Source organism: Drosophila miranda, chromosome XR (assembly GCF_003369915.1).
Source record: "Drosophila miranda strain MSH22 chromosome XR, D.miranda_PacBio2.1, whole genome shotgun sequence".
NCBI lineage: Eukaryota > Metazoa > Arthropoda > Insecta > Diptera > Drosophilidae > Drosophila > Drosophila miranda.
In genome coordinates, this window is record NC_046674.1 from 891,136 (window position 1) to 1,363,118 (window position 471,983).

General features: G+C 48.6%; 79 protein-coding genes, 3 long non-coding RNA genes, 4 other non-coding genes and 2 pseudogenes across 157 annotated transcripts; 44 read left to right on the top strand and 44 right to left on the bottom strand.

Moving 5' to 3' along the window:
* Positions 1-24,342: 24,342 nt before the first annotated feature.
* On the bottom strand, positions 24,343-30,864 carry LOC108151955 (splicing factor 3B subunit 3). Of its 3 annotated transcripts, XM_017280893.2 has the most exons (11): positions 30,692-30,860; positions 30,145-30,410; positions 29,483-29,848; positions 28,774-29,248; positions 28,374-28,708; positions 27,438-27,745; positions 25,283-27,260; positions 25,043-25,101; positions 24,800-24,849; positions 24,556-24,620; positions 24,343-24,490 (listed from the first exon to the last, which is right to left on the bottom strand). In XM_017280893.2, exons 2-7 carry the CDS (start codon positions 30,368-30,370, stop codon positions 25,284-25,286), a joined length of 3,687 nt encoding a protein of 1,228 aa, XP_017136382.1. In that variant the 5' UTR covers positions 30,371-30,410; positions 30,692-30,860; the 3' UTR covers positions 24,343-24,490; positions 24,556-24,620; positions 24,800-24,849; positions 25,043-25,101; position 25,283. The 3 variants fall into 3 exon arrangements, with proteins under 3 accessions (XP_017136382.1, XP_017136383.1, XP_017136384.1); XM_017280894.2 differs by lacking the exons at positions 28,374-28,708; positions 28,774-29,248; positions 29,483-29,848; positions 30,145-30,410; positions 30,692-30,860 and adding an exon at positions 28,057-28,143; XM_017280895.2 differs by lacking the exons at positions 24,343-24,490; positions 24,556-24,620; positions 24,800-24,849; positions 25,043-25,101; positions 25,283-27,260 and adding an exon at positions 28,057-28,194 and having other exon boundaries at positions 27,709-27,745; positions 30,692-30,864.
* On the bottom strand, positions 24,694-24,765 carry LOC117186862. The gene has a single exon (XR_004471735.1). It is a non-coding gene; the product is annotated as a small nucleolar RNA Me28S-Cm788 (small nucleolar RNA).
* LOC117186873 lies at positions 24,919-25,004 on the bottom strand. Its single transcript, XR_004471745.1, has one exon. It is a non-coding gene; the product is annotated as a small nucleolar RNA Me28S-Gm3113 (small nucleolar RNA).
* On the bottom strand, positions 25,167-25,248 carry LOC117186872. The gene has a single exon (XR_004471744.1). It is a non-coding gene; the product is annotated as a small nucleolar RNA Me28S-Gm3113 (small nucleolar RNA).
* Positions 30,865-32,901: 2,037 nt separating the features above from the next.
* Positions 32,902-35,845, bottom strand: LOC108151958. The gene is made up of 2 exons (XM_017280897.2): positions 35,580-35,845; positions 32,902-33,607 (listed from the first exon to the last, which is right to left on the bottom strand). Exons 1-2 carry the CDS (start codon positions 35,674-35,676, stop codon positions 33,351-33,353), a joined length of 354 nt encoding a protein of 117 aa, XP_017136386.1. The 5' UTR covers positions 35,677-35,845; the 3' UTR covers positions 32,902-33,350.
* Positions 35,846-41,883: 6,038 nt separating this feature from the next.
* Positions 41,884-44,274, top strand: LOC108151957 (mitochondrial uncoupling protein Bmcp). Its single transcript, XM_017280896.2, has 5 exons — positions 41,884-42,190; positions 42,344-42,491; positions 42,824-43,237; positions 43,295-43,355; positions 43,415-44,274. The coding sequence occupies exons 1-5, from the start codon at positions 42,124-42,126 to the stop codon at positions 43,634-43,636; spliced, it is 912 nt and encodes a 303-aa protein (XP_017136385.1). The 5' UTR covers positions 41,884-42,123; the 3' UTR covers positions 43,637-44,274.
* Positions 44,275-44,768: 494 nt separating this feature from the next.
* LOC108150755 (vacuole membrane protein 1) lies at positions 44,769-46,353 on the top strand. The gene has a single exon (XM_017279049.2). The coding sequence runs from the start codon at positions 44,871-44,873 to the stop codon at positions 46,155-46,157; it is 1,287 nt and encodes a 428-aa protein (XP_017134538.1). The 5' UTR covers positions 44,769-44,870; the 3' UTR covers positions 46,158-46,353.
* A 199-nt stretch (positions 46,354-46,552) lies between these two features.
* LOC108152853 lies at positions 46,553-79,839 on the bottom strand. Of its 3 annotated transcripts, none has more exons than XM_033386868.1 (8): positions 79,822-79,839; positions 71,419-71,874; positions 55,452-55,675; positions 51,070-51,214; positions 50,882-51,004; positions 50,656-50,814; positions 50,118-50,577; positions 46,553-50,050 (listed from the first exon to the last, which is right to left on the bottom strand). In XM_033386868.1, the coding sequence occupies exons 2-7, from the start codon at positions 71,627-71,629 to the stop codon at positions 50,357-50,359; spliced, it is 1,083 nt and encodes a 360-aa protein (XP_033242759.1). In that variant the 5' UTR covers positions 71,630-71,874; positions 79,822-79,839; the 3' UTR covers positions 46,553-50,050; positions 50,118-50,356. The 3 variants fall into 3 exon arrangements, with proteins under 3 accessions (XP_033242759.1, XP_017137961.1, XP_017137960.1); XM_017282472.2 differs by lacking the exon at positions 79,822-79,839 and adding an exon at positions 76,992-77,517; XM_017282471.2 differs by lacking the exon at positions 79,822-79,839 and adding an exon at positions 76,974-77,517.
* On the top strand, positions 57,927-58,831 carry LOC108152854 (ubiquitin-conjugating enzyme E2-22 kDa-like). The gene is made up of 2 exons (XM_017282473.2): positions 57,927-58,227; positions 58,294-58,831. Exons 1-2 carry the CDS (start codon positions 58,012-58,014, stop codon positions 58,672-58,674), a joined length of 597 nt encoding a protein of 198 aa, XP_017137962.1. The 5' UTR covers positions 57,927-58,011; the 3' UTR covers positions 58,675-58,831.
* On the top strand, positions 61,661-65,552 carry LOC108152852 (gustatory receptor 68a). The gene has a single exon (XM_033386867.1). It carries the CDS (start codon positions 64,126-64,128, stop codon positions 65,503-65,505), a length of 1,380 nt encoding a protein of 459 aa, XP_033242758.1. The 5' UTR covers positions 61,661-64,125; the 3' UTR covers positions 65,506-65,552.
* Positions 79,840-80,152: 313 nt separating the features above from the next.
* On the bottom strand, positions 80,153-85,870 carry LOC117186448 (flocculation protein FLO11). Of its 9 annotated transcripts, none has more exons than XM_033387274.1 (4): positions 85,785-85,870; positions 84,784-85,727; positions 83,449-84,735; positions 80,153-83,337 (listed from the first exon to the last, which is right to left on the bottom strand). In XM_033387274.1, exons 1-4 carry the CDS (start codon positions 85,792-85,794, stop codon positions 80,467-80,469), a joined length of 5,112 nt encoding a protein of 1,703 aa, XP_033243165.1. In that variant the 5' UTR covers positions 85,795-85,870; the 3' UTR covers positions 80,153-80,466. The 9 variants fall into 9 exon arrangements, with proteins under 9 accessions (XP_033243165.1, XP_033243169.1, XP_033243166.1 ...); XM_033387278.1 differs by having other exon boundaries at positions 83,449-84,012; positions 84,139-85,727; XM_033387275.1 differs by having other exon boundaries at positions 83,449-83,604; positions 83,653-85,727.
* A 2,209-nt stretch (positions 85,871-88,079) lies between these two features.
* LOC108150856 (mitochondrial import inner membrane translocase subunit Tim13) lies at positions 88,080-88,530 on the bottom strand. The gene has a single exon (XM_017279159.2). The coding sequence runs from the start codon at positions 88,410-88,412 to the stop codon at positions 88,134-88,136; it is 279 nt and encodes a 92-aa protein (XP_017134648.1). The 5' UTR covers positions 88,413-88,530; the 3' UTR covers positions 88,080-88,133.
* Positions 88,531-89,614: 1,084 nt separating this feature from the next.
* On the bottom strand, positions 89,615-106,787 carry LOC108152220 (phosphatidylinositol 4-phosphate 3-kinase C2 domain-containing subunit alpha). Of its 4 annotated transcripts, none has more exons than XM_017281398.2 (16): positions 106,290-106,787; positions 103,628-104,718; positions 103,494-103,546; positions 100,385-101,119; positions 100,235-100,323; positions 99,527-100,175; positions 98,888-99,458; positions 98,183-98,822; positions 97,875-98,120; positions 97,370-97,806; positions 96,911-97,303; positions 96,136-96,336; positions 90,382-90,578; positions 90,228-90,319; positions 90,009-90,158; positions 89,615-89,942 (listed from the first exon to the last, which is right to left on the bottom strand). In XM_017281398.2, the coding sequence occupies exons 2-16, from the start codon at positions 104,665-104,667 to the stop codon at positions 89,760-89,762; spliced, it is 5,676 nt and encodes a 1,891-aa protein (XP_017136887.1). In that variant the 5' UTR covers positions 104,668-104,718; positions 106,290-106,787; the 3' UTR covers positions 89,615-89,759. The 4 variants fall into 4 exon arrangements, with proteins under 4 accessions (XP_017136887.1, XP_017136886.1, XP_017136888.1 ...); XM_017281397.2 differs by having other exon boundaries at positions 103,628-104,730; XM_017281399.2 differs by lacking the exon at positions 106,290-106,787 and adding an exon at positions 104,778-104,796.
* Positions 91,016-94,342, top strand: LOC108152221. The gene is made up of 4 exons (XM_017281402.2): positions 91,016-91,321; positions 91,383-91,573; positions 92,209-92,299; positions 92,371-94,342. The coding sequence occupies exons 1-4, from the start codon at positions 91,294-91,296 to the stop codon at positions 94,125-94,127; spliced, it is 2,067 nt and encodes a 688-aa protein (XP_017136891.1). The 5' UTR covers positions 91,016-91,293; the 3' UTR covers positions 94,128-94,342.
* A 1,728-nt stretch (positions 106,788-108,515) lies between the features above and the next one.
* On the bottom strand, positions 108,516-111,685 carry LOC108151399 (trichohyalin). Its single transcript, XM_017279986.2, has 2 exons — positions 110,194-111,685; positions 108,516-110,139 (listed from the first exon to the last, which is right to left on the bottom strand). The coding sequence occupies exons 1-2, from the start codon at positions 111,600-111,602 to the stop codon at positions 108,645-108,647; spliced, it is 2,904 nt and encodes a 967-aa protein (XP_017135475.1). The 5' UTR covers positions 111,603-111,685; the 3' UTR covers positions 108,516-108,644.
* Positions 111,686-111,747: 62 nt separating this feature from the next.
* On the top strand, positions 111,748-113,555 carry LOC108151401 (spliceosome-associated protein CWC27 homolog). Its single transcript, XM_017279989.2, has 4 exons — positions 111,748-112,418; positions 112,485-112,871; positions 112,931-113,137; positions 113,200-113,555. Exons 1-4 carry the CDS (start codon positions 111,832-111,834, stop codon positions 113,528-113,530), a joined length of 1,512 nt encoding a protein of 503 aa, XP_017135478.1. The 5' UTR covers positions 111,748-111,831; the 3' UTR covers positions 113,531-113,555.
* A 43-nt stretch (positions 113,556-113,598) lies between these two features.
* LOC108151400 (kinesin-like protein Klp68D) lies at positions 113,599-116,993 on the top strand. Its single transcript, XM_017279987.2, has 3 exons — positions 113,599-113,707; positions 113,876-114,636; positions 114,700-116,993. The coding sequence occupies exons 2-3, from the start codon at positions 113,972-113,974 to the stop codon at positions 116,426-116,428; spliced, it is 2,394 nt and encodes a 797-aa protein (XP_017135476.1). The 5' UTR covers positions 113,599-113,707; positions 113,876-113,971; the 3' UTR covers positions 116,429-116,993.
* Positions 116,994-117,222: 229 nt separating this feature from the next.
* LOC108151403 (2-amino-3-ketobutyrate coenzyme A ligase, mitochondrial) lies at positions 117,223-119,157 on the bottom strand. The gene is made up of 4 exons (XM_017279991.2): positions 118,940-119,157; positions 118,455-118,651; positions 117,535-118,396; positions 117,223-117,474 (listed from the first exon to the last, which is right to left on the bottom strand). The coding sequence occupies exons 1-4, from the start codon at positions 118,974-118,976 to the stop codon at positions 117,317-117,319; spliced, it is 1,254 nt and encodes a 417-aa protein (XP_017135480.1). The 5' UTR covers positions 118,977-119,157; the 3' UTR covers positions 117,223-117,316.
* A 507-nt stretch (positions 119,158-119,664) lies between these two features.
* Positions 119,665-119,736, bottom strand: Trnaq-uug. Its single transcript has one exon. It is a non-coding gene; the product is annotated as a tRNA-Gln (tRNA).
* A 282-nt stretch (positions 119,737-120,018) lies between these two features.
* LOC108151398 (cubilin homolog) lies at positions 120,019-133,488 on the top strand. 2 transcript variants are annotated; one of them, XM_017279984.2, is made up of 17 exons: positions 120,019-120,811; positions 121,456-121,562; positions 121,623-123,547; positions 123,603-123,799; positions 123,861-124,189; positions 124,254-124,363; positions 124,659-124,848; positions 124,915-126,235; positions 126,295-127,195; positions 127,267-127,424; positions 127,489-129,308; positions 129,668-132,005; positions 132,070-132,249; positions 132,318-132,465; positions 132,542-132,696; positions 132,757-133,051; positions 133,114-133,488. In XM_017279984.2, exons 1-17 carry the CDS (start codon positions 120,254-120,256, stop codon positions 133,332-133,334), a joined length of 10,953 nt encoding a protein of 3,650 aa, XP_017135473.1. In that variant the 5' UTR covers positions 120,019-120,253; the 3' UTR covers positions 133,335-133,488. The 2 variants fall into 2 exon arrangements, with proteins under 2 accessions (XP_017135473.1, XP_017135474.1); XM_017279985.2 differs by having other exon boundaries at positions 132,324-132,465.
* On the bottom strand, positions 133,348-134,384 carry LOC108151404. Its single transcript, XM_017279992.2, has 2 exons — positions 133,878-134,384; positions 133,348-133,809 (listed from the first exon to the last, which is right to left on the bottom strand). The coding sequence occupies exons 1-2, from the start codon at positions 134,295-134,297 to the stop codon at positions 133,483-133,485; spliced, it is 747 nt and encodes a 248-aa protein (XP_017135481.1). The 5' UTR covers positions 134,298-134,384; the 3' UTR covers positions 133,348-133,482.
* A 22-nt stretch (positions 134,385-134,406) lies between these two features.
* Positions 134,407-136,121, top strand: LOC108151402. The gene has a single exon (XM_017279990.2). It carries the CDS (start codon positions 134,475-134,477, stop codon positions 135,858-135,860), a length of 1,386 nt encoding a protein of 461 aa, XP_017135479.1. The 5' UTR covers positions 134,407-134,474; the 3' UTR covers positions 135,861-136,121.
* LOC108151405 (60S ribosomal protein L10a-2) lies at positions 135,909-137,366 on the bottom strand. Its single transcript, XM_017279993.2, has 3 exons — positions 137,265-137,366; positions 136,773-136,928; positions 135,909-136,458 (listed from the first exon to the last, which is right to left on the bottom strand). The coding sequence occupies exons 1-3, from the start codon at positions 137,267-137,269 to the stop codon at positions 135,966-135,968; spliced, it is 654 nt and encodes a 217-aa protein (XP_017135482.1). The 5' UTR covers positions 137,270-137,366; the 3' UTR covers positions 135,909-135,965.
* On the top strand, positions 137,297-138,109 carry LOC117186712. Its single transcript, XR_004471649.1, has 3 exons — positions 137,297-137,388; positions 137,457-137,529; positions 137,597-138,109. It is a non-coding gene; the product is annotated as an uncharacterized LOC117186712 (long non-coding RNA).
* A 677-nt stretch (positions 138,110-138,786) lies between these two features.
* Positions 138,787-142,682, bottom strand: LOC108151779. Its single transcript, XM_017280622.2, has 10 exons — positions 142,590-142,682; positions 142,159-142,459; positions 141,640-142,102; positions 141,468-141,579; positions 141,277-141,400; positions 140,993-141,219; positions 140,380-140,923; positions 139,933-140,308; positions 139,112-139,883; positions 138,787-139,048 (listed from the first exon to the last, which is right to left on the bottom strand). Exons 2-10 carry the CDS (start codon positions 142,198-142,200, stop codon positions 138,817-138,819), a joined length of 2,892 nt encoding a protein of 963 aa, XP_017136111.1. The 5' UTR covers positions 142,201-142,459; positions 142,590-142,682; the 3' UTR covers positions 138,787-138,816.
* Positions 142,632-146,974, top strand: LOC108151782 (NADH-cytochrome b5 reductase 3). 3 transcript variants are annotated; one of them, XM_017280626.1, is made up of 5 exons: positions 142,632-142,724; positions 142,792-143,085; positions 144,770-145,423; positions 145,506-145,605; positions 146,519-146,974. In XM_017280626.1, exons 2-5 carry the CDS (start codon positions 143,062-143,064, stop codon positions 146,689-146,691), a joined length of 951 nt encoding a protein of 316 aa, XP_017136115.1. In that variant the 5' UTR covers positions 142,632-142,724; positions 142,792-143,061; the 3' UTR covers positions 146,692-146,974. The 3 variants fall into 3 exon arrangements, with proteins under 3 accessions (XP_017136115.1, XP_033242222.1, XP_017136116.1); XM_033386331.1 differs by lacking the exon at positions 146,519-146,974 and adding an exon at positions 146,183-146,489; XM_017280627.2 differs by lacking the exons at positions 142,632-142,724; positions 142,792-143,085 and adding an exon at positions 143,966-144,122.
* Positions 146,975-147,520: 546 nt separating this feature from the next.
* LOC108151780 (G2/mitotic-specific cyclin-A) lies at positions 147,521-153,819 on the bottom strand. The gene is made up of 7 exons (XM_017280623.2): positions 153,589-153,819; positions 152,720-152,931; positions 152,386-152,656; positions 149,274-149,497; positions 149,004-149,208; positions 148,683-148,930; positions 147,521-148,620 (listed from the first exon to the last, which is right to left on the bottom strand). Exons 1-7 carry the CDS (start codon positions 153,817-153,819, stop codon positions 148,485-148,487), a joined length of 1,527 nt encoding a protein of 508 aa, XP_017136112.1. The 3' UTR covers positions 147,521-148,484.
* On the top strand, positions 150,179-151,877 carry LOC108151781 (RIB43A-like with coiled-coils protein 2). Of its 2 annotated transcripts, XM_033386330.1 has the most exons (3): positions 150,179-150,279; positions 150,370-150,502; positions 150,594-151,877. In XM_033386330.1, exons 2-3 carry the CDS (start codon positions 150,377-150,379, stop codon positions 151,611-151,613), a joined length of 1,146 nt encoding a protein of 381 aa, XP_033242221.1. In that variant the 5' UTR covers positions 150,179-150,279; positions 150,370-150,376; the 3' UTR covers positions 151,614-151,877. The 2 variants fall into 2 exon arrangements, with proteins under 2 accessions (XP_033242221.1, XP_017136114.1); XM_017280625.2 differs by having other exon boundaries at positions 150,197-150,502.
* A 1,178-nt stretch (positions 153,820-154,997) lies between the features above and the next one.
* On the top strand, positions 154,998-157,065 carry LOC108150835. Of its 2 annotated transcripts, XR_001774691.2 has the most exons (5): positions 154,998-155,561; positions 155,619-155,634; positions 155,840-156,118; positions 156,239-156,720; positions 156,908-157,065. It is a non-coding gene; the product is annotated as an uncharacterized LOC108150835 (long non-coding RNA). The 2 variants fall into 2 exon arrangements; XR_004471406.1 differs by lacking the exon at positions 155,619-155,634 and having other exon boundaries at positions 154,998-155,444.
* Positions 157,066-157,163: 98 nt separating this feature from the next.
* Positions 157,164-158,435, bottom strand: LOC108153406 (alpha-ketoglutarate-dependent dioxygenase alkB homolog 7, mitochondrial). Its single transcript, XM_017283400.2, has 4 exons — positions 158,324-158,435; positions 158,067-158,260; positions 157,832-157,999; positions 157,164-157,765 (listed from the first exon to the last, which is right to left on the bottom strand). Exons 1-4 carry the CDS (start codon positions 158,382-158,384, stop codon positions 157,421-157,423), a joined length of 768 nt encoding a protein of 255 aa, XP_017138889.1. The 5' UTR covers positions 158,385-158,435; the 3' UTR covers positions 157,164-157,420.
* A 181-nt stretch (positions 158,436-158,616) lies between these two features.
* On the bottom strand, positions 158,617-159,099 carry LOC108153409 (BPTI/Kunitz domain-containing protein-like). Its single transcript, XM_017283404.2, has 2 exons — positions 158,995-159,099; positions 158,617-158,939 (listed from the first exon to the last, which is right to left on the bottom strand). The coding sequence occupies exons 1-2, from the start codon at positions 159,074-159,076 to the stop codon at positions 158,743-158,745; spliced, it is 279 nt and encodes a 92-aa protein (XP_017138893.1). The 5' UTR covers positions 159,077-159,099; the 3' UTR covers positions 158,617-158,742.
* Positions 159,100-159,527: 428 nt separating this feature from the next.
* Positions 159,528-159,966, bottom strand: LOC108153408 (BPTI/Kunitz domain-containing protein-like). The gene is made up of 2 exons (XM_017283403.2): positions 159,838-159,966; positions 159,528-159,781 (listed from the first exon to the last, which is right to left on the bottom strand). The coding sequence occupies exons 1-2, from the start codon at positions 159,917-159,919 to the stop codon at positions 159,591-159,593; spliced, it is 273 nt and encodes a 90-aa protein (XP_017138892.1). The 5' UTR covers positions 159,920-159,966; the 3' UTR covers positions 159,528-159,590.
* A 302-nt stretch (positions 159,967-160,268) lies between these two features.
* On the top strand, positions 160,269-160,776 carry LOC108153407 (kunitz-type serine protease inhibitor NACI). The gene is made up of 2 exons (XM_017283401.2): positions 160,269-160,425; positions 160,499-160,776. The coding sequence occupies exons 1-2, from the start codon at positions 160,332-160,334 to the stop codon at positions 160,690-160,692; spliced, it is 288 nt and encodes a 95-aa protein (XP_017138890.1). The 5' UTR covers positions 160,269-160,331; the 3' UTR covers positions 160,693-160,776.
* Positions 160,777-161,085: 309 nt separating this feature from the next.
* LOC117186308 lies at positions 161,086-161,637 on the bottom strand. The gene is made up of 2 exons (XM_033386903.1): positions 161,431-161,637; positions 161,086-161,372 (listed from the first exon to the last, which is right to left on the bottom strand). The coding sequence occupies exons 1-2, from the start codon at positions 161,510-161,512 to the stop codon at positions 161,086-161,088; spliced, it is 369 nt and encodes a 122-aa protein (XP_033242794.1). The 5' UTR covers positions 161,513-161,637.
* Positions 161,638-163,663: 2,026 nt separating this feature from the next.
* Positions 163,664-173,434, bottom strand: LOC108165438 (palmitoleoyl-protein carboxylesterase NOTUM). The gene is made up of 4 exons (XM_017301477.2): positions 172,975-173,434; positions 166,722-167,325; positions 166,141-166,653; positions 163,664-166,078 (listed from the first exon to the last, which is right to left on the bottom strand). The coding sequence occupies exons 1-4, from the start codon at positions 173,068-173,070 to the stop codon at positions 164,952-164,954; spliced, it is 2,340 nt and encodes a 779-aa protein (XP_017156966.2). The 5' UTR covers positions 173,071-173,434; the 3' UTR covers positions 163,664-164,951.
* A 19,408-nt stretch (positions 173,435-192,842) lies between these two features.
* Positions 192,843-216,112, bottom strand: LOC108152263 (translational regulator orb2-like). 6 transcript variants are annotated; one of them, XM_017281475.2, is made up of 13 exons: positions 215,116-215,435; positions 214,728-215,044; positions 211,829-211,936; positions 211,345-211,739; positions 210,455-210,516; positions 195,997-197,535; positions 195,722-195,932; positions 195,391-195,657; positions 195,102-195,326; positions 194,935-195,006; positions 194,657-194,845; positions 194,192-194,592; positions 192,843-194,125 (listed from the first exon to the last, which is right to left on the bottom strand). In XM_017281475.2, the coding sequence occupies exons 3-13, from the start codon at positions 211,851-211,853 to the stop codon at positions 193,699-193,701; spliced, it is 3,813 nt and encodes a 1,270-aa protein (XP_017136964.1). In that variant the 5' UTR covers positions 211,854-211,936; positions 214,728-215,044; positions 215,116-215,435; the 3' UTR covers positions 192,843-193,698. The 6 variants fall into 6 exon arrangements, with proteins under 6 accessions (XP_017136964.1, XP_017136962.1, XP_017136961.1 ...); XM_017281473.2 differs by lacking the exons at positions 214,728-215,044; positions 215,116-215,435 and adding an exon at positions 215,781-216,112; XM_017281472.2 differs by lacking the exon at positions 214,728-215,044 and having other exon boundaries at positions 215,116-215,433.
* Positions 216,113-216,698: 586 nt separating this feature from the next.
* Positions 216,699-218,427, top strand: LOC108152264 (gram-negative bacteria-binding protein 3). Its single transcript, XM_017281479.2, has one exon. The coding sequence runs from the start codon at positions 216,729-216,731 to the stop codon at positions 218,217-218,219; it is 1,491 nt and encodes a 496-aa protein (XP_017136968.1). The 5' UTR covers positions 216,699-216,728; the 3' UTR covers positions 218,220-218,427.
* A 1,022-nt stretch (positions 218,428-219,449) lies between these two features.
* On the top strand, positions 219,450-220,254 carry LOC108151803 (50S ribosomal protein L7/L12). The gene is made up of 2 exons (XM_017280653.2): positions 219,450-219,542; positions 219,606-220,254. The coding sequence occupies exon 2, from the start codon at positions 219,617-219,619 to the stop codon at positions 220,160-220,162; it is 546 nt and encodes a 181-aa protein (XP_017136142.1). The 5' UTR covers positions 219,450-219,542; positions 219,606-219,616; the 3' UTR covers positions 220,163-220,254.
* Positions 220,255-220,336: 82 nt separating this feature from the next.
* Positions 220,337-222,961, top strand: LOC108151800. Of its 2 annotated transcripts, XM_017280651.2 has the most exons (4): positions 220,337-220,920; positions 220,978-221,454; positions 221,836-221,994; positions 222,057-222,961. In XM_017280651.2, exons 2-4 carry the CDS (start codon positions 221,235-221,237, stop codon positions 222,929-222,931), a joined length of 1,254 nt encoding a protein of 417 aa, XP_017136140.1. In that variant the 5' UTR covers positions 220,337-220,920; positions 220,978-221,234; the 3' UTR covers positions 222,932-222,961. The 2 variants fall into 2 exon arrangements, with proteins under 2 accessions (XP_017136140.1, XP_033243767.1); XM_033387876.1 differs by having other exon boundaries at positions 220,337-221,454.
* A 74-nt stretch (positions 222,962-223,035) lies between these two features.
* Positions 223,036-226,442, bottom strand: LOC108151799 (valine--tRNA ligase, mitochondrial). Its single transcript, XM_017280650.2, has 5 exons — positions 226,261-226,442; positions 224,436-226,192; positions 223,929-224,378; positions 223,235-223,864; positions 223,036-223,161 (listed from the first exon to the last, which is right to left on the bottom strand). The coding sequence occupies exons 1-5, from the start codon at positions 226,352-226,354 to the stop codon at positions 223,111-223,113; spliced, it is 2,982 nt and encodes a 993-aa protein (XP_017136139.1). The 5' UTR covers positions 226,355-226,442; the 3' UTR covers positions 223,036-223,110.
* On the top strand, positions 226,436-230,680 carry LOC108151798 (coatomer subunit alpha). 2 transcript variants are annotated; one of them, XM_017280648.2, is made up of 3 exons: positions 226,436-226,517; positions 226,620-227,686; positions 227,747-230,680. In XM_017280648.2, the coding sequence occupies exons 2-3, from the start codon at positions 226,741-226,743 to the stop codon at positions 230,506-230,508; spliced, it is 3,708 nt and encodes a 1,235-aa protein (XP_017136137.1). In that variant the 5' UTR covers positions 226,436-226,517; positions 226,620-226,740; the 3' UTR covers positions 230,509-230,680. The 2 variants fall into 2 exon arrangements, with proteins under 2 accessions (XP_017136137.1, XP_017136138.1); XM_017280649.1 differs by lacking the exon at positions 226,436-226,517 and having other exon boundaries at positions 226,530-227,686.
* LOC108151802 (protein big brother) lies at positions 230,637-231,956 on the bottom strand. Its single transcript, XM_017280652.2, has one exon. The coding sequence runs from the start codon at positions 231,755-231,757 to the stop codon at positions 231,116-231,118; it is 642 nt and encodes a 213-aa protein (XP_017136141.1). The 5' UTR covers positions 231,758-231,956; the 3' UTR covers positions 230,637-231,115.
* A 464-nt stretch (positions 231,957-232,420) lies between these two features.
* On the top strand, positions 232,421-234,914 carry LOC108153018 (methyltransferase-like protein). Of its 2 annotated transcripts, none has more exons than XM_033387877.1 (3): positions 232,421-232,784; positions 232,839-233,883; positions 234,391-234,914. In XM_033387877.1, the coding sequence occupies exons 1-2, from the start codon at positions 232,576-232,578 to the stop codon at positions 233,656-233,658; spliced, it is 1,029 nt and encodes a 342-aa protein (XP_033243768.1). In that variant the 5' UTR covers positions 232,421-232,575; the 3' UTR covers positions 233,659-233,883; positions 234,391-234,914. The 2 variants fall into 2 exon arrangements, with proteins under 2 accessions (XP_033243768.1, XP_017138253.1); XM_017282764.2 differs by having other exon boundaries at positions 232,424-232,651.
* LOC108153019 (vesicle-associated membrane protein 2) lies at positions 234,842-240,314 on the top strand. 5 transcript variants are annotated; one of them, XM_017282768.2, is made up of 6 exons: positions 234,842-234,932; positions 235,488-235,561; positions 235,844-235,991; positions 236,087-236,245; positions 236,311-236,362; positions 239,435-240,314. In XM_017282768.2, the coding sequence occupies exons 2-6, from the start codon at positions 235,533-235,535 to the stop codon at positions 239,614-239,616; spliced, it is 570 nt and encodes a 189-aa protein (XP_017138257.1). In that variant the 5' UTR covers positions 234,842-234,932; positions 235,488-235,532; the 3' UTR covers positions 239,617-240,314. The 5 variants fall into 5 exon arrangements, with proteins under 5 accessions (XP_017138257.1, XP_017138255.1, XP_033243769.1 ...); XM_017282766.2 differs by lacking the exon at positions 239,435-240,314 and adding an exon at positions 238,277-238,574; XM_033387878.1 differs by lacking the exon at positions 239,435-240,314 and adding an exon at positions 237,899-238,004.
* A 2,922-nt stretch (positions 240,315-243,236) lies between these two features.
* LOC108151764 (vitamin K-dependent gamma-carboxylase) lies at positions 243,237-249,275 on the top strand. Of its 2 annotated transcripts, XM_017280607.2 has the most exons (4): positions 243,237-243,503; positions 247,029-247,584; positions 247,645-248,009; positions 248,066-249,275. In XM_017280607.2, the coding sequence occupies exons 2-4, from the start codon at positions 247,037-247,039 to the stop codon at positions 249,151-249,153; spliced, it is 2,001 nt and encodes a 666-aa protein (XP_017136096.1). In that variant the 5' UTR covers positions 243,237-243,503; positions 247,029-247,036; the 3' UTR covers positions 249,154-249,275. The 2 variants fall into 2 exon arrangements, with proteins under 2 accessions (XP_017136096.1, XP_017136095.1); XM_017280606.2 differs by lacking the exon at positions 243,237-243,503 and having other exon boundaries at positions 246,994-247,584.
* On the top strand, positions 244,378-246,948 carry LOC108151768 (the record flags this gene model as incomplete). Its single annotated transcript, XM_033387282.1, has 1 exon — positions 244,378-246,948. A coding segment is annotated over one exon (921 nt), but the record flags the coding sequence as incomplete, so codon positions are not given.
* Positions 249,276-249,299: 24 nt separating the features above from the next.
* On the bottom strand, positions 249,300-254,059 carry LOC108151763 (ATP-binding cassette sub-family B member 7, mitochondrial). Of its 2 annotated transcripts, none has more exons than XM_017280604.2 (6): positions 253,851-254,059; positions 251,919-252,033; positions 251,444-251,681; positions 251,228-251,382; positions 249,820-251,168; positions 249,300-249,751 (listed from the first exon to the last, which is right to left on the bottom strand). In XM_017280604.2, the coding sequence occupies exons 1-6, from the start codon at positions 253,962-253,964 to the stop codon at positions 249,494-249,496; spliced, it is 2,229 nt and encodes a 742-aa protein (XP_017136093.1). In that variant the 5' UTR covers positions 253,965-254,059; the 3' UTR covers positions 249,300-249,493. The 2 variants fall into 2 exon arrangements, with proteins under 2 accessions (XP_017136093.1, XP_017136094.1); XM_017280605.2 differs by having other exon boundaries at positions 251,444-251,567; positions 253,851-254,057.
* On the bottom strand, positions 251,944-253,941 carry LOC108151767 (SET domain-containing protein 4). The gene is made up of 3 exons (XM_017280611.2): positions 253,851-253,941; positions 252,096-253,577; positions 251,944-252,033 (listed from the first exon to the last, which is right to left on the bottom strand). The coding sequence occupies exon 2, from the start codon at positions 253,495-253,497 to the stop codon at positions 252,118-252,120; it is 1,380 nt and encodes a 459-aa protein (XP_017136100.1). The 5' UTR covers positions 253,498-253,577; positions 253,851-253,941; the 3' UTR covers positions 251,944-252,033; positions 252,096-252,117.
* Positions 254,060-254,097: 38 nt separating the features above from the next.
* Positions 254,098-255,070, top strand: LOC108151769 (protein OPI10 homolog). The gene is made up of 2 exons (XM_017280613.2): positions 254,098-254,730; positions 254,793-255,070. The coding sequence occupies exons 1-2, from the start codon at positions 254,341-254,343 to the stop codon at positions 254,985-254,987; spliced, it is 585 nt and encodes a 194-aa protein (XP_017136102.1). The 5' UTR covers positions 254,098-254,340; the 3' UTR covers positions 254,988-255,070.
* LOC108151762 (2-oxoglutarate dehydrogenase, mitochondrial) lies at positions 255,044-268,619 on the bottom strand. The gene is made up of 9 exons (XM_017280603.2): positions 268,147-268,619; positions 267,706-268,084; positions 267,572-267,644; positions 267,190-267,500; positions 266,305-267,119; positions 266,087-266,241; positions 265,128-266,022; positions 264,901-265,055; positions 255,044-255,515 (listed from the first exon to the last, which is right to left on the bottom strand). The coding sequence occupies exons 1-9, from the start codon at positions 268,411-268,413 to the stop codon at positions 255,155-255,157; spliced, it is 3,411 nt and encodes a 1,136-aa protein (XP_017136092.1). The 5' UTR covers positions 268,414-268,619; the 3' UTR covers positions 255,044-255,154.
* LOC108151760 lies at positions 256,340-262,167 on the top strand. The gene has a single exon (XM_017280602.2). The coding sequence runs from the start codon at positions 256,501-256,503 to the stop codon at positions 261,718-261,720; it is 5,220 nt and encodes a 1,739-aa protein (XP_017136091.1). The 5' UTR covers positions 256,340-256,500; the 3' UTR covers positions 261,721-262,167.
* A 4-nt stretch (positions 268,620-268,623) lies between the features above and the next one.
* Positions 268,624-270,334, bottom strand: LOC108151765. Of its 3 annotated transcripts, none has more exons than XM_017280609.2 (3): positions 270,049-270,334; positions 269,813-269,987; positions 268,624-269,701 (listed from the first exon to the last, which is right to left on the bottom strand). In XM_017280609.2, exons 1-3 carry the CDS (start codon positions 270,259-270,261, stop codon positions 268,641-268,643), a joined length of 1,449 nt encoding a protein of 482 aa, XP_017136098.1. In that variant the 5' UTR covers positions 270,262-270,334; the 3' UTR covers positions 268,624-268,640. The 3 variants fall into 3 exon arrangements, with proteins under 3 accessions (XP_017136098.1, XP_017136097.1, XP_017136099.1); XM_017280608.2 differs by having other exon boundaries at positions 268,624-269,713; XM_017280610.2 differs by having other exon boundaries at positions 268,624-269,713; positions 269,813-270,001; positions 270,049-270,176.
* A 4,543-nt stretch (positions 270,335-274,877) lies between these two features.
* LOC108151860 (TOX high mobility group box family member 4-like) lies at positions 274,878-276,155 on the top strand. Its single transcript, XM_017280748.2, has 2 exons — positions 274,878-275,052; positions 275,150-276,155. The coding sequence occupies exons 1-2, from the start codon at positions 274,972-274,974 to the stop codon at positions 275,912-275,914; spliced, it is 846 nt and encodes a 281-aa protein (XP_017136237.2). The 5' UTR covers positions 274,878-274,971; the 3' UTR covers positions 275,915-276,155.
* Positions 276,156-276,498: 343 nt separating this feature from the next.
* Positions 276,499-277,297, bottom strand: LOC117186614. Its single transcript, XR_004471590.1, has 2 exons — positions 277,123-277,297; positions 276,499-277,046 (listed from the first exon to the last, which is right to left on the bottom strand). It is a non-coding gene; the product is annotated as an uncharacterized LOC117186614 (long non-coding RNA).
* Positions 277,298-278,085: 788 nt separating this feature from the next.
* Positions 278,086-279,489, top strand: LOC108165439 (TOX high mobility group box family member 4-like). Its single transcript, XM_017301478.2, has 2 exons — positions 278,086-278,271; positions 278,402-279,489. The coding sequence occupies exons 1-2, from the start codon at positions 278,236-278,238 to the stop codon at positions 279,164-279,166; spliced, it is 801 nt and encodes a 266-aa protein (XP_017156967.2). The 5' UTR covers positions 278,086-278,235; the 3' UTR covers positions 279,167-279,489.
* Positions 279,490-281,320: 1,831 nt separating this feature from the next.
* On the top strand, positions 281,321-282,593 carry LOC117186612 (TOX high mobility group box family member 4-like). Its single transcript, XM_033387618.1, has 2 exons — positions 281,321-281,500; positions 281,631-282,593. Exons 1-2 carry the CDS (start codon positions 281,420-281,422, stop codon positions 282,408-282,410), a joined length of 861 nt encoding a protein of 286 aa, XP_033243509.1. The 5' UTR covers positions 281,321-281,419; the 3' UTR covers positions 282,411-282,593.
* A 1,990-nt stretch (positions 282,594-284,583) lies between these two features.
* On the top strand, positions 284,584-285,998 carry LOC117186611 (TOX high mobility group box family member 4-like). Its single transcript, XM_033387617.1, has 2 exons — positions 284,584-284,771; positions 284,905-285,998. The coding sequence occupies exons 1-2, from the start codon at positions 284,691-284,693 to the stop codon at positions 285,688-285,690; spliced, it is 867 nt and encodes a 288-aa protein (XP_033243508.1). The 5' UTR covers positions 284,584-284,690; the 3' UTR covers positions 285,691-285,998.
* A 2,806-nt stretch (positions 285,999-288,804) lies between these two features.
* On the top strand, positions 288,805-290,743 carry LOC117186613 (TOX high mobility group box family member 4-like). 2 transcript variants are annotated; one of them, XM_033387619.1, is made up of 2 exons: positions 288,805-288,992; positions 289,738-290,743. In XM_033387619.1, the coding sequence occupies exons 1-2, from the start codon at positions 288,912-288,914 to the stop codon at positions 290,500-290,502; spliced, it is 846 nt and encodes a 281-aa protein (XP_033243510.1). In that variant the 5' UTR covers positions 288,805-288,911; the 3' UTR covers positions 290,503-290,743. The 2 variants fall into 2 exon arrangements, with proteins under 2 accessions (XP_033243510.1, XP_033243511.1); XM_033387620.1 differs by lacking the exon at positions 288,805-288,992 and adding an exon at positions 289,033-289,662.
* A 344-nt stretch (positions 290,744-291,087) lies between these two features.
* LOC108151859 (pneumococcal serine-rich repeat protein) lies at positions 291,088-317,465 on the bottom strand. Of its 4 annotated transcripts, none has more exons than XM_017280743.2 (5): positions 317,007-317,465; positions 294,695-299,843; positions 293,852-294,632; positions 292,265-293,773; positions 291,088-292,197 (listed from the first exon to the last, which is right to left on the bottom strand). In XM_017280743.2, exons 2-4 carry the CDS (start codon positions 299,039-299,041, stop codon positions 292,302-292,304), a joined length of 6,600 nt encoding a protein of 2,199 aa, XP_017136232.1. In that variant the 5' UTR covers positions 299,042-299,843; positions 317,007-317,465; the 3' UTR covers positions 291,088-292,197; positions 292,265-292,301. The 4 variants fall into 4 exon arrangements, with proteins under 4 accessions (XP_017136232.1, XP_017136234.1, XP_017136233.1 ...); XM_017280745.2 differs by lacking the exon at positions 317,007-317,465 and adding an exon at positions 306,797-306,891; XM_017280744.2 differs by lacking the exon at positions 317,007-317,465 and adding an exon at positions 306,720-306,805.
* A 2,260-nt stretch (positions 317,466-319,725) lies between these two features.
* Positions 319,726-322,028, top strand: LOC108153721 (ninjurin-2). 2 transcript variants are annotated; one of them, XM_017283850.2, is made up of 4 exons: positions 319,726-320,066; positions 320,843-320,912; positions 321,193-321,548; positions 321,616-322,028. In XM_017283850.2, the coding sequence occupies exons 1-4, from the start codon at positions 319,989-319,991 to the stop codon at positions 321,790-321,792; spliced, it is 681 nt and encodes a 226-aa protein (XP_017139339.1). In that variant the 5' UTR covers positions 319,726-319,988; the 3' UTR covers positions 321,793-322,028. The 2 variants fall into 2 exon arrangements, with proteins under 2 accessions (XP_017139339.1, XP_017139338.1); XM_017283849.2 differs by having other exon boundaries at positions 319,728-320,066; positions 321,148-321,548.
* Positions 322,029-322,148: 120 nt separating this feature from the next.
* On the top strand, positions 322,149-322,965 carry LOC108153225 (NADH dehydrogenase [ubiquinone] 1 alpha subcomplex subunit 5). The gene is made up of 3 exons (XM_017283055.2): positions 322,149-322,261; positions 322,379-322,540; positions 322,603-322,965. Exons 1-3 carry the CDS (start codon positions 322,241-322,243, stop codon positions 322,792-322,794), a joined length of 375 nt encoding a protein of 124 aa, XP_017138544.1. The 5' UTR covers positions 322,149-322,240; the 3' UTR covers positions 322,795-322,965.
* A 22-nt stretch (positions 322,966-322,987) lies between these two features.
* On the top strand, positions 322,988-323,602 carry LOC108153226. The gene is made up of 2 exons (XM_017283056.2): positions 322,988-323,252; positions 323,356-323,602. Exons 1-2 carry the CDS (start codon positions 323,012-323,014, stop codon positions 323,400-323,402), a joined length of 288 nt encoding a protein of 95 aa, XP_017138545.1. The 5' UTR covers positions 322,988-323,011; the 3' UTR covers positions 323,403-323,602.
* LOC108153224 (guanylate kinase) lies at positions 323,568-324,602 on the bottom strand. Its single transcript, XM_017283054.2, has one exon. The coding sequence runs from the start codon at positions 324,475-324,477 to the stop codon at positions 323,812-323,814; it is 666 nt and encodes a 221-aa protein (XP_017138543.1). The 5' UTR covers positions 324,478-324,602; the 3' UTR covers positions 323,568-323,811.
* An 800-nt stretch (positions 324,603-325,402) lies between these two features.
* Positions 325,403-326,561, top strand: LOC108165440 (annotated as a pseudogene).
* LOC108153372 (WD repeat-containing protein 35) lies at positions 326,552-331,003 on the bottom strand. Of its 2 annotated transcripts, none has more exons than XM_017283343.2 (8): positions 330,812-331,003; positions 330,632-330,743; positions 330,133-330,545; positions 329,895-330,069; positions 329,249-329,833; positions 328,791-329,193; positions 327,035-328,735; positions 326,552-326,975 (listed from the first exon to the last, which is right to left on the bottom strand). In XM_017283343.2, exons 1-8 carry the CDS (start codon positions 330,833-330,835, stop codon positions 326,795-326,797), a joined length of 3,594 nt encoding a protein of 1,197 aa, XP_017138832.1. In that variant the 5' UTR covers positions 330,836-331,003; the 3' UTR covers positions 326,552-326,794. The 2 variants fall into 2 exon arrangements, with proteins under 2 accessions (XP_017138832.1, XP_017138831.1); XM_017283342.2 differs by having other exon boundaries at positions 330,133-330,566.
* Positions 331,004-331,368: 365 nt separating this feature from the next.
* Positions 331,369-333,288, bottom strand: LOC108153727 (uncharacterized protein At4g17910). 2 transcript variants are annotated; one of them, XM_017283854.2, is made up of 2 exons: positions 332,291-333,286; positions 331,369-332,232 (listed from the first exon to the last, which is right to left on the bottom strand). In XM_017283854.2, the coding sequence occupies exons 1-2, from the start codon at positions 333,120-333,122 to the stop codon at positions 331,532-331,534; spliced, it is 1,533 nt and encodes a 510-aa protein (XP_017139343.1). In that variant the 5' UTR covers positions 333,123-333,286; the 3' UTR covers positions 331,369-331,531. The 2 variants fall into 2 exon arrangements, with proteins under 2 accessions (XP_017139343.1, XP_017139344.1); XM_017283855.2 differs by having other exon boundaries at positions 332,172-332,243; positions 332,291-333,288.
* A 1,395-nt stretch (positions 333,289-334,683) lies between these two features.
* LOC108153139 (glycerol kinase) lies at positions 334,684-341,577 on the top strand. 2 transcript variants are annotated; one of them, XM_017282936.2, is made up of 3 exons: positions 334,684-334,864; positions 339,316-339,945; positions 340,015-341,577. In XM_017282936.2, the coding sequence occupies exons 2-3, from the start codon at positions 339,324-339,326 to the stop codon at positions 341,121-341,123; spliced, it is 1,731 nt and encodes a 576-aa protein (XP_017138425.1). In that variant the 5' UTR covers positions 334,684-334,864; positions 339,316-339,323; the 3' UTR covers positions 341,124-341,577. The 2 variants fall into 2 exon arrangements, with proteins under 2 accessions (XP_017138425.1, XP_017138427.1); XM_017282938.1 differs by lacking the exon at positions 334,684-334,864 and adding an exon at positions 337,992-338,081.
* A 1,637-nt stretch (positions 341,578-343,214) lies between these two features.
* Positions 343,215-349,127, top strand: LOC108152552. Of its 4 annotated transcripts, none has more exons than XM_017281966.2 (4): positions 343,215-344,497; positions 345,493-345,725; positions 345,809-345,992; positions 346,053-349,127. In XM_017281966.2, the coding sequence occupies exons 1-4, from the start codon at positions 343,588-343,590 to the stop codon at positions 348,251-348,253; spliced, it is 3,528 nt and encodes a 1,175-aa protein (XP_017137455.1). In that variant the 5' UTR covers positions 343,215-343,587; the 3' UTR covers positions 348,254-349,127. The 4 variants fall into 4 exon arrangements, with proteins under 4 accessions (XP_017137455.1, XP_017137456.1, XP_017137457.1 ...); XM_017281967.2 differs by having other exon boundaries at positions 346,056-349,127; XM_017281968.2 differs by lacking the exon at positions 343,215-344,497 and adding an exon at positions 344,532-345,395.
* Positions 349,128-349,196: 69 nt separating this feature from the next.
* LOC108152553 (probable chitinase 2) lies at positions 349,197-352,472 on the bottom strand. 3 transcript variants are annotated; one of them, XM_017281971.2, is made up of 5 exons: positions 352,333-352,472; positions 350,879-350,990; positions 350,653-350,817; positions 350,063-350,568; positions 349,197-349,988 (listed from the first exon to the last, which is right to left on the bottom strand). In XM_017281971.2, exons 2-5 carry the CDS (start codon positions 350,988-350,990, stop codon positions 349,311-349,313), a joined length of 1,461 nt encoding a protein of 486 aa, XP_017137460.1. In that variant the 5' UTR covers positions 352,333-352,472; the 3' UTR covers positions 349,197-349,310. The 3 variants fall into 3 exon arrangements, with proteins under 3 accessions (XP_017137460.1, XP_033242347.1, XP_017137462.1); XM_033386456.1 differs by lacking the exon at positions 352,333-352,472 and adding an exon at positions 351,430-351,507; XM_017281973.2 differs by lacking the exon at positions 352,333-352,472 and adding an exon at positions 351,077-351,187.
* Positions 352,473-354,325: 1,853 nt separating this feature from the next.
* On the top strand, positions 354,326-358,199 carry LOC108152407 (membrane-associated protein Hem). Its single transcript, XM_017281713.2, has 2 exons — positions 354,326-355,718; positions 355,787-358,199. The coding sequence occupies exons 1-2, from the start codon at positions 354,539-354,541 to the stop codon at positions 357,979-357,981; spliced, it is 3,375 nt and encodes a 1,124-aa protein (XP_017137202.1). The 5' UTR covers positions 354,326-354,538; the 3' UTR covers positions 357,982-358,199.
* Positions 358,200-358,897: 698 nt separating this feature from the next.
* On the bottom strand, positions 358,898-364,541 carry LOC108152408 (SRSF protein kinase 1). Of its 6 annotated transcripts, none has more exons than XM_017281714.2 (8): positions 363,271-364,421; positions 362,942-363,163; positions 362,428-362,879; positions 362,011-362,363; positions 361,640-361,747; positions 360,307-360,903; positions 359,966-360,236; positions 358,898-359,911 (listed from the first exon to the last, which is right to left on the bottom strand). In XM_017281714.2, the coding sequence occupies exons 1-8, from the start codon at positions 363,945-363,947 to the stop codon at positions 359,715-359,717; spliced, it is 2,877 nt and encodes a 958-aa protein (XP_017137203.1). In that variant the 5' UTR covers positions 363,948-364,421; the 3' UTR covers positions 358,898-359,714. The 6 variants fall into 6 exon arrangements, with proteins under 6 accessions (XP_017137203.1, XP_017137204.1, XP_017137206.1 ...); XM_017281715.2 differs by having other exon boundaries at positions 360,307-360,900; positions 363,271-364,414; XM_017281717.2 differs by having other exon boundaries at positions 360,307-360,411; positions 363,271-364,400.
* Positions 364,542-366,047: 1,506 nt separating this feature from the next.
* LOC117186451 lies at positions 366,048-366,936 on the top strand (annotated as a pseudogene).
* A 2,015-nt stretch (positions 366,937-368,951) lies between these two features.
* LOC108152732 (dnaJ homolog subfamily C member 5 homolog) lies at positions 368,952-381,189 on the bottom strand. 3 transcript variants are annotated; one of them, XM_033388118.1, is made up of 7 exons: positions 380,975-381,189; positions 373,908-374,046; positions 373,680-373,832; positions 373,455-373,586; positions 371,988-372,050; positions 371,036-371,234; positions 368,952-370,277 (listed from the first exon to the last, which is right to left on the bottom strand). In XM_033388118.1, exons 1-7 carry the CDS (start codon positions 381,007-381,009, stop codon positions 370,255-370,257), a joined length of 744 nt encoding a protein of 247 aa, XP_033244009.1. In that variant the 5' UTR covers positions 381,010-381,189; the 3' UTR covers positions 368,952-370,254. The 3 variants fall into 3 exon arrangements, with proteins under 3 accessions (XP_033244009.1, XP_017137763.2, XP_017137764.2); XM_017282274.2 differs by lacking the exon at positions 380,975-381,189 and adding an exon at positions 375,597-375,819; XM_017282275.2 differs by lacking the exons at positions 371,988-372,050; positions 380,975-381,189 and adding an exon at positions 375,597-375,818.
* Positions 381,190-381,820: 631 nt separating this feature from the next.
* On the top strand, positions 381,821-403,613 carry LOC108153248 (speract receptor). 5 transcript variants are annotated; one of them, XM_033386920.1, is made up of 16 exons: positions 381,821-381,859; positions 397,921-398,628; positions 398,692-399,001; positions 399,062-399,312; positions 399,514-399,585; positions 399,652-399,797; positions 399,877-400,042; positions 400,163-400,168; positions 400,291-400,381; positions 400,448-400,635; positions 400,881-401,099; positions 401,175-401,279; positions 401,346-401,417; positions 401,499-401,673; positions 401,740-403,060; positions 403,120-403,613. In XM_033386920.1, exons 2-16 carry the CDS (start codon positions 398,200-398,202, stop codon positions 403,325-403,327), a joined length of 3,759 nt encoding a protein of 1,252 aa, XP_033242811.1. In that variant the 5' UTR covers positions 381,821-381,859; positions 397,921-398,199; the 3' UTR covers positions 403,328-403,613. The 5 variants fall into 5 exon arrangements, with proteins under 5 accessions (XP_033242811.1, XP_017138582.1, XP_017138584.1 ...); XM_017283093.2 differs by lacking the exon at positions 381,821-381,859 and adding an exon at positions 389,828-390,109; XM_017283095.2 differs by lacking the exon at positions 381,821-381,859 and adding an exon at positions 389,828-390,109 and having other exon boundaries at positions 400,920-401,099.
* Positions 394,378-395,481, bottom strand: LOC108153250 (pancreatic lipase-related protein 3). The gene is made up of 3 exons (XM_017283099.2): positions 395,370-395,481; positions 395,194-395,311; positions 394,378-395,118 (listed from the first exon to the last, which is right to left on the bottom strand). The coding sequence occupies exons 1-3, from the start codon at positions 395,422-395,424 to the stop codon at positions 394,425-394,427; spliced, it is 867 nt and encodes a 288-aa protein (XP_017138588.1). The 5' UTR covers positions 395,425-395,481; the 3' UTR covers positions 394,378-394,424.
* A 20-nt stretch (positions 403,614-403,633) lies between the features above and the next one.
* On the bottom strand, positions 403,634-404,872 carry LOC108153249 (dual specificity protein phosphatase 22-like). The gene is made up of 3 exons (XM_017283098.2): positions 404,722-404,872; positions 404,544-404,660; positions 403,634-404,472 (listed from the first exon to the last, which is right to left on the bottom strand). Exons 1-3 carry the CDS (start codon positions 404,776-404,778, stop codon positions 403,726-403,728), a joined length of 921 nt encoding a protein of 306 aa, XP_017138587.1. The 5' UTR covers positions 404,779-404,872; the 3' UTR covers positions 403,634-403,725.
* Positions 404,873-405,126: 254 nt separating this feature from the next.
* Positions 405,127-417,151, bottom strand: LOC108153488. Of its 2 annotated transcripts, none has more exons than XM_017283529.2 (7): positions 417,062-417,151; positions 411,034-411,120; positions 408,526-408,642; positions 407,998-408,448; positions 406,891-407,496; positions 406,617-406,812; positions 405,127-406,547 (listed from the first exon to the last, which is right to left on the bottom strand). In XM_017283529.2, exons 2-7 carry the CDS (start codon positions 411,052-411,054, stop codon positions 406,517-406,519), a joined length of 1,422 nt encoding a protein of 473 aa, XP_017139018.1. In that variant the 5' UTR covers positions 411,055-411,120; positions 417,062-417,151; the 3' UTR covers positions 405,127-406,516. The 2 variants fall into 2 exon arrangements, with proteins under 2 accessions (XP_017139018.1, XP_017139017.1); XM_017283528.2 differs by having other exon boundaries at positions 406,873-407,496.
* Positions 417,152-420,175: 3,024 nt separating this feature from the next.
* On the top strand, positions 420,176-425,619 carry LOC108152590 (BAG domain-containing protein Samui). Of its 6 annotated transcripts, none has more exons than XM_017282043.2 (4): positions 420,177-421,256; positions 423,073-423,184; positions 423,260-424,466; positions 424,533-425,619. In XM_017282043.2, exons 1-4 carry the CDS (start codon positions 420,981-420,983, stop codon positions 424,822-424,824), a joined length of 1,887 nt encoding a protein of 628 aa, XP_017137532.1. In that variant the 5' UTR covers positions 420,177-420,980; the 3' UTR covers positions 424,825-425,619. The 6 variants fall into 6 exon arrangements, with proteins under 6 accessions (XP_017137530.1, XP_017137531.1, XP_017137532.1 ...); XM_017282044.2 differs by having other exon boundaries at positions 423,076-423,184; XM_017282041.2 differs by having other exon boundaries at positions 420,176-421,256; positions 423,073-424,466.
* LOC108152591 (drebrin-like protein) lies at positions 425,620-428,501 on the bottom strand. Its single transcript, XM_017282047.2, has 5 exons — positions 427,807-428,501; positions 427,261-427,712; positions 427,022-427,198; positions 426,485-426,963; positions 425,620-426,430 (listed from the first exon to the last, which is right to left on the bottom strand). Exons 1-5 carry the CDS (start codon positions 428,059-428,061, stop codon positions 426,198-426,200), a joined length of 1,596 nt encoding a protein of 531 aa, XP_017137536.1. The 5' UTR covers positions 428,062-428,501; the 3' UTR covers positions 425,620-426,197.
* A 746-nt stretch (positions 428,502-429,247) lies between these two features.
* LOC108151506 (protein suppressor of hairy wing) lies at positions 429,248-431,071 on the top strand. Its single transcript, XM_017280151.2, has 2 exons — positions 429,248-430,765; positions 430,839-431,071. The coding sequence occupies exon 1, from the start codon at positions 429,308-429,310 to the stop codon at positions 430,742-430,744; it is 1,437 nt and encodes a 478-aa protein (XP_017135640.1). The 5' UTR covers positions 429,248-429,307; the 3' UTR covers positions 430,745-430,765; positions 430,839-431,071.
* On the bottom strand, positions 430,757-432,369 carry LOC108151505 (protein-cysteine N-palmitoyltransferase Rasp). Its single transcript, XM_017280150.2, has one exon. It carries the CDS (start codon positions 432,341-432,343, stop codon positions 430,853-430,855), a length of 1,491 nt encoding a protein of 496 aa, XP_017135639.1. The 5' UTR covers positions 432,344-432,369; the 3' UTR covers positions 430,757-430,852.
* Positions 432,370-432,461: 92 nt separating this feature from the next.
* Positions 432,462-434,306, bottom strand: LOC108151504. Its single transcript, XM_017280149.2, has 2 exons — positions 434,190-434,306; positions 432,462-434,125 (listed from the first exon to the last, which is right to left on the bottom strand). The coding sequence occupies exons 1-2, from the start codon at positions 434,190-434,192 to the stop codon at positions 432,569-432,571; spliced, it is 1,560 nt and encodes a 519-aa protein (XP_017135638.1). The 5' UTR covers positions 434,193-434,306; the 3' UTR covers positions 432,462-432,568.
* An 87-nt stretch (positions 434,307-434,393) lies between these two features.
* LOC108151507 (NADH dehydrogenase [ubiquinone] iron-sulfur protein 3, mitochondrial) lies at positions 434,394-435,479 on the top strand. Its single transcript, XM_017280152.2, has 3 exons — positions 434,394-434,531; positions 434,588-434,662; positions 434,728-435,479. Exons 1-3 carry the CDS (start codon positions 434,468-434,470, stop codon positions 435,387-435,389), a joined length of 801 nt encoding a protein of 266 aa, XP_017135641.1. The 5' UTR covers positions 434,394-434,467; the 3' UTR covers positions 435,390-435,479.
* An 845-nt stretch (positions 435,480-436,324) lies between these two features.
* On the bottom strand, positions 436,325-447,099 carry LOC108151503 (longitudinals lacking protein, isoforms A/B/D/L). Of its 3 annotated transcripts, none has more exons than XM_017280145.2 (7): positions 447,000-447,099; positions 445,397-446,061; positions 444,660-445,323; positions 444,291-444,556; positions 444,079-444,187; positions 437,431-438,641; positions 436,325-437,365 (listed from the first exon to the last, which is right to left on the bottom strand). In XM_017280145.2, exons 2-7 carry the CDS (start codon positions 445,565-445,567, stop codon positions 436,919-436,921), a joined length of 2,868 nt encoding a protein of 955 aa, XP_017135634.1. In that variant the 5' UTR covers positions 445,568-446,061; positions 447,000-447,099; the 3' UTR covers positions 436,325-436,918. The 3 variants fall into 3 exon arrangements, with proteins under 3 accessions (XP_017135634.1, XP_033242763.1, XP_017135636.1); XM_033386872.1 differs by lacking the exon at positions 447,000-447,099 and adding an exon at positions 446,352-446,457; XM_017280147.2 differs by lacking the exons at positions 436,325-437,365; positions 437,431-438,641 and adding an exon at positions 438,787-442,603 and having other exon boundaries at positions 447,000-447,097.
* Positions 447,100-447,568: 469 nt separating this feature from the next.
* On the top strand, positions 447,569-450,976 carry LOC108151757 (ubiquitin carboxyl-terminal hydrolase 5). 2 transcript variants are annotated; one of them, XM_017280596.2, is made up of 3 exons: positions 447,569-447,671; positions 448,296-448,823; positions 448,887-450,976. In XM_017280596.2, exons 2-3 carry the CDS (start codon positions 448,304-448,306, stop codon positions 450,854-450,856), a joined length of 2,490 nt encoding a protein of 829 aa, XP_017136085.1. In that variant the 5' UTR covers positions 447,569-447,671; positions 448,296-448,303; the 3' UTR covers positions 450,857-450,976. The 2 variants fall into 2 exon arrangements, with proteins under 2 accessions (XP_017136085.1, XP_033242765.1); XM_033386874.1 differs by lacking the exon at positions 447,569-447,671 and having other exon boundaries at positions 448,214-448,823.
* A 72-nt stretch (positions 450,977-451,048) lies between these two features.
* LOC108151759 (alpha-1,3/1,6-mannosyltransferase ALG2) lies at positions 451,049-452,548 on the bottom strand. The gene is made up of 2 exons (XM_017280601.2): positions 452,437-452,548; positions 451,049-452,365 (listed from the first exon to the last, which is right to left on the bottom strand). The coding sequence occupies exon 2, from the start codon at positions 452,334-452,336 to the stop codon at positions 451,074-451,076; it is 1,263 nt and encodes a 420-aa protein (XP_017136090.1). The 5' UTR covers positions 452,337-452,365; positions 452,437-452,548; the 3' UTR covers positions 451,049-451,073.
* Positions 452,549-452,615: 67 nt separating this feature from the next.
* On the top strand, positions 452,616-466,579 carry LOC108151758 (hippocampus abundant transcript 1 protein). Of its 3 annotated transcripts, none has more exons than XM_033386875.1 (10): positions 460,976-461,117; positions 461,584-462,500; positions 462,579-462,824; positions 463,316-463,411; positions 463,483-464,007; positions 464,090-464,298; positions 464,369-464,455; positions 464,532-464,629; positions 464,699-464,971; positions 465,143-466,579. In XM_033386875.1, the coding sequence occupies exons 2-10, from the start codon at positions 461,955-461,957 to the stop codon at positions 465,238-465,240; spliced, it is 2,178 nt and encodes a 725-aa protein (XP_033242766.1). In that variant the 5' UTR covers positions 460,976-461,117; positions 461,584-461,954; the 3' UTR covers positions 465,241-466,579. The 3 variants fall into 3 exon arrangements, with proteins under 3 accessions (XP_017136089.1, XP_033242766.1, XP_017136088.1); XM_017280599.2 differs by having other exon boundaries at positions 460,976-461,113; XM_017280600.2 differs by lacking the exons at positions 460,976-461,117; positions 461,584-462,500; positions 462,579-462,824 and adding an exon at positions 452,616-453,243.
* A 92-nt stretch (positions 466,580-466,671) lies between these two features.
* Positions 466,672-470,956, top strand: LOC108153562 (prominin-like protein). Its single transcript, XM_017283637.2, has 11 exons — positions 466,672-467,274; positions 467,349-467,496; positions 467,554-467,682; positions 467,744-467,931; positions 467,989-468,153; positions 468,226-468,362; positions 468,433-468,768; positions 469,051-469,163; positions 469,228-470,167; positions 470,228-470,364; positions 470,433-470,956. The coding sequence occupies exons 1-11, from the start codon at positions 466,818-466,820 to the stop codon at positions 470,734-470,736; spliced, it is 3,054 nt and encodes a 1,017-aa protein (XP_017139126.1). The 5' UTR covers positions 466,672-466,817; the 3' UTR covers positions 470,737-470,956.
* Positions 470,957-471,983: the final 1,027 nt, after the last annotated feature.

The following is a 471,983-nucleotide window of genomic DNA, read 5'->3' on the forward strand; positions in this document are numbered from 1 at the left end:
TCCTACAAAAGAGTCTCATTTGCAGGTATCTTTAGTGCATATAGAAATAAATTAATTTTAACTCTATTCCTTTACTCCGTGTATCACCCTGTAGTGATACCCCAGAATAGCAGCCGCAAATGAAGGCCGCACCGCTGGCTGCCACACCATGGGATGCTTCGCGGATCGTTGGCGGCGATCCACTTCTCGAACTGGCATTCGGCATTGGCGTTTAATTGGAATCCTGAGCAAATATAGAAACAAATAAAAACATGACAAGAATCCAATAAATGTCCTGCCCTGCACGTGCACGCTGCGAGACGCCGTCGCCGTCGCCGTCGCCGTCGCCGTGGGACCGAAGGCCCTTTTTGGAGTGGGTCGAAACCAGAGTCTGAGAATGGGATTGGGCTTGGGCTTGGGATTGGCAGTGGGAGTGGGTCTGGCACTGGGCAGCCTTAATTGAACGCTCAGCGGAGAGCTGTGCATGAAATTGGATAAATTGCTGGGAGAGAATGGAACTTTGACTGGGAACGGGAATGGGAATATGTGCTCACCGAGCACAATGCCTGTCCAGTGTCACAACAATCGATTGTCCTTTTTGTGCCCGCATTTGCTGACATCATCAGAAAGGCGGAAGAGGCAGTAGGAGTAGGAGGAGGGGGAGGGGGAAGGCAGAGCCACCCTCGTGGCAGGCCGTTGCCGTGCGGCGGGCACTTCCGACTTCCGACGACGTGCTCTCGAATGGAAATCGCGTCTCTTTCTCTCTCTCGATAGATGGCAGGATGGATGGATGGATGGATGGATGGATGGGGCGACACGTGTTCCAGCAGCTACCCCTGGATTCCACCGTTATGCGGTGCACGTGTGGATTTGCCAGGGAAAAAAGGATTCCGCTGACGAGACCGGAAGCCCTTTGAGCCCCAGACAGCCGCAGTGAAACCTTATCACATCGGGGAAAATCGATTGCCGTCGCATCCTGTTCCGAGCCCCACCTTCGAGTGCAGCTCCCGAGTGGGTGGCGCCTGGCCAAGGAGTGTCCGCCATTGCTGCGCAGTGAAAAGCACTCCGAGAGACACACAGAGAGAGAGAGAGAGAGAGAGCCAGCCAATGTGGAGACATTCCGGCAGACACGTGCAAACAAAATCTGCGCCGTTGCAATGACTCAAACGCCCTGAAAAATGTCTACAAAATAGTCAAGCCGGTCTGTCCCCAAACGGTCTGTCCCTCTGGCTGTCCCGGTCTTGGGTCCATCTGTCCTGGCCCATGGACTCGGGCTGTCCAAACAATTGCCGGCGTCGATCTGTTTGAAAATTGTGTTCGAACAAACGTCGCATTAACGCAACATTTTCCAATTTTTTATGGCCCGACCACCTTCTTTGTGCCACCACCACCACCACCGCCACCACACCGTTCCCCCATCCGCAGTTGCCACATGCCCCTGTAGCCTTGTCCAACAAACCTCAGCTGCCTGTTATTCAACACGGCGGCGACAGGCACAGCAACAGCAAGAGCAACAGCAACAGCAACAGCAACAGCAAGCCCCATGCTCCAAGCTGCAGGCCACTCCAGCCAGGCAGGCGGCCACAAGCCACAAGCCCCAAGTCCACATCCACATCCACATCCACATCCACATCCAGGTCCAGGTCCAGGTCCCGGCTCAGGCTCAATCTCAGACTCCAGCGCTTGTCCAGAGCTCAGTTATGCGCCAAAAGCAGTGCAGTCTCCAGCTGCGACTTGAACTCTTTCCAAACACGCGCGCCTGCGCAGCAGTTGCCTGCCGCCTGCCGCCTGCTGCCTGCCTGCCCCATGGATGTGTCCCCCCCGTACTGCTGTGTGTGTGTGTGTTTTTTATGGGCATTTGAAAGCGTTTGGCGTCCAAGGAATGCCAAAAGCAAAGCGGCTATCGCGGGCAGTCGTTTAGTGTAATCAGTGGCCGGCACAGGAGGATATGGCCAGGTAAGAGAGAGAGACAGAGAGGGAGGGGGGCCTGGAGTTTGTGGAATAGATGCATCTGTGAATATGAATGCCACATCAACACTTGAGATCAATTCGTTGCAGGAACTTCTGTGTAAAGTCCACTTATCAATGATCCCAGTCCATAATTGTACTCCCAAATCATTCCAGAAACAGCAGTAGGAAACAGCCTTAAACAGATCCTTAAACGCTTTTTACTTTGTAGCCCTGGTGGATGCTGCCCCCAGGAGAAATGTTTGCATAAATTCCCCACAATCTCCGGCCACCAAATGAAGCTATCGCAAATGGAAATCTCTGTATCTGAAGGCAGGTCAAATATCTTCATTCGCAGCGATTGTCCATGGCTTCCCAGAGAACATCACGTCTATGGCCGCGTAATCAGAGCTCTCCCTCGAATGGAATCTTTATTGGTGCTCCATTTCGGAGCAGAGATAACATTCCTGCGGCTCGGCTCGGCTGCGGATGCCATTCCGATGGCCGTTCGAGTGCCATTCCGCGTTTAGCCTGATTGACCCTCATAAAGTCAACTGCCAACATTTAGCGATCTAAATCAGGCTGAAAGCGGCCCCAACATTGCAACTGCAGCAGGGAACAGTCCACAGGCAACAGGCAACAGGCAACAGGCAACAGTCAACAGGGAACTGCAACATAGATATTACCAATGCAGGAAACTCTTTCCAGGAAACACAGCAACGGACCGAGCGGGGCTCTTGGCTTTTTGGCTCTGATTGTGTTGTGTCCACCTTTTTCTTATGTTTTTTTTTTTTTTTTTTGGTTTGTATTTTGGTTTGGTTTCTGTTCGGGGGCCCAATTGAACCAACCAGCAGCCAAGAGATTTATTTGCAGGCAGCCAACATGACTTGGTAGTTTTGTTTCGTGTGCATGTTGCTGTTGCTGTTGCTGTTGCAGTCTGTGTTGCAGTTGCTGTGTTGCCTGTTTTGCTGTTGTTTTGGCAGTTGCTAGTAGTCCTCGAAGATGAGATACTTGCCGTCTGATTAGCTGACACAGCCGCAACAACAGCCGCCACAAACAGCAACAGTAACAGCAACAGCAACTCAACCGAGATCCAGCCAGCCAGCCAGCCAGCCAGCCAGCCAGCCAGCCCACAAGCTGCAGGAGTGGGCAGCAGGCACTGTCAGGCTGCCAAGTCAAATCGTGTACACAATTGGCGCGACATGCAACATTATTCTCCTTCTCCCAGAGGGATAGAGAGACCTGACCGAGGCCGTCGATCCCGATCCCCCAATCCCCAATCCCCATTTCCCATTGCCATTCCCGAATCTTAAGTTGCAGCTGCAGCGGCAGCAGCGGCAGCAGCAGCGGCAGCAGCCAAATCCAATTGAAAGTGGCGCGGGCGGGAGCTGCTGCTCCAAACCCTGGACAGACAGAGACTCCGACCATGTCCCGATCGCTCTCCGATTGGTAAACGTTTTGCAGCCTTAGTTTGACTTAATTTTCACCGTCCTGGCTCTGGCTCTGGCTCTGGCTCTGGTCGTGGGTCCTCTGGCTCTGGCTCTGGCTCTGCCTCTGTCTCTGGCTCTGGGTCTATTGTCTGCTCAGCTTTCGCTTCGTGATTTGCGATTTTATCGCATTGAAATGAAATAATTTGAGTTCAAAATGATGAAGTTAATTGTGTTTATTAGGCTGCCAGTCCAGATGGAGTCTCGGAGCTGCCTCGACAATGGGGATTCGGGTTTCTGGCTGACTCATTCCTGCCTGCCTGAAGGCGCTCTTCCCTCTGTCTCTGTCGCTGTCGCTTTGTGGCAGTCAAATGTTGCCCAAATACTCGGGTCACACAGGCATCGGTTTATGCAAATTCGTGAATTTATGAGCTGTGCCCCATTAAGTCATTTTAAAAGACTCTTGCCCAAGCTGCCTCCAGCGGCAGCAGCAGCAGCGGTGGTGGCTGCCACGACAACAATGCACCAAAGTATACGAAATCCGAGTCATGTCTGGACTCCTGACTCCCAACTTGCAACTGGCATCAGGGCATCGGGCGTCGGGCATCGGGCATCGAGCAACTTGCAACTGCAACTGCAACTGCAAGTCCAAGTCTACCAGTCCCAGTCGCAGTCGCAGTCCCAGTCCGAGTCCGAGTCCAAGTCGTGTGCGATATTAATCGCTTTTGCTGAAAATGTCATGTCAGTTTTGTGTCGTAACATGATTACGTGCTCCGGAGGATATGCGATGTGCCACGAACAGATGTTGCAGCCCCGGCCCCGGCCCCATGGCTGAGGAAAGGAAAGTCACCGAATGAACAAGGGACCAGCCGGGAAGGTATCCCAAGATGGAAATGCAACTTTCCCACAGAAGTTCTCCATGGGGCGAAGGAGTTCCTTATGAAAGTTGGGAGACACAAAAAAAAGGCCAAATTATGAGGCAATCCCCTAGCTGTACAACCATTCAGACCATTCTTAATGAAATCAAAAACATCAAATCTTTGTACACAACTTTAAACCAAATCCGGAACCAGTGCAATCAACTGGAAACATCTTAGGGGTTGCTGCCTGCCGCCTGCCGCCTGCCGCTTAACAGATCGCATACCAAACGAAATCCTCAACCCAGGGGGTGGGGGGGGGCACGGCCCAGAGATTTGGGATGTTGCAAAGATCGTATCGGCGAACACGAGAAACGCTTGTCAGACGCTCCTAATGAGCTGAACAGAACAGAACAGAATGCGGCCTCGTGGCGCTTTTGTAAAGGTCACGTGTCCCACTCCCTGTCAAGTGGAATTAGCCCGAATTGTAAGGTGGAACACTGGAGATACAAGGCCAATCCAGGGGTTATATTTGCTAGCCAACGGTAATCGTTGCATCTGGTGTCCTGTGGCATCGATAGTCATCGAAGGGAGCATGCTCCCACCCAGTGCGGTGGATCCAATAAAATCCCAGGGAAACCCCCGAATGGAGTGGAGTTTCCAGCACAGCCAACGGTGGCCGTTGCATCTGGTGTCCTGTGGCATCGATTCCCACACGACTCCGGAGGCAAAAGGTTTCGGGTGAAGTTTTTTGGGACCCAATCGAAACCAGGAGCCAACGAAATCCTTTGCATCTGGTGTCCAGACAAATCGATACCAAAGTTTTCCCAGGAACCACCCTTAGCGCAGGAAAAGCCCCCCCAGGGTTGCCCTGGCAACGTGGAGACTTTCCCGCTGGCTCTCTCTCTCTCTGGGACTGCATTTCTCTGCCGCTCTCACGGCGCATGAAGGCAGCCATTTTGAATTCATTTGCATAAAGCGAGGGAGACAGCCGTAGAGACGTATCGCCAGAGAAACAGAGACGGCGCCAGTGCATCCCCCAAAATGTGGCGCCCCCGCACCGCCCCGCCCCGCCCCGACGCGGCCCACCAAATGCCAAATGTGTAGACATTTTGCTATTGATTTTTCCCCTCTCAGACTTTTGGCCGGGCCATAAATCCATGCCCAGAGACATTGCATTTCTATACTTTGATTTTTATGCAAATGGAAAACCGAAAAGAGATGGAAATTGTCTTGGAATTGCATTTGGAGCTGGTGGAGCTGCAGGCGACGGACCCAGACCCAGACCCAGACCCAGACCCAAGCCCAGAGACGGGCGCAGACTGAACCACGTGCAGACGTCAAAAGGAGCGCCAGGCCAGGCCATGCCATGCCACACGGCTTCGCCTCCGCTGAACTCCGCTCACGATCACGAAATACACAAAAGCCAAAGCTCCTGAAATTATCATGACCCCGCGGAACCGCGGAACCGCGGACCCGCGGCAATTGGGTCAGCGCTTGGCGACATTTGTTCGCCCGACACACAGCACGATCATGGGGCATGGGGCATGGGGCATGGGGCATGCATTTCTGACACGTGGCTCTTGGAATTCGAGACAGCTGCAAGCCGAATTCCCTCCCTTTTTACCTGTACGTATTCCAGGCGTATTCCAGGGACTAATGAGGTCCGATCCCAGGGCTTGTTCCCTGTTGACTCAGTGCATAATGTTCCAGGCCACGTGGCTGCGTCGCTGCGTTGCCCCTTCCTCATGCCTCCTCTTATCTATTGGGGTTGTGGGCGTGTGCCGACGGAGCAACCACCACCACCACCACCACCACCACGACATCACCAAGGCTGCCCGCCAGCCTGCCTGCCTGCCACCTAATTGACGCACGTCCAGGTCGTGTGTCGCTTCAACTCGTTTATAAAAATTTAATTGACGCATTTGTTTGATTTGAACGGTCATGGGAGAGTCCTCCTTCGTCCTCCTTCGTCCTCCTTCGTCCTCCTCCTACATAGAACAGAGCAGCGCAATCAATTTGCTTGATTGGGTTACGTCCCTTGGAAATTGTGCCACAAATTGCCAAACAAAATGAAGTGAAGGGGCGATGGGCGATGGCATCAAGAAGATTGCTTCTAGAACTGAGGAAGCCCATGGCTCTGAAGGAGCATCTCTAATTTGCCAAAGAGCCACAGCCAGACCCAGAGCCTGGGGCTGTGGCAGTGCTACCAAGATTCAATTGCCGCCGGCTCTCGGGCATGAGGTCACGTAGCAAGCGGCTGGAAAATTATGCTGATGGAAATTCTTGTATACTCTTTAAAGCGAAGCGAAAAGAACGCTCGGTCGGTTCGGTCAGGTGCTCAATTATGGATGGAAAGTTTATTGCAAAAGAAAGCTGGTAATATATATAGATACATATTAATGGGAATCGAAGGAAAATGCCTTAAATTTCATTGAAATTCGTGGTGCTCTCAGGCTCTCTGTCATACTTAGCATATCTGCTTCTATAATGCTTGTGGCAATGATATCTAACGGGCCTGCATATGGAAACGATCAATTCAGATCGGGTTTCAAGCATAAACTCTGCTGTTGATGTAATTATTTAGTGTTCAAACAACTAATCAATTACTTAGCGTCACTGCAATCGAGAACAAGTACCGATAAACCGGCGACACATGGACACACGGCTTAGATATGGAAAACGGATTGATTAAGAGGGGAGCTGCCTGAGAGATGGTGCCACAGCAAGTCCCCATCCATGAGTCACCTCTCCATAGCCGGCGGCTGTAAGACGAGTGGAATCTCTGCGGATTCCATTTACATATCCCCCACAGATCCCATAATCCACTCGAGATGCATCTCATTTCATGTCACGCGTCAGGCCGATCCTTGTTTCCGCATTTTCTGTGGCTGTCGCTGTTCTTTTGGGGGCCCCGGGTGTTGCAATGTTGCAGGTGTCGTGTGGCCAACCAGATTTGTCACATCCATTGTGCTGCTGTCTGCTGCCGGCAGTGGCACGATGTTGCCCCTTGGGCCTGGGTGTTATCTTTATTTCAGCATCGAATAAATCATAATTTTTGCACCTTTGAGCACGACACACAGCTCTCCCACTCCCCCCAGCCAAAGCCCAGTCATACACACTCCCTCCCACACACAGTACGGAGTATTCCCCCGATTTATTCCAGCTCAAATTATGCGACACATCCATAAATGGGGCCAAACGGCTGGCCAATTTCCTGCTGCCTGCTGCCTGCCGCCTGCCGCTAATTATTTATTTCTATTTTCAAAGCTGTTGTCGATTCTTTTTTGGGCTCTTAATTGCAGTACGATTTGTTTATGGGCCAGCAGCGACAGCAGAAGTAGCCGGCAATCAAATGGACAACACAAGTACACAAGACTCTTACCAAAATGGTCGGCCATTCCACAAACCAAACGCGCATTCAAATCAGTCTCTGACACTGAAAAAAGATACACAGATCGGAGGCACGCACTACAACGACAATGACAACGACAACGACAACGACATCGACATCGAAAACGACATCCAACAACAATCGACAACGTTGTCGACATCCGGAGCTGCTCTGGCGCATGACAATTAGAAAAGGTTCAGGCCATCAGACCCGACCAGGCCCGGCCAGACCAGGCCAAACGCCCCCGCATACCTCCAGAGAGGGTCTGTGGGGACAATTTTTGGTTTCCAAATCGATGGCTAGACAAACAGCACAAGCTCGAGCGGGGAATGAACTCTACCTTTTGCCTCTAAAAGTCTATGCAAATCGAACGATATGCGAAAATACAGCCCGACGACAGACAAGCTCTGTGTCTACAGTGTCTACAGATAGTTTACATACATATGCGAGCACTTCACTTGCGAGCCCACATCTACATAGAAAGAAGGACAGACAGACAGAGAGAGAGAGAGAGAGAGAGAGAGAGAGAGATTTCTCTAGCGCCTTTTATGAATGGGAACAGTCTATATATCGTATCGTGTCGTATCGTATTGTAAGGTGCTGTGCTGTGAATATAATAAAAGGCATTTAGGATAGTTTGATCTTCGGGGATGAACAAAGATTCCCATTGATTGGTGGATGGCTCCTAAAATACTTATGGCGAGGCTAGGTTTGTTTGTGGTTAGGTCTTAGGAGATCCCTAGTATTCGATTTCGAGGCACTGCTGAAAGAGCTTCTGACGATGAAAGAAAGTCAAGATATCGATGGGGAAAGCCCCTTTCTTTTCCTGCTCGTCTGAAAAATGGTCTAAGGGAGCACCACATCCTTCAAAGATGGTCCATCATGGTCCTCCGAGAGCCAGCACTCGTATCTGAACGCTGCTCTGAATCGCAAAGCACAAAGCACTGCATTTCTTCGTAGTTTACCAGCTCTCGGAAATCGATTTCTTGGTTTCCTCCTCAATATTGGGCGCATGATTTAGTATTCCGATTCATGAGGACTCACTCCACTCCCTTCCCCATAAAACACTTTTGCTAATTTGAAAGTCTTCCCCCTTTTTCTGCCTGTCTGAGACCTTTGGCTGTGAAAATATTTGCCTGTTTTGGCGAGTCAGAAGAACAACACACTTAAAATGTCAAAAATGTTGACAGCTACGCCCACCTAGGGGGCCCGTGCCCCACCGCACTGCACCGCACTGCACCGCACTGCACCGCCGAGCACTGCACCCCCTGCTAGCCCCTGACACAAACGCATTTAGCGAGAGCGCCAAATTAAGCCATAAATTTAGACGCCTTGGACCACCAGCCAAGTGGCAGAGTCGGATGCATGGAAGGGGCATGCGGCAGCAGCGCAATGCAGGGAGCCAGGCAGTCCGAAGTTGTCTACAAACTGAAACGCCTCTGCAAGTGTCTCGTTGGGTATCCCGAACACATCTGCAGCTGCAGCAGCAGCAGCAGCAGCTTTTGGAGGCGGCTCGAGTGGTCCTCTCTGTGAGGGCAACCTCCCACTCGGCGGTGCCCCTGCCGCTGCCACTGCCGCTGCCCCTTCTGCAGCTCGTTTAATACAAAAATTCAAATTTAATTAGTCTTCGAGTGAAGAAGTAATATTTGTACAATCTGGTAAATATTCGCAGCTGCATGCAAAGGAAGTGGCAAGTGGGAAGTGAGATTGGGGGGCATCGCAATGGGAATGGGGTTCTGCGCTGCTATGACGACTCCTTGACTGAATGCCAAGCGTTGTTGATATGAGACTTTTCCAAACAGCAAGTGGGCTGAACACTGAGAACAAATCGGGGGGCTTTCCCTCCGGAGACTCTTAATGATTCATCTCAGACATATCTACCACATCGTTTTGTTGAAACCTGAAACCTGTGCTGTTCTCGCAGTGTACTCTGCCGAATGATTGTCCGACTCTGCAACTGCAGCTATGCACCAAACACATCTGCATTCCAGACGAGTCAACGAGTCAACGAGTCAGACACACACACAGAGAACAGCAGCAGACTGCGACTCATACTCGAGGCGAATCGAGAGAGAGCCAGTGCCAGTGCCAGTGGCAGTGCCCAGACCCAGACCCAGACCATGTGGGATTATGACGCGCCGGCACTTAAGGAGGGGCAATGGCAATGCTCAACTCAATTGCAGTTTGTCTGCATCGGAGGCTGCATCCGAGGCTCCAGATGGGACCACAGATGAGGCTGCAGATGAGACTCCGGATGAGGCCAAAGCCAAACTGCTGAGATCTGTGGAAGTTGCAAGTTCTTGATTGGCTGCGAAGACGCCTCCGTATTGTCGGTCGCGACCCCAAGCATCGCGTGTGACATTCGCTGCCCCTGCGCCCTGCTGCATGCCCCTGACTGCACCACATTCATTAGCAGCCACTAAATGTTCATTTAATCATCCCGTCCCCAGACGGCCTGTCACATGAACTCTCTCTGTCTCTCTCTCTCTCTCCCGCGTGATCTTCGGGCTCCCACTTGGAGCGGGCTTAGAACTCAAGTGGGGCCCCGGCCCCCACAAGGAGGAGTCACAGTCACAGTGGATGCCACTGTTGTCGCAGAGGCCTCTCCACAACGAAGCTGGTTGCAATCTTAAGTGAATTTATGTGGCAATCTGGTGCCGTCTGCAGCTTCCACTTGCCTGCCTGCCACATCCCATGATGACTTCAATTAATCAGCTTAATGCTCACTGAGATTGCACGATGCGGCAGCGGGCGGAGGGGAAGGATACAGCAGGATTAATCATACAAGACGCAGATACGGAAGAGTCTGGTTTAATCTATTCGATTTAGGAATTTCTAAGCTAAATCTGTTGGTATATGCAGATCTCCAGAGCTTCAGAGTTCCTCGCTGCAAGTGTTGGTAAATCTTACGGCTTACGGATCGAATTCTGCCCAGAATTCATTTGCAGAAATGAGTGGTGGCTCGGCAATGGTGGCAAGGGAATAAATCTGGACCACAAAATGTGGAAAAAACTATGTGGTCTTTGACACCGGCGATTGCAGCCCTTTCAGGATCACAGGAGAACGAAAATCCTATGGTATGTTCTGCTAATCCAAGAGGAATATACTGTAACATTAAAATCCTTAAAGTCCTTAAATTCAATGGTCTCTACTTACGTGTGTCTACTTAAGTTGAGGTGCCGGATTGTCGTCCCATATAATCTAGTATTCCAGTGTGTAGTATCTTCAAAGTTCGATACTCCAGTCAATGAGTTTTTGGTTCACTTTGTAGCACTATTTTGTACTTTCCAAAGATTCAAGATCGGAACTGCTCAAATTTGTGGGAGAATACTGTGAGAATACGTGGGCGAAAGTATGGGATGTTCTTGTGTGTCAATTAAATATATTATCATCAGCCACAGATAGTAACCTAGTATTCCGATAAAGGAGTACCGTCTTGGTATGCCTTGGACATAATAAGACATATATGTGCATAAAATACTTGTGTATATAGACACAAAGGTTATGTCAGATTGTGAAAGGTGTAAGGCCTCCAACACCAGCTGCAGGAATTATTGGTATACGAAAGCCCGCACTGCGGACAGGGGACAGGGGACAGGGGACAGTGCCAGCTGCGGGCTGAAATGGCTCGCCAAATACGCAACAACAACGGCAAAAAAAAAAAAAAAAAAAATACGGCGATTATATATAGCTGAAATATCGGTCGAATGGCCATATGGGGAGGCAGAGACAGCGCCCGCTGTATATGGCCGGGGCAGGTCGAACGGATCGGATCGGATCGGATCGGAGCGGATCGCAGTGGATCGGTGCCGAAAAGCCAACTGTTCGCCCAGTGTCTGACCATTTTGGTGTCCCCCCGATGTTGTCGTTGTCGCTGTCGCTGTCGCTGCTTGTGGCATCCATATCCATCGACGACGCACTTGTCTGGGGCGTGTTTTATGCACTTGTCGAACCTTGTTATAGTTGCTTTTGTTGCAGCGGCAGCGGCAGCGGCAGCGGCAGCAACCCATGCAACATGCCACCGCATGGCCGGCCGGCCGGCCGGTTTGTTAAATGTCAATTTTGTGTCAAAATGCATTTGACTGCTAGAAAATTGGAAAATTGGCCATAATCTCGAATCATTTAACAGCAGAGACAGTTTGAGCAGCTCTGAACGCCTATCGGGCGACAGGCAAAGACAATCAAAATATTTTCACATTTAAATTTAAATTTAAATTTAAATTTAAAAACCCATAACGCCGACGAAAGTGTCCCCGAGAGCGGGCCCATTCCGTAGTCCATGGTGTATCGTAAAATATGACACGTGGTTTATATCGGGGAGCACTCCCCATAAACAAAGCTAAAATATTGAGCAACACTTGGACAAAATATCACACACAAAAATATCGAGAGACAATAAAGAAAAGATGATCGCGGAGCTATAGAATTCTGAGTACCCTCACTCGGGTTTTTCGAAGAGGCATAAACGATCTTAGGTCTAAGGAGAGATCATGATGTATCTTGTAAGATCTGGTCAATGAGGAATAGATAGTTTCCTAGTTCTTTAGTTCCTTAGCTTTTTCACACTTATTCATCGTAGAGATTGCCAGGTACCCCGCCAAAACAGATCCACCCTCTTCGGGATAGGGCATACCAACACCGAGAAGAGAGTGGCACACACACTCGAAATAGATCACAACACAGATTTTTAACCCGTTGGCATCATTAGCAGCTCGTCGGAGCCGCCACCGCCACCGCCCCCGTCCCCGTCCAACCATCCGTGGAGGAACAGCTGAGGGCGAATGACATGTGGGAACCAGCCCCAGTCCCTGCCTCCCAGTCCCTGCCTCCCAGCCTCCGATGCCCCTGACGGAAATAGCGTGTTAATCGTGGCACGGATCGGATCTCTGTCTCTCTCTCCCGGTGCCACTTCCACTTCCGATTTAACTGGAAATGCATAAAAATCTTCCCTTTTTTCAGCTTCAGCTTCAGCTTCAGCTTCTGTTTTTGGGCGTGCGTGTGGAGGATGATCTTCGCCCAACTCCCCCCTTTTTTTGTTCGTGGGGCAGCATGTGTGTGGCTGCTATGATTTCCGAAAATTTCCCGCTTTTGACTTGGGGCATGCCGCTGTCATGTGTGCCAAATGTGCAGCTGCACAGAGAGCAGAAGGCGTTGGAGGAGCAGGAGGAGCAGGAGGAGGAGGAGGAGGCGGCTGTAGGTAAAAGGGGGAACGGAACCGATCGACTGGCGTACCTTATGTTTGATTTCATAAATACAAATGCCATCCCATACACACACACGTACACACGTATATTCTCGTAGAAAATATCTTTTCGAGATCTGCTGAGATCTGATGTTCGAGTCGAGTCGAGTCGATTCGGTTCTGTTCTGCTGGGATATTCCGCCTTGGCGGGCCTTAACATGTAACAGATGCGCACCATATTGCGGCTACGGGCAATCGGATCATGGACTCCGGACTATAGACTACGGATCATGGACAGCGGACGGACAGTTGTTTATGAACTGCATCCGCAGTCAATAAAACATATACATTTTGATACTTATTCCGTAGACAAACAACAGACCAGCAGACCACGGGCCTTTGATCAATTCTCCTTAAAAAGGAGGCCTAACCGTTTCTTCTTTTATATCGATTAAGGAGTACAATTATGGGATAAGATATAGGACTTCCTTTCCTTCTGTTCTTCATAATTCCAAGATTCTAATGCCCATCCAGTGGTCTGTACCTTTAAGAGTCTTCCTCCGTTCACTCCACCTATAAAGATCTTTCAAGTTTTCCCTTCCCATCAAGCTGCGAGTGAGGCCCTTCGTAACCGATGCAAATGCCAGAGCCATGCCAAATCAAATCACTGATGGCCCGAACGAACCGAACGGGCAATCACAGCCCAGACCCCGTGGACCCCGTGGACCCCGTGGACCCCGGCAGGTTAAAGTGAAAGATGCAGAGCAGAGCCCCAAATCCAATCCGAGGGCCAAATACATTTCGATTCGATTGCCAGAGCGAAACCTTTCGAACTTTAGATGCGGATTCGGATTCGGATTCGTGCCTTGGAAATTGCGTGAAGCGGGGCATTATGTTTATGGCCTTTGTTTGCTCATCGCTCAGTGGTGGGGCAGAGGGAGGAGCAAGGGACGTGGACGTGGAGGTGGAGATGGAGATGGGCCCCATTGGCTGACCTTGTTGAAACATCAAAAAGCATATTATTGGCATGCCGACTGCCTTGTCCTGCCCCATGCCCCCTTGCCCCCTTGCCCCCTTGCCCTGCTCCGATCTTTAATTTTCGTCTTCTTTTTTGGGTCGAAAAATGGCGAAAAGTTAAAAACCATTTCATTGCATTTACAGGGTTTCACTTGCATCCACAGCCATCCATCCGCGGTTGCGGTTCGCTGCAATTCGATTTGTTGTTGCCGCTTGTGGCAGGCGGTGGCACGGTGGTGTTGCGCGGCTGTTTGTTGCCTGCTTTGGCCGGCCGCCACATTGTGTAATTTATATGCGCCAGGGTCCAAAAACGAAGTCGTTGTGCCCAGTGCACAGTGCCGTGGAGTCAATGCTGTGGACGACTACGTGACCTCCAATTTGGGATCGGTTTCATGTGCGTTAAAGTGCACATGTTGCCTGTAGCCCCTCCCCTTGCCTGCTCGCTGCTTGCTGCTTGCCCCATTCGATTCGGTTCGGTGTGGTCCGCCTTTGATGACTGCCGCCACCGCCGCCGCCTCCGACTGGGGAGACACCCGATCCATAAGCCAAAAGCCAAAAGCGAGAGCCATAAGCCAAACCGCATACAAACACAGACACAGTGCCCACCAAAAGTATATTCATATGCTAATTTCGCTTAGCTTTCCGACAGACAGGCCAGACCAGACCAGGCCAGACCAGACGCACTTGTCGTCGCCCCGCTGTTGACTTGTGGCTTTTTCCAAAAGGGTACAACAAATATCCAATTAAAATTGTTCAACGCTGCGACAAATATTGACTTGCGGCTTGACTCTTTTCGGTTCTCTTTGTGGAGGCACTCCCTGTGGCACACAAAAGAGACAGCAGAAGCCTAGTGGATTCATATGGAAATCAGCTAAGAATCAGAGGGCCTGTTAATTGGGAAAAGACCAAAAAGGGAAAAGAATTAAGTATTCTTCCCACAATATTAGGGGAAACTTTCTTTCAAATATGAAACCATATTCTATAGATCTTAAAAGATTGATCTTCATAATTTATTATGAAAGAGAGAGACAAAGGAGAAATCCTATGCACGAGACACAAATAAGTTTGTAGGTAAATCACATCCTCATACTTAATTTTCCCTCGGCATCTGCCGCGCGTATATTAACAAAAACTAATGGATTTAAAGGACCCCTAGACGACCTTTCACAAGATTTTTCATACATATGTGTCGATAGAGTGGATACACCTGAAGATATAGCCACCCAAATTTGAAGTTTTATACCACATCAAGGCGCGGCATCATCTGCTCCACTACCTCTTCCAAGGTGGCAGGTTTGTTCCGCTTCCAGAAGAGCTTGAGCCCCCACCACAACTGAATAACTAAGCCATGAACAAGCCGCAATGGATGGTTTAGATATCAGAGGCTCCTGTGGTATTTATGGGAGGATTAAGTAATTTTTAGTATGACTACAGATTGGGGGTTCTTTCTGTGGGAAGTATTGACAATAATATATTTCATAAATTGTTTAAATAATTATATATACAAAAATGGCAAAGTTGTGGAATAACTTCAGCTGTGGCTCTATATATTTCCAGGTATGTCCATTCTACTGACACGCATCGATAATCATATGTAAGTTCATACAATTCTCTTTACAATCCAATCATTTATTTGCCTCTTGGCACTGCAAATGCCGAGTAAAAATTTTGAAAGCGGTTTTGGAACTGTTCAAAATTATTTTGAGTAGAATGTTGGAAATTGTAAGGTGAGCTTTCGACCCCCACATGCTTTAGAAGATCCCCTTTGTTCCCCTGATCTCCCAGTCTTCATCGTGATGATGGGACTCGAAGGGCATTCCCATATGTGTGTTGGACTTTTATATAGGAAATATGGCACCATTTCCTATGGGTACTTCACACACTGTACAAATAGACGCCATCTGGCATTGGTTTTTTCTTTACCTTTTTGTTTGTTGTTAAACTTTTTTCATTCAGAAGTGAACAGCGAAACGAACAACGAACAACGAAAAGATCGTGGAAAATACTCGTCGAGTATTTCGGTACAACTCTTTCAAGCGCCGCGGCTCGGTGGCCCCCTAATTAAGTGTGGAATGTTACAGCAATCAAGTCGGTCTATTCGGGGGAGCCGATGGGGAATGGGGGCCCGGAGATCACCCCCGAGCTGTGTGGAGACACGACCACAATTGGTCATTGAATGCGAGAGGGGCTCTAATGAGCCGCAGCCACAGCGATAGCCCCCACCAGCCGAAAGCTGGCATCAGAGACATCAACGCTCGTGTGCGTGGACCGGACTCTGCGGACGTTGCGGGTGCGTACGAGTGCGGTGCGAGTAGCTCCAAAAACAAAACCCCGAAAAAAAAAGCCGAAAAACACATCCAAAAAAGAGGTCTCTCTGTGATTATCGTGGCCATTGTTACCCTGGGGTTTAATGTGATCTCATGTTGATTGATTGCGCACACCTGTGTGAAAGACGAGCTGACGTTGATTTCGTTTGTTTCTGTTTTCTGTTTTTTTCTGTTTTTTTCTGTTTTTTCTGGTGGTCGAGGTCTCTCGCTCTCTGCGCTCCCCAAATGCCTGATGGATGGGATTGGATTGGATTGGATTGGATTGGACACAACACTAAGGCCGGGGTACGCAGAGAAAGCCCCAGGTCTCCCTCTGAAAGCACGAAGCTTTCATCTCGGCCTTTGTGTTATGCAATTTTTAAACAAAAAACACAACAAAAAAAAACAGTCAGGGAGAGAGCGAAAGATAATTATTAGGAGGCTAAACTAACAACAAAAACAACAAAACAACAAAAAAGCGTAGCGTTTTTGCTCTTTTGCGGTTCGGTGATTTTTTGACGGACAGTCGCTGGCTGCCGTTGCCGTTGCCGTTGCCGTTGCCGGACATGCTGGAGCTGCATGGGTGGCTCCCGAACCCATCTCCAGCCCCAGCCCCAGCCCCAGCCCCAGCCCCAGCCCCAACCCCATCGTACATCGTACATCGTACATCGTATGCCATTGAATCCATTGTTGCTGTGACGCCGTTTGCAATTTGTATGAATTTCAAATTTCTTCAGCATTGAATATGAAAAAAGACCAAGGGAAACGGCAGCAACAGAAACCCAGTGGCATTCACCGAAGATGGAGCTACTCTTGCTGAAAGAGAAGCTACATTTTTTGGGGATTCAGTAGATATTTGCACTACAAATGGGACAATTTCTGTACAATTCCTCAAGGTTTTCTTATCAAAAGTTGCTTTCAAAGTGGTCGTTTCAATGAAAGAAATTTTCTTTACTCTTTCCACAAAATGTTGTTCGATATTAAAGGGGGATTCTTTAACCCGAAAGGTGGCAGAAACTATCCTGTCCATCGTGCCAGTCCCTGCCTAAAATATTGTTCCACTCCATCCATTCCTGATATCTTTAATACCAGAAGAAACCTATTCCATTGATGCCGAATGAGGAATGAAATCCCTCTACGAGTATAGCCACCGGAAATGTTTGATTTCTTTTGCACTGCCAAGATAGATGCTCGTACCATTCTGCCATACAAAGGGTATACAACGGCAGTGGCAGTGGCACCAGTGGCACCAGTGGCAGCAACAGCAGCAGCAGCAGACGCAGTCAAGCAGTTTGAATGAATAATTTCCGCAGTCGTCGGTCGTCGGTCGTCGTTCCGTTCGTCTTCCGTTTGTAGTACGGCTGTCCTCTATAAAGATTCTGTCCATACAGCTGCTGTTGCTGTTGCTGTTGCTGCTACTGCTGCTGTTGTTGTTGTTGTTGTTGTTGTTGTTGTTGTTGCGGCTGTTTATCGGCTGTTGGGCTCGCGTTTGCGTTTGCGTTTGCGTTCTCTTGCGCCAAATGAAAATGAACACGTGCGTCCGGTTGCTGTGTGGCTGCCACTGCCACTGCCACAGTCTGCTGCTGCTATTGAGTGCGACTCTCCTCGGTACATACATATACATAAATATGTATAGAGTATATATAAACGATGTTTATATGATGATGTTTCTGTGTGGCATATTGCCCTGTGCAACAGCCAGAGCTGACAACAAATTTCACTTTATTGATGAGTACTGCACTTGAATTGGAACTGTCTGTATTCTGTATCTGTGAGGGGGCACACACCTAAGCAAACACCGTGTGTGTGTGTGTGTGTGCAACGCTTGGCCGCACAACGAGGCGTATGAGCGATTTGCCAGCCAAACAACAGCTGTTTGGTCCACACCTGGAGAAACCCCAGAGGCGACCCCCACAGACCCCAGACGCTGGTTTACCTTGTGCGTTCAGATACGAATACTATGTGTACACATGTGTGCATGTGTGTGTGTGTGTATCTGAATGCGAAAATGCAATTGGAGATGGCATTCAAAACGATACTATGCTAAAACGAAGCTCATCCATGTAGAACGCTTAGAACACATCTGGAAACGAAGCAAACCTTACATAAACTTGTAGCCCGTCATTGGGTAATCAATGGCGATTATATCCAACCCAAGCGACCTTTAGATATCCGAACCTGTCCCAACTTATCGATGAACCTAACCCAACACAATTCAAGTTAAGCGCACGACAAACTCAGACTGGAATTATATTATATGTACATAGGTAACACCTGAGATTAGAGGCAGAAAAAACAGAAGGGAACACACCTATAGGGAATAGAATATAAGAGATATCGAAACTGTTCCGCTTTAAAGATCGTTTTCGGTCTCTAAGTCATGACAACCCACTAAACCGAATCGAAACAGCAACTAACTAAGGAAACACTCTTCCATGATATTTATCTGGCAGTTCTGCAAATTAATTTATACCCAAAGCCAAAGCCATAGCCGCCTCATGCATATGCAGACATTGTACGAGTATTCCTATACACACACACACACACACACACACACATGGCAGCCAGCCAGCCAGTGGCAATCAACCAACTGTGCAACTCCCAACAACATTCAGCCATCCATCCATCCGTTCATTCATTCATTCAGTCATTCATTGTCTCGCAAAAACACCAACACCAACACCAACAACAACACCAACAACAACAACAACAACAGCACGATCAAGATCAGCACAGCACTTGGCCACACAAACAACATCTGATCTGTAGGAAGTGGCTTAATATCGCCAAAGCCGCACACACATGCATGTGTGTCCCCCCTGCCCACCATTTACGAGCAGATGATGATGATGATGATGACTGCTCCACTGCGCTGCCCAACGAAGCCTATCTGGAGCGAAATGACCCCAAAGTGCGATGGCGAAACACCCAGAGCCAAGAGCAGCCCAGGGAGTGGAGGGGACTGGATTGTCGTCACGGCCACAACCTTGCATTTGATGGTTCAAAGATTACCAGGCCAATACATTTATTGTGGCCAAATTGCCAGAGGAGTAGATATGTGCATATCTCTAATAATTAAATAAGGAGATTGCACACACGAATCTGTATAAAACAAGACATTTTGTGGTCTGAAACTTCAACATTCTCAGCGTGGTCGTAAGTACTTCTTCCGAGGCCTCGATCCAGAAACGATCTGCCTGTAGATCGTTTAATCTTCGCCCTAGAAATTGGCAAAGGAATGAATCAGAATTGGGCAGCCAGTAAATGAAGCATTTAAATCAAAAGGAAAAGCCGAAAAAACTAGAAACACACAACTTGTGGCACATGCTGATCAGCTGTTGGCAATTACTGTGTGGTGGGAAGACGTCGAAAAGATACAAATCAAAGCTACCATTGGCACAGTTGCGTAACCAGTGGCAGCCCCAATCCTCAGTTCTGGGATGGGGGCAATCTGTTTCAGGTGAAGATCGAGATGGATGGGCTGGGGAGGCTGCTATTTGCCGGAACTAAGCGACTTCCGCTCTCTGGCAGAAGAGGAGCCGTGCAACACGAACACCGAACCCCTTTAGCATCACCGCCATCTGCAGCGGTGGGATGGGATTGGATGGGAGTGGATGGCGATGGAGGATCCCCATGTGGAGCAGCGCATTGACAAACAACACGTGTGTGACTGATGGAGTAAGCGACTGACTGAATGAGTGACTGACTGACTGACTGCCTGACTGCCTGACTGACTGGCTGGGCAAGTGAATGAGTGAATGAGTGAATGGATGGGTGAGCGGGTACACGGGTGTGGGGCCAATGACAATCAAGGCAATGTTTATGCCGACACCGGTGCTGCTCCACAACCAGATTCAGATCCAGATCCAGATCCCAGCTACCAGCTACCAGCTACCAGCTCCCAGGACCAGTCGTCAGACAGTCACCCAGTCAGCCACAAATTGCTTTCAATTATGTTGCATGCGGCTGCTCCCGTTTTTATGCCTCATTGTTGACGTGTCTCCCCGTTGGCAGAGGCCTCTTCCCTCCACTCCACTCCACTCCACTCCTCGTTGTCGTTGTCGTTGTCGTTCCTGTCTGCTGTTTGTGGAGTCCCCCATCTGGGCCTTGTTCCGTGTTCTGTGCTGATGATCTGCTCGGTGTGCGACTGATCAACTTGGGTATTTATCTTGCAACTGTGGCAACTGCACTCTCGACAGCACTCTCGAAACATCATTGTCCCCCCCTTTCATGGGTGTACAATGGCATCGATGGGCAGGAAAAGTGATCAAAACCTAGAGTTTGCTTAAAGATTATGCGATCTTGGTACAGAATATTGCCATGCAGATAAAGATCAATGCAAAATGTAGGCCAAAGGTAGCACACGTTGATTCTGATCGTAGTTTTCAGGGTCCACTTACAACAACCGCTTCTCAAACCTTCCTTCCTTCCTTCTATTATCAAGAGATAATCTCCCAAATTCTCAAAAATTCATCTCTTTTCAATCTTATTACCCAATGTTCGAGTTGTTGCCAGAATTTACTTGAATTTCACTGAAATCTGCTCCACGATGCCGCAACGTTTTCCTCAGTTCTTTTCTTGGAGACTTCGATTTTAAGCATCGGTTTCAGCATTAAAATGTTACATTATAGGACCACCCCACCAGTCCCCCTGCCCCCTGCCCCCTGCCCCCAGCCAAGAATCGCAGCAAATTGCTTGCGGAAGTGTGCCACGCCCACAAAAGTGCATGTTTGACTGCGAAAAAAAGAGAAGGATGCACAGGGAGAAAGAGTTCGGAAAGGAGTCGTCGGCTGAGATTCTTCGATTGAGTTACTCAACGCATCGTCATCGCTGGATCGTCATTATCATTATCAACGTCATTGGGATCATTATCATTATCTCATGGTCATGACTGGCGTTGCCGTTGATATCGTTGTCTCCCATCCATCCATCCATCCATCCATCCATCCATCCATCCATCCGCTTGTGGACGCATCCTTCAGCTGCGTGCAAATTTGTGCTCTTAAAAACAAACTAAAGTGAAAATTATGTCAAACCTGTTGACCAGCCGGTCGTCTGTGTCCGACGGATCTTGATATTCTTGCCACATCTGGCTGGAATTGAGTAATTTGTTGCAGAGACAATTAGATGCAACAGATTGCTGACTAAGTGACTGAAACGTTTACAGTTGAGGTTTGTCCGAGATTCCCAGATCCGAGAGATTGCAGATCGGAGTGAAAGGAAGGCAGCGAGACCCAGGCCGGGCCAAACCCATTTTGAGAGCCATGAAGACATCGTTTTGCCCTCAGGGAACGGGGCAACCACTTGGACCCGAGTGCTGACAACTTGAGAGCGAGGAGGTAACAGGCACAGAGTTCAAATGAGTTCAGTAGACAACGAATGAAGATGCAACCACAGCCACCAGCTGGGAGGGAGTAGTCACCAGCGACAGTGCTGGGAGCCCTCGCAGCATTTCATAATTTTCAGCCAATTATGCGAAAATTGCCAGAGTCTTTGGGGCCAGCCAAAAACCAAAAAACACACAAACAGACCTTGGACCGAGTTAATGACATTGAATGGGGTCAGACCCCAGAGCCCAGAGCCCAGACCCAAACACCGGCCACGGCAATGGCAATGGCAACAACAGCAACCAGAACAGGCAACAACTGTGGCAGCAACGACTACGAATCGAGGGGAAAGACTGCTGACAGCAATCAACAGTTGTGGACTTGACTCTTCTGCCGCTTATGTGAGTGTCACTCTTCTCTCCTTGGGTCCCCAGTGGGGGATTAACTGAAAGACGCAGTGTTTCACCGCTCATATGCGACCTGTGGAAGGCTCTAACCAAAAGATTAAAGATCAAGGATCAACGATTGATGGCGGCTTAAGAGATGCTTTTCTTCAAGCAATTCTTCTTCTTCAAGCACTACATGCCTTTTTTTCTTCCAATCTTCTGTCATTTAGAAGGGATTTAAGAACTTTTACCCCGAAAAAGATCCTATTATCATTCAGAATTCAATTTCTATATTTCCGCATTGAGCTCTAAGATAATTTTCATGTCACATCCCCCTTTTGGAGCTCTGGAAGATCGTGGCCAATACAACGCCGCACTAATTGGCCGCTGATCAAATTGGATATACCCGCTTCGGGTTAGAGATCGCTTTCTCTATCTCCATCTCTATCTCTCTCGTTGCCATCTCCATCTCCCAACACGTGCACATCAAAATCTACGCTTTATAATTGGTTTGTCGGACTGCCAGCAACCGGCTCAAGCTCAAGCTCAAGCTCAAGCTCACATCTCTGTCTATGCGGATGGCAGTGGAGTGGAGTGGAGTGGAGTGGAGGGCAGGGAGGAGCAGCCCCAGCCAGGCCGAAGACATGGCCAAAACCAACGTCAGCGATGCTAAGTGAATTAAAATAATGCTGCTGCTGCTCCTGCTGCTGCCTCTGGTGGTGATGATGATGATGATGATGATGTGTATGTGGATGAGGCCCTCCCATCCGCTGCCCCCAGCGGCTAGCTGATGCCTGATGATTCTATTTATTACATGGTAAGCAATTTGCGATTCCGCTTGTGCCCCCTCTTTCTTTAGCTGCGTTTTAATTATTTACCATGCCCGTTAGTTTTAATAAAGTTGCTAACTGTGAAAAGACGTGACTGGAAAAGCACCTCGGCGTTCAGCGAAAATGAGCATTTAATTCACAGCGAAAGTGTCGGTCGGCCTGGCAATCCGCACACACTATCCACCAGCCACAGCGACAGCCACGGTCACAGATCCTATCCCATCCCCGACCATAGTTGCAGTCCCCTTTTTCCAGACATCTGATTAAAATCTCAGCGTGTTCAGCAAAATTTCGCAGAAAATTCTTACACGCAAACGCAGATCGTGGACAGCTGAAAAGTTGCAGCGTTAACACCCATGTGGCCCCATCCACATCCACATCCACATCCACATCCCATCGTAGTCGTGGAGCAGTTCATGCGAAATTTTATCACGCAAGGCATTTGAGCGACGCCATGTGATAAGCATCTACGAGGACGAGGACGAGGACGAGGACTAGGGCGAGGGCGAGGGCGAGGGGTCTGTCTGGCCACAGACTAAAGATTCTGATTCCACGATCTCTGGCCGGCAGATTGCGATCGCCCCAAACAATGATACGAGTACACGAGCACCGAATGCGCGCGGCCCAGAAAACACGCCCCACAACAAAAGGCCAGAGCTGGCTGCTGGCGGCTGGCTGCTGGCTGCTGGGTCTTGGCCATTGTCTTATCGCCAGCTGACCATCTACTCATCTGCCCCAGAATTGCCCCTTTGCTCTCCCCCTGGATGGCTCCGTGGCGCTGGGCGTGGCTGGAGTTGCTGTTGCTGTTGCTGTTGCAGGGCTGTGGCCGTTGCTGTGGCTGTGACTATGGCCTGGTGCCAAGTGTTTGCGCCATGCGTTGATTGTCCTTATCGCCGCTGCAGATCGTTGGCTGCAACATGTGGCGCGAATTGCATGCGTAGATGCTGACTAGAGATTGCGCTTGCGTGTCGTGCCGCACCAGCAGCAGCCTCACTGAGAAGAAAGAGCACAAAAAACCAGTGCCAAGTGATGAATGTCCGTGTTATGCGATCTAATGATCTAGAAATGAAGTTAATAAATCGTTTAACCAGATGGCATAGCACAGATGCAACTGCCACTGGCTGTCGCTGTGGCTGTGGCTGTGGCAGTGGCAGTGGCTGTTGCAGGATGGGAACGAGGCTGACTCTGATTCCCCTGGAATGGTATTCCATTGCATCGCATGGCCACTTGTTTGGCAAGCGATCGACCACCAAGGGGCTCTGACTCGCTGCTCTGCTCTGCTCTGCTCTGCTGCCGAGCGACAATTTGCATAACTACTGTGCTTATGCTGCAAAACATAACAAATTACAACAATTTTGCTTTGCGTACATACCACAAGCGTCACAGAAGCACTGCAGCCCCAGAACGAGGCGTTTAGCAGACATTTCTTGTTGCTGCTTGTTGCCATAACGGGATTCCACTCGCCGTCCGCTGAGCGGGGAACGACGATCTGCAGGCGCAGGCACACGTAGTGCGGAATGGAGAGCAAACAAGGCCAAGAAGATAATGCCCGGCACATGGTAATGGGCCCCACCAGCCATAATAAGGCCGAGCCGAGCCGCGAACAACATCAAACTTCACAGACGCAAAGACAGAGGCGGCACGAGAGGCGGCGAGACGAGACCCCAACAAATTGTTTGACATTCTTTTGTTCATTTTGCGTATTTTATTTAAAATATTTAATTTCTATGCTAAAGTGGGTAATTGGTGTTGTGCAAAATATTGAATTTGCACTAAATTAAATACTAGTATAAATAGGCAGTCGTTTAGTGGTTGTGGATTTTTTTGTGAATTACAAACTGCAAGAGAAGAGAGTCCCAGAATTAGTTTTGCTCCAGCTCAAGTCCATAATTAAACAACTTACCTAATGTATGAAATATTTAGATTTATATTTATGAATCGCCAATTAATCGAATATGTAAGAAGAATCTGTAAATGCAAACAACGTTCAAGCATTAATTAATTGTTTCAGGACTTGATATTCTTCATAAAATAATTGATTATTGCATCAGTTGTGAATTTACAATCAAATTATTTCATTAGTCTAACATATGTAAATAAATCATCATTGAACGACTGTTTTTTGTTCAATTAAAGCAAATTCTCACCTTAAAATCATTAAGGATTCGCGGCATTAGTGGTGTCTTCTGGCCAAAAACTGCAATGAAATAAAGACAAATGTTAAATAAAGATATTCTATGGTACAGTAATTCCAACTTTTGTTGGTTTTCATCAGCTAAATATAACTTTACACTAATCACAGGTCTTTCATAGGTGTCCCAAGGTAAAATCGTAAATCATCCTGGAAATAATAGAGTCCCCAAAAATCCTTAAAATTAATAGAAACGCACCTTTTCCACAAGGGATTCATTCCAGCCGACGACTTGCCCAACTTCTGCTGCATATTCATCTGGAAAACAAATAATATAAAATTAATATTTCATACGAAATCGAATCGAAAGCATGAGAAATATTTGGTTCAGTTGTTAAAATTTACACTAATCAAGGCATTTCATAGGTGTCCCAAGGTAATTGCTATCTCATCACAAAAACGCAACAAAAAATCAATCAAAATCATTTGGGAAACTCACCTTAGAAGGCATATCGCGTGCGTATGTCCTCGAGCTTCTTGCAGATCTGATTCGGGGTGCGGAACATGTCCCCGGCAATGCTCTTCTGCTTGGCCGCCTCAATGGACAGGTACTGCTCGCACAGGTCGCCATCGAGCACATTCTTCACGGGATAGTAGGAGCTGCGATAGCTGAGATGGTCGCGACCACATAGCGGGGGATTCTCGTTGCGCATGTGCATCTCCAGGTGCTGGAAGAAGTCGTAGTCCTCGCGACTGGTGAACGGCACAAAGGCACCAACAGTTCCGTTGAGCGTCGAATAGATGAGAGCCTCCGACCCACCAGGAATGAGGGTGGCCTTCTGCAGCGACATGATGATCTCGCCCACGTGGAAGGAGCAGATGTTCTCCGACTTTTGGGAGGCACCTGAGAGCAGTCCACGATCCCACAGCGACTTGGTGCCGGTGGGGTCCTCGTCCACGTCGTCAGTCACGGAATGGGGTAGGCGCTGAATACTCAAATTGCCAAACTTGTCAGCGATGGCAATGGTGTCGTAGTCCAGCAGTGTGGTGGCCGTCACCCATCGGGGATGCGTGTCATCGGCAAAGATGATGAGCTGGTTCTCCGCCCGACGGTAGCGCAGGAAGAAGACAGACTCCTGGACATCCGACACGTAGACGCGATGACCCATCGCCTGGATGTTGACGATCTGATAGGGAATGTGTTTGTTCTCGCACTTTCGGAGCATTTTCTTCTTTCCGAGATCATAGATGCGCAGCATTCGGCCACATCCGGCCAGCAGACGACCCTGGAAGCCGCACAGTGCGCCAGGGATCTCATCGATCTCTGTGCGATGCATGAACTCCAGGCTGGAGCACGTGGGATCGATCTTGTAGATGTCCAGGTAGCCGCCCTGGGATATTCTCGGATTCAACTGAAGATCCCTGGCAATGCCAACGGCCAGATAGTAGCGACCATCGGCTGCCACCGAGAACTTGACCATGGCCATCGACATGATGGCCTCGTTCTGGGCCAGCGACATACTGAACATCGTCTGGCCGTGCATGGCGTCCAGGCAGCGGATCTGTGAGGCCCACAGACCCAGCCCTGCCTTGGGGGCCGAGAAAACATCTTCGGGCAGCACTTCATTGATGAAGGCATTCGCCATCTCTCTGGCCAGTTCGCGTTCCTCGTCGCCAGCAGCACTGCGCATCTCCTCGGCCATCTGTTCCTTGCGAGCACTCTTCGTATCCTCCGTGTAGGCATTGTGGTCCGTCTCGGCGATCAGCATGCGCCCAGTGTCCGGATGAATGACGAATGTGCGCGGCGTGAACTGCAGGGGAAACGCCACTTGATTGAAGACAGCTCCCAGTTTCTCCAGGGCCAAGATGCGCAAGGTGTTCGTTGAGATCGCCACAATGCCCTCGCTGCACTGCTCGCTGGAGAAGCCCGAGGCATATTCCAGTGTCTCATAGGAGAGCGGCGTCAAATGGAATCGATTCTGATGGTAATACGACAGCCAGGAGCGACTCGACATGGCCAGTACTGCCTCGGCGCCCTGCATCTTGATGCGGAACAGTTTCACGGGACGAGAGCCCAGGTAACGCGTTCGCGTATCTGCCAAATCGCCAGAGACCGGATCGAGTACAGTCCGAAGCAGCACTCCGTTGCTCAGGCCAATATTCAGATAGATTGTGCCCTTGTTGCTGCCACTGCGCTGTGGTGGTGCATCGTCATCCATGGCTCCCGCACTGGTCGTGCTCTCCGTGTGTCCCATTTCCACCAAGCAAAGCGACTCGGCCGGCGAAGGCAGGGCCTGCATGGAGCAGGGAGTCAGGCAGTTGTTCGGATCCAACGAGAGGATGCGCACAGTGTTATCCGCCAGTCCGACGGCCAAGAACCATGAGCGTTGCTCGCCATCGGGCACTGTACCCAGGGCCATGCACATGATCTCTGCCGGCATTTCGGAGCGTTCTGTGTACTCATTTAGCTCGCCAGTCTGCAAATAGAGGAGACATATCATTAGTTTCGTGCATACATTATCCGAAAAGCCCAAGAATTTTGCAACTAAAGCTCAGCACTGCAGGACACAGAGTGTCTCAACATGATTGTTCTTTTCGTGTTCTTGTCATCAGGGCATGGTAAGAGTAGTATCCTCTCTCCATCGAATGCTTACCGGATCCATTTCAAAGTAGACCAGTTCCCGTCCAGACAACGTGATGACCACCTGCCGCTGATTGACGGCACATTTGGTGATGGACTTCTTGCCGGGGGCCTTCCACTCGTTGACACGCTTATCGGAGCGAATGTGACGGATGCCGTCTGGATAGACCTGCACCAGGGCGTCGTCCCCAAGGGCGGCGCAACAGAGAGTGGGCGTGGTGCCCAAGAACCCGCTGTCCGTGACTTCCTCGACGGTCTCACCAATGCTGAGCACCAGCGTGGCGTTCACGAAGGACACAATGATGTAGGCGTCGAATTCGTCTAAAAGTAGGGCAAAAACAAGACAAAACTTGGGACATCAGTATGGGGGGATCGATTGGAGCTCTAGACGAGGTATTCCTAGCTTAGGAGACGACAGACAGCATTGAATAATCAGTTTATCAAGCTATAATCAATGGATATTCAGCTGAAACACGGTTGATAAGTATCGCATCATGTTCAATGTGTGTGCGTGTCCGTCTGTTCAACGGTACGTTCTTAAAGGTATTTAACAATAGTGTTTTGTTGGAGTAGTTCGGGTAGTATAGGTAGTATCTGTTGACTTATGAGCTGCAGTGTAAATGTTGCCTTACCTATCGTTTCACAAAAGACAAGACATAATTTTACATAAGCTCGACAAGTGTTCGCTTTATAGAGCGGGTCTTTTTTGTCTTTTTTCGATAGTCACACACAACAAAACAGTTGACGGACTGACGTCTGTGTTTAAGCGCCTGAAATAAGAGAGAACTGGTGGTTGATAACTTGTGGGACTTGTTTGGAATCGTGTGTGTAAAGCTAGTCGTATTCTATATCATCATCAATGCACCAGTTGAGTTAGAGAAACGATCCTTCATTCTTACGTTCTAGAGTCTTAATCTTAGAGAGAGAAGCATCAGAATACGAAACTCACCATCAGCTCGTTTCTTCACTGTCCAAACGGCATTGGGATTACCGGGCAATTCGGAGACGGCCATCTCGGAGACCTCCAGGCCGTGGCGCAGCACTCGCAATGTCGAGCGCGGACCGCGGCCACACAAAACGTACAACTGGGGCGTGTCCTCATTCGCCAGATCAGCCACCTGGGAGGTAATGATCGGTGCAAACGAAGGCAACTCATCCACCAGTACAAGATTCTTCAAGGTGCGGGGCGCAAAGAAGAATGTCTCGCCCTCCTCCAGGGGCATGGCCGAGCTGAACTCTGGCTCATCATCATCATCGCCCAAATGAGCAATCTGGTAGAGATAGCTGCAGAAAAAAAGAATGCAACGATTAGCTGAAGCCCCAGAAAGGCCACAAGACTCCACACTTACTGGTTGCCGAATTCGCTGGCCACGAACAGGAAGCCCGTTTTCAGCACACACATGGCCGATGCTGGGGGCACCGTATCGAAATATTTGAGCTTGATCTCCGACACCACATCATCGTCGGTCTCGAGGGTGATTTTGAAGATGTCCCCCTGCTCGGTTTGCAGCAGAAAGAAGTACATGCTCTTGGTGCGATGCGTGGCCGAGCAAATGAAGATCATGCCACGCTCGGGATCGTCCAGGTCGTTGCGACGACGCGGGATCGGGCAACGTATATCGTGCTGATCGCCGAGATTCTTGTATGTTAAATAGTTCTCTGAGCAAATGAGCACGCCAGAGGGTCCATCATTGCCGCCAGGAACAGAGACCAAGAAATTGGCATGCTCCTCCAGAGGCTCCGAGTACTTGCGGACCACGTGGTTTAGGCCCAGGTCCAGCTCGTAAAATGTGAGCGTCTGCTGAGTGCGCTGTGCAGCGTCGCCTGCAAGGAAATCAAACATCTGTTAGTTCGATATTCTGTCGGGAGATGAGGGTCAAGTGTGGGTCACAAATCAGTGAAGTGTGGCTAGGCAATTACAGCAACACCAATGGTTCAGTGATCGACAATTTCTCTGGCGCCAAGTACAGACAGGTGTCGATGGTGGGTTAATCCACAAACCCTGAGAATTAAGGCGCTAATAGGGAAGGAGGGATAGAGAGAGTGGAAGATGCTTACCCGATGGATCCAAGTCAGACTCCTCGTAGTCGATCTCCAGGCAGGCAAACATGGGATTGTCAAAGCCAACATCCACACCGACCATGTGATAGGTCAAAGTGTTAGATTTGTGCGCCTCAAGCGGAGATGAGATCGTCAGGCGCGCCTGCGTGTCGCGATTCATGATGTAGGCCAGCTTCTGCTTCTCCACTGCGCCAATCATCACGGCTCGACCCTTGGGATCGATGGCAAAGTACTGGCCCGGCACGATGCGACGGCAGCCAGACTTGCCAAAGGTCTCCTGATGCACTTTCTCCAATGCATTCTTGGCGGGCATGTACTCCAGAATGACAATGCGGCCAGAATCAGAACCCACAACGATATAATCTAATGAGAGTGAAGGAGATGCAAGACCAGTTAGAAATGGACCGGAAGTGCTGTAATGGTGACCCCATTTTGAGGTTAGGTTTCGGGTGTAACTCGAAGTTTCAGTTCGCCATACCATGTGTTTGGGGTTATGGCAAATGCGACGCCAAGTTTTTTTGGTTACTCTCGCACGTAGACGGGTTTAACAAGGTCTTACTGGGGCAAACTACACGAGTTGTTGCCTCAATAGGGTTTTGTGCGTCTTTCAGTTACATCTAACGAGTTTAAGTCAACAATTGTTCCTTACTTTTACCAACCTTTTGTTCCGCCCGTCAGACGGAAGGCCATCAGAGCGCGTATGCAACCGAAGATCTCCGTCGAGAGCAGCGTATGCACCTTGCCGGTGTTCGAGTCGGGCCGCATCAGCTCCAGCGACTTGCCACGTGACAGGAGTATCTCCTGCTGCTTGCCGCCAGAGAAGTTGCCATGGACGGCGTGCGTGACGCCCGTTCCCTTCTGCAGCGTCAAACTGTACAGATACATGATGGGGCTTTTGAATTTTCACTCAACTCAATAACCAAAGCTGCAAGAAGGTCCAAAGTACATTTGAGGTTAGGTACAGTCACCGTGAAAAAATGCTCGAATATTGTAAGATATTTTTGGTAATTTTGTACTGCTTTGAAAACCATGGCCACAGTTGGTGTATTCGTGTCGCCTAACGATGCTAGTAAGCAGCATTTGTTTGTTAATTTAGCACGCCTTAATTTGCGACCAAAGCACAGACATTTCTGATTTCTGGAGATACTTTGTGCATAATTATCTTAATATAAGCGAATATCATTAGTTTAAGCTGCCAATAGCTACCTTTTCCCGTTTTAATTGATGATTTTACTCATTGCGACACCGATGCCAACAGATTAAATTGTTAACCAATCACTCTGCCGGCTTCATTTACAACACAACACAACTGCTTTGTTTCGGTGGCAAAGAGAAAAGAGAATCTACAAAATGGACGAACAGCGATGTTGTTTCGGTGGCCAGAAGAAGAAAACGGTGTGACCGCGGTTTTGTCGATACGATATACGGTATATTCCAAATATACGTCACAGTTTAAAAATATGACAAAAATATACTGACGAATTATTTGTATTCAAATAATATTCAGCTCTGAACTCATAACTTTATCCGATTGATAAATTACTTTCCTACAAGACTGGCCTATTTTAAGTACTAATCTTTATTTGATTATTTAAAAAATAAGGTTTAAACTGAAAAAAGGAGCAACAATTTCCACTAAATTAATTTTGGTACATGGTAACTTTTCCACATTGTAACTACAATTTTATGTAATTACCAAGAGCAACATCTGTAGCGGAAATGTGAACGCTTGGCCTTTTTTTTCATATAGGCCCCATGGAAGCGCCAGTGTGAAAAACCTCCGTTATACACTCTTGACAGGCCGTTTTTCAGACATTTTTGAAAAAAAATAAGATTTGTATACCAATCGATTAGGAATTCGATGCTGGTCATGAATTAGTGGACTGGACATGGCGCTAAATAGAATTTCTACACGATTTCTACATTGGTGCATTCAACAAGAGGATGCCGGTCCATAACGCGACTTAAATACTGGAAATACTATAAAAAGTATACATTTTGCCAGGGGTGAAGGCTAGACATGGTGATCAAATATACGGTCTGACACTCAGAAATATACTGTCTTATTTTCAAAATACACCGTCAATATACCAATATAAAACGAACTTATCCCACCTAACCCCTTTTCCTCAAACAGTTGAAATCCTTGAACTAAACCGCAAAATAAAATACTGCTTTTAATTGTTCCTTGTATATCCATCCTATCCTCCCTTATAATGAGGGCCTCATTACTTAGAAAAAAACTACGAAGTCTTTCACCTGAACTGCGCTTAAATTCTTAAAGTTTCATTATTTTCGTGGAGTTTATTTTCATACCCATTGTTTTACCATCTCTCTCTATGATCGGAAATCATCTAAGATGCCCTGTCATTCCTCGATTCCGCTTTTTGGACAGCCCCAAAAGTATGCAACACATTTTTCAAGAATTAACAAATAAAAAGTAGCTTACTGCTGATCTGCTGAAAAATCTCGGCTTTGATTGCCAAATTGAAAGTGGTTGCTGTTCCTGTGCTCGGAATAAAACTCTTGATCAGAAATTATTATGAGGTATAGCATGGTGCTGGAGAGAGGCCGGGGCGTTACCGAAATATACTGTCTCAGCAATACGATTTTAATTAAAATTGAATTGTTCTCGATTTCAACATATTTTTCGGTACATTAAAAAGAATTTGAAAGTGCGCCAACAAATATGTATACTAAATTTGACTTTCCTGGCAATCATGGAGAAGTAAAGTGTAAAGCATAAAGCTATCGACTTTGGGTTTGATCGAACGTGTTCGAAGAGAGAAACCCTGCAGCAAACAATAGATACTTTCGACTGTATAGTCGCTAGAGCTGCGCGGCAAACTTGATTTGTTTGAAAGTGAATTACATATGTTTATGTTAATAAAATGTCGCGCCAACTTAAAGCATTTCAAAAATCGATCAAGTAGTTTATTTAAATGGCTCTAAGATACTAGTATTTTGAAGAGATTTCCAGAACTATCTCATTTCTCAATGGGCGATAGCGGGCTGTACAATAGCATTAGGCATTTCCGCTTGGGACTATAAACATGAAAATAAAATTTAACAGTCGCATCAGGCGCAGAGTCAGCAACCGTTGGACTCCCCGAGCAATAAACCTTTGCTCGTATTTGGTGCTCGCCTCTGGAGCGTTTCAAGCGCGGACTGTGCCATGTTTACCAATGCCATGAATGCCCCGCAGATGAGTCAGTTGCTGTCGCTCTGGCGGCTCTTGTTGACAAAGTCCGAAAACAGATGTCCGCGTAATACGGGTGGAAGTAGTCGTGTGGACAGAGCAAACACTCGTAAGCGGCGGAGAAAAATGTTCATATTTGGACATGACGCTGCTCTGCCTCCCCATCCAGACAATGGCATGCCATCCGACGCGATCCCAAAGAGCAAGCATATGTGCATGTGTAGATATGTACATATATGTACGTGTTTTTATTTTAATTAAAACCCTAAGAACTAAACAATTTATGTTTAAAGTTAGTCATACTTGCAAATATCGCATACAGGGACTTTTGAATAAATCAAAACAAACTACAATTCTGTTCACACATGAAAACATGAAGACAATGCCGACAAAGGGGTTATGCGGACTGGATTGGGTGTTATGTACAAATTACAATAAATAAATTAAGAAGTTAGATGAATCATTCACTCGGGCTCGCTCTCACTCAAAATCAGGCACACAGAGACTACGAATCTACGAATACATTTCATGTAAAATCACGTTTCAGTTTCAACTGACTGATGGGGGATGGGAATGGGGCAGGTGGAAGGTGGCAGGTGGCAGGTGGCAGGTGGCATGCTGCATGCTGTATGCTGTATGCTGTATGCTGTATGCTACATGCTGCATCTACAGCGAGACGACAAACTCCTTGCCGGTCTTGAAGTCGACGCACTTGAACTGCGGACAGCACTTGGGGAAGCTCCAGTTGACGTCTGCGGGCAGCTCCTCGCAGCCGGGGGCCTCGACGTAGGGACAGGTCTCGATACTGATCTCCCGCGCCTCGAGGCTGCACGTCATGCTGGCGCAGATGCCCTTCGGCTTGTACTCCTTGTCGGGCAGCATCGCTCGCCTGGTGAACTTGTCGAAGCACTTGCCGGGATGCGCTGCAAGAAAGGAGCAGATGGAGAGCGGAAGGTTAGCAAAAGTTAAAGCGGAAGTGGTTAAAGTCTTCTTCTTCTTCTTCTTCTTCTTTGTTTCCCCCGTCGATGTATTTTACAATATTTATGCGCTGTCTGTCCCCCGTCGCAGTTACGGTTTATGAGGAAGTGGCTATAAATCGCTCTGTGCTCTGTGCTCTGTGCAGTGTGCCTGGAAAAATTTAAATACTGTTCGAGCGTGTGCAATCTCCCCCACCCCCTCCATCAGTGAATATGCAATATACATAGATGGGCCGCAGGGTCTGTCTGGCTGGCTGGTCCCACAGTGTGTAGGAGTCTGTGCCTGTCGCTCCGTGACTTGCCCAAGCGGATCGAACGAAAGACTCAAGACACAAACTTGACAGTCATTCGACAAGAAAATTGGCACAATGAAGTGCGACTCGAAGTAGACCCGAGTTTGGATCTGAAGGGGCCCAGGTCTGGTTATAAATACATCTGAAATACGAGCCGCAGGCAACTCGTGATTGGGGCATACTTATTTTTAAGTCTCTCTCAGACCCCTGCCTGATACAACCTGACAGACGTCGATGGAGCGTACTCGTACTCGTATTCGTACTTTTATTTATAACGAATGGCCTGCGGCTGAAATTGTTGAGTTGTTGGGTTCAAAAATACTCTCGCAAATTGCCGAATAGAAAGGTAAGTTTGATTAATGACACTCGCCATGCCATTAATTTACCATTCTCCTCCTCCTCCTCCTCCTCCTCCTTCTCCTTCTCCTTCTCCTTCTCACTCCCAATTGTGCAATTAACCGAGCGGCTCGCGTGAACTCATCGCCTATTTTTAAACTGGGAACTGGGCTGGCGCTAATTCCTCGTGAATCTTAAATCGTGAATCGTGGATGAACCAGATGCCAGAATTTCCCCCCGGCCCGGCCCGGCCCGGCCCGGCCCGGACCGTACGGGCCAAAGACGTCCGACGACCTTCAGGTATGAATAACTCAGCCAGACGGGGGGAGACTAAAGGAAAATACATATCCGACTGGCTGACTGACTGGCTTACTGGATGGCTGAATGCCCAGCGATGGATAGGCGATAATTTTTCTAACTCAAATCCGCATAGCGATGCAAATGAGCCGATCTCCTGAATAATACCCCACCATCAGCACATTTCTTATGCTAATTTTTGGCAAATGCGAAAAACCCAAATCCCAATCCGAAATCCATATCTGCGTGTCTATCTACATATATCTGTATCTGTAGCTGCTACACAGTCGAAAAGGGGGCCAAAAAGATGACAAATTTCGATTGATCTATACTTTTTGTTTTTGTTTTCATTTTTGTTTGTGTGTTTTGAACGCCTTTTGCGTTGTTTGAAACGATCGATCGTTTTCTTTTGTTTATACCCATACGTTGACGTCAGCGAAAGCACCCAAATATCAGATTGTATCAGTTCCCATAAATCACATGTCCGACAAAACGTAATAGCAGTCAAATTCCATCTGACAACTGACGTCAAAGTTTCGTCTAACGCTGCCGAAAGTAGTTCTTCAGAATGAGAATGGAAATGGGATTGCGACTGGGATTGGGTCTTCTATAGAACCCTCGAGGACACTGTAACCTCCAAATGAGGTAATGTTAGGCCTCGTCCGTGTCGTAAATCAATCAGAAAAGTCGCCTGACAACTGATATCAATGTTTTTTGTTTGGCTTTTTATTGTTTCTCAACGCTGGCAAAGGTCGTTTATGGGGAAGAATTGATTGAAAACTTAATTAGAAAAATCCATAAACAACGATCCGAACGGGTTGAGCATAAAACTAATGGAATTTTTCACATGTCTCAGAAAAACTTTGCATAATTTACGATCGAAACAGACTTGATTAGAAAACAAACTGATCTAAAATGGCCAAAGGCTTTTCCCACCGTCTCGAGAGACTGTTGAGGGACCCACCCCCAACCACTCCTTCACAAATACTAACCAGGATGAAAGATGGCGGGCTGGCTGTAGACGGCCGCTTCGACGAGGGCGAGGCAGGCGAGGAGCGCGAAGGCGGCACAAACTTTTTCCGAATGCATTTTGGAATTGGGCTGGTCTTTGAGTTTGTTGGTTTTCAACTGGGATTCGACTGGATTCCACTCTCGTATGGCGTTCACTGGCGATTCTTGACGCGATTGGCGAGCAAAAAAAAATCTCAGGCTTTTTCAGAGGCTGTGTGCACGGGCTGGTATTCAGACACGAACTGAGGCTACCTGACCAGAGCGACTCATATTTATGGGCCGACGCAGAGAGAGACAGAGAGAGGGAGAGAGATCGGTCTGGTGCTCTCCAGCGGTGGGGCTTCGTCTGCGGCTCTCGCGAAGCACATGTTTTCTTTTCGATCGTCTTTGGCCAGATCTCTTGGACTTTTTTTTGGGATATTCCAGAGTTGGACGAAAGCCATAAATCTCTCGGCCTCTGCCCGTCTGCGGTTAAGTATTTGGAGCGCTATCACCCGTCATCCGGCGAAATGCTTTTACCCCGCACCATCGCCCGGGCTTGGGATCGGGCCATTGTTCTGCATTATTTTTTGCAGCCTCGTGTAATTAATTATCCGGCCCCCCCCCGCCCTCCACGGCCCCTTCAAATGGTTTTCCCATTTCAGCCTGGGTGTGCCACTGGCCGTGCCACTGGCCGTGCCACGCCAGTACCTGTGCCTAGGCGGCGTGGGAATGCGAGTGGGGCAGGTAGACCGCCCACCCGCGCGGTGCCCAACGGATTCATAAATGGGCATCAAATCAAATCACATCCCATTCCATACCATACCAATCCCATCCAAGAGACGAGCCTCACTTGAGCGACTCATCGCTCCATTGGAATCCGCTGCTGGCCGAGCGAATCAGTGCTAAATGCCTCTGAAAGCTCATGCCAAATTTGGATGCACTGCCGCTTAAGTATTTCTACGGCTTCGGAAACAATCGTAACACCCTCACCGAGAAGATACAATCGTGGCGGCACGGCATGGTGTGGTGTTCATAAGTAATTGAAATCAGTCAAGCTTCTATTTCCATACCTATTTCCCTGAAACTTTCCACAGACCCTTTTTGTAAGAATCTGTGTAATATTACTCTGCTTTACAAGGTTATGTGGGGGAGTGGGAGGGTGTTACAGAAACCATTGACAAGCGACTTTTGAGCACATTCTTGTTCTCCATCTTTCCATATTATCTGTATTTTATTATAGATCTGATATTATCACAAGTTAACAGATCAACAGATCGAAGGTGTTGGGGAATGTGCCTGTGCATCCATCCCATCCCATCCCATCCCATCCCAGAAGGTCGTCGAACCTGAACTGCGGGGCCTGCAATGCTCATTATCCCCCCATTTGGCTGACGCCAAGATGTCGCCGGTCGCCAGGAGGCGTAACGCTTAATGAAAACTAGTCGCTGGCATACAATGTTGTTTGGGTCCAGTCCATCTTGATTTTATTGCTTGCCAGGAGTCGGGCACAGTGCCGGTAATAAGTACATGGACAGATGCTGGCTATTCGCCAGCAGAGAACGAACACCTTTGATTAAGGCCCTGAGCGAGAGCCAGAGCCAGAGACAGAGCCAGAGACAGAGCTGTTGTTGTTTGGATGTTTGGAGGGGGACGCTGCCGTACCCGTTTAACCCGTTTCCGTTCCTACCATGTCACACTTGCCCAGGGAAGGCCGAATGCCCGTCGACAGGCAACGGGCCAGGGCCCGACCCTGTGTGTGACGTCAATTTGTTGTTTTGTTTGCTGGATACTGGATGCTGGATGCTCGAAGCTCAATGCTGGACTGGACTGGAGACTCACTCTGCGGCGCACGCTGGAATTTATTAATTATGCCCGGGCTCTCCGACTCCAACTCCGACTCCGTTCTGTTCTGCTCTGTTCTGTGGAAGCGTGTTTGTTTGGCACAGGGCTCGCACCACACCACACCACACCACACCGCGTTAAGGTCGAAAGCAACGAACTATGCTAAAAATTCCACTCGAAGCAACCGATTTGTGGCTGATTTATTGTTTATTCGCTTTCAGTTTTACGAGTATTGACCGTTTTTTGGTCTACGTGCCATCGCCATCCCCATCCCCATACCCATCCCCATACCCATACCCATACCCATCCCCACTGGCCTGCCTGTCTGTATGTATGCCTCCCCAGAAGACATGCCTAGTACCTCTTGATATTCTGGTTGTGGTCTGTGATTAAAGCCGTAGACAAATTGATAATTTATTATGTATGTATGTGGCTTAGTTTTGTTGTTTTGACACGGCGCATAATTAGCAATTAATATTGTCTTTTTTCTCCATCTCCCGTCGCAGCGGAGCCAGAGCAGCGTGGCAGCAGCGGGGCAGCAGCGGGGCAGCAGCGTGGCAGCAGCGGGGCAGCAGCGGGGCAGCAGCGGGGCAGCAGCGGTCCAGCAGGCCATACGGTAGCGGGCATGTAATTCCTGCCTTCAGTCAATAAACGATCAATTTATGAAAAATTAATTGCTGATTAATTGCTGTTCCTGTGCGATGCATTATGCATGAGCGATCGATCTGATCAGCGCTGGACATTCACTTTCCTGGACCTTGCACATGGCACATATGGGGCTTATATGGGGCTCCAAGAGGATGTATGTCTAGGGTTCTGCCACCTGCCACTGGGGTGGGAGGGCACAAACATATTCGCATTAAATGTAAGAACAACATGCACTAGATTGCCAGCTAAGGGTTAGATGGTATTTGTACGAAACATACATTTTGTAGGCATCTCCTCAGCCCCAGCCTCATGCTCCTAGAAAAGGGGGACTTCTGCCAACTAGTGGCATTAGTGTTCATCTGACTCAGTTAAGGACTTGAGGAATAGTCACTGAGCTAGACCTCTCCTCGTATGCGTCAAAGTTCATGAAGGACTAGGACAGCATATCCAGCTCATTGGTTCAATGTTTCAGGGATGCAGACGCTCTAGAGATCAGAAATCCTCTAGCTGCTTCAGTATCCAGCAAAGTGGAGAACAAACCAGGGAGCTCCTGTCATATGGGAATATAGGAATTATAATAGCCTTGTGCAGGAAATCATTTTTGCTAAAAGAATTAGTTTTCCCGTTTTCTTAGCTTGGAAAAATGTATTTAAGATGTGAGAAATATTCGAAGCGAGATATCCGTCTCGGTCTCGGTCTCTGCCTGGCCTGGCCTGGGCTTCTTTGCATATGGTTTGGTTTTTTGGGGGTGCGTACCGGCTGTAAACGAATTTGAATGATACTAGTTTTGTCATACAATAAAATCTGTCAGATTCGCAGAATTTACTGTGGCGACTTGGAGACGCGACAGTCGTCGCATCAAAAATTCCTGCATAATTACCAGAGCCACTCCGACTCCGTTTTTGACTGCGATTGGACCGGGAAATACTCGTAGATTCGGGGCTATGGGGAGCGCAGACCGGTCTGGACAGTAGCGACAGCCAAGTGTAATAAAACCTTCACGCCACTCCACTCAACGCCACAACATTCCCCCCACCCATCGACGATTAGCACATGTAGCGGATGGACGCCAGTAAACAGATCTGGCCAAAACGCTTGATGGATAGTTGGTAATTTCTTTGGCGCCAGACCCGCGCTTAGCATCAGCTTCTACGCGTATGCGGATTTGGTCGGGCTTGGGGTTTTTACTCTCAAACGGTAAACAAAACAGGCATCGGTTTTAGATATGCAAATTCGATTTAATTTAATTAATTAGGTCTCAGCTTAGGACTGAAGAAATTTCTTTCCCTTTTCCGTCTCGCCCTCGGTTCTGGGGAATACCTGAACCGGCTACTTGTTGATTGATTTGGGAATCAATTTGCCAAATTTGGGAACCGATTGGCAGCGATTTTTACTGTTCTTTCCAGCAAACAGCAGCAGCAAAGGATCTTCTTTTGCATATCATCCGCCGTTCAATAGAGAATAAATAAGAGACTCTTTGCGAGACTATTTTTGGAAAACCTGACGAATAACGACTCTCAATATCATTTTAATGAGTATTTGCATTTCAAATTCCATTTATTCGTAAATATTAATAGGTTTTGCACGTGTTCTCTGGCTGAAAGACGAAAGCCCTCGGGGGAAAGCAAATGGGCGTAGGGCTTCCAAGATATTTCCTTGAACAAATATGTTCAAATATGGCAACGGCCTTTTTTCGGGGAATTTCCGCATGCCAATCATGTGACTAACAAACAAGGCACCCTGATCGATCCATAAGCAGACTTCGGCTATGACCACATACCACATTCACAGATACATACATATATATCTGTGTGCTTAACTCGAAATATCCAGATATTTATGCCAAGACTGTGACTGGCACGCGTTCGGCTGTTTAAGATTCAGCTTTGTTTTGCGGTAAATATCTGGCAGGTGGCAGGATCCTCAAAGTCAGGAAGGAATCGACCTGCATCCCGCAGCGAACTCTTTAGATCTTCATCGATTCATGTTGATGCCAAGAGTGGGAGATGTACCCCTTCAAAATGTGTAAAAATCAAGATATTTCAAAGAGCGGTTGAGTGAATTTGCTAATTTACTTCGAACACAGTAGCAAATAGCTGAAACCAAATAGCCAGTTTACCCAGAATGCCCACGCCGCGGCACAGAACGGGAGCGCTCCACTGCCAGAAATCACTTACCAAAGAAAAAAACCGGCGGCGCGGGAATGCCAAATTAAGTGAAATAAACTGTAAGGCGATTAAATTACATTTTAGCTCGGATCAGATCGGATCGACAATAGGATGCAGCGATTAAATTAATTTGCCAAATTCTTTGTTTCTCTGGGGTCTTAGCCATGCTCGGAGTCCGAGTCGGACTCGGAGCCACACCATGTTCGGGGTTAAACCCATTGAAGTCTTTTTCCCCAAAAAGGCAACGCTCGAACTGGTCCAAGACCGGCGACGCGACGCGACTGCCTGACGCCGATGTGACGCCGCCGACTTTCACGATCCGGTCTGCGCTTGAATTTGAAATGAGTGACGTGAATTAAGCACAGACAAATCGTAGTAAGCTAACTTCCACAAAACAATCTTTAATTATGCGAATTTGCCAACAAAACAAAACAAAACAGGACAGAGCAGAGCAGAGCAGAGAGACAGGCGAAAACAAAACAGCAAAATGCCAGCAAAGGTCGCCGCTGGAGAACCTGCACTGCCCCTGCCAGCACCACAGATGGACCACGGGGCCAGGGCTAAGCTTACGAGTAGGTGAATAGGAATTCCCAGATTGCTGTTTTTTTTTTTCGTTTTTTTGACTCAACTCGTTATCGGTTTGCGTTTAAATATTCATTTGAGGTTCGCTACCAATCTTTGGAGTGTTTTGATCTACTTTCTTGTTGACTTTTAAACAGTTTGTTTTGATGTTGCCTGAATTGTTGTTCAATAAACAAACAAATAAAGAGAAACGGTCCGTTTCGTGGGTCGAAGCTTGAAATACCCTTAGAGAATATACTCGTACATTTTCCCTCGAAGAAAACCGAACAGGGAGATTAGATTGCGTTGAAACGAGACGCCAATCCATGCCAGAATGAAATTACTCAAGTTTGTTCCCATTATCGTTACGATCCTTGTTACTTTGTCGTTTGGATCGGCTTTCAGGAAATGAATTGAAATTTAAATTACATTTATTTTCAACGGAAAAGCAATGCAGCCCTGGTCGAGCAGTACTGGCTATTTTCTACAACCGGCACTTTTCAACACCAGAGGGCACGGCTCGAGACACTTTGCTCTTTTTGAATCGGTTATGGCAATCTTTTTCGCTCGCTTTGAATCGGGTATTGAACCGGTATGAATCGGTACCAAAAATTAGACTCATACCATACACACTCAGGTTTCATTCCGCGAACGATATCGTGGTCTTTTTTTAATGCAAAGGTAAAGGATAGGATGTTATTATGAGTATAATTTTCCGCGGTTTAATTGAAGCTGTTATCCTTTTTAAATAGAGGGGTTATGTTTGCTAAGTTCGGTTTTTCATTGATATATTTACGGTATATTCTAAAAATGAGACGGTATATTTCTGAGGTCAGCCGCTCAAAATGCAACGAAAAAATGAGTCGTAATTTTGAATGGGCTATAAAAAGGGTATGGACAACAGGCAAAAATAGCTAGCAAATTGCAGGATTCGTACGAACCCCGTCTCGGGCGTGAGGACAATATACCTTGAAGACAAAATCGGCAAGGTACATTAGGCGCGAGGTTTTACCTTGCCTCCGATGCATTTTCTGGGCCGCTTTGCCTGTTGTTTATACCCTCTTTTTCCTCCCATTATGTAGCAAGTGTGTAGCTACCGTGTAGTTGCCATGTAATAAATTGACCGAATGTAAATTAAAGCATGACACTTTGGTTGCGTGATTTGTGTAATATTTAATGCGAATTTCATGCAAGTAAATCTGCAAACGACGCTAAGTAAACAACGAAGTTGCAACGGAGGAGTGCCATCGCATTTGGTCGCGTCGTTGAAGGGTCAACGCGAAATCTGATCGGTTTTTGAGCATCAACAGGTGCTGTGGCGGTCATGGCGGAAGTCAAGGACTGGCGGCCTTTTGTTTATGGCGGCGTTGCATCTATAACTGCTGAATTTGGTAATTATGCAAAAAGATGAGGGCCTCCCGTGGCGAAAACAAGTGTGACGAAAGGTGGTGTTTTTGGAATCAGCTTTGAAATCAGACCCTTATCGCCGTACTGAATCTTTGTAAACAAACGTCTTGCTTATTTATACTCGTATTGCATTGCAGGCACTTTTCCAATCGACACAACAAAGACGCGCCTCCAAGTCCAAGGTCAGAAAATTGATCAAACGTTCTCGCAGCTGCGGTACCGCGGCATGACCGATGCATTTGTCAAGATCTCCAAAGAAGAAGGGCTGCGAGCGTTGTATTCCGGGTAAGTGGCTATCACCGGCCCTGTCGTGGCGAGGAATCTACGAGCACGATGTCACAACATGAGACAAGCATTGCGTTCTTATCATGCGAAACGTGACAGTCACATGTTCAGTTGTCTCCTAGTGAATAGCATAATAATGTGTGTAGATCGCGAACATATGCAAGCGCATACATACGTACATCTGTGTAGGTTGATAACGCCAGTCACGACTCGGCACCGTCAATGGCTTGCCGAAAATACAACGTTTGGTCTGGTCTGCAAACTTTGCCCGGTCCGATAATATGCCAGCAACCCCTTAGACTTTGTTTCTGATATCATCGTATTCATTGCAGCATTTGGCCGGCAGTTCTGCGTCAGGCCACCTACGGCACCATCAAATTCGGCACCTACTACACCCTCAAGAAGCTGGCCAACGAGCGCGGCCTCCTCACGAACGAAGACGGCAGCGAGCGGGTCTGGAGCAACATACTGTGCGCGGCAGCGGCAGGCGCCATCTCATCGGCCATTGCCAACCCCACCGATGTGCTGAAAGTGCGTATGCAGGTGCATGGCAGAGCCCATCACCAGGGTCTAATTGGCTGCTTCAGCGAAATATACAAGTACGAGGGCGTGCGAGGGCTGTGGCGCGGTGTTGGGCCAACGGCTCAGCGTGCCGTAGTCATTGCGTCAGTCGAGCTACCGGTCTATGACTTTTGCAAGCTGCAGCTAATGAACGCCTTTGGCGATCATGTGGCGAATCATTTTATGTAAGTGCTCTCCCGGCTTTTTTTCACGTTCTGGAGCTAATTCTGTTTTTGTTACAGCTCAAGTTTCATTGCCAGCTTAGGAAGCGCCATTGCGTCGACTCCCATCGATGTCATCCGGGTGAGTAGAGTGAAATAAAATTCTATATTGTCAGAATGAGAGATAATCCTTTGCTATAGACTCGCCTGATGAACCAGAGACCCGTCAGCATGACGATAAACGGCCTGGCCACTGCGGCAGCCACACCAAAGCTGTACAGTGGGAGCCTCGACTGTGCAGTGCAGACGATTCGAAACGAGGGACCGCTGGCCCTCTATAAGGGCTTCATACCCACGTGGGTTAGGATGGGGCCCTGGAACATCATATTCTTTATAACGTACGAACAACTCAAGAAACACTGAGGCGAGGCGGCAAGTGGAACGTCGAACGGAATCCAAGTACAAGATGTATTCTAGCATTCAAACCAAAAAGATCTTTTGCCCCGTAGCAGAGTTAGGTTAAGAAAACTGCCTGGACCTGGCCTACCTTTAAGCTAAGCTCATAGTTCAATTTGAGTGGTCACTTAAGTGCCTGTCTGCATGCTGCTGGCTATTCAATAGCCAGCCATATCCTCCGGTCGCATTTCGCCTTCGACAAAAGTGACAACGAGAAGGAATTTCAGACGTTGGTTGGGCTCATTCAAGTATTTGCATTTTTGACGAATTTCCTACCATCCCACATACATATTTACTTGGCCTTGCCAGCGTCTGGCCGTGGCTAAAGCAGCAGCGACCTTCGGCGAACACACTATTTAACTAAACTAAGCCTAATTTTACCAAATATATAGCTAGCGAAAATATGAATAATGTGAACTTGTATTAGACGCGCATTTGTTCTGTGCAACAGTGTAGACTTTATCGATCGTATTACATACACACAGGTTCGTTGTAAATATGTGCATTTAGTAATGTGTGTTATTCTTTCTTGATCCTTTCAAGGTGTACATACATACATACATACATACATGCAAGTTTTATTGAATAAACTGTTGAAAATCTCATTTTTTGTGGGCTTCTGCCAAGGCTCTTTATTAGTAAGTCTTTCTTTGTACCAAAATTGTGCGTTGTTTACCGTCTTACTACCCCACTGTGTGCCAATTTCATCCAAAAAAGATTCTTAAACATGACTGCAAAAAAGGAAAATATCTTTAAGGCTAGTAAAAATGGTAAAAATGCGTAGCATAGAAAAGGTAGAAAAGTTCTTTCTCTTTCTTACTCATGCATGAATAGGAGCAAGAAAGAAGAGAAAAAATGAAAAGAAAGAGCTAGCACTATCCATGAAAGTGTCGAAATAGTATAAGGCGAGGCATTCAAAATTTCCAAAGCTGTATTCTCCTATTGTTTCGTTTCGGCGGTGCTATATGCCGCGGATATAAATAGCAGTCTCCTATGATAGCGGGAATTTTGCCGTATAGGAAATAGCTAATTTTCTGCTCAAAGAAGGCCTTGAATTTTGAAGAGGGAAGCGGAATACAGCCTCCTTAAGCTCCAGAAGTTTTTGAATCGATTGTTTAAAAAACATTAACCACATCAACCTCCCCTTGATATAGAAGTAATAACACAAAGTATATCCCCAACTGGCTTCACTAATAAGAGTATGAGAGTAGAAATGAATCCGACCGCCTCAAACGATTCCACTGATTCGGGCATGTTGCTCACCGAGCAGGAGCAGGAGCGGGACTTGTCGACCGAACGTGCGCAGGAGCGGCTGGAGCGAACATCTTTAGTTCTGTGGCGCCGCCCCTGGCGGACCTTGAAGTATGGAACCATAGAAGCCGGGGGATTGGTGCTTTTCCTCGCTAACTGGCTGCTGGACAAATGGCTACTGGGCAGTCTGCTGGCTCTGGGTATAGTCTGCATCCTGCCGGGACCACATGAGAGTTACGTGAGCCTCTGCCTGCAGAACTTGAGATTCGCCTTGTACTGGATGCTGCTGGGCGTCCTTTCGGCAGTGGGCTTTGGCACGGGACTGCACACATTCCTGCTATACCTGGGGCCACATATTGCCGGAGTCACATTGGCGGCCTACGAGTGCCAGACCCTGGAGTTCCCGGAGCCGCCGTACCCAGACCAAAAGGTCTGCCCCGAAGAGGGGTATGTGCGGCAGGTTCCAGATATCTGGAGCATTTTGGCAAAGGTCCGACCGGAGGCCTTGCTTTGGGGCATTGGCACGGCCATAGGCGAGCTGCCACCATACTTTATGGCCAGGAGTGCACGCCTGTCCAGCAATGAGTTGGAAGGTGTGGAAACGGAGGAGCCACTGGAGTTGCAGAAGTCTAAGCGGCACAGGCCTCGGGGTCATTCAAATGTTTTCGACGGTGCCAAACAGTGCATGGAGCTGATGGTGCGGCGTTTGGGATTCCTTGGCATCCTTCTCTGTGCCAGCGTGCCCAATCCCCTGTTCGACCTGGCTGGCATCACATGCGGCCACTTTCTGGTTCCCTTCTGGAAGTTTTTTGTGGCCACAATGATCGGCAAGGCCCTAATCAAGGCAACCATTCTGCAGGTATGCGTCATTGTGTCATTCAGCGACCATCTGGTCAATGGCCTGGCCAACTTCTTGGGGAGACTGCCTGGTCTTGGCCCCCGCCTGCAGACGCTCTTCAAAGGCTTCTTGATGTCCACAAAGCAGCACATGCACAAAACCAGCAACAGAAACGGGGAGGGCGACGAGTCCTTTACCAGCCTCAGCCTAAGCCTCGTGAGCCACGCCTTTGAGCTCTGTACCGTTCTCATGGTCGCCTACTTTGTCGTGGCCACACTCAACACACTCGCACAGAACCACCTCAGGCGGCTGCAGGAGAAGCAGCACCAAATGCGAAGCATTCAACTCATTTTGTACTCTGACCGAGACGAGGAAGCATCTAATAAAAGCCTCGTCTAGAAGAAGCACCGAATACGAGCACTTGGACTGAGTTAGCCGAATATGTTTATTTAATGAAATAGAAAATAAATCTGGATTGAGTCCAGTTTCGTGGAACAGCTCTCCTATCTCTACTGATAGCTCCGTGTGGTCCAGCCTTAAGTCTGTGATCTTTGGAGGTGGAAACAAATCTGTTAAATATAACCAAAGACTATTTTATTGAACCCAATTGCAACAGCTATTTGAGGTCTCAGGCAACAATTTGGTAATATAATATAATATTTGATAAAGCCTAGAGCTCTACCCATACCATTTGTGCCCAGCTTTAGTGGGCCGAAGACTTTTGGACTGGATTTGCGTTTAGATCTATAAATGCAAAGATATAGCTTATGTATGGAGAAGAGAAACTCGTTTCATTTTAACGTTTTATATTCTTTATTTCATTATAATTAGTTTCATTTGGATTTGGGTTCATTTGCTTTTGCTTCTGCTGTTATTGTATTGTTGCGGTTTGGTTTGGGGTGTGGTTGCTTGTTGCTTGTTGTTGTGTGTGTTTTCAGTATGTTTAATGCCATCATATCATAATTATTATCATTGTACAAGTACATTTATATTCAACAGCAATTTAACACAAAGCTAAGCATTACTTTACGCGACCTCTCAAGATATTCATTCGTTTCGGAATACTATTGCATGTTCTCTCAATGACCTTCTCTTGCACCTGTTGTTGCTGTACTAGTACTAGTCGTAGTACTCGTATCATATTTATTTCAACTAATAGCATACTCCCTCGTACACTCAAATAATTGCGGACCATCCATCATTCGTTCTGGTGATGCGTGCGATAACGAAACTAAAAACTCCCTAGTGGAGTGTCGCCTCGATCCATATCCATATGTCAGGCTAACATTTGCACTACGAGGCCTATTCTGTATGGCCAGTGATTTTGCATGTGAACCTAGTTATTACTCTATATAATACTCTTCGAGAATCCAAGCAAGTTAGTACAACTGATTATCCTTGTCAATCGAACTTAAAAGCGTGGGGGAAACTGGTAGAATCATAGATACACATGAATACTCGTGTGTATCGTCTTTGTGGATGGTTGTGTGTAATGCTTGGTAATTTTTTTGGTTCATTTGTTGAGGGAATACATATACTGTCGCTAATGCCTAATGTGCATAGACACACACGTGTACGTGTACATTCATATAGTATAGTAATTTAAGTTAAGACTATTTGCGGCAAAGTCTTTTCGAGAGTTAGAGAGTGTAGACAGTAAAAAAATTTAATTTTAACACATTTTAACATTTACATTGGGAAACGAAAGCTCTTCTCACCACCACCACCCTGGGCACCACTATCCTTCTATCCTCTATCCTCGTCTATCCTCTATTTGCCCATCATGTAAATATACACAAAATGTTTGGGTGGATCTGTGGATCTGTGGGTACTGTGGGTACTGCCATTCTGCCATTGAATCCGTCCGACCCGATTGAATTGTATTTAACATATTTGTATGCTTCATATAGTATTGTATGTATATTTTAACTACACTTCATATACGACACCGACACCGTACTGAACGATAACGATATGATCTAGGCCGATTTTCACCAGTGAGAAGTAGGCATGCGATTAAGATTACAATTACGATTACGATTACGATTACGATTACGATTACGATTACGGTTACGATTACTGTTACGGTTACGGTTACGGTTACGATATTACAATACAATTACAATCGTTTGCCTAAACATTTTACTTGACTTGACGCATAATTTTCAGTATTCAGTATTCGGTATTCGGTATTCAGTATTGTATTCAATATTTCCTGTATTGCATAAAATAGCTTTGTGGTTATTCAGTTATAATGTTGTATCGCTTATTATCGTCTCATTAGGTTATTATTAGATTTACTTGTTTCCGTATATGAAATGAAAGTAGTCCTAGCTCATACACATACATATTCAACATGTACCTTGTTCGTTTCGGTTTTATTCGTTTCTAAAATTTGACGCCTAATACAATTTGCTTATAATTTTGTTTAAAAATTCAATTTATCATAATACCATTTTGCTATAATTTACGATTATAGATTTATATAAGACGCACGGGCAAAACGAGAGTTAAGATACATAACTGATCAACTGGTACCTTCAGCGGAAATTATGCCTAGGTATTATTCCTAGTATTCCTAGGTGCCTAGGTATTCAATTTAGCTTTAGGGTCCTTCATTACTGCTAAGTACAAAACTAATTTAATTTGACAAAATCGCATTTATTCCCGTATCCCCTCCGATTAGTGGTACGGTACTCGCTGGAATAGCATTTACTTTCGGATATTTCTAGTTGAATTTTCTCTATTAGCAAACGAACAAATTTGATTGGTTGTTTTGTTGTTGTGGTTTTTTTTTTTCAGAAAATTAGATTGAAGAACCATAAAGGACTCGGGGGCTTGCTAACTGGCCGGCCTATGGAAGTACATATTTTGAAAGACAAATTCTAGCAGCGGAAAGGGGCTCTTACGTACGGCTCTTAGGATAAGTATTATTATTTAGATTTGTATTTGTATTTGTATTAGTTTTTGTTTGGTTTTTCGTTTGTATTTGTAGTATGTATGATATATTAAAAAAATATTAACGGCGGGAAGTACTACAATCATTTTGAAGCATTTTAGTTTTGGTTTTTCTCGAGTTTTATTCCATTCCATTCCATTGCATTCCATTGCATCGTCAATATGTATAAGTATATGATCGTTATCATTCGATTTTGTAGCAAAATGTTCAACTCTCTGTGTACTTTTTGTTTTGTTTTGTTTTATTTTGTTTAATTTAGTGTAGAATTCCTCTGGTTCTCTGGTTGATTGTAGAAAATTGTATTCGATTCGGACACTCTTCTGTAGGTTACAAATGCACTCCATGTCCCTTGCGTTCTCAATTGAGTTGTATCAAAAGCAAAAGTTTTCACTGTATTGTCCTTAATGTCTCAGAATATATCCGTTAGCATTGGGTTTGTTTTTTTCGGTTCTTGGATGATTCGTGAAAGTCTCCAGAGTCGTCTCTGGCTCTCATGTGGACAAATGGAAGTGGGATATGAAGTTGAACAGGTGGACAGGTGGACAGCAAGTAAGAAGTATCCTCCTCCTGTTTTTGCAATGTCTTTATGCATTTTCGTTAATTACGAGTATTGATGTATGTATGTATATTGTCGGCTACCTATGTACATCCCTTGTTTTTGTTGAGTCCTTCTTGTGTCCATTTTGCTGTTTAATTTTTGTTGTAAAAACACCTTAAATACCAGGTTTGCGGAAGTTGTATTCCAATGACAGTGTTTTCGTTGATCTTTAATACTTCTTACGGTTTGGTTTAAATGCTTACGATTGTTGACTCTACCTCTACCTCTGACTCTGACTCTGACTCTGATGATAAACTGAAGAACTCTTGTCCTTTTGTACATACATCAAACGCAGCAACCCGCAATGCCAACTAAGACGATAATCAAAGAGCAATAATTGAAGTCTAATGTAATGGTTGTCTATTCTTACGATACGAGCACATGGTACATTCGCATGGTACAATTATTCTAGTAAATAAATGCCAACAAATTAAGACGAGGACTCCCTAGTTATTAGACCTATACGTTTCAGGGATATGGGGGTTCTCTGTTCTGTGTTCTCTGTTCTGTGTCTCTGTTTTTAGCCAGCTTGTAATATTAGTCCTTTAAATGATATTTTCGTATTTATAAACTATGTACAGTTGCATTGGTTATCCGACAGAGTGGGCGGAGTGTACTCCGACCACCTGCCCAACGCTTTCGAGATTCTGCTTGGGTACGCATAGAGATCTCTTAATAATACACCCTGCGCGGTGATGTCCACATTGTTTTGTTGTTAAGTATAGTCGTACAGTCCTGCAATGGAAGGGAAATGCTCAGCTATCATTATCATTCTCGGATCCCTATCAGCTTTTGTACTCACTTCATTTAATGCTCTGCAAATATCCATAATTTTACTTATTCAAGTACAGATTATTGTGCTCAAGTCAAATTGGTTCCGTTCCTTCACAGTGCCCTCGTGCCACGATGTTGCCAGATCCTAGACGAACCATTCGTCCTTCTGGGCAGCACCGGCATTGGCGGCATTGGCGCTCTGGTGATTGCCGGAGCCGGCAATGTTCGTCTGGCTGAGGCCGGCAGAGTTTTGTGAAAGATCTTGACCTAATTGACGGAATTTGCCAAGCACCAAATGGGACGGACTTTGGTGGCCATCTTCAAGTAGTTGTGTGGAATGCGGTGGTACCCGGATGGTCCCGCAGGGTGATGCCAGTTTCCCGACTGTGCTGGCAGTTGTGTGTGCTCCCTCGTCAGCGTACCGCCGACACTAATGCCATGGTAGTGCAGATGTTTCGACGACCCATTTGTGTCGGCATTGTGGTGTACTGCAAAGATGGATAGATTGGATTCGACAGGATTAGTGCCCGCTGGCATTTCGATGCCCTTTGGCTGCTTCGTCTTACGCTGGAGAGCGGTGTTCTGGTTGGAGGCATTCTCGTCCTGGCGCCGACACACGCAGATGGCCACGGCCACGATGAGCGCACTCAGGACGAGCAGGACGCCGACAACGATTAGGACGAACCAGGTCATGTCCATTCCGAACACGGTGCTGCTCGCCTCGCCTGCAAAGAGTGAATGAAAAGTGCTGGAGGTCCGGAAGGGAATGGACTTATCGTGGACTCGACTTACTCTGGCAGAGGTTCTGCACCGATTCGTCCGAGTTGTCGCCGCAGTGATTGACGCCGTCGCAGAGCAGATCGGGATGTATGCAGAACTCGCGCGTGGCGCAGGTGAAGTCCTTGCAGGTGTGCTCTGAAAGTGGGATGGAATCGAAGCGGTACTGCCGACTGCCACAGGCGCGGACCATCTGTACTTACTGGGATCCTTGACCGACGTTATCACCAGCTTGAAGCCGTTCGCATCTGTGCCCCAGCCATCGGTCACGTACTTCAGGGTCACGAAATTCGTGCGCGTCAGCAGCGCGTTGACGGTGTTCTTTGTGTTCCGGCACGAGATGTCGATCTGCAAAGGGTAATCCCAATATTATCATGCTCCTGGTGCAGCCAATCAAGTGCTGAAGAAATACTTTCTTAATATTTAAGTTAAATATTGATGTTTTTTTTTGGAAATTGTGCAACTTTTCCCACTGTCGTCTGTTGGTTTGGTCACGTTATCGTCGTCGTCGTCGTCGTCGTCGTCGTCATCCTCATCGTCGACGCCGCAGAGTGCAAAATGATGATGACGGCTGCTCCCCCAGCCCCAGCCCCACCTCCTGTGGCACGTGTATGCGTCACGTAGTCTGCTTTTTTCACCCGAACCCGCACCGCACCCTTTTCCATTGCTGTGTAAATTTGTAATGTTGTTGGTTTTTGCCTCATGAAAGTTCCACCAAGGGTTCATCAACTGCCTCCCCGCCTGCCCGCCGCCCCCGACCCACCGCAGGAGACGTTTGTAGGCTTTGCTGTGGCTGCTTTTCTTGACACAACGTTCTGGTCCTGGTCCTGATTCTGGTCCTGATTCTGGTTCGTGTGTCGTTGTGTCCGGGGGTGTGGCAGCCTGCATCTTCGACGTGGCGCGCTTTGTGCCATATTTTAATTTTGTTGCAGCCCGAAAATGTAAACTTTTCTCCGCAGCTTTTTTTGCGGCCACCCCGCCCCACCCCGCCCCTCTCTGACCGCCTCGCTTTGTGTCACTCCCCCTCCGCCTCCCTCTGCCATGTGTGTGTGTGTGTGTGTGTGCTGGAACGTTTTAATTTTGGATTTTTGCGGCTTCCCCCCCCCCACTGATGCAGTGACAACTCCCTTTGTCGAAAACTATTTACATGTTCGCAAAATTGTATTCGGTTTCGGTCCTGGACCGGTCCTGCCTGCCTTTGCTGTGGCCGGCGAGCAGCAAATTTGCATACTTTCGCCACTTTGCCGGCTCCGGCGAGGAGTGACTCGAGTGGCAGTCCAATTCATAAATCCTGCCCATTCACCCAGGCAGTGCGGGGTGGGGGGAAACTTACGAAAGCTGCTTAGGTGGAAAATACCGCAGGTCGACTGCTTCTTAACTTTTGCATCCTTCAGATACCAGTGGGGGACGGGCACTGCAAAACAACTCACTTGACAAATATACGTACGTGTATACACACTCGTGGATCCCCGCTTGGATGCTTATTGAAATGATTTCGATGGCAGCCGGGAAAAGGCGAGGGCGAGATTTGGTGGTGTTCCCCACCCAGAGCCAGAGGCCGAGACGTTTCTCTGGCATCGATTCGTCAGAGATTCTACTATCAAGCATCCCCATATCTACATACATATGTGTATCTGCAATCATAGTTCCCTCTATGTGGTCAGGCTCCTCTCGTCCTGATAGCGCTCATCAATGAGTGCAATGCTTTCGGTCCTTCTGTACTTGGGTCCTTCGAATGGTTCAGGTTCTGTCAGTAAAGTGGAACGAGCATGCGGGCCTTGTCTGGATTTAAGACCGTGTGCTCCAGGCCCCCATGCCCATGCCCATGCCCATGCCCATGCCCAACCCATAAAAACCCATCAAGAGCGACAACGCCTGTTGAACTCGTCCCGTGTTGTCCCTGTTCTCTCGTTGGAAATCGGCTGGGCGGTTTTACGATACTTTCGCTTTTATGGCTCTTCGCCTCCTAACTTATTTACGATGAGCTTTCGTTATTTGGTTTGGCCAAAGGGAGCAACGCCTCAAATCACAGTTGACTTCCTGCTCCCAGGCCCCATCGCCCCATCGCTCCATCGCCCCAGTGGTCCTTGCCATCTCTTCCTGCCGTCATATGTACTCGGCTTTCATAATTAAAGTTAATTCAGTTGCCATCGATATTGACGTTCTCGTTAAGGACGCTGGCTGCTGGCTGCTGGCTCCCCGTCAGATACATACATAACTCTCTCCAAGGGCTAGCATTATGGGCCCGTTTCGACCGCAATTTCGACTCACTTCAGCGGTTCGAGTCTTTGAACCGGCACAAACAATGCCACAATTTATGGACTTTGTTTTCTTTGCTTAAAGACCTTGGAAGGTCCGTCATACTACGGATGTGGAGCTGCAGTAATGCAGATCTATCCGAAAGCCGAAAGCTGTCTACTCTGGCTGCTGCTTTTGATTCAGTTCAAAGTGTGACTCATGTGGTCCTCATGTGACTCCCCGGTAGCCCAAATCGGAATGCCTCGTACACCCGGCCCGGGAGTGGGAGTGGGACTGAGCCGGGGCATGTGGCATGTGGCAGGTGGCAGGTGGCAGGTGACATAGAGCTTTGGCAGTGGCCCAGTGCTGGCGCCGCTCTAAAATGAGGTCGTGCCAGAGAGGCGACAAAAAATGACAGCCAGAGCGTTCCGGCGTTCCGCAGCGGAATTTCTTCTGTTTCCATAAATTTCAAGGTTTCCTCTGGGAGGGGTGGGGAGGGGAGGGGAGGGGCTCCTGGCTGCATATTTCTAATTTTCTAGCTGAACATTTTTATGCATATTTTTTAGTGGCGCCATCGCTGCTCTGCTTCCTTTTGGCAAATAAAGGATTTGGCTTATGCGCGCTCTATTTGTGGCCACTTTCCTACTTGCCTCACGCTGCACACACACACACATAGACCCCCCCCCCCCCTACCCCCGCATTAAATAATGCAGTGTGGGCGGGGGAATGAAAAATGGAAATTGTTGCTGATAAAATCACAGAGAGCCATCAGCAGAAGGAGGAGAAGAAGGAGGGGCAGGAGGGGCAGGAGGAGGAGTTGGCAGCTTGCAGCCTTCGCCGCATTGCAGCCGCAGTGGAGCCGTGGAACCGCAACGGCAGCCCCCCCGCCCCTCCCTCCGCTCCCTCTTTACTGGCTGTCATCATTGCAAATGTTGCAGCGACAAAATTATGCCTTTGTGTGTGACTGTCTGTGTCTGTGTGTGTGTGTGTGTTGGCAGAGCGGAAGCCCCACAGGGATTGAACCTAAAATGTCAGAAGCATCAACGTGATCTGGATAATGCGGTAGCTGTGGCCGGGTGCATGTGGGTGCATGTGGGTGCATGTGGGTGGGTGGCTGCAGCAGTGCAACTCACAGTTGGCCAGCAAATTGTGGTGCTTTGCCACACCACCCTCCCCCGGCCCGGCCCCGGCCCGGCCCCGGCCCCGCCCCCGCTCTCGCCACGGCCTTCGGCTGTGGCAAACTAAGCAATGATTGGCCTTAACTATCGGCATGTGATGCAATTTCTGATATACTCGTACGTACGTACGTACGTACGTACAGTGTGTACTCGTATCTTGTATCTATGCAGGAATCGCTCGATTCCCCGAACGTTACTCCCCCCAGGGAGGTATCCCTTTAATTGATTTGGGGAATGCCTGCCCCGGCAACAAGAAATCGCATAAGAACTGCCATGAAACGGGAGCGCAGGGGATACAGATATGTTTCTATCTGTGCAACGAATGAAATTTGATTTGCTAATTCCCTGTGAATGTATATGGATCCATGGCTTCGACGTGTAAGCATTAGAATAAATATTTATACTCGAGTGCCTCCCATGGCGAGGGTTCGATGCACACTAAGTACTCCCCGAAGGGGCATACTGGGGCGTACTGGCACCTGCTTCAAAACATATGTACGTACGTTTGCTCGGTTCCAATTTGAGTTGTCTGCTTTACAGTTCAGCTCCTAATAATTCAATCTACTGTGCGCAAACAGAGACGCCCACTCCACCCTTGGATATACACAATTACTGTTCCCTGACATGGCAGCAGGCAGCAGGCGGCAGGCGGCAGACGGCAGACGGCAGGCAGCTCACATGTGTACCGATTTGCATACTCCCATCGATGGCATCCCCATCCACAGGATGCGCTGTGATTACCAGTGTACAGTCGGTCTTCGATATATGGGTACATTCGGGACGTTCTGATCATTTTTGGGGCTTCAAAGAAGTCTAATTTGGGATCGGGCAGCGCCTGCCCGGTGGCACCAGGCAAGTTTGTATCACAATCTAATTGTTCGCCTCGACCTCCCCCTCCCCCCTCCACGGGGGATAAGCTATTGCCGAGCAAATCAATAAAGGCAATAAAGGATCCCACCACCTATGCAAATATGGGCTTAGATGGTGGGATCCGCTTCCTTTTCGATTTGCATATGCAAATTAGCGTTTTTGCTAATAAAAATGTGTGACACGTAGCCGTTCCCATCCTCCCCCAAAGAACAGACACAGAGACGTGGTTGGCCGGGATTCAGGTAGCCCCCAAAGCAATTATGCTGAAAAGGATCAAGAGATGGCACGGTGGGACTTACCTTGGGCGTGGAGACGGCATGGGCTCCGTCGTAGACCAGCAGGTGGTCGTTGCAGTCCAGCTGGAGCATGTCGAAGCGGAGCATGAAGCGCTGCAGCACCGAGTGCGTCTGGAACGTGATGATGCAGTCCAGATTGCGCTCGTTCTGGGACCAGAGAACGGCTCCGTCGATCTTACGGTAGAGCTGCTGCAGAAAGTGATTCTTGCACAGCGACTGCATGTAATCTGCGGAACAGAACGGAGAGAGCCACCAGCAGTCGGTTATTGATTATTACACATACACATGCACATATATGCACGTATCTATCGGATATGGAAAAGCGTTGGGTTGGGCTTCTGTGGCCTACAAGCCTCAGACCCAGACTCCCTCACAATCTCCGGAGCCCGCCATCTTGGGGCTCTGCGGGCCACTTCCTTTGCCTTAATGGCGGGGCGTCTCGTGCGCTGCGCCGGAAAATGTGCACTTACGTTTTAATGGAGGGATGAAAAATTCATTTACGCTTCGTTTCGCGTGCTACTTGCTCCCGTGCTTGTTTCCCGTGCGCACCAGTTGCGTTTCTGCCCAGAAGCCGCCCGACTGCACTTCACTGACTGTGTACATACCCGTACTCGCTTATGTGTACTGTAAGGTGTACATATGTACGTGCATAATAGTTCATCAAATATGCATCACCATACATACATACACACGCTAATGCCTAATCTGGACTCTTAATGCCCATAGGAGGACAAGGACTCGACTAAATAGATCATTGAAATGGCAGAGAGATCGTTTAACTCCATTCTTTCCTTGGCTAATGGGCAATTCCAATTAAATAATATATAATGCACTTTAATTTTCCACTTTTAGCCTTCAGAAGCCATAGAGACAGCTCCGGCACTCTTGGTGATTCGCGCTGAGGGTCAATCAAAATCAGCTAATGACCAGCGCCAGCGCCAGCGCCAAGAACTGTGCGCGGAGAAGCCATCTGCTGGAAAGTAGTTCCGCGTTGTTTAAGCAACTTTTAATTAGTTTGATGGCGAAAACTATAGCGCTTAAGTGCGAAATGCATTAACAGGGAACGAGGGCCATTTCCAGGAGCTACTGATGGCTGGACGTCGGCGCGCATGCAAATGAAGCCGCCGGGCACGGCCAGACTCCGGCAGTTCCGGCAGCAATAAAGCCAACGCGTGCCAGGGCCAGGACGATGACTCCAGTTACGGTCCGTGGCCGGCCTTTAATGGAAGCCAGCTCCGGGGGTGGGCAGCGGGGGGTGTGTGGCAGCACAGCACTGTGGGGCTTACGTGCGCCTGATTTCAGGCAATTTCCTGCTTAGCAACCGCTTCCGTTCCCGCCGCTGCCGCCGTCGCCACCGCCGCCGCCGCCACTAATTCAATTTCTCTCCAATAAAACGCACAAGATGACGACGCATCAACGCCGGGGCGGTTGGAGGAGGGCGACGTGAGAGGGAGGCGAGAGCAGAGAAGGAACGGCGAAGGAATTTACTACAAATTCGTTTTACGCCTTGCACACACTCCTCGTACTCCGCAGGAGAATGGCAGAGAGAGCGGAGATGGAAGAGACGTAGTAATATGAGGTGAGGTCTTCCAAGGATAGCAGGGCTCCCACCATAAGTAGTAGTAGTAGTAGTAGAAATGTGCCTCACCTTATCTAAGGGACCTTGGAAACTTGGACTACCGAAAGAAGGCCCCCAATCATGTGTGGCTACATCTCTTTCTCTCTCCCTCTCTCTCTTTATTTCTTTCTCGTGGTAAATGCCTTATTTTCGGTCGCAAATGTTGTTGTCCCCGCGTTGCCAACTTCAAAATTGAATTCACAATTGGATTGTGAATGTCTGACGGGGACGGGGATGGGGATGGGGACGGGGATGGGGACAGGGACCGCCGCCAGCCCTTTGTTTCAGCTCCTGCCCTGTCAGGTGCAGACCCGCCCCGCCCTATGGGCTCATGGCGAGGGAGACAGTTTCTCCTGCTTTATATGTAATTGGCAATTTAGTTACACATTTCTCTTTGATCTCCGCCAAAGTAAATAGCAGAGAAAGGCAAGGAAATGGGCCTTTGGCGGTGGGGGGGTTCTTGCCTCCTGTGCTACCTGCGAAAATTGGACACAAGCCAGTTGCCGAGTAACTTTCAGTGGGCCTTCCAGAAGTGAAAAATGCTGAAAGCTCTTTGAGCTCTTGGTACCACATTGTAGGTGCTAGGAGCAGCCAAATATACCGTTTGACTCTCAGAAATATGTTTAACAAGACCCTAAAACCTCTTGTGATTAAGATTCACGAAATTGCGACGTGCTCACACGCACATTTTCTGTTCTGTAGGTTCCTTCTGCTCCACTTCGCATGTTGGTTGCATTATTTGCTCTAGGGTGCAACTGGGCATCCATGCGTCTTGTTATATATTAGAATTAAGAGAAAAAAGAATTTATAATCACATTTAGCTTTGTCGTTTGTGTGTTGAAATTCATATCAAAAAGGCAAGCCAGGAGTTGGGAGCCAGCTCGGAACGATTGCAGGTATTGAAACAACAAAATAAAAAAACAACAACAGATCCACAAAAAAATCATGGCGAGTACAGCTGTTTCACGGATAAAGAGTGAGCTGGAGGAACTCCTACACAGCGAGGAGATCGAGCGGTGTCCCATAAAAATCGAACGGGTCAACGGCAGTTGGACAGATCTGAGGGGCGAGATAAGCGGCCCCCCCAACACGCCATACGAGGGGGGGAAGTATACACTGGAAATAAAAGTGCCCGAGGAGTATCCGGACAGTCCACCGAAGGTGAGTTTCCGCAAAGCGGCACTGCAGCACAGGTAGATGGCTTAAATGAACTGCATCTTGTGGCAGGTTCGTTTTATGACGCTCATTTGGCACCCGAACGTCTCGTTCGTGACTGGCACCATTTGCCCGGACATACTCGAGGACAAGTGGGCAGCGGCGATGACGCTGCGCACGGCGATGCTGTCTCTGCAGGCCTTGTTGGCCGCTGCCCAGCCGGATCCACGGAGCTCCTTGGTGGCATACCAGTTCAGGAACCAGCACGATCTGTTTCTGCGTACCGCCAAGCACTGGACCCATGCCTACGCCGGCGGTCCGCACACCTTTCCCGAGTTCGACTCAAAAATCCAGCTTCTCGTCGAAAAGGGCTTCGCCGAGGATGATGCGCGCAGCGTCCTCTCGAGTGAGAACTGGAACTTGGACAAGGCAACGGAGTGCCTGGTCAGTTAGCTTGCTAAGGCCACAGTAGTACTCGCAAGAAACACAACAACGCTAACAGCTTCCGAAAATACCACTAAATTGAAGCAACATTTTCGATTATCCACCAGATGTAACGCGACCAGATACTGATAGTGGAGACTAGATAAATTCGTTGTACCCCCTCCCACTCGCACACAAAATTCTATATGCAGTAATTGCATTATTTGGTTTTAAATTAAATGCGTAAGCCTTTCGTTTCTCTTACGCAATACTACCCATGCAACCGTTTACAGAGGCATGTTAATTTAGAGGCGAGCCAACAGCGACAGAGCAAACTGTAACAGGGCTGTAAGTCTAGCAGCGAGCTAACAGCGAAAGAACACGAGAGTAACATCATTTGTCTGTGATCTACTCAGCCATGCTCTTGCTCGGCCACAAACATCCGATTTCGTTCTTTGCTGTGTGATAGGGAGGGATGGCCGATCTGCAAGCCGAGCTTTGACTCGCCTACGCTGCTCTGCCGCACCGCTCTGCTCTCACCGGCCACTAACTTTCGCTCGTTCTTTGCTGGGAGAGCAAGAAGCTTTTTGCCGCCCACGCTGCTGCACTCTCTTCACAGCTTTATCAGTTTCCCCCGGTCTCTTCTTTAATCACCAGTTTAATGAAATGCGCCCGTACCGAAATGCACTGATTTCACTGTGATCACCTGTGTACAAATACATACATACATACATATGGACTTCGAGCTAATTCGGCCGCTAACTTTTGCTCTCGCTTTTGCTGTGAGTCGGGGAGAGAGAAACAAAGACCGACTTCTAAGCAAAGCTCTGATCTGCATACACATTCACGCTTATCACAGCCTTCTCAGTTTCCCCCCCGCTCCCTCATTCAAAGCGGTTATTTAAGTCACGCGTTTCATGTTTTGCCGGCGGCAAAATGCAACTCAAGTGAAAAAACGCAGAATAATTGACTTTTTTTACGAAAATATCGATTTGTTGTGCACCCCGAGACCTTGTGCGTGTTTGTGGGTGGTAATTCATTTTAAATAATTTCTTTGTGTGTGTGAAAAAATGGTTTATTTTTTTTTTTAGCTTTTTTTGAAAAAAATTATCAGTGATCAGTGCAAAATGAAACGGGAAATAATTTTATTTAAAAAATTTTTTTTTTTTTTTTTCTTGGAAACAGATCAGTGATTGCACTAAAATCAATCGAATAAAGACTCCATGAGGTCTTAAGGTGTCAGTGTGTGTGTGTGTGATAACTCATATTTATTTTAAGTGTTTGTGTGTGTGTGTGTGAAAACAACAGCAAGACAATGAAAGGAACAGCAAATAATATTCAACGCTATGGCATTATGGGAACAGGTGAGTCCTTCTGTCTTGCATTTCTCCTTATACTGTTTTTCTCTATTTTCTCTTCAATTTTTCTTATTACACATATTTCTATTTTCCGCATATATACATATGTATTTTCTATAACTCTATTTTTGATAATTACATTTTCTCGTAATTCCGCAGAATCCTCAATTTTCGTATTTAGTTCTTTTTTTTTGTGATTTTTCTAGTGTTTTAGTTAATTGTTTTTCAGGTAAAAAGCAAACAGTTCCGGAATTGGAGTTATTGTAGAGTCCAATTGTCCCCATTATCCCCTCTCCATAAACAATTTTTTACTGTTAATTGTAACAGGCTGTCGATAGGCGATATCCAAAGTTGTGTTATCGCCACATACGGCGTGTGTTGGAGTGCAAACTGTACTTTCCGACAGCCACAGATGCATCTGCATCCCATGTGTGTAATGGGATGGGAATAGCAGTGGGAATGGGAATGGATTGGCGAAAAGCGAGATATAGAATGTCTGCCACAGACATATGGGAAGGGAGAGGAGAGGCGGAGGAGGAGGAGGAGGAGAGGTGGGCAGCAGAGTGGATGAGATGGATGGAGACACTTGCAAAATATCAATTACGTTGTGGAGTGGAAATACAGAGCAGAGTGCTCGGATGCTATTTCCGCTACAAGTACCGGGCATCATTGGCTCCCGGGCAAGCCAACGGGGTATGGAATGGCATAGAATGGAAAGGAATGGAATGGAATGGAATCCTTCAATCATTTCTGGCCAGGAGCGGCCTAGAGCTGCTCTGCCTCAGCTTACCCATGTGTAGCAGGAGTGTGTACTGGGATTATCGTGCAGCAGCGCTGCGCTGAACCGAACTCTTCCCTGATCCCCACAGGGACCAAGACGAGCAGAGAGATAGACAGCAGAAGGAGGACGCAGGACGCAGGACGCAGGACGGAGGTTGGAGGACAGGCACAGCAAATCGTAGCTGCCTCGGGCTGTCGGGACTGTCGGGTCTGTCGGGTCTGTCGGGTCTGTGCGGAGCGAAAGACAAACGAAAGCCGCGCGGAGCGTTGAAGCCCATGTGACATACCCGACACCCCCAGCAGGAGCCACGGCAGATACATTTTCTATAAATTAAGGCTTTTCTGTCACAAATGTCGGGGGAGCAAAGGGAAAACAATTCCATTTGCCGCCGGGGGGGAGTGTGTGGAGCGGAAGGTAGTCGCGGATCTGCCAGATGGAATTGCAACATGCCTCAAGTTCAGCTCCAGGTCCTCCTACTCCTACTCCTCCTCCTCATCCTACTCCTCATCTCCATCACACAGACACTGGGACTCACAAATGTGCAGAAGTGTCTTTATCTCCACTTTGTTTATGCACTCGAGGAAGAGATAGAGAGAGAGAGAGGGAGAGGGATGGGGCGAGCACTGGGTGTGGCAGATGGCAGATGGCAGATGGCAGATGGCAGTACACACAAAAAAAAACCACAGAGCAGGGAAAAATGGCATTTCCGAAATTAGGGATAATGCCTGGCTTAATGGGCGAATGTGTCCCACATCAAAACGGAAGACAGATACCTCGTCGGACAGTCGAATGCTGGAATATCTACGGGTATTGCTACTCAAAATGTGTCCCCTTTCTCCCCCCGGTGCCCCCGGCCGGCAGGAGCCTCATCTGTCGGCTCGGTTAAGGGTGGGGTGGGGCGGGGCGGGGGATTATTCGGTCGGAATATCATTTGTTCACATTAAAGCACTGGCGAAAGGATTAAAATTAGCATAATTAATTCGTGGGATTTCCCAGTCGCGCTCTCCGCCCGCCCGCGTTATTAATCGACTAATAATGCCCGCCCAGTCTTTTTTTGGCCCGAAGACACCAGAAGGAACCTTGGAGCCCTGGACAACCCTCCGATGGTGCGGCCAAACCACACGAAAACACCACTGGCCCACAGAGCAACCTCCTCATAGCTCGCGGGACCCGGAATCGCACTGGTAATGGCCCTCGCAGGAGCCAGTCCCGGCAGGAGCTCCGCAGCTTAATGCTTCCGGCCGGGGGAACGGCACTGGGCTCTGTCCGGATGTGCTTGGTGGTCTTTAATGCGTTCACCCCAGACCCCAAGCTGCAGTCCCATCCTGTCGCACATCCCACGTCCCACATCCCTGGACGGTTGATGTCTTTACTTCGGCCTCGGCTTTGGGTTGCTTTGAGGAAAATGATGTTTACTCTGCTGACACGCTCGTCTAATTCCGTCCGCATCCCTCGAACACACACACACTCTGGGGCTCTGGGGCTCTGGGACTCCCCGGACTCCCCGGAGCCCCGCCACACGCATGGAATGGAAGGTGGCGCCCAGAGCCACATTCGCAAATAAACGAATCTTTGGCGAATGTTTCCGCATTTCCCCGGCACCACCTTTGAGATGTTCGATGAGTCTCTCCTTCGGCTAGACAAATATTGAGTACAGCTCCTTGGAAGCTGGAACTACTCCCTGCCCAGGCAAGGAGGAGCCCCGCCCAGGGTACGTGGTACGTATAATCACGGAGCAGGACAAACATCCTCAATGTGTGTTTAAAATGCAGCGCAAGGATGCGTCTGAGGAATGTTTCCTGCTCGCGTTAGAGGACTTCTGCAGTCGGCCTCCCAAGGGACTTCCCAGCAAACACGAAGATAACTTAATGGCTTATTTCTGACGATTTCGGGGGCCTCAATCCAGGAGTCCAGGAGGACTACGTTGCACACAAGTCCTGTCTGAGTATCTGCGCTTTCGGCGCCTTCAAAACTCGAATGTGCCTCAGTTTTAACGAATCGGTAATCGCATTAATGTTCTCAGACGCACTACAGCCCGAGGACAGTCTCCAAGAACAGAGGGTTCCCCGGACATCCATTGACAGACCTTCGCAGACTTCCACCGAACCCAGACCCTGACCTGACCCGGCCCGACCCGAACCGACCCGACCATCGACATTGAAATGCAAATTTAATGTAAATGTTTTAAACTAATTTTCAGTGATTATGCAAAACCGCAAATAAATCTGCAGCAGTGGAGCCCCAGTTGCTCAGTCGAAGCCGGGCATATCCGAGGATGCTGCTACCGTAGATGCCACAAGGAGTGGCAGCAGCAACAACGGAACGCACCGAAACCACAGCAGGAGCCAGCTCGGTGCGTGCCCCAAAAGCCCCGGAGCCATGGGGCATGGGGGAATGTGGTGCTTTGTGGCAAAAACTTTGCCTGGAAATCTGCTCGGTTTTCGATCATCTGCTCCCGCTTCAGTCCTTCTGCAGCCCAGGTCCAGGTCCAGGTCCAGGTCCGGGTCCGGGTCCAGGCCCTGGCTCTGCCACGTCCGGATGTGCCGGGGCAAGTTGGTTGCAACAAAATAATTTCGCTGGCTCGTTTGTCAAACTAATGGCAGGAATTTGAGCAATTTAAGCAACAAAGGTTAAACAATGAATTTCCTGTGCTCCAATATTGAATTTTGCTGGCCCCCAATGACCCCGGGCGTCCGTGTGATGTCATCATCGTACCACCCACTGCTCCTCGGCTCCTCGGCTCCTCGGCTCCACTCGCCATGTCCCAGGCCCTCGCTCTCGGTTGACTAAGCTGGAGCCTGGCTCCGACAGCCGACAGCCGACAGCCGACGGCCGACGGCCGACAGCTGGTGCCGGACTCACACGCTCCATTAGCGCGACCAAAATTCGATGGCATCTTTTGTGGACTCGGCCCCGGATTGGGCCAGATGACGCCTCCGGGCTTTTGCTTTGCCGCTGCCTCCGTCGCAGCGAGCGGAGGGCTGCCCTAATGAAATAATTGAAGTAAATGCCTTTCGCACCAGCGATTTCCTCCGTTTCCATTGCCATTTCCATCCAGCGCCGCTCATCCGTGGCGTGGCCGCCGCACTTCCCGGCGGTTTGCATAATGAGCATAATCCCTGCACGGCCACGCCTGTCCCCGGGGGCTGTCCGTCAAACCGTCACCGTCCACCGTCGACGGTTTGTCAAAGTAATTGGCCAATTTGCGGGACGCATTGGGAGCCGCTTTCGAGCTCCACGATTATGAGCATTATGAGCAATTACCCAATGAATTTTCACTTTCCACCCGAAACTGCAGCTGATGGGACCCGCCGATGAGCCCCTGGACTCGGTGAGGAATCAATGGTGAAAGCAATAGTGCAGGCAGGTGATCGATTCCCAATGTACAGCATTTCCATTACCCAGAGGTCTATTAAATGCCTGTCAATTTCAGCTAATGAACTAGGAACCTGGCCTACAGGCCTACAGGCCTACGACCTCCGCTCGAGTCCGCCATACTGGGTCTGCTGCTCGAAGGACCAACAACAGACGACGGACGGAATGAAAATCCTGGACGACATCAGGGCCATGGCCCTGCCCACGCAGGTGTGCGGCCTGCTGCCCTTCTTCAGCGGCGAGAATGAGGAGAACTTTCGGCTGGGCAGATGGGGCCGGTGGTACGGCCGGGGGGTGGCCGCCCTGCTGCTGGTCAGCTCGGCGCTGCTGTGCCAGGACGTGCTGTTCGCCTCGCAGGAGTACAGGCTGGTGGCCAGCTCCCTGGGCGACACCGAGGAGATCAATCGCACCATCGAGACGCTCTTCTGCATCTGCAGCTACACGATGATGGTGCTCTCCAGCGTGCACAACGGGTCCAAGCACTGGGGCACCCTGCGGGACGTGGCCAGGATCGACGAGTACCTGGAGGCGAACGGCTTCAGGGAGAGCTACAGCTGCCGCCTGCCGGGGGCCCTGGTGGCCGCGACCTCGACGAGCGTGGTGCTGGTGGCCTTCTACTACGTCCACTTCCTGAGCGGCATCGGGGCCAGGCGGCAGTGCGTCCTGATGCTGGTCTACAGCCTGCAGATGCTCTACTCGGGCGTGTTCGCCGTCTATCTGCGCACCGTCCTCAAGAGCCTGGCCCTGCGCATCGAGTTCCTCAACCGGCGGCTGGACGAGTTCACGCGCCAGGAGGGCCCCGGCGGGCGGAGGAGCGACCGCGAGAACTGGCGCGAGCTGAGCAACCTGATCGAGGTGTTCTGCAAGCTGCGCTACATCACGGAGAACATGAACTCCGTGGCCGGCGTGGGGCTGCTGTTCTTCTTCGGCTTCGCCTTCTACACGGTCACGAACCAGAGCTACCTGGCCTTCTCCACGCTGACCGCCAGGTCGTCCAGCGAGCACCCGGACTTGGCCGACACCATGGGCCTGTCCTGCGCCTGGGTCCTGGCCGAGGCCGTAACCATGGCCGTCATCTGCAGCTCCTGCGACTGCCTGGCCTCGGCGGCCAACACCACGTCCCAGATCCTGGCCCGCGTCTACGGCAAGAGCAAGGAGTTCCAGAACATCATCGACAAGTTCCTCACCAAAAGCATCAAGCAGGAGGTGCAGTTCACGGCCTACGGCTTCTTCGCCATCGACAACTCAACGCTCTTCAAGATCTTCTCGGCCGTCACCACGTATCTGGTCATCTTGGTGCAGTTCAAGCAGCTGGAGGACTCCAAGGTGGAGGAGGTTGAGGTGTGAATCAATAAAGAAAATAAGCGAGAGCTGCTATTTCTGGTGCCAGCTCCTGGGGAAACAAACATTGCATTGCGTAGATCCCATGAAATCATGAGAAGCGGCAGCAGTTTGCCCAAGGAGGCAGGGAGGCAAGGCGGGGCAAGGGGCCCGAGTCACTCGAGCGTGCAACGAAGATGAAGTGCCAGCCAAACTAATGAAAGAACTTTGAAATAGGCGTCAGCCAGGGAGATATGGGGGCCGAAATGGCCCAGCCAGACGATAAGATTCATTGAAGTTTGCCGACGCGTCGTCCTTCCTTCCGTTCCATTCCATTCCATTCCGTTCCATTCCGTTCCTGGGCAATAATCAAGCGAATTGTCGCCTCGCCTGTCATAATGTTTGAATAGTCAAAAGTTTGGCAAGTCCTTTTGCCGGGAATGTATTCCCTGAGAAAAGGACGGACTTGGGACACTTGTCCGGCCGGCCCCTCTCTATGGGGCTGCCTTCGACCCGATTGAACTGGGTTCCTTCTCTTTTCCCATTTTATGATTGAACAAACTTTGGCAGTTGCGATTGGCAATCGGGGCCAAAGGGCGAGTGGGGGCGGGGGGCAGGGGGCAGAGGACCAGTTTAATTATGCCAGGCTCAACTTTTCACTAAGAACTTGTCAAATAGCTCTCAACTTGTCGGCCCGGCTAGCCGGACACTCAATCCGGGCAGCAGATCACTGCCGGAGTCGGCAGAAATCCGCCAGGATAACTGATGGTCGTGTGGAAGCCCTGCCGGCGCGCTTTTGTTTATTTGCCTTTCGCAAATTGTTAATTAAATTTCTGCCCCCTGCCCCCTGCCCCTACCACCAGGGGCCGCCCCATCTGGCCTGGGCTTCGGCTCCGGCCTATAAAAGGGGCTTAACTATTTTTCGAAAATTATTCTTCTTATTTTTTTTTTTTATTATTAATTCCATTTTTGCAGCCGCGGCGAATCTTTCGCTTCTTCTTCGTCGTCTTGCGAATTTTTTCTCTGGCTCTTCTTTGGCTCCTGCGACGCGAAAAACAAAGAGAAAACTTTTTGCATAGTTTCGGGATCCGAGCTGGGATCGACTTTGCCGTTAGTTTATTACGCCATTGTTGCTGTTGTTTTTCTTTTCTTTCTTTCATTATTGTTGCTTACTTACGAGCATTTCGCATTTCGCATTTCGCCGGGCTATTGTCTACGAGCTTCTTCTGGTAATATTTTTCTTTCAGCTCCGCCCGGAGCCGCCTCCAACGCCTTCAACGCCTCCAACGCCCCGTCCTGCACGGCCCTGCCCGTCCCGGGGACTCGGCCCGGCAGATAATTCTACGGCTTTGTTTAGCGGGCGCGCGAGTCCCCTCCGCACCGCCTAAGTGGATCACGCACCCACACCACCCACACACGGCACCCCACCCACCAGCACACAGCGCCACACAGCGCCACACAGGGCCGGCGATACAAAGCCCCATCCGGCGGACACGAAAGAGGTTTGGGACTCGGCATTTTCGTTGAATGGAATACAATTTTCTGTGCATTTGATTACAAAAGGGATTCGTGTGCTTAACCGGAGGCACAATGCGGGCGGGTGGAGGGAGGAGGGTGCATGTCCTTTTGTGGCCCGCTCCTTGCAGGACTACGCCTCGTCGTCTTGTCCGGGGCTTCTTGTGTCCACAGATTGCCCAAAAATAAATAAGGGAAAGTCGTGCCGGGATTATTTGGGGCAGCCCTGTGTCTTTCGAGGGCTTGCTGCGGCCAGAACAAGTGAGATTAGTGATTGGTGGAGCGCCTGGGCGCTGATGAGTTCCTTTGAGCTTGAATTATCCCTCTGGCCGGTCTGTAAGAAGTCCCTACCCGCAGAGGGGGTCATCTGTGATCCCAGGAACAGGGATTCCCCAATCTGCTGAGACTCGAAAGTGGCACGAGCTCTACAAAATCGACAATACTCGTGGTATTATGTGTGCATGAAGCGGTTTGGAATGGCAAGTGATTACTTGCCCCCTCGCCTCCCTCCAGCAGGCCCCGAAATGTTGATAAATGATCGCCCCACCCCCCCTCCTTCGGACCCAACAAACAAGCAATGTCGGTGGCAGCTCCCTGCCACCATGCCACCATGCCACGCGAGATGCCAACGCATCAATAGTCGATTTGGCTCCCTATTTGCTAACCCCCCCCCCGCATAGGAGCCCACTACAAATGGAATTTATTATGCTTCACCCGATTTGTGTCCTCTCGCTGCAATTTATCTTCCATAAACATTTATCTGCGCATTTGACTGTGACCCGACCCGCCAGCCAAGGATCGCTAAGCAGCTGAATCATGGTCGCCCGGGCAGGATTTATGGCGGCGCTGCGAGTAGAACAAAAGATCCCCAGAACTGAGCAGATTCACCGTTCCATAAATAGATCTGGAAAATCAATCATTGGACGTACTGTGGAATCAATAACGAGCATTGTCGGAGTCCATATATGCGCCTAGATATATCGAACATCAGCGTTCAAGTGCGGATCCGGACAGAGCCAAAGAAAGAGCCAAAGACAGAGCCAAAGACGGAGCCAAAGACAGAGCCAAAGACAGAGCCAAAGACAGAGCCAGAGACAGAGCCAAAGACTGAGCCAAAGACAGAGCCAAAGCCAAAGACAGAGCCAGAAATGGTGTGGATGCGGCTGCGGCTTGTTACGAATCTCATTTCGTATGCGGATGGATTTTAAGAAAATTAAAATTTATTGCCCCTGGAAAGCCTTTGGCTCCTTTTCATAATTTCAGCACCCAACCCCCAGGACCCTGGCTGGCTCTGGTCTCGTCTCTCGATGTACATGCCGCAGTGGACCAGTTGGTCCCACTGCCATTCCCACTGCCCCTTCCACTCCCCCTCCCATTTGCTCGTTCCTTCCACTGCAGGAGCAAATCCATTCATTCATATTTATGCCACACAAAGAGCAAAAGTTTTATGCCACTTCTTCGACGTCGACATTTGTTTTTCTCACAAATTTATTGGCAGTCGGCCATCGGGAAAGGGGAATCGGTGAACAGGTTGGGGGCGGGGCAGGCAACGTGACATATTTTATAAAAACGTATAATGCTCGCAATATTGCAAAAGAATCACACAATGGTGGGATGGTAGGGGGGAAGGGGAGGGGAGTGGCATGGGGCGAGGGGCGAGGGAGAGGGAGAGGGATGGGCGTGCGTGCTGTCAGGATTGGATCGGATCCCTTATCAAAACATACGCAATGCTGTCATTATAATAAAATTCCAGCTCAACGAAATAAATATCTGAGGCATTCGAATGCGGGGAGTCTCCGTGTACAGTGAGCACCAGCAGGAATGAACTATCGATGGCCATCCCTGGAGAAGTGCACTCGTATTCGTAGTCGGATTCGTATTCGTATGAAGTGCTCACACAAAGTAATTATGAAAACCACTTGCAAATGTGCCCCACACCCCACACCCCACACACACACACATCTCCCCCTATCTCGGTGTATTTACTTTTGTAAGTAACTGTTTGCAAGTGTTTGGGCAACACGGAGCTCGGAATGGGAGCCACAGAACAACAGCCAACAAGTTTGCCCCACACGAGAGTCGCTGCTCGTGCGAGTCATTATAAGTTACGCTAATCAACTTGAACGTGCGGCATGATGGGGGGGGGTGGGGGTGGTGGGGGCGTGGCAGTGGCTGTGGCTGTGCCTGGCAACCGGATGGCAGGCAGACGACACCGGTGCTTCTGTGGCGGGCAGAAGAGTGTTGAAGAAAGGACAGAGGAAATGACAATTCAAATTAAAGGCACCAGCCGTCGAGGGGTGGAGAAGCAGAGTAAATCGGGGGGGTGGGGGGACGTAGGAGAGCACTGTGGCAGGCAGGCAGGCCACGCCCCTCAACCGCCACCGCCACCGCCCTTCCTTTGCATTGCCACTTAACATGAAATTAATTATGAAACTTTTGTGCACAATTTTGTTGAACGAGTTGAAAAGTCTTCTTCAATGCTGCCGCCGGCAGAGGCAGAGGCGCAGGCACAGGCGACGCCAATGGGGGAGGGGCAGCAGCAGTGGAAGGGGAAGGGGAAACACGTACTAAGTATGTGGCCGGTAAAAAAGTAAACGCGCCCCGGCATGGAGCATGAAGCATGGAGCATGGGGCATGAGAAATTAAGTACACGCCACGTGGGCCACAAGTCTGCCGAGGACAGGCGATGCCTCCTTTGGCTACCGACTTTGTCTGTATCTATGTGTGTTTGTGTGTGTGTGTTGCCACAGCAAACACCGCAACGCAAAGAGCAGCATCAGCAGAGCAGCGACAGCGACAGCGACAGCGGGGAGTGCAACTAAGCGTGTCCGTTCTTGTCGCCGGAAATGAGCAAAAAGACACCAAAACCAGGCCCACGAACAGTCGATCGATGCTTCTGGAAGGCTGGAGAGCACTCTTGGAGGCATTTCTTGGATAAATGTTTGCGGAATCAGTAAGGAAGAACTCCAGGCATTACAGTTTCCAGTTTCCAGATGGTGTTCCACCAATCCCTCTGAAATTATCCATTTATTGGGGGGCGCAATCCCCGTCAGCAGCCACATTCGTCATCCGACTGTGCTTTTTGTGGAGGAGGCTGCAATTAGGCGGCGACGCGGCGGCAGACGCTTCGGCGGCAACCGGAAACAAGCCCAAATAAGTATGCAATGAACTTTTTCTGCGCCCTCGACAAGGAAACTTTTGCCAGCCCCACTCCCCGCCGACACCCCCCACCGACGGCCTGACATGTAAGTTGTTTTACTTGAAATTTTAATTATGATTTAATGCTGGAATACGGAAATAATTTGCGGCAACAACTTTCGCGCAGGGAGGATGCAACGCGCGCCGCCTGAGTAATTTCCATTTCATGGGCCGGCAATTGCGGCTGCTACTTGTACAGTGGTGCAGTTGGTGCACGCCCCTCGGAGAGGCAGAGGAAACCATACACTTGGGCACATACGATACTCTCTGCTCCCTCAGCCGGCTCATAATCGGACTATTTCCGACATTAGGCTCCAACCCGTACTCGTACTCGTCTGGATTACTTACCAGGCTAAAGGTGTGCCTGCGGCTGGGGGCCGGGGCCGTATTAGCCTTAAAGTGAATTATTGGCATGGCATGTCTTTGCTGTACGAAAACTAATTGGATTAATTTTCACAAATTTCCTGCCTGTTGTGGCCATCTGTGCTGGCTGTTTGTTGGTAGCTTAAACCCAAATAAAACTCCAGTCCCCGGCCCCAATTGATACCCTTTGGTGGCTGACCTTTGCTCCCGTTCAGGGCCCGTATATGCCCCAAATATATGCCTATGCACGTCCGACCCGTACGGACAGTGCATCGTAAAACTATATTTATTTGTTCTTTATTTACAACATAAACCATTTGCGGCAACTGAATGAATTACCCACAATGTGCCACAATGCCACACGCCACACACACACACACACAGACACATACGTGTCGGTTTTTTACGCGTATTGTAGTCCGTCCGTCCATTTACATTTCTTCTCATCTTTTCCGCTGGCAACATTTTGATGCACCTCCGCCTCCGCCCCCGCCCCCACCTCTGCCCCAAACAAATGTTTATTGCCGAGCGAAGAAAAATCGGAAAAACTCTCGAGAGAAGAAACCACACATAAAACTAAGCTGCTGACAGATTTTATTGTGCGAGATGACTCTTCGACATCGACCCAACGGGCGCACCCAAGTGGGTGGGGTGGGGTGGGGAGGGGACACACACACACACACATACATTCCCAGCTTGTCGATTTTTGATTTAAATTAAACGTAAAAATGCCAAATATTCGATGTGCAAACGGGGATGTGCATACATATGTGGGCTGGAGGGCTCCTCTGTGGTCTTGCTGGAGGACCAGCTGTCCAGTCAGTAGAGGGAATCGTATGGTATATATCTCTAGGTGATACTCACAGTGCTTGCTCTTCTCAGCCGCCACCTGGCTGTGCGGCATCCTGGCGAGAATGGCAAAGAGCATCAGCAGCATTAGCAGCCATTTGGGACTGCCCGATGCCGGTGCCGCCGTCCTTCGTCGGGCGACCTCCGCTGGGCCGCCGCCATCAGCTCCCGCGCCATTGGGGCCCGCGGGTGGCCCCGGCCCACACGATGTGGGCATTAACAGCATCCTCTGCGCTTCCTCTGCGGTGGCACAATTTTCGCGGTTCCACCGATTCCGCTGCCGCTGCCGCAGCCGCTGCCGCTGCTGATGTTTGTGGCCGAAAAGTTTGCTCTGCTTTTGTTCCCCTTAGTCCGTCATTCTTCGGCAATTAGGAGCTTTCATTTATGAATTTTCTCCTCCTCGCTGGAGCGGCTGTCTCCTCATTTCGCGCGATGGACATTAACGGATTTTATCCTCGTTCCAATTTCGTTCTGCAAACAAAAAGACGAATTAGACCAAATTGAGTTCCAAGAGAGGGGGAGAGCAGCTTGCCGCTGGCAAACAGTGGGCGATGACAGTTTGTGGTCTGCTAGAGTCATGTATTTTGTAAAGGATAGCAAAAGGATAGTGGGAGAAGAGAAAGGAGCCTCCAAGGGAGCCTCCTCTATCCTCAGAGTTCCATATTCTTGGGGGATCCCCCTCTGTTCTCTGGAGGGGAGGAATAAACAAAATGAATTATTACGCATACGACCCGTGGTGCGGTTTATCAGTGAAGCGCAGCCACGTGTGAGTCCGAGCGGCCAGCCAGCCCGCCGCAGGCTTGGCTCCACTCCAACTCCATCAGAAGGGGAGCTGCGTTCCCTCTAGTCGCTAGTCGCCCCATGTCCTGCGACATAATAATGCAACATACAACAGCACATGCATCAAGCACCCAAGTGCGAGCTGGGGACCGGACCCGGGCACCGTCTCCCACACATACGCTGTGCCTCCCAGCTAAGGAGCCAGAGGCAGAGGCAGAGGCAGAGGCAGAGGCAGAGGCAGTGCTCCAATTTCGTGTTTAATTAAATCTGATTATAGCTTTTCACTTTGTCCTCTTTGTAGTCCACTTATTCTCTGCGCCTGGCACTTCCCCACGAGCCCCACGAAGTATGTACATAGGGACGCAGAGACCTACATACATATGGATGTACATATAGTGGCGTGTATTCCATAAGAATTGATATCTCTGGGTACATTTTCCTTGATTTTCCAAATGCACCCACCACCAGATAAATTTGTAGGGACATCGAAGGATGACGGCTTTCCATAAGCTGGATTGATGGAGGAGCGGGCAGGCCCTGTTCTCGACTCATCTCAGAAGGATGTTCTTGATCTTCGAAGGGACTTTCCAACGACAACGACAACTCGCAAAGTGCTGGACATGAAAAGCAGTCCCTCCCTCGACAAACAGATTCTGGGGAAGCCTTTGGCAAACAGGCAAAAGATTTTACCGTTTTCCCAGAAGATGGTCATTGACATGCGATTTGCTCTTCAGGACACACACACATACAGATGTATGTATGTACATGTGTATTTACTCGTATGTACATATGTCTATCCCCAAAGCCTGTTGTGCATTTCCGCATTTCCATGGTTGTTATTCTTCTCTTCTCTGGTTTTCTGTTGTTGTTATTGTCGACGCCACCGCCGCCATGGCAACCCGATTTTTCCGGCTCGTGAAAGGACATTAGAAAATATATATTTTCTCGCCCCCATTCGGTGTGGCTCTTCCAGGAAATAACAAGTAAACTTTACGCCTTGATTGCTCTCTAATTTCACAATTTGCACAACTCGAATCTGGGAGGATAATTTTCGACGGGAATGGGGATGGGCAGGGGCTTGAAATACGGCTCTCGTTATGCGCCTTCTTCCGTAGCTCTAATGAGGAACGGAACGGAACGGAATGGAGTGGGCAGGGGAGGGGGCCGGGGAAGCCGCATAAATTACAAACACAACTAAAAGAACAGACCAGTCGCAGTTGCAGCCACAAAAGGAGGCAGGATGGCGGGGTGGCCAGCGATAGTGTGTCCGAAGTGGCGACAAAAAACTAGACGACTTACAATTAATGGCCCTGTGGGGTTTCATCACCGAACCGCTTGGGGGGGGGCGCACTCTCTCCACACTCGTGTGGATTTGTGTTCTGCTTGATTTGCCTTTTGTCGCGATCGCATTGTCCGAAAGGGGCACACAGCAGAGACAGTGGAGACACATTAGTGATGAAAGCAGGGACACGCATTGCCTGGGATGCGACTCCACTCAGATGGCGGTCTGATACAACAAATGGTTGAACAAAGAGCTCCCTCCCAGCACTAGAAAGGCTTTCAGTTGGTTTTCATAATGCTTTAGAGGCTACCAATGGCCACCGTCACGGGTACATTATCGATTCTACTCTACTCGTTTTGCTGATGAATCAAACTCAATATCTCTGTCAGCCATCTGGAAGCCAACCCATCGCCCCATCGCCTCCAACGGGCAGGACGATGAATTTGTGGCATAAACACATATGCACACGGGTGCACAATAAATATTTATGTACCCGTATGGAACGATAATGATTGTCCACAGGGTGGACAGGGTGCAGAGGGAGGAACTCTTTGGTTTGCCGCGTTAAAAGCTCGAGAAACGCTCGCTTTGGATTACCGGGGACTACTCCAAGGACTGCCAAGGTGTGCGGCACGGGAAGCTCTTTGTTCTGTCTGGGGGAGCATTCCGAAAGCACCCACATGTCTGGGTGTCTGGGTGTCTGGGTGTCTGGGTGTGTGGGGGAAGGGGGGCGGGTGTGTGCGTGCCTTTGCGTGCACAATGCAAATGTATTAACTGCAGGACGTTAAAAACAAAAGAAATTACTTTATGCCTGCAGACTACGAGCTCTGCAAAAGAGGGAAGGGATTTTTCCCTTTTTTTCGGATTTGCCTGCTCTGCTCTGCTCTGCTCCCCATATGCTTGCCGTGTCCGCACTCGCGTCTGACTCACGTCTGCACCGGGCACGTCCATTTGTCTGCCGAGTACTGAACGGAACTGAGCTGCCAACAGCCACAACAGCCCCAAGCCCCACGGCCAGGACAGGACAGACCAGGACAGGGACAGGGACAGGGACAGGAGTACGAATACGAGTATATGTGTGTGGTTTTGTGGGTGGATTGCTGGGTGTCTGGGTGTCTGGGTAGGTGAGTGCTCCCTCGTGTTCCCTGGGCGAATGAGTTATTTCTCGGTGATAGACAAGAGGGGAGGCGGTGGCGGAGGCGGAGGCGGAGGACTACGGGTGTTTGTATTTTTAAGCCATTTTCCGCTGCATTTACTCCGGTTCTCCTACTTCGATGAGGTGTCGGTTTATTGATTCAGATACATTTTCCATTCTTGTGTGCTGATGTGGCGGTAAAGAGGCGGGGGGGGAACGGCTGCCAAATTGGTAATAATGATTAATAAACTTTATTTCTCTAGATGGGGAGATTAATATTTTCCTATTTTCTCTATTCCTCTGGGAAATCTCTTAGGATGACGAATGAAAACAAGACCCAGTCTTTGGACTATTCCTCATATGAAATGTTCTTGTACTACGAGTATTCCCACATAGAATTGCTATCCTTATTGCCTTAGGCAGCCCCGGAAAGTGCCAAATCATGGGATTCCTATGGGATAGGATTGCGATGACGGAATGGGAAATCGAGAATGAAGGATGAGGGATGGAGGATGGAGGATGTGGGCGGGGGGGGCTTTAAGTGCAAGTGTTGACACGAAAACCCAACGACTGACAGCTGAGTCGGTCCCAAGACGGACGCAACGATGACTGGAGCAATCGGAGGGCGGCGAGCAAATACGAAAAATCAAAGCCCCGTCGTCGATTTGCCTTTTGGGCAAATCCCTGTGGCAGATTAATAGGCGGGGCGATACCCCAACTCCCCGCTCCAGGACCAACCGCAATCCCAATCAAATTTATTTATTTATTTTTATGTTTTTGCTGCTGTGGCAGCTTCCTCATTTGTGCGTCAGACCCGTCAAGTCGTGTTTTCTATCGAAAAGGGAGATCTGGGAGCTGGGGCTCTGGCGCTGGACGCACGAAAGGGTCGAGGTCATGCTAATGATTAATACGCATGGCAGTGCGGCCTCCCCCCACCCCCCTCCCCCCAGCACCACCGATTGGCGTGTCCAGCGGCAGTGGCAGAGATGTACTTCTCGTATTTGCACGGGTCTCCCATGTGACGATGATGGGGGAGGCGGGCAATAGAGGAGCGGGGAGCTAATGGAGTGCGGACAAAAATAAATCACCTGTCGAGATGCTCTGCTCTGTGCGTTGAAGCATCTGCGAGTACTCGTACGGTAGGGTCGAAAATATATATGTAAATTAGAAAATGCTAAACTGAAATGTGGTGCAGGGCAGGGGCAGGGCAGGGGCAGGGGCGGGAGGAGGGAGGATGGATGGAAGCAGAACGAAACGGAATACTCCATTGCCACACTTCCTGACCCTGGCTACGGCTACAACTACGACTACGGCTACGACTACGGAGAAGGCCACATATTCATTTTGGTGCTGGCACACACTCGTACACAAAAGTGTGTCTGTGTGTTTGTGTGTGTTGTGCGTGACACTACTTTTACACACTCGCACGATGGTATGTACTCCTGCAAATGCGCACACACCCACACACACACACACGCGAAGGACCTTCGGCATCGACAACTACGCCTAGCGGGGGCAAGTGCAAGCGAGACGACACGCTTAACAGCGCAACTAATGCTCTCGCTGGTGAGAGAGAAGCAGAGCGAGAGAGAGAGAGAGAGACAAAGAGAGAGCAGCTCACTGCGATACTCGCTGGTAGTACTCGCAGGCGTAAAAATGTGTAAAACGCAACTTGACGACCGACTAGGCTCCCGGCTACGGTTCTCAGTGCTCGCTCTGATGAATGAGATTAACCGTTACAGTGGCACACGACACATGACACACACAGACCCACACACACACACACACACGTACGAAGTGCCGGTGTGGACGAAATCAACCCCCTGGCACACGGCGGGCACAGTGCTCGTCGCGACAAATGACTGCAAATGACCTCAGCGAGGAACAGCAGCAACCCCCGAGCCCAGCCGAGTCGCCGACGCACTTGCTGCTCCTGCCACCACTCTGTGCTGTACGGTGCTGTGCCGTGCCTATGCGATGCCTCTCACTCGCTGCTTTTCCCCCTCACTTTACGACACACCGTGCCTGTATTTATTATGCGCACTGTTGTTGTTCCTGCCGCACTGATATTTTATGTGTGCCGTCCAAAGAGGGGCGGCTGTCGCGGCTTGTTAGCCACCCTTGCCGCTATCTCTGGACTCGATCGAATCCCTAATCACCCAGCCCCGAGCGGATGCAGCCCCGTGTACGTTTTGTACTCACACAAACGGCGCGCCAGGGTGGCGGAGCCGCCTATCAAAGTCGCCTATTATTACTCATTCACCAACAAAAAAAACTCCGTTTACTGCTCTTCCACCAGAAACAACTCTGTTTATTGCTCGTTCACAAAAACAAAAAAATGTGCACCGATCTCATGCACTTTTGAATACTCACAAAGTGTTCAAAACTCACAAGTTATTCACACTTTGCCTCACTTATTCACGGTTCGGATCGGGTCGGAACGGAACGAAACGGAGCGGAGCGGAACAAACGAAACGAACGGCGCGACGACTAAAAAGGGTCTGCAAACATCCGCTGCCAGCACTCGCCGGTCGTGCGAATGCGATTATTTCAGCGTCTCGACTCTCGTCGGAGCTAACATTTAGCCAATTCTACTCGCTGCGCTGCGGAGCCGTCGAGTGGGCAGCCCTCTGTTAAGGTTATCGATTGCAAGCTGTGTGCGAGCGGGACGGCTCTACTGGGCTCCAGGTGGGGATGCTGGGTGGAAGGTGGCAGGCAACATGTCTCCTTGAAGCCACTTTCCCACGAAAACCGAGTAAATTCTAGAGCTCGTACACTACAAGCGGCGCTCGACTTCGATTGACAACACCGTCAGCCACAGTTGGCGATATTTGGCCCTTTGGCTGATCCTTGGGCACACGATAATCAGAGATATTCTATGCGAAATCGGAACGGACTCGACCCGGAGCGGAGCTAAAAAGAACTGAAGCCCTTGCCGGTGCCTTCGGGGGTAGAAAGCGTGGCCATGCAACCAACCCACAATCAACCACCAATAGAGCGACATTCCGGGCAGGGAACCCCTATGTTCGCTCACGTTTCCGCTCTCTCTCTCTCTCTCTCTCTCTCTCCGCACACACTCCACTCGCTCTCTCAGTTCCCTCTGTTATCCTTAGGCGCAGTTTACTGTACTCAAATTTGGCGCCCCAAAGCGTAATCGTATCTCAATGAATTAGCAACAGAAACAACAGAAATGAGGCACGGCCCAGCGTCTTGATTATACTTAGCACCTTTTAGACAACCTCTTTAAACTGGGGGTCCCCGGTCCGGCGGATGGCAGTGGCAAAGGGACCACCAGTGGGAGCCAGTGGAGCCCTTATCGAATGACAAGCGTAACATGAGACTTGTGTGCGTTCGTTGTCTGGGTATTGCCTTGAAATCAAATCGATTTCACGCCGCCCGCTTACCCTACGGCCGTACAGGGCCATACAGGGCCATACACGGACGGGGACGGGGACGGAGACGGGGACGGGGACGGAGACGGGGACAGGCTATCGATGAGTTTGAGCTCAAGCGGAGCCATGTCCTGTAATTTGTCGCCGCCACACGACAGTGCTTGTCAGTGCTCGTCTGCCTTTGCTTCTGCTTCTGCCACAGCCACTGCCACCCACAAGGGACGCCCGGCCTTCGGTTGGACAATTTAATTATAGCCGAGCGCGAGGTGGCTTTAAGGTAACCACCAACCGAGGAAGGCACCCACCCAAGGACTACTTGCGGGCGCATTCGAGTCTAAGCGCCTACGTCAGAAACATCAGAAACATGCGTTTATCTCGTAATTAAATTTAAATGGGATAACTTTGTGCCCTCTCTGCGTTTCCGCCGCAGAAAGAAATTAGCGTCTGGCCCAAGCCATGCCATGCCATGCCATGCCATGCCATGCCATGCCATGCCATGCCATGCCATGCCATGAGAACGGACAAAGATAGAGCTGACGGCGGCTTGACTTGAATTATAATGGACAGAGCCTTGGCTTTTAATCGTCGCGCAGTCTTTTTTTTTTTTTCTTGGACGTTGACATGCAATGACTGCATCTTTCAAGAGGCGATGCAGTTACTGCACCGTCAAGTGGCCCGTGTGAAACCAGCATAAGGCTGTTACGCGCGGATCCCAGGCAAAACGCAGCCCTCCTCCCGCCCAACCGACCGAGGGGCGCTGCCGCATGACGCGTGATGCGTAGTCGAACCGAACGCGAACATGCAAGAAAGATAGCTATTAGACTATAATTCGAGAAAAATTAGCACTAAAAGATGTGAGGTCAGGGGCCAGCCGTGAGACGAAAACTTGTCGTTTTGGTGGGACTACCACCAGTGGGCACCACAGGCCTAGTACCTGTGGTGGCAATATCCGGAGGTCCGGAACGTCTATTTACTGGTGGGATCGGGATGGAGGGGACAACTAGCGAACTTGCGGACACCACGGACACGGACGCTGCAGACGTCTTTGGCTGCACATTCTCCGAGGCGATGAATTCGGCTACCGAATCTGCATCGCCAGCAGCTGTCGTTGCCCTTGGAGTGGCAAACGAGATCAACTGCTGCACACTTGGAGTGGTCGGAGTCAGTTTTTCGGCGGCGCACGGCTGAGTGACGGTTGGCACTTGCAGATCCCGCGGAGTGACCTTTTTACGCCTCGGAGACTCATTCAGCAGTTGCAGACTGCCAAATTGAGACTCCATGGCTAGGAGCCGATCGTATTGCTTTTTAAAGCCAACGGTCAGCTCCCTAAAGCCCTTCCGCGTCTGCCTCATGAAAGCCACCATGTCTTTCTCCACCGCACGGCATGCCTCGCAACTGTAGTGCAAACCATTACGTTTTGAAATGGCATCACTCACAAGGCCAGAAAATCTAGCGCATTTTGCGTGCACTACGCTGTCGCAGAGCCAGCAGGGGATAATCGGCTGATCGTGGGTGATCTGCTTATTGCATGATTTTTTGGCACATACAACAGAAAACTCCATAATAAGAAATTTGAACAAAATTAGAATCAAATAATATTTCCAAACAAATGGCTATCAAACCAGTGTGCCAGACAAACGCTAATAGGAGGAGAGGAGAACAGTTGCAGCAGCCGCTAATGAGAGAGAGAGAGAGAGCTACTGAACAGAAAGTTACGAGAGCGAGAGAGAAAGAACAGTCATTTAAGTTTAGGTGATAGGGAGAGAGTGATAACACAACAAAAGCTACCAGACGAGAGCGGACTGCAATGCAATGTAATGCGTACTCACTCACTGCAACAACACAAACACGATAAACCGACGCCGAAAAATAAAAAGTTAAATAATGTTTTAACACAAATCAAAAGGCATGCACTCGCGGAATGGAATAGGTTTCCAGATTGTTGGCTGGTTAGGAAGTTAATTAAAGTTTATTTAGGAAAACACCGGCTGTTTATTCAAAACAAAAGGAAAAAATGCGGAGCGCAAAACAAAAACGCGTCTGATCACTACGAAAGAGAACGAACGACGAAATCGTCGCGCAGTCTTTTCACGAAATAATACTTCGTTAAAGGCGGATCTGTCCAGCGACAGCTCAGAGAATAGTTTGAACACTCTCTTCTTAAGAATATAAATACTTTCAGAGGCAGACTGGCTCTGTCTCTCTCTGCGTTGTAGATTCTTTAATCGTTGAATATATCATAGTGCGGAATGGGTATTAAACTTAAATACTCTGTAACTGCCTAGATCGGAGTGTGACGTGTGTGTGTGCATGTAAACTATAAGTATGTAAGTCAGTAACCACTCAGAAAACGTATGAATAACTATATACCTACTAGCCCAATGTTGATACCCTATTACCATGTTCCTATAATACAATAATACTGTGAGCAAACCAAATAATACTAATCCTTTCTCTGCAAGATCAGCTCTCCTCTATTTGCGATGCAGTTTCACTGGTGATGCGCTTCCTTCCCGACCTTGGGCAGGCTTCCGTTTTACTTGCTTTCGACTCGACTCGACTATCGAGCAATCCACGAGACTGGGGAAGGTGCAGATCTTCCTTGTGATGTCGAAATACAGACCCTTCGGACATTGACGGGATATGGCGCGACCATTGGCGCAGAGATAGAATTTGCTGCATGAATTCAGAGCCCGGACAAGTTCACCGTTTGGAAGCGAACTGCAGTCAAGGATCGGTTCCTGTTCCACTTCCTGACTGGATGATGACCCAATGAGACCCGAGTGCTGCGAAAGTGTCTTGAGTACGGAGACCGGGGCACCTTTGGACACCAGAGAGCAATCCACGAGGCTGGGGAAATTGCACACCTTCTTCTTTATGTCAAAGTAGAGAATACTAGGACAGCGCCGGGGAACGGCCATTCCATTTACACACACATAGAATTTGTTGCACGACGTGGGATCCCTCAGGAAGGCTCCAGTGGGGAGGAAACTGCAGTCTGTTCGTTCTTGAAACTGAGAAGAAGACCCTGACAAAGTGCCTAGTACACGATTTTGATGCAATTGTTTACTTCCCGCCGAACTCTGTGTTTCGTCCTTCCCACCATACACAGCTGGACGTTTGGACATCAAAACTGGTTTGATCGGTCTACGGACGGGCAATGATGGAACCGCTTCGATTACGGCAGAGTTTTCCGCTGATTTCTCGGTTGATGATGTTGTTTCTGCAGAGCTGGAGTTATTTGGCTCTGTTGAGCTCTCCGGAGAAGGTTCCGTGGACGAGGGTTCCTCGGAGCTGGAGCTACTTGGCTCTGTTGAGCTCTCCGGAGAAGGTTCCGTGGACGATGGTTCTTCAGAGCTGGAGTTATTCGGCTCTGTTGAGCTCTCCGGAGAAGGTTCCGTGGACGATGGTTCTTCAGAGCTGGAGTTATTCGGCTCCGTTGAGCTCACCGGAGAAGGTTCCGTGGACGAGGGTTCCTCGGAGCTGGAGCTACTTGGCTCTGTTGAGCTCTCCGGAGAAGGTTCCGTGGACGATGGTTCTTCAGAGCTGGAGTTATTCGGCTCTGTTGAGCTCTCCGGAGAAGGTTCCGTGGACGATGGTTCTGTGGACGATGGTTCCTCTGTGCTGGAGCTATTCGGCTCTGTTGAGCTCACCGGAGAAGGTTCCGTGGACGAGGGTTCCTCGGAGCTGGAGCTATTCGGATCTGTTGAGCTCTCTGCAGAAGGTTCCGTGGAAGATGGTTCCTCGGAGCTGGAGCTACTTGGCTCTGTTGAGCTCTCAGGAGAAGGTTCCGTGGACGATGGTTCCTCTGAGCTGGAGCTATTTGGCTCGGTTGAGCTCTCCGGAGAAGGTTCCGTGGAAGATGGTTCCTCTGAGCTGGAGTTATTCGGCTCTGTTGAGCTCTCCTGAGAAGGTTCCGTGGACGAGGGTTCTGTGGACGATGGTTCCTCTGTGCTGGAGCTATTCGGCTCTGTTGAGCTCACCGGAGAAGGTTCCGTGGACGAGGGTTCCTCGGAGCTGGAGCTACTTGGCTCTGTTGAGCTCTCCGGAGAAGGTTCCGTGGAAGATGGTTCCTCTGAGCTGGAGCTATTTGGCTCTGTTGAGCTTTCCGGAGAAGGTTCCGTGGACGATGGTTCTTCAGAGCTGGAGTTATTCGGCTCCGTTGAGCTCACCGGAGAAGGTTCCGTGGACGAGGGTTCCTCGGAGCTGGAGCTACTTGGCTCTGTTGAGCTCTCCGGAGAAGGTTCCGTGGACGATGGTTCTTCAGAGCTGGAGTTATTCGGCTCTGTTGAGCTCTCCGGAGAAGGTTCCGTGGACGATGGTTCTGTGGACGATGGTTCCTCTGTGCTGGAGCTATTCGGCTCTGTTGTGCTCACCGGAGAAGGTTCCGTGGACGAGGGTTCCTCGGAGCTGGAGCTATTCGGATCTGTTGAGCTCTCTGCAGAAGGTTCCGTGGAAGATGGTTCCTCGGAGCTGGAGCTACTTGGCTCTGTTGAGCTCTCAGGAGAAGGTTCCGTGGACGATGGTTCCTCTGAGCTGGAGCTATTTGGCTCGGTTGAGCTCTCCGGAGAAGGTTCCGTGGAAGATGGTTCCTCTGAGCTGGAGTTATTCGGCTCTGTTGAGCTCTCCTGAGAAGGTTCCGTGGACGAGGGTTCTGTGGACGATGGTTCCTCTGTGCTGGAGCTATTCGGCTCTGTTGAGCTCACCGGAGAAGGTTCCGTGGACGATGGTTCCTCGGAGCTGGAGTTATTCGGCTCTGTTGAGCTCTCCGGAGAAGGTTCCGTGGACGATGGTTCTGTGGACGATGGTTCCTCTGTGCTGGAGCTATTCGGCTCTGTTGAGCTCACCGGAGAAGGTTCCGTGGACGAGGGTTCCTCGGAGCTGGAGCTACTCGGCTCTGTTGAGCTCTGCGGAGAAGGTTCCGTGGACGATGGTTCTTCAGAGCTGGAGTTATTCGGCTCTGTTGAGCTCTCCGGAGAAGGTTCCGTGGACGATGGTTCTGTGGACGATGGTTCCTCTGTGCTGGAGCTATTCGGCTCTGTTGAGCTCACCGGAGAAGGTTCCGTGGACGAGGGTTCCTCGGAGCTGGAGCTATTCGGCTCTGTTGAGCTCTCCGGAGAAGGTTCCGTGGAAGATGGCTCCTCGGAGCTGGAGCTACTTGGCTCTGTTGAGCTCTCCGGAGAAGGTTCCGTGGACGATGGTTCCTCGGAGCTGGAGTTATTCGGCTCTGTTGAGCTCTCCGGAGAAGGTTCCGTGGACGATGGTTCTGTGGACGATGGTTCCTCTGTGCTGGAGCTATTCGGCTCTGTTGAGCTCACCGGAGAAGGTTCCGTGGACGAGGGTTCCTCGGAGCTGGAGCTATTCGGCTCTGTTGAGCTCTCCGGAGAAGGTTCCGTGGAAGATGGCTCCTCGGAGCTGGAGCTACTTGGCTCTGTTGAGCTTTCCGGAGAAGGTTCCGTGGACGATGGTTCTTCAGAGCTGGAGTTATTCGGCTCTGTTGAGCTCTCCGGAGAAGGTTCCGTGAACGAGGGTTCTGTGGACGATGGTTCCTCTGTGCTGGAGCTATTCGGCTCTGTTGAGCTCACCGGAGAAGGTTCCGTGGACGAGGGTTCCTCGGAGCTGGAGCTACTTGGCTCTGTTGAGCTCTGCGGAGAAGGTTCCGTGGACGATGGTTCTTCAGAGCTGGAGTTATTCGGCTCTGTTGAGCTCTCCGGAGAAGGTTCCGTGGACGATGGTTCTGTGGACGATGGTTCCTCTGTGCTGGAGCTATTCGGCTCTGTTGAGCTCACCGGAGAAGGTTCCGTGGACGAGGGTTCCTCGGAGCTGGAGCTACTTGGCTCTGTTGAGCTCTCCGGAGAAGGTTCCGTGGAAGATGGTTCCTCTGAGCTGGAGTTATTCGGCTCTGTTGAGCTCTCCGGAGAAGGTTCCGTGGACGAGGGTTCCTCGGAGCTGGAGCTACTTGGCTCTGTTGAGCTCTCCGGAGAAGGTTCCGTGGACGATGGTTCTGTGGACGATGGTTCCTCTGTGCTGGAGCTATTCGGCTCTGTTGAGCTCACCGGAGAAGGTTCCGTGGACGATGGTTCCTCGGAGCTGGAGCTATTCGGCTCTGTTGAGCTCTCCGGAGAAGGTTCCGTGGAAGATGGTTCCTCTGTGCTGGAGCTATTCGGCTCTGTTGAGCTCACCGGAGAAGGTTCCGTGGACGAGGGTTCCTCGGAGCTGGAGCTACTTGGCTCTGTTGAGCTCTCCGGAGAAGGTTCCGTGGACGAGGGTTCCTCGGAGCTGGAGCTACTTGGCTCTGTTGAGCTCTCCGGAGAAGGTTCCGTGGACGAGGGTTCCTCGGAGCTGGAGTTATTCGGCTCGGTTGAGCTCTCCGGGGAAGGTTCCGTGGACGATAGTTCTTCTGTGCTGGAGCTATTCGGCTCTGTTGAGCTCTCCGGAGAAGGTTCCGTCGAAGATGGCTCCTCTGAGCTGGAGCTATTTGGCTCTGTTGAGCTTTCCGGAGAAGGTTCTGTGGACGAGGGTTCCGCGGACGATGGTTCTTCAGAGCTGGAATTACTTGGCTCTGTTGAGCTCTCCGGAGAAGGTTCCGTGAACGATGGTTCCTCGGAGCTGGAGCTATTCGGCTCGGTTGAGCTCTCCGGAGAAGGTTCCGTGGACGATGGTTCCTCTGAGCTGGAGCTATTCGGCTCTGTTGAGCTCTCCAGAGAAGGCTCCGTGGACGATGGTTCCGTGGACGATGGTTCTTCGGAGCTGGAGCTATTTGGCTCTGTTGAGCTTTCCGGAGAAGGTTCCGTGGAAGATGGTTCCTCTGAGCTGGAGCTATTTGGCGCTGTTGAGCTCTCCGGAGAAGGTTCCGTGGAAGATGGTTCCTCTGTGCTGGAGCTATTCGGCTCTGTTGAGCTCTCCGGAGAAGGTTCCGTCGACGAGGGTTCCTCGGAGCTGGAGCTACTTTGCTCTGTTGAGCTCTCCGGAGATGGTTCGGTTGTTGATGGTTCCGTGGATGATGGTTCTGCAGGGCTGGGCCTAATTGTCTTTGTCGAAGTTTTAGGTGGTGACGGTGTCGTGGTCAATTCTTCGGGAGAGCAGTCGACCATACTTGGGATATTGCAAAAACTCTTCTCGATGTCGAAATGGAGACCTTCTGGACAGCAGCGAGTAATACCGATCCCATTGGCACACACGTAAAATACTCCGCACTTTTTGGAGTCCCTTATGAAGGAACCGTTTGGTAAAAAGCGACACCTCGATGCCTCATTCGTTGGAGTAGATAACGCATCATTGGAGTCTGGCTTGTTCTCCTGGGGGGAAGAAATGACTTCCCTTAAGAGTGAGAAACTTGCGCTGGGTATCGAGTCTTGGTGCTGATCGGTGGTGGTCTGGAGGGGTTGCGTCAGGGGAAGGGAGGGATTCGGCCTTTGGGGGCTGCCCCACAGGTTACCGAAAAAATTGAAAATCATCGGCCTGTCAATGAATACGTTTTGGTGGATGGTGGGGTCCTTGTCTGCTAAGGAGTGGCCAGGACTTGGCTGGCCTCCTTGCACGCAGCTTTGGTCTTGGACACTGAACCGGAATCCGTCTTGGCAGGTGCTCCTTATCTGGCCCAGGAAGCCCAGACAGAGGAAGTACGAGTGGGGGTCTGCTGGGTCCGCCGATCTGTATCCAAACGATTGTCCTGCACATGAGTCCGCGGCAAGTGCCTGAGGAACGATCCAAAGACCGATCCACAGGATATTTACTGAAAGGCAAGTGGGCTTAGTGCGAATATTCCTTGGCAGATTCCGAACGTTCTTACCCATCAGCATTTTTCAGGTACATCCACGCAATGCAACGTGCCCAGGCGGCAACGTTCTTCTTATATACCCGCTTCAGGCTTCCGCTCGAAAGCAATTCCCTGAAAGGCACTCTCAAGTGGTGCATGGACCATCGAAGTGCGATATGCAGCCGCAAATAGCTGACATTCCGAAACAGAAAAGATAGTTTAAACAAATTGGTTTTAGCAGAAATGGTTGGGTAACCAGCACAATGTTTTCTTTGTGTTTTACACTCGTCGGAAACTCTTGTAGCTGTTCGGAAATGGTCTACAGATTTACTTTCGGAGAGCCCAGCTGAGACGTCCACAAGTGTGTACTCACTTGACGATTTGCTGCAGATTTGATGCATCTCCATTCTGTGAAAATGCGAGCGAACCATGGCCAGGGGCGAACCTTCTCCCCTCTATATGAGGACGAGTACGAGCAAGTTCAAGGCGTGCACTCATGATATATGCCTAGTAAAAAGTCTAAGGAAACACACAGCCTTTTTTGATATCATCAAACCATATTAAATAATTATAATATTATTAAATAAAACATTTTCACTTTCCCCCCCCCGGCAGGGTAGGGCATACAAAGTTATTGAGGCTGATGGAACACAGATCGTTTACAATACCGAAGAGATGACAAGAGATATGTAGACAGATACTGGTCATGCATGTGGCTCCCTCTTGGGGGGAGGGGCGGGGTTTCTAATCTGATTCGGTAATAGGTCTGTCAGCACGCCTTTATCTCTGCTTCACCTTGCGATGACGCCAATGTCGGCCGTAACTTTAGGTAACCGATTCAGCAGGTGGCGTACCCCCAGCCCCGGGGGCGCCCCCATGCCCTTCCCATGCCCCCTGCCCCCTGCCTCCGGCCCCGGCCCCGGCCCGGCCCAGACGAACTGTTCCGATTAGTTGTCCAGATAAGGGGGGCCGTCGTCTCAACACTTATCGTATTTCTTGCAATGATTACTCAAGCCTTGGGGCACTTGTTGTTGCTGCCGCGAGTGGGGGCCGGTGGGCGAAGTTACTATTTTTAGTGGCGGGTAGAGCTTTCGGGCGGGAAAGCCCTGTCCCACACGATATGGGGGCGTTCTGGTCCGCACTCTTATCGTAACTTGTGTGGCTTCGAATGTACCTAGTTGAGGAAAACTCCGAAATGGATTTTGTTACCTCTGGTATTCGAGCCAATAAGTTCGGCCACGAAATCGCATTTTATCTTTTGCATTTTTTATTATTTTTCGATTTTTTGTTTTTTTTTCAGCTGTTTTTTTTTGGATTTTTAAACTATTTGCAGCATTTTTCGGCCAGTGCACGGGGTCACCTGCACCCACTAAATGTTGCGTAATTGCCCGTGTCTGTCCCGCATATCAATGGAACTTGATAGCCCCTCGCGGAGGTCTTTGTTTGGCGTGGAAAACCAACAAAAGTGCATGGGGGGCCGTATAAATTTTGATTTAAGTGGTCTTAGGGGGTGGGCCACCCCCGACCCCCCACCACCACCCCGCACAGGTAACACATGTGTGTGTGTGTGTGTGGTACAGTACTCTCTCTCAAGAAGCGATTTGTTTTCCCAAATAGCCATTCTATTGCAGAATCAAAGAGTCAAAAGGCGGATCAGTGGCGGCCCTCAGAGGAATTATCTTTTCGAAAAAATGTACAAATTTCTTCTTGAACTAATTATGCAAGGCCACCTTTCTAATGGGGTTATGTAGAGGAATTCATTTTTGTTGAGCCAATCAGAAGATCACCAAAAACTTTGCCTATGGGGGGGGGTATATAAAAAGATGACATAGATGGCCTTTCGATGGAAAAAACCCTCGAGGGGCTGGAAATAAAATAGCCGGTAATTTGCATAAATGGGTGGGCGGTGCAATGGATTAGAGTGGTCTCGAAACTACACCTGGCTGTGCTTGGGGCACCACATCCAGCCACATCCACATCCATCCCGGTGCGAAATGCATTTGGCCAATGCGCGCAAGCAGTTGCTCATCCGTTAGCTAACGAGACCATTCCAAACACGATAACGATCAGTAGAAGTGCACATATCAAGCAGAAGGCTATGTCCGCACGGGATATACCCGATACCCTCACCGCACCCTCCACCCTCCACCCTCCACTCGCGGCAGTTGCAGGTATTGCAAGCCTACAAGTCCCGTCTAGTCAGTCGGTTATCTGTTGCCCCTCCGTGAGCGATCAAATGGGGCCGGGGCCAAGGCCGGGGCCGCGGCAGGGGCACACATGTCTCGATCATCCACTGACCGCCCCGAATCACCAGACAGTGGCTAACAATAGCGGTGCTTTATTCGAGCATGAGTCACAGATTAACGCGAGCCGAGCGGGGGCCTAGTCGGCCATGTCCGCGGCGCCCTTGAAGTGATCGCGCTGCAGGCGGTTGCCGTAGGTGCGCGAGACCAGGTTCCAGGAGTCCATGAAGCGGTCCATGCACTGCGAAATGCAGCGCTGCTCGCTGGCGTCCAGGGTCTTGCCCGGCTTCTGGATGCACTTCTTGAAGCACTTCTCGGTCATCTTCGAGAGCATCTCCTGGGCGTTGGCCAGCGCGATCTGCTGCTTCACCTGGCTCATCACCTCGAAATTCTGTGAGCCTGTGGCGGTGGCTGCCATGGTTCGTTCAATTAAATTCTAAATTTTAGTTACAGCTTTCACCAAATCAACGTGCTTCACAATTCCAGATACAGATACGAGTACGCCGAGACGGTCGTTTCCTACTCTAAAGCGCAAGGCTAGCTCAGTTCGAAGCTATAGAAATCCAGTCTAGAGATCACAGTATACACAAAGAAGGCTAATCAGCATAAGGCCCTTCGTTTCCATAAGAAGCCTGTACAGTGGCTCTTCGAAGCCTGAAGCTCCGCTTAGGCCTGAGGCAGTGCCCTGCTGAAACCTGAACCTGAAGGTCTGGTTCAAGTAGTGCAACCTGAAGCTCTGCTTCAAGCAGTGCGCCACTGAAACCAGAAGCTTTGGTTCGTTTTCCCTACCAAAGGCCTTAGAACGACAGATTGGACTAAAGGACACGTCATTTTTGAGAAATTAGTTACAGGATAGGAAATAGAAAACCTTTCATTATACAAATAAAACAACAAAACTGATTAATGTTGTTTAGCGAATGTGTGTGTATATGTATTATAATTTGGTATATCTATACATCGACTTTGTATTAATAAACTTTGTTTTATTCAGAATACACGAAACGAAAACAAAGATCGCTTATGAATAGGTCGTTAAAAGGTTTTGATTTCGTTAAAAATACGCAGGTAGATGTAGTTTTAAATTTGCATCGATATAAAAATAGAATCTGTCGATTTCAGTGTAAGTTCTTATGCATATGTACATATATTTATGTGTGTGTGTGTGTGTATATTTTACAATAATCGTTTCATTTGTTAAGACACTTTTAGTACTTGGTCTCCCCGACGACAGTTTCCTATTCTCTATTCGCTATTTGCTTGTAAATTGGTTTTGTGTTAAGTAGTCATCGTCCCTCGAGGGACATCGGTTCCTTCTACAAGCTGGCCTTGGTCCGGAGAACGATCCGAAATCCTCATTGCCTCAAAGCTTTCCTCACTAATCCTCTGTCCAAGTCAAAAGTCGCTCAAATTGTTCGCCAATGATGTCTATCTGTGTAATACTGCAATGCCCTCAAGAGAACAGACCTACTATCTGCCCCAGGAAAAGAAAATTGAACGTGGATCCAGAGCTATCCCTAGAGACGGCCCACCCGGTGTTAGTGTTCCGTTGAAGGATTACCTTAGCAAGAATGTCTGTGGGCGGCACAGCTTGAGAAAAAAAGAATAACACTTCTACCGGAATTGAGTTAAAATTGTATATAATATAAATGTGGAATGTACAATCACTTCGAGTATATGTAAATATTATAGTGTTCAAAAGAAGAAGAGAACGTAAATTAGTATTGCTTTATTCCTGGGCCAGATTGTCGGTAAGCATGGTGTCCCTTCATCCGTTTCTCGGCACCGATCCCAGGCGGTGCCAGTCGCAGAGCTCCTGTCGCAGATCGTGCTTGGACAGGTCCAGCTCGAAGCCGCCGAGCAGCTCGTTCTCCTGCAGCGTATCGTGTGTCCAGATGGTGACCTGCAGTCGACGCTCCTGAATGATATTGAGAGGCATGCGGTACTCCAACTGGTGAAAGGGAGAGAGAAGAGGTTCCATAGAGTTCCTGGGACAGCGAAACAACAAACCACTCACCGTTTCCATGAAACTGGGAACACACGTCTTGCGCACAACTTTGGTCTTGCGTTTGGTCTCCTTTTTGGGGTCCGGTTTTAGGTAGCACTTCACATACGTGTTGGGCTCCTGACCGCCCTGTAGCATGGGCAGCCCTTTGGCGTGGTGTATCTGGAAAGCAAACACAGGTCAAGGGTCAATGGTCAAGGCTCAAGGCTCTCGAGTCACTGGTGTACCCACCATCACAGTAAGTACGCCGCGTTGATATTGCAGCGATAGTCGGATTTGTCCAATCTCATTGGGGTTATCCCGCGACGGCTTTCGCTTGTCCTCTGCAAAATACAATCAATAAATATCCGCTCAATCAATTTGGCGGCAGAGAGTGCCGTCCTACCCTTCATCTTGGGCATCTCCAGCTTGGCCTCCTGCTGGTCGCGCAGCAGCGGATGGAAGAACGTGTAGACCAGATCGGAGTGGGCTATTTCCTCGGCCGCATCGAACAGCGATTTCAGAAACAGCTGTATCAGAGGTAGACGTTTTTCAGCCACGGACTTGATGTTGGAGCGCCCCACATGCACGCCGGCCGGCAGACTGAAAGACAAAAGACAAAAGACAGCAGATTGCAGATTAAACAGAAAGAAAGAACCGGCTAAGTATTTAAGGGGAAGTATTTAAGGGGAAATGAGATGGGTCGTTTGTGATGTTTTGAAGGCATTCATCAATTACCAAACACTACGGGCTTCCTAGGGTGCAGGGTGCAGGGTGCTGTGTGCTGGGTGCTGGGTGCTGGGTGCAGTAGTGCTGACAAATCAAAATAAACACATACATGTGCATTTATTGTACGGCCGATTGCTTATCAGTGAGCGCGGTAGTACGAGAGGTTACACCGCTAATAGCCTGATAAATCGGTGACTGGGGCGGTCTGATTTCGCTGTCGTGTCGCTGCGAGAGCACACCCGCTCGGAATGGGCAGAGAGAGAGAGAGAGAGTCGGTTGGCGCTTGATATCGGCCCGAATCGGGGGCCGATAAGCAACATTCGCGGCAACGGCAGCAGCGGCGGCAACGTCAACGCTCAATCAGTTAACGAGCGAGCGGGCGCTCAGACGAACGGAACGCCAAAAACTGAAGAGCTGGAGCCCCCGAGAGCCGTCCGCTGTCGCTGGGTCGTTCGATTAGCGACGTGGTGAAGTTATGTACATATGTAAGCGTATATATTCGGCCACAACAACAACGGAGGAGACAGAAATTCGTTCAAAATTCGTGAAATCTGCTGAAATGCCAGTCCCAGCAGCGTAAGACAAAGCCATGGCTCAGCTCGAGAATGTGGGCCAAGGTAAGTTCTATCCGAGATGCCCCGCAGCCCCGATCCGTCTATAAATTCCATCCTGCTTCAGGTCAGCATGCCGTTGTCGGCCCCATGCTCGCCTCCGCCATGCTGCTCGTGGGCCTTCTCTTTGCCCTGCTCGGCATCAAGATCTGGGGCTTCCGGCGTCGCCTGACCTTCGACCGCAGCGGCGGCTCGTCCAGATCATCCCCGGCACAGGCCCAGCAGGCGCCGGCCCGCTATGCAGCCCAGGAGTCACAGGTGCGTATGCGACGAGTCCGGGACAACGGCACAGAGAGCTGCTGGACAAGCACGTAAAGGTTAATGCGATACCCCGATAGCAGGGCGAGTGCCAGTGCCAGTGCCAGTGACAGTACAAGTGCCAATGCTGTACCCCCTGCTGATAAGGCACGGCAAATAGAGGAGTTTGCAGCTCGCAGGTGTCTGAAAGCGCGGAGCAGAGATGGGCGCGTGAGGGGAATGCAAATCGCTGCTAAAGAGTCAACTTTCACTCAATCGAGTCGATAGAATGTTGGTGTGTTTATCTCTCGGAATCCAAAGTGAAGGGGGGGCTGGGGGCCCCGCTCAAGAATATATATTCTCAGTTTTGGTGCGCCTTTGAGAGGTCTCCGAATAGACAGCAGAGTGGGGCTACCCATTTTCCAACGAAAAACTGTGCGTGCCTCATCGCATGGGAGCTGGAGCTGGAGCTGGAGCTGGGGCTGGTCTGTGGGCATTCGAGGGGCTCCAAAACAGCTGAGTCCACATTCACAGCTGATGCACACACATCTGAATGCACACCCGTTCCCTGCCAATGCAATGGCGATGCAATTCTCCAAAAACTAACACACTTTCAATGCTTCGATTCGATTGAATTCGATTCGATCCGATTGCAGGTAAACGGCACAGACAATGCAGTCCATGGGGTGTTCCGGCAGCGCAATCTCGAGGAATTCGAAAGCTCGTGGCCTTCATCGACATCAACGGGTAAAGACTGTGAAATTGTGAGACTGTTTCCCCCACTAACTGCCATTCCATTCCATTCCGTTCTTCCACAGTCAACAGCTACTTGGCGGGAAGTGTGCCGAACCTTCGAATGGGAGAGCCGGCCGAAGTCTTGTACCGGGCACCGCCCCAGGCACAGCGTCGTCGCCGCAAGGAGGTGCTCAGCGCTCACTCTGACAGCTATTCAGCGCCGCCCACCCGCATGCCGCCCTCTCCGCCCACTCGGGCGGTGCCACCAGCAGATCTGGCAGTGGCCGTGGTGCCCGATCCGCCCAGCGAACTGGGAATACCGAACTTCGATCACTTTGCGGAGAAGTACGCACTGATTAGCGCAGCACAGCAGACAGAGGATGCGGCCAGGACGACGCAGCTGAGGAGCAAGGACAGCGGGCGCTACGTGAAGTTCGATCCGGTCGATGATGTGCCCGAGCTTCTGACCCCCGACGACGACCAGGGCGGCACCTCATCCCTCTCCGTGACTGCTGTGGTGCACCGCGGGGCCCCCTCCGCCGACGAGCACGAGTCGGAAATGACGTCCAGCAGTCAGGAAGCCGGCGATCAGTCCGCGGACTCGGCATTCGTTGTGGCAGTGATTGCGGGCAGTCCGGAGGCGACAACCCCACCGCAAGCGCCACTTGGACATAGCCTCTTTGACGACCTGGAAATGCCAAGTGGCGAGCAGGACCCAGAGTTTGTGCGCATCCGCTCCTCTTTTGTGATGAACGAGGCGGACATCTTGGACCAGCCTGCGGCGGGCAGCCCGCCTGGCTTCGGCAAGAGCATCGAGGAGGACTGGGAGAACTGGGAGAACCTCGACGCCGTCGCAGAAGTGCCTGAGCCCAACTGGGCGCTGCATCCCGGAGCCCTGGAACAACTTCCCCCTGTGGAAACGACTCTCAGCGAAGCCACCCTGTCGCTGGACAACGTGGAGCAGCTGCCCCCCGTGGAGACCACACTGAGCGAAGCCACTCTGGCGATGGACAACTTAGAGCAGGTAGAGGGGCTGTTCCATCAGCTGGAGCTTATGGAGCCAGCTCCACGGGGGCATCCGGAGGCCCCACCAGGTCTTCAGTCGGTCGAACCGCCGCCCTACGACCCCGGCCCGCCCTACCTGCCTGACTACGAGTCCCTGATGCAGCTGGAGGACTCGCGGGCCAGCCACACCTTGCCCAAGTACACCGAGGCCGTGGGAGGCGAGCGATTTGTGAGCAGCATAGAGGATCTGTATGCCGAACTGGAAACGAACGGAGGCACAGGAGGTACAGGACCGAACAGTTCTGAAGCGCCGACAAATGGAATTGACAATTTCGAGGATCTGTGCCAGGAAATGGCCGTGGCCGAGGCACCGCGACCAGCACCTCAGCCTGCTCCGCGCTCTACCAAGACCAGCACACTCAATGTCCGTGGCGATGCGACTCCCCTGCCTTGCTACCATCCCGAAGAGCTGCCCGGCTCCAGTTCCAGCGAGGACGAAGCGCGAAGCGCACCGAGGCCTGCCCAGCGAAACCCACGCACGCTCAAGGTGCGCTTCGACGTGGAGAACCTGCAGTACTACCAGTCCGCAGAGGTAGTCGCCTCGTCGAGTGGAGAGTCTGAGGAGGATCACCCTCCGCCGCGCCCCATGATGCGCTCGACCATATTCGAGCCGGAGCCGGAGCCGGAGCCGGGGCACAACAGTGTGCCAAGCCTGTTCGGGGCACAGGTCTCGCAGGGCGACAGCAGCGACGACGAGGCCTTCGGACGCGCCATCAGCCAGCATCGCACCATGACAGCAGCACTGCGGACAATGCAGAACGATACGGATGCCTAGGAACAAGACCAGCCCGTCCGTTTCCGTCGATTTCCTTAGCAAATACAGTATTTTATGTGTAAATTTAATGCCTGCTGGCTGGCTCTTTCCCTGGCTCTGGCCAAGGCCCAATAACGAGTATGTACTAGCATGTACGATTATATGTGTACATTTCAAAGATAAGTTGCCATATAATGTTGACTATATTATAATTATAATAAACAATATAGCAGGAAGTAGCATAGGAGCATAGCCTTGGAAGATAACAACAAAAAAGAGCGTCTCTAGGCATTTCACAAGATAAGCAAAGGTTTGGAAGCCGAATCGGAATCAATTTTAAAAACGTCTAGATAAAGAGTCTGATAGATGAACACGTCTGTATTTCGATAAAGCCACGATAACATACAAAAACGAGGGGGAACGTTGTGAGTTGCTGCGGAGACCGCAACTCTACAGTTATACCCGATACTAAGTCAGTATGGCTCTCCTCCGGCAGACGCCGCTAATATTAAACGACACGACAAAGAGTGCGTGCGAGAGAGACAGAAAATCAGTCTGAGCGTGACGTCGGGCGCTGCGCGGCCACTGCAAATTGATTTTCTTGCTTTTGGCTACAAAAATGATCCGATCTGATCCAGATTCAGCAATCTGATAGATATGGTCATTATCTATGATTCTGCGTTTTTAGCTCGAATGTGCAATATTGTGGATGCAACAGATTTTCGTCCTTTGTGGGGGCGGAAGGGGGTGGGGCGAAATTCTGAGATATACGTTTTATAGTAAGATCTAACAGAAGTGCGGATACCAAATTTGGTTACTCTAGCCTTAATAGTCTCTGAGATTTGTGGATGCCCCAGATTTTCGTCCTTTGCGGGGGCGGAAGGGGGTGTGGCGAAATTTGGACACGAAAGGTCCGATATCACAGGAGTGTGTATACCAAATTTGGTTGCTCTGGCTCTTATAGGTTCTGAGATCCTTGAACTCATATTTTGCAATTGGCAAAACCGACCATGAAACCTGTGTGTTAGAGAGAGACAGAGCGAGAAAGAATGAAATTGTTTTCTTGATTCTGGCTATAATAATTATACGATCTGGTTGAGATTTTACACTCTAGAACATATAGTCATCCTCTACGATTCTGCGTTTTTGGTTTTATCGTATCGCTAAAAATGTGGATGCCACAGATTTTCGTCCTTTGTGGGGGCGGAAGTGGGCGGGGCGAAGTTTTGAAATATTTTTGTAGCAGTGACATATCACAGAAGTCTGGATCCAAAACATCGTTGCTCTAGCTCTTATAGTCTTTGAGCACTAGGCGCTGAAGGGGACGGACAGACGGACAGACGGACGGACGGACGGACGGACAGACGGACAGACAGACAGGGCTCAATCGACTCGGCTATTGATGCTGATCAAGAATATATATACTTTATGGGGTCGGAAACGATTCCTTCTGGACGTTACACACATCCACTTTTACCACAAATCTAATATACCCCAATACTCATTTTGAGTATCGGGTATAACAAGAACGAGAACGAGAACGAGAACGAGAAAAGAACAAGATATGGGGGACAAAGCGATAGATATATGCACTGTCAGAGGAATTGTTCCAATGCGAAATATACATATACATACATATATGTACGGATATAGTCCCTCGCACCCAAATGATTCCAATGCTTCTTCGACAGCCCGACTCCAGGCAGACGCGCTAGTGGAAGAAGCCAACGAGAAGGCCCGAGAATGCAAGAACAAAATACATGTAGTGTGCACTGCTCGCCGGCTCGTGAATGGGACTAAAGATCGATGCACATTGCTCTTCGACTCGTGAATGGGACGAAGCTTCGGGCCAGCGATTATACAAATAAAATACATGAGTGCGTGACTGCTCCAAACTTGAAAAGGCGTGCCCACCGCTGCTTTAGTTGGCATATGACTCGAACATGATCTAAAGATCTATCTAAGTTTCGTATGACTTATGTAAAGCTGCCAGGGATCTGCTATCATCTGGACTGAATTGCAAACTCACCTGTGAAGTTTGACCAGGGGAAAGTGCATGCACAGCTTCTGATGGAACTCGGTGAACTCGCGATACGAGCGGAACAAGTGCGTGGGATCCGGCTGTCCGTGCCGCGTCACCTGCAGTATGTACATGTAGAACTTCTCCATGCTGTAGTGCTTCTGAAAGCGCACCACCTTGACAATCTTCAAGCGACCATCCTGCTGCATGCTATGAAACGATACAAGTAATTGGGTTTTAGTGCACACACATACATATCATATATGGACAGGCTCCGGTATTCCGATTTACTTTTGAAAGTGCTCCCGGGTGCTCCCGTTTTCGTTTTTCAAAACGGCAACATTTCTCTGACAACAAACCGAATCGTAACCGAATAGATGGCTTATTGATGGCTTAAAGTTATACGACACCATTTCCAGAGTAGTTTAGCTGGTGCCTTTTTTTATAAACCATTTTACCCAACCCCATTTTGCTCTTAAGTAACTGATGTCTGACTAACAACAGTTGCGATGGCGATGGCGATTGCGATTGCGATTGCGATTTGATGGCAGCATCGGGTTGCATCCGATTGTTATCGGATCGTCGCTGCAGTCGTTTCTGCGCGTAGCGGCCCAAATTGTGCGCGTAACCGCACTAGAGAAAATTTAAAAACTTAAAAACTGGGGCGAAAACGGGAGCACCCAAAGATAGGGAGGCAAAACGCAAAAGTAAGTGAAAACCGGAGCCCGCCTGATAGGACATGTTCCCGGTGGAAGCGGTCGGAAGCGGTCGGAAGCGGACTCACGTGTATTTGCGCGGCACGAATGAGAGCAGCTCGCCGGTGCCCTCGTCGGCGGTGAAGCGCATCTGGGCAAGGTTGTGGAGAAAGAAATTGAACTGGGTGAACCAGCTCTTCAGCGATGATTGGATCATCTTGGCGAAGGTGGCCGCCGCCTCGGGATTCGACTGCGACGGCAGCAGGGCACGCCGCACGTAGGTAACGGCATTGGAGTTGACACCCGGCATGCCGGCCGTGGCCATGTGGGCCAGCGTGTGCAGCAGCAGGTCGGCATTCTTGCGCACAATGTTGAAGGCGCGACAGCACAGATCCACAAAGTAGTGGAAGTCGGTGGAGGGCTTGTCCCCGCCGTTTATCACGTACGCCATGTCCGAGGTGAGCACAAACGGAGTACGATCTCTGCGTGCGATGAATACGGATCAGAATCAATAAGTCTATACCGGTGGGAGAGCATGTCCCTCTTACCTCTTGAAGTTGCCAAACATCTGGGCATCGCCCAGGAATTTGCCAAAGTCAATGTGGAATAGATGTCCCGAGGTCTTCAGCATAATGTTGTCGTTGTGCCTGTCGCAGATGCCCAGCACGTAGGTGGCCACGCTGTAGCCGGCGCAGGACAGTGTGAAATTGCGCACAGCACTCTGGTACTCCAGGGGACTGGGATTCTGCTTGCCCAGCCACTCGGCTATGGGGCGATCCTTGAACGAGCCGGTCAGGCCGCACTCCACCTGGATCTTGCGCAACGTCTCCGCCTCGGAGACGAGCTCGATCATCCCGCTCTTGTAGCCAGTCGGCACGCAGTTGAAGGTGACTATCTTCAGGTCGAGTCGCTCGGCCAACCACATCTTGTTCATGATGCGAATCAGTTGAATGGTCAGCTGGTCCTGCTGCAGATCATCGCCGCACTAGAAAGAAGTCAACCACTTAGTACCAATCACCGTGAGGCCCTCTCGCTCTCTCTCGTGGAGACTACCTTAAAGATGGCTGGCAGGGACTCGGCATCGGGTCCCACGAAGGTGATCTTCAGCGGCAGTGTGTTGGAGTTGAAGTAGCTGCAGTTGCGCACAGCGACGCCCGTCACCTCCAGCTCTGGTCCCAGCGGCAGGCAGGTGGGCTTCTCCAGCAGATCCTGGTGCACCTCGTCCATTCCGGCAGCCAGACTCTTTTGCCGCATCGACTCTTTCGACTCCTTCACAGACTCCGCTATGGTTGTCAGTTTCTATGGAAGCAAAATCAGGGTAAACGGGCTAGATGGACACAAAGGAGCTGATGGACGCCTACCTGACACATGCGGTGCTGGTACATGAAGCGCTGAAGCATCTTCTCGCCGCAGATGGCCATTAGGGCGCGCAGCATCATCTTGCTGCGGCGGTAGTAGCGCGCCTGGGTTATCTGGCACTCGTCGTACTCCTGGTCCACCATGGCGGCCCCAATCGAGTTGTGCGGATCGTCGGGCAGACTGTGCACCAGCAGCCAGTACATGTGGTGGGCGAATCGCGGCGACTCGAGGCACTTGGCCAGCAGGAATCGGGCCATGGCCGAGCCCTCATAGGTGTCGTGCTTCAGGGACTGAACCAGCTGCGGCAGGAAGTCCACCAGCTGGTCGTTGGGCATCTTCGAAATCCATTCGACGGCCTTCTCCCGCACCTTGGCGTCCGGATAGCGGGGCAGCAGCAGCTCGAGCGCCTGCAGCGGCGACAGTGGGGCCCACGAGTGCAGCAGGGCGTGCAGATCTATCAGGTTCGCGTAGTCCCAGCTGTGCGCAGCATGCAGGACCTTGGGCAGCGCATTGGGATAGTTCTGCAGGTACAGACGCTTCTCCCAGAATACTTCGCGTCGCTCGGTGGCCCCGGTGTAGCCCAGCTCGGCGGTGTCCAGCAGCTCCTCCTGCAGGTTGGCGTCCAGCGAGGCAAAGTCGTAGCTGTGGGCGGAACCGAGACTGTTAGAAGACTGTGCCGAACTGGCCGAGTCGAGGCAACAACTCACTGCGGGGCTGGCTTGGGCACCTCCTGGTGCTCCGGGAACTCGATGCGCCCTCCATATGGCGGCACCTCGATGCTCAGGACAGGACAGAAGTCGGGATGTGGGTGACAGCCGCGGGCTGGGGCTGGGCCCAGCATTTTGTCAGTGGTTGGGGGCCACACGGACAGCAGGTAGGGGCCGCAGATCATCGCCCGCTTAAAGTCGAACAGCTGTATGGAGCACCAGCCCAGCTCGGTGGTCACCTGCCGCCGCTCGCCGTTGGGCTCCGAGTTGGGCTCGTTTTCGCTGGCCGCCTGCTTGCCATAGAGGACAAACGTGACCCGCGCCTCGCGCGGCAGCGTGCATATGGGGTGCTGCTCGAAGGTCAGCCAGGCGCTGAAGTTGAGGCGCGGGAACAGGCCGCCGCTCGTGTCGTTCGAGCAGCTCAGGACATTGGGTTTCGACAGCAGTCGCGTTCCGTAGACCAGCTGCACGCACAGCGAGTAGTCATCGTACTTCCAGTTCGGCGGCGGCCTGTGCAGACAGTTGATGCTCACCACGATCGGCTTTGACACGCACGAAATGGGAATGGGTGCTGGAATTATACACGGGATTCAATTGAGATTAGGATTGGCTGAGAGCAGATCCCGGGGCACGACTCACTTGTGGCGTAGTCCAGCGACTTTACGGAGAACGCCACTCGGAACACATTCGCATAGAGCTCGACGAGCTCCTGCACCGCATCGCGCAGACTATTGCACTTGACCTTGATCTGCTCGAGCAGGGAGCGCGGTCGCATTGTGACCTGGGCGTAGTCGCCGTAGTCGCTAACGATCTCCGGATTGCTGGCCCCCGATCCAGCCGCATACTTCGTCTGGGCCTCCTCGCAAACGCGCTTCAGGTCGGCCACGCAGCGCGCAATGTCCAGGGTGTCGATGGAGCCGAGCAGGGCGCAAATGGCCTTCACCGCCTGGACCACGCCCGAGCAGCTGACCACACTACGGCCGGAAGCAGGTGGCGGCGAGTCAGCGGCCGACTCCAGCTTGTCGATCTCCATCTCGAGCGTCTCGATGAGTATCATCATGTTGTCGTAGGTGACAATGGGCACCACCTCGTTGGGAAACAGCTGCTCGGGCTGCAGGTCCGCGTCGTTCACGTCGTCCCGCTCTGTGCGCGCTATGGCCTGCATGTTGGAGGCGGTGCTCAGGCACAGGCCCAGGTGGACATCCTTCTCCAGCTGGAAGCTGTTGTGGACACTCTCCAGTTGGCTCAGCCGCGAGGTAGGGGCCAGCCACTCCAGCAGACCAATGGGCTGAAAGAGCACAGATCAGCCAGGGTACAGATTGAATGAAATAGTGTAGAGACACCCACCTTGACGACATAGTCGGTGACACTGCCCTTCACCTGGCCCTCCAGCGAGGCCAGCGCCTGGGCTACCACCTGCGCCACCACGGAGTCAACTGAAAAAGAGTGGAAAGGGGTAATGCGAGCTTTAGGGGGAGCCACAATACTACCACTTACTGTCGCAGGTGAACGTAACCGGGGTGCCATAGCCCTTGACCTGACCCTCGGCAGCCGCGGCCGATGTGGACAGCGCATGCTGCTGGAGGGTGTTCAGTGCCGGATGCACAATCACCTTGATACTGGTGTCCATCATGTAGTGGTAGTTGAACTCTGCGGCCACCACATGCCCCACGTTCGTGGGCGCGTCGTCGTGCGGGTAGCGCGACCGCAGCTGCTTGACCATGTGGTAGAACTCCAGCAGCTCGGGATCGTCCGTGCGCTGGTCGCTAATCAGCTCATAGAGCCGCGTGCACGTTTTCCGCCGGTCGAGCACCACACGGGCCGGTATGCTGGACGTGTAGCTGTCTGTCAAGGCCGTGGGCTGGTAGGGCTTCGAGGCTGTCAACGCTGCCTGGACCTGGGCCGACTCGTACAGCTGCTGGTTACGCGGCGGCAGTGGCGGCGGCGGCGACACACTGCCCGATCCGTTTTCGGACAGACGCAGCCGTTCCTCCACGGGGACCTCCGCCTGGCACAGCGACGCCGCCGACGAGGTCGACGGCTGGGCCAGATAGTCTTGACGCCAGCCAATCAGGCTAACGTTCGGACTGGCGGTGGCGGTGCTCTTGTCCCACCTGTTGACCGCCTCGTACATGGGGTCCGAGTACTGGGTGCCGCCATCGCCGCTGTACAGGAAGTCGAACGGATCGTACTCCGCATAGTAGGAGGTGCTGTCCGAGGCACTGTCGTTTCCTGCAAGTAGCGAATGCATGATCAGTCGAGTCCAATCCCAATCCCAATCCCAAGTCCCAAGTCCCAATCTGACACACAGAAATATCGCACGCAGTTATGCAAATGACACTGAGGCCTACACACGGTCAGCGTCCGCGAGAGTCGTCCGGGCTCATCGTGTAGCCAAAAATAAAGTCCCCCAATCGGTCCCCCAAAAACACAGTGCAAGACACGCGAATGGAGAGAACTAACGTGCGGCACTGCCGATCGGAGAACAGTTCGCAAATCTACGCTAACAAATCCCACATTGGCCGCGCCATCGTTCCCATCGCCTAATAGCTAATTGTGATTGCTGTCATACACGGCCCGCTGGGGGTCGCCCACGCCGCGTCTGGCCCCGAGTATAGTGGAGGTTCCAGATCCGAATAATACTGCTTCTCGCAAGCCCCTTCGGATGCCCTGAATAATCAGGAAACTCAAGTGAACGTGAACGCAAAGATACTGTTTGGCTGATCTGCTAATTCTTTCAATCGAACGATCACTGTACACAGCATATCGCATACGTATTATACATATTTACACATATGTATCTATACATACATATGTTCCCCCATAGCTCATTCGGCTTGTGGGGGATCTCAACATCCCAAATGTTTTCCATCATGTGTTTCATGTCCCACAAAAGGGCAAGCCCAAAATATTTCAAGAGGGGGCCTCAAATTATATTTCAAACTTATAATCTGTTTCCAAACCCCGGAACAGCAGCGGAGTGTGCAACTTGAGATATTCAACAAGTGGGAATGCCATTAGCAGATACTCCCACTATTCAGATAAGTCGCAAAACTATGCAAACAATATTCTCACAATGGGAAAAGTTCCCAAAGCAATACTGGCTTTATAATTTAATTTTGTAATTGATCGTTAATCGTTTGATACACTTTCAATCGATTAATCGCGTTTTTATCGATACCCTTAATTTGGTTCGGGCCACAGGGCCACAGGACAGAAGATGGACACTGTACAGGAGAATTAGCAGGGTGCAAGAAAAAATAAAAAAGAAAACAAGAATCGGTTCAGAGTTAGTGACAGCAGAAGGTCTTGCAGAAAGGTGCCCGAAACCGCGTTGTTAAAAGCTTAGATATCTCTACCCCAATCCAATCCAATCCAATCCTATATCTCTAAAATGTAATATATAAATACATACATATATGCTCAACGGACGGATACATAGGATACTATAGGAACATAAATGTTAAATGATTGAGAGTTGTAGTACTATTTTGAAAGTGGGAAACGACGGGCATTGGTAGCAAGGCGGCAAGGCGACAAGGCGGCAAGGCGATGTTTAATAAAACAACAAGAGACTGGAATTTGTTCAAGGAATTGTTTATTTGTTTTTGTCTCACAAAATGATACACGATAGAACTAAATATATGTATGTATTTATATTGGTAGTTGTATATGTATAAATGTAGCAGCAAGTCAGCAAATCACAATCTGTTCATTCCGTAATACATGGTAAAAAAGGAAACAAAAAAGAAGGAAGTGACTTCAGAATAACCCAGTATTCTTGCACATTGGAGCACTCCTTCATCGCTACATCAAGAGGATGGATAAATCACCGATTTGTGTTAAGTTTTGAAAAAAATATGATCTTATGGATCGATGCGGATCGGAAGCCCAGTCCAATCGTATTTGGGTGCCTTCTGCTGGGTGTGTGATGTGGTGATGGCACAAGGCACAAAGTCAGCCTTTTGTTTAAAAATAGTGTTTACATGGTGTATAAGTAAGTAGGTGGTTCTAAGTGCGTGCTGCCTAAGACACGAATTTGTTTCTTTCACTGATTCCGTACCGAAACCGAGTCCGAAACCCAACCGAACCGTACCGGACCGTACCGAAACCAGTTAGATGGTGGTGTACTTGTGGGTTGTGTAAAGTAGTTTGCTTTGCAGTAGTTTGCTTTGGTAGTAGTACGGATAGTAGTGTAGTAGTAGGACTTTCAATTAAAATTGGGTTACTTTTGCGACACTGCAATACAGAGAGAAACAAACAAGAACATTCAGTTTAATTCGTATCCAAGTCGAGCAACCACTTGCTACAAACGATCTCGAGCTACAAAGGATGTTGGCACCCGACTGGGGAGAGGGATTGGGTTTGGGTTTGGGTTTGACATTGACATTGATATTGTTTGAAGACTGTATGTACATTTACCCCGAACATAATGCTATTCACCCACAAAATATCATTTCAAACTAGAAATATCTATCTGGATAACCGTAAGATGCCACTTTAGTTCAGTCTCTAACAGGATTGCAGTTCCCAGGAGAGTAGAAGAGTAAGAGAGTAGGTGGATTGTGGTATGTCTGTTTAGTACATAATTGGGTTTGGGGCTTACCAATGTTCTCATTTAGCAGGGGATCGAATGCCTCCAGTACACTCACACGAGAGCTGCAAGAGCAGAAGAGAGAGATTATGATGTTAGAAAAACCGAAGCAAGGGGAACTGTGTGTAGACGATAGTGATACATACTAGTCCTCTTGGTTGAGGTCTATCAAATCGTTACCAGTGCGTTTGGGAGGCTGCTGTTGACCGTTGGAACTGGTGCTGGCGCTGATGTTTAAAGGTACTGGGCGTCGGGGCTTCATGTTCACGCCATTGGCTTCGGGATTGGAGACAGGATTACTGGACGGGTGGTGGCTGCTAAGGCTGCTCGCTGGCACGGCGACTGGCGTGCTCTGTGGCCGCCCCAGATCCATGTGGGTGCTCGTTCCCGGGTAGACAGGCCCAAACCCGAATCCATGGGACTGTGGGTACTGCGGCGGCATAAAGGCAGCCGAGCCAGGCACAATGGGAGCCGTGTACGGCGCCACAACCGCTCCGGGATAGTAGAGGTAGGCGGTGGGCACCGCCTGCACCGGCTGCACGGCCATCTGGTTGGGCATGCTGTAAAGCCTCTGCAGCTCCTCGTTGCTTAGCGGCCGCTGTTGTGCCTGAGCCGCGTTCTGGTAAGGCACCAGTTGCATGCCGCCAGCTGTTCCCACGATTCCATACGGCGGCGGCTGAGGCTGAGCCTGGTGCTGCGGCTGTGGCTGGTGGTAGCCGTATTGCGCGGGCACCGAAGCAGTCGCCGCTGCCACTGGCCCCATCGGCACCAGCGCCTGCGAGTGCGAGTGCGACTGCGAACTGGGTGGCTGCATCCGCTGCAGGTCCTCGATCAGCCTGTCGAAGGTGGTACCGCTCTCGGGCTGCTTGCTGGTGGGATTAGCAAAGCAGATGAGGTCGTTCTCGGATACCTGCGCCGGAGGAGTGCGTGAACGTTCCACATTGCTGGCCGCGGCTGCCGTCGTATGCACCTCCGAGTGTCGGCGATGGGTGACGCTCTGACTACGTTGCTGGGCATAGTAGTCCCGCCCAGAGGCGCCGCTGGGCACCCCCGAGTGGTAGCCAGTGCCGTACTTCTTATGCCGCCGGTAGTCGTCGAGGGCCTGCTGCTCCAAGCTCAGAGCTGTCGCTTTGGCCAAGTCATCCTGGAATTGCCTGTCGTAGTCGGTTTGGCCCTGGTTTGACATATTCTCCCCACAGCAGCAGCGTTGTTGCGATGTTGTCGTTCCCGTTGAATTCTGAAAAAACAACTGGGAATGAAAACTGCTTAGAATTTGGTTTTTCTTTCAATTTCAACTTGTTTTGTCCAAATTCTATGTGTACTATCACTCTCTCCTTTGCCGAACTTTACCTCCGACTGTCGTGTGCTTTGTTTCTCTTATCTGCCATTCGCGTTCGTCGCGATAACGGAATCGGATGATAAAAGTGATTATGCCCTGTAAAGGCACCGGTGACACCGGTGGGTGCAATGCGTGCGTGTCTCTGAACAGAGGCCAGGGGAGGGCAACAGGTTTACCTTCTGGCCCCAAATGGCAGGTGTCTATCGGGTATTGATAGACTCTGCCACTGCCATCAAAACTACAAAACTACAGAACAGAGAATAGAGAATGGTAGCACCCCCCTCGAAGCATTCGAAGAAAGAGTACGTCATTTAACAAATTGGTTGCAGGTTTTTGGGAAATTAGAAGGAACTGATTAAAAGCATTCACCACTTCGTTGTTGGATTTGAGGAACAGTTGTTCGAAGACTAGACGAGGACTAGAGATATAGCCATGTATATTCTTAATAGTGTTTGTAGCAAACTTTTGGTTCCAAGTGATAGCAGAACAATTTTATATGAAAAGATTCTGGAAGACGGTGGACTGTAGAAACAATACGAAAGAAATGAGCATTGCATGAACGTACTGTGTGTATAATTGTGAATGTGATAACAGAGAAGAAACTTCCTATTGTAGTACTGCGGCTATATATATATATATATAGAGCAAATGTGAACATGAGCACATCACAGGGAAGTACTGCAATCGTATTCCATGACCACAATCATAAATTGTGTGAATGAATGCTGCGAGTGTGGCTTTCCTCATTCACACAATACTCGCACAGCGGATGGAAAAAGTATTGTCACAATGAAGGAAACAAATTTCTTGCTATTTTCCGAACAAATGTTTACAGTTTTATCAGCGGCATTTAAAGGCATTTCTGGAGTCCACTTTAGGCCAGTTTTGTTCTTCAAGTATTCCGATCGACCACAGTACTCTTTTGACCCACTGTACGGGAGACGGGGGAACAGCTGTTCAGCATAAACACAGATGCTGAACGTACTCACACGCGCCCACAAACACACATGTACCGTTGAATGCGAAACGCGAAGGAGCAGAAGATAAGAGAAAACAGCAACCGGCAAGAGACGCAAAACGAAAGAAAACCTTCAGCTACGGCGGCGGCAGGCGGCAGACGGCAAAGGTTAAGGTAAATCAATAAGAGCGCACACACATGCGAAATAGCAACCAAATGAATTGATTCCAAATAAATTGGGCCGCTTTTTGTTGAAGAGCGGCAAAATGTAGAGCAATAGTTTTGCAAATTTCAAAACTAGTTGACCCACACAGGCACACACACACGACAATGAGCATAACGAAGGGAGCAAAAGAGATGGAGGAAGAACGAACACGATAATGGAGTGCCATTAATATGCATATACATAAGGGATACATATGTAGCTATTAACGTTTGCACACACCTTTATTCGGCACTCTTCGTTCTTCCTCATTTATTCTTATTCGCTTGCTCGTCGGACGCCACTTACTTGCTTTCTTAGGTGTCACCTCCACCGATGTTTTCGGGTGTTGTTTCAGTTACTCCGCACAATATATGTACAGCCGCCCTCTTGGAAGTTTTATGTACAGATGAGGAATTTAAGTGCTTCTCTGTCTTTTTTTATTCGCAATGGTTTATTTCATTGCTTAACGTCTATGCTGACGCTGAATTAAGGTGAAGTTGTCTCCCACACACCTACCGACTAAATCCAAATGAATACGAAAGGCGTACACACACACACACACACACACACGCGCAAACACAAGCGATGACAAAAACGGAATGAATATACAAAACGTAAGCGGAATACGCGAAAATACTGATGAACTTGCACTTTGTTTATGCGTATGTACTTGCACTACAACATATTAATTACATTATTATTAAATTACATAAAAACACTCATTTGTTGCTGCCTCGCTCTGGCAGAACACACAAAAATAACACGGAAAAACACAAAACGGAATGCAACAAGCTAACAACCAGTGTGACCGCGGATTTACCGTCTGACCCTCTGGAATATACCGAAATGTACCGTCTCATTTTTAAAATATACCGTAAATATGTTTAAAAAAAAAACACTTTTTTTTATTAATTAAAAAGAAAGGTAACCGCAGTTTACTTTATTTGAGATCATTATTTTCTTTCTTGCTTAGTCTTAATAAAAGAATCAGTATTTTTATTTATATAAGAAAGACTTTTTAATAGAAAAGCATTTATTTTTTTCCGTTTGAAATTTTTGCAACCGTTTTTGTCTGTTTGTATTCGAAAAATCTCTTAAAATTGGTTTTAAACACAATGGAAATGGACCAATGGAGGACTGCGGAATGTTAGTAGGAGTACGCACTGCAGAAAATGCGATAATCCATCGACACGCTGGAACATCTCATCTGCAATTGCCCGGCATCTCACGGGCAAGGGAAGATGTCTCCAAGTGAACACCGAGAGTATTAATAAAACGAGGGGGAACGTTGTGAGTTGCTACGTACACCGCAACTCTACAGTTATACCCGATACTAAGTCAGTATGGCTCTCCTGCGGCAGACGCCGCTAATATTGAACCACACGACAAAGAGTGCGTGCGAGAGAGACAGAAAATCAGTCTGAGCGTGACGTCGGGCGCTGCGTGGCCACTGCAAATTGATTTCTTGCTTTTGGCTACAAAAATGATCCGATCTGATCCAGATTCAGGAATCTGATAGATATGGTCATTATCTATGATTCTGCGTTTTTAGTTTTCTCGAATGTGCAATATTGTGGATGCAACAGATTTTCGTCCTTTGTGGGGGCGGAAGGGGGTGGAGCGAAATTCTGAGATATACGTTTTATAGTGAGATCTAACAGAAGTGCGGATACCAAATTTGGTTACTCTAGCCTTAATTGTCTCTGAGATTTGTGGATGCCCCAGATTTTCGTCCTTTGCGGGGGCGGAAGGGGGTGTGGCGAAATTTGGACACGAAACGGTCAAGGTCCGATATCACAGGAGTGTGGATACCAAATTTGTTTGCTCTGGATCTTATAGGTTCTGAGATCCTTGAACTCATATTTTGCAATTGGCAAAGCCGACCATGAAACCTGTGTGTTAGAGAGAGACAGAGCGAGAAAGAATGAAATTGTTTTCTTGATTCTGGCTATAATAATTATACGATCTGGTTGAGATTTTACACTCTAGAACATATAGTCATCCTCTACGATTCTGCGTTTTTGGTTTTATCGTATCTCTAAAAATGTGGATGCCACAGATTTTCGTCCTTTGTGGGGGCGGAAGTGGGCGGGGCGAAGTTTTGAAATATTTTTGTAGCAGTGACATATCACAGATGTCTGGATCCAAAACATCGTTGCTCTAGCTCTTATAGTCTTTGAGCACTAGGCGCTGAAGGGGACGGACGGACGGACGGACGGACGGACGGACGGACGGACAGACGGACAGACAGACAGGGCTCAATCGACTCGGCTATTGATGCTGATCAAGAATATATATACTTTATGGGGTCGGAAACGATTCCTTCTGGACGTTACACACATCCACTTTTACCCCAAATATCTAATATACCCCAATACTCATTTTGAGTATCGGGTATAAAAAAAACTAGTAACTTTTGGCCACCAAGCAGAGGGCCTTCAGGAGGCCGGGCTGCAGCACTTGCAAAATCGTAGAGACGACGTGCCACCAGTAGCTGAAAAAAGTAAAGTATATTGTTTTCCATGACGCCACACAATTTTAATAAACTTAATTATAAAATACTGACAAATGCATATTTCCAGGTAGTTTTTGAATGGAAATTACCGTTCCATTCATAATTCATTGGGTTTGTTTATACTTTAGGCTTGTATAGAATAGGAATTACAAGCCCGTACTGAATCCATTATTAAATTTCGATAGCAAGGCTTCCAGGTCTGGATCCATTATTTTGCCATTATCCATGGCCACCTTGGAATCGTCGTCGAGGCCACCTGTCAAGCCGTAATCGACATCGTCGGCTGACCCGGACACGTTGTACATCCGGCGATAGGAGGCTTGGATGTTGTCGTCAAGCATGCGGTCTACAATGTCGCTCTGTGCCTCGCCCGGCTCCGTTCCGGCAGCCATTTTGAGCATCATTTCGGCATTGCTGAGCGGCATGGGGGGTAGATGGAGATCCATGTTGGTCTGATTTTTCGATTTTCGGTCAATGCGTAGCGCCAACTCGGCACTCTCCGACCCCATCTTGCAGAGCGCGCATCTGCTCCGGAGGATCTGCTTCTTTAGGTTGTGCATCGCAATGCGGTCCTGGGCGAGGAGCATCCGCTCCTGGGACAACTGCGCCTCCTTTTCGCTCAGGTCGTGATGCCGCTTGCCCAGAAGCTGCAACTTGGCCTGCAGCAGTTGATCGGCTTCGCGTGCCTTCTGCTCTGCCATCTGAGCCCGACCTGTGGCCATCCGATACGCAGTCGTGGACTGCGCCAGCTCATCCTCTCTCAGGTTCAAATCGTTCTCCTTATCAGCAAGCAGGCGCTTCCGCGCCTCCAACTCACGCTGCAGCTTGTGGCAGCGATCCCGCTCCTGGTCGGCCCGCCTGATAGCCTCCCGCGCCACCTTTAGCTGGGCCTCCACCTCCACACGATCCTGGTCGAGGTTGCCGTGCTCCTGCAGCCTGTGCTTCATCTCCAGCTGCTGCCGCTCCACAGCCAGGTGGGTGCGCTCCTGCTGCAGTTCGTGGTGCAGCCGCTCCGTATCCGCCAGCTGGATGGCCTTGAGCTCCTGAACCCGCTTCTCGTCGCGCTCCATTTGCTCTCTGTGGAATTCCTTTTCGCGCTCGAGGGCCTTCCGCTCGGCCTCCAGGCTGGCCATGCGCTGTCGCAGCTGCCAGTTCTCCTCCGCCGAGTCCTTGGAGAGGCGACCCAGCTGCAGCTCCAGAGTGCTCACCAGCTCCATGAGTCGCCTCTTCTCCTCGTCGGCCGTGTCCTCGTTCATCTTTAAGCGGCGCTCCTGGTCGGCCAGGCGGTTCTCGCGCGCTTCCAGCAGTCGTTCCCTGTCCTGGCTGTTGCTCATCCCATCGCGCAGCTCCTGGAGGTTGTTCGAGGCAAGGCGGAGCGTTTCCAAGTAGTTTCCATGGTCCTGCACCGACGACAGTTCCACCATCTTGGCCTGCCGGATGCCCTCGAGATCCATCTCGTGGGAGTTGCGCAGCTTACGCACCTCATCCTCGTGGTCCTGCCTCAAGGTGGACATCTGCTCGACATAGTCGGCTTTCTGTTTCTCCAGTTTGTCGACAAAGTGCTGCCGCAAGTCGCTGTTTTCTGTCTTCAGTCGCTCCTCGACCGCGGCCAAGTGCTCCTCCAGGACTTTCAACTGCTTCCTGCAACCAAATAAAGCCATCAAAACGTAGACAGGGGATCATGTGGCTACTTACTTGTACGAGGACTCGATCATTTCGATTTCCTGCTCGTAGTTGACCTTCATGTTGGCCACTAGCTCCTCCAGGCGCAGCTTCTCCAGCAGATTTCGCTTCGACTCCGTCTCCAGCTGGAGCTGCTGCATCAGCTCTTGTTCCTTGTGCTCCTCTCTGCTTGCTGTTTGCTGTTCTGACTCCTGCTTTTCCAGCGCTGGCCTTTGGACAGGCGGCAGTCCCTCTAGCTGCTGGACGTGCGCGGGCTGCGCCATCATCAACTGGATGTGCATGCTGATGCGCTCCTGCTGCCCTTTGATGTGCTCCTCCATCTGCTGCTGGCGCTGCAGCTGTTGTTGGATCAGCGCCTGAAACTTTCGGTCCTGGGCCTCCTGGCGGCGCTGCATTTCCAGTAGGGTGCGCTCCTGGCTCTTCATTTGCGCTGCGATGACCAGTTGGCACTCCTGCTGCTGCAGCGCATTGAAGTTGGAGCCCGTCTCCAGGTTCAGGTTATTCAGCAGGAGGATACTCTGTGTGGCCGGGTTGACAGCAGGTCCTGTGGCGAGAGGTAGCTCTGACGTAAGGAACTGCTCTGCCTCGTCTGGGTCAGACATTCGCAGGATGTCTCCAGAATGCTTAGGAGCTGACGCTGCTGCTGCAGGTGCTTCAGGTGCTTCAGCAGGAGCAGCAATTTCCTTGGCAGCCTGCTGCTGAACGGAGTGCTGCTGAGTCGGAGTAGAGGGTCGCTCCTGTTCCACAGCTGCCACGGATGCTGCAGCGGCCTCTAGGCCAAGCCAGTCCGCTGTCGTTCCCCGCTTCTTGGACACCGGCGTGGACATCCCTGAAACTGTGGCGTTCGTGTCCTTGCCAAACAGCCCGAGAGGATCCGCATTGACGGTGGCCGATTGCGCAGAGCTACGCCGTCCAGTAGAGGTCTTGGGCCGCGCCTGCGAGTTTTCCGTGGTGGTGTCTGTCGACTGGCGGGATATGGACGGCTTCGCAGTAGCCGGACGCTTTGCGGCATCGCCGCCGCTCAATATCTCATCAAATATATTCTTTTTGGGCTCGGCGACGGCCAGCAAATCATCAAACAGATTTCTCTTCGATCCTCCGCTTTTGGGGCGCTTGGGGTCAAAACCCAGGTCATCATCGCCCGCGTCGTCGTCGAGGGAGAGGGAAGGCTTCTGTTTGACGATGCGCGGAGTGCTCGTGGCATTGGGTTTTCCCTTGGTGCCCTGGCCAGACGTGGAGGGGCTTTGTACGTCCGCCTCCGTTTCCTCCTGTATGCCAAAGAGATCTTCCAGTTTTCCTTTAGCCTTCGCGATTTTCGGCGGTTTCTTGTGGCCAGCACCAGCTGGGTTCTCGAAGAAGTTGTCGTTGTCCAAGCTGTTGTCGCTAAGCAGGTCCGCCAATGGGTCGTCGTTGAAATTCATTCTTAATTCACTCAGATATTCCCAATTGATTCTGAACAAAATTACGAAAATCAAAAGCAAAACGGTTGCCTAGAAACGCATCTGTCGATAATTATCGCCCCAAAATATCGATATTTTCTGGCACTGATATATTCGCATCGCTAAAAACAACGACAGTCCGTATTTTTTATGTCAGATTTGAGGTCTCGCCTTTTTGTTTTAGTTGTAATATAAGAATTGGTCGTCTGTAATGAGCAATATTTACATCCAGGAGCCGCCCACCTCGGGCAAGGTGCTGCTGAAGACCACAGTGGGCGACATCGACATCGAGCTCTGGGCCAGAGAGTGTCCAAAGGCATGCCGCAACTTCGTGCAACTATGCTTGGAGGGATACTACAACAACACTGTATTCCATCGCCTGGTGAAAGGATTCATAGTGCAGGGCGGCGACCCCAACGGCGATGGAACCGGAGGCGAGTCCATTTACGGGCAGCCGTTCAAGGACGAGTTTCATTCGAGACTGCGGTACACGCGCCGCGGCCTGATGGGAATGGCCAATTCGGGCAAAGATGACAATGCCTCGCAGTTCTTTTTCACGTTCGCAGAGACTCCCGAGCTCCAGATCAAGAACACACTCTTCGGCAAGGTCACAGGCGACACAATCTACAACATGCTCAAGCTGGAGGACGGCATAGTGGACCACCAGGAGAGGCCCATGCACGCGCATCGAATTCTGTCCACCGAGGTACTCACCAATCCCTTCGAAGATATTGTACCGCGAGCAATCGCCAAGGCCGAGAAAAGCAAAAAAGTCAAGAAACAACGACAGGGCGTAAAGTAAGTGTGCATCGGTTTCTTTTCTGATTGGTTTGACTTGGGTTTCAAATGATCCATTTGCTGCAGAAACTTTGGCCTGCTTTCGTTTGGAGAAGAGGCCGAAGGCGACGAGGTGGAGACAACCGTGTTCGTCAAGCAGAACGCCGGAAAGGCCAAATCGCTGCACGACGTCACAGATGATCCGAAGCTAAGCAAGGAACCAATTCAAGTGCCCAAACAGGAACGGGCTGATAGCGAGGAGCCCTTGCCGAATGACGACGAGGAAAGTGACAAGGCCACGTCTTCAACTGGCAACTTCTCCGACCTCATCAAGAAGAAACTATCAAAGACAGACAAGACAGATGCCCGGCCCAAGAAGATCACCAAGAGTGGCCTTGTGGAGAGTGATCCGGAGGAGGAGGACGTTCTAATGACCCGAGAGCAAGAACAAAAACTTAAGATCTCTAAAGAAAAGTACGCCTCATCAAGATACTAGGTCCTTGGGTACTTTCTAACCAATTTAACCTTTGCAGAACCAAGATTCGCGAAGAAATTGCTTCTCTTAAGAAGCAATATCAGATGGACAAGATCAGCAAGGACAAGCTGGCCAATGGCCCGGAGAAGACTCAGAAAGAGTCACACATTAAGGGCGGCAGTGAAAATCATTATATCAATGACTTTATTGAGTCGAAGGAGATATACACTGCCAAAGGAAAGCTCCAGCCAAAAGGACAGTCCAGGTGGGATCAGTTCTTGTTATGTTTTTGCCCCTCTTTCATTCGTCTGGTGTTTTTGTTATCAGGGAGGAATTCACACTAAAGTTGTTGGCCAAATTCCGTACCAAAGTGGCCGGCTTGAAGCACAAGGAGGGCTCTGAGGACGACGAAGCAGTTGCAGATGCCGAACCAATGGAGTTCGACAACGGAACAGTTGAGAAAGAGATAGTTGGAGACGACTGGCTGTCGCACACGTTAAATTTCAACAGCACAGCTCCCGTCCTGGCAAAGGATGCGAACAGCAAGGGCGACGATTGGTACGATGCCTACGACCCTCGCAACCCCCTCAATAAGCGCAAGCGCGGGGCCAACAACACCAGCTCTCCTAGTAAATCGAACTTTAATAAAAAGAAGTAAAATAAATTATTCCTTAGAAACTATCGAGTACTTGTACCATTTGAATTGCGGTTATCGGAAACACACATCGAGAGGTATCGATACCTGGTGAATATCGTAATCGCCTGCCGACAGGCAGCAGCAGCTGAAACAAAAAAAAAACGTATTCAAGGTGAAGTAATTGGCTTAAAAATACAGGTAATTAAACCGTTGTTGCAACACCATTTCGCCCCATTGTCCCATAACAATAGGGAAGTGGCATTTTGAGCGAGTCTCAAGAGTACAAGTGCTTGGGGGACTAGGAATGTTTTCTTCAGGATGGAATTATTGATTTTATTCGTCATTTGTTTTCCGTCGTCGCCCCAGTGACTGCTTCCACTTTTGGCTAGAGTGCGTGGAGAGGGAGAAGCAGAGGCAAGGCTGCCTTAGTCACACGAGCACAAAAACACAACAGCTGTGGTTATGAGTGCGAAGAGCAGGCGCCCTGGCACCGCCAGCAGCCAGACACCCAACGAGTGCGTCCAGGTTGTGGTGCGATGCCGACCGATGAGCAATCGCGAGCGATCCGAGGGCTCGCCGGAAGTGGTCAACGTATATCCGAACAGGGGCGTGGTGGAGCTGCAGAATGTGGTGGACGCCAACAAGGAGCAGCGGAAGGTCTTCACATACGACGCGGCGTACGATGCCAGCGCCTCGCAGACGACCCTTTATCACGAGGTGGTCTTTCCCCTGGTTAGTTCGGTGCTGGAGGGATTCAACGGCTGCATATTCGCCTATGGGCAGACGGGCACTGGCAAGACCTTCACCATGGAGGGCGTGCGCGGCAATGACGACTTGATGGGCATCATTCCACGGACCTTTGAGCAGATCTGGCTGCACATCAATCGCACCGAGAACTTTCAGTTTCTGGTCGATGTCTCCTACCTGGAAATCTACATGGAGGAGCTGCGCGATCTGCTGAAGCCCAACTCGAAGCACCTGGAAGTGAGGGAGCGCGGCTCCGGCGTCTATGTGCCCAATCTGCATGCCATCAACTGCAAGAGTGTCGATGACATGATCCGTGTCATGAAGGTGGGCAACAAGAATCGCACCGTGGGATTCACCAACATGAACGAGCACAGTTCCCGGTGAGTATCGGCGTCAGAGTATGGGATAGACAGAGATAGAGTGATAAGTCTTTTCTTTCGTAGCTCACACGCCATTTTCATGATCAAGATCGAGATGTGCGACACGGAGACGAACACCATCAAGGTGGGCAAGCTGAATCTGATCGATCTGGCAGGCAGCGAGCGACAGTCGAAGACAGGCGCATCTGCCGAGCGGCTGAAGGAGGCGAGCAAAATCAATTTGGCCCTCTCCTCGCTGGGCAACGTGATCTCGGCTCTGGCCGAGAGCTCACCCCATGTACCGTACCGCGACTCGAAGCTGACGCGTCTGCTGCAGGATTCGCTGGGCGGCAACTCAAAGACGATTATGATTGCCAATATTGGGCCCTCGAACTACAACTACAATGAGACACTGACCACGCTGCGGTACGCCTCGCGGGCCAAGTCCATCCAGAACCAGCCGATCAAGAACGAGGATCCGCAGGACGCCAAGCTGAAAGAGTACCAGGAGGAGATCGAGCGCCTAAAGCGTTTGATTGCGCCGCAACAACAGCAGCGCAGCGAGAAGCAGGGGACAATCAAAAAGCAGCGCGTCAAGAAGCCCAAAAAGGAGCCCATATCTCAGGAGCTGATAGGCAGTGCCCTGCAGGCCTCATCCGCGGATCTGCAGGTGGACGAGGACAGGGACAGCGATGGCGATGGGGCAGAGTCCGAGTCGGACAAGGAAAATGAGGCCGAGGTGGCCAAGTCCAACGAAGAGCTAGAGCGTGAGCGCGTCAAGAACGCCAAGCTGGCTGCAAAGCTTGCCGAACTGGAAGGACAGCTGGTGCGCGGTGGCAAGAATCTGCTGGATACCTACAGCGAGCGTCAGATCGAGCTGGAGAAGAAGCTGGTGGAGATTGCGGAGCGCAAGAAGCGGGAGATCGAAATCCAACAGCAACTGGAGCTGCAGGAAGAAACCACCCTGGAAATTCGAGAGCGCAACGTCTCACTGGAGCAGGAAGTGGAGCTGAAGAAGCGCAAGCTGTCCAAGTGCTATGCCAAGTACCTGGCTCTGCAGCAGGAGCTCAATGACTGCAAGCACGACCACAACCAGGACCTGCGTGAGCTGGAGATGGCCCAGAACGAGCTCGTCAAGGAGCTGAAGCGCCAGCTGCTTATTATTGACAACTTTGTGCCCATCGAGGTGAAGCAGCGTCTTTACACACAGGCCAAATATGACGAGGAGCAGGAGGAATGGAAGTTTTCCTCCCTTCCTCTACCGCTGCCGCCGTCCGGAGGAGATGGAAGGCAGGGCAACAGGCGCCCCGTTTCCCATCCCCAGCGTCGACGGCCCACGTCCGAGCACGCCCTGCAGGAGGCCAAGTCCAATGCGCCCAGCTCTCTGCGCTTCAAGAGCGAGAATATAGTCAGCTACGAGCTGGAGATGCCATGCCGTACCACCCAGGAGTACCGAACGCCCAAGGTGTCCGCCTCGCTGCAGGCGGTGCTAGCCCAGGCCATGCAAACGGGCGGCGACGACATCGATATTGTGGACTCGCACACCAACTCGCTGCGCAGTCGCCTTGAGAACATCATCAACGCCAACTCCAGCTCCAATGGGGGACCTGGCTCTGGTGCTGGACCGCTGGCCGCCAACACCGCTGGCAGTGGCGTCGCCTCCATGCCCAATGTACGCAACATAAAGTCCAGCCGTGGTCTGCCCAGTGCCGGACCGGCTCTCGACTCCAACCGACGTCCGCCCACGGGTCGTATTCCGGCAAAGAAGCCGGCTTCGGCCTACCCGAAGGCACGCGGCCTCGTTAACAAGTAATCGACACGCGCCGCCATTAGACTCGAATCTAACCAATCTCATTCGAACAAGCACACTAACCAAAGTATTCATAGTCACACAAGGACGGCAACGTCATCGCAATATGTACAACCGATACGCCTAGCCCAATCTCCACATTTCCTCTCACATTTCTCACAAGCGCTTTGTAAAAGTTTCCTTATTGTTTGAAGACTCACCCACCCTCACAGATCTGTTGTATTATAGTCAGAGATGATGCCACATACTCGTAAGTATGCATCAGAGCAGGGTCAACGCTTTCCTTAATTAATTGTGTTTTTTGTTTTTTTTTGTCTTGTTTGTTAACGACTCTTATTATTTGTTACTGAATTATTTATGTATTAGGTGTGCGCATGCATGTGCTCACTCTCGCTTTAGTTTGCGGCGTTTTCTTGGCGCCTGCATTTACCGGCCTCGCGGCCAGTCATTCATTTACCGTGCAATCTACGCTTAAGTTCAACTGCTTATCCACAGTTTATCGTTTACTTAGTAAAGGATCCTTAGTTAATCGTACGAACCAAATAAAGCCACACCATAAACACTGCGACAGGTTTTTGTTTCTTAATATCGGGCTTTCAATATCCGTACCATGACCATGAATGCTGTGGATTCAGGCAGGGCTGCAATTAGTACTTAAGAAGTCGGTTAGACGGTTAATTTCAGGAATAATTCGCTCTGCGAAGCGGAAGGAACAATGGTGTAAAGTTTCCACTCGAGCCAATAGGAACTATGATGCCCATCTGTATCACCTCTGATCAATCATCAAAGGAAATCAATCACAATTTAATATTTATTAGATTCTTTAGATAAATGCAAGCAGTTTCTTTGGTTTAAATGCAAGATACTCAACATGGCCGTTTGGGTTCTGTCCTACTGGATCACCTTTAGAGAGCCACCGACCTCTATGAAGGCGTCAATGGCCCGGTCGATTTCAGCCTCTGTATGGGCAGCGGAGATTTGAACGCGAATCCTCGCCTTGCCCTGGGGCACCACCGGATAACTGAATCCAATCACGTAGATGCCGCGAGCTAGAATAGGAATTGCAATGAGTGGATGGAAAAGAGATCCTTAGGAGCTGATGGACTTACTTAGCATTTGATCGGCAAAATTGGACGCTAGCCGGGCATCGCCCAGCATCACGGGACAAATGGGATGGTTCTCTCCGGCTATGGTGAAGCCAGCCTTGGTCATGGCTGTCCGGAAGCGCTGCGTGTTGCTCTGGACGCGCTGCGTGAGTTCGCTGGAGGCAAGCAGCATGTCCATAACCTTCAGTCCAACTGCCACGACGGCAGGCGGTAGGGTGTTGGAGAACAGGTACGGCCTGGACTTTTGGCGCAAAAAGGAGATGAGCTCCGAGGGCCCGGTGGTGTAACCTCCAGAGGCGCCCCCCAAAGCCTTGCCCAGCGTCGAGTTGATGATGTCTACCTCGCCCATGACATTGTCGTACTCCTCGGTGCCGCGTCCGGTGGCGCCAAAGAAGCCGGTGGCGTGGCACTCGTCCACGAAAACCAAGGCATTGTACTTCTTGGCCAGATCGACAATCCGCGCCAACGGGGCTATATTTCCGTCCATCGAGAAGACGCCATCGGTTGCAATTAACTTGAGACGTCCGTCGCTCTCCCGCAGCTGCCGCTCCAGATCGGCCAGGTCGCGGTGCTTGTATCGCTGCTTCTTGGCCTTGCACAGGCGAATGCCGTCAATGATCGATGCATGGTTCAGTTCGTCCGAGAAGACAGCGTCCTCCGGCGTGAGTATGGCCTCGAAAATGCCAGCGTTGGCGTCGAAGCACGAGGCATAGAGAATGGTGTCCTCACGGCCGTGGAACTGAGCAATCTTTCGCTCCAGCTGCTTGTGGATGTCCTGAGTGCCGCAAATAAAGCGAACCGAGCTCAGACCGGCTCCGTACTTCTCCAGCAGCTTCCGGCTGTACTCCACGATCTCTGGGTTGTTCTACCAGCGAAGAATACTTGTTAGTAGCGGAATAATATATCATCATCTAAGGACTTACCGCCAGTCCCAGATAATTGTTGGCACAGAAGTTTAGTATCCGCTTGTCGCTGCCCTGAACCGTGATTTGGGTACTCTGCGACGACGTGATGATCCGCTCAGCCTTGAATGTGCCCGCCTCCTTGATCCCGGCCAGCTGGGAGCCAAGTATTTCGCGCAGTTGTGTCTGTGCTGCGGCGCTGTAGTGACGTCCGCCTGCTGTGCAGAATCGGGAAATAAATTTCATAATAATATTAATTTCTTATTCACAATTAATCAGGTCTTTTAAAGAAAATACAGATCGGTCGGGAAACCAATTTGATTGAGAGTGTAATCTCAATATTACATGGAAAAACTGTCGATTACCAGATTACGAATATACTCGTATATTGTATATGTATGTTTGCCAATAATACAATTTATTAATGATCATACGATATGTACATACATACATACATACATACTCGTATAATCGTGTATACAATGTGTACAATGTTGACGGCTTACCTCCTTTTAAGAGAAATATTTTCGAGAAAGTTGACATAACGTCGCTTTTCTTTAGTGTTTTTGCGCGAAGACGTTGTCTTTTTATAGAGGACTGACTGACTGACTGGCTGGCTGGCTGGTGTCCAGATCCGAACGGTGTCTGGCACTTTACTAAGCGACGGCACACAGCAAATCAGCAAAGCAGCGAAACAGCCACGAAACCAGCGCCTTCCCCGTGTTGGGGGCTCGTACTGCATCGCCAGCCAGCGGCAGCCCAGCAGCTGATTTTCCTTATTAATGTATTTATAAATAGCTGAATACCCGAACACATAGCGGCCTGCCTGACGACTACAACTCAATTGATTTAATTTACGCTCAACATGGTTGTCATGGCGCTGGTTCCACATTGGATACACGCACCCATATAGTACAATGTACCCACTTTATTGAATGAATGAATCAAAAACATATTATATCCAAGGTCAGACCCTATTAGGCTTTACTTGCCGCTGAATTGAATCTAATTTCCCACATTATCTGCTCTCAATAGAGTCCCAAGCGCTGATAACGCTGAATAAATATAATTGTACATCAATGTTATGCGAAAACACATCATGATTTGTATTAACTTTGGTTTAGCGCAGCTTTATGTATGATATTTCCCAAAATATTGAATGGCAAACTGCAAAAATATGTGGAAAATATGGTAACATTTAAAAAAGAAAACAAAATTGTGACTAGTCGTCAGGTTCTACCGAGATTTGAACTCGGATCGCTGGATTCAAAGTCCAGAGTGCTAACCATTACACCATAGAACCCCTAAAATATTGGTGTCAAAATAATCAAATGCAAATATGATACGATCTGAGGCTTCAAATTCGAATATTGGCTAATATTATCTTCAGGAATTAGTCTATTTGCTCTTCTAGGCTTAAGTTAGTTTCATGGGTCCGAAATGGGCAGATCTATCAGCCTGATGAACAGATCTTTGTTTCTAGGATTGACCGACTGGGATATATAATGGTTCAGATATTAACAAATGCACCACAATTGTGATAACAGGCACACACATATTCATATATTCTGATATTGATATTTAAAAGATTTATCTCGTATCACTGAGAGTATCGTAACCGCCCACTTTCCCTTTGGAAAATCTATAAATTCGGAGCCACAGCTCAATGTAGCATCAGTATCTGTGGATTTCATTCCGCATATAGTTAAAATTGTTCTTTTTGTGCTCTCGGAAATCGGGAATCAATCAAACACCCTGTGCATATATGTACATATACTCCTATCCACATCTGTGAGGTTTTATACTGAAAATGAGTGAATATGCGTTCTAATACGCTGAATTTATTGTTTGTTCTGGTGTTGTGCGTGTTTCTGCTGGAGCTGGAAGCGTCTTCAGATGAACGGGCAGAGCGGGCAGTGATCACAAGGCAGCAAAACGGCAATCTGCTCCTGGAGGCGGCACCAGATCAGAATGTTACCTTTCGACTTATGGGCGAGCAGGCCACGGTGATGATCAATGATGTGGATATACTCACGCTTCTCCGGCGACGCCTACAAGTGGTCACCGCTCGCCAGGTTGCGGCCAGACGTGAGCCGCTGTCGCTGGACGTGCAGAAGGACCAGTTCCGTGTGGTACAGCGAAGTCTCACTCGGTTGGAAAAGCGGTTCTTCAACATGCGGAACAATACGCGGCGTGGCGGACTTAACCAGCGGGTCCTGCGACGGCAGCTCCAGCGGGTAGAGCGTGTCTCGACCACTCTGGCGAGAATACTAGTGTTTCTGGCCAAGGACGAGTGCCTGTCGAGCCCATGCCAGAACGGAGGTACCTGCTACGACGAATACAGGGCCTTTCAATGTGATTGTGCTGCTGGCTGGCAAGTGAGTGCATCCACGGGGGCGTCTCAGTGTCATCGATTGGGGGCGTATTCATGTAATTCTCGCCAGTCACCTTAGAGGAACAGATTAGAGAATCACGTATACATATATTACTATGCATAACGATGTATATTTATGAAATCGTACCACACCTTAGCATACATACTGGATTAATCCACACAAGATATCTCAGAGGACTCCGTTTCTCTTTTAAAGGCGTCAAAACAACCTAAAGACGCACTCTAGAATAACTTTGCATAATTTGAGCTCCCCGTATTCGGAATAGGGGCTAAACGACTTACATATGTAATTATTAAACATAAAATTAGGGAAAGCAGGAAAAAAAGTTCATTTAATTTTATTAGTGTTTGTTTAACGACAAAGATTCGTACCGCCAAAGGTAAAAAAGATAATCACCGCTAAGCAGGGTATTATTAGTAAAGGTGGTACGTGCCAGCCTCCCGATCTGCATGGTTTCCTGTATAAACCTGTGCACCCCAACCTTACCTTATGATTACTATACCTTCAATACGAGTACGAGCCTGCAATGATCATTCAGTGTTGGTAAACTAGTGATTATATCCCGTTAAATCTGCACAGGTGCTTTGATGGGCAATTATTTTTGTTGTTAATTGTTTTGCTTGTAGGGCCCCACTTGCGAGGACGATGTGAACGAGTGCTTCGATTTGGCCGGCACCGATCTGGCTGCCTGCATGAACAGCGGCCGATGCATAAACACGCCTGGGAGTTTCCGGTAAGTAGAGTATCAGATCCATATATACAAGAGTATATATGTACATTAACCACATTTCAGTTGCGTTTGCCGCAATGGATACACTGGCACCCATTGCCGACTGCGCCAAAATAAATGCCTGGCCGGCGACTCGAGCGAAATGTGCGGAGAACATGGAACGTGCGTCCACTCCGTCAGCACCCCCGCCGGCTACGTCTGTGTCTGTGACCAGGGCTGGACGTGGGCCGACAACAATGCCACTACAGCCAGCGCTAGCCCCTGCACCCGGGACGTGGATGAATGCGTGCCCAGCATGAATCCCTGCCACAACGAGTGCATCAATCTGCCAGGCAGCTATCGATGTGGCGCCTGCCCGCCTGGCTACACCGGAGACGGCCGGCTCTGCCGCGACATAGACGAGTGCACCGTGGCAAACGGAGGCTGCAGCCTGCGACCGCGAGTGACTTGCATCAATACCGAGGGCTCGCATCTGTGTGGTCGTTGTCCAGTGGGCTGGACCGGCGACGGACGCAGCTGCACCGCTGCCGAGTCGAACTCCTGTGATGGCGAACGAATATGCCATTCCGAGGCGACATGCGAGTACATCTCTGGGACGGTCGTCTGCACCTGTCCACTGGGCAGCTACGGGCACGGATACGGCGAGGACGGGTGTACCAAAGACCCCAGCCGCGACACATGCGACCAGCATCTGTGCCAGAATAACGCCACCTGCATCCACATAGGACGCGGAAGCACATGCATTTGCCAGCCCGGATACAAAGGAGTCTTGTGCAACGATACGGATTCAGATGGCTGCCACCCCAGTCCTTGTCTGAATGGCGGCACCTGTCGTCTTTTACCCAGCAACCAATATCAGTGCAACTGTCCCGCCGGCTACACTGGTACGCGTTGCTCCAACCAGCGCTTTTTCTGCGGATCCACTCTTCGAGGACCCACGGGTCAGCTTCACTTTCCACCCAACACCGTTGACGGTGACTACCAGCCCGACGAGCGGTGTCCCTTCATCATTCGCACCCCGCCAGGACATGTGCTCAACGTGACGTTCACCCAATTCGATTTGCAGGAAAGCAACGACTGTGCCGCCGACTTCCTGCAGCTGCACGACGGGCCATCGCTGGCCTACAAGCTCTTTGGTAGATTCTGCGGCACCCAACTGGTCAACCGGAGCATTATCTCCACCCAGGAGCAGGTCTTCTTCTGGTTCCGCTCCGACAATGGCACTCAAGGGAGCGGCTTTCACCTTACCTGGAGCTCCCTACCCTTCTCCTGTGGCGACACGTTGGCCAACCTAACATTAGGCCAGAGTGGCATACTGCGATCGCCTGGCTATCCTGGCAGGACGCGTTCCGGCCTCGACTGTCGCTGGCAGCTGACAGCCCCCTACGGCACTCGACTGGTGCTGCGGTTCTACGACATCACGCTGGAAAGCGGCGGAGGATCCGCTGCCACTGTCAACTGTAGTCAGGGACTGAACAGTAGTTACCTGGCCGTATACGACTCGGATCGACAACTGCTGAAGAGCTGCGTGTCAGCACAGCCGGAACCGCTGTACAGCTCATCCAACAGCCTGCAGATCGATCTGCACACGGCTTCGGTGCGTGCCGATAGCTCCTTCCAGCTGCACTACGAGGTGGTGGCCGGCCAGCCGGGCTGCGGTGGAAGCTACATGGAGTCGCACGGCCGCATCAGTGGCCACATGGATGCGGAGGTTTGCCTCTACCTAATCGAGCAGCCAAGGGGGACACAAATAAAGCTGGAATTCGAGCACGTTAACCTGCTGCGGTCCGGGGATTGTCGACTGCAGAAGATCGAGATATTCAACGGACGCACCGATGAGTCACCCCTGATGCGTCGCCTCTGCGGACAGCCCGAGGGAAGCGAAATGGAGCCGCTGATATCCAGCGGTAATTTCGTTCTCGTGCGCTATGAGTATGCCCTAAACGGGTTGAGGCTGAAGAAGAGCTTCGAGCTGAGCTACAGCAGAGGTATTCCTTGTCCATATCCATTGTAAAGACGTACGTTTAATGCTTTTTATTGCAGTGTGCAGTGGAAGTTTCGGTGGCATGGCGGGCACCATCAAAACGCCAAACTATCCGCAGTCCTATTTGGACGATATGACCTGCACATTCAAGCTGGTCGGGCCACTGGACAGTCTGGTGAAGCTTACCATCAAAGACCTGTCGCTAGGTGCCGACTCGAATGCCATTGACGATGGCAATCAAACCAATTATTTAGACGTGAGTGCTATTCGCACAGCAGAGACTGAGACAACCTGCTGACATGACCATCACATTGCAGGTTTATCTGTCAAGCGATGAGAAGCGCCGTATATACAAGACGGGGGGAAACCTCGTGCTGATGGCACATACCAACCAGGCGACTCTCGTCTTCCGTGGATCCAGCAGTGGCCGTGGCCTGCTTGTGGACTACAGCTTTCCATATACGGGCTGCGGTGGTTATCTGACCCAAACTGGCACGAAGAGTATATTGAAGCGGGTCACAGGAGGCTTCTGTCAGTGGATCATTGATGTGCCGGGCAGGAAAGAAATCAAAGTAAACCAGATGATTATGCATGGCCAATTCTTCGTATATGACAATAGCACCAGTCCTGGATTGCTTTTAAACAGGTTCATATTTAAAACTAATAACCCAAAATGTAGCCATAAACAATGTTTTTCTTTTTGTTTTCAGCTATGAATCCGATTTTGAGGAATACTTCGATGCAGACCTTCTGACATTAATCGTCAGAGATATCAGCTCCCTTTCATTATTGCACATCTTTTACAGACAGGTGGAAAGTGGTAATACATTTGATACGGATATTTTTGTATAGTTTATTTGTTCCGCATTATGCGAAGTATAATTCGAGTTTCGAGAAGAGAATGCCATGTTCACGATAATGGAATGACCCTAATGGAAAAAAGCAAAGAATGAGCGCGAGATAGAGAGAGAGTAAGCGAATGCCAGAAAGGCTGCTGGTTGCACAGTAGACAATAGACTTTGACTTGTAGAATTACTTGGCAATACCGAGCTTTATCACCCGAAACACTCTTAATGTTTGATGTTTTTGATATATGTAATTATTCTTGTATCCAGATTGCACAGTAAGTTCCAGTCAACGCTACGGCATAATCAAGTCACCGAACTGGCCGCGACCCTATGGCGCATCGCAAACCTGCGAGTGGATCATTCGAGCACCGCTCGGCCAGCGCCTGGAGCTGGTTGTCTCGAACTTCAGTCTGGAGGCTATGGGGAACGAGTGCTACAGCGACTACCTGGAGATTAGGTATGCGCAACCAGAGGTCGCTGGGCTGACGCTGACTAATGCTCCTTGAATCGTGTCGTTCTACAGGAATGGGGACTCGGCCAAGTCTCCGCTGATTGGCAGATACTGCGGCACTCGGATACCCCCCCGGGTGCCCTCGTTTGGCAACGCGCTGTTTTTGAGCTTCGTCTCTGACAGCAGCGTGGAGGAGAGTGGATTCCTACTCAACTGGCAGCAGGCCGGCGAAGGATGTGGCGGCAAACTCAGCTCCCCCGTGGGGTCCATACACTCGCCGCATTCGATGGCAGGAAACCGTGGCGCCCTGGCTTGTGACTGGCAGATCATTTTGGCCGAGGGCTCGCGGGTGACCCTGCAGATCGAGAGTCAAGACGAGAACCTCTGCAGCGGTCATCTAACTATTTTTGATGGACCCACCACGAGCAGTTGTGCACTGCCGCTGCGGTGCAACGAAACAAGCAGCCACTCCAGTATTGTCCTCCACTCCAGCAGTAATCGCGTTCTCGTGCGGTACGACGTGGGCCACGACTCGCCCGACGGCACCAGTTTTGTGCTGGACTATGCCACGAACTGCAGGGTGCGGCTAGAGAATCTCCAGGGGGCCGTGGAAACGCCGAACTTCCCGGAGAACTATCCGCCCGACACGTCCTGTGAGTGGGACATAAGCGCCGGCGGTGGAAGGAATCACATTCATCTGGTCTTCTCGCATCTGTCCGTGGAGCAATACGTGCCCGGGATCTGTGACTTTGACTATGTAATGCTCAGTGACATGAAGGACGACCAGCTGCTGGAGGATCGGCGACTCTGCAGCAACGAAGGAGTGGCCCCTCTCACCAGTAAGGGCAATCGGCTGCTGCTCAAATTTAGCAGCGACGCCACGCTGCAGGCCAAGGGCTTTCGAGCCGAGTACAAGCGGATCGGTTGCGGCGAACACCTCCAGGAAATGGGCGGCCACTTTGAGTCGCCCAACGCCCCATTCAGCGTAGATGTGGACTGCGATTGGGTCATCAGTGCACCGGAGGGCAAGCAAATACGGCTGGTGCTGCAGGAGCTGTATATCAATCCGCCCCAGCGAGAATGCAGCGACGATGTGCTGTCAGTCTCCGCGCCGGGTGGGCACGTCCTCTACCGCAGCTGTCAGGTGGAGACCTCCTCGCAGACATTCACCTCGCCAGGCAACGAGCTGCACGTGCACTTCCACAGCAGCCCAACGGTGGCAAGGAAGTATTTCAGGGCCACGTATGCCCAAGTGCCAGCCAACTGCGGCGGTTACGTGCGTGCCAGCAGTGGGGTCATTGCCACGCCCGGTTTCCATTATGCCACCTCGATAGAGGCAGGCCGCGGTCCTCTCAACTACTCCTCGAATGTGGAGTGCCTTTGGGTAGTGGAGGTAAGTTCCCCGCCCCTTGCTGCATCCAGGAGCGCGGATTAATTCCTCTTGTGTTCTAGGTTTCGGAAAGCTATGGCATCCGGTTGTGGTTCGAGCGGTTCAACCTCACCAATTCGGCCAATTGCTCGGGCACCTTTGTAGAACTGACCAAGCTGGATGCGGACAACACCGAGCACTTCCTGGAGCGGGGCTGTGGCGAGGAGCAGCCGCTGATTCGCCTGGTTCACGGTCAGCGAATGCGGGTGCTGTTCAAGGCGCCGGCTGGGAGCTGGGGCAGCTTTGCCCTCCACTTTGAGCGGCAATGCGGTGGCGCGCTGTCGGCCGGCGAGGGCTACTTGAGGTCGCGCCTGGACGAGGACTGCAGCTGGCTGGTGGTGGCGCCGGAGGGCAGCAAGCTGAGCCTGAACATCAACCAGCTGGAGTGTCCCGGATGTGCCTCGAAAACTGCAGCGGAGAACTGCACGGCAGAGGTGGGACTGCAGCTGCTGAACGACGATGACCAGGTGGTGCTTTACAGCCTGTGCAGCGAGCATCCGGCGAATCTGGTAGTGCCCGCCAGCAATGTCCGTATCCTGGCCAAAGGCATCGCTCTGGCGGCGCAGTTCAGTAGCCTGGAAAACACATGCGGCGGCAACATCAGCCTGAGCTCGGCCCGCGGCAGCCTCAGCTCTCCCAACTATCCGGATAGCTACCCGGCGAACGTGGAGTGCCTGTGGCGCGTCGGCGTGAATGCCGGCAACTCCCTGGCGGTCACATTCGATGCTTTGAACATTGTGCCTTCCGAGCACTGCAACGAGGACTTTCTTGAGATGCGTTCAGGCGTGGACGAACGCCTGCTGGGACTCTACTGCGACCGAAAGATGCCCGAGCAGCCGCTGGTAATCCGCTCGCAACTGTGGCTCAAATTCCGAAGCATGCCCGGCAACAGTGCCGACGGCTTCAAGCTGCACTGGAGCTACGGTGAGTCTCCTCCAGTCTCCGGTGGGCTCCCTGGTCCCGTCCTAATATTCGCTTCGTGAACATCTCCCCAGTGCACGACAACGAAATAACGTCAGAGACGAATGGAACGATCGAGTCGCCGCCCATCTTTTCAGTTCGCGCAGTCGAGCAGGCCTTCAGTTGGCGCATTTTTGTGGAGCGCGAAATGGTTGTGGCCCTGAACTTTGAGGAGTACATATCCGGCCTCCAGGTGAGCCCTGGAACCCAGCAAAACGCTCTTTGCTCCACTAAATCTCTCGTATTCCTCCTAATAGCTGTTCGATGGCTACGATGACACTGCCCTGGAGATCGCCATTGAATCCTCGCCCTGGCAGTTCACCTCGAGCAGCAATGTCCTCTATTTGAGGACCCTTAACACGGATTTCAATGCGTTCCGCTTGAAGTGGAGCGTGGTCAGTAGTGCCCTGGTTAAGGGCAACAGAACCGTGCAGAACGATGAGTGCAACAAGGAGTTTACGGTGTCCGCCAGTGCGCGTTTGATGGTGAACTCCCCCGGCTATCCGAAGGGCTATGCCCCGAACCTGTACTGCCAGTGGACCTTCAGGCCCGAAGATTCCGCCCAGCATGTTTACACGGACCTCTATGAGGCCGATCTGGAGGTCTTTCCCAATTGCTTTGCCGACTACCTGAACATCCAGAGCTCCAGGGATATGAACCAATGGACGAATGATCTGCGCATCTGCAATGGCAGCAAGGGTGGACCACTCATCCAGCGATTGCACGGCACTCCCCATCTGAGGCTGCAGTTTAAGAGCGATGTCTCCATCAACGGACGAGGCTTCAGGGCCATTGTGCGTGCGACATGTGGCTCCAATATGACGGCTCCTGTGGCCACCATCTTAGACACGCAAATGAGAGCCGGACTGGCCATGGGCAGCAATTGCGAGTGGCACATCGAAGTGCGACCGGGCCGAAAGATAGAGATCAGCATAGCCTATGCCCGCTCAGCCGTCAATGTCCCATGCCCCGTTTACGGACTCATCTACGATGGTCTGGACGACAGGTCGCCCCTGTTTCAAAGCGGAAAGTTCTGCAACCAGATAGGCTTTAACAAGGACTCGTATCGCACAAGCGGCTCCCATGCGTACATCAAGTACGTGCTGCCCCCGCGGTCCGTGAATCCGGCGCACAACTACTGGAACATCACCTACCGGGAGTACAGCGAGTGCGACGGCGAGATCCAGCTGACCCAGCTGGCCAGCACGTACAGCATTACGACGCCTGGGTATCCCTACTTGCCGCATCCCCATACGGAATGCACCTGGTTGGTGGTGGCGCCGCCAGGCGAGGTCATTTCAGCCACCTTCGACGACCGATTCGATCTGAGTCTGCGCCAATGCGAGAAGGAGACCGTGGAGCTCTTCGATGGCTCCACCACACTAGCGCGCCAACTCCTGCACACCTGCCGACGGCCTCCAAAGACGCTGCGCAGCTCAGGCAGTCTTCTTCTGGTGCACTACCAGACGCAACTGGACGAGCCGCACGGCGGCTTTCGGCTGAACGTCTCACTGAGTGCCTGTGGCGGTCTGCACACTAGTGCGATGGGATTCATCAGCTCCGAGAACTATCCGGCCCTGGGGGGCTACCCGAGGCCGGCCGTCTGCGAGTACAGCATCAAGCTGCCGCGGGGCTCGTATATCCGCCTCAACATCAGCGATCTGCACGTGCCGTACAGCCCACAGCAGGGACAGACCAGTAACAGCAGCGATCGACTGGAATTCGTGGACCTGGCCGATGCGATCAGCGGACAGCAGACCCCTCTGATGGTACTGGACGGCAGCGAAAGCTACCCATTGGACGTGACCCTCAACAGTAACAAGGTGGGCATCCGCTTCGTGGCGGTCTCGAATGTGAACAGCTATCGCGGATTCAAGATTCGATACGAGCGGATAACCGGCACGTGCTCCCGCGAGGTGAATGCTGCCTCTGGCACCCTCGAGATTCCAGCCAATGTGCAATCCTCCTGGCTGAGACTCTGCCGCTGGAAAATCACTGTGCCCAAGGGCCAGAGCGTGCGCCTACAGTTCCTCAATCTAGCCGATATGCGTGCTGTCGCTCGTAATAATACCAGAAGGTGAGTGCACCGGGACTATTTTTGCATGTGAGTGTACCCTTTGAGACCATTAATCGGTTGCCGAACCGTTCTGCAAACACCCAGAACGGAAACAATTGGGAAATGGGAAGAAAAAGAGAAAATTAAACATTGCAACGACAGTGTAGGCTAAGAAATGGACAGAACACCAGAGATATCGTCTCAACAAATTGTAAATGGTAGAGATACAGAAAGAGATATCCATATTTTGGGGGGCAGCATTTAGGATATATGTAAGAGCCACCAAAGTGCTTCATTAAAAGCCCGTACATACAGGGATCTTTGCACATAATCAATCATTCACTAATGACTTAATATATCCTTGTGAAATATATTTACAGCGGAAGGAGGAGTGAGATTCAACCGCAGTTTTCGTTCTACAACGATTTCAACCAGCTGTCAAAGATCACCGACTTCCGGATCGATGCATACAACGGCAGCGGCATCATCGAGTCCAGCGACAACGTTATGCTGGTCAGCATCATCACTACCCAACTGGACCTCACCACCATACCGTTGCGTGCCCGCTACAGCTCCAGCGAACCGTCACAGTGCCCGCCAGACATTGGAGACCAGGCGGCCGGATCGCTGTCCATCAAAAGTCTCAGCCAGCTGCCTGTCTACTATTGCACCATCAACTATGTGGGGCTCAGCGGAACCACACTCACCTTCAAAGTGGGAGAGTATGTGTACTGGAGCGGGGTCGGTCCCTCGGTGGTCTTCAGAGACGAAGGCTTCCGCTTTGTCAATTACTTGTCCACGAATCTCACTAATAGCTATATCTCAATGCCTTCCACGCCCGGACGGATCACCCTGAACCAGGGAAAAAATGTCAAACTGAAGCAATTTCGGGCCACCTATCGCCGTCACAACTGCGGCGGTCAAATGCTTGTGGCCGAGGGCCTTGCCATAGAGCCACCGCAGCTGATGGCAACCGTCGGAGAGGATTATGGGCCGCTGGAGTGCGTGTTCTCGCTGGGTGCTGGCAGGGGCTATGTGCTTGAGGGAAACCTGAGCCTCAGCGACAGCTGCGACCGCGAGTACATTGTTATCTATGCGGGTCCCGCACTGGTGGCCCGCCTCTGCCGCGGCATGACGATGAACAGCACGCGTCTGGGCAAGTCTCATTCGAAGGTGATTTACCATACAGAAGAGCACCGGCCTGGCCGCAGTTGGTTCCGGCTGCAGCCCAGGCGGTCAGAAGGCCCCTTGGCAGGTAATGTGATTCGCGTCGACCAGAGAACTACTGCGCCCATATCGATCAATGGGACGGACTACAAGAACAACATGGAGCTGATCTGGGAGTTTACTACCAATGCGGGACTCTCCCTCTCGCTGCAGTTCCAAGGGCGCTTCTTCATTGAAACGTCCCCGAACTGCAGCAATGACCGGCTGAGTGTGCAGCAGAGCCAAGACCGGCAGGAGCCTGCGGGAGGTTGGTCTGAGGTGGCCAGCCTATGCGGCCGACAGTTTCCGCCACCGCTGCATGTGGAGGCGTCCCGAATGCGAGTGGTCTTCCAGACCAATAACAACATCACCGGAGACGGCTTCAGCTTCACCGTCTCCCCCAGCTGCGACGTTACGCTGCGAGCCACCGCGGAGCTGCAGACTCAGCGCTGGGACTGGCAGGCATTCCGCAATATGCTCAACTGCAGCTACGTGATCCTCACTGAAACCCAGGAGCAGCTGGTGGTCAGCATCAAAAGTGTGGGCCGCCCTTGGCCCGCCTTTGCCTGCACCAGGTCCTTCTTTAAGGCCTACCGCCAAAGCTCGAGCTCGAGCTCGAGCTCCGGCTCTGAGGAAGTGGAAGAGGAGCTGACGGAGAAGTTCTGCCCGGACTTTGAAGTAAATGGCTACAAGAGGCTCCGTCTACAGTACATGTCGCCCACATCGCGACAATTTAAGCTGCAGTACCAGATTCTCGGCTGCGGTGGGAACTACAGCGCGAACTTCTCCTTGCGCCCGCCGCAGCACGACGAGGATGTGAGGTCGTATGCCCACAATATGCACTGCGAATGGCGCGTAACGGCACCGCCCCAGCACGCCATCGTTCTGGAGTTCAAGTACTTTGACCTGGAGGAGAGCCGGAACTGTCGATACGATTACCTGGCGGTCTACAAGGGCAGCATGGTGCCGAACATTGAGCAGCGCGTGGCCCGTCTGTGCGGCAACTTGACCACTCAGCCGCCCACCATTATGGTGGACAGCAACCAGGCGCTAATTGTGTCCCACTCGGATTCATCGAACAGCTTTCGGGGCTTCCTGGCCAGTGTGCGCTTCGTCCCCAACTGCAATGAGCGCATCGCTCTGGACGATGATCTCCCGCGGATGAGCCTCGTGCGAAACTACAAGATGAATGCCTTTGAACAGCTGTTGTGCATCTTCAAGGCCAGCGCCACGCCTGGACATCGGCTGTCCGTACAGCTGAGACAGTTGCAGCCGTTTGGATCCTATCGGGGATACCTAGAGATTGTTGACAGCGACGCCGCAGAGAGCCAAAGCCTCGGCAAGTACTATGACCTGTCCGGCAATCGTACAAAGCTCTTCAGCTCCTATTCAGATCTGGCGATCAGGCTGAGTGGCACTTCCACCTTGGCGAGAAACGTGAGCTTCGAATTGATTCTGCAAATGGAACGCACAATCTGCGGAGAGACCGAATATCAACTGCGTTCGAACGAGGTGGGTTCAGGTCGCTTGAGGCCTTCGCAATGTATTCTATAAATTTTAAATTGACTTTTGGCAGAGCATCAAACTGGGAATCCAAGGAGACAACGGCACGAGGAACTATGAGGGAAGCGTGCACTGCTCTTGGTCGATTCGATCAACGGTGGAGGCGGAGATCGAGATCCGGTGGGTCAATCTACGGGATGTGTCCCAGGTGACGGGAAAATGCCTGGACTACTTGCGTTTATCCGAATCGTGGGTAAGTTGTTTCATTCCAGCGCAATCATAGGAACAAAGTTTATTAAAAATATTAAACATTTCAACCAGCTACAGTCGCCGCAGTACTTTTGCGGTCAGTTCAACAATACCCTCAAGAGGTTGTCGTCTGCCGAGAACTTGAATTTCCAACTAACATTCCATTCCGAAGAACTGACAGACTCCACTGGGTTTGAGTTGGTAATCAGGCAGAATACACGTAAGCAGAAGCCATACTTGTACTTGTACTTGTACCTGGGAAACAACTTGTGATATAAATAATGTGCATTTTTCAGCTTGTAGTCGCAACTACACGGAGCTGAGCCAATCCATTGAAGACAGCGCTCTGACCAACTGCACCGTGGACATTCGAGTGCCCGAGGGCTACAGTGTGACTCTGAACCTCCTGTTTGTGTTGTTCGACATGGAGTCTGGTATGAAGTACCTAAACGTGAGTAATTCCGCCAGCCGCAGTGAAAACCAACCATAAAAATCACTTCTCCCACAACAGATAAGCGACCTGAAGGCCAATCAGACAGTCTTCCACACGAACAGATTCCTTGCTAGCCCCACAGTCAAGTTCACGTCGACCAATCAGCTTCGCATTGCGAGCACGGGCATTGCTTCAATGCGATTCTTCTACTACTCCACCAGCAACGATTTGCCCAACGGCTGTGGTGGCGACATCTCTATGGGGGGTGGCTTTGGTAACTTGGCCAATCCCCCCTACGACAATCGGAACCACTCACTGTGCACCTGGCGTATATCAGTGCCAGCAGGCAGCATCCTGAGGATCAGTTTCACGAGTATACATCGCGTCGGTTAGTTTTAGCTAACATCAAGATAACATCAACTTTTTAATTTCCAGACTTCAACATGGGCTCGGAGACCAATTGTAATCTGGATAATATTAAATTCTACAAGGTTCTGCCGGATGCAAGCGAGGGCCTGGTGCAAACATCCTGTGGATCTACCATTCCCGACGACTTTGACGTTGGCAGTAATCGTGCCGTAATCGTTGCCAAGAAGTCACCTAATTTTGATGGACTGGGATTCCAGTTCTCATTCACCCTCAAAAATGTCAGTTAGACAAGGCAACTTATTTCTTAGATATTGTAGAATTTATAAATTTACTTTTGCAAGTAATCAGTACAAAAATACATTATGAATTTAGTGCTGAGATAACTATTTGCACCAGCAAAGGATAAATTTCATAAATGCCTAATGGGCCCTATAATTATAAGTTTATATTAACTGATTCAATAACTTTCTTTTTTAGTTTGCCAAAGATTTCGATATTAAAGACCAACTGGTCTAGACTTCTTCGGAATGGCACGATACGTGCAGTGTCTTCAAAGGATTGCCTTGCGCGCCGCAAACGATAATGAATCTCATCCAAATCGTGCCTATGACTATTCGCTAATTCAAAATCAGTGGAGACCATGGCCGAGATCAGGCTGGCAAACTCGTCGGAAACCTTGTAGTTGTAGCCAACAGAGGCTTTCCGCTCAAATGCCTCGTTGCTAATGATCACATTGTGGGAGGCTAGCCCGGAGTCGCTAGACTGAAGTGAATAAAATGAAAATGAGTTGTTGTTTAATACAACAATGCGTGCCGTCAGGCTGTACTTACGGTTGGTAACGCGCTGGCCAGGCAATAATCCCGGCTCGGTTTCAGTAGGAAGCGATTGGATGGCTCACACTTTGGAGCGTACTGATAGCCCTCTCTAGTGCGACGGAAGCATGGATGACGATCGAGCAGCCGCAGGCGCTTTTTGACGGTCAGCGACAATTTGTAGTTGTTCACAATGGGCAGCACATCTTTTAAAAATTTAGAGCAAGCTTCATGAGGTGTCAGATCTTGAAACTCGGCTATATCCGTGGACCATCCATTCCAGGAAGAAACATCATGTATGTACAAAAGCCGGCCAAAGCGGACCGCGTACTGAATCAAGCATTCGTGTAAAGGTGGAAAAGTGTTCTGCAACGGCGTTGATCCGGTGGTTGTTGCAATTTGTGCAATGAAGACCTCTCCATCTACAGTTTCATTCATGGTGTGTTAGTAGTACTTATTATTTTAATCAAAGCGGACACACTTTAAATTTAATAGTTGTTCTTTTCATACATCGATAATAGTAAAGTATCGATATATTTGATTCGTTTACACATGTGAAGCGATATTTCTATTTCGCTATTGCCCATCCCTATTAAAATCAAAGAAAACAACAAAATGGAGAAAGAACTAGATTTAATCAACAGCACTTTAAACAATGCCTTGGCCAAGCTGGTGGAGACTAAAAGGAACCAAAACAAGAATGATGATTGGCAGAATCGCAAGGAGAAGATCGCTAGGCTCATAAGGCTTCACATTCAACATGTGCAGCTAACTCTGATTACACACAGACGTCGGTCGCAGCAGCGGAGCAGGCGCCGTTTTAAGCAGATGCGTTCGTTTTTCATGCAACAAATGATAGAGATACAATCCAACTATATGCAGATGTACGCCATGCTGCGCCTCAAGCGTGCTAGCCTGGAAGACGAGGAGTCCGAGGACAGCGACGCCAACGTGGAGCCTGAAGACAATCAGACCTTCTCTGAGGACATATTTCCGGATCTCAGCGATGAAGAGTTCATTAACAAACTGCACATAACCCGGAGCACCTTTAAAGCGCTTTGCCGGCAGCTAACACCTGCAATGCGCAAGGCCGGCCAGTGCAGCAAAAGGTCACTCGAAATTTCCCTGGACAAATGCGTTGCCTTGGCGCTCTACTATCTGGCCAGTGGCGAGCGCATATCGATCATATCGAATTTGTTTTCCGTACCAAGGCTGAAGACAATCAAGTGCCTGAAACTCTTCTGTAACGCCGTCATGTCCACCTTAGGAAAGGCCCTACGCAAACTGCCACAAACCGAACCAGACTGTGCCAGTGTGATGGTCGGCTTCCAGAAAGAAAGCAACATGCCGGCTGCCCTCGTTGGTATTCTGGGCGTGTGCTCTATCCCTATACGTGCCAGCGGCGGCCCCCAGAACTCTGCTGGTCAATCGGTTATGCGCATGGAGTTTCTCCTAGACGACCGTATGTTCTTCCGCGAACTACGGCTCGACAACGGAAGCAAGGCCTCGCTGGTGCCAATGTTCTCAAAAGCTCCAAACCGACTTACCGAGCTGCCTTATGTACCCATAAATGGGCGTCTAATTTCCCCCTTTGTCTTGGTTCCGCCTCAACAAAATTATCCGCTGCGTCGTTGGCTACTCCAGCGCTACGCGGATCCGATTGCTCCACACGAACACGACTTCAATGAAGTTGCGGAGCGTCTGCAGGAGTTAAGCGACTGTGCCCTGCACCGTCTGATGTCGCGTTGGAACTTTTTCATCCAGCCGCTGGACATCCGTTTCCATACGGCGTCCTGCATTATTACAGCTTCGGCAGTACTGCACAACCTGCTAGAGCAGATTAGCGAGCCGCACATGCTGGAATGGGGCAACGCAGTGGACGTCTCAAAGTTTAAATCAGTCCCACTGCCCGACTGCTGGAAAGATGTCGAAGGCGAGACGGATAAAGGTTTGCGCGTACGCGACTTTCTGGCGCGGACCATAAGTTCCACTGAAATCTAACTTCGCATACAATATTCCGTATTGCAATAAAAATAAATTTAGTTAAGATACATTTAACAAAATGTAGTTCCTCATTTATTATCTGATGTTAAAAAATATGGACATCTAGTAGAGACGCTGGGGTGGGCCCATAGACGACTTGATGTGCAGGGAGCGCACATTCTGCCAGTTCTTCTTCAACAGGGAGACCAGGAAATTGATCGACAAGTTGACGTTCTGGGCAAGCTCGTCACTCTTCATGCCGACGTGTCCGACGGCGACCGACAAACACAGAACCTTCTTCATCTGGAACTTGATGGTGGACTTGACCTCCTCGATCTTGCCAATCATGGACTCCTGATGCGACAGCAGGGCAGGGAACTTGCCGGCCTTGTTCAGACCGGGACCCAGCAGACGTGGAATCTGCTTGATGAGGGACTCGGAAGCCAGGAACGCGTCGTAAGACTTGGCCAGCTTCTTCACAAGTTTCTTGTTCTTGTTCAGCTTCTTCAGGGCTTCGGCATCCATGAACTCAACGCCATTGGCCTTGGCCTCGTCGCAATGCTGCTGATCGCCGAGGATGCACACCTTCATCTTGGGACGGGGGATGTGCTTCAACCTGCAGATCAAAAACAAACGAAAATATTCATCAGTATGCCACTCACACCACACAGACACGAGCCTAGCTCTAATGAGGGGGAATGTTGGGAACGCAGAAAACTTACAAAGCCCACGGGGGAGCACGCGTGTTTTTTTCATTTTAATAACTACAGGGGTCGGTCTCCATTGCTGGAGACCTACTCAATTTGTTTTTAAGACCCTGAGTGCAGGTCCGCCGATCAATGTTACCACATGATCGACTTCCTAACGCTGTGGCACACTACTCGCGGGGAGCAGGCGTACTCACTGGCGCAGGTATTTTAGCCAACGTACTTGACAGTGCCGGAGAAACGCTTGTCCTTCTGGGGATCGTAGTTCTTGAGGCCGATTTGCAACTCCACCGTCTCGAGGAAGCCACGCTTCTTCTTCAGCGAGTTCTCCAGAATTCCACTGACGCCCTCATAGAGCGTGTCACGCGAAACTTTCGATCTGCAACACAAAGTAAATTATTATTAGCGAAAATATTCACAAAACTTTCATAAAAATATGGTCCAGGCCTTGTTTAACTGTCGAAGTATTGTGCAAATGAGTGCAGCTCACATTAATAGCCGCACACGTAGCACAAAATCACATTTAATTTTGCAATCATTTCCAAACTGATATGGACATGGAAAATGGTCTAAAAAGCTGGTTTCTGATTGCCAAATGCATAAAATAGTATGCATTGCATCGTTATCGTACCATCATTTAACGAATTACAGTTAAACCATGTCAAAAACATTAAGGATGCAGAGTATTTTCAAAGATTTATTTTATTCAACTTACGCCATGTCTGCACGTCGGGACGTCCGGTTTACGAAAGAACGTATAAGTAGAGGTGGAGAGGTATCGATGGCACTATCGGCACTATTGATGGTTTGACACTATCGATAGCGTTCGATATTTTTTAGTGAGTGCTTTACACAGTGAAAAAAGCGACCTTAAATAATTGTGCCACATTTGATTATTTTTTACAAGGAAAGGCAATGGAAAACAAAAATACCATTCGAAGTGATGCCACAACAATAAAACGCCACTGCTTTGGATAAAAGTAAATATAAATATATTTAAAAAATATTATAAAACAAAAAAAAACCTATTATCTTCCTATTTTTCAGGTCAACGAAAATTAATTCGATTTAGTCAAAATCCTTATGTTCAAATATTTATGCGTGCCAGCGACGTCTGTAGAATCCGAACGCATGTTCAGCAAGGCTGGATAAATCGTCTCTGATAGAAGGACTCGAATTAGGGGAAAAAATATTAATATGTGGCTTTTAGACTATCGATTCAACAACAATATAGTGTGTCGTATGATGCCAAACCCGAATTTAGCCCACTCAAGCCTTATTTTTAAATAGTTCAACTACTTGATCTTCTTGTAGATTCATGACATTTTTCCTCTGAACCTCATGAAAACCACGATATCTTTCACCTGAACTGCCCTAAAATTTTTAAATGTTTATTATTTTCTGTTAATAGCCTTGGCTAAAACGAATATCTACCCAATTCTAATACGCAATGTAAACACACGAAGATCTAACATACATATGTATGTATGGATTTTCCCACATGCACCATGTATCCCATCATGATCCCATGTATCCCCAAATTAAATATATTCATTTAGACGTTGTTTTTATACCCGATACTCAAAATGAGTATTGGGGTATATTAGATTTGTGGTAAAAGTGGATGTGTGTAACGTCCAGAAGGAATCGTTTCCGACCCCATAAAGTATATATATTCTTGATCAGCATCAATAGCCGAGTCGATTGAGCCCTGTCTGTCTGTCCGTCCCCTTCAGCGCCTAGTGCTCAAAGACTATAAGAGCTAGAGCAACGATGTTTTGGATCCAGACTTCTGTGATATGTCACTGCTACAAAAATATTTCAAAACTTTGCCCCGCCCACTTCCGCCCCCACAAAGGACGAAAATCTGTGGCATCCACAATTTTAAAGATATGAGAAAACCAAAAACGTAGAATTGTAGATAATGACCATATCTATCAGATTGCTGAATCTGGATCAGATCAGATCATTTTTATAGCCAATAGGAACAAATCAATTTGCAGTGGCTACGCAGCGCCCGACGTCACGCTCAGACTGATTTTCTGTCTCTCTCGCACGCACTCTTTGTCGTGTCGTTTAATATTAGCGGCGTCTGCCGGAGGAGAGCCATACTGACTTAGTATCGGGTATAACCATAGAGTTGTGGTGTCCGCAGCAACTCACAACGTTCCCCCTCGTTTTTTATTCAAATAAATGTTACTTTCATTTCATAAGACGGATACCAAAACTATCCATAATTATCTGCATATTTCTTATATTGTAGGAGATTATTTAGCTTTTAAGAGATCCAAATCTTTCATGGACTCGTGTTGCCACAATGTCATGGGGCCCGGCGGTAGTGACATTAGTTTTCCCTCAAAATCTTCACTGGTTGACGCCGCCAAGTGCTCATCCTCGCAACGGTATTTAAACGCACTGATGTGATTTATGAAAGTCTCGAGTTTTGCTCTTTCCTTGGAGCCAGTTGCTACTTTTTTTAAGCCGTAGATGGACCGACCACTGTAAAGAAATTAACGATTCATTAATTTAAAAGTATCATATGGATAATCTTCTGGACCCTACATGTATTGGAAATGCACTTCTTTCAGGCGCATATTCAAAACAATCAGTTGCAGATGCTGCAGCGGCACCAAGCGATTCCGGTAGGAATTGGTTGCCTCCAATCTTCTAACGCTCATATTCTTAAGCAAGAGATTCATTGAATCCTTGAAGATAATCCACCGCAAAACCCAAGCGTCCATGACGGAGGTATGATCATTAATAAGCCGTAGTGAATCGACCACCCATTTATTGGCAGTGTTCTTGTTGCTGAAGCGCAGCTGGATTACGGGCAGACAGTGGGCAAAGCTGCAAATGCGGTGCTCTAACAGATTGCAGACTAGTAATTGAAGCTCTGATTTAAGGACCTGCGGGGCTTTTCGCAGCACATTGTTCTGCAACAGAACCTTCCAAATTCGGTTGTTAGGAAAAACAATTTGATCGCAAGTGATCATTCGACGAAACAGTACGTGCATTTCTTGCATATATCTTTGGGTTAGCTGTTTGCAACTTGCATGCGATCTCCACGTTGTGACTGTCAGACATCTGAGGAGTACGTCATATGTTGCATCGTCCAGATGAAAACTACTCTTCAAGCCTAGGTGCAGTAAGGTAACGGAGCAGAAGAAAAACTTGGTTCGTTTAAATTCCTGTGCAGGCTTGGAGAGTTCACAAACGCAGAAGTCGCGTAACTGCTTGGCCAGCCCGATCAAATCCCTGTCCTTAAGCTTCCCTCTTTGCTGAGCATTATGCAGCCTGATGAGGATGTAGGCCAAGCTTTCCGAGCCAAAGAGACCTACAAAGCAGTATGTTATAACAGGCAATATTAAGTACTATACGCTTACTCAAGTTGTCGTTCTGCTGTGGTCTTTTCAGCAGATTGGTAGCTAAGGTGTCCATAATTTCAGCCAGATGGTCTCTGCTTAGCTTGTTGTTGTTGGCACTTAGAAGGGCGTGCAGACGACGCAAGTACTGGGCAAAGGCTTCCAGCAGTTCTGGATCCTCCCTCTTTGTTGCCTCCGCATCGGTGGCATTAAACTCAGCCTGCAGTTGAGCATATTCATCTTGCAAAGCCTGTGCAGCGGTAATGTATAGCTGACTGTTGCCGGTTGCCTTAACGGAGTATGATAGATTTTTGTAGAGGCCGTAGAATTCCGAATCGCTTAGCGTTTCATCATGTAGAAACATATCCAGGCAGAATGTCTCCAGTGTCAGCAGCAGCTATGCATTAAACAGATACATGTATGTATTATGTCTTGGCCAAAATTATTTATACTGTTCCTGGCACAAACCTCGAGATCATGGGATGCCACAGCCATAAAATCGACGGCACTGTAGACACTGTAGAGCACAGCTCGGGTGCCACTTTGTTGGGACGAAATTAGAGCCGGCCAAACACGCAGAAGTTTGTGCATCTGTTCACGAGATTCCTCCGAAGCGGAATATTCTAACCGATGCAGGTCAAAGAGTACGCATATGCACTGTGCGGCTATAAGGCTCTGTTCGATGAGCACTTCCTCAGCAGTGATCAGATAAACGTAGATGTCAAACCTCTTAGCCGCTGGAAAATGCTGCATGAGCTTCTTTAGATAGCGTGTCAGTTGGACCCTGAACTGCGGAAAGCTGAGATTCCGAGGACGGCTGTACTGACTCTTGATGTACGTCTCCATTATGTGCATACCTATTTCCATTTCAGTGTACTGACGCTGGGCCAATGCCACGTAGAGCTCCGCTGCCATTGAATGAACCGTAGCAAAAGCTCGTGGCAGGCGAATCAACAGCTCCAGGAAGCTTTCGTGGAAGCGCATTGGGAACCGTTCAGCACTGACAATGTGTCTGGAAACGCAATCGTAACGGATCGGTTAATATGAGGAACAACATGTGATTTATGCCACTGCATCTTACCGCTGGAGCGTCAGTATGTACTGGAGCGTGGCCACAAGAAGGGGTTTACATTTACTCGACTTGAACACCTCAAACTGTAAGGCCAGAAATTTATCAGTGATCAGCTCATTGGTAAAATGACGTAGATATAGAGTGCCACATTGATCTTTCTGCTGGTTCTCGGCAAACTGCTTGAGCATACTTTCCAGGAACTCGTAAGCCATTATGTAATTATCGTCCTTCTCCCTCTGAAAGTACGATTGCATTCACGACTGATTGCCGGGACAGACTGGTGCAGAGCTTACCACAATGGTCAAAACATAGTAGACAAAATCCAGTGCGGAGTTCTCCACGCTGCAGAATGTCCCAAAGTGCTCCCGAAACATGTCCAGCATAGGTTTTAGTATAAATCTACTGGTCGCATTGAAGCTGCAATTGACAGAAGGGAATTTTCGATCACAGTCACGAAGATTGTAAGTGCTTTGTGCTCACTCACAACAGCCCATAGCGTGCGTCAATGGTGAGAGTAAGGCAAATATGCTTGAAGCCGTCAAACGCATCGCTATGTGTGGGGAGCAGTTTGGCCAGCCCGCAGAGTATGCTGAAAGCTACAGTAGATTATTTATCAGTTAGCTAGCACCTTTTCGAGTTCCGTGAGAATCACTTACACATTCTGGCCACTGGCTCGTATAAGTACTGGTCATCTGCGGTGGGTTCCTGATGCATAGTGGCGAATATGGAATGCACCACTTTTGTCCATGTGAACACCACTTTTAGATAGCAGGCCAGCAGGTCTGTCATCTCGTCGAAGCGCTTGTCAGTAGGTGTCTGCGACGTATTCCGTTCCTGCTCCAAACCCTTCGCATAGCGGACCAGTAGAGTAGGCAGCTTGTCCAGAAAGGAATCCACGGTAGTCATCACAAAGGGCACGACATCATATATGTAGTTCGAGTTGTCGTTGCGGTATGGATGATCCTGCGTTTTCCGAAACGCCTTAACACTCACTTTGAACTTCAGACCAAGCACCTTGAAGCACTGGCCCACAAACTTATGCGACACCTTCACATGCCAGTTATGTGGATCAGCGAAGATTGCGGCAATAAAGGCGGAGGCGTATTGTCGCGCCACATACTGAAAAAAACGGTTTAGAAATCTATTGGCGATGTCAGTGCACAAACTGAGCTCACCTCAGCACTGGCGCCCGTTAAAATGAAAGGAAAAAAATCCATTTTAAAGAGTTTTTTGTATATTCTGAATTCAGTGCGTCCCGTTAGCCGTTTCAAGTTATCGGCGTCTCGCAAAGCGCAAAGTTGCTTTCGATGATATTAGAGGTCACACTTCAGGCGGAAGATACTGAATAGTGTCATCTCAATTTTTCAGTTTCATTTGAATATATAAGTGGTTAGTTCCTCAATTCCAGACTAGACTGCAAGACAGAGATAGTACGAGACACAACCATACACTCTGTTCTTGATCCAACTGAAATTTCTAAGAATATCGCCCAGCAGATATTATTAATGGTCCTTAAATTTTTCTAAAATCTTTTGCATCGCTATCGAGTAAAACGGCACCGATACAACTTACTTGGACATCGGCAGTCGATACTATCTCGACTTACCTTTTGTAGAGATGTGGCAGCACAAATCAAAATTGAACTTTGCTGCAGCTGGCTGGGATTGTTTTGATTTAGAATCAACTCAGATCAACAAATCTGCCTACTCCAACGCCGGCCCGGTGACAGTCCACAGACAAGGTGAATATTTTATTTATTGGTAGTTATTTTCCTGAAGAAGCTCGGCTAACTAACAAATCACTTTCAGCTGCAGCGCTATTCCAGCAGTATTCGACACAAAGAAGAGCACGGTCGCCCGCTCTCAGAGCGGAGTGCAGACATAAAGAGTGCGTGCAAACAAGACTGCCTTCCCTCGCACGGTACGCCGTTAGTCGCTGCGCCTTGTATTAGCGATAGAAGAACGAACGCCGGCGACGGCTTCAGTGCGAATTTCGAATTATATAATTTATCCAAGAGTGCACCCATTGATTTTCCCACCATCCACTGCGACTGTAAAGACCGTGTCTGACTTCTGGACATGGCGCGTCTCATCGAGAGCAACGTAAGTTACGACACAAGTTGCAGCCCAGCATCGCTTTACATAACTCCGTTCCAAATGTGCGGCATTTCATAATTGTCCGCCACACACCCGCACACCCGCAAAAGCAGATCATTGCTATTCTCGGGACAAATGCCTAGTCGTTTTCATTAGTGTAGATTTCTGGTAAGTGACGTCGCGCCGCTATTTATAGAGATGCTATCGTACGCCTATTCACCTGGTGCATGGTGCTGTGGTAGAAACGGGACATAGCCAACCAATCCCATCACTTCTCCTTCGTCAAGGAGGACTCAATCCAAGCAAGGGATGCCTTGCACTCTCCACTCCGAGACTTCGGGATGTATCCCCAATAGCATCCCCTCTCTCCAAAAGAAGACTCCTTCAGTGCAAAGCCGGTGCATTGCAATGCCAAGGCCAATCAGCTGTTGGAGCTAGCCAGCTAGCACTCTCTACACGCCACCCAAACAAAGAGAGCTTTGCGCTCTTAATCAATGAAAACAAACTTTTGCCTATCTTTGTACTTTACTGTCATTTGCGCTCTTCTCTCTCTTTTTCAGGCTCGCTCTCTTGCTCTTCTACTAAGGTAGTGTACAGTGTACTCACTGTAGATAGTGCAAAGTGTCTGCAAATGAAAATTTCTATCTCATATTTGGTTTGTGATTGGTTTATACATGCCAGCAAAATAATCTGACCTAATTGTGCTCGGTTCGGACCACTTTATCATATAGCCGCCATTCAACTTATATTCCAATCAAAAATGAACTTCTTACTCGCTCTTCACTGTAGCTGAATCGCGGTGACTTGTTATCTCGGTACAAGAAGAGGTAGTGCGAGAGAGGGAGAGAGGATGAGAGGTAAGGCAGTGCCAAGCTACACGCGACGACTTCATTCAAATTTCAGCACTCTGCCGCACGCGTTTTCGTCGTCGCTCAAACGTTTTCGCTTCCTTTCAAGTTTGCTTGCAAGTCAAATCAGAAATTCTACAAAAAAACAAACACAATTTGCATTTATCAAGTGTGCTAGCTATGATGTATTTCGATGTAAGTTGATATAAGGTGGCTGTGACGTCATTGTTTGATACTATTCACGCTCAAGTGTGTGGGGCAGGGGGCCTTAGACCGGCTCGGGAGTTTCAAGGTCAGCCCTAGCTAGTGGAACGACCAAAGTGCGACGCGACAGTGGGTTAAACCAGTAACCTCAATCAGCTGTTGCGTCGCGAAGCTTTGCGGTCACAGGCCGAAAACGATTCGAGATGCGAGTCGAGATTTCATCTTTGTTTTCTCTTATCGCGCCAGGCGTACGCGGTATTTTCCATCTTCCCCCTTGACCTTTAATCAGTACCACTAATTAGTCTGTTCAAAAAAAAAAATGTAACAACAAATACAACCAAGCATTAGTCCAGTCCACCTTTGAGTGTGTCTTAAGCGTCCGCACAATCTCTGATTGTACATTAACACTCAAACGTACAGGAGCAGACAACATTGATATCTTGTTATCTTTGCTTGTTCGACATCACTATGTATGTTTTTTATAGCAAGTGCATTTACAGGAAATCGATAAAACGATAACACACGGCCACCGTTCATACATGAACACACATATGTACATGCATACATGCATGCATACATACTCAAATATTATGTTAGGATAAATACATATACATACTTATTTTACGTTATTCTTGCAGTTTGTGCCAATCGCCGTCGGAGTGGTAGCCGTCGTAGCCGGCGCTCTGATCGTCCACTATTTCCTGAACAAGAAGTCTACTAAGCCGCGCCGGGAGCCGAACCGTACTGCCCGCCTCCGCACCCTGGTGGACCCCAATGACAAGTACCTGCTGCCGCTGGTCGAGAAGGAGGTGCTTAGCGTTGACACACGTCGCTTCCGCTTCGGCCTGCCCTCCAAGCAGCACGTTCTGGGCCTGCCAGTGGGCCAGCACATCCACCTGATTGCGACCATTGACAATGAGCTGATCATCCGTCCCTACACGCCCATCTCGTCTGACGACGACGTCGGCTACGTCGACCTGGTGGTCAAGGTGTACTTCAAGGACACGCATCCCAAGTTCCCCGGCGGCGGCAAGATGACCCAGCATCTGGAAAAAATGGAGCTGGGCGACAAGATCTCGTTCCGCGGACCGTCCGGCCGCCTGCAGTACCTGGGCAACGGCACCTTCTCTATCAAGAAACTGCGCAAGGACCCGCCCAAGGACGTGACCGCCAAGCGGGTCAACATGATTGCCGGCGGCACAGGCATCACTCCCATGTTGCAGCTGGTCCGAGAAGTGCTGAAGCGCAACGACAAGGACAAGACCGAAATGGCCCTGCTGTTTGCCAACCAGGTGAGTGACCCGGCCACTCGAGTGCCACTCGGCTATTCTAATCTTTCTAATCTTTCTAATCTCTCTCCTATCCACCACACAGAGCGAAAAGGATATTCTACTGCGCGGGGAGCTGGACGAACTGGCCCAGAAGCATCCCGGCCAATTCAAGGTCTGGTACACCGTGGACAAGGCGGCCGAAGGTGAGCTGCAGTTAGGGCACACTCCGGACACAGCAGTCATCTCATTTGATCGTTTCATGTTGAGTTTGCTGGCAATTCCAAAGAATTCGTTGTACCGCACCATGACTTCTAGGCATAGAAGCTCTCTGCTATGCGATCTAGCCGTATTTATATTGCCTCATAGATATTACTATTACCTTCACGGCAGGTCTTTCCATAATGGTTGTAAGATCTTGTTAATCACGAGTTTTAAAAATTTTCAAAGGCTGCTATCAGTACCTCTTGGTCAAATATCAAGCCATCGCCTCAAAGAAGATCGAGCAATAACCATTATCATTTTTTGTTGTTGTATCAAGCAATGTTATCTAATAACAAATACCGAATATCACCTGATGGAAACCCTTACTGATAACAACCTTCCGCCGTAGTTTGCCTCATCCGTATTCAAATTCCTCATCCGCATCGGACGCATAGAACATCATTGAAACACACAATCGAGCCATGTCCAAGTCATCTATTATGTTAAGAATTTTGTGTCTGCCCTCGCCACATGCTGCCCTCAAACGGATGCCGCGAACGGCCAACGCCCGGTTCATAGCCTGGTCCTACAACACCGGACACGTGAACGACGAGATGATGGAGAAGCATCTCTACCCTCCCGACGTCGACACGTTGTGCCTGCTGTGCGGTCCGCCGCCCATGGTCAACTATACATGCATACCGGGGCTGGAGCGCCTGGGGCATCGGGCCGAGCACCGGTTTAGCTATTAAGACCAGCTCCATCTAGCATATATATTCCGTCAAAGAGTTTTTGCTTTCGTTTAACAATTGCCAGAGGGAAACTTCGGAGACTGCGCACCGATCGTGCCAGATCCCGGTTGTGTAGACGCCCCGTGGCTAACCCCGTTTCGTTGCTCTCTCTACTCCCGCACAGGCTGGGCCTATAGCAAGGGTTTCATCAACGAGGACATGATCGCCGGACATCTGCTGCCGGCCAGCGACGACACCATCGTGTTGCTCTGCGGCCCACCGCCCATGATCAATTTTGCCTGCAATCCAGCGCTGGACAAGCTCAACTTCCACCCGGACACCCGATTCGTCTACTAGAGGGGAGCGCCCAGCTTCCTTGGAGCCTTCCTGCCAAAATGGCAGGGCTAACTTGCGTTGGAGAAAGAATTTGCATTTCGGTTTTGTCATTTTTCATGTTAACATGTTGCCTAGCACCACCTCATCGAATTCTGCATCCAAGCGCCTGCATCCGGTCCCAGAAGTCGGGATCGTTGCGATCGATGAACCCAAAGCAAATGTGTAACATGTAACACCATCCGTGCTAATTGTTGTAGCTCTTTTTTATTATTTGTGAATAAAAACAAGTGTTAACAAAAGGAAACATCTAAATTTGCATATTACGTGTGCGTGAACAATTTGTTGTCGCTGAACCTTCCGACTTTTGCATTTGCATTTGCATATATATTTTATTTGGGCAATCGCCCATCGAATCCGAATCGATTTCACGCGTGGAAATGACATTTTAGAATCGGTAATTTCGGTTGTGTGTTTCCGTCTACAAATATGGGCAAGATTCAACAATGAGAATCTGCTCTTAATGAGAGGTAACCTCACAGGTTTCTCTACTCTTTTAATACTGCCTTCACAGCCCCAAAATTTTTTCAAAAGTGGAATGGTAGTACTAAATACGGCCATTGCTCAGAGAGCAGCCGACGCCAGCCATACTCACAATCGAAAAGTGAATGCCCGCGAATGCAGAAACAAAATACATGTCGTATGCGTGACTCAAAGAGTTTGGGGATATAGTATTGGCGTGCCCACCTTTGTTTCGAGCACAATCAGCTGCCGATACATACTTATCTGTTGAATCGCACAAGTCAGAGTGAAACCCACAGAAAAATATCAACCGAAACTCATTTCTTGTGCATTACTTTCACAATTTTATTGAGTACAATACGTTTTTATGGAATATGTAGCACGCGAGGAGACTGCTCCCAGCAATGCTATCTATTATCAAGTTACATTTGAGGGGTTAGTAGATCGTACTATATGTATCTAATGGTAAAAGAGCTTCGCTAAGCCACCAGCAAAACGGTTGGTTAAAATACTTGAGTGTGTGTAAGCGTCGTTGGGTTCAAGATATGTGTTACAGTTCGAATCAGGCAATAGGGGTGGACGTTATTGGATGGTTCTGTGGCTTGGTGTCTTGTCTTGTGATGTGGTTTAAGTAAAATCTATTAAGTGTCTGGTGTAATTTGATGTGTGTATTTTGTTACAATTGTTGCGTGGTTCACAGAACATTTATAGCCTATCTAGTTAGTACGTATATAAATATGTAATATTATTTCTGAAGCTAGCCCTGTTAGTGCGTAATTATGGTGATTATAGTGAAATACACATTGTATACATTCATGTGATATTCTTTATAAATACAAAAAAAAGGAATTACATGGCGAACATATTAAAGAACTCAAATAGTAAAATTTATTAATAACCAATGGAGTGCAGTTGGACTTGGTTGTGGTTCATATTTTTTCTTGGTTAGTTTTGCTAAACTTCTGCAGCTTCGGATCTCTCTTATTTCGTCCTGTCGTGGCGGGGCGTGGCGTGGCCGCAAGCTCTCACCGTGGACAGTAGGAGGTGTTGGTGTTGCTTGCTGTAGTGGTGACTAATCTCTCATATGGCGAGGCATATAAAATTGTCCAGTACCTGTTACGGGAGCTCGCCGATCCGATCCGATCCACGCCTCTTTGCTGCCTTTTCTTCCTTTTTGTTCTCTCCAACTTCCATCAATTTCTCAGTTACATAAAATTAGCTCTAGAACTACAAATAATACATGGAACACTAAACTAAAAATAAATTTGGCGTGGCTAAGGGCCAGCACAAAACACTTAAAACAAATTAACTTCCGATTTGGAATTGATCTCTGGCTCCTCCTGTTTCTGCTTGGCCATGTAGCCCTGCAAGAGCTGATCAAAATCTTTCTCATTCAGCTGGATTGTCTCGATGGAAGCCACCTTCTTGTACCTGCGGGGGATGTATTAGGATTAGCAATCATGATCATCATGACATCATCGTTCGCGACATACTTATCCCTATTGTACTTTTCCCGAATGGCCTGGGTGTTGAGCTCCTTGCTCGTGTTGTGCGTTTGGCACAGCTCCAGCACCACAGTCTTCAAGTCCTCTAGTTTGTAGGTAGTGATCTCCTCTAGACGCGGAGTCCAGATCTCCATGCCCAGTATGTGACGCGACAAGGCGAGCGCAGCGGCCGACGTCAGCGACGGCAAGTGCTCCAAGTACAGTTCTCCCTGCATAAGCGCCAGCTCGCACAGGAACTGGGAATCGAAACGAGCACAAGTTCAAACATTAGAGATGTATAAAGCCATCACTCCCGTAGTAGAAACCCACCAGAGTCAGACTCTTCAGCTTCTCGGGCATGTCGCACATCACAGAGTACGTGTTGATAAACACATAGGCCGTTGGGGTGCACAGATCGAAGGAGAGCGTCTTCAGGATGACCTGCTCCATCCGCAGCACTTGCGACTTGGTGTAGCTGTCGTCGGTGAGGAAGACAAACTCACCCACATCTGGTGGATAGATCTCCTCGTATTTCCTGCAAAGAACAGTTCCATGAAGATGTGGACGTTCAAATAGCAATCGAAGTGCTACTTTACTTACGAGGCAATGTACATGGCTGCAGTGCCAACCAACTGGAGCTTTGGACGCACGACTGCCATCTGGCTGAGGAAGCGGTCAAGGTAGGAGACCGACAGATAGAGGGTCTCCGTGTCCAGCTTATACTCCTCCGACACCTCCACCAGCCAATCGACCAGGATCGAGCGCATATTGTAGTTAATGTCCTTCTGCTTGCGCATGTACTCACGCTTAGGACGACGTTTTTTCTGAAAATGATGATCGATTAGTTTGGCGAGCCATAATTCTTTAGAATGAGCCATTAAAAGGTGTGCAATGAGAAGAGGAAACCTGACATAATCGCAAACAGATTTCGTTCAGAATCGTTTCGGCTCGCTCACGGGTACATAATTCTACGAATCTCGTGTTTGCCATGCTACCCATTAGGATTCCTAATCTTTCAGAGAACTTCAAAGATGAACTGTTAGTTTTGATATTATACCAAAATCCCCGCGACTCCATTACACCCCGAAGCCAAGGGGTATCTCACGCATGACCAAATCTTTTGGGAACCCAGAAAGCTGACAAAAACTCCACTCCCTGCCATGGGAAGTGCGGTCAGAGAAAGAGAGAATCGAATTTACTAATTTGTATTTGTTTATTGGTTATTTCGTGGTACGTGAGCGGCATTCAAAATCCCATCGAAACGGGGAAATCATTTGCAAAACGCCAATACAGGGAATATATACATAAGGTGTCTATTTAATGTTGGCTTTAACGATTATTGGACACGTCAAGCGCCAGGCGGGCACAGCGGTACAGGCAAAGTTTGGAAAAGAATCTGCATTTCTCTATACGTAATTGAGATGGTATCTATGGCGGGAAACTGCGGCTGGGGGCAGGGGGCAGCGAGTGGGGGGGAATCATAGGAGTGAGGCGTCAAACGACAAACAAACTAAGCAACTAAGAGGCGGAACAGCCGGCAACCGGGCAACAGGGCAACCGGGCAAACAAACTCAAACCCCGAATCAGAGTCAAATATTTGCTTTCAGTGAGAGAAACACCTTCAGATCCGAAAAATCTTGCAAGAGTTATTTTCAGGAGTATATATATTTTGTATTTGTATTGTATTTCGAAGCAGCCACAGGATGACTCTCAAGCTGGGTATCTGTACGAAGGAGGACCTCAACGAGGCCATGAAGCTGCAGAAGCGCGAGCAGTACGAGGAGGAGCGCAAAAAGCGCATTTTCAACGCCAAGCAGCGTCTGTACGGGGTGAGTCCTGGGACGGGAGGGCAGGCTTTCTGTGTCCATGTTCGGGAATCACACTCCTCGTCCTCGGCCTCCTCCTCCGATTGTTTTGCAGCTGGACCTCGCCACGCTGGAGCGTCAGATCATGGAGAAGAACAAGCAGCGTAGCGTGCAGCTGGAATGCGATAAGCGGTACGAGGATCAGGAGCAGCTGCAGAAGCGGCTGATCGCGTCCAAGGAGAAGGAGCTGGACATGCAGAAGCGCGTGGCCAACTCGGACCTCAACTACTACCGCTGCCGTTACCAGAGAAAGGAGCAGCGCCGCGAGTTCGACCTGAACGACCCCAACTTTCTTAAGAAGGCAAAGCCCATGCGCATCGCCGATGACGACATTACGTTGGGCATCTCCAGTGCCCAGATCTTCTCCGGCGAGGATCTGTACAACAACGACCGCAAGGTGCGCCAGCGTGAGCAGCAGCGCGCCTGGCTGGACCAGCAGGTGCTGGAGCGCAAGCAGGCAGAGGAGGCCCGTCGCCAGGCGGATCGCATGCTGATGGAGAACATCAACTGCCGCGACAAGCACCTGGAGGAGATGGCCAAGTCGGAGCATGTGATGCGCAACCAGGTCATCCAAAAGGTGCGCGAGTTCAACATCAATCTGGCCAAGCAGAAGCGGGTGGGCCGCGATCAGGCCAAGCGGGAGAAGCACGAGGACGATATGGCCGAGATATACAACATGCTGTCCAGCGACATGCTCACCGAGAACCCCGACGTGGCCCAGTCGCGCACCGATCCCAACAAGAAGATCGCCTTCATGTACCGCGGCATGACGCCCGAGGAGTTGCGCGCCTTCCGCAAGGGCCAGGAGCAGCAGCTCCTGGAGGCGGCCCAGCGCAAGACCGAGGCACAGCTCATGGACAAGCAGTGGGAGCAGTATGCCATCAACATGGACCGCACTCTGATGCTCAAGCAGATCGAGGTCGACCGCCGGCGCAAGGACCAGTTCGATGATCTGATGCGGGCCAACGCCAAGCTGGCGGTGGAGCAGGACGAGCAGCGCAAGAACTCGCTCGAGCAGCTCAACAATGCCGTCTTCGAAGACTTCTACGATCAGTTCAACAAGAATTCCCGCTAGTTTATATCAGACACACACACACACACGTTCCAAGCAGTCCGACCCTTCTCCGTGGCCCGGGCCCGGCTAGGAAGTCGCCCCAGTTCCAGTTGCAGCACTGCAGAGAACCGTGGCGGCTTCCCAGTCGCGCCTAGGACACCAGAAACCACAATGAAATTTTTAACAGTTTAAAATGTAATCCACAGTTATCCACAGATCAATCGTTCGTTGGGCCAGTCTTGTTAGAAATTCAATTAGAAAATACAATTCAGCAGAAAATATCAAGCAGCTGTGGTTTGGAACCTTGGTTGGGACTGTATGTACCTTTCTGACATTATATTTGAGTCCAATTGGAGTTCAACAACCGAAAAGTGTTTTCTATCCCGTTCTTCCGGATATCTCAGCGGATAATGGGGTGTCCGGCCTGTTACATATGTAGGTACATTTTCTTGTGCAGGGCAGGGAAAAAACAGAAACCGAGTCAGGAAAAAGAGACAGAGGATAATACTCTCTACTCAAAGACAGGGCAGCGACGCGTGAAGCAACAGCAACCGCTCTTCGGGGTGCAGTCCGTGTCTTTCTGTCTCCCTCTGCGCCTGCGTGCACACACACGGACACAACACATGTGAGGAAGAGCACGGGGAGGGGGGTAACTAACAACAGGGGGAAGGTTCCCTTCAGATGACAATTTTCCTTATCTTTGAGGAAAATCTTTGTGGAATTGTCGTGTTACGTTATTGCTCGGAGAAACACACCCCCCGATGTGCTCTGCTCTCCAACCAAAACCACTTACCTCGCTCTCGTGGAAGTTCTTCAATATGTCCATCTGGTACTGCACCACCTCGAAGAATCGCTGGCGGTCGTTCCGGGGTGGCAGCTCCTTAGCCTGGACACCGGGGGCAGCTCCACACTGTGGGCCCTGGGCCGGGCTTTCGTCAATGGCGCTGCTGGCCTCGATGATCGAACGATCGACAGACATAGGCGACATGACGTCGGTAACGGACATGGGGGTCCCCTCGAGGTCATATTCGTGCTGGATGGAGTACTCCTTGGGAGCCGCATTGCTGTACGGAAGGTTGAGAGTTAAGGAATGGGGCATAAACGGAAAGAGTCCTGAGGATACTCACTACTTGGCGTCGTACTGATTCTCCTTGTCGTCGGCAGAGGAATGCCCCTTGGCGGCGACCGGCGGCACCACCTGCGTGTCGATGTTATCCTCGTACACAGAGAATGTCTTAAACTGCTCCACCACGGGCACAACGTTCGATTTCTTCACGGCCAGGCCAGTGTAGTCAGTGTTCTCGTCCGTATTGACGTTCTTTACGTCGCGTAAGAATTGCTGTAACGTAACACACAAATACAAACGTTAATTTGGATGACATTGCGCGAGTGTGCCGTGTGCCTTAGACTGTGTGAGAAGGGGGTAACGATTACAGCAACAGTGCACCAACCGCGGCTCTCTCGCTCTTTTCCTTTCGCTGGAATAATCCTGTTACGTCTCATGCTGCTGCTGTGCGCGCCTTTGAGTGGCTTCTCACAGTGTGCGATAGTATTAGTGTGCGTTGTAATTGTATTTGCCATCTCTCTCTCTCTATTTCTCCTTGAAAAAGGCGCGCAAACTGTTGCAATTGCATGGATGTGCAATTTCTAGGTTAGTTTTAGGTTAGGCGCGAACAATTAGCGGAAGTTATCTCCCGAGTGAAAGGAGTGGGAACATGCAACCTAATCGCGCATAGCGTTGCGAGAGCGAGACACAAACAGAGAGACAGAGAACAACCACCGCAGTCATACTAGCGGATCGAGGCGCTCCCTATGGAAGGAAAGCAGGCAGCTTACACAAACAAAAAAACACACACACACGCACAGAAAGATCCCACCACCACAACACGCTGTCAGCGAGACAGCAGCTGCATTAGAATGCGCACAGCACAAAAAAAAACAACAACAAAAAGGACAGACTGGAAGAATGGAAATAACTGTGCTATTCGGGACTTACCATTTTCCCTGATGGCGCTGGATGAGCACGCTGCACATTTCCATTGTTGTTGTGGGTATTAAGCACAGCAAAATTGGCGCGGGGGCCCAGTGCAACCTTCTCCTTAATACCGCCGATCACGGCCAGGGGCTGCTTGATGGCACCCATATTCTTTTCCTTCAGGACAGCCGGCCCAGTTTTGGCCGGGTTCTCCTTGTTGTTAGGGTCGTTGTGTATTTGGAAACTGGCCATTTTTGCCTCTAATTCAGCTTCCTTGCTGTAAAAATGGTGACTACTTTACGCGTTTCTCTCTATCTTGTTCGCCTCTGCTGCGATATTTATTAAGCGTCGTTCGCGTCTGTGGCTTCTCTTCGGCTTGTCGTCGTCTCGCTTTCTTATGCTCGACGGTCGCACCAACACATACACACTGCTATGCTCAGCGCACACATTTACATTTACTCAAAGGCAAATTGTATCATTAAAACCTGACGCTGGATGGCAGCAAAATTTAAAATACACTCGAAGTTTACACAATTTACGCAGAATTAATTTGACTATCAATTTTTACAACAAATTTGCGTCTCGCCAGCGCTGGAATAATTTGTTTTCTCGATTTCTAGACTACGCTCGCACTGACTTTATTTTGAGCTCCGACGCCGTCAACAAATTTTTACTTATGCTGGGGCTGGGGCTGTCAAGGTCTCAGGCGCTGGCAAATGGCAATTGAAAAAAATGTTTGATTTTTTCCCGGTCACTTCTCGGCAATGTGACCGTGTATTTATCGTATACGGTCTGACTCTCAGAAATATACCGAAAAATACTGCCCACTGAAGCCGCCTCTATTTGAACAGTTCAACGACTTGAGGTAAGTGTCGAAAATTAATAGTGTTTGTTAGTTCTTCTGGTAGATCCGTCCTATCCTTCTTCTGAAAATAAAATATACTATGCTTTTCAGCTGAGCTGCACTAAAATTTTTAAACTCTCATTATTTTCGGTAGAATACTAAAATGCCCCCTTGGTCAACAATAAGTTAATCGTTCTCCGTCAAGGATTGGAAACCATATTCCTCGATTTTTATATTCGATTTGATATTACCAGCTGGCTAGCACTGCACTACCTGAACACATAATTTCATCCGATTGATAAATCAATTTTCTAAAAGATATGCTATTTTCAAGTACTTATCTTTATTGGATTGTTAATAAAATGACGTTTTAACAAAGAAGGTCAACAACAATTTCCACAAAACTAATTGTTTGTACATGGTAACTACATGCATATGAATTACATTTGTATGTAATTATCGAAAGCGACCCCAGAAATATACCAGAATATACCTTCTCACATTCAAAATATACCGTAAATATACCGATGCAAAAGCAAACTTAGCCCACTGAAACCCTTATATTTAAACAGGGGAACAACTTGAGCTAAGCCGCGGAGAACTGTACTGTTTGTAAAGTCTTCATGTAGATTCAACCTTTCTCTTCCCCTAAAAACAAAATTACCACGTTCGATTTATTATTTTCGTATAGTGTATTAGAATACGCACTGGTCGAGAATGGGTTAATCGTTCCCTGCTTACGATCAGAAATTATTTCCCTGATTTTGATATTCGGTTGAATAAAGTATTGTGGGCTAGTTTCCGATATTAATTACAATAAAATGAAAGCAACCAAAGTTTGGATGTCTACAAAGTCGAAATATTCCTTATATCATACAATTATTTGTTTAAACACAGCGAAATTACAAAACAGCTGACTGCGTGTTGTTTAATTAAATATTTTCTTTGTCCGAACTGAATAATCTTATATACAGCTTAAGATTTATTTACCATTCAAAATGGATGAAAGGGAACAATCCCAGCTGACTGCCAGGTAACAATGATACCATTGTTTTCCCCCAACCCACTCTGACGACCCAATCCCTAATCGCGCTACCGTTACAACTACATCGAGAGCCACGAGCTTCTTGTACTAGGCTTGAAATAAAATGTATGTTTCATTTGTTTTCTTGTTGCCCAATTCTATACTATTATATTCTATTGCCAGGGCAGCCATACAGCTGGTAAATATTTCGGCCACTAATTTTCGCTCTCGTCCTTATCAGTGTGATGCGGAGAGGAAGTCGTGCAGAAACGAAGGCCGAGCTTTGATTCGCCTACGCTGCTCTGCTGCACCGCCCTCATCACCCTCTTTGAGCCCCCCACGCTACTGCAGCTCTCCACGCACATTTGTCGCGACACTAACTACTTCGTTCTCGTTCTTTTCAGTGATATTGGGAGAGATAAGACGCGCGGAAACGTACATACATATGCCGGTTTCAAAGCAGAGCTTTGGGCCGCCCACGCTGCTGCATTCTTATCACGTCTAAGGCCCCCTCATGTGGAAAAGGGAAAAGATTTCAATCCGAGCTATAATTAATTTTTAATTTAGTTTTTTTTTAAATTAAAAACAACAACTCAACAAAAGGAGACAGCAAATAATATTCAACAGAAACGCAACAAAGCAAACAGCAAATAATATTCAACGCTACAGAATTATGGGAACAGGTGAGTCTTTCTGTTTTAATTTACTCTGTATAATGTTTGTTTGTTTTTCGAGTTTTATTTAGATATATATATTTTTCATACATCCTCGTATTTCCTCCTTTTCCCCTTTCTCATTTATAGGGTTTTTTTTGTATCAGATAATATTAAAGGGGAATTCAAACCGTGTTCTAAGTACATGCGGTACATATAATGTGGGGACGGGCTCTTCAGTTTTACTCGTAGTAGTACAACCATCCTGAACGTCCAATATTTGCATATCATTAAGCTCACCTCTGATTAATCACTAATGCAATTTCGGTGTCAGTATTTGCGATTTTGAAGCCTTTCTCATCCTCACGGAAGGCCATTCGAGGAGTCATGCCTTTTAAGCGCCTTTTCTGGATGGAAGCGCTCCAGAAGGACACTTAGACAGCGGCGCTGCAGATGCTTACCGCCTGGGCACAGAACAAAGCGCCGCAGGACTTCTGTGTCGGACCCAGTTGCATGCGTCCTATGTGCGCTCTAAATGAAATTTGTATGCATGTATGACAGCGCCCGACCATTGTGCCCTACCTGGATCCTATCGGTCGGTGTGCACTTATGTTGACTCACTGCAAGATCGGGTACGTGGGGTATTTTCGCTTGGTCTAGGGATTTTAAACACTCACACACACGTTTTTGCGTAACTCCCATTGTTTATGCAATTCGGTAGTGTGTCGTGTCTTAGGCTGGCCAAGATGTTTCCGGTGCAGCAGTTGCTGACCATCTTCCCGCGAACAAAGGCCGCACTAATACACCTTTTACTTACAGTTTTACAGCTGTCACCAAAGGGATGCAATTCTGCATGGACTACTGCAACACTTGCTCCCGTCTTTGGATAAATGTACAAATGAAAAATCCTTGGTTTTTATGGATTCATTGTATCATTATAGGTTGCTCGGACTCTACAATTTTAGTAGATGAAGAAGGGAAATACTTGTTGGATAGGAAAACCATCAAATTTGAAGAATACGCTACGAATCTATACTAAATTGATATCATGTTTAGATACATGCATGCATATATAGATGTCCTTGAAATCAACTTATATTTTCTTATATACACGATCGATTGTAACTTTCATGTCATAATCAATAACGATAAAAGGGAATATGATTATATGTACAACTAACAATAGAAGCGACTAGACTAGGCTTTTGAAAAGAAAAACGTCATTATTTCTATATGGATACCTCTACGGATAGACGGATTTGTATCTCAACGCTTCAATTAATATAGGAAGGAAAGCGTTCTGCTTTCAGCAGTCGTACAAGGGGCACATCCTCATGGATCGTTGCGGCAAATTATAGATATCCGACGTGCTTTTGGTATGGCTGTGCCGAGGAACGTAGAGTGTTCCTTCGACAGTATCTCATGAGTGAAATTGTAGCGAGCCGTGTGGCACATTATGTAGAGCGAGCGCCGCGGGAGTAGCAGATCTGCGTAGAAGCCATTTTCCAGCAATGCCTCCGGAAAACGCCGATGGCCATATACTGCATCGGAGTCCGGGCTCTTGGCATCCGTCACTGTCTCCGTGACGGGCTGCTGGTACTTCTGGGCATCTGTGCGCACGAGACGCATTACGCTGTCGCTTAGTAAGCTGATGCCTGAGATGGTGGTGCCGCAGTACTGTGAATGAGATGGCGTTGGTTTTGGATGGGCCTTAGCTTGGAATGAACTAATGGCTAAATTTACCCTGGTGCTGTCCACATGCGGCTTGATGACCCCGTCAGCGGCTAGATCCAGGACATGGATGTAGGGCATTATGGCCCCGTCGAATGCCACTTGGCGCACACGCTCTAGGACATCGCGGTTATGTGGATACCACTTCTTGCGCTCAGTCTCTCTAAACCCGTGTATGGCCTGCAAGATGGAAATACTTAAGCTGCGCGCCAGACTGGTGCTGGTGGTTAGTTTTTGGTGAACTCACGTCGTCCCAGTGATCGAACTCATAGCGCAGCCGGTTCATGTACGGCTCAACCTCTTCGTGGAGCTGTTGCTCCTCCGACTCGGTGATGAAATCCGGGATGATGCGCATGTGTTGAACGAACTCCTGCTGCTCCGACTCCGGCCACTTGCCAAAGAATGCAGTCAAGGGGCTTCTGACCTTGCTGCAGGCAGCCGCTAAAACCAAACGAACACGTTTCTATTGAACAAGTCTCTATTCAAGTATTTTGTATTACGCACCTTCGGTATGACAGCGCCGGAGGATCTGCCTGATGGGTGAGCATCTATTCAGTATTATCATGATTTATTTAAAATTTCTTATTTGTTTTCCGAAAGTTACGTGCAAGTGAGAACAGCTGATATTGGCAGGGTTGTCATAGTCACCGTTTGTTGTTATCAGCTATCGATATAATGACAGTTGTGTTTGAAATGTTTTGATATCGAATTTAAAAATTGCATTTGGCTGGACTGGCAGCTATTCTTCGAAACTTCCGAGAAAGCTTATTTATTTAATATAATATATTGCTATTTTTCTATACAGCTGTATAATAGACGGATCAACCTGATTCTGATCAAAACTAGTTTCCTTCTGTCTGCTGAGGCTTTCATATTTATTAGTGCTCATTCATTCGGGACAAAAGCAAGTGGCACCCATTCTCCTAGGGGCGTTTGCACCTACTGCGACAGCTGCCGAGGGAGCAGTAGCGGTTTCTGTTGCCATTACATCCCAAAAACTTCATCTTCTGGCAGTCGTTGATGCGTGCGTTGTACCACCACATTTCTCTCATGGCTCTCTCCTGACACGTCGCACGATTGTTGTTGCCTTCATCCCTGTCGCCTATGCATAACTGAATGCCTACGGAAACATATTGTCCTGTAAGCGCTTAAGCTCGAAAATCATCTTTACATACCGGGACGCCCAGCGCAGTAGGTCTGGGCACTGGTGTGGGCCACAAATAGGGCCAGGTAAGCGAAAATAAAAGTGAACTTCATTCTCAGCGGAATCGGATCGGGTATTCGATTGGAACTGTTTAATCGACCGCTATGCAGGGCTTATATATGTATGTACGACCAATTCGAAGCCGATTGCTTCTTTCAAAAACATGTTCACAACCGTCTGAATAATGCCATACAATAGAGTAGCTTGTTATTGATATTTACAAAACGACATGTACATAAATAGAACGATTTATGTACTTGTAGAGTCAAAAGTAGTGCCCCGAGAGCAGAGTGTATTGCGTTTTATAGCGAGACGGGAATTCTGGAAGTCCTTCAGTGTGTCTATTGAGACTTGCATTCGATTCCCATTGCTTTCTTTGTTGTATACCAAACGGAGCTATGTATGCTTTTAATATAACAATTTATATAATGGGAAAGCTGCTCTTTCCTGTAAATTCATTGTGGCACTTTCAATATAAGCCCGGCTATCAAAAATTTGCATTGAAAATTTCATGTTTATTTATTATCAGAATGGTTCATCAGAAACAGGATCAGGGCAGGACAGGATCTAGCGGCACTTTCTGCGACAATGGGCTAGAGAGCAGTAGCGGTTGTTGTTGCCGCCACAGCCCAGATATCTCATCGTTTGACAGTCCCTGGTGCGACTGTTGTAGTACCACATCACCTGCGTGAATCTCGTTCGACATGACCAATGACGGTTGTTGCCTTCGTCCATGCCGCCAATGCATACCTGGAGAACTACGCAAATAATGTCCAGTTACGTCAAGCTCGATAGTTAAATGATCGTGACTTACCGGGACGTCCAACGCAGTTTTCCTGGGCAGAGGTGTGGCCCACATAGAGGGCCAGACAAGCCAAAACCAAAATGAACTTCATTCTCAAAAGACGTTGGGTAAAATGTTCGACTTGAACTGTTGGATAGATAGGGTTTCGGGTCTTATATAGGACTTATTCGCAGCCGAGCAAATACTTTCTTTAGGTAGTTACATAGTCTGTGGAGTCTATATTTATTCTACTTATTTATGGATACGATGTCCAAAATAATGCCGTTCCCGAGCTATATTTGTCGATCATCAAAGCAAACAAAACAAAACGAAACACGTGTGCGTTCATCAAAGAGAATGGCGGTGAAAACAGCTTTTTAGGATGAACACAGAACACAGTTGGGTCGGGTGAGAACAATGTCTGGTTGTTGGAAAATGAGCTTTATAAAGAGCACAGCAGATGCAGTAAGCCCTGATTCCGAATTCGGAATATCCCGACACCAGAGCTACCGCTCCCTCCGGCAATGCGCACTTCCACGCTGATCCTCGTGGGCCTTGTACTGGCGCTGTACTTGGTCCTGGTTCTGGGTGCCCCACAGAGGTGCAAGGGCAAGCCTAGTAGGTGGATGGGTCTATGGATCTCCTCCATAGCTGCTCAGGCTTATTACATCTCTCTCTCTTGTGTGTTTAGGTACCCCAAAATGCGATGGGGCAAAGGACTCCGGAAATAACAGCAAGCGGAAGTGCAAGAAGCAGGCCAACAAAGCCATGTGGCACTATAATGCAGTAAGCAAGTCTTGCACCTCACTGGACTACAAGGGCTGTGGGGGAAACATGAATCGGTGGTGCAGCAAGCAGGCCTGTGAGACAGCATGCCGACGGTGAACCTTCCTGGTGCCAAAGGCCTAAATCAATAATTTAATTTTCAAAATTGTACTTTATGCTATTAAATTATTCTGAGAACGGAAATTGGAAGATTGATCCCTGAAGTGGAGCAGAAAGGCGGTCAAAACAGATTTTTGAATCGTTTTGAGCGGTAGATAACATGAATGTCGGGAGGTCTTTGATGTCTTTAATTTACAACATTTTCGTCAAGTCTCGTGAATGCGTCTAAAAGCTCATCCTAGCCAGTTTTTCGAAAAGTAATTTAAAGAACGAATAGCCAAAGGAAAGCCTGTGGAATGCTCTGTGGACAGAGGCACTCGATATCCATTACTTTATTGTGATATACTGTGTTCTTTTGAGCTCTGAGTGGAATGCGTTCTTTCGGATTGTCATTTATCTATTAAACCAGTGTATACAATTATATGCATGGGACACGATCGATAAGGCCAACAGATTCGCGCTGGATAGTGTAGTATTTATTTTATATCGGAATCGTTCATCAGAAAAAGAACTGTCGAGGGAACAGTAGCGGTTGTTGTTGCCGCCACAGCCCAGATATCTCATCTTTTGGCAGTCCCTGGCCCGTGTGTTATACCACCACATTTCTCGCATGAATCTTGCTGGACACCTCCTACTGCGGTTGTGACCTTCATCCCTGCCGCCAGTGCATACTTGGAACACTACGGAAATAATGTCCTGTAAGCTGGTAAGTTCGATAATTAAATGATCTTGACCTACCGGGACGTCCAATGCAGTTGTCCTGGGCAGAGGTGTAGGCCACATAAAGGGCCAGGCAAGCCAAAACCAAAATGAACTTCATATTCAAAAGACTTGGGTCGAATGTTCGATTTGAACTGTTGGATAGATCGGATTTCGGGCTTATATAAGACCGATTTTCTGACAGCAGTCAATCAAAACAACTCCACAACAGTCTGACCCCGTATTGTGAAAGATACTTACAATGGGGATGCTTAACCTGTTCTGGATATCAATACGAGTATGGGTACAATCGATATCGACAAATACAGCTGCTTCTTTCATGCGTATCAGGGCAGACATAATTCAATATAATATACACGTAATAGTGCATTGAAATGCCCCCTAGAATCCGACGAAGTTTTCCATAACCGAGACAATGAACAAGCTGATTCTTGCCTCAGTTTGCTTAAGAATTCTCTCTCGAATCTGTAGCAGGAATCAAGGCGTAGATAAAGGTTTTATGGTAAAAAGGACACATCTCAAAAGTATACAATAGTTTCTGCTTGTGTAATGTACGAAGACTGTATCTTTTAGTCTTTTAACACTAGGGCTGCGTCTTGCGTCTTGCTGGAGACGTAGGATAACCATTTCAGCACACTAATAACACCTAAAAATAGCAAATCAAAAATCAAATTTTGGCGTGTACAAATTATGGCTGAGAGAAAACTTAAAAACATACTTATAACCCTTAAAAAATGACTTTGAAATAATTGTATCATTAGATCAGACATTTTTGTGAACACCTGAAGACATCAAGACACTGCTGGATATATTGAAGAGGGACATCGTTGGTCTTCACTCCCACAAACTCAAACGAGGGGGGACGTTGTGAGTTGCTGCGGACACCGCAACTCTACAGTTATACCCGATACTAAGTCAGTATGGCTCTCCTGCGGCAGACGCCGCTAATATTAAACGACACGACAAAGAGTGCGTGCGAGAGAGACAGAAAATCAGTCTGAGCGTGACGTCGGGCGCTGCGCGGCCACTGCAAATTGATTTTCTAGCTTTGCATATCTGATAGATATGGTCATTATCTATGATTCTGCGTTTTTAGTTTTCTCGAATGTGCAATATTGTGGATGCAACAGATTTTCGTCCTTTGTGGGGCGGAAGGAGGTGGGGCAAAATTCTGAGATATACGTTTTATAGTGAGATCTAACAGAAGTGCGGATACCAAATTTGGTTACTCTAGCCTTAATAGTCTCTGAGATTTGTGGATGCCCCAGATTTTCGTCCTTTGCGGGGGCGGAAGGGGGTGTGGCGAAATTTGGACACGAAACGGTCAAGGTCCGATATCACAGGAGTGTGTATACCAAATTTGGTTGCTCTGGCTCTTAAAGGTTCTGAGATCCTTGAACTCATATTTTGCAATTGGCAAAACCGACCATGAAACCTGTGTGTTAGAGAGAGACAGAGCGAGAAAGAATGAAATTGTTTTCTTGATTCTGGCTATAATAATTATACGATCTGGTTGAGATTTTACACTCTAGAACATATAGTCATCCTCTAATTCTGCGTTTTTGGTTTTATCGTATCGCTAAAAATGTGGATGCCACAGATTTTCGTCCTTTGTGGGGGCGGAAGTGGGCGGGGCAAAGTTTTGAAATATTTTTGTAGCAGTGACATATCACAGAAGTCTGGATCCAAAACATCGTTGCTCTAGCTCTTATAGTCTTTGAGCACTAGGCGCTGAAGGGGACGGACAGACGGACGGACGGACGGACAGACGGACAGACAGACAGGGCTCAATCGACTCGGCTATTGATGCTGATCAAGAATATATATACTTTATGGGGTCGGAAACGATTCCTTCTGGACGTTACACACATCCACTTTTACCACAAATCTAATATACCCCAATACTCATTTTGAGTATCGGGTATAAAAAGGAAAGACTTTCGTCAACTTTTCTGTCGTCTTCCATAATTTACAGAGTTGATTTCCAAAATTCGGTAGCTTCTACCGTCATAAAACACATAAATCAGCCATACTGCCAGTAGTGTAAACGCCAATTCGGCGTCTTTGCGTCTATTCCGATATCGAAAGCAAACGCGCGGCAGTGTTAAAAGTCTATTAGAGATGAAACGGCTGGCCGATAGTTAGAGCTGGATTTACAGGGAAAACTGAAAGGTGGCCTGGGGTAACGTGTATGAGTTTTAAAGGATCAAACTTTCTTTTTAGCTTTGAGAAATAAAAAAAATTGAACAACTTATGTATACAATTATTTCGCTTGTTTATTGGCTGTCATCTGATAAATTATCCTCCTCAAGTGATTCCATCTTGATGGATCGGTGATCAGTTCATTTGAACATGCGAACAAGAGCTAAAGTTGTAACAAATCAGTTAGCAGTTGGACACTTCGCTACGTGGTAGACATACATATACTCGTATAAAATTATCAAAAGGTTTAAGTACAACAATTCTTAAGGCTAAGCTTCAACCAGTTCTGTACAGGCCTTAGATCACTAGGTAATAATATTAATGTGTTTAGTGTTTATTTTTGTGGGTTTTTCTTTACGTTTACGTTTAGCTATAAATTTTTTACAAACATTATTACAATTACAATTATGTGGTTCTATATTTATATTCGATTTGTTCTTGTTGCTTGTTGCTCTAGCTGTTTTCGTATTTATTTGTTGTAAAGTTTAAGTTTAAGTAACATTATTTTGAACGGAATGCGGGCATTTAATAAGTAAGGTATTTTGTATTTGATTTGTCGTTGCACAGGTACGCAATGATATATGTATGTATGTGTTAAAGGCAGCTGTCTATCAATTTCTTTCTTACTGATCCTGAGGTAGGTAAAAACTGATTAAAAAAAAAAAAATAAAAAAAAAAAACAAACTGAAACTGAAACAGTTTGGACAGTCGACACACAAAAAAAAGGCCATAAAATTATCAAATAAATTACATAAAAATTCATTATCCTTTAGCATATGTAACCTATATATGTGTATTTTATATCCGTACAGTATCTAACGCTATGTGCCTACATATGTATGTGTAAAGTATATTAAAAAAAAAAAAAAAAACATAAAACAGTCTTGTGGTTGCATTTGTGTTTAGTTTCTCGTTACGCAGACATTTCCTTCATTTCCTTCGGCTCCTCGGGGTGCTCGTATGAATGCGAATGAATAAATATGAGTGTGTGTGGTGTGTGAATGTGAATGTACGAGTAGTGTGAATGCGAATACGAGTGTTCGAGTGTTCGAGTGTTCGAGTGGGGATATTATATATACGTATAAATAAATTCTACTCTGCTTAATTACTGGGTACTTGCGCATGTCTTTTTCTTGGTTTCTTGGTGTGTTCTAGGAATTGGAGTTTGGCTCCGCTTAAGTGTGGCTTGGGGATGGTTGGTTTTTGGATGTCGGTTTTTGTTGCATATGGTATGATATGGTATGTACAAAGCGGCTCTACCTATATCTACATATATGTACAGGCCTACTAATATTTACAGGGACACACACGGGTATGTTTCCGTCCTTTCCGTTTGCTCAGCTCACCTGCTGGGTGAGCAGATTGACCAGCTCCGTCCGCTCCATGTTGTTGAGGGTGTGCATGTCGACGCCCAGGGCCGCCGCCACCGCCTCGATGTCCAGCCCGAACGAGGTGAGCAGCTCCAGGAAGCGCATCTCCTCGCCGGTCAGCGGATTGGTCAGTGTGGGGCAGGAGTGGTTGCACTGCGGCCAGGAGCAGCGCTCCAGGAGGCGGAGGCCGCACTTCTCGGGCACCCGGGGCACCCTTGGACGCTTCTTCGACTTGGTGCCGGAGGAGGAGGCGTTGTTCGAGGATCGCCGCTTCTGGGGCTCCCCTAATGCCTCTCCCCCGTTTCCGTTTCCGCTTCCGTTCGCGCTTCCGTTTCCGTTTCCGGCTTCCCCTGCGGCCGGCTGCTCGTGTTGCATCTGCATCTGCTGCTGCTGCGCCTTGCGGCGTCGCTGGCGTTGCTCCTGGCGCTGTTCCGGCGTCAGTGGCTGGCGGCGTCGCTGCTTGTGCGTATCGCTGGCGTTGCTCTTCGGCTTGTTGTTGTTCTTGCTCTCTGCTGCTCCTCTGCCTGCGGCGGCGGCGGCTGCGGCCTGTGCCTGCTGCTTGTGCTGCTGCCGGCGGCGTTGCTTGCGCCTCTGCCGCTGCGCCTGGCGCAGCCGCTTGCGCTCCTCCCTCTGCTCCTTGCTTAGGTGATTGTGCTTCCGGGGCTGCTGCTGCTGCGTCGCCAGTGCCACGTTGTTCTGCTTCTGCTTCTGCCGCTGCCTCTGCTGGCGCTGGCGGTGTCGCTGGTGTCTTTGGTTGTTGGGATGCGGATGCAGATTCTGGCCGACGGCCGTGGAGGCCTCCGTGGAGCGCTTCAGCTTTTCGTTGCGCTTGCGGCGCGTCGAGTGCTCCCAGCAGCGCAGGGCGGAGGGCAGGGAGATGTCGTCGATCTTGATGTTGACCCAATCCCGCTTCGAGAGCACCGCATGGCCGATGCAGCTCGGAGCAAAGACGGCACTCACGTTGTCCAGGGAGGAGCGCAGGGCGCCGCCCATCTCATGGATGTAGTTCCACTGCTGGGGCGTCACCGGAGCCCCCACGTTGTCCGACTGCATCTGTGCCTCGTCGAAGAGCCACTGGAAGACGAAGAGCGGAGCTGCAGGAGGGAGACGTTGGGTTAGGAGGATTCTCTAGATGAGGGATTCTCGGGGAACTTACTCTTCAGGGTGGGGTACAGCCGGTAGCCGAAGTAGCAGCGCCAGGGCTCCGTGGGATGCGCCTTGGTGCAGTCCTCGGGCAGGAGGCCTTGCCACAGCTTCCAGCCCTGACGCACCGACTCGCTGGAGGCCACCGCCGAGGGTGTGTAGGGCTCGCGGTCGAGAAACCATCCCGAATCGCTCACTCCCCGCACCGTGACCTGCAGCTGGCGCTCATTGACCAGAAAGTCCCGAATGCGGTCCAGATTCAGCATCACCCCCAGGCCGCCCGCGGAGGAGCCCACCAGGAGCAGCTCTCCCCCCGGGACACGGCCCAGGCCCAGTGGAATGAGGTCGGCAATGACTTGGCGCAGGATCAGCGCACCCATGAAGCGCCACCTGTTCTCCCTGTCGCTGGTGTCCGGCTCCGTTCTGGTGCCCGACCACGAGTCGCTGCTGCAGTACGGAATGAGCACGTGGTTGGCATTGTGCCAGTAGGGATTCTCCTCGGCATGGGGCGACAGGATGCCACCAACTGAAAGGCATGAATAGGAATAGAATTAGACCCTGTTGGGGCTGCTTTCTCTCTTGCTCTGGACTCACCATCTCTCGTCTCCGGCCACTGGGAGGAGGTCATGAGGTGGCGCAGTCTCAGCCACCGGGCGCGGCACGACCTCACATCGAAGCAGTGCCAGCCACCCTCGAGGAAGACGATCCACTTCTTGGAGCTGGGCTGCTTGCGCAGGTAGAAGCCGGCGTGGGTGCCGTCGTTGCAGGTGATGCTCGAGTTGGTCAGCGCGGCCCTCTTGAGGGAGCGGCTGTGGTCCGTCGTGGAGTGGCCGTGGCCGTGGCCGTGGCCGCCTCCCGCTGGGTGCATCACCATGTAGTTCCGCTGGATCATGTTCATGCTGGTCTCCATCGCGGGCCGTGCTCTCTGGCGCACCGCCTGCTCGTGGTCCTTGTCCAGGCTGGAGCTCACGGAGGCCACGGCGAAGGTCTCCAGGGTGCCATCTCTGCCGCTGCCGCTGCTGCTGCTGCTGCTGCTGCTGCTGCTGCTGCTGCTGCTGCTGCTGCTGCTGCTGCTGCTGCTGCTGCTGCTGCTGGCATTGGCGTTGACGGCTGGCAGCGGACAGAGTGCGACCAGAAGCAGCAGCAGCAGCAGCAGGAGCGAGAGATGCCTACTCGGTGCTGTTGCTGTAGCTGTTTTCTGAAAGAGAGCGGAGAGAGAGAGGAAATAAACGGTTAGATTTAAGTTGATAACTGAAACACCACACATCTTTCGCTCTTGGCCTCTCTGTTTGGTTCTCTCTTCGCCTCGCTCTCTAGGCCTCTGTTGTTTTTGGCGGAATCAAAATGCGAGCAAGAAGCTTTGCGATAAGATCAAAGAAATTTTTGCCGCAGTTCGTTTCGTTGTCGTTCCGTTTCGTTGTGTTATTTCTCTGCCCCCCAGTCGCCACTCTTCCCACCGCTCTCCGTGTGCTGTTTGTTGTTGGCTTCGTAGGGAAAGAACGATATAATGGATGTGCATATATATCCGACCACTGAATACCCGCTAAATTTCGAATATCAAATAATATCCCAAAGCAAGGCTGGATAGGACCCGTAGGCTCATCATTTGCAGGGCCTACCCATGCCCTGGGACAAACATTACCAGGAGCACAACATACCCCTTGCTGGCGACAATTACCGGGTATCAAAAAACCCAAGCACCGGCAAAGTATTTAGTCAAACATGGCAAGAAATTGCTGTTAATCATACGCCCCGTGGGCCAGTGCCAGTGCCAGTGCCAGTCAAACAAATTTCAATTTCACATTGTCATGGCCGCTGACGCGTGGTAATCACCAGCGACTGCAGCGCCAGCTGCTGCGTCGGCGTCTGCTGTGGCGTCTGCGTCACCGTTAGCTGCGACGTCAGCGTCAACGTCGGACCGTTCTTGGCTTTGAACTTAAGGTCGCTTTTCGTTGCTTTGGCCGTGCACACACACACACACACACACACACAAAGACATCAATCAAACGGTCTATCCGGTGATTTGTTTTGTTGTTTTCGCCGATTCCCGGGTTGCCGGGTTCCCGTTACCTCCTTACCCCTTTGTTTTCCGTTTAGCTATTTTCCAGCAATTTGTTAATAATACAACAACAACAAAAAGCATTTGCCGACAGCAGAAACAACAACAGTAACAACAGCAACAACGGCAACAACAATTTTAGTGTCTCAGTGTGTCAGTCTGTCAATTTGGTTTTGGTCTGGTCTGGTCTGTGTACGGTCTTGCCTCCGCATAAATAACCATTCAGAAATCGTAAAGAAATCTTCAATCAATGTTTGTATAGGCCTTTGATGTTTCGCCGCCCTCTGCCGCCGCCAGCAGCGACAATTTGCAGACGAAAATGCAAATGACATACACAGATACACACACACACACACACACACTGTGGCAAACGATTGGGTATTGGATAGAGGCCTACAAAGTAGGCCCCAAGTATCCCCCCAGCAGTCGCATAACGGTAGCCGGGGCTGTGGAGACTGTGAAATAATCGCGAAAGAGCTCTCTGGGAGGATTTCTATATTTAGAGCCGCCAAGCGGGTTCGGGATCGGGTTGGGGTTCCGAGATCACATAAATCTGGATTATATTAAAGTTATATTTGAAATATGCATATACCCGTCGTAGTAGGTAGCATTATGATAATATTTGATGATTGGAGTATTTGATTTATTTGATATTTCAATTCATTTCATTTGGATCTGCTACAAAGAACATCATAATTAAGGATTGGTTTGGCTATTTCTGCATAATATCTTGAGGGAAGGGAAGGGCACTCTTACCCTGCAATAATCAAAGCATTTAATTGGATATCACTTAGTGACTAATGGCTTTACGAGGCAACCCACAGAGGAAGTCCTTTGGGTACCATTTTATAGAACTTATTCGTATGTGTTCCGTGGTTTACTTATTTTCCAGATTAACTAATTCTGTTCGCATCTCTCTCTGCACCGTATCTCCGCGTTGTATCCTCTTCTCTCTCTCTCTCTCTTCCACTCCTCTGCCGTACGTCTCTTACAACAGGTTTAAATGTCTTCTGCCCGCCCCGCCCGTCCCTGTTCGTGGGTCTGTTCGTCTGATGTTTGCCGCCAAACAACGAAAATTGACAAGAGCCCGGCCCCCCTCCCCCGCTCCCCGCTCCCCACTCCCCAATGCCCCCTACCCTCTTCGACATTAGATGAGTAGTTTCCATTGTTGATTAGTTCAACTGCGCCAACGCCAACCACCAAAAAAAAAAAAGGAAAAAGATGGAGATACAAATAAAAAGATTTCACGTGTGCGTGCGCGGATTTACGTTTGAGTAAACACACACTCGAAGACAGGCCAGACACACGCACGCTCAAGAGAGAGACATAGATACAGATACAGATACAGATATACCCCATACGGGCAGATACAGATACGGGTACGGGTGAGCGTACGTTGCACTTGCTGTTTACCTGTCTCGATCGAGAGAGAGAGAGAGAGAGAGAGAGAATAACAAAAAAAAAACGGCGGCAGCGAGCGGCAAGGCGGCAAGGCGGCAAGACGGCGGCGTTGCCAAAGGAAAAATGTTCACAAGCGCCGCTTAATTACCCTATATAGAGTCTTAAGTTGCGCTATTAATTGCGGGGCACTGCTTATTAATATTTTGCTTTTGCTTTTGCTTTTGCTTTTGGCTGGCTTGTACCATGTCCACCCCACACCACAGCACAGCCCAGCACAGCACAGCACAGCACAGCACAGCACCCCACCTCTCTCCAATCTGTCGCTCCTCCTCCTGCGGCGATGCCGACAAAGGAGGAGCTCGCTCTCTCGGCCCGAACCGTCTGGGGGCTGGCTGGCAGCCAACTACTTGTCGCGCCGATTATATTGTCAGTTTTTATTAATTGCTGCAAATACATAGCCGCAGTCGCAGCGGCCGCAGTCGCAGTCGTAGCCCCAGTCGTGGCAGCAGTGCGACTCGGTGGCGCTAAGCGTTCTTGATTTTCAATCGTTTTTTAAATTTATTAAAAATCAAGCCCGTTGCGACTGGAATTGATTTGATTTGATTTGATTTGAGCACTTAAGTGCTGCAGTCTGTGGGTGTGTGTGTGTGTGTGTGTGTGTGTGTTAGTGTGTGTGTTAGTGTGTGTGCTACTAATTAAAATGCAATTTGGATCGGGTTGGGGATGGGGTTTGGAAATAGATCAAATAGATCCAGCGTGTTTATACGTAGATTGCTTTCACTCGGGATAATCCCATCGTAAAACCGTTTTGAATAATCTCATCGTTATCAATAATGACCTTGTCGGAGTCAAAGAACAGCCGTGCCGTCGTGGAACCACAAAGTGGGTCTAAACTTGCAACAACAACAACAACAACAACAACAACAACAACAACAACAACAACAACACCAACACCTCTGTTGGAGTAGGAGAACGATAACGCTCGCTACACTCTCCCGAGGAGGGCAGGGCTTATCGGGGAATACGCTTAAATAAATATCAGACCAGGGCATAAATAAACTTCCGTTGTCGTTATTGTTGCTCTCGTTGCACGTGTGGTTGTTGTGGTTGTTGTTGTTATTGTTGATTGTTTGATTTGCTTGCGTCGGCATTGGCCGGGCGGTTCTCTGTTGTTTGCCGGCTTTCGGCTTTGGGCTTCGGGTTGCGCTCCAGAAATTCCAGAATCGTTATGCGATCCTCAAAACAAAAACAAATAAAATACAAATCATCTACAAGAACATCAAGCAGATCGAATATCAACAACAAGAACAAGAACTATGGGAAAATTAGGAGCCGGAGATGAGGAACTATGCATGCAACTATTTATTATCCATTCAACAAATATACGAGTATAGTACGGGTAGTACGAGTAGAAGAACACTTGTACAGGGAATTGATTAGGAACAGATTAGAAGAGAGAAAGTAGAGGCTACCAAAGGGTCACTTTCTATTGAAGAAGACTCTCCTAATTCAACGATTAATAGGTTCTTCCTTATGGATTCCAGGAATAAGTGTCCCAATGTATTGTACTTTGAAGTTTTCCATACCCCTCGAGCTGTGTGTATGTGTGTGTGTATTTCTTGACATGTTTTCGCGGAGCTGACCTGAATCGAGCATTATCGGATTGCCTTTGGCTGAGAGCTTTAGAGAACATTGAGGCCTAGGCGCGTATATAATTGCAGAGTTCCCGAAACCCCAACCCAACGCCGCTCTCCCTTGTCCCCTGTCTCCTGCCGCCTGCCGCCTGCCTGTCTGCATGCTGGCCTGCGGGGCATAAAAATACACCTGTTTGCAGCAATTTAATACTTTTTATGGTAGGGAAATAACGTGGTGGCAGCTACTGCTGCGGCTGTTTCTGTTGCCGGCTGCCGGCTGCTGGCTGCCACAGCTACTGCATTGCTGGAATGGCAGGGCAGAGGCCTGGGCAGAGGAGCTGGTAATTCGGAAGCAGCCTCAAATGAAGCCGCAAGCCAGCGGCGGCAACAACAAAAGCGAAGCCGCCAAAACGTATAGCCAGTGCCGCAGCAGCAGGAGCAGCAGCAGCAGGAGCAGCAGCAGCCAGCAGCCAGCAGAAGAGGTAGCGTTATTAGAGCGGGTCTGATCTCTGTATCTGTATCTGTATCTGTAACTGTATCTCTGTGTGCGTTTGTTGTATCTGTGTGGATGTGCGCACGTCTGCCGCTGGTCGGTTGGCCGCTTGGCCGCTTGGCCGCTTGGCCGCTGATCGCTTTTTACTCCGAGCGCGCTAAACCCGTGCCGTTTTCGGCTTTGTACTTTGCCGCTTTGCCCAATGGATGGACGGACGGACTCGACTCGACTCGACTCGACTCGCCTCGCCGCGACTCTCGTGTATGTTTGCGGCATGTTGCAAAGCAGTTCGGAGAGACCAAGACCAAGATCGGACCTGAGCCAGGCCAGGCCAGGCCAGTACCAGTTCGGGTTCGGGTTCGGGTTTGGGTTTGGGTTTGGGCTCGGGTTCGGGCCAACTACAAAAACCCAAGGCATCGTCGTCGCACTCATTGATCTTAACTTTGAAAACAGTAGCTACTACGGTTGTGGAATGGATTGTGGATTGGATTGGAGTAGAGTGGAGTGGAGTGGAGTGGAGTGGAGTGGTTGGATGTGGATGTGGATGTGGATGCGGTTGGGGATCTGGACTCGTATTCAGACTTCAAGCGAAGTGGGGCGCACGAAAGCGGCCTGCACTTTGTTGTTGTTTTTGCTGTTGTTGTTGTTGTTGTTGCTGCTGTTGTTGTTGTTATTGGTGATGAGGGTTTTCGGTTAGCTACACTTAAAGACCCATTCCCCCCGCTCATTTTTGTCGGTCTTTTTGTTTTTCTTCTCTCTGCTATTTTTCCTTTTTCTGCTTTTGTGGTCCGCTTTGCTTTTTGTTTTTGTTTTGTTTTTGTTTTTGCGCACTCAGGCAAATTTAAAGCTCGTTTTTTAATGCCCTTGCAAAGGATTTTCAAATTGATTTCGTCCGAATATGTATGCTAATGTCCTAAATAAAGCTGTAGAGGCCTGCCAGTCACTTTTCGATTTCGATTTTGGTTTCGTTTTCGTTTTCGTTTGCAGCCCAGTCCAGTCCAGTCCAGTTCTGGGCCCAAGACCCAGGCCGAGACCCAAGTCGGAAGCTATTAATTTTAATTGACGTGCTACTGTATTTTTTCGGTGGTTTTTCGTTTTTCGTTTTTCGTTTTTCGTTTTTCGTCTTTCGGCTTTAGCGGCTGCTTTTGATCGGGATGGGATCTCTATTGGGATTCCTCTCAATATTTCATTTCTGGGCTACTGTATTTGTATTTTTTGAATTTGTTGTTGTTTTTGGGTTTTTTTGCGGGGATAACTCACCTGCTTGGGGTCTGTGTCTGTTGCTGTGCGATTGTGGCTCGGTTTAATCCATTCATTGGCCATTTTGGCCATTTTAGCAATTTGTTCGGCTGCCATTTTCGATACGATTTCACATAGGATTTATGGTATATTTTTGTGGGAAATATATCTCGTATTTGTTGTTGTTTGTTGTCGGTTGTCGGTTGTCGGTTGTCGGTTCAGCACAGTTTAGAGCACTTTTTGGGTCGCTGCATGGTATTCGGTTGTATTTGGGCACATTATTTGGGGACTACTTGTATATTTTTCTTGCACTCTTCAATTTGTCGTGAATTTATTTATCATTTAATTTCGGTCTTGAAACAAAAAAATGTATTTCCTTTGATTTCGATTTCTGGATGCGTATAGAACTTCGATCGGCCACGACACACGCGCTCAGAACGTCCGCTCGGCTCGAAGTCAAAAATTCAATTCAAAAATGGATCGTGCTTCGAGTTGGCTCTTACCTTGCGCAGTCGTCGTCGTCGTCGGCTGGTAAGAGCGCAAGCAGCGCGCAGGCAGAGCGCAGGCAGAGCAGCGGCGCGCGCCCTCTCTTTCTCTGTCTTCTCTCTGTCGGTCTCTCACTGCCAGAGAGGGAGAGAGGGAGAGAGAGAGAGAGCGATTTGAGAGAATAATGAGAAGAGCAGAGGAGAAGCAGCAGCTGAAGCAGAGAAGAGCGTCGTGGAACAGCACCAGGCAGCAGGCACCAGACAGCAGGCAGCGCTTTGAAGTCGACGTCGACGTCGACGTCGACAGCGGCTACTTGTTAATAACCGTATTAACCGTCCCCTTTGATCTGCTTAATCGAAAGCCGAAATGGAATGCGCTTCTGGTCTTCACTCTTCCTATCTTCCTCTCTCCATCGCACATCGCGCATCGCGCATCGCACATCTCACATCTCGTCCTCTTTCCACACCGTCGTCTCTCTGATCCTACCATCTCTCTGTCCTTGTCTCTTCCGAGAGTTCATGTCCTAAGTCTTTTGTTTTTTGGCGGTTTTCCCCTTATGTTAATGCTAATTTAGTGTAATTGCAATCGGGAACGAAATGAATGCACACTCGTTTTATGCTCTCATAATTCGCTCATCGCTTGGAGATTTGTCTACAGTAGATATCAGCTATAAGACATTATGGTTTTGCTATACTAGTTTCGTGGTCGAACAGCCCGAAGGAAGCGTTTCTGAACCTGATCAGAATCCGTAGCCGAGTCACTACAGCCACTATAGTCTGTCTGTCCCGATGAGCGCCTAGATCTCAGTGGCTATAAGAGGTGTACAGACTCCTGTGATGGCACACTGTTACAAGTGCTACATACATTTCTGGCCGTTACTGGCCGCAGAGCCGCGGCCCTTGCCGCGCTACAGTATTGTGTCGCAGCGACTGGTGTTGGCTGGAATATCCCAATGTTGCACTTTCGGCATTTGACCTGTAGGTATTTGCATATGCGCCTGCTTTGGTCTTGTGATCCCGATATTTACTGTACTTTTATTGTGGATTGTGTTTTTATGCTGCCTCATTCTGTGTTTTATGGCTGCTTGTCGGCATTTCTGGGAAAACGAAGCCATTTTGATATGGCCCTGGGAATCTCTGATACTCTGCTACTCTGCTACTCTGCTATGCTGTGGATGTGTATGTGGGGCGGCTTAAAGACATAAAATCTCAATAAAGTAGCCGGCCAGCCAGCCAGCCAGCCAGCCAGCGACTTTTATCTAATTGTAAATCTAAAAACAAAAAACAAAAACACCAACGCTTTCGCAGAGGAGATTCACAAGAGAAATCATTTAGCTTCTTCCTTTCCAGCGCCTGGGCCTGGGCCTGGGCCTTGATCTGGGCCTGGGCCTGGGCCTGGGCCTGGGCCTGGGCCTGGGCCTGCCCTTGCCACGCTTTTTCATTTCCATTTCTATATACGAAACTCAATTAATGACAGATCATTAAAGATTCTTTTTGGGCTTTTGATATTTGCCGTTTGGCCCCGAAATCGAGATACATTTACGATTCAATCCAATCCGCTCGGTCCTCAGACGGCGGACGACCATAAAATTGATTCGCTTTTGCAAAAATTTTATCACTGACCAAATTGATTTTAGCTGTAGCCCCCCAGCCCCAGCCCCAGCCCCAGCCCCCAATAGAAATTGTAGACTGTAGGCCTAAAGGAGGAGGCAAAGGCAGGCCAGGCCAACAAATGATGTCCGATGTTCGATGTCTGCCGGCGGCACACATGAAAGCGGTAAATAGAAAGGAGCCGACTACGACTACGACTCCGACTCCGGTTCCGACTCCGACTCCGTTTCAGTGCCATATTTATGCATTAAGTACACGCAATTATTATGCGACAACGGCCAGTTCTCTCACTGCTTCCCTCTCCCCCCGTCTCTCTCTTCTCTGGAGATTATTGATGCTCGCATTGCTCATACGCAGTGTGGCCCCCAGGCTGTGGACTAGGCGCTGGTGCCGTTGGTGGCAATTAAAACGCCGCCAGCACGCGATGAATGCCATAAACATTTGACGCGCAATCAGCAGGAGGAGCAAAGCAGAGGCCGGACCAGGAGCAGAAGGAGAAGGAGAAGGAGAAGCAGGAGCAGGAGCAGAAGGGGAATCACGAGAAGAAATTCTCCTTCAACTGCAGCATTATGATGATGATGATGATGATGATGATGACGATGACGATGATGCTGGCTGGATGCAAGATGATGATCTTGCCACGACGAGTGCTACTTTTACTGGAAATGGAGATGGGACGGGCACCGGGGATATAGCCAGAAAAAAACAGATCATGGGAGGACGGACATGGACATTCATTTCGCTTAAGCGCACTAACCGGGCAAACGGGTCGGTGTCTTTTGATCCTGGCATTCTATTGTTCCGTTTCAAAGGCCACTATTATGTAAACAATCGGCAGCTTTGATCTTGGCCGCATCAAAGTGTTGCCGCCGCGTTTCATCTTTTGCCGCATGCAGCACATAGCAAGCAGTAAGCAGTAAGCAGTGAGCAAGCAGCAGCAGCAGCAGCAGCAGCGGCAGCGGCAGCGGCAGCATCAGCGCCAGCTGATGCCTCTGCCTGCCGATGATGATGATGATGATGATGATGATGAGATGATGGGCTCATGATGATCATGATGTGGATGATGATGAGGAAGAAGCGACAGCCACTGCGTAGTTAAAGTTGCTTCTCTGTCAGAGGCTCGCTGCCACCGATCTCTGCCACCGAGCCATATAATTTCGCATGCTCTGCGGCGGCAGCTAGGCTCGAATCGGATCGGATCGGATCCGATCGGAGCAGAGAACGGAGAGCAGAGAGCACCTGGAAAAACGGAGCCAGCCTCATAACTTTGGGCATAATCTTCAAAGCGCCGACACATCGCTTGACATCAATCGAGGCGGCAGCGGCAGCGGCAGCGGCAGCGGCCACGGCCACCGCTCTAATCCCAACAGATGGGCTGCTCCTGCTCCTGCTCCCGGATCACTCGCCGCCGATAAGCAATTAAAATTTCATTTAATGCACAACTTTATTATCTGCTCATCCCCGTCCTCGTCTCCGTCTACGTCACCGCGTCACGGTCACGTCCTTTGATCCTGCGACCCTAAGATTCGCCGCTGTTGCCCCCTCCGCCCCCTCCGCCCCATTCGCAAAAAGCAACCGCAAGAAATAGGAGCTGCGGTCGGGGGGGTCGGGGGGCAACAGCACTGTGGGAAATGTGCAACAGGTGCTTCTGCAGACGGCAGACACAGCCAGCAGCCAGCAGCCAGCAACCAGCAGCATCAGGCAGCAATCGCCAATCAACGAATGCCAATCATCAGCCCAACCAGCCGCAAGAGGCAGCCGCAAGAGGCAGCCGCAAGACGCAGCCACAGACATACCGGGCATCCAACTCTAATTTCATCGGGAAACGATTGATCATAATTGCATTGCTCTCGATTGATGGAGGTCAGTGATTTCGGTTCCCCGGGAAGGGACATCGCAGGAAGATCTGCGAAATAGCTGGGAACAGAGAAAAAACCCGTGGAGACTTGAGGAGATCCTTTGGAGTCCCGAATCATTTGAGAACTCGGTTTCTGTGTCGTTCTAGAGATTACTTTTCCACATTTATACCCACTAAATGTCCTTAGTATATTTTTTGTCGATTTTGCAGATTCCATAACGAAGGCTGGTAAACGTGCAGACCTGGTTTCCTCACAAACGCCGCAAGAGATGGCCAACATAATTTCCACTCGGCCAGCATCTCGGCGGCGGCGACTGGCCAAGGGGCAACAACTTTCTGGCGGCACTCTCTCACGCCGCACGCCGCACGCCGCACGCTCCACGCTCCACGCTGATCTTGCTGCTGTTGCGGTTCACTTGGCGGCAAATTGCTGTTGCATGGCGATGATGTTGTTGTCGGAGTCGAAGTCGAAGTCGAAGTCGAAGCCGAAGTCGGCGTCGGCGAAACAACAAAGCGAAAATCTCTGCATTGGGGCACACGCCATTCCCAACATCAAAGCGGCCCGACAGCACACATTTTCTGAGGTTGCCCGTCGCCACCGTTGGGGCAGCATCAGCACCAGCACCAGCACCAGCACCAGCACCAGCATCAGCACCAGAGGCGGCAGCAACGCATGCGCAGAGGCTCTTCTTCTCCGCTTCTCTGATGCTCATTTGTGTTTTGAGGCACATTGTGCGACGCGCGTGTTAAGTGGACTGTGAATATGAAAGGAAAGTTCCCCAAAGAAACGGAGTGCAGAACAGAGTAGAACAGAGCAGAAGAGAACCGAACCGAACCGAACCGAACCGAACCGCCTTTTCCGCCAAATAAATGCGAGAGTCCAAGCTCCGAGTCCAGCTTCAGCTCCTGCCATGGATGCTCCTTCTGTCTCCTGGCACTGCCGGCCAGTCCTCGTTCTTAATCAAGAAACGCATCGGCGGCGTATCACGGTAGCACTTTAAACGTAAATTGCTTTTAACATGGTTATTACAATCTTAACGTTTGTCTGGGCCACGAAGCACTTCAGGCAGCGGCAACCTGTTGTCGACATTGTTAGTGCTGCTGCCGCTGCCGCTGCCGCTGCTGCTGCTGCCGCTGCTGCTGCTGTGGCAGAGGCAGCAATAGAAGTCCCCGTGTCGGGTCTGTTCTGTTCTGTTCTGTTCTGTTCTGTTGCAGGCTTTTGTTTGCGTCCGTTAGGTCTCTCGGTCGCTCGGGTATCTTCATTTGGAAGATTGTCGTAATTATGATTGCGCGCTTATGATTGGCTTGGATTGAATTAGTTGTCGGTGAATTTTGCTTTAATCGAAATTGTTTTCGATTCTGTCTGTCCCCCTCTCTCTGGCGGAAATCCCCCTCCTGCTAATTAGTCGAGCGCACGGCAAGATCAAATAAAGGTAGAAAGCCGCTTGGTGGGGAAGGACCGGGATATGGGATAGGGAAAGGGAAAGGTAAAGGTAAAGGTAAAGGGATAGGAATAGGGGTCCTACAGCAGCAGCAGGATTAAGTGCGGCGTTCCTTTTTTTGGGCGATAATCTTGCATTTTAAATATTTCGCAAGAAGCAACACGCAAATCCGCTGACTTGTCACACCTCGGCCTCTCAGGTAGGGAGGGAGCGTAGCACAGCACCTTGTTCGGATGGCTGATGGTGGTAGAGGTGCTACAGATGGTACAGATGTTGATCAAAGCAACAGCCGCTGATTAAAGACAAAAAACTGAACACAACAGCAGACACACACACACATGGAAAAAGGGGGAATTTGTCGCCTTTTGTGGCAGTTTCAGTTGCTTAGCCATAGCCATAGCCATAGCCATAGCCCTGCTGCCGTCAAACGAAAGTATTTAATTTCAGGTAAATTTGTAAGATAAATAATTGTCGCTTACCTGGCTGTCGTACGACCTGCGTGGCAGGCACTGCCTCGAACTGGAACTGGAACTGGCCCTGGCCCTGGCCCTGGCACGACCACGACCACGGCCACGGCCACGTTACGACGCGCTTCAAAGAACTTCATTGTGTTTTGCATATGTTGGCGGCGTGTGTGTCCCGTACCGTCTTCAGGGGAGAACTTTGGCCAAAAGGACCTTCAAAGGTACCGCTCAACAGCCCGGCCCAGCCCGGCCCAGGCCGATGGTGTAGATTATGGGACGACAACAGCGACACAACAGCGCGCAGCCCAGCCCGGCCCGGCCATTGTTATCCGCCCCTCGCCGCCCCGATCTTGTAAAGGGCTGGCGGTCGCATGCTGCGCCTGGATCACAACAGCGGGACACGGACGATCAATAATGCCCCGGCTCAGAGCAGCAACGGAAGATCAGCCGATCAGCCCAACAGCCGAACAGCGGCAGCGCGCACTTTTGATGTTCCCTCACCGGGCCCTGAATTTAGGTGGAAACTGGCAACTGAACACTGGATGCCCGGACCTGATCCCTCAAATGTGGAACTGTCAAAACACACGCCACACACGGCGAACCATCATAATTCGGAGCAGAACAATCTCCCCAGCCAGACAGCCAGCTATCCAGCCGATTGATACCTCACTCTAGGGCTGGTCTGTGGGTCATTTCCAGTCCCAGTCCCAGTCCCATTCCCAGTCGAATTCACAGCTGGAGGTGCTTGTTGCATGATGACGAATCGGAAATGGATTCTCCGATGCGGCGGCCATAATCAATAAGCCGAGAAATGTAGGACCACTTACAGCAGTGGACCATTTACAGTGGGTGCTGGGCCTCATAATTGTTTTCGATATGTTGGTCTGCTGCCCTTAAATAATTAACAAGGGAATCGTCTGCGGTAGAGCTCTCAGGCATTGCCAATTTGTTGCCTATGATATGCCCTAAAACGAGCGAGCATTCGAGCAGATCCATTCACTTCCATCCCACTGTGCGTGGGTAGCGCAGTCGCAGCCCATGCCATTGTCCCGTCTCCCACTGTGCACTCATCAAATTGTGCCAAGATTTACGAGGCCCTTGATTGAGTTTTCTTGTGCTTTGAATACGGCAAACTTCACACAGGACCACCACCACACCACCGAGCGGATGGGATGGAACCTGGAGATGCTGTACGAGTATGGGAGATGGGAGATGGGAGATGGGCGAAGGTAGATGGGCGATTTTGGAAAACGGTTTTGGTTTCCTGGTAAGTTGCCCATTGTGATGATGCCGATGGAGCTGCTGCCTCTGTCTCTGCCTCTGCCTCTGTCTCTGTCCCGACCGATGATTAAGATCATGATCAAGATGGGATGCAGCAGCCTCCAACTTCCAATTTTAGCGGGCAAGATGCTCTGTTGTTTATAAGATGACAAATTGCGCTGATATCGTAACATGTTGATTGAGCGCACACGCGGCAACATTGTTAACAGAGGAGGGATTGGGCCTGAAGGGAGTTGGGGCTGAAGATCGCTTTCCAGTTCTGGCTGAGTGCCCGCGGGCCGCGGGGCGCGGGGCGCGGGCCGCGCATGCCGTTCTGTGCGCGTGCTCGGGCTTGGGTTCGGGATCGGGCCCCGAGATGGAGATGGAGATGGAAATGGAGATGGAGGTGCCTCCCGCCGAAGTTGCAGTTGGGACCACGAACGAACCCAATGTGGCTGCAGCATGAAAACCCAGAGAAATAAAGAAATAAATAAAACAGGCAACGGCATAAAGATGCCGACAAAGTAATAAACCAATTAGGACATCAAAGTGTTCAACCGACAGCAGCAGCAGCAGCAGCAGAAGCAGCGACAGAGCCCGCTGCGGCAGAAGAAAAAGTAAGAGAGCGGAGAGCAGAGAGCAGAGAGCGGAGAGCAGAGGCAGACACCGCCAAAGATCACAGAGATTTGCGCTGATCCGACCTGGATTCTAAGCCACAGAACCCAACCTATATCTTCTCTTTCCTCCAGCCCCAGCTCCAGCCCCAGCTCCACCACATCCTTATTCCGTTCCTTTTTCCATATGAACATTTGTGTGCCTGTGTGTGTGGACGTTTTCTAATGCGGAAATACCCATCTGCTCGGCGAGAACCCCCGGAAACCCCTCCTTGCCGCTTGGCCAAAGAGTTGCAGAAGGGAAAAGAAGAATCTGGGCTATTAAATGTTTGTAAAGTGCATACTAGTATTCGGATGATTCAGTGATAAGGCCAGAAATCAAATGAAGACAACACGGGGAATGGATTTCGCTGAATTATTCGCTGACTGGGCCGTCTGGGCCAACCAGACCCGAGTTTGCCCCTCCACTCAAGGCCGAAAAAGTTCCCAATTTACCTCCTACTCGCATTGGCCAACCGCTGAAATTTAAGCAAAAACCCTGGCTATACCGAATGTATGTAAAACTACTTGTTTAGGTAAATTTGGTTTTACCATTGGGCTTACCCAACCCTCGGTACGGCTGGTATAACCTTGATCTTGCCTGTTCAGGTAATCTTTTGGATGTAGCGTCCTTACCTCAGCATCACTGGAGTTCTGACTTCTCAAAACCGTAACTATTAATGCTATAACCCATTCGGATAGAGTGAGAAATGGGGCTATCTAAACTGGGAAAATAAGAGTCTTTCGACCAATGCAAAATGGAGGACTGCTGTCCTCGCGTAGGACACCACCGGCAAAAAATCACTGCACTGTGGCCATCTGTTTACTTATTGGCCACCGTATGCATCTAATTCACGGTTTATTGGCCGGCAGTTCCCAAAGATCCACGCTGCATGGTGTCTGCTGGGGGACACTTCGGGCTCCTGGGGGCGACTGCTGACTATCCTGCGCTTGTCATTCCCTGCTCCTGCTAAAGTCTGTAGCCTGTACTCCCTCGGCAGCAGTAGCACTTCCACCAGCAGCATTATCATTTAAACCATCGGCACATGTGCGCCTACACAGCGGCAGGACGGACTGGGCCGGCCGGCTGGCTGGATGGCTTGGACTCACTGGCCAAAAGCGGCATTCATTAAGAATTTAAATCGCACATAATTAAGGCTCAATAAATAGCCGCGACAACTTCAATATGGGGCATATATTAATAACTGCGACTGAGACAAAAACCAAACAAAATAAACACAAGATAATCACAAGACAAAAACGGCATAATTAAATCATAAGACGTTGAGCACGTCATTAAAATCGTTCAAATCGCTACTCGACTTGAAAACTGGCTGCGGAATCTTTGTTAGACGCGGCGAAAATACTAAACGATATAAATAAACATTTATAAAATATACCTATATTTATTTATGAACATTTTTGTTTATTAATTCGAATGGGGACTTGATTTGATTGGATCATGGGATCAGGGGGATCAGCGGCGGTACTCTAAGCGATACAGCGGCTTGTTTTGTAACCAGGGGACTCCTTGAGTGAGCCGTGAGCCGTGAGCCGTGAGCCGTTCCCCGGACGAGGGCTGAGCGGAGGTGCCCCTGCCACAGCCACAGCCACAGCCACTGCCACTGCCACGGCACGTGGTAAACGAGATGCATGCTTCAAAGACGCCGGCCACGGCCCACCTAAACGCTCGAATTGGAGGGTTTCGACTATAGGATACCCGCTATTCGGATTCCAATAGTATCCAATTATCGGTATGTGATATTGACCCACTCCACGGAGAAATGGACAGACGGGTATGGCTATATAATGAAGGCTAAGAATACTTATTGGTTATTCTGTCTGTTCTACTCGTAGAACCATGTGCTCCATGAGTACCGGGTATAGCCAGGCATTGGGCATCGGCATCGGCATCGGCATCAGCATCTTCATCACCGGCTAGCCAGCATCACAATATATAATCAGGCCGTTCGCCGCTCCAGCCAGCCTGCGGAGGCGATGTCCATAAAACTGGTTGCAAACGCACATAAACCATTTAAGCCGAAAAGAAATCGGATCGACTCTAACTCTAACGATGCTCGTCTCGTCGTATAAACAACTTGAAGCGAGCCACTTTGAATGGCATTTTGTACGAGTATAGTATTTTGTGTGTTTCATAGTTTTTGTGTAAGAAATCGATTTAGTTTTCCGACTCCGGACATTCGGGCATTCAGACTTGGATTCGGACTCGGACTCGGACTCGGACTCGCAGCTGGAGCTGGAGCTGGAGCTGGAGCTGGAGCTGGAATTGGAAGTGGATTTGGAATTTCAAAGAGGCCGCATTTCATTTCACAAAGTCAAAACAGTTAATTTATATCATGTCGCGACTACTGGTCTTACTGATTTTGCATTTTCGACAGAGCTCCGGCTACCGGCTACCGGCTACCGTCTTTCGAAATTGAAATATGAAAATGAAATCAATTTGGGGCCAGAAACCTGATTAGCTAGCGCCCCACAGCCACTGCAGGCGGAATTGGAATTGGAATTGGAATTGGATTTGCTATTGGTATTCGAATGGAAGATTGAAATCAAGATTGGAATTGAGTGGAATGGATGACTGGGACCGGCACTCTCTTTGGCACTGGGCCGTGGATTTGGGGGTATTCGAAAATCAAGAGATCGCAAATTAGTCACATTGTAAATGTACAAATTTACATACTTGGGGACCGACACGACTGCGTAACTGCGTAACTGCGTAACTGAGTATCCGCCACAGGACACAGGACACAGGACACAGGACAGGACCCAGACACTCTCCGAGCTGTCGGCAGGTGCACTGCACCGACATCGGTACATCGGTACTAGCCCGACAAAGGTGCCGCTGAGCCTGAGCTAATTTCAAATTACACACTTCATTTGTCCGGGACGAGGATGGGAACGGGGAACGGGGATGGAGATGGGGATGGGGATGTGGACATGGGTTCACTTGCGGCAGCGTGGCTAAGCCGCTTTTGAAGCCAACCACAATTGACAAGCGTGCCCCTCCATTGCTCTCTGATCCTGCACATCAAAGTCTCCGACCGCCACCCGCACGTTCGCCCTCTCAGTCAGCCAGTCAGCCAGTCGGCCAGCCGGCCAGCCGGCCAGCCGGCCAGTCAGTCAGTCCGTCATTCCGTCATTCTGTCTGTCCAGTCACTTGCCTAACGGTCCGTCGATCGACGGTTTGACGCTGGCGTAATGTGCGTGCAAGATGGATTTTCGGGGCTCCGTGGGTGTGGTGTGGCTTACTTTAAAGCAATTAAATCCATAGTGAAGCGTGTCTTCGGCGGACATCGACATCTCTCTGATGTACGAGGACACTTTGGACTATTGTAAGCCCGTCTTTCATCTCGGCCGCCAACAGATCATTTGCGATAAGGATATCGAGCTGAAGAATTGATTGGTTGCACCACAAGATACGCTCGAAAATGACCCAAACTCTGATCGAAGTTGGACGGCTCAAGGTGGGAATAACAGCAACAGGATGGTACCGTACCAATCGAAATGCTCGGCTTTAAGGGAACTACTATATATGGAATGTAGGCATCCATGACACTTTTAGTTGGGCTATGAGGGAATTAAATTACAAATTGTTCGATATTGCCAATAATTATAAGACTGATTTGATCCTTTTTCCTGGAAAACTATGATGCTGCAAAAACTGCAGAACTGAAATTAAAGGCCGTGACATATGTACATGTATGTGCATATTTCTTTCTCATTTAAATATGTTCTTTTTACTCTCTTACACTTACAGGCCCTGGAGCCTGGCAATCTTCTGCAATCGCAGCATGGTCTAATATCCGGTAAATGCGTTCATAGACTTCGTGTGCGCTGGTGACTAGATGGTCTCTAGAGTGCCCTGCAGTCCCATATGCATGATGAGAAATAGTGGAGCTATGGGCGTTTTAGGTTAAAAAGGTAAAATCCTTATTGTCCTTGAGGGCACTTTGATAGAAATAGCTAAGCTATAGCGAATAAACGTTAAACATTCAATATCCTTAGAGTTCCTGATGACTCCAAACGATCGGGGACCTTCTCCCTAATACGAGGAGGCGTGGCACTATAGCGATTTAATAATAAATTGCCTACAAAATAACGTTAAAAAAGGGAATATCCTTGGAGTCCTTGACACCAATCTGATTGCAAGTGATCGGGGATATTCTTGCAATTCCGAGACGGCGTGGCACGATCAGATCGGGCCAAGGAAAGGCTGAGAAAACTAAATATGAAGAAAAATATGCTTGATCCTTGATGCGGAGGGACTCCATCAAATCAGGGAAGTTATTTGATGACAGGAAAACAGCGCACGCCTTGATCTTCCAATCGTCCAATCCTCAACATACACATTTGCTACATGCGAACTTCATATCGGATGAAATTATCAACAGATACACCTGAACGGGTTCCGAAAGGAACAAGATTTTGATTCCAATTGATCCGAAATCTGATGATGATCACGATAGACGTGATAGATGCCACAAAATGGCATTTCTATGTAACATAAAAGCATGCCGAAAACGCATTTGCAACAAAGTTTAATGCATACTTTTGGGGTCGAACATAAAGAAATTGATCATATAAATATCACTTAGAAATGCCATTTTTGGGGATTTCGGAGGCGTCGTTTGTTTAAAAACATTGAAAAATAATACCCTTTACTTCAGCATTTTTTGATTTTACTAACCGGATATACATATGTAAATATACATGTATATATGTGCATATATATATATGGCTGATTTGGGTGTTGCCGGATCGATACTGCATCCACGATCGTGTGCAGCGAGCCAGCAGATGGTACATTATTTATATACCTGCACTTTTAACGACGCACGTGCTTTGCAGGTTCCTTGTTTCCCCCCTATTCCAATTTCCATAGAATATTTGTTGCTTGGTTTTTCCTCTTTTATTTTTTTATTCCTTACAGCCACAAACTACTATGCCGCGATCCCCTCCTCTTTCCCCGCCAGGTAAAGCTATTAAGTTATTATTTTTTCATTTACTTTATTTAAATCTTCCCTTCATTTTAACAGATCGCACCTCCATTAAATAATAATAGGAATAAACACCGCCGCTTCATCCTTCTGGTCATGGCACTACTATGGCCATCTTCATTCCGTTCCACGCTGTTTTCTTCGGCATTCCAGACCGCTCGCTGCTGGTACCTCCTACGCGGGGTATTGTGCCGTAGCTCCTCGTCCTCTCAGGAGGTCCAAGGGATGTGCTCCTGGCTGGATTGTGGCAGTCACTGGCTGCGGGATATAGCCAAAATGCCGCTTCTGGGTCACTAATTGTGGCGTCCCGTCCACTGCAGCAGGGACCAGTGATCGACGGCGGAATTTTCGTTTCACGCGCACGAGAAATAATGTCAGCAACCCCCGAATCAAACATATTTTCAAATATATCTTCCTTCACAGAGGAACACAGAGGACTGACCAAGGCCTATCCCAGCCAGACAGAACCGTATCCCAGCAGGGTTACATCATTAAATTTGCCAAAAATCGGCCTCATTTTCGTAGTCGAGATTTTGATGCCCACGGTCCTGGGAAAGTAGGTCCTTCCCCGATCTGGCCCTATTTGTCTAAGATATAGCCTTCCGAATATTTGGTTTTTTATAGTTTTAAAACACTGGTATTTTCTGTACGCTATATCTCGGCTACACATCGGCCGATCGGGGCGCGGCATGTCTCTCCGTGATCGAGAGAGTCCTGCCAATCGACTGCCAGCCTAAAAACGGATATACATTTTTTCACGATTTTCGCAAAAAATCATGATGGTTACATCATTAAATTTGCCAAAAATCGGCCTCATTTTCGTAGTCGAGATTATGATGCCGATCAACAGTCCGGATACCCACGGTCCTGGGAAAGTAGGTCCTTCCCCGATCTGGCCCTATTTGTCTGAGATATAGCCTTCCGAATATATGGTTTTGTCTAATTTTAAAACGCTGGTCTTTTCTGTACGCTATATCTCGGCTACACATCGGCCGATCGGGGCGCGGCATGTCTCTCCGTGATCGAGAGAGTCCTGCCAATCGACTGCCAGCCTAAAAACGGATATACATTTTTTCACGATTTTCGCAAAAAATCATGATGGTTACATCATTAAATTTGCCAAAAATCGGCCTCATTTTCGTACTCGAGATTATGATGCCGATCAACAGTCCGGATACCCACGGTCCTGGGAAAGTAGGTCCTTCCCCGATCTAGCCCTATTTTTCTAAGATATAGCCTTCCGAATATATGGTTTTGTCTAATTTTAAAACCCTGGTCTTTTCTGTACGCTATATCTCGGCTACACATCGGCCGATCGGGGCGCGGCATGTCTCTCCGTGATCGAGAGAGTCCTGCCAATCGACTGCCAGCCTAAAAACGGACATACATTTTTTCACGATTTTCGCAAAAAATCATGATGGTTACATCATTAAATTTGCCAAAAATCGGCCTCATTTTCGTAGTCGAGATTATGATGCCGTTCGACAGTCCGGATCCCCACGGTCCTGGGAAAGTAGGTCCTTCCCCGATCTGGCCCTATTTGTCTGAGATATAGCCTTCCGAATATATGGTTTTGTCTAATTTTAAAACGCTGGTCTTTTCTGTACGCTATATCTCGGCTACACATCGGCCGATCGGGGCGCGGCATGTCTCTCCGTGATCGAGAGAGTCCTGCCAATCGACTGCCACTCTAAAAAGGGACATACATTTTTTCACAATTTTCGCAAAAAATCATGATGGTTACATCATTAAATTTGCCAAAAATCGGCCTCATTTTCGTAGTCGAGATTATGATGCCGTTCGACAGTCCGGATCCCCACGGTCCTGGGAAAGTAGGTCCTTCCCCGATCTGGCCCTATTTGTCTGAGATATAGCCTTCCGAATATATGGTTTTGTCTAATTTTAAAACGCTGGTCTTTTCTGTACGCTATATCTCGGCTACACATCGGCCGATCGGGGCGCGGCATGTCTCTCCGTGATCGAGAGAGTCCTGCCAATCGACTGCCACTCTAAAAACGGACATACATCTTTTCACGATTTTCGCAAAAAATCATGATGGTTACATCATTAAATTTGCCAAAAATCGGCCTCATTTTCGAAGTCGAGATTTTGATGCCGTTCGACAGTCCGGATCCCCACGGTCCTGGGAAAGTAGGTCCTTCCCCGATCTGGCCCTATTTGTCTGAGATATAGCCTTCCGAATATTTGGTTTTGTATAGTTTTAAGACTCTGGTATTTTCTGTACGCTATATCTCGGCTACACATCGGCCGATCGGGGCGCGGCATGTCTCTCCGTGATCGAGAGAGTCCTGCCAATCGACTGCCACTCTAAAAACGGACATACATTTTTTCACGATTTTCGCAAAAAATCATGATGGTTACATCATTAAATTTGCCAAAAATCGGCCTCATTTTCGTACTCGAGATTATGATGCCGTTCGACAGTCCGGATCCCCACGGTCCTGGGAAAGTAGGTCCTTCCCCGATCTAGCCCTATTTTTCTAAGATATAGCCTTCCGAATATTTGGTTTTGTCTAATTTTAAAACCCTGGTCTTTTCTGTACGCTATATCTCGGCTACACATCGGCCGATCGGGGCGCGGCATGTCTCTCCGTGATCGAGAGAGTCCTGCCAATCGACTGCCACTCTAAAAAGGGACATACATTTTTTCACGATTTTCGCAAAAAATCATGATGGTTACATCATTAAATTTGCCAAAAATCGGCCTCATTTTCGTACTCGAGATTATGATGCCGTTCGACAGTCCGGATCCCCACGGTCCTGGGAAAGTAGGTCCTTCCCCGATCTAGCCCTATTTTTCTAAGATATAGCCTTCCGAATATTTGGTTTTGTCTAATTTTAAAACCCTGGTCTTTTCTGTACGCTATATCTCGGCTACACATCGGCCGATCGGGGCGCGGCATGTCTCTCCGTGATCGAGAGAGTCCTGCCAATCGACTGCCACTCTAAAAAGGGACATACATTTTTTCACGATTTTCGCAAAAAATCATGATGGTTACATCATTAAATTTGCCAAAAATCGGCCTCATTTTCGTACTCGAGATTATGATGCCGTTCGACAGTCCGGATCCCCACGGTCCTGGGAAAGTAGGTCCTTCCCCGATCTAGCCCTATTTTTCTAAGATATAGCCTTCCGAATATTTGGTTTTGTCTAATTTTAAAACCCTGGTCTTTTCTGTACGCTATATCTCGGCTACACATCGGCCGATCGGGGCGCGGCATGTCTCTCCGTGATCGAGAGAGTCCTGCCAATCGACTGCCACTCTAAAAAGGGACATACATTTTTTCACGATTTTCGCAAAAAATCATGATGGTTACATCATTAAATTTGCCAAAAATCGGCCTCATTTTCGTACTCGAGATTATGATGCCGTTCGACAGTCCGGATCCCCACGGTCCTGGGAAAGTAGGTCCTTCCCCGATCTGGCCCTATTTGTCTGAGATATAGCCTTCCGAATATTTGGTTTTGTATAGTTTTAAGACTCTGGTATTTTCTGTACGCTATATCTCGGCTACACATCGGCCGATCGGGGCGCGGCATGTCTCTCCGTGATCGAGAGAGTCCTGCCAATCGACTGCCACTCTAAAAACGGACATACATTTTTTCACGATTTTCGCAAAAAATCATGATGGTTACATCATTAAATTTGCCAAAAATCGGCCTCATTTTCGTAGTCGAGATTATGATGCCGTTCGACAGTCCGGATCCCCACGGTCCTGGGAAAGTAGGTCCTTCCCCGATCTAGCCCTATTTTTCTAAGATATAGCCTTCCGAATATTTGGTTTTGTCTAATTTTAAAACCCTGGTCTTTTCTGTACGCTATATCTCGGCTACACATCGGCCGATCGGGGCGCGGCATGTCTCTCCGTGATCGAGAGAGTCCTGCCAATCGACTGCCACTCTAAAAACGGACATACATCTTTTCACGATTTTCGCAAAAAATCATGATGGTTACATCATTAAATTTGCCAAAAATCGGCCTCATTTTCGTAGTCGAGATTATGATGCCGTTCGACAGTCCGGATCCCCACGGTCCTGGGAAAGTAGGTCCTTCCCCGATCTGGCCCTATTTGTCTGAGATATAGCCTTCCGAATATTTGGTTTTGTATAGTTTTAAGACTCTGGTATTTTCTGTACGCTATATCTCGGCTACACATCGGCCGATCGGGGCGCGGCATGTCTCTCCGTGATCGAGAGAGTCCTGCCAATCGACTGCCACTCTAAAAACGGACATACATTTTTTCACGATTTTCGCAAAAAATCATGATGGTTACATCATTAAATTTGCCAAAAATCGGCCTCATTTTCGTAGTCGAGATTATGATGCCGTTCGACAGTCCGGATCCCCACGGTCCTGGGAAAGTAGGTCCTTCCCCGATCTAGCCCTATTTTTCTAAGATATAGCCTTCCGAATATTTGGTTTTGTCTAATTTTAAAACCCTGGTCTTTTCTGTACGCTATATCTCGGCTACACATCGGCCGATCGGGGCGCGGCATGTCTCTCCGTGATCGAGAGAGTCCTGCCAATCGACTGCCACCCTAAAAACGGACATACATTGTTTCACGATTTTCGCAAAAAATCATGATGGTTACATCATTAAATTTGCCAAAAATCGTTATATCTCTGCAGTACGGCAGCCGATCTGGGCGTGCCACGCCATCTTGCAGTCGGGATAGTTCCCCCATACAGGATACAGCAAGGATGATTTTTCAATAGTTTTATTCATCAAAACTTAGCTTAGTATATAAATATACAAGTGTAAACATTTGTATCTACTATCTAAATAAATGGACGCTGATATCCTTAAACCTAACAACTACGAGATACATCTAGAGTCTATTAGCCCAAGTATCCCCTTGGTGGACATAGTCAAAGTCCTTGCTGTCGCTGGTGGGGTCGAAGGATGACGATGGCTTGCTAGGTTCGGATATTGCAAGGGGTGCGCTTCTGTCCTGCTGGGATACGATTCTGTTATCGTGGCCCCTTGTGCAGGAGCCGGCGGGGACCGCTCATATGAACCGGAAGACCAGAAGGGGAAAGCCCCTGATAAGCGATGGTCGCCATAACGGTTTCCGCGGCAGGGGGCGACCTGCCAAACGAAAGGAAGAGTTAAATAACGCAACCGAATAAATAATAACTTAAGAACAAGAAATAAGATGAATACAGAGGAAAGATCAAATGGATATACTTACAAGAGTAATTATTAATTGTATTACTAGTATTATTTTCAGCGGTTTAACCGCTAACCTTACAGTATACAGATGTGCCGGCTGGCAGTCGATTGGCAGGACTCTCTCGATCACGGAGAGGCATGCCGCGCCCCGATCGGCTGCCGTACTGCAGAGATATAACGAACAGAAAATACCAGTGTTTTAAAACTATAAAAAACCAAATATTCGGAAGGCTATATCTTAGTCAAATAGGGCCAGATCGGGGAAGGACCTACTTTTCCAGGATTTAAAATTAGACAAAACCATATATTCGGAAGGCTATATCTCAGACAAATAGGGCCAGATCCGAGAAGGACCTACTTTCCCAGGACCGTGGGGATCCGGACTGTCGAACGGCATCATAATCTCGAGTACGAAAATGAGGCCGATTTTTGGCAAATTTAATGATGTAACCATCATGATTTTTTGCGAAAATCGTGAAAAAATGTATGTCCCTTTTTAGAGTGGCAGTCGATTGGCAGGACTCTCTCGATCACGGAGAGACATGCCGCGCCCCGATCGGCCGATGTGTAGCCGAGATATAGCGTACAGAAAAGACCAGCGTTTTAAAATTAGACAAAACCATATATTCGGAAGGCTATATCTCAGACAAATAGGGCCAGATCGGGGAAGGACCTACTTTCCCAGGACCGTGGGGATCCGGACTGTCGAACGGCATCATAATCTCGAGTACGAAAATGAGGCCGATTTTTGGCAAATTTAATGATGTAACCATCATGATTTTTTGCGAAAATCGTGAAAAAATGTATGTCCGTTTTTAGGCTGGCAGTCGATTGGCAGGACTCTCTCGATCACGGAGAGACATGCCGCGCCCCGATCGGCCGATGTGTAGCCGAGATATAGCGTACAGAAAAGACCAGGGTTTTAAAATTAGACAAAACCAAATATTCGGAAGGCTATATCTTAGAAAAATAGGGCTAGATCGGGGAAGGACCTACTTTCCCAGGACCGTGGGGATCCGGACTGTCGAACGGCATCATAATCTCGACTACGAAAATGAGGCCGATTTTTGGCAAATTTAATGATGTAACCATCATGATTTTTTGCGAAAATCGTGAAAAAATGTATGTCCGTTTTTAGAGTGGCAGTCGATTGGCAGGACTCTCTCGATCACGGAGAGACATGCCGCGCCCCGATCGGCCGATGTGTAGCCGAGATATAGCGTACAGAAAATACCAGAGTCTTAAAACTATACAAAACCAAATATTCGGAAGGCTATATCTCAGACAAATAGGGCCAGATCGGGGAAGGACCTACTTTCCCAGGACCGTGGGGATCCGGACTGTCGAACGGCATCATAATCTCGAGTACGAAAATGAGGCCGATTTTTGGCAAATTTAATGATGTAACCATCATGATTTTTTGCGAAAATCGTGAAAAAATGTATGTCCGTTTTTAGAGTGGCAGTCGATTGGCAGGACTCTCTCGATCACGGAGAGACATGCCGCGCCCCGATCGGCCGATGTGTAGCCGAGATATAGCGTACAGAAAATACCAGAGTCTTAAAACTATACAAAACCAAATATTCGGAAGGCTATATCTCAGACAAATAGGGCCAGATCGGGGAAGGACCTACTTTCCCAGGACCGTGGGGATCCGGACTGTCGAACGGCATCAAAATCTCGACTTCGAAAATGAGGCCGATTTTTGGCAAATTTAATGATGTAACCATCATGATTTTTTGCGAAAATCGTGAAAAGATGTATGTCCGTTTTTAGAGTGGCAGTCGATTGGCAGGACTCTCTCGATCACGGAGAGACATGCCGCGCCCCGATCGGCCGATGTGTAGCCGAGATATAGCGTACAGAAAAAGTTGTATTGTCAGTGAAACTATTTTTGGTATTTCGTTTTGCTTTCGTTTATTTATGTAAAAGATATGCACATAGATACATAAATGTATTTAGTGCATATACAAAAATTATTTAGTTTAAGTTTGTTTTTTGTTCATTTTGTAAATGATATTTCGAAGTTTTTCAATTGGAACCATTGCAAATAGTTTTGTTTCTCATTTGGCAAACGGAAGTACGGATAAGTTCCTGCTTAAGAGTAAATATGCTTATTTGCAGTTGAAACGCTTTAAGTACATATAACGATTGATGAAAAATGAGACCATACACCGGAAAAAAATCGATTATTATTTAAAATTCACACCCATACTTAGAAGTCTAGTTGAAATACAATATGTTTGTATATATGTATGCATGCATGTAGTTTTGTTAGTTATGGATCTAGTATATGCCTGCATTATGCTATTGGAATTCATGTCTTGTCGACCTCACAGAGCGGCTGTTAAAGCGCAAGTCACAAACCTGCGACTTGGCTAATGTTATTGCAAATAATTGTACGATTAGTTGTATAGATACACAAACTTAGATTCCTAGAATACTAGTACTATCGATTTTTATTTGGATTGTTTTGGAGTGTGAAACGAATGTATTCAATATAAGCGTTTTATGACTTGTCATTCCCAAAATCCAAGTTCCAAATTCCTAATTCAAAATTCCAAATTTCCAAAGACCTTTTCTGCTGTTCATCGTCTTCCGGCTCTTAATGGCTAAGTACTCGTGGTGGGCGCCAGAGAGATCTCGGTTCTAAGCTAAGCTTTATGCTAATCTCGGAACTAAGATATAATGTGGAAAATGGTGCACACACTTTGTGTTAAATTCAGCTGATACTATCAAATGGTAATCTCCTTTTTGGTATTTAGTTGGGCGAAGCCGGCGACTCGTCCTCGTAGCTGGGTTTGGCCAGGAAGGGTATGTTAAAGTCCACCATATTCGGGTAGACCAAAAATTTGTTGACAGCCTCGCACAGCTTGCTCTCAATGACATTGGTAACAATGGACCAGTCGACGGACTTGTCGCCCACTTGGGGCTTGGTTGATATCCACAGGCGAGGTGGGCCTCGGAAGCACACCCACACCCGATCGGAGGGCGGGGGCGGTATGTTGATTGTCCCACGAGCCACCATACCCTTGAGATCTACGCGCAGTGTGATGTTGGCATTCATGTTCTCCATGGCTCTCTGTACGTACGGCAGCTCGGTGGCATACTGGAACAGATTTGAGGCAGCTATGCGGTCGACGATCTTGAAGATGCGTCGTGCGTTCCCCGGCGAGTTTTGGAAGAACCTGACACAATCGAAGAGGGAGGGGATATCAGCAGGAATTCAGCCACCATAGAGGAGGAAAACTTACTCAGTCCCGGACGCAGTCTCAGTAGCGGCGCCCGTCGGTGGGCTTTCACTTTCGGTGGAGGAGCCCCCAGTGCTCTCGCCATCGCTGTCGTAGATGGCACTCCTGCTGTCTATCGGTATGTCATCGTCACCCAGATTGCGCGGATACTGAGGTAGATCTGGCTGCGCCGATGTGCTGGGACCGCTTTCAGCTCCCATTGGCGAGGCCTTGGTCTTGGCGCGGATGCGCAGCAAATTGAGCTTGGTGGTCACCGTGATGTGAGCCAGTCCTTCGTAGGTGAGGTCCGCATCCACCCACACACCGCGCTCGTCCAGCATAGGCTGGGAGACGCGATGGCACAGCATGGGCGAATCGCCCATATAGATGTTCGTTATGATCACCTCCTCCATAAAGCTGGGCAACTGTGGGAGAAATCGCAACCATGAATACGATTCTATAGTTGATTCTTCGACTTATTGCACTTACCTTAATGGAGTTGAGCTTCTTCTGCATAAATTCCTTTATCCTCTCCTGGAGCTTCGCGTCGTGCAGCATGCTAAAGAGACAGCGCCCCATGAGGACATTGGCCCAGACAATGCTGCCGGAGGGCCCCAGAAACAGTGACTGGTCGACGCCCTTCCATAGCTCATCTTCCTGGCGCTTGGCGCGGCGATTCTAGGTAGAAATTTTTCTCATTATTTAGTTTCAAAAACTCTTCGCACATTCAAACGTAAATTGGAAGAAAATTAAGCCAAGAAACATACTTTCTTTTTTTCTGAGCCGTTCTCGCGGCGGGCAGTTTTGGTCACTGGGATCTGGGTCTGTCGGCAAGCTTTCTACATGGATCGATGCGAAACAAATACAAATAAAATCATAAAAACCGAAAGAGAAAACTACAACTGAAAAATTGCAGAGTGAGAAGGTGCCGCACCTGGTAGCCGGCCATGAAACGGACATAGTCCGCTGGATTTCTAGCCACATCGGAACTCATGATCATTCCCTCGAATTGCTCCTCCTTCGGCGTCTCGGGAAGTAAATCATCCGCGGTTATCTCATCGAACTCTACATCGGGCGTCTGCTGACCGTCATTCACATTCGAGGCAAACGACACATCGCCCAAGCTCCGATCATCGCTCTGATTATCCTTCGGGCGCGCCTATGGGTAAGCAAAGTATTAACGACTGGGATCTCGGTAAAACCCGAGGCAGCTGCTTATTCACCTTGAGTCCACCCATAGCGCCTACCATGCGGACTGCCTGCCTGGCGGCGGCCATCTGCAGATCTGTGTCCTCCACAAAACGTGCCATCGGCACATGCAAGTCCTGCTCATGGACGCGCCCCTTGCTGGCGGCGATGAAGCGGCGATACCAGTCCTCCTTCTCCCGATCACAGCGCGTGAAGAGCAGCAGGCGAACCTCATCGCCACAGGGCACCGTGATGTCGTTGAGCTCCGTGTCCGGATTCACATTGTTCCGTAGTTGTTGCAACTGTAAGTAAGGACAAGTTAGAGCCGTGATCTCCACAGTTCGAGTTCAATTGATTGCATCTTACGTCGCCTTGCATTACAGTGGCTGCAAAATCCTGTTTTTCCTGATCCTCGTAAGGGGGCGTGGAGCCAGGGGCAAAGGTTAGTGATGTACGGGCCTCATTGGACTCCAGCCTGAGCGTTGAATCCGACAGAGATTCAGTTGAGAGACGAGCCGTGGGTGAATCGCTGGTGTTCTTGATGATCAGCTGGATGGGATACTTGCGATTGAAGAAGCTGAAAAGGAAGAAAATTAAATAAGAGTGTTGAAGAGGGTCCTTCTCAAGGATCAGCTACTGACCGCTTCTTGGCCAGGCCCAGGGGCAGCAGCTCAATGCGGCAGTCCCTCAGATCGTAGGAGCGATGATCGGTGAAGAGGATCTTCTTCCGATCGATGGGCTGCTCGTTCCACATGGAGCGCTTGGGTATCCTCGCTTGGGTGCCGGACATCTTCAGGATGCAGCCATCTAGTCGCACATAGATGGATCGCGTCATGTGGAAGGAGAAGGTGAGCGGATCGTAGCTGTCTAGCTCGTTCATCCAGCCCGAGTAGGTCTTGATCGTCTTGTGCTCCTCCGCCGAGGGGATCTTACAGATTGGCATGGCCTCGTAGTTCGGTATCCTGAACTTCACCCTTTCCGGATGCGTGGACAGCATGAAGTGTTCAAAGACCCAGCGCAGGTGTTTGCCGCAGGAGTCTATCAGTGCGATGAACAGCATTGTGGCGAAGACGCCGCGTAGGAAGTCCTGCATCGGCAGGATCATCAGCACCACGATGGAGGCCCCCAGCGCTATGGGTGTGGCAATGGATGACACCGTTCCGCGATGCCTACGCCAGCCGCTGAGGCTGACATTGCTTCCTCTGGACAAGAAGCTGAACCACGACATTGACTCTGGACTATCGGGAGGCCTTTCGTCAAAGGACACTGTGGCTTCGGGTGAAGCAAAAGGTAGGGTGAAACTTGCACGTGGATCTGCCTCATCCCCCTTACTTCCGCCATCCCTGTCATCCGCAGGCCCCATCTCTGGCCACTCGACCGGAAAACCTGCTTGTTTGTTCGCCATGGGTATCATATCCTCCAGGACCTCAACTCCAGACTCAATCTCCACATCCTTGCGGGCCAGCAGGATGCTCCGTTTCTTTACCTTGCCACTGGCAATGGGAATCTCCGCGGAGGCACCTGCCGCCTGCTGGAGGGTCGATGGCTCGCTGCCCACATCGACCACATTGCGCCTGCGCAGAAAGCCGCTGCGCAACGAACCGGACGGCGCACTGGGGCTGTGGCTGATGTCCTTCTTGCTCATGGCTGCCGCCTGGTGCTTGGCCTTCACCTTGGACTTGATGTGGGCCAGGCCGCGGCGCAGGCGGGAACGTTCTGCACCAGCTATGGGTACGGCTGCGGCAGCTGCAACGTCGCCGCTGCCCAGGCTGCTGCTGTCGTGCTGCAGCTGCTCGGCCTCCGCATCCGAATCGGAGTTCTGCTGGTGGTGCTGCTTATGATCCGGGTCCAGAGGCAGATCTTCGCTGAGCGATGGAATGCACTCGGTGTCCGAGTCGGGCTCGGTGGGGCTCCAGCCAATGGACGGTGGGTCAGCCACAATAATTGGAATCGCTGGAATGGCTGTTGAATGGTGCGACGGATGCTTGGACGACTTGATTTCCTCAAGGGTTTGTGTGACCTTGCCCTTGATCAGCTTCCAGGTGCCCACTCCCCCACTGGTGTCTACGGTCGGTCCTCCGACGCCGCCTCCGCCTCCGCTGCTGATGCCTGCGGCGGTTAGAGCGGCTATCAGATTGGGGCCGCTGGACGTGGGTGAGACGCCTTCAATGCTGCCTGATCTGAAATTTTAAATTTGTATTTCATTTTTAAAACAGTTATCTTTGCCGTTAGACTATTCAACAACCATGGCCCAGAAAAGTATGCTATTGATAATATAGGATTGACGGTATCTACGTTACTCTGAGATCCGTACTCCATCACAGTACATTCGTCTCTTCCATGCTGCTTCCTCTGTATTTCCCACCGAAAAACCAAGGAACCAGTAATCTTAGAGATATGGGTGGCTATCGTCTAACACTCTTTCTTATATGTATGTACATATGTATCCCCGAATAAAAGATCTTGGTTGTTTTATTATTCCAGAAAAAGTATTTGTTTTTTTGTTTTATTTATTTGAATGAAGATATATGTTTGTTTGCCATTTTGTTGTTTGTTTTTGTTTTTGTTTTTGTTTTACTTGCTCCATAACCTCATATCCTCAGTGTCAGGGTGTGTGTGTGTGTGTGTGTGTCGGTGTGTCGGTGTGTCGGTGTGTTGTTGTGTCGGTCGGGGGGGTGTGGGTTTCTTCATATCTATTTTGCTTGAGTACAAACGCCGATTGTTGGATGCTCTTTCTGTGTGTGTTCCCCTTCGGGGGTTGGGGTTCGGTTCGGTTCGGTTCGGTTCGGTTCGGTTCGGTTCGGGGAGGGCTCTTAAGAAAATGATTTTGCATTGAATATATTCTTTGTATATAGTATAATCGTATATGTATATTTCCTTCATTACGGTTTTACGCACTCGCTTACGCATACGTTTTTAATTAAATTGTTTCATATTTGGTTTTTGCGTTTCTTTATTTTCTGTTTCTTCGAAGTATTTGCATTGAAGTACTGTTGATATTATAGTTTTCTATTACAGTTTCAATTTTTAGAGAATTTTTTATGAGGGGCGGACTGGGAGAGAGCTTCTTGCATATGTGTTTAATATATATATATTAATTTTGGTAATTCGTTCATTGATTTTTCCCTCTATTTACTTTACGTTAGTACATATGTATGTTTTATCTATCGTCTGTTATGGGTCTGGGGGGCGGACAGCGGGGAGGGGGGGCTTATAACATTTCTCTCAACATTTGTTCTGTTATTTAAATTGAAAAACGTCTGGAGCAGAAACACGCATGGAAATCGAAATGGTTTATAGGATTTCTCCACTTTAATCTGTTCTTCTGTTGGGTCTTTAGAAAACTACAAATGTTACTTTTTTGTTTTGTTTTGTTTGGTTTTGTTTGGTTTTGTTCTTAATTTGTTTTCAACTTTAATTTTGTAAAAATTAAAAAATTACGTTTATTGAAAATGACTATAAAATATGGAATATTTCGCTAGTTTCTGGTTTTCTTTTCATACGCTTCATACAGATTACGTGTCTATATATATGTGTATATATATTTATTTGATTTACTATATAGTTTTCATATCTGCCAACTTGTTTTTGTTTTCCGTTTACTATTTATGTATGTGTATATGGTTTTGTTTTTGTTTTTGTTTTTTTTTCGGATTTTGTAGTTTTTTTTGTTTCACTTGTATAATGCTAAAAAATTATATGCCTTTGCTTGGATTCATTTTTGTTTCTTTTCTGAATATTTTGCTAAAAGGAATTCATTAGTAAGGGCGCTCAATTTCAGTTTATTTGAAGTAATAAACCTTAAATATTGTACATGTACATATGTATGTGTGTGTGTGTGTGTGTGTGTAATGTGTCAAGTGTAGATCTATACAATATACGATCGTATGTGTGTATGTATTATCGCGTCTGCCATTCCGCGGCACAGGCGAAAAAGACAAATTAAAATGGAAGTGCGGGTGCCGACACGATACGATACGATACGATACGATCCGATACGACTCCCGCTTTACAGGCTACAATTTCTCAATTTAATGATTCATAAAATTCTTTAATTATGTTTAAAAGGTACCAAATGTTGTGAGTGTTTAATATTCTTTAATAACCTTGTCTTTTGCAATGTTTTCTTCTTTATATGTACTATTTTTTACGGCGACCTAAGCTTTGATCCAATTAGCATGAAATGGAAATCGAATTCATTTCTCTTTAAGGGGGGACTTGGGGGCTGATGCTAAAAAATTTACTATTTAAAACGCGTTTGGTTTACATTTCTTGTTTCGCTAACTACAAACCATACACTGTACAAAAATTGTGCTATGAAAATACTCAAAAAATAATTTAATTTTTCGCTCTCTCTCTCACATTGTGTCTCTCCCTGTCTTTCTACATTTTTCGCTTCTGTTCACAATCAATCAATCCGAAATGAAGAGTATTTCCAACTTCCCTTAGAAGAGATTCCTCAAATGCGGCCTAGGATTGGATAATGCACTACGCAGGGCTGGATCTACATATTGTATCAAGTGTGTAAGTGTTCTCTATATTTGATTTAGTTATTTTAGCATTTATTTGAAGCAATTTCTCGTTTTCATGTTTTCGTATTATTTTTCTTTCAAAAATATTCACTGCTTACGTTTTTTTAAATTTCATCAATTGTACTACATGTAAATTTCATATAATTATTTATAGGTTTTAGTTTTTTAGTTTTATGCTTGGTATTTTTCGTATAAAAAACACATATTGACCAATTTGTTGTTGTTTAGATGTTCAGTAAACGTATTTAGATTTTTAATAAGTTCGAATTCAATACTTTTCCTTTTTCAGAGTCTTTCGTATCGTTTAAGTATTTCAATATATGTACTAACAGTTTTTTTTTCTTTTTCTTTTATATTTTGTGGTTCAGCTAAGTTAAAAGTATTTTATTTACATTTTTATATCAAAAAAGTCCATACAAGATATATATATAAAAATAAATAAAACACAATTTACGTTATGTCCGTTTATTAATTGCAAAAACGTTATTTTTTTTGTTTTTTTTTTGTTTTGTCCTATTTTTTTCTGTTGTATAAATTGTATATATCAAATATTGTTTTATTTTTTATATATTTTTTGTTTTTGTTTTTTGTCGTACTTTATTCATAATATGTATATGTATAAAAAAGAATTAAACAAAGTATAAAAATGTCTCAACGTTAAATCTACCAGGAAACTCTACTTGCAACTACAAAACATACAAAAATATATATTAAGAATTAGGCATAAAAAATATTCATATACTCGTATATAGGATGCCATATATGACGGCATAACACTAGGATCCATATCAAAAACAACATAAACATTGATCTATAACAAGATTCTCTATCGAACTAAAAGCTCGGAAATGGGATAAACTAAATGTCTTTGACTAATCATCTTCGCTTCTTGGAATTCGCTCGAGGGAACAGACCAACAGATCACAAGATCAAAGCTGAAACCCAATACAAAACAACACTGAACCGATTCTTAACTCTATACTATATAGTGCTATAGTGTACAAAATAGCACGCTACTCAAGATTTCAGATTCCAGATATCCATTCCCAATTGCAGCGAAAAACATTGAGCGGGGTTCCTCTCTCTCTCCTCTCTCTCTCTCTCTCTCTCTCTCACTCTCTATCGACTTTCGTTTTGGTATATAGTAAAATATTTGTTTGATAAGTTACAGCTTTGATAGCATATTTAAATCGGATTTTTGTTTCTTTCGTTTTTTGTAACATTTTAAACAGTTAAAGTATAAGGTATATGTTTATATAAAAGTATAAAAATCTATAAAATATTGAATTTGACTACATTTAAATAAAAAACATCATCATTACACGCAGTTTTTGTTTTTTCATTACAGCTTACCGATTACCGTAACCGTTTCAGTTTTCGCTTCCGCTTTGTAACAGATTTTGCCTTTTTAAGAGACTAGCATTTCATTACTTTGAAAGTTTTAGAACAACGCATTTGTTTAAATATTTGCACAAAATGTATTACACTACATAGAGCAGGCGCCTGCCGTTATACTCGTCGTATTTGATAATATTTAATTGGTTTACCTTCGATTTCTTTTTTTGTTTTTTGGTTTGTTTTTTTTTTTTGTTTGTTTTTTGGTGTAGATTCTTTTGCTTTTTTAATACACATTATTTGGTAGTTATTACAAAAAATACAAATTAAAACAAACGAACGCTCAAGTCCTCTAATTATGTAGTTTAAAAAATATATACATATATAGTATATATATTATATATGATACATACATACATACATATGTCGTAGTTTAATTGTAATATAAAAATTCTAGAAAAATTGCTATTAATTTGTTGTTGTTGTTGTTTTAGTTTTCCTTTTCAAACTTGAGTTACAACTTTTGCATGACTTGAATTTTATTTGTATTTTTATTTGGTTTTAATTTTTGTTGTTTTTTCGTTTTGTAAAGAAAGCGCGAGCAAAAATTTGCTAATAGATTTGACTATCATATAATAATATATATGTATTTATGTATATATATCAGATACACATATGCGAATATGCACGTTTAAAAGTCCAAAGCAGCTTGGGCTTTCGTTCCTTCTTTCCTGTCGTCTTGTCGTCTTCTCGTCCTTCCATCCTACCTTCTGTGTTCTTGGTTTGTCTCAAATTTCGAATTCTTGAATTAGTTTCGTAGTACTTTTTGTTGGTAGTATAGAAAAAATATCGTATTTCGTATTGTTTCTCCCGTTCTCTTCTCTTCTCTTCACCGTTCCTTTCGTTCCGTTCCGCTCTGTTCCGTTCCGTTCCGCACCGTTCCGTTCTGATCAACAACTCGTATAAATTACAAAATAAGTTTGCCTGTTTTCCCCTCATTTTCATTTTTGATAATTATCCACAAGTACTGCACCTATTCTAGATATACCATTTGATTGCGCGTCTAGGATACCGTTAAAGGGAAGAGAGAACTTCTTAAGAACATGTTCGTATTGTACAAAAGAGCAAACCAGCAGGCAAACCAATCTGCATAGCTGCAGTTGAAGTACAGTTTTAGCTTTGGGATCGTTAATATTTAACTATTTCGGTTATACGATTGCACATATCATCATCATCATCGTCATCATATCATATTATATACATATATATATAAATATATATGTATGTACCTATATAGTTGCGTATAATACGTTTGTTTGAATTGTTGTTTATGAGATAGTATTGCACATAAGTTGTATATATGTTTAGATTTAGATTCCTTTAGATGTTTTAGCATTTGTTTCTCTATGTCGCAGCGTTTCAATTGCGTTTTCTTTTCATTTTTAGTATCATCTTTATCTTCATCTTCATCTTCAATCTCCATCGTTATCTTTATCTTCATCATTATTTCTCGTCTTCAGTTACAGATTTGGACTAAACTAATTTCTCGAATAACAATTAGAGTAATAAAAAAAAGTGTATACAAAAAGTTTCTATATAAAAAGTTTGTCTAATACAAGTATTCATAGGGTTAATAATATATGTATGTCATATATCAAAATGGTTTCATACATTGCAGATATATGTTTGTACATATATCTTTCTTCTAGAAATATTTTCTAGTTTTTCTTGCACCTTCTTGTCGCTCCTCTCTCTCGCTCTCTCTGCAACACGCCCAGCAATCAATCGAAGGGTGTACTCGTACTTATAACAACAAAACAATTCGTAAATAAATAAGGCCAAGCGTGACATTAAACAATTCAACAAAATCATAAATAAATCATAATACTGAACACAAGCAATTTTACTCTCCCTCTCTCTCTCTCTTTGGATGGAGAGCATCTAGTTATTAATTATTATTATTATAAAAGTTTTTATTATTATTATTTCGTACAATGCCCAATGGCAAAAATGCAAACAATTTTCAGTTTCAAATTGGTTTAGTGTTTTGTCAGGAGAATATAAGCAACTGTGTCGACTAGTGTAAAATTCTAAATGAGCCTATATGATAGGTTCGGTCGGGGTCCTTTTCAAAACAGTTGCATTAATAAAGGGCCCTAGCATATGTGGACAGGGAGAAGTGTGCGAAAATCGTAGTGTGCACTGGCCACCTGGTAGTAGCTGTCACAAGTGTTTCTCGGGTGTCCCTATGTATTCCTCGTACGATTTTCGCACAACAACAATATTTCAAATGCCGCTATGATTCCGCACAATCAACAACAAGTTCAATATTAAGTGGAGGCTATATGGTGTTCTTTCACCAACTGGGCTGGGCATCCCGCTCTCGGCTGTCTGTTGCAATCGGTTAAAATCGGTTAAAATCGATAACATGAATTCATGAATATTCATAAGAGAAAGTGTAAAATAGTGTAATCGAGTTAATAAGTATGAATAGTGTATTATAAGTGTAGGTCAAAGATCGATAACGCAGAAATTATAATCGAGCATCAGACTTCAGCTCTAAAGCCAAGCTGATGGTGTAGGATTGAGTGTATATAATCGAATTTAAAGTTGGAAAATATCAAGGATATTGAATTGTGTATGATTAGTGTAGGTCAATAATTGCTAGCGAAGCAGCTATAGGTGATAGCGTATAAGTTATTATCGAGAATGAATTGTCCTCCACAACCGGGCCGGGGTCCGCTTTCGGTTGCCCGGCTACCTGATCGTTAACGCAGTCGATACAAAAATCGATAGTGTAATCGAAAGTGTAATGTTTTTTTGGTTTTTGTTTGAAAGTGTTGCCAAAGAAGGGATTTATAGGTGTTAAAAGTGTTGATGAGTATGGAAGAAACTCCTAATTACATCATTCAGGTGTTGGTGCAGCATTTCTTTTGCTTATATTTTCTGTCTAAAGTTAGGAACTTTATGGAAGATTCTCTGACCCAACCATGCTCACTTATCATTTTTGGACTAGCCTCGATTGGCATACAGAAGATGGCCTCTTATGTGGTGGTTTAGGATAACATTATCTACGAGGGGTACACATATATCATATCATATGCCTTATGCGAGGATTTTTGGCTGGCTAAAGGAAGTATCTTGAACATACCCTTTGCATTCTTTGATTTTTGGTGGTCTTTTGTGAGATAAAATGGCAAACTCTACTGGATTCACCGATTTTAAAAAATAATGTACAAAAAATACTGCGTAGGCGTCTATCAAAATGAAAAAATAATATTCCATACAGATACTATAAAATGAGAGAGAGTTAAAAAAAAAAAAAAAATACATATAGCCGATCGCTAAATAAATTAAAACTAAAGCTACTATGTAGGCGAGTGTTACAAGAAATCATTTCTAGACTCTGGCGGCTGTTGCAGTTGCAGTTGCAGGACTGCCTCGTCTCCTCCTGCTAGGCCGATACTAGCCTAGTGGTTGCTTTCTCATTGCTCGTTTGTTTTCTGTCTCGAATCTCGTCCGAAGTCGAGTCTCGTCCTCGCGACTGACAAATGTCTTTTGCGTGTGGGAGTGTGTGTCCACGTGTCTGTGTCTCGTGTGGTGTCTTATATGCTAGTTTACGAATTTCTCCTGCCATTGCTCCTGCGCTTGCATCGGCTCCGCTACAGATGCCATGGCGTATGCATATGCTGATGTGGATGCTGCTCCTGACTCTAGTGTTGCTGTTGGTATTTTCGTTATGGGTCTGGGCACTGCCAGCGCTGCGTCCAACAGGCGGTGTCTCTGCTCTCTCTGTTGGCGTCTCTCGTCGTGCAGCGCGGCCTACCAGCGCCGCCGTTAACACCAGCGAAAAGGCACGGCACGGGGCCGGTCGGCGCCCTCCTTGACCAGAGGCTTGTGATACTCCCTGCCAGGACGGGAGTGGATCACGGCCCAGCAGTGCTCGCAATAGTACTGCAAGCAGGTCACGTTGGCGCAAAAGAAGGGCGCGAACTTGCCGCCGCAGCGCTGGCCCTCGCACTCGTCGCACATCTGGTCGTCGAGGACATAGGGCTTGACCTCCACCCGCTTGTCGATATCACCATGCTGCAGCTGGACGAAGCGTGCCGAGATGGCGGCTATGTAGCTCTGTTGATTGGAGAAGGCCACGCGGCCGGCGCCCTTGGGGTACTTGAGCTCGGGATCGGTGTCGATGCCGGCGTAGCACACACCTCCGTAAAGACGGTCCATGATCATGGCCAGCTCGAAGGCTTTCAGGGGCCGTGGCACGCCGCCCACAAACACCGTCTTGCGAGGGTCCAGCGACATGGTAGCGTCCAGCACGTAGTCTGCATCAGCCAGGCGCCATGGCCGGATCTGCACGGCCTTGTCCTTGATGGTGGGCGAGGAGACGCACAAATAGAGCTTGTCCTCGTCCGTGATGCACGAGTCGATCAGCTGCTGCACACTGCTCTCGTCCTGGAAGAGCAGGAAGGCGTAGCCCTTGGGTGGAAAGTACGACTTGGACTCGGCCTTGTGCGGCCAGTCGACGACCAGCGGTCCGAAGCGCCGGAACGATGTGGTTATCTCATCCTCGTCAATGTCTGGGGGCAGACCGCCCACGAATACCTTCCGCGAGAAGCGGGCCGTGCTATCCCCGGCCCCCTGGCCCCCGTTGCCACCCTGGATGGGCGAGTGGGGCGAGTGCGGAGAGTGGCGCGATGGTGAGCCCATCTTGAGGGCATTCAGATAGGCCGACGGATCGTTGGAGTTGGCCGCTATGGCAATGGCATCTGCCTCGCTCAGGTGCTTGGGCCCCCCCAGCACTCGCATTCTGTCCTGCAGCAGGGCCAGATTGTTGTCCCCGTTGTTGCCCAGCGACATGTTGCGCATATACTCGGTCAGCGTGTTATCCATGCCGCCGCCCCCGCCGCCGCCGCCCCCGCCATGGTGCATCTGTCCATTGGCTGGCATCATGTTGCCATAGCTGTTGCCCAAGTATGGGGCATCTCCGCCACCAGAGGCGCCGGCCGTGGGCATGCCACCGCTACCATTTCCACCGAGACCACCATTGCCAATGGACAGAGTCGGTATGTTCATGTGCCCGCCACCGGACATGCCACCGTCCATCATATGCGATCCAGATCCTCCGTAGATGGCCGTCGGGGAGGTGCCCTTGATGGGGAAGGATATGCTGCGTCTGTACTTGGGCGACACGCCCGACATCTGGAGGGGAATGGGCGAGATTCCACCGCTGCTGCAGCCCGCCTGTGAGCCATTGTAGGGCGATCCGCCGCCGCCACCGCCACCGCCACCGCCGTTGCCTCCACCTGGGGACGAGGGACTGTGGGCTCCTCCATCCCGCAACTGCTGCTGCTGCTGCTGTTGCTGTTGCTGTTGATGATGATGATGCAGTGCACTCAGATTCGGAGATAGCTGCTGCTGGTGCAGTTGCTGCTGCTGCTGTTGTTGTTGTTGCTGCTGGTGGAGGTGCTGCTGCTGGGGCGGCGGCTTGCTGAGATTTAGATTGGGCGGCAGGCCGCTACAACTGCAGGGAAGGACAACAAAGATGAAGAGAGGCTTTTACAACATTGGCAATTTGAATGGATGATGATTGTGGATTTTGTCTGTGATTCGGTTTCGGTTTCGGATTCGGATTCGGATTCGTATTCGGACATCCGATTCCGGATACTACTATGTTTTTGCATTATAAAAAGGAGCAATTGGTCAAAGATTTGCTTCGGTTTTATTTGCTGTTGTTTGGTTAAATACTAAAATGTACAAAAATAATAATGCATTTGTATGTGTGTGTGGGTGTGGGGGTGTGGGGGTGTGTGTGTGTGTGGTGTATGCTTAACCCATTGCCGCCCAGCGTTACAAAAAAATAACGCAAATATTCGAAAGAAATTTTTGATCAACTGATAAGATATTTCGTCTTGCGGGGCTGGACTTCTTAGAAGGCTACAAATATATATGCAGATACTTCACATTCACTCACACACTCACACGCATACACTCGAGAAACGATGAATATTTGCATTATTCTTGGGGGTCTATGTATCTATGTACATATCCACATGCAATGTCTCTGAAAGCTATGCAGGAATAGTATACTGTAATCTTCGATAGGGATTGCTAAAACTATAGTGCATAGCAAAAAACGAATCAACAACGATTGAAATAAATTACTGCTGTTGAAACCATTCAATAGTAATAGCTGTACCTATGCGACTAGGCTCTTCTCTGATAGATCATTCTAAGCCAATACTAATCCTGAATCAAATCTTGAATTGCTCCTTTTTTCTTTTTTTTTTTGTTATTTCTTTATAGGCTCGTAATTATTTATTATATTTTTATAGATTTCTCTCAGATCTGTTGTTGTTGTTGTTGGCGGTTGTGGTGTAGGATTGCTGTTGCTGTGGTAAATGGTGTGGATGGTGGTTTTGGTGGCGGTGGCGGTGGGTGGCAGTGGTGGTGGTATTTTTCATTTTTTTTTTTTTTTTTTTTTTTTTTGGTGGTGACTTGGTTTGTTTTGCTAGATATCCAATCAGAATGAAAATTTAAATTACGCTGGCTTTATTTATTTTTGTATATTTGGCGATTTAGAAGGCAGCTCGATATGGGGCTTATTTTTATTGTTTTTTGTTGTTAGTTTTTGTTTGGCACTGTGCTTGTTTGGTTTCCTTTCGTTTAGGGAATTTTTCAACACTTTCTTGACTGCTGCTGCACTGACACTGGTTTAATGGTTAGTTCTCGAAGGAAACGGCCCAGAAAAACAAACGAAACCGATACAGATACAGATACAGAGATAGAGATAGAGAGAGAGGGAGAGAGAGAGAGAAGACAACAAAAGAAATCATATGCCGACGCGTAAATTGGTGGTGGCACAGTGGGCGGCAAGGGGTTAATAAATATCAAATACATATGTAAATATGTATGTATGATAATAGAAAACTAAACTAGTTCAAATCGTTATGTTGTTGCTGTTGCTGTTGCTGTTGCTGCTGTTGGTGTAATTTTGTGTGCTATTTGTTGGTGTATTGGCACTATCATGCTAATTGATTGAACAACAACAAAAACAGTACAAAAAACTCACTGCATGTCAAACTGTGAGGCCAAGACGCGAGAAGAGACATGAATTTGCATGGAAACTTTTCATTTAAAAATTACAAACACTTTGCCACGCAGATGAGAGGATGGGGCAAGGGTTTTGACTGTTGCTACTTCTGGTGGCTGCTTGCTGGTGGCTGCTTGCTTCCACTGATGCTCATGCCGTTCATGCTGTTCATGATGATGATCATGTTGATGATGAAATGTGTGTGTAACAAACATGTTGGAACGTGTACAAGTGTAAATAGATAAAAAAGCAACCAGCAACCAGCAACAGAGGGGAAAATGGTGGATGGAGCTGTGATGGTGGTGGGGTGGTAATGGTAGTAGTGATGGCAGCAATGGAACCCACCGATGGTGGTGGCTGGTGGCTGGTGTGGTGTGGTTTCGTCTGGCTATGCTTTTGATAAGAGTCGCCCCCTCAGGTAACAAGAGCAACAACAGCAACAGTAACGACAACAACCCTGACAAGAGGCTGGCGATAACGACAGCGGCGTCGGCGACGGCGACGACAGTCGACAGTCGACAGTGTTGAAAAATGCAATTATAGAATGCAATTAGCTCTAGAAACTTAATTAAAAAGGTAACGGAAATGAATCCAGAGAAGGAGAGCGAGACGGGGAAAATGGGAAACGGGAAAAAAGGAACATGAACGAACATGAACGAACATGACAACTGCCACAGGAGCTTAGGGGTTGGAGCCGGGAAGAGCGTATACAAAAAAAAAAAAAAAAACAGAAAAACAAGAAAGAAAAAAATAGGTAAATCTGATTGACACGAGAAATTGAAAATCCGACAGCAAAAAGTCTTTAAGAATACATATAGCGCACTCGTACTCACTCTCGTACTCGCACTCGCACTCACCCTCGTACTTGTACTTGTATCTACCGTACCACACGGCACACGGAAATTAATAAAGCGAATCAGGCGCAATGACGTCAAACGATGGGAGGAGAAGTGGCCGCTCAGCCAGACTAAAGCTCAGGTAGCACCAGCAACAGAGACAGAAACAGAAACAGAACCACAACCAGAGCCAGAGCCAGAACCAGAAATCAAACAGAGCTCTAGACTTGCAGATTTTAATATTTAAAATGAGAAATGGAGAGAAGCCACAAATGAAAATGGAAATGAAATTGGAAATGGAAAGGGGGGAAGCACACTCACAGAAACAAAGCATGGGCGAGACGATGGGCACGTGACGTGACGTTGATGGGACATACCCCACACCCACTAAAAGGAACCACCGCCCACACGGCCAGACGGGGAGGCACTTGAGCTGAAAGTTGCAGACGGACTTGGGCACAACAGGGGGCGGGGAAATGTTGCATGTTTGTAGGTAGCATAAACAAAGCAGGCTGCACTCCACAGATGCTCCACGTAGAACACAACTACAAATGCAGTTCTCGGTGACAAAGCAACAAAAGCAGTCTAGGCCCAGAGCCAGAGCCAGAGCCAGGCTGGAAAGCAGGCAAGTTTACGGCCATTGGCAGCCGAGGCAACGCCGCCGAGAACGCATTAAAAATGCACAAGTGGTGCAGGACTCGTACATAAAAAAAAAAAATAAAAGTAAAAAATCAAAGTCACAAAACTGCAGTAAAGTCATTTTTTAGGTCCAACAACCAACGGTCAACGAACTTCGGGAGAAACATAAAAAAAACTACAGATTGTATGTGGCAGAAGGAAATGCACGAATCGGGGATTGGGGATTGGGGATCGGGGATCAATAAAAGCCAAAACACAGCTTAACATAACCTCCTATCACGAGGAACCCTTTCGGTTGTTGTCCAACACTCTTGGTTAGAGGTACTCCAGCAGATGCCTTGCCAGTAAATGCTTTTGATGTACCAGCTTCTTCTACCTGCGTTTGGCGGCACGAATCACATCAGCAGCAGTTACTGGAATACCACTATTGCACACATATTTGTGTATGCCGTATGTACGAGTATTTATGCATGCAATTTCTATAGATGTGTATGTGTGTGTGTGGCAACAACAAACAACAACAACGATTATGTTAGGGCGTTTTCAACTATTTCTGTTTTGTTTTTTTTTTTTTTGGTTAGTGTACATTTAAGTCCCCGAATACCCCGAAAAAAAGGATAGTGTTGTAAAATGTAAGCTGGTCATGTGGGGAAGCACTCACCTTTTGCGATTGAAGAAGCCACCGCCTTGCATGTAGTTATTGCGCAGATTTACTTCTTCGTTCTGTGGTGCGATGATCGATCCAATGCGGCGACAGGAAAGCGTTCAGAAGGAATGAAAAGAAAGGAAGGGAAGGGAAGAGAAGATAACATTTTGCAACAATGAGTAATATTGCCAAATGATTTTGCAACGAGCACATCTGTTGCAAGTTTTTGGCAACGTTTGCAGCGGTCAAATATTTACGCGGACCCGGTCCCGCAAAAATAGACACAATTTGAATGACAAACACACACTAGTGGGAGCGGGAGCGGGAGCGGGAGAGCGAGCCCGAGCCCGAGCCCGAGCGCACGCTCTCTGCCAACAACAACAGAGCGCGAAAAGAAAAAACTAAATTTTCTGCTCTTTAAAAAGTGAAACCATTACAGTGGCAGAGTGGCAGAGACGTATCAGGGAATAAGTGTACTACTAATTTGGGCAAGCAAATGCTAATTGGCAACTGCCGTACCGCACTGTACTGCACCGTCTCGACAGACGCAAAAACGAATGAAAGAATGAACGAATGAAGGAATGAGCGACGGAACGATCGCTGTGGCGCGTTCTGTATAATTTATGTATAATTGCGATAAATCGGTTCTACGACAAACGCAACGAAATGAATCATAATTTGGGGCTTTGGATTCGGTGATAACAAACGACGGAGCCGAAAACGTAAACAAGAATGAAAGGCACTGTTCTGGGGGGCGAACGTTTAGATACCCTCTGTTTTGTATGGACTATTAATATTATATCTTAATTATTTAGCAATTTATAGGAGGACCTTTCTGTTCAGTAATCAGAGGGATCTGTGACAGGTCAGGGACTGGCCGCTATCATTTATTTAGTGATACTCACGCTAAAGAGAGCCGCCTGCATCTGTTGGTGCGAGGGGCTGCTGGAGAGGGAGTCGCACGTCATCCCGGCGGCATTGAGGCCCATCCCGTTGTTCTTCATGCCCAGCAGCGTGGGCGAGGCATCGCCGCCGCCACTAGCCCCACCGCTGGGACTGTGCTTGTTCTGGTGGAATGACTGTAGGATGTCATCCAGCGACTCGTCGTTGGCATTGAAGCGCACTGTGATCGGCGTGCTGCTGTTGCTCAGGCCGGGCGGCGACTTGGATGATGATGCTGTCGTCATGCCGCCACACGCTGCGTTCGAGGATGTGGGCGATGTGGCTGCGGATGCTGACGCGGATGTCGATCCGGACAGGTTGCTGTTGCTGCCACTGGCACTGCTTGTGGCACTACTGGCTGTGGGGGGTGTGGAGAAGGGACAGGGAGGAGAAACCAGGTCTGCTGTTAGCTGTTTGTCATCCGTCACACTTTCTGGCTTCCCTTACCCTTTGGTAACTTGAGCGAGTCCATGGTGCCCGCACCAATGTGGGTGGTTATACGGCTGCACTTGAGCTGCCCCGGGGGCTGCGCGTCACTTCAGCTGTTGCCTTAGCCTACATAGAAAGTGGGCCAGAGCAGCACGTTGGAATTCCAATTCGGATTGGAATTGGTAAGTGTATATCCATCCAAAAAACATCAATCAGTCGCCAGCCAGCCAGTGTCGGCAAATGAAAAGAGAAATAGAAATAGAAACAGAAACAGAGGAGAGAAGAGAAGAACGTGAGGGAACGTTAGATAAGTGATAAGTTAATCATATTTCTGCTCTGTACAATCGGTTCTTCGAAATGTCAACACGTCAACCGCATCCCTCAAGCCTCTGCCCGAACGTAATTGCGTTTAAAAATAAATAAAAGCATGCGGGGAAGCAGCAGCCGCCCCCGGCAGCACTCCGCTCCTCTAGCCGCCAGGCCACAACAAAAGCAAAAGCAAAAGCAAAAGCTATTTGACATTAATTTTTATTTTCCTATTTTTAAAACCCTTAATATAAGTATTTTACCGCTGACCGTTTGGCCGTCGATGTTTCTTTCTGGTCGCGCCTCCTCTTTGCTGTGCTTTTTCCTCAAGGGTTGCCAAGCACACATTGAAAATATCATTTATTACACATGATATGTAGAATATGCTAATAATAATGGTCAAGATATTCGTACCATATCATTTTTCATATTTCTGATCTATGGGTAGCCCCCAAGTTCTACTTTATCTGATTCATCATCGGGGAACGGGCAATTTTGTTCATGTGACGGACGTGGACGTTGTGTGTTCCTGGTTTCTACGGCCATACAACAAAATTTACTATCTGTTCACGTTCCACTTTATACTTTATATCGGGAACTAGGAGAATGCGACGATAAAATGAGCCATAAAATGTGCAATGCGTATGGGACAAGAGGCAGGGGCAGGGGCAGGGGCAACGGTAACGGCAACAACCACAACAACCATCAATCAATTATTGATAAGCAAAGTGTTACTTTCTGTCTAAACTTTTCTCTTATTTTCTGCCGAATGACTAATAAATATGTACATGTACATATATGGAGATATGGCCAGATAATGGGGCTGGGCAAGCTGTCTAAAATTGTAGCGCAATTCAAGTGAACCAGAAACACCGGACTAACGATGGCGGCGGGGGATTACAATTGATCGCTTTTCCAATTAGAAAAGCCACCCCCGAGGGCAAGCGTTTTTAGTGGGGCTCCAGATGTCGGTCAAACGCTCGTATGTATGCTCCATGCTTTGCCCATTTTGCATACAATATCTAATTTCCCGAGCTCCGCTCCGGTCCGGTTTGGTTCGGTCCGGTCCCGGCCCGTCCCGTCCCCTTCCGTTCGTATACACGCACTTCATTTTGGTTTGCGCGACCGGAAAACGTCCATTGTTCGGAAAGGGGTGGGGTGGGGATGGAATGGACAGTGGGGTGGGGTGGGGGGTTTAATTAGGTAAATGCACAGAGACAACAAAATTGTTGTGCCAATGAAATGGCTCACTCAGGCATGAAAAACTGACCGAAGGTGCCTCTCCGCCCTGCCGCCGCACCCGCTTCTAACAGCCTGACCGCCCAACCACCCACTGCGAAAAACAAAATACCCCAAAAAAAAAGGAAAAACAGGCATGTTCAATACATAATTTTGCCCTACAAACGAGAAGAGAGCGACGCGACCCCCAAAAAAACCGAAGACGAAACGACGACGATGTCGCACAGCAATAACAACAATGACAGTAACGCCCCCATAACACACACACACACACAAACAGACGTGAATACACACATGCATGGACACATACACACACACACACACACTTGAAAAGTAAACAAGTGTGTTGTGCCGCCAAAAGCACAGACAGCTTGGCTCAGCTTCAAGAGAGCGCACGGTAAGCTAGAGATGGGAGGCATAGCGGCTGTCAATGTCACGATTTAATTGGACACAACCTACAAACAATCCCATCAAATGTATCCCTATTGTATTAAAACCAGATACAATGTGCTAGAGATGTGAAATGTTCGGCCTGTCAAAGTCCCGATTAATCTATCGCATCGTTCTGAAGATTAATCTAAAAATAAGCAGTCATTATTCACTGAAAAACGAAAAGCTAAGTAGATAGATAGTCGTGTCGTTAACAAAAAGAAGTTGTACATTTTTAGTACGTACTTCCACAAGCCTACTAGCTAACTAGCATTTTGACATGACTGCGCTTTCTTAAATGTCACTTTTAATAAACACTTTTAGCTGAAAATAAAAAAAAATTCTTCCACACATCACACTTTGTTTCAGACATCCGAAGAACCAAACAATCGCCCATCTCTAGCTGCGCTTTTATTACGCGATGCAGTAGTTCTGGCCGTCTGCCGTCTGTGTCTGTGTGAGTGCAAACAAATTTGGTTGAAAAACTCTTGGCAAATGAAGTTTGTTTGCTGCCTCCACGGTTTTTTTGTGTGTGTGCAGTTCTATTATCACGTCTGCAATTAGACTTAAGTAACTGGGCCAAGTTGCAGCTTTTATCCAGATTTCCACGCTCCCACCCTTGGGAAGGGAAGAGAATTCGGGTTGTGGTTGGGGTGTAGGTAGATTTTTTAGGGGTTTATTGCTGTCTTTGCTTTGCTCAACTGATTCGTTGCCGTTTTGCCAGTTGCCCCAATTTCAATTGGTTACGTACGTACACGTACACGTACACATGAACACACAGACGCACACACACTACGATATCTCTGAGAGATGAAAGCAACCCTGGTTGGGAGCTGCGCGAGTCCGAGAAAAAAGTAGGCCAAATAAGTCCGAATTTAAAATATGATTTTGACAGGTGCAAGAGCTACGCACCGCACCGAAAATTCCGCACTAATAAACTAACCTTTTGTTTTCTTTTTGCGTATTGTTTTTTTTCCTACGTTGGTGCAACCGACACACGATGCACAGCACGAGGGGCAGACGAGATACGAAGGCGTACGAAGATGGACGAAACTTTCAGGTGCAAGTTTTCTTTTCGCGTTGGTATGTGTGTTACATTTCCGGGGGTGCTCTCACACACACCACCAAACACTCGCGAATCTGTGACGTAGATGGAATTGCTATGTGTGTTTTTCTTCTCTGCTATCCTGCTCCCTTTTTTTTGCAACAGCAGCGAAAATTCCTTTGCTTGGGGAAATCCCCTTTACTATTATGCGATGGCTATTTTCGTTATGAATTGAAAATTCGTTGCCTTTAATGCGCAGGATAATATCCCACCTTTTAGCACTTACTTTTCGAAACACTGAAAACGAATTTACACACACGGACACAAACACGTTTCTCAAAAAAAATTTGGAAAAGCACTGTTAAATTTGTAAAAACTTTTAACTATTTACACTAGAATTTCAAGAAAAACTTCCAATTTTTATTTTTCCGAGCTGCTGCTCCGTCCGCTCGCCAGCGAGACGACTGAGATATTGAATTTTTCACTGCTGCCTGCCAGTTAGGTTTGTGTTTTCGTTGCCGTCGTCGTCGTCGTCGCCTACTTTTCCGACCGACACGCACGAGAAAAATCAATCATTTTCAGTTGTTTTGCTTGTTGTTGTTTCGAGCTTTTCCAACAACAACAAGCTGACAGCTGCTCTGGACGCTGCAGTGGCGACGGCGCAGTGTTGCCATGTAAGCGAACTGCTGCATTACAGCAATCGATACATCGATATTTTAAATGCCCGCAATTGGTCCGTCCGCGAAGAAAATAAATAATAAGCTAATGTTGCAACAATAAAAAGCCACCAAAATAATGGTTTACAATTGCAAAATTACTTAGATGTCTTAATTATAAATTACTTGGTTATCTGGCAACCCCACAGCTGTTTGTCGTTGCTGCAACAGCAAAATAAATGCAGGCAAAGAACACAAGCAAGCGAATTGAATTATATAAAACTGAACTACTTACAATATCAACAAAGCAGCTACGTCTCGCAATGGTTTAATGGTACTTTTGTTTATATCAGCCACCAGCAGCTTTTTTGGACACCCGCACACACACTCGCGCTGCGAAACAAACCGAAAACCTATTGCTATTTGCTATTATCTTTTCACGAATTTTTATTGGTTTTTTCTTTTTATTCGAAAAAGAGCACCCACAATATATACGCGCACCCAAAGTCTGTTTCCCCAAAGTGTGGTTTTGTTAAAGATTTTACTAAAATATGTACATTTTTAATTAAGCGAGAACGAGAACAGACGACAAATTCTGAGCACATCCGATGTTGCTGTTCCACAAAACAAAAACGAACAGGTGTGCTTTTTTCTATCGAAACTTGTATGCCCTTTCCGATGATCCATGTACTGCGTGGAGCAGTTTCACCATAAATTGATGGATAAAATTTCAGCAATTGTGTGATTTTTCTTTACATTCATATTTTGCTGAAGATTCTATATCATTTAAACATATAGAAGCACGATTTCGACATGCCTATTGCTTATATATATGTACTCTCCAATACTCTACCATGAATTCGAACTAGTTCGATAAGTGGCACAGCTGACTAAGCCGACTACGATTGTAAGTCTGAAGGGCAGCGCGCGTCATTTCAAACAGCTTTAGCGTTTGCTTGGAAAACTGTGCTGTCATTGTATAAAATATTTGTGAAAACAATGCCTAGCCCAATCTCGTGAGCATTTGATGATGATTATGCTTGGGTTATACCCAAGAACACTCTATTGCGATTTCACTCGCTCTCTCTCTTCTTCTTTCGTTATATTCGCCTCTCTGGGAGCACTTAATCTCTTCCCACACACATTTATAAGTAGTGCTTAGTGCTTAAAATAAAGACCGGTTTCTTGATAAGTCAGACTTGTCTGCTGACTGCTCATCTCAGTTTAGAACTTGAGTTCCAGAATGTCGGATGCATCTCGCTGTATTGTCTGGAGCTTCTGTCTCCTCGCGCTCCTCCTTTGTGTGCAAGTGCAAAGCTATGAAGTACCAAAGGCCAAGATCGAGGTATTCTATCCCAAGGGATTTGAGGTTTCCATACCCCACGAGGAGGGGATCACACTGTTCGCCTTCCACGGCAAACTGAACGAGGAGATGGAAGGCTTGGAGGCGGGCACCTGGGCCCGTGATATTGTCAAGATGAAAAACGGCCGCTGGACCTTCAGAGACCGATTGGCGGTGCTCAAGCCAGGCGACACCCTGTACTACTGGACATACGTTATCTACAATGGCCTGGGTTATCGCGAAGACGATGGCACTTTTGTTGTCGATGCTTACAGCGGGAATGGCACTGTCGCAGTGACTACACCCAGATCTCCGGTAGCACCGGTCTCAACCACGCCCTGGAGTTGGCCATCGGACCCGGATATTGACATCCGAACCGGTTGCGACCAACCGAAGACTCAGGTGAACGGCGGACCCTCTCGCTGCGCCGGACAGTTGGTGTTCGTGGACGAGTTCAGTGCTGCAAAATTGGACACCAGCAAGTGGCTAGCGGAGCGCCGCTTCTCCGGATCGCCCGACTACGAGTTTAATGTCTACGTGGATGATACCCCCAACACGCTGCGCCTCCACAACGGCCATGTGGTACTGACGACAACCTCCACGAAGCGCCAGTTCCACAAGAATTTGGATGCCAAGCTGGATCTGGGTAGCGGCTGCACGGGTGCCGCCAATACTCCAAGCGACTGTGTTCGTGATGGCAGGCAGAGGAACGATCGACTGCCACCTATGGTGACGGCTCAGTTCTCTACCAGGCAGAGTTTCTCCTTCAAATACGGACGAGTGGATGTTCGTGCTAAGATGCCGCGGGCCGAGTGGCTCACTCCCCAGCTCTGGCTTCAGCCCAAGAATCAGGAGTACGGAGATGACTATCAGTCGGGACAGATTCGCATTGCTTACACTCGGCCAGCCAATGGCAAAATTGATCTGTACACGGGGGCCCTGCTCAATGCCGAAGAGCCACTCCGATCGGCCAAAGTCTGCCATAAAGTGGGCGGCAATGATAGCTCCGATGACTGGAGCGATAGCTTCCACAACTACACCCTGGAGTGGACGCCGCGGGAGCTCAAGTGGCTGGTCGATGGAAAGGAGATTTGTCGCCAGGGCAGCGAAAGCGGGGCGTTTAGCGAGACGACTGTGAATGGGATGCGATTGCCCAATTCCCAAAAACTGGAGGAGGGCACTGGCCTGGCGCCCTTCGATCAGGAGTTTTATATAACCTTTGGCCTAGCAGTGGGAGGATTTAACGAGTACTTCTACGACACACTGAAGCCGTGGCATGAACGGGAGCCTCGGGCCATGACGGATTTCTGGAAACACCAGAAACCGATGCTCGACCAATGGTTGGATGACGCCCATCTATCAATTGACTATGTAAAAGTGTATGCTCTGTAAACTGCTAACTGCATATAAAAGAATGAAATTAAGATTTTCAATTTCGCGCTAAGTCTTACAGCACCATGCAGATGTCTCTGCTTTCGAGCACTGGTAATGTTAAGATACCCTATCGACTGTTCACGATCCTGTCTGCTCCAATAACCTTTGACCTTTTTTGTTTAACCCTTATTTTATAAGCAATCCAGTAAATCAAATATTTTGAAAATTAAACGGTATATTTTATTGGGATTGGCTCTCTTTAGGTGGGATTTGCTCTCTTTTTCGTTGGGGAAAAGAGAGAAACTCTTTTTCGGAAGGATTTTCATCGCAAGAATATATTTTTTCATCTCTCACTTACGTTTTATTCCGCTGGAACATTCAATTTGTATAGATCCATGTGCCGAGAAACAAGCTGCAACAAAATCAAAAAAACAATCAATGAATGTACCTAAGATTTAAAATAACCATTTTTGTGGTGGTAATTTAACATAATATAAATGGGAGCGGAATGAGCAACCCTAGGGAAGGAGATAGATACATATTATAGATTTGGGGAAATGTTTTTCATCGTTCCAATGGAACTTTTTTTTAAGCTATCTCAACAAATTGTTGCAGTTAGTGGTCTTCTTATAGAGAGCCAACCATAATCGCGCCATATCGAGATCGGTATCGAGATATATACATATACAGAAAACAAATCAAACGCATGAATATGTCATAAAAATGTCAATCTGCGAAAAAGACATTATTAATGAAATGTCAAGGCAGCTTGGAAAACAGAATTTTAATATTAATAGGGTGTAAAAATGTCCATGCCTCCGGTTGACAAGCAACAAGTATTCAAATACCAACAACATTCCTACTCACTTACTTTACATTTCAAACAGACACAAAACAATAAAGAGAGTACTTAAAATTAGTTAACCTTGCAGAAAATTGATTCATCAATTGGATAAAATTATGTGATGAGGTCTGAGAATCCTAGCTAACTAATAATATTAAACTGAATATTAAAGTCGAGAAATATGGACACAGAACGAGTAACCCATTGGCGACCGGCGGGTGTTTTAATACCCTCCACGAAAATTTGGAATCTATCTTGAAGAATTTAGGCGCAGTTCGGGTAAGAGACATTGTATTAATTTTTTTTGTAAGTCAAGAGGAAGTATGGATCTACAAGGAGAGAAAAAGAAATATATTCCGCTGTTGAACTCAAGCTGTTCACCTGTTTAAAAATGGGGGCTTAAGTGGGCTTAGTTCGTTCATAACTTTATGGTATATCGATAAATCGTGCTCACATAACCTGCTCCGGCCACCACAAATTTTTGTCAAAAAACACAAGTAAATGAAAACTAATTGTAATTTTTTGAGTTGGTTACTTAAACATTCTCTACTCCGGCACAGATATAATCAAAATGCAGATCTCACGTCTCGCCCTGCGCCAAGTCACACGCCACATTCTACTACACCGTATGTACAGCTCAGCGGCCCCGGCAGCGGCTGTTTCAGGAGCTGAAAAACTGGTGCCGCCAGCTCCAGAGGGGGCTGCTAAGCCACCCAATCCCAAGTTGGACAGCATTGTCAACAACATTGCTGCTCTCAATCTGCTGGAGGTCTCCGAGCTGAGCACCCTGTTGAAACAGAAACTGAACCTGCCAGAGACTGCCTTCGCCCCACAGATCGCGGCGGGACCGGCACGTGCAGCCGCCGAGGACGAGGAAGAAGCGGCGCCCAAGAAGGTCCAGACATCCTTCACCGTGAAGCTGGTCAAGTTTGATGACAAGCAGAAGGTGGCGCTCATTAAGGAGGTGAAAAATCTGCTAGAGGGCATGAACCTGGTGCAGGCCAAGAAGTTTGTGGAAAGCGCTCCCACCGTTGTGAAGCAGGACATACCAAAGGAAGAGGCCGAGAAGCTCAAGGAGGCTCTGTCCAAGGCTGGGGCCATTGTTGAAATTGAATAGTCCGGCGGGCATTTGCTTTTTCTATTGTGCGTTTAGCTGCTAGTTATTGTTTTATTAAAAGCCAGGCAAGGCAACATTTGCTGTAAACTTAACAGAGTGTGAAAATGTTCAACGGTCGCCAACTTTCTACGGAAAGTTCTTCGCCCTGGAAACAGTCGAGCGTCAATCCACTTTTACCTTCCTTTTCAGATTAAATTAAACATTAATTAGCTGCCAGATAGTCTTTGATTAGTGAGAATCTGCTAATTGAAGTCGTGCGTACCGCGTTCTAGTAAATGCAGCAGCAATCGCAAAACTTACACGCGCCCACAGCATTGTCCACACCATTGAATATTACCGTTACATCATCTGCAAGCGATTTTCGATTGTCTGACGCCTCGCCATCATCTGTTATTTATAGCAATAAATTAAAATCGAGCGGAAAAAACGGTACTAGACATGCGATTACAAACGCTATAGAGAGGAAAATAGCGAGCACTTTCTATTACCAGGCTGGAGGAATGGTATCATGCGGCGCCACACGCGTGCTGGAAGCCAAGCATTTCTATCACTTTCCTCGCCCAGTTATTTGTTTGGTGTCGTTAAAATAATACGCGTAAAATCGAATAAGAAATAATATCAACATACCGAAGAGATGGTCGATGGACTTCCTATGCGTGAGTGCTCCACATTCTCTCCTATTCCGACGAAATAAGCTTCACACGATCTTCGGTCAGGAGCGGACTGGAACTACGGAAGCGTGGCTCCCCAGCACTTGGGTAAAAAGAACATTCTGCAAAATAATTTCCATGACTGAAACTTTCAAACTTTCAAAGGGAATGCAAGGCCCACGACCGGCCCTGGAGAAGATGCTCGGCATTAGCATGAAACGCCGCCTCGTCGGGTTCTCTCAATTAGCACCTGGATCTGCGCCACAGTATGCCCCCAAAACTTTGGCCTGCCTCAGTTCAGTCTTCGTTGTAAAACACCCGCGTTTGGACGTGCCTTCGATCGGCCTATATATCATATAAATCCGCTTCACTGCCAGAACTACGAGCGAAAACCGAAAGTGAATTGCTTATCCAGCCTGGTCATGTCTGCAGCCTCCACACACTCCTCGCGCCTCTTGGCCATCGTGGCCATCTTATTCAGCAGCTACACTCTCGGCATCTACAGTGCGGCACGCGCAAGCATCCAAGTGCAGCAGCTGGAACCGACAGTCCAAGAGTCACTTGCCACCCAAAATGACAGTCTGAACCTGCAGGCAGGGACGAACTCCAGTCTGGCACGCAGTGACTCACGACATGCTCGCTGTAAGTGCGCTGATCGATCGATCTCTCTCTGGAAAACTGTCATTGGGTGATGTTTGAGATCTCCCCATGCACTGATGAGTGCTGGTGGTTTGTTTTGTCGTAGACGTGGTCGCTGTATGTGGGTCACGCCTCAATTATCACCTGAGGCGGGATTCTTTAGTCTTAGCTATGCCCTCCAACCGTCAGTGGGTCCACCCGGTAACGTTTCCGATTCCAATGCACCTTTTGCTCGATCTACGATGGGAAGATCCGATTATCTTTAAGCAGGTTGCGTTACAAAAGGGCTTCATCAAGCAATGCGATTGGGAAACAAAGAGTAATCAAATTGCCACTATCTTCAATGTAATCCTACAAGCACGTTCGATCCTCATCTCTTTTCAGGGTTTCCATTTTACACAATCGGTCGCTTCTCCAACGACATTTGCACGGGAAACAATCTGCTCCTGGGCACATGCGTGATTGCTGGCGAATGCACGGACAATAGTGGAGTGGCCGCCGGCAGTTGCTCCACCATTACCACCCAGGCAATATGCTGTATTTGTAAGTAATCCCATAGAATACCCTTCCCTTCATTGGTTCTATAATATTGAATGTTTTTATAGATCAAAGGACATGTGGAGCGAGCACCACGTACAACAATACTTACTTCTACAACAGCAACTATCCGGCGCCGTATGCCGGAGGCGGACGCTGCTCTATTGTGGTGACACCACCGGATTCATCAATCTGTCAGTTGCGAGTTGACTTTCTGGCCCTGTCGCTGGCTCCGCCCACGGGTGATGGATTATGCAGCACAGATGCGTTGACCATTACAGGCGGGGCCTCGCAGGTGCCCAGCATTTGCGGCGAGAACTCTGGCCAGCATGTCTATGTGGACTTCAATGGCGTCAATCCCATTACCATATCGGTGGCCACTTCCGCGAGCTACACCTTCAATCGCCAATGGCAGTTGCAGATCCGAATGCTTAGCTGTTCGTCGGCTACGTTGGCGCCGTCCGGTTGCCTACAGTACTATATGCCCACCAGTGGCACGTTCTCCAGCTTCAATTACGTGTCCGCTGCCTCCTCCGCCCTCAACTCGATTGGGGTGCAGGGCTCGCGGCAGTTGGCGAACACCAAATACGGCATTTGTATACGCAAGGCGGCCGGCATCTGCTCCATCACCTACAGCCAGGTCAGCTCCGACACATACTCGTTTACGCTGACCAACGATGTGGGAGCTGTGGATCCCGCACTGCTGGCCACGTCCTCGGTACAGAGCCAAGACTGCACCACCGACTATATTGTCATTCCCGCTCCCACGCAGAGCAGCAGTTCATTAGCCAGCGACCGATTCTGCGGCCTGGGCCTGGTGTCCACGACTACTTCGGCGAAGCCTTTTGTCGTCTACACGGTAACCGATGGAAATGAGGATATGGACATATCGAATCGCGGCTTCTACTTGTCCTATTCACAAAATGCATGTCCAATTCTATAGTCCACCGGTCCAAATTAATAATATATAAAAATGATCACACGAAAAGACTCGATTTGCTGGGAAGAAGAGTTGCTGGTAGGAATATCACCTCTCGTTGAAAGAAATTCAAATGTGAAATTTACATTTTAATGGTCTATCAAACAATAACAACAGTCATTATCTATACTTATTCATCGAGATCAAGCTGATTCCTGCATTATGGTCTCGATTTCCGCTTCCAGTTCCTTGACCTGCAATTAAATTAAAAATCCGACATTTCAAAGAACTTGAATTGGGTATAAAATCTTGGTGGGGAAGACCAACCCTATTTTTGAAATGTTCCCTCGTTTCCTTGTCGGCCATTTGCTGGAAGGCTTCATTGTCTAGGCGCATGCGGTACTTCTGCAGCTCAGTCATCAGCCTCTTGAGCCTCTTTATGTTGACCCGAATCATCTCCTCCCGCTGCTTCACAGTCATACCGAAGTCATCGCTCATGGTTATGCCGAATGAACAGAGCGGGCCCGCCGTAGAGAAAAGGTTCATTTTCCTTGAATGCTTCGAGTTCTCGTCCAGCATATCCAGATCCACGCTTTCGCAGCGCGCCAGAAGCTGTATCTGCTGCAGATGGCGACCCAGAATCTCCTCCGACTCGGAAGATGAGGCAAACAACGTGAGATTGGGCTCGTGTCGTTTGCTAACCTTATTCTTGCTCTTCAGCTGGCGAATACTCTGGCAAATGCCGACTATATCGTTGATCTCCGCATCGAGCTTTCTGTCCGCGTACTCCGACAGTTTCACCTCAATATTGAGTGGCACGTGCTGCAGTAGCTCTGATGCCACGAACGGTGTGAACGGCGCCATGGCCTGCAAGCCCCAGCTGAGGCAAGCGGTCAGGGTGCCAACGTGGATGTAGCCGTTCGGTGTACGATGGTTAATTTCAGTCTTGGTGGTTTCCTGTGGGTTAAATATCAGAGCGTTAAGGGTCAAGCGGGGGGACTGATGATCGGCATTGGAATACCAGGTAAGTATCACAGAGATTTTGATAGAAGAAATGCTTGAGGGCTGCCGTAGCCATGTGGAAATTGTAATTTTTGTAGCTGTCCGAGCATATGGCCAATGTCTCTCCCAGACGGCCAATGATCCAGCGATCCCATGTGCCTAGATTGACTCCGTCCAGCGTCTCGTATTGATGCAGCGAGATGCTCAGACGCTCCGCAGCGCCCATTGTGAAGCGCATGGCCTGCCAGATCTTGTTGATGAACAGCTTGTTGGTGTGGCAGGTGGTCACATCGAAGTTGATGAAGTGGTTCTTAATGTTGTGGCTGAGGAGAGTGAAGCGCAGCGCATCTGTGCCGCACTCCTGGATGCCTTTGGGAAACATTTTGCTCATGCACTTGTACGAAACGTCCATCTCAGCCTCATTGATGACGCCCGCCTGCAGGGATTGCTCAAGCCCATCCATGATACTCTGCAAGAAGCATATTGCTTAAGTTGTGTTGTTGTATAGGAAAAGCGAGTGACTTACATCCAGGCTGGCGCCTCGGACCACCTGCTGGGGGGCCACGATGTTGCCGAGGCTCTTGGACATTTTTCTGCCATGGGCATCGCAGACGATGCCATTGAGTAGCACTTTGTTGAAGGGAGCCTCGCCAGTCAGCTTCAGGCCCATCATCATCATGCGGGCCACCCAGAAGAAGAGTATGTCATGTCCCGTCTGCATTATATCCAGTGGATACTTCTCCTTATACGAAGCATTGGGCCAGCCGGCCGCGGAGAAGGGCAGCAATGCCGAGGAGAACCATGTGTCCAGCACATCTGGGTCACGGACTAGTGTCAGCTCCTCCTCACTACCGCCCAACAGTGCTATGGCCTTTTTGCTGGCCTCCTGCTCGCTGGGAGCAGCCACCCAGTGGGTGTTTCCCTGGGCATCACTGAACTGGTAGGCGGGCACCTGATGGCCCCACCATAGTTGCCGAGAGATGCACCAGTCGCGACCGTCCTGCAGCCAGCGATCCCACTCCACCTCAAAATTGGACGGAACGATCTGCAGTCGACCGCTGTTCAGCTCGGAGAGCGCATCCTGGGCCATTTCTTTGCAATTTAGAAACCACTGGGGCCAGATCATGTACTCGATGACATCCTTGGACCGAGAGCAGATGGGCAGCTGGATGGGATGAGGGCGAACCTGGCGAAGCAGTCCCATACTCTCGAGAAGATGGACGATTTGGTCGCGAGCCTCGAAACGCAGCATTCCCTCGAAGTCTTTAAAGGTATCCAGAATGAGTCCGTCCTGGCTGAAAACCTGGCGAGGCTCCAGCTTGTGACGGGCTGCCAGCTCGAAATCGAACTTGTCGTGGGCCGGCGTGATCTTGACAGCCCCTGTGCCGAAGTCCCTGTTTACGGCCAGGTCGAAGACGAGTGGAATCGTGTCGTTGCGAAAGGGATGCTTCAGTTGGACCATATCTTTGTTACGATACTTGCTGTACCGGGGATCGAGTGGGTGCACGGCAACGGCCACATCGCCCAGAATTGTCTCTGGCCTGGTGGTGGCTACCACAATCTCCTCGGCAGACCCATCTGGCTGTGTTTCGCCATCCACGACGGTGTAGGCAAAGTCGAAAATTCTGCCAAAGGCGATGCTATGCTTGTAGCCTGGAACCCGAATATCGGTGGGCTCCTTAATGTCCATCAATTCCACCTCGATGTCCGAGATGGCCGATTGAAGTGTGGTGGACCAATTGACCAGCGAATTGCGCCGCTTGATGAGCCCTTCATCGAAGAGTCGCTCGAAGGCCACATTGACGGCATGTGCCTGCTGTTCGTCCATGGTGAAGTACTCGCGTGACCAGTTAAGGTTGCATCCCAACAGGCGCAGGTCCTGCACGATCCCAGCCCCCTTGGCCGCCTTCCACCTCCACACCTCCTCCAGAAAGGCCTCTCGTCCGATATCATGGCGCGTCTTTCCCTGGGCAGTTGTCAGTGTGCGTTCCACCACCACCTGTGTGGCTATGCCGGCATGGTCGGTGCCCGGCACCCAATCCACCTCGTAGCCAAGCTGACGCTGCTGGCGCGCTATCACATCCTGCACGGTGGCCATCAGAGCGTGGCCCAGGTGCAGATTCCCCGTCACATTTGGCGGGGGCAGCAGCATACGGTAGGGTCCACGGTTGCAGCTATTGCCTGCCTGGGGCAGATTCGCCTCCTCCTTGTAACGCTCCCAATAGGCCTTTTCGACATCTTTGGGCTGGTAGCCCGCCGCCAAATGCACTTTTGTGTCGGCATCTGCAATGGAACGAATGGAACACCTTCAGCCGGTGGCGCATTATTCAATGAAAATGACCACTGCTTACTCTTTGCTGTGCTGTAATATAATATGGAAAGCCGTGGCTGATACAAGTACTTTTGCTGAAGAACCTTACAGGTTACATTCTTGATATTTCTCATGTTTCCAGTTATTTGTTATGTCAAAGGGGATAAAAAATAAAAACGGCTGAACTGTCAGTGTTGTCAAGCGAAGCTGTGAACAGCTGATCGATTCGAATGGAATTGCAACTCTGCCTGCCTATTCAAGAAGAAGATAATTGACGTGTCACAATTTGTACAATTGGTTGGTGTTTTTCTTAAAATTATTAGTTGGGCAGGGCCTACGTGGTGCATAAATTTTTTAATGTTGGGACAGATGCGCTAATACTTACATATTTTTATACAGGAAAGTGCCCGAACTTACTTCAAGCGGGTACATACGTGAAACGTAAGCCGACACGGAAAAACGCCAGGCAGCAAAATCGAAAACAAGAACAAGTATCTCTGTCACAGTAAAAACTGCCAACATGTTGAAGAATTTTGAGTCAAAGTCGGCTCGAGTGAAGGGCCTCTCCTTTCACCCCAAACGCCCCTGGATTCTGACCAGTTTGCACAGCGGTGTCATCCAGCTATGGGACTACCGCATGCACACGCTCCTGGAGAAGTTCGACGAGCACGATGGCCCTGTGCGTGGCGTGGCATTTCATCAGCAGATGCCCCTCTTTGTCTCCGGCGGCGACGACTACAAGATCAAGGTGTGGAACTACAAGCAGCGTCGCTGCATTTTCACTCTGCTGGCGCATTTGGACTACGTGCGCACTGTGGCTTTCCACCATGAATACCCCTGGATCTTGAGCGCTTCCGATGATCAGACCATTCGCATCTGGAATTGGCAGTCGCGCAACTGCATCTGCGTGCTGACCGGCCACAACCACTATGTGATGTGTGCCCAGTTCCATCCCACGGAGGATCAGATTGTCTCCGCCTCGCTGGATCAGACGGTGCGCGTCTGGGACATTTCGGGATTGCGCAAGAAGAATGTGGCCCCCGGTCCAGGGGGTTTGGATGATCATCTGAAGGGTAACCCTGGAGCCACCGATCTGTTCGGCCAGGCCGATGCCGTAGTTAAGCATGTGCTCGAGGGACACGATCGCGGCGTCAATTGGGCCAGTTTTCATCCCACTCTGCCGCTGATTGTGTCGGGCGCAGACGACCGTCTGGTGAAGCTGTGGCGCATGAACGAATACAAGGCTTGGGAGGTGGACACGTGCCGTGGCCACTACAACAACGTGTCCAGCGTTCTGTTCCATCCCCGCCAAGATTTAATCATCTCGAACGGCGAGGATCGCAGCATTCGCGTCTGGGACATGACCAAGCGTCAGTGTCTCTTCACATTCCGGCGGGACAACGAGCGCTTCTGGATTCTGACAGCCCATCCCACACTCAATCTCTTTGCAGCCGGTCATGATGGCGGTAAGATCCCGTTGATAATTGCTTTGTCTTCCTCTATAAACTAAGATTATGTCCCTTCAGGCATGGTTGTCTTTAAGCTGGAGCGTGAGCGTCCCGCCTATGCTGTGCATGGCAACATGCTTTACTACGTGAAAGACCGCTACCTGCGGAAACTGGACTTCACCACCACCAAGGACGCTGTGGTGATGCAGCTGCGGCCGGGCAAGTCGCCCGTGTATAGTATGTCGTACAACCCAGCCCTGAACGCCGTGCTCATCTGCACGCGCACCAATAACCTGGAGAACAGCACCTACGACCTGTGCCAGATACCCAAGGACACCGAGAGCCAGAACGAGTCCGACAGCAAGCGCAGCTCGGGCATCACGGCCATTTGGGTGGCTCGCAACCGCTTTGCGGTGCTGGATCGCAACCAGCAGCTGGTGATCAAGAACTTCAAGAACGAGGTCACCAAGAAGATACCCACCTTCTGCGAGGAGATCTTCTACGCCGGCACGGGCATGCTGCTCATCCGGGATCCCGAGTTTGTCACCCTCTACGAAGTGCAGCGCCTCGTGTCCGTGGGCAGCATCAAGCTGGCCAAGTGCCGCTACGTGGTCTGGTCGCCAGACATGTCGCTGGTGGCCCTGCTCTGCAAGCACTCGGTCACCATCTGCGACCGCCGGCTGCAGTATCTGTGCACCGTGCAGGAGAACTGTCGCGTCAAGTCCGGGGCCTGGGACGAGTCCGGCGTGTTTATCTACACCACGAGCAATCACATCAAGTATGCAATCACCAACGGAGATCACGGCATCATTCGCACCCTCGACCTGCCCATCTATCTGACGCGCGTCAAGGGCAACCAGGTGTTCTGCCTCGACCGCGAGTGCCGCACCCGCGTCCTGACCATCGATCCCACGGAATACAAGTTCAAGCTGGCGCTCATCCAGCGCAAATACGACGAGGTCCTACACATGGTGCGCAACGCTCGCCTCGTGGGACAGAGCATCATTGCCTATCTGCAGCAGAAGGGCTATCCGGAGGTGGCGCTGCACTTTGTGAAGGACGAAAAGACCCGCTTTGGCCTGGCGCTGGAGTGCGGCAACATTGAGATAGCCCTGGAGGCAGCCAAGGCCCTAGACGACAAGGATTGCTGGAATCGCCTGGGCCAGAGTGCCCTGCTCCAGGGTAACCACCAGGTGGTTGAGATGTGCTACCAGCGCACCAAGAACTTCGACAAGCTCAGCTTCCTCTACCTGATCACCGGCAATCTGGAGAAGCTCAAGAAGATGATTAAGATCGCAGAGATCCGCAAGGATATCTCGGCCCAGTACCAGGGTGCCCTGGTCCTTGGCGACTTCAAGGAGCGGGTGAGCATTCTCAAGAACTGCGGCCTGACCTCGATGGCCTATCTGACGGCAGCCACCCATGGCCTGGATGAGCTCGCCGAATCGCTGGCTGAGACCATCACCTCGCAGGGCGACACTCTGCCTGAAGTAAACCCCAATGCCACGCTGCTGAAGCCCCCTGTGCCCATCCAGCAGCTGGAGACCAACTGGCCGCTCCTGTCTGTGTCCAAGGGCTTCTTCGAAGGCGCCATGGTGACGCGGGCTGGCAACAGCGCCACTGCTCGCCAGGCACTCAACATTAATGCCGACGCCGCAGTGCTGGAGGAGCATAACGGTGGCGGCGATGGATGGGGTGCAGATGCCGATCTGGGACTGGACGATGACGGTGATGATGAGATGCACGATGAACTCAGCAGTGACGAGCTTCCAGGAGGTGCTGGTGGAGAGGATGGGGCCGGCTGGGATGTGGGCGACGACGATCTGGTCGTTCCCGAGGAGCTGGCTTCCAAGATAAAGGCATCGGCCCTGGACAGCAACTACTATGCGGCTCCCAACAAGGGATTGTCCCCATCACAGCAATGGGCCAACAACTCGCCACTCGTTCTCGATCATGTCAAGGCCGGCGCGTTCGAGAGTGCCTTCCGCCTGCTCAACGATCAGCTGGGAGTGGTCAACTTCAAGCCTTTCAAGACCCTCTTTCTGCAGAACTACGCCTGCTCGCGCACCAGCTACACGGCCAATCCCAATCTACAATCGCTAAGCGGCTACCCGCTGCGCAACTTCTCCGAGACGAATGCGAAACTGCAGCGTCCGGCCATGGGTATCAAGCTGAACGACCTGGTGTCCCGCCTGCAGGCTGGCTACCAGATGACCACATCCGGCAAGTTCACGGAGGCCATCGAGAAGTTCCATTCCATTCTGATCAGTATTCCGCTCCTTGTGGTGGAGACCAAGCTTGACACGGCCGAGGCCCAGCAGCTGTTGAAGATCTGCTCCGAGTACATTGTGGGCCTCAAGATGGAAACGGAGCGTAAGGGGATGCCGAAATCGACTCTCGAGGAGCAAAAGCGCCTATGCGAGATGGCCGCCTACTTCACACATTGCAAGCTACAGCCGGTGCATCAGATCCTCACCCTTCGCACCGCCCTTAACATGTTCTTCAAGCTGAAGAACTATCGGACGGCGGCTTCGTTTGCGCGCCGCCTGCTCGAGCTGGCCCCCAGGCCGGACGTGGCCCAGCAGGTGCGCAAGATCCTGCAGGCGTGCGAAATAAATCCCGTGGACGAGCACCAGCTGCAGTACGAAGAGTTCAATCCATTCAACATATGCGGCATCAGCTGGAAGCCGCTGTATCGCGGCAAGCCGGAGGTGACCTGCCCCTTCTGTAACTCTTCGTACGATCCCCAATTCAAGGGTAATCTCTGCAACGTGTGCGAGGTCAGCCAGATCGGCAAGGATTGCATCGGACTGCGCATTTCCAACCTGCAGTTCCGCTAAAGTGAGCGGCTCTTCAGCTTATTTTCGCCACTTCATTTGTGCTTTCCCCTACGCCTAGCGAGACCCACATAAGATCCCTCTAATAATCCTTAGCCTAGTTTTACACGATACACGCATATTAATATATATCAAGTGTCATTAATTGTATATTATAATGGTATTCAAAACAAAAGACGTCTTTCGTTTTTCTTCTTAACCAACAGAATGCGTCACACCAGACGACACGACATCCGTGCGCTGCGTCACAGAACTACGATTATTAGTCGAATCTTGATTAGTTATGTGGATGTATTTTTAGTTAAGAGTTAAGAGCTACATGTACGACACTAATTTCACATTAAATAGTAATGTTTAATACCATAGAAGCATACGATACGTAAAGGTAAGCGAATTAGGGCTAAAACTAGTCTAGGAGCATATATATGGTGTATGTATATATATATTCGATATTCGAGCGTGCCTATCCCCATAGTCGTATCCGGGAGAAGGAGGAGCATTTTCAGTTGTCCATAAAATATTGAGTATTTGCAAATTGAGTCTCTTGCTGCTGCTGCTGCTGTTCGTGGTCGTGTTGGAGGGACGGCGCTGGCGCCGTCCACAGGTCCAACTAACGTCGCCACATGCTGGCGCCCACACCAATGCCGCCGGAGGCGACGCCCCTGCGCACGGCCTCCATCTCGTCCTGCCGATTATCGCGATAGGCACGCTTGGTGTCCTCAAATTCGCGTAGCCGCTGGTTGTAGCGGTCGATCTGGTCGCGCAAAATGGCATCCTCGTGCATGGCACGGCGTTCGTCGTACTCCAGGCAGCCAACACCATCCAGACGCTCCAGATCCAGCCAGCCCCGGAAGCGAACACAGACGCCGTTCATTATGAAGTACGACTTGATGTGGACTTTTCCATGCTCCTTGTCGAAGTCGCACTCCTTGTCGTGCAGATAGGGATTCTGGTTGGCGTTAAACACCAGCTGCAGGTTTGTGCCAGAGGCCACAAAGCTGGTCTCCGTGTGTCCCTCGCGACAGCCGTTCATGAAGCGCACCTGGCGCTCCTCGATGCTTCGCTCGCGGTAGCCCGTGTAGCGGATCTCGCTCTCGCGGCTCAGTCGTCGGAACAGCTCGTCGCTCTCGAACTTGGACTTCTGGTCGGGCACCACGCGTGGCATCTTGAAGATAAATCGGGGCTTCGGCTGCTCATAGAGTCCAATTGTGTCGTACGGAATCATGTTGGCCAGGGCTGCCTCGTTCATCATTTTGAAGGGGTAGTGTTAGCGTTCACTTAAAAGCGCACTGATAATCGCGTAATATCCGCAGGTTCCTATTAATTTGGCGCTACAATGCCTTAATTCTTTAACTATTTCACTGCGGGCGCAGAAAACAACACACAATACAACAAAAAGGTTTGTTTGCGGTTTTGATATACCAACTGATGCGGGCAGTGTGACCGAGGACTTATCTATAAAATGTACGGTCTGACCCTCAGAAATATACCAGAATTTACCGTCCCATTTTAAAAATATACCGTAAATATACTGACGAATTCAAGTTCTATATTCCTCGACTTGTGTATTCCGTGCAACATTACTAGCTATATAGATCTCTCAGCACTGCCCACATAATTTTATCCAATTAATAAATCTATTTTCTACTGAGTGGCTTATTTTAAATACTTGACTTAGTTTTTTTTTGCTCAACAACGTTCCTCAACAACAATATAGCGTCTCGTATGATGAAAAACCGTACTTAGCCCACTTAAGCACCACCTATTTAAACAGCTCAACGACTTGGGGTAAATGGCGGAAAATATTGCCGATTGTAAATTCTTCTTGTATATCCTTCCTCGAAAGTTACAAAAACCACTGTATCTTTCACCTGAACTGCGCTAAAATGGTTATTTTTTTAATTATTTTCGGTAGAATATTGAAACACCCCCTTGGGCTGCAATGGGTTGATGGTTCTCAACATACGACAGACAACGCGGTTGTTGCTTGTTTACATTTCTTTATAGTTGGTATTTGATTTGGATTATCCTTCGATCCACTGCATAACATGAGCGATACTCCCACGGCCGATGACTGTGAGAAGCGTCCTCAGTTCGGCACACGTTTACTCAAGGACAGCGACGACGTCTTTAAGCACAATGCTTGGTAAATATGCGTGGCAAGGTCTGCGGCGTTTTGCCAGCAAAACTTGGGAGCACACTCGAGAGCGCAAGAAGCCAGCGGGTGCTGGCGGGCGCATACTAACCGACGTGCGCGAGGTGTTCGAGTTTAATGCATGGTACACATTGTTGGCACAAAAACTCTAAAATGCGATCTAAAATGTGCTCTGCAGGGACCACGTGCAATGGGATGAGGAGCAGGAGCTGGCCGCACAGGCGGCCGTGGCAAAGAACTCGTGCAGCAAACTGAACGACGATGAGCGGGAGCGCTTTCAGTCGGATGCACCGAAGTTTTGGGACTCTTTCTATGGCATACACGACAATCGTTTCTTCAAGGACCGTCACTGGCTGTTCACCGAGTTTCCCGAGCTAGCGCCCCTTGATGTCAGTGAGCAGCAGTCACGGAGCATCTTTGAGCTGGGCTGTGGCGTCGGTAACACCATCTTACCCCTGCTCCAGTACAGCGTGGAGCCAAAGCTAAAAGTCTTTGGCTGTGACTTTTCTGCCAGGGCCATCGATATACTTCGCAGCCAGCCGCAGTTCGATGACAAACGCTGCGAGGTATTCGTAATGGATGCCACGGAGGAGCAGTGGCCGGTTCCCTTCGAGGAGAACTCGCAGGATATCATTGTAATGATATTTGTGCTGTCCGCCTGTCAGCCAAAGAAAATGCAGCAGATACTGGACAATTGCTATCGCTACCTGCGACCCGGTGGCCTGCTGCTCTTCAGGGACTACGGCCGCTACGACTTGGCCCAGCTGCGCTTCAAGAGCGGAAAATGCTTGGAGGACAACTTCTATGTGCGCGGCGATGGCACCCTGGTGTATTTCTTTACAGAGGAAGAGCTACGTGGTATGTTCACCAAGGCGGGGCTCCAGGAGGAACAGGTGATTGTGGACCGAAGGCTGCAGGTGAATCGGAGTCGCGGCCTGAAGATGTATCGCGTTTGGATACAGGCAAAGTTCAAAAAACCTCTGGTTCCCAGTTCTTAGCTTTCGTTAATCGTTGAGCTGTAATCGATTTATTTTTATTTTTATCGACTTGACGTATGAATGTTAAAATCGGCAGCTACATGTCAAGTAGAATGTCCAGGATAACTTTTTGGCTCGTGAATTTTGCAGAAAAGCTTTCGGCTCTGTTAACTTTGCAGAAGCATACACATAACATAACAGTTAGGAAAGGAAAGCTGTGAGTTTTCGCAGTTGGCTAAAAACGTCGTAAGTGAAAATTTTCCTGTGCTACGTAAAATAATTTTAAGTTAAATAATTAAGGAACAATTTGTTGTAAACTTGTGTTGCCAGGACAAAGTAAAAGTGCTTGCCACACAATGTTATAGAATTCGTAATCGAAAACATAAAGAATGCGACTAAAAGGCATTTCGAATGAAAGCAAAACCATTATCGTGTAGAATTTCATTGATTTTTTCCCCAAGCCAAGACAGGCCAGTGCCAAGTTGCGAACTTGCAAAGATTTGTAGAGTCCACACGCGAATATATATTTTTTTTGTGTGCAGAAATATCCCGAGACTGCCCCAGGGGGTATGCAACAGAAAGGTGCACCAAGTGCACCCACGCACACATACACACATAGAGAGAGCCGTGGGCAGGCCACTGGGCGTGTTGCAAGCTCCCACTCGACTTCTTACTCGTAAAAATACTCAATTCTCAATCCAAACATAAGTCTAAAAATAGTTTCAACTATTTTTACACTCTTCCCACCAACAGTTCAGTTTCAGTTTCGCCGAGCCAGAAGATCCCTCTGAGGCTGTCGTGGCAAGTGTTACCCACACACTCGACATACACACACACACACACATCTAGCCAATCCCCCCGCAACCGCTGAGGCGAGCCGAGAGGAGTGAAAATTCATTGACGATTGGGGGCGACAAAGCTCAGGCGAAAGAGAGAGAGAGAGAGCGTGAGACAGCGAGCGAGCGAGCGAGCGAGTGAGCGAGAGAAAGAGCGCAACCCTCGACAACAAAAACAACGAAGCAGAGTTCTGCTGCACCCAACGCACCACCACCCGCCACCACCGCCGCCATCAGCACATCTGCTGCTACTACCGTCACCTCACCCGCGAAACGACCCTCCCCGACCTCGACGCTCGACGCTCCCAAAGTGAAAGACGTTGGCCAAGTGCATACCTATTCACACAGGAACCAGAACCAGTCGCAGTCGCAGTTACAGCCACAGACACCGCAAACCGAGTTTTGTTAATACATCAGCGGCTGCAACAACACCAAAAAAAACAACAAAACAATAGAAATGTAAGTGAATGGACATTATTGATTTGTCTGGGGTTTTGGGGGGTCCTTCTCGTACTCGTTTCTCGTTTTTCGCACTGGGGTAATGCTCATTTAATGCCCACACATTAAGTATACGCAGCATGGGCCCAGCATTTCATTTATCCAAATAGTCCATTTCGATTGGGGCACCGCACCCGAAGTGGCTCCAGCAACAGCAACAGCAGCTGCAGCTCCCATGAATCACCCACAATGGCCGAGAGAGAGAGTCCTCCTCTGGTCCGGCAGTGGCGATGGCGTTGGTGATGACGCTGCCGCATCACATGGCATGGCATTCACACGCCGTAAAATCAATAATTTTGACTACGTTTCGCCTGAGCCGTGAGTCAGGCCATGCAAAGTAAATGAATTGTCCAAAAGGGAACGCAAATAATGCCGGGTGTTCCGCCATCGATTTAATTTCCTTCGCACTACGAACATTATCAATACTCACCTGTAACGTAGCATTCCATGGGATTCATTTCCATAACATTTCATAACTGAATATTTAACTATTTCCTTAACTTTGGCCGTCAACAGAACCCAGAGACCGCGGTAGAGTTCTAAGTTTTAAGGGTCTCTGCGATGGGCAAGAAAGACAAGAACAAGGAACCGTAAGTGCTAATCTCTGCACTCTTCGATTAGCCGGCTAGATTTTCTCCAGCACTCTCTGTGTATAGCACACACACACACGTACCGTCGAGATATTTTAAAGAAACGCTAGAACGCTAGAACGATAGAAACCGTAGACCCATAGTCATAACGAAACCCCTACCTCCCATACTTTGTGTAATCCAAGTCCTGTATTTAATTTGAGCGCCCCGTTGGGAGTTGATTAGTCTTGGTATTTGCCCTCCTTATGAGCTCGTTGCATGACTAATGATTGTTCCCTGCAGGGCGGACGCTGCACCAGCTGGCGATGCACCACCTGCTGGACCTCCAGCAGGCGAAGGAGGCGATGGCGAGATTGTGGGCGGACCACACAATCCGCAGCAGATTGCGGCACAGAAGCGTCTCCAGCAGACGCAGGCGCAGGTCGATGAGGTGAGTGGAATACAATTTCTCGATTTTATGAAGAACCTTTACAAGGAGAGCTTCTGCTCCTGTTTCTGCTTCTGTTCTTCTGTCCCGCCCTTTAGGTCGTCGACATTATGCGCACAAACGTCGAGAAGGTGCTGGAGCGCGATAGCAAGCTGTCGGAGTTGGACGATCGCGCCGATGCCTTGCAGCAGGGCGCCTCGCAGTTCGAGCAGCAGGCGGGCAAGCTCAAGAGGAAATTCTGGCTCCAGAACTTGAAGGTCTGTGTGGCGGCGTCGGCAGAGAAGTAGCTTGTAACTAACCCATTGTTCGGTTCCACTTGCAGATGATGATCATAATGGGCGTGATTGGCCTGGTTGTCGTGGGAATCATTGCAAGTAAGTTAATCGTGCGGAAATCCCTAGATCAGGCTGTTCTTCTTACTCACAACATGGGACACACACATTCCCTAGAGATACATACAAAGCCACCCGACACCCAACACCCGACACCCAACACCCACTCAACACAGAACCAAATATACATCCACTTTCTATTGTTTGGTTTATTCTTGTTTAGCGCTGATTTCGTTAGCCTAAATTACGTTTATTTCGATTTACGCACACAGAGACTAAATTTGATTTTGAATTGGTTCTTTAATTCCGCCAACTCTTTTTTTCTCTAGGTAATTTTATGTAGATTGCTAGCTATCCATTGCTAATCCATAAGAAACTAGTAACTTAGCAGCAATGCATCATCCGCAATGCAAATGCAAACGCATATCAAAAGCAATCAATTAATCAATCAAGCAACCCAATAAGATCCGAAATCGAAATCAAAACCGATATCAAATTTAATCCCATCTAAAAACTGCCATGAGTAGAGCTAAAACTCACAGTCCAACTGTTGTACGTTTGATGATCTGATCGCTCGCTAAACCGATTCGAATTTGATGCCTTGCGAAATTTCCACCAAATCAAAAAACACAAAAAAAAACCTAAAATAAAAACCAAAAACCGATCGATCAGTCAATTGCATCCATATCATGTGCTTCGACAACCACTAAAACAGTAACTACTTATATACAGTATATGCCATATATGTATATGTATGTATCTGATCTGTGTGTATATCCAAAGTCCAACATCATCTGGTTCCATGCGACCACCATACGCACCATACGCAGGTTCGGTAATGATAATGATTTGATTTGATGCCAACTGAAAGTCGTGTCATACGTTGTTCTCGTTTATTTTCCTTTCCTTTCCTGTAATAGTTTAGTGCTCGCCATGGATATCGGTATCGCCGGTCCCTGTGCGTTGCCACGGAAGAGGCAGGGCATGGGTGATGGCCGATGGCCGATGGCCGATGGCTAATGGCTGATGGCTGATCCGATATTCGTGTGTGTACCCGTTAGCGTTATCCTTAAGAACCTTAAGTTCTCTGTTTCGACTAGCTAGCGTATAACCCGTAAGCCGTAATTATCTGTGGTTTGTTCCGTACTTCGTTTCGTTTTGTTACGTTACGTTTTGTTTTGTTCGGATATTGGCGCTCCACAACTCTTCAGCAGATACACAAAATGTGCCATTGTCCAGTGTAAAAAATACTCGTATCCACAAGTAAACGTAGCTCGCTCTCCAAGACTCTAAGAAAACGCAAAGGCCGTCAAGCCGAACAGTGATAATCCACTTGTACTTGTAGCTGTGCTCACTGTACCACCCACTGTACCACCTGTACCACCTGTACCACAGCAGCTGCCTAAAGCACTGCAAATCTTTTATGAGTTCTTAATATGATTTAAAAATATTTTCTCTGATTTCCACACCCACACACACACACACACACACACACACACACACACACAATGGACACCTGATATACGTACATATACATACGATGCCACTGATACACAATATTTTTTGGAACAATTACAGAGAAAGACGAGAAAGAGTAATACACTGAAAGCATTAGCTTTGTACAATTTTTTTAACTATAAGAAATACAGTTATTTAATACAGTTTTTCCCCAAAAAAAAACAAAAACAAAAACATATTATTTGTGAGGTAAAAACAACAGCAAAACTCTTTCCGTTACTCATCCGCAAATCTTATTGCTAGGTGCACCCAAAATATCTCTCTCTCTCTCTCTCTCTCTCACACTGTCTTTTTTGTTTGATTCATTTCTCCGTTTCATAAAAACTGAGAGATTTTATTTTGATTTGATTCAGTTTTGTCAACTAATATCGCTTGTTTCGAAATAGAAAATAGAAAAACAAAAAACAAATGCAATTCACGAACAAAAATTTCTCGTAGAACCGTACATGTCGGATGATGCTGCTGCTCCGCCACCTCCTGCTTTGCAGCAGCAGGTGGTACCGGCACCAGCATCCGCACCAGCATCTGCACCAGAATCAGCACTACCACAACTACAACAACAACAACAACAACAACAACACCATACACAAAAATCTGAACCACCAACACTCGAGAAACCATTGGCTGAGAAATTGACCGACAATCCACAGAGTCCGTCGGATGAAGTGGCGACTGGACAATAGGACGATCTCTCAAAAACAAACCAAACAAAAAAAAAAAAAAATATATATATATATACAGCAACAACTACAGCAAACTAATCAACCAATCAATTAATCAACCCATCGATTAACCAATAACTACATCAATAGAAACCATAATCAAAATTAGCCGAAAAGAAAAAGAAAAACAAAACAAAAATTAACCATTTCACACCACCTTCTTTGTAACATTGAAAAAACAAAAACGATCTTTTTGAACACTGTAAGCAAAAAACAAACGCAAAAGCAACATTAACCTGTGCTGTGCGCTTCTTCTTCTTCTACTTACACCCGTTTCCGTTTCCGTTTCCGCTGTCCTGTTACGCTGTCTTCTGTTACCGTTAGCGTTAGCGTTACCGTTGCCCTCGTTAACGTTTACTTATTATTTTAGCTGCATGTTTGTGCGATGTGTTTCGATGTCTACTACGTGTGCTAAGTATCCTTATCCTTATGGTTGTATAATTTCGGTTTGGTTCTTTTTCGATGTTGTTGATAAAGATATTCTGTTAACCGCATATGTACTCACCTCTGTACATATGTACCCGTATCTTTTGTGCACAAAAGTCTAAGCGGAGGCTAGGGGATACAGCCAAGAGTCCTGTCCTGCGGGGGATTGTCTTTGAATGTACATACATACGATAATGATGTACCCTCCTGGGCGTTGCATTTGCCCCTCCATCCCCATATCCATATGCTACTACTCCCCGATGTTCCCTGATATTCATAACTGAGCTTTTAACCATTGAAGTGTAATATGTTTTGGCGTATATCCGTGTATCGGTGTAATTGTCACTCCATTGAGATTCAATCTCAATCACTACCCACCTGTTCGGGCCACATTTGACTAACTCTCGCTCTCTCCTTCTCTCCTTCTGTTGCCCCGACCCGTCCACAGATAAGCTGGGACTCATAGGCGGAGAGCAGCCACCGCAGTACCCTCAGTATCCACAGTACATGCCGCCACCGCCGCCACAGCAGCAGCAGCCAGCCGCCGCCGGAGGACAGTCGGCGCTGGTCGATGGAGGAGCCGGCACCGGCGCCGGGGCCGGGGCCTATCCGGAGCATGGCGGCGCATAAGTAATTCTGGACGGCATTTACCTGTAAAGCCAAGCAAAGAACGTTTCTTGATTACACACAAAAACAAACAAAAATATAATCTGCAAAACCCAAGAACCGACAAAAAAACTCCCCCAAGGGAAAACTCAGTTATACTAGAAAAATCTCGAGAATTGCAAAGAAGTCAATAAAATAATATGTTTTCCCACTTAAAAGACGACGAACATGACGGCTTTAAGTAAATGCAGTCATAATATTAACACTAAATCTAAATCTAAAGAACGCTCCGGACAAAATGAAGTTGTTGCTAATTTGTTTATGGTTACATTATTTCATGCATAAAAAGGTATATATAAAGATAAATATAAATATATAAATATATATGGGTACTTGAATATTTACGAGTAAATCTAACAAAACAACTAGTAAACTATGCTATATAACTACGACTATATTGTACTTAACATGTATCTCGGGGCTGGGCCGGTGCGAGGCCAGCGCGAGGACCGGGCATGGTCGCTCCCGATAATAGCAACTCTTTGAACTCAGTTTCCTTAGCAAATCTACTAGTATCGATTTCGAACAGTTTCGGAACAAAGCCCAAAGCAAAGAAGACACTCCCGAGAACGAAACCAAATCAAAGCTTTTGTTCCTAAGTAAAAGTTACGCAAAATATAAATATTTGAAGTGTATAATCCAAAAAAAAAAAAAAAAAAAAAGAACAACAACAACAGCAAAATCGAGTCGAAAGTTTGGCGACGACAGGCAATTGATTAATGTATTGTATTCGTAAAACTTTATGTGCAACCAAGAATATTGAGGAGCTAAATGTAGTAGCGGAATGAACAGAAACCAAAGAGAAGAAGAAGGGAAACAAAGAGAATGGAAAGGAAAAGAAAAGAAAAGAAAAGAAAAGAAAAGGATAAGGATGATGGAGGATACTAGTGAAAATATACAAAAGAAAACCAAAAACCAAAGAATGAGAATTAGTTTGCAGTTATATGTTGTCTGAATTATTGTGCAATCATTATTGTTGTGTTTGAAATAAAGACACAAGATCGAGGATCGAGGATCGAGGATCGAGAAGGATCCGATTCGGTTGAAAGATGAAACCAGACAGTTCAACGATTAAATTAAGCGCTAGACACACAATATGTTGGTTATGACCAGTTTTATTTGACAGAAGAAGCAGAAACAGGAGAAGACAGACAGAAGCATATGTATGTATATTTCAATGTTATAAGTAATAAACGAAAGCGGATACATAGGGCCTACTATATGTATAGGCATTCATATATGTATGTGTAACGTGTAACGATATGATATTTAGATCTCACACCCTCCACTCCACTCCACTCCACTCCACTCCACGCCACCCCGAACCCCAAACCCCAAACCCCAAACCTCAACCTCAAACTCCACCTCCACCTCAGACCCATTCCGATCGAGTAGTAACCAACTTTGAGACAACACTCTTAGCACATATTGTACTTACCTTGTTCTAAAAATACGAACGTATATTAACAATTAATGTATTAACTAATTGATTCAAGAAGCGCCTGCCCAAAGTGCTTTGCCTACTAACAAAATAAGGCACAAACAAAATCGAAACTACTTAAAACAAAAACTAAAACGAAAACAAAGACAACAACAAAAACAAAAACAGGAAAAAAATGAAAATGAAATACGGGGAGAACCGAAATCTAAGACCCAAAGTGCAGGTATTTTTAGCAATATTCGTAGCGTGTACAATATGTCGCCCTTAAAGCTTAATCAAATCTCGTTCAATGTCCATCACTACTACAATATCACCAAAACACACACACCCACACACACACCTTTCACATGCATATAACCATTACCAACTACGGAATCAATATAATAATCAATGAAAAATGTTTAGAAAGCGTTTCGGTTTTTGTTTGGATTTTAACCCGAAAACAAAATGTATACACACACACATACACACAATCACAGATGGAAAGACAGACAGACAGACAGACAGACAGACAGACAGACAGAGAGACAGGCAGAAGTATTCAAAATGAAAGGAGAGAAAAGGCAGAGTTTCGGGCATATGGCCGTACTCCCAATTGAGAGGCACAACAGAGCAATCAGAATGTGAGATGGACAGAGAGAGACAATGCGGAACATACAAACAAATGGAAAAGAAAAAACCCCCCACAAACCACAGATGGAAAATGAGAGTAAATATATATATGAACCGTATATAAACAATAATATTACTAATTAATTTAATGATTAATTGCACCCCGAAAATACATAATTATTTAAATAAATAAATAAAAACAAGCAAAACTGTCTTTTAAATTGATTTGCAAAAGTCTGACTAACAAGATTCATTTCTTAAGGATCCTCGAGATGCAGGTAATCTTTGAGAGACGAATCTTTGATAGATTGGTAGATCTGTATCTGTATAATAGATCGGTATGTACAATTAATCTGAAGCCAAAGCAAGAGCTATGATATCTACGACTAAGTCTTGTAAGCTCCAAGAGCGAGGCTTCCATACAAGAGGTCCTATGAATGAAGGTAGGGCTATTAAGATATGCGTAACCTTAAAGATTAAGATGTGCTTTATCTTGTACACGAATACACAGGTTAAAAATAGAATTTGGCGAAAAGTATAGCATATTTTTGAGCGCCGGGATGGCAGCCAAAATGCGCACTTGGCACTAGAATAGAAAAGGGATACGCTACGTCTCGGTACTCGGGCCCACGTGGATGCATACATAAATAACAATTGGGGCAAAGACAGAGCCGGAGCCGGAGCCGGAGCCAGCCAGAAATTATGGATAATGGAAATAAACCCGAGTCTGAGGTGCGACGCATAGATTTAAATCAGCCACAAAGGGGGATGGGGATGGGGATGGGGATACGGATATGACTGGGGGGAGGCAAGGCAAGGCAAGGGAAGGGAAGGAGGAGACTGAGGCCGAGGCGCCTGTTTATTATGCTTGCCACACCTGATTAAAATCTATTGACAATGCAGTCGACGACAAAATTGGAGCAGCACTAACAAGGCCCCCCCCCCCCCCACAAAGGAAGGAGCAGAAGTGTTGAGCACCTTGCCGGCCGTGCCGGTGCCGGTCCCGTTGCCGTTGCCGAGCTTCGTGCCGCGACCTCCCACTTAATGAAACCCAATTACTGAAGGGGGCCGTTGGCCAAATCCTGGAGGCGGATGGCAAACAATAACAGCTGCAGAGAGTCGTCAAGTCGAAGGCCCAGCTGCTGGGGCTCGCACCTGTAAACGCTGTTTGCCTTTTTCCGGCGATTCGTTGATACCCAGTAAGTTGCGGGTAGATATATTATAGAGCTAACTAAAATAAATAAACCATAAGGAAATTATCAAATTAGTCATATTGTCATGGCGCTTCCCTGGGTATCTGCCAGTCGAGGCTCACGACAGAGGCGGATCTACTTGTTTATTATTATTAACTTCGTTGCCATTTCCTGGCAAGGACATGCGCAAACACCCCCACTGCCAACCACACCCACACCCACACCCACACGACCATCATCCCCATCTCCGGCTGCACTGAGAGGGATACACGGCCGTATCTTTGTCCGTGTATAAATAAGGGGCAACCTTTGCGCACAGCCTCAGTTGGTGGACCGCGTTGCCTCCGTGTGTCCCTTTTCCCAGTTGCTCTTTGGCGTGAAGCGAGAGTGTTTCCGTTGCGGCTGCCAACTGTTGCAAGGCGTGGAAGAAGGAGTAGAAGAAGGAGTAGGAGTAGGAGTGCCTTTACTTAATTTAAAAATTCAAGCGTAATTTTGTCATTTTCGAAAGAAAGCCAATTTATAGATCACATCACGGGACTTGGATCACCTTAACTGATAATTCTACAAAAAGGATCTCCTCCATATAAAACAACTGAGATTCCAAGGTAGGTAACATTTTCTGATAATGAAAACAAAACCAAAAGACTTGTTTATAAGCTTAAGCCCGTTGAAAACTCTGCTGGAAGTTTTTCAAAATTCCAAAATAATTGAGAACACAAAACTTATCAACACTGAATACTCCCCGGGACGAGGCGTCGTGCAGAGCAGCCCTAATCGAATTACGAACAGGGTTGCCATGGCGCAATTTGCACACGAAATGCATTGTTTTTATTTTCCCTGCAACCGAGAGAGAGCGCAACAAACTCGTCGCCAGCGATGGCAATCATATGGCGAAAATAGCGGTTAAAAGCCACCCCAAGACACGTTGGGCAGCCAGGGCAGCGTATCCATGTTGAAGGTAAGGCGGTCCTACCGCTCTCTTCGCAGGCGACCGCCAGTCTGTTTGCCAATATTTCGCTTCTCGGAGAGCAACCATACCCTGCCTGGCTAGTCACCAAACATGCAGCTTTCATGGGGGTTGTTGGTTGCTTTTTGCTGGTGGCTGATTACTTGTTCGTTCTGCTCCGGCCAAGTCGATTCTGTATTCTGTCCAGTCATTCTGCAAACTTCGGAGCGTACGGTTCTCGAGTTCTTTTGTCGGTCGCGTTTCTCTCTTCCCCTCTCGATTTCAGCAATCTTCTCACACACACACACAAACACACACCACACTCACTGTCACTGATTGCCCCGATTGCCAGTCGCCAGTCAGTCAGTGCAGCGGTCAGAAAGAGAAAGAGCCGGAGCCAGAGCCAGAGCCAGACAGAGGCAGAAAAGAAAACCAACCTCGGACTTTCGCTCAAACTATATTTCGCAGTGTTCTTGTTGTTTTTGTTGTTTTCCCTGCTGATGGCTGTTGGCGTATAGCTGTTGTGTGTATAACTAACTGTAAATTGCCGCTGTTGCTGTCTCGCTTCCGTGCGCTGCGCCTGCCTGCCAGCCTGCCAGCCTGCTGCTTGTGTGTGTGTGTTTTCTCGACATTCTCCCTTCCCCCGTCTGCGTCTGGCATACCACGTCACGTCAGTCCCCGAGATTGAGATTGCACAGAACCAGAACCAGAACCAGAACCGAAGTCGAAAAGGAAACGGAAACCGCATCATCGCAATGGCCGAAAACTGCCCCAAGTGCAAGAAATCAATCAACGGGAAGGAGGCCGGGTTCATAATCTGCAACTCGGACGACTGCCGAAAGAAGTTCCATCGCACGTGCGTGAACATCGACGACGCCGTGTACGATGTCATCCAGAAGAACCCGATGGTTTCGTTCAACTGCGACGAGTGCAAAAATCAATCGCCACGGGCGCTCTCGTCGAAGCTGCACACCATCGAGGAGAAGGTGAACAAGGTGTGCAATGGCATCAACCAGATCCAGGGCCGGATGTACCAGCAGTACTTCCAGTTCGGCAACCAGCCACCCATGCAGCAGGCCAGCGCTCTGGACACCACCAAGAAGCATCCGCAGCAGAACAACCTCATCGTGGTCGGCAACAACTGCAATTCGGATCGATTGCAGGTCGTCTGCGACTACGGCCGCTGGGTGCAGGTGGGAAAATTCGCCACGAACACCAGCGAGGAGGATGTCATCGACCACCTGGCCGAGGAGCTAAAGATCAACAAGAACCTGGTCAAGTGCACCAAACTGGTCAAGAACGATGCCAATCTTTCGCAGCTATCCTACTGCAAGTTCAAGATCTCCATTCCGGACTATCGCTTCAACGAGCTCTTCAATGAGGCGATCTGGCCCAGCGGAGTTATGGTCAGTCCCTTCACTCCCCGCTCCCAGCTGAATCAGAATCGTCTATAGAGGGAGGGGTACGGCGGCCGGGAGAGTGGTGACACCAGGGTTAGGGTGAAGCCGCCGTGTGAGAAGTGAGAGAGACCGCCGCCGTAACAGAGAGAGAGAGAGAGAGAGAGAGAGAGAGGGAGACCCGAAAAAGAGAGAGAGAGAGAGAGAGTTGGCGCACGGAACTGCATTGAGGCGGCCTGAAACTCGCAAGGGATGATTTCCGGCCAGCGATAAAAACAACAACTGCAACCGACTGTCGTCGTGCCGTGTCGTGTCGTCGTGTCGGGTCGGGTCGGAGTGGGGGAGTGGGGTTGTTGCCCCCATTGTATGCAAATTTTTGACACTCAAAACCCTTGTCTAAATCTTTCAAAGCTTACCGAACCTATCTAAAAAATGAAAACCAAAAGCAGCAAATTTATTGAATTAACTTTGAAAATGCATTTTAAAATGTTTTAGCGTTGCGTAAATATCGACAAATGATAGACAAACAAAACTAAAAAAAAGTATTTTAATGGCAACTCACAGTAAAATAGAATGTGAAGCAAAATATTAGTCATTTATGCATAACTGTCGTACTTAAATTAAAGTAAACCCGCCCCTGCCCCCAAAACTAAGCGTATTAGACACAGCGATTAAAATTGAAACTAATATTTAAACCTCCTCCGGAGTTCGGACCGGAAACGAAACCCCAAACCCAAACCCAAACCCAAGCCCCCCACATTCTTTATCAAAGATTATTTCCTAAACATTATTGTACTACTTCCGAATACGAATACGAATACGAATACGAATGTGTATGTATGTATGTGTTTATGTATTTCCAAATTGGAATTCTACATTATATATAGTTTCACGAGAAATCGATAGCAAGTCCTACTATATTGCATGTGTACGGCATCTAACCAATTAAGTACTTAACCAAGTAAACAAGTAACCAAACCAAAAGTATATTCAAGCAGTCGACGGCTTATATTGTATTGTATTCGTATATATGTATGGTAGTTTGAGGCATTTTCAAAGCTTGTTCCCAACAAAGTTTGGAAATTTTGCAAACCAATGCACAGGACACTGGCAAATTGTAAAACCCGTTTAAATTCAGAACAGAAATATATGTATTTGTGTATTCGAAGGTGTACTATACTCGTATAAGCAGGAACAGAAACCGAAACAGCAAAACAAATGGAACCGATATCGGAATAACCTTAAAAAAATACAACAATAACACGGTTCCACACGGCTCATCATGTTTGCTGCTTTTTAATCAAACAAGAATTCGATACGAAGCTGGGCAAATTTGTTGCAATATTTACTCAAGAATCGAGTATAATGAGTGTAATTGATATATTTTTTTACGCGAAGCGAACCCGTTTCGCTCTCCAAACAGCAATATTTTCAATGGCCACGGTCGCGTCGTAGTCATACCCATCCGACTCCCATTTCCCAACGCCCATTCGATGTGAGAATGGGAAATGGCAGCTGGGGCAGCTGGGGCAGCTGGGGCAGCCGTGCTGTGGTCCGCACCCAATAAAGTTCAGAACAAACCGTAGATAATTATGCAAGAGTCAGCAAACGAAATGTAAAACACACATATATTATATATTTAGTATACAACAATATGCATGCATGTATTTATGTCAACTTTTTCAATAAATTCTAAAGAAAAAACACCCTAAAACCGCCGAATGTTTGCAATCGTGGGACACTTGTTTGTTTATCCTCGACCTAATAACACACGCCCATGTTTTCAGGACAAGCCATGACCAACTCCAAGCGAAAGCAATCCACGAAAACGTCCAGTTCCACGGATATCGCCCCCACAGACGATGTTCATCAGGTTACAGCACAGTCTACAGGCATGGGCAACCTCTTCAGAGAGTGCCTCGGTCATGAGCCGAGCAACTTCAGCAGTCTAACCAAATTCACCGCGTGGCTGCACCATCCTGTGGATGGGGCCGCCCTGGGTATCTTCCGGCTGCTCTTTGGAGTCGCCATGCTGGTGGACATTGCCGAGGAGCGGGGCGGTGGCCAGCTGGATGTGCGCTTTGGCGAGCCCCACCACTGCCACTTCCCGCTGTTCAACGGGATGCGGGCCCTGGCCTACCCGCTGATGGGATGCGTCTACCTGTGCATGTGGCTGGGGGCGTGGGGCATAATGCTGGGCTATCGGTTTCGTTCCAGCTGCCTGACCTTCATAGTCCCCTACTGGTACATCTTTCTGCTGGACAAGCCGACCTGGAACAACCACAGCTACCTGTTCGGGCTGGTGGGCACGCTGCTGCTGTTTACCCAGGCTGATAGCTACTGGTCTGATTAGAGCATACACCTTCCTTCGACCTACAGTCTAACTTGAATTGAAACTTACAGTTCGCTGGAGAGTTGGCTGAACCCTGGGAGGAGTCGGAGTCGGAGTCGGAGTCGGACCGTTCCCTACTGGAACTACTTTCTGATCAAGTTTCAGTTCTTCGTTCTGTACATGTACGCCGGCCTGAAGAAGATCTCAACGGAGTGGCTCTCCGGCTATGCCATGAGCAATCTCAGCCAGCACTGGGTGTTTTCTCCCTTCCGCCAGATGCTGGATCCGGAGCTGATCGATCTGCTGATTGTGCACTGGTTTACGGCCTTCTTTGATGTCTCCATTGCCTTCTTCATGACCGTCGAAAAGACGCGGCTGCTGGTCACTCCATTCATGATCAGTTTCCACCTGATGAACTCCCGCCTGTTCGTCATAGGTAAGTGCATAAGAATGACTATGTTTTGGACGGTGAAATTATTGCTCCTGTTGCAGGCATGTTTCCCTGGGTATGCCTGGCCGAAGTTCCTCTGTTTTTTGGCTTCGACTGGCCAAGGAGGATACGCGGCACGGCAAAGATTGCCCCATCCGAAGAGGCATCCCCAGCCAGGTCATCCCTTCTGGCCAGGCTGCGGACATGCCTTATACTCGGCTACTGCGGACTCCAGCTCTTCCTCCCGTACTCGCACTTCATCACCAAGGGATACAACAACTGGACCAATGGTCTGTACGGGTACTCCTGGGACATGATGGTGCACTCGTTCGACACCTTGCAGACCTCCATCCAGGTCGTGGACAACGACAACCAGCAGGTGCACAATCTCAATCCGTTCGCCTTCACCGAGTACGAGCGCTGGACGAAGTACGCGGACATGGCGGTGCAGTATGCCAAGTGCATCGAGGAGAACATACAGAACCAGCAGGTCAGGGGCCGTCCGTCGATTGGAAGAAACATTTCCATTTACTTTGACATCTGGTGCTCTATGAACGGCCGGTTCCAGCAGCGCTCCTTCGATCCACGCGTGGACTTGCTAAGGGCGCCGTGGTCGCCCTTTGAGAGCACGTCGTGGTCCCTGCCGCTGCTTAATGAGCTTACCCATATGCGTCCCAAGCTGCGGACGATCGAGAACGAGGTCCTGGCCTGGAATAACTACTCCGACGTTATATTTGTGGCCGACTTTCCGGGCCTGACGCTGATCAACTTCATTTCGCCCGATCTCATCAACTGCACCCTGACGATCCTCGAGGGAAATGTGCGCTACAAGAGCGGCATTGAGCAGGAGTCGTATTTCCTTACCGCCGGCAAGAGCATAGGCCTGGGGAGCAACATCACCCACTTCGTGACCACAATTGGGCAGAAGCCCGCCTCCTATTTGTTCACGTACACCAACAAAACCATGTTGGAGCAGGATATCTCAATCGAGGAGACTGCTGCAGAGGCGAAGCGTCCCCTACTGCCGCTGTGGAAGGAGTTCGAGCAGCGCGTGACCAACTACAAGCAGTTCCTCGGACACATTGGGAACTGTGTGCTCTACCTGCTGTACGATGTGCCCATTCCGCTGGCCGTGCGGGAGAGAGATTAAGATTGAAGCAGCCCCAGTGCTCTGCGCGCTGCGTAAGCGATCCTTGCCTACTCGTAGCCCTAAGTGTGACTAATTGTATGGGTGATAAAACTGATAATAAATGTTCCATATTATACCACAGATGCACAGATGCACAGACGCCTGCCTTCTCTTATCTACAACTGTATTTACAAATGTCACAATATTACTTTCAGCCTAACGAACCATAACGAACCATCTCTGCCAGAGATGCAGAATAAACGATGAATTTAGAGGGTTAGGAAGGGCCGAATCAAGGAGTCGAGACGCACAAACAAACGCACACACATATTGTCCAAGCATCGTTGTGGCTTTATCTGCACTACGCCACGCCCCGTGCCTTCTTGGGCACGGACTCGTCTTCGGTGTCCCGACTGGGGTCGAACTGCTGCGTCTGCGTCTCCCACAGGCGGGCATAGAGACCGTTCTGCTTCAGCAACTGGGAGTGGGTGCCACGCTCGCCCACGCCGCCGTTCTCGAGGACTAGGATCTCATCGGCATCTTTCACTGTCGACAGGCGGTGGGCAATGCAAATGCTGGTGCGACCGGAGGTAGCGCGGCTCAAGGCCTGAAGGATATTCTGCGGGGCAAACGGATGGCAAAGATTAGCTGGTGCAAGCAGGAATCGATCAGAGTCAATGTACTCACATGCTCCGTAATGGAGTCCAGACTGCTGGTGGCCTCATCGAAGATCAGAATGGGCGTGTTTTTGAGGATGGCGCGAGCAATGGCCACGCGCTGCTTCTCGCCGCCGGACAACTTCAGTCCCCGCTCCCCCACCTGGGTGTTGTACTTGGCCGGCCAGCTCATGATGGAGTCGTGGAGATCGGCCATGCGAGCCGCATTCTGCACCTCCTCGTGCGACTTCGTCAGGTTGCCGTAGTGGATGTTGTGCTCGATGGTGTTGTGGAACAGCACTGAGTCCTGGGGAACGACGGCTATCGTCTTTCGCAGGCTCTCCAAATCAACAGAGCTAATGTCCTGGCCGCCAATCAGAACCTTGCCGGAATTGGGCTCAAAGAAACGGAATAGCAGGCGCACCATCGACGACTTGCCGGAGCCAGAGCCACCCACAAAAGCCACATTCTTGCCGGCGGGTATAGTGAAGGAGAGATCTCTAAAAATCGGCTTGCCGGGCTCGTACTCGAAGTTCACGTTGCGGAACTCAATCGAGGAGTTGCTGTTGTCGATGAACAAAGGCTGGGCATTGGGCGCCGTCTGGATGCGACTGTCTACGTTCATCAGCGTGAACATGGACTGCATGTCAAGTAGCGCCTGCCGCACCTCCCGGTAAACACTGCCCAGGAAGCCAAGAGGAATCGACAGCTGAAACAGCAGGGCATTAACCATCACCAGATCTCCCACGGTCATGTTGCCCTGGACGATCTCCTTGGCGGCCAGCACCATGATCAAACTGAGGGCGCTGCTGAAGATCGCGTTCTGGCCAAAGTTGAGGAGCGCCAGACTGGAGCTCGTCTTTAAGCTGGCCGCTTCGTACTTCTTCAGCACCTCGTTGTAGCAGCCAGCCTCGTACTTTTCGTTGTTGAAGTACTTGACCGTTTCGTAGTTGATCAGCGAGTCCACCGCCTTGTTGCCAGCCTCGTTCTCCGCCTGATTCATGTAGACACGGAAGCGTGTTCGCCACTGGGTCACGCTCAGTGTGTAGAGGGCATAGATGCCCACACAGCCCATGCTCACTCCGGCAAAGGCCAGGCCGCACTTGATCCCTAAAATGCTAGACACCAGAGCCAGCTCGAAGATCGTCGGCACAATGTTGAAGACCATGGCGGAGAGCACAAAGTTGATGCCGCGCGAGCCCCGATCGATGGTCTTTGACAGGGCACCCGTCTGCTTGTTCAGATGGAAGGCCAGATCCAGGTTGTGCAGATGAAGGAACACGTTGCTGGCTATCTTCCGAATGGAATGGTGGGCCACCTTCGCGAACACTGCATTGCGAAGCTCATTAAAGCCGGCGGCACTGGCTCTGGCAATGCCATCTACAAAATACACCATTAGTAATACCAATCTTAAGGAATTAAGTGATTCGATTTCTCACATCCCAAGAGCAAGGCAGTGGCTGTGGATAGCACCGCATCTGGCGCAGTGTCCATATTCAAAGTGGTCATGGTGTCCACAGCGCCCTTAAACATAAAAGGTACGCACACAGTCAGCACCTTGGATCCAGCCAGCAGGCCCAGGGATATGCCCACGCTGTATTTATAGAAGACACATAAATATTTATCTTCTCGGTAAAAGTTCCCTTAGAGCTCACCGTTTGCGCACCAGGGGATCTTCCTTGGGCCAAATGTAGGCCATCATCGCTCGCATCATATCCTTGGAGGTAACCTCCGGTGCGTCCAGCTTGCCCAGGCCAGACCCGCCATCGCTGCTGCCCCCTATATGAACGTGACATTGTCGAGATTGTTGTAGTTGAAGTGGTTGCGGTTGCCGTTGTCGTTGTCGTTGCCGTTGCCGTTGCAGCGTTGTCAGAGCTCCTTCTGGGGCTGCACCTGCGTTGAATTTACTTGAATGCAGCAAAATCCAAACAGGTGCTCAACACAACAAGCGAACAAACAAACGAAACGAGCATTGGGCCGACTCTTGGTTACAAAGGAACTCACAAAACAAGACGGAATTTGGTTAGTCAAAGGAAGAGGATAAAAAGCTAACGAAACAATACACAACTATCAGTATTACAAGTGTTATCTACTGCAAAGACGTGGGTGAAGATCCGCGGTGGAACCTACCTTTGGCCTTCTTGCCAAACACGCCCCCCAGGAGCTTGCTACCGGGCGTGGGAGTAAAGGGTGTGATCTTTTTCCGCTTGGCATTATCGTCAGCACCGGCCAGCGACGAGTACAGCTGAAAAAGGACGCAATATTAGACACAGTCGGTTAGAAAATTACAATTAAACAGCTTTGTACTTTATTCGATTCTTAAGATAGGCTACTCTTCGTTGTGGAAATCAGATACCAATGCGCATTGCGCCGCCTCAAAGTCGTTCAGATATCGGACGCACTCCATCAGATAGGATCGGGCTACTGCACCGCTCTCTGTTAGCTGCGGAAGCTTGTCCAACTCCCCCGCAAATATCTGATACTCGCTGATCTTGTGGGCCACCAAATATGCCAGCTCTGGCTGCACATTGTCAAACTGATCGACATCGCCAAAAGCGATCTGATTGAGCAAATTGGGAAAGTAGGCCTGCTGCTTGAAGATCAGATGAAGGACCACTCGGAGGTTGTGCGAGCATCCGTCGTCGAGGTGAACAAACATCTGATCGCACAAATTGTGCTCCCTGATAAACTTAAAGATGTTGCGATGGTAGGTCTGCGTGGCCAGTGTTTTATTGAGCTTGATCATGTGTTCAATGTCCAGCAATGACACTTCAAAGTAGTCATGGGCATTCCCCTTCAGCCAAAATCCGTACTCTGTCAACAGCTTGAAATTGGTAAGCGCTCCATAGCTGATGTACAACTGGTCGTAAGGCTTGAGCTCAGGTATGGGCAGGCCATTTAGTGTTACAACATAGTCCTGTCCCTGGATCTCGGCAGTTGTTTGAACAGCGTCCGAATGGTTGAACAGGTCCAGGAACGGAGCCAATGCTAGGTTTGTATTCCCGCTCAGGAGAGGCTGGAAGTGGCTCTTGCTTGACTGCAGTTTCAGCAGACGGGCATTGAGGTAGACGCTACGAGTATTTACGGCGAAGTAGGCCACTCGATACTCCGACAGAGTCCATATCTCTTGGCAGTACCTCTGGCCGCAGCCCTCACAATACTGCGATCCCACCAGGGTCTTGAGAATTTCGTAGTAGTCGCGTATCTGTCGATTTTGGGACACGGTGCGCTCGAGCACTGACTCCGGCAGGCACTGCAGCTCGGGTATGGTGCAGAAATAGGGCGTGGTGTAGCTTCTAGGCAGAGTATCCAGGTAAACACCAATATCAGAGTTTTGTGAACAATCGTGCAAGTGCTTCTGGTGCATCAAGTAGCAGGCGATCAGGGCCTGAAACGAAATGCGTGCATCCTTGTCGAATAGATCCTTATTGAAGAGGCCTTTGAACGCCTGGTCTGCCTCCAGAGTAGCTATGCTTATGAGACACTCAACGGGCAGGCGGATCAGCTCATTCCCAGCCACGAACGACCGACGCTTTGAGCACAGTCCGCGCCCAGTCTGGACATAGGAGTGCGCTGATAGCTGCGTAGAGTTCTGCCAGCCCTGGGCATGCAGCTGGACGTAGAGAGCCTGCAGGCTGTTCGATTTGTGCGCGTCAACAGTTGGCGATTCGCTGGCCTGGCGTCGACGAAGGCGTTGTGTGCGACCCATGGCTATTCCTTTCAGTCTGTGGCTGCGTGTGTGCTGTTTTGGCCGTGCTACTATGTGTGTATGCTATGCGTATGTGCTTACTGCAACGAAAGAAGCAAGTGCGTAGTACATTAATTCATTGAAATTACACTCTCGATCTCTAAAAGGGCCAAAACAACACACACGCATACTGTTGCCTGACCTCTTTCTTTGCTTTCATTTTGCCTGTTGCTATTCTAATTGATGGAATATTCCGCTACAATAGTACTGCGATTCACGCATAATTACGAAATCGTAATCTAGTCGGGAGACTTTATCTAGCCGAGTGGCCTTGAGACACGGCCACGGGCGCAGATGAGCCCCGGAACACTTACCACTCTCGCTGGCACGTGGCGGGCTCCTTTAGCAAGTCCGTAGCATGTCGCGCGGCAACTGGGGGAGGGGAGGTTTTTGCTGCACAGTTTCGTCAGGTGAAGAAGTCCAGCCATTACTTTATTGACAACCAAAAATATACAATCTCCTGAGCGCCGACCCTATGTTTATGTGACGAAGTGGGATCAGTGTTGGCTAACGCTGCAGTGTCAGCTGGGCGTCCGATATGTCCGATAGGCAGTTTTGTTCCGGCTGTTCCCCCTTTCTATCGTGGTTGCCAATAAAAATATATATAGTTTTTGTTTAACTAAAACTTCGGGTCCCTGCTCACATAACCACGCTTTCTTCCAGGCTACTCCTTTTACTCACCGCTAAAAAGGCACCTGACATTCCGCGACTCAACATAATTTTCATCTGGAACCAGCTCATTTCAAGCGCTGCACACAAGCGGCTTGTGGTGCATTCTCGAAAATTCCGCCCGGTTGAAGGAAAATGTTTGGTTTGATAATCACAGGACGCCTGCCACAGACAGATTTTGTGCCCGTGGCTGAAAACAAGTTGCTCATAAATGTGCCGGACATCGAGGCTGTTAATTACATAGTCGTCTTCTTGACGGGCACCACTCCGCTACCTATAGGCACCTCGGCGGCCATATATTTCAGTTGGCCAGACGCGTGTGCGGCTCCAACCTGGCAGTACTTGGGCCACATAGGCAACAACAAACCCTCGGCGATATTCAAGATAGCCCAGCTGAAGAAGGGCCACGAGCTGGGGACGCAGGCGAACGGCATGGTCTTCGGCACCCAGGAGATCTCACACATAGCGCAGATCGGGATCAGCATAGAGCCGGAGCTGGCGGTGGCGCAGCAAACTCCTGCGGTGGTAAGCACTGATTGAATTGTGAATACAAGCTCCGTAACTAAACTACGGATCTACCATTGCAGTCCAATGCCAACGACAATAAGCACTTCAGCCAGCGCATGCTGGAGAACTTATTCAATTACGTCTCCAGCTATTGTGTCTCCCCACAAGACATCCCGCCTGCCGTGACCGAGTCCTTTGTGCCTTTCTCCGTGGTGAAAAACTGGTACGAAAACTTTCAACGTCGAATGGATCAGAACCCCAACTACTGGAAATAATAACAGCACACCCAAGTACCGCTAAGTGCCCTCCACCCTCTTATTTTATAGATATTGCAAATAAATTTGTATATATTCTTTCAGTATTTTGATAATACTTAAAAAAAAAAAATGGTTTTAAATTTGTATTATACCAAAAAGTTTGTGCAAGCCCCGTCAGCATAGATTCACTTCTTTGGGTCATTGGGCTTTCCCTCTGGCTTGCCGGCTGCACCTTTCGGCGGAGCATCCTTCGATGGTGCCCCCTTACCCTTGCCTGCAGCTGCGCCCGGCTTCGGCACTTTTCCGTGTTTTAAGGAGTGCTCCGATCTCTTTGTGGCAGCATCCAACTCGGCTTTTCCCGCTTTGGTGGCAGCCTTAGCCTTCGCCTGCTGATCCTTGACCATGCGCTCGATACGCTGCTTGTTCGCGTCGGTCATCTCGCCAAAGACGTCGGTCATGAATGCCTTGTACTCTGTTTTGAACTGCACTTTGTTGCCCGTGGCCGGAGCGGAGTTGGGCTTGCGTCCAATATAGGATATGCAACGGCTGCGGATGGGCGATTAAAGAGTTCATTACAAGGCGCCCATTATGTCTCAAGTTGTGTGCTCTCTACTGTCTCTCTCCATCTCCATCTCTACTCTCTCTTTCTAATTTATGCTTCGCTCGGCCTCTGCCATCTCCCTCTAAGCTGTGTTTCGCTCGCCCCACAGCAACCGGCACACAATTTGGCAAGATAATGTCGCAAAGCGGACGCGACACCCGAATATTCCTCCTACCCAGCGCGTCTGCTATATAGTCTATAGGGAGGTAGGTCTATTTAAACAATAGCATTGGCGCTGGGCGACGCGAGCTGATTTTTATTCGTCCTCTTCAGCGTCTAGCCCGTTCGGTTCGTGCTGGTCTTTTTTGTGGCCTGCAAAAAAGCAAGCCATTTGGCAAGCCGACACATTTATTTAGTCTATATAATCGCCTGGCATATGGTACATACATACATATATATAGCCGAATACCGTGGGCAAGTACATAATGAAGAGACACGCGCGCAACCTCTCTTGACCATTGTTTTGTTGTTCTTACACGATTTATAAACATTGTCCCATACCCTGCAGTGTGCCGTGGGGGGGATATTTTGAATTATGATCAGCATCGAGAATTGGAATTCTGTGTTTCCTGCCTTCCGGTATTCCCTTCTTAATACAAAATCTTTTGGATGTGTATTGTACAGCATCTATGCTTCGATTAAGAGGCATATCACACATAATTTGCCTGCAATTGAATACGCGCAGTTTGTTGTCTGATCTGATCATTGATTTGGCGATTGCCAGCGTCGGGCAATGCAAAGCAGCCACAAAAAATAGGAATCAGAATCGGATTCGGATTCGGCTGCTCTATGTGCTGTTGAAAGATCGCATTGCGACAGTTTCGCTTGCAACGTGTTGAGTGCAGTGCAGTATATCGATTTGAGTTGACCGCGTTGCACGAGACCGCGCCACGTGGAAAATAGGTAAACAGGAGGGCATCCCAGCCAGCAATGTCATCGATCAGCAGCCTTGGGGCCGAGAAACCGCCATCCGCCATGCCACCAATAGAGGCAGCGGCAGCTGCTACTAATAATTCTCCGAGGCTCGTTGATGGCATCATAAATCAAAAGCCTGAGTCATCCATGCTGCCAATGGGGCCGCCGCCGGAAGTGCCAAGCGCTGGCCTGCAGTTTCCGCTGTGCCGATGGGTCACGCGTTCGCGATTCCCACCGAATCAGTCAGAGCAGCGCCGTCAGTGTCAGAAGAACACGCCACCAAAAGGAATATACAAACAATATGTGCACCCAGCAGACGCTCAAAAGTTTCCCATGCAAAGAAATGTTTACCAGGTGAAACGGCGGCGCTTTCCCTTGCGTCTCTCTCGGGGAACGGCTCCTCCCAGCCTTCCCGTTTCGGAAGAATTCAAGAGATTTCCCATCGGATCTCAGGTGCCTGCCGCCTCAATCACTCTCACCTTTCCCGAACTGGGCCAAATACCGAAGAGGAATGTCAGTTCTGCAATTCGGCAAGCAGCCATGACCACAACCACAACGATGACTCGACGGGGGCAGGTGCGGGTGCCACCCGCGGCGAAGGCGCCCCAAGAATTTCCCATAATTAAAAAACGATTTGTTAGCTTTCCCAATCATCATCGAACGATGGTCAATGGCGACGGCGACGGCAACGGCAACGGCAACGGCAACGGCGGGGGGCATGGAGATCCAAGCGGTGGGATAAAGATGCTGTCGTGGCCAACGGATGTGGTGCCCACACCACCACCAACAACAACAATGACGCAGATGAGCCGCGACACAATCCCCAAAATAGACACGGATCCGCAATGGACAGGCGGAGAAGGTGGTGCTGCTGCCGCCGCCGCTGCCGCTGCTGTCTCCGTGAACGCCACAAATGATGATGATGATGATGTACATAAGGTGTTTGATAATGAACTCGAACCTCATGGGCGTCGGCCGGGGGAGACAGCAGCAGCATTAAACTTGAACGTGCCCGATGCCGAAGGTGTTGGCGAGCAGAAGGAAATCGAGCATCAACAGGCGGAAAATTTTAATGACGCCTTCGGCCAGCGACACGACCACGACCACAACGACAGCGAGAACGACGGCGACGACGACGGCGACGGCGACGGCGACTACGCCATGGATGTGGATGTGCCCAAAAATAAACACGAAATATGCGAGCAAAGCAAATTAGAGAAGGTCTTTGGGGAGGCGGAGGCGGAGATGGAGCATGGGCGGGCCGAAGATCATAATGAGCTAAATATGACTAAAGAGGGGAGCAACAATTTAGCACATCAAGAGCAGCAGCCACCACAGCAGAGGCAGAGGCAGCAGTCAATATGTTTAGCCGGGGAGCAAACAATAGATGGGAATGGGCATGGGGCGACGGCTGCCTCCACCAGCGCCAGCAGCCACAGCAACCACCAGCGGCAGCAGCAGCAGCAGCGGCTGCGGCGGCAGCTGCCCGTCGATCTCTCAGACGCGCGCGAAACGTCGCCAAAGCAAGTGGACGATCCGAATCAGATCCGAATTCCGACTCATATTTGTCTAATCGACGGCGGCGGCAGTCACGTTCAATCGGAGCACGGATCATTGGGCAGTCCCAGTGCCGGGCCAGAGACAGTAACGCGTCCAAATATAGAACTACTGAAGAGTTCCGTTCGCGCTTTCCTCGCAGAGGGTGCCGTCGCCACCCGCACCGCAGCGCCACCGCAGCTCGACTTTGAGCTGATTGATCTGCTGACCGACGCAATTGAGTTCCTGTGCGAACCCACCACAACGGGCAACCTTTGGAGCGCAGCTGAGCCACAGGCAGAGGCAGAGGCAGAGACAGAGACAGAGACAGAGGCAGAGCCAGAAGCGGGAGTGGGAGTGGAGCAGAGTGCGGACATGACTGTGAGCAAAGTGAGCGAGGATCGGGACAGTGAAACAATCGTCGTTGCCGACGTTTATCTCGACCAAGTCGATCAGCCCACCGAGGTGGATGACAACAACAACAACAACAACAACAACAACAGCAGCAGCAACAACAGCAGCGGTAGCCCTGTCAATGCCAGCAGCGAGATGAAGTACGAACTGAAGACTGCATCCACTGCAACACTGCCAAGCAGACGTCTGCCCACCACCGTCACCCCCCTGAGCAGCACTCCAATACCAGGAGTCCCGACACTGGCAGCCCCACCCACAAGTCGCTTCCACCAGCCGACCAGTCGTATACGAAATGTGGATGCAGTGCCTGCCCCCATCACACCCCTCCTGCTGGGTGAACAGCTGAAACGCAGCTCCGCCAGCCGCGACGACATCTCCATAGACCCCGAGTCAGTGCTGCCAGAGCGGACGCGTCTGCGTCGACAGCGGCGCATGCGGTCGCAGGACTCGGTCGAGGAGAAGCCCGAGGATGTCATCGAGCGGCTGAACAAGCTCAAGGCCCGCATATCGGGAGCGCTCAGTGAGGTCAAGGGTGTCCTCAAGCAGTACAGCACCGAGAGCGAGGCGGAGGCCGCCGGCGAGAAGTGGCTGGGGCCGCCACCGTCACCCAAACCAGCAGCTGAGAGCGAAAGTGGAGCAGCAGGAGCAGGAGCTGCAGCAGGTACTCCTCCGGTGACATTCCGTTTTGTGAGCAAGGTGCGACGTCGCAGCTACTTTGACGAGGCAGAGGAGGAGAAGGAGAAGGAGCAGGAGCAGGAGCAGGAAAAGGAAGCCACTAAAGAAGACGTCAGGGAGAATCATGTACCGAAACCTGCCAGAGATCTCAAGGACCAAAAGGATGAGCCAAAAACCGCCGAAAGCCAAGAAAACTCAACGGAGATCAAGCCAAAGATCAATGAATCAACAGAACCGAAGGAACCCGCAACCAAACCCCAAGAAGCTGAAGGCCTGAAAGCTTCAGCTGCCTCTTCGGAGCCACCGCCTGTCAATGGAGAGCCATCCAAGGCGAAAGTGCCAGAGAAGAGCAAAGCCCAGGCCAAAATGGACTTCCTGGCCAAAGTGCAAAGTGAACTGAGGGCAAAGTCCGCGAAAGAACCTAAGGAATCTCCCAGAGCGTCCGCAACCCCAGAGGAGACCCCGACACCAGCGGAACCCGCACAAAAACCGACAGAAGAAACAACGCCAACCGCAACCGCACTGCCAAATGAGTCAGCCACGCAACCAGCGGCCAAGTTGGATGCGCCAGCGACCGTCAAGACCGTCAAGACCGTCAAAAAGAAAGTCGTGGTAAAGGCAAAGGTGAATCCCCGACGCGCCTCAATTGCAGCGGTGGAGCCATCCAAGATCAAGATCGAGCCGGCAGTCGAGCAGATCGATGCACTCATCGCACAAAGGCGACCCTCCGACTCGGAGGCGATTGTCAAGCGCAAGAAGAAGCAGAAATTAATGAGCAGCATTGCAGCAGCAGCAGCAGCGCCATTAACTTCCGGCAATCAGAAGGAGGCGGAGACGGCTACAGCAACGGGCACGACGGACTCTATAGCCGAGGAGACAGCGGTCAAGCCAGAACCCCTGGCTAAAGCAAAAAGTGAACAATTGGCGACGGCAGAGGTCAATGCGGTGGCAGCTAAAAGCGAAACGAAGTCGGCTGCCAAAAGCCGCCAAGGAGATGAAGCGGCGACGAGACCAGCGACAAGTGCCACTGCAACAGAAGCAGAATCGGCATCCGAGTCAGAAGCTACAAAGGCCCAGCCAAAACGATTGCAGATCGATGAGGCTGCTGCCCCTGCGATTGCCAATCAAGCGCCAGCCAGTGGACGAGGCAGACGCGCAAGCCTGAAACTAGCGGAGTTGGTAGGCGAGACGGTGCTGGTGGTGCCGGCATCAAGTGCATCCGCAGCCACATCCACAGTCACAGTCACATCCACAGCCACATCCCCACCCACGACCAGCCCAGACCCAGCAGAGACAGTGCCTGCAATTATCAGCTCATTAAGCGAGTCCAAAGAACCCATTAATCAGTCGGCAGTTGTACCGGAGATTGCCATTCCTTTCGAGACGCAGGTGGAAGCAACGCCCCAACAGGTGGCCGTCGCTGCTGACATTGAAGGCGCCGCCAGTGCCGCCAGTGCCGCCAGTGCCGCCTCCGTCGTCGACCAGTCAGCGCCACAAATAGCAGCGACATTGAGCGAAGTGCCGCACGAAGAGTCATCGTTACAGCAACAGCAACAGCCAGAGCCGCAGCTGCAGCCACAGAAGAGCCAATCCGGGGAAGCTACAAAAGACAACGCACAGGCGCATACTGGCAACAGTCTTGCCACCATGCCGGAGCTGAAAGTACTTGCGGGCCCGGTGCAGCCCGTGAAGATCGAAACCGTCGAGCAGCCGCACGATGGGGACAAGGACAAGTCGGATCACCTGTCCGTCATCAAGAAGAAGTCTGCGCCGCACCTCAAGAAGCTGGTGCGCAAGAATTCCATAGACAAAGCGAGGGAGAAGGACAAGGAGGAGCCCCAGGACACCAGCAAGCTGAGCAACATACTCCGGGACAAGAACAAGATCAGCGAGCTCTCCTCGAGAATCAACAAGCTAACGCCGCCCAAGAAGCAGGTCAAGCAGGGCCAACTGGAGCCGGCGCCTGTCGCCCTGCCGGAACAGGAAAATGTGAAGGCCGAAGGAGAAGCTCCAAGCGGGGAGATCAACCAAATCGAACCCGAACCCGAACCCGAGCCCGAGCCGGAGCCAGAGCTTGAGGCAGAGCCGCCCACTCCCCCGCCAAAGAAGCCGCGCAAGATCAAAAAGAAGGTGATCATCAAGCGGCAGAAGCGACGCCTCTCCATCAGCGACACATTCTTCATCCAGCCGGAGCCGGAGGAGCCGAAGGAGCCCGAGATCGAGACCATCGAGAAGGCCATCGCCTATGTGACCGACGACGAGGACGACAAGCAGCAGCCGGAGCAGGAGCAGGAGCCAGTGCCGGCCAAGCCCCTGAAGTCCTGCCTGCACGTGCGCGAATACAAGATCGGGGATCTGGTGCTCTACGCGGAGCGCTTTCGCAAGACGCAAGTGCGCTGGAAGCGCGGACGAGTGCTCGACAGGATTACGGGCATCTCGTACAAGCTGGAGATCGAGGGCAAGGAGGTGGCCGCCCACGTCAGCTACATCAAGAAGTACACGGGCCGCAAGGTGCGGTTCGGCAACAAGGAGTACCTGGAGATTGACTACGAGCAGGTGGCCGAGGAGGAGCGACGGGCGGCCAGCTACAGCATATGGAATATGGTGTAGAGTGAGTGTCCTACTGTGAGTGTCCCTGTGTCCTTGTGTCCCAGTGTCCGCCCCCCATCGATGCGTCGCCCCCCCATCGTCTCGTCTTGCCTTTGAGTAGAATTAAAAAATTGTTTTCATTCAAGGAAGGATTTTTTAAGGATCTCAACTCGACATTCAATTATGTTATAGTCTTTCGTCTCTAGCTAGTCGTATGTGTAATCTTCCTGTAAATAGATTAGCGTTAGTTATCCTAAAGATAGTCGCAGCCATGAGTAGTAGAAGGCCAAAATTTGAGTGTACATTATTCCAGAATCAGTTGATGGAGTCACCAACTGGAGTTCTAGTCGATTTCGATGTTTCCTTTCGTTCAACGCTTTGGAGAGTCTACATTTTAAGTACTTATGTGTAATTATAAACAAACAAACCAATTTAATGTTAAATAAAAGCCGAAAAATATTTCAGAAATGCGCGTTGCAAACTATTTACATCATCCCCTAGCTATTTCCATCATCATCATCATCATCCATAATAATACAACAACACAACTATTTCCAAATCCAATTACTCATAAAAATTTTATGAATCTGTTTATTTGAAATGGTTCCCATTTTGGCGATTGATGCTTCCCCTGGCCCTCGCAAATGTCCATCCCCCACTGTTGCTGCTCCACTGTTGCTGTTTTTCCGACTATTTATAGATCTCGATTGGAGGAAATATCGCGATGAATGAAAAAAGAAAACAGAACCCCGAAGGCGCTACCAAATATTTTCTTTTCCCCGGTCCACCAAATGGCGGCCAGGGGGGGTCAATAAATTCCATAAACATATGTATGTATCTCAGTTCGCAAAAGAAATAAACACTGACACATACTAGGGGCCTTGCCCACCCACTCTATGGGCGTCCACTTAGAATGTATCCCCCGAATATCCCTCGGAAAGATCTCAAAGATGCGTGCCATTAATAAAACTTTGGCGGGATTTTACTGTGCATTGGCCGCATCCCCATTTGCATCCCCATCCCCAAAAAGGGAAATCAGATGGGAAAACGCTAAGCATTCTGCCTCAAGATCTCGGACATTTCTCATAATTGAGTGTCAAGGCGTTTGGCGCTTTCGGAATTTCTCGCTTTTCGATTTGCGACAGAGAAATCTCTCATAATTATTGCCTGGCTTTTGTACAAGAGATTTTAATTTACGTTGACAAAAACAACAAAGAAATTCACAAAACATGCAGATGCCAGCCAGCCATAAACACACATAAATAGTACATATATGTACATTCATATGCATATGTAGATATGTAAGCGTAGGGAGGAGGGTGAGGGTATGCCTCATAGTATATAATAGATATAGACCTGCAAATATGCTACATTCCTGAGGCCTTTCGCAGTGTGCGCCCCAGCACGATTTTTCATTCAATTTTTCGATTCGGGCTGGCAACCCAAGTACGAGTAGTACTTATGTACGTCTGTACATACATATATACGATACAAACATACTACTCGGACTCGTATTTTGAGCGATAGATAGCTGGGATGGGTTGGGAGGAAAGCATTCTCATGAAAGCCTCAAAAACATCCGAGACATCAAAGATTTCAAGTGCAGAGAAAAGTACTTTTGCTCGGAAAGATACATATAAAAACATAAAATCATATGGATATATGTACATACATATGTATATCCACATGTTTATTTTATTCGGGGAGGCAGTATTGTTTTCCATAAATCAGAGCAGAAATCTAGCGAGCCATTTGCGCTACTAGGAGACCAGGACCAGGACCAGTGTCGGAATCGGAATGGGAATCGGAATCCGACTAGTATTTTACTACTTATGTATATGTCGGCACATTAAGTTTTATGTGGATTGTGCGAGCAGAACACAGCACTCGGAGATGTCGGAGATCTCGCATAAGAAATGCCAATCGTTAATTCAACAGACAACGCCAGCAGCCACTACACCACGGTATGTATCTATCTATCTCTGGCCAGGGGCAGTGGACGTGCTTTAGTATCAAACGCCGCCGTCGAGAAAAACTGTGCCAAGTTCCTTGCGCTAGTTTTATACAATGCGAAATCCAACATCGACATCGGCTGTCCGCGATTTGTTCAAAGTGCAAATCTGGCAGCAAGGCCGGACGGACGAACGGACGGACGGACGGATCGACCGGGCCAATTACTAACAACGCAAAAAGCAAATTGAAACATATTATTGGAGCCTTCGCATGGCGGGCGTGCTGCACAATTAATTGTATCAGAGAGACAGCCCCCAGTCCCAGCCCCATCCCGTGCCCCAGCCCCGACCCTGTTGTGGGGGCGATCTGTGAACTCTAGCGAGGTCAACCCCTCATTCACTATCTATCTTTCTGGCGAACCTCAATATATTCTCCCAAGTTTACAAGATCAGGTCGCACACCTATAAATCTTTAGGGCAGAACAAACAACCTTCAAGATTCTGCTTGGCACACGATTTGTTCAAAGAAAACAAAAAACAAAAGAGAAAATCCGCTTTCAAGTGTCGACGATAAAGGTACCCTCTGCAGGCGGAACTAAGAAGACTTTTACGGAGTATAGATACGGTTCTTACCAAGGCAGATATTTGTCCGATGTTAATGTTGTAATTAAATTTAATAGTATGCCTTATAGACCGATAGAAACGGAAGGACATGGCTGATCTATGTAGAATATAAGTATATAAATACACGTAAATGGTACGTGTATTCGGTGTACCCCCTATAGGATATTTACCCAAACAGAAGCAGAGAAACAATTGACTGAAAACCATCAAATTGTTGGTGTTGGCATGCGCCAGTGCCAGCGCCAGCGCTAGCGTTAGAGCAGTGCTACCAAGGGTTCGCAAGCGGCACAGATGGCGTCACACTGCGACGGTGCGTCGCCATCTTGAAAGTGTCAACTGAACCGAACCGATAGGAACGGATCGGATCCGATCTGTGGATCTCTGGTTGGCGTCCCTCTCTGGCGTGCGAGAGGGAAATCGATTGACACTTTGAAGGCGCGTCAACGATAATCGCACCTGAATTCAAATCCCCAGTCGGTGGGGCAGCAGTAGCCCAAGGCCTGACATTGCACCTTGCCATTTCGAGAGAGAGAGAGAGCGAGAGCGAGAGCGAGAGAGATATTTCTATGTGTCGCAGGGTGTGTGTTCTGTGCTGTGCTTTCAATCAGATCATCTCCAGACTCACGTTTCGTTTTCCTTTTTGATCAGGACCGTGTCAAAACGTGGCTGTATGTAGGACCAGCATCCCTGGTTCTTGTGCTCCTCCTGAACCCAAATCAGCTCCGCTGACTTGTACAGTTCAATCTCCTTCATGATCAGATCGTACGGGAAGGGGCAGATCTAAGTAAAAGGGAGACGGAGACACCACTGTATCCGAGGAAATGCACTAGAGATGATCTGGATCTAGGGTACCTGTTCGATTCGAACGAGAGCCACCGTTTCGTCTTGCTCGTGGTCCTCGCGCTCCTTGAAAAGGTCGTAGTAGACCTTGCCAGTGCAGAAGACCAGCTTGGTGACACAGTCGGCCTTATTGGCCGTCTTGCTGTCGGGGATGACGCGCTTGAACTCGCTGCACTCGTTGAAGTCGCGGAACGGACTGCGGGCCAGCGGATGGCGGAGCAAGGACTTCGGCGAGAAGTTGATGAGGGGCTTGCGGAAGCCCATGGCCACCTGGCGGCGCAGGGCGTGGAAGATGTTGGCCGGCGTAGAGATATTCGTCACTATCCAGTTGATATCCATCAGCTGGCGGGCCACAAAGTCACAGTCGCAGGTGTCCGGAAAGACGTCGGGATCGTCGTCGCTCATCTGCAGGAAGCGCTCGATGCGACCAGAGGAGTGCTCTGGGCCCATGCCCTCCAGGCTGTGCGGCAGCAGCATCACCAGTCCGGACTGCCGCACCCACTTGGTCTCCCCGCTGGCGATGAACGTGTCAATGATGCACTGGGCGGTGTTGCAGAAGTCCCCGAACTGCCCCTCCCAGATCACCACCGAGTTGGGGTTGGCCATGGAGTAGCCATGCTCGAAGCCCAGGACCGCGCACTCCGATAGGGAGCTGTTGGACACCGAGTAGTCCGCCTGGTCGGGGTACAAGTGCTCTATGGAGTTGTAGCGCACCTTGTCGCGGGTCTGGTGGTGCAATACATGGTGTCGATGCGAGAACGTGCCTCGCTCCACATCTTGCCCAGAGAGACGCACGTGTATACCGTCCTTTACCAGCGTGCCAAAGGCAAACGCCTCCCCCAGCGACCAGTCGGCCAGCTTGGACTCGACCAGCTTTCTCCTCAGCGCCAGAATACGCAGGATACCCCTGGAAGAGATCGCGATGAGTGGCTCCAGAAGGATGGAACAGCAGGTGTGGCAGGGTGACTTACTTGTGGACCTCGAACTTGTGCTCCTTGGGTGGCGGACTCGAGTAGACCTCGCCAATGTTCTTGAGGGTGTCCAGGCTGACGCCCGTGGGGCACATTTTCAGTCTGTCGCGGCCCTGGAAGAAGGCCGTCCAGGGAGAGTCGATCCAGGAGGAGTACTGCAATGGCAAAGAGCTGTTAGGCGGAATATTCCGACCGGAGGAGGAGGAGGCCAATCAAACCTTCATGGTCGACAGCTTCGTGGACTCCTGCCACGCATCCTCGCAGATCTTGTCGTACTTCTCTATCATGGCCTTGTAGTCGGCCGCCGTTACCACACCCTCCTTGATCAGCTTCTCCGAATACAGGGTCATGCAGGTCTTCAGCTTCCTGATGCGCTGGTACATCAGCGGCTGGGTGAACATGGGCTCGTCGGCCTCATTATGGCCGTTGCGACGGTAGCCGACAATATCAATGACCACGTCCTTGTGGAATTTGGCCCGATAGTCAGTGCTGACGCGGGCACAATGGATGCACGCCTCGGGATCATCGGAGTTGACGTGGAAGATGGGGGCGTTCACCACACGGGCCACGTCCGTGCAGTAGCGGGAGGAGCGCGAGAAGCGCGGATCCGTGGTGAAGCCCACCTGGTTGTTGCTCACGACGTGTATGGTGCCGTGGGTGGTGTAGTTGGGCAGGTCCGACAAGTGCAAGGACTCGTAGACTACGCCCTGCCCGCAGAAGGAGGCGTCGCCGTGAATGATTATGGGCAGCACCTTGCAGCCCGTGGTATCCCCGCGCTGGTACATCTCGGCCCGGGCCTTGCCAAGCACCACCGGATTCACGTACTCCAAGTGCGAGGGATTGGCCACCACCGTGATGCGCACGTTCTTGTTGGTCACACGGTTCAAGCGCTCCATGTACAGGCCCAGATGGTACTTGACGTCGCCCGAGCCCGAGTCGGTTGCCTTTAGGCCATGGAACTGTCCCAGGATATCGGATATGGGCTTGCGGCAAATGTTGGCCAGCACATTCAGTCGCCCCCGATGCGCCATTCCTGCGAAAGAACGCCACCAGAGCGCGTCAGGAGCAGAGTTCAGGGGAACAGAGCTAAGTGAAAGACTAACCTATCATTACTGACTCGACGCCGAGAGTGGTGGAGCGATCGATTATCTCCTTGAGGATGGGTATCATGATGTCGCACCCCTCGAGACCGAAACGCTTCTCCGAAGTGAACTTCTTGGCCAGAAAGTTCTCAAAGCCGGTTGACCGCGTCAGGCGCTCCAGTATGAGTCTCTTCTCGTCGGGCCTGAACTCGATGGCGCCAGGCTTCTCGAAGCGCTCTCGTATCCAGTTGGTCTTGTTCAGCGACGTGATCTGCATGTACTCCACACCAATGTGGCCGCAGTAAATGCGCTCCAAGCGGTCCAGAATCTCTCTATGGGGGAAGGGAAGGAGGCCAGTTGAAATGAGAGTGGAGTGGCTGGAGCTGCTGAAGGGGAAGCCTACTTGAGTGGCAGGAACTGCTCGTTGCCGCCAATCAGCGTGGACGATGGCAACTTGAAAGCGGCGTTGAGATCGTCTGCAAAGATGGACGGCGGCAAGGTTAGGGGCTGCAAGAGGATCTGCGTCGCCTTACTTACTGAACACATAGGAATAGTGCTGGCGGAGCACGGCTGCGGTGGCATTCCGCTTGGTGCCGTCCACAGAGGTGGTGCCGAGGGGCTGGACAATGCCCAGCGGATCGAGATCGGCGGCCAAGTGACCGCGCGTTTGATAGGCCCTTATGATGGCCTGCACCGTCATATGGTCATCGATGTTCTTCCAGTCCATGGCTGGGGCAGCCGCCGCGGCAGACGTGGTCGGATTCGTTGTGGATATATCCCGGGTCGAGAGCGCCGATCGCGATTTGACTCTCGCCGGCGACGGCTCCATCGGAGGACGCCTATGCTTCCGCTTGCTCGTTTCGGAGGGTTTCGTTGACACGATGCGCGGCTTGCCGCTAAAGAAGGCATCCCACGACTGAAAAGGAACAGTCCATTCAGTGGGACCATCGCCCATCCGTCTGTTCAGAGCCCACTTACCGGGTCCACGGACTTGGGATTGGCCTTCCATTTGCTGTACAGCTCCTCAATGTAGATGGCATTAGTTCCGTTGAGCAAGCTGTCGGAATCCTTGCTCTTGGCGGGGGCCTTCGGGGCATTGCAACTGCTGTCGGTTTTCAGCTGTCGATGGCTCAGCTTCAGCTGACCGACGGGGCAGCTAGGTCTCAGCCATTTCCAGTCCAGAGGGACATGGACCCTGAATGGAAATCTCAACAGCATCGTATTCCTGAGCCTCCAGTGATTCATGGTCTTGGGCGAAAATTATCCGAGCTCCAAAATTTTCAAAGAATTTTTGAATTTTGAAACACAATCTAGTTTATTTGCTGGAGTACTAAACTAACTGTTCATATTTGATGACAAGAGCTAGGACTGAGGTTCCTGAGTTCGAATTCCCTCGGCTCGCAGGCTACTCTTCTGGATTGGTTCTAGCATCGGCACCGAAAGAGTCATTGACAGCTGCCTCCCTCGCTTTCTCAGAACTTATTCGGATTAAAAGTACTACGGTCAGGGCTCGGCCTGGTCGACAAAGGACGCAGGATCGGTTCATTGGTCTTTTCTCGTCTCGGACTGTCCTCCGGCGACTTGTCTTCAGGGTCTCGTCTCTTTTCGGATAAACCAGAGTCCGGTCCCATTTCCGATTCGGACCTATTTTTGTGGCCAAGGTTTGATCTTTTTGCCAATTGTCGGTACTTAACGCTGGGCCCAGGCTTGTCTGCGCGTTTCTGGCCACGTGACTTCTTCTCTGAGGATTCCGATCCCGGCTTATCTGCCGCTTTATACACGGCTTTCTGTATTCTCATTGAAGCCTCTACATTCCTGGGATTGGGGGGAGCCTTTCTGTTCAATCGAGTGCCGTATTTTTTTGCCTTTTGTTTCCCGCCGGGCAGGGGACTTTTCTCCTTGGCACAGTCTTGGGTTGTTTGTTGCAATGACCTGCGGTCTGTTATGGGCCTGAAATAGTCCACTGAGCCACTGGAGCCCACTTTGTACAGATAAATCGGTTTATTTTCGGAAGACTCTGAAAGAGTCTTTTCCGTTTCGGCCTCCTTTTTGTCGTCGGAAACTTGCATCTTAAATATGTTAAGCCTTCTCTTCGTGTTTTTCGGTGCATCTTCCAGTTTCTGTGTCTTTAACAATTTCGGATTCTTATTGGGCAGCGTCTTGGGCAGCCTCTGCGACCTTTGCATTATTTTCCTGGCCCTGTCGGCCTTTGCCTTGACATTTTTCGATATTTTGCCCAGAAGCTCTCTCGTGGGGGACTTTGGTGTTGTGGTATCATTGTCCTTATTGGAGCTGGACTCCAAGAAAGGACTCAGAACGGTTGTGCCTATTAAAATATCACTCTGAGGGTCGATTGCATCAATTAAAGACGTGGGTGTGTCCGTGGTCGTGGGCCCATCTCCATCCAACTTCGCCTGAGGCCTTGGTAGTTCAATGGAGCGCGGGGCCTTGGTCTTTTCCAGCTTAAGGAAGAGATCTACATAGTCCATTGGCATAGATGAGCCGACTGAATCCTCTTCAGTCATGAGTGAACCTACAGGATTGTCTGGATTAGAACCAATTGGTTCAGTTGATGAAGGATATTGTGTAATGGGAATCGGGGAAACACTGCCAAGTGTTTTATAAGAATAAGGATGATACGCACTTTCTCGACCAGTTTTTTCCTTTCTCAGATCCTTGATTGCCCCCGGGCTTGGAGTAGTGTCAGGTTCCAGTGGGACCGGGTCCTCAGAGTTCACCTGGGCCGGGTCTTCAGTGTTGCCCTGGACCTGATCCTCAGAGTTGCCCTTGACCATTTCACGAAAGTATTTCTGCCACGACTGATGGGGGGGAACTAGGGTTAGGTGAGAGAGAGGTTTGTATCTTTTCGGCAACACTTACCACATGAATGGAGGATTCGTCCTCCAGCCATTTTGAGAACAAATGCTCCACGTATTTGGCATTGGTGGCACCGATATCAGCCGTCACACTTGCATCTCTTTGGTCGGTCTTCGATGAACCATCCTCGTCGCCTCTCCGCCCGCTGCCACCCCTCGTGCTGAACCGCTGAAATCTTTGGAAGTTGGCCAAGAACCGAAAGCTGCTGAGCGCCATTTTTAAATTTCAAATCAAACTGTAAATTTCGATATACAAGACCTAAAGAAGAATTTAGATTGATTATAAAATCAGTGAATAAAAATATTTGACTTTATGTAGTGCTAACCAAACGGAACTGACGATTTCCTTGGATAAAGGAAGGTTTTGGCAGGTCGGTACACAACTTTTAGAAAGGACCGTTCATCTCGACGTGCAGGGGGGGCTATAATTGCAGTGGACTCTTACTTCACGTCGGAGCACTTCACAGTCCAAGTTCAACAGGAACTGGAATTCCTGTGTGTAAAACTGATTCTTCCCGCTTTCGCTATATTCATTACTTGCTAGTATATCCCACCTTCTTCGGATATTTCAATTTATGAGCAGCACTTGTCCGCTTTAACCGCTGTTTCTTCCTCGCCATCTGATAAAGATCGTTTGATAGTTCTTGGTGACTTCAACTTGCCAGGAACTGTTTGGTCTTCGGTAAACGAGTCTAGTATCCTAGTGCCCATGTCACGACATGACTTTGTTGACGGCTTGCTTGACCTGTCCCTGTCTCAAGTCAATCATGTGAAAAATTCCTTGGGTCGATTGCTTGATCTGTGCTTTGTATCGGATCCGACCATAGTGTTGTTAACCCGAGCCCTTCCGCTCACTATACCTGAAGACGCCTACCACCCTACTTTCGAGGTGTCGCTAGATATAGGACCAACTGTATTGGATCGGTCGAGTAGGCTACCCGAACGTGTCCGCTGCTTTCGTTAAGCCGAGTTTGCGAAGCTTAATAACCTCATAAGGGATTTTGATTGGTCCGCTTTGTACTTGTGCACTGATGTCATAAAAGCACAAACATTTTTTACAATGCTCTTGGCACATTTTTTGATTCTTGTGTCCCGCTTTCTTGTCTGACTAGATCTGGAAAACCCCCTTGGTTTACCAAAGAGTTATCCAGGCTAAAAAACTTAAAATCAATACTTTATAAAAAATTTCAAGAAGTGGGTTCTCCTACTTCTCACTCTCGCTATGTAATAGCTCGGTCAAACTTTTCAGTTCTTAATGCTCAATGCTATAAGAACTACCTATCTGGATGCAGGATACGTTTTTCTCAGGACCCTAAACAGTTTTACTGCTTCGTAAACAGTAAGCGTAGAACGTCCGCACACCCATCCTCGCTATCATTTTGTAATACGTCGGCAAATAATGATCAGGCAAATTGCCGAATTGGGCTAAATAAGGCCATGGGCGTGCTTGGGTTTATAAAGAGGTGGTCAAAGGAATTTGACGACCCCTATATAACAAAGACTCTCTATACCTCGCTTGTTCGTCCGATCTTAGAATACGGCTCCTGTGTATGGTGCCCTCAGTACAAAGTACACCAGGACCGTATAGAATCAGTACAGAAAAACTTTTTACTCTTTGCTCTGCGGGGCCTTAACTGGGATGCGGGTGTAAGACTCCCATCTTACTCTAGTAGACTACTATTAGTAAACCACCCATCAAACCCTTAGTTAACCGTAGAAAAATGCTTGGTGTGATATTTATGCACAACTTGATCAGGGGTGACATAGACAGCCCTGATCTGTTGAGCCGCATAAACTTCACGATTCCTATTAGACTGACTAGAAATTTTATACCGTTGTTCCTTCCACTTTGTAGATCGAATTATTCCTTGCATGAACCGTTTAGGGTCTTATGCTCGGATTATAATTCCCTCTACCATATTATATCCACCACTAATTCTCTTCCTCTTATTAAATTACTTATCCTTACACACCTTTCTAGTAATTAGTAATTGTAGTGGTATTTGTATTTTGATTGCATGCTTAGTAAGTTTAGTGCTAATTTTCCTCGAATGTTAGTCTAATAGCTATCTTTCTTGCATGTTCGCGTTCGGTTCGACTACGCACCGTGCGTCATGCGGCAGCGCCCCTCGGTCGGTTGGGCGGGAGGAGGGCTGCGTTTTGCCTGGGATCCGCGCGTAACAGCCTTCTGCTTGACGGTGCAGTAACTGCATCGCCTCTTGAAAGATGCAGTCATTGTATGTCAACGTCCAAGTAAAAAAAAAGCCATCAACGGAAATGATATTCTTTGGTTGTTACTTCGAGTTCTTTGATAGAAATATTATTAAAATTGTAATTTACCTTTTCAGAAGTATAGAAAGATTTGGCATCCGCCTTTTTTCCTGTAGCTCAGGTTCATAGGCTTTCCCATCGATGGGAATAGTCGGGCATCTGTAAAATACTACACATGCATCTACCACCACAAATTCCTCCGCTAAAAGTACCGGGAACGCCAGATCAACGATCGACAATCCATCGACAATCCGTCTTTAACCAAAATTATCAACTCCGAGGAAATCCAAACACACGAGCAAACTCTTCCTTGCCCTCTACATCCCCCTGTTCATTCTTTGATACAAATATGTAAATATGTATGTATGTATGTACATCCGCCTACGCATAGGAAAATATATCACACATTGTAGCGAATAAAACCTAGGTTATGTTCTCACTCTTGAGAATTGCATGAGATTAATTTTTTGGCTATTACCTGAAAAACAACTAGCTATCACACCAGTGAAAACTCACCGATCAAAAACAAAAACAAATACATACATATGAGGAAAATGTAACATGTTAAATATTAGTACATATGTACATATATAGGTAATTAGTTATTGATTATAGAAAATTAAATTTATTATAATTATGGAAAATATATAAATGAAATCCGAAAAAACAGTAAAGACTGACCTGTTTTTATAATGCGGTAGCATGCAATATTATTTTCTGTTTACTTTTGGAACGTTGTTGTTGCTTTTGTTGCATTGATATTATTTTTGTTGTACAGTTTAAATGTTGTTTTCCACACAAACACATAAAAAAAACCACATATTCAAAGAATTATTTATCACACACGCACACACATCTCAAGACCTCGTGGCCTAACGACAAGAACAACATTTTTAAACGCATTTTCACTTGAGTTGCATTAAGCCGGCGGCACACCACTACAAACACGACTTTAATGACCGCTTTTGGCGCCGCTTTGAATGAGGGACGGCCGGAGGGTACTGAGAAAGCTGTGATAAGAATGCAGCAGCGTAGGCGGCTCAAAGCTTCTTCCTCTCCCAGCAAAGAACGAGCCAAAGTTGCTGGCCGAACAAGAGCGTATACGTACATATGTATGGCTGTGTAGGTCACGTCACTAAAGGTGGCGAGAGAAGAGCAGCGTGGGCGAAACAAATCTCAGCTTGCAGAAAGAGACGAAAAGTTGGTGGTAGTGTATGCGTATGTAAGAGTGCAACAGCGTTAGCGCTCAAAGAATTTGGTAAGCTCTGCTAGCTCACGCTCGCTGCTAAATTTACATGGCTCTGTAACGACACTTTGCTCTTTCTCTGTTACCTTAGTGAAAATGACTCTGTAACGACACTACAGAATTTGTTCTTTCTCTGGCTAGCTCACTCTCTTTATCTTTCGCTGTTAGCTCGCTGCTAAATAAGCATGCCTCTGTAATCAGTAACATCAGCTGTAAACACGGCTTCTATGAAACTATTAAAGCTGAATGCTATGAAACTACCAACGGTGTCTGCGAAAAGCACTTTTGAAGACGCTCCTCCACTCAAATGCAGAATAAATCTAGGTTTCAGTGTATGCTATTCTTACAGAAACCGGGAATATGTAACGGGATTGAGTGTGTATTGAGGAATCAATTATAGGTAAAAACCATGTATATATATATGGTATAGAAAATTCAAGTTACAGACCTTCGAGCTATGGAAATTTTACTGTATTTTGAAAGGAAATAGGGTAGATAGGGTATGAGGTATGCCACACTTCATAAAGATGCAACACAAAGTTGAAGTAATAGAAGAATTTTTTAGCAGTTCAGGTAAAAGATCTCGTGGAAATTTTGTTTATAAAACAAGAGAAAGGATACAAACAGCAGTATTTTCCACGGGAGGAGCTAAGATCCCTTTTTTCTACGGTGTATTAACGGTATATTTTTAAAATGAGATGGTACGTTCCGGTATATTTCTGAGGGTCAGACCGTATATTATAATGCCAGCTTATATCCCATGTCTAGCTCACACACCTTGCAAACTTGTATACTTGGACTCACCGTCTTGTCCAATGCACCAATGTAGAAATCGTATAAAATGCCAATTTCCAAGCCACATCGAATTCGTAAACAGCATCGAATTTTTTTTAAAAGGTCGGAAAAAGGCATGTAGCGGAGGTTTTTTACACTGGCGCTCAAATTGGGCTTACATAAAAAAACAAAAGAAAACGGCCCAACTTGTCAACAAACAGGTGTCGCCTTTGATAATTACATACAAATTTAGTTAATATGCAGTTAATGTGTAGTTACCATGCTACCATGGTTTTATAAACAATTCAATACAGGTTAGTTTTTAAATTAGCATGCCTTGTACGAAATGGATTCAGCAATCGGATAAACTTATGAGTTTTGAGCTGAGGGTCCTACCAGCTAGTAATATTCAAGCGAATATCAAAATCGAGGAAGACGAGGGAAGATGAATACAAATACTTCGTTAGTATATTTACGGTATATTTTAAACTATGACGTATTTCGATATATTTCTGAGGGTCAGGCCGTATATTTTATCGTTAAATCCGTTAAATCACACTAAAAAAGCCTCGCTCTATAAGAAAATCAAAAATTATTGTAAATTATTTGTAAATAAAAATATTGGGAACTGCTGCAATGAATCAATTGAACCAATTCCACGCGCCCTCGTTCGGAGATGATATGTTCGACATGCCAACGGAGCCCCCCAACCATGCTGTAAGTGGTGCTGGAACAGGCAACACGGGAATGCTCTTGGGGGTTGAGCATTAATAAAATGATTAACCCAACGCCAATGCTTTTGTTTTCGTTGCAGTCGCAGAGACTGCTCAGCCTGGATCATTCCACGTTCAATGACGACGACGAGGAGGATGGCGACACGTATGGCGACGGCGGCGGGCACAGTATGATGACGCAGCACGAGCACGAGAATCAACATCAGATGCTGCCACAGCTGTCGCCAGCTCCACAGCAGCCACAGCAGCCGCAGGCACAGCAGCCGCAGCAGCAGCAAGCGCTGGAACAAGCTCCGTCAAAGCCTCTGGCACCGCTTGCACTGTTTTTCCGCGACACTGTGACGGCCATCAAACAGCAGAATCCGGCATGCTCCCTCGAACAAATATCCGTCATCGTCCACACCATGTGGGAATCTCTGGACGAGACGCAGAAGAACGTGTATACCCAGCGGCACGAGCAGGAGAAGCGCGACTTTTTGCGCAACATGCGCGACTATCGCCAGCAGTTGTCGGAAACAGAAATCACTCCGGAGGTTGGCAGCAGCATCCCAGATGCTGTCGCTTCTGTGCCGGCGATTCAAACGACGGATCTGATCTCGCCAAAAACTCAAATGAGCGACGAACAAACGACACCGTTGGCCACAGCCACCGTAGAACCTCCCAAACAAATTCAGTTGCTCACCGAGGCGGCCCAGGCGCCAAAGTGCACGCGGGATCAGTGCAACAAGCCGGCGATCATCAATCCGGACTGGGAGGATGAGTACTACAGCAACGAGTTCGTGGTCATCCACTGCCGGAACGTTTTCAACAATTGGGCGCTCTCATTGAAGAGCTCTCCGACCTAGGGGCACCGACTGAAACACCGAATTAAGATTAGTCTTAGAGTTTAGTTCAAATCTACCAAATTGCATTGCTCCCGCGCGCGCTGACGTCGTGCCCCCATCAGCTGTTACACGTCTGGGGCCTTGCCAGCCTCGAGAAAAACGAATTGCTGCAAACGCTGCTGCATGCATGCCCCTAACGGGGGGGAATACCACATATATACAATTGGGGTTAATTTAACAAACTCTCACTTTCTACCATTCACAAGATCTGTTCTATCTTCCATGTGTGTCCTGTGGCTGTTTTAACTGTGGCTGGCGCTGTGCCACTTGCAAATAATTCACTTTCTTTTGCCTCTTGTAAAGAGTGTCTGTATGCTACGGGTGTGGATGAACATTATTGGATTGCATTGAAAGAACTGGTAGCTTAGAAATAATGTATCGGCACTGGCGTTACGTTGCCTAAACGTAACGCCCAAGAGAACTAGTCCTCTGATCTACTATAATTGTTGAATACACGTTGCTTAATCAGACGCACCAACTGTGCATAATTTTGTAAATTTTTTTTGGTTGTAATCTAGAATCTGTACGAATGAAAGACAAAGAAATTGTAGAATATTGTAACTTTTAATAAATACACACATTTATTACTCTTGCACTTCATTATCAATATATCAATGTATCAATGCCGTTACAATGCTTACAAAACTCATCCTTCGTTTCACTTCGGTTCGCATATTATATGGTAGTACTATAATATATCAAATAATTAAAATGTATAAATTATTATTATGAATTCAAATAATACACATGTATAATATAAAAGACGTTTCCTTGGTTGCCTTGCTGAAGTAATGCGCCAGTAGTATTACGAGTACGAGTTAAATAAACAACAGTATAAAAAAAAAGAATTCAAGCTTAAATTATCATGGAGTAGAGACATGGTTTCCGTTTAGTTTTCTCTCTTTGATGTGGTATATGGGGAGTATTTTCTTTTGGGCGGGATAAAGCAGGAGAGTAGAAGACTTTAAATGCAGCTTGCAAAGCGCATAGAGCGTAGAGCGGGAGCGGGGGAGCGGGAGAGCAGGGGTATCCTTCAGTGCACACATTCGCTGGGGGCTAGATCATACTTTAAGTAGACTTTCCATTTTTCGGGCTGGGGGGTAGTAAAAAGCTTTTCGTTTAGCATTTAACATAAACATACGAGTAAAGCGCACTCTAAATAATATCACCAAATATTTGTTATTCCATTTTTGTTTGCCTGATCTGATCCGATCCGATCCGATCCGATCTCTGCTCTGCACACAATCCCTCCAGGGCTCTCGCATCGGTTTCCATATCGTAATAAGCTAATGCACTAATATTTCTGGAGTGGTTAAACCACATATTCAAAAAATTATTTATCACACACGCACACACATCTCAAGACCTCTTGGCCTAACGACAAGAACAAAATTTTTAAACGCATTTTCACTTGAGTTTGTTTATTTTGTTTATAAAACAAGAGAAATGATACAAACAGCAGTATTTTCCACGGGAGGAGCTAAGATCCCTTTTTTCTACGGTGTATTAACGGTATATTTTTAAAATGAGATGGTACGTTCCGGTATATTTCTGAGGGTCAGACCGTATATTATAGTGCCAGCTTATATCCCATGTCTAGCTCACACACCTTGCAAACTTGTATACTTGGACTCACCGTCTTGTCCAATGCACCAATGTAGAAATCGTATAAAATGCCAATTTCCAAGCCACATCGAATTCGTAAACAGCATCGAATTTTTTTTAAAAGGTCGGGAAAGGCATGTAGTGGAGGTTTTTTACACTGGCGCTCAAATTGGGCTTACATAAAAAAACAAAATAAAACGGCCCAACTTGTCAACAAACAGGTGTCGCCTTTGATAATTACATACAAATTTAGTTAATATGTAGTTAATGTGTAGTTACCATGCTACCATGGTTTTATAAACAATTCAATACAGGTAAGTTTTTAAATTAGCATGCCTTGTACGAAATGGATTCAGCAATCGGATAAACTTATGAGTTTTAAGCTGAGGGTCCTGCCAGCTAGTAATATTTAAGCGAATATCAAAATCGAGGAAGACGAGGGAAGATGAATACAAATACTTCGTTAGTATATTTACGGTATATTTTAAACTATGACGTATTTCGATATATTTCTGATGGTCAGGCCGTATATTTTATCGTTAAATCCGGTCACACTAAAAAAGCCTCACTCTATAAGAAAATCAAAAATTATTGTAAATTATTTGTAAATAAAAAGATTGGGAACTGCTGCAATGAATTAATTGAACCAATTCCACGCGCCCTCGTTCGGAGATGATATGTTCGACATGCCAACGGAGCCCCCCAACCATGCTGTAAGTGGTGCTGGAGCAGGCAACACGGGAAAAGAGAATAGAGAATAGTAGTCAGCGAGCGCCCAGGTCTTGGGGGTTGAGCATTAATAAAATGATTAACCCAACGCCAATGCTTTTGTTTTCGTTGCAGTCGCAGAGACTGCTCAGCCTGGATCATTCCACGTTCAATGACGACGACGAGGAGGATGGCGACACGTATGGCGGCGGCGGCGGGCACAGTATGATGACGCAGCACGAGCACGAGAATCAACATCAGATGCTGCCACAGCTGTTGCCAGCTCCACAGCAGCCACAGCAGCCGCAGCCACAGCAGCCGCAGCAGCAGCAAGCGCTGGCACAAGCTCCGTCAAAGCCTCTGGCACCGCTTGCACTGTTTTTCCGCGACACTGTGACGGCCATCAAACAGCAGAATCCGGCATGCTCCCTCGAAAAAATATCCGTCATCGTCCACACCATGTGGGAATCTCTGGACGAGACGCAGAAGAACGTGTATACCCAGCGGCACGAGCAGGAGAAGCGCGACTTTTTGCGCAACATGCGCGACTATCGCCAGCAGTTGTCGGAAACAGAAATCACTCCGGAGGTTGGCAGCAGCATCCCAGATGCTGTCGCTTCTGTGCCGGCGATTCAAACGACGGATCTGATCTCGCCAAAAACGCAAATGAGTGACGAACAAACGACACCGTTGGCCACAGCCACCGTAGAACCTCCCGAGCAAATTCAGTTGCTCACCGAGGCGGCCCAGGCGCCAAAGTGCACGCGGGATCAGTGCAACAAGCCGGCGATCATCAATCCGGACTGGGAGGATGAGTACTGCAGCAACGAGTTCGTGGTCATCCACTGCCGGAACGTTTTCAACAATTGGGCGCTCTCATTGAAGAGCTCTCCGACCTAGGGGCACCGACTGAAACACCGAATTAAGATTAGTCTTAGAGTTTAGTTCAAATCTACCAAATTGCATTGCTCCCGCGCGCGCTGACGTCGTGCCCCCATCAGCTGTTACACGTCTGGGGCCTTGCCAGCCTCGAGAAAAACGAATTGCTGCAAACGCTGCTGCATGCATGCCCCTAACGAGGGGGAATACCACATATATACAATTGGGGTTAATTTAACAAACTCTCACTTTCTACCTTTCACAGGATCTGTTCTATCTTCCATGTGTGTCCTGTGGCTGTTTTAACTGTGGCTGGCGCTGTGCCACTTGCAAATAATTCACTTTCTTTTGCCTCTTGTAAAGAGTGTCTGTATGCTACGGGTGTGGATGAACATTATTGGATTGCATTGAAAGAACTGGTAGCTTAGAAATAATGTATCAGCACTGGCGTTACGTTGCCTAAACGTAACGCCCAAGAGAACTAGTCCTCTGATCTACTATAATTGTTGAATACACGTTGCTTATTCAGACGCACCAACAAAGACAAAGAAATTGTAGAATATTGTAACTTTTAATAAATACACACATTTATTACTCTTGCACTTCATTATCAATATATCAATGTATCAATGCCGTTACAATGCTTACAAAACTCATCCTTCGTTTCACTTCGGTTCGCATATTATATGGTAGTACTATAATATATCAAATAATTAAAATGTATAAATTATTATTATGAATTCAAATAATACACATGTATAATATAAAAGACGTTTCCTTGGTTGCCTTGCTGAAGTAATGCGCCAGTAGTATTACGAGTACGAGTTAAATAAACAACAGTATAAAAAAAAAGAATTCAAGCTTAAATTATCATGGAGTAGAGACATGGTTTCCGTTTAGTTTTCTCTCTTTGATGTGGTATATGGGGAGTATACATTATAATTATTTATATTTTGGGCGGGATAAAGCAGGAGAGTAGAAGACTTTAAATGCAGCTTGCAAAGCGCATAGAGCGTAGAGCGGGAGCGGGGGAGCGGGAGAGCAGGAGAGCAGGAGTATCCTTCAGTGCACACATTCGCTGGGGGCTAGATCATACTTTAAGTAGACTTTCCATTTTTCGGGCGGGGGGGGTAGTAAAAAGCACTTTTCGTTTAGCATTTAACATAAGCATACGAGTAAAGCGCACTCTAAATAATATCACCAAATATTTGTTATTCCATTTTTGTTTGCCTGATCTGATCCGATCCGATCCGATCCGATCTCTGCTCTGCACACAATCCCTCCAGGGCTCTCGCATCGGTTTCCATATCGTAATAAGCTAATGCACTAATATTTCTGGAGTGGTTAAACCACATATTCAAAAATTATTTATCACACACGCACACCCATCTCAAGACCTCGTGGCCTAACGACAAGAACAAAATTTTTAAACGCATTTTCACTTGAGTTTGTTTATTTTGTTTATAAAACAAGAGAAAGGATACAAACAGCAGTATTTTCCACGGGAGGAGCTAAGATCCCTTTTTTCTACGGTGTATTAACGGTATATTTTTTAAAATGAGATGGTACGTTCCGGTATATTTCTGAGGGTCAGACCGTATATTATAGTGCCAGCTTATATCCCATGTCTAGCTCACACACCTTGCAAACTTGTATACTTGGACTCACCGTCTTGTCCAATGCACCAATGTAGAAATCGTATAAAATGCCAATTTCCAAGCCACATCGAATTCGTAAACAGCATCGAATTTTTTTTAAAAGGTCGGAAAAAGGCATGTAGCGGAGGTTTTTTACACTGGCGCTCAAATTGGGCTTACATAAAAAAACAAAAGAAAACGGCCCAACTTGTCAACAAACAGGTGTCGCCTTTGATAATTACATACAAATTTAGTTAATATGCAGTTAATGTGTAGTTACCATGCTACCATGGTTTTATAAACAATTCAATACAGGTTAGTTTTTAAATTAGCATGCCTTGTACGAAATGGATTCAGCAATCGGATAAACTTATGAGTTTTGAGCTGAGGGTCCTACCAGCTAGTAATATTCAAGCGAATATCAAAATCGAGGAAGACGAGGGAAGATGAATACAAATACTTCGTTAGTATATTTACGGTATATTTTAAACTATGACGTATTTCGATATATTTCTGAGGGTCAGGCCGTATATTTTATCGTTAAATCCGTTAAATCACACTAAAAAAGCCTCGCTCTATAAGAAAATCAAAAATTATTGTAAATTATTTGTAAATAAAAAGATTGGGAACTGCTGCAATGAATCAATTGAACCAATTCCACGCGCCCTCGTTCGGAGATGATATGTTCGACATGCCAACGGAGCCCCCCAACAATGCTGTAAGTGGTGCTGGAACAGGCAACACGGGAAAAGAGAATAGAGAATAGTAGTCAGCGAGCGCCCAGGTCTTGGGGGTTGAGCATTAATAAAATGATTAACCCAACGCCAATGCTTTTGTTTTCGTTGCAGTCGCAGAGACTGCTCAGCCTGGATCATTCCACGTTCAATGACGACGACGAGGAGGATGGCGACACGTATGGCGGCGGCGGCGGGCACAGTATGATGACGCAGCACGAGCACGAGAATCAACATCAGATGCTGCCACAGCTGTCGCCAGCTCCACAGCAGCCACAGCAGCCGCAGCCACAGCAGCCGCAGCTACAGCAGCCACAGCAGCAGCAAGCGCTGGCACAAGCTCCGTCAAAGCCTCTGGCACCGTTTGCCCTGTTTTTCCGCGACACTGTGACGGCCATCAAACAGCAGAATCCGGCATGCTCCCTCGAAAAAATATCCGTCATCGTCCACACCATGTGGGAATCTCTGGACGAGACGCAGAAGAACGTGTATACCCAGCGGCACGAGCAGGAGAAGCGCGACTTTTTGCGCAACATGCGCGACTATCGCCAGCAGTTGTCGGAAACAGAAATCACTCCGGAGGTTGGCAGCAGCATCCCAGATGCTGTCGCTTCTGTGCCGGCGATTCAAACGACGGATCTGATCTCGCCAAAAACTCAAATGAGCGACGAACAAACGACACCGTTGGCCACAGCCACCGTAGAACCTCCCGAGCAAATTAAGTTGCTCACCGAGGCGGCCCAGGCGCCAAAGTGCACGCGGGATCAGTGCAACAAGCCGGCGATCATCAATCCGGACTGGGAGGATGAGTACTACAGCAACGAGTTCGTGGTCATCCACTGCCGGAACGTTTTCAACAATTGGGCGCTCTCATTGAAGAGCTCTCCGACCTAGGGGCACCGACTGAAACACCGAATTAAGATTAGTCTTAGAGTTTAGTTCAAATCTACCAAATTGCATTGCTCCCGCGCGCGCTGACGTCGTGCCCCCATCAGCTGTTACACGTCTGGGGCCTTGCCAGCCTCGAGAAAAACGAATTGCTGCAAACGCTGCTGCATGCATGCCCCTAAGGGGGGGGAATACCACATATATACAATTGGGGTTAATTTAACAAACTCTCACTTTCTACCATTCACAAGATCTGTTCTATCTTCCATGTGTGTCCTGTGGCTGTTTTAACTGTGGCTGGCGCTGTGCCACTTGCAAATAATTCACTTTCTTTTGCCTCTTGTAACGGGTGTGGACGAACATTATTGGATTGCATTGAAAGAACTGGTAGCTTAGAAATAATGTATCGGCACTGGCGTTACGTTGCCTAAACGTAACGCCCAAGAGAACTAGTCCTCTGATCTACTATAATTGTTGAATACACGTTGCTTAATCAGACGCACCAACTGTGCATAATTGTGTAAATTTTTTTTTTGCTTGTAATCTAGAATCTGTTCGAATGAAAGACAAAGAAATTGTAGAATATTGTAACTTTTAATAAATACACACATTTATTACTCTTGCACTTCATTATCAGTATATCAATGTATCAATGCCGTTACAATGCTTACAAAACTCATCCTTCGTTTCACTTCGGTTCGCATATTATATGGTAGTACTATAATATATCAAATAATTAAAATGTATAAATTATTATTATGAATTCAAATAATACACATGTATAATATAAAAGACGTTTCCTTGGTTGCCTTGCTGAAGTAATGCGCCAGTAGTATTACGAGTACGAGTTAAATAAACAACAGTATAAAAAAAAAGAATTCAAGCTTAAATTATCATGGAGTAGAGACATGGTTTCCGTTTAGTTTTCTCTCTTTGATGTGGTATATGGGGAGTATACATTATAATTATTTATATTTTCTTTTGGGCGGGATAAAGCAGGAGAGTAGAAGACTTTAAATGCAGCTTGCAAAGCGCATAGAGCGTAGAGCGGGAGCGGGGGAGCGGGAGAGCGGGAGAGCAGGGGTATCCTTCAGTGCACACATTCGCTGGGGGCTAGATCATACTTTAAGTAGACTTTCAATTTTTCGGGCTGGGGGGTAGTAAAAAGCACTTTTCGTTTAGCATTTAACATAAACATACGAGTAAAGCGCACTCTAAATAATATCACCAAATATTTGTTATTCCATTTTTGTTTGCCTGATCTGATCCGATCCGATCCGGTCCGATCTCTGCTCTGCACACAATCCCTCCAGGGCTCTCGCATCGGTTTCCATATCGTAATAAGCTAATGCACTAATATTTCTGGAGTGGTTAAACCACATATTCAAAAAATTATTTATCACACACGCACACACATCTCAAGACCTCGTGGCCTAACGACAAGAACAAAATTTTTAAACGCATTTTCACTTGAGTTTGTTTATTTTGTTTATAAAACAAGAGAAAGGATACAAACAGCAGTATTTTCCACGGGAGGAGCTAAGATCCCTTTTTTCTACGGTGTATTAACGGTATATTTTTAAAATGAGATGGTACGTTCCGGTATATTTCTGAGGGTCAGACCGTATATTATAATGCCAGCTTATATCCCATGTCTAGCTCACACACCTTGCAAACTTGTATACTTGGACTCACCGTCTTGTCCAATGCACCAATGTAGAAATCGTATAAAATGCCAATTTCCAAGCCACATCGAATTCGTAAACAGCATCGAATTTTTTTTAAAAGGTCGGAAAAAGGCATGTAGCGGAGGTTTTTTACACTGGCGCTCAAATTGGGCTTACATAAAAAAACAAAAGAAAACGGCCCAACTTGTCAACAAACAGGTGTCGCCTTTGATAATTACATACAAATTTAGTTAATATGCAGTTAATGTGTAGTTACCATGCTACCATGGTTTTATAAACAATTCAATACAGGTTAGTTTTTAAATTAGCATGCCTTGTACGAAATGGATTCAGCAATCGGATAAACTTATGAGTTTTGAGCTGAGGGTCCTACCAGCTAGTAATATTCAAGCGAATATCAAAATCGAGGAAGACGAGGGAAGATGAATACAAATACTTTGTTAGTATATTTTAAACTATGACGTATTTCGATATATTTCTGATGGTCAGGCCGTATATTTTATCGTTAAATCCGGTCACACTAAAAAAGCCTCGCTCTATAAGAAAATCAAAAATTATTGTAAATTATTTGTAAATAAAAAGATTGGGAACTGCTGCAATGAATCAATTGAACCAATTCCACGCGCCCTCGTTCGGAGATGATATGTTCGACATGCCAACGGAGCCCCCCAACCATGCTGTAAGTGGTGCTGGAACAGGCAACACGGGAAAAGAGAATAGAGAATAGTAGTCAGCGAGCGCCCCCCAGGTCTTGGGGGTTGAGCATTAATAAAATGATTAACCCAACGCCAATGCTTTTGTTTTCGTTGCAGTCGCAGAGACTGCTCAGCCTGGATCATTCCACGTTCAATGACGACGACGAGGAGGATGGCGACACGTATGGCGGTGGCGGCGGGCACAGGATGATGACGCAGCACGAGCACGAGAATCAACATCAGATGCTGCCACAGCTGTCGCCAGCTCCACAGCAGCCACAGCAGCCGCAGCCACAGCAGCCGCAGCCACAGCAGCCGCAGCCGCAGCAGCAGCAAGCGCTGGCACAAGCTCCGTCAAAGCCTCTGGCACCGTTTGCCCTGTTTTTCCGCGACACTGTGACGGCCATCAAACAGCAGAATCCGGCATGCTCCCTCGAACAAATATCCGTCATCGTCCACACCATGTGGGAATCTCTGGACGAGACGCAGAAGAACGTGTATACCCAGCGGCACGAGCAGGAGAAGCGCGACTTTTTGCGCAACATGCGCGACTATCGCCAGCAGTTGTCGGAAACAGAAATCACTCCGGAGGTTGGCAGCAGCATCCCAGATGCTGTCGCTTCTGTGCCGGCGATTCAAACGACGGATCTGATCTCGCCAAAAACTCAAATGAGCGACGAACAAACGACACCGTTGGCCACAGCCACCGTAGAACCTCCCGAGCAAATTCAGTTGCTCACCGAGGCGGCCCAGGCGCCAAAGTGCACGCGGGATCAGTGCAACAAGCCGGCGATCATCAATCCGGACTGGGAGGATGAGTACTGTAGCAACGAGTTCGTGGTCATCCACTGCCGGAACGTTTTCAACAATTGGGCGCTCTCATTGAAGAGCTCTCCGACCTAGGGGCACCGACTGAAACACCGAATTAAGATTAGTCTTAGAGTTTAGTTCAAATCTACCAAATTGCATTGCTCCCGCGCGCGCTGACGTCGTGCCCCCATCAGCTGTAACACGTCTGGGGCCTTGCCAGCCTCGAGAAAAACGAATTGCTGCAAACGCTGCTGCATGCATGCCCCTAACGGGGGGAATACCACATATATACAATTGGGGTTAATTTAACAAACTCTCACTTTCTACCATTCACAGGATCTGTTCTATCTTCCATGTGTGTCCTGTGGCTGTTTTAACTGTGGCTGGCGCTGTGCCACTTGCAAATAATTCACTTTCTTTTGCCTCTTGTAAAGAGTGTCTGTATGCTACGGGTGTGGATGAACATTATTGGATTGCATTGAAAGAACTGGTAGCTTAGAAATAATGTATCGGCACTGGCGTTACGTTGCCTAAACGTAACGCCCAAGAGAACTAGTCCTCTGATCTACTATAATTGTTGAATACACGTTGCTTAATCAGACGCACCAACTGTGCATAATTTTGTAAATTTTTTTTTGGTTGTAATCTAGAATCTGTTCGAATGAAAGACAAAGAAATTGTAGAATATTGTAACTTTTAATAAATACACACATTTATTACTCTTGCACTTCATTATCAATATATCAATGTATCAATGCCGTTACAATGCTTACAAAACTCATCCTTCGTTTCACTTCGGTTCGCATATTATATGGTAGTACTATAATATATCAAATAATTAAAATGTATAAATTATTATTATGAATTCAAATAATACACATGTATAATATAAAAGACGTTTCCTTGGTTGCCTTGCTGAAGTAATGCGCCAGTAGTATTACGAGTACGAGTTAAATAAACAACAGTATAAAAAAAAAGAATTCAAGCTTAAATTATCATGGAGTAGAGACATGGTTTCCGTTTAGTTTTCTCTCTTTGATGTGGTATATGGGGAGTATACATTATAATTATTTATATTTTCTTTTGGGCGGGATAAAGCAGGAGAGTAGAAGACTTTAAATGCAGCTTGCAAAGCGCATAGAGCGTAGAGCGGGAGCGGGGGAGCGGGAGAGCGGGAGAGCAGGGGTATCCTTCAGTGCACACATTCGCTGGGGGCTAGATCATACTTTAAGTAGACTTTCCATTTTTCGGGCTGGGGGGTAGTAAAAAGCACTTTTCGTTTAGCATTTAACATAAACATACGAGTAAAGCGCACTCTAAATAATATCACCAAATATTTGTTATTCCATTTTTGTTTGCCTGATCTGATCCGATCCGATCCGATCCGATCTCTGCTCTGCACACAATCCCTCCAGGGCTCTCGCATCGGTTTCCATATCGTAATAAGCTAATGCACTAATATTTCTGGAGTGGTTAAACCACATATTCAAAAATTATTTATCACACACGCACACCCATCTCAAGACCTCGTGGCCTAACGACAAGAACAACATTTTTAAACGCATTTTCACTTGAGTTGCATTAAGCCGGCGGCACACCACTACAAACACGACTTTAATGACCGCTTTTGGCGCCGCTTTGAATGAGGGACGGCCGGAGGGTACTGAGAAAGCTGTGATAAGAATGCAGCAGCGTAGGCGGCTCAAAGCTTCTTCCTCTCCCAGCAAAGAACGAGCCAAAGTTGCTGGCCGAACAAGAGCGTATACGTACATATGTATGGCTGTGTAGGTCACGTCACTAAAGGTGGCGAGAGAAGAGCAGCGTGGGCGAAACAAATCTCAGCTTGCAGAAAGAGACGAAAAGTTGGTGGTAGTGTATGCGTATGTAAGAGTGCAACAGCGTTAGCGCTCAAAGAATTTGGTTAGCTCTGCTAGCTCACGCTCGCTGCTAAATTTACATGGCTCTGTAACGACACTTTGCTCTTTCTCTGTTACCTTAGTGAAAATGACTCTGTAACGACACTACAGAATTTGTTCTTTCTTTGGCTAGCTCACTCTCTTTATCTTTCGCTGTTAGCTCGCTGCTAAATAAGCATGCCTCTGTAATCAGTAACACCAGCTGTAAACACGGCTTCTATGAAACTATTAAAGCTGAATGCTATGAAACTACCAACGGTGTCTGCGAAAAGCACTTTTGAAGACGCTCCTCCACTCAAATGCAGAATAAATCTAGGTTTCAGTGTATGCTATTCTTACAGAAACCGGGAATATGTAACGGGATTGAGTGTGTATTGAGGAATCAATTATAGGTAAAAACCATGTATATATATATGGTATAGAAAATTCAAGTTACAGACCTTCGAGCTATGGAAATTTTACTGTATTTTGAAAGGAAATAGGGTAGATAGGGTATGAGGTATGCCACACTTCATAAAGATGCAACACAAAGTTGAAGTAATAGAAGAATTTTTTAGCAATTCAGGTAAAAGATCTCGTGGAAATTTTGTTTATAAAACAAGAGAAAGGATACAAACAGCAGTATTTTCCACGGGAGGAGCTAAGATCCCTTTTTTCTACGGTGTATTAACGGTATATTTTTAAAATGAGATGGTACGTTCCGGTATATTTCTGAGGGTCAGACCGTATATTATAATGCCAGCTTATATGCCATGTCTAGCTCACACACCTTGCAAACTTGTATACTTGGACTCACCGTCTTGTCCAGTGCACCAATGTAGAAATCGTATAAAATGCCAATTTCCAAGCCACATCGAATTCGTAAACAGCATCGAATTTTTTTTAAAAGGTCGGAAAAAGGCATGTAGCGGAGGTTTTTTACACTGGCGCTCAAATTGGGCTTACATAAAAAAACAAAAGAAAACGGCCCAACTTGTCAACAAACAGGTGTCGCCTTTGATAATTACATACAAATTAAGTTAATATGCAGTTAATGTGTAGTTACCATGCTACCATGGTTTTATAAACAATTCAATACAGGTTAGTTTTTAAATTAGCATGCCTTGTACGAAATGGATTCAGCAATCGGATAAACTTATGAGTTTTGAGCTGAGGGTCCTACCAGCTAGTAATATTCAAGCGAATATCAAAATCGAGGAAGACGAGGGAAGATGAATACAAATACTTCGTTAGTATATTTACGGTATATTTTAAACTATGACGTATTTCGATATATTTCTGAGGGTCAGGCCGTATATCTTATCGTTAAATCCGGTCACACTAAAAAAGCCTCGCTCTATAAGAAAATCAAAAATTATTGTAAATTATTTGTAAATAAAAAGATTGGGAACTGCTGCAATGAATCAATTGAACCAATTCCACGCGCCCTCGTTCGGAGATGATATGTTCGACATGCCAACGGAGCCCCCCAACCATGCTGTAAGTGGTGCTGGAACAGGCAACACGGGAAAAGAGAATAGAGAATAGTAGTCAGCGAGCGCCCAGGTCCCAGAACGAACTAATAGCTGCACACAGGCTTTACAGACAGAGTTTTTACAGCTGAGTACTTCCACTAATTGATGAGCATCGATGTCATTAATGGTTTTATAATGAACGAAGCGCAGAGATCGGAATCGCACACATTGGGGTCGCGCTGCCACTGTAGTCGTACCTCCCAATCGCACCCGCACGTCTAGCCGTTCGCTGGGTACCAGCTGGACGACTCCTCCAGCACTCACACAAGCAAACCCACAGAACACACCAATGCACAGAGCCCCTCCACCCGAACGGACGGAATCGCTATAGCTAACATAGGCTATGTTATCGATACAAAGCAGCCGTAGCAGCAGCAGCAACGACGCGACGCGACGCGTCAGCTTCTTATCATCAAACAGCACGCACACACACCACATAATCAGCAGAAGCAGGGCAGGTCGACGCAACGTCGTTACCACATACTCCTCCGCTTCTCCCCGCTGTGGGTGCACAAGCACATGTAGCTGGGCTTGGCGGCGGCGGCGGGCGAGCGAATCGTACATTAGTTTAGTTGTTCAGTCTGTGATTGGATTATAAATTGGGTCTCTCTGCTCCTCAGATGAAGAAGTTCCTAGTGAGAGAGCCGTCTTGGAGGTTGAGCATTAATAAAATGATTAACCCAACGCCAATGCTTTTGTTTTCGTTGCAGTCGCAGAGACTGCTCAGCCTGGATCATTCCACGTTCAATGACGACGACGAGGAGGGTGGCGACATGTATGGCGGCGGCGGCGGGCACAGTATGATGACGCAGCACGAGCACGAGAATCAACATCAGATGCTGCCACAGCTGTCGCCAGCTCCACAGCAGTCGCAGCAGCAGCAGCCACAGCAGCCGCAGCAGCAGCAAGCGCTGGCACAAGCTCCGTCAAAGCCTCTGGCACCGTTTGCCCTGTTTTTCCGCGACACTGTGACGGCCATCAAACAGCAGAATCCGGCATGCTCCCTCGAACAAATATCCGTCATCGTCCACACCATGTGGGAATCTCTGGACGAGACGCAGAAGAACGTGTATACCCAGCGGCACGAGCAGGAGAAGCGCGACTTTTTGCGCAACATGCGCGACTATCGCCAGCAGTTGTCGGAAACAGAAATCACTCCGGAGGTTGGCAGCAGCATCCCAGATGCTGTCGCTTCTGTGCCGGCGATTCAAACGACGGATCTGATCTCGCCAAAAACTCAAATGAGCGACGAACAAACGACACCGTTGGCCACAGCCACCGTAGAACCTCCCGAGCAAATTCAGTTGCTCACCGAGGCGGCCCAGGCGCCAAAGTGCACGCGGGATCAGTGCAACAAGCCGGCGATCATCAATCCGGACTGGGAGGATGAGTACTGCAGCAACGAGTGCGTGGTCATCCACTGCCGGAACGTTTTCAACAATTGGGCGCTCTCATTGAAGAGCTCTCCGACCTAGGGGCACCGACTGAAACACCGAATTAAGATTAGTCTTAGAGTTTAGTTCAAATCTACCAAATTGCATTGCTCCCGCGCGCGCTGACGTCGTGCCCCCATCAGCTGTTACACGTCTGGGGCCTTGCCAGCCTCGAGAAAAACGAATTGCTGCAAACGCTGCTGCATGCATGCCCCTAACGGGGGGGAATACCACATATATACAATTGGGGTTAATTTAACAAACTCTCACTTTCTACCATTCACAAGATCTGTTCTATCTTCCATGTGTGTCCTGTGGCTGTTTTAACTGTGGCTGGCGCTGTGCCACTTGCAAATAATTCACTTTCTTTTGCCTCTTGTAAAGAGTGTCTGTATGCTACGGGTGTGGATGAACATTATTGGATTGCATTGAAAGAACTGGTAGCTTAGAAATAATGTATCGGCACTGGCGTTACGTTGCCTAAACGTAACGCCCAAGAGAACTAGTCCTCTGATCTACTATAATTGTTGAATACACGTTGCTTAATCAGACGCACCAACTGTGCATAATTTTGTAAATTTTTTTTTGGTTGTAATCTAGAATCTGTTCGAATGAAAGACAAAGAAATTGTAGAATATTGTAACTTTTAATAAATACACACATTTATTACTCTTGCACTTCATTATCAATGTATCAATGCCGTTACAATGCTTACAAAACTCATCCTTCGTTTCACTTCGGTTCGCATATTATATGGTAGTACTATAATATATCAAATAATTAAAATGTATAAATTATTATTATGAATTCAAATAATACACATGTATAATATAAAAGACGTTTCCTTGGTTGCCTTGCTGAAGTAATGCGCCAGTAGTATTACGAGTACGAGTTAAATAAACAACAGTATAAAAAAAAAGAATTCAAGCTTAAATTATCATGGAGTAGAGACATGGTTTCCGTTTAGTTTTCTCTCTTTGATGTGGTATATGGGGAGTATACATTATAATTATTTATATTTTCTTTTGGGCGGGATAAAGCAGGAGAGTAGAAGACTTTAAATGCAGCTTGCAAAGCGCATAGAGCGTAGAGCGGGAGCGGGGGAGCGGGAGAGCGGGAGAGCAGGGGTATCCTTCAGTGCACACATTCGCTGGGGGCTAGATCATACTTTAAGTAGACTTTCCATTTTTCGGGCTGGGGGGTAGTAAAAAGCACTTTTCGTTTAGCATTTAACATAAACATACGAGTAAAGCGCACTCTAAATAATATCACCAAATATTTGTTATTCCATTTTTGTTTGCCTGATCTGATCCGATCCGATCCGATCTCTGCTCTGCACATAATCCCTCCAGGGCTCTCGCATCGGTTTCCATATCGTAATAAGCTAATGCACTAATATTTCTGGAGTGGGTATGGGAGTGGAAGTGGGGGCTCTGCTTAAACGGGGGCAATAACTTTTGTTTCTGCTCTAAGTTGGATAACACGTGTTGTAATTGTATTGCGGATTTCCGTGGGGTAATCGTTTCCGCCGCTGGATCTCTCTTATTTCGCTTGTGGTAGTAGGAAGTAACATCTTCTTGCTAATATTTATTGTTATGGTTAAATGGTTTCATGCTCTCCAACTGCAACTGCAGCCGCATGCTAGATTATTGACTAGTGTTGCCTTATGGGACGTGTGTACGGTTCTGCGGGGACTGGACTGGGCTGGGCCGTGTCTGGGGCCATATTTGATACGACCTGGAAGCGGATAGGCACAAGATTAGCGCTCTTCTTTGTTTCTTTGCCTTATTGGGGCATTGCTCACCTCATTCTGCTGCTGCCAGCTGTTTTCATGTTTTGCTCTACTCCACAATCTGTAGTTCGCTGATATCCAGATCAGCGCTATCCTTGCAGAAGGTGCTGGAGCGCTCGAGCTTCGACTCGACTCGTTCCATGGGCATGGGCATCGCCTCCTCCATCTGGGCATCGATGAGCAGGTCCAGCTTCTGCTTGACCGCCTGGGCGGCCTTGTACGAGCCGTTGATCCCGTTGGTGGTCACCTTGGTGGCCACGCCATTCGAGACAGCGGTGGTCTTCTTCAGCTGCAGCGTGTTGGGACGTCGTGTGGGTATATTGGAGGGCAGACTGTTGCGCAGATTGTGCTGCTGCAGCATGCTGGCCACAGCGGAATGTGAGGAGGAGCGTAGGGGGCCGGCGGAGGAGCGCAGATGATGCGACCCGCGCTCATCTCCCAAGCTTTCCGTTTGCTTCTTTTGCTGCTGCTGCTGCTGTTGCTGTTGTTGCTGCTGGAGCTTGTTCTTCTCCGCCCGCTTGGCCAGGATCTCGCGCGACTTGGCCGATAGGAAGCTGGGACGTCCCTTGCTGCCCGGTGCGCCATCTGTGCCGCCTGCTGGCACCGAAATGGAGCGCTGCTTGAACAGCTCCCGGGTGGAGAGCGTACTGCTGACGGAGGACAGGCGACTGGTGGCCGACTTGGTCGTGTGCACCGAATTGGGACTGGACCCGTTCGAGGCCATTCCATTATGCTGCTGCTTGAGCTGCCGCGTCGACTTGTTGCCCACCGTGGGGCCGCGCTGGAGGGGCTTCGCCTGCCTGCCTTTGCCGCCGGCTGGCGCCTGCTTGGCCCCCGCCGAGTGGCCATTCAGCTGCTGGATGCGGGCCAGCTTCGAGCTGCCCGAGAGGGATTCGTGTGAGATCGTTTTGTTCGTGATGACGGAGCTCTTCATGCTCTCCGCCAGCGAGTCGACGTTCTGATCGGATGAGTATCTGTCGTTGGTGGGGGCTCGTGAACTGCTCTTGGCCCGTCTGGCCGGTGAGGAGAGGCTGTCCATGGAGAGATTGCTCGACTTGTTGCCTAGACGTGCGGCGTTTCCGTTCTGCACTCGCCGGGTTGCCGCCGGACTCGAGTTCCTCGAGCTGTCGCTGGAGGAGATGTGCAGATTCTTGGCCGGCGCCTTCCGGGCCCCCCCAGTGGCGGGTATGCTCGAGCTGGTGGCACTGCGCACGGGTCCATTGGCAAGCGGTGCCCGTGGCTTGCGCGGCTCCAAGTACCGGGGTCGTATTTCGCCCAATCGCGGGGCTGCCGTTGGCTTTGCCTTGGCCTCGGCTGCGGCAGGAGCTGCTGCTGCCGCTGCCGCTGCTGCTGCCGACGCCACCGCCACCGCCACCGCCACCGCCGCCTTCTTGTGATGCGTCACTGGCGGCGCCTCGGACTGCGTGCGTCGGTGCAGATTGATGCTGTTCCGCTCGGAGGCCACCTGGGAGGCGGCGCGATGCGGCACGTGGGCACGCGAGTTCGATTTGAGCAGTTTGCCTGAAAGGGAAAGGGAAAGCACAATCAGATTCGTCCGCTGCGGCTGCAGAGAGGGGATGGGGGGGGGACTTGACTTACTGCCTCCCTCCCGGGGATCGTGATTGGCCTGCACGCCGCGGTCCGCTGTCTGGACATGGTTGGATGCGCCCGCCTCCTGCGTCTGGGTGGCCTTGTACATGTGCGTCTCCTGGGCGTGGGCCCGCTTCGATTGGGCCTGGATGGCCAGCTTTATCTGCACCAGATCCTGGCTGCGTGTGCTGCCGCCAAAGGAGAAGGCCTTGCCCACCGCCTTGCCGCCCTGGCGCTTCATGTCCAGCGGCTCCGTGAGTCGGGCCATGCCCTGGATCTTCTTGCGCAGCTCCAGGTCCATGCGCTGCCAGGCGGTCACGCGCATCGCCCGCGAGCACTGCCGGATCAGGCACTGCTCGACGGTGTAGACCAGAGCACAGACCAGCCGCACGTAGTCCGGCTTCCAGTCGAGCTGCTCCTCCTCCTGCAGGCCGTGCAGCTCCTGCACCAGCTCGCTCAGATTCCCCGGCACGTTGTGCAGCTTCGCCCGCAGCACCGCATTCAGGCGCGTCACCCGCTGGTAGCTGCGGCACGCCTGCTCCGGCGTCAGCTCCGAGGCGGCCTGCCGCAGCAGGGCCTCCAGATGGGGAATGTGGCGACTCCGGTCGTGGCCCAGCGACAGGAAGGCGTCGCTGGCAATCAGGCTGGCAAAGTGGTCGCCCACATAGGCGTGGGCCGCGTCCAGTATGTCCCGCACCAGCTGCTCGCAGACGTGTCCCCAGCGGTAGGCCGAGAGCTGCGCCAGCAGATGGTCACAGTCGAGCACCGTGTCCAGCACCGTCTCCGAGGTCTGTCAAAGAACACATGAAATGAATCCTCAAGTGAGAGTGAAAGCAATGGATAGAATCTTACCATGTAGGCAATGATCTGCTGACGGCAGCGTCCCAGTATGTCGGGCGGGAGCTGGGCAAACTGGCGCGTGGGCCACACCTTGAGGTAGTGGCGACAGGTCCAGCGCAGGCACTTGCGATAGAGATCGTCGAGCGCATGGTTGAGGGCCACGGGCAGGACCTGCAGGATGCCGTCGATGCAGCCGGAGCACGGCTTGTGGAAGTTGTGGCAGTAGTTCGTCTTGAGCGCGTGCGAGGTGACCTCCTTGAGGCCCTCCAGGCCCAGCAGGTCGGCCAGGGCGGCCAGCTCCATGAGGCTGATCCCGTCCGGGGGATGGGAGGCCCCCGAATAGATGTGGCACAGGGCGAAGTGCACGGCCGCGTAGGAGTAGCCCTGCAGCGAGACGACGCTCTGGGATCCGTGGCCGGCCAGCATGGCCGCAAAGTACTGGCATCTGGAGCGCAGGATGCACTTGTGGGCCCGGATGCGACGGCCATGCACTTCGACCAGCATATCCGTGGCGATCTCCTGCAGGAACATCTTGAGCAGGTCCTCGCCCAGGCGACGCGGCTGCCGGCAGCTGAGGGAGGACTCGTCCATGCCCGATCTGCTGAAGCTGGAGGCCAGACTGGAGTCGGCGCTGAGATCGGTCTGGATGTAGTCCACCTGCTGTTGCGCCTGCGCCTGGCCCTGCGCCAACGCCTGGGCCTGCGTCAGCTCCAGGGTCATGTCGTTCGGCAGGGAGTTGGAGAACTCCTTAGAGAAGTTGGGGAACAGCCGCGACAGGCTTCGGATGTTGTCCACGGAGTTGGTGAAGTTCTGCAAGCTGTTGCCCGTCGATCGGGTCATGGCCCAGGAGTGGGGACGTCCCTTGTTCTCGTCGCGGTACAGGCGCTGTCCCAGCTGGGAGCTGTGGCTACTGCGGTGGTTGTTGCCGACGCTCTTGCTCATCGAATCCGGCGACTGGAGGTCGTGCTTCACGGGCTTGTCCATGTCCGAGAGCTTCACAAAGGCGGAGGGGGCCGGTGCCGGCAGCTTTTGCTGCTGCTGCTCGCCGTGCTCGTTGACCGTCTCCAGGAGCTGCTTCTGCTTCTCGATGGTGGCGTGCAGGGACTCCATGGTATGGCCGTTGGTGAGGGAGGACGAGACCGAGACCGACCCGGTGGCCGTTTTCTTGGGCGAGGCCGTCTCCTTGGCCTCGATGATCGTTTCCATGACGCTGGTGCGATTGGAGCTGCTGCTCAATTGGATCGGAATCAGCTGCTGCTGCTGCTGGAGCTGCTCCAGGGCCTGCTGCTGCTGGGCCAGCTGCTCGTCCTGCTGGAAGGTGAGATCGTCCGTGTCCGTGTTGGAGGCCGGCGACATGTCCTTGGACAGCACTCCCTCCGTCACGGAGGCCATGCTGCTCTTGTCGTACGTCTCGTTCAGCTGCGCATCGCGGCGCCGCTTCTTGAGGCGGCCCCCCGCCATCTGCTGCTGCTGCTGCTCCTCGTCGGAGCAGCTGCTCAGACCGCCCGCATTCGAGCCGCCGCTGTAGTCGTCGTAGGGCGAAAGGGAGCTGTCCACCGACAGCGAGGAGGCCTTCGAGATGATGGGCAGCTTGTCGATGATGCTCATCAGGCCCGCCCCGGAGGAGTCGCTGCCGTTCACTCCGTTGGCCGTCAGGCTGATGGAGCGCTTGCAGTCGTTGCCCGGTGCTCCTCCGTGCTGCTCCGGGCTCCCATTGCTGCCCCAGCTGTGCCGCTTCGTGGGATCGCTCTGCTGCTGCTGCTGCTGCCGCTGCTGCTGCGAGATGCGACGCAGGGCGGCCACCGTGAGCGGCGGATCCAGATTGCATCTGTAGTCCAGGGACTTGCTTTCTCCTGCTCCAGCTCCAGCTCCAGCGGCCAGCATCTCCTTCTGCGTGGCGCTCTTGGCCATCAGGGTCTCCGTCGAACTGGCACTGGACTTCATCACGTCCCCGCCGAACTCCCCGCGTCGCTGGACGGCGGCCGATGAGGAGCTGAGCGAGCTGGACAGACGCTGGGCCAGACTGAGGGGCTCCTTGCGTCCGTTGGCGCGCGGCGTCTTCTGCTCGCCGCCAATGTCAATGAACATGCTGAAGATGTTCTTCTGCTCCGGCGGCGGCGGCGGCGGCTGCTGCTGCTGCTGCTGCTTCTCTTTCTCGTCCGCTGCCAGCGGGCCGCCGGGCTCCTGCTGCTCGGCCTCGTTCTGCGAGAGATTCACGAAGAAGCCCGCGGACTTGGGAGTCGTGTATGATTTGCTCAGCTGCGACGGCGGCGGCGGGGGCTGGGGCTGGGGCTTGGCCGGTGGCTGCTCCGACGGCGGCTTCCGGTCCATGTCGTCGAGGGAGACGTAGAAGCCGCAGCCGCTCTTGTGCGAGCTGTTCGAGTCGGAGCGCTCGCGGAAGCTGGAGGTGGTGCTGCTGGTGCTCCGGCGGCGCTCCGGGCGACAGTCGCTCATGTCCACCACCCAGGAGGCTATGCCGGGCGCCGGCTTCCTCTGGAGACCCGCACCGGCCCCCGACTTCACGCGCAGCTCCACGCCGGAGATCTCCGCGTCGTCGGCGTCGTCGTCCTCCTCATCGTCGTCCTGCAGGGGACGCGTGGGGGCAAAGTCCAGCGACACAAAGCCGCCCGACACGATCGGGCAGGTGTCGGTGCGCCGCTTGATGCCGGGACTCTCGCACTGCTTCTGCCGGAAGTCCTCGATGGAGGCCCCGCCCGACACTATCGGATTGGCCTCGTCGAACTTCGAGCAGCGCTTCGGGGTGCGCGGCAGGGGCAGCGGCGAGTCCGTGGCATCGCTGCAGTAGGCGCCCGAGTCGCGGTGATGCGACAGGGACGACGACAGGGTGTACTCTCTGTGGATGGAGCTGTTGTTGCTCCCCGACGCGGGCTCTATGTGCACCATCGAGTTGTGTGGCGTCGTGGTTGATGCCGATGCCGATGCCGAGGCCGAAGAGTGCGGCGCATGCGCGGCTCTGCCCTGCTCCGACCAGACCAGACTGGGAGCCGGGCTGCTGGACGAATAGTCCGTCGTGTAGCTGAGATCGGGCTGCCCATTGTTGTGGTTGTGGTTGTGGTTGTGGTTGTTGTTCTGGTTGTGGCTGCTGCTGTGGCTGTGGTGGTGGTGGGTCGCAAACTTGGGGCTGCTCCCCAACGGATGCACACTAAAGTGCTGGGCATTGTGCTGGAAGCTGTAGGGCCCCCCGCCGCCCAACGAGGCCATGGGGCGCTCCTGCTCCTCCTGCTCTCGTCGCATTTTGACGCTCAGCGAGGAGTCGGAGGAGTCGGCGTCGTTGGAGCTGCTGCGGCCGTGGCCATGGCTCGTGCTCGAGCCTTTGCACCTGGCAAAGGCCTTGTGGAACTGCTCCAGCTGCTGGGTGGGCGAAGCCTCCAGGGTCTCCTCCTGCCCGTCGGCTCCTGCTTCGACCTCCGCTCCGTGCTCTTCTTCGTTCTCCTGCTCGTTCTCGTTCTCCTCTTCCTGGGCATGCCCGTCCAGGCTGGGAAAGGACAGCACCTCATCTTCGTCGCGCAGCGAGGAGGCGTCTATGAAGCAGGCACTCGTCCCGGATGTGGACAGCGGCTGGTCGCGCTTCTCCAGATCCCGCAGCAGGCAACTGGCGCTGATCCCCTTGAACACGGAACTGGACTCCGCCTCGGTGCCCATTGTGTCATCATCCTCCGGCGCCGACGGTGGTGCTGGTGGGGGCTCTACGGCCACTGGATACATCGACTCCCAGGAGCCGGTCTCTGTCGACACTGTGGAGGTCTCCATGCACACGATCTCCTCGTTCTGGCGCTGCTTCTCCTCTTTGGAGGCCGGTTTCGCCTTGCTACCGCTGCCGCTGCCGCTGCCGCTGCCTCCTTCGAAGATCTTGTTGTCCAGGCCCGGTTCGCTGCCGGAGGCAATAACCTCTGCTCCCAGAGCCGAGGCCGCCCCGCCGTTGCAGTCCGGACTGGAAACGGGCGAGAAGGTGTCGCGCTCCTCCTCGCCCACATCCACCTCGCAGGTCTTGCCCGACGACGAGCCGCCTGTGCCCGCCGATCCGCTCTGACTGTGGCTCTGGCTCTGATTCTGGCTCTGATTTGGAATGGGATTGCTTATGGGATTCTGATTGTGGCGCCCGGCAGCGACTGCCGCTCGCAAATCCTCGCTGTACTGGGGCGCCGACGAGGAGGAGGAGGTGGTGGTGGAGGGACTGCAGACACTGCTCCCACTTGGGCTCGGGCTGCTGTTGTTCGTGAGATTCGAGTAGTTCGAGTGATTGGGCGAGGCGTCCACCTGCTGGTCCAATGACCTGCCCGATACCAGAGCAGGACCTGCCGCAGGGGATGTGGGCGATGCGTCCGCGTCCGCGTCCATTGTGGCCAAGGGTACGACGGCGGTGGACGGGGTTCCAGTTTCTGTTTCAGTTCCAGTCGAAGCAGCCTCGCGAGCAGGTCGAGGGGACGGTGGAGAGGCCAGAGGATGTGGATGTGGATGGGGTTCGAGGCCTCAACTCATCGACGCTTTTCCGGTCTGCCTGGTTATGGTTCGCTGCCGCTGCCGCTGCTGCTGCCTGAATGCCAAGTGGCTGTCAAGTGGCTAGGGCCTGGGCCTGGGCTTGGGCTTGGGCTTGGGCTTGGGCCTGGGCTTGGGCTACGCTTTTCTCCACTCTTTCTTTGTTGTTTTTGCTGTGGCTGTCAGTGTCTAGGGCTGCCTACATGGCCACATGCTGCTGCTGCATTCCCCTGCTGGCTGCCAACCTGCCCCAAAGCCTCAAAGCAGATACGCGCCAAGATACTGCGAGGATGCCACTAAAAATAGTCTCCAGAATAGCAAAATCGATATGCAGGGTCCTGCTGTTGCTGCTCCTCTCTCGCTCTCGCTCTCGCTCTCTCACTCTCTCTCTCTCTGCTTCGTTGTTCGTTTTTGTTGGATTCGTCTTCGTCTTCGTTTTCCCTTCTTTCCTCCGATATTCCGCTGCAGTTTTTTTTCTTTCTGCAGCGTCTGCTAAAGTTCACACCGTTATTTCTGCTTCTTCCTCTTCCTCTTCTTCTTCTTCTTCTTTGTTGCTGTCAGCGTTGCGTTTTGATGACGATTTCGCTCGCTGATTTATCGCCAAATGTGCCAATTGTTGGCTTTTTCCCGCTGCTTTTGTTGTTTTCGTTGTTGCACAAGTAATCTGCAAAGGGGGATACAGAGAGGGGGTGGGGGGGATAAGTAATTGCACAAAAAGTCTAAACAGGCAGAAATTACAAAATCTACATAAACAAGTACAAAAAAAACAAAAAAAAACAAAAAGGTTTTACTTAACAAAAGCTTTAAATGCACTTCGTTTTTTATGACTCTTCCGCGAAGGCAACTACAGTAGAGACCGGCTATGACGGCTGCTCCCCATACAAAACGTATCTGAAGGAAAAGGAAAAGGAAGAGCTGGGTGAATATGTTCCCATTGACAAGGGTGTGGCGATTTGCGAGGAACCTTCCGAAGGCAACATTCTTCGAAATATACTAGATGACGGACAGGACACGCGACGGCAACGTCGAAGATCAAAGGGAAATGAGGAGGCGTTTAAGGCTGCAGGAATTCTGAATAGATTTGTCCATTCAAATTTTAACGACGAGAGGTCTCGTTTAAATAATGCTTAAACAATCAAAAATTACTGATTATTACATTAAGAATAAAAACAAAACAAGACCCCTATATAGAATTTAGTCCTGTTATATTATGCTTATGGAATATGCATTATTTTTATTACATATACCACTTTAAGAAAAAAAAAAAAACAAAATTTGTTGATTAAAAAATAAATTAGTTTTTTTTAAAACTATTCCAACCTATTTTTTTTGCTCCTGTTGGTTAGAGCGTCTTTCGGGTATAACGACGTAAAATCGTCGTTGGCTTGAGTGTCGTTATAACCGGACTCTACTGTATTTCCAAACCTTCAAATCAACTCTGCGATGAGTGGAGAAATGGTTTACCACATTTCGTACATATAATATATGGTATAAATGATATAATCGGTTGGCTCACCAGAGTCTAAGCCCACCTTATAGACATATGTACATACATATATACAACCCCATATATTTGTAAACATTTTTTGAACACAGTTTTAAGCATTAAAAAAACAAATCGCCAGATCTGAGATCTCTCGTAATAAATGTATCCTTTGCTTCTGTTTTTTTTTTACTTTCAAACCAAGAGCTTTTTATTTATGACACACTTTTTTCCTCTGCCAGGGCTGTTTCTTGATCGAATATTCCAAGCTTCGGATCCTCCATCTCCACAGTCGGCATTCGATTTAATCGATTATCGATTGCCCGATCAAACAAAGGCTTGAAACCCATGAGCGGAATCCAAAGCTGAATTCCAAGCCATTCTGGAGTCGATTACCACTTTTGTCTATGGCTATGTCTGAGTGAACAATTGATGTTCATTTAAGTACGGCTCGGGCGAGGGTTGACGTCAATGCAAGCACTCCACCAGCACCCACCCACCCACCCACAAACCGCAGCAGACAAAAGCAAAAGTCAGGCAGCGCTTGACCCTCGCCGCCCGCTTTTCCGCTTTCCCCCCCCAAAGGCAAACATATAGAATTTCAATTCCAATTTGTCATCTCGGAAGCAAGTGCATGCCCCTCCACTCCACTCCACAGACGGCTGGCTGGCTGGATGGCTGGCTGGCGCTTCATTTTGTTTGAAATCGAATACCTGGGAAGTGAGAATATATGCTATGCTGGAGGGCATAGCCACAGGCCACAGCACCCAAAGAAAACAAAAGAAACCTCGTGGAGACGTCTCTGTTTGCACAGTTTGATAGTCGAGGAGCGGAGAAGCAGTTCCGACTGGAGCTGAAATTTCAGCGAATTTACGCGTAAATAATAAACATTTCATAAGGTATGGTGTGGTGTTGACACTGGACAAATATTGGCTCAGTTCAGCGAGACGCTGAGAAGGTTTTCCGACAGTTGACGGAGGAGGGCGGCAGAGAAAAGCCCCACCAAGCTCCCATATACCGTGCACATTATGTTGATTATTTATCAGTATTGCAATAATATTATTCGATCGAATTTGCATACAAAGCGGCGAGCGGCACAACAAATCGCAGAACATGAAAAATTAATAAGTTCTACAGGCTTTCCGAGTGGTCGATCATGCAAATCGTGTCTGCCTCAGAGACAAAGAAATAAACCTGCCAGCGTATAAATCAGTAGGAAAAAGCGAACAAAGCGAAGATCGATCGATCTATTTTGCTAGATGATATCTGATATTTTCTTGGGCCTCAACAAAGACATTATCTGCTCGTGCCGTGCCACAGTTCTGAAGCACAAAGGCCAGAGATCGCCAGGGACCAGAGATCGCCAGAGACCCCCCCCCATACGATATCGTCGCAAAAACCAAACGGTTGCAGTTTCTACGGGTGTATCCAGCAGATAAACGTACGGCAGTTATGTAATTTATGGCCTATTGCACGATTATTGCATGTAAAGAGAACAGCCGGCTGCCAACATAAACAACAACAACAACAAGAAACCACTGCACTGCCATACAAAAAAAAAACAAAAAACAATTCCATTTGTAACTCGATAATTGCACGTTCTGCCAGATACGTGCAACGGAATCGCACTGCCAGTTTGCTTTTGTTTCCCTGCATGATTCGGATCGGATGAGCCATAGACCCGTCTCTATATAGCTTCTCGATTCGAAGGTAAACGATAGAATCATTAGCTCCCCAGGTGGAATATCGGAGGGGGGGATGGAATGGCTTTCATTGCATTCCGAAGGTTCTTCCAGCACTTCAAAGCACTTCTTATTACGGAAAACCCATAGAAAAAATTCTACCAAAGGCTGCGATCAAATAAAACTTCTTTATAGCTGAAAATCGGCAGATTTCCCCCGTGTATTCAGTCCCAAAAGGAAAACTATCGTTCCACAAACAGCAACTATTATTGCGAGTGGATTGTAAATCAATGAGAACCCCCGCCCACATCACGCTCGACGCTCGACGCTCGATTTAGTCGGCATTATTTAAATTTAAGACTGGCAAAACAGTCATATTTCTATATACGATTCAGCCAATAAAAGCCTCCCCGTTTATCCCCCGCGATTGCCACCCAAAGGTCGTGCCATGGGGCGGATGAGTAATGCCACCGCCTTGCCGAGTGTCTAGTGCCTCTAGATAGAACACCAGAACGGCACCAGCCACAGGCACAGACACTGCAAAACCAGGTCCAAACAAGATATAAATACTGATTGTCGATAAAATGATCAAGAGACAGACAGACAGATAGACAGACAGACGGTCGTTTGGTCATTTGAATCTGTGGCCAAATATGGTCGCAACAAGTTGACGATGACGATGGATGACGACCCAAGAAGCATTAGGAAAGAAAACCCATGTAAATTTATGGTCTGTATCGAAGAGAAGTCTATGGAAAACGAGCACGGAGCAGGGAGTACGGAGCTCGGAAGTGTGGGCAGAACGATGGGATAGGAGCTCCTTGGAGGGGGCTGGAAGCACAGGAATTTGTTCAACGGATAACAGATCTAAGAGAGCTATCCATAAACAAATGAATTTATTTCATCACAGATTAATTCCTTTATTTTGACAGACAGAGCCCCCGCTCTGAAAGTGTGCTATGAATGTCAATGGCTCCCCGAAACCAGTTGCCAGTCGCCCAGTCAAGTGGTTGGATGATGGCTGGGAGTGGAGTGGAGTGGAGTGGAGGAGATGGGAGATAGGAGATAGCAATAGACAGAGAGGGAGAGCTGTGACAAACGACTACATTGTGGGCAACAAAAACTCTTTGATAGACAAAAATATTATATGAATAAAAAACACAACAAAACACAAAAAAATAATCATAATGGCAAAAAAAAGGAGAAACAAAATAAATATCGCTTTGTTGGGCGGGTCTCTGCTGGAGGAGAGGTAGGGGGAGGGGGGTTCGACGATCTCGCGATGAGGTTGCAAATTTATGGAGCTCTCCGTCCATCCATCCAACAACATCTTGAATTCCCCAAACACAAATGGCTGAACAAATTGTTGGCCTAAACGCTGCCTGCAGGCATTCGCGATCCATCCAGAGATGGTGGCGCAACAATCGGGCAATAATCGCTTGTTATCGATACAAATCGATGTGAATATATTCACATATATTTGAAGGAAACTAAACACCAAGTTAAGGATTGTTTTCGGAGGAGGAAACACCTCCCGCTCCAGTTTCTAGATCTGTTTTCGCATAATATATCACCCAATCAATAGACACTCGCATTCCCCCCATTAACCCCTCGTAAACCTTGACTGAAAAGGGGGGAAGAAGGCGGAAGGAGGTCGAAGGCAGGATTACCAACAGTCACGCTACCATCGCTAGCCTGGCCCCAAGATTTCAGCCAAGAGGAGGCTAGAATTCACTTTCTGTGTGTGGCCCAGAATGGCCGAACGCGTTGTCCGGCCGAGTGCCAAGTGCCCCACAAAGTGGGTGGTGGCGTGGCAGAGCAACTGGAAACGACTACAAACGTTGGCGGCGCCCCGTGCCCCGTGCCGCGTGCCGCGTGCTGCTTGCGGCCATGTGGGTCTTCATTTAACGACTTACTGCACTTGGCGCATAAACTGCGGCGCTCGAAGCAAAGGCCAGCCAGCAAAAGCGGCTGCGAGGTCAGTAACGGCAGCCAGCAGTGATTTGTGAAACGTGTTCGTTCCAGCCCTGTTTTTGGGGGCGGACTCAAGGACCTTTGCAGATAGAGATCAGGCGCCAGGCAACGCCCACCACATGCAAGAAGTTTTCTTCGGAGCCAACAGAAGGGCAGAACTCATTAGAGGTAAAGTTTGGTTAGAGGAGCAGCACAGAGCACACATGACCCTGGCCAGAAGCAGCACTATCGTATCGTGATAATAAATCAACATTTAAATTGGCAGCCAGTCGAGGAGGAGGAGGGGGAGGTGATTGCTGATGATGTTTCGCTGTCCAAAAGCCGGAACAAGAATGCAGTCGGAATGGCAAAGACAGCAGAAAACCTAAAGACTTGGGCCTCCGAAAAGTGAAACCAGTTTGGTCTTGTGGATTCTTGCGGCAATGAAAAAAGCCACTAATCCAAAAGATGCACCATCAAATATATATATATAGAAATATTTGGGAATAGAGAAACCAGAAGTGCTCCAGAAGGTATCGAAACAGGCATCTCTGAGGGACTGGTAGGAGGGGGGACTCGTAGGAGGGGGATTGGTAGGAGGGGGACTGGTGGGAGGGGGGACTGGTAGGAGGGGGGCTGGTAGGAGGGGTAATTAAAATTTAAATAAAATTCAATTAAAATGTACATTTAGTGGCGCCTCGTCGTAATTCATGCAGCCTGGGCCTTACAGACTTGGCCTGGCATTGACTTTAGGTTGACCTTTCCCCCCACACACACACACACTAACACACACACACACACACACACACACACGTGAACAACCAAGGAAATGAAAATGAATACGAATCCCCGCCACGACATGCAAAATGTTTGTACGATACTCGTACGATTAATAACTGTGAGAGAATCGTGGAGTGGCACCAGACTGCGCTCGATTCATAATTAAAGATCACGCAGAGTGCAAAGAGTGCAAAGAGCGCGAAGAGCCCGAGAGAGGGTCGATCGCAAAGTATTCCCCAATCGTTTCCGCAGCTAATTTGCATGTACTTCGAGTACAGCTGAGAGACAGCCCGCTGAAACGTTGATTTATGACTATTACTGGCATTGGTGATGGGGGGAATGGGGGGGCGGGGGATGGGGTGCCTTTTGTAACTCAATCAGGCGTCAAAACGCGGAGGCCCTTGAAATCAAATGAGACGAGACCGAGACCGAGACCAAGACCAAAATCGAGACCAGTCTCAGGTCTCGGGTCTCCGTCAATAGATTCCAAGCTACTTCGCCATAAACCAAGCCAAAGCCCAAGCCCCAACCCCAGCCCCAGCCCCAGCTCCAGCACTGGCCGTGCCGTTCCAAGAGCCAAAGCAAAAACAATCCAACTGTGAAAACACCAAGAGACACAGCTGTGATGTACGTATATGTAGGTGTTCTGTGTGTGTGTGTGTGTGTGTGTGTGTGTGCGTATGTGGAATACGGTGTTCTTTCAAGCCCATATGACACTCAATTCAACCAGATTTCGAGCGAATCCAGTTGGGGGGATATACATATAAAACTTTCTTCGGAATTAAAGTCTCCATTCTCAAGATCGATTTCCATCAAGCTATTACTTTGTCTCAAAATAGATTTATAGAAATTTGAATACTTGCATCTCAAATAATTTACAACCCATTTTCAAACTGTTAGACCATTTTAAATAATAAAAAAAAGACCTGGTGCACAAGAGAACTTTCAAATTGATACAACAACAGGCAGAGTTTACACGAATGATTGGCACGATTAAATAATTTAAGATCAAGTTTATAAGGCGGAAATCCTTTGGTTTAACGACTGTTTCTTTAAAACTCCTTGGCACCTTTAAGAAAATAAAATAAAACTCAAAGCGAATGTCATACAGTTTTTATAGATCCAACTGGAATTTGTTCACACGATTTTGTATATCTTATACGCTCTCTGCGCCCACCACTCCTCCACCGAACTTACAAGTGTGTGTGCGAGTGTGTGTGTGTGCGTCTCGTTTTATTACAGATTTATTGATTATTTTATTATTGTTTCTTGTTGCTTGTTTTTTGTTTTTTGTTTCTTGTTTAGATGCCACCATAAAAGGGAGTAAACGGAAGTTTTTATTTTTTATACGAGTATGCACGAGCATGTATGTATGTACGTGTTTGAGGGCCTTGAATTTTTGCCCAATTATTGGGAACACCGAACTGTATTGCTGATTAAATGCCAGCACGTCCAAGCCACCAAAAAACAAAAAACAAAACAGAATACAATATTGATAGCTGCTAATCAAATTTGCTGTCGCTGTGTTTCGAAATTTTGTTGTCTCTACTTTCAGACGAAATTTTGGCGAAATGAAGAGATTTTTATAACACATGTATGTATATTTGTGTGTGTAGACACATGTGTTTTTATAGACACTAACAATCAGATGGAGATAGAGAGGGAGCACCAGAGCGTGGCACGAGAATCATCAACGGAAAGGTTTTAACACTTATTTACGGTTTATTTTATACACAGTCGGCAGCCGACAGATGAACGACCGATGACGTGAACACGCGCGCCAACGTTGACCGCGCACAACCGAATCAAAAAGCAGACTGAGGCGCTCAGCCCCCAAGCGCCCAGACTGGGCCAGCGGCAGAGCCCCGAGAGCGATAAAGAGTGGGAGAGGGCCCATCAATGATAGCGAACAAGTGCTTGAGAGAGTGAGAGAGGTGGTGCAATGCAAAACAGAGGGAGAGCGCGAGCGTCAGTCCGCAATGATCGTGAGTGTGGGAGAGAGAGTAGCTCACAGAAAGTAAATGCAATGGAAAGAAAGCAGTATCGCAGCCAAGGTGAGGGAATTGCTCACCTTTTTTATAAACGCACCTTGGGAGAGAGCGCCGCCACAGCAAGTGCATGCCATGTAGGGAGAGCGTAAAAAGATAATGAGCGTGGGAGAGAGCGCCTGCAGTGGAGAGAGAACGTGACGTGCGTGTGTGAGCATTTTGTGTGTGAATGTGTGGGGGCCGGCGTGTGAAACTTTATGCAAATTAGCTGATTTTTTTTTACAATTGTGGAAAAACAAAAAGTTAAAGTAGATGGCAGAGCCCCAGAGTGTGTGTCGGGACAAATGACAAACAAAAGGCCGCTGATACGCCAGAGACCCTGATATGAAAGGCAAATTTGAACCTGCCTCAATTCGGTGGAGAGCAGGGGTGAGCACAACGAGATGTGAAAAAGTTCAATGCACGCTGATTGTAGGAAAGAGCAGGCCAGCAGCAGCAACAGCAGGCAGCGGAAGCGGCAACGGCAGCGGCAGCGGGTTCTACTTTTTTGTTATAAGCATAAATCACACTTTTATAGCATTTCCACATTATAGCCGCGTCTGTGGTGGAACGTGCTTTTCATTCTGGCCGCAATTACCCGTTAAAATATCAAATGAGGCCACACAAAGTTACGCAAGTTAGGCGGCTGGAGCGACCACTGCGAGGCGGCATTCTCCTACGATAGTTGCATATTTAGTGCATGCAAAAAAACCAATACAGAGCCAGAGAAAGAGAGAGACTGAGAGGTGAAGCAAACTCCCTTAACATCTGATGTCATCCACTGCTGCTGCTTACACACATGTCGCGCAGTGTCATGTCAGTGTCAGAGTAGAAGAAATTCGCGCTGCCATTAAAACTCACACAGACACAAACATTTTTTGATATGCAAATTTTAGCCCCAGCCAAAGAAAAGAAAACAAAAACCCCCCAAACCAAACCAAAGGCAGAGGCAAAGGCAAAGGCCAGGCCAGCAGACAGACAAAAACTTTGTATTTTTGCAAAAGTAAATTTTTATTTTAAAATGAAAACGAAATATTTATGACCTCGAAGAGGCGACAAAGCCAAGTCGCAGTCGGTCAGCCCCAGCCCTCTCCGCCTCCCGAAAAAGCGATGCAAAGAAGTGCAGCCCAGCCACTGCGCCGTCGTCATCTGTGAGTGTAGGGTACACGCTTTCGGGGGTCGGCTATGGTGACTTTCTTTGGCGGTGAGCACTGCCATCATTTAAACAATATTTTGTATACAAAAAAAAACCCAATGCTATGGGTTTTCCGACTAACTTTTAGTTTTACTCTTTCTTTTAGTGAACCACTGAAGAGTATCTAAAACTCTTTAGCTCTAGTAAAACCACTCTATTCTCTCTCTTTGCATTTTTTCACTTTCGTGCTGCCTGCCTGCCATCGTTTTCTGACATTGTCGGCTGCAACAAAATTTTTAATGTCAGGATCGACGACAAATGAGGAGTTTTATGGGTGCGGATTCTGCAACCGCGTCACTGACTTTGTCTGCCGCAAGATGTGTGCGTGCCAAAAATAAATATAATATTTGGGGTACGAGGAAAGTGCGTGCCACAGAGCGTATAATTTACACGAAAAGCAAAGTGAATGCATTTTTAAATGGCGGTCGGTCTATCCAAAATGTACATATATTGCCTCCATAACATACATACAGGCATACAGGCAATACACATGTACTCGCAGCAGCTACTATCTTCAAGGTCAGCAAACGATTTCGATCGTTTCTAGAAACACTTTTGGCCGGCCTGCAGGCAGGCAGGCGATACGAGAGAGCCAAAGCAAAAAAAAAGAGATTAATTAAACCAGATACGGACCGCGGCAGCGCGCGTCTCCTAATGTCCAAAACAGCGGGCCACAAAAAAAGTAATTATTATAAATAATTATTAGAGCGCAGTGGCAGTTATATACAGACGCTGAATGAGCCATTGTTATAGTGTTATACTGCTGTTATATACACAAACAAAAACAGTTCTGTTCGTTTCTTCTGCTGCTTCTGTTTGATACCCTTGCAGAGAGGGATATTATGATTTTGGGAATGTCTGGCTTTGTGAGTCTCTGGATACCCCTCTCTTAGTTCGCAAATTATTCTCCGATCGGAGTTTGCATCGGATTAACCTCAACAAACTATTGCTTACAAAAATACACATGTATGCATGTATTTGTGGCTGTCATAAGCACAGCCATGGATCTCTTAGGGCATCAAAAGCTTCGGGTCCCGTTCATTCCATTGCCTTCTGCGCTGCTACGCCGCCGTTTGCTTTTCGAGAGCATAAGCCTGAACGCTTTTGGCACACTGATAGATAGGCCGTCGCACTCTCTCTCCCTCTCATCCTCTCTCCCTTTGCAGCTGCCGGGCTACGCTACTCTCCGCTCCAACTTTCCATATTGTAAATTTTCCATTGTCTGCGATTAGACCTAAGCCCAAAACTTTTGTTGTAAACCAAAATACAACAACAACAAAATATATGCTGAAGCATGTACTTAGATGCAAACGCGCAGATAGGCCCTGCCTCATTAGGAATTTCTGTTTCTGCTTCATTTTACTTTTATTTTTCCTTAATTGATGTTTTTGCACTCTTTGCCAGAGAATCCACTGCCTCAAACGCCTGTACCAGGAAACGTACGTACATAATTTTCTTTTGGCCAAATTGCAACTGACAGTGGGCGTGGCCCAACGGCGATTTGCATACAGTAAAAAAAAAAACCAAACCGAAGCCGGCGCCGGCATCTCCGCGGCCGCTCATTTGTTAATCTTTGCGTCTTTTTTTCTTTGTGTGCCTTCATTATTCAACACTGAATGCTCAAGTACCGTTACGCTGCTGTACAGCCAGCCCAGCTCTTGCTTGCGGTCGCCGTCGCCGTCGCCGTGTCTACCGTTTGCTGCTGCCTCAAATTGTTGTTTTTGTTGCTAGGCAAATGTGCAAAATGTTAATAAACTTTTATTGCGCAAAGGTAAGAAAATCATAAAAGGAAACAAAAAAACTGCCACTACATTCATGATAATTGCGCAAATCGCTCTTTGATAGACGAGTGTGTGTGGCATGGTTTAAACGGAGTTTAACGAAAGTTGCCACAATAACAGCCCGAAGGATGAGTCTGATGTGGCAGATGATTCTGCATATTGTTTGGGGGGCAGGGCATCTTTCGATAACCCAAAGACAGCAGCAGCAAAAAAAAAACCAAGGATGAGTTCACTCTGGTTCCCAAAAGGTGACTCACTCTGTCAAGAATACTCAAGAATATATTTAAATTCTTGTACAGAAACACAGCTGATATTGGAGTGGATAGGATTTCATTTGCACCAATCGATAACATATCGATTACCAATACATCCTCTTACTCAAATTATACTTTATGCGAATGTTGAAGAAAAGAAAAGAAAACTCTCCTCTTTCCAATCAATATTTACAGAAAGCTGCTCCACTGAGTAGAGAATCTATAAGCATGCTAGTTAATCAGTTAGTTTTAATATTAACCATGCTAAATTTGCAATCTAAATGGCTTTCAGCTGTTCTGTCAATCGATATTGGCTATCGCCAGCTGCATCTGTCGATGCATCGATGTTTTTCTGCATCTGCCAGCATTTGTCAGCCACCCACACGCTGAAAACTACCGTCAATGCTCAAGAATAAATTACCAATAATGCATAATTACACAGTCCAATTAAGTAAAACACGTTAATAACAAACAAAAGGCCGCCACAAAGCCCACGCAGTGACGACATCGACAGCGAGAGAGATCACTTTACGAGCTGTGACAATGGGGGGACATGGGGCTTTATAGTTCCAAATGATTCTAATGCCAGAAATAAACCCAACACTGGAGAGTGGCGAGTGGAGTGTGGAGAGTGGAGTGTGGAGAGTGGAGAGCGGAGAGTGGAGAGAGGCGTATAGAACACCATTGCCCCCGGAGGCAGCAAATACCCATAAGCAATATGCCACAGTTAAAAACAAAAAGAGGAAAAGTCAATGAACTCTCTACGATCTACGGCTAGCCAATTTTTTTATTGCTACAAAACTGGATATATACTTTTCAATTTTCTGTAATTGTTGCTAGTTCATGCCATTGTTGTTGCTGTTGTTGTTGCCGCCAGCAAGCTTTCAATTTAGTTCAGTTAAACGAAGCGTTGAATTGAAAGCGAGCAGCAGTCGCCAGTCCACAGTCGCCAGTCGCCAGTCCCCAGTCCATGTCCATGTCCATAATTTGCTAATCACATTTGGCAAATTATGTTGTAAGCCCCACAATTGTACAATAAAGTATCGCTCGGGGCGACAGGCACACTCGACATGCAAACAGATCACACACAGATACGAGTATAGCGCAATCAGCGGCGCAAAGTTGACAAATTTCCATGCCCCAAATGATCCATCAGCGAGCGGGCGAGCGGGCGAGACTGAAAGAAAGTCACGCCAGCGGCGACACCCCAAACAGAGATATCCAAATATCCACAGATGACCAAAAAGTAAAACCAGACAGAGAGGGAAAGAGAGAAAAGCTAGCAGGCTTTTGGTAGCCGAACCTTGGGATACCCTAGCCTCTATTGGACATCCCTTTCTCATTCGAAGAGAGCTACATCCGAATTGGATCAAAGGCAATCAAGTAGTATCCATCCAGTACGTCATTCTACACTCGGAAGTGCTTCTTTCGTTTTCTGGCAAGTGAGAGTGATAGGGGGGGGGGGGGGGGGGGGGGGGGGGGGGGGGGGCCCGCTAGGGGAAGCCCCAACACCGTTCGGGCGACACGCAAAAGAAAAGTCGCATGAATCATATGCAAAGTGGCACAGAAAACTCGAAGCTCGACACGTTTATTATTTGGCCCAGACCCAGGCCCAGGCCAACGCCTCTCGCTCCCCTCCTCAGCTTAGAAAAAACTTTGGCCAGAAAACAATTTATCTTGATTCGCTGCGGTGCAGGAGGAGACAGGGGCCAGGGGGGGCCTAGGGGCGGGACTCACGCAGCGCCGAAAGGTAAATGACCAAAAGCCATCGAATTGACTTAACTATCAGTTTTGTCGTGCTGCCAGGCAGCCAGCCAGCCAGCCAGCCAATGTAGGGAGTTGCTTATTTCATTTTTGATTTTATTGATCATCAAAACATCGTTTGGAGGACATTGCCATGTTAAGGCTGACTTATTCGATTTAGTAATGTTCTTAGCCCACGTTGGGGGCGAGGGATTAGCTAAAAGAAGTTAAATCAATTAATTTCTGCTGTGATTTATGGATTCATTAGGTCTGTGAGGCCTCCTAGGGCTCAAATATATCGTATGAGGAGGCATACATAAGCAACGATGAATGCCTCTTAGGGCTCAAAAGAGCGCAGAACTGAATGAGAGAGAAACAAATTTTGTAAGCCATAAAACCGCGAATAAATAAAGAATGAGGCAATCAGCATGAAAGTGGCAAATATTGCAACATTTTGAAGCTTGCAACATGAGAAACGATTTCACTCTTAATGCCCGGGGCATTTTCCAGCCCCCCCCCCCCCCCCCCCCCCCACTCCCTCCTGCAGAATATCCAGCATAATATTCAAGGGAAATATATGTAAGAAATAATCAATAAGCGCCACGTCATTTGGCTTTTGAAATGGCGCTCTTGGGGGCTTCTTCTTTGCAAAATGTATTAAGTGGCATATTGCCCCTATTGTTGCAAGAGGCAGCAAGATCCACCCCCCCGCTCCCCTCTGCTACCCTGTTGATTTGTCTAATTTGCATAATTTTGCACGCGAAAAACACTCGAAAATTATATTGTATTTTGTTGTTGTTGTTGTTGCTTTGCATGCAAATTGAAAATTGATTTTCGTGCTTTTTATTGCAAAAAAAATATTCAGAGGTGTCGAAGGTTATTGCTTGGGGGGCCGTGGGGGGAGGGGGGTATTGCATTTTGTAGTTTTCGGTCTGCCTGATTGCTTCATAAATCATATTTTATGGCCATAAACATTGAAACATGGCTGAATTTATTGAATTTAGGCACATTGAGAATCTCATTTTGATTGGCTTAATTGGTTGTGTGTTTGGGCCTGATTGATTTATGAACTGTTTGATGAGTGAACGATGGTCGCCGCCGCCGTTGCATAATGCTGTGGGGCCGCCAATTGGGGACATGCTGCGACTGGGGAGATTGTTCCCATGCCATTAGCTTGACCTTAGCTCCCCCCTCCCCCCCCTTGACGCCTTTAAAGATGGGCACTATATATAGGCGTAGTAGAATGGTAGAGTGGGGGGGGTCTACGCCCACTCGGAATGCCAGGGGCCAAACGTAAACAAAGCGTGCCCAAAAATAGCTCATCTGCCCGATGGCGATTAGCATCACAGTTCGGTGTCAGTATCGGTGTCCACTGGCCAGTGGAACGTGATGAGTCCCCCCCCCCCCCCCCCCTTGGTGCCCCGTGCCCCCCTCCGACCAAGAGCTGTGAGCTGTGCCCAGGTTGCGTGACACTTTTGCCAAGCGGCGCGAGCATCGGACGACGCTGGCTAATTGTTCACACCCAACACTCGGGGGGCCACACCCAGCTCCCCCTCTCTCCCCCTCTCTAATCTGTAAACAATTAAGACGGAGGCGGAGGAGGTTGGTGGGGACTGCCGTGCCGTACAATATTTCAAATTAATTTGCCACATGTGTGCCATTCGGGTAATTACGTTTGCCCCGCGAACGAATTTGAAAATAAACCCCCAATAGATTCGGTGGCATGGGGCAACAAATTCGTTGCAGAGCGAAGCAGCAATAAGTTCAATAATTAAATCGGCTGCAGCTCCACATTAAGTGTTGAATGGAAAAGTACGGCCACAAAACAGCAGACAAGACTGGCACTGGCACTGGCTCTGCTGATAAGACAGAAGGCACTACAAACACACAAAAACAGTACAACTAATGGACGGGTGCGGTGGGGGTGGGGTGTGGGGGGGTCGGGCCTGAAAGCATACACATACACAGCCATCCACGAGACTCACTTTCACACAAACAAACGAAAAGGCAACAAACAAAAGCAAACAAAACACACACACGGGGGTTCGTTCAAGGGAACAAACATATTCGGTGCCATGTGGGCGGGGCAGTACAGTGACACCTCCCTGTGAAAGACCAAGAGCTGGCACTTTTTCCCTCCATTCAAAGAAGTTCGACTGTAGCCAAAGGGATTATGAGGGCCGCCTCTTTCCGGTATCTTTTGAGCTGGGTATTTCAGAAATGCTGATATTACAGAGCCCCCGGCACAGACCCACACTCGCACACAGCTGGAAGGTGCGCTGGAAGAGTCTTCCAGTGATTCAACTAATTGAGAATATGTTTGGTATTTTTTTGTTTTTGGAAAAAACTTACTGCCACAGAAGCAGTACACATTTACATATGTATGTATGTGTGTATGGGGGGGGGAGGTCCGTCGCCCCAACGGTAAAACATGTGTAAATGCAATTTGCTTTTGCGGCTGCCGGGCAGTGTCAAGTGTCAGCTGTTCTCGCTCTCTCTCGCTCTCACACCACTGGCACGCAATATGGCGTCATGTCTGTGGCATCTATGTGGCGCACACACACACACATACATGCATACATACTTATCTGAAATGGTCAAAATGTATGCCACAATTAAAATAAGTGAACTCCAGTTCAAAGCATACATATATCTGTATGACATTTACTGTGGGGCGAGTGGTGGCAGGGAATCTACATCGGTATTACTTGGAAATCAGCTGTTTTCCAGTATATCGATAATTCTGAATGAGTTCCATTCAAATCTCTGGAATATTCAGCTGTTTCTGCAGAATCGTTTGATAAATCTTAAGGTTCTATGGGCTTCCTTCCTCTAATCTGAAGTAAGTGTCACTGACTTGGCTCCTCCGTCGTGTGTAGTGTGTCAGAAGAGAGCGGAGAGAGCACATTTCTGGGCCAGCAATAAGTAGGGATGAGCTCATCTGTAGTAAATACATATTACTAGTATTAGTGGCTTCCCCACTTGACAGCACCTCAGAAAAGCTGCTCCAGTTCCAATTAACATCCCACCGTTAATGCTCTGTTGAACAGCGCCTGTGGCTGGTGTGGAAGCCTGTGGAAAGTTGGGCCCATTTGTCTTTTTCCCCATCTTGGGGCAATCGTGCAATCTTTCATGGCAAGACAGGTTTTATCTACCGTTTAGTGGCGCCCCAAAAGCAAATATCGCATGCGATAAAACCCCTTTGATCGATCAGCCAAATGATAAAAATAGACACATTTTTCACACACAATTTCCCCGAAATAAATTCTAGAATTCAACCGAAACAATCAACGAATCAACCATGATATCATTCATAAGTGTGTCGAATGAAAATTCCAATCATTTTACTGCTCTCGTTATCTGGAGAGACTTCGTGGGAGCAAATCTCTCCTCGTACATATGGCCCGGTCTGGTCTGGTCGCTGGTCTTGTTGTTGCTGCCGGCCCAAGTAGCTGCCAAGATAAGGATAAGACTTTAGTTGCAATGGAATCGTGACGCATGCAAAGAACCCCCTCCCCCCCACCAACACCACTTGACTTTTGGCCAAAACGGAATGCCCGAAGGGGTGGGTCCAAGCGAGAATCCCCGCTACGGCCAATGCAGAGGGTGTCCAAAGTTTAGCAAATCATTTAAATATAAACATTTGGATTCACACAGCTGGCCAAGCGTTGGGATTAATGCCTTTCGTATTTGGCAAAGTGGCTGACTCATTTTGGATGATTTTACCCGGCACCAGGCAGAGTATATTCAGAATTCAGGTGGAGGTCTCAACTCTGAGATCTTAAGGATATATATAGTATTATATGGTACCAATTCGTCCACCTATACATGTGTTTGACTCTGCCAGAGTCCCCTAACTGACTAGCTAGGGGTACTAGGGTATCTTTTCGTCGAGTTATTCCATTTAGACCGACTGGCGTGTATCTGAGAGTCGGCTTATTGCATTACTACCTGTATTTTTCGTCGAATTTCGGTGGCATTTGATTGATTAACTAGTACCCAACCAGTCATGCCCCGACGCTAGCTCTCTCTCGCTCTTTCTCTGTCGCTTGAGAGATGCTCTCGCACATGCAAATTGGGTTAATAACATATTTCCATGTTTGCTGTTGGCGTTACGATGACTCTTACTTTCGCCGCATGTTATTTTCCCAGCTTTATATTGATTTTTCTGATTTGCATTTGGGGGAAACTGCAGCATTGCGCTGGAAAGCGGCAAATGGGGCCTGCTCTCAGGGGGTTGTCCGCCAAAAACAAAAAACAAAAACCATTTTATTGTGAGCGGCTTAGTTGTTGGTACACACACACACACACACACAAGCTGCTGCCTGCTTGTAGAGCGAGAGAGCGAGAAAGAGAGAGCCTGCTTCCTACCCCAATTCCGCCTGGCTGCTGGCTGTTGGCTGGTGGCTCGTGGTGGCGGCCCCACAAACAACCCACGCATACACACACACATGCACGAAGGGAATTCCAGCTGCAGCGGCGCTGATTTATCGATTTTTCACTCACGAAAATCCTTTGGTCAAAGCTGATTTTCGGCAATTACATAAAAAAAATGCGCTATAAAATGGGCAATCGGACGAATAAAATTAGCACAGGCCGAAAATAGCAGGGGAAATGTCACCACCCACTGGCCAGACGGCGGGACGGGCCGGGACGGACGCCTCACCGAGTGCCGATGTGGGTCGCGGGGTGTCTGTGTCTTCTTATTTTCGTTGCGCTATAATTTCTAGCTGCCCTTGAGTCTTATTTACTATTTCTTTTTTACCTGCCTTTCGTGCGAAACACGCACACACACACACACCCATGCATACACACAGACGCAGAGGCGGTTGCAAAAGGAGACAGCGGGACGGGATTGCTGCGAAGAAGATGCCAAAACACACATATGTGCATTATCTTTGGCCGTGTGTATACTTGTCTTGTACTCACATTTTAGTTGGCAAGAGTTTCGCAGGAAATCGGCTTTAACTTGTACCAAAAGCGGGGCCTGGTCCGGCCAAGCTGGCGATGGCTGCTCTTGTGGCTGCCACCAAATCAACAATTAGCGCTAAAACTCCACTTGGGGCGCATTTCGCGACACTTTCATTGACATTTTTTATACATTTTTCAACTCTTTGGCTCCACAAAAAGGAAACACTGGGCGAACTTGGGGCTGCTACGAATACATAACTGGTTTTTCTTTTGGTTTACGGTTTACGCAGCGCGTTCGTACTTCTTTTTCGGACGTGTTTCGCTCCTTTTCAAAAAATATCTACCCGATTGGGTTTGCACTCTCTCTGTTTTTTTATTCAGCGCTTGCAACAGATTTTGAGAAAAAAAAATTGCTTTTTGTTTAAAAAACTCGGCGTTCGGGCGCTTTTGGTGCCTCAACAACAGTGTGACCGCGGACTTATCGATGAAATATACCGTCCGACCCTCAGAAATACAACCAATATACCGTCTCATTTTAAAAATAAACCGTAAATATACTGACGAATTCAAGGATTATGATACAAATTCTTCGTTTTTAATATTCTGTGGAATATTACTAGATATATAGAACATTTAGTCATGCCCAGACAATTTTATACGATTGATAAATCAATTCTATACTTGATTGGCAAGTTTTTAGTCCTTGCTTTTATTGTACTTTAGCTAAAACAGGGATTAAACAAAATAGTTCAACAAAAAAACAGTCGCAATGTTGCTGGTATTTGAAGACATGATGCGTGTATAGGCCGTTAATTTTTTATTAAGATAAAACGTAATTTATAAAGACCTTTTCTCAAATTGATATTCTTGTATATATTTATCTCGATCCTGATATCTACTGAGCCTTGGATGACAAACATTTTCTCAATTCTATAACATCCTTTTCCCTAGGGTATGAAAATTAATGTTGCCGAAATCATTGTTGTGAACCGGTTATTACCGATTCATACCCGATTCAAATAAATACCGAAATATACAGTCTCATTTTCAAAATATACCGACGAATTATTCATATTCTTCGTTTTTGATATTCCGTGTAACATTACTAGCTAGATAGAACCCTCAGCTCTGAGCTCATACTTTTATCCGATAACTAAATTAATTTTCTACAATACTGGCTGGTTTTAACATCTAATCTTAATTGGATTGCTTATAAAATAAGGTTTTAACTAAAAAAAGTCAACAAATATGTCCACTTAATTACATGGCAGCTACACATTCGCTACATAATAACTACATTTCCATGTAATAACAAAGGTGACACCTGAAGGGGAAGTGTGCACGTTTCAAAATTAATTGACCTTATTTTTTAATTTAAGGCCCAAGGAAGCGCCAATGTGAAAAAACTTGAGATTTTTATCGCAAAAGATAAGGTATTCGATGCTGATCCCGAATAAGTACCTCTACACGTTTTCTAAATTTGTACATTGGGCAAGAGGGTGAGCCCTGAATACATATACATAGAAAATACTATTCAAAGTTTTCAAGGTGTGTGAGCTAGAAAAAGTGTATAAGCTGGCAGTGTCCGCGCAGATTTAACTATAAAATATATAGTCTGATCCTTAGAAATTTACCGAAACATATATATATAATTTTATGCCGATTCAGTTCAGGCAGTTCATTTTGGCATGATATGGCAGCACAACATTTAAAATTTTTTACGACTTTTTTCAGTGCTGCAAAATACGGTAATTCAATTATCGATGACTACTATATATCGATATACCATATATATGTATCGAAGAAGCTGTTAAAAATACGAATTGTAATTGGCAGCAATGGCCAATTTTAGCATTTACCTGAACATCAATCAACATATATATAAAACAAAAATATATTTAAGAGCTCGAACAAGCAGTAGGTTATTGATCTACAGCTTCGCATGCTATAAATATGCTCCAAGTATAAGAATAAAAGAGCTGTGTGTGTGTATTTATTCTTCTACCACTCTTGATCGCAACCGGTTTCCGCTCATATTTCAAGAACAGCATGCGAACAACAGCCAGCCACCAGACTGAGGCTCGTCCTCCACCTTGGCAATACACTTTCTACTTGTCCCCTCGCCCTCCCTCCCCCCTAGCCTAATGACTAATTGTTCACTGAAATATTCCCTGCGACATTTTCCTTCAAGCTTAATTGGGCGTTTTCCAAGAACCCACACGTTCATGTCACACAGTAGCAAAATTAATCTATATTAGTTCTAGGTTATCGAGCTGAATCCACTGACGTAGTATTCGTACATATTTTTGAATGCATTTTTAATGCGAACGAGGAAATGGCGTGCCAAAGTACGGAAATATTTAATCAAAAGAGAGCGAGAGCTAGGCAAAAAAAAGCCCAAAGAGAAAGGAGAGAGAGCGAGAGAGAGAGAGAGAGAGAGAGAGAGAACACGTTTCAAACAACTTTGTGCACATCTGAGAAGTGGCTTTTAACTCCATTAAGACACATGAAAGCACCATACTATGCTGAGCGCCACATTCTCTGATTACATCAGTAAAAACTTGTCGTAACTTTAGAGTCCGAGTCGATTGAGAACGTGAAATCCCCAGAGCTGTTGTTGGCTTTGGGAAAATACTGACGATGAGAGCTGGCAAGTGGACCACCATACCCATACCCATACCCATACCAGACCGAGAGCGGCCGCGCAATTTTTATTTCAATATACTCGTAGTATCTCCGGACGGTCGGTCAGTTCTGCCACAAATAGCGTGCGGAGCGGTCGAAACGCGCACGAATTTTTGAACAACTGCAAAGCAAAAGAATACTATCCCCAAAAGACATCGCGCCGCAGCATACTTATAACGGATAAAAACAGACAAAGAACTTGACTCAGACGCTTCTCCCGATCTGCTCAACGATCGCATTGGAATTCCCGAGTGTGTGCACTTTTTTGGTGTTGTTGCTGTTAATTAAAATCGTTTAATTAAACCCAAGAAAAGGATGAGTGACCTAGAGCATATTGCACTGCAAATGGACAAAGTGCCGCAGTCCGATGATAAAACGCTGGCCAGAAATCAAGTGAGTTACGACAGCCATTAATCTCGCTGGAAAGCTAAACAAACCGCTGGACCGCAAAAAACGCAAGCCCAGACATTTTGAAAATCTAATATAGCATCTATAGGCGCATATACTCGTATATAGTACGTAGCATAGTAGGGGCTGATAATTGGCATGTAAACAGAGGAGCGGACCGGCAGCTTCCCTGGGAGCCAGAGCTCTAAACTTTTTGGGAAAGTGACTGGCGAAGCGGAAAAAAACCCCCAGGGTTAGTCATTGCAATAGATCCCCTGCATCGCATCGCTCATAAAATAAACAGATTCGGATTTGGGGAAATCAAAGTAAAGTTTTCTGCTCTGAAATGGTGAAACGGTGAAACCTTTTTGGGAAGATTTGGTAACAAAATGTATGCCAAAACGGAGATCCTTAGTTCTTTAAGGGCAGAATGGTAATGGAACCATCGGGAGTAGCATATCAGATGGGAATTTACGTTTATTCATTTGTTTGTTCTCCAAAATTTATCTCTTTCTTTGCATATAAAAGACAAAACAAACACGTGCAGCTTGTCCTTCGGACTTATCTCCACAATTCGTTGTACATATAGTGGGTACATATAATATATCATATCACGAACTTGACTGATTTGCATATTTATCAGAGAACAGTCTGGGAACAGAAGCTTTTTTGCATAATAAACTGCTTTGCAATTGTAAACAATGAGCTTATAGAATGAAAAATTTCAACATCATAAATCGTGTTCAGGAAACGCTTTCATCTATTCTATTTTTTATTTGTAGGAAAGCATAAACAATCGCAGCCAGAACGATGCAATCGACGGACGTGGAGGCAATCGCATACCCCGAGCAGGTTTGTATTTCCACCTACCTCACTAGTTTCTTGATCTTTAAATGTAAATACGTACAATATGTACTGTGTACATTATTCTCTGCTTATTTATGCTATGTGTTAATCTTGTCTTGTTGCTAATGCCGCCTTTAAACCGCAATTTATTATAACTTTAAATCGTTTATGTGGTGTAAGTAGAATCATCGTCCAGAGTAAAGCAACTGAAGATTATAGGTTTCCTCTTACCTTTTGGCAGTACCCGAAACGGATGACGATGACGACGATCGTCCCTTCGTTCAAGATGGCAATGGCAATCCAGGCGTGGACGATGGCCTCCTGGCAAATGGTGGCGGCGGCGGCGGTGGTGGTGGTGGGGTCACTGTCCTCGTCCCCAATGGCGGCAACAAGGGGGGACGACGTCCGAGCTACATGTTTCCTGGTTACAGTGGACCCGAATTCGTGAACATCAATGGCGTGGAGACGCCCATACCTGATGTGAATGCCTACCAGCACAAGAAGACCTTGGCCCAGGGCATGATGGATCTGGCACTGCTCTCGGCGAATGCGAATCAGCTGCGTTATGTGCTGGAAATGAACCAACAGCACCCATACTTTTATCCCAGTCTGTTGTTCATCTGCCTGAGCATTATATTCCAGGTATTGCAGATGATTTGCATATTAATCGCGTATTTTAAAATTCTTTTTTGGAACTGTCTCATTGCAGATCGCAGTCGGCGTGGGCCTTATTTGGAACGGCAGGTACAACATTAAGAATGAGCAAGAGATCTGCCGGGCGAACAAGATCAATAATTACACAGTCATCGGCATATTTATTGTAACGGTTGTCAATGTCTTAATATCAGCCTTTGGCATCGTCGAGCGTGCCCCAGGCCCAGCATAGTTTGCAACTGGATATATAATATCAATAAGAGTATTAGTATGTAGTAGGTTAAGCACCCCACATATCAAAACTCGCCGCTACAACTACCAATATTTTTTTTTTTGATAATTTAGTAATTTTCAACCGTGTTTATATGATTGAAAGAATTACTTTGCTAACGCCAATCGCCTCATTCTTATATACATATGTACTATTAACAAAATTGTGATAAATAAATCGAATCCCAGCCCTCAGAACAGGTTTTGAATTTCTTAAAAGGCGCGTTATTTGGGAAAACTATCGCCAAGCAAAGCGATAACTATTGGTATCGTTTCGGCACTGAAAGTGCCGTTTTGCGCCATTTTACAGTACTGATACAAGTCAGGCTGGCAGCCCCGTCAGCTGTTGTGTTTTTGTACCAGAAATTGTGCAGAAATTTAACAAATTTGTCGCTTTCTAGCTCATAAACATGGCTAAAATTATTAAAGCGGTAAGTAGTTTGAGCCGCCGTCAGCTCGAACCATTTAGAGTTACGAGAGCGGCTGTGAAGGCAGCCGCTCTATTGAATCCTGGTATCGTGTCCCAGTTATGTCATCGCTTCCTACAGTCCACAGGTCTGACCGGCCTCGCCGTGTCCACCAATCCCCACCACACGCTGTGCGCGCTCTATGGCAAGATCCTGCGTGCAGTGGCCAAGATGCCACAGGAAGCCAGCTACCGCAAGTACACGGAACAGCTGGTCAAGCAGCGGGCCGATGCCGTGGCGAACGTACGTTTCATAAATGATTAACGATGTCCTGCCATAATTTCACTGATCGAGGGTCATTACAGAACAAGGACATTGTCGCTCTCGAGAAGGCTGTCGGATGCGGTCAGGTGGAGGAGTTGATTGTGCAGGCAGAGAACGAACTGGTGCTGGCACGCAAGATGCTCGGCTGGAAGCCCTGGGAGAAGCTATACCAGGCTGCACCCGCCAAGCAGTGGGACTGGCCACCAGCCCAAATCCTGGAGCCCAAAGTTTAGGCTTCTTTTATCCCATTATATAGTACTAATTAATCTATTTTGGAGTGCCAGTGCCGCTAGCAATGACATCGTTCCAAGCTTGTTGACAGAAAAATGAATTGTAAACCGCAATAAATCTGTTGATTGTGGATTTGACTGATAAGCCAGCCAGCCCCACACATTTCAACCTAACATCTTTGAGATTTGATTGAAGCTCGACTCTCAGTTTGTTTTCAGCATGCGCGCACTTCACTACCTTCTGCTGCTGCTCATCGTGTTCACTGGGCTCGTGGCGGCGGCTCCCACTACGCGCCAACGGCGTCAGATCGACTTGACGCTGTCGGCGGATCATGATGACAAGGACCGCGAGACGGAACTGGCTTTGGAGGCCATAGCCGGACTCTGGAGCAGTGCCGACAGCCGCACCAAGATCGATGGATCAGCACGAGTGGTGCATCGTCACAATTCAATGCAATCTGGTACGGGTAAAACGAGCTACACGGCACGCGTCCATTTGCATCATGACTATAAAACCAATGCGTATCCCTCGTAATCCATGTACATGTCTGTGTCTGTGCCAAGGTTCGGAACAGGATTGGCGTTTGGGTGTGCGTGTCGTCTTCACTTAGGCGTCACCACTTGACCTGTCTCCAGACATAGGTCAAGGTTCCTGCGGAATTACCAGTTGGCGTGCTCTCCCTCCGTTCGATAGACAATAAATCCACTAACCGTACTGTTCGTGGAAGATTCCTGATAACTTTTTGACCTTCGACGATAGACTTGTAAATAGAACGTTCGTGAATACAAAACCAAAAGCTGGCTGTTTGCTTTATTGATTCCGTTTTAATTGGCTCCAAGTGCCGGAGCGTGAAGTACCGCAACAACTTTCAGCTTAAAATTACAACAACTAATTGCACAACAAAGCAGTGTGGGGTCACCGAGGATAATAAATAAGATTGGACGCTTAAGTAGAAATGCCATGAGTAAATGTCCGTAATATCTTTTGCACCCGAGGGATAAGTCAAATCAATTATTGAATTAATTGAGGCTAATGCTGATGCCATCGTTCTCCTGCTGCTTCAACTCATGGACAACGAAATCGCGAAACTCTGTGTAGGCCGCCTCTATGTCCACGTTGTTGATGATCTTGTGGAAGTTTCCCGGCGTCAGGCCGTAGCTGATCTCCACCTCGGCGGCATTGAGTCGCTTGCGCAACGTCTCCTCGGTCTCGGAGCCACGTAGTCGCAGTCGACGCTCCAGCTCTTGGATGGTTGGCGGATTGTTGAAGATCAGTATGGGATTGAGATCGGTTTTCCGAATCTGCTCCACTCCCTTCTGCTCAATGTCCAGTATGCAGACGCGTCCCTTCTTCTGGATCTCGCGTACGGCCGCCTTGCTGGTGCCGTATAGATTCCCGGTGAACTCGGCCGTCTCAATGAACTCGTCATTGGCGATCGCCTCCTCCATGTCGGCTCTCTCCACAAAATAATAGTGAACACCATCCTCCTCGCCCTCACGCGGTTTTCTCGTGGTGTGGGAGACGCTGAATCCAAATGTGTTTGGGAACTCTGCAAACAATAGCTTGAGCAGCGTGCTCTTTCCGGAACCGGAGGGGCCGCAGAGTACAAGCGGACGTGGGCCTTGCGACATTTTGCGGCTGCTGCTGCTGAGTGCGCGGTTTACAATGAACAGAAAGCTAATCATGTTGTCGTCTTTTATTGGCAGCAATACTAATACACGAAATAGGCCCAAAAAAGCTGTTTTTTGGCTAAAATTAACAGGTAAAGAAGCAGCAGCGTAAGCGTGTGATAACGCGCGTGTAAGTATGCAGTGTATACGTATATGTATATGTATACCAAAATATACCGTCTCATGTTAAAAATATACCGTAAATATACTGATGAATTCAAGTTCTATATTCCTCGACTTGTATATTCCGTGAAACATTACTAGCTATCTAGATATCTCAGCCCTTCCCACTTAATTTTATCCAATTAACGAATATATTTTCTACTTGACTGGCATATTTTAAATTCTTGACTTTGATTTTTTTTGCCTCAATTTTGGTTCCTTAACAACAATATAGCGTCTCATATGATGAAAAACCGTACTTAGCCCACTTAAGCCCTCTCTATTTAAATAGTTCAACTACTTGAGGTAAATGGCGGAAAATATTAACGATTGTAAATTCTTCTTGTAGATTCATGCCATCTTTCCTCTGAACTTAAAAAAAAACACTATATCTTTCCCCTGAACTGCGCAAACATTATTACATTTTCATTATTTTCGGTGGAAAATTTAAATACCCCCTGGCTTATAATAGGTTAATCGTTCTCCGTCAAGGATTGGAAACCATATTGCTCAATTTTGATATTCCATTGAATATTATTAGCTATATAGAACATTTAGCCATGCCCACATAGTTTTCTACGATTGATGAATCATTTTTCTACTTAACTGGCTTATTTTATTGGACTTTGCGTAAAAGCAGGTTATAGCGAAATAGGTCAAACAAAAAAAAGGGTTTTACCGAAAATGGGCGCCAAATAGGAATTGTTTGAATGTGAATGAGCGAAATGGATTTAAATTAAATCTATGGGAATAAAGGATACACGTAAGTACGATTTGAGAGCGAAAAATATATTGGTCGGTGCATTCATTGGAGCCTGGATGGCGAACATTTTGGGCCTTAAACCCTTTGTTTTCGATCTCGCCCTCTCTTTCTTTTCCATCTGCCTTCCTTCTCGATTTTGTCCTCTCGCTCTTTTCCATTTGCGGGTATTCACTTGTATTAAACATCTATTTTTATTCCAAAATAATTTCGCGACAGAATTACTCGGAGCCCAAAGACAAGGTGATCCTGGAGGATGAACTGCAGCGGGGTCGTTTACAGGAGATGCTGCGGATCCAGCATCGGCCACCGGCATCGTGTGCGCCGTCCTGGGCGGAACCGGCAGTGAAGGCTTCTTCAAAGTCGAGGATGTGATGTATTACGAAAGTGGGCCACAGAAGCCTTTGTCTAACACACGGAACCGTCTGCTGGTGCTCGTATCTGGTTTGGATCAGCTGCAGGCCCACACCTATGTAGAGGCCCTGAAACTGTTTCAGTACAGGCTTAGCGGCAGTCTGGGCAATGGGAGAGGTGCCAACTCCTTGGTCCGATTGATCATAGCCGGAAGCTCGGTGCGCGGCAGTGCAGTGGCGCATGTTCCGACCCTGCAGGTAGCACGCACACAAGCGAACGCCAACGACACTGTCCAGGCGGTCACCCAGCTGGACAGTTGGTTCGCCTCGTGGGCGCAATGCTTGCCCATCGATTTGATGCCGGGCGCCTACGATTCGGCCAACTTTATGCTGCCGCAACAGCCGTTCCACAAATGCTCTCATTGTGGGCCCTGCAGGTCAGAATGTGGCAGATCTCCTCCGCATTACTTCGATGGAATCTTCTCTGGAGGCCCTACGCTGCACCCTAACATGGGGGCATATGGCCTCCACTGCCCCGGACACTCTGGCCTGCTATCCCTACATCGAGCGCGACCCATTCATCATGCGGGAGTGTCCCCACGTGTACTTCGCAGGAAACTGCGAGTCCTTTGAAACGGCACTTCATGTTACCTCCGAGGGAAAACGCACCTGCCTGGTGTGCGTGCCCAACTTTGGCAAGACGAAGAGCGTCGCCGTGGTGGATCTGGACACGCTTTCCTGTAGACAGATAAACTTTAGCGTAGAATCTGAATGAAATGTGAAGTCATATAGAAGTAAATTAAATGCACTTTGGTAAGGATAAAGAGTCTTGTTTTATTTGATACTCATCAGTGCACAACGGGCTCGCCATGGCTCTCGTCAATCAGTCCAATTATAGCGATGTTGTCGCCGCGGATGATGTGCAGTGCAAGCACAATCTGCTTGATGCCGGACGATATTGAGAAAACCCGCTCATGGCACTCATCTACTGGTCGATGGTGATGGTCTGGTCGACTCTCTTCAGTCTTCCCGGCGAAGTTCCGTTCATCCGCAGTGATTACATGGAGGCAATCAAACTGTGGCAAAAGGGGCACGCCCGATGCCGCGAGATTTCCAGGGGCGAGGCACAGTGGTGGCAAGTGGTGCAGATCCAAATGTTGTTGGTCGGCTGTAGAATGGGCTTCCCCGAGGAGATGCAGGCCGGAAACCGGGCACCGCACTCCATGCAGGCGGGCGAGCTATGGAAGAGGAAGCAATGAGAAATGAGAACTAGCTTTCATCGACCTGCATTACGTACCTGTCGGGCACGGGAACGCCACAGGAATAGCAGGGTACCATGTCCAAGTCTGCGTCCTCTGGCTCGTACTTGGAGAAGATGCTCCGCGCCAGCTGCTCGTACTCGTGGAGGGTCTTCTCGGGGAGATGGCTGAGAGTCTCCAGCTTCATGAATGCCTTGGAGCAGGTGCCGAACGCCCTGTCAGCACAGCTGGCGAGGGCTACCAGGCAGTAGATGTCCTCCAGGGGCAGCACATCCTCGTATTCCCGCAGGCGGATGGCCGTGGTGAGTGCACTGTGGATGATCCCGAAGCGCAGCTGTCGCTGAGCCAGCAGCATGAAGTGATATGCCTCGGCACAGTGCCACATGCGCTCAATGCAGGCGGCATCCTCCAGGCTGATCGAGTCCAAGAGCGTGTTCCGCCCACTGGCATAATCGATTTCGGGCGTGGCCACCGCCTTGAGGTGCTGCTCGGCGAGTAGCGCGGCCAGAATGTAGATCTTCTTGATGCGCAGCATCGGGGCCCGCTTCTCCAGCTCCCGCTCTGCCAGCTGGGCCAGGAGGCGAGCCGCATCCAGGTACCGTCCGGCATTGCGCTGCATCTCAATCGCCTCCGTGAGACGGCCCTCGTTCAGCAACTGGGCCGCATGCTTGGCAATCAATGTGTTCACCTGCGGCATCTGATACTTTTGGGCCAGCTCCACGGCCTCGCCCCACTGTCGGAGATTCACGCACGTGTTCACGGCAGCCTTCTGGTCGCCGAACCTAAGATGTGCCTGCACCGCCTCGGCGCACATGCCCACAGAGGCCAGCATATCTGCCAGCTTGGGCAGAAGCGGACTCTTCTCCGGCAGCTTCTCCACGCACTTTTCCAGCTCATCGAACTGCTCCAGATGGTACAGGGCGTCCATGAAGCCCTCGATGTAGTGGGACTTGTCGTAGTACTCCTTGGCACTCTCCCACGATCTGAGGTTCGCAAAGTGATGCCCGATCTCACGCCATGCCGTCTCCATTTGCTGGTCGGAGACCCCCGAGCCGCCCATGCGGTAGAGCTGCACCACGCGGAACCAATCGCAGAGGGTCATGCGCAGCTCAATCGCCAGATCCCTGCGATCGGCATCCAAGTACAGCTTTTCGGCCTCCTCAAATTCGCCATAGAAGGCGGCTACTTCGGCCTTCTGCAGCTCCTGGGTGTGAATGGTGCGCAGCCGCTTGATCAGCTTGATGCCCGGATAGTTGGCGCATCGCACAAATGCATTCTCAGCCGTGTCGAGCTCCAGTTTCTTCAGTGCCGACTCGGCCAGCAATCGCCACAAGCGTGGGTGAGGGTTGTCCTCGATGAACTGCTTGGCATCCTCGAGGCCGACGTGCTCCAGGAGGTCATCGGTATCGCGCAGCGACTTGACACGCAGCTGAATGATGTGGGAGGAGTTCTGCAGCTCCCCAATGCTTATAATGTCGTCCAACAGAACGCTGGTGATCTCCAGGTCCTCGAAGGTGCAAATGTAGCCGGAGCAGGAGATGGGCTCCTCGGGATCGTTGCCCCGAAAAATGTACATGCGGGTCTTCTCCATCAGGGCCAAGAGCAGGGGATTGTCCTTGGCCCAGCTCACGGCCCACACATCCTTGCGCTCCACCCGACTGAAGTTCAACTGCGTCTCCCGGTTGTCGTCCAAGTCCAGCAACGTCATGATTCCCATGTGGTCTATGATGGCTGCCCGACTAAAAGGAATCATTGGAAATAAAGGTATCTCAGTGGAGGCTCACATGCACTCACGTGGAATTGCAGTTGATGGCCATCTTGTAGACCTTGGAACTCATCATGTGGCGATTCCTCAGCGCCACATTGGCAATGCTGTACTCGTTGATGGCTCCCGATTCCCGGGCCACCAACAGCAGCTTCTCGGACAGGGCTAGAGCACAGATGGGATCGCTGATCCGGCGATGCGAGTGGGCCTCTCCGCTGCTGCTGCTGCCCAGCATCAGATCCTTGGCCATTTCCACGCCCGTTGGCGTGTCGTCAATATGAAAGCGCTTCTCTTTGCGCGCCTTTACGCTTTGCAAGTTGGAGGCGCTCTTGGGCGTGTGGTAGTGCCAGATAAGGATCTCCTCCTGCGAGGCAATGGCCACGTAGCTCGAGTTGATGCCCACAAAGGAGGGTCTAATGTCCGTGTACTTGGCTGGCGTAACAAGGAGGTTAAGGAGACATGAAAATAAACACAGATCAGAACTCACAATCCACAGTGGTTCCAATGGAGTTGCAGAGCAGCAACTGGTAGACCCTGTCGTCGGCTGGATTGCTGCGATTCTCCAGCATGCTCAAAGCAATCTCCTTGATGTTGCTGCTCACACACTCCACGCCCAGGACGCAGTGCTCGCTGCTGGCCGCCAGGCACAGTGTTGGCTCCACCTCCTTCAGGAAGCTCTGGTTGGAGACCGTGTTCCAGAAGGTTATTACGCTCATGGGCGTTTCTCTAACGCCATTGCCGCTGCTGCTGTGGCTGTTGAGAAAGACGACTGTCTTCTCGAAGTAGCACCAGATGTAGTCTGGCCGGATGTTAGCAAAGTAGATGAAAGAGTCAACAGCCATGGCGATGCGCAGGGATTTGCCCTCCCAGCTGAGGGAGGTGATGTCACTGCCCGGGACCTTCAAGGTGCGATAGATCCGGCCCAGCGGCGAGTAGAAGCACACCTGGTTATTGTCGCGCTGGGCTGTCGGAACTGTCTGCTCCAGTGTGGTGCCACAAATGGCCAGAACAGTGCCGTCGTGGTTCCACTTTGCATCCACATTTCGCATTTTAGTGTCAAAGATGGCGGGCTCTGAGCGTGAGGAGGACGAAATTAAAGTCTGGGGAATACTTGGCTTAATCCTCGCACTTACCATCATCGTTTTCGTTGCGCATTATCTGCACCTTTCCGATCTCATAGCAGATGGCCAGAACGGGCCGATTGCGGCGGTTAGAGGAGCGGCCGCTGAACCAGCAGATGCTGGCTATGCGCTGACCCCGAGCGGATGAAGACCCATTGAGCTTCAAGCACTGAATGTTGAGCTTCATCTGCGGATATCAGACAGAGGATTAGGAAGGGGATTACGGGGTAGTAATCATTGTGATGCTCACAGCAAAGTTTCCCTGGTTGTCGTACAGATGGCATTCGCCACTTGCTAGGGCAAAGAGAATCAGGCGGTTATCAGGACTCCACTGAACGCCGGTGAGGTGGGTGCCTTTGAGTTCCTTCCCAAAAATGCGATTGCCATCCACGGAGCCCACGATAATGGCCCCGTCCTCGTACACAATGCAGATTTTGGCCCCATCCGAAGTCCAGCTCATGCTGGCCACCGTTGATTTCTTTCGGTCATTGGTCATCTCCTCGTACCAGGAGCCTTTGTACAGCATCCAGACCATTATGACTCCGTCTGTGTCCGACGAGGTCAGCTTCTGCTGTGCATCGTTCCAGGTGACCACTCGGACCGACTCCTTGTGGCCGTCCAGGGTCTGATTCATCGACAAATTGGAGACGGCGGCCAGACCTCCTTTGTTTTGGCCATTGGCCCCTTTGGGGGAGATAGTAATATTAGTCAAATATCACCCTAATCGTCTCTATATATATAGTACATACCTTGATCCAGTTTCAGGACTTTGAGCAAACCCTCGGAGCCGGCCACTGCAATGTAACCCTCCTCCTTGTTCCAGGCAATGCAATTGAGCTTGACATTGTTGGGAATGGCAATCTATACGCAAATGGGATTAATTAATTGGTATTTTTGTTGGTATTATTATACACAATAAGTTGACTTACCTTTTTACTCAGGTAAACAAACATTTTGGAACATTAATAGACAAAATTTTCACTTCCTTATTCGCGCTGGCTGTGGCCCCTTGTGTTGACAATCAAATGGTTGCCATGGTCACGGCAAAGAGTGGTGTTTGAGCCATCCACTGCTGCTCACCTGCTCCATCCCCCGCCCCGCAAATGGTAGTAAAACCTGTTGTTTGAGCCACATTTCTTCCAATCAGAAATCTTGGCTAAAATCTTGGCGCCAAAGTGTTGTGAATCGTAAAAAAAATCGATACCTTACAGCACTGAAATGATTAATCAAAATGGTTACGAAATTGGCTATCGATAACTGTAGGTTTGAAATGTCAACAACCTATCTGTGTATCTGAAAGGCAACAGCTTATACCTAATACATTTATATGGATGTCTGTCATGACACCTCATCGATTGTAAAGAAGTCAAGATTGCAATTTTCACCCTTCAGAAGAAACAAACATTTCTTATCTGGCCAACAGCTCCGTCCATATCGACTCCTGGCGATGTTAAATTGTAGGTACTTTTTGTGGTCGGTCATTTTGATGTTCTTAGAATTCATTATTTATTGACAAAACTTATGGTATTTACTGATAAAACATACACAAACTAAGTAAAATTCTAGGCAGGAGCTTACTACGACAATAGTTACACACAAAATGCAATGAAATAATCACAGGAAACGATAGTTGAGGACGAAACTAATTTTCAGGCAAGGCGGACACCTCTTTTGAGCAATTCATGGACCGCCTTGGTGGCCAGAAACATGTAGACAAGCAGGATGAGTACAGATTCGGCTTGGCTGCGATCCTCTGGCTTGAGGAATATGTTGACCCCACCTGTCAAAAGATTTGCCAGCAGAAAGAATGTCAGACCGTTCAAGTTCAGCGACTGGCAGATGGCAAAGCTACCGATCCTGTCACTTGCGGCCTTAGGGGCACTGCCTTCTCCCGCTTGCACCTCCAGAAGTTGACCCTTTTCCTGGCTATCGACTGCCAGTGCACTCGGATCCCAGGGCAGGACACTGTTTATGACAAAGTCCACGCCAAACAGGCCGATCCACATAATAGTACATATGATGGCCAACGTCCAGACGACGTAACCAAAGTTGCATGTCACCCGGGAGATGCCAATGGCGAAGGCACTCGCCCCGAACAGGGACCACAGGATCAGCACCAGGAGGAGCAGTCGCCGCAGCTTCTTGACCATGTCCGAGTAGCCGAGCAGAGTGGCAGCTATAAGCCAGCGGCTGAGGTATATGGACAGTAGGTACATGGCCACGAAGCCGGGCAGCGAGACCAGCCCCTCACGGTTGGCACTGAACACTGTCGAGCGCGGCACATCCTCGTCCATCACAAAGTCGGAGAGACCAAAAACGCTCAAGGCCATTTGGTGGGCCACAAGGAGACCTAAACCAGGACTACGATTGCGATCATTTTCCAGCGTTAAGGCGGGGACTGTACTTACCCATCCCTAATGGCAGGAGGTGCACATCCCGGCGAGCCACCAAGCTGGCCAGAGATCCGCACAGCTTCGTGAGCCCCAGCGTGTAGAAGGCGTTCATGTCGCGACCGTACTCGTGCTCATCCTGGCCGTAGCCCACGATCAGAAGGGCCACGGTCCGAGCCAATCCCAGCAGCAGCAGCGGCAGAGCCGCATACACCACACTCCGGCGAAGATCTTTGATATGGCGCGTCCGATGCGACACCAGACCCATGGTGACCACAAACAGACCGATGCCCGTGTCCATCAGCTTGGCCCCGAACGTCCGGCTCTTGCGGTAGGGCCGGTAGAAGCTGCTGAAGTCGATGGCCAGAATGCAAACGGCCGTAATCAGGTGTGTCAGGGCACGCACCAGAGTGAACACCGTGGGCCGGGTGCCGCCCAGGTCGAACTGGCTTCGGGCGCAGGCCCTCTGCAATGCTTGGGTGCGGACAAGGAACCATAGCGAGCAGATGAGCATCAGCAGCAGAATGTGTGTGCAGTAGTCGCTGGCCACCGTAACGAGCAGAACTACGGGCGGGATGATGAGCAGAAATTCCATGCCGTAGCAAAAGTTGGGGCTGGAGCGGGGGCAGAGTTTCTGGGTGGCAACGCGGGCCATAAGCACACACCAACATGTGGCGACAATGAGCTGCATGGACTCGGCATTCTGGGCAAGAATTTCCGTGGGCTGCCAGTCGAAGACCACCACCTGCTGCAGCCAAGGATCGCCTTCCAATCCGCCGTACGCACTTCTGTTGTCCATCGGTGCTGGGATCGAAGCTCCCAACTGAACTATAACCGCTTTACTGCCCATGACGACTCGCGTACTCGGACTAGACTATCAATATGCTGATAAAATTAACACTTAATCTGCTTGCTGATAGTCCGAACTTATCGGAAAACCGAAAGATAGTATAGCCACAGGTTAAAGCCGAAATACAACAACAAAATAAAATATTTCGTTCATGTTTAATAATAAACTGAAGTTTGTGTCATATTTACGTTATACACAGGGTGTACTCAATTCTTATCTATGCTGGGCATAAAAAGCTTTATGAATTTCACGGCTTTTATTGAGCGATAAAGCAGGTGTTAGACAGGTGCTACTGCGGAAAGTATAACAAACTACCATGATAAATTCAGCGGAACTATTTCATTTGAAAACTTAAAGCGAAGAATTCGCTAACTTAATCCCAACATGAATAGCTAAAACAAAAAATATTCAAATTTGAAAAGCTGTTCAACGACTGGTTCAATCGATAGACTTCAACTGGACACCCATCTATTTTCACCGATCTGGCAGCGCCTTTTGCATCTGGTATTAATTAATTCTTCCGCAAACTACCGAAAATAGAGCCTCGATTTTTGATAAAACAGTAACAGCTATTGAATTTCATTTTTAAAAGAATATTTAAGAACATAGGGTATAGAAACATCGATACGCAACATACTTTGTATGGGCCAGCTTCATGTGCCCAAAAATCGAGCAGCGTTGTCCCTCAACATGACGCGGATCGAGCAACATTCTGCATACCCTGGGGAAATGGGTATTATAGAATCGAAGAAATGTTTGTCATTCCAGGGTCTAATTAATGCAGAAACTAGTCAGTCTCTCCTTGAACAATATTTTGCAGCTTATTGTCTTATTACAGAAACCAAGAATAGGTATCGTGATCGAGATCTATATACAAGAAATTAATAAATGCTTGAATATGTCTAGGACAATTCAATCTTAGACAAAGTCTTAATTAATTACGTTTTAGAACAGTTTGGAAATATTAAATTAACGAAATAGGGTATAAAAATATCCATACTCCGGTTGACAATGTACAAGTAAGAAATACGTAACATTCCATACCCACTTACGTTGACACTGTTTTTTTGTTGACTTTTCTTTTAACATTGCTTTAGACACAATACAATAAAACTGAGTACTTAAAACAAGCTAATCTTGTGCAAAATTTATTCATCAATAGTTTAACATTATATGGGCATCGCTGAGGGTTTTAGTTAGTCAGTTACTACTAATTATTTAACGGAATGTCAAAATTGAGCAACAGGAACGAGTTTTCTCTTACGTTTTCTTACGTTTTTTTGTTTGACCTTTTTCGCTAAAACCTTGTTTTAGACAAGATCCAATAAAAGCAAGTATTTAAAATATGCCAGTTAAGTAAAAACTTGATTCATCAATTGGATAAAATTATGTGGGCAGAGCTGAGGGTTCTATCTAGCTAGAAATATTCGACGGAATATCAAAAATGAGGAATATGTATAATAGAACTTGAATTCGACAGTATATTTTTAAAATGAGACGGTATATTTTGGTATATTTCTGAGGGTCGACGGTATATTTTATCGATAAATCTACTTATCGTATATTTCACAGTTCCCAGGTAACAACAATAAGCAAAAAAAACAACAAAATAAGCAACAAACAAACTTGCACGTTAAACAAACTTGCAAATAAACCATACAAAAATGTCGGATATTTAGTGAGAGCGGCCACAACCAGCTCAACTTTCCACGGCGTGGGTGCGAGAGGAGAGTGGCGGGGAGGTGAGTGTAAAACTGCTGTCTGCCGGCGCTCACGTGTTTTGTGTGCTTCCTGGCTGTGGGCTCCAAATAATAAATATATAATTCGTCAATCCTGAATGAGGTGCTAATAACTGACTTGGTTATGTCATACCCATATACTCATTAGAGCATATCTGTGAAGAGGGAATTCCCTGCCTAAGGTTAATTCAACTTTGATTACGTATTGTTGTTGTGGGGTGTTGTCGGGCCAATCAGAATGCAGCTATTGAGGGGCCTGTCCACATGCTTACTACGAGTGAGTATATGACGTATGCAACGCAATACCACGCGGGTCTGTTTATTGATTTTTGCTCTCGGTGGGGCGTAGGGAAATCACGTGAGTTGGCTCTCTGTCCGCCCCCACGCTGCGATCATTGGTGCCCCATCACTGTGTCGCCAACTGTGAAAGCGGTAAGAACGCAATGCGGAAGCGAGCACTGCATTTACAATTTGTAATTGTAAATTATAATATGTACAATTTACGTAACTAATTGACGACAAGTGTTATATACAGTTCGAAATATCAACAAAGGGGCTGCGCCTTTAATGAGTCTGTGTCTGTCTCTCTTTGTGTGTGTGTCCCTCCCTCTATCAACACGTGTGCTTATAATTAAAGATGCGACTGTCCGATTAGAAGTCGCCGACGCCACAGTTGAAACCCAACTCGCGTGACCTTTGACCTGGCGTGATAGAATATAAACCTCATGTTTCGGTCGATTCAGCTACATACATACATATGTACTCATCAGTTATCAAATGTCAGCAAAAACAAGTTAAATTACAATCGTGGCAAAATGTACAACAACAGCCGTTCGTCAACAGTCAACAGTGATGGGAGACAATTTTATCAATGGCCAACAAAATTTTTCTGCAATCCGATCGAAGTATGTACATATGTAGGTAGCAAGTTTTTTCATACGATTTGCGATATGGTGCCATATGATAAGGCAGCTATATATAGCCAGCCGCCCCCCATTGCTCATATATGTAATTGTGTAATTATGCATGTGAATAGTGGATTGCACACAGTTGACTGAACCTTTGATCCCCGAGGGAAGGGAATGACTTATCGCATTCATATGCACCTGCACTCATGTTCGTTGGACTTTTCTGAGCATCGAACTATAGCGAAGGAAACCTTTATGCAGAGTTCTACATAATGGGGAATGCAAATAAGAACGTATTGCTGCGACTTGTTTACTCCAAGCTTTTGATATCGTAATCACTCGGATTACGATATTCTCTACAGTGAATACTCTGCTCAGCGGACACTTTTAGTCACAGTCATGATTTTGCAACAGCATCAACAAGAAGCAATCCGATCCGCAAGCGAGCATCCACTGTACATATTTTGTAGACACAAAAGACACATCAAGGAACACACAATTCATTATACCTCTTGCTGGCAATCAGGCAGACTCGACCTGTCCTACACCCTATACAGAAAAGCTAATAGATGACAGATAAGACTTAAGTGTCAGCTTTTGTCCCATATACCCCACACTCTTACTCCATTGGGGCAACAGTTCAGGCCATTAAGCCTTCAACCCAAATTGCTTTCGTTTGTGGGCCAATACACGAACACTACGTATACAAACATATGTATTGCTTGTACGATGTATATGATGTATTCATGAGTTATACACGCTGACATTTCCAGATTATAGACATTCGTTTTAATGAAGTCGCTCCGATCACACAGTGATTATATTAAGTTCGCTTCAGTCGCCGACTTTGTGTCTCCGTTTATGTAAGAAAACACACTCCCCCGTTTCCTTTTTGTAAACAAAAGTTGAATGGATTCACAAATATTCAAATATTATACTCATAATTTGCATTTGACTTTTTCTTTCATTTTCGCTTTGCTTTGTTTCTGAATTTGTCATCCGAATAACGCAGATTCTTTCTTTACTGCCCTGGCCGTCAATGGAATATTTTTATAATGGCCTGTCTATTTATAGAAGAACATTGGCCCAGAAGCTGTATGACTGAATGAACGGCCGCCCACACGTGAGCTTACATACAAATATATGTACATAGATGATTTTTCGAAAGAATTCATGTGTGGAGGGAGGTCTATCATATCGTATCAAACATACATTTAGCGGAATAATTTCCGCACTAAAGAACAATAATTATTGTACAGTTTATAATCGTGCGAACAAAGGGTAATATTCTGTTCTCATGTACATATATGCAAATCGAATCTATATAAATGCCTGAACAAGCTCTAATTGCATCGTAAACATGGTTAACAATATCATGGGGAGTGCAGTTAGGTACAGTGGGCAATTGTACAAGTAAATTTAGTGTGTAACAGGCCATTGTTCCGTTTGACACATATGTATGGGTAGAGCGTCATCCGATTGAGAGTAATCCGATAGAATGAGAACCAACCTATCCATTCAATCGATTTCTAAAACAAATCAAATTTGACCACTGTCTCTCGGTAGATCCGTCTGGCAAGATGCAAATGTGTACGGCGGGTTTTTTAAATGCCAAGGCTGCCGCCACCATCGTCTGTCTGTCGCCGGTCGCCGGTCGCCTGTCACAACCAGTTGGCAGTTTATTGCACCGAGAAGAGCCTCTTCTAGCGCTGCCACCCACAAGAGGAGGGAGACCCCGCAATGCCGCAGCTGCCCGCTCCACCCTCTCCACTCTCCTCTACCGGCTGTGGGGCCCGTCTTATCAGCTGTTGCTGCCACCAGTTTCATTTTATTTGGCCTGCTGCGATGGCTAGTACTGAATACTTCGGCAATTGGCTTCGTGTCAATACACAATGTATGTACATATAGGGGGGAACGCACACTCGTGTGGAGGCCTGGGGATCTGTATTTGTTAGTTTGTTTTCAATACACACTTGCCGATAGAGTAGTATATTGAAAGCTCTTTCGATGTATTTTCAGTGCGCTGCCGCGCCTTCGCCTTGATAGCGACGATGGATTTTTGACTTTCAGATACAATTTGGCGCTTGCTACGAACGGTTCGGTTGTTTTCCATTTTGTCGCGCGCGTAACGTACTCTTTACACCACATAGGAAAATCGCAACGGCTCTCTCTTTCTTCCGCTGCTCTTTTTTTTTTCTACACCTTAAAATATATAGGTATATGTTATATTTGAACAAGTGCTGAACTCTCTCTCCGCATCGGTGTTATCAAGAGGAAGTACCGCCAAACAATCGAATATTCGAATATCAAATGTGCGTACAATTCGAAGTGGAGCTAACGACCATCCAAAGTCTATCAATTCATCAAGCACCCAATCACCGAATCGAATGCTTGTTATCATTCGGATGTTATGCACCCGTAATTGTTTCATTGTACATAGTACCTTTTTTTTGGTGGGTTGAAATGGCGGTTAGGGTATAACCTACGCCGGTCGTCAGGGGATTGCGTGCTCTCCCATACATATCTAATCAAGGATTGTCGCTAGACGGCAGACTACATAGCAATAAAAGCCCACAAACAAATACAGAATGTTTCAAACCTCTCTTATCTGGAGATCTGGATGATTTTGTAAAGCCCTGTTCAATCCGGAACCTTCGAAATAGTGGAAAAGTTTCCAATATAAACTCAATCGGCTTGTACGATTATTTCTGCTCCGTTTGACGCACTGAAAGTTCGGGGGGAAATAATCAAATTTAATGGTTGACACAACCCATGTACCCTCTGTCTATATAATATATTGTATATATGTATAGAGTTAATCATTCAGTGCACTCAATCATCGCGCTGTTATCTCCCTAAGCACTTGACCTTGTCGCCGGGACCTGCGATCACAAAATACCCAACAGTTGACCATAATTTATGGACTGGAATTCGCTTTGCACCACAAATGGCACTCCGCAGAGAGTCACAGAGAGACACTGGGGGAAGAGAACTGAACCCAAGCGATGATAAGTCTTTTGGTGGCATAGGCATTGGCACAGTGTCTGTGTGTGAGTCGAAAGAGGGCTCGACCGTTAGACCGGCGACGAAATCAAGCCCCCCACCGCACACAGACGCCACAGCCGGGTACAAAGTCAAACAACAGCGGCAACAGTCCGTCCTCCAGCCAAATGGGATTAGATTTCGGTACACAAACAAAGATCTGTGTATGTATATCTTGGGTGCGCTGTTCCGAAGATCATTATCATCCCATTTTTGGGTGTGAAACACAGGTTTTGTTACACCTTACCTTATCTGGATGACTGTTATCCCACACTGATTGATCTTGTAGCCGGAATAAGCGATCTTTATCTATCTAGTCCTGCCATAAATCACTGTGTTCCTATCAACAGATCCATGTTTCATCCCATAAATTACATGTATACTTCCCTGAACAATGAACCCTGTCCAAAAGGAAATTATGCAATAATGGGGTGTTGCCTTGCCTTTCATGACTGCCCGAATGAATGGTTATCTAATCGGCCGCCTGCGACTCTTATCTTGCAGCCAGCAGCATGACGGAGGGCAAGAACATACCCAACTCCAGCGCGGATGTGCCGTTCCGCAGCAAGGAGCTGCGCAAGCAGTCGCTGATCCAACACACGGGCCTGGTGGGCGTCATCGACGAGGGCACCAAGACCATCGGCTTCTCCATTTACACGACGCCCGACTTCAAGGAGATCGCCGCTCATCGAGTGGAGCTGAGCGTGATAACGCCCCAGGATGGCTGGTACGAGCAGGATCCGCTGGAGATCATGGCATCGATCAACAAGTGTGCCGAGGAGGCCATCAAGCAGCTGCCAGAGCAGGGCTTCAGCGCCAGCGACATTGCCTCCGTGGGCATCACTAACCAGCGCGAGACGACTATCGTCTGGGACGCCGTCACAGGCAAGCCGCTGTACAATGCGATCGTGTGGAAGGATATACGCACCAGCAGCACCGTGGATCAGATCGTGGCTAAGGTGCAGGACCCGAATCATTTCCGCAATATCACTGGCTTGCCGATCTCCACGTACTTCTCGGCCCTGAAGATCCGCTGGCTGAAGGACAACGTGCCCGAGGTGCGGCAGGCCATCCGCGGAAAGCGCTGCAAGGCGGGCACCGTCGACAGTTGGATTGTGTGGAATCTGACGAACGGTAAGAGTTCCCGATCTCCCTTTTGGTGATTGGTCTTTAAACTTAAATGGGACTCCTCTTACTTTTTAGGTGCCCTTCACATCACGGACGTGACGAATGCCTCGCGCACGCTGCTCATGAACCTCGAAACCCAGAACTGGGACCCCGTGCTGCTGAAGACGTTCGCTATCAAGGAGGATATGCTGCCCACCATCCGCAGCTGCTCGGAGATCTTTGGTAAGATAACCTCGGAACGGAGTCCCCTGCGCGGCATGACGCTCAGCGGGATCATGGGGAACCAGCAGGCCTCGCTGCTAGGCCAGATGTGCGTCAAGCCGGGCCAGACCAAGAACACGTATCGCTCTGGCTGCTTCTTGCTTTGCAACACGGGCGACAAGCCCGTCTTTTCGCGCCACGGACTGCTGACCACCGTAGCTTATAAGCTGGGACCGCAGTCGCCCACGATCTACGCCATCGAAGGAGCCGTGTCCGTGGCCGGACATGCCCTGTCCTGGTTGCAGAGTAAAGTGCGCATTCTGCCCGACTCCCGGGACGCCGAGAAGTACGCCGAGATGGTGCCCACGTCAGGGGATGTCTACTTTGTGCCCGCCTTCACCGGGCTGTACGCTCCCTACTGGCGCCAGAATGCGCGTGGCATAATCATCGGTCTGACGCAGTTCACGCGAAAGAACCACATTGTGAGAGCGGCACTTGAGAGCATCTGCTTCCAGACACGCGACATCCTCGAGTGCATGCATCAGGAGTGCGGCTACGAGATCAACAAGCTGCATGCCGATGGCAAGCTCACGACGAACAACCTGCTGATGCAGCTCCAGGCAGACACCATCGGCATGCCCGTGTTCCGCTCCCAGCTGATGGACTCGACGGCCTTCGGGGCGGCCATGTGCGCCGCCCAGGCGGAGGGCATTGATCTGTGCAAGTTTGAGCCGGAGAAGCGCTACTACGAGAACGTGCACTACGACACGTTCCTGGCCACCACCACGGATGTGGAGCGAAAGGAGCGCTACGGCAAGTGGAAGCGGGCCGTCGAACGTAGTCTTGGGTGGGTCATCAAGCAGAAGAAGACGCGCGAGCACACCGAGGAGAACTACCGCATGCTGTCGTCGCTCCCAGCGAGTATATTCCTCATCAGCAGTTTTGCGATGCTGGTGCACTCATTTGCAGCGACCTCCCAGTAGCACTGCCAATCCTTTCGTTCCCACTCCATGACATTTCGATCGGTTCTCGGTTGTGATAATAACTATTCTTCCTTTTACACTGTATGTTTGTACATAGATAGCTCTTCAGGAAATCCCCTCTAAAGGGTCTAAAGAGAGAGATGGTTGAACGTGCTTTAAACTATGCAAATAGTTACCATAGCCTACGACCTCTAATCTTAGGCAGAAAGTCATTTGCTCTAACCTATTTTAAGTAAACTGTATCATTTAGCCTGTGTTTATTTTATCGTCCCTCTTCCCAGGTGCGTGTCCTACACCCCCCCGCTTTATCAACGAAATTGTATATAGCCAAAGGGCACAACGACTCTTAAAATAAGTAGGTATCCCACCCCACCCCAGCCCATATTTGTACGAGTACGTTTATATGTATAGTGATTACGTCCCCTAACTAATAAACATTGCGATTTACCAAGAATTCTCTCATAATCTCTCTATCGGTGATTAGGCCTTTTCCGTTTTCTGTGATAATATGAATAGAACAAAGCTGGAAAAGGGGGTTCAAACCGAAGAACTCTTCGAACTCGTGATATGGATGAGATTAGCTTCGATAACAGCATTGGTATTGGTACCAGCATATACGTATGTATGTACATGCATTATATTTAATGTCTCTTCTTGTTGCTGCTTTTCTTTTCTCGAATGAAAGACTCATCTCTTTCTACATCATTTTTGTTAGCTTTTTGCAATATTTCAATCTCCCTTCAGGTGGGGTCCCCTGTCAGTATCTACCGTGCTATCAGCGAACGGAAATGTCAACAACAGGCAAATATTTATGACTAAAGTAATCGATTGATTAATAGATGGTGGGTGTGCCTGTACTCAATGGGAAGGGGTATTTTTTGGTGAAACAAATGATTGGCAATTTTAAGGTGTGTCGCCCATGGAGCTTGTCCCCGTAGATATCGGATTACAGAAATAGAATAAAGTAATCTACGTTGTTGTTGGCTTGGCTAACAGGTAATCTTTGGGGAATCTGAGAGAAATTAGTTTCCCGCGTTTGTACGGTACGAAGCTCCTCCAGGTGTATCACCTGCCGAATCCGAATCAGGCAGTGGGCCGATTCCAATGATAATCCTCAGTGGAGGATGGTTTCACCGTCATGAATATGGCCCGGAAAGGGTTCGGCAGTGCTCCTGGAAGAGCACATGGTAATGATTGACACCATCGTGGACAGTGAAGCCTCTACAATGGCATCTATGGGGCCTGGAGCTGATCGAATCCTTTCCCCATTCTAAAGAAATCGTTGGGAATCGTTGCAACTGTCTGTGGAGATTATGTATGGCGCTTTAGATATGAGTATAGGTCCTGTCGACCATAGCCAGTGTGTACTGTAAGATGGATCACATTTAAATTGGTTCTCACACACACGCACACTTGTATGGATGAGAGCTCCAACAACAACAAGCCCTTGCTCACACTCACATCCAGGTAGATCCAGGTAAAAGAAAAAAAGGTAACAAGATCCATACAAAGAAATTGATTTTCTCTGTTCGGGGCTGCGGGTCTGCACATACATACATTCAAAAATTTTACTGAATCAGTGCAGCAACAACACAACAACAACCGAGGCACAAGAACCGGAATCCGTTTGATGTTGAAGCGCGCACGCGCACCTTTTGGGTCTTCAAACAGGCAACACAACAACAAAATACACACCCATGGACACACGGACACAGGATGTGTGTGTGGGTGTGAGTTGGTTGAGCTCGAACCGATTTGATTCCCATCGCAACAGGTTCGTTCGATCATTTGCAGTGCCAGTGCTGCCACTATGTTTCAGTAAAATCAAGCTAGATTGACTGAAAGGGAGGCACAAAAATAAAAACAGCTGAAAAGAAGCCAATACCAAATTAATGATTCTTCTGAATACAATAAATGCCAAATAATGGGTGCAATAAGCCTATAATCAATCAATCGATAAGCAAAAGAAATCGATACGCAAAAAAAGCCACACTGAGCGCTGTGTTAAATTTTTTCCCGCTATTTTTCTTTGAAAAAAAGCTAATTTGGCAACACTGATCGTTTGTTCTTCCGTGCAAAGCCGCAGCCGCGGTTCTGTCGTCAATCGTGTTCGAGTTGCGTGCGCGGTTTGTTGGGTTTTTCGAATGGTGTTTTGGATTGGATTGGCTGCGGATCGTCTCTTTTTTTGTTGTTGCTTTTTTCGAGTGTGTGCCTTGTTTATGTTAATGTGAAGCGATAATTATTTATTTATTCCAAATGCTGGCAAATATTGCAGAATTAGCAATAAGTTTGGTCAATTTACGGTGCTGGAAATTGGAAGCGTGAGACCGATCCGCACACTCATTATGGAGCACGGTTGTATGTGTGCGTGCCAGTGGTGGTATGCAACATAAATAAGCATTTGGAAGCTAAAGGGTCAAACCGGTTTAACCAACGCAGACGCCACTGGGGGCACCACTTAGTCATGGAGGAGGAGGCAACATCATCCACAACAGCAGCAGCAACAACAACTGCAGCAGCAGCAGCAGCAGCAGCAGGAACATCAGCATCCTTGCAACGTGTCGGCTCTCAAGCGAGTCTAGAACAGGCGTCGCCCATGTCCCCCAGCCAGGTGGTTGCACCGGCTCCCCATCACTATCATTACATACAATATCCGGCGCACTATCACCAGCCGCAGATGCCGATGCAGTTGCAGCCGCAGATCCAGCAGACGGGCAGCCAATGCCAATGCCCCTGCTCCTGTGGCCGGGCGCCACAGATGCCCCAACTGCCGCCGCAGCAGCAGCAGCATCCATCGCAGAACGGCTCCATGGCTGTGGCGGTGCTGGTGCACCAACAGGCCTCTGTTCCAGCCGCTGATCAATCGACGCCACTCAAGACGCAGTCGGCCCAGTCCCTGCTCAACCACTCCTACCAGGCGCTGCACGAGGAGCAGCAGCAGCAGCAGCAGAGGGATCGGCTCAATCTCCAGCTGGACACGTCGGTGGGAGCCGGCAGCTGTGACTGCGACCTGGAGTGCAGCTGTGCCGCCAACGGAGGCTCTTCCCTGGCCCAGCACAAGCGCAGCCTGCTGGCGGATGCCATGCTCGGCGCGGACGAGATCACGGTCAGCGAATCCGACAACAACAGCACAATGATCAAGAAGAAGAAGCCCCGCTCCAGTGCCGGGCAGCTGCCGCCCAAGACTCAGCCCACGGGCGACAGCTGCAACGACATTTACCACGACACGGAGCTGGATGGGGCAGGAGGTTCTGTGCCCTCCTCAGGAGGAGGCGGCTCCCGCGGCAGAAAGTCCCAGAATCTAGACGACAACCGTCCGCCCCTGCCGCCACGCCCACCGCCCAGGCCACGCAGCAACGGAAATGGATCCATAGGTGAGTGGCCAGCATCGCATCGCATCAGCATCAGCTTCAGCATCAGTGGTGCCCAAATGAATCACTTATCCCCCTTGGGGGCTAGTCACAGATTTGTCACCCTTTTTTCGGTGGCATCCGCCCAGCATCCCAGCATCCGCCTGGTCCCGATGCTTCCTCATCCGCATATCTGGCCCTGCCAGCGCCTGCGCCTAGCCGCCATCTCTCTCGCTGCCACGCTCTGAGAGAGCTGTTGCAGGTCCAAATATTCGCTTGGGGGATGGTTCCTTGGATGGATGGTTGGAAGTGTGTTAATGTCAGTCGGGATTTTCAGTTGACACCGTTCCGTTCCCGTTATTGCAACAACGCACTCTCCCCAAAGCACATCCGCAGGTCCCAGCTTTTCCGTACCCCCGCTCCTGCCTCTGCCTCCGCCTCTGCTTCCCGCCTCTCGGTTCGCGCAGCTGCCAGCAGCAGCACCAGTACCAGCAGCAGCAGCAGCAGCAGCAGCAGCGGTGGCATCTCATCGCCATCAGCGACTTCTGTGTAGATATTTTTCCGTTTCGTTGCGGAGAAAAAAAACAAAAAGAAAAGAGAGTGACGAGTGGGCAGGCGAAAAAAAAGCAATTGCGGAACTGAGTTTGCGAAAACGTGTTCAGGAATCCTTTGCTTCGTCCTCTGCATCCGCCGCTGCATGCTCTTCCGCGTCCTGTCCAGAGCTACTATGTGGGCATAGGGGCAGCATAGGGTTTATGGCCAGTGTTTTCCGCGAGACGACAGCAAGGCTTCCAGCAACAAATCCCTGCCAAAATGCATGGCTATCCGGTGATGCAGTTCGTGCAGTACAGCATGCCGCCACCCTGCTCCTGGGTGCCCGCACCGCCCCCGTCCTCCGGCAATGTGGATGCCCATCATCGTGGTACTGGCTCTAGAGTCCCTTGATTCCCATTCCCCATCTGATTGTTGTCATTTGTGTGTTCTGTTCTGTTCTGTTCTCTCCCCGTCCTCTCCTGCAGCCCATCGCCATGGAGCTGGCATCAAGAAGTACGTGGTGTGGTGCCTCATCTGCGGCGGCTTCAGCTGCCTACTTGGCGTGCTCTTCCTGGGCGTCTACTTCCTGCTGCACTCGTACACCATCACCGTGGGCAACTTTGAGACAGTGCCGACCTTTGTGCCTGCCACCCTGCTCATCCTCACGGGCATCTGCATCATGAGCCTGGCCCGTCGAAGGAATCGCTACAGCTATTTGGTAGGTGGCACCACTCCAATCCACTCCAATCCACTCCAATCAATTCATTGGGATTCTGTTAACCCTTTGTATACGACTTGCAGATTAAGCTGTCGGGCGCCTGTGGCCTGGTATCTGCCCTCACCTGTGCCTTGGTCACGGTTACCACCACCGTGCTGCACATGAGTCGCCTGCAGGCGCTGCGGGAGTGCGAGTACGCCCAGAAGACGCGCACCTGCACCTGCTACTCGGACCTCATCGAGTCCCAGGTGGATCGAGTGGACAAGGGTAAGCATTGTCTGTCGTCTGAAGCGTAACCCCCCATTTATGCATTGCCTGTTTCATCAGAAGGAGTGCGTCTGGTGTTCGACTCTCTCTCCGATTGCGGCGTTGTCCATGGATCGCTATACTCCTGCCTGCGGGCCATCTTCGGGCTGTCTGTGGCCGGAGTGCTCATCGCCGTCTTCAGCTGCATGCTGGTCTACCAGCTGCTCAGCCATGAGCGCAAGAAGATGTACTGGGAGCAGCTGGAGCTGCGATGCCGCTCCCTCTATGCCAGCCAGGCGCCGCCACCCTCTCTGGGGGCTCTTGGGGCCCCCGGACGGATGCTCAATTGTCGCTGCTGCGAGCAGTGCCACGCCCATCGGCAGATGACGCTGCCGTTGCAGACAACCGCTTATCCCTGGGACGAGGCCACGGTGGCGGCAGCGGCCGCGGCAGCCGGAGGCGGAGGAGCAGAGCAGCGCTTCTGGGCGGCACAGCCACCGGGAAACTTTTACTCGCCAAATCCCGGCGGAGAGGATCCCTCCGGACCGTGTCGCGGCGGAGAACGGGGAGCAGGAGGAGGAGGCGGACGAAGCAGCAGCGGCTGGAGCTGGCCGAGAATGCCATGGCAGCGCACTACTCCGGACACGGGAAGACGCTTCCGACAGGCAGCAGCCAGTCCGGACTCCCAGTACGGTTTCAGCTCGGCCACGGCCATGGCGGCGGACGGTAATCAGATGCTGATCGAGGAGCCAGCCGTGGGTGCCACCTACAATGGCATGCCGCCGCCCAACGCCTTGCCCTACGGAGTGTGGGGTCCGCCGCCGCCTTACAGCGATCCCAACAGCCCCGCAAGGCGTGGCTACTACCAGTATCTGCAGCCGGCGGCTTGTCTGGCTGGCAATCCCTCAACCACAACGGTGGCGCTCACCCAGGAGCAGCTGCATCAGCAGGCGATGCAGCACCAGCACCCACACGCACATCCCCAGCAGCAGCAGCAGATGCAGCTGCAGCTGCAGCGAATCCAAGGCCAGTCGGCCACTCTGGAGCGGATGGACGGTCTGAGCCTGAGTAGTATGACTGGCAATATGACCGGCATGACGTCCACACGATCCTCCGCCTACAAGTCGAAGGTCGAGTACGAGAACACGCCCTCGGACAGCGACGGAGGCGGCAATGCGAGGGAGAGGGATCGCTGCTCGAACACGCTACCCACGCGCAAGCTAAAGAAGCGCATCGAGGCAGGCACTGGGGCCAAGAGCATCGGACCCCAGAGCAATCCCAGCCAGCAGCGTCCCAATGTGCAGCAGCTATTCGCCAAGCAGGAGCAGCAGCCACTGCAGCAGCAGTCCACTCAGGGCGGCACGCAGCAGGCACAGACGCAGTCTTCGGCGGGCGTGGAGAACAGCGGCTATCAGGACTCGAACGGAGCCATAGCCAAAGATCAGGTTGGCGGTGGGGTCGTGGGGTCACTTCTACAGGACCCCGCCGAGTCGGAGGTCTACTTTGCGGACGTCAGCAGCTGCTGCAACATGTCCGTGAAGAACGACAACTACTATGACAACGCCCACCGCCACCAGGGGCACCATCATCATCAGCACCAGCACAGCAACTGCAGCCACAGCAGCACTCAGAGCAACGCCAACACCAACAACTCCTCGGCGAACGAGGATTACCTGGCCCAGAGATTCGGACGACGCGAGCACTCCATACGCAGTCGCTTGCCCATTCCCCAGGCCCGCCTCGAGGACGACTACGAGAGCTCCAACCTCAATATGCCGACGATGAAGGAGCAGCAGCAGCAGCAGCAGCAGCTGCAGAAGGAGATCTCGCGCCAGAGCATGTGCTCCGTGGAGTCGGAGGCCAAGACTGAGTTCACCGACCTGTCGCCATCGACGCCCTGCGGAGGATCGCTTCCTCCGCCACCCGCAAACTTTGCCAGCGATCCGCCGTGTACGACGGGCCAGCAATCGCCGAGCTTTGTGGCCTCGTTCCCGTACTCCTCGGAGTCGCAGTGCCTGGAGGCGCATCGCCGCTCGACAAAGAACATCCACGAGCTGCTCATGGCCGGAGGTGGAACCTCAACTGTAGGGGCAGACTCCCACTACGAGGTCATCAACGATAGGAACAATCCAGTGGCCGGCTATCAGCTGCAGCGCGCCATCGCCGGCGGCAGCCACAAACACAAGTCCAAGTCGAAAACACGTTCGCGGGAGCAGCTGGACATCTATGGGAGTGGTGGAGCCGATCGCTCAGACTGGTCCTCGGACGGGGGACGTTTGTGAGGCCAAGCGAGCGACGAGGTGTTTGTCTAGACGGAGCGGAGCAGTGGTTTCATCATCATTATATACTCAGTAAGGACGGGACTGTGTCCCCGTGTCTCCCTTTTGGTTTGTCCCACACCCACTAAGTATCGTCGCATTTGTAATGTTTGCCATCCAGCAGAGGAACAACACTTCCTCCCTCTCTCTCCAACTCAAGGGCCCCGGCCACACACCTTGCTTTAACTATTTTACGCGAAATATCCTTTGCATAGTAGATATATAGTTTATATTGAATATTGAATATTTACTAATGGTAACGTAACAAAATATTGTAGCATTGAATTGAATGTTGAGCAATTGTAGCAATGATGGCGCTGTGCGACAGTGATTTTGCACTTTGCACGGGACAAAAACTAGGTTGTAGGCCTACCTTCTAATTCGGTAGCATTTTATTTATTATTATTTTTTTTTTTTTTCATTAATTCCCAACAAAATAAGCTACTAATTATGAAAATTGTCCAAAGAATGTCAAAGATGCGAATTTTTAAGTTGATCAATCGCGGTTTTTGAACTAAGAAAAAAGATTTTGGGGGTATATTGAGAGTTCAAAGGGTGATGAGGATGTGATCTACTCATCCAGGCCTACAGCCTAATTTTTGTCTCGTGCTAAGTGCTTTCAAAAGTTTCCATTTTGTCGCACAGTGTAGTCTATGAATATTATTATACAAATTATGTTATATTTACCTGCGTATTTACATAGTTGCATACATATACATACATACACACCTACACACATATACATATACATATATATAGTATATATATACATAGTTAGTTAAATGTTAGAGCGCAAGTTAAATTTATTAAAGAACAAAGTATATCCGAAGCATTTTAACAACAACGAATCGTCGTCTTTTGGAATTGCGGTGCAGTACTTAATGATGAAAAAAAAGACATTGCCAACTAAAATTACAATTTGGAATTTAATGACTACGTAAACATCGTACAGTACAACTGGGATTACTATGACTATGGCTCCACTCCACTCCACTCGACTTACCTCTGCTCCGGCGGGCTGTCAATGGGCCAGAGTGTGCAGCAGCATAAAGAGAGCAGTGGCAGTCAGACTGAGGCTAACAATAGAGGCGGCAGCGTTCTTGCGATCCGCAATGCTGCCGTGAGGGATCTCGTTCTCCGAATCGTCCGGCACAGGCTCCGGCACGGCCAGTTGCTCCAGTGCCAGCACTGTGGCCTCGTTGATGGTACGGAGCAGGGGATAGCTCTGACTGAGTCGGCGGGGGGCAGAGCTAACCACCTTGAAGTCTTCAAAGGTATCGCCATCCAGCTCACAGTTGCCAAGGAAGTCATCCGTGTCCACCGACCAGACCATGACGCCCGCCAGACGCTTGGACATGGCATACAGCACCTTGTTGGCGATGGAACGCGAGCTGTCGAACGTCACAACGCTCACATCTTGCGTGAAGACATTGCGCTCGGAGCGGGCCAGCACCTGGCTGGTCTGGGGGTCCCACTGTTTGGTCCAGCCCGATGTCTTGTTGCTCAGTATATTGCAGATTTCATTGTACCCCAGGAAACCGTCTTCACGGGTGTAGGGTCCCCGGAAGCCGACTCCGTCGCTGCCATCGTTGAGATTTCCCTCGGACACCGTCTTGAAGGTTCGTCCGTAGAAGGGCAGGCCAAGGACCAGCTTGGAGGGGGGTGCACCCAGCTTCAGCAGATAGTCAATGGTGAATTTCTGAAATAAATGATGCAAGATATATGCATGTATTATCTGTTTCGATCTCATGAGACTGTTCTAGCACGGCTTACCACACTGAAGGGATCCTCTGCTGGGGCAGCGAGTGGAGAATTGTAGCCCACCTTCTGGTCCCAGCTGCCGTGGTAGTCGTAGCACATGATGTGCAGGTAGTCCAGATACCGCGATATTTGCCGGACATCGTAGGCCTCGTCGATCACCTTCTTGGCCGCTCCAATGGCCGAGGTGAGCAGCAGCCCATGGTTGTCGAACTCCTCCCGCAGCTCCTTGGTGAGAGCCACAAAGTTCTCGCGGTCGCTGGGCTTGCCCCCGCGCTGCGTGGGATACTCCCAGTCCAGGTCGAGGCCATCGAAGTTGTACTTGCGCACAAAGCTCGACACCTGCTTGACGAAGCGTTCGCGTAGGTAGCTATTGGCCACCAGGCTGGAGTAGTTGGCCGAGCCCTCGTTCCAGCCGCCTATGGCCAGGGAGACCTTCAGATGTGGATGGCTGCGCTTCAGGCCGGTCAGCTGCTCGTAGCCACCCTTGCCGTACTGCTCCTTCAGGTCCTGCCAGGGATCTAGCCGAAAAGAATGGGCTCGAATTAGCATACGCCAATAAAACAAACCAGCCGAAGGTGCTCTGCTCTGCTCTGCTCCCTTACCAAGCGATTTGATGGACGCCTGCGTGATGTCCAGGCCAGCGAAGGCATACACCACATGGGTGCACAAGTTGGGATCAAAGTTGTCTATGGCATAGGCACCCTGCTCGGGCCGGTACACAGCCCATGTGGATATGTAGCAAACAACCACCTTGTCGTGCGAGGGACCTGCAAGTGAGATCCGCTGTCAGCAACCCCTTTTGCGGTCAGCCTTTGGCGTAGCACTCACCCGTCCTGGCGGTCACTGAAGCCCATAATGTGCACGAAACGGATGCCAGCAGCAGGAGGAGCCACAGCTGCGGTGCTTCCCCCCAGACTTTTCTCTGACGCATCGCTCGCATCTATGGGAGAGACACACAAGAACACATAAGAATAGAGTTGAATGTTTTGCGTGGTCGAGCGCCACTTTGTGGCGACAATGTGATACATTTTCATAATTCCAATTCCGTTCAATTACTGGCTTTAATTGAACGGACGGTCCGGTCGCTCCACGAGTGGTGCAGAAAAGTGAAAGGCAAAACAATTCTTAGAGATTCTTCAATCACTGAACTGTGAGTCACTCATTGCCATGTACTCATGCACTAGAACCTCATTTCATCATCGACCAGACAACCAACCAGAATGTAATCAAAGACTTGTCTTTGTTTTTGACGATTTGGAATACTGGTATACGATACAGTTATCACGAAGTCGTTTCAGCAACCATTCAGAGGGAATACGTGAACCGAATTCGCTGGGACCGAGCTTGAGCCTGAGCCGGCGTTGTGTGGGTTGTCGAACCTGATTCTCAACTTTCGCCCGAAGGCCCTTAAATAGCTGGTGACCGGCGGCGACAAGGTGCATCGGACAGAACGGCAGCGGAATGACCAACTAAAGAGCTTGATGAATCACGGTCATATCATTCGCCAAACCAAACTGCAGACAGCCCAAGCTAGCTTCTCCTCCCGGCTATCGCTATCTGGTTCGGTTCGGTACGGGTTCGGTACGGGTTCGGTACGGGTTTGATACGGGTTGGGGGGTAAACAACTTTACTTCGGTGTTTTGATAAGAAATGGCATGAAAATGCACTTAGGTTTTTGTTAGAGTGGAAATTAGGTGGAAAAGCAAGACTTAAACGGTTTCACTTTCCGGCTTTTTTCACGTTTTTCTTTGCCCCTAACTTTTGCATATTAATTTGTTTTTTGTTTAGCCTCGGGGCTCGGCCAAACCGGAATCGGGCGTTCATCACGAGTTGAACCCAGACAAAAGATGCCGCGAAACATGTGAAAACGGAATCAGAATACGAATATCAACGAAATCGAGAGGAAAACATCAGAACAAACAGCCCATCTGAGGATGGAACTACTTTGCACATATGCATGTATGTATGTATTATATATAGGAAGATGGGAAGATTCGGTATCGGGAGACGAACTTCATGTTTATGTACATATGTATGTTGCGCATGCGTAGCCTGACGGGACGGGGAGGGGGAGAGGAAGTGGAAAGCCAATTAGCACGTAAACACACACACTGGAGAGAAACCCAAACTCCGCGATGGGTATTCATGGGCTGGGCGAAGGCGAAGGCGTCGTCGTCGCACAATATATTCGTTAATGGAAAGCCTAACAAGTGGAGTCACTGCTCCACTACGCCCCAAATGATGTGCTCAGTGTCTTGGATTTGAAATGCTTTTACACGTACGTTGATTTATTGCCTGATGCTTGTTTTATTTTGGTTCTGTTCCGCTTAAACTGGCTGCCACGCACGCGCCGTCGTAAAACTTTGTACCGCCTCCGTCGCCTTTCCGCATTTAACTGAACAACAAAACTCGTCGTCGTCGTCGTGGCCACAGCGTTAAACTTATATATGTAAAAAGCAACTGAAGCCGAACTCGAGCTCTGGCCCGAACCACCATCCCCAGCAGTGCCAAGCTCTCGAGTCGCCAAAGAGCCAATACCAAGACGAAGTTGCGCTCAGAGAATAATAACCAAAGAGAATCATACAAAGTGCATAAAAATAACGTAATTTCAAAACCAATCTTTCCATCTTTTGCGTCGTCTCTCGGTAATAATGTTTCTTTTCAGATTGAAAACTTCGGTTTTTTTTTTGCTATCAGCATTAAGAAATTTTTAAATTATGGAAAAAAATGTGCTGTTATTCCAGGCTCCAGTACGGCTTTTAGGAAACATTTTTCAAAATAAATCGTTGGGAGCCAATTTTGAATGAACAGTTCAGTACAGTATACTTTCATGAAACGTGGTCAAAAAGTGGTTGGTCAATAAATTCCAATAGCACTTCTTCGGAAATAGAAGATTGCTATATTTAAAATTTGACACTTTTTAAAAATGATTAAGTGTTGTAGGTTCATAATTATGATTCATGACAGTTCAACATTTATTCGCATTCGTTGAATTTTAAAATTCAATTTTGCATCTGCCAAATCCAATCTTTAACGCAATCAGAGCACCGTCAACTGGCAGTTTAACTAGCTCAATGGGTTTAATTGGAAATATTTTTGTTTCATTTTATGTGCCTGCAATTTTTTTAAATACCCTTTGTAATTATGGTCCCTCATATTGGTCATTATATATTATTTTAACATTCTTCTTTGCTTGCTCTTCATTCGTTTTCTTTTTCAGTTTCGTTTTTGTTCCAGAACTTTCTGTCACTTCTGTCGCCATCTTTTTTCCATCAAACCCTAACTTAACTTTAACATAACATTCAAATATTTGTTTAATTGTTGTTCATACGTGTTTTTTCAGGATCCTGTTTAAGTCCAGGCATTCAGGCATTTCCATCCTTTATATTTCTTCATGTTCCCTGCTATATTCACTTTGATCCTCAGGTTTTCTCTCTTTTATGATATCAATATGTCGATATATATTTGTTGGGTGTAATACATATAACATATATATGATAATATGAATATTTTTAAGAGTATTTGTAATCAACGGAACTGCTTTTCTGAGTTCGGAACAACTTTACATATTGGTCTGCTGTTTCACGTCGTTAGATCAGATATACCCGCGAATTTTTCTACTTATCGATCACAGAATATATCGGTAGTTTTGTGCGATAAGGAAGAAACTACGCGCAATATTTTTTTGGTTCACTTTATTAAATTTCAAACGAGAATTAAACATTTTGGTACAATAATAATGGGAGGAAGCAAGCAAGAAAAAGCCGGCTAGAAAAATGCAATAATAAAGACCAATTTAATCTACTTAAGGCAGTCGAATAAAAGCTGATACCCGGTACTCATTTTATTAATTTATAAGCTTACAGGTTTTGGTGATGTTAAGGTTTATATTGAATTTATCCAATATTGCGGTTCTTTGTCTGTGCATAGTCGTACACCATCACCAAAGCGCCCACATATACAGTGAAATACATAAATACATTCCTCTCCTGCTTGCTCTCCTACAAAATTTGAATTTTTAATTCAAACACATAACAGTGTTACCGTAGAGCATGCACATCTGGTCACATTCTGCCGCCTCGAGCGAAATAAATGGCACTTTTTGTCGACAGAAAATTGAGTTGATCTGAGTACTAGGCTATAATAATAGTACCGAATAATTGAGTAAATTAAAATGCTTCGAATTGCCACAAATCAAATCCAACTTGTCGCGACAGTGCCCCGGTATTTTTAAAATCACGGGAAAAGTAACAGAGATGAACTATCGCTCATCTAGGGGCTCACCACTAGTGGCTGAAACAAGAAGAAGAGTTATGTGTACATTTTTGTGTCTATTTTTTTTTAGCTAATCAAACTATCTTAAAAATATAAGTAGTGTCCCGATTGGCCCTTATCGCTAGCTAAAAAAGTTTGCCAGCGCATATTTGTGTACTTGGCTACGCCGAAAACTCGCCTTCAGCCAGTGCACGTCCCCATCGGTCATCGGAAATGGCACGCCCAATTTTTCCGAATCAGCAAAAGATAGCTGAGAAGCTGATTATCTTGAATGATCGCGGCCTGGGCATACTCACGCGAATATACAATATCAAAAAGGCCTGTGGCGACACCAAATCCAAGCCGGGCTTCCTCTCCGAGAAGTCCCTGGAGTCGAGCATCAAATTTATTGTGAAGCGATTCCCCAACATCGATGTGAAGGGCTTGAACGCCATCGTCAATATCAAGGCGGAGATAATTAAATCGCTCTCCCTGTATTACCATACCTTTGTGGATTTGTTAGACTTCAAGGACAATGTCTGCGAGCTGCTCACCACGATGGATGCCTGTCAGATCCACTTGGACATAACGCTGAACTTTGAGTTGACCAAAAATTACTTGGATTTGGTGGTGACATACGTCTCTTTGATGATTGTATTGTCCAGAGTCGAGGATCGCAAGGCTGTGTTGGGTCTGTACAACGCTGCCTTTGAGCTCCAGAACAATCAAGCGGACACTGGCTTTCCCCGCCTGGGCCAGATGATCCTGGACTACGAGGTTCCCCTCAAGAAGCTATCTGAGGAGTTTATTCCCCACCAGCGACTGCTGACGAATGCCCTGCGCTCGCTCACCTCCATCTACGCTCTGCGGAACCTGCCGGCGGACAAGTGGCGGGAGATGCAAAAGCTAAGCTTGGTGGGTAATCCTGCTATACTCCTGAAGGCCGTACGAACGGATACTATGTCCTGCGAGTACATCTCGCTGGAGGCCATGGACCGCTGGATTATTTTCGGTCTCCTTCTGAACCACCAAATGCTGGGCCAGTACCCAGAGGTGAACAAGATCTGGGTGTCTGCCCTGGAGTCCAGCTGGGTGGTGGCCCTCTTCCGCGACGAGGTCTTGCAGATACACCAGTACATACAGTCCACCTTTGACGGCATCAAGGGCTACAGCAAGAGGATAGCCGAGGTCAAGGAGGCGTACAACACAGCAGTTCAAAAGGCAGCCCTCATGCATCGCGAGCGCCGCAAGTTCCTGCGCACGGCCTTAAAGGAGCTGGCTCTGATTATGACAGATCAGCCGGGACTGCTCGGTCCCAAGGCAATCTTCATCTTCATTGGACTCTGCCTGGCGCGCGACGAGATTCTTTGGCTACTGCGTCACAACGACAATCCTCCGTTACTAAAACACAAAGGTTCGTACTCCAAGCTTACAATTTAGTCCTTACTTAATCACCCACATCGCATGCTCACTCTTCTCTAGGTAAAAGCAACGAGGATCTGGTGGATCGCCAACTGCCCGAGTTGCTCTTCCACATGGAGGAGCTGCGCGCCTTGGTGCGCAAGTACAGCCAGGTGATGCAGCGGTACTATGTGCAATATTTGTCCGGCTTCGATGCCACGGACCTGAACATACGCATGCAAAGCCTGCAGATGTGTCCGGAAGATGAGAGCATCATATTCAGTTCTCTGTACAACACGGCTGCCGGATTGACTGTGAAGCAAGTGGAGGACAACGAGCTGTTCTACTTCCGGCCCTTCCGTCTGGACTGGTTCCGTCTGCAGACGTACATGAGCGTGGGCAAGGCTGCCCTGCGGATAACGGAGCATGCAGAACTGGCTCGTCTGCTGGACTCCATGGTGTTCCATACGCGGGTCGTGGACAATCTGGACGAGATACTGGTGGAGACCTCTGATCTGAGCATCTTTTGCTTCTACAACAAAATGTTTGACGACCAGTTTCACATGTGCTTAGAGTTCCCTGCTCAGAACCGCTACATCATAGCCTTCCCCCTCATCTGCAGTCACTTCCAGAACTGCACGCACGAAATGTGCCCGGAGGAGCGTCACCACATTCGGGAGAGATCGCTGAGTGTGGTCAACATCTTCCTGGAGGAGATGGCCAAGGAGGCGAAGAACATTATTACCACCATCTGCGATGAGCAGTGCACCATGGCCGATGCGCTGTTGCCCAAGCACTGCGCCAAGATCCTGTCTGTGCAGTCCGCCCGCAAGAAGAAGGACAAGTCAAAGTCCAAGCACTTTGACGACATACGCAAGCCAGGGGATGAGTCGTACCGAAAGACGCGCGAGGATCTGACCACCATGGACAAGCTGCACATGGCCCTAACGGAGCTCTGCTATGCCATCAACTACTGTCCCACCGTCAATGTGTGGGAGTTCGCTTTCGCCCCTCGCGAATATCTCTGCCAAAACCTGGAACACCGTTTTTCGCGAGACCTCGTGGGCATGGTGATGTTCAACCAAGAGACAATGGAAATAGCCAAGCCCTCGGAGCTGCTGGCCAGCGTGCGAGCCTATATGAATGTGCTGCAGACCGTGGAGAACTATGTCCACATTGACATAACGCGGGTGTTCAACAACTGCCTGCTGCAGCAGACGCAGGCCTTGGACTCGCATGGCGAGAAAACCATTGCCGCCCTGTACAACACCTGGTACAGCGAGGTTCTACTGAGACGCGTCTCTGCCGGCAACATTGTGTTCTCCATCAACCAGAAGGCATTCGTGCCCATTTCCCCAGAGGGCTGGGTGCCTTTCAATCCGCAAGAGTTCTCCGATCTCAACGAACTACGCGCTCTGGCGGAGCTCGTCGGTCCCTATGGCATCAAAACGTTGAACGAGACCCTAATGTGGCACATTGCCAACCAGGTGCAGGAGCTCAAGTCGCTTGTTGGCACCAACAAGGAGGTGCTGATCACTCTGCGGACCAGCTTTGACAAGCCGGAGGTGATGAAGGAGCAGTGCAAGCGGCTCCAGGACGTAGACCGTGTGCTGCAGCGCATGACCATCATTGGAGTGATCATCTGCTTCCGCAATCTGGTGCATGAGGCTCTCGTGGATGTGCTAGATAAACGCATTCCCTTCCTGCTGAGTTCGGTAAAGGACTTTCAGGAGCATTTACCTGGCGGAGACCAGATACGCGTCGCCTCTGAGATGGCGTCGGCAGCTGGTCTGCTCTGCAAGGTGGACCCCACACTGGCCACCACGCTCAAATCCAAGAAGCCGGAGTTTGACGAAGGCGAGCATCTCACGGCCTGCCTGCTGATGGTGTTCGTGGCCGTCTCCATCCCGAAGCTGGCGCGCAACGAGAACTCTTTCTACAGGGCCACCATTGACGGGCACTCGAACAACACGCACTGCATGGCGGCGGCCATCAACAACATCTTTGGCGCTTTGTTCACCATTTGCGGGCAGAACGACATGGAGGACCGTATGAAGGAATTCTTGGCGCTGGCCAGCTCATCGCTGCTCCGCCTGGGGCAGGAGTCCGACAAGGAGGCTACCCGCAACCGTGAGTCCATCTACTTGCTGCTCGATGAGATTGTCAAGCAGTCGCCGTTCCTCACCATGGATCTGCTGGAGTCCTGCTTCCCCTACGTCCTTATCCGCAACGCCTACCATGGCGTCTACAAGCAGGAACAAATACTGGGTCTCTGAGCGGCGTTCGATCATCGAGTATTATTATAAGCGCCGTCGCTGTATTCCGAATATTATACGCCGTAGCCCGTAGCCGTATCTGCCGGTCGACTGTCGACTGTCGACTCTCGATCGCTATGCTAATCTAATATACTCCTAAAGCTGTTAAACATACCCTAATTGTATTCTAGACTCTGCATTTTTACACAACTTCGAATAAAGTGCTTATGTAAACCAAAGGCCAAACACCGTGCTTTTGTTATTTGATCGGTATGTATATTCTTTATTCGGCTTACTGAAAGATGTGTCTGTCTGCCTGTCGCTCACCCGAACGTGCAGCGCGCCTCCTTCTCCCTGTTGCCCTGTTGGATTGTTGCCCAATTATCTGTTACATATCATCTGGACACCGGCATATAGATCAAGCCAAGTGTCCGCTTGGTGTATGTATATTCAATATGTGTGTGATTCGGGGAAAAATATTCCGATTATTAAATTATTTGGTCACGTTCAAAGTTACATCTTAGGCTTGTCTTGTGTACAAATACTTGTAGGCAAGTAATAAAATATTTTCGTTTCTTAGATCTGGTTGGTAATGCGATTTCGATTTCTCGTTAAATATCATTGGTATTATTTTGGTGTTGTGCAAACTTCGTTCCGTTCCGTTCCGTTCTTTTTCAATTCCACTACAACGAGTAGATTAATGGCTTATTATGAAAATGTTGTGGAAACGAAACAAAATAATTGCGGATCATTAATCTGCCTGGGTGCAGGATACAGGCTCCAAGTGGGAGGGTTATGGCAACCAAAAAAAAAGATGGGGAAACATAGCCTTAGGGTTCTACGATAATCAATAATCTGCTTGGTTAAATGTACCACAATCACTACATGCTGCTAGAAAGCACTCTGTATTTTTATCTGATTTATCTGTATCTAAATCTGTTTTTGTGTCTGTGTCTGTATCTGTATCTGTATCTGCATCTGCATCTGATCTGTATTGAACATTGTCGATATCTACACTTAGGGTTCGTTAATTATACACATATCATATATTATTGGCTTTATAGTTAGTCGTAGTATTATTAATTATGCGCTTCTCTCAATATTTTGCTAGTTCGTATAATTTATTTAGCATGTTTATTTGGGTGTTTTCGCTTGAAAGTGTTTTCCATTTCAGTCAGTCAGTTTAGGCATCTGTTGACTTCAAAATTGTCGTCATTGTCTTTTGTTTTTACTTGTTTCTCTTTAAATATAAAATATATATATATATACTATATATATGCTTGTATATACATACATATATATGTATGTACGCAGTTGAAATAAAATCGTGAAAAAGATTTGCGCATTTAGCCGCTTTCGTTTTCATTGTTTGTTTAAAATAAAATCGCTCTTTAGCAATTACGTTTAAAGCTCTCGAGTACAAAAATCGTGTTTCAAATGAAAAAAGCTTAAAAAATTCCAGGCGGCACATCCACATCTCCTTTCTTGTCCCGTATCGTATGTGTGTTTGCTGTTTGCGTGTGTGTTTTTGTTTCTGTGTTTGTTTGTGTATCGAATCCTTTAACTCTAGTTTTGTTTGGTTTTTGTTTTGTTTCCGTTTCCGTTACCGCTTTCAACGCTATCAACTAAAATTTCTCGTTTATAACAAACTGGGTCGCATATAAAATTTAAGCCTAGAAATATGAGTACGAAATACGTATGTTATGTATTATTCATGGGTCTATGCCTGTGGTCTGTCTCCTCTCCCGGGGACACTAGACGAACTCCTCCTGGTCGAGCCAGGGATGCTGCAGGCACTCGGCCGCCGAGGCCCGTATGACGGGATTGTACTCTAGCATGGGCAGCAGGAAGTCGGAGAACTTCTTGGCCTCCACCGGGTCCCAGTCGTACTTCTCCACGAGCACGTTCATCAGGCTCCACGGTTTCAGCTTGGTGATGTTCCTCAGGTTGCCTGCAAGGGACGGTCTTTGAGTGTAATACAGATCTACGACTGATGATGGCTTACCATAACTGGTGAAGTACTTGAGTCCGTGCTTGCCCCGCAGTATCACCGACTGCGGAATGGAGCCCAGCAGCTCGACGATGTGCGCCAAGTGGTCCTCGTCCCGGCTGTACGACTCGCCGGCATGCGGGTCGAACAGATAGTCGCCGGTGGCCAGCTCGAAGGCCAGGCAAGCGGTGCTCCAGATATCGGCGGTATAGTTGTAGGGTGCCCCCAGCAGGACCTCGATCGATCGGTACTGCCGCGTCTGTATGTCCTCGGTGAAGTGATGGTACTGCCGGAGGGTACAGTATGTAGAATGGGTTACTAAGACGTATGCGAGTGGGGGTGCGGGTTCTACTCACATCGTAGCATGCGTTGCCCAGATCGGCGATCTTAACCCGCACGTTGCTGTTGCTGATGAGCGACTGTATCGTGTAGGTGTTGTTCTGGCTACTCTGACTCTGGTTCTGCGAAGATATGGCATTGGCATGGACATTTAATTTAGCGGATGTGTTTGCTGATGTTGCAGTAGTTGTTGTTGTTGTTGTTGTTGTTGTCGTTGAGGTCGAGTTGGTTGTAGTTGTAGATGTATGGTCGCCATTGTACAGCTCTGTGCTTGCAGTTGCAGTTGTTGCGGTTGGAGTCGTAGTTGTTGGCGCTAGATGCGTGAACGAGTACGTGCACGTGCTGGGGGGCGTGGCTGAGGCGGAGGTGGAGATGGAAACTAAGGCTGTGGCAGGAGTTGCACTGGGAGTGGCGGTTGTGGCGGCTGTGACGGTTGTGACGGTTGTGGAGGGGCAGTTCTGGTTGTTGGTGTACTCGCTGGGCATGGACGTGCACGTGCTTTGAGTATTTGTGTTGATCTTTGGGTTGGTATTCGGATTCGTGTTGGCGTTGTAGGAGGGGCAGGAGTTGTTGGTGGAGGCGGGGTTGGAATTGGAGTTGGAGCTGGGCAGCTGCTTCATATAGATATATCGTAATATTGTATACAAATTGGTTCACACAAAGAAAGAAAGGAGAAGAAAAAGAACACACAATGTTGGTTTGCTTCGATTTTGTTTTTTTTTTCTTTTTGGTTTTCGGTGCATATAAGAAACACATATGTATGTACGTATAAAAGAGGGAGCCCAAAGCTGTGTTGCTCCGGGGAGATCCGAGCTTTGAGCCCCTTGGTCAATGCCCAGTGGGAAATGCTCCCCCCGGGCCAGTGACCATCACACAGAACATCAATTAGAACACGAACGAACAGCTTAGACTTAGGCGCAAATGATATAACCATAGATACACACATATGCAGGTTTAGGCGGGTAAATGCAGGTAAAGCACTGGGTGGGTAGACGTGCCTCCACTACTTAAACATCTAAAGCCGCTAGCAGCACAATCAAACATCAAGCATTTCTCATTCTAGGTCTAGACTCTAGTGGACTCCAGTTTAGAGCATGAGTGTGGGTTTAGTGTGACGGGTGTGTGGTAAAACGAATCCGGATCTGAACTTAAGAGCGATGGGGATGGTTGAACAGTAACTAAGCAGCAGCCGGGACAGGAACTCTTTCGCCGGGATCTTTGGGCGGTCCAGAGACCCAGTTTCCGGTTCCAGTCCCGTCCAAGCATTCAAAGCAACTAGCGAACTAGCGAACGAGTGAGCCATCCTCCGAGGAGCTCTACGGCTCGGACTAAGTCCAACATCCACTTTACCTTGTCCGCCGGCTGGCCACTGGGACTGGCGTCGGGGTCATCGGTAGGCGTGTCGCTGGCCATGGTGCTGTGGTCGCCCAGGGTGTCGTCATCGCAGTCGACGGAAGACTGCAGCAGATATGATCAAATCAAAAGGCAACGTGGAAAACAAAAGGAAAATTATAAGAGTACAAAATTTGTAGCTGTAGAGTGTGGAGTGCGTGTGTGTGTGTGTGTGTGTGTATTGTATCTGTGTGACTGACAATATCGAGAGTGCAAAATGCTGTACCATGGACGCACACCAAGTGATAAGAGGGGGGTAATCCTTCGAGGGTAAGCGCTGTCGAGTGTGAGGAGGAGAGGGTAGCCGCAACCTGTGGACCTTGACTCACCTTGGCAGTGATTTTCTTCTCGGTTCGATATCGGTTGTTGAGAATGGGACTCTCGACGCCACCACCCAGGCCCCCGATCAGGCTGACGCCACCGCCGATGCCGTTGCACTCGCTGTCGCCGAGCAGGCTCGAGTACTTGGAGGCCAGCGAGGAGGTGGTGTTCGAGTTCAGGGTGGACGAAGTGGTGGTGTCGTCCTTGTCCAGCGAGGACATGGCCACAGCGGCCAGAGGCGTCGAAGAGGTCGAGTTGTTGCCCGTGCTGTTGCTCGTGTTCGTGTTGGTGTTCGTGGATCCGTTAGGTTCGATCAGCGGCCACTTGGACCGCGTCTTGGTCTGCTTCTCGATGGAGCTGACTGGGGGAGGGAGAGCAGAGGTTTAGCCGACTGGATGGATAGTCCTCCTGCCGAAGGGACCTACTGTACGAGTCGGGGAAGTCGGCTCCCTTCACGCGCAGACTGTTGATCTCGTCGTCGATTTGCTGGTTCATGGCTGCGGCATTGTCGATCACCAGGAGGATGTTCTCCGGCTTGATGTCCGTGTGGATGATGCTGCACTTGCTGTGCAGGTAGTCCAGCCCCTCCAGCACCTGCTTGATGATGTTGCGCACCTGGGCGATGGCCAGGCCCTGGTAGTTGTTCTTCACGATCAGCTTGTACAGGCTGCAGCCGAGCGCCTCGAACACCAGGCACGTGTGCATCCCGTTCACGCCGCGCACCGTGAAGTGGTTCATCAGCCGGACGATGCGCTCCCGCTTCACGTCCAGTGGGTCCGCGTCGCGGATGGCCTCCAGCAGGCGGATCTCGTCTGCGGCCGTCTCGATGTAGTGCGGAGCACTCTTCACCACCTTGAGGGCCACGTACTTCTCGTCTCTGCGGGGTAAGAAAGGGAGGCTATATACCAAGCAGAAGGACTACACATTCGGAATGCTCACTTGAGATCCCGGCACAGCCAGACGGTGGAGAAGTGACCCCAGCCCAGCTTCCGGACCACTCGAAACCGATTGTCGAATATGTCGCCGATGACCACCGGATGGTAGCCGCCGCGGCAATACTGAGAGGCGTCCTCCTGCTCCTCGTCCGACACGTACAGACTGCTGTCCGACGAGTCAGGGTAGATCTCGTCTGTCGTGCTCAAGGTCCCGCGGGGCTCCGAACTGAAATGTTTATAGAATTATACGAATTAGTAGGGATTGTCTTTTCTGGTGGAGGCGATGGGGGATATCTTATGGTTTGCACGGGGAAAAGCCCAACCCGGACCCACATGAACTCAGGGAGCTCCGTTGTTTCCTCCTCCCTCGCTGGAACAGGGACAGGGACTGAGACTGGCTCCTGCTGGGGGAGACTGATCGTCAACGGCTGCTCCCTCGGAGGAAGGTAGCCTTCGAGGACGCGCTCCATGGGAGAAATCGGCTCAAAGACCAAGGCCTGGTGCCGATGGGGCTTGGGGCGCTTCGACTGCTGCCGCAGGGCGATGAGGACGGGCCCGGCCGAGACGCAGACGCGCTTTTTGGTGAACCTCTTGCGACGCTTTTTCTCCTCCACCTCGAGCAGGGCCTCCGTTTCCGCCTCCTGGGCGGCGCGCTTCTCCTGCTCGGAGACAAAGTTAAAGTCGCAGATCAGCTGCTTCGTGACGTCCGCGGTGGCCGTGTCGCTGGGCGGCTCCTCCGGACTCCGGCTGCTCCACTGCTGCAGCTGGTACATAAGATAGAGGAAGAAGAGGAGCAGCGAGGCCTGGAGTACGCCAACGAAGATCTGATCCTGGGCGAGAGTGTTCGCCACGTGACGGCTCTGCTGATTCACCCAGCTGGCCAGCTCCATGATGCCCTGCAGGCTCTCCAGGTAGCTGGGGTACAAGTCCAGCCAGGGACCATCTTTCCAGGGCCACTCTGCCTCAGCTGCCGCTGTGGCATTGTCCTCCCTGGGGCAGGTGGCATCCATTCTCGTTCCCCGGCTGCCCGCTTTCTAAACGCTTCAGTGCTCGATTCGACAATTGGATTTCTTTTTCGATTGTCGCGTCTACATGGCCCCCGGCTGCAGTAACGGGGTGCAGTGGTGGCATCGGCGGCGGCGGCGGTGGTGGGGGTGGGGGTGGTGGTGCTGGTGCTGGTGGCGACCTTGACTTTCCTATGCCTTCACTTGCATGGCGGGGACCGCCCGACGAAAGCGACGAATGCCCAGCGAGGAGTAAACACACACACACCCCTTACATAACCAGTGCGGGGGAAATTGGGTGAAAACCAAATATCGCGCAGCGGAAAACGAAAAAATCTTAATTATGAAAAGTATCTGTATCTGTGGTGCTGCTGCTGCTGCGATTCAGTTCTTTGCCGTTCCGACCGATTCGTTCAGTTGCGTCCGCGAGAATGTCGAAATCGCTTTTCGCGTTTGTTTTCGCCCGTCTCTTCCTGAGCTGAGCGAGAAAAGCGGCCAGAGCCAGAGGAGAATGCTACAGAAAGAGCAATGGCAAGAGCAAGAGCTAGAGGAGGAGGAGCGAAGCGAAGCGAGGCGAAACGTTCGTTTTCCAACACGTCAGAACGTTTTCTGTTTTGTCGCAACTAAGTTTAGTCTTTCCGACTGCTACGACTGTCCGTCCGGAGCTTGTCCGTTCGAGTGTGCGACTGTGTACGGATCACCTAGAACCCGTACTCGCCCATACTCTCCGCCGATTCCCGCTCTCGGCACGAGTGTGTGTCTGTCTGTCTTTTGGCGTCATTATCCAATGTACTTCATCAATTCGATGTCGTTGTCGTTGTCGTTGTCGTCGTCGTGGTCATGGACTGCACCACACTAGGAAAGATTCCGCCGCATGTATGGGTATCATCATCATCATAGTCATCGTCATCATCGGGTTGATTTCTTGGGCATGCTGCCAAGTTTGCCTCCTTGCCTATTTACGTATTGTTTCACAAACATCCAAGCATACATGCATACCCGTATGCTCGAGCATACTGCCCTGCGAGAGGGGTACTCGACATGCAGGATTCCGAATATTTGCAATTCCAAAAACATTTCGAGACAAATTCAGGTGAGCGATCAACAGCCTTCAAACAGATTTAGAATCAAGCCTTAGCGGTTGTCAATGTTTGGGTTTTCCTTAATCTACCATCCTACCACCCTATCCCTGGAGTGGGTGGAACTCGAAATGCAAATTTTGAAGTTTCTAAAATGACTAAGCGGACTCTGGTATTGATTTTTCCACCGCCACAGACTGTTTACTGCTTCTTGTGAGTCGTGGCATGAGTCACCCTAATGCTCCACACATGGACTGTCACGCACCTTGGGCCGGAGAGCGCTCCGGAGAGTGCTGCTGCTGCTCTCCTACTGCTGCTGCTGCGACTGCTTCCTCAATATTATTATTTATAGACGCCGAAAAAAGTGAATAATAAGAATAGAACAAAAGCGCCAGAAGCCGAAGGTTTTCATGCCCTTTAATAGTTTTACCCACTAGATATTATCCAATTTGGCAGAGTTATGAATAAACATACGAGTACGGGTATAATTATCCGTCTTTAGAAAACAAAAGATCGTTCCTATGGCACCTATGTACATATATGATACACGTTTGTATGCAAACGCAGATGCATGCAAAGGCAGATTTCTTCAAAGAGCAGGGAGTTCATATATCAATGACGATCAGGAATACATTCATATATATTTTATGCGTTGCAAACAGCTGATATCAGTCGCAATAACCTCTCTGTAAGGGTATGAAAACAAAAAACAATAAATTCTAGAGAAAATCAGTGCAAAAAACGGGGAGTGGAGTGCTTGAATGCGGGTTTGTGGAGAGAGAAACGTCATAGCTCTTGCCAATTGCATTTGAGTGTGTGTGAATGGGTGTGTGCGGGTGTGGGTGTGGGAGCCAGGGAGCACGGCGGGCGCCACGGGTTAGCCATCTCCGTTGCTGGCGTCACGTGGTGGCGATTTTGCGGTTACGGAAAATTAAAAACGTAAACAAACGAAATGGATAAGCGCGAGGGTAGTAGGTGCAGGGTGTGGGCAGGGAGACGAAGGCAGGGCATTGGCGGAACTACGAAAATGAACAACGATATGTGGAATTGCCTTCCCATTCCGCGGCACGAGCTCACAGTGGGATGAGCGGAGTAAGCTGCTAGACACACCCACGGCCTACTTCTGATACTGTGTCACCCAGTGTACAGGCATATGTGTGTACTTTTGCTGGCCCAGTGGGAACGGAAACACTTGTCCGGCCCATCGGCACAGAAGAATCGAGAAGTGCTCGGCGGGTCACAGCTGGACGGAATTAATTGCCACGGGACGGAGCACGTGGCGTATACTTGATTTGCATAAGTACTTGGGGATAACCCGCCTCTGGCATGGATACTCACAGGCTGACGAAGGGTCCGCGCAGTGCCGGCATATCCCGTCGCCGGTTGAGCGGCGGGGATAGGGACAGCGAGAGGAAGTCCTGCTGGGCCTTGTCCTCGTCGACGATGCTTGTCGGGGTGCTGTAGATGCGCGTCGTTGGCAGATAGCCAATCTGCTGTAGAAAGTCGTCCCGGTAGGAGAGCTTGGTGGTGGACTGCGACGAGGTCAGCGGCAGCTGCAACGGCGAGGCGTAGAGCGGCGCCAGCGGCAGGGCGGCGGCCACCGCGGACAAGGAGAGCGGCTGCTGATGGGCCGGCGAGTAAAGGCCGCCGGCGCTGGAGCCGGAGCCCGTGCCATTCCCGGTTCCGTGGTGGTGCAGGTGCAGATGATGCGACGTCGTCGAGGTGGGCGGCGGCGCGTGAAAGTGCGGATAGGGAATTGCGGGCGGTGCTCGCGACAGATACGGCGGGGTGATGATCTTGTCGTCGAAGCTCCGCCGGAAGCTGAAGCCCTTCAGGGAGTGGCTGTAGTTGCGGTGCGAGAGCGGGGAGCTCCCCAGGTCGATGCTGGCCGCCGGGCCCAGCATCCCGGCCGTTAGGCTCTGCGTGGTCTTGCCGCTCGCCGTCGCCGTGGCGCTGCCCAGCATGCTCAGGGCCGGCGATGTTCGCAGCTGAGGGCTGCCACCGCCTCCGCCACTCGTTGCTGTGGTGGTCGAGAGTGGGGGCGAGATGGCGCTCAGCGTGGAGATGCCGCTGTCACTGCTGCATATGCCGGCCGGCAGGGGGGGCAGAGAGTTCAGCGGGGTGTGGGTGGGCGAGATGAGGTGGTGCTTGCCATTGGCGGCGCCGACGAGGCCGGCAATGCCGCTGCTGGGGAGTACCGGAGCCAGGATGGGGGATCTCCTGCGTGTCCAACGTTTGAGTCTCTTCTCCGTCTCCGTCTCCCTCGCTTGCTGCTTCTGTTTCTGCTACTGCCTAGGAGCAGCTACTTCGAGTCTTTGTCCTCATCGTTGTCCTGCTTCCTTTGTTCCGGGACCTCGGAGTCGGAGTCGGTTTCAGTTCCACCTCCGCTTCCACTTCCACTTTCAGCTTCCGCTTCAGCTTCGTGCTTGTTCCCGTCGAGTGGACTGGAGGCTGGCTTTGTGTAACATACTTCTGTGCGTAGGAAAATCAATGAAGCCCCGTGTGCCTAAAACATTTTAATGCATTTTAAGCAGCGTTTTTCTCGCTTTGTAACCCAAATTGCGCATGAAAAAATAAAAGCGAAAAAGCCACGCACAAACACACAAACACACAAGCTCACACACACTGGCACTGGCACTGACACCGACACCCACACCCACACCCACAGCCACAGCCAGAGTTGGGGAATTTTTCCACGGCTTGCTTTTGATTTGATTTGCCTTTTTCGCCTGGTTTTCGCCACCTCCCCGTTCGGCACACTGGCAGGCACTCTTCGCCAGGTCTCCGTCCGTAATCTGGTTAACAACGGAATTGATTTATCTGCGACAATTATAGCGAACACATTTCACATTTTACACTTTAATGTTTCCTCCCGAATCGGATCTGGCAGGAGCAGCAGCCAGGAAAATTCTTGTTCCCTTCTGTCTCTCTCTTTCTCGTGTGGCAGGAAATGCGCCGCGCAACAAACTCTCCCGACTGACGGCCCTTCGGCTTCTGACAACTCTGCAGCGAAGTTTCGAGCCGCCTTCCTTTGCCCCCTTTTCTAGGCAGACGCGGGGGGAGAGCGACAAAGAGCGAGAGAGCGAAAGAGAGAGAGCTGTGAGGAGACGGCGCATGTGCTGGCTAGTGGCTGAGTTACTGCCCCAAAACAAAACAAAGTCAGAAAGAGCGAGTGCGAGTGCGAGTAAAAGCTAACTGTATCAGCTGTCAAAAGTTCACCCCCAGCGAAGGCGGGCGAGGAAAGAGGACGGTTAGCTTGTCGCCCAGTTTGTTTACCATCCGCCATCCGCCATCGGCCATCGGGATAACGGTAACAACAGAGCAGAGCAGAAGAGAAACTGCGTTCCTTGTTGAGCTTTGCAGGAGGATCGAAAACGAGTCGTCTGGGGGACACTCGATAAGCAGAAGTATTCTCAGATTCAGATTTCCAACACTTCGAGGCTGATCTGTAGAAGTATCCTCTGGAAGCGTTTGCCCTCTAACCAGGAGAAGTATAGCATATCCACAGTACTTGTATAGTTTATATAGTAAATTTTTATTGATTTCGGCTTCATGGACCGACTCATACCAGAGTATAATTCAAATTTGAAAACAATGTTATTAGGTTTAAATGTAGTTTACTTGTATTTTTTGTTTTGTTTTGTTTTTGCTTTTGCTTTTGCTTTTGCTTTTGACTTGTACTTGAACAATAAATACACACGCAAATCCGTAAAATGTAATTATCATTAATTGAATTTCATATATGTATGCATGTTATACTATGTATAGACCAGAAGAGTAGACCCCCATCGATCCTTTTTGGAGGTCGGCACAGAGCCTGGATCGAGGGAGTTTCAGCGATCCCTGTCACTGCGGGGGCTACTTGCTCTGACTCCGCCATAATTTTATTGATATCAAGGGGTTAGAGGGTTAGAATAAAGGGGCTACCAAGTATTGTATATAAAATTTAATTCTTGCTGGACTAATCGCATTCATTTACATTTAAAAGCGGTTTAACAACAAAAATGACACACAAAAAAAAAACAGGAATTGCAATTCAATTTGGAAAGAATACAGAATACATACATATGTGCAATACTTTTGGGGGGTTACAATTTAACTTTTGATTACTCGTATTAAATATATATATATATATTTATATATGTATAAAGATGGAGGCTATTATTATAGTTTATATATTCCTTTACGTGTCGCCTTTCATCGTCTTCTCCTCCTCATCTTCCTCCTCTGTTTGTCTGGTGTGTGATGCTTAATTGTTTAACTTGACTTATTTACATTTGCATTTGGATCGGATCGGGTCGGGTCGGATCTGAGCAATCTACTCTCGACCCGCCACCGCTCACCGATCGACAGCTGCAATAGGATATATTCTGTCTGCTTTACATAAGTTAATTCATTAACAATTTGGTGCGAAACAGAAACAATCGGTGAAGAGGAAAATTCCAGAACAATTTAGCTAACCGAAGGCTAGGCAACGACACAAATGCAAACTAATATACATATATCATTTACATACATATATATATATATATAATTACAGGTGCCTCCTTCCACGTTGAATTCTGTCGAGTCGAGTCAATTCGATTCGATTCGGTTTGGTTCGGTTCGGTTCGGTTAAAACACACAATTCAATTCACGGAGCTACGCAGGAAGGAGGGCGATCCGCTGTCCTTTTCCTAAGCAAATTTTTAGATACATATTTCATAGATCTGATTTGATAAACTATCGGCATGCAATTGAATCGAAATACTATACTCGTACTCTATATAGTATGTATATTATTGGTGCGCTCTCGTTTCGAGTTGTATGTTATGTAGGTATGGTATATATGTATATCTATGCGTACACGGGTGCAGACCTGAGGGGCCTGGCCTGAACAATGGAAATGATGAAACGGTTACACGAAATATGGACCAAAATCAACCCTGACTGGCATCGGCATCGGCATCGGCATCTGCATCTGCATCTGCATTTGCATTAATTGGAAGCTGGCAGCGTCGCCTCAAAGTATATTTATTTAAAATTAGAGTTAAGTGCTACAGCTTACAGTAATACATAAGTTATATGTTTTCTCGTTTCAACATAACGGGCACTCATCTTAAAAACAATTTTAATAGTTATCAAATAAATCAGCTTTTGCTCTGCTTAACTTTTCTTCTGTTCTGTTTCTGTTTCTGTTTATGTGTCTGTGTCTATATCTGAAACGTAAGCATGCACAGGGGGCTTGGGCTCGCCTAATATTTTTGATTAACCATATCTAGAGGTGAAGAGAGAGAGAGAGAGAGAGAGAGAGAGAATAGAGTAGAGAGTGATAAGTGATAACAAAATAAAATTCCACATGTTGCATAACAAACGAATCGAACAAAATGTTAACAAAATTCCGAATATACTTTTCAGCAGATCATGGCAGTGTCTTTCATCTTTGAAAATTTATTTGTTGCCAAGACGGTTGTTAATTTAATATAAAATGTTAACAAAACGAAAACTTGCAAATGCTTGAAGGGGCGTTTAGGAGCGGTGACTGTGAGACTGTAGGTGCCGCAGACCTGAGGAACGGAAGGATATGGCGGGCATCAGTCACATCATAAGTCGCAAATCATAAGTCGATCGGGCAATGTTTCAAACTAAAAGTTGTTCGTGTATACGAGAGTATCTGTAGAGTGTAGATCGCATGACCGGCTGGATGTGTTGGTATGGCTTGGCAGAGACTTTACATACATGGTAGATTGATTCGAGTTTAAAAATATACTATTCGGGCCTCAGATTCAGACTGGGCCTCATCGAGTACACGAGAGCTTAACTGCTAGAGAGGTGTTATGTACGAGTATGTATGTGGGCGCTGCGCTGGCTGGGATATTTCGAGAGTTAACAGTTTCTTTCAGTTTCGGTTCAGAACGAGACCGGAGGTTACAATATTTGTTCGAGTTACGTTGCGCACATTTAACAAGTTCGATGGTCAAAGACGCTTTAGGGATAAGTTTTTATGCTGGCTGGCTGGCTCGACTCTTTATATACCTGGCGTGTATGTTGTCTGCTCTGTGGTGTTCAGCGACGTGTTCTCGTTGGCCGCCACGGGGGCGCCGGTGAATGGATTCACGCCCACAGCTGCTCCACTCGGCGGTGGCATGGCGAAGACGGTGGACTGCTCGCGTGGCTGCGAGGTGACGGGGCCGCCGCCCGCACCAAGATTCACGTCGTCCAGATCAACGTCCTCCTGCGGGGGCACACAAGAACGGGGTTAGAAATGCTCGTCCAACTGGAGCTCTTGTTTCGAGAGTCTCGTGTGTCTGTGTGTGTGTGTGTGTGTGTGTTAGTAGAGTGTGTGATCGGAGTGGTTCCTTCGGCAATGTTTAGTCAAAAACTGTTGGAAGTAAGCGGTACACAGAGCGGTCTACAAGCACTAAATTACATTTATGTATGCTAGTATGCTACTTTGTTAGAGGGTTATAGGGTTAGAGGGCAAGCCAAATACACACTACGAAATCAAAATTGGCCAGAGGAGGAGAGCGGTTATAGGAAAATCATAAGACATTTACCCAAGCACTTACAGCAGAATGGAACGATTGAACCCGCTTCCACAGAACACTTTGCTTTTCACTCCGTCTTCTTCAATTTATACTGGGTTAATTTTGACAACTAAATAAGTGTGCGGGCGTCTAAATTTCGTTCCCAAACATAACAGTTCTGATTGGGTCCGAGCTCGGAATTTGGTTTAAATTTGGAGTCTGCTTTGGGCTTGTTAGTGTTACGGTTTTAAGTAGTATGTAGTTGCTTGGTTAGAGAGGACTTGAGGCTGCTCTGATCTCATGCGGTACTCGTGCCGGTATCATTTTGAGTCTGCTTTGGGCTTGTTAGTGTTACGGTTGTAAGTAGTATGTAGTTGCTTGGTTAGAGAGGACTTGAGGCTGCTCTGATCTCATGCGGTACTCGTGCCGGTGTCATTTTCGATTTCGATTCGCATACTTACAAGACGTGGCTGCTGTCCCAGGTGCGGTGGCAGATCACTAGCCTCTCGATTGCCATCGGGGCGCTATCGGAGCGAATGAGCCGTTTGTGTGTGGAGGTGGTTGGTTGGTTGGTTGGTTGGTGGTGGTTGTGGTGGTGGTGGTGGTGGGAGAGTAGTAGGTGGATTGATGAGTCGATCGAAGAGTTTTGAGAAAAAAAGTTAAACAAAAATAGAAACGTAAATCGTATCGTCGGCTTCTCTTGCTTGCATTGGAGCAAACAAACAAAGAATAAGGCTGAACAAAATGCAGTGCGCGAATGCAAATGAAAACCAATTCAAAAGTCTGAATGCGTAATGGAGCACGTACAAAAACAAGAAAAACAATCGTGGATCAAATCAAAACTCGTCTGGAAATTCGATAGTAATTCCCAGACTGAATATCGCAGGGAGCCCGATTATGTGTTATTTTTAGTCAAGAGATACATATACAAATATATATTCACATATGTATATGCACATACAGTACAGTTGAACTTCCATAACTCGAATTTTCTACATTTCGAACCAAAACGGATGGCAACGGTCTCCATTAGACGAACGTTTTCCTTGAATAATATTATATTGGTTCGACTTTTGGATGTTCAACTGTATTATATTTACATTTGTATACATATATATATATAGAGAGAGAGAGAGAGTGAGAGTGAGAAAGAGAGACGTTGGAAGCATTTGATGATTTTCGTGAAGTTCATGTTATAGAAATAAATATAATCAATATCGAATTTTGTATACGAAATATTTTGGAAACTTAAACTGAATGATCGAATCACTTGTGGGGATGGGTTAGTCGTGTTTACCTTTGGCCTCCCAGCTCTAAATGCTTACCCCGGATTACGGATTACGGATTACGGATCAAGGAATACTGATTACCGAATACGAAACCAAAACCAAAACCAATACTTACCAAAACGAAAAACTAACAACAGATCAGTGCAACATTCGTACGAGAAGAAAGCACATATTGTATACTATATATGTATGTACGAGATAAAGGGCGTGCCAAGCAATCTGATAGGTCAAGTAAATAATATGCACTAAATAATGGTAAACGTTTATTGATCGGGTTAAGCTACTAGCTGGTAAACGTTTGATGTGTGGATGGTCTAGGGACGCCTTGGGGAAACGTTTTTGACTAAACATTTGCTTCTCAAACGGAACTAATGCTATATGGCCTCACAAAAATCATCAAAATGTGTGTGTGTGTGTGTGTGTGTGTGTTTGGGGGATATTACAGTGTGGTGTGGGGGATGGAGGCATGCGTTAGTAGATAGATTTAGTATTTAAGACTTGCACCAGATTGATTTTCTTGTTTTCTGTCGTTTTTTTTTAAACTAATTCAAAATGGGTTCAGTTAGTAGCGGGCGGAGTTGGAGTTGGACTAAGATTTGGGGACAGGGTGTTGGCTGGGCCAATTCAAACATCACTCACGTTCAGATGTGCATACTGGTCGTGCGATTCGTTGACCGGCGGCTTGAACTTGCCGCAGCAGAAGTTGCAGCAGCAGCAGCAGCAGCAACAGCAGCAGCAGCCGGTGACCACTGCACAGCAGATAAACAAGGCCTGCAAGGGAGAAAACGTTATACAGATGTTGAATGGCACACATCATATATGCATCGTATATGTATATGTATGCGTAAGTGTCACCGCACTGACCTTCACCGCCGGCGATGTGACCACAAAGTATGCATTCACATTCTCCTCGCCGAACTGCTCGGCTATATACAGTCCCAGGGAGCCATAGTTGTCGTAGATATTGCGTTTGGTCTGGTCGCTCAGAATCGAGTGCGCCCGGTTCACCTCCTTGAACTGAAATCCAGACAATGGCAAAAATGATTAGGGCACACTCCCTATCATCCCATCTATGCAACACAATCGCTTTACCTTATCGGAAGCATCGACGTTGTCGGGATTCTTGTCCGGATGGTATTTGAGTGCCAGCTTCCGGTAAGTCTTCTTGATATCGTCTCCGGTGGCAGTCTTCGGAAGTCCCAGGATCTCGTACAGCGAGTCCCCCGATGTGCTGTATAGAAGGAGTAGAAAATCATTAATAGTCGCTCTAAAAGGTTCTCCCTCCTCTCTCTGCAAAACTTTCACATTGCGAACCTTGGAATACGCTTCTGATAACAAACCGGGTTAGATAACAGTGCGTTCAGATTAAGTACGGAAAGAATCTTTAGCGGGGGAGTACTGTGCGGCTGGCATCTGCGAATCAGAGCTGAGCCAGCAACAATGCCTGACTGGGACGGGGCGATAAGAAGCAAGCTGTGACGACTCCCTTGATGAGTCAGTGGCCATTCACAGCAACAGTTAGGTGCGGAGTGGCACGCGATAGCCCTGCAGGCGCCTGCGCCCCTACCCTGGAATCGAGCGGTCGGTCACTGCCGGATGCGTAACCACGGGCCCGTCGGAAGCAGCTGGCATTGACAGCGCAAGAAAAGCAGCAGCAGCGGCACCAAAGCAGAGGTCGCGTGCAGCATAGATTGCACCCCTTCCTTCTCTCTGCCGCATTCTACCACATGCACTTCGTATGGATTTTCTTGAGCAGGTTGGCAGGGCGTAGCTATTTATAAGCCCGCCCAGCGAAGGGGGCACTGCTGCGGCTGGCTCTAGCTGTTGTTATGTTATGTCTGCAACCGGGGGCAGGCAAATCTACAACCTGATAAGACAACGAGCGTCGAGAGGGCAGAAGAGGCTACGCAACGAAGCCCAAATGCTCTCCTCTTGAAGGGGATGATGACAATGATGATGGTGATTAGGACTCGAGCGGACGAGAAATTCAGGGTCACTTTTGGGTGGTGGGGTGTAATTGTGTGAGGAGCGAAGGAAGGCGTTTCAGGGCCAAGGACAACGGCAGTCGTCACGAAGGCGCAGCGCGAATTCAGATTCGCTTTCGCCTTGAAAAATTTGCAGCCGTTCAGAATTGGGCCAAATGGAGGTGGCCGTCAGAATTACTCATTGGGCATCGAGTTGGGAGCGAGCGAGCAAGCCGATACTATGACATAGATAACAGGTACTCTTTTCTGTGTGCATGTGTACGTGCGGGTGGATCGCACTTGTTGTTATCGCCCATCAAACATTTGCATCATGTTTTAGTCCGATTTGGTGTTGCACGAAATAGTTATTAAATTCCATTCTGCGGGGGAGAGGGAGATGCACAGACAATCAATGGGAAATTGCAGCAGGCCAGAAAATCCTTGGCCTTGCTCTGGACGAGACCGTTTGTCTTTCAAATGCAGCAGCGGCAGCTGTCACACTGTGTTTTGCGCTCTCTCTCCCTCTCGTATGTCTCCCCCCACCACCGCTTCTCCTGATCCTGCTCCTTGTTTATCCCGGGACACACATCCAAAGGAATGCCATACGCCGTACAACTTCTGCCGCGAAAAATCAATTAAACGCCGACTGCGCTGCCGCAGTCTGCGCGCAGCTGCTAGTCACACACACACACAATGCTAGTGTGTACTCTACCGATGGTCTGAGTGTGTGAGTGCGCGCAGCAGAAGAAAAAAAGAAGGAATAGCACGAACAGACAAGGGGGATATTTCGCAGAACTTGCGAATTATTTTCACTTACGAGAGTTTTCTCTTGTCCATGCCTCCGCCGCTCATTTTGCTGCTTGCGATGTCACTGTGTCTCGGGATTAATCTATTTACCACTTATTGCAGTTGCTATCACACGCCCTGGGCTGCCCAAAACTCTCCAACTCTCTTCTCCGTTTATGCTTTCTAAGTTGCTATCGCCGTCGCCGTTTGCCTCGTTTCTTCACTATTTTTTTTTTGCAATGAAATTCTGAATAGCGATGTCAGGCACTGACATATTATCGATATATATTTTTTGTTGACAATATATATTTCTTGTACTGGCGATAACATAAATATTTTTCGGTATTTTTCCCAGCTACGGTGAAGTCAGGGGTGTTTCCGACCCGATAAGCCAGGGGACGGATTGAACAGAACAAAAAAAACAAAAACATACAAAAAAAAACGAGGGGGAACGTTGTGAGTTGCTGCGGACACCGCAACTCTACGGTTATACCCGATACTAAGTCAGTATGGCTCTCCTCCGGCAGACGCCGCTAATATTAAACGACACGACAAAGAGTGCGTGCGAGAGAGACAGAAAATCAGTCTGAGCGTGACGTCGGGCGCTGCGTAGCCACTGCAAATTGATTTGTTCCTATTGGCTATAAAAATGATCTGATCTGATCCAGATTCAGCAATCTGATAGATATGGTCATTATCTATGATTCTGCGTTTTTAGTTTTCTCGAATGTGCAATATTGTGGATGCAACAGATTTTCGTCCTTTGTGTGGGCGGAAGGGGGTGGGGCGAAATTTTGAGATACACGTTTTATAATAAGATCTAACAGGAGTGCGGATACCAAATTTGGTTACTCTAGCCTTAATAGTCTCTGAGATTTTTGAATATCCCCAGATTTTCGTCCTTTGCGGGGGCGGAAGGGGGTGTGGCGAAATTTTGAAACAAACTCGTCTCGGTCCGATATATTAGGAGTGTGGATACCAAATTTGGTTGCTCTAGCTTTTGTAGTCTCTGAGATCTAGGCGCTAATGTTTTACTCTAAGCAAAGCCGCCTATGCTACGTGTGTGTTAGAGAGAGACAGGGCGAGAAAAAATGAAATTGTTTTCTTGATGCTGGCTATAATAATAATACGATCCAATTCAGATTCCGCAGTCTTAAAGATATGGTCATTCTCTACAATTCTACGTTTTTGGTTTTCTCATATCTTTAAAATTGTGGATGCCACAGATTTTCGTCTTTTGTGTGGGCGGAAGTGGGCGGGGCGAAGTTTTGAAATATTTTTGTAGCAGTGACATATCACAGAAGTCTGGATCCAAAACATCGTTGCTCTAGCTCTTATAGTCTTTGAGCACTAGGCGCTGAAGGGGACGGACAGACGGACAGACGGACGGACGGACAGACAGACAGGGCTCAATCGACTCGGCTATTAATGCTGATCAAGAATATATATACTTTATGGGGTCGGAAACGATTCCTTCTGGACGTTACACACATCCACTTTTACCACAAATCTAACATACCCCAATACTCATTTTGAGTATCGGGTATAACAATACTCATTTTGAGTATCGGGTATAAAAATCTAACCTATAGAACAGACTTGTCCTCGTTGGCACTTTCGTCAGCGGGGATAGTTGGTTTAACGAAACCAACAGACCTGGGGCCATTATGGCGCACGTTGATACGCTAAGCAGACAAGATCAAGTGACGAATATGGTAGAGGATGGTTATAGAGTCAAATACGGTTTAGAAATGTCCAATTTGGAAAAAGATGAGAGTAGAAAGAAATATACAAGGAATAGCGTAAGTAGAGACAACTCGGGTAGTGAGCATAAAGGTACCGTAGAGAACCCTGTGATTAAGTGTAGAGAATTAAATATCAGTAGAGAGCGTAGTAGTACCGTACAGAACCCTGCGATTGAGTGTGGAGAATCAAGTGCAGTAGGAAGTAGATTGGGAAATAGGTGGAAATCTGATGATAGAGAAAACCTTGGTAGTAATTGTAGAGATAACATAGAGAATAGTGAATATAGGGAAGAGGATGGATCGAAGATTAAAATTAGAGATTTTAGTCAATGTAGAGGAAGCGTTAACGATGTGGGGGGGGGGGGGGGGGGGGGGGGGGAGTAAAGTACATTAGTAGTAGGAATTCAGATAAAGAGAACAAATGTGTTGAAGATACAGTAGAGAGGGACAAGTTAGAGTTTCAGGAGGAAAGATTAAAATCATTGATAGTTGGGGTAGTAGGTGCAACGCCAGAAGATGTTGATTTGATATTACAAACAGAACAGATGCGAGATAAGGAAGTAGTTAGGATTCGAAAAATGCTAGAGGATGGAATTGAAGTAGATTTTGAAATGGTAGATGGTATTGTTTACAAGAGGAGTTGTGAAAACAAACTATGTCTCTATGTACCAATGTGTATGAAAGAGCAGTTGATAAGGCGGTCACACGAAAAACTAGGACATCTGGCCGTAGAGAAGTGCGTGAGTGACCTTTTGAGGACCTACTGGTTTCCGTCAATGAGAAGTAAAGTAGCAAGGTTCATCAGAAACTGTCTACCGTGTATACTACACTCGATGCCTAAAACAATCCATAACAGAACGCTCAATAGTATCCCAAAGTCGTGTATTCCTTTTCATACTCTACATATTGATCATTTGGGTCTGTTGCCGAGTATTAGATCTAAGCGAAAACACCTCCTTGTGGTTATAGATGCATTCACTAAGTTTGTCAAATTGTACCCGGTTAATAGTACCAGCACGCGGGAAGCGAAGGATGCCTTAAGTAAATATTTTGATTTCTATAGTCGCCCTACTAGGATAATATCAGATCGTGGGACCTGTTTCACCTCGTTAGAGTTCTCTAGTTTTTTGCTACATTAAGGTAGCTACAGGTGCACCGCAGGCGAATGGCCAAGTAGAGCGGGTGAATCGTGTTCTTACTCCTATGTTAGGAAAACTGTCAGAGCCCCTTGAGCAAGCCGATTGATATAGGTTGATGAGCAAGGTAGAGCACGCCATTAATAACTCCGTTAACAGCAGTACGAAAAAGACACCTAGCATATTGTCATTTGGAATACCCCAGAAAGGAGCTGTTGTAGATGAATTAACCGAATACCTAGAGGAGAAGTTAGCGTCAGACCTTACAGAGTTGGAAACTATAAGAGAAATAGCAAGTGAGAACATACGGTTGTCCCAGATAAGAAATGAGAAGATGTATGCCCATAAAAATAGAGCCCCATTAAAGTATGAACCTGGTGACTATGTAGCGGTCCGGCATGTGGACACAACACCGGGGATCAATAAGAAGTTCGCACCAAAGTATCGAGGACCGTACAGGATCAATAGAGTATTGGATAATGATCGTTATGAGGTTGTCGACATTGAGGACTGTCAGTTGACGCAAATGCCATTCCGAAGTATACTAGAACCAGCAAGGCTTAAACCCTGGGTAGAGTGTAAGGATAAAACCATGGTCTCATGTTGTTAATCGTATGTTAAGTAAGACAATACCGAATAAGAAATGTTTAACCAATTATCTGCCTTAGTGGGCGATATGTAAGATATGAATATTAGTTTAAGATTTACTCATCGATAGTATTATTAGAAACACCAATGTACTCGAGGACAAGTATCGATATGCCAACACACATTCATTCGAATACGACGATCAAGAAGGAAGAGCATATAATAAAAACGTGTTATTAAAAGTTTACATCCCCTTAAATTTTGGCCTTGCCACTCTGTTCGAAACTTCTTTCCTTTTCACCGCTTCTATGGGGTATCACCTATCGATATCTGCGCATGCAACACCGCCGATAACAACCTTATCCTCTTTTTTGACGTCGTTATATCAGACATACCGACTTTTGACTATGCTCATCGATTCATACAAAAATATCGGTAGTTTTGTGCGATAGGCGGAACATATCGGCGTTTTATAACCATATAACCGTTACTTTACAATATAATTTGTTCGCCATAAATTCAAAATATACACAGTACATGCATGCCAGTTTCGTACGGTTCTTCTATACAGCCTCTTTCATCGAGTTTTCAATAATGATTTTCTTTTTGCTTATGTGATAGGTATTTTTGGTATATACATATGTATGATTATCCGTTTTACGGTAATTCTAAGCTACTCAAAAATGGATTTGAAACGAGAATATACTGCTTTTTTCTATATACAATATTATCTAATATATGTACAGGGTGGTCTTTCATAGCTGTCGTACGTTTTAAAGCGGTCCTGTACAAACTCAAAAACTCTCAGACTTGTAGCCGTTATAAATTCTTACTCTTACGTTTATTTTGAATTGAATACACATATTTATCATTTCCAGCTTTTTATATAGCTATTGAAAGCTTTTAAGCGCTGGAAGCCAAACTTTCCTTTGTTGCGAACTTTCAGTTGCATTTACTTCCCTCCGCCAAGGAGCGCACACTGCACGAGAAAGAGTGAGAGAGAATGAGTAAGCGCTTGGAAGGGATTGCTGTGGCTGCACATTGATTTGTTCCTTCAGGCTTTATGTAGATGACAGTTGCGGCAATCTGGTAGATATGCAGCGCTACAAATTTCGGGATGGTAAAGAGATCAGAAAGCAAATAAGAAGAAATTATGCAATGTGAGGCATAAACCATTAAAAGATGAAATCTTGCTAAAACAAAACAGTCTTTGAGGCATTGAGAGACAACAAAAAATGCAGGCGGAAAGAAGGAAGTTGACTCTTCAGTGACTTCAGTCAATACGAAATCTGTTATACTATTGAGGCTTCCAATATCCGCTAAATGATCTGAATTCATTGGACTTCTGCTTATGGGGTTTCACGCTGGAAAAACTCAAAAGCCTGAAAAATATGATTTGAAGCAATTTAGCCGCCTGTTGCAGAAAAATGGGGTGCCGCTTGCCTCTGCCTTTAATTTTTAAATTAGATTTTGGGGATATGCGTAAAAATCCAAGATCCGACGAAGCGATCTAATTTTGTCTCGTGGAAAGAACATTCAAAAGTTTTATTTTGTCGAAATTTTAATTTGCGCTCTTCTGACCAACTCAAAAAGGCGCCCAAAAATGAGTAACGCAGCGCACAACGGTTTTCGGAATTAACGTCTTTGAGAGATACGGTCCCTCTGCGACGCACTTTTCAAAAACGGTTGACGACAAGCGGACGCGAGTTCAAAAGCGCGGGAGTTTCAACGCGCGAAAAGTTTTTGGATCCGGCCAGTAGAGCGAGCACAATGAAAAGCAAATAAGGCGGCGCGTGTCGAGTGTTTATAATACAATTGATTGCATCAAACCCAGTCGCCAGAGCAGCATTTAAAAATCTCTTTTGCATTCCCAACATCTGCTGCCTCCGGATGCCGACAAGGGGGATATTTCGCAGAACTTGCGAATTATTTTTACTTACGAGAGTTCACTCTTGTCCATGCCTCCGCCGCTCATTTTGCTGCTTGCGATGTCACTGTGTCTCGGGATTAATCTATTTACCACTTATTGCAGTTGCTATCACACGCCCTGGGCTGCCCAAAACTCTCCAACTCTCTTCTCCGTTTATGCTTTCTAAGTTGCTATCGCCGTCGCCGTTTGCCTCGTTTCTTCACTATTTTTTTTTTTCATTGAAATTCTGAATAGCAATGTCAGGCACTGACATATTATCGATATATATTTTTTGTTGACAATATATATTTCTTGTACTGGCGATAACATAAATATTTTTCGGTATTTTTCCCAGCTACGGTGAAGTCAGGGGTGTTTCCGACCCGATAAGCCAGGGGACGGATTGAACAGAACAAAAAAAACAAAAACATACAAAAAAAACGAGGGGAACGTTGTGAGTTGCTGCGGACACCGCAACTCTACGGTTATACCCGATACTAAGTCAGTATGGCTCTCCTCCGGCAGACGCCGCTAATATTAAACGACACGACAAAGAGTGCGTGCGAGAGAGACAGAAAATCAGTCTGAGCGTGACGTCGGGCGCTGCGTAGCCACTGCAAATTGATTTGTTCCTATTGGCTATAAAAATGATCTGATCTGATCCAGATTCAGCAATCTGATAGATATGGTCATTATCTATGATTCTGCACGGATGACCTGACGGTTGTGATGCTGGAAAGCGAGGAAAAGCGCCTTCTGGTGGCTTCCTGCTACATGGCTCACGACAGACCCGCACCACCCGACGAACTCAAGAGCCTGGTGACAGAAGCCGGCACCAAAAACTATCAACTCGTCATCGGGACGGATGCCAATGCCCACCACAATGTGTGGGGAAGCACCGACATCAATGATAGAGGTGAGTCACTCTTAGACTTTATACTTTATACTAATCTATATATAGCAAACGTCGGGGAGGAGCACACCTTCGTGGGTCCGACTTCATCCAACGTGCTAGACCTAACACTAGCAACGGGAAACAGTACTACGGTATCTAGCTGGAGGGTCCTTGAAAGACCCTCCTTCTCAGATCACAAGTACATTCAGTTTAAGTGCGACTTCAAACATTCTTCGAAGGTAATAGTCTATAGAAACCCCCGGAATACAAACTGGGAAAAGTTTAAAAAGACAGTTACTTCGAAGCTCGCGAGTCCGGGCACAGTGAAATCCGCGGAGGACATAGAGAAGTCTCTAGAGACCCTATCCAACGCGTTGCTGGACGCCTACCACACATCGTGCAAACCCTCGAGGACGAAGAAGAGGTCCAAGCCACTCTGGTGGAGCCGGGATCTCTCTCTTTAAAGGGACAACCTCAAGGAATTCTTTAAGATCGCCAAACAAGCGAACGAAGGGATCGTCTATGAGGAATACAGACTCCTACTCAGGAGCTACAAGAAGGAAATACGTAAAGCACAACGGAACTCGTGGAGGACCTTCTGCTCCAACATCGAGAAAGTACCAGAAACCGCACGGCTACGGAAGCTGCTCTCTAAGCAGCCTACCATACAAAGCCAATTAAAGCTAGATGACGGACAGTGGACAGAGGGCAGTGACGAAGCCCTAACAGCACTAATGGAGGAACATTTCCCTGGTTGCACTGAGGTCGCTGATGCCAAAGAGCACCAGGACCTAGCAACCGAGGAACAACACCCCCAACAGATTTGTTAACCACCAAGCGAATCCACTGGGCAATAGACTCCTTTGCGGGCACAAAAGCACCAGGACTTGACGGGATATTCCCAGCCATGATGCAGGTGACCAAAGAGGCGATTACCCCATGGCTCTCCGCAATATTCACAGCTTGTATAAGTACTGGCTATATCCCTATCCAATGGAGAACCTCGAGAGTTGTCTTCCTCCCAAAGGCAGGAAAGTGCAGCCATGCGAGTCCCAAGGACTATAGACCGATAAGCCTTACCTCCTTTATATTAAAAACGCTAGAAAAGCTGCTGGACTTACACATCAGGAATGAGGTAGGGGGACTGATGTCAACCAACCAGCATGCCTATACTAAAGGGAAATCGGTGGAGACCGCACTACATTCGGTAGTAGCTACCATTGAGAAAGCCCTTAACAATAAAAAGTATGCACTGGGAGTATTCGTGGACATCTCCGGAGCATTCAACAACGTGGCTACGGAAGCAATAACAAATTGCCTGGTAGCAACTAATACACACCCAGCAATCAACCTGTGGATAAGGAACCTCCTAGGTTGCAGACGGGTGCAATCAGAGTGGGGCACCGCTTCCATGGTGAAAGAGGCACACAGAGGCACACCCCAGGGTGGAGTCCTGTCGCCCCTCCTGTGGAATCTGGTGGTCGACGACCTCATCAATAGATACGAAAGGAAGGCCCCAATAATAACAGCTTATGCGGACGTCATAAGCATACTTATTACGGGTGTTTGCCCATCGACCCTCAGCTCACTAATGCAACGAACACTCAGGGAGATACGCGAGTGGGCGGAAGAAGTAGGACTCAGTATCAACGCGGACAAGACGGACCTCATCCTCTTTACCAAGAGGTACAAGGTACCGATATGGACCCCCCGAAGATCAATCAAACTAGGCTAACCCCAAAAACACAAGTCAAATACCTGGGCACAGTACTGGATAGTAAACTGGCATGGAAACCCACTGTATTGGAAAGGGTGAAGAAGGCCACCATTGCGCTTTATGCATCCAAGAAGATGCTCAGCAGCACATGGGGCCTATCTCCGGCTCTGATGCATTGGATTTACATCTCGGTGGTGCGACCAACTCTGCTGTATGGAGTCTTAGTGTGGTGGCAAGCTACTGGAAAGAAAACGTATCATAAGCTTATGAAAAGGACTCAGCGACAGGCTTTGCTCTGTATTACAGGGGCGCTGAGGTCAACCCCAACAAAAGCACTCGAAACCCTACTTGGAATCGAACCCCTAGACATCCACGCCCGTCTGACTGCAGGAAAGGCAGCACAACGCCTCATCGCTTCAGGAAATATGTCGCCACAAGAATACGGGCATAGTTCAATTGGAAGGGAAATGAACAGATCAACTGATTACATGACCCCCCAAACATGCCTCGACGTAAAAACAACTGCATCCTTGGGACCTGAAGACTGGAAAATCGGAAGAGACCAAACGGAGCACCTCAATATATATACGGAAGGCTCCAAGATGGACGGAGGAGTAGGAGCGGGCCTATACTGTACAGACCCTGAGATAAGGCTGTCATATAAGCTACCGGACCATTGTAGCATATTCCAGGCAGAGGTTTTTGCCATCAGGAAAGCAGCAGAGGTCGCTCTTCTCACTGAAAGAGCACACGATGCGGTCAACCTATTCGTCGACAGCCAAGCGGCGATAAGATCCATGCAGTCGTCCGCAGTCAGTTCCAGAAATGTCTTGGCGAGCAGGGAGGCACTAGATACCCTAAGCACGACAAAGTCAGTGCGGATCTACTGGATTCCCAGCCACCAGGGCATCGAAGGGAACGAGACGGCGGACGTACTAGCTAAGGAAGGCGTCGGGCTGGCGAATACGAATGTATTGGCTGGCGAATGTCTCGTGGAAAGAACATTCAAAAGTTTTATTTTGTCGAAATTTTAATTTGCGCTCTTCTGACCAACTCAAAAAGGCGCCCAAAAATGAGTAACGCAGCGCACAACGGTTTTCGGAATTAACGTCTTTGAGAGATACGGTCCCTCTGCGACGCACTTTTCAAAAACGGTTGACGACAAGCGGACGCGAGTTCAAAAGCGCGGGAGTTTCAACGCGCGAAAAGTTTTTGGATCCGGCCAGTAGAGCGAGCACAATGAAAAGCAAATAAGGCGGCGCGTGTCGAGTGTTTATAATACAATTGATTGCATCAAACCCAGTCGCCAGAGCAGCATTTAAAAATCTCTTTTGCATTCCCAACATCTGCTGCCTCCGGATGCCGACAAGGGGGATATTTCGCAGAACTTGCGAATTATTTTTACTTACGAGAGTTCACTCTTGTCCATGCCTCCGCCGCTCATTTTGCTGCTTGCGATGTCACTGTGTCTCGGGATTAATCTATTTACCACTTATTGCAGTTGCTATCACACGCCCTGGGCTGCCCAAAACTCTCCAACTCTCTTCTCCGTTTATGCTTTCTAAGTTGCTATCGCCGTCGCCGTTTGCCTCGTTTCTTCACTATTTTTTTTTTTCAATGAAATTCTGAATAGCAATGTCAGGCACTGACATCTTATCGATATATATTTTTTGTTGACAATATATATTTCTTGTACTGGCGATAACATAAATATTTTTCGGTATTTTTCCCAGCTACGGTGAAGTCAGGGGTGTTTCCGACCCGATAAGCCAGGGGACGGATTGAACAGAACAAAAAAAACAAAAACATACAAAAAAAACGAGGGGGAACGTTGTGAGTTGCTGCGGACACCGCAACTCTACGGTTATACCCGATACTAAGTCAGTATGGCTCTCCTCCGGCAGACGCCGCTAATATTAAACGACACGACAAAGAGTGCGTGCGAGAGAGACAGAAAATCAGTCTGAGCGTGACGTCGGGCGCTGCGCAGCCACTGCAAATTGATTTGTTCCTATTGGCTATAAAAATGATCTGATCTGATCCAGATTCAGCAATCTGATAGATATGGTCATTATCTATGATTCTGCACGGATGACCTGACGGTTGTGATGCTGGAAAGCGAGGAAAAGCGCCTTCTGGTGGCTTCCTGCTACATGGCTCACGACAGACCCGCACCACCCGACGAACTCAGGAGCCTGGTGACAGAAGCCGGCACCAAAAACTATCAACTCGTCATCGGGACGGATGCCAATGCCCACCACAATGTGTGGGGAAGCACCGACATCAATGATAGAGGTGAGTCACTCTTAGACTTTATACTTTATACTAATCTATATATAGCAAACGTCGGGGAGCACACCTTCGTGGGTCCGACTTCATCCAACGTGCTAGACCTAACACTAGCAACGGGAAACAGTACTACGGTATCTAGCTGGAGGGTCCTTGAAAGACCCTCCTTCTCAGATCACAAGTACATTCAGTTTAAGTGCGACTTCAAACATTCTTCGAAGGTAATAGTCTATAGAAACCCCCGGAATACAAACTGGGAAAAGTTTAAAAAGACAGTTACTTCGAAGCTCGCGAGTCCGGGCACAGTGAAATCCGCGGAGGACATAGAGAAGTCTCTAGAGACCCTATCCAACGCGTTGCTGGACGCCTACCACACATCGTGCAAACCCTCGAGGACGAAGAAGAGGTCCAAGCCACTCTGGTGGAGCCGGGATCTCTCTCTTTAAAGGGACAACCTCAAGGAATTCTTTAAGATCGCCAAACAAGCGAACGAAGGGATCGTCTATGAGGAATACAGACTCCTACTCAGGAGCTACAAGAAGGAAATACGTAAAGCACAACGGAACTCGTGGAGGACCTTCTGCTCCAACATCGAGAAAGTACCAGAAACCGCACGGCTACGGAAGCTGCTCTCTAAGCAGCCTACCATACAAAGCCAATTAAAGCTAGATGACGGACAGTGGACAGAGGGCAGTGACGAAGCCCTAACAGCACTAATGGAGGAACATTTCCCTGGTTGCACTGAGGTCGCTGATGCCAAAGAGCACCAGGACCTAGCAACCGAGGAACAACACCCCCCAACAGATTTGTTAACCACCAAGCGAATCCACTGGGCAATAGACTCCTTTGCGGGCACAAAAGCACCAGGACTTGACGGGATATTCCCAGCCATGATGCAGGTGACCAAAGAGGCGATTACCCCATGGCTCTCCGCAATATTCACAGCTTGTATAAGTACTGGCTATATCCCTATCCAATGGAGAACCTCGAGAGTTGTCTTCCTCCCAAAGGCAGGAAAGTGCAGCCATGCGAGTCCCAAGGACTATAGACCGATAAGCCTTACCTCCTTTATATTAAAAACGCTAGAAAAGCTGCTGGACTTACACATCAGGAATGAGGTAGGGGGACTGATGTCAACCAACCAGCATGCCTATACTGAAGGGAAATCGGTGGAGACCGCACTACATTCGGTAGTAGCTACCATTGAGAAAGCCCTTAACTATAAAAAGTATGCACTGGGAGTATTCGTGGACATCTCCGGAGCATTCAACAACGTGGCTACGGAAGCAATAACAAATTGCCTGGTAGCAACTAATACACACCCAGCAATCAACCTGTGGATAAGGAACTTCCTAGGTTGCAGACGGGTGCAATCAGAGTGGGGCACCGCTTCCATGGTGAAAGAGGCACACAGAGGCACACCCCAGGGTGGAGTCCTGTCGCCCCTCCTGTGGAATCTGGTGGTCGACGACCTCATCAATAGATACGAAAGGAAGGCCCCAATAATAACAGCTTATGCGGACGTCATAAGCATACTTATTACGGGTGTTTGCCCATCGACCCTCAGCTCACTAATGCAACGAACACTCAGGGAGATACGCGAGTGGGCGGAAGAAGTAGGACTCAGTATCAACGCGGACAAGACGGACCTCATCCTCTTTACCAAGAGGTACAAGGTACCGATATGGACCCCCCCGAAGATCAATCAAACTAGGCTAACCCCAAAAACACAAGTCAAATACCTGGGCACAGTACTGGATAGTAAACTGGCATGGAAACCCACTGTATTGGAAAGGGTGAAGAAGGCCACCATTGCGCTTTATGCATCCAAGAAGATGCTCAGCAGCACATGGGGCCTATCTCCGGCTCTGATGCATTGGATTTACATCTCGGTGGTGCGACCAACTCTGCTGTATGGAGTCTTAGTGTGGTGGCAAGCTACTGGAAAGAAAACGTATCATAAGCTTATGAAAAGGACTCAGCGACAGGCTTTGCTCTGTATTACAGGGGCGCTGAGGTCAACCCCAACAAAAGCACTCGAAACCCTACTTGGAATCGAACCCCTAGACATCCACGCCCGTCTGACTGCAGGAAAGGCAGCACAACGCAAATTTGTCAAATTGTACCCGGTTAATAGTACCAGCACGCGGGAAGCGAAGGATGCCTTAAGTAAATATTTTGATTTCTATAGTCGCCCTACTAGGATAATATCAGATCGTGGGACCTGTTTCACCTCGTTAGAGTTCTCTAGTTTTTTGCAGGAAAGAGGGATAGAGCATATTAAGGTAGCTACAGGTGCACCGCAGGCGAATGGCCAAGTAGAGCGGGTGAATCGTGTTCTTACTCCTATGTTAGGAAAACTGTCAGAGCCCCTTGAGCAAGCCGATTGATATAGGTTGATGAGCAAGGTAGAGCACGCCATTAATAACTCCGTTAACAGCAGTACGAAAAAGACACCTAGCATATTGTCATTTGGAATACCCCAGAAAGGAGCTGTTGTAGATGAATTAACCGAATACCTAGAGGAGAAGTTAGCGTCAGACCTTACAGAGTTGGAAACTATAAGAGAAATAGCAAGTGAGAACATACGGTTGTCCCAGATAAGAAATGAGAAGATGTATGCCCATAAAAATAGAGCCCCATTCAAGTATGAACCTGGTGACTATGTAGCGGTCCGGCATGTGGACACAACACCGGGGATCAATAAGAAGTTCGCACCAAAGTATCGAGGACCGTACAGGATCAATAGAGTATTGGATAATGATCGTTATGAGGTTGTCGACATTGAGGACTGTCAGTTGACGCAAATGCCATTCCGAAGTATACTAGAACCAGCAAGGCTTAAACCCTGGGTAGAGTGTAAGGATAAAACCATGGTCTCATGCTGTTAATCGTATGTTAAGTAAGACAATACCGAATAAGAAATGTTTAACCAATTATCTGCCTTAGTGGGCGATATGTAAGATATGAATATTAGTTTAAGATTTACTCATCGATAGTATTATTAGAAACACTAATGTACTCGAGGACAAGTATCGATATGCCAACACACATTCATTCGAATACGACGATCAAGAAGGAAGAGCATATAATAAAAACTCTCAGACTTGTAGCCGCTATAAATTCTTACTCTTACGTTTATTTTGAATTGAATACACATATTTATCATTTCCAGCTTTTTATATAGCTATTGAAAGCTTTTAAGCGCTGGAAGCCAAACTTTCCTTTGTTGCGAACTTTCAGTTGCATTTACTTCCCTCCGCCAAGGAGCGCACACTGCACGAGAAAGAGTGAGAGAGAATGAGTAAGCGCTTGGAAGGGATTGCTGTGGCTGCACATTGATTTGTTCCTTCAGGCTTTATGTAGATGACAGTTGCGGCAATCTGGTAGATATGCAGCGCTACAAATTTCGGGATGGTAAAGAGATCAGAAAGCAAATAAGAAGAAATTATGCAATGTGAGGCATAAACCATTAAAAGATGAAATCTTGCTAAAACAAAACAGTCTTTGAGGCATTGAGAGACAACAAAAAATGCAGGCGGAAAGAAGGAAGTTGACTCTTCAGTGACTTCAGTCAATACGAAGTCTGTTATACTATTGAGGCTTCCAATATCCGCTAAATGATCTGAATTCATTGGACTTCTGCTTATGGGGTTTCACGCTGGAAAAACTCAAAAGCCTGAAAAATATGATTTGAAGCAATTTAGCCGCCTGTTGCAGAAAAATGGGGTGCCGCTTGCCTCTGCCTTTAATTTTTAAATTAGATTTTGGGGATATGCGTAAAAATCCAAGATCCGACTAAGCGATCTAATTTTGTCTCGTGGAAAGAACATTCAAAAGTTTTATTTTGTCGAAATTTTAATTTGCGCTCTTCTGACCAACTCAAAAAGGCGCCCAAAAATGAGTAACGCAGCGCACAACGGTTTTCGGAATTTACGTCTTTGAGAGATACGGTCCCTCTGCTAAGCACTTTTCAAAAACGGTTGACGACAAGCGGACGCGAGTTCAAAAGCGCGGGAGTTTCAACGCGCGAAAAGTTTTTGGATCCGGCCAGTAGAGCGAGCACAATGAAAAGCAAATAAGGCGGCGCGTGTCGAGTGTTTATAATACAATTGATTGCATCAAACCCAGTCGCCAGAGCAGCATTTAAAAAACTCTTTTGCATTCCCAACATCTGCTGCCTCCGGATGCCGCGGCGCCTGCAAATTGTGCCGCGATTTTAGCAACAACAGGTGTCAGACGATGGAAAATCTGCCAGCGATTCGGTAGGTGGATTCGGCTGAAAGTGTTGAGATCAGTGTGTTTATAGACTGATATAGGCTCGCATTATTAGCATTTGCACCCCCTGTCAGCCCGCTTCCCCCATTCAGTGACGAAGTGTGCGCGTGAAGAAATTGAATTAAGTTGGCCATCGTCCGAAATCGAAATCTGTGTCAGAAATGTGGCACTAATAAATTATCGCACACTCGCACTTGCCGCACTCAAAAAGTGTTTCATTAATTCAGAAATTGCAAATGAAAAAGAGAATATCTAGTTTTTTTTTTCTTTATTTGTGACTTTGAACGTGACCAAATTTTGTAAGCAACAGCCCCGCTGCTACATAGAATAACAGTTAAGGTATTATAGCTATTAAGAGAGAACAAGATGGAATGAATGAATGTCGTAGGGAGTACATCTAACACACACGCGCGGGAGAGCAAGCCAGCAAGCCGCCTATAAATAACGGTCTTCAATATTATAAAATCCATATGCACTTCAATTAGCATCGCAGCGCAAATGAAGTGTGAGAGAGTGAGTACGACAGCCAGCGCTTCCTCCTCTGCAGAGCAGCAGCCTGCCTTTCTCTTTAACACACACTCAACATATTCAACTGCATATGGATGATGAGGTGTGTGTGTGCGTATGACAGTTCTTACGCAATTGAAAAATTTAAGCAAATTTCGCATACAGTGGGAAAATACTCGTAATTGATAAGCGCCATAAGAACAACAATGCTATGATACGAATACTTAGTCGGCGGCAGCTGTAAGGCCAAAATGCTGCCGCAGGCCAAACGGCAAACAATCTGCATTGTTGCTCTCAGTGCAATATTTCCCCAACATATTTAAATTTTTTGGCTTGAGCGCAAACCTCAAAATGAGTCAGTCGCGTGGCGTTGTTGCAGTCAAAGCTTTGTGTTGCAGCACCACTGCATGCCAGCGCGTACTTCTGTGGCGACAGAGGCTGCGCTGCGCTGTCATAAGCATGCTGCTGTCAAATTGTGATCGTCTGAGTGGGTGAGCGGGGGGCGCTGTCTGTCATTGGCCCACTCGTCTGGTGGCGCTGCTGCTACGGCTGCTGCTGCGGCTGCTATACGGCGCGCTTTTTTCTTGCATTGCTTTTCCCCGCTCTGCATTCGCAGTCGGCGTCGCTGCCGCTGCCTCTGCCTCTCTGTCACTGACCACAGTCAACGGCATATCGACAGTCGTCGTCTCTTTCTGTATGTCTGCATGTGTGGTGCGGGTGTGTGTGTGCTGCTTGGCGCTTTGCGTGCGGCTTTTTGGAATTGCATTTAACACGAATGAAAATGCAAAAAAACAAAAAAAAAGATTAATGATTGATGTCCGTGGCCAGCATACCCATTATGCATTAGCCATTGGCCTCAGCCAGCGCCAGATCTGTCTGGTTCAGATCTCTGGAACGTTCTTGGCCCGTACTTTGAACATCATCCATCCCATCTTATCATGGGAATTTAAATAACTAAATACCCCCACAATAAAAGTAATGCTGCTGATTACGCGCAAAACGGGGCCAAGAGATTATGCGTGGAGAGTGGAATGTCCGTGTCCGCGTCCGTGTCCGCGTCGCCCCCAGTGGAACACAAATTACCCGCAAAAGTGATGTACCACGACCACACCGTTCGCACCTGTAGTGCGGTTGATGGCTGGGGGCACCGCTCTATCCGCGGTCTATCACTCGTAGAACATGCAAATTTAATTAAACCTGTATGTACATAGATGGCTTTTCAATCGGCTCTCCCAGTTGGACAAACCTTCGCTTATCACTTGAGGCAGCTCCAAATGTAAAGCACTTTCCATGGGCACCCCGCTGGGGGCGCTATGTGGGTGTGGAACGTGTGTGCGCTCGACATATGTTACACTCTGCCTGTCGTCGCTTATCAACGCTTACAGCAACAGCAACAGCAACAGCAACGGGACAATGGGTCACCACCACCACCGCAAGCACCACAACGTTGAGTTGGCGACAAAGAGCCTCACCCACAGTTGGCACAGTTTTCGGGGGCTTGGTCGGGTTGGGGCGCTCGCTCGGGGGGTGGGGACTGGGAGCCGTTCAAATGGCATCCCATAAAAACGTTGTACAAAAATTAACATAGCCATAAAAGCTAAATTCGCCAGGCGGGGGCTACAAGGGAACAGAACCCACCTTTGGGTACGTTTAAATGTACGTGTAAATGTGTGAATGGGTGTGTGTGTGTGTGTGTGCGGGTCTCAAAGGAACTTTAATTGCTAAAGGGAGAGGCAGGGAGGGGCAGGAAAGGAAAGATTCCTTATCAATTGGAACTGGCCAAATTCAAACGCATTCCAAGACTCATTAACATTAACATTACAAAAAGCAAAGCAAATTGAAAGAGAAAGAGCGGCAAAAACAGAAACGAAAGCAGAAAAAAATGATACGAACAAATTTGGAACCGAAGCTTTGATACCCCTTCGCAGAAATCGCAATCAAAATATCGAATATCGCATAAAGGACATGGAAACAGGCTGATCCAAAGCACACATATTCACAGGATAATTTATATATGTAGTGGGGGGGGGGGGGGGGGGGGGGGGGGGGGGATGCTGCCCTCTTCGCGCTGCCAACGTCATAATGCCCGTTCCAAGGGTATGGTGAAATTGTTGCGACTTAATTTCTGTTACACATTCCGTAATGGAAATATTTTATGCTCTCCACGAGTATGTGTGTGTCGCCACGAGAGGAAAGGGACACGGAGATGGGAGCAAGGACGTGCTGGGAAAATACCACAAAAAAGGAATAGCAAAAACAATGGACAACATTTTTCACGGTCTGTGGTTGGGCCCGTCCTGGAGAGGCAACGGACAGGAGGAGCGCTGGGGTCAATGGCTAATGGCCCACCTACAGGCCCATTATTGGCGGCCCATGGCGTGGGGGCTCCTGTTTTATGGCCCGACATTTAATGCCCAGCATCCGAATCCGAATCCGAGACCGAGATTCGAGCAGTGGCGCACAGAGGAGGCCAACTGCAGGCAAATGAAGAGCTAACTCACAGCGGATTCGCCTTGCGGCGGGTTTAATGCCCGCTTAACCCACTTTGCCGGCTCCGACTCGGGTTCGGGCCCGGGCTGCCTGGAAACTGAAGAATGTGCAACTTTAAAGCTGCTCCTCAAAAAGCGCGGTCATAAATCACAGGAGATGCGCCGGATGCTCTGGGACACAACCTTTGTCCGCTAATGAAGCCCCAATGAGCCCCAAAGAGAAAGTTTTGCCTTTTGTTTGCCTGCTTTTGGGCGCTCGCTATCGCGGAGCGTTGGCCCGGCCGCTTATCAGCTATCACCATTGACTGACTGCTAATTAGCCAATTGTCTGATAGCCAGTAAAGCGATGGCTCATAAAGAGGGTGCAAGGGTGCATGTCTCGCAGTGGAACCAGGAAATGGATCTTCGCCGGGACGGGAGCGTACGTGAGCGCACTGCACGACAGGATTGGCATTGGCTGGCTGCAGGGGGCACGCAGCAAATTGGTTTCGCCACAAAGTTTGGCTCAGCGGTTGCTGGGGGGAGCTGCCTGCCGACACTGCCCGAAAGATAAACTTAAGTACAGCGCATTTAAATGCAATTTGTGACAGTTTTCCTTTCGTGCGACTTTCAGTTGACACGCACCCAGCGGGAGGAGCAGGAGGAGCAGGAGGAGGCGTGGCAGCATGCAGCGACCCGCATTGCACGAAAGTCATGGCATGCCCTGTTCAAAGGAATTTCTCCATAATATGGCGCAGAGATATTCTAGGCGAAGGCGAGGGCGAAGCTTTCCATTCGAGCTGAGAGCGAGACACGATATGTCCTTTGAATAATTGAGTTTATCCTGTGAATATTCTTCACTGCACTCACGACCCATGCAGAGCGCACCCTCCTTGCAGCAATCTGCCTCACAATTCGGAAGGATAGGAACGCTCAAAGCGGATGAGCGGATCCGATAGCCGATAAACTTTTCGGCACTTCAGGGCCGGCATGGGGCCCGGGGAAAAGGGAAGAAAAGTTGGAAACTTCTTTGACGAGTATCTCAGCCGAAGATAAGGGTGACGCTCCACTCATCCTGGCTGAGGACGTGCGTTGTAAATTATGAGGAGTAGAAAGGGAGGGAGGAAGGGAGGCCTTTCAAATTGATTTTATAATAATGAATGAGGCAAACGCCTGACGCGCATCAATTCTGACAGTTGTCGCTCCAAGCAGGGCTCTTCCCTCCCCTCAGGGCGGCGGAGGGCTGCAATGACTAATGACAGGGCCTGCCCGCCCCTTTGTTTACTTCGGCGCTTGGGCTTTCGTTCTTTATTGGGTCTGTGTCTGTTCACAAGAAGCTGATGTGGTAGGCTCCTCTGGCGAAGGGCTGGGAGCTGCGCGTCTCCAGGAAGTAGATTCCGGGGGTGGGTGCCCACTGGCTCCCTTGTCCCATCTTGAGGGACATCCAGCGGCAGCTTTCCCCGCTCATTGTCTCCAAAGAGCCGCAGAGGGCGCTGACAAAGTCGTTCTCGGGGGACCACATCTCTGCGAGCAGCTCGAAGGATCGCTCATGCGAGCAGGAGTCCTCAACACAGCCTGGCTGCGTCTCGCCTCCATTGGGGTAGTAGTCCACATGGCCCAGGCGCTCAAAGGTGCCCAGGCCGCCGCCATTGGTGTGCACAACCTCCACGAACTGCGCATCGGAGGGGCAGAGCAGATGCTCCAGCGAGCCCTCAGTGGGATCCAGGGCGGTGAGGTGCGGGAATCGCTGGCCCAGATCGGCCTGGACCTTGGCAGCCACAGCACCCGCCAGATGGGCGCCTTCCGCGAAGCCGACGAGCAGGATCCGCTCCAGCGGAACATCGAAGTTGCGGCTCAGCAGCTCGATCAACTGGCTCACGCTCTCGGCGATGGCAGTCTCATCAGTGGTCTCCGCCAGATCCACGGTGATCACATTGCACTCGCGCTGCTCCAGTTGAGCGGCCACCACGGCCGAGTGCTCCGGCGCGGAGCTGTTGCCCAGCCAGCGGGGAATGGATAGCCTGAAAGCGGGAGGGAGAGGGAGAGGATTCGTCTCAGAGAGAGGCTTCGACCAGCAGTCGCCCTTGATGACTCACACAGTGGGATGGGCGGCATAGAAGGAGCTGCGCACCAGCGACTCCACCTCCGGTTGAAGGGCTTGCGGGCTCTCCCGGATGCGGCGCGTGAAGAGAAGGAAGCCGGGCTCCCCCTTGGCTGAGTAGCGGAGGAAATATTTCATTATTCGCGGCCTTGGATCGGGGCACACACTCACCCGCGGCTGCTGAGCCAAGGGCTAAGGCAAGCAGTAGAAACGCTCTCGTCTGCATTCTGTAATCGACTGATCGGGAGACCCCTTGTTCTCGACATTCCGCGGAATCGATCGCAGTTATGCTCGATAAGATTGCGGGACCGTTCCGTTTTATGGCCAGTGATATCTATTGATAAGTGCGGCTTCCACCGGCCTATCGATCGGCGCAGTGGCGATCGACGATCGCTTACGGAATGAATGACTTCAGCCATCCACTTGGCCACTGATTTTCACACGTTCCTCCGTTTCCTACGGTTCGTATTTCTCTCACGCGAAAATTGCTGTTTATGGCACTTGTAGATTGTCCGATTAATCAGCAGCTGCAGCGTTGCATAGCAAGTGTCAGCCCTCCCCTCCCCTGCCCGGCCCCCTCTCCCACTGACTGCAGTTGCATTTGCATTTGCATTTGCATGGGGTATGGCGCATGGGGCATGGGGCAGGGTACGGCTAACAAATTGCACTTAATTGCCTGACAGCTCCAACTTCCAGTCAAGAGTCGAGCGACGTTGGCATTCCGCTTGCAAAATCTCTCGCACCCTCCGGCCACCTGCCTCCTGCCACCATGCGACGCCCCCCCATCAATGTCAGATGGCGAAACAATGAAACATCTGCCAGCACTCCACTCCCGCCTTCGAGCTGACGAATTAAACCGCTCGGAATGCTGCAGTTTGGGTCTGCTCCGTCCCTAGGCCAGCGGCTGGCTGCCAGGGGAGTCACAGTCATAGCCGTAATCCAACGTGCAGATCCCCACTACTCATGCGGCCTCGGGTGCGTCCTTGGTCCTGCTTCTGGCTGAAGGTATTCGGACAAACTGGAGCGGAAAGAAGAACGTTTGCCCCCCTCCCCATCCGACCGCCATTGCAGAATGCGGATAAATTGCTTGCGAAATTGTTGTGTCAAGTGCAGGCGCAGAGGACTCGACTCCATGTGGCACAACAATTAACCAAAGATCCAAGAACTCTTCGCTCCGGCTCAATGGGCACGTCACGAGCTTACGCTAGATTTATGACCAAAGACGCGTTATTAAACGATGCCAGCGGCAACGCCGCGGCGGCCCATTCATAGCAGTGTTGTAATGCGGCAGGACACAGTGGGAGTGGGAGTGGCAGTGGGAGTGGGCGGAGGGTCGTACTAAGCCACTTGTATTAGCATAAACGGAGCGGGAGACGGCACGCGGCGCGTGTAATAAGCCAAGTGAAGGGATGCCATGAGGGGCATCCTCGTACCGCAGTTGGGGTCAAAAGCGAATGAAAGGAAAGTCAATATGCCAGGACGGCTAACTTTCAAGTGGTTTCAGGAGGGGACTCCAAGGGGTACGAGTTGCTGCTAGAGTCAATATAATAAATTACTGTGAAAGCTGCAAGAAGTTGCAAAGGTTCTGCCAATACTCGTATCGACTCGAGCAGCATCCGCAGCCCTCGCAGCACTCCTGCCAGCCGCCCCCACTCACACAATGGGGTGTTCGAGAGGGGGCCAAAAGGGCGTGCGAAAGAAGCAATCAGCCGAGATGGTGGAGTGGCAAGGGGGAGCGGGAGCGGGAGTGGGGCCAGACAAAAGGCAAACAAAGACGTTTCAAGGGAGCAGGAGGAGGCGAGTTGTCTATCAGCAAGCTTCCATGCAGCATCCCTGGGAAAATCACACTTGATGCGTCGCCATTTCTCATAAAAATTTCATTACATCGCCAGAAATGTGTGGCAGTTTAACATCAGCAAAGGTTGCCCACATTACTCTGCTTGAGTGGTGCACCAAGTTAAAGACACATCCTGCCCCATAAAGCAGGAGACATGCCTGATCAGGCCTTTTCACGCCCAGAAACCAGTGATACATGGCCCTTGGATATCCTTGGATGGCTTTAAGAGCTTCAGCACTCCAGCAGTAGGTACCCATATGACACTTGCTTCGTGTAAGTTGTAACACGTGAAGGTATAGAACGTTTTAAATAAAAACTGTTTGGGGAGAAGCAAAGATATGGCATGGCTTTTAAATACTTATCGCTTGTCACTCGCAAATAGTCCAGAAAGTGACTCTTTACATCTCACAACCGAGTGTGAACGCTGTGAGACGCGGCAAGGGTCGCGGATCTACTTATGCTTATACGCAATACTTAACCGATTATCGGGTATAAGCATAAGAAGATCCTTTGATCTATGATCGACTTCAAGTCCCTTGAAGCGTAGTGTGGTAGTTGCACCTCCATTCGATTGCTTGATTTTCCCAGGCTCTCGCTTAAGTAAGTCTCATCGTGGCTCTGCAGAAACAATTGTGGAACGTAAGAGGAATCTTCGGCGTCATTAGGGCAGCCATCTTTGATTAAGCCCCCGCTAAAGTTAGTACGTGTGTGTGAGAGTGGGTGTGTGGGAGTGTGGGAGTGTGGGAGTGTGGGTGTGCCAGCGCATAAATCAGAGGCAGTCCTGCATGGCGGTGCGTGCGACCATGTCCTTGTCCGTATGTTGTTACAGGACTCGAGCATAAACGACTTTGTGATTAAAGAGCTCTCACTTACTGTACTACACAGAAAACAGGAAACGGGCAACGAAGGACACAGAGGACGCAGGGCACGCAGAGGACACAGAGGGGAATGAAGAGAGCTGGCCAAGCCGAGAACGTAATTAACAAGGAGTAGAGTCGTGTCTAAAGGAAACAGCGGAGGGGGCCAGGACATGCAAAATGAACGAAAATGTTGCATCTTCATAAAGAAACAGTTGCTGCCAAGGACCCTGAACCCTCATCAGCGAAGCGAACCGATTCCATTTGAATTAAGCGTCACCCAGAGAGGAGCAGTTCCCCCCGCGTAATGTACACGCCCCCCGGCCCCGCTCCACACGGTAACCACCACTCAAGACAGCTGCCACTGACACTGCCACTGCCACTGCCACTGCTCCTGCTCCTGCTCTGTCTCCTGCCGACCAATGGGGAAGTGTTCACGCTGGGCTACCTCACGGGATCGCAACGGCGGCCGGGCAACCTGGACTACCATCGACCCGGTCTGACCATCTCGGGCGCCATCTCGCTGGCCGTGGAGCAGGTGAACGCGGGCCGGCTGGGCGCCCTGGGCCACTCGCTGGAGTTTGTCGTGGCCGAGACCTTCGGCGATGAGGTGGCCAGCATACGGCAGACGGCGGCGCTGTGGACGCAGCAGGTGGCCGCCTACATTGGGCCGCAGGAGACGTGCGTGCACGAGGGGCGCATGGCGGCGGCCTTCAACCTGCCAATGATATCCTACGTGAGTAGCACCTGGCCGCTGCCCAGTTGCCAGCAGCGCCTAATCCTGTGTATTCCCCCACAGTACTGCACCCATCGCGATCCCTCGAACAAGGGGGACTTTCCGACGTTCGCTAGGACCCGGCCGCCGGACACGCAGATCTCCAAGTCGGTGGTGGCCCTGCTGCTGGCCTTCAACTGGACGCAGGTGAGCTTCCTCTACCTGGACGATGCCAGCGGCCAGTACCAGCCCGTGGCGGAGACCATCTTGAGCACGCTGAGTGCGGCCGGCGTTAGCATTCGGGACGTCCGCACCTGGAACACCATATACCATCACGGGTTCATGGCCAATCCCTTTGAGGCGCTCGTGGAGCAGACCCATGTCAATACGCGCAGTGAGTAGAGGAGTGGAGGCGTCTCTTTAAGCCTAATCCGAATCCCTTCCCTTTCCAAAGTCTACCTCATTTTGGGGCACTACTACGAGCACGTCGGCCTAATGGTATCGCTCCAGAGGAGGGGACTGCTCTCCGCAGGCGATTACTTCGTGGTGGGCATCGACATCGAGCAGTACGAGCCGGCCAAGCCCGAGAAGTATCTGCGCGGCCTGCTGCTGGAGGAGGTGGAGCCGCTGGCCGTGCAGGCGTTCCAGTCCTATCTGGGCATCGTGCCCACAGCGCCCGTTTCCTTCGCCACGTTCGCCCAGGAGGTTGGTGTCTTCGTTTTGGTCTTCGTTTTGGTGTTGGTCTTGGCGGGGAATGACAGGCCCTGACAGTGATGTGATTGATGCGCTGCATCCGCTCTGATCTCATCTCATAATTGTCGGCACTTTCGCCACATTGAGCACACACACACACACACACGCACACATTCTGACCCGACCCCTATTTCTTTTTCTGGCTGTTTCTAGGTCAACAAATACATGGAGCGACCGCCATTCAATTTCCCCAATCCGCTGGGTCTTTTCGGGGGCACTAAGCAGGTTTGCCGCACGCATTAAGGGAAACCCAAGCCGTATCTCATTGCCACCATCTCCATCCATCCACAGATAAGCGCCGAGGCGGCCTATCTCTATGATGCCGTGCATCTGTACGCCAAGGCCCTGCTGGAAGTGCTGGAGTCGGGCGGCCGGCCCAAGAACGGCAGCGCCATTGTGTCGGCCATCAAGGGTTCGCGCTACCGCAGCGCCATGGGGTGAGTAGAACAACCGCCACCACCCACCCCCAATCAGCTCCTGGATCGCCTACATATCGCCCGAATCTTGAATCCCCAGCTACCACGTCTACATCGACGAGAACGGAGACGCGGCCGGCAACTACACAGTATTAGCCAGGGGAACGGCGAGGAACGGCCGCAACCAGACGGTGCTCGGACTCCGGCCCGTGGGCACCTTCGGTCACAGGAACAGCAGCCTCAGCAGCATCAGCGAGGCGCTGCCCGTAAGTAATCCCCCCCCCCCCCCTCCATCCACTCTATTTTGTCCGTCCTCTCTTGTACTTTTGCTCTCTTGTACTGCCCCCCAACACCCTTCTGCACTCATACCGCTTGGCCACGTCCAGCAGCAGGTAAGCGCGCTTTGGCTTGGTTCGACTTACCACAGACACACACACGTACACACGTACTCACCTGTTCTGTTTGTCCACGTTATTTGCTCCTAATCCTGCTCTGGTCTGTGTAACCCCTTCAGGATCTCAATCTGTTCAGCCCCATCGACTGGGTGGGCGGTGCGCGTCCGGCAGCTGCTCCACGCTGCGGCTTTGGCGGCGAGAAGTGTGTCAGTAAGTAGAGAGGGTCGACCTCTTCGGATAAATTGAGGTTTTTGTTGTCTTTTTGTGTGTTCACAGATTACACGGGCGAAATCTCTGCGGCCATTGCTGGGGGAGCGCTGCTGCTGCTGGGTGTGGTCTCGCTGGTCCTGTACCGGAACTGGCGCTACGAGCAGGAGCTGGACAGCCTGCTCTGGAAGATAGACTTTCGCGAGGTGCAGATGCACGAGAACGAGAGGGAGCAGCAGAGCCAGAAGCAGACGCGCGTAAGTCTCTGGCAGTGACAGCATTTAACTTAATGATGCAGTCGGGCAGACAGCCAGGAGGCCCCGGCATCGGCCCGGCACCGGCCCCGGCACCGGCCCCGGCACCGGACCCCCATTTGTTTGTGTTGTCTGCCTGTCAGCAGCAAGAGGGTATTATGTATGACTCTGTTGGGATCTTGAAAGTGTGGGCGTCAGAGGGGGCCTGGTCTAAGACTCTTCTCCTGCCTTTGCATGTCTGACAACAGCTTTTGCTAAATCACTTGCCGCGTCGTCTTCCTCCGCAGTCAACCCATCCGCTGATACGCACCAGCCAGGTCAGCCTCAGCTCCAACCCGGATGCCGACTTCCGCTACACGACCATTTTCACGCCCATCGGCCTCTACAAGGGCCAGCTGTACGCCATCAAGAAAGTGCGCAAGAAGAGCGTCGACATCACCCGCGAAATGAAGAAAGAACTGAAACTGGTGAGCCATTGACCCCCGCTCCACCCCAGTCTTCGTCTCCAGATTCTGAATTTCTCTCTACATTCTCTCCCGCAGCTGCGCGACGCCCGCCACGACAACATCTGCGCCTTCATCGGCGCCTGCACGGATCCGCCCAACATCTGCATCATCAGCGAGTACTGCACCCGCGGCAGCCTTAAGGTCAGTCCATCAGTCCGCACAGGGCCCCATTGTAACCCACCCTGAACCCAACTGATTTCCTTGCAGGACATTCTGGAGAACGAAGACGTCAAGCTGGACAACATGTTCATTGCCTCCATGGTGGCGGACATTATTCGCGTGAGTGCTGTAACATTATACTAATGGCCAACCCCATCCCCTAAACCCCTACACCCCTGCTCGCTCTCCCCTCCTGCGCAGGGCGTCATCTATTTGCACGAGTCGCCCATACGCTTCCATGGAGCACTGTGCACTTCCAACTGCCTGGTGGACTCGCGATGGGTGGTCAAGCTGACCGACTTCGGGCTGTTTGCGTTCAAGCAGGGCATCGAGGACAGTTCCATGGATGTGCAGCACATGTCGGCCAAGTGTCTGAGTGAGTGTATCCCTCCCCCTTTATGGTTTGTCGTTGCCCCCTAATGGACGTATTATTCATTTGCAGAGCTGCTCTACCGCGCCCCGGAACTCCTCAGGCTGGGGCCTTCGTCACTGGTCATGGGCACCCAGCGCGGAGATTCCTATTCCTTTGGCATTCTGCTCTACGAGATGCATGTGCGGCGTGGACCTTTCGGGGAGACTGGCCTGACGCCCATGCAATGCCTGCAGAAGGTGCTCCAGCCGCAGGATCAGCTGAATCCCTACAGACCCTCCCTGCAGCCCCTGGAGACGGCGTTCGACTGCGTCAGCGAGTGCCTGCGGGAGTGCTGGTCGGAGAGGGCCGAGGATAGGCCGGATTTCAAGACAATCCGTGCCAAGCTTCGGCCCCTGCGCAAGGGGATGCGGCCGAACATCTTCGACAACATGATGGCCATGATGGAGAAGTACGCCAACAACCTGGAGGCCCTCGTAGACGATCGCACGGACCAGCTGCAGGAGGAGAAGAAGAAGACTGACGCACTGCTGCACGAGATGCTGCCGCGCTGCGTGGCCGACCAGCTGAAGAAGGGCCACAAGGTGGACCCCGAGCACTACGAGCAGGTCAGCATCTACTTTAGCGATATAGTCGGCTTCACGGCCATGTCCGCCGAGTGCACGCCCCTGCAGGTGGTGGACTTTCTGAACGATCTCTACACCTGCTTCGACTCGATCATCGGCCACTACGATGTTTACAAGGTGGAGACCATAGGCGATGCATACATGGTGGTGTCCGGCCTCCCACTCCGCAACGGTGATCTCCATGCGGCCGAGATAGCCACCATGTCGCTGCACTTGTTGAGTGCTGTTTCCGAGTTCAAGATCCGTCATCGGCCCACGAATCGTCTGCTGTTGCGTATCGGCATCCACTCGGGGCCTGTGTGTGCGGGCGTCGTGGGCCTGAAGATGCCGCGATACTGCCTCTTTGGCGACACCGTCAACACAGCCTCGCGCATGGAGTCCAGCGGCGTGCCCCTGAAGATCCACTGCAGCGGGCAGTGTCGACAGCTACTCGATCGCCTGGGTGGCTATCACTTCCAGGAGCGTGGTATGATCTCGATGAAGGGCAAGGGCGAGCAGCGCACGTACTGGCTTCTGGGGGAGGACGAGGAGGCGCGTACTCGCCGCACCTACGAACGATCCCAGCGAAGGGGCTCGCGAGCCCTCAACAAGTTCATTCAAGGCACCATCAAGCAAGCCCAGGACCAGGCCAACGAGTACGGCATACGGTCCTCGCTGAAGCAGAAGAACCTGCCACGAAACTCGCTCACCAGATCCTCCAGCCTGGAGTCGCCCAAGAAGCTGCGGTTCGCTGCGGGCAGTCTCCTCGAACATCATCGCTATCACAGGTTGGCAGTTGACTTTTTGTGTCTCACGGGCAAGCAACTTATCTTTGGAACTATTTCAGTGACGAGGCCCTGCTCGAGGTGGATTCCTACACGGGGCTGCGCCGCTCCTCGGGGGGATCCACACACTCCCGCTACGAGGAGACGACGCTGTCGCTGACCTTGTCCTGCCAGAGCATCGAGGTGGTGAGCGTCCAGCAGAATCAGCGGCGTCCCTCCTCATATCCGACGGCCAACACTCCGCTGCTCCTGAACCATGTGGAGGTGTGAGCAGGCGAACAGGAGGCCGTCTAGTACTTATAGTATAACCCAACTACAGGGATCTTAGTGGAATTTGTGTTCAGTATGTTTAGCCAAGTATTTTGATCGCTTTTAGTGTTGTTAGGACCAGGCACAGACCCAGCACATCACATCCCATCGAATTCCCGTTGGCATGTTCCGCTGGGTCTGTGCCGCGTCAAGTATGTAATTGTGGTATCTGTAGCATCAGCATATTGTGAGAGTGATTATAAATCTAGTCGTTGTCTAAACAATCCAATCGCTAACTTAAACTAAACCGAATAGTCAATAACCTAATGGAATTTTTTTGTCGTTATTTATTTGGTTAACTTAATGGATGTATAAACTGGAGAAAGTACTCGTAAAGCTGTAAGGCCTATGGTGTCTTTTTATCGCCCTGGGCTGTCGCCGACTTGATCGGCTGGATTACTGCCGCCAGCTCCGGCGGCAGATGCTTCGTTTCTGCCAAACAGGAACTCATTGTCGAAGCGTCCTATGCTGCCGTTCGCTTTGTAGTAACGCACGTTGGGCATTATTTCCTCGCCGCAACTAATACCTTCGGAAATTTCTTTGTGCAGTTTTTTAGGGTGTTGACCAGAGGACACAGGCTTTCGTTTGTCCACCGCAAACTGCAAGGTGTAGGCCACATTGGTCGGGACCGCTCCTTTGTCGGCTTTCGCATCGAATGCTGGGATGCAGGCATCTGTGGGGCACTTCTCGCCGTGGGAACTGTTGCCCTCGCAGATGTCCCGGTTCTGCAGAAGCGCCGTTGCTACCTTCAGGCGGTCCAGCTGCTCCAATGCCGAAGATGGGAAGCGCTCCCTTAGCCGGCGTCGCTCCTCTGACAGCTTGAACTGCTCAAACTCCTGCAGCTGGTTCTGGAAACCGGTGTTCGGATTGGCTACGGCGCGGCCCGCGCGCACCACCTTCAACGCCTCCTTCCAGTTGAGATGCGTGGACGTCATGATGTAGGCCACGGCCACGGTCACCGAGCGCGACATTCCCGCCAGGCAGTGGATGAGCACGTTGCCCTCCCGCAACCGGGCGGCGTGGATAAAATCATTGCAGACGGAGAAGTATTGGGCGAGGTTCTGGTCCGGCATGTCCGAGGCCATGACGCATAGGTAGTGTTTGTCCTGCAACGAATCGGAGAACAAAGTGACCAGGGGGTTCGCAGGGTGGGGGTGGGTGGGGGATGTCCCTGTACCAGCAGCAGACGCTTGGGACTGTCATGTACGGCAACAATGTGGGAGATTTGGAACCGCTCCAGTTGCGCGCGATCCTTGGAGTCGTGGTAGCTTCCCACATACAGGCCCGGCAACACCTGCGGCACGAAAAGGACACGAATTAGACATCCGAGACCTGCCTGACTTGGCTCACCGCACCTCTCCCATATGCCAGTTCATGGCCTGGTCAGAAATTGATAGAACTCTCTCCGTCATTGCTTTCTTTTTCAGATGTGCGGCATACTTAATTTTGATGTGTGTTTGCTTGTGTGTGTTTTGTTTACAAAAGTTGCGATCGCCGGTTGCCTATCGAAAACTGCGATAGATATTCAACGTAAGCAACGCTTACGTCCAACGTGACGGCCACCAATAACGTTGGACGAACGAGGGCGACAGCCCTGGTCAAAATAGTTAAATTCAAATACTGAAAAATGTTGAATTCAATTGAAGAGTCCCCTGCAGTTGATCTTCACACCTGTTTCGTGTTTGTGGATCTGAAGATACTCTGGTAGTGGCTCTTCGAGGACATGCATTGCCTTAGACCAAATCATATTTCCAGGGATATTCATGGGGCGTTTTATTTTATTAGCTAGTACGAGTATGTGTCAGATCTCATATCAATTTTCAGTGTCTTGGAGACAGTTGCCTTTATTATTGTATAATAATTGTATTAATTTGTCAAACTTAACGATTTCATTATATAACTTTAGTTTAAAACCGATTTGTGCATTTCTCTAGGCATTATAAATACAATATTTGATTGCCCCCACCATCCGCATCGTAACTGAATTCCTTTTGCCAAAGCCAGCTTGCAAAAATGTCTCAAATCTCCCTTAGATTGTTTTCGATATTCTAGGAAGTGTTGTAAATAAATTTGCGCCCTTACAAATTACAAATCTAATTGTGTTTTTTCATTTCTTAACGATAAGCCACAAGCTTTAAAGCACACTTCAATGCGTTTGTATAGTGTATTGTTTAATTTAGTTTAATTTTGGTTTTGCTTTAATTCTCGTGTATTTCGACTCATTTTGAAAAATCCTCTGGTATTGCTTATCTCGCGTGAGTGTGGGCCGTGGGGGGGAGTGAGTATTGAGGAGTGAGCTAATAAACTTGGTTTATATATTCAATGCTACACAATGCAACAACTCTAAATAACAATCTCGAATCGAGTCCCATACGGGGAGTATCAATATCAATATCAGCTAGGTATGAATGTATATAACGCTTCTGTTTCTGGTTTCCCTGTGGAACCCTTATTATTTTTTTGTATTTTTTTTTTTTTTTTTTTTGTTCTTTTGGTTTGCTATCAAAATATTTTCAACAATGAATCTAATCAAAAAAACATACGCAATTGTACAATTCTCAATTATTGTGCGACTTCTGTCTCTGCCTCTCGCTTGCTTGGTACAAAACTAACAAATGCCCGCGCTGCCAGAGGCTGGGGCTGGGCCTGGACCTAATCCTGGGCCTAGGGGGTGGTCAGTCCTTGCAACTGGACCGACAACAAATCTGCTCGTATAAATACATACGAGTACGCTATATAATATACAGTAAATATGTGTGTATATGTATATGTCGGTACTTTTTAAATGCGTCTCTGAAAAATAATCTGTCAACATCTGATTTTGATTCAAGCTGCTCCTGAAGCCGAGGGGCTCAGCAGCCAAAGCTAGCAACGTAGGATGCCACAGCCTCGGCGTCTAATAACAGTAAGTCAGAGGGTACCCATCCACGAAATCCTTGTTCTTCTTCTTCAAATAATTCTGCAGGTCTCGCGCGCGTTTTCCAATGGATGCCAGGGGGGTGGCCTAGGCATTACGGATTACGGATTACGGACTAAGGACTAAGGATTACGGTTTACTGTTTACTGATTACAGACTAAGTAGTTCCAGTGGATGCAGTGGGTGCAGGTGCAGCTCGCCTTACGCATAATCCATCCCCTCTGGCCTGGCCTTCATCTCGGCTTTTTCACCAGACTAGTGGATCTGTAGGAAGAGGAGACTCCTGATGATTAGCAGAGGATTGCAAGAGGAATTAGAGAATCGACCACTGACCTCCTAACCCCGTGACGTGGACTGACAGGCGGTGTGTTACAGGGCGAAGGAGGGGCGGAGCCACCCGACGAGCCCCGCGACGATGATATAGACAGAGTGGAGGCCCGCGGCGCGGAGCAGCCCAGATAAATGGCGGATCCCTTGTCGGGATCTCGCAGATCCACGCGTGATCCGTGGACGGAGGAGGGGACCGAACCTGTGTGACAGAACAAAGTCTTACGGTAAGTGTTGGAGATACAGCGGCTTCGCCATTCACCCGTGTAGGCATGCAGACCTGCCGGACTGCTTCGCGGACGCACTCCAAAACCGCTCACGGTGCTGGCACTGCGCTGCAGCTGGGATGAGGATGAGCCGTCGCCCTCCTTGACCTTGGACTCCCTCCGGCTGCCGGCACTATTCACCCGGGGAGTGCCGCTCGAGGAGCTTCCTGGCCTCGGCGAGCACTGGCTCTTGTAAAGCTGCTGAGAGCGCTGCTCCGAGCGCTGCTCCGAGCGCTGCTCAGAACGCTGCTCAGAACGCTGCTCCGAGCGCTGCTCCATGCGCTGCTCCATGCGCTGCTCCATGCGCTGCTCCTGCTCTCGACGGGCGTCCTCGATCGCAGCGGCATACTGGGCCGCCTCGCTGGAGGTGGTGGGCGGCTGGTCGAGGGGAATATCGTCCTCGGGTATGGAGGTGCGGTCGTTGCCCACCGAGCGGCGGGGCAGCGGCAGGGGCGAGTGCTTCGGCGATGTGGGGCAGGACTGGGCGGCGATGCCGCTTACACTGAGCGTGCTGGACGAGGCGTTGGCGTTGGAGGATTGGGCACGGAATCGCGAGTGCGTCGAAGCCGTCGAGGGACGGCGCCGAAACAATCCCTTGGTGGGGTCCATGTTGCAGACGCCTGCAATCACACAATAAGATGGATGGAAATAACTTAAATAACTTGCGACACCCATCAATTTTTATTGGTCTAATGTTTTAATTTTTTTGACGTCCTGCGGACTTTTCTTGGATTTACGACGCCTTCGTCGTTTGGTCGTAGCTTGGACTTCTGGCGCCTTCTGCGTTCCTTCTGGGTTCTCGTTCTCGTACCACCTGGCTAGACGATTCATGTGCGACGTGCAAGTACTGTAGCGGCTGTCGTCCTCTATCTGCCCATCCAGGTTGTTGACGAAGTGACCCTTGTCGCTGTCCGCATTGTGGTAACGCACATTTGGCATAATTTCTTCGCCGGAGCTACTGTTACAGCATTGAGAGGACTCTTCGTATAGGTCCTTGGGGGTCCTATTGAAAGCTCGGCGCTTCCACTTTTCCACCACGAGCCTCAGGGTCTCGCTTCTTAGCCGATCCTCTTCAGCCACCCCCTCGTCGGCTACGGAACTGGAAGAGGGACTGTTCGCACCTGTAGGACACTTCTCGCCGCGGGAACAGTTGCCCTCGCAGATGTCCCTGTTCTGCAGCAGCTCCTTGTAGTTGTTCAGGGCCGTGGCGACCTTCAGGCGGTCCAGCTGCTCCAATGCCGAAGATGGGAAGCGCTCCCTTAGCCGGCGTCGCTCCTCTGACAGCTTGAACTGCTCAAACTCCTGCAGCTGGTTCTGGAAACCGGTGTTCGGATTGGCTACGGCGCGGCCCGCGCGCACCACCTTCAACGCCTCCTTCCAGTTGAGATGCGTGGACGTCATGATGTAGGCCACGGCCACGGTCACCGAGCGCGACATTCCCGCCAGGCAGTGGATGAGCACGTTGCCCTCCCGCAACCGGGCGGCGTGGATAAAATCGTTGCAGACGGAGAAGTATTGGGAGAGGTTCTGGTCCGGCGTGTCCGAGGCCATGACGCATAGGTAGTGTTTGTCCTGCAACGAATCGGAGAACAGAGTTATCAGGATCGCCGGGATCCGAGCATGGAAATGGGTGGGTGTTGTCCACGTACCGGTAACAAACGTCTGGGACTGTCATGTATGGCGATGATGTGCGAGATCTGGAATCTCTCCAGCTGCGCGTGATCCTTGGAGTCGCGGTAATTGCCCACATACAGTCCCGGCAAGACCTGCAACAATAGAAGGCGATAAGTAAAACAATAGTCCATATTGTAATAGTATTGTTATTTCATGAGACAATTTAAATATGTACGTTTATTTTTGCAAACAACTAGCGAGACCTCTACTTGTATATCCTACTTTTATGCTCAGTCAGTATATGTGCATATATGTGAGCTTATTATTTATGTACTTTTACACTATATTTTCCAAGTAACTCTACGAAATGCCGCCTGCCCTTTCTCTCTGTCTTTTGGTAGCGCTGTTCGTAGAAAAGGATCATGAGAAATGGGAAAAATAAAGGGAGAGACCGTTATGTTCTAATGTCAATTCTTGCACTCCGTTTGTCATCTTTACACCTAACGACCTATTTGATGATGTAAATCATCTGTTACTACTCTTCTCACAGTTACACCCGCCGTTATATCTCGCTTCCCTCCGCGAGGGAGCGCACACTGCACGAGGAAGAGTACGTGCCATCGGCGAGACAAAATGGTAGAAAAATAACGTGTGGCCACGCTGTTACTTAAACAAATCAGAAATCAGTATTGTAGAAATGTTGAAGATTAACTGATTCTGTGGCTTAGATCCAAAGGCAATGTTTTAATTAAATAAATAGTAATCTCCGTGTTGATATTGTATGTATGTGTACAACGCGCTAGACCTGGTGAAGACATATGGATATGCGTACGAGCAGCTTAATTGGGGGTGCTGCTCGTGGCTTCTGCATTATGTTACCATCAATGATCAAGTCCATGTTTTCGTCAGAGTGCGAATCTCCCACAACGCATTTTGAGGGCAACGACTCGCTGCCGTCTACACCGGTATTCCGACCCAAGGAACCAACACCAGCGCAAACATCCACAGGATTTGCGATTTGTTCTTCACCACTGCACGGCGCTTCCGCTCCTCGATATCCTCACCCAGGCCAAGCTGCCCCAAGTCGCACGCTGCCCACAATCTGGCGTCGCTTGGGTTGCTCCATGTGGAAAGCAATGCGCGCCCTTTTGGCCGGAGTGGGTTGGGGCGGGAGTCTGCCTCGCCGGCATTACTTTTGCTTTGATGTTTTAAAAATTAGTCACAGAAACTAACAACTGGAGATTATGCCGGATCTGTTAAGGACTCGTTTTCTTGCAGACTCTTGTGGTCGGTACAACGTTGCTGCTGCGATGGTTTTATGTAGATTTTTGTTGCAGCGACCGATCCGATAATGTCGTAGGTATTGCATGGCCCAAGCCTTTTCGAGTCGATTGCCTGTTTGATTCAATGTACATACCTCTACGATATGCCAGACATAAATATAATTTTCCTACGAACGGTGTACGTTTTTTGGTTCGTGTTGATTTATCTCTTTCAGAATAGTTCAAACTTAGGTTCGATTTTTGTTGCTACTACTTCCCACTTAAGTGGCGTGACGAAAATCTGCGATTGGAACGAATAAAATGCATGCATGCAGAGCACGAATTTCACCTTGAAACAAAACTGAAACTGCTCGTGGTTGCCTACGTTACGTTAATTGTTAATACGCTACGTAGTGCAGGCATCAGTGTGCCGCAACAATGAGTCGATGATTCTATCGATAATAGATATATGCATCGATGATAGCCACAAAAACCGGTAGTTTGAGCGAGCGATATATGACATTAGACTTTGCTAACTGACTGTTTGCAAAGCCAGGTACAACAGAGACAAGTCTGCAGTCACGACTTCCCACAGGGTATCTCTATTTTAGCAGTTTTACAACTAACTTTGTTGCGAAGAGAGAGATGGCAGGAGAGAGAAAACGCAAAATCAGTCTTTTTAGGCGTCCTCGGACTCATCTCCCGGTTGACAGTCGAAGAAGTGAGGCACTGTTTGGATCTTTAAAGTATAACAATCGATAATCTCCGCCGCAGCGCTACTCCCAGCTGGACACGAAAGCCACGCTGACGCATATATGTACATATATCTCTCGCTCTCACTGAAGGCTTTTCCCATACGGCCATCTCTTTTTTCGCAGCTACGCTTCGAATGTCCTATGGCCTATGGTCCTATAGCTAAGTATAATGTCACAAGCCCATTACCAATTAAAACTTATCGTCCCATGATATCTCTGTCCTGGACTTGATGTCTGGTGAAGTCCAGCAATAACACGCAAAGAACGTTTTATTCTGGGGATTACCGAAACAGATTTAGATTAAATGTAGGGTAAAAGACCTGCTGCAAAATAGCATGAATATAATCCAAATTGTTACGTCGATAAGCTACCCAGCCACATTACGGCCAATTCATGGCGACAGTCCTGGTTTGATTTGTGAAAATTAATGTATAAAAACTGAAATTATTGTACGGTACGGTAAGGCCTTGCCCGTATCCGTGTCCGAACCTTGAAACTGTATGTGAACCATAAATTTAGCTCTTACCTTGTTCATGCCATTCCCCATGTTTCTTCATTTAAAAGTTGCGGCTCACTTCCTCAATTGTCAAACGAATTGTCCAAAAACACAGTGCTGCAAGAGAAGAAAAGGTAGACGAAGGGGCTTAGGTTTTGAATCCTTTCATTGGACAGACTGGGTGAGGGGCGGAGGGTCTTTCCTTCCTGCTGTCTGTCTGTCGGTCTGCGCTTTTGTTGTGGTTGGCCCTGATGAAAGTGCAAGTGGCAAGATGCAAGCTGTTGCCACTGCCACTGCCACTGCCACTGCCAGGGCCGGGGTCGCCACACCACGCCATGCCACGGAAAGCCACCTTAGCCGAGACATAATGGATGTCTTTGCCACCGCCTTCGTCGCGGAAGTAAACAGACCTTGACGTTGACTCTGCCACTGGCTTTGTTGCATCTCATTAGTGGGACAGACAGACAGACAGACAGACGGCAGAGAGACGAACGAAGGATACTCCTAGTATTGGTATTCGAATTGGGCTGAAATGCCAGAGGTGGCCCAGCCATCATCCGGCGGTGCTTGTTTGGGCCCCAACCGTAGGCAAGGCTAAGTTCTCTCCACAGTTCTGTCCTTGCAACAGTTGGTTGGGCCTTCCTTCCCCCAATGCTTCCTTCTCGGAAGCGCCTCAGAGACGACAGCCTCATCACAAAGTCAAGTCGTAGGCAGTACACCTCGAGTTATGTAACCACAAACACTCACACACACACACACACACACACACGCACACAAATACGAGTGTGTGGATAGCCCATCCTTTGGGTGCACTTGGAATCCGCCACATTTGCATAAGTGTCTCGAGTTGAGGCAATGAGTAAAAGTGTCGCTTTGTTGTAATTTCATTCCCGGCACGTTGCCGTGGGACCACGGGCATTAAATTGACTGACACATCCGTGGAGGAGCAGATAAGGCACGTGTGCCGTATGGAGCAAAAGCAGCTGCCATTTGCCAGTCCGCTCCATCCCTTCATCCCTCCATCCCTCCACCCCTGCGCCCCCAGTCCTTTTTGCACAGAAAATTACGAAATTAGAGCAGTCAATCCTCTTCATCATCTCGATGGTATCGGAGGCAATTGATCAGCCGAAATAGCTGCTTAGCCGCTCTCGGACCGCAGCGGCATGGATTCAAGTGCATCCAATCACCATTACAGTGGCTATAAATAGTCTGGGCCCCCCTCGTGTCCGCCTGAGGTGGACGGCTGTGGAGCGACCAGTGCGCCGCCATTCAATTCAAATCAATTGATGTGACACTTCCCAGCCTCGCAGCCTGCTCTGCTATTCCGCGCTTCTGTTTCGCTGGCGAATCTCCCACAGCTCTCCATGGCCAGGGATTGTCGGAGGTTTCCCAGGAAAACTGCTTGTCGGAATCGATTGGCTTGTGTGCCCGGCGATGTCCTGCAGCATCGCCTTCGTCGTCTGTGACCATGTGAGCGTTTTGTGTTTGTTCAGCCTGTGGCCAAATATTTTAGGGGCCATGATTGAAAAACATTTTTGCATTGAATTCACCGACAAACTCCTAATGAAATCGCATTGTGGCTGGCTGTCTGTCTGTCTGTCCCGCCATCACTTGTGGGCTGTTTGCCAAAAGTTTTTTTCCCCGGATTTGGGCAAAGAAAAAAAGTGTTGCATGCCCCAAGGCCCAAAGACATTGAGCGAGGCTCTGAATTTATGGGAAACTTTAATCAAATTAAATTAGTTCCTGCCCTCTCCCTGCCCCGCATCATCTGATTGCGCTTGTCAAGATTTTCATGGGCTGCCAAGTTTTCCACTTAATGTTTTTTCTCTTGTTTTTTCAACGACAGTTCTTTCATTATCATTTCCCATCAATCGACTTCTAATTCCGACTTTTTGCTGGGCACAGCACAGCGTGCCCAATGTCAGTCGATGGGGCAGGAGCACTACTCGCATATAGTATATAGTACGGTATGTATGCATATAAATTAGCTGAATCCGGCCTTGTACAGTAGTACACCTCCACATCCTCCTCCTCCTCAGCGCCTGCCGTCTAGCAGTCAATTATATCGTTTAGACATTCTACATGAGCAATAAAATACATGCAAGCGGCACCAGAAGCCACACCTACTAGGACGCGGGACGGGACTGGGACTGGGACTGGGACTGGGAATGGGACCAGGACGGGGCCTTTATGACTCCATCGCTGCTGGGCTTGCTGTTTGGTGACTCAATGACAGCGGATTGGAGTGAAGCCCCCGCAGCGGTTCTGCTCCACCCCTCCCAGTCCCAATGCCGACTCGATTGCTCAGTGACTGTGAAAAAATGTGCCTTTTCCACGAGTTTTGTTTATAATAAATGTCTCGGGCAAAAGGACACAAACAGGAAACACACACAAACACAACCACAAGCCCACACACACACACACACACACATGGATCTATCTAAATATACAGAGGTGGTCAAAAGTATTTACACAAAGACCTTTTTTTTGCAAGTTCAAGTTTAGGAGTTGTTTTTGTTGTTGTTGAAATCAAAGTACAAAAAAAGCTTTACGGGCAAAAAGCTTGATCTACTAGGAATTGGTTGAAAGAAGAATTGGAAAAATAACTGTTAATGGGCAAAAAATAGAAGCATGTGAACTGTTGTCAAAAGTATTTACACAAATTTGCATTGCTTCAGAAGTATTTACACAATGCAAATTAGAGCTTATTCTTAGACTTGGTTTGACTTAGTGCAGTTGTTTTTTCGTTTATTGCAGTTGCAATAAGTAAATTTAATTTAAAATTTAAAATTAACTTAGTAAAATGGTGAAGACAAAGGAGTTGTCTGTTGAAACTCGATCCGAGATCGTTACAAAATTTAAAAGCGGGGTTTCAGCGTCGGAACTGGCCAAAACTTACAAAATTTGTAGAAAAACCGTTTATAATCTGGAAAAGAAAAAGGACACGAATGGAAACTTACAGAACTTAAAAAGAAGTGGAAGGAAACAAGCGATGGATGAACGGGAATGTAGACGTTTAATTGGCATAGTCGATAAAAATCCGTCGATACGCCCAGTTAAATTGTCTGCAGATTCGCAACAATTGATTGGCAAAAAAGTCTGTGATGCTACAATACGTCGGAGATTGAAGAAGATCGACATACGAACGTATACAGTGCGAAAAATAATAGAAATTTCCGAGGCAAATAAAGCAAAACGCCTCTCATTCGCATTGGAATACGTTAAAAAACCAAAGGAGTTTTGGTACAATGTTTTATGGACAGATGAAGTAGCTTTCCAGTTCCAAGGCTCATTTTGTAAAAGAATTATGCATCTACGACAAGCAAAACAACAAAGTGCAGTGCAACCATTAAACAGATTTGGTGGAGGCACAGTGATGTTCTGGGGGTGCATGTCTTACTACGGATTTGGAGACTTTGTTCCAATAGAAGGCACTCTGAATCAGACCCGGTATCTCGTTATACTGAATGAACATGCTTTTGTGTCTGGTGACAGGCTATTTCCCATCTCCGACTGGATTTTACAGCAAGACAATGCTCCATGCCACAAGGGATCGGCACCTTCAAAATTTTTACGAGATCTCAATGTGGCTGTTCTTCCCTGGCCTGCGCAGAGCCCTGATCTCAATATCATAGAAAATGTTTGGTCGCTTATTAAAGGACAAAGAACAATTGATAAAAGCCGAAAACGCGACGCTACCATCGAGGAAGTAAAGGAAATTTGGTCGAAATTGGAACTTGGATATGCTCGCCACTTAGTGGAATCAGTACCAGCCAGGTTGCAAGCAGTTATTGATGCCAAAGGTGGAATTACAAAATATTAATCATTATTATTATTATTCATCCAACAAATTTAAAAAAAAAAATCATTAAATCATAATAAAAAATTAGCTTAAAGTTTTGTGTAAATACTTCTGCAGCATTAAAAATGTGTGTAAATAATTTTGACAACTGATAAGCATCACTTAATTTGCTTCTCCTTATTCGCACAAACAGTTATCTTTTCCAATTCTTCTCTCATTCAATTGCTAGTAGATCAATCTTTTTGGCCTAAAAGTTTTTTTTTTATTTAGCTTTCAACAACCTCAGGAAAAGCTCCTGAAATTGAACATGCAAAAAAAAACTCGTTGTGTAAATACTTTTGACCACCCCTGTATATGTTCTGAAGGGCGATTAAGTTTTGCTTCCTTTTGCTGCCAGGCAGGCAGTTTTAAATAAATTCAAAGGGAGCCTCGGCTTGGCTCCCTTTGCACCCGTACACATGCGGCATGCGGCTCACAAAGCAGAAGAGATCGGAGAGGATGGGGATGGGGATGGGGATGGCGATGGGGACATCATGTTTGCCATACACGACTGGATAAGGATAAGGGCAGCCAAGCTGGCAACCAAATAGCGCCGCTTTGTCTGGGGAGGACTTCAATGGACTGGCAGGATTGGAGTCCCACTCCTCGGACAGAAGCCGCCGCCTGGGAGAAACTTTCTCTGTGGGCCACGTGCTGCCATAAAATGGTTTATTAACATGAGGGGAGGACCGGGAAAGGCATGGCTGGTTGTGGATTTTATGAGCATCGAAGATTCCATTGCTGGAGGCAAATATTTGAGTAGTCCTCTCGGGTTAGGGTCCGGGTTCGGGTTCGGGTTCGGGTCTGGGTGCAGCTCCTAAACAAACGCTGGGACCAGCAGAAACTATTCCTCGATGGCCACAGGCTATCTGCTGACCCTTGGCCACCCCTGGCCAGGACCCCCGTTCTATGTTGTCCGCTCTCCAACATCCTTGACAGAGACAAAGTGTTGCAATCGCAGTGGCAGTGGCAATAAAAGCCAAATGGATCGCCCGGGCGTCACTGTTCCCCATGATGGCGCACATAATCCGACCCGAGGACATCAGCCATGATTCGCCATACAATTCATCTTTCCCCCCGTTCCGCCCACCCCCACACTCTCCGGCTGAAGGCTAATTAACTGCATTCATGTCCAATCCCATTCTTTATAGCCAGGGCGACCCCTTCAAAAGGTGACAATTTCGGCCTGTTGAAGCACTTGGCTCGGAAAGTTTTAGCCGCTGTCGGAGCCCAATTTAAATAAATAATTAGGGTGGCAAGGGGTACAGGAAGGGATCAGGCAGGCAGGGGAGGTCGTGCATGCCTCAAAATATTAATTTCACTTTACATATGCAATGACAGGAACACAAAACCGGGCTTGGGCCATGCTCTTTTTGTGTGCAACAAGGGAAATTAAGCGAAATGGAGCGCATGGATGGGGCTACGTATCAGATGAAGTAGAGCTAACAGAACAGGATGGGAAATGGGATTCCAGCGATACAGAACCTTTTTAATTAATAGACGCAATAGATGATAGGTAGCAGAACCGAGTCGGAAGTGGTTAAAGGCAGGTAAGAGGCAGTCCCCTAATCAAGCGTGAAAGTAAAAGCGTGGCTGGAATTCCTTACATCCTATAGATACATAGGTTCGTTATGGATGTCTGTCCGAATCAATCTATTCAGGCATAAAATATGCATACCTGCGAATACGACAGATCCGTCCGGATACAAGCTGGATCTAGGACCAGACCCTGACTCTAGCTCTTGCCCCACGCCACTCGAGTGGAGTCATCGCAGTGTTCCCCGCCACAGTCACGTCTCGAGCCATTTTCACACCAATTTGCATTTGACGGCCAGATGACAGGGGCACGACCTGGCCCGACTCTGCCTTGGTCTGGGCCAGACATTACACATACGACCCGTGGGGCATGATTTACATGGAAAACACTTACGCGCTCCTGCCACGGGACTGGGATTCCGTTAATTCCCAGGTTGCGTGCCGTAGCATCGAGAACCAACACACAAACAACAAAAAATAACAAAAAATAACAAAAAATAATTTCACTAAAATGGCCCGAAAGCTGCAAATTACGCCATATAGCAGTGTAATTTTCGGGGCATTTGCGTTTAGCGGGAACCAGGAGTTGTGGAGCAGGAGTTGTGGAGGGTCAGGCGCCAGGCGTCATCGACCAGGAAAGCGACCCATTATAGGACCATTATAGGGGATAGCTAAACTTACATTATCGTTGCGCTCCTCTGCTGACTCCTTCGTCCCACGCCGTAGGGTCAATGTAACTCCAGCATGGGGGACTTTGACTTCGAGTCCGACTCCTGCTGCTCCAGCTGCTCCTGCTGCTGCAGCTGCTGTTGCGACGACGACGAGAGAGGGAAACTCCCGTCTGAGTGGAAGGGAGAGTGGGGGGTCGCGCAAGGTGCCGAGGTGAGCGAAACCAAGCAACTCCTCGAAGACTGTTATATCACGACGAGGACGCCGCAGCGGCCGCAAACGTAAAATTTTGATTCGTACTTAGCTCCGTTCCGAGTTTCCGATTTTCCGAGTCGCCTTTCTCTCAGTGTGAACGCAAAAACTGAATTTTGTGACAGTTAGGGCTGCCGTTTACTGTTGTGTTCCTGCCATGCCGTGCCGTGCCAGCAGAGTGTGTATCGAAGGGCGGGCGGGCGTGGAGCAGCAGTAACCACGGCTACAACAGCAACAACAGCAGCCACAAAGCGATTAAGTAGTAGGAGAAACAATGAAAGGCGAACCGCAAGAAACGCAGCGCGAGAAAAGTGGAAGGAAGGGAAATAAAAAACGAGCTGCAGCCGCCGCGTGAGTGTCGTGAGGTGGAAGATAGAGAGCGCCAAACAAAACGCCTCAAACGCTGGTCAGAGACTGAATCTGAAAGGAAAGCGCTTGCAGGGAAAGCGCTCAGCAGGACTCGGCTCGAGTGGAGTGCAAAAGGCAGAGCCACCGACGGCGGCAGCGGCATCAGCGGCAGTGGCAGCGGCAGAGCCAGCCACAGACAGCCGAGGGTCATGAATGGGAACCCGAGCCGAGCATGCGCTCTCTCGCAGCGCGCCAAAATTAAAGCTCACTCAAAGCAAAGCTACGACTGAGACCGAGAATGAGAGTGAGTGAGAGTGCGATTGCGAATGCGAGTGCGAGTGCGAATGGCATGAAGAGAGAGAGAGAGAGGGAGAGTGCGTAAAAACCTTTGATTCAGTTATATAATTGGTGGCCAGGTTTGGTGGCGTTTGTTTTGCTGCCATATACTCTACCAGGTATAGTGGTACCTGTCGGTCGGCAATTAACGCCCCACCAATAATCAGGGAACTGCCACTCCCCCCCCAAACCCACTAGCCACAACGAACGACTTCCGATACGCTCATGAAACGCTTAAAGGAATCCATTTTTGGGCACTAGCTGTAAAGCAGTGCTGTAAGGGATTAGCGAAGAGGAACAGTGGGATCAGAGGAGCAATGCAATATCGAAAATATTTCATTGTGGGTACTCAGTGTACTCAGTGTTGAGTAAACACAAATTTATTATTATAAATCCCATTAGGAAATTGGCTTAGAGCTTACTAAAAAATATACTAATGTGTGTTTGCATCTCCAAAGGTAAACACTTTCTGAGTAATTGATTCCGATTATTCCAATTTTTCCAGCTCTATATCACTTTCCGTCCTTCTCCGATTTCAGCTTATTTCAGCCAAAATAATCACTTGCCGCGGCTGACTCACTCAATTCGATTTGTTTTGACGGGTTGCAGGGGTCCCATAAAAGGAACGAATTCGCATGCGATACTCTCACTAGAAGTATCACCCACTCTTTCCCGTAATTCAGACATACATATGTACATATATGTATATATGTACATATGTACCGATGCGTAGCTTGGCAAAAACCTAACCGATTTTACTCGGTGGTCTTTTGATACCATTGCAGTCACAGTACTGGTACTTTTATCAGATTTCTTAACAACTTTGGGACATGCTGGGCATTATCTAATATTTGTCGGTTCTTGGTGAGAGAATTCTAGCTTCGACGTTCTCTTTGTGACTTTTTGCTTTAGAATTTCGGATTCCGAGGAAAAACGTCTGGGATGCAACATGAATTTGACTTCGTTTTTGCATTGCGTTTCGCCTTTGTGGCTATATTAGATGGCTTTCCCCTACACATATGTATATAATATATATGTACATGCATTTATCATTGTGTAGATGCGTGTGCTTATAGAGAGATGTGTGCAATATTTAATTATGAATTATTTCAATTTTATATGCTCGGCCGACGCTGTTGTTCGGGCGAAAAGCTAGAAAATATTTGGAAAATACATCGAACGGTTAAAGCAGCTTTCTGTGTGGGCGTGTCGCCGGCCAGGCGACTATCTATGTATGTACATACATATGTATATGTACGATTGTACATATGCATCATTTTGGCATTCTGAGGAAAATGCCTTGGCCGTAGGTGACGCATCGTTCTACAAAAGGCAACAGCGCTAAGTAAACAGTGGTTGACCAGAGAGCAGTATGCAGTAACCAGCTGGCAGTAATCAGCCGATCGTCATATCGGTTGATGGCAGAAGACATTCCGGCGCTGCAAAAAAAAAAGAAGGGAAATAGGGAACGCGCGAAGCGGTACACATACATATGTATGTACATATGTATGTACATATGTATGCATTTATGTACAGAAAGGTCTCGAGTGGGGGAGCAGATCGAGGTAGCGGAGATCGTTAGTCACGAACCCATTGATGGATTGATTGACGATTGAACAACTCCGTTAGTGGGCGACGACAACTGTTTACCCCCGCTGCCGTTGCTGGTGACGCAGTGGATGTGTGCGGCGGCGACGACGGACATGTAGGCGTCGCTCCGGCTTAGTTACACGTTCTAGAAGCCATGCGACTGCGACTGCCATGGAATTCGTCTCTGAGAGCCGCTCTCGGCCAGCTTTTTAGCCCCATCGACGCGTCGTCTCCACGTCCGTCTATTTATAAATCTGATGTGTGTGTATCTTGGGCAACGATCAGTGCAGAAACCAGAGAGCCGAGAGAGAGCGTCAGATGGAGAATGATAGAGAGAGAGAGAGAGAGGGAGAGGCAGTAAAGTGTTTACCTATTTAGGCCTTAACTTGGTGGAGTGGAGAGACGAGACTGAGACACGGAGACACGGAGACAGGTTCGACACATGGCAGAGAAGCCAAGCAAAGCTTACACACACAAACCGCGTGGCAAAACTACACACACGCACACACACACACACACAGAGAGAGAGAGAGAGAGAAAGATAGCAGCCCCAACGCCAGCGACAGCGGGAGCCATTTGCTTTGGGGCCACTAGCAAGCGGCGATGGTGCTCAATCGACGAGCAACTTTGGCAGCGTGAAGAACGGACGACGGCGCAGAGACTACGTGGATATTTGGCTAAATAAACAACAACAAAATCAAAGTGTTTTTTTTCATAGTGTGCATGCGTGTGTGTGTGTGTCGGCGGCAATGTGCAAAAATAAAAAATCTATATATATTTTAAATTGAATATAGAAATACAAAAGCACACACACGGGAGAGGAGTGGAAGGGAGACAAAAGATTGCAGCGGAAATACTAAAAAAGCAAAAAGCGAAAAGTGGAAGTGGAAAAAAGTGTCTGCTTTTGGGTGTATGTGTCTGTGTGTGTGTGTGTGTTAGAAAGTGTGGCCAGAAGTGACATCACACCCGGAGAAGGCGACGCGGGGACAAGAGCATCAGAGTGATTAGCAGGAGCCAGCCGTTGAGAAGTATCAGCAGGAGAAGCGCCCACCAAAGCGGCGAAAATTAACGCGCAACGCAGCGGAACATACGAGAACTAGCAGCGCAGCGCAGCACGCGCCATCGTCGTTGTCGTCGTCGTCGTCGTCGTTCAAGGTGAACCCGCACTCCACTCCATTCCCTCGCACGATCCGAGAGTTGGCTGTCCCGCTTCCAAAAACTATTTTCTGTCGCAGCAACTCTTTCGACAAGCCTCAGAAGTCAGAGCTAAATTCAGAAATATAAAGGAAGAGAACACAGAAATTTTCTTTGCACGCCCGGACTCGAGAACAGTTAGGGTAACGGTTAGGGTAACGGCAACAGCAACGGCAGGGATAACGGTTAAGAAAGCAACTCGGAAACTGAGATGAAGCCAACTGTGATAGCAGCAAATCAAGCCCATGCCCAAGCGCAGGCCAGTGCGGGCGGCAATGGAGGGCCCGGCAACGTGTCGGGCATCAATATACCCATCAATCGGGAGTACGTGAGCGGTGCCCACGGATCCCCGCACCAGCAGCAGCCGCACCCGCAATTCAACAGCAGCACTCTGCCCGGATACGGATCGCCCAGGCAGCGCCCCCCTCACCAGCAGCAGCATCCTCAGCAGCAGGTTCCCACAAATCAACAGCAGCAACATTTTCAGGTGAGTGGACTTCACGGGTCACTCGTGCAGGAGGGGGTGGGGACGGGGTATACGGGGAGACGAGCGGCAGTGAGCGAGCTTCAAGGTTGGCGCCAGGCAAGGTCGCTTGGACATATTCGGATGCGTATCATTGTGATTGTTGTTGTTTCTGTCTGTCTGTTACAGTGAAGCAGCGTCAGAGGGGAACCTCCCATTTAACATGTTGCGAAATCGCATGACAGACATTCTCCACTGCTTCACTGTACTCTGACGTTGCAATTGTTCGATTTTTGCGGATGTACGAATCCTTCACGTTCTCGCATTGCCCTCGGGCGCATTGTAGACTTTCCAAATCGAAAAGCGGTCGCAAACAATGGAAAAATCGGTTGGAGGTTGCGTAAAAGCCCCCCTGTGAGTGGGAGGAGAGGGCGCTCGTCCACAGCTGCTAGATGCACCCACCAAACCGCCAACAAACCAACCAACCCATTGTGGCAGCTGTGGGCACAGTGTGTCAAGTATGTATGCATACACTATTGACCTACTCAGCCTGGGCTGCTGTCTCTGTGCCGCTGCTGTTCTGGCCGTGCAATGTGGGCCTTAGTTGGGGCAAAGAAACGGGAAGTGCTGTCGTGTCAAGCACTCTTCTGTTCTGGGCAGCTCTGCGTATGATTAATGCGGCAACGCGTGCGGAAATTTACCACAGACCCGAGAGTACAGCTGTTTTTTAGTGGCCTAATCTATTGGCCAGCCATCCAATCTATCAAGAACAAAAAGATTTGGCGCTCGATTCGCTGAAAATATTTGAAAATTTCTAGAAGAAAAAAAGCCCAAGCTAATGGACGCGCTGCTTGGCTGCCCGCGCGCTCTATCCCTCTATCCCTCTCTCTCTCTTGTCTCTCTTTGCGCCCATTGCTGGCTCTCTGTTTCTATTTCTCCTGACGTGCTGCTCTCTAGCGAAATACCGACTATTGTGTGTGTGTGTGTGTGTGTGTATGTATGTATGTGTTTTCCTTAGTAGGTGGGCAGCAGCATACACAGTAATACACAATATATAATGACGCTATATATTGATGTACGTTTGTGTAAGCAAGTCAGTTGTCTAATATGAGAGGCGTGGGCGATATTTTTGGGTTGCCCAACCGTTTGGCCAACGCAGAGCAGGGCCCACAACTCTGTGACGTTTCCTCATCCAAACGTCATCAACAAGTTAATGTACCCACAAAAAAGTCCATGCTCACCCGTAAGAGGGTGTGAAAAAGACAGAGTGTCCTTTCAAGTCTCAGTGACAGTTGTTGAGCGAGCAGAGAAGTACAAGAAAGTGTGAGAGAGAGAGCAATAGCTAGAGCTAGACAGAAGCTACGAGAAGCAACGAGAACGCAGGAGAAGATCCGAGAGTGGGCGACAGAGGCTATAAAACGGCTTCTGCGCCAACTGCTCTGCTCATTCATTCACAAGCTGTCGAACCGACCGAGCATTCAGCGAACAAAGACAGTGACAGGCAGAAGTGAAATAAAGTACATTTGTAACAGAACAACAAATAATTGTTAATTGATAAAGCAAACAATAGAGTCAATCCGGAATACGATTGCAAAGGTAAGAGGCGTCGGAGTGGCTCCCCTACCCTCGGGCAGTGCAAACAGCTGTTCGTTCGTGTCGAATCATTGCTGACTGCTCTCCACAAGTGCTCTCGCTGAGTCATGTTGTTATTTATAAACAATTCGCCCACCGAGCCAAACACTACACTTTACACTCTCAACCCAATGCCTCCATTCGCTTTTCGCTTGTCGCTTGTCGCACTTGTTCTCATAACAACTCTCGATCTGATCTGTGATTTCAGCAGCCGACCTTTGGATTTGAACCCGACATGGATATGGACATGGACAACATGTTCCCGCGCTCGCGCCTAGGGCGGATGCACCACGATCCCTTTGCCGGCTTCGGCGACACACGTAAGCGGAGTAGTTTGAACGGTCCCCCCCAAACGAATGCTGACGATGCCTTTTCCTCCCATTTTGACGACGCAGACTTTGGATTCCCCCAGTTCTCGACTATGGGCAGGCGGGGCCGTATGGCTGCCGGTGCCAACAACCACATGGATCACGACGACGACTTCTTCAACCGGCTGCCGTCGGAGTTCCGACAGTACATCCCCGATGGCTTTGGGGCCAGACGCGGTCCAGGACCGGCGACTGGCGTCGTGCCTCCACAGCAGCCGCAGCCGCAGCCGCAGCCGCAGCAGCAGCAGTACCCACAGCAGTACTACCAGCAGGATTACCCTGTGCCGCCACAACAGCAGCAGTTCGTGCCCGTGGCCCCGCAGCAGCAGCAGCAGCAGGTGCCGCAGTCGCCCTCGAAGCGTCTCTGCGATGCGGCCATCCAAACGGAGGACCCTGCCGGCCGCTCCGAGGTGGATTGTGCCGCACCCGTGAACCTCAATCAGCATGGACTGCGCAACACTGTGGACATGGGTGTGAAGAGTGTGGCCGAGCAGGACCAGGCAGCCCGCTCCCACTCTGCCCCTCCGCCAGAGCAACAGCAGCAGAACCTGGTGTACCAACAGCAGCAACAGCAGCGGCCCACTCCACCGCCTGGAGTGCATCAGCCACAATTTGGCACTCAGACCAGTCCACCGGTGCAGGGACAGTACCAGCAGCCGCAGCAACCCCAGCAGCATCCGCCTCAGTTCAAGTCGTACTATGCCCCGCATCAGCAAACGCATCCTCAGCAGAAGCAGCAGACGCCGCCACCTGCCCCACAGACGCCTGGGGGAAGCTTTGTGCGCACTATTCCCATTTTCGTGGAGGGTCGGACTGAGCCCATCATCAATGCCCACAAGGAGATTCCAAACCAGAATGCTCCGCCTAGTGCCCAGGCTCAGGCCCAGGCCCAGGCCCATGCATCTGCCCAGGCTCAGGCCCACTTCTCGCCACAGCAGTCGCGTCCAACGCCACTAAATACTCAGCAGCAGCAGGCGGAGCAACAGGTTCCGGCAGATGGAGCCGCAGGACTGCCACCCCAGACGCCACACACTCTCGATTCGATCAACAAGATTCAGGACATCCAGCGCGACGTGCTCGAGCTGATGACCAAGGTAGAGCAGTTCAAGGGCATGCGGCAGGAGAAGGAGTATGCCTACCTGGACGAGATGCTAACCCGCAATCTACTCAAGCTGGACACCATCGACACAAACGGAAAGGACAGCATTCGTCTAGCCCGCAAAGAAGCCATCAAGTAAGTCCAATTAACTCCTGATATTCCAATTCTACACTGCTAATAAACCGATCCCCACCTTTTCAGATGCATTCAGGCTTCAATCAATGTGCTGGAGGCCAAGGCCGAGGAGAATGCCAGGCTGGCGGCAGGAGTCGAGGCTGGGGGTCCCGTCTCCGAGCAGGTGTCCACAGAGGCTGCTGCAGAGGTGCAAGAGCCGATCACACCACAGCCACAGGATGCTACAAAGATCCAAGAGCCAATCCCTCTGCCTCCGCCACCAAGTGCTGTGGAGGCAGCCGTGGAGGCTCCACCAGCTGCAGCCGAGGCGGCTCAAACCGTCTCATCGACTGAGACAACCACCTCGACGTCCGAATGATGAACAGAGCGCCTCTACAAGGCGACCACCACTTCAAGGCAGCTACGCAAATTAACCAAATTCAAGTGATGATTGGGCGGGAGAGAACGACAGTAGAGAGCAGACGAGTTTTGTTTGGAATTTATCAACGGACAGCGAAAACTTGATTGATTAAACGGCATGTGAAGTGAATGTGCACACACGTATCTTTGATGGTGTTCCATGCACACATACATCCACATACGTACTACACAACACACATACAGCATAAATATAGGCATGCAAATCTCATGTGACATAACAAAGGCACCACCATCCCATAAGCCCATCCTTCACACACCACATGGTACATTTCGTACAACGCATAGATTAGGCTAGTAAGAAATTTGATATTGAAATATTGACTAAAAAGTGCCTGCATCTGCATAGAATTGGGAAGCAAACAAAACGAAAACGATTTAAGCAACGATTCACATTGATAACTCAGTTGCTTGACACTTGAAAGAGCTGATTATGTTTAAGCGATGGAAGATCACGACCGAGTCCACTTTTTATAATCCTTGTACGAGTATCAGACAACTGCGAGTGTGCAAGGTTCCGAAACGGAACGAAACGGAGCAAGCGGAAAGCAGCAGTATGATCTCATACAAATCTACAGCAAATGGAGCTTGCTGGCGCACCGCTTACGTCTTTGCTGCAGTTGAATTGTTACATACACACACACACACACATACACTTATTGAGAACTCTTATGAATAACTATTTATGCTACTAATTAATACGAGAATAAATGTAGATATTGTTGACCATACACAATATTGTTGCACAATTATCAAAGTTTATTATCGAAAGGTTACAAAGGCCTCTCCATCTAAATACATATGTATACAGAGTCCGGGATCACCGGATGGGATGGGATGGGGGATGGGGATGGATATGGATATGGGGATGTTGATGGAGAGGGGGCTTAAATACTGACTAAGTAGTGGTTACACTGTATGCACTCGTATATTAAGAACATTTTAAAAGGACGCAACATGGTTTTGACAATCAAAAGTCAAACAATCATATAATAATAAGTATGTATACACATACACAGATGGGGTCGCATATGTGGCATCGCATCGAGTATATATGTATGTACGCGTTATATAAAGATAAAGTAGTACTATGTAATATATGTATGTAAAAAAAACAGACGTGATGTACGATAGAAATCGCCTTATAGTCGTATTTAGTCATCGTTGAATCTCCTCTAGGTTCTCTCTGTGTTGCATTATTGTTCAAGAGTGGGGATTATATGTTAAGTAGTTCTCTTCCTGTTCCATAAAGTAGGGATGTATGTAGATATCTAGCAAAAAGGTGGCCCAGCTGCTTGGCACTTGGGTCGCTGCTTAGTTGATGATCTCGACATAGTTTGCCGGAAACAGTCCATAGGTTCCATCAGGGCCGAGGCCCTGCCACCATCCCTCATCGATTTGATCGATATGCGTTATGACATCCCCCGGATCGAATGTGATCTCCGACTCGTCGGCTGCCTGATAGTCGTACAGTGCTCGGGCACGCAGTCCCAGATCCCCCAGGCTCTCCTGGCATATGAAGTCGTCCTCGTTAACCAAATCGGTCACTAAAGGAAACGCATTAGTTGGGGAAACATCCTTGAAACACTGCTTCTTCTTACATGTATTCCGTTCCAAAGTGCTAAGGGCGCCCGTCTTGGTCGACTGCGACTGCTGCACTGTGACGGACACTTTGGTGCGCACCTCCTCCTCATCCTGATACACAGCCGTGTCCGTCTCATTGGAAGACGTTGTCTCGTCCGGCGACTGCGACTGGAGCGAGTTGGTTTTACTGTGCGGCGATCGTTTGATGGTCGAGAACTGTTCGCTCTCGTGGGCCAGGGGCAAGTCGTCTACCGGCTGCGTCTCGGCCTCCACCTCGGCTATGGTCGAGACAACTTCAGCGGCCACCGGGGCAGCAGCAACAGCAGCAGCGACTGGGGCAGCAGGCTCTACTTCTACTACTTCTGGCAGTTTGATGGGCGACACATCGCGTGGTGGTGAAGGCACAGAGGCTTCCTGAGGCTGGTTCTGGTTGAACACATTTATTCGCTGGGCAATCGAATTGCGTGCTGGTTTCGCCGGCGGTTGCGTGTTGAGTCTATAAGAGGAGAACGTACTATTATTATAGGAACTATTAAAAAGCAAGGATTTCTCACTTGGATTGCAGTTGACCCTCGCTGGTGTGCTTGGTAAACATGGCCTTGGCAGCGCCGACACGCGAGCCAATCAATTCTCGAGCCTCCTGATTTCGTGCCTGACGCATGCGCTCTGCATCCGTCAAGTTGTTGCCAAATCCTGGTGCGGTTTTCTCGGGGCTCAGCGGTTGCGGGGAGCTAGAAGTACAAATGGGAAAAGTTTTCACCATGATATGGTAACTAATGGTGGCTACAATTACGTTTTGATGGGCACATGCGCCGGCTGGAGCTTGGTGGTGCTGATGACTAGCTTCTCCCGCTCCTTGTGCTCCTTTTCTTCGCGGCTGCGAACCTCCTGCTCGAGCTTCTGCAGCTCCACACGTTTGGCATCCTTCTCTGACTCCAAGCGACGCTGCTCTTCGGCCTCTTCTTTTTTCCAAAAGTCCTGCATAACGCTGGCATTGAGCTCCTTGGTTGGGATAACGCGCGTGTAGTTTGTTCCCACCGGCGCCTTCTGCTCTTCCATAGTGCCGCGTGGCTCCTTGAAGCTGTAGGCAGAGCTGACGGCGCTCAGTTTCTTCAGTAGGCGCTCCAGGTCGATGTCATCCTCATTCCGGGCGTTGATTGTCAGGTGGGCACCGGAAAAAAGATTACTGACGTCTCGTATGTGGTTGGCGCAGGTGCCCTTGCGTAGCACAGGTGCGCCTTCACCCTTCAACATAAAAAGCAACAACAAAGCCAGCCGGTAAGAGTTTAGATAAGCGTCTGGTGATAAGATTGGCGATGGGAAGGGGGTCCTGACTCACCTGCCAGTTGATGAGTAAGTACTTATTCAGGCCGGTTTTTGGATCTTCAATACGCACAAAGGCGTACATGATCTTGCCACTGTTGAGGTCCTCGCTCAGCTCCTCCACACCGCCGTCTCCGGAGCCAACGAGCTTCAATTCGTTGGTCTGGCCCTCGTAGCCGAACAGGGACCAATTGGTGTCACTCTTGTCGTTCAGCACATCCTTCCAGGCGGCCACGATTTGCGAGCGATTCTTCTCGAAGCTGATGGCCATGGTGTGGGGTTGCCAATGACCTTGAACAAAGAGATCTCGGCCAGCTTTCACTGGTTCACCTTATTTGGATGCCTGTGCACGCGTCTTCGCCCAACGTCGCTCGAGTGAAAGCCAACGCCCGCAATGACTCCAACTCTGGCTTCGGAGTGGCTTAGGTTTTAATTAAATGCACAACTGCAGCCGACTCTCTCGCACACACACAATAAACAGCATAGGATAGCGGCTGATTGATTTTCCAGTCTCCGTCTCTTCGAATGTCCAGCGGCGGGATGGTCGTGGCTCCTGTCACTGATCTTCAATTCACACGTGCATCAGTTATTAAAAGTAACGGCTGGGCAGCGTTTTCATTTGATTTGGCCTGTTTTAAATGGACTTTTAAATTAGCTCGCTCTCCTACAACAGTTTTTTGCAAGTCGAACAACAAAACAGCAAACTGTGTGCAGTGTGACCGCCGATCGATACAGTACGGTCCGATACTCAGAAATATACCGAAACATACCGTCTCATTTAAAAAATATACCGTAAATATACTGACGAATTATTCGTATTCAAGCTACATCATATTCCTCGTTTTGGATATTCAGTTGAAATTTACTAGCTGGCTAGAATCCTGAGCTCTGAACTCACAATTTTGTCCCATTGCTACATTACTTTTCTACAAGACTGGTTAATTCTAAGCTCTCATCTTGATTGTATTGTCTATGAAATAAGGTTTAAACAAAAAAGGTCAACAACAATTTCCACACAATTAATTTCCTTACATTGTAACTACACAGCAACTACATATTATTACATATTTGCTACATGTTAACTACATTTTTATGTAAATACTAAAAACGACACCTGGAGGGTAAACATTTTTGGCCGGTTGTTTTTCATATAGCCCCCATGGAAGCACCAGTGTGAAAAACACCATTGGTGGGTGTCAAACATACACTTTTTGACATGACTCTTTTCCGACATTTTTGAAAAAATTGAGATTTTGATGGCAAACGATCAGGATGTCGATGTCTGTTGGTATTTGCATGAACTATGGACTAATGAAACGTGGCGGCGAGCTTTTGTCAGAGTGACATTCAAACATTTACACTTTGCGTGTAACTTACATGTCCTTACCTACATGTTACATGGTGGCTAACTACACAAAGAGTGACCATACTAAGTTACCGGAAAAATGCATGAAACAGATTTTTACGTGAATTCTACATGAAGGCAATCAAATAATAAAAAAAACAATGAATTGGAAATGGAATGTTCCAAGGACATAAACAATATAAAATATACGCCAAACATTTCGGAGCTGCTGCCGGAACGCGAGTACCGATGTGAAAAATGTGGCGACCAGGTGTTCAGCAACCACAGCCACTACCAGCTTCATCTGCGGCAGAGGCACAAAGTGGTCATTTCTAAGCCAAACTTTTCTGCATTCCACTGTCCAGTGGAACGATGTCGGTACCATGCCTCTGCAATCGCTCGAGTGGAAGGCAGAAGCTTTTCCAGCCTGCGCCTGGTCCGGCAGCACTTTCAAAAGATCCACCTTGCCAAAAACCACAAATGTCCGCTCTGCGGCGAAAAGTTTCTGCTCCAACGAGACCTGGACAGGCACAAATGCTTGGCGCACATATGTAACGCTTGCGGGCTAACATATAGCAGCGCCGCTGGTCTGAGAACCCACATGCGACGCAAGAATCATCTGTTGGATAAAAATGACGGGAAGGTAGCAATACCTGCCCTCAGAACGTGGCAGAAGTTGCAGGAAATCACCGTCACCACTAATGAAAATCTACCTACAATTCCCGCAATGCCCCTCACTCCGGAGAGCTCCACGGAGGCAGCAGAACCAGAGCAAACATACGCTTGGTATTTGCCACCCATAGACGTTCAATGTGTGCTGCAGCTCCCGCAGGATTCGCAGAGAGAGAAGCTGGATACGGAAACTCAAACGGAATTCGAAGATCAAAATGAGATACTAGTGCCTCCACTGCGCAACATAGAAACCCAAACGCCAGACGACAACTGGGATCAGGGAACCATAGCCGAGATGACGATGGTCACGGCAACGGCAACGGTAGTGCAGGAAACCCAAACGCCGGAAGACAATTGGTATCAGGGAACGTTGGCCGAAATGACGACGGAATTAAATTCGGAACTGCCGGTGCAGGCACACACGGCTGCCACTTCAGTTGGTCACATCGAAACCCAAACGCCAGACGACAACTGGGATCAGGAAACAATGACAATGGTAGTGCAGGAAACCCAGACACCAGACGACAACTGGGATCCAGAAACGATGATCGAGATGACGCAGGAGCAGGAACAGACTGCCGCCACTTCTGTGGGCCACATAGAGACCCAAACGCCAGCCGAAAACTGGGATCAAGTGCAGCAACACACTGCGTCCACTTCAGTCGGTGACGGTTTTCCCTCCTATCCCGATAACGAGCCTATGTTTGGCGCTCAGACTTCGGCCAACATGTACACCCAGACCTGTGATGATTTATTCGAGGAGCTGGGACTATCTCACATACAGACCCAGACCCATTGGCCGGACGATGGACTTTACAACACACAGCATACGCAAACCTGCGACGAAATGCTTGACGAGCTGCTGGAGAACTTTACTTCCACATATACACAGACCCGATGGCTGGACTGGCAGGAGAACGAAGATAACGACAGATGAGCCAAGGTGTCATTAAATATGGTATATTCCATGAATATATAGAAGTTTTATTACATAATATTGTCAACCTTTTCTTTACGTCTACTGCAAGCAGGCGTGTCTCTGGAATCAAGTGGTTTTTGGCTTTAACTTGGCCAAGAGCAGCTCTGAGCATTGGAAGAAGCAGTAGCTGCAAAAGCAGAGCGCCATATAGTTACCCACTCCACTTAAGTAGGCGCCGCGCATCAGAAAGTCGCCAATTTCCTGTCCCCCAATGAAGTACACATTCGAAAAGGCAGCCGGAATAAATAGCTGGGTGGCCAGCATGGCATGCAGTCTCTGAGCCCCGACAGGGCCCAAGTGTCTAAGCGTCCAGGTCTGGTAGGTGGGCATGGAAATCAGCGACTTGTAGAGCTTCTCCGCGGCAAGGCAGAGGAAGTTGAGTATGCTCCAGATGAGTACATAGGTGTAGCAGCCATGCCAAACGAAGACAAACGCAAAAGTCAGGGCAGTGGCACAAAATTTTCTCGCAGGCGAGGAGTGCTTGCCACACAGCTCTGCATAGATGTGCTTGAAAAGGAACTCGTAGAGCCCCTCATCAAAGTACTTCCACATGTCCGAGTAGAAGTGTATGCGTCCAATGCAGCGGGGACGACTGGGCGCCGGAATCCCATCGTGCACCGCAAAGGCGATCCCCAGGCCATAGGTGACCACGTAGTAAAGGAAGAAGAACTGTCCCATGAAATAGCCGGCAGAGTGCTGCCAGAAAACAGAGTCCATCATGGCCACCATACGGACATCCCTCGCCATGTAGTGTATGTAGAAGTAGTGGAGTCCGCACTGCATCAGTAGCCACCAGATAGCGCTGCGTCCCACGGCGCAAATAAATCCCAGCCAATTCCGTGGCGCTCCCTGTCCCTGGCGACGAGCTGCGAATCGCTGGTAGCTGATGATGGGCCCGTAGGTTAGGCATGGAAAGTACATGGCATAGCCCAGATACTGGATAAAGTCGTAGCTTGACGTTTTCACGTCCTTCTGTGCGCTAAATTTCGACAGGGCAAAGCTGCAGCCGCGCAGCAAACTCCAAGAAAGAGTAACTATCACCATTACATACTCCGTATAGCCAACGCGGTCAATCCACCACGTGTTGTTCTTCATCACATTGATCCACAGGATCCAGCCGGCGGAGAGGAGCCACACCAGGCGCTTGGAGCCGGTCAACGACACCAGAAAATAGCTGGCGACCAGCAGAACCAGCACCGCCAGCGATGTCCAATGGAGATTAAGGCCCAGTGCCAAGGCACAAACGGCAGCGTATCCATGGCACAGCAGGCGTGGCCACTTCCAGTTAAGCACTCCATTCACAATCGCATGCAACAAGTAGAAGGGCCAGAACTTTGCGATAAAGTCCCCAAAGTTCTCCAGCTCGTCGTTGCTGTCATCGCGGCGACGCCGCAGGAATGGGAGCAGGTTCCAGCCATCCGAGAACTGAAACTGAGCCTCCTTAACGATGTGGTCGCGCAGCTCATAGATTTTGTACAGTCCAACAACAATATAAGCTATATAAACACCGAAATAAACAAATATTTCGCACCTGCTCAGCAACCCGGCATTTGGCATTTTGTACTTTGCAATCGATAGTCTGCCGATAGTATAACAAACCGATATAATTTTACGCGCCAAATTTGGACATTTTTAAGGCAGATGACATGGCCGCTAGAAAAATCAAAGGCAAGCGTTGTTTAGGTCGAGGGATTTAATGATAAGACTTATTAGGAATCTTAACTTAACTGGTAAGTAGCCTAATTGTACGAGTAGATTCTAAAACGTTAGCTAACTCTATATCTAGTTCAGTATCTCCTCATCATAGTCATCCTGTTCCTCCTTCTTTACCTTTCTTTCCGAGGCGGACATGCGGCGCTGAAGGTGCCGCCAGAGTGTGCTCTTGGGTATCTCGAACAGATTCGCCGCATGGTTCTGCGACATTCCCTCAATCATGCAGGCATGGACGGCCTTGGCCAGTTTCTCGCGAAGCTCGTCCTTGGGGGTAGTGTCACGGCGGCGGCAAGCCACAAACTTAGGCAGGCGACCCTGCGCCGCCAGTCGAACTTTGTGTCGATGTAGGGTTGACATGGGTATCCCCAGATCCTGGCTGATGTTCTTCAACGAGTCGCCGACTTTAAGTCTTTCGTACGCTTCAGACAATGATGGTCTCTCGCGGTTACTTCGCATATACGCGGGGTTGGTGCGCACACGACGCCACAAAACCGTCTTCGAAATGTCATAGCGATCGGCAGCCTTTTGCAGACTCAGTCCCTCGAGTATCACGGCGTCGGCCGCGAGATCCAGGGCATCGTTAATGTCATCTTTTCCTTCTGCTTTGAGGGTGAGAAACTGCTCCTGCTGTTGCTGTTGCCTCGGCGGCGTTCGCTTCATAATCTTCGTTCGATTGGGGCGTCTACCTTTCGGCTTGGCCACAGCCAGTTTGCGCGGTTTCACTTCCAGCAGCTCCTCATCTACCAGATCCTCGTGCATTTCATCGTCGTCCAAATCGGCATCCGCTCCCATCTCAGTCAAGGGATCTGAGGGATATTCCTCCTCGAGTATTTGTGTTTCGGGCTCCTCTATGGGGGTATCACCATCAGCTTCCGCGTCATCTTCCGCCATATCCACATCGCCGCGACTGGTGGCATTTTCAGAGGTCTCCAGCTTGGACAAACTGGACGCCGACTGTGTGATTGTAAATGCTCCCGTATTCTCTGTTAGAATAAACTGATTGCCATTCGAGTGGCCGCTCATGTGCTCAATGGAGTACGTGATCTTTGGCGTCTCGTTGTACACATCGAGAAAATCCAGCGGACGGCTGGTGTGTGTTGGCTGATGCGGCTGTTCTTCCGGCAAGACTGCGTTTGCCACAGCCATCTGTGTCTGTCCCTCTTCCTCCTCCTCCTCTTCTTCAATCAGCTCGGCTTGAGCGATTTGCAGGCCGCTGATTGATTTAGCTGCCTCCACCGCCAAAGCGCTAGCGCCTACGTCCACATTAGAGGCGGCATTGCACTCGAAGCTAATGGCGGATTTGATGCCCAATAGGTTGATAGCCTCTAAAAACTCGCTGAGCAGCACCGACGGCAGGGCTGTTTCGCCCATATAGATGAACGACAACATGCTTTCCAGCAGCTCGCCTCGGACATCGGGCAGCACTATGGTGGCCTCAAAGCCCGGCGGAACATCCACCAAGAGATTCCGCATCAGGTCGCTGCATGTGCTGAGCACGAAGGAATGGGCGCGTACACTGAAGCCGTCTTTGGCGGCCAGCACAACCTCGCATGTTTGGATATCGTTGCGCAGAGAGCGTTGTAGGTCCATTATTGTGGACGAGTGCCCCATCCATTTCAGGTGATTCTAGACCGATTTCATTGACAATTAATTGATTTCAAAAACATAAACAATGCAGTGTTCTAATTACCATTTTGGTTTGTTGTGTTTCACTTCCAATGTAACGCCTTATGTTTTTAATTTTAGTTTCAATTGCAATTCCAGCAAAACGAGCAAAAGAACGCGACGACGCGATTAAATTAAAATTTTACATCAGGGTGACCGTTTATATATCGTATATTAATACTTTTCGGTATATTTTTACGTCGAAATCGAGCTGAGCGGTCACACTGGCAACAACTGTATTTGTTATTACATAAAGTGTCAGAAAGTGCAAATTGTTAAATTAAAAACGAGCAATTCGTGCTAATGGCAGCAATAATTAGGACTCTGGGTGCCAGAGCTGCTGTCGCCGTTTTGGCGACCAAGCATGGTAAGTAGCCACAGCTAAACCACATCCAGAACTAATTGATTTTTGTCCCCTTAAAGTTCTGCCCGCTGCTGGCACAGCTGCTCTTCGTTTCGCCAGCACGGCGCCCGTTGACGCCAAAAAACCAGAGAAACGTGAGTACACTTTGGTTTGCCATGGTTTGACAAGGTCTTAAACTTAAACTCCCCCATATATGCAGCCACTGTGCGAAAGCCGGATGCAGCCGCTCGCACCAGTCTCTCTGATTTCGGACGCTACGTTGCCGAGTGCTTGCCCAAGTATGTGCAGAAGGTCCAGCTGACCGCCGGCGATGAGCTGGAAGTGCTGATTGCCCCTGAAGGCGTGGTGCCCGTGCTGCAGTTCCTGAAGGACCACCACCAGGCACAGTTCACCAATCTGATCGACATTGCCGGCATGGATGTGCCCTGCCGCAAGCATCGCTTCGAGGTCATTTACAACCTCCTGTCGCTCCGCTACAACGCCCGTATTCGCGTGAAGACCTACACCGATGAGCTGACCCCCTTGGACTCTGCCTGCGAGGTGCACAAGGCTGCCAACTGGTACGAGCGTGAAATTTGGGACATGTATGGCGTGTTCTTTGCCAACCACCCCGACTTGCGTCGCATTCTCACCGACTACGGCTTCGAGGGCCATCCCCAGCGCCGCGACTTCCCCCTGTCCGGTTACGTGGAGTTGCGCTACGATGATGAGAAGAAACGCGTTGTCTGCGAGCCCCTGGAGTTGGCGCAAGAGTTCCGGAAGTTTGATTTGTCGGCCCCCTGGGAGCAGTTCCCCAATTTCCGCAATGCTAATCCCCCCGCTGAGGTGGTGCCCCCACAGGCCCAGCCAGCCAAGAAGTAGTCTCCCAATGCGGTTTGTTAAATGGTAATTAGAGGAAGCCTTAATAAAACGAAATAAATAAAATACATACGTATGTAATACAAAAAGGAACAATTCGACTATTTTTTGATGATCATAATAGGGGGCGGGCCCCATGTATAGATGAAATTCCTTCGCGCGGGGATCAGGACTGCAGGAAAATCTCTTATCCAATAGTCAGATAAGAAAGGCAGGCCAGTTGGTCTGTTGGCTGTTTCCATATTTAAATGGCACAGTATCACAGCAAGGGAAGAGAGTACCACCATTCAGTGATATTATCCACAGTAGGACGTTTGAATCATGAGATTCAATGGGTGTTTTGAATAAATTCAGTTAAAGTTTTATTAGAAATAAACAATGTAATGGAAGGGAGAGCTGGTTATCCTTTGTGAATGAATTTCGGATGGGCCATCAAAATGTACACATGTCGTTGCTGTTTTATTGAGAAAATCCAGAAGGGTCACAAATATATTTATTAATTTCCGTATTTTGTATGGTTTACATAGGACTTAACACACACACACAATATAAACAATCTCCATTGACTGTACATTGCACACAGTGGATCCACATCCGGATTCATATACATACATATGTATACATTTATAAAACATTTAGTAAAACAGTGTCGTCTGGGGGTGGGGAAGGGGGTCGGGGTTCATACATATATACTCGTAGACAAACGTGCGCCTGCGCAGCGGTGCCCAGGGCATAATCATCCAATAGTCTTGATGACGGAGGAGGGGGAGACATACTTAAGTATAGACCGTATAGACACAGTGGTGTGTTTGTTGTGGTTGTTTTCGGGGAGGAGTTGTTGTACTTGTGTTTGAAAACCTAATCGTTAATTTTCGAGCTTTTGAAGTCATTGGCTGCACCGCTGACAGCGTTTTAGTTTAAGTTAATGTGTTTGTTGCTTTTTGTTTGTTGTTTTTTTGTATTTGATTTCGGTTTTTTGTTTGTACAAGAACATACACATATTCATATTACATACATATACATAGGTACACACACATTTAAATATAGTTTTACAGTTAGCGATTGTTTAAAAAAGTTAGCGGGCGTGCCGCCGGCCATATATTTCCGGCCGGATGCTACAAAAAGTTTTTCGTTTTACTTACGAGTACACACAACGTCTGCGCGTGCCATTTCGCACGGCTCACAAAACAAATTTCTGGGCGCCCTTACGCGCGCTCTCTCGGACAGTCCCTTGGGTCCCGGCCACCGGACACACCTCACTCCTGGAAGGTAGGGGTCTGGTCGGGGTCGGGGCCGGGCACATTACTGTGGAACTGCTACAACAAATTAAAATTTTCGGTGCAGGACGTGTCCCGATGCCTGTGCGGCGGAACAACAAGCATCCTGCTTACAAAAAAACAAATTGACCGACGGCCGCCAAATGATCCGATGCATGGGTACGGTACACATGATCAAGATGATTCTGTGGTGGCCGTCGTGCCACAAATACAAATACGCGGGCCAACAATCAGCTGCTGCTCCCCTGGCGCAGATTATATCGATTCGGTTTTGGTGTAATGCCGAGCCGCGCCTGCGCCTGCGCCTGGGCCAGGGCCCGTCCCGCTGCCGCTGTTGCTGCTGCCGGCCGAGACATAGGGGGAGGCTTTGCCACTGCCACTGCTGCTGCCAGTGCTGCTGCTGTGCAGCTGGTTATCGTGGGCACTGCTGTTGCTGGCGCTGGCGCTGGCGCTGGCACTGGCACTGGCTCCCACGGTGGCTGCGGCTTCGTTGTTGAGCCGCTCGTGATACTCCTGGAAGCAGGGCACAATGCATAAATTCGTCTGACACTCGGGGCAATGGTATTTCGTTTTGCGTCGCAAAATACGGCCATGCCCATCGATGGTGTTCCAACAGAAGTTGCAGCCCAAGGCCGGACCCGGCCGGATGACGGGGCAATGACTAGAACGTGGATTTTCCAGGGTGATTATTTCCCTCTGGGTCTGTGAGAGAAAAGCAAACGGATGGTTATTGGGTGTGGATCTTTGATCGACAGGTGGAGACAAACCTGCGGTGAAGACACCGAACGTTGCAGTTCCTCGTTCTTAACCCGAAGCGTCGGCAAATGCTCGAACGAGCTGCTCATCGTGGTCTGGCCGGGATGTAGGTGGGAGGTCGATCCCGTGCCCGTGACAGACTTGGAATTGCGCAGCTTCGAACCGCCAGATCCGTTGGCAGCATCGCTGCCCTTCGAGTTACGCTCCACGAGCGAGTGCGAATGGGTGACAGTGGGCGAGTGCGAGTGCGAGTGGGAGTGTGGAGAGCGTCGCTCTGGCGGCGCCGTCTCCGAACTGCCCGCATATGTGGGCGAGAACGAATGCCGGCTGCTGTTGAGGCCAGCCGTCGGCGAGGTGACCACGGAAACGGCTGACACCGTCGATGACGAAACGTTGGAGCTGGCATTTGTGGGTGTGGCAGCCGTCTCACTGGACACCGGACAGGCCACCACACGGGTGGGAACCAGGTACTGCGAGGAACCGGCCGGCGGCGGTGACCCCGATGCGTAGATTGACTCGGGCAGCGAGATATGATGCGGATGGTGCAGCGGTGTGGGCGGCACATAGCCGGCATTGCTGCCGGACAGCGGATGCGAGTATTGGCGGTGCAAGGGAGCGAACGGATTGGTGCCGCCGGCCAAATTGCCGGAGGCGGAGTGCAGAGCGGACTGACGCGGCAGAAGCGGATCCGAGTGCTGCTTTATGAGATACGGCGTGCTGGACGGCACGCTGAGCAGGTGCGGGGTGGAGGGACCAAGACTAGGCGCCGGCTCAGAGGCATGCCGCTCGATTCGAGGTGGCACCGTCAGCAGGTGATGGTGCTGCGGAGGCGCCTGGTGGTGGTGGTGCTGCTGCTGGTGCGGATTCGGATGCTGGTGGTGCAGGTGATGCGAGCCCGTCGTCGAATAGTCCCTGGCGGTGGCGCTTGTGGCCCCAGCGGCATTAAACGGATCAAAGTCCAGCGTCGTGGCGGCCGTCTCCGGCGATATCTGGTTCGTCGAGGAGATACTGTCGCTGTCGCGCTTCACCCTCGGCTGTCGCGTGAGCACACGATTCCTCTTGGTCCCCATCATGACCGGCGAGCTGGCATTGTTCTCAGGATCAGTTTCGCCCAGGCCTCCGATGCTGAATAAACGCTCGAAGCTGCCGCTGCCGCCGCTGCTGCTGCTGGTGGCCACCAATGGGGGATGTGGATGATGCGGTGCATGCGCCGGACTTGGCTCTGGAAAAGAAAACGGGCACAGATGGGGGTCATATATTATCATCGATCGATTATCATGGGAGAGTAAACAGGACACAGGTGACGGGTGACAGGTGACGGGTGACGGGTGACAGGAGACAGGAGAGTGAAAATGTACGGCGGGTGGTACGTTGTAGTTTTGAAAGTTTATTCGTTTCTTGCACACATCGACTACAGTCTAGAGAATGTTTCATGTTCGTTCCATCTCGATTCGATTGCGATTCGTTTTGCGTAGTATGGTACACACATGGTATGGTATGGTGCATTGCATGCAACATGCAGCTTACGTACATACATACATATAATACAATCGTTTCGCTTATGCACTGGCGCTGGATTTTAAATAATTATATATATACTATTTAACACACAGATAACTAGGCGTAGTTATTGGTACTTTTTGCAATTGTATAGGAAACAGAGTTAGTAATACTATACTATATGTTTTTATTGTTTCTTTTCTGCTATTTTCGCGTTCTCTTTCTGTATTGTGTGTGGTGTCTGTGTCTGTTTTGTGTGGTGTGGTGTGTGTGTGTGTGTGTGTGTGTGTGTGTGTTGCTTTCTGTTGTTGTTGCTTTATGTGTGTAATAAAAGTCCATTATCAAAGTTTACTTTACTTTTTTGTATGACTTCTAACAAATCACGCTTAGTCCTTAGTATGCACTTGACACAATATATATAAAAAGATCTCTATTTAGTTACAATATGTATATGAGTCGTATTAAAAACCATACTATTCGTAGTCTAGTCGTAGTGGAATCGTATTTCTGTTTCTTTGTTTTTGTTTTTGTTTCTGTTTCGGTTTGTTTTTTTTTTTTGTTGTTTGTTTGGCCTACTATTTGCCCTTAGCTGCAGTCTCCATTTAGGATTTTCTTGGGTGGTTACGAGTTATTTGTTTAAGTTTTTGTTGCCTGTCTATTGCGAGTGTCCTGCATATGGTTCTCGGTATCTCTCGGCCGATCTTGTGTCTATATGTACATACACACATACTACTGCTACTACACTATGATACCCTATTTACAAAGGAAACTGCCCTCTAAAAAAAAAAAAAAAAAAACAAAAACAAAAAAAAAACCTACTACCGCCGCCTTTCTATGTGACTCTTATGTCGCGGATGTGACGCGTAGAGTCTTGCGGGAAAAAAAACGTTCGCCGATAATCTAGGGGTCCCAGGCCCACTTCCACTTCCACATCTACATCCACAGGAAGCCTGCTCGCTCTCCGCTTTCCGACACATTCGAAGAGTTGAAGAAATAAAAAATTGTTGGGTACATTCACAAATATAAATATATATACATATATATTGAGTGGTGTGGTACATATAAGTATATCATACATATCCGATTCTCTTACATTGCTCTTCTTCTCTCGTTCAATTTCTGTGGATCTATTTTGCTTAAAACTATTGTACGGCCCCTCGACCGAACAGATCCTCTCTCTCTCTCTCTCTCTCTGTTCCTCTGAGGGAGGGACCGACTGACGATTACGTGTGTTTCTGTGTGTGTGCTTCAAATAAAATTGATTCTTCGTCTTCCAACTGTACACAAAACGTTATATATATATATATCTTTATACCTAAGATGCTATATCGTATATATATACAATTATATAAAGATAATGAATATAGGAGTACCTAACATACTGATATTTGCTACTATAACACAAGTGCACAATTCAAAATTTCTTTAAAAACTTGGAAGAAAACTTATCTCTGATGGGCCAGGGAGCCCACCATACCCTCTCGTACCATACCGTACCGAGTGTGTGTTAAGGGATTTCCAATACAAAAGGAATCTCAAAAAAAAAAGAAAAAAATATGGATTGAACATCTCAAATGGGGCCGAATATCACCCGAATATCGACACACAGCAGGGTAGGGTAGGGTATTCGCAGAGTGTATGCTCGGCTGGCTTCTGGCACAGCACCCTATTTAGAGCTGCGCACATATCCCCTTGGGAGGCTGATACATGGGACACTTTCTGTTGCTGGTGTTTCAACGCATTTGATGTTCGGTTTAAGACTAATCAAATTGAATAATTTATATACAGTTACCATATTTTTTGTTTTACATATACATATATATATATATAGATAGAACTATAGATCTGTACTACCGATTCTTCCTTAGTTAACAATCGTAAAAATGTAAGGGGGGTGTAAAACTTTAAGATTAAGGAATTACGTTCTAAGACAATTATTACAAGTGCGGCCGTGGGGGGCTGTCGTTGTCTCCCTGCTCCGCTCCGTTCCAATCCGTGCCGTTCCGCTGTGCCTCTGCCCCTGCGTTCATCTCAGCTCAGCTCAGCGCAGTGTGCAGTGCATCCTCCGGTGGGTTCCCGCGGACTCCAGATCAACATCCAACGCCGACATTATGATATTGCCACTCTGCCGTTTAATCGGGCTGCTACATAATATGTACACTATGGGTTTATGCTGCCATTTCTCTAATACCTGTATTGTATCGATTTTAGGGGAGGGGGGGGAGATGGGTATTCCTCTGTCCCTTATGCTCTTCTTTTATGGTTTGTCCATGTATTGCAGGCCGGTGTTGACCAGTGGCCCAAGCGTACTGCTCACCGTTGCCACTGGGGGGCCCGCCACCGTTACGAAATTATTGATCAGAAAGCTATGGGCCATGCCCATGGCCGAAACAGAGACGGGTACTGGAACGGGCATCGACATTGCTGATATGCTCATTGTTTCGGGTGGCTCGCTGGCGGCCATAACAGCGGCTGCCTGCAGCAGGGTATGTGGCCCTGCCCCTGCTGCTCCGGCTGCTGCTGCTGTGGCCCCCATATGACTCGAAATCGTATTCTATATTGAGTTAAAGTTAATACTCTGTAGATTCATTGCAGTGGTCGGATTGACGTTGATGGTGCCCGCACCCGTTCCTGCTGCTCCCGCCCCGGCGCCTGTGGCGTCGATGTACCGCTGCCGAGACATGGTGTGTACATTTCCCGGCGAGTCCATGTAGCGTGCGTCGAAGAGGCTCATCACGCCGATGGCCGGATGGGAGTTGCCGCCGCTGGGCAAGGTGCCCGCACTGCTGCCGATGCTGCCGTGGTGGGGTGTGCACATCAGGGAAGGTGTCGGGGTCTCTGCCTGTGGTGGGATCTGCATGTTGAGCGTTTCGTTTGCTGTGTCGTCGCCCGGATTTGTTGACGGTGTTGGAGACGGCGAGAGGTTCGGCTCCTGCTTGACCACACGCGCCTTTATGCTCGGCCGCGACACCGGGTAGCCACGCTTCTTGTACTCGAGCCACAGAGTCCGATTGTTCACGCCGTACAATCGGGCCGCCTTACAGAAGCCAATTCCACCCGTGCGAACCGCCTCCAGAGCCCTTATAAAGTTCTCGTCGCCTTGTGGATTCACTGATCGCTTGCGCTTCACCACCTGGCTCGCCGCTCCACTGCTGTTGCCGCCGCCACCGCCGCTGCCTGTGCCTGTACTTGCTCCCCCTGCGCCTGCGGCGGTCACTCCAGAATGCACCGGCGACTGTGTGGGCGTGGGGCCCTGACTGTAGACAGACTGGACCATGTTGGACTCGTTGGGTGAGGTGGGCGAGAGGTTCTGGGCCGCCGTCGCATATCCGCTGACTAGGTTGTTGACGGTTATGATCTGGGAGGAGTACGCCTGACCGGAGGCGGCCGCCGCCGCCTGCTCCTGCTGCTGCTGTTGCTGCTGCTGCTGGTAGTGCAGTTGCTGCAGATGCTGCTGCTGCTGGGTGGCCTGCTGCTGTGCCTCGTGCTGCTGCTGCTGACGCTGCTCGTTGGTGCCACCACCGCCTACGTTGCCGCCGCCGGCGCTACTATTCGCACTGCTCTGATTGCCGGCACCGCCGCCGCCACCGCCACCGCCACCGCTGCCATTCCCAATCAGGTTGGACTGGCAGGCGGGCAGGGAAAAGCGCGGATAGTTTGAATCGACAACTGTCCATTGCAGACCTGGGAAGGGGAGAGAGAGACAGCGTATGAAAGATTTGTTTTGTCTGGGGGGTTCGGTTCGTTCTGGTTGTGGGGGGATAACTTTTCGAATTGAAATAGAAAATCACGCCTGAATATCTCATCTAGTTCGGGGCATTCCCTGCCCATGGGACAGGACGGGATCTGCTCTTAATCTGAATCTGAGTTTGAGTCTTAGATAGGAGGAGGGTCATGGGTCATGGGGCATGGGCATAGGATATACAGTAGTTAGGGCAAAGATTTCTATGGCCAAAATTGACAAAAAAAAATTCCCAAAAATACAAATCAAAATGGAAAGAATAAACCATTCAACAAATCAAAATGGGTTAAATATCGAGTTTTAGATAGATTTCTAATCGCTTTATTTAGTTTGTTTTTGTTTTTGGACTCTGTGGCTAGCTCTCTCCCATTCCCAAGTTTCAGGCAGGATTCAGTTTTTTTTGGAACACAATCAAATACACACACAATAATAGGTTTTAAACATAGCAAATGCGGCACGGCACGGCACGGCACGCACGATCACAGCTACAGTTACAGATACAGATACGTTATATATCGTTGCACTTTCACTTAGTCGGTAAGCAATGAATCATAATCAGTAATCGAATCGAATCAGAGATCAGATAGTCGGTACTCAATGTATTGTATGCTATAGTTCTCATATATTGTATATATTCAGCCTTAGCTCTAGCGTTATTTCTCCGAGTGCTGTGCTGTGCTGTGTACTGAAAATGGTTTTGGAAATGGTCGATGGATGGTTGCACAGTTCGTGTGTGTAATGATCGTGTGAGATATGATCGTGAGGAACGTCAAATGGGTGGAGCGAGAGAGCGAGAGCGAGAGAGACAGATAGAGAGAGTGATCCTAAGCCAGTCCTCCAAGACTGTGTCCCCATTTGAATAATATCCCATTTCTTAATGCCCCTATTCGACTGGAGGGAGTGTAAATTCCCCATAAGTGAATGGACGCATTCGACACGAGCAAAGACCATTCGCCAGGAGCGAGAAATAATCCAGTTGTAGGGCATCGGAAGGAATATTGTACTGCATCTCAGCATCCCAGTGGAACCGAAATCTTCCGCGAATGGGTATGCGCTCCAATCGAAACTGTGGTATAACATAATCCAGTTTCTAGTTGCAGAAAATAACCCATTCACATTAATGCGATTCAATATTTAATGCAGAGTTAATCTTTGCGAACACAGTCCACTATACATATGTCCCACCGTTCTACCGTTCTATGATTGCTTCGGTTCTGTCAGTGTCCATTCGAGTCGGGGATTCTGGGTGTCTGTGTGCGTGTGTCAAAAGTACGAAATAATGATGGTAAGGAAAATAAACAAACGATAAACCATGGGAACCTTAAACCCTGCTGCAAAACCCGATGAATCATGAGCTGCTGCCATGAAAGGATGATGGAGAAGTGTGTGGGCGGCGCGGCACTGAGTGTGAACTTACCCGAGTGCGAGGACTGAGAGTTTGGCGCATCGTGCTCAGATGGTGTGGTGGCGCCGGAAATGTCCAGGGGCATCGTTTGGTTCACTCCGCCGATATCCACCTCGGGCTTCTGCATTGGCCAACAGCAGCACAAGAGAAAAGAAATTCAAAATTAGTAAGATTGCAAAAGGGGCGAAAGGGCGGAAAGGGGGCAACGTGACCAATTTCATTACAATTTGCATATGTAAGTGTCCGTGTCCGTCGTCCAGGTCCGAGTCCTGCGGCTGTTGGTCCAGCTCGCTGCTCGCCGACTCCTTCAGCAGCTTGGCCGAGTGTAGTGAATGGCCCGCGAGACTGCCCAATGCAGCCGCCGTATTGGCCGCCCCGCCAAAGGACATTTGGCTCATTTGGGCGAGACTGAGGCCCGCATTGCCAGCGGCACTCCCGGCATCCAAAGAACTGTTGTGCTGCTCCTCTGCATTGTTGCGTTCGCCAGAGCCTACAGCATATGGGAATTGGATTGGAAATGGTTAGTCTCTCATGTCAGACTCCAAAGGACTGCAGGAACTCTTGCGACGATGCTTTACCCAACTCACACTCACCGTTATTCGAGGATTTGCGCAGCCTCTTGCGCCGCGTGGCCGGCGATGTGCCAGCGCTCAGCGGCGAGGGGGTTCGTCTCATCTGATGGTGATGCGTCTGCGGCGCCTGCGTCTGTCCGCCCTGCTGCTGTTGCTGCTGCTGCTGCTGATGTTGGTGGTGATGATGATGGTGTTGCTGCTGCTGTTGCTGGGCCTGCTGCTGTTGTTGCTGCTGCTGTTGGAGCTGGTGCTGCTGCTGCTGCTGGTGGTGATGATGCTGCTGCTGTTGCTGGGCCTGCTGTTGTTGCTGTTGCTGCTGTTGGAACTGTTGCGCCTCGCTGCTGCTCCACAGCGAATCGCCCACACTGCTGCCACTGGCAGCACCTAGGCTGCCCGCAGAGGTACCTCCTGCTCCCGCCACACCAGAGCCGGCGCCACCCACCAGCTCAGTGCCGTCGCTCGATGATTTGCTGTCCGATTTGGTGAGATTGGCCGGGTCCGTGGGCATCTCGGCCAGGCCCTTGATCTTGAGCATCTCGGCCGTCTTAAGTATGTGCGGTAGCTGCTCCTGCGACACGTTCACCTCCCCGTAATACATAAAGTCCACCATCGTCTTGAGATCATCATATTGAACGTCTTTCAGTATAACGATCGGATGCTGGCACGGATTCGTCGTGAACAGGGCCTAAATCAGAGAAGAAATGAAGTCAGAGCTTAGCTCATTTTTCGGGGCACCCAAGGAATAAACGCCTATTCACCTGAAAGTACGAGCTGCATGCAGACAGTACTATTTTATGGGCCTGCAGCTGGCGCCCCTCGGCAGCCAGCGTGACATCCACCAGGGTGCCATTGTGCAGCAGCGAGGAGCACACCGATATGAAGTTCGGCTGGTGATTGTTCCACCGCAGGCAGAACTGTTGCACAGACATGGTAAACGCTTTGCAATCTCCAATCTCTACCTATCTACCGCACCGCCGAATACCTGCGTCACTGCGCGGCAAACAACAGTGAAGAGGAGCGCTGCCCGCGGCCGATGGCCACAAGAGTCTCCGCCACTTTTCGCCTCTGTCTGTCTGCTTCCTATCTGTTTTGGTTGTCGTGTGGGCACCGACAGCAACAATTCACACTGATAACACCTTTTTATCGCCGTGAGCTACCGCTCTTTATTGATTTTTTTTTTTTTTTTTTTAATATTTTTATATTGTCTTTTGTGATGTTTTCTGTTATGCTGCTGCTGCTTCTGCTCGTTCCGTTGTTTTCTTCGTTGCTTTCTTTAATTAAAATTTATGTACAATATTCTTTTCGGGGCGCCCTACGTGTACATGTGTGTTTCAGTGTGTGTGTGTGTGTATATATCGTGTTCTGGCGCTCGGGGGTCGGGGTGGTGGGTTTATAGCTTCTATGCCGCACGCATCGTACATCACTAAAATGGAAAGAAGAGCAAATGCCACAAATAAATTATCTGGACTCCAATCTCCGATCGTTTTTCACAAAAGCTTTTCCCCCAAACTGCTGAAATTTTCATCAACTTTGTTGTGTTTTCTCTCCCTTGTCCGTTGTCTGCCCGCCCGCGCTCTCTTTTCGTCGTCGTTCTGGCACCTTCCTGCTCTGCGTTTCTGTGTATCACAGCTGCGCCGCGCTGCGCTCGCACGCTCGTATGTAATTATACAGTCGCGAAAACGAAGGAAAAACCAACCCAATCCCAGTGTGTACTTGTTGTTGTTGGTGTTGTTGCTTTTGCTTTTGCCTGGCTCTTCTGCCGAAAAGTTTTATTTTTGATAAATCCGAGAAACGTAACGAAACCGAATAGCTTTGGGGTCTGTTGCTGTGGCGCAGACCTTGAATTTTCTTCGATTCTTATGACGTAATTAGCGCGTCCGCTCCGCCTCGCCTGGCCCCCTCTTCATCTCACCCACACAGCGACCCGATGTACTAATCGCTGCCTCCGCTTCGTTTAGACATCGTATCGATATTTTCAGAGGCATTTATTTATGTGGTGTCGCGCGTTATTTTAGATATACAATTTATACACAAACCCAATGACTACCACATGTTTTCCACTTTCTTTACCCGAGTACTTTGGGGTTTTTTAATCGAGTTTTCTATGCTGTGGGGTTTGTGGTAGGTTTTTTTGTATTATTTTGCAGAAAAGAAAACAGAGACGGCGAGGTAGAAAGTCCAAAAACAAAATGGCGCGCGCCTTTACCAAAATTATGCGCGTGCAAAACGGTCTAAAAGCATTTAAACACTATATATCTTTACTGATTTCGCTTCACCATTAGATGATTTATTTGTGTGTACAATTTTTACACCGTTTTCCTTTATATTTGTTTACGAAAAATTAACTTGAAATTTTCTTACGTTTTCTTTCTTGCTCTTGACAGCAGTGTGACCGCGGATTTATCGTTAAGATATACGGTCTGGCCCTCAGAAATATACAGAAATATACCGTCTAATTTTCAAAATATACCGTAAATATACTGATGATTTTTCGTATTCCATCAAATTGTTCGATTTTGATATTTGGTGGAATATTACTGGAAGGATAGGATTTCCAGTCCTGAACACAACATTTTATCCGATTCACGAATCAATTTCGTACAAGATTGGCTAATTTTAAGGACTTAATTTTATTGGATTGTTTTTAAAATACGGTTTTACAGAAATTTGTGATGGGAATAACTCCACAAAGATCCCATCAAAAGAGAGGAAATCCCAACAAAATATACCGTCTGAATTTCAAAATATACCGTAAATATACTGCTGAAAATGCTCATACGTTGCTTGAGATGGAGTGTAAAAATATTCCGCTCCATGTGATGCGTTGCTTTTGGCATATATCGATATGTACGCATGGAAATTATTAATCATCGGCACTATCATATGAAATCCATCATTGAGTAAGTTGTGCCTGGTGAACGCGCCCATTCTTAGAATTGAAACATTTGTATTCATAAATATATTTTTTTTGAGTATATATTTCTCTGAGAAAATTCGCTCACAGATTCTTTTGGAAACTGGCAATCGATAATTGTATGAGATTGACTTTGAAGTACCATACCGTAAAATAACAACAATAATTCAAATATGAGGATTCATGCAGTGAAACACGATTTGATATGGAAAAAATTAAAGAAACCGTCATATTGAAGTTTCTGGAATTTTAATGTTTTTTCAATACGATCTAATTTTGCTGAACAAATCTGTGTTTAGTCGTTCGCAGAATTTTGCAAGGTCATACTGTTAATTGTCAGTTGGAACTGATTCAATTGCACTGGTTCCTTAGGTGACTCGCGAAATTTGTTGTTGCACTTTCTTTAGGGATGTGAAGACATCGATCATTTCTCCCGTCATATTATCGAACATGAACCAAAATACAATACATGCGAGCACTTAAAAGTAGTTAATGTTTTAGAAAATTAAAATAAAGCTGAGATCTAGATAGCTAGTAATATTCAACGGAATATCAAAATCGAAGAATATGTAAAATATAACTTGAATTCGTCAGTATATTTTCGTAAATTTCTAAGGTCGGACGGTATATTTAAACGATAAGTCCGCGGTAACGGTCACACTGCATCCCTAGGCAGCAGCGGCAGCTGGGAAAAATTCTCAATAAATCATAAAAATATTTAGCGAATACAGAAATATTTCCAGATTTAATCATGGAGGAACTTCGCAAGCATTTATCAAAGGTCAACGTGATCTGCGCCTCAGGCGCCAGCTCTCCGCCAGTGTACAAAGACGAGTGCGTCTATTCATACGACAACCCAGAGACGCCCACCGGCCTATACGTGTGCCTGCACAGTTTCCTGGGCTTTGGCGAGGCTCATGTGCGCGAATATGCCAGTAAGACTGGCAACGCGGTCTTCCTGCACATCAAGCGTGAGAAGACGCTGAAAAAGGACGAGAGCGCAGAACAGGAGAAAAAGGAAGCCGCTGCCGAAGCCCCGCCAGAGAGTAAGATCACTCGCCTGGCCATTGGGGTGGACGGCGGCTACAATGAGACTGATTTGGCCAAAAAGTATGAGATTAAGGACACCTACAGCATTGTGGTTGCTCCCGAGTTGGACAAGAAGCTGCCCTATCCCGATCCCGAGCTGCCCATTCGCGTGTCTCAGGCAATCGAAGGCATTCTGGCAGCGGACTCGGCAATTTCCAAGCTGGAGAAGGCCACGCTGATGGGTGAGTGTGTGTTTTTGCTAGACGTTTTCCTGACGAGCAGAATCTTCCTTTTCGTTTTTGTAGGCACATGGGATGGTGAGGTCCGTCAGGCATCCAAGTATGCAGAAAACCTCGTGCAGCTAAATAACGGCAAGAGGATTCCGCCATCCGGTTGGCAGTGTGAGAAGTGCGATTTGACCAGCAATCTCTGGCTGAATCTAACCGACGGCTCAATACTCTGCGGCCGCAAGTTCTTTGATGGCAGCGGTGGCAACGATCACGCTGTGGAGTACTATCGCGTGACCAACTATCCGCTGGCCGTCAAGCTGGGCACCATCACCGCCGACGGCAAGTCCGATGTGTTCTCCTACCCGGAGGACGACATGGTCATCGATCCGCACCTGGAGAAGCATCTCTCCCACTTTGGCATCAATATGGCGGCCATGAAGAAGAGCGAGAAATCGATGGTCGAGCTGGAGCTGGAAATAAACCAGCGCATCGGCGAATGGTCGGCCCTGACCGAGAGCGATAGTGAGCTGCAGCCTATGGCCGGACCGGGATACACAGGAATGCGGAATTTGGGCAATAGCTGCTACATCAACAGCGTGATGCAGGTGCTCTTTGTCATTCCTGACTTCCAGGAGCGTTTTGTCGGCACCGGGGCTGAGCGCTACTTTAGTGAGTTCCCCAGCGATCCGGCGAACGACTTCAACATACAGATGGCCAAGCTGGGCAACGGCCTCCAGTCGGGCAAGTACAGCAGCATCGTCGAGAACACACTGGACACGGATAACTTGTCGGGCATATCGCCGGCCATGTTCAAAAACATTGTAGGCAAGAACCATCCGGAGTTCAGTACCAAGCAGCAGCAGGATGCCAACGACTTCTATCTGCATTTGCTTACGATGCTCGATCGCAATTCGCGCAATCAATCGAATCCGGCGGATGCCCTGAAGTTCCTGTTGGAGGATCGCGTGGAGTGCCTGGCAAGCCGCAAGGTCAAGTACAAGAAGCGCGAGGAGTACAGCTTCCGGCTGCCCATACCGCTGGAGAAGGCCACCAATCTGGATGAGGTCAGGGAGTATCAGGAGCGGGACCAGGCAGCCCGCGAGAGCGGACAGCGTCTCGTCGATCGAGACATTGTCCGTCACAAGGTGCCGCTGCGGGCCTGCCTGGAGCGCTTCTTCGGCACGGAGCTCATCGAGCAGTTCTACTCGACGGCCATCAATGGCAAAACGAACGCAGAGAAGACCACACGCATGGCCACCATGCCCGACTTCCTCATGATCCATCTGGGAAAGTTCACGCTGGGCGACGACTGGGTGCCCAAGAAGCTGGACGTCTCCGTGGACATGCCCGACGATCTGGATCTGAGCGGCTGGAAGTCCACCGGCGGTGGCCTACAGCCTGGTGAGGAGCCACTGCCCGAACCGGCCGCCGAGCAGCCAAAGTTCACGTTCGACGAGGCGGTCATGTCGGAGCTGCTAAATATGGGCTTTCCCCATGAGGCCTGCAAGCGGGCCTGTTTCCACACCAAGAACAGTGGCCTGGAGGCCGCCTCCAACTGGCTAATGGAGCACATTGCCGACGAGGACATCTCCGATCCGTTCGAGGTGCCCAACAATAGCATCGGCGACTGCGCGAGCGAGCAGTTTATGGCCAATCCGGAAAGCCTGGCTATGCTCATGAGCATGGGATTCGATGAACGCCAGGCCGTGGCCGCCCTCAAGGCCACCGATGGGAATGTGGAGCGTGCCACAGACTGGATCTTCTCGCATGCCGACAGCATCCCCATGGACGAGACCCCGGCCGTGGCAACTCCGCCGACCTCTGCTCCTTCCACTTCTGCCGCCGCCAACTATCGTGACGGCACGGGCAAGTACAAGCTGGTGGCTTTCATCTCGCACATGGGCACCTCGGCCCAGGTGGGCCACTATGTCTGCCACATCCGGAAGAACGGCGAGTGGGTCATCTACAACGACACCAAGGTGGCCAAGTCACAGAATCCACCCAAGGATCTCGGCTACTTGTATCTGTACATGCGCGATGAGTAGTAGTCCGAGCCCGTGGTCTGATCTCATCCCAAATTAAAAGTCCTCCCTAAATCACTAAATAAAAACTATTATATACACCCCCAAAGGCAACTCCGAAATAAAGAATAAACCTACATTAAATGGTAGCGAGAATTGCATCAGGAATAGGTTACAGGTTGCAGGTCGCCCCCAATCCCCACTAACCAATGCGACTCAGGATTGCAGATTGCCTGGAATTTTAATCAAGTTTCTTCCGGGAGGGGGGCACTAGATCTTGGACAATGCCATTCAAACGGTCCGCGAATGCCTCGAAGGAGAACTTTTGCTGCACCCTCTTATGGCCCTGATCGCCCATCTTCAGGCGCAGCGGTTCGTCGCGAAACAACTGGCACATGGCGCCGCCAAAGCTCTTCGCCTGCTTCTCGCAGAGGAAGCCCGTGGAAGTGTGCACCACAGTCTCCGTGGGCCCGCCGCTGTTGAGGGCCACCACCGGCTTGGAGAAATACATGCCCTCCAAGGGGACGATGCCAAAGTGCTCGTTCTCTGGGGTGTAGAGCAGACAGTGGGCGGCATACAGCAGGCGACACTTCTCCTCGTCCGTGGGTGAGCGCAGCAGTATGACATGTTCTTGGAGGTGCAGCTCGGTGGTCAGTTGTTCCAGCTCTGCGTAGTGCTCGACATTCTCGAGACAGCGCGTGTCATAGCCGCCGGCGATGATCAGGCGACAGCGCTTGAAATCCGCCGATGAGAGCATGTCTCCCATAAGACGCAGCGACTTCAATGCTAGAGCGTGGTTTTTCTTTCTTTCGTAGCGATTGATGTCCAGATAGATGAAGGCGTTTCGCGGCACCCGCGGATGCACGGTCTCTTCCAAGAGGGTGGAGCGCTGCTGTAGCTTCTGTTCCATCTGGTCGAAGTATTGCGTGTGAATGGAGGGGTAGAGAACGTCGGGTACGGTTCGCAGCCGTCGGAATGTGTCCTGGAATACGCGTAGCGTGAACTTGGAATTGACCAGCACCTTGTCCGCCAGGCCAACAGTGTGCTCCTCCAGCCAGTTGATGGGAGCGCGATACACGCGCTTCAGCAGGCCCTCCCTGGCGCTGAGCAGCTGGTCCGGAAAGTGACAGTAGAAGAGCACTCGCGGCCGGTGACGGGCCAGACGCAAGACAGGCACACAGACGGATATCAGATCGCAGAACACCACATCCACCTGCTCGCGCTGAGGCATAAAGAAGCTGGCATAGAAGGCGGCATATAGCATGCGGATGTAAGCGCAGAAGGCATAGAACCGCCCAAAGAGCTTCCGTGGCAGCCAGTCGCCCACGACCTGAACGGGAAAGCTCCCATCGGCGGTCTCCTTGAAGCAGTGGGTGCTGTCATGGTGATTGGTCAGGAAGCTGACCTCATGACCGCGCTCCTTGAGGGCCAGGGCGGCGTCCACAACCAACCGCTCGGCTCCCCCAATACCCAAATCGGGATGAAGAAACAAAATACGAACCATTTTTCGGCTCTCAAAACAGAAGAGAATATCTGTAAGAGGGAAATGGAGGAGAGTTTTTATTTAAAGTTCAAGTTGAAGGGGAAAGAGTGGTTCTACATACACTTTGTGTCAGAATATTTGCATTTCTGTTGCAATTTATAAACCTTTTTAATTAAATATTTGTTTTGCTTGTGACTCTATTTGCTAGGGATGGGACGACGGCGATTCTAGCGATTGCGTTGCGATAGAATGGCAACCCTAGAACACATGTTGACAGCGCCTTCCGCGGCATTTTTTAGCACCAAAAACGCATCCATCTCTGTCCGTGTTTGCAACGCAACGAGCGCATTTTTCTCAGTTCAGTGGAATTAAAAAAAAGGAAAGAGTAAATACTCAACCGAACGTCGTGTCCAGGTGCTGCTAGTCAGATGCGGTCGATTGTGTATCCATAAATCGAGAGGCATGCATGCCACCAAAGCGACCGACACCAATCCCAGCCCCAGCCCCAGAGCCAGAGACAAGGCATCACCACAATCGAGCGCGCCTGGAGCCTGAATAAAGGATAGAGAAACAGAAACGCGTCTACAAATAATAGTATTATAATAACATAAACAGTGATGCATGCAAATTGCCCAAATATTCAATAAACAGTCGCCGTAGCCGTCGCCCGACTGTAGTGCAGGCCAAAAAGAGAGCTAATCAACCATCCCCCCAACACAACACTCCCCCACCAATCAACCGTCGACGTGCGGCGCGTTTCCCAGTGCAAACATTAACAATTAGGAACGTTCTGTGCTAGTGCCACGAGAGCCACAAGAGCCACGTAGCCGCTAAAGTTGCCACCGAGATGCCCAAGATCTACGTAAAGAAGCCCTTGGCGGGCCTGGTCATACGGAATCGGGCCCACAAGAGCAGCAGTATCTTCACGGTAAGTGCGCCACTGATAGTGGAACCGACCTCCTTATCATCCCATATCGCCGTGAATCACTCACTAGACGGCTGCGTGCCTACGAAATGCGGTTTAGAATTAGCTTTAATTGTAATACGTCCGCTCTATCGAGCAATTTGGGGATCACTTGATGACAGACATGCGCGCTATTCTAATTGCTAGTTTTTTACTGCACGGAAATTCCATTTCGATGGCAAATCAGGCGATTCCGCTTATCACAAACAGGCGAACTGGGTGGGTGGGCCATTGGCGATAATATCACAAGGTTTTTCCCTTCATAGTGCCCTAAACTGGTGATTGCCTTGATGTTCTCAGTCCCAACACCCAATAAAAACATAAAAAACCTGTGCTAAGAACTGCTCGGCATTTCCCATTTCATTTCTCAGTTCCGTTCCCCGTGCGAGTAAGTGTGTCAGATTTCATAATCGACTCAACATCGATGACCTGCCACACACTCTTCACTCTCACCGACTGGAACCACTTGTGGTTGGTGGTCGATGGTCGGTGGGTCGTCGACTTTCGTTTTCGTTGAGAAGCTGAAGTTGTTCTGTTCTGTTCAGTTCTGTTCTGTTCTGGCGGGTTTCTGTTTTGATTCGAATCGAGTTTTGGGCGAGCGTTGAACTCTCGCTTTTCTCGGTGAACCAGTTTCATAGGTTCCATCATTAATGAAACTAGTCAAGGTCTTCCCGATTCCGTCTTAGAATCTGTCTTGGGAAAGTGGAATCAGCTTTGGCTTTCTCTGTCTGCCTTTTGGTGTTCCAATTTCTAGGGACCCCGCACCACTGCCTTCAGTGCGTGCGCGTGTAAATATTACATTAGTACTTGCCCACACCCTCCCTCAGCAGCACCACTCACCAACACATTGGACTGGTCGGGGTGTAATCATCCGACTCCGACTCCACCTCCACCTCCGACTGCAGGCGTCGCCCGTCGCACATGGCATGACACATTCCTGACACCATGGCACCGGGCTCTGACTAAAAATGTTAATTAGCCGCAATACTGCTGGAAATCGAAGTCCGAGTCGCGGCAGCCTGCCTGTCGCGCCGCCAAGCCCGCAAAACTATGCAACAGATTTCGCCTGAGTGTGTGTATGGAAAGCTCGTGACGCCTGCGCCAAGCAGCTCTCTTTCCATTCCATTCTCTCTCTCTCTCTCTTTCCCTTTCGGGTGGGCTTAATTACGGGTCTCGAGTCGAGGGGAAATTATGTGGAATTGCTTTTCGTCCGACCTTGACTACGTGTTAATTACTGCACAGGGTACCTATTAGTGGTTACGGTTCGCCCAGGAGATTCCCTGTAAATGAGCTTTAGTGCGGGGACAATGAACACTACGAAATGAATTCTTAGTTTTCCGAGAAGCCACCACAGAGTCAGGAAAATTTCCCTTTCGACAATATTCCCCATGGGGAGCTTTTGCCACTTGCTGCACGGCAGAAAGCTTCTTCATTCATAAAACGCAAAGCAATGGCGCCGAATCGTCCAGCTGCCAACAAGCAGAGAGGAAGACAGGAACAGAATGCGAAATGCGAAATGCCAAAAAGTCCCATCGATGCGAACGAAGCTCTCAAAAGATTTGAGTACTCTCTACACAAGATATCAGCGGCATTGCTGCAGACAACGCAGTGCATGAAAATGAGATAAATATGCCAAATGATAACTAGACTCATTTATCAGTTAACAACAAGCCTGAAAACTTAGTTGGTTCTTTTATACGTCTGTTGTTGATCAACACAGGAAAGCTTTGGTCAAGAAAAATGCAACAACAGAAACAATAGCAATTGCCATGGTTTTGGAAGTTTTGCGCACGCCAGAAAGCAGGTTTGTGGAGCAAATTCTGCGACGAAAGTGAAATAATCGAAGGCGCAAGGGTGTGTGTATGTATGTGTGTGTGTGTGTGTGTGTGTGCTACTCGTATTGGTGAGTGAAAGTAATGGCGAGTAGGGAAATTTCTATTGCTGTGATGAAATCAGGACCCCAGGAAATAGCCATACCCATTAATGGATATTCTGAAAATCAATCCGTATGGCATCCGGTGATGAGAATGCTGTATCGCCTTCGTTTAGTTTCCAGAATGTGAATAATTCAGAGGGGACAACCCGAAATGTGTACATGGAAAATGTGGCAAAGTACCGAAAAAGAGCTTTTGGCCTTTAAAGCTCGGTGTGTCGCGTGCAACGAACGGTACACAGCGGCGGTGGCACAAAGAAAATGTTCGTTTGGCAAGGCCCAGGGGCAGCGAGTACAAATCAGACGCTTTTCCAGCTGAGTACGGCGCAGCATGTGGAAAAGCGAACACCACGCTCGGACTCGGAGTCGGAATCGGAATCGGAATCGCAATCTAAATCTAAATCCAAATCGTTGCGCATCTATCGTCGCGTAGCGTCATTGTGTACAAAAATACCTACACGATTTTCCCATGTTTTTCTGCGTGCGTTTACATTTTCGCTTTCATTTCGTTTCGTGGCGATTTCCCTGGTTATCCGTTTAGCTTGCCCCTCGGTTCGCCAGCCTCTTCCATATAAACAATAGACCCCCCCCCCCCACCCCGGGCACCGTATGAAGCGATGGGACATCTATAGAGTGTTTTTTATTTTTTGTATGTGTGTGTGTATGAGAGCAGAATTTACTGTTAGAAAGCAAACGCGTGGGGGAAAATTGACAAAAACTGAACTTGAAATGCTTCTCAATCCGTACTTGCACGAACGCGTGCTTTCGCCTTCAGCTGTTTGTCCCGTTACGCAAAAACAGTCGCTGTACCAAAGATGTGGGGGGCGCTCGAACGGTTATATTTTCTGCCTTATGCCTTATGCTAGGTTATGTCCATCAAAGTGGATTCAGATTGAGGGGAGAGAGCGCTGCCCAAAGAGATCTGAGGCGAGCGCATGGATGGCAAACAAAGATCGGTAGTGTCCCCGGTAGTGTGTGGGGGAGCATGGGGCTCTTTGCGATCTACCCAACCCCCACCCTTTGACCAGTAGCCATCCTCGCATCCGTCTAATGTTCTGAGAATTTGGCATAATGCCCTGCTCCAACCATTCCGGGGGAGTCGTTAAATGTATTCATTGTTCTGCCTGGATTTTTATGGGCAATGAGCTCCGGCCCGGGGCTCTGGCTTTATGGCCACATCAAACTCCGCTTAGTCGCTGGCCCCCGATTGCAATCGTCCCAAAGGGGGCAGGCAGAAGCAGGATGGCAACCCACCGTCGTTCCATCACATGGCGGCACCTTGGACGTTTGTTTGTCTGATTTTCTTAACCAAATTTACCCAACATTGGCCAAAGTTCAATAAACCCTCACCGCACCGCAGGGTAAGAGAGAGAGAGAGAGAGAGAGAGAGAGCGAGAGCGAGAGCGAAAGAACAAATATGGCACGACACTTTTCCCCCACATAGGGAAAGCAAGGAAAAACCTTGCCACGCATACAGTAGATTTTCGCTGACAGGATTGACTCGGAGTCGGAGCCTGAGTCTGAGATGCCAGGGCCAAACATTTGCTCAACCGGCGCCGTTAATGCCAATCAATTACGGGGAGCAGTCCTTCTCGCAGTCCACACGAGCGCTCCCAAGAGCGGAGACATCGGAGGACAGACCTTCCCAGTCCTAGTCGCATGAAAAGCCGTTAGATAACACACTGCCGTCCATAAATTATGGCCCATCCACTGCTTTGTTTGCTGTTCTGCTCCCTTGCTCCCCTGCTCCCATGCTGGTTGATCCCCCTACAGAATGAAGCCTTTGTTGGGGAGTGTGGGCCTTTGTTTTGGCATATGCCGCAGTCTAACCTTACCGCAAATCCTCTTCCAGACAAGAGCCTCAGCAATGAAGTATGTACTGGCTATGGAGGATTTTGCAGAGCTACAATTATCAATCGAAAATGTATATGGCACACAGAAAGTGACGTCTGACTGGGAGACTTTTTCGTTCTTTTACTGCAAATTCTTTTTTCCAAAAGTTGTTTTGTGGTTTTATGCGACGGAAACATTACATTTCCAAAGTTGTGTACTTGGTTTTTTTTTTTTTTTTGGCCAGATTCCAGTCCCATATCCGTCGTCTTCTTTATGCAAATTAACTGCACGACTGCCTTCAGTGCAGCAGAGTCCTGTGCCTGGGCCGTGTCTGCGCTGTCAACACAGTTTGTGCAGAACTTTAAGAATCATAAATCTATTAAAATTGGTTTGTGTTCCATTCCGATTTACGTGTTTGTCAGTCTGTCAGCCTGTCAGACTGTCAGGTTTTCGTGCTCGTCGGTTTCTGGTGGTGCGACATGCAAGGTCCCTGAGCCCTGAGCCGCCGGTTTTTCGGTGCAGTGCTACGGAGCATTATCAATCACGTCAATGAGAGACAACTGTAGCAGACCTTCCACTTTCCACCTTGCCCTTGGCCGTGTCCTGATGAAAATCACTTTGATTTGACAGTCTGCAATGGAATTTTTCTATTAGCCGATAGCCCGAATCGAAAGAAAAATAGGGACATACCCCCCCAAAAGCAAAGCGCTATGGGATCTCTACTAGAAAAAGATTTGAAAAATGATATGCATCCAGAAATAAGTAGAGGATACGAATAACATAGAGCGGGGAGCGGTGGCCATTCATGCACACGACATGTACATGTGTATGTTGTTTTTCCATCATTCGCTTGTGCGTCTCGAGTCGAGCATCAGTCATAAGGAGAGCAGTTGAGAGCAAGGACATGCCCGCCGCTGGCATAGAGCAATGGTCAAGTTTTTCTCTAGTTATTCGCTCGAAGACGGACGTGGCCCATCCCATCCCATCCCATCCACGCGCGCTATTAAGTCTGCCGCATGGCAGGAGACATTGCCAATTGACACTTTCTGTCCACCATGTTGTTGACAAACTATTTTTAATATTAAAAGGCGGCAGGCTGCGCTGACAGCAGTACCAGAAGCGAGCGGGGGATAATGTGGGGGGGGTGCCACATTGTGTATACGTAATATATATGTATGTACATAATGCGTATCCCGTAGACGCTGCACGCGCTGCAGTTCGGCACAGAGACCCAGCAGCTGTTGCTGTTGCTGTTGCTGTTGCTCTTGCATTGCACCCATCTGACCTTGGTTACCCCATTAGCTCTCTGCGGCCCGCAGGCGGCACAGGCGTACATGTCTTTTTTTTCGTATGCAAGCTGACATTTGGCATCCAGTTCCAGTGGCACAAAAACTGTTGATCGATACTCTTCCACAACAGCACAGAGATGGATGATGGGCGTTCATGGTTTCGGCTTCACATTGGCACTGCCTTTGGCCTTAGCTTTGATCCTGCATCAGAGGATTCCGGCTCACTGTCTGCTTGAGGCTCGTGGGTGGCCGGGTTTGGCGCCAATTTGTGGGGGTTTTTAATTAAAATGCGACAGTGTTGGACTCCAGCTCCATCTTCTTCACGCCCCTGGCGCGATGAAATTCGGCTCCTGCCAGGCGACAGGAGTCGGGGGACAGGAGATAGGAGACAGGTGGTGTGGGCGGAGAGTCATACTCTATTTCCAGCTTGTATTGGTATCAGTATCTCTGTGTGTGTGTGTGTCCTTCGTTCGTTGGGCTTTGGCCTACTTTTGAATGCAAAAAAAACCACAACAATGAAGAAGTTGCCTGCTATTGGCCATTACGTCTGCTGTTCTTGGGCTTATTGCAAAAATTTGAGTGCACGAAAAGGGATGGAAACTTCTTTGCTATCCCAGTGCAGGCTACACTTTTGGGGCTGGCCAAATCGAGTGGAAAAATTAAGCCGCCAACTTGACCTTGCCACCCCTTTTATTTTTATAATTTTGCGTGCTAAATGCGCCACACGTGGACAGCCGCAGGCCAGGGACCACAGCCGCAGCAGCAGCCACAGGCAGGACCTAGGCCTAAACGAAAAGACCGAAAAGATTAATTAGAGGAAAAGAATTTGAATACACTGAAAGAAATACTAGTACATACTAGATAAATTCTTCGAAACGCTGACTAAATTTCCCATAATCGAACGGACACATTAAGCACTCCCCCACACCACTCGAACCACTTTTCTACCCATCATATTCTTGATTTAGGAACATTTTTCCAACCGTATGAAATGTGTGCGTTTTGCGTGTAGTACGTAATACCCCGTTCTGCTCGCCATTAGCTCAGATCCCATTTTGGGCGGGTTTTCAACTTGGTTTTGGCCACCGCCCACATCTTTTGCCCCTCCTCTTGTAGTTCATTCCTGTTTTTTTTTTTTGTTGTTTCTGTTTTTCTTTGTGACATTAATGAAAGGAAAACATGGAAATGTTTTCCAGGATGTCTCTTGCCTAATCATTACGCCATCGTCGCCCATGTAGTTGTTGCTCGGCGGCATGCCCCAAAAAGGATGTGTCTGTCGGGCAGTCGTTAAGGAGGGGGGAGGGGAGGGTGACCGGGGACTGCCATCATCCATCTGCCGCCTGTCAAGGTCACTCCCAGAGCAGGCTTTTGATGTGGCCAGTGGCCACAGGCCCCACAGGCCCCACAGGCGAATGTCAGGCCAAGTTTTCAAGTTTTTCTTTCAAATTGGATTTGAGGACCCACAGAAGAGGATGAGCAAGGACTGCTTTCAACAATATCCGCCTGCTGATTGACTTCGCTGATGGGGGGACCCGAGCTCTGGCAGGATGCGCTTTCGGTCCCGGATGATTATGTAGATGCCGCAAGGCAGTAGGGGGGGAAAGTAGGGGAAATCCCTACTTTTATTTGGCCTGCACTTGACTTGAGTGCGCTTCTCGTTGGACAGCTGGCTGGGGCCGGAGATTTATGCAAATTTCCGAATGTATTGACCCTTTCGCAAGCAGCGGTTCCACTTTGAAAAGTACTCCCATCCGAAACGGGGCAACAGCTGTTTTGCGGCTGGCTGATTCGTGCTGGCTCGCTGCTGTCAAAAGTGCTGCCGAGCAGCTGCTCTGGCTGCCACGTTTAGTGAGTACATTAATCTAATTGCAACAGCAATACGACAACAATCGTTTCAATGTTGACTTTCCCGCAAAACTGCCGCACAATAGCGCGGCTCTGCGCTCCAACTTTCATCGGCATCATCATCGTTCGGGAGCTTTGTCTATTTGTAGATTTACTTTGGAGCAGTAACTTTTGGTCCCCCTGCACCCCTTGAGCGGAAGGTTATATTAATGGGATACTCGCAGACCTTCTGTAGGTCTAAAGCCGAACAGATCTAGCTTATATGCTGGTTGGGAGGGATAGAGCGCAGTGCAGTTGGTATTTAATTTCCAAAAACCCGCAGAAGGGTATATTTGTAGGCGGAACTGTGCTTGTTGCTTGTCTTCTCTACAATGCTCTCTAATATTCAAACAAGGTGGATGCTTCGTCGCCTCCTCTCACGCTCGCTCTCAGTGTGTCACTCGCACAAGTGAAATCTTGAGAGCACAGAGAGTGACTCTATGACTGGCTCACCTGTTCCGTTCTAGCTCTGTCTGTCCGCTCACCGCTCTCTGGCTTTCGCTCTCTCTCTCTCTTCTAAGCGCACAGTTGGTCGACATTTAATTGCACTGTTACCGTTGTTCTCAGCTCCCAGTGGGTCGGTGATCGTGTCAGTGCGGCGCGAGCATTGAAACCCAGCAGACAGAAAGAGTGGGGGAATGGAAATGCCTTTTTCGCTGTCTTCGGGAGCACACTGAGAGAAACCCGTAGAATTGGGCCTATCCAATTAAAGTCAGAGGAGTCCGATTTGTATTTGTTTGTATATTATTCAAATGTTTGTCAAAATTCAAAGCGATTATTTTCCGAAAATTCATCAACAAAATTCCGAACTTTTTCCGTCGCTCTGCATCCACCGAAAACCAACGCCAAAAAGTTTCTCCGAGTGCAGTTATCCAGGGTTATACGAGGCGTGCGTGTATGTATGTGTGCGTGTATATTTAGGCCACGCGTCCCGACAGCAGCAACAAACAAACAAACAAACAAAGAGACATCTTTTCTGGCATAAAAATCACAGCTCCACCGATCCTCCAACGATTTCCCTTTAAATCAATCTTAATTTTGAATTATTTCTTTATTTGATTTGCTTTGTTTGCTTGTTGCTGCTTCTGATGCTGCTGCTGCTGCTTTTTCTCTCGATCCAAGGCCCCCCACATCCATGCTTGCTGTCCCAATTCGCGCCCAAGTGCTAAAAAGTCAGCATTGTTCAGCATTTAGTCCGAGCTTTTTAGCGCCATTTGGTCAGTCATGGATGGGGCAGAGTCGGAGACCGGACACCACCCACAATGGAAATTCGAGAGACATGGGGGTGCTGTCTCAGAGCTGAACAAAAGTCGCTCCACAAATAAGTAAACCTTAAAATGGTGGTGGGGGGAACTTTAATTACAGCGAGAAAAGTGCGTGAAACTCGATAAAGCTTCAGACTACATCCGATCCCAAGAAAATGTTGTAGAAATATTCTCATCTAAGCCAAACAAATGATAAGATAAGAGAAAAGAAAAGAAAAGAAGAGCAGAGCAGACGAGCGAAGACGAAGAGGAAGAGGCAGCCCCGTTGAGAGCAAGGTGACGCAAGAGAAGAGCTGGAAGTAACTGTTCCAAGGATTCAGCGACAGCAGCTGTGATCCCCGACTACCCTCTCCTCCCCCACCCCTGCACATGTAGAGCCCATGGCAATGGAATTTAGTGTGACCAGGACAATACCGAGTGAAAATACCAGACCAAAGCCGCGGCCCACTGGCCACTGAGAGGAAGGAGACAATGCGTAACGGGCAATGTTATGCCCAGCGGCAGAAAAAGGAAAAGGAGGAGGACCAGGACCAAAACCAGAAACAGAACCAGAACCAGGACCAGAACCAGGCGGAGCAGGAGCATGCGGACCCGGATGAAGAGTCCGAGACAGAGCAGGAGTCGGATACGGAGACGGAATTGCAGCCGCAGGCCAAGCAAGTCAGCTCCGTTCCCCTGGCAAGCGGGCGACTGATCGGCACGCATATCAGGACCGAACCAGACCCAGAGTCGGGCGAACAGACGGACACCCAGAGCACGGATAGCAACAGCTCCACGCCGACAACGGCAGATGTGGCAGACGAGGAAGATGTGGAGACCGTCAGCTCCCTACCGCTGTCGCCGCCCACCTGCGTACGAAGCGGCGTCGGGCAGCTGGTCAAGGGCAATTCTCCGCTCAAGAGGCTGCATGCGGACAACCGTTCGGCCTCCATTGCCACCACCACCACCACCAGCACGAGCATCAGCACGACACCGAGCAGCGGTATCAATCAGCCGGACCTGGACAACGTGCCCACGGTAAGCGGGAGCAGCCCTCGACGGCAACAGGTCCATCATGGCCACGTCGACACCTCTAATGCCGCCTCTCTCCTGCAGTCATCGCGGTATGCGGCCCATCCGAGCAACTTTGTCGAGACCGCAATCACCTCATCGTCGCTGGGCACCTCCTCAAGGACGGGCGGTGGTGGTGCACCGGGCAGCACGCATCGGCGCACCCACTCGGCCGCCTCTTACATCTCGATGTGGTCGCTGGCTCCAGGCGCAGATCCGCCACTACAGCGACGCAAGCGGAATCGATTCTCTCGATGGCTACGCTACGCGTGCAACATATGCTGCTGCAAGGTTGGTTTTTCTCTGTGTCCGAGTTCTTTTAGGGATTCCTTCTCCATTCTTCATCGTAGCCATCCGATCCCCTGGGGCGGCGGGAGCAACGTTCGATCGCCAGGGATCGGATGTTGGATGGAATTTTCCTTCATTGAATTTGGCTCGCGGCTTTTTTTTTATTATTATTTTATTTATTGATGAGCGACACAACAAATCGGTTAGAGACCAGAGACCCTGTGAAGCCAGAAGGTCTCTGGTCGGCCGCACGTGGGGAGGGGGCCTGCCTAACAAACGAAAACAATTTCGAATTTAGTACAATTTATTTTCAGTCACTCGCATGGCAGCCGCCAATTGATGGGTGGCAGTGTGACCGGCAGTGCCCGTTGTGACGGTTGCTCGTGCTGACGTGTTGATGACGCAGCTTCCATTTACCATTCACCATCTCCCTTCTCCAATGACTCCTTGGCAATCTAAAAATGGCTAACTCATCTTCCATCTTCTCTCCGTAGAGTTCCGGAATAGGCGAGCCGAGTGTTCATCATGCGCTGGTTGTGATATTTCTAGAGTTCTTTGCGTGGGGACTCCTAACGATGCCCATAATATCGGTAAGCAGAGAGGAAGTGTTTTAGCTTCTATGTGACCACTCGTTGACCTTTTTCTCGCATCTTTCTCGCAGAAACTGAACAAGACATTCCCGGATCATACGTTCCTCATGAACGGCCTGGTCATGGGCATCAAGGGGATCCTGTCGTTCCTGGCGGCGCCGCTGATCGGCGCTCTTTCGGACATTTGGGGTCGAAAGTTTTTCCTATTAGTGACAGTATTCTTCACCTGCCTACCCATACCGGTGATGTCCTTCAACACCTCGTGGTTCTTTGCCATGATCTCAATAAGTGGCGCCTTTGCCGTCACCTTCTCGGTGGTGTTTGCCTACGTGGCCGATGTGACCACGCCGGAGGAACGTTCCAAGGCTTATGGCCTTGCCTCAGCCACCTTTGCTGCTAGTCTGGTCATCTCGCCGGCGTTGGGCAATGCCCTGATGGACGCGTATGGCGAAACGCTTGTTATTGCTCTATCCACAGCCATAGCGCTGCTGGATGTGTTCTTTATTCTGGTGGCAGTGCCGGAAAGCCTCTCGGAGAAGGTGCGACCCTCCTCTTGGGGTGCGCCCATTAGCTGGGAGCAGGCGGATCCATTTCAGGTGAGCAGAAGAACCAGGACAACCAGGAGAACCACGAGAGTGCCAGAAATTAATATGCTTTCTTTCATTTCTGACGACTCAGGCCTTGCGAAAGGTCGGCACGGACAAGACCGTTTTGATGCTGTGCCTCACTGTGCTGCTCTCCTATCTACCAGAGGCTGGGGAGTATTCCTGCATGTTTGTCTACCTGAAGCTAAAGATGGGCTTCAACTATACGGAGGTGTCCATCTTCATAGCCATCGTTGGCATCCTGAGCATCACAGTGCAAGTGACCCTGGGATCCTTTATGAAGTACGTATTCTAATCACACAGAAGATTGAATCTCTCTGAATCCTGATCGTCATCTTTTTCTGTCCTTCAGAGTGTTTGGTGCCAAGCGAACGATCATTGTGGGACTGGCCTTGGAAATCGTACAGCTGCTGTGGTACGGCTTGGGCAGTCAGAAGTGGTGAGTGGTCAGGAGAGCCAGGAGCCAAATGCTGATGTGGGGCATTGTGTGAATGTATCCATTATTATTTTCGCAGGATGATGTGGTCGGCAGGCGTTGTGGCTGCCTTGGCCTCCATCACCTATCCCGCCATCAGTGCATTCGTATCGCTGTATGCGTCCCCCGAGAGTCAGGGTGAGTTTGGTTTCCTCTTTCGATGATTCGTATATGACACTTATCCTTGATCCCCTATCCACCATTTAGGTGCTGTTCAGGGTATGATCACGGGCATGAGGGGCCTGTGCAATGGCTTGGGACCAGCTGTGTTTGGCGTTTTCTTCTATCTGTTCAATGTAAATCTGAACGAAGAACGCGACAATCTACATATGGCCAGTGGCAGTCGCGAGACGAATGTGGAAAAGATATCGCATCATGTGCCAGGACCGCCATTTTTGTTTGGCGCCCTGTGCGTCGTCTGTGCTATAATCGTGGCATCGTTCATTCCAGAGGGCCAGAATGCCCAATTGGAGAAGAAACGTAAGGAGAGCTCAAAATCCACAAGAGTCGCAGCAAGTTAGATAGTCCATGAGCCAGAGCAGCAAGACTTGCGCCGGAATAATATCGATTCAATAATAAATTTGCCTGTCGTTGTGGAACGGGACACCGTACTGATTAGAGTTTTGGCCTAAATATTTTTTCTTTTCGCAGGTGCCTCGCTCGATGTACAGTACGAGATCGAATCTGGCCACAAGGCTCCCAGCTCCCTGGCGCCGCTTATACGCTCCGATTCGCTGGCGCAGCTGTAGTAGTCCTATCCACACACACAGCCCACACCCACAGCAACACACACAACCGCAACAACCGCAGCTGGTGTCTAAAACATACGTATAAGCAGAGATATTTAAGAATTAACTTTAACCGATTTTGTAATTGTAACGAATGCTGTAACTAGTTTGGCTTTAGTTAGTCCCACAATCCCACAATCCATGGCTAAGTTTTCTAGAGAGAGAGTCTCTGCGTCGATGCCCATGCTGCTGATCATGCTGCTGCTATTGCCTTGCCGCCTGGTACTCCATTCAGGTCTTCGGTTAGTTTTCACCTTAGCCGATACTCCATCAGTATCAGTAAAGTTACACTTGCACCCAGCACTCAGCACCCATCACCCCCGCTTTCAGGATTTAGTTCAGTTTTTCGTTTGTTTTGTGGCTCAATGCTGGGGTTCCCCTTTCGGCTGGGGACTAAATTACACACATCACACAGCAGATGAACAAAAACTGCCAAAATAATAAACAAATTAATTGTAAATTCGTAAAACCTTCTGCTAAATGCGAAAATTCAACACTACCATTCAGCAAATGCCTAAACGAAATACCCAAATAGCCCTAGTACCATTTTTAGTTGTAACAAAAACAAACACAATTAGAAAGAGGTAAAATCCAAATAAACTGAATACTAAGCTTTACTTTGCAAATTGTAGTGATCTAAAAAGTGTAAACTCAAAACAAAACCGAGTTCCAGCAGTCGCAAATGGAATAATATTGTACTAGTATACATATATATAAATATGCATACACGCATACATACAATATAGGAACTGAGCACCGGGGTATCTTGATGTCGAGACACGTGTGCCTCGACAGAACAAAACAAAACAAAAAATGAGATAAATGTATAGAGGAGGGCACTGGACATAAATGATAATATTAGCGTGCGAAAACACTGTAGTTTTTTTTTATTTTGATAAAGCCAGTATGAAAAATAAATGTTGCAATGATGCTTGAGGCATACGGATAGTCAGTCCCCAAACCACTCCAAACCACTCCAAACCAATCCAATCCAATCCAATCTAAACCAAAACAAACCAAACCAATCCCAAGTGTGGAATGTGCGTGTGTATGTACAGTACTTTAGAAAATCAAATATATATATTTTTCAAAGTGTGCTGCAGGAACAGTGTAAGGTCCTCCTCCACCCCACCCCATCCATGCGGCACGTAGAATGCTGCTCTGAATGCTGCTAATGAGCAAGGACGGGTAGGACGACAGTATGTATGTAGAGAACGATATCCACATTTTGATTGTAAATTATTTAACATGTAATTTAGTGTTTTAAACGAAACCAAAATAAAAGAAACTGTTTGATGAAGCGCTTACACCATTTGAATACATCTTATCCCCACAACAGATGCTTTTGTGACTGTTCACTGTAGATCAACTGTGGCTTTGATCTACCTGTTATTTTGATTATTGAGTTGTTTTTACACACAAGCACACGTTAATTAATGTTCCGCTCGACACACAACGAGCATACACACCTACACATTAGTCTTCAAAAGCAGACATCTACACAGAACCCAAATTTAGGCTGCATTTTCTGTTGAACGATGACTTCCAGCAGAAGTCCGGCAGGCGACTGTGGCGGATGCCATCACCAGTCGGAGCTTCCTCTAGGCAAGAGAAAAATCTCGCGAAGAGAACGGAGGCGTCACTTGGCCGTGCTCTTCATACTCATTATGTCATTCATTGCCGCCACGGATGGACAAACAACTGCAGCTGCAGGTGGAGACGGAGACGGAGGCGGAGGCGAAGGCGAAGGCGGAGGTGGTTTGGCAAATATGGGGGTTCCGCCGGATTTTTGGCGCATGGGCTATGAGGGAGACGGTACGACGCACGAGCAGGTCGGACAGGTGCACTTTCCCAAACCTATCTACACCAAATTCGATGGGTTCTTCAACTATTCCCGGGACTTGTCATCGACCACAAAAGCTGTAAATCCCATTTACAATTTTACCCACTTTCTCTTTGGCACGGTGATGACCGACGAACCAGCTCTTCCCCCCGGTGAGTGTCAAGACCTGGCTCCGCTGAGCGCCGATCAGCAATACGTTGACTCGAATTCGCATTCTGATCTGCAGGCTACATCATGGTGCAGCAGGAGAAGGTCCTGGTACTTGGCAAGAATGTGGAGAGGAACGAGTGGTCCCTGCTGATGAGTCGGTACTGGCTGGTGCTTTTCTTTGTGATGTTCCTTTTGGCCGCGATCATTGTCATACCATTCATTGCGTAAGTGGGGCTACCCCCAGAGCGTTATTTTCTAATGGCACAAACCATATCTTGCAGTGTTTGCTACTGCTGCTTCTGCTGCTGTCTACGGTGCAAGCAGGGCTGTATCAGGTGCATGGCAGCCACGGACCGCAGGCGGCGCATGTGCTGCGGCATATGCCTCTTCCTGCTGATCATTGGCTTGATGTGAGTCTGGGTAGCGTCATCAGCATTGGCAGTCCAATTGGCATCCTTTCCGTGTTCACAGATTTGGCCTTCTCATTGCGTTTGTGACGAACAAGTTCTTGCAGCGCGGATTGGAGGAATCCAGGGTGACAATGCGACGTAGCAGCGAGGACACTTGTACATTTTTGAGGAATGTCGCTGACCACATCCACCATCTGTTAGTGTTCAACTTTCAGGAGCTGGAGATGCACCTCATCGAACAGATAAACGGTAGGTTCTAGTCGGGAAATCAGCTAAAATATGTACGAGTACCTTCGTTTTTTGTAGACGCGCATAATCACATCTTCCTGGACCTGGCGGATGCCTCCGATAGCAATGCTTTGGTTGAACTAGAGCGAATACTGGACAGTATGCCTCTGGCGTACCCCAAGATGAAGCAATTGGAATATCTGGAGAAGGAGTTACGCTTCTATACTGCCAACCTGAGAGACTGTAACTAGGACAATACGTGTGCCATGCCATCAGATCTTCCAGATTTTGTACCCTGTCTCTCTTTTCTTTCAGCAATACGAGGCCTCAAAAGAGATATGACCTACACAGTAACCCATTACTGCGGCAATACCAAAGAGCGTTGTCAGAAAACCATGGTGGAAAAAAGCGTTTTGTATATGGATACGTCAACGTGCCTGCACTTGGACGAGGTATTTATTTTGTTTTCATCTCACGTCATCTATCAGTTTCTGTCATATCAGTTTCCTGTGTAACTTCTAGCTTCCAAATACCACAGTCTATGTGGAAGCCGTGGAGATGATTATTAGGAAGAGATACAACCTAATACCGAAGTTGGCCTTGGTCCGATTCAATAAAGTTCGAGAAAAGATCAAGGAGCAGATGGAACTCGTTGGTCCGCCGCTTAAGCGAACTATCGCCACAGGTCACTCGATCTTCGATGATCGCGCCTTAAATATACGCAACCTGATTGATGCAATAATCAGCGATATTCACTTGAACACCTTGCGATCCACAAAGACATTCGACGACGTCTATGAAAAGTTTGGAGCGGACCGAAGGGCTATTAATATCATATGTATCACATTAATCTTTATAGTAAGTCGGAATTGTTTAAGCTCGTATGGGTTTGTGTGGGTTGAGCTACGGCTTTAGAGGGACCGGACTTATAGCTTACAAAGTCTGATTTTTTTTCGTGTATAGATTTCTTCTGTCTCCTTAAGAGCTTGGCTTTTCCACATTAGTCTTGATGGGAGAATATCGTAAATTATAGTAGATCCTTAGGTACTAGTACTAGTGTGCTAGTGGCCTTTCTGAATAGTTGTATGCCTAATCAAAACGAAAAATGCTATGGGTATTAAAATGCTTGTATCGCCGTAGATAATAGTTTTCCTGTTTACGTCCTTGGTATGCGGCGTCGGCGGTTATAGTCGGACTCATCCTGGACCAAGTGGATTTTGCAGCAAGGGCATGGCCGCCTCATGCCTGCTGATGTGAGTGCGACTATCTGTAGGTGTTTAAACATTGTCATCATATTCACTCGTCATCACATTACAGAGCTATCATCCTGATATTTTGTGTGTTCTCGTTCATCACGATGGTCGGAGTGTTCTACTTCATGATCGGGCTGGTTACTTACGAGGGGGCCTGTGCACCGACAACACAAGATGAGAAGTATGAACTTTTCCGCCAATTGGATGCCGTCATCGATATGAGTCGCTACCTAAAGCCAACGAATCCGGGCGATGAGTGGGTGATGCCACCACTTCATATGTCAGAAGCAGTCAGGTCCTGCCGTGCAAATGAGTCCATATTTCAGCTGCTGCGTACGAATAATATCTACGACATAAACGACTTGGCCAACATCATTCTACTGCCCGATATCCCAGAAGAAGCACCCGTCTTCACCGAGGATTTGACGAAGCTTGAAATTTTGACGGAAGACGAGAAGATCCAACTTAATAAGGTGCGCAACAGCAACCTCTCGACCTATCACAGCATGCTATACGATCAGAACCTTTGCTTGAAACTATCGAACAACGATTTGGAGGTCTTGGCCAATGTGTTATTGGATGACTTGGCAACGGATGAAGCAGTCTTAAAAATAGATGGTCGAGTTCACAGTATTCTGCACAAATACAGTGCATTGGCCTACCACAAAACCTTCTATCTCCCAGTGCAACGTGGCATAAAGAAAGCTCTGAAAGTTGTGAAGGAGATCGATACACTCATTCTTTACCTGAACCACGACTTTGGCAACTCCATTGAAATACTGCTCACGGCGATAATTAACGCCGAGAATTTTGTCAGAAAGCGCGGCGCGGAGTATGTCAACAATCTGGGCTATAATCTCACCAGTGCCATCAACGAACAGGTGGAGGAGTACATCAATATGGTGATTACGGAGGCAAACAATAAAGTGGGCCTGTGTCAGCCCCTCGCCTACATTTACTATGAAGGCGTTTACTTCGTTTGTTCCCGTCTAGTGGATCCCATAGTGAGTACAGACTGCGGCACCTGAAATATTGTGCTTGTGCTTTAACATATCCCTTTTCAGAACGGATTCTGGTTGGGTTTGCTTCTCTGCTCCATACTCCTCCTGCCTACACTCGTTGTATGCCATCGTCTGATGTGTTTGTACCTCAAAATCTATCCGGCTCCGATGGTCGCTGCTGTGGGTTCCGTCGCGGGAAGGTGAGTCTCCAACAACAATATTTTTTTGTAGAATTTCCTAACTATCCCGTCCCTTGCTCTCCCAACAGGTGTCCTATTTGCACAGGTGCCCCGTACGTGCCAATCATACCGCCTAGGTGCGGCAACAAGCACGATCCAGATTGCCGGTGCGCGCCGTGTAAAGGTATAAAGCATAAGGCCCCCACGGAATCCTGCGGCCGCGAGCACGATCCAGCTTGCCAGTGTCCGATTTGTAAAGGGGCCAAAAAGTCAAAGCGCGGCAGGGGCAGGGGGGGCGCTGCTCCAGAGCAGACTGTACCAATGCCCGGACCAGTGGCTGAGATGATGGTTATAAGCGAGGCACCGGCCCCGAGCAAGCATAAGAAGGATTAGGTGGCTGGAAGCATCGATTTCGCGAGCCGCCCACCTAAAATCATTGATCTATAATAGAACAAAAGCTTAGCACTGCCACTCATGTATTTCTTCGGGATCGAGAAACATATATATATATATATATATATACAGAAAACAGCATAAATGTCAATCTGTAAAATACATTATTAGCAAAGCAGTTTGGAAAACAGAATTTTAATATTAATTAAGAAAAATCTACACATATGTATACAACAAATATATAAATATATGTACATATATAAAAATGAAGAATGTATGGGTTTTCATCAATTGGCTAAAATTTCAGCTTTCAGTTGTTTCTATTTGCCAGGAGGTTTTTGAGACTTTTTTTTTTAAATCTCAGCCGTAGTAGTCAAAGAAGCAATTTTCATAGTCGGAGATCAGTTCCAAGCTCGAGATTACCAGAAACAATGACGTCATATTCCAAACACACAAGCTTTGACCTTTTTTGCTTAAACCTTATTTTATAAGCAGTCCAATAAAAGGAAGATTGATTCATCAATCGCATAAAATTGTGTTCAGGGGTGAGGGTCTGAATATTCAACCGAATATCAAAATCGAGGAATACGATTTCCGATCAAGGACAAAACACGAATTACCTCTGGTAAACCAGTCGGTATTAAAATACACTGTACTAAAAAGGATGAAATTTGAATAGTTTTATCGCAGGTGAAAGATATCGTGGTTTTTATATCCGGTATTTTCGATTTGTGGTGAAAGTGGCTGTGTGGCTACCCTTCCCCGTCCTTACTCATTCTCTCTCTCTCTTGCTCTATCCCACACACTCTTTCTCGTGCAGTGTGCGAGTTCTGGCGAAAAGGAGAGAGATAGAACGGCTAATCTTCGTGTAATAATTGAAAGGAAGAGACAGATAATAAAAAAAATTTAAAAAGGCCAGATCTAATACATATATGTACAATTTTTAATTTTATAATTTTTTTATATACTTGAATTAAAAACTAAAAATAAAATATTTTTAATATGGTTTCTTTATTGTATTAAATAGAAAAAATATAACAACAAATTAAAGTTACAAAAAAAAACACTGTCTTAGAAGTAACTAATAATTACTCTGATTCTGTATACACAAGACTGGGAACTGTTGAGTCCTTAATGTCGACATACAACTAAATTCTTTACCTCCAAATCTAATTTCACATACTTTTTTTGCAAAACGCGAATCATAGTGGTTTGACGTGAACTTTTACGCGTTTGATGTAGTCTGA

Excerpts from the sequence above, each read along its gene's own strand:
- LOC108151955 (XM_017280893.2), bottom strand. The coding sequence starts at position 30,370 with ATGTATCTGTACAGTTTGACGCTGCAGAAGGGAACGGGCGTCACGCAC. Across the intron at positions 28,709-28,773 it reads GCCAGCGAATTCGGCAACCA|CTATCTCTACCAGATTGCTC; the intron begins GTAAGTGTGGAG and ends TTTTTTCTGCAG. Across the intron at positions 27,261-27,437 it reads TCTACTTTGAAATGGATCCG|ACTGGCGAGCTAAATGAGTA; the intron begins GTAAGCATTCGA and ends CTCTATTTGCAG.
- LOC108151958 (XM_017280897.2), bottom strand. The coding sequence starts at position 35,676 with ATGCATTCGGAAAAAGTTTGTGCCGCCTTCGCGCTCCTCGCCTGCCTC. Across the intron at positions 33,608-35,579 it reads GCCCGCCATCTTTCATCCTG|CGCATCCCGGCAAGTGCTTC; the intron begins GTTAGTATTTGT and ends CCTTTCTTGCAG.
- LOC108151957 (XM_017280896.2), top strand. The coding sequence starts at position 42,124 with ATGGCGGAAGTCAAGGACTGGCGGCCTTTTGTTTATGGCGGCGTTGCA. Across the intron at positions 42,191-42,343 it reads ATCTATAACTGCTGAATTTG|GCACTTTTCCAATCGACACA; the intron begins GTAATTATGCAA and ends ATTGCATTGCAG. Across the intron at positions 42,492-42,823 it reads CTGCGAGCGTTGTATTCCGG|CATTTGGCCGGCAGTTCTGC; the intron begins GTAAGTGGCTAT and ends TATTCATTGCAG.
- LOC108150755 (XM_017279049.2), top strand. The coding sequence starts at position 44,871 with ATGAGAGTAGAAATGAATCCGACCGCCTCAAACGATTCCACTGATTCG.
- LOC108152854 (XM_017282473.2), top strand. The coding sequence starts at position 58,012 with ATGGCGAGTACAGCTGTTTCACGGATAAAGAGTGAGCTGGAGGAACTC. Across the intron at positions 58,228-58,293 it reads ATCCGGACAGTCCACCGAAG|GTTCGTTTTATGACGCTCAT; the intron begins GTGAGTTTCCGC and ends ATCTTGTGGCAG.
- LOC108152852 (XM_033386867.1), top strand. The coding sequence starts at position 64,126 with ATGGTGAAAGCAATAGTGCAGGCAGGTGATCGATTCCCAATGTACAGC.
- LOC108152853 (XM_033386868.1), bottom strand. The coding sequence starts at position 71,629 with ATGCTGTTAATGCCCACATCGTGTGGGCCGGGGCCACCCGCGGGCCCC. Across the intron at positions 51,215-55,451 it reads ATGCCGTCTCCACGCCCAAG|ATCGACATCTCGTGCCGGAA; the intron begins GTAAGTCCCACC and ends TACCCTTTGCAG. Across the intron at positions 51,005-51,069 it reads AACGTCGGTCAAGGATCCCA|AGCACACCTGCAAGGACTTC; the intron begins GTAAGTACAGAT and ends TCCCACTTTCAG.
- LOC117186448 (XM_033387273.1), bottom strand. Across the intron at positions 83,338-83,448 it reads CTGAAGAACCATCGTCCACG|GAACCCTCGTCCACGGAACC; the intron begins GAACCTTCTCCG and ends TCCAGCTCCGAG.
- LOC108150856 (XM_017279159.2), bottom strand. The coding sequence starts at position 88,412 with ATGGCAGCCACCGCCACAGGCTCACAGAATTTCGAGGTGATGAGCCAG.
- LOC108152221 (XM_017281402.2), top strand. The coding sequence starts at position 91,294 with ATGGCTCAGCTCGAGAATGTGGGCCAAG. Across the intron at positions 91,322-91,382 it reads GCTCGAGAATGTGGGCCAAG|GTCAGCATGCCGTTGTCGGC; the intron begins GTAAGTTCTATC and ends ATCCTGCTTCAG. Across the intron at positions 92,300-92,370 it reads GCCTTCATCGACATCAACGG|TCAACAGCTACTTGGCGGGA; the intron begins GTAAAGACTGTG and ends GTTCTTCCACAG.
- LOC108152220 (XM_017281398.2), bottom strand. The coding sequence starts at position 104,667 with ATGTCAAACCAGGGCCAAACCGACTACGACAGGCAATTCCAGGATGAC. Across the intron at positions 100,324-100,384 it reads GGTTACGTTCACCTGCGACA|TTGACTCCGTGGTGGCGCAG; the intron begins GTAAGTGGTAGT and ends ACTCTTTTTCAG. Across the intron at positions 98,121-98,182 it reads ACCAGCACCGCATGTGTCAG|AAACTGACAACCATAGCGGA; the intron begins GTAGGCGTCCAT and ends TTGCTTCCATAG.
- LOC108151399 (XM_017279986.2), bottom strand. The coding sequence starts at position 111,602 with ATGAATTTCAACGACGACCCATTGGCGGACCTGCTTAGCGACAACAGC. Across the intron at positions 110,140-110,193 it reads ATGATCGAGTCCTCGTACAA|GAAGCAGTTGAAAGTCCTGG; the intron begins GTAAGTAGCCAC and ends ATTTGGTTGCAG.
- LOC108151401 (XM_017279989.2), top strand. The coding sequence starts at position 111,832 with ATGAGCAATATTTACATCCAGGAGCCGCCCACCTCGGGCAAGGTGCTG. Across the intron at positions 112,419-112,484 it reads AAACAACGACAGGGCGTAAA|AAACTTTGGCCTGCTTTCGT; the intron begins GTAAGTGTGCAT and ends CATTTGCTGCAG. Across the intron at positions 112,872-112,930 it reads CTTAAGATCTCTAAAGAAAA|AACCAAGATTCGCGAAGAAA; the intron begins GTACGCCTCATC and ends TAACCTTTGCAG.
- LOC108151400 (XM_017279987.2), top strand. The coding sequence starts at position 113,972 with ATGAGTGCGAAGAGCAGGCGCCCTGGCACCGCCAGCAGCCAGACACCC. Across the intron at positions 114,637-114,699 it reads ATGAACGAGCACAGTTCCCG|CTCACACGCCATTTTCATGA; the intron begins GTGAGTATCGGC and ends TTTCTTTCGTAG.
- LOC108151403 (XM_017279991.2), bottom strand. The coding sequence starts at position 118,976 with ATGTCAACTTTCTCGAAAATATTTCTCTTAAAAGGAG. Across the intron at positions 118,652-118,939 it reads AATATTTCTCTTAAAAGGAG|CAGGCGGACGTCACTACAGC; the intron begins GTAAGCCGTCAA and ends GATTCTGCACAG. Across the intron at positions 118,397-118,454 it reads ACAATTATCTGGGACTGGCG|AACAACCCAGAGATCGTGGA; the intron begins GTAAGTCCTTAG and ends CTTCGCTGGTAG.
- LOC108151398 (XM_017279984.2), top strand. The coding sequence starts at position 120,254 with ATGCGTTCTAATACGCTGAATTTATTGTTTGTTCTGGTGTTGTGCGTG. Across the intron at positions 127,196-127,266 it reads CAAGCTGCACTGGAGCTACG|TGCACGACAACGAAATAACG; the intron begins GTGAGTCTCCTC and ends ACATCTCCCCAG. Across the intron at positions 132,697-132,756 it reads CTGGTATGAAGTACCTAAAC|ATAAGCGACCTGAAGGCCAA; the intron begins GTGAGTAATTCC and ends CTCCCACAACAG.
- LOC108151404 (XM_017279992.2), bottom strand. The coding sequence starts at position 134,297 with ATGAATGAAACTGTAGATGGAGAGGTCTTCATTGCACAAATTGCAACA. Across the intron at positions 133,810-133,877 it reads TGGCCAGCGCGTTACCAACC|TCTAGCGACTCCGGGCTAGC; the intron begins GTAAGTACAGCC and ends TATTCACTTCAG.
- LOC108151402 (XM_017279990.2), top strand. The coding sequence starts at position 134,475 with ATGGAGAAAGAACTAGATTTAATCAACAGCACTTTAAACAATGCCTTG.
- LOC108151405 (XM_017279993.2), bottom strand. Across the intron at positions 136,459-136,772 it reads CGTTTCTCCGGCACTGTCAA|GTTGAAGCACATCCCCCGTC; the intron begins GTACGTTGGCTA and ends TTTGATCTGCAG.
- LOC108151779 (XM_017280622.2), bottom strand. The coding sequence starts at position 142,200 with ATGGATTTTTTTCCTTTCATTTTAACGGGCGCCAGTGCTGAG. Across the intron at positions 141,401-141,467 it reads GACGCACGCTATGGGCTGTT|CTTCAATGCGACCAGTAGAT; the intron begins GTGAGTGAGCAC and ends TGTCAATTGCAG. Across the intron at positions 139,049-139,111 it reads GAAGTGCATTTCCAATACAT|TGGTCGGTCCATCTACGGCT; the intron begins GTAGGGTCCAGA and ends ATTTCTTTACAG.
- LOC108151782 (XM_017280626.1), top strand. The coding sequence starts at position 143,062 with ATGGCGCGTCTCATCGAGAGCAAC. Across the intron at positions 143,086-144,769 it reads CGCGTCTCATCGAGAGCAAC|TTTGTGCCAATCGCCGTCGG; the intron begins GTAAGTTACGAC and ends TTATTCTTGCAG. Across the intron at positions 145,424-145,505 it reads CCCTGCTGTTTGCCAACCAG|AGCGAAAAGGATATTCTACT; the intron begins GTGAGTGACCCG and ends TCCACCACACAG.
- LOC108151781 (XM_033386330.1), top strand. The coding sequence starts at position 150,377 with ATGACTCTCAAGCTGGGTATCTGTACGAAGGAGGACCTCAACGAGGCC. Across the intron at positions 150,503-150,593 it reads CCAAGCAGCGTCTGTACGGG|CTGGACCTCGCCACGCTGGA; the intron begins GTGAGTCCTGGG and ends ATTGTTTTGCAG.
- LOC108151780 (XM_017280623.2), bottom strand. The coding sequence starts at position 153,819 with ATGGCCAGTTTCCAAATACACAACGACCCTAACAACAAGGAGAACCCG. Across the intron at positions 152,657-152,719 it reads AATCAGTACGACGCCAAGTA|CAATGCGGCTCCCAAGGAGT; the intron begins GTGAGTATCCTC and ends CCTTCCGTACAG. Across the intron at positions 149,498-152,385 it reads AGAACTTCCACGAGAGCGAG|AAAAAACGTCGTCCTAAGCG; the intron begins GTAAGTGGTTTT and ends CATCATTTTCAG.
- LOC108153406 (XM_017283400.2), bottom strand. The coding sequence starts at position 158,384 with ATGATAATACTGAATAGATGCTCACCCATCAGGCAGATCCTCCGGCGC. Across the intron at positions 158,000-158,066 it reads AGTTCGATCACTGGGACGAC|GCCATACACGGGTTTAGAGA; the intron begins GTGAGTTCACCA and ends TCCATCTTGCAG. Across the intron at positions 157,766-157,831 it reads CGCATGTGGACAGCACCAGG|TACTGCGGCACCACCATCTC; the intron begins GTAAATTTAGCC and ends TCTCATTCACAG.
- LOC108153409 (XM_017283404.2), bottom strand. The coding sequence starts at position 159,076 with ATGAAGTTCACTTTTATTTTCGCTTACCTGGCCCTATTTGTGGCCCAC. Across the intron at positions 158,940-158,994 it reads CTACTGCGCTGGGCGTCCCG|GCATTCAGTTATGCATAGGC; the intron begins GTATGTAAAGAT and ends ATGTTTCCGTAG.
- LOC108153408 (XM_017283403.2), bottom strand. The coding sequence starts at position 159,919 with ATGAAGTTCATTTTGGTTTTGGCTTGTCTGGCCCTCTATGTGGGCCAC. Across the intron at positions 159,782-159,837 it reads AAACTGCGTTGGACGTCCCG|TTCTCCAGGTATGCATTGGC; the intron begins GTAAGTCACGAT and ends TTATTTGCGTAG.
- LOC108153407 (XM_017283401.2), top strand. The coding sequence starts at position 160,332 with ATGCGCACTTCCACGCTGATCCTCGTGGGCCTTGTACTGGCGCTGTAC. Across the intron at positions 160,426-160,498 it reads GAGGTGCAAGGGCAAGCCTA|GTACCCCAAAATGCGATGGG; the intron begins GTAGGTGGATGG and ends TTGTGTGTTTAG.
- LOC117186308 (XM_033386903.1), bottom strand. The coding sequence starts at position 161,512 with ATGAAGTTCATTTTGGTTTTGGCTTGCCTGGCCCTTTATGTGGCCTAC. Across the intron at positions 161,373-161,430 it reads CAACTGCATTGGACGTCCCG|TGTTCCAAGTATGCACTGGC; the intron begins GTAGGTCAAGAT and ends TTATTTCCGTAG.
- LOC108165438 (XM_017301477.2), bottom strand. The coding sequence starts at position 173,070 with ATGGCAGCCGAACAAATTGCTAAAATGGCCAAAATGGCCAATGAATGG. Across the intron at positions 167,326-172,974 it reads CAGACACAGACCCCAAGCAG|AAAACAGCTACAGCAACAGC; the intron begins GTGAGTTATCCC and ends GCTCTCTTTCAG. Across the intron at positions 166,654-166,721 it reads GTGGCCGGAGACGAGAGATG|TTGGTGGCATCCTGTCGCCC; the intron begins GTGAGTCCAGAG and ends CATGCCTTTCAG.
- LOC108152263 (XM_017281473.2), bottom strand. The coding sequence starts at position 211,853 with ATGGACTCGCTCAAGTTACCAAAGG. Across the intron at positions 210,517-211,344 it reads TGCAGGCGGCTCTCTTTAGC|AACGAAGAAGTAAATCTGCG; the intron begins GTGAGTATCACT and ends ATCGCACCACAG. Across the intron at positions 195,658-195,721 it reads CCACTGTAATGCAAGGCGAC|TTGCAACAACTACGGAACAA; the intron begins GTAAGATGCAAT and ends CCTTACTTACAG.
- LOC108152264 (XM_017281479.2), top strand. The coding sequence starts at position 216,729 with ATGTCGGATGCATCTCGCTGTATTGTCTGGAGCTTCTGTCTCCTCGCG.
- LOC108151803 (XM_017280653.2), top strand. The coding sequence starts at position 219,617 with ATGCAGATCTCACGTCTCGCCCTGCGCCAAGTCACACGCCACATTCTA.
- LOC108151800 (XM_033387876.1), top strand. The coding sequence starts at position 221,235 with ATGTCTGCAGCCTCCACACACTCCTCGCGCCTCTTGGCCATCGTGGCC. Across the intron at positions 221,455-221,835 it reads TGACTCACGACATGCTCGCT|GGTTTCCATTTTACACAATC; the intron begins GTAAGTGCGCTG and ends ATCTCTTTTCAG. Across the intron at positions 221,995-222,056 it reads CCAGGCAATATGCTGTATTT|ATCAAAGGACATGTGGAGCG; the intron begins GTAAGTAATCCC and ends ATGTTTTTATAG.
- LOC108151799 (XM_017280650.2), bottom strand. The coding sequence starts at position 226,354 with ATGAGAAATATCAAGAATGTAACCTGTAAGGTTCTTCAGCAAAAGTAC. Across the intron at positions 223,865-223,928 it reads ATCTCTGTGATACTTACCTG|GAAACCACCAAGACTGAAAT; the intron begins GTATTCCAATGC and ends TTTAACCCACAG. Across the intron at positions 223,162-223,234 it reads GGGAACATTTCAAAAATAGG|GTCAAGGAACTGGAAGCGGA; the intron begins GTTGGTCTTCCC and ends ATTTAATTGCAG.
- LOC108151798 (XM_017280648.2), top strand. The coding sequence starts at position 226,741 with ATGTTGAAGAATTTTGAGTCAAAGTCGGCTCGAGTGAAGGGCCTCTCC. Across the intron at positions 227,687-227,746 it reads TGCAGCCGGTCATGATGGCG|GCATGGTTGTCTTTAAGCTG; the intron begins GTAAGATCCCGT and ends ATGTCCCTTCAG.
- LOC108151802 (XM_017280652.2), bottom strand. The coding sequence starts at position 231,757 with ATGATGAACGAGGCAGCCCTGGCCAACATGATTCCGTACGACACAATT.
- LOC108153018 (XM_033387877.1), top strand. The coding sequence starts at position 232,576 with ATGACTGTGAGAAGCGTCCTCAGTTCGGCACACGTTTACTCAAGGACA. Across the intron at positions 232,785-232,838 it reads GTGTTCGAGTTTAATGCATG|GGACCACGTGCAATGGGATG; the intron begins GTACACATTGTT and ends TGTGCTCTGCAG.
- LOC108153019 (XM_017282766.2), top strand. The coding sequence starts at position 235,533 with ATGGGCAAGAAAGACAAGAACAAGGAACC. Across the intron at positions 235,562-235,843 it reads AAAGACAAGAACAAGGAACC|GGCGGACGCTGCACCAGCTG; the intron begins GTAAGTGCTAAT and ends TGTTCCCTGCAG. Across the intron at positions 235,992-236,086 it reads CGCAGGCGCAGGTCGATGAG|GTCGTCGACATTATGCGCAC; the intron begins GTGAGTGGAATA and ends CCCGCCCTTTAG.
- LOC108151764 (XM_017280606.2), top strand. The coding sequence starts at position 247,019 with ATGTTTTCAGGACAAGCCATGACCAACTCCAAGCGAAAGCAATCCACG. Across the intron at positions 247,585-247,644 it reads ACCCAGGCTGATAGCTACTG|TTCGCTGGAGAGTTGGCTGA; the intron begins GTCTGATTAGAG and ends TGAAACTTACAG. Across the intron at positions 248,010-248,065 it reads CTCCCGCCTGTTCGTCATAG|GCATGTTTCCCTGGGTATGC; the intron begins GTAAGTGCATAA and ends CTCCTGTTGCAG.
- LOC108151767 (XM_017280611.2), bottom strand. The coding sequence starts at position 253,497 with ATGGGTCGCACACAACGCCTTCGTCGACGCCAGGCCAGCGAATCGCCA.
- LOC108151763 (XM_017280604.2), bottom strand. The coding sequence starts at position 253,964 with ATGGCTGGACTTCTTCACCTGACGAAACTGTGCAGCAAAAACCTCCCC. Across the intron at positions 251,383-251,443 it reads GATCCCCTGGTGCGCAAACG|CGTGGGCATATCCCTGGGCC; the intron begins GTGAGCTCTAAG and ends CTATAAATACAG. Across the intron at positions 249,752-249,819 it reads TGGACTCCATTACGGAGCAT|AATATCCTTCAGGCCTTGAG; the intron begins GTGAGTACATTG and ends TTTGCCCCGCAG.
- LOC108151769 (XM_017280613.2), top strand. The coding sequence starts at position 254,341 with ATGTTTGGTTTGATAATCACAGGACGCCTGCCACAGACAGATTTTGTG. Across the intron at positions 254,731-254,792 it reads CGCAGCAAACTCCTGCGGTG|TCCAATGCCAACGACAATAA; the intron begins GTAAGCACTGAT and ends CTACCATTGCAG.
- LOC108151760 (XM_017280602.2), top strand. The coding sequence starts at position 256,501 with ATGTCATCGATCAGCAGCCTTGGGGCCGAGAAACCGCCATCCGCCATG.
- LOC108151762 (XM_017280603.2), bottom strand. The coding sequence starts at position 268,413 with ATGAATCACTGGAGGCTCAGGAATACGATGCTGTTGAGATTTCCATTC. Across the intron at positions 268,085-268,146 it reads ATCCCAAGTCCGTGGACCCG|TCGTGGGATGCCTTCTTTAG; the intron begins GTAAGTGGGCTC and ends GTTCCTTTTCAG. Across the intron at positions 267,645-267,705 it reads GCACTATTCCTATGTGTTCA|ACGATCTCAACGCCGCTTTC; the intron begins GTAAGTAAGGCG and ends CCATCTTTGCAG.
- LOC108151765 (XM_017280608.2), bottom strand. The coding sequence starts at position 270,261 with ATGGCGCTCAGCAGCTTTCGGTTCTTGGCCAACTTCCAAAGATTTCAG. Across the intron at positions 269,988-270,048 it reads ACGAATCCTCCATTCATGTG|TCGTGGCAGAAATACTTTCG; the intron begins GTAAGTGTTGCC and ends CCCCCCCATCAG. Across the intron at positions 269,714-269,812 it reads GGAAAAAACTGGTCGAGAAA|ACAATCCTGTAGGTTCACTC; the intron begins GTGCGTATCATC and ends GTTCTAATCCAG.
- LOC108151860 (XM_017280748.2), top strand. The coding sequence starts at position 274,972 with ATGAATCAATTGAACCAATTCCACGCGCCCTCGTTCGGAGATGATATG. Across the intron at positions 275,053-275,149 it reads CGGAGCCCCCCAACCATGCT|TCGCAGAGACTGCTCAGCCT; the intron begins GTAAGTGGTGCT and ends TTTTCGTTGCAG.
- LOC108165439 (XM_017301478.2), top strand. The coding sequence starts at position 278,236 with ATGTTCGACATGCCAACGGAGCCCCCCAACCATGCT. Across the intron at positions 278,272-278,401 it reads CGGAGCCCCCCAACCATGCT|TCGCAGAGACTGCTCAGCCT; the intron begins GTAAGTGGTGCT and ends TTTTCGTTGCAG.
- LOC117186612 (XM_033387618.1), top strand. The coding sequence starts at position 281,420 with ATGAATCAATTGAACCAATTCCACGCGCCCTCGTTCGGAGATGATATG. Across the intron at positions 281,501-281,630 it reads CGGAGCCCCCCAACAATGCT|TCGCAGAGACTGCTCAGCCT; the intron begins GTAAGTGGTGCT and ends TTTTCGTTGCAG.
- LOC117186611 (XM_033387617.1), top strand. The coding sequence starts at position 284,691 with ATGAATCAATTGAACCAATTCCACGCGCCCTCGTTCGGAGATGATATG. Across the intron at positions 284,772-284,904 it reads CGGAGCCCCCCAACCATGCT|TCGCAGAGACTGCTCAGCCT; the intron begins GTAAGTGGTGCT and ends TTTTCGTTGCAG.
- LOC117186613 (XM_033387619.1), top strand. The coding sequence starts at position 288,912 with ATGAATCAATTGAACCAATTCCACGCGCCCTCGTTCGGAGATGATATG. Across the intron at positions 288,993-289,737 it reads CGGAGCCCCCCAACCATGCT|TCGCAGAGACTGCTCAGCCT; the intron begins GTAAGTGGTGCT and ends TTTTCGTTGCAG.
- LOC108151859 (XM_017280743.2), bottom strand. The coding sequence starts at position 299,041 with ATGGACGCGGACGCGGACGCATCGCCCACATCCCCTGCGGCAGGTCCT. Across the intron at positions 294,633-294,694 it reads AGCAGATCATTGCCTACATG|ACCTCGGAGACGGTGCTGGA; the intron begins GTAAGATTCTAT and ends GTTCTTTGACAG. Across the intron at positions 293,774-293,851 it reads CGATCCCCGGGAGGGAGGCA|GCAAACTGCTCAAATCGAAC; the intron begins GTAAGTCAAGTC and ends TTTCCCTTTCAG.
- LOC108153721 (XM_017283849.2), top strand. The coding sequence starts at position 319,989 with ATGAGTGACCTAGAGCATATTGCACTGCAAATGGACAAAGTGCCGCAG. Across the intron at positions 320,067-320,842 it reads AAACGCTGGCCAGAAATCAA|GAAAGCATAAACAATCGCAG; the intron begins GTGAGTTACGAC and ends TTTTATTTGTAG. Across the intron at positions 321,549-321,615 it reads GCCTGAGCATTATATTCCAG|ATCGCAGTCGGCGTGGGCCT; the intron begins GTATTGCAGATG and ends GTCTCATTGCAG.
- LOC108153225 (XM_017283055.2), top strand. The coding sequence starts at position 322,241 with ATGGCTAAAATTATTAAAGCG. Across the intron at positions 322,262-322,378 it reads TGGCTAAAATTATTAAAGCG|TCCACAGGTCTGACCGGCCT; the intron begins GTAAGTAGTTTG and ends CGCTTCCTACAG. Across the intron at positions 322,541-322,602 it reads GGGCCGATGCCGTGGCGAAC|AACAAGGACATTGTCGCTCT; the intron begins GTACGTTTCATA and ends GGGTCATTACAG.
- LOC108153226 (XM_017283056.2), top strand. The coding sequence starts at position 323,012 with ATGCGCGCACTTCACTACCTTCTGCTGCTGCTCATCGTGTTCACTGGG. Across the intron at positions 323,253-323,355 it reads TCACAATTCAATGCAATCTG|GTTCGGAACAGGATTGGCGT; the intron begins GTACGGGTAAAA and ends GTCTGTGCCAAG.
- LOC108153224 (XM_017283054.2), bottom strand. The coding sequence starts at position 324,477 with ATGATTAGCTTTCTGTTCATTGTAAACCGCGCACTCAGCAGCAGCAGC.
- LOC108153372 (XM_017283342.2), bottom strand. The coding sequence starts at position 330,835 with ATGTTTGTTTACCTGAGTAAAAAG. Across the intron at positions 329,834-329,894 it reads GCGCAACGAAAACGATGATG|AGCCCGCCATCTTTGACACT; the intron begins GTAAGTGCGAGG and ends CCTCACGCTCAG. Across the intron at positions 326,976-327,034 it reads GGCGTTCCCGTGCCCGACAG|CTCGCCCGCCTGCATGGAGT; the intron begins GTACGTAATGCA and ends CCTCTTCCATAG.
- LOC108153727 (XM_017283854.2), bottom strand. The coding sequence starts at position 333,122 with ATGGGCAGTAAAGCGGTTATAGTTCAGTTGGGAGCTTCGATCCCAGCA. Across the intron at positions 332,233-332,290 it reads CCTCCTGCCATTAGGGATGG|GTCTCCTTGTGGCCCACCAA; the intron begins GTAAGTACAGTC and ends GTCCTGGTTTAG.
- LOC108153139 (XM_017282936.2), top strand. The coding sequence starts at position 339,324 with ATGACGGAGGGCAAGAACATACCCAACTCCAGCGCGGATGTGCCGTTC. Across the intron at positions 339,946-340,014 it reads TGTGTGGAATCTGACGAACG|GTGCCCTTCACATCACGGAC; the intron begins GTAAGAGTTCCC and ends CTTACTTTTTAG.
- LOC108152552 (XM_017281966.2), top strand. The coding sequence starts at position 343,588 with ATGGAGGAGGAGGCAACATCATCCACAACAGCAGCAGCAACAACAACT. Across the intron at positions 344,498-345,492 it reads CAACGGAAATGGATCCATAG|CCCATCGCCATGGAGCTGGC; the intron begins GTGAGTGGCCAG and ends CCTCTCCTGCAG. Across the intron at positions 345,726-345,808 it reads GGAATCGCTACAGCTATTTG|ATTAAGCTGTCGGGCGCCTG; the intron begins GTAGGTGGCACC and ends TACGACTTGCAG.
- LOC108152553 (XM_033386456.1), bottom strand. The coding sequence starts at position 351,492 with ATGCACCTTGTCGCCGCCGGTCACCAGCTATTTAAGGGCCTTCGGGCG. Across the intron at positions 350,991-351,429 it reads GGGCGAAAGTTGAGAATCAG|ATGCGAGCGATGCGTCAGAG; the intron begins GTTCGACAACCC and ends TCTCTCCCATAG. Across the intron at positions 350,818-350,878 it reads TTCAGTGACCGCCAGGACGG|GTCCCTCGCACGACAAGGTG; the intron begins GTGAGTGCTACG and ends TCTCACTTGCAG.
- LOC108152407 (XM_017281713.2), top strand. The coding sequence starts at position 354,539 with ATGGCACGCCCAATTTTTCCGAATCAGCAAAAGATAGCTGAGAAGCTG. Across the intron at positions 355,719-355,786 it reads TCCGTTACTAAAACACAAAG|GTAAAAGCAACGAGGATCTG; the intron begins GTTCGTACTCCA and ends ACTCTTCTCTAG.
- LOC108152408 (XM_017281714.2), bottom strand. The coding sequence starts at position 363,947 with ATGGATGCCACCTGCCCCAGGGAGGACAATGCCACAGCGGCAGCTGAG. Across the intron at positions 361,748-362,010 it reads AGAAGAAAATCACTGCCAAG|TCTTCCGTCGACTGCGATGA; the intron begins GTGAGTCAAGGT and ends TATCTGCTGCAG. Across the intron at positions 360,237-360,306 it reads TGGGCAACGCATGCTACGAT|TACCATCACTTCACCGAGGA; the intron begins GTGAGTAGAACC and ends ACCCTCCGGCAG.
- LOC108152732 (XM_033388118.1), bottom strand. The coding sequence starts at position 381,009 with ATGAGCGGCGGAGGCATGGACAAGAGTGAACTCTC. Across the intron at positions 373,833-373,907 it reads ACGTCGATGCTTCCGATAAG|TTCAAGGAGGTGAACCGGGC; the intron begins GTAAAGCGATTG and ends TCTGGATTTCAG. Across the intron at positions 372,051-373,454 it reads ACCAGTATGCACATCTGAAC|CGCCCCGATGGCAATCGAGA; the intron begins GTGAGTGATGTT and ends TCGCTCCGATAG.
- LOC108153250 (XM_017283099.2), bottom strand. The coding sequence starts at position 395,424 with ATGCAGACGAGAGCGTTTCTACTGCTTGCCTTAGCCCTTGGCTCAGCA. Across the intron at positions 395,312-395,369 it reads CCTTGGCTCAGCAGCCGCGG|CCAAGGGGGAGCCCGGCTTC; the intron begins GTGAGTGTGTGC and ends TCCGCTACTCAG. Across the intron at positions 395,119-395,193 it reads TATGCCGCCCATCCCACTGT|GCTATCCATTCCCCGCTGGC; the intron begins GTGAGTCATCAA and ends TCCCGCTTTCAG.
- LOC108153248 (XM_033386920.1), top strand. The coding sequence starts at position 398,200 with ATGTACACGCCCCCCGGCCCCGCTCCACACGGTAACCACCACTCAAGA. Across the intron at positions 399,586-399,651 it reads TTTTCGGGGGCACTAAGCAG|ATAAGCGCCGAGGCGGCCTA; the intron begins GTTTGCCGCACG and ends ATCCATCCACAG. Across the intron at positions 401,674-401,739 it reads CATGTCGGCCAAGTGTCTGA|AGCTGCTCTACCGCGCCCCG; the intron begins GTGAGTGTATCC and ends ATTCATTTGCAG.
- LOC108153249 (XM_017283098.2), bottom strand. The coding sequence starts at position 404,778 with ATGACGGAGAGAGTTCTATCAATTTCTGACCAGGCCATGAACTGGCAT. Across the intron at positions 404,661-404,721 it reads TGAACTGGCATATGGGAGAG|GTGTTGCCGGGCCTGTATGT; the intron begins GTGCGGTGAGCC and ends TTCGTGCCGCAG. Across the intron at positions 404,473-404,543 it reads GTCCCAAGCGTCTGCTGCTG|GACAAACACTACCTATGCGT; the intron begins GTACAGGGACAT and ends GATTCGTTGCAG.
- LOC108153488 (XM_017283528.2), bottom strand. The coding sequence starts at position 411,054 with ATGGGGAATGGCATGAACAAG. Across the intron at positions 408,449-408,525 it reads GTCCCAGACGTTTGTTACCG|GACAAACACTACCTATGCGT; the intron begins GTACGTGGACAA and ends GATTCGTTGCAG. Across the intron at positions 407,497-407,997 it reads CGGCGAGAAGTGTCCTACAG|GCGTCTGCAACATGGACCCC; the intron begins GTGCGAACAGTC and ends GTGTGATTGCAG.
- LOC108152590 (XM_017282041.2), top strand. The coding sequence starts at position 420,981 with ATGAAGCCAACTGTGATAGCAGCAAATCAAGCCCATGCCCAAGCGCAG. Across the intron at positions 421,257-423,072 it reads AACAGCAGCAACATTTTCAG|CAGCCGACCTTTGGATTTGA; the intron begins GTGAGTGGACTT and ends CTGTGATTTCAG. Across the intron at positions 424,467-424,532 it reads GCCCGCAAAGAAGCCATCAA|ATGCATTCAGGCTTCAATCA; the intron begins GTAAGTCCAATT and ends CCACCTTTTCAG.
- LOC108152591 (XM_017282047.2), bottom strand. The coding sequence starts at position 428,061 with ATGGCCATCAGCTTCGAGAAGAATCGCTCGCAAATCGTGGCCGCCTGG. Across the intron at positions 427,713-427,806 it reads ACTTACTCATCAACTGGCAG|GGTGAAGGCGCACCTGTGCT; the intron begins GTGAGTCAGGAC and ends TTTATGTTGAAG. Across the intron at positions 426,964-427,021 it reads GAGGGTCAACTGCAATCCAA|ACTCAACACGCAACCGCCGG; the intron begins GTGAGAAATCCT and ends CTCCTCTTATAG.
- LOC108151506 (XM_017280151.2), top strand. The coding sequence starts at position 429,308 with ATGGAATGTTCCAAGGACATAAACAATATAAAATATACGCCAAACATT.
- LOC108151505 (XM_017280150.2), bottom strand. The coding sequence starts at position 432,343 with ATGCCAAATGCCGGGTTGCTGAGCAGGTGCGAAATATTTGTTTATTTC.
- LOC108151507 (XM_017280152.2), top strand. The coding sequence starts at position 434,468 with ATGGCAGCAATAATTAGGACTCTGGGTGCCAGAGCTGCTGTCGCCGTT. Across the intron at positions 434,532-434,587 it reads CGTTTTGGCGACCAAGCATG|TTCTGCCCGCTGCTGGCACA; the intron begins GTAAGTAGCCAC and ends GTCCCCTTAAAG. Across the intron at positions 434,663-434,727 it reads CGCCAAAAAACCAGAGAAAC|CCACTGTGCGAAAGCCGGAT; the intron begins GTGAGTACACTT and ends CCATATATGCAG.
- LOC108151503 (XM_017280145.2), bottom strand. The coding sequence starts at position 445,567 with ATGTCTGTGCAACAGTTCTGCCTGCGGTGGAACAATCACCAGCCGAAC. Across the intron at positions 438,642-444,078 it reads CTCTCAGTCCTCGCACTCGG|AGCCAAGTCCGGCGCATGCA; the intron begins GTAAGTTCACAC and ends TTTCTTTTCCAG. Across the intron at positions 437,366-437,430 it reads GTTCGGTGTCTTCACCGCAG|ACCCAGAGGGAAATAATCAC; the intron begins GTTTGTCTCCAC and ends TTTCTCTCACAG.
- LOC108151757 (XM_017280596.2), top strand. The coding sequence starts at position 448,304 with ATGGAGGAACTTCGCAAGCATTTATCAAAGGTCAACGTGATCTGCGCC. Across the intron at positions 448,824-448,886 it reads GGAGAAGGCCACGCTGATGG|GCACATGGGATGGTGAGGTC; the intron begins GTGAGTGTGTGT and ends TCGTTTTTGTAG.
- LOC108151759 (XM_017280601.2), bottom strand. The coding sequence starts at position 452,336 with ATGGTTCGTATTTTGTTTCTTCATCCCGATTTGGGTATTGGGGGAGCC.
- LOC108151758 (XM_033386875.1), top strand. The coding sequence starts at position 461,955 with ATGCGTAACGGGCAATGTTATGCCCAGCGGCAGAAAAAGGAAAAGGAG. Across the intron at positions 463,412-463,482 it reads TAACGATGCCCATAATATCG|AAACTGAACAAGACATTCCC; the intron begins GTAAGCAGAGAG and ends TCTTTCTCGCAG. Across the intron at positions 464,456-464,531 it reads GGCTTGGGCAGTCAGAAGTG|GATGATGTGGTCGGCAGGCG; the intron begins GTGAGTGGTCAG and ends TTATTTTCGCAG.
- LOC108153562 (XM_017283637.2), top strand. The coding sequence starts at position 466,818 with ATGACTTCCAGCAGAAGTCCGGCAGGCGACTGTGGCGGATGCCATCAC. Across the intron at positions 467,932-467,988 it reads CCTCATCGAACAGATAAACG|ACGCGCATAATCACATCTTC; the intron begins GTAGGTTCTAGT and ends CGTTTTTTGTAG. Across the intron at positions 469,164-469,227 it reads GCCGCCTCATGCCTGCTGAT|AGCTATCATCCTGATATTTT; the intron begins GTGAGTGCGACT and ends ATCACATTACAG.